The sequence below is a fragment of the Silurus meridionalis genome, chromosome 1, assembly GCF_014805685.1.
Source record: "Silurus meridionalis isolate SWU-2019-XX chromosome 1, ASM1480568v1, whole genome shotgun sequence".
Classification (NCBI taxonomy): Eukaryota; Metazoa; Chordata; class Actinopteri; order Siluriformes; family Siluridae; genus Silurus; species Silurus meridionalis.
Window position 1 is genome coordinate 16,416,364 of NC_060884.1, and position 575,492 is coordinate 16,991,855.

Genomic DNA, 575,492 nt, shown 5'->3' on the forward strand with positions numbered 1-575,492 from the left:
AGATGTGGTCGTTGTATTGTTGTAAAACCATTTTCAATATATGATTTTGACTTTTTTCCAGCGTTTTTTTCCCTTAAGTGGCACATTTTATGTGTTGTTCAAACTTGCCTTTAAGTCCACATGATTAAAATCCCCATCTATGATATGAGCTGCTTTGTGATGGTTTCTTTGATGTAAACTAATAGGTATGCTAATGCTATGCTAGCAGTGGCATCTGGTGGGATGTGAAGAGATGTAACTATAACAATGGTAAACTCATATGGGAAGTAAAAGAGCATGTATTTAAAAGTCGTTTACTGTAAATCAGAGAAACAATATGTGTTTATAATTTTGGTGTTGTTACACCAATCTGTTATGAACATAAAGACACACACCCACATCTTTCCTCTTACTGGAGTCTTTGTTTCTATCCCAACGAAATGCTGTGCAGCCCGTTAGCTTAATGACTACATCTGGAATGGATAGGTGTAGCCATGACTCTGTTATTAGCAGAAACTGTTTTATAAAAGCTGTTTATTTAAGCTGTTTTATAATGGTGTGGATGGAAAGAACAATGGTGTAGGGGTGATCCTGAGAGAAGAATTTAGACAGAGTGCAGTGGAGGTGAAGAGAGTTTCTGATAGGGTGATGAACATGAAGCTGGAAGTTGAAGGGGTGATGATAAATGTCATTGGTTTCTATAGTCTATGGAGGAGAACGAAAAATTTGTTAGATGAAGTGGTAGAAGGTGTACCTAGGAAAAAACAATTGGTAATTGGGGAAGACTTCAATGTGCATGTAGGTGAAGGGAACAGAGGTGATGAGGAGGTGATGGGTATGTATGGTCATAGGGAGAAGAATGTGGAAGTGCAGATGTGTTAGATTTTGCTAAAAGGATAGAAATAGCAGTATATTTTAAGAAGAAGGAGGATCATAGGGTGACGTATAAGAGTGGAGGAAGGTGCACACATGTGGACTATGTTCTATGTAGGAGATGCAACCTGAAGGAGATTGGAGACTGTAAAGTGTTGGCAGGGGACAGTGCAGCTAGACATCATCAGTTAGTGGTCTGTAGGATGGCTTTGAAGGTGAAGAAGAAGAGGAGGAGAGTGAGGTTTAAAAAAAGGATAAGATGGTGGAAACTAAAAGAAGAAGACTGTAGTGTGAGATTCAGGGAAGAGGTCAGACGTGTCACTTAGTGTGACACGTGAAAATAGAAATTAAGACAAAGAGACGTGGTCTAGGAATTAGGAAGTGCAGGAAAGCATAAGGAAAAAGAGGTTGGCAAAACAGAATTGGGATCGGCAAAAAAATAGAAAAGTATGCAGGAGTACAAGGAGATGCGGCAGCAGTTAAAGAGGGATTTGGCGAAAGCAAAGGAAAAGGCATATGCGGAGTTGTATAAGAAGGATTTGAACCGATTGGCCAGGCAGAGGGACAGAGCTGGGAAGGATGTGTTGCAAGTTAGAGCAAAAAATGTTGGAGATGGAAATGTATTGACTAGTGAGGAGAGTGTGTTGAAAAGGTGGATGGAGTATTTTAAGCAGCTAATGAACGAGGAAAAAGAGAGAGAGAGAGAGAGAGAGAGAGAGAGAGAGAGAGAGAGAGAGAGAGAAAAGGGTGGCTGATGTGGAGATGTTGAAGCAGGAAGTGGATAGGATTAGTAAGGAGGAAGTGAGAGCAGCAATTAAGAGGATGAAGAGTGGAAATTTGGTTGGACCAGATGACATACCAGTAGAAGCCCATAGATGTTTAGGAGAGATGGCAGTGGAGTTTTTAGCCAGGATGTTCAACAAAATTTTGGAAGGTGAGAGGATGCCTGAGGAATGGAGAAGGAGTGTGCTGGTACCGTTTTTTAAGAATAAGGGAGATGTGCAGACCTGCAGTAACTACAGGGGAATCAATCACACCATGATTAGTCACACCATGAAATTATGGGAAAGAGTAGGGAAGAGGTGACCATCTGTGAGCAACAGTATAATGCTACAGATGCATTATTTGCCTTGAGAATGTAGATGGAGAAGTATAGAGAAGGTCAGAAGGAGTTGCATTGTGTGTTTGTGGATTTAGAGAAAGCGTACGACAGGGTGCCGAGAGAGGAGTTGTGGTATTGTATAAGAAAGTCAGGTGTGTCAGAGAAGTATGTGAGGGTGGTGCAGGACATGTATGAGGACAGTGTGACAGCAGTGAAGTGTGACTGACAGACTGGATTGAAGGGAAGGTTAGATTGCATTGAGGATCGGCTCTGATACCTTTCCTGTTTGCAGTGGTGATGGACAGGTTGATGGACAAGGTCAGACGGGAGTCTCCATAGACTATAATGTTTGCGGATGATATTGTGATATGTGGTGAGAGTAGGGAGCAGGTTGAGAAGAGCCTGGAGAGGTGGAGGTACATGCTGGAAGGAAGGGGAATAAAATTAAGTAGGAGTAAGAGAGTACATGTGTGTGAATGAGAGGGAGGGCAGGGAAGTGGTGCGGTTGCAGGGAAAAGAGAAGGTGGAGGAGTTCAGGGTTAGGGTCAGGTACCTGGGGTCAACAGTGCAAAGTAATGGGGAGTGTGTTAGAGAAGTGAAGAAAAGAGTGCAGGCAGGGTGGAGTGGGTGGAGAGGAGTGGCAGTAGTGATTTGTGATAGAAGGGTATCTGTAAGAGTAAAAGGGAGTTTATAGGACTGTGGTGAGACCTGCAATGTTGTATGGATTAGAGACAGTGGCATTGACTAAAAGACAGTAGGTGGAGCTGGAGGTAGTAGAGAGATTTTCATTGGGAGTAACAAGGATGGACAGGATTAGAAATTAATGTAGGACATTTCAGGGACAAAGTGAGAGAGGCCTGATTGAGATGGTTTGGACATGTGCAGAGGAGGGACATGGGGTATATCAGTAGGAGAATGCTGAAGATGGAGCCACCAGGAAGAAGAAATAGGAAGACCAAGGTGGAGCTTAATGGATGTGGTGAGGAAAGACATGCAGGTAGTTGGTTTGAAAGAGGCAGATGTAGAGGACAGAGTAATATGGAGACGGACGATCCCCTGTGGCGACCCCAAATGGGAGCAGCCGAAAGAAAAAGAAGATTAAATGCAAGTTATGACAAAGAAGACCCAGGACGGTTGAACTGATAGTATTCTTTATCAGACACAAATAGAACAACTTTCCTTTCCCAAAACTCCAGCAACTGCTCTCCTCAGTTATAATATGGTTAAAAGAATATGAGATGCTACACAGTAGTAAACATGGCCCTGTCCCAACTAATTTGAGACACACTGCAACATATTCAAGATTACCGTACATTGTTTCCATTAAATAATACATACCCTCAGTTTTATCATTTGTATGTTTTTTTCTATATTCTATTGTGAATAAAATGTGGATTCATGAGATTTGCAAATCCTTGCATTTTGTTTTAATACTCTATTTTACACATTTTTTTTTGGAATTAAGGTTGTACAAAATATAAAAAGATAAATAAAAATATTATGTGTTAAATATTAATATATATATATATATATATATATATATATATATATATATATATATATATATATATATATAAAATATTAGTAATAGATCATACCATTTTAAGATGTAAATGCAAGTACACTTTTAGATATGAGAAAATGAGACAATAAAAACTGTATGCATCTGTTCCTTGTTTTTCTTCTTTTTTCTATTATTATTAAAAACATTTAACCAACAAACTCCCCCTTTTTGCTGAAACCCCTTTATAAACCCTGTAAGAAAAAGAAAGAAAAAACGACATATAAATGGTTGCATGAATACGCGACATGCGGAAGGCAGCAAATGTGAAGACTTTTAGCTGAACATACTTCCGGTGATGGAAAGGGGCGGGGTTTAAAATAAACGTTAGCTCGCTGGCTAACATTAGTAGGTGTTGCTGTGTTTTGTGGTGGAGAATTATCAACTGATTAAAGAAAACCATACATTTTTTACGGGTGAGTTTCGGTGAAGGGTTTTGTTTCTAACGCGAGGGAAGTAAATGTAGTTTTCGGCTTCGTTAGTGAGCAGAAGTGCTAAGCGAGGACAGTAATGGTGTAGACCGGGCGCTCTTTTGTTTGAGAAGTGAGAGTAGGGGAAGTGTGTTAGGATTGGTGGAGTGTGTAGCACGAGCGCAAACGAAGAAAAGTGAAACCCAGGAGGCGAGTGAATGAAATAAAACACGAAAGCGTAGATGTTCGTCATAATTCGAGAATTATCTTCACATTTGTCTCGATGAACAACCTGCATCCCACAGAGAGTATGCACACGTGAAAGAAAATGTGTGTCATAGTGACTAATCAGCAGCCTCACTTCTGATCCTTCTGCAGAATTGATCTCCTCAACCAAGAAATCATGAACCAATCACTAGTAATGGTCATACACAGCTAGCTGTGTCACTTGTGTTACCATCATATCATTCATCCAGTGACATCCTTGTTTTTGACCCCTCCCCCTTCTCTTCCCCCTTCTCTTCCCCTCATCCTCTTCTCTCCTCCTTTCAGGAAAACACTGATATTATTTATGTTAGATGTTCTGCATTAACCACCATGGCATATTTCCATTCTAACAGTATACACAAAGGTCAGGGGAGTTGAACCTCTACTAACCAGGCTGCTCTGTCTGTGAAAACGACTCCAGGTACTTTTTCTATGGGCTCCAAGAGACGACGCATCGCTTCTCCCTCCAGCAGTGTGAGTGGAGACTTTGACGATGCCACTTCATCGACTCCAGCCGGTAGCTGGAAAAGGAAGAGGACTTCTAATGCCACTGCTGTCGATCAAGTAAGTTCAAATGGGTTTTAAGTGCCAGATGCACAGTATTGGGGAAAAAAAGAAATCACCCTATTTCGGCTGACTTTAACTGAATCAATTATATTAAGTGGGGAAGCAGTTCTTATTTAGTCTCAGCATGTTTAACGTTATATTTGTTTATTACAGTAGGGTATTTATTAGGGCTGGGACGATTCACTAATCTGGCGATTCAATACTATCCCGATACTTTTGTGTCGCTTCAATACATATTGCGATTCTGTAGCTATTGCGATTCATTGTTTAAATTGTAATTTTAGTTTGCTTAATAAAGATTAGACAATGGCAAATACTTGATCATACACTTAAAGAGACTGTATATGAGTTATATTAACAAAAACAATGCATCACATCTTTCTGAATTTTTATTTCAGGAGCATACACATACATAGAGCATAAAGAACATTGAACCATAAAACTTTCAAGTACCAAAAACTTAAATATAATATTTAAATGTGCAACAAAATAACTAAAAACAATACTCTCTAAAATAAAAGTGCTGTCCAACTCAAGGTGCTAATATCCTTCTCTCTCTTCCTCACCTCAGGTGAGAGCAGTGCAGCTGTTACTGCAGCCTGTAGCTCCAGAAAACATTCAACCATGTCATAGGCACTATTCCATCTCATAAAACGTCTGTTATAAGTTTGTGCACAGGGAGCTCCAGTAACTTTTGTTGGAAATCCAGTGATGCATCGTACTCGTCCGAGTAACTTCGCCACAGCGGAAGGCCAGATTATGAGTGTGAGCGTAGCACTTAATATGGAAAAAGCCGGTTAATTGGGCAGCGATAACCATATTAGACGCATTTTCTGTGACTAAAGCAGGGTCTTTATCCGTTAAACAATTCTCAAAGAGCTTTACTTCCCTGCCTCTGCCATGGTTTTGATTTCTCTCGCCAGCTTAAAACGGATACGACGTCATCTAATACAGACAACAACAAAATACGCCCTCTAAAAAAGCAGTAACGTCTTCCCACCACCTCTCCGGAAAAGTAAAATAATTAAATATATATCGATTCTGAGGTAAACAAATCGATCTCAAAATCGGTTTAAAAAGAATCGCGATAATTTGGTGAATCGATTTTTTTTATCCCACCCCTAGTATTTATTGTCGTTTCTTCCAAACTTTTCATGTAAACTCACACTTCTGTATACAATATTTATTTCATTCTATTCTAGATTGTGTACGTATTTAATCTCTGTGTATATGTTTGGATGGTAAATTTCACTTTTACATCCTAAATCGCACTCCTTCTCATGCAGAGCCACTTTGTGTATATGGAATTGATTTATTATAATTTATTTAAATACTGTGTACACATTTTGTATCTGTGTATATGTTTACGCCTGACACCAAGACTAATTCCTATTTCTGTAAAGTGCTCTTTGCTGTACCTGGCAATATACCTTTTCTGATTCTTATTTTGCTTTTATAAGTGTGTGTGTAATGTTTTTTTTTATTTATTATTTTTAAATCAAGTGGTCTAAAGCAGTGGTCCTCAACTCCCGGGCCGTGGGTCAATTGGTACTGGGCCGCACAGAAAGAATGCATAACTTACATTATTTTCGTTTTATTTATTATCTGAAAATGACCGGATTCTCTCCGCCACATCTGTCTATGACTCCCTCTTGATGCATGTAAAGATGCCTTGGTCACATGTCTTACCTCCATCCGCTTCCTTCTTAAAGGGGCTGCTCCGGCCACTGACACATAATACATTACTGTTTAATTCGAACCCCTAAGCAAGCAAAATGAACAAATAATCAACACAGTGGATTCACATTTATTATTATATTTAGAAAATACCATCTTTTTTTGTATTGTGTTGTATTTATCCGCCACTCCTTAAAGGCCTGTCCGTGAAAATATTGTCCGACATTCAACCGGGCCGTGGTGCAAAAAAGGTTTGAGGACCGCTGATCTAAAGCACTTGATCAGCATCAGATTAGATTTGACTTTTTTCCCCCCACTGATATTTTACCAGAACATCACTGATTAAAGGACACACACTGTCTTTTAAATTTGCATCCCTGTTTCTCGATGTCTTTTCAGTGTATATGTTATTACCTTGGAGACTAACCACGTTCTGATTTTGTTTCAGATTGCTATATGCAATGAATTGTACAACACAGTCAGGGACTACAAAGATGAGCAGGGAAGGCAAATCTGTGAGATGTTTGTGCGTGCTCCAAAAAGAAGGTAAAAGGAAGTGTTTACAGATTGTTGATTTATTTATTTATTTTTATTTTTTTATGTTTAAACACACATTTTTAGCTCCAGGCATTAAAGGAACTAATGCAGTGAAGTGAATAGTTGGTGGTGGTCTTTGCCTAGTGATTCTAGTTATTTAGTTTGCCTTTTAGGAATCAGCCGGATTACTACGAGGTAGTGAGCCAGCCCATTGACATGACGAAGATCCTGCAAAAGCTCAGGACAGAAGATTACCAAAATGCGGAGCAGTTCTCTGAAGATTTTAAGCTACTCATTAACAATGCCAAAGCTTACTATCCGGTAGCACTCACAATATTTATGGTTGTTTTGTGTGTCAAATGAGTTTTATTTTTGCCTATAGGCACATAAATATCTACTCTTATTACTGTACAACTGTAATAGATTGTACAACTGGGACTGATTGTCTTCTCAAACCCCCCCAATTCTAGGCTGAGAGTCCGGAGTTCAGGGCTGCATGTACGCTGTGGGATTTGTTTTTAGCCACAAAGAGTAGCCTTCTTGGTAGAGGAGATGCAGAGGATGATGAGGACGAAGAGGAAAGTGAAGACGCTGACAACCCTGGGGTCTCTACAGAGGAGGAGGTAAAAGTTCCTAGTAATCCATTGTCCAGGTCAAAACTGAGAAAAAACTGTACATGAGATGTTTTATAGTGTTAAGACGTCTGTGTATGTTGGGCACAAATGCTGAATTATTGCATCATCTCACTTCAATTGTGCTCAGATATCACCTAACTATATTAAGGGGGTCCTAGAGCAGCTGTTGGAGGCTCTTGTGTCTTCTACTGATCCTTCAGGGAGATTAGTCAGTGAACTATTCCAGAAGCTGCCCTCTAAACTGGTGAGAAATTTAGCTTTGATCTTTGTTTAATTACAATATGTTTGTTAGGGGTAAACATAATGTTAAACATTGTTGTTTTTTTGTCTGTATGCAGCAATATCCAGACTACTATGCCATAATTAAAGAGCCAATCGATTTGCGAACCATAGCTCAGAGGATACAGGTGTGTGTTTCCTATTACCACTAATCATTGCAGTTAAAGAATTTCACAAAAAATTGCAAAATGAATAATATTTTATCGTTTCCTCACAGATGGGACATTATAAATCCATCAGTGCAATGGCCAAGGACATTGATCTTTTAACCAAAAATGCCAAAGCCTACAATGAACCCGGATCACAAGTTTATAAGGTAATTATTGTTTAAATCAGTGGTGTCCCTCACATCAGGTTTAATGTCCAGCTGTAAACAGGACAATCCAATTTTGGTTTATTTTCCATGTTTGGAGTAACAGGTTCTCTTCTTCTGTTTAAAGGATGCAAACACTATCAAGAAGGTCTTTTTGCAGAGAAGGACTGAACTTGAACAGGCAGAACCAACAAAATCCAGCCTCCGTATCAGGTATCTTTAATGCTCAGGTTTTGATCTTGATGCACTTAGCTGCCTGGTTCGATCCTGCGCTCTGTTTACTGTCCGTGAAAGTGTGTTTTTCTCATTTCTGGTTCTCTGATTTCCCCCTACTATCCATTAATGTGCTGGTAGGTGCATCGGTGACATTAAATTGTAGGTGTGCATGTCGTGCCCCATTCCCAAGTGTTCTTCTGATACAACACGATACGACCAGATACTATTGAAGAGTAAATGTATTGAGCTTATAGTTTGTCTCTGATATCTGTGGCAGGAATCGGAGGTCTGCTCAGGGCGAACGTATGTCTGCTATTACCATGTCTCTGCAGCCTGGATCAGAGAGCGATGAAGACTCCATTCTCTCAGGTATTTTTTTTCTTTTCTGACTTTTTTTTTTCTGCTATATTTAATGTCTTTAATCAAAAACTATTTGTTCATTAAGAGATTTCTTTTTTAAATAATATGTTTGCATCTGCACTTCAGGTTCTGTACGGTATGATGTCGGGGAGATGGAGTCTGAAAGTGGGCACACTCGACTAGCTACAGGGGACCCGATCTTCCAGTTGTACCAAGCTGTCCGAGGGGGCCGTAACACTCAGGGTCAGCTCCTCGCTGAGCCCTTCCTCCAGCTACCTTCACGTAGAGAGTATCCTGATTACTTCCAGCAGATCAAACACCCTATTTCTCTCCAGCAAATCAGGTATTAAAAAAGAGTGTAAACTATATCTTCAATGTGATCAAAATGCCATTGCACTCCAAAGCACCAGACCAGATGTGGAGCTTTGCATCTGCATTTTTGGGAAGTTGATTGATTTAGTTTTCTGGTGAAATCGCTGTAACATCATTTAAACTGTTGTTCACAGAGAAAAAATGCGAAACGGGGAATACGAGGGAGTCGACCAGATGGAATCGGACCTTAACGTTATGTTTGAGAATGCTAAACGCTACAACGTCCCCAATTCTGCCATTTATAAGCGTGCTCAAAAATTACACCAAATAATGCAGGTGCGTATATATTGCATATTTTTTTTTTTTTATGATGAACGGAGAAAACATGCTTTTATATGTGAAGCGTAATCTGTTGTACTTACAGATTTACACAATTGTCTGATAAAAGGTTTGTCTTTAAACATCATAATTGTACAATTGATATGTATCTCTTTATTACCAAAAATGTACAATTACATTATGATTCAAATATAAATTGCATATAGAAATGTTGCTTAGTGACATCAATTGTGGCTTTTAATGTGCATTTGCGCTGCTAAACTATTTAGTTATTTGATATACCATGTAGCATTAAAGTAATTTAACACCACCTTGCTTGTTTTGTCCAATACGCATGTGATAGAACTTTGTATCACAGTGTGTTGCTGTAAAAATGAGCTCATCTCCTTTCCAGTTGAAAAGGAGAGAACTTCGAGATGATGATGAAAGAGACAACTTGCTCTCCACCCTGACCCCTGACACAGGAAGTGCTAAGAGAAAAAGGTTGGTATTATTGTGATCTGTAAATTTTTTTTATGCCCTTTTCCCATTTAATAATGTTGGTAAAGATTGCTTTTCTTCTATCTGATAATTAATTTTCCAACACCATAGTCATAAGAAAAACACCAAGAAAAACAGGATGAAAGCGTTGTATGCAGCAGTGACCGAGGCACGAGAGGCAGGTACAGGCCGACGCCTCTGTGACCTATTCATGGTGAAGCCGTTAAAGAAGGACTACCCTGATTACTACCAGGTTATCGTTGAGCCCATGGACCTGCGCACCATTGAGAGCAATATCCGCGCCGAACGCTACGTCAGCGACGACGCTCTCATGAACGACATGAAGCTCATGTTCCGCAACGCTCGCCACTACAACGAGGAAGGCTCTCAGGTAGGGCACACATTTTTATTCTGTGATTTTTTTTATTTTATTTTTTTGTAAGGAAAACATAATGTTCTCATTTAATTTTGTCAGTTGTTTGTTAGAGGGTAATGCGTATTTGTTTTTAATTTGACTGCTATGTACAGGTTTACAATGATGCAAACATTCTGGAAAAGATTGTAAAGGAAAAGCAGAAGGAACTTGGACCTTTACCTGAGGAGGAGGATGTTGGCTCACCCAAACTCAAGCTACGTATGTCACGTAACAAAAAACCTCTGGTTTTAGTCTCACAAATTCAGTTATATGGTGATAGTGATGGAGCTTTCTGTATTATTGACGTTGCTGTGTTTGTTGTTGTTGTGGTCAACATTATTATTATTATTATTATTATTACCATCTGTTATGTATCCAGGGAGAAGTGGGGGTGCTGCATCACCCAAGAAGTCCCGTCCACAGTCGTCCCTGCAGCAGAAACTGAGTGAGCTCTATGAAGCTGTTCGCAGTTTCACAGACAGCCGTGGACGCCGCCTGAGCACGGTGTTTCTGCGGCTCCCGTCACGCTCTGAGCTGCCTGATTACTATGCTGCTATCAAGCGTCCTATTGACATGGAGCGTGTGCGCAGCTACATGGTCCAAGGCCGCTACCAGGACATAGATTCGATGGCTGAGGATTTCATCCTCATGTTCAACAACGCCTGTACATACAACGAGCCTGAGTCTCTCATCTACCGCGATGCACTGCTGCTCCACAGAGCCTTCCTCGATGCACGCCGCAACCTAGAGAAGGAGGAAGACGAGAAGGAGGAACGAATGGGATCTAAGGTGGCCGTAGGCCCACTGGTTTGCGAGCTCATTCGAAACCTCTTTGTGTCAGTGATGGGCCATCAGGACGACGAGGGCCGCTGCTATAGTGACTCTCTCGCAGAGGTGCCCGCTGTGGACCCTGCCAACTCGGAGGACCCGCCTCTTAACTTGGAGATAATCCGCAACAATGTTGAGCGTGGACGCTATCGGAGGCTGGATGTGTTTCAGGAGCATTTCTTTGAGGTTCTGGAGAAAGCCAGGCGCCTCAACAGGTTAGTAGCAGACATTTAACTGTCTCTCTCTGTTCACTGCTCATTATGTTTCTTCTGTTGATTTTAATTGTTAACAAAGAGAAATTCTTACAATTTATTAGAAAAAAAAAGATAAATAAAAATAAATGAAAATAACTGTGATTAGCAATTTTATTTCATATTGCTAAAGACCAGTTATTTTTAAACACATTAATAATTATCTCATTAGTCCTAGTGTATATTTACATTGATGGCATTTGGCAGATATCTTTATCCAGAGCGACTTACAGTGATCATATTAATGCAACTGAGCAGTTGAGGGTTAAGTGCCCTTCAAAGGGCCTCAAGTGGTGCTAGGATTTGAACTCCTGACCTTCTGATCAGAAGTCTTAATCAGTGAGCCAACATTTTCTGTAAATTGGATGATATTTATTTTAATGTTAATGCTTTTCTAAAATTGTTTTGGAAAATGTATACAAATGTTTATTGGGCATTTTAAATACAATACAGCACAATATTTGCTTATTAGACATGCTAAGAATATAAGCCCAAAAGTGCTTCCTCTGAACTTTTTTTATACTTAAAAAAGTGCACTGAAATGAGCTACTGTGCCAACAGAACTGACTCTGAGATCTTTGAGGATTCAATCGAGCTGCAGCAGTTCTTTATGAAGATCCGAGATGAGCTATGCAAGAATGGTGAGATCCTACTCTCCCCAGCACTGAGCTACACTTCCAGACATCTACATGCAGATGTGGATCAGGAGAAGAGAGAAAAGTTACCTCAGGAAATAGAGGAAGATCGACTTAAAGTTGAAGAAGACAGGAAAGGTATGGCATTTTTTTAAATAATTTTTTTGTGTTTTCTTACATTGACTCATTGCACTAATAGTATAACTTATTTTATTATTAAAATGTTGTATGGATTATTGTATTATTGTAAAAATATAAAGTAGATCCTAATCCTTATCATCACACTGTTAATGCTTAAGTCCATCTGCACTCTTCTGTGAAGGCATTCCAATGGAGTTCATTATTTTTGCTGCTGGAATATGTTTGGGCTGTATGGTTGCTATGTTGTGAAACTTTACATCTACAGCAAACCAAAACATTGTAGACAATTATGTACTTTCAACTTTGTTGCACCAAGTTATGGGCATGATCTCAAGAATCCACAAAATATTTGGCCATATAGTGCATCTCTCTGCAATACGGTTCTTATGATGGAGACACTAATGCCTTCAATCACGGCAAGTTTTTGCATTGATTAATGATTGTTCTTCCAGAGAAAGAAAAGGCAGAGAGCCTCCAGAACACCTATAGCCAAGACTGCAGCTTTGAGAACAGCACCTACAGTGTAGGAGACTATGTGTATGTGCAGCCATCTGAAGCCAACCTGCAGCCCCACATTGTAAGCATCGAGAAACTATGGAAAGATGAGGCTGGTGAGTAAAGAAAAATCCTATTAAACAAATGTAGGTCTTGAGAATTTATTTGCACAACTAATTATTAGACAATAAACAGACTGCAATAATGCATCAAGAACAACCGCAAATTTATTCTTGGAATTCAAAACACACACACTGTTTAAGTTTTGAATGGTTTGCTTTTTATTGGCAGGTTATAGTGATTATATATATTTTTTTATATATCATCAGCGAACATTTTAGAGCAGGGGTGTCAAACTCAGGCCCGTGGGCCAAATCCCAGAATGCTTTTAGTGCGCGGGCGCGTCAGTCGAGACCGCTGAAAAACTCCGCCTACTCAGCGCTGAATTTACACGGCGATTTACCGATTTTGAAGCCCAGAAATGCAGATTTGAACTGCTCAGTAATCCGTTTGTAGTTGACGTGGAACGCGCACCAACCAACCTCCCAATGGAGCCGATTGAACTCCAGTGTAGAGACACGCTCGAGTCAAAGTACGACTCTGTGTGTGCTGCACAGTTTCCATGTTTTCTCCTCGACACACTGCTCCAACTCCGTGTCCAAGCTGCTCAAATCTCTGTGTTCACCAGCACATATCTGTGTGTGTAACTGTTCTCTTTAATGAAGATGAACAAAACACCACTCAGGAGTCTCACTGATGAACACCTTCACTCAATCCTGAGGATTTCCTCAGCTCAGAGCCTAAACCCAGACATGATGCACTTGTATCTAAGAAGAGATGCAGGTATCTGACTTCAACCAATCAGAGTAAATCAGAGTGTAGCTACTGAGCTTGAATGAATGATGTCTTTATGCACTTTTTCTACTCCAAGGCATTTACTGTTAATAGCTGAAAGATTGTTTTTTTTAATTGAAGGAAATTATTATTACTTTTGGTTGTTTTGTTGTTGGCCTGTGAAAAAAAGATTTACATTACAGGTAGTCGTCGACTTACGACCGCGATTGGGACCGACAAATCGGTCGCAACACGTAACATTTGGTCGTAAGTAGAGTAGGCAATATATACAGTACCGTGAAATGATGCCGGGAAGCTGGTACGCACTGTCGTACGCCGCGGCTAGCGATTGTGGTGGTAATGGTTGAATGGTCGTAAGTTGACGACTACCTGTATAAAGGAATTAGAAAGTCTATAGATAGAGAGAGTGAGAGAGAGAGAGAGACATAAGAAACGAATACCACTGATGTGTGTTTTAAATGTAATTTCTCATGTTTTTATTATATTACACTTTGGTTGTTCCAGATTCAATATTTATGCACAACTAAAGTTTGTTTCCATATGAAAGGGTTCCAGAACATCTGGAGAGATGGAAAACATGCACAATTGCAGTCAATTTTTCAATAAATATTGAGTTTGGCCCGCGACATCGTCCCAGTTTTTTATTTTGGCCCATTGTGAATTTGAGTTTGACACCCCTGTTTTAGAGTCAAATAAAGTCAACTTAAGCTCATTAAATTCGAAGTGAAAGTCTGAGTTGCAAGGCGGATCAAGTAAAATCAAACGAAATGAAACCTGATGTTAAAATTGTGATTTAATCTTCTATATATACACATCCAAATGCGTCATATGTGGCGTCTTTGTTTGTTTGATGCAGGTGAGCAGTGGCTGTATGGCTGTTGGTTTTACCGACCAGGCGAGACCTTCCACCTTGCAACACGCAAGTTCCTGGAAAAGGAAGTTTTCAAGAGTGATTACTACAACAAAGTTCCTTTCAGTAAGATACTGGGGAAATGCATGGTCGTATTTGTAAAGGTAAACAAACGAAACAAAAATGTTCCCTTTGTATTTTTGCAGAAATTTATATTAATTTAATGTTTGCCTGCATTCCATAAGAGGTTTATTTTTTTTGTTTGTTTTTTTCTCTCAGGATTATTTTAAGCTTCAGCCTGAAGGCTTTAAGCCTGAGGATGTCTTCGTTTGTGAGTCTCGTTACACAACTAGGACCAAGGCATTCAAGAAGATCAAGATGTGGACAATCCCACCAAGCTCTGTGAAATTAATTACTCGTGATGTAGCGTTACCTGTAGTCCGAGTTGCGTCGATGTTTGTCAGTGCTGCAAGTCGGGACCAGGACAAGATCGCAGACGTTGCTGATGGCAGCTTCATTGAAAAAGTATGTATATTGTTTTTGTCTATTGACAGCTTCATGTCAGATTTCAAGTGTTTGTTACTTACAATTGTTGTACTTGCTACTTACAGGGAAGGGAGGCAGTTCCTGTAGAAGTGACGAGTGGTGAATCCGGATGTCAGTACTACGAACAGCTATGCTATAATAACATGTGGCTGAAAGTGGGTGATTGTGTCTACATCAGATCGCATGGATTGATACGGCCACGAATTTGCAGGCAAGCGAATTAAATTTAATTTTCATCCTTTTTTTCAGTCTCATACCTATTCTTGCTGAAGGTTTCTGTTTTGGTCATTATGGGCAGGATTGAAAAAATTTGGGAGCAGGATGGAGTTCCCTTTTTCTTTGGGCCTGTATTCCTGCACCCTGAAGAGACTGAACATGAGCCCACAAGGATGTTCTACCAGCGTGAAGTGTTCCTGAGCAACCTGGAGGAGGCCTCCCCTATGATGTGCATTTTAGGTACAAACCTTCCTTTTGCTGTATGTTCTGTTATGTTTAGTGATTTCTAAAACAATAAAGGTATGTTTAGAAAGTATAAGATCTGAACCACATACTACAAACGTCATTATTTATGTTCTGCTACATTTTATAATTGTATCTGGTATTCTGTCTTCTCTCTCCATAGGAAAGTGTTTTGTCTCCTCCTTCAAGGACTTTATTTCCTGTAGACCCACTGAGTTTGTAGAGGAGAATGTACACGTGTGTGAGAGCCGCTACATCGAGAGTGAGAGGCAGATGAAAAAATTTAAAGGCCTCAAACGATTTTCCCTTTCAGCCAAAGTGGTAGATGATGAGATCTACTACTTCAGGTACTTAAGTATTTAATTTCTTAGTCAAAGCCAAGATAAGAAATATGTAATAGCTTTTTCCGTGTACAGACTACATGATATGAGCTATGCCATTAAAGTGTGCTTCTTCCGTTTATAGAAAGCCACTTGTGCCTTCCAAGGAGCCATCTCCCCTCCTGGATAAAAAGATTGAAGAGCTAGAGGCCAAATTTGCAGATATTGAAGACCTGGATGAAGATCTAGATGAGATGGAGGAGGATGATGACGAAGCACCAGCAACGCCCTCCATGACCCCGCATCAGGCTTCAATGACTAGCGATATGGACCTTCCTAACATACCATTGCAGGTCTTAACCTCATTGAGCTGTATACACACACTAAGCCTTCACATGAACATTATAGGCAGTGACTGTCTACACCTAAATGTAGCATGAGTTTCAGGTGAAGATTAACAGTAAAATAATTGTTACATCATGTTGATTATTGCACATTCCTTTTTTTCTACACAGTCCACGCCGAAGATGATGAAAGGTCTGTCCAAGAAAGAAGGAGCCAAGCGCAAGATCAACATGAGTGGCTACATTCTGTTTAGCAGCGAGATGCGTGCTGTCATCAAGGCGCGGCACCCAGATTTCTCCTTCGGAGAGCTGAGTCGTCTAGTGGGTACCGAGTGGAGGAATCTGGAATCTACTAAGAAGTCAGAGTATGAAGGTAAATTCAACTCTCTGTTTTTTTTAAGTAGTGACCGCCGAGTGTTTCTTAAACACAATAAACGTACGTGGACTCCTGCTTGGAGACCAAAGATTCCTTTCCTAATCAGTTTGTGTTTTTAATATTGTGTATGATCCTGAATCTTCAGAGCGGGCAGCTAAACTGGTAGAACAGCAAGAGCGAGAAAGGGCCCTCCAGCAGCAGCAGCAGCAGCAAGCGGCCTCTTCCCCGAGATCAGGTACCCCAGTCACGTCTCTGATGGTGCCTCCCCCAAGCTCTATGGGGATGCTAAACCAAGCCTTGGCACCTGTGCCAGGTAACAGCAAACCCCCCCTTATACCCTCTCCTCAAGACAATCAAGATGCAGCATCCGGGCACCCTACACATCTGTCGTTACCTACTGACCCTATCCATACCACGACTCATCTTCATCAGTTACCTGTCATTTCCCACCTCAGGAGCCCCATATATTTTGAATCATATTTCCAACTGTAGTTTCATTGTTGTGAATGTAATAGTATAATAATGCTTGTTGTATTGATATATTTGCATGATTACTATTTTTATTAACCTCCACACATGGAAGCATTACAGCTACATCTTCATTAATAACTTTATTGACGCCTTTACTGGTATTACTCTCTCTCTCTCTCTCTCTCTCTCTCTCTCTCTCTCGAGATTGCAGTGTCTTATGTTGTAGTGCATGACCAAACCCATTTGCATGTCACATATGCATGGATTCTTTTGTGTTTTCTCCTTTTTCACCCAAGGCATGATGGGAAATTATGGCCCACCCTTCATGCCTATGCAGGGTCCTCCTGATAGCATGATGGGTATGGGTGGCACACCTCCTCACCCCATGGGGGTGCCCGCGTTGCCACCTCAACACTACTATGCATCAGGCATGGCTGGGTATCCTGGTATGCTCCCTCTTGGTAAGATGCATCCACGTGTGTGCAACTTCACCCACCAACCAGAGGCCAGTATGTTCCGGCAAGGAACATTCACGATAATTATATCTGCATTTGGTTGAAATTTGCAGGTGGTGGTAGTGATGACATAATGGTAGTTCCATGGCAGGGATCTTTTTACTGTGACAGAGGGTCAGTCATTGATGCAATGATGGCTTCTGGTTTTCCATATGGCAGTAAACAACTGTTTCACCAAACATTTAGCTATTTTTTTTTATGTATTATTAGAATTAAAAAAATTATGATCAATTTCATGTGGTAAAAGATCATTATACACTTAATTTAGATGCTGTACTTCAAAAGAATAACAACTAATGTACCACAGCTACACAGTCAAGCTACAAAATCCATAAATGCCAATAAAAAAAACATTTACATGATTTTACATGTAAACACATGATTGTAACTAGCCAGCTACATCCCTTGCTTCTTTCTCTACAGGGGGAATGGGACCTGGTATTAATGGTATGGCTGGAAGTCCTGGTCCAGGAAACCCTTACGGGCTACAGGTGAAAATCACATTCACTTTTATTTCATCTCTACTTTTAAACTAAGTTGTGTTGTGAGCTGTAATCCTAATGGTGTTTCCTCTTTAGATGGGTGCATATGGCCCTGGGCAGGTGGCTCCACCTCCATACCCAGGCCAGAGTCAGTTGGGTCAGTCTGCCCACCAACCACAAGGCGCACCCATGTTCGTAGCCCCGCCTCCCAGGCCACAGCGCCTCCTGCATTCAGAAGCATACCTGAAATATATAGAAGGGCTCAATGCTGATTGCCCCACTATCAGCAAATGGGACCAGAGTCTTCAGGGTGAGATGTATTATTATTTTTTTTTTTTTAAATGGCAAGATGTTTCTAAAATGACAATTCTGTTTTCTAACATATTTACTGTTACATTTTACAGCTCAAAGGAAAGATTCTCGCCTCACTAGAGAGCAGGAGAGTCGCCTTCCCTCTCATTGGCTGAAAAGCAAAGGCGCTCACACCACAATGGTTGACGCATTGTGGCGACTGAGAGATTTAATGACGAGAGACACTCTTAGCATCCGCCAAGCGTATAACCTTTAACCCTTACACTTAAAACCCTGATACTCAGGACCCCCTATTTATGCAAGACGATACTTCAGCCAAATCGAATATAATTGTAAAGCAGCTGATTGTTCAGTATGTTCCACAGCAATAAAAATGTCCGCTTCTTCTTTTTTTTTATGTATGTATAAGATTTTAGTCATTTATATGGTTTCATATTGATGCACTGGAATGATCACAAATGCATTAGGTAACTTATAACTACTGAAATGATGGATAATCATGTTCCTGATGAACTTTTAGGACTGTTTAGATGAAATGCTAATGCTTAGCTAAATACATCTGTTACAACTATCCCAGTTGAATGGATGTCTAGAGGAATCAAACACTGATTTAATGGAAAAGAAGTTCTGGCTTTAACCACTTTTAGGTCTTATTTATGGTACAAAATCACATCAAGTGGACTAACTGTAAAACAGTTGTATGTTACCAATATTTTATAATGTGTCAGAATAAGCTTTGTTTGTCTTTATTTTATTGAGAAATATTTTGTCATTTTGTTTGGTAAAATTATAAAAAAAAAAAAGTGCTACTTTGTATTTGTGAGTTGATTTATTATCCCATAAATTTTAACATTCAAATAATAAATTGTTGATTTGATTTTATGAAATAAGACTGCATTGTGGAATTTGTTGCTGTGCTGATAGATATATGTGGGAAGGGAAAGGGTCATGTGATAGAAATTGCTGTTTCTGGTAGTTTGAGGGTCTGGATGTTCACAAATATAAATATTCTTATTATGATGATGAAGATTTGCCTTTTTGACTGAGCAATTCCAAAGTATATCAGTCAATGAATGAATTGCAAAAAAATTAAATAAAATTAATTACACAAAAAATAGCGTAATATTTCAATATTGTCAACGTATTGGTAAATTATTTGAGAAATTAAATATATATATATATATATATATATATATATATATATATATATATATATATATATATATATATATATATATATAAAATATATATAAATATTATATAATTGGCGTCAAAAAGGGGTCTGTGAAGTTTAAGGTTTTGAATCAGAATGTATTCCAAGCACCATCTGCTTTCCGAAACCAAGCCCGGAAGTGATGTAATTACCGGAAGTGGCTGGACCATTAGGCGATTCTCTTTAGTGTTTGCCCTGTCTACTTTCTCTGCTCTACCTCACCTATAATTTAATTTCAACCCGCACTATATCACTCCCCAAAACCCGGACGCTAATGTCAACGTGCTTTCTCATGGAGTAATTTCCCCGTGGAGCGAAATAAGGCGAGGTGAGGTGCTGTGACGGGGAAAGCAGGATGCACCGCTCTGCTCTGCTCTCCTCTGCAAACCAGCTAGCAGTTAATATTAGCTGTATCTTCTGCTCCATTTCTGGCTTTAATGATAACATGTTAAATTGTCCATTCAATATAAAACCTGTTCGTTCTGTGTGTTTGGGGCGTGTGTCAGACATGCACTCAATTGCGTTTGCTGTTTATTTTTCATTCCGGTAAACCCGTGCAGGTGTAACAATGACTTCCGATTACCGGTTTCGCCTCTGTGTACTGGCTAATGTTAGCTAGCGGAGGCTACACTTCATTCTCAGCTACGTTTTATTGATCCACCGCGGTCACTTTTCTGATGAACTGAAGGAGCCTTCCTCTTATCAACTCATCTCTATAGGAATACAGAAATGTCTGTTAGAAAAAGAGATTGTACTTACAGGATCAGCCTGAGACTGTCAAAGCATTCAGGACCGTAAACCTGTCATTGGCAGTGCTCCAATATACGATCTTTATATATCACATTATGGAGTTTATTAGAGTTTATTATTTTACCTTGGCTTATTGGGAAAACGCGGTGATGACGATTTCTTGTATTCTTTTTTTATTTTTTTTTTAATTTCGCTTCTCTTGACAGGCAGGGCTTTAGAATCTTCTACGTGTCGTAAACAACCAGTCGCCTTTTCCTGAACCCGGATCATTGTAAGAACTCCGACTGCTTAAGCGTCTTTCTGATCATCCGCCAAAATGTCCCAGCTTCAGTTCCAGTCTCCTGGCAGCCCTGCGCCCAGTTCTGCTCCATTACAGCTAGCACAGCCCCAACCCGGCTTCAGCATCCCTCCTGCTACTGGCTCCTTACCTTCAGAAAGTGCCAGTCACCCGCTCCGAACCTCTGCCCTGCCCTCCGCCTCAGTCACACCCTTCTGCAACCCTACAGGTAGGTGTACGTTTGTTGGAAAACAAAGTGCATTCCAAATATTTGCATCTCCTCCGATCAATTTATTTTACCCTCCAGCTGTACACTAAAGTGGATTCAAATGGATGCAAATAGCTTTTTACACTTGTGTCCAGATTTTGCACCTTTTTTTTGAACTTACACACTTCAGTCTTCTTAAAGAAACTTGGCACAGCTGGATTTTGCAGCCACTGCCAAAAGGTTTTGACAGGCTAGAGAGAATGATGCTGTACTGCTTATTTTCTGATAGGTCTCTATCTAGAGATGTTCACTGTATGGTAACGGAGTGTGGCAGCCTAATATGATTATGTTCAGTTAGTGAGAAAAATGGTGTAATGGTAAATTGGTAAACTGGTGAACGGGTAGGGAGTGATTTCTAATCAGAAGGTTGTGAGTTCAAACTCCAGCACCATCAGCCTGCCCCTGCTGGACCTTTGAGCTTAATTATTATGGATAATAACATCTGCCAAATGCTATAAATGTTTGTCACTACGTTTACAAAATTGGCTGAAAGGAAGGTGTTAGAAATCTGTGTTAACCCGAAGCTGCACAGTCCTGGAATATGGAAGTCCTATTTTGCATGTGCGTGTTTCGAAATACAGGATGAAGGCCTGCCGTTCAAAGAGTCATCTTTGCATCCAACCACATCCTCTGTCTTATTCAGTGATTAGAGAAAGTTATTTCCAGTTTCTCTTGAAAATGTGCCTGCAGCCAAACGTGTTCATTTGAATGTAGAAAGGATTTACACAGGCATTGCATTTGTGCACCTTGTTTTCTTTCTCCTGCGCCAAACTCATCTGATTACACCGATTTCTCAGTATTGGTTTTCAGAATTGGTATCTGCTGATATGCATCTTAAAGAAGCAAATCGTAAGTTAATGTGTTAGCAGTTGATTTCTCCAACATGATCTGACAAGCCGTCACCTGAGTGAGCTTGTGTGCATAGTGAAAGGTGTGTGCAGCTGTTCACAAATGTAAGAAGTAGTTCATTTCGCTACATCCCAGAGTTTCTATTAAAAGCATTTGTTTAAAAGATTTGTGCAAGCTCTTTAAAAAAGCTAGTCATAAATGTTGTTGCGTTTGAGAAAAATGTGTTCCTCTTTCTCTCAAACATACAGTTCCTGCTGTTTAAATACTTTCTCACAACCCCAGTGCTGCCACCATCATGCTTCACCATATGAATATATGAAGGTTAAGAGGGGTGTCTGGTCGTTTTTAAGATGCAACAATGGACACTCATTGAATGGTGGCCAGATTATATCGCAATCAAATGTTTTCTGTGGCCAGTAGATGACTTGTATCAAGCTTGCTGCCTTGTTTTCAAAGATTGGCTATTGGCTATATGACCAACTGTAGGAAGAGTCTCAGGTCACGAACTTCGATTTAAACATTCATGGAAGCAACTGTGTTCATTTTTGTTTTTTGACACGGTTTCGTTTCGAAGGACTGTACACAAGTCTTTGACTGCTTGGCTTTTTGTGCTGGTTTGCACCGTCAGCTGTGGGACTTTATATCAGCAGAGATCTGTCTTTCTAAAGCATGTTACGATCAGAAGAATTTCTCACAAATGAGCTTTGGTTGAGAAACATCTCAAGGATGAACAATAGAAACTCAGTTTTGAGTTTTCTAATATACAGTGGTGTGAAAGTGTTTGCCATTTGTGAATAATGGCTCTCACTGTGGTTCGCTGCAGTCCCTAAGCTTTAGAAACGGCTTTATAACCTTTTCCAGACTGATAGATCTCCATTACTTTCTTTCTCATTTGTTTCTGAATTTCTTTGGATCTCAGCATGATATCTAGCTTTTGTGGATCTTTTGGTCTACTTCACTTTGTCAGGCAGGTCCTATTTAAGAGATTTCTTGATTGTGAACAGGTGTGGCAGTAATCAGGCCTGGGTGTGGGAAGAGAAATTGAACTCAGGTGTGATAAACCCAAGTTTTAACAGGGGGGCAAAAACTTTTTTCACACAGGGCCATGTAGTTTTGGATTTAGTTTTCCCTCAATAATAAAGAACCTAATTTAAAAACTGCATGTTGTGTTCACTTGTGTTATCTTTTACTAATATTTAAATTAGTTCAATGATCTGAAACATTTAAATGTGACAAACATGCAAAAAAAATAAGAAATCAGGAAGGGGCAAACACTTTTTCACACCACTGTATGCTATGGAATAAGGTGAATGTCATTAATTGTATTTATTTTTTTACAGAATAAAACTTTGAATGGATTGTGTGATGTGATCTGTAATAGCTCACAGCTCATAATAAACCAGCTGTTCAGATTTTTAAAAGTAGGTGGAACAAGAAATGGACAAAAAAAATGTTTTTCTTGTTGCAGCTTCTAACATGGCAAACCCTAAAGAGAAGACCCCCATGTGTTTGGTGAATGAGTTAGCCCGTTACAATAAGATCCAGCCTGAGTACAAGCTGCTCAGCGAGCAAGGACCAGCCCATTCCAAGGTACACCTCTACCTCATTTTTTTCTTCTTTCTGTCTTGTGTACCTCCTTTTCTCCCTGCCCCAGTTACAGGTATACTTCTCCTGCTCTTTCTTTCTGTCTAGATATTTACTGTGCAGTTGACTCTGGGGGAGCAGCACTGGGATGCAGAGGGCACGAGTATAAAGAAAGCTCAGCACTCTGCAGCAGCCTGTGCTCTCACCCAGACCACGCTGCCCAAACCCAATAGCAGAATCCCACGACACCAAGGCAGGAACCCAGGTGGGTTCTACAGAGGCCCAGAGTGTATGTTCTGATACTTATTTTTTCTTTGTTTAATTTTGACCTGCATGTGTAACATTTCACTGTAGTATCTGATCAGTATTCTGCACATAAAGCACTATGCCAGCTCTTTGACTAGTTTTTCTCTTAGCAGATAGCATGACCCACACTGTGGAGCTGAATGCACTTTGTATGAAGTTGGGGAAGAAGCCAATCTATAAGCTTATAGACCCCTACCAAGGAATGAGACCCACATTCAACTACAATATCAGAGCACCGGGGCCTTACGCACGCTCCATGCAACAGTATGTACACCTTGTGCCTTCACAGTATAGGATTTAGTTGTAGGACATCTAAACGTCTAAAGTTTTTGCTATTTGCTATCCTGAGAAATAAAAACTGTGTGCTGATACTGTATGCAAAGTGAATTAACTACGCTTTAGAAATTAGTTTCATAAACAAAATACAAATAAATCTGAGCACATATACAATACAAATAAATCTGAGCACATATACAATACAAATAAATCTGAGCACATATACAATACAAATAAATCTGAGGATTTCCTGCCATGTGTGTGACCACTGGGCTTTTACCTGACCAGGTATTATTATCCGTTTCCTCCCGTGGCGCCAGTGATGTATCACATGGAGCTGTCCATTGGAGGACATCAATTCCATGGAAAGGGCCGCACACGCCAGGCGGCTAAACATGATGCTGCTGCTAAAGCTATCAAATCACTGCAGAAAGAGCCACTGTTACAGCAGCTAGTAGTGGTAGGTCATTATTGAGTACTGAATTCGGTTATTCTGGACATAATATCACTAATCGGTTAGGTGATTGTCACACAATTAAATATGTTTAAGAATATATATAAATATGTATATATGTATATATATATATATATATATATATATATATATATATATATATATATATATATATATATATATATATATATATATATATATATATATATATATATATATATATATATATATATATATATATATATATATATATATATATATATATATATACATTGGTTTTCTTTGGACATAAGCTTTAGCAGTAGCATAGTGACGGAAATTTCTTTCTCTGTTTATTTACCCACAGTAATGTTGCTTGCATATTTTGTTTCCTACAATCGGTTGTATTATAATGCTATATCAACAGTGAATTGTTAAAAAAAAAATTAATGTGTAATATTAGTGTAAATGAAATTTACATGGTTTAATGGTTAACTATTTTCTTTCATGCACTATGATTACTTTTTGTGTATAGATAAAAAAAACTGAAGAAGAAAACCTCAACAAATCTGAGATCAGCCAAGTGTTTGAGATTGCACTGAAGCGGAACATGCCTGTGAACTTTGACGTATACAGCAACCTTCACATTTGTTCCTTACACAATTCAATTTGTAAGATTTTAGCTTGGCACAGTAATGAAACCAATCCTCTGATCAGGTGCTGAAGGAGGCAGGACCACCTCATATGAAGAGTTTTGTGGTGAAAGTGACTGTTGGAGAGTTCACTGGAGAAGGGGAGGGCAAGAGCAAGAAGATCGCCAAGAAACTAGCCGCCATTGCTGTTTTGGAGGAGCTGCGGAAGTTGCCACAACTACCGGTCATGGACAAGATGCCACCTCGCATTAAAAAGAAAACCAAATCCATCATTAAGGTTTGTGTGTTGTTCATTTAATAAAATTTTCCTTTATATCTATATACAGTACACACAAAAACACGAACATGATGAATAGAACATGTGGCTTTCAACGTTGTACAGCTGTTATTATTTAGGGTGTATTCGCTTTTGTTGGCAGTTATTTAGACAATAATGGCTGTATGTTGAGTTATTTTCAGAGGACAGTAAATCTGTACTGCTATACAAACTGCACACTGACTCCTCTAAAATATACCCAAGTTTCATTTTTATTGTATTGTCCCTCAAAAAGATATACTAAAATGATTGCTGAAATGTAAGGGGTGTACTAACTTTTGTAAGCTACTGTAAACATTAGAGGTGTAACGATACACAGATACATAGAATACCTCAGTTTTTAAGTCACGGTTTGGTTCAATTTTGGTGCGTTTAAGGAGAAGAAATGCAAAACATAAAATTTCTTTTTTTTTTATAACATTAATAAAAGTTTATTATTATTAACATTTGTGATCAACATTAAAACCGTTTACATTTTTTAAACAATTTTAAATAAAATGCCTGTATGAATAAAACTTCTTTCGGCTATATGAGATATATGAAGTAGGCGTGTCCCTGACTAAGGATTTTCATAGACGAAAAGCAATCAGAAATATAATTTACACAATGAAATAAGAAAAGAAGAAGCCTGTACAGAATATCCCAGACATTGTTAAATATTTCAATCTGCCACCCAGATGCTCCTGTGTCAGTCACGGATCATGGAAAGTGAAACTTAAATCTGTCACTGGGGGGTTGGATTTATTCATGCACGTTAAAAATATATAAAAGTGTCTTTCTTTTCACATTTGTATTTACAGCATTATCGTACCTGGCTGTATATTAACTTATTGTGAGAAAACTGGTAGTTTGATGCTAATTTCATATCACCTCTGCAAAGATTTGACTGAGATTGGTAGCCGAATCGGACTTCTTCTATCTAAGCCTGGAGTCTTGAATTGAAGTAAATTGTTCCTAATTAAAACACATCAATGCTTAAATTTAAATGATTTTGGTTGTAAAATGTACTCAACTACATTTAGCGTCATTTTTTAGCTGGTGTAAATGCTAAAAGCTCTGCGTCTTATATAGGTGTTACCATGTTTTTTTTAAAAAAATTTTTAATTTAATTTAGTTTAATTAAAGCTGAAGGAATTAAACAACACCTTTGTTTTTAGCTGCAGACCAGTCCAGAATATGGGCAAGGAATAAACCCAATTAGCAGACTGGCTCAGATCCAGCAAGCCAAGAAAGTAAAAGAGCCAGAGTACATCCTGGTGACCGAGAGAGGACTGCCTCGCCGTAGAGAGTTTGTCATGCAGGTTTGTCATTTAATCTTTTTTTTTTTTTTTTTTTGGTCATAAAGTAGCTATGAACTCATTTATCCATCTGGCTCCATCAGGTGTCAGTCACCGGTCAGACTGCAGAAGGTATGGGTCCAAGTAAAAAGGTGGCCAAGAGGAATGCAGCAGAGAAGATGCTGGAGCTCTTGGGATTTAAAGTGCCTCAACCTCAGCCTCCCAAACCAGCACTGAAAACAGAAGAGAAGGTTCATTCTCAAACATTTATGCACTTTTTGTTTGTCATAGAGAGGGGCAGAGATTGCAGATAAAACTCGGCCATGGTGGAAAGGGTCAGATTTTAGTCGGTTATGAATCTTTCATGCCTTGTTCAAACACTTGCCTTCCTTTTGTACCACTTGTAAAGCCTCCTCTGAAAAAAACTGGAGATGGACGTAAAGTGACCTTTTTTGAGCCGGGCTCTGTGGAGGAGGGGGGTTTGGGTAAGTGGCATTAAATTTTTCAAGTGTTTTTACATACTATAACTTCAGATTTCTTTTACTACAAATGTCCTCTTTATAGTCCCGAAGGAGGAGGATTTCCGTGTCCCCTTCCTTAGCCATCAGCAGCTTCCTGCTGGCATTCTACCCATGGTGCCTGAGGTGGCACAAGCGGTTGGTGCCAGCCAAGCACCACATGCCAAGGACTACGGCCGCCTAAACCAGGCCATGGCAACACTGACGGCAACGATTGCCAACGAGCTTCTGTATTCTGGTAATTCTCCCACAGCTGAAGGAATACTAAAGGGGAGTAAAAACCTAGCAATGAGACCCCATGGCCCCTTCACAAGACCATCTGAACGGCTTGGCTACCTGGCCACCGTACAAGGCCTACAGGTGGGCAATTAACAGCAACATACAGACTCATTTACCACAAACGTACAAGTAACTACAGCAGAGTAAGAAATCATTATTGTATTCTGCTCACTACAGGTAGAATACAAAGACTTTCCAAAAAACAACAAGAACGAATTTGTCTCTCTCATCAACTGCTCTTCTCAGCCGCCTCTTATAAGCCATGGGATCGGGAAAGATGTGGAGTCCTGTCACGACATGGTGAGCTTAGATGCTAAACCATGAGAATATGATTCATGTTGAAGTAGTTATTAAAAAGCCTTTCAGGTATTCTCCTGAGTTCAGAGACACAATGATATTCCTATTGAAATTTTGAATTTAGCTACTAGGGATTCAGTCAACTAAAAAGCTTAGGTAAATTCCTAGACAACTACTGAGGGGATTTTAGTTCAATTAGAACCATGCAATTTGATGCAGTCTTGTTATATTATATTTAACTTTAATGCATTGCTTTCTTCCACAGGCTGCATTTAACATATTGAAGCTGCTCTCAGAGTTGGACCAACAGTCCAGTGAACGGCCAGCCAACGGACCAATTTCTGGGTCAGTTGTAAGGTTTTGAGTCAGATAAAGGATTCCATACAACAGTTTGTTTATCAGTTCGGATATTAGGACAAATAAAACACGTCCAAGAAAAAGATCGATTAGAACCGTTTGTCTATACTGTTATACTGTTACTGTAATAAACTGTTACTAACAGTTTATATGTAATAGGGTAATTGTCTTTTACCACAGTCTGTACTTGGTTTCCTAACTAGGGTCAGTTTAGTCACTACTCTACACGGCTCAGAAAAATTAAAGAACTCTTTGAAAACACATCAGATATCAAAAGGAAAAAAAACATCATGCCAGATACCTATATTGATATGGACAGGGTAATGTGTTAGGAACGTGTGTTAATTAATATGTTAATGTGTTCCATCGTTTGATAGAAATGACTATGGTCAACCTACAGAGGACGCTAGTACAGCGGGCACGCTAATCAATTTTGCTGAAATTTCAATGCAGCAACTTAAAATGGTACTTGGTAGTTTGTATACATGCATGGCAATGTTGGGGCATGCGCCTAATGAGAGGACAGATCGTGTCATGGGGTATCTCCTCCCAGATCTGGACCAGGGCATCACTGAGCTCCTGGACAGTCTGAGATGTAACCTGGCTATAATCTCGGATTGACCAGACATGATGACCCAGAGGTGTTATTTTGGAATTAGGTTAAGGCGGGCATAGGGGCCAGTCAATTGTATCAATTCCTTTATCCTTCAGGAACTGCCTGCATACTCTCACCACATGAGGCGGGCATTGTCGTGCACCAGGAGGAACCCAGGACCCACTGCACCAGCGTAGGGTGTGACAATGGGTCGCAGGATTTCATCCCGATAGCTAATGGAAGTCAAGTGACGTTGTCTAGCATCTAGAGGTCTGTACGTCCCTCCATGGATATGCCTCCCCAGACCATCACTGACCCACTATCATACCGCCATGCTGAACGATGTTACAAGCAGCATAACATTCTCCATTGCTTCTCCAGAGCAGGTTCACCCTGAGCACATGTGACACAGTGCGCCAGTGGCGGACCCGCCAATTGTGACATTCTAGGGCAAATGCTAGATGCGCTTCCCGGTGCCAAGCAGTGAACACGGCCCATTAGAGGAAGTCGGGCCCACCAGAGGATGTCGGGTCCTCGGGCGACCCTCGTGAAGTCTGTTTGTGATTGTTTGGTCGGAGGCTTCATGGGCTGCTGGAGGTTATTTTGTAGGGCTATTGCAGTGCTCATCCTGTTCCCCCTTGCACAAAGGAGCAGATACCTTTCCTGCTGATGCTAAAGACCTTCTACGTCCCTGTCCAGCTCTTCTAGAGTAACTGCCTGTCTTCTGGAATCTCCTCTGTGCTGGAAAACACAGCAAACCTTCTGGCAATGGCACGTGTTGATGTGCCGTATTTGGAATGCCTGTGCAACCTCTGTAGGGTCCAGGTATCGCTTCATGTTACCAGTAGTGACACCGACCCTAGCCAAATGTAAAACTAGTAAAAAAAAAGTAAGAAAAGATGAGGAGGGGGAAAAAAGGGTCTGTAAACCCATTCCTGTTTTGGGGTCGTCTGATTGTTGCCCCTCCAGTGCACATGTTAATTTCACTAACACCAAAGCAACTCTGCTACTTAACTGACCAGATCAATATCCCAGAAGTTTAATAGACGTGATGCTATACTCTGATCAAAAAGTGTTCCTTAAATTTTTTTGAGCAGTGTAAGTTAATTATAAGTAATCAGAGTAACACAGTAACATACAGAATGAGACTGTGATAAACAGCTCATTTTTACAACTACGAGAATAACGTTGTAGCAGCGCTGACTGAAGTACTGCCCGAATGCATCTTTAAATTAATCATCCAGAAAAGTTCTTTAAGTTCATTAAATGTCTGTGCGAGAACGAGCTCGGGGCCGTGCACGTCACCCTGAACTCGCCTGGAGAACAGTCTGTTGTGGTGCTGCGGAGAAACAGATGTGCGAATTGAACTATACAAAAAAAAAAAAAAAAAAAGATCCATTTCCATATTTGAGCAATAGCGCCCTCTAAGGTCACAGAATCTGCCAGTGTATCATCCTTTTGAGAAACATTTCCTCTTCGAATAGCACACAGATATAACTAACCATGGCGACTTAAAGGATACCAATGTTTCGTCTGCGTGCTTTTTGAAGCGGGGAGGTGTTTCTCGACCGGCGGACCAATACTTCAGCCGGTAGAACTAAAATTTTATTCTCGTAGTTTCACCACTTTATTCTCGTAAACTTAGATTTAGCACTAAAATGCCATCGTACATTTTTGCATGTCATTTAACTTATTTGGTGAATTTTGATAAGTTCAGTTTGAGGAACAGCAGACGTTAACATTACCATGAAAGTATTGCAAGGAGTTAATAAAATCAGCTTCATTATTGGTAGAGAGACAGCTCTGACTCTGTAACAAGTCTGTGACCATGATATAAGAAGGATAAGCCAAGCTGTGGATTATTCCTTACATAAAGGGAAGGTGTTGTAAGTTTGAAAAAAAAAGAAACATTTCAACTAAATGTCCTTTTGTTTGTTTTTTGTCTTTTCTATCGTAGGTGCAGCAAACCTGATCTTGAAAGTGACACAATGCTCAAACCGGCTAACTCAAGCACCATGGGAAAAACTCTGGATGGCGCTGTGTAGAATATCTCCTTGATGGCACCATTTAGGAAACACTAGAGAAAAGACAGGAGCAGAGTTCTTAGAGGCTGCTTTCCAAAGCCTTGTTCACACTGAATTTTAACCTTTCTAAAGTGTTCCCGCTTCACAGTTAAACAAGATTAACTGAGAGAGTTCTCCTAACTTGATGTTTAATTGTAATAATAGTTGTTTTGCTTCATCATATCCAGTGGTGCTTTTTTTTTTTTTTTTTTTGGATTGCAAAAACAATGTGACCTATAACATGAATAGAGAGCTTTTTTTATTTGTTAAAAGTAAGTAAGCCATTCAAATGTATTTAATTTTTTTTATGCATAATGAGAACATATAGAGGCTGTGCAGCTGTTGTGATATGCAGTTTGAAATGATAGAAGGATATGATGAAGCAAAGGCAAGAGCTCTCTGTCATATTTCTCCAGTGCTTTTAAGGTGGCAACCGTAAAAAAGCATTAATTTGCATTTCCATGTTGGACTGGGAAAGTATTTTCTTAATCCCTGTTTGATGTTTGGTTGTGTGTGTGTGTGTGTGTGTGTGTGTGTGTGTGTGTGTGTGTGTGTGTGTGTGTGTGTGTGTGTGTGTGAGAGAGAGAGAGAGAGAGAGAGAGTTGTGGTTGTCCAGTTGTTGTGGTTAAAGCACGGTTCAAAACTCTCTCCTACAGTCAAAGTCTCACACCTTCCCTTTCAGTGTAAACCTGTTTTTCTGCCAGTCTGGTCCCCTTTTTCGTTCCCTCATGAAATGCAAGTAAAGTTCTATTCTAAAATTGGTCTATACAGTCTTGGGCTATTTATTTTATTCAATAGTCTGTGATTTCATAAAATGTGTTTGTTCTTCAGGATTTCACATTTTGTTACTTCACCCTGTTGTTACATCAGTGTTACTTTTCACTTCCCTCGTGTTCTTGAACATACTCATTTAGGATCGACAGAATTTTAGGAGTTTCAGCACAACCTGACAATCAAGTACAGTAATTTCCGGACTATTAAGCGCACCCAAATATAAACCGCACCCACTGAATTTGACAAAGATTTTTTAAAATAAATACGCCGAACACTGAAACACTGAAACTAATGAATTTTACACAGGCTTTAACTAAAGACAGTGTCTGTTACACGACTTGAATCTGAACAGTAGCCGACCAAGAAAGTCATTGTTCACTGTCTTCCTCCTTCCTTTCACAACTATTTCTCTCTGGAGTTTATCTTTTGGCATCGTCGTGCATTTAAAAATCACCATCTGTGAAGCTTTTCTCCCGATGCCGTGCAGCTCAGAACACAGGTGAAGTGTGTTTTTTCATGCCTGGTTGTTTTCAGCGTGACGAATGATTCCCATTTCCTGTAGACAGTCTGAGTGGGCGGCAGGTCAAACATCAGAGGAACCTCATCTATATTTATGATGTGGTGCGGCCCTATTCAGTGGGAGCGCATCTGATTTAATATAAAGAGTTTCATTGGTTCACCTGAACCCGTTCGGCAATTTCATTGGTCTAATGTTATGGGGCTCCGTTTTTTGGCGGTATGAAGTTTGTGAAACCGGGAAAAACCCAGGAAAAATCCATAAATTAGCCGCTTCACTGTTTAAGCCGCAGGGTACAAAACGTGGGAAAAAAGTAGCGGCTTATAGTCCGGAAAATACGGTAATCTCATCATGAGAATTACAGACTCTCGATTATGGGGATGTGGGTTGTGCAGGCATTTCCATGTTCCAAGACGTGGGTCTTATTAAAGTGTTGTCTTCACCATACAGGCATAGGGAAGTTTGTCATGCCTTAATGAAAGATTCCTGAGTACTTCATCAATGCACCAGACTTTAGTAATTGTCTTCCACCAATCCATTAATAATTCGCTAATGATTCAAGTGTACAATAGATTCTCTAAACTGGTGAAGGAAAACGCTCAATGTCCCACTAGAGGGCACAGGAAGACAATTCATTCACGCGAAGAGAATTATTATACGCCATAAAGTGGTATAAATCCAAACTTCATTTAATAAGTTTGGAATAATTTAGAGAAATTGGAGCTGAGGTTTAATGCGTTTTTAACCATCATTCCACACTCCAAAGACTTTGCAAGGCTTGTTAATGAAAAAGTGGAAGCGTTTTATCAGACCCAAATCGAACATCAAAATGAAGCAGTTGAGACTCATTTCATTTATGTCTTCAAATTTTTTACCCTCAGGCTGTAGCATATGTATAATTTGTGAACAATTTACGTCAAGGCAGTAGAGAGTAGTGCTTGGGGTTAATAAAAAGGTTTTATATTTCCAGAAATGTGCACCCGAGAAATGAAAGAACTTTAATGCGTTCCCTTTTCTCAATTCTCTCAGATAGTATTTTAAAGGTACAGCTTTCTTTGTTATTCAAAAGCACTAGCAAGAGGTTTTATGTACTACATGTATATACACAGGCATAACATTATGACCACCTGCCTAATATTGTGTTGGTCCCAGTTTTTGCTGCCAAAACAGTCCTGCCCTATCAAGAAATAACAGCATTCACTTCTTCAGCAATTTGTTGGCGCAGACCCCACGGTCCAGCCTTTACTCCTTACATGCATCAGTGAGCCTCGGCGTTTCATGACCCTGTCGCCGGTTCACCACTGTTCCTTCTTGGGACAACTTTTAATAGATACTGACCACTGCAGACTGGGAATAGCCCTCAAGAGCTGCAGTTTTGGAGATTCTCGGACCCAGGTGTCTAGCAATCAGAATTTGGCCCTAATCAAACTCACTCAAATCCTTACGCTTGCCCATTTTTCTTGCTTCTAACACATCAGCTTTGAGAACAAAATGTTCCCTTGCTGCCTAATATATATCCCACCCATTAACATGTGGCATGATGAAGAGATACTCAGTGTTATTCACTCACCTGTCATAATGTTATGCCTGGTCAGTGTATATTGGGTGAACAGATATCACATAGAAACTAAATTTGATGAATAATAGTGGCACAGCCGGTAAATTGTCACATATCATGTCACATGTCCTTGGTTCTCCCCAATACTTCCAACCTACAAAAAAGCATGCCAGTATTAAGATGTAACTACTTAGTGTTCCTGGGATATGCTTCAGATATACTGGGACCCTAACCAAAAAAAGTCATTATGGTGAATCATAATAGTCTCAGTAGTCTGACATTTGTTTTTCATTACTCCATACAATATTTTCAATAAACAACAATAAAAAAAATGTAAAAACACATTTTTCGATTTTATATTTTATTCAATGTTCAGCCAGTCAAAATGGGGAATTGGGAAAAGGTTTCTTTTTGCTGGAAAGAAACTGAAAGAGGATCGGACATTTCGACAATTTTTTTTTCCCATTTCATTACAAGACAAAGTATTATCACATATAGAACAAGATAGAACTCCAGAAGTACAACATGCTTCAAATGACATACTGTAACACATACAGAAACAACAGCATAGAAAGTTGACAGGTAGAAAGTTTACAAAACACACAGCCTTTAGACCTACAAACAACACCATAAAGGATTTTAGAGGACTCAGGGTCTAAACAATTTTCGCTTTTGTTTATGTAAATTCCCTGGAAATTAAATAATGCTGATTTTTTTTTTTTACATTTATCAAATGCATATTCAAATGATTAGCCTACCTAACAATTGCCTGTGTAAGAATGGATAAAAATAACTCAAATAAATTTAAAGCAAGCTCACAAGTACAGCTTTTATGGGCCATGTCATATAATATTACAAGACAAAAATATGTTTAAAAAAAAAAAAAACTGAATTAAAAACAATGTATTAAATAGGCTAAATCTATTAAATATGATAAAACAATTAAACTTTATGATTTTATCTGTGATTATTATTTTATCACAGTTTGATCCATGAACGAGATGAATGTTTTCATATCCTTTACAATGTTTTGATTGTCATCACTGTTTGTTGACTGTTACCTCAAACATTTTCACACTGAAAATATTTATATGCAGTGTCTGACAAAATTCTGATTTGTTGTTTTGATCAATATTAAAAACAGCTGTAAAAGATCCACTACAGAACTCAAATCAAATGTACCATAATAAAATAATGCTCTGCCAATAAGCATGGAGACATTAGAATTACAGTAGAAACATTATCAGGGACGGTTGAATTGCATTATCATTTCAGTATTTATAATTACAAACAAACAAACAAACATAATTAGAGTTTGGATCTCTGCCCTTGATATTAAGATATTGAGCTACTTTGCACAATGTACAAAACCTTTTTTTAGCTTCTCATCTACAAATTTTATTAAATCTTCAAGAATATTTGCTCAAAGCATCAGACTTTTTTTTAAAGGATAATGCGTTGTCAAAACTTTAGTTTGTCAAAACTAGTTTAACAGACTTATGATTATGATAGCAAAGACCAAACAGGAAGTGAGGGCAACAAGTCTGCCTCTTCACACCAAATTTGATATACATGAATTTGAGGTAGTCATTTTGACACACGTCTTAATAGGGGCACTATAACATACAACTAGTGGTTTCCCTGGAACTGCTGTGTGAGTTGGGTACGCTACATCTGTCTGCTAGTCTGACTCACTCGATTGGTTGAAAAATATTTTGTCTGACAAAAGTCTGAAATGCTGTCTTTTGGTAAGGCTTAGGGATTCAGAATTCAGATCAAAGAAGACATAAAATAATTCTCGACCAATGACTATGGCCTACATACGAAGCAATTTCCTATTAACCCATACACAAGAAACATTGAACAAATGGTATTTGTTGATTAGTGATAAAAGAAAGAAACTTACAAACTAGTAGGAACAATAATGCAATTGAAGTTCATGTGGGTGCCCTATTAAAGAAAAGTAGTAGTTCTGTTATGCTGAAGGGGCATTTTGCTGGTATGGTTCGGGTTCATTTGTACAGAGAAAGCGATGCTACAAATATCGTAACAAATGAATTATCTTAAAATAAAACATGTCTCTTCAAGGATGACAATGTCCATTTTAACAAAACATCAGGGTATGCAACATGGATTTATCATATCTCAACCCACTTGAACACCTATGGGATGATTTGGATTGATATGTTTATCTAGTATCAAAAATCATCAACACACCAAATGTGGGAAGATTTTTGCTTTTCATCCCTTCAGTACAGATCCAAATACATATAGAGTCTATGCCAAGGTATGCGTTTAATATCTTAGCAAGATGTGTAACACAGTGGTTGACAATGGCTTGTGTTTACCATATATACATACTATAAAAATGTGATGTCCTGACCGTTAGCCCCATATTTGCTTTTGGAACATTCCATTCCAAAAGACCCCTCTTTGCTGTTATATTAATCTTCAATCTTATTGGATGTTTCTCTAAAATATTCTGGACTGTGTCTATGTAGATTTGTTGCCCATTCATCCATAAGAACATTAATGTGCTCTGGCATTGATGTCGATTGAGGAGGTCTGGTTCGCAGTAAACGTTCCAATCCAACAAAAAACACATAGGTGATTGTTGAGATCAAATCCTTCTTTAGATCACACAAGTTCTTCCACACCGAACTTGGCACTCCATATCTTTATGAACCTCGTTTTGTGTACAGGTGCATTGTCGTGCTAGAACAGGTTTGAATTAGACGCCATAGCTCAGGTAAAGGGAAATCTTAATCCTAAAACATTCAAAGACCTTCTAGACAATTGTAGGGATCAAACTTTGCCAGCAGTTTGTGGAAGACCCACATATTTCCATAGTGGCCAGGTATCCACACACTCTTAGCAATATCGTATAAGTAGAAATAGAATTCATACTACATATTAGTTTCTATTAGACAAGTATGAAAGGTAATGCAATCATCTGACCAGAACTTTTTCAATAGGCTGACCCAGGATTTGGCATTCCTAGTTGCAATAATAGTGATTAGATGCTACTTTGTGGCCAGTCATCTTTATAAAATAAATATTTTTGCTAATTTGCCCAGTGCAAAATAAAATAAGGCATTAATAAAACAGAATAAAGACAACAATGACTTAAGCAAGCTTGCATCCCCACAGTGTAAATGTCCATTATGGTTGTTACACAATTGACTGGCCCAACACAATCGATAATAATAAATGGTTAAATTTCTAGATATCTACAATGTTCAAGTCTATATAAAAATAAATCAGTTACACTGTATGTGTACAACTTTAAGAGTGTGTGCAGAAATGTAAAACATCACATATTACCGTAAAGACAAACTCCTCGTATTGAACCCATTCACACACTCAGGCATCGTTGCTGTTCAGACATTCATACCTGCAATTAAGTAAGGCTAGTTTCTTTATAGGGATTGGGATTGGGTTGCTCTCATAAACATTGTAATTTTAACTTGCTTGGTCTAAAGCCTAATCATGAAAGTGGATTCTGGGCAATGGCTGGATGACTTTGGCAGTGAATGACTGTCCCTGTCTGTACTTTACAGATTTTTTCTGTCCGTTAAGTGTTGATTTTTTTTTTTTTTCATTCCTACTTGACTGCACAAAACTAATCATGTCAGATTAGTCAATTTTGTTTTCAGTTTACCTTTGGGTTTGCCAGTACAGGCTACCTAACACTAATGCAGCAAAGACACAAAAGTAGAGAGAGACAGGAAGAAAAATGAACTGTGGTACAATTGTGGACACTGCACTGAGCATTCAGGTTTACTATCTCATTTGCCTTTGCCTCCCTCCATGGTCTTTAATCTCTGTAGTCACTAAATGCAGTCAAATGTCTTAGAGGCCTTCATCAAAGGTGTTAGAACGTCCTTTGCCACCTCTACATCTGTGGAACGCATCTAATGCCAAATGATTATCATGACTTCCACTTGAATTGTTTCCCAGTGGGAATCGACAGTTCTGACCCAACAGCCTCTGTGCTGCCTCCAAGTGGTTGGTGCCCCTCTGGTAACTAATATTTAGATGAGGCTTGGTTCCCAGACCTCCAAGCAGACGGTCTGATGGACTGCTTTCTCTGAGATGTTCTTCATCATCAGTATCAGCATCAATGTACCTGTTGATAGAGGAATCGTGAAATGTAAAAATGGTGGGTGTAAGTGCAACTCCCTCTGGAGTTTTTGGTGGAGTCCTGCTGCTAGCTGTAGTGTAAATAGATACTTCTGGGCTGATCAAGGAGCGATCTGAAGGAGCGGAGCAGTCTGATAAAAGGCCACCAGCTGGACTCGAATCCCCGTAACTGTGATGATTCACTCTAAGAGAACAGGTTTTCAGAAGATTTTCACCATGATGTGAACCCTCTATATCAGGAGGTTTTGCAGCTGAACACGGTGGAGTAAGCATGGATTCATGTTCCATGGTGGTCTGAAGGCTTGGATTAGCACTGACCCGTCCCGATAATCCAGAACTGTGTGAAAAACGAGAACTCTCTGGCAGGGACAATGGCAGGGACACTGCTGGACTAAAAGGGAATCGTGCATTTTCTTGGAAGTCTGTGGCACAGCTGATGTAGCTGTCAATACTGGACAGACTTTTCATATCCACCACTCCTTCATGAGCACCAAATGGACCAACTCTTTGACCTGGCAAAGTACCAAGCTCAATCTCATCCCTTCTGTTACCTGCTCGGTTTGAACTCCTGTCTTTGGTGTTGAGGTTGGGTTGTGACTGAGTCTTGGTCATCTGGTTGTACACTTCCTCTAATTTTTGTGAATTAAGCCTCTGAGGGCTGGAGGCCCTGGCTTTGCTCGGGGAACCCTGTTCTTGATTGAATGTGTGATTGGAACTGGTGTCTGAAGCAGCTCTTTTGGATGACCATTTCCAGCGACTAGGTGAAAGATGGTTGTCTTGAAGCTTCTCTGCTTTCTCCATCACCACCACATCAAGAAGCTCTGCACCACGGGAAAAGGCATCCCTGACATTCATAGACACTATGCTGCCATTGCGTTTAGCTCGTTCTAAAGCCTCACGTCTCTTGACGGCTTTTTCTTGTCTCTTTTGCTCCTTATAGAACTCAGAGAAGTTGTTCACAATAATAGGTATAGGGAGTGCAATGACCAGCACTCCAGCAATGCAGCAGAGACCGCCAATTATCTTGCCTAACAATGTCTTTGGATAAATGTCCCCATATCCCACTGTAGTCATGGTTATAGTAGCCCACCAGAAGGAGGCAGGTATGCTCTTGAACTTTGTGTCATCTTCATCCTTTTCAGCAAAGAAGACCAAACTTGAGAAGATCATGATGCCCATTGCTAAAAAGAGTATTAGCAGGCCAAGTTCATTGTAACTACGTCGTAACGTGAAGCCGAGTGACTGTAGCCCAGTAGAGTGACGAGCTAATTTTAGGATTCGCAAAATTCTCATAATCCGAAAGATCTGCACCACTCGCCGCACATTCTGAAACTGCAGTACACTTTTGTTGGACTCTGTGAGGAAGATGGTAACATAGTATGGAAGAATAGCCAACAGGTCAATGACATTGAGTGGACCTTTGAAAAACTTCCATTTATTGGGTGCAGAGAGAAAGCGAAGGAGATACTCCATGGTAAACCAAGCAATACAAACCGCCTCAACATGGGCCAGTTGAGGGTTGTCTGTGCTCTGGCCAAACTCATCTGTGTCTTGCAGTTCTGGAAGTGTGTTGAGAGACAGAGCGATGGTAGACAGCACAATAAACAATATAGAGATGATGGCCAATATCTGTAGATATGAAAAATCAGAAAACACAAATAGAGAAAATTTAATTAATGAGGGTTATGTTCTACAATTCATAGAGATTGCATATATAATTGTTAAATATGTTTAGATCAATGGTTCTTTGTCATGCAGATGTGTACACTCAATGTCCACTTTAATAGGAACACATAAAGACAGGCTATGGGTAAAATAAAAAGTGGGATCTCAGTGACAAACTGTGGCGTGGTAGCTGGTGCCAGTTAAGCTGGTCTAAGTATTTTAGAAACTGCTGATCTCCTGGGATTTTCACACACAACAGTGTGAAAAACTAAAATTATTGAGTGAGCAACAGTTCTGAGGGTGAAAAAGCCTTGTTAAAAAAAGAGAGGTCAGAGGAAAAGAGCCAGATTGTTTTGAGCTGTCAGGAAGAATATAGTAACTCATGTTAGAATTAGAATTGTAGTGAACTAAAAATTATCTCAGAATGCACTTTGAGGTGTATGGGAAAGAAATACCAAAATGGTTTTACTTCTGTCAACCAAGAACAGAAACCTGATTGTATAATGGGCATGGAGGAATCCAAAGTGAAAAATTTAAGATTATAAAAAAAAACCCTTCTGTCAGCTCAGACCATGATCCTCTGCAGATATGATATACATATATATTTATATTGTTGCACCATTTTAAGGTAAACTATCTGTATAAAAGCTGCTGAACATAAAAGCCCCAGAAGATTTGTACTTCTTTTTATGGATAGCTATAATTAGGGATACATACAATTCGTATAACCTGAGCTGAGAGCGCCACTAAGGTTCTGACAAATTCAGTGGGCCAAACTTTACCTTCAACTAAAGTATACAGTATAGTAATGACTTACAAACATATATAAAGTCAGCGGCAGTGTCAGTTAATGTCAGTAAGGTCCACAAACAGTATATAATAATGAGTTAGGGTGTTAGAATAAAAAGACAAACTAATTTATTTAAATAAAACACTTCACTCTCTTAAAAACTTATAGGATTGATCCTTTTTTAAAAAATCTTTTTTGTGCATTTACTACTGAAATTACCTAATCCTGTTTAAGTGTTAATACAATAATATTTTCCTCAGAAAACAAACCTATCTAAAAACCCCAAAAAAACATGACAGAATAACAGGCACTTAGAATATTATATATAGTGCTCTGGGTAGACAGAAGAGTTGACATGTATATTTTTGGCATATTGCACAATTTTTTTTATGACAATATACATTCTGTCAAAGGAGTGTAGATGCACTGTATTTGGAATGGTTTTGCTGTGCTTCTTGTCAGAGGTGGGAAGTAACGAAGTACAAATACTTCATTACTGTAGATTTTTCTGGTATCAGTACTTGATTTCACTACTTATTTTTCAGACTTTTTACTTTCACTCATTACATTTTTACACAAATATCTGAATTTTCTACTCTTTACATTTTCAAAACAGACTCATTACTTTAGTTTGAATCTGTTTGGTGACATGATCAATATTGTTTCTTCTTACTGTGTGCCTTTTTTTTAGCACTTCAACCTATTTTCTGTCATTGCGTGGCTTTTTTAATCCACCACTGGTGTAGGCAGAAAGCAGAAGGCAGCAAGAAATATGGGGCTAACGTGGATGAGACAGAGGGAGTCAGTGATGTAAACATGATTGAGAACAGAGACATACCAGATCACCTGATCATCTTTTCTTTGCTTTGTGTTCTATATGGTGGATGTTCAGCCAGGATACATTCATTAGGTAACAAAATTTGAAATTAGTTTTTTGTGTTAATATATTAACTAGGACCGTCAATATTCAAATTCATTTAACGGCACCAATTTTTATTAATGCGTGATTAATGTAGCACGCATTTATATATATACATTTATATGTATTTATATGTTTATATGCATTTATATTTATATACATACATATATATATATACATATATATATATAAAACTCCATGGAAAAAAAATTTTTAATCAGTAAACAATTGTTTTTCCTGATGGTCCAAGTTTTAAATCAGCACCAACATGATGAACACAATTAACCCCCTGGGGTTGACAAACGTGCCGGCATGTTTTGTGGCATTTTTTCCCTCATAACGCTGAAACTAACTTATAATTACTGTCTTTTTTCATCGTACAGATAAAATCGATACATAATTCAAATCTGTAAAAAGTCAACTTTTTTTGTATACACATTATAACAACAAAACTCTGTGTTTTGTAAAATAAAGAAAAAAGACAGGGGGCGCTCTTTGCCATCTCTGTGGTTCTTTTTACAGAGACAAACAAAAAACATGGATCTCAGTGAATATATATATATATATATATATATATATATATATATATATATATATATATATATATATATATATATATATATATATTAATATTATTATATATTAATATATATATTAATATATATTAATATATATATTAAATATTTTAATCAATTGACAGCCCTTATATTAATATGACATGAGGTCCAGTTACCAGCGTGACCCTAAAACAGGTAGTAGTAACGGCTACTTTTTACTTAAGTACATGTCAGAGCTCAACATTCTTTATTTTAACTTGAGTAAAAAGTATAAGCAGTACTTGAACTTTTACTAGAGTCTTTAAAACATGAGTATCTGCACTTCTTCTTAAGTGAAGGATGTGTGTACTTTAGCCATCTCTGCTGCTTGGTATTATAATGGTGCAGTGGGCAGGTTGGTGAGGCTATGAAATATGTTGTCTATAAGGTTGCAGTAGCCCAAGCCTTGGTCTAATCTATTTACAATCGGGACTGCTCTGTCCATAGCACTGTATACCAGTCTCTCAAAGAAGAGCCTTTGTTCTTTTCAAAGTTTGGGTACTGCCACAGGTAAGCAAAAATATGTTTCTGCTTATAACATGTGACCGAGTTGAACTGGGAACACAATTATAAGGAGACGTACAGGTACACATTTGAAGGTCTGTTGCTAATAACAAAAGATCCTTATTAAAATGAACATTAAATTGATTAAATGCACATTTGTTCAAAGTTCCCCCACCTCTGCCCATGCAGAAACATTCTTATAAAAAAATGTTCTCTCTAACACATTCAGAAGAAAGCATCTCTCTCAGATGCAATTCACCTTTTAGCCACAACCAATCAGAGAAGAACAGCCCTGTTGCCATGGCAGCATGGCAAGATGTGAATGAAGAGCCTCACTGTTTACCTCTGCTTCACTATCTACTCGTTCAACATTTTTTGGCCTCGTTTATAATAATTTTCAAATAATTATAAATGATAAACCCTTCTATTGCTTGTTTCATGTAACTTATTTTTCTTTCTTTTTTCTTACAGTTCAAAACAATACATTTATAGCTAACGAACACTGCATATTATGGCATTTTGTATGCAGTAATAAATAGTCCTGAATCATATATGAACCAAAAAAATAAATCGTAACTGGTTGAATCAAACAAAGAGTTCTTTTTTTCTGAATTTTTGGCACATGTGTGTAGGGGTGTGTGTGTGTGTGTGTGTGTGTGTGTGTGTGTGTTTTCCTGTCTTAACAAACAATAAAACCAGCATGCATATTTGTAAGTATGTGCTGAAAAGGCTTACCCTCACCTTTGGCCATTCTATGCCTTTCTCTAGGAATTCTTCCTCTGACCTTGAACATGTTACTGCAGATCTGTCTCTATAGCAACCATGTCTATCCTACACATGAGGTCTAAGGCTTGTAAGTTCATAAAGATTTCATTCCCTGCCAGAGTATCTTCTATGTGTAGTCATCTGTATCCCAGTTTTTTGTCTGTATCTTGTATTCGTTAAAAAACACACACCTTGAGTTCAGAAGTCGAAATACTTGTGTCTTGAATGACTGGCAGCGGTATGCTATAATGATGTTCTCACATTTTTGACTTCAGTTACCGTCTTAATACTTACACAACTGGGAGCAGCCGACTGCTATCAATCCTTTTTAGCACAGTCTCAAAATGCAGATTGATAGAATTAATTCTGAAGGTCTATAGAAGAAAAAAATTGGTATTAAGTTAGGAAACTGTAAATGTATGGAGTTTAAGTAAATTTTGTAGTCAGGACATTCACATTGCGCATGACAGTCAGTGTGTTAGCAGACTGTTTCTAAGCCTGCCTCCAAGCCCTTCATAAAGTGACACAGTCTCCATGGTTACCAAGTAAAGACCATATTTTCCCCATTTTCCACAACATTTGAATGACAACGCATTCACACACGTACGCAAACGATCGTGGCAGTTCACAAAACCTTTTGAATGTCAATACTTCCAAGTCTTTACACTGCTTCATAAATGCCAGTAAAATTAGATTTCTGTTTTGTTTTCTTGCCCTTGAGACATGAACAAAAAATGCAGCTGTGCACTGCAAACACACACACACACACACACACACACACACACACACACACACACACACACACACAGCTGACCTAAATGACAGGTCTTTGGCATAGCCACATTTTCTCATATATTATTAATGTCACTGAGTGCTGGGGGAGAATCCTGTCTTGGTGTCTATATTTAAACCCACCCAGACAGTTAGAAAGCTATTTATAGTACAGTCGAGGGGACAACAGCAGTCTAGAAAAGAAAAGAAAATCTAGGAACTCTTTTTTATGCATACACACACACACACACACACACACACACACACACACACACACACACACACACACTGTTTTTATTCCCGTGTGAAGACCACAAATTGCCATAATTATTAATTCAACTTATTATTATTATATATATATATATATATATATATATATATATATATATATATATATTTTTTTTTTTTTTTTTTTAAGGAATATCATGTAATATATGAGTAACTGATGGCACAGTACCAACATGCCAACATGTATGCGTTACTGTATCAAAAATGGCAAAAGTACACACTTACTTTACTCAAGTGGAAGTACAGATACTTATGTTTAAAAAGACTGAAAGTTTTCACTCAAGTTAAAGTAAAGAAGTTTGGGCTCAGACATGTACTACTCCCTGTTTTATTGTCTTGCTGGTAACTGGACCTTTCATCATTTTAACATATTAATATGAAATTAATAAAAAATTTTGTTACCTAAAGTATTTAGGTGGAATAACCACCATATAAATCACAAGCAAAGAAAAGATGATGAGGATCAGGTGATCAGGAATGTCTCTTTTCTCAATCATGTTAGCTATACTTCTTGATGTCTTCTGCCTTGCTTGTTGTTAGCTTTGAAAACTAGTCTACGTCGGTGGTGCGTGAGAGCCGGGAAATGATACACCAGTGGTATGTCGAAAAAACAGCGCAATGACAAGAAATCGGTCGATGGGCTGAAAACGGTGTAATAAGAAGAAAAATATTGATCACGTCACAAAATAGATTCAAAATAAAGTAACAGGCCTGTTTTAAAAATGTAAGAAGTATTAAATACAGATATTTGTGTAAAAATGTAGAGAGAAAGTGAAAAGTTGTCTGAAATATAAATACTGAAGTAAAGTACTGATACCAGAAAAATCTACTTAAGTACAGTGAAGTATTTGTACATCATTACTTCCCATTTCTGTAATGTATTTTTGTTCGAGTGTGCAGAGATGTATGTACATAGAACAGAAAACATGCCTCATTCATGCTAACAGACTCTGAAAGAACTCACAAAGAACATACACACCAGCAACATGCACGATATTTAAGTGATACATATCATCCCACCCTACATTCACGCAAGCTAATCTTGGTAAAGACAGCTGTGCGTCCAAGCATATGACACTGTTGCTATGGCGACACTGACGACAGGCTTTTTAGCATTGCAGAGATGGAAGTGTGCGTGTGTGCGTGCATGCATGCGTGTGTGTGTGTGTGTGTGTGTGCGCGCGCGTGCGTGTGTGTGTGCTGTGAACGAGTGTGAGTGTGAAGATGAAGGCATTGATGAAAAACCAGAACAAAACCACTCCAGTTAAAAGGTGTAGGCAAGAGTGGTGTAAACATATAACACCAGAAAATATTTACATTTACTTGTATCTTAGCAGTTCACAATAACAAAAATACATTGCACATACTTCTCTGTAGACGTCTTGTGCTACGATTATTCATGCACACTTACTTCTCCTATCTTACAGGTGTGACAATATAATAGTATGTCTCATATCTTGTTTGGTGAGTGTAGAACACATTTTAAAACCAGGGCCAAAACAAAACCCACCTGCTGTGTTCAGGTCTAATGTGTTATTTTCTTCTAAATATCAGATAAATGCATAAATAGTTGAATCAGATTTAATGACCTCACCAAGGCAATGCGCATGAACACTTTCATAACTGGTGTTGTTGAGAATTGGTTTGTCCAAATTACCACTAGGGCAATATGCGAATATAAGTATAGAAGTATAGAATATAAGACTGTGTTTTCCGATGGACTGAAGTGCTCGTGGGGAAAGGTTCCGGTTATTCAAGATGAATGGTTTTGCTTACTCTAGGTTTTTTTTTTTTTTCTTTCAGATTTGGGGTTTTAGTCCAATCTGACCAGCCATAAAAAAATAAAACTGGTGTGAATACAATACACAAACAATATATGATTAAATATATAATTAATATGCATACAATATATGATGAAAAGCTTATTAACAACTATCTATCACTCCCAAGTATAGACATTTGGCAAATCTTTTGACCCCAAAGTTGGAAACATACAGTAGTATAGATTGCTTTTGTATGGTGGACCATTACAATTTCACTTCACTGGAACTACGAGTCCCAAACATTGTTTAGCACAGGTGGCATAGTCTTATGCAATGGCCAATGAAGACATGGTTCACCTAACTTGGTGAAGGAGAGCTTGAGATGCCCTGTCAAAGGCCTGACCTCAACCCCAGTTGAATGCTTTTGGGATGAATTGGAATGCTAACTGCACTTTCTTGCCTTACACCAGACCTGAAGAAGCAAAACTACCCTCTGTACCTCCAAGCCTTCCACTGACCACAATGCATCAAATCTAGCTGTATTTAAAATGACCCTTGTTGACCTTTATATACTTTCTGAGTCACTGGTCTCCCTTAGCACTCATTTTAAGAGAAAATATGACACTATGATAATATGCAAAAAATAGTGGTACATTTTAATTCCAGCAACATATTGGTATTCCAAAAACAAAGACAAAAACCATTATTATATCAAAACACTTTAATTGTAGAAATATTGACTGTACTGTCCTGTCATTTCAAATGACAGGACAAGGTTTTAAGGTTTATGGTTTTATACTTTACTGCTTTGCTGATCCCATTTACTTAATAAATCACAATTAATTGAGTATAACCTTGAGAGGCAGTTATGTGAGAATTTGGACTCTGCAGCTTCTGTAGCAATAGCTGTCTTCACTATTTTCCACTTGCAAACACATTTCTTTTTGAATGGCATTTTGAAATAATGTTATACACAAAATAAATTATTTAACAGCAGCAAACATACTGCATTGTATCTTTGGCTATGTTTTGCTCCAAATTCTTTTCTCACTGCCATGACGTCACAAAGAAACACTGAGAGTCACATTATAGACTCAGCACACACACTGCACACTCTTACTTCAGCACCAAAACACAAGGCATCACCATGGAAACCAGTGTAGTTCACCATGGAAACATGACTTGCATGTCAATGGTGGCGGTGAATGGAATTGCTGCGATTAAAGGTGCAAGTATTCACACAGCATTTATGCATATATTATGTGCACTTCAAAACCTTGTCAGCACTGACACTAATCAGCCATAACATCAAAACCACTAACATTGATTATCTTATTACAATGGCACCTGACAGGTTTGGGCTATTAATGACTTATTGATTTTATTATTTATTTAATTATTTAATGTGAATTATACAAATTTTAAATGCAAATTAAAAAAAAACATTTAACACCAGTATTGTGAGTCAGCTAAATACCATCTTGTGAGCATGCCCAAACATGACAATAGATTTCAACAACTCACAAAGTGGTACATCATTTAGGAAAAAAACACTATTAACATAAAGACATCTTTCCCTGGAACCTGCTCAACAAGTTCTTGTCAGATTGATGCTGGATCTGGATGAAACGCCACCTAGGCATTTCACCGAACAACCGTTGCAAATGTGGTGGAAAGAATCACTTTGATACCACATTATGAGGAATCTCAACATATTAATATTCACTGGAAAGATAAGTTAACTGCCAAGATAACTGTTCCAATCTCACAACTCTAACAGGTGGTGTTAAACTTTGTAGATGTTAAAAGTAGTACTTTATTTTTATGGATTTTCTGGTACAACAAAACTATATGTAATGCCCAAGAAGTAATTGCATCGTGTATAGACACACATTGCCTACACGCAGTCTAAATCTGCTGGACCTGTATATTATAATTTGCAGCCCTCGCACTGAATCGGTGCATTCTGTCCCACATAGTTTTTCAAGATATCTACTGGTGGAGGCCTTCATGATGCAGAAATCTCTAGAGATTTCCATCAACCTACACTAAACCCCGGACCAATAATTGCAGCCCTTTTAATACCTATTTAATTAAAGCCGCAGTAATTACACATAGGAATATATGCCCAATGGAAAAACAATGCATTCATGGTGGCCTGGGAAAACACTTCATGGTGACATTATGACATTCTATTGCAATATCTGGAAACTGGTGTTGCTCTTTAGCATCTCAATCTCAAATAATGTAAGAACACTTTAAATTCTGGCTTTGCCAGAAAAAGGAAAAACAAACTGTGGAGACAAGCATTCATTTCATGTTTTGTAATAAAATTCTCAATTGCAAAAAACATTTTATAGGTAAAATGATTGAATACATCAAAATAAAATATTGTCAGAAAACAGGCTATAACAAAGCAAGCACCATATCTTCTCCACATTTATAATCTAATACAATTGGTGGCACTTTGATTGAAAATAAGCAATCATTTTTATCACATCTATCATCCACATCGAAAGTGTCTCTGATCTCACGGATATCCGAATGAAAAGCTTGTAGTTGTAGTAGAATACAAAGGAAGTACATCAGTTCTAGTGGACTGTTCAAGATCTTTTATAAAAACAGAGGCTTTGATAACAGAGGCATCTTTCCTTAGAACTTGCTCAACGAGCTCTTATAAGATTGATGCTGGATTAGGAGGCAACGCAGGCATTTCACTGAACAAACTTTTCAAATGTTGTGGGAGAAGGACTTGGATGACACAATATGAGGAACCTTTTTTCTTAGGAATCACTGGAAACATATTGAAGATAACTGTTCCATTTGAACAGCTTGGACAGGTGGTGTTAAACTTGTTGATAAAGAAAGAAGTACTCTATTTTTATGAACCTTCTGATACAATAAGTCTATATGTAATCCCCCAAAGAAACACAACACATAGCAAGAGCAGCATGTGACATTACATGGTCATCTATTCACCAAACCAGAGAATGCACTTCTCCAAAACACTTAAAATTCCTTTGCCAGCAACAGACTGGCAAGTCGAAACCTTAATGGACAGCAAAAGTGTGGAATCTCACTCCAGGCTCTTGAGAAATTGCGGCAGATAAAGGTGACTCGCTTTCAGAAAGGCTGTAATAAGTTTACGTGCCCCTAGAGAGATGCCATTTATTGTGTTGTGATGCGCTCCATATACACATTTAGCGTAGTCAGGGACTTGCTGCTGTCTAGCAGTCCCTGAAGAAAAGTTTGCAATTTGTCCCAGACCCATTTGCTGAGCAGCATTCGTGGAACAGCTTCCATTAAAGAAAATGTTGCCCTAGGAGCTCTTGCATTCAAATGTTTCCTGGAAATAAAAATACATATCGGAGCACCATTAGACACTATACAAACTGGCAAAACTGACTGTAGATGTTTAGCTGCTACTAAAAGCAATAATAAGTGAAAGCAGATTGTTTACAGGTTTTTTCCCCCTAGATTTATTCTGACAGAATCTGTGCCATCATTGCTCTAAGATGCCTAAATGTACTCGTAATACAATTTCGGGTTATATATGCATATGATATAAAAGTCTGATATAATGCTGGTGGAAAGCAAACATGATTAGTTGTAACTGTAGATCTGAAAGAAAAAAATTGCACATTTAATTGCTGTTTGAGAAAGGAAATGTATTTACTTGCTCAACAGCAGAATGATGTATGCTTTCCTTTTGGGTAGTAACCTAGGTGTTCCCAAAGTGTGTCTGAGCTGCATTAGAGCACCTGCATCAACAGCACCTGTGTATGTTCCATTATTAGGACAACTGGCTTCGGGGAAGGATAGCAGATGTTTAGCCAGACAAATGTCTTGATCATGCATGTGGAAATGCTAGGTCTTAAAGGTAATCACAATTCTTTGCAGACTGTTCAGTGGCTTAAGGCTTGACATTCATGCCAAACAACCCTTCTTGATAAAGTACTGAGACATTTCAATTATGAATGCGGGCAATAATTGCTAGAGGCCAAACATCGCTCAGTAAAGGTTTAGAAGGAATCTATATGTTATGTGTACATATAAAATAATTAAAGCGGGTATATAGCTTTTATTAATTTATTATTCATTACGTGAAAAAAATCTGGATTAAGTGATGAAATTGCAAGTGGCCACACATCGCCTATGCACAGCTATAAATCTGCTTGGACAGGATATTATAATTTGCAGCCCTCGCACTGAACCTGGGTATTCACATACTTTTTCAATGTCACCCAAATGTCCTGTTCCTGTCAGCCATATCACACACGCATGTTCTGCAAAATTTCAGTAGCCCATAAGTGGTGTCACACATAGTGGAGCAAATCAGTCCCATGGTAGAGTTTTACATTAACCACCGCAAGACTACAAAATAGATTAGGCATGAATTCTCTGGAAGTGGACAGATGAACACCCGTTTTAAAAGTTGCCTACCTTTTATCATTTTACACTTAGGTAGTTTAGCTAAGGTGAAAACATGTACAAAAGAGTGGACGTTAATCTGTTTGCTAACTGACTCACTCTTTGATGTGATTTAATAGACAGGGTAAAGACAAGCGCTTTAGGCCAGGATGCATTGGAACACAATTTCCCAACAGTGGGTGTATGATAATACAGCTGTTTTGGATGAAGCTTCAGCATGCTCCATTTTTAATTGCCCTATTCTGTCTAAATACACCAGTCTTACCATACCTATATCTCAACCAAACACTGCAGTTTTATGCGAATGTGATGAGAAACACGGGACTGAAACTTTCTTCTTGTAAAGATAATGTTTTGGAGCTTTTGCAAAGTCAAATAAAATTATCCATTTCTGCGTCTACCTTAAAAATAGGTGCTGTAATCTATACACAAGGAGGTAACTACTGGAAGCTCATAAACTGCTCAAAACCTCTTGTGTGGAACATCACCTGCTGTTTGTGTGCTTTGTAAGACACCATAAAGGGTAATAGCACCATAAAGAAAACAGTTGCACAAGCATAATTCAATGAAGGTCAAGAGGTGCCTTTCTCTATTAAATGCCAATTGAAGCATGACCTCTTATAGCTGCCTCCTGGATGGTACTTAGTAGAGTGTCATATTTTACAATAGGAATTGCACCATATACTAGGGATGCACCGAATATTTGGCCACCGAAAATCTTCGGCTGAAAATCGCCCAAAAGTGCATTTTTTCGGCCGAAAGACTTTGATCACCGAAACAACACGGCCAAAACAGTTTGTTGTGATGACGCAAACAGAAACCGCGGCCTGCGCGTGCATGTCTGAAGCAACATGTCTGCGGTGTGGACGTATTTCAGTATATCTGAGAAAGACCCACGGATAGCGATTTGCAAAACATGTAATGCCGAAATTTCGTCTGCAAAGACTTTCTCCACGTCGGGTTTAATTTATCACCTGAAATCCAAACATTCCGATCGCTATGCTGAATATGAGAGGAACGCGGCACAGAAAAGCAAAACCCCTCCGAGCACGCGCACTCCGTCTGTGACGTTTTTGAAAAGGCAGGAAGTTTCCCAGTGATACTGTTGTATTGTTGTATCTTTAAGCAGTTGCACTTGTTCTGAATGCACTTTGTTTTTATGAAAGAATATTTTTAATTTTACAAACTTTCAGCAGGCCAGAGGGCCTGTACATTATTATTTAATGTACACATGAGTGCATTTAAGTTGAACATTTAAGTTTGAATTTTAATTTATTTTATCCTGTGCATTGTTGCAATGTGCTATAAATAAATATTTTCATAATTTGTACTTGATTTATTCTTTGAAACTTTAATATTAATTTATGCAATTGAAATGCCTTGATGTTAGTAAGTTTAGTACACAGTCATAGCCATAAATGCAATGGTAATAATAATTGGCATAATTTCTTTCGGTGTTTCAGTTTTCGGCCTTGCTTTCCTCTTTTTCGGTTTTCGGTTTCGGCTCAGAATTTTCATTTCGGTGCATCCCTACCATATACCTTTTCTATATTTTGCAAACTGGATGTTTTGAATGTGCTAAATCATATAGCCCATGTGCTATGTGGAAATACATGAGCCATTTTTTTCTACTGCAAAAGACATATATTTTGCTGGTACTACTTGACAGTGTTGCTTCTATGATTTCAGTTTTAAATTGTGTTTTATTGCATCCCTGTACTAAAAGCTCAGCATAAAAGTTAATGAAATGCAATTTAATTGAATGAGGCTAGAACACATGATTTAAGGCTGAAATTCAAAAAACAAAAGCATGCAAAAATAGTAGCAATTATTAATAATTAATATGAATATAGTAATGTCATGTGAAATAATTCATGTAGTCAACAATGAGACTTAAATAATCTTTTATACTTTCAAGAATCTTCTATGAGCCAGGTGGGCTAACAGATGAGCGAGCTGAGAATGTGGAGCCCTAGTAAAGTCGAGTTAAGGCAATGGATGAGACATTAGATATAGTCTAATTCTTCGTTATTCATATCATCTGCTTAATAATGTTCACACTCAAAATATCTGTAAAAATGTATGCATAAAATGCCCCTCATCCTCCCCACCCACTTCTAAGGTTATTTAGATCTGTGATAAACACTTCATGAAACCGTGAACTAGAAAATGAGGCATTTAATAATGAGCAGTGTAGATAATTTAAGTCCCTTTCTAATTGCGTAACTGTCAAATTAAGATCAGTGATTGTGATGGCTCAGCTTAAGCTATCTGTTCAAAAGACACAGCATACTTAGTTCTGTGGCTTGTTGATTTACCTCAACACAACTCATGAAAATCAAGATATCTACTGGTGGAGGCCTTTATATTCCAGACCTCTCTAGAGATTTCTAAGTCATTCTATGTCTGACAACAACCTACAATGAAACCCTGGATAAATAATTGCAGCCCTTTTTATTACCTATTTAATTAAAGCCACAGTAATTACACTTTGGAATATATGCCTACTGAAAAACAATGCATTCATGGTGGCCTGTGAAGACTCTTCACATGGCGACATTATGACATGACACATCTCAAGTTATGTAAGAGCATATCTGGTTATGCTAGCATTCCATGTTTCATAATAATATTCCTAATTGCAAAAACCTTTTTAAATGAATGAATTCACAATTTATGATTAAAACTGTGCTTATCTTAAGTTTATATTATTTTTAGAAAGCACACTACAGCAAGCAAATCCCGTAGAATTATAAACTAATCAAATTGGTGGCATTTTAAAGAAAAACAATTAATCAATGTGATCACATGTCATCCGTCTCAGTCATATCTGGATGAAAAGCCTATAGTTGTAGTACTATACAAAGGGACTACATCCAGTTCTAGTGGATTGTTGAAGATACTTTGTGAAAACAGAGGCTTTCAGATAGGAGAGTGAGACCCTTTTTGGTCATGTAGGTTTCCTGGTCTTTTGTTAAAAGTGTGTAATCCTGAGCTTTCCGAACCGCAGTTAAAGCTTTTCAGGCTGTTGTGGCTTTACAACAGAATTAAAGTAGAGGGTGACTTCTGTAATCAGCGAGGTATTAAATCACTTCCACAGGGTTACGGGATCATCAAGTGAAAACCTTTCAGTTTTTATAAGAAAAGTTTATTTTAGCTACTCTGATTCACTTATTCAGCAGGTTCAACTTCAAGCTGTACAGGACACTGTTACCACATTTGAATTTATTAGACTTTCTCTTAAAACTTTCTGTTGTTGCTGAAAAATGACCAGGTATGATGATAGAATGTCTGTGAGCTTATCTAAGTCAAATGCAGTTGGAAAAAACACTTCAGTCAATGATTCCAGTTCAGTTATGCAGCTTCAGCTTTGTCTCTCCATTCAAATATCTTCTTGATCATAAACACCAAGTGAGAATATTTTACTTTTTGCTATTAGATTTGAATGCTTTCAATTTAATTTGAGCATTTTCCACAAAGCAGATTGAATGTGATGCAGATGTGAATAGGTTACAAATATAAATTTTAAATGTTTGAATCATAAAGATATATCCACAATAAACAAGCCAGTGGCAACAGTGGCAAGGAAAAACTTCCTAAGATGGAATAAGGAAGATACCTTGAGAGGAACCAGACTCATCTGGGTGGACCTAATGTCCATTCATTATAATTCCATCATTGTTGAGGTTATCAGCTTTTCACTGATGGACACTTGAGTGCAAAAACAGTTAATGACAGTTACAGTTAATGACAACTGTAGTCTTAAGCTCATGTTTAACTCTGCTCAGTATTATTTACTCATTTCTCCATAATAAAAGAGCATCAAGAGCAAAAAGGTAAACTGGGATTGGACTCATAGTCAGACCAGCACAATTCTTCTGCAAGTACCTCATAATTCTCCAAAAGAGCACTGCTGTTCCTCCAGCCAAGATGTTCTAAATACTCAACAGACTAAAAATGCAGGGATATTAGAGAGAGTAAACCGTTGAATATTCAAAAGATTGTCAATGGTGTATCTGAGTGAAGCAATGCAACAAAGCAGTATAAAGAAAAAGATAAAAGCAGTTAAAGCACTAGAGAACGTACTCTGTGAGTGCCATCAGCACACTATATAATACTTCTGCTACAACACTGTATGCCATTCTGTCTATAGTGTAACTGAATCATGGATTTTTGTCAGCTGAAATTTACACCACTTACAAACTGGATCTATTCATTTAATATCAATTTCAATATGGCATATAAACCCCTTGATCACCTAACGTCCACTGATAAGGAAAGCACACTTAGCTAACAACTAAAACAATGTTGTAATTTTCACTACCAGGTTTTTATGTTGGAATTGAGTAAAAGAAATGTTTATTATTAAAAATTTTACATGAAGAAACCCCAATATTTTGTCATTTTTACCTGTTTGCCAGACTCAGTGACTGAAAGGTTCTCTCAGGCCACCACACATATGGCAAAGGTGTTTATCCATTTACTAATAAATATCAATATATTATTCAGTAATCTATTAGCCACTGCTCTATCGTATTTACCATGTTCCATCCCAACTATCTCAATCAGCCAGTTTGCCTTACCTAAAGAATATTAAGTATATAAAAACCGAGCAGTCTGTTCAATGAAATCCTATTGAAAAGCAAATGAAAGCCACTTGACTGACCCACTGACACAAATGAGGTGCTGCGGTGAGATGATTAGACTTAATTGTACAATAACATGCCTTATGGCTTCCAGAAGCATCTGTGTTTAAAAGTGACTCAAAACATTACATGACTCATAAACATTGTCATATTTTGCACTAAAGTGTTGCCAGAAGTCAGAAGTCACCAAGAAAAAGATCTCATAGGTCATTATTGTTTGAAGTGGTTAGGCCAATTAAACCACTTACTTGGTTATTTACAGTGTTTAAACCAAATCAAAAATCAAATCTAATCTAATTTTATTTGTCACATACACATATTACATGCAGTGAAATGCTTTGTCCAACTGTCCAACATCTAAGCATAAAAAAGGAGTAGAATTTAAGGGTACAAATATAAAGGAGATAAATTAAATGTTAAAACTATTGAAAATATATTAAAAATATATGTATATACATGAATGAGTATGGCAGATCTTGACAGTACAAATTAAACTGTTTTAGTTTAATTGGCCTTAAAGTGTCCATGTGCAGTATGGTGTGGCATAAAGCAGGGGTCCCCAAACTTTTTTTGCACCACGGACCGGATTAATGTCAGACAATATTTTCACGGACCGACCTTTAAGGTGTGGTGGATAAATACAACAAAAACTATGATACGACCGGCATAAAAACTGGTATTTTTTTAATATAATAATAAACGTGAATCCACTGTGTAGTTTTTTTTATTCATTTTGTTAGCTTGGTGGTTTCAATTTAGCGGTAATGTATTATGTGTTAGCGGCCAGAGCAGCCCCTTTAAGAAGGTAGCAGATGTAGACGTGACAGAGGCAAACATCTTCACATGCATCAAGAGTGAGTCATAGACAGATGTGGAGGAGAGAATCCTGTAATTTTCCAAAATAAAACATCGCTCAGAATCAGATAATAAATAATATGGAAACAATGTAAGTTATGTATTCTTTCTGTGCGTCCCGGTAACAATTGTCCCACAGACCGGGGGGTGGGGACCACTGGTATAAAGTGACACTGTTCTGTGCAAATTCAGGGTTGAAGTGACAATCCAGAGTTAAGGTGTCATAATACAGAGTTAAGGTGTCATAATAAACCACATGTAATGATATGTTTGTTCACATTCTTTATGCTTTATTCTGATCAAAATCACATTGGATCTGAAATTTACCTCAGTAGACACTGGGGGCAAAGCAGGAAACTTAATTTCAAGAGCCATTTTACATAGTCAATCCATTTACCTTTTTTTGGATAGTGGGAGGGAAAACCAGGATCAAATCTGGTACTCTGTGGCTATGTGGCACTAACAGTTTCTATGCAATTGTTTTGACCAGAAAAGCATCTCAGAAGGCTCAATACATCAAACCTTGAGATAAATGGGCTACAACAGCAGACTATGCAAAAGACTATATTGGGATTTACTTATTTATTGGTACTTACTTACTTTATTGGGACTTACTTACTTAAGAATAGAACCACTTGAATGTTGCTGACCATATGCATTTCTTCAGGGCCATAATTTACCCATCATTCAATGGCTACTTCCAAAATGATAAATCCTATATCAAAAATCTTATAAACTGATTTCATGACCATGGCAATAAGTGGCCTGCTGAATTACTGCAGCTGAATCTAATTTACCACCTTTAAGATGTGGGAGAATAATTCACTTCAGGAACATGCACCTAAAACATCAGCAGGAATTGTGTTATGTGATCATGTCAGCATGGACCAGAATCTTAAAGTAATATTTCCAACATCTTTCTAAGAATTTAAATTGTTTTGAGAGCAGTGGCATGCTCTATCCAGTATTAGTACAGTGTTTCTAATAAAGTGTTCAGTAATTGTGTACATCTGAAGCATCTGATGTAGCAGGTAATGTTTATTTATATATATAAACTTGATAAAAAAAATTATTTTAAATCACTAAACATTTGTTTTACTGATGCGGCAAGTCTCAATTCAAGCAACAAAATCCGCCATGGTGCACACATCCGGCAATGGAAACCATCCATGTGCAAACAGCAAAAGTTCTGTTTCGTGTCCTGATTAATTTACCAAATTTAAAACACCATAATTACTTTAAAACATTTACAAGAATATTTGGTCTTCATGGTCTATGTTGAGTAAGGTTTTATTAACAATAAACATACATTTGCATAAAGCATCCATATTTGTCAATGCCCATGTTAATTAGAGTATTAAAAACTTGAAAAGTATTAATTCAAGGTACATTTAGAACAGAGGAAATGTGCAAATGATGTGCAAATGTGAGATTAATTGTGAGTTAAATCATGACAATCATGGAATTAAATCTTTGAATCAATTGACAGCCCTAATATATACACTCACCGACCACTTTATCAGGTACACCTTGCTAGTACCGGGTTGGACCCCCTTTTGCCTTCAGAACTGCCTTAATCCTTCGTGGCATAGATTCAACAAGGTACTGGAAACATTCCTCTGAGATTTTGGTCCATATTGACATGATAGCATCACGCAGTTGCTGCAGATTTGTCAGCTGCACATTTATGATGCGAATCTCCCGTTCCACCACATCCCAAAGGTGCTCTATTGGATTGAGATCTGGTGACTGTGTAGGCTATTTGAGTACAGTGTCAAACTCATTGTCATGTTCAAGAAACCAGTCTGATGATTTACGCTTTATGACATGGCACGTTATCCTGCTGGAAGTAGCCATCAGAAGATGGGTACACTGTGGTCATAAAGGGATGGACATGGTCAGCAACAATACTCAGGTAGGCTAATGGGCTCAAAGTGTGCCAAGAAAATATCCCCCACACCATTACACCACCACCAGCCTGAACCGTTGATACAAGGAAAGATGGATCCATGCTTTCATGTTGTTGATGACAAATTCTGACCCTACCATCCGAATGTCCAACAGAAATCGTGACTCATCAGACCAGGCAACGTTTTTCCAATCTTCTATTGTCCAATTTTGGTGAGCCTGTGCGAATTGTAGCCTCAGTTTCCTGTTCTTAGCTGTCAGGAGTGGTACCCGGTGTGGTCTTCTGCTGCTGTAGCCCATCCGCCTCAAGGTTCGACGTGTTGTGCGTTCAGAGATGCTCTTCTGCATACCTTTGGTTGTAACAAGTGGTTATTTGAGTTACTGTTGCCTTTTTATCAGCTCGAACCAGTCTGGCCATTCTCCTCTGACCTCTGGCATCAACATGGCATTTGCGCCCACAGAACTGCCGCTCACTGGATATTTTCTCTTTTTCGGACCATTCTTTGTAAACCCTTGAGATGGTTGTGTGTGAAAATCCCAGTAGATCAGCAGTTTCTGAAATACTCAGACCAGCCCATTTGGCACCAACAAACATGCCATGTTCAAAGTCACTTAAATCACCTTTCTTCCCCATTCTGACGCTCAGTTTGAACTGCAGCAGTCTTGACCATGTCTATATGCCTAAATGCATTGAGTTGCTGCCATGTGATTGGCTGATTAGAAATTTGCGTTAACGAGCAGTTGGACAGGTGTACCTAATAAAGTGGCCGTGAGTGTGTGTGTGTATATATATATATATATATATATATATATATATATATATATATATATATATATATACAGAGTGAGAGAGAGAGAGAGAGAGAGAGAGAGAGAGAGAGAGAGAGAGAGAGAGAGAAAATTATTTTATAAATAAGATCTGAATATCTGGAGATTGCAGTTGGAATGCACAAAAGCTTTTACTTTGCACAACACAGTGGCTTTCTTTAGAAACACATGTATCTATTGTGAGTAAAGAGGCATCTGAACTGCATTGTGACATTGATATTAAATGATTACTAAAAATTTAATGATAAACTAAAAGCTGGAAGATTAGTAAGAATAAGAATAAAATCTGTACTTCCTTTCACTCTAAAAATCTAATATTGCAGTTTAATTAGCTTATAGACCAAATAATCATCTGTCTCTCCCAAATTGTTTATTTGTTCTGGTCCATCAAGCAAAGCAAATATGAATGAATAAAGACAACTTTAATATTTCTGTCTGTAATTAGAGTGAATATGCAATTGGTATTTGTCAGTGTAGCAACATACAATCCAACATTCCTTTCATTTATCTAAGTTTTTGCATGATTCCTTGCCTCTTTACATTAAGTCCATGTGAAAGAACTGTCCCATTTAATCAAGACAATCATAATTTCCACGATTTTGGATGACTCTTAAGGTGAACCTATGTACAGTAAGATTCAATGGCAGCAAATTAGCTGAGCTCTACAGTGGCACAGTCTCAACACTGCATATGCCTGCACCTAGAGACGGTGTCTCAGATATGGAAGCTTGACAAATACATGTGGACTTATTTTGCTTAAACTAACTTGATACAAAATTGTGATCTTCCCTTGTGGAGCTCTGCACCACCCTGCTAGCATATAGGCCACAGACTCCTATTTGTGACTCTGAGATACCCAATTGAGGCCTTGGTTCCACCTTATCAACTAGATCTGCCACACAGCCCGATTCCCAAAATACTGGCCTTGTTTCAGCCAGCCGTTGCATGACAGCACTCTACCTGGCATATATCTGGGGTTATTGTGACCAGCATGTGTCCAATGGTGCTACCTTTACTAAACATTGGTCATCATTCCATTTTCATAATGCCTATATGGCCATAAATATGGCATTAGCATCACACTTACTGTATATGTATATATGTATATATGTGGATCTTCCCCAAGCTGTTACCACAAAGTTTGTAGCACAGATTTGTCTAAAATGTCTCTGCATGCTTTAGCATCTTAGATTTTAGAATCCATTAATGATTCTAAGTTGGTCTAAATATATTCCAGTATTACAATGTCCCTCTGCATGAAACAAGAACCACAATGACATGGCTTGTCAAGGTTGGTGTGGAAGAAATTGAGCCCTGACCTTAATTCAAATAAATTGCAATGCTGACTTGCCCCATGACTCCTTGCCCAAGATCAGTGCCAGACCACATTAAAACTCTTGTGCATAAATCCAATAGCCACACTCCAAAAAAGCACTCCAAAAGGATATAATTACGGCTAAAGTGTGACAGCAACGGTAACAGGATTTTCAACAAACATGAGAATGATAGGACAGGTGTCCATGTACTTACACATATTATGCAAGTGATTCTCTCCACTATTGGTTGGTTTACAAGGTGAAACTGAACTTTGCTTTTCTTTATATCTCTAATACATGTGTAAAAGGGGGTGTTTATTTATTGCAATTCCTACAACAAAAGAGCCTCCTTACTAGCGAAAAGTTAATAGTGTCCAGTACCAGTCAAGACGCTGCCATGTAAGTGCACAGAAGAAAAACGTCAGCGATGAAATATGAGCAGACAGTAATTAGCAGAGATAGGCTGGTGGTCAGATGTAATCGCATTGTGCGGTACAGCCATCCAGTAAAATGTGATTTGAGACAGATGTAGACAGAGCTGGCCTGAATATGGACAGGATAGAAAGAAGAAGTTAAAAAAAAAAAAAAAAAACAGAATGCAACACAAAGTCTCAGGGAGGATAATTAATGTGACATTTCCCTGACATTTAGCTGGAGATGCAGTGTAGAAGACTGGATGGAGGGAGATTGGGACACAAGGAGGGAATTGGAAAAAAAGCACAGAGAGCGAAGAGGAGTTATAAGAACAACAAAGACATATTCAAGTCAATGTGGTACATTGATCATATCTGTAGTGTGGAATGTTTAATAGAGTTTAATGAACACCCACAGTAATGAATCATGGGGCCCATTTTGGGTCAATCTAGATTCACGCTAATCACACTGTAAGTTTTCCTTCAACATTTGGATTTTGGTATGTATATCAGTGAAAGAAGCCTGCAGTGATGAATCACCTACTTCAATAAACAAACAATCTAACAAATCCCCTGCATTGTATCATCATTGTCAATACTTTGCTTGGGCTAATACTACCTCACACACAATGATAAGACAATCAACACCAGAATTATTGGCACCCTTTATTAACAATAACTAAAAATAGTTATTAGGAAATCCAAAAGATCAGCAGTTATTGCATGAATGAGTAGGTGTGCAGAAGTTCCTAAAAAAGTGTTTGGTGAGTACAATCTCTTTAGCAAAGACCTGCAAAGCTGATGACCTGTGCAGTCACTTAACAGCTATTACATACAAAAGATAGTCAATAAAAATCCACAGGAGCACAAATCATATTAAAAAAGTTTCCAAAATCTGTAACAACTGAGAATTTGCTAAATTCTTGTTAAAAATTGGACCCCACAATACTGTCAAAACAGGATCTGGCACCTTTCATACAGAACTTATTTACCTGCAGAACTTATAACCTTTTTTCCCTTTAATTAACATGACATTAAATGACGAAATAATATATTTTTTTTATTAATATGGTCATACTTTATATGTCACCTCTCTTCCAAAAATAGTCACTTATATCCTTAATGACTAATTGGTAACTGGTAATTACAGAATACTTGTATAATGAGTCACTTGTGATCATGCATCATGGATATGGCAAAATAAATGTTTCCTATAAAAAAAAATTTTTTTATACTTTTTCTGAAATATGCTGGTCTTTTAAGCATAATGTTCTTTGCAGGCAAGATTGATTTGAAGTTGGCTTTAGATCCCCAGGGACCACGACTTATGCGTTATTGACGCTAGCTTTATGATGACATTCACTGAAACTATATTGCACAGAGAGCTTGAAGCACTATTGTGTACTATATATTCCAAGATTCCATTTCCCACCCTGTCCACTCAATATTTCACCTCCCCCTCGGTGATCCAGTACCTTATTTTATTTAACTTATATTATATATGACTTTATATTATGTTTAAAATTAAGCATGGTCAGTAAATTGAAGAGGTCAGTCCACTCATGTTATAAGCACATACAGTATGATGCTACAGTATTTGATCACAAATGCTGAGCTTATAAAACTTGGAGCTACTAACCATATAGACTGTTTAAGACTGCAGAAAGAACATTACTTATAATCTTATACTCCAGTAATCATGTTAGTTCTCACTCTCCAGTGTTCTGTATTGTTGAAAGATTTATGATCAAACTCTTGATGTCACCCAGATGAGGATGGGTTCCCCTTTTGAGTCTGGTTCCTCTCAAGGTTTCTTCCTCATAACATCTAAGGGAGTTTTTTCCTTGCCACAGTCGCCACGGCTTGCTCATCAGGGACAAATGCACACCATTCACCATCACTGTTGATTTGTGTAAAGCTGCTTTGAGACAATGTCTGTTGTGAAAAGCGCTATACAAATAAACTTGACTTGACTTGACTTGACTAAAAGGGCTGCAACAGTATAATCTTGCCTGTATGTGAATTAGTATTTTGTCCCACCCTAATGAAGCCACTGGACACCGAACATTGCCACCCCACTATGAAAGAACTGGCTACAACATTGGAGGGCTTTACCGGAATGCTGAACATTTAAAACCTGATACCTTTACAAGCACATTATAACAACTATTTAAGATGTTCTTGTTTGAGCTGTTATTCATTTTCACACACATTGTTTTGCTTATTTTCTTCAAGTGTGTCAATAAATTGAGTTATCTATATGTGCTGTGTCCCAAACTATTCTCAATGTCCTTTAGTTGGAAAGCATGTATTTTTTTTTCATGGAACAGAATGACCTCAGTATTGAGAGTATCTTGACCACAATTGCATGTGAAACTGGTATCTACAAAATGCTAATGCAGTTTTGTTGTAGTATTTACCCCCAAAACACTCTAGATATTTCTACTGCTAAAGAGCTTTACTCTGATGTGATTTCCACTACAACAGCAGTAATGTGAATTGCACTTTTTATATGCCCTTTTAAGCTAATTGCTGGGTTATAAATGTGCCAACAGATATGTGGACGTTGCGATTTTAGCTTGGCAGCGAGCATGATTTGACAAGGAATCAGGTCTAATGGTATTAGAAAATGGCATTATTGGATGCCTTGAATGAAAAGAGGAAAAACCCATCCTTAATTCTTATGAAGTCCATAACCACAGTCAAGCACTGCAGAAGCTGGGCAAAAGTGCATGATATTAAATCTCAGTTACGCACTGCTACTGGCCCATTGCCAGCAAACCCTATAATTGTGAAAGCCTTGGGTTTGCTTTATCCACGAGTGTGTATTTGTTCTCAGTGTGTATTTATGTATTTTAATGTAGGCATATATATATATATATATATATATATATATATATATATATATATATATATATATATATATAGGGGGCGTGTGTGTGTATCCGTGCATGCTTGTGTAACGATGTGTCAGTCTGATCCTGATTCCTACACACGCATGCACACAAGCAGACACACTTGTACATTAGTGCACTAGCCGGTTACTCTTATAGCTACCTTGGCTGCTACAGAAGAGCCGGGCTTCTCCAGCAGGTCCCACAGTTTCTTGCGCTTCTCTGAGCAGCAAGCGTTATCCAGCTCCTCACCCTCGCGCTCCTTCAGCGTGTCAGCCTCGCGCCGCAGCTCCTCATTCATCTGCTCCTTCTTCTGGTGGTAGCGCGCCTGGCAGCACGACTCCAGGTAGATCTCGTCCACGCCCCAGTAGTCCAGCTCCTGGCTAAACGAGAGCGCGCACATCTCCTCCATCATGTGCAACTTTCCCGTGCGGTAGAAGTTCAGGATGGACGTGAACGCGCCCGGATGCCGGTCAAAGAAGTACTCGTTCTCGTCCAGGTTGTAGTCGTCGCAAATATCCATGAGCGCCTCGTGCGTGGTGCACGCGCGGAGCTTGCCGAGGCGCGTACGCGGCAGCCGCTCCAGCGTGCGCCAGAGCACCTCGTGCGGCAGGCCGCCCACGTTCAGACGCACGCGCCGGTAACACGCCATGCTCCGGATGATCTCCACCGGCTCCGGGGGGAGAGAGACCGCCGACCGAGAGGCTGCTTTGCTGATCATGGCGGACGTTTTGTCCGTTGGTTTTTGTAAATTCGGCCGCAGTTTCGTAGGCTATGGCTTACTCCGGGCGGGCCGCGGAACCTGCGTTACCTCTCGAAGTCAGAAGCGCTTTCTTCCATCGCTGGAGGGGAAACAAATACACACACACACACACACACACACACACAGATGCGTCACGCAAATAGTGCCGCTCCAATGATTCAATAGCAAATGGTCAGGAATCAGAAGCACGCATGCACTTCACCCCCGGGAGTAGCAGCTACGCGTCTGAACGGAAAGATGCTCGAGATGAATCAGTGCTGGGCATTCCCATTCACTGCTCTCATTCAAGGAAGTAGTAGACAACTGGTGGTTTTAAGCACGCGCCAGAATGTATAGTAACCGGAAGCTTTCCATTAGAGAAGTGCGCACGTGGTGATTTTGTCGGTATCAAACGCAAGCCGTCTCGTCTGAGGACCTGTCCGTAATTCAGTCGCTTATATCCATGTAGAGTGCTTCTGCTTCAGCATGTTTGACGAGGAAACATAATGTCCCAAAAGCAATCTTTTGTTGCTAAATAGTTGACATCAGCTGTCCACCCGCGCAGTCCATCCAGCCTGTAAAACCAGGAGGAAATCATCACAAAAACACACGCGTGTCACCTATACCATCATTACAGCCATTTAGACCCCCAACGCACACAAACCCCCGTTAGACTCAATCCGACTGAACACACACACACACACACACACACACACACACACACACACACACACAAAACAATAATAATTTGCGTAAATAATCCAGTGCGCAAATTCGGTGTTTTGAGTGACATCCGTCAAATCCAGGCGTCACGTTACCTAATTGTGTTGTTTGTTTTTTTATTATTTCTGATTATTTAGAAAGAAGGATCAGGATCAAAGTAAAGTGTGCACGGAAACAAATGTGCACAAGGAAGTCAATAAAGGCTTTGATTTGTGCATTTGATCAGGGTTTATAATAATGTGTATAATAATGTGTATAATAATAATAATGCTGATAATAATTATTATTAGCATGAATAATAATAATTAATGATAATAATAGCTTAAACCATACCTCTGTAGCTGAAGGATGAGAATGACGGAAAAGCCCATAAATGAGAAGGAAAACAGGAGGAGCGTCACTGCTTTACTCCCATGTCTAGTATTAAATAAAGCCCACGCGGAGGACCGCTATCTTCCAGTCTGGGCATATATATCTGGTATAAGACAAATCGTCGCTGTTGTTTTTTTTCTATTGGAAGAGAAATAAATCAACAAGTCCAGCGGTAAATCTGTGGAGCTGATTTGGCGGCAGCGGTTTTAGTGTGCAGAAAAGGCAGGATCAGGGATTAACCCTTCACTAACCTGCACAGCGTCTTCCTCCCTCCTGCGCCACGGCCCACTGACCTCGGGCAAAATGGCGAACAGCATCTTTACACTGACTCGCTGTTTCTCCTGGATGCACTGCTCATAGTTACCCCCTATTAGTGAACACCTGGAGGTAAACATTGAATTTACTCCAGTGTTCATGCACTATGGTGGGGTTTATCAGGTGCTTATACAGCACAGTTGAGTCTTTTTTGTGCTCCCATCTGTGAGTGATTAAATAGGACTTAAAGACGAGTTTCGTATTTTGCCTCAAATTCGAAAAGCTGCCAGTAAAATATCAGCTAGGACTAACCCGACTTAATCCACCTCTTAATACCACCACTATCATGTCGCAATTACAGAAACCATCAATACTATACAAAAACACAACATAACAATGAGGGTGATTTTACTAAAGCAAGAAACCCACTTAAGAAAAATCCAAACCTCTACACTACCACCGCAACTGTGTCACCTACATCATCTGGAGCGGTTCAGAATCAATATTTGTCTAATAACATGACAAAAACATAAAAAATTAAATAAAATACAACCTACACAACAGAGATGCAGACTCATAATCTGCAGCGCTCCTCAGAGGCTGTAGTCCAGTGGTACCGCTCGTATTCACTGGTCTGGAAGTGGTGAACAAACCCTTTCCCAGTCTGAGACAAGCTAGCTAGCTTTGGGGTTGGCCGACCTCTCCTCACGATGTCTAGCTTTTCTTCAAAATGATTTTTAAGAATGTCCACGACCAAATAAATTTCTCTTACTCCGTAGGAATAAAAAAGTCCAACTCGGATGTATTCATGTGTGCAGAGCTACACATGTGTTTTGCCAGTCGAACCAACCAATCAGAGGACGGAAAAATGCTGACACTATTCTGGGCTAGCTAGCTGCCCTGTGGGGTGAATTTGAAATCTCATTGGTTAAAGAAACAGAGTTATTTATCAAGGAGACTATGGTAAAAAGGCCAGCAATACTGACATGACATGGCAGCACATAGACACTGAAATCTGATAAATAAAGAGAATAAACTGTTGGGAATAAATTTATACAATTTCATGGAACAAATATTAGAATTTAGGTTGTAAAAGTAGGTCAGTGCTTCTGATAGTGTTTAGGCCAGCAGAGAAGGCTTTGCTGGCCCTGACTGCCTGCCACTGGCTCTGTGAACAGAAGAATAGACTAATGATGTGACTAACTATAATGAGGTCAGGTATTTGGTTGTTAATTTAGACCTACACCCCATTCCACACATGCATTTGTGTCAACGGAGTATAATTTATACCTAATGTCTTTATTTGTATAAAGTGAACTGAAATCCAAATACACTTCCCTTGCTTGTTCACATTTGTGTGCACTTTTGTTTTAGTTCATTTACTGGGAATGACTTACGGTGGGCTGTATTTATTTATATTCAACGCTTCAGTTCACCCAAATTTTTCTCTTTTAACACTGCCTGGTCAGAAAAAGTCACATACTCAAATAAATAATTGGGTCTCCTTTTGCTTTGACTACAGAACACATTCGCCATGCAGTATTTCAATAAGCTTATGCAATGTCATTTGCAACACTGCAACATTTATTTTCCCATTCAGAGTTGCACTAATCTTCCGCCAAAATCTTGTACTGATGTCGGGAGATTCAGACTGCTGTGTAAAATGTTCTCCAGCACATCTCAAAGATTCTCATTGGGTTAATGGTCTGGATTCTCTGGTGATTAATATTTGAGTGTAAAAATTATGCTTTCTGAACCACGCTTTCACCATTTGAGCCTGATAAATGCCTGGCATTGCTATCTTGATATATGCCTGTGCCATCAAAGAAAAAAAAATCCATTGTTGGAAAAATCTTATCATTCATGGAGTCAGGTAATTGTGTGCAAATAATATTGCTCAACCCAAATCTGACCAACTAAATCAATCCCAGATAACACTGCCCCCACAGGCTTGAACTGTAATTACTAGTCGTGATTGCAACACTTCATCTGCCTCTTTTCTTACATTGATCTGCACATCACTTTGGAACAGGGTAAATCTGGACTTATCAAAAAACCTTTTTAATTACTCCAGAGTCCACTCTGTATGCTCCCAAACAAGGAATTTTTTTCCCCCGATTAGCTTAATTGATAAGAGGTTTTCTTAAGGCTACACAGCTGCATTGTGTTGGAAAAAATGCTCTGACTTTTAATTATAAAAATGTTGGTTTTGATACAATTTGATTTCACTAAACATTTAAATGATCTTCAATCACAATCATTCAAGATTTTTAAAAATAAAGGAATTATGGTTCCCCACTATCCTTCCTGGTTTTAATAATGTGTTGGACAGTATTTAGTTGTATCAGTAGTTTCAGTAATCTCCTTAGTTGTTGTTTTTTCTTCTTCTTTGCTTAATGCAGGCCAATAATTTGACCCTTCTGAAACAGAGTAGCATGTCTTCTGACTTTTTAAGAATTGGGAAGCTACTCACTGCATAAGTTAGGGTTTAATCACTTGCTGCCCTATGAAACAGTCACAGGCAGAAATTATTCCGATGTAAGTTTTAACTATGTGCTTGGTTAAATCCAGGTGGTGCCATTTTTGGTGAAACAGTGTAAACGATTTGGTCAATAATTTTTTTTATTGAATCTGAAAAGTTTGCAATACTTCATCATGAACAATGCACACAATTGAAATTCTAAAACAGAAACACTTTTATTAAAAATGATGAAAAAGTGCAAAACACTGTCAGCAGTATAGCATCTTAAAAACTGTACATGAGAAATTAGAAAATGAATGACCTGTTTTATTTGAATAAATAACAGGTGATATAATGGAGACGCAAAGTAATGGAGAGTGTGTTAGAGAAGTGAAGAAAAGAGTACAGGCAGGGTTGGAGTGGGTGGAGAAGAGCGGCAGGAGTGATTTGTGATAGAAGGGTATCTGCGAGAGTGAAAGGCAAAGTTTATAGGACTGTGGTGAGACCTGAGATGTTGTATGGTTTAGAGACAGTGGCATTGAGTAAAAGACAGGAGGTGGAGCTGGAGGTAGCAGAGCTGAAGATGTTGAGGTTTTTGTTGGGAATGACGAGGATTGACAGAATTAGAAACAAATTTATTAGAGGAACCACGCATGTAGGACGTTTTGGAGACAAGGTGAGGGAGGCGAGATTGAGATGGTTTGGACATGTGCAGAGGCCATTAAGGATGTTTATGGATGTGGTGAGGGAAGACATGCAGGTAGTTGGTTTGAAAAAGACAGATGTAGAGTACATGGGGGTATGGAGACGGATGATCCGCTGTGGCGACCCCAAATGGGAGAAGCCGAAAGAAGAAGAAGAAGAAGAAGAACAGGTGATATAATGACGTCACAAAAACAGCAAGTAATAATAATATCAGATGCTTAAATACAATGATGCTACATTATTTTAATTAGTTTTGACTCTAGTTTTACATTATGCAAGTGGTTTTTTGAGTTTATAGCGGATTTCCAAATCCCCATCTGGTTGGAGAATTCCAAAACCATAACGGTTGGGGTCCACCTGTGGCATCCGTGCATTACAGTCACACAGCTCCAGGTCAAAGTGTGTAAGAATCATGAGCACAAACCTAAAAAAAAGTAGGTTAAGAAGTTTAGAAATGAATAGTAATAAAATAAAACATCTGAAGGTAAATCTCATGGAAGTGTTTTTATTTTGTTGTATAAGAGAACTGTTAACGAATCAAATATACAATCATACAGTTAGAGGAAATAGCACTGAAAAGCACTGAAAAACATGAAAAAATCACAGTGTGTCTTCTTAATACTGACCTTTTTAAAGTACAAGAAGCAAAATCACGTGCTGGGCACAAATTGCTCCCTGCTCCCCATGGCAAGCTACCATCAATCTGCTTTCCCTCTTTACTGAAATTGCTCTTCTTTTTTCCATCAGAATTTAAGAAGCGGTCAAACTTGAACTTCTGAAACAAGCAAAAGCAGATACACAGACTCAAATATAGCTCTTCAAAAAGTGTCTGATCATTCTGAAGAAAGCTGACTGCATCTCAAAAGTGATTATATGAGTATCGTACAGTATGTAGGCTCTTAATATACACTCTGAGCACTTTATTTGGAACAGCTGTTCTCAAAACTCATTCAGTGCAAATATCTACATCGGTCGTGTGGCAGCAATGCAATGCATACAAACATCATGCAGACATGTTTTTCTACAACTTCTGATCTCCAGGGATTTTCACACACACAACAGTCTCTAGATTTTACACAAAAAATTGGAGGAGCTGGTGTAAAGTGTTACATAGGGCCTGTTATTACCAATCAGTCATGGCTTCAATGCCAGAGCGTATTTAAATGCTACAGTATTGTTGCACAGTAAATCTGAATCCAATACCTTTGGGATATGGAGAAATTGAGAAGATCTGAGAGGGCTCCTCAAAAAATCTGCAAAAATTGTGTGACGCAGTCATGTCAACATGTACCAGAATCTTAAGGAACCTTTCCTATGTATTCTGAAATCCGTGCCATTGGAACTGAATTGAATTGAAGCTGCTTTGAGAGCAATGGCAGGTTCTACCCACTGTTACTGAAGTGTTCGGTGAGTGTATGGTATTGTTTGGATGTTGTAACATGTCAGAATCATTATAGCAAAACTGATTTGGCCTTTGGGAATGTTTGAAAAATTGATGTTGCTTCGACAGATCATAGCAATTAATTATGTATTATAAAATGACACGAAGCATACAAATGTAGCACTCATTTACATTTAGCAGACACCCTTCTGCAGAGCGAAGTACAAAAGTGCTTTGAAGTCTGTATTAATGAATAAATCAACACTGGTTGAACATTCAAGTCATGGCAAAATGTAACCTTTGTTAAGGGAAGCAGTGGCCCTGATGATAAGTCGAGTGTTCATCCTATCTATTTTTTTCTAGCCTATGCTCTATGGCTTATACAGACTTCATCTATTATCCACAATTCAATTAAACTAGTTACATAATTATTTACAATATCTTGGTTCAGTTCATTTGATTTTAAAACAACCATGGCTTTTCATATTCAACTCAATTTCTTTTAAAGTTATAGCATATTATGGAGTTAATTATGCTAATTATGCTATAGATCATGATATATCTATTTGAATATAACTCTAAAGTATTTTATTCACATGTAATTTAAGATATGTTGCAACTATTTGATGTATTCTGCTTATTTTTATTTTAGATACCTCAGTGATTGCGGCAATGCATATCACAATAGCAACCATCAAATTATATAGTTGATGGCTGTAGGACATCCATTTCTGTAGCATGATGTTCTTTTTCAATCGGTGTCTTCCTTGTTTTTAGGTATAAGTCATCCAACCAAATGTTAAATCTTTGCCTCATGGCCTAAGGCCAGCTTAAAGTGTCAGACTAAAATTTGGTTAACATATGCTTTTGGAATTGAAAACAAAATCTGAATTATTTCATCGAAACTTATTCAGAGTAAGAAAGTATGAATTAGTTTTGTATACCTGCATGATTCAGAAAACAGTTCTGGCTGTAACATGAATGATGGATGCTCATTCTAATATGTAATTGTTTCTATGGTAACAGCTCATAATTAGTACTTGTAAGTCAGACTCTTTACATAATCTACCACAAATACATTTTTTTTTAAATCTGTTGCTGAACAAACAAAGACATTTGGTTTCCAAATGTTTTCGTTTGTTCAGCAACAGATAAAAAAAAAAATATTTATGCTGTCTCTGCTGTTTTTTTTTACTTGCATAGAGAAACTGAAAGCGAAAACCTCAGGGTGATAATAGCACCCCGTTTAATGGTGTGCCACAGACACCAGCCTGGTGTTACTTCCTACATAGTGCCAGACCTGTAAACTTTAAACTAAACTTTTTAGCCTTCGTGCATTGTGTATGATATTCTGACAGGATTTCTTTCAATTACATGAAAAAAAACTATACTGATTGTTTGATCGAAGTTTGATCGGAGTTCAACCCAGAAAACAGAAAAGAAGAGGACAGCTGAGTGTTAAGATGCTGTACCTCTGGCTCATAATGGATCTGAGGATCCATCTGAGGACTGAGTAAAGGGAAGATACAAAGGCGATCTCCATGCCGTAGAGTATATTCTTGGCCGCTGCTCAAATGAACAATTTTGTCCTGCATCACATCTCTGGTGATAAGGGCAGCTGCTCTGAGGCGCAGCGTCTCGCTCAGAACGCTGTCTGTAAAAGCAAACACAAATATTAAAATAAATGGATTTAAAAAGAATGCAGACATTATTATAAAATCATATAAAAATACACCATTGCAATAAAGCATGTTATTCTATTAACAAAATATCTACACATAAAGCTTCAACAGTTGTTTAAGCAAGTTGCTTGAGTGGTATGGAATTAGCATTTTTGTTTAAATGTGGATTAATTCTTGTACCACCACCTCTGAAACTTACTTAATACTGGTGTTTCTCTTTTGTCCAGCGGGAGGTGCTGTAGGCTAATCAGTTCCTTATTTACTGCTTTCAGAGCCTTTGGGTGTGTGAGCAAGAAGCCCAGCATCCAAAATGCTGCAGGGCCAGCATTACCCTACACACACACACACACACACACACACACACACACACACACACACACACACACACACACACACACACACACACACACTTTTTTAGTTCCTCAATTACAATTTCTTAAGTGTTTCCTTCTTCAACATGTGCACACCAAAATTTCTTAAATGTCACAAAACATGCTAGTTTGACCACATCTGTAATTTCTCCCGAAACATCAAAGAGCAACTCTGTATTGTTTTTATAATTGATGCAATGAACTGAATTATCAGACAACAGGTGCCATAGGATTGGTCAAGATGGGTCATGTGACTGATCACTGATCTTAGTTTCACATGATTATCAACAATGGATAATCTATAAAAGATGATGCTATCTATACTCACAGAGCTGTACGTGTCAAACTGAAAATGTATGAGACTCAGACGCTTGAACATAGCTAATGAAGGATAAAACCAGCCCAACAGTGGTTACTTAAAGTGAAGTTCTCTTTCTAAATCAAGAAACATTATTTTTATTTAATTTATGTAAATCATGTAAACACTGCTCTATATCCTGCTATTGTACTCTGGTTAGACCCAAACTGCATTACATTGCCTTGTACTTGTAAATGTGTAATGACAATAAAGTTTAATCTAATCTAATTTAATCTAATCTAATTATTCCTGTAATTCAAACATTTGTGCTAAAAAGTCTATTTGTAGAAACCTTTAGGTTAGTTAAGTTTATTTTTATATGGTTTTCAGTGTGAATATAATGTACATCATCACTATGGCATTATCTTCTCAATCAGAGCAGAAGGGGATCTGCTTTACATTTTGTGTGTGAACATTTTGTGTTATTCCATTTACAATAATCAGTTATTATAGTCGCAGGTAATCTGATAAAACCTTTGACTAACAAAATATGCAAACTTAAATATTTGTTTTTGAGAGATTCTGTTGGCAACTCACATGTTGCCCTGCAGAAAAGTTGGCACGCTAATGCAAATGAGCCAAAATGAAAAGGAACAACATGTGCAGTGTCTTCTGAGCTCAATCAAAAGATTACAACTATTTTAATCTGCAAAGCACTGGTTGCACAACAATCAACACCCATAAAATTAATATTTTATTATACCTAATAAGGTTTAACTGGGAGTGATCTGTGCAGAACAATTTATGCGGTTTTTTTTTTTTTACAGTCTCAGCTTTGCTTTTGCATTTCACTATCCAATTCTGTGTTCTGTGTCTGGCTCATCACCTACTTAAAAGATCTGTAGCCAAGTCTGAATCTCCTGACAGAACCAAATAGGTTTGGGGATAAAAATATATTGTCACCCTGAATCACCAGACACAGAACAGGTCCAAAGCATCAACAATCCATTTTTACAGTAAAATCCCCTGTATACAGTATCATTTTTTCAAACACGTTGCTGTATTAGTTACACCTGACAAAAAAAAAACAATAACGTAAATGTTATAAATGCACACACTGCATTTTGTAAGCTCGTCTCAGAAAGGGCTTCTTTCTAGAATGTTTGATGCATTTTTAAAAAATCCAAAAATTAAAAAAGGGTGTGTGTGTGTGTGTGTGTGTGTGTGTGTATATATATATATATATATATATATATATATATATATATATATATATATATATATATATATATATATTCCTGTTGTTTTAAAGGAATCTTTGAAATATTGTATATTATATAAAAATATAATAATAATAATATTAATAATAATAAAATAATAAAATTGTCACATGTACATTTCGGCAGAGTGCAATTTCTCTGTTATATATCCCAGCATATTAGGAAGCTGGGTCAGAGCACAGGGTCAGCCATGATAATCGCCTCTGGAGCAGAGAAGGTTAAGGGCCTTGATCAAGGGCCCAACAGTAGCAGCTTGGTGGTGTACTATTAGTTCTTTTCCTTAAGCCACTGTTTGACAAACACTGTGTTATTAGGGCCTTAGCAGATCAGGTGAACACTCTTCAGCTATTGCATCATGCCCTGACAGTTAAATAACCATGTCACATTCCTTCTTGTTTGCACTTTCTTTGCCACTTACTCCCACTCTTTGTCACACATGCATAAATACACACACATATATAGGTATGCTTGGGAAAATGAACTGAGGCCAGGAATTTCCCCTAGCTTTTTCTAGATTTTGTTTCCTGTCTACCTTGTTTGTTTCTGTGTTGCAAAGACAAAGCCGAGACATTATATATATATATATATATATATATATATATATATATATATATATATATATATATATATATATATATAAAATAATAACTCCACTATGATCTTGGATATGTGCATGTGTGCATGTGAGAAACAACACATTGACCCTGCTTACCTGTGTAACCCACAGCTGGAGAAGCAGGGCTCGCCTCTGGGTCTGTAGGTCCAAGCCCTGCTTTTCTAAGTGCTCTAAGTAGGTCTGTATCCAGGATTGGGCCACTGCTTCCGTGAAAAACCAGTTTGGACACAACAGTTCCCATAGTCGATTTTGTGCTGTGCTGGCAACTTTCAGCTCATCTAACATGCATTTACATGTGCACACAAACATTTAGGTGAAGTTTAGTACATCATGTTTCAGAAAATAAGGAACACATTTTTTTTTTAAATGATAAGAATGACAAGAGTGACAAAAATTCTTTCCTATCCTTATTCAAAATACCTTTATTTGCAGAACAACGCGCCAGTTTGGGCAAAATCTTGTCAAACTGCCGAAACTCATCATAAACCACGGTGAATTCAGCACTATTATTATTCTCTGTGCTGAACAGGGTTTGATATCCGGCCCTAGAGGGAGAAAGAGATATCAATATCAGATTACTCTGATGGCCAGAACTGATATGAATAAATGCAGACGCAGTTTCTAAAGACTGTGGTTACTAGTGCCACTGCAGCAGTACTCATCTATATCGGTCTGGTGAACTAAAATAGCCCGACATGAAAAGCAGCCAAAACACACCCTGCAAATTCTTAAGTTAACACTCAGGGTTTCTGCAGGTGTGTGTTTATGTTGTGTGTGTGTGTCACTATTACAGCACTTGTTTGTTGGCAGAAAATGTAGGTTCTCACACTTCCTTTGTTTCAAATGCCTCATACAATAACATACTTGAAAAGCAAGCTGTAACAGAAGTCAAAAAGTTTGTCCTTTTTCCATTCCGTTGGTTTCTGTGTATTCACAGATGCCACGAGAACTGAAGATTGTTCTGCATTGAGCTACAGAGTCGGGCCAGATTGCCTGCAAAGTATCTAAAAACACATACACACAAAACACATGGTTATAATCTCATTAATGGCATTAATTAACAAAGAAATTCACATTTCTATATAAATTGTTGAAAGTGCTACAAATTATTGTAAGACTGATATATGAAGATGAATAAAATGCATACAAAAGTAAGCTATTGTATGCAAATTTGTACAGTTTTGGAGTGGAGTAGTCCAAAACATTAGAAATGCATTATGGAAGGAGGAATCAAGTCTAGTCTCAAACACCCACTTGTCCATTTTGCTTCTCTCCGATACTGGGTCATGATTAGGCAATTGAAGTTTGAAGATTCTGCTCATTAAAAGCTGGCTATAGCGAGTCAGATCGAAGGATTTGGTGTCTGCCAGCACAGCATCATAGCAATTGGAGTCCAGCAGGACAGTCACATAACGCCCAGCCACACACACCTGTAGATTAAATCAGAACAGTAAATTGTAAAACAAACCGAAAGAGTGACACAAGAGTACTTTTATTTCCGTTTCGGTGCACTCTGTGTAAGAAACCAGATGATATCATCTCTTGACAATGCAGCTGAAAAGTTGACTAATATTAACGCCTTGTATGACACCATTCCAAAAAGCAATCACTGCAACTATCACAAAACCTGAAAAGTTGGTTAATATGAAATGTAATCAAATACCGCAATTGAGTGTTTCTCACAGTTTTACACCTATTCAAGTCATTTAACTTTGCTTAGCCGTTTCAGCAAAAGAAGGCATTTCTATCAAATCTCTTCAAAGTACTTAAATATGCAATGATCATAATGAGTCCGTTCTTCTTTCACATGCAGAATGATGAAAATGTGGAGTGGATTATTTCAATATGAACACCAGTATAGACAGAACAGAACTGTCCATTTAGGAAATAGCTCATATAGAAACGGCTGAAAGAAACTTACTGTAAAAATGTCTCCATGCTTTTCTTTCATGCGTGTTAAAAACTTAGCAGCATCTTTTCCAAACTCAAGGGCATGGCCAAGCCAAGGAATCATGCCTTTATCCAGAGGAGGCTCGTTTCTTTGCCTTTAGAAAAGAACAAAATATTACAAATACAATGATTTATGACTAGCTTCATTCTACACTGATCTATAAGTATATTCTGGTAAATTATTGCAGTTTGAATGAGTAAACAAATGAAAGGTCGTTTAAAAAAAATCTACAAATAGCATCTCACAGAATATCACACTACAGGGCATTAATATGGAGTGTAACATGAGCTGTAAACTCAGTGCTTAGAAGTAAAACCTAAACACTCCACAGTTGGTTGATGTTGCTGATCTCTGCCTCACAGACTCACCTGCGTCTAGTGTAAAGTAAAAGCACTGCGGAAAAAACTCCCACGAGGACCAGCACCAGTACCAGTGTAAACGCCATACTGTACAGCTCGCGCGCTGCGTGTCAGAATGTTTGCACGCGCCGTACAGTCGCATTTAAACCGCAGGCGGTGTGAACTCACGTCACTCATTATTACGAAATAAAGGACTGAAAGCTGAAAGGGGCGGGGCTTCAGGACAACAGGCTGTTATTGTGACTAGAAGGTGACACATGGAGCGAAACTAACGAAATCTCATGATGCTCTCAGGCCCATGAAAGTTCTGAAGAAGAACAAATGAATTTTTGCGTTCATCATTTAAATTCAGATGTCTAAATAAATTCGAATTTATTTTCGTTTCATATATATATATATATATATATATATATATATATATATATATATATATATATATATATATATATATATATATGATATAAACAAATTTTGCACCTTTTTAACTTCCCCCTCACAGTCACTCAAAGCAAGATTACTGTGCTGCAGTTTTTTTTTTTTTTTTTTTTCTTAAATTATTTTATACCTTTCAAAGTTATTACTCCATCAGGCTTTTGACTACACAGGAACTTAAGAGACAACTGAACAGTTTTGTTTTCTTTGTACCATAAATGGGTTCGGCTGTTTATACTTTCTAAATGGGGAAACACTCTTTTGTCAGATTTTATGCAAACATAAACATATAAAATGCTTTCCCCTTAAGTGATGAAATGAAAGATAATAGTAATTTTTGTCCTACAATGTGTACTGACCATAATAATGAGAACTCTGCATCTAGACACTTACTTTTAAAAACTATATGCTAAAACTATTATACTATTGTGGTAAAAGTGGCTGAGAGGATAGTGTGGCTTTCTGTTAAAAGAAAGTGTCCATGAAGATGAAATTGTAATAATCTGTGATTTATGTAGGCTGTTAGATGAAATGGCAGGATAAAAAACATTTATTTCTGCTAGGGACATTAATCATAAAAGGCATTGACGCTTTCATTGCTTTTGGACAATTGATGTAGTATTAAAAGCTAAAATATCATCTTTCCCATGGTATGAGTCAGAGATTTACCTGAAAATTAAAAGGCACACACAAGCACACACAAACATACACCCCCACAAACTGCGAATGGTTATTTTACTTAGCTCACTTGTTCACATGAAGCCCAGCCTAGCCTTAAGCGACTTCTGAAAAAAATTTATTTAGGATTAAGGTAAGTTATACCTTTGCTTTTGCTGCCAATGTTTGGGCCTGCAAGTCTGGGCAGTGATTGTAAAAAAAATCACACTGACGAATTTGTTCACTGAATTAGCATTTGTGCCACTAGGGGGAGACTGTGCTGCACTAAACTGAGAGTTTTTACGAATTATTTGAAAAAACTGGAATACACAAATGTTCATTCTTTTTAAGTTCCGTTTTCTTTTGCTATAATATATACCCTTATACACACTTTTTTGTAGTGGAAGGTAATGGTTATGTGCAAATTAAAATTTTTAAAATGTTGCTTTTTATTTTCTTGATCTTTTATGCCCATTTGTTTCTCAGAATTTCAGTTCTAGATACCAGACAAGCCACTTTATGGTGGTTATGATACCAGCAAGACCTGCTAACCAAGCACAAACATTTTTTCTGGATTAGGCTGATCATCCAATCCATCCTTGCTACCTTTTTATTTATAGCCAACCAGAGCTATACCCCAATAAAAAGTATATATAGCTGACATAGTTTTTGTATAGAATTGTTCAGGTAGCTATATAACTGTTGCTACCCATCAATATGTCCCATTCTTAGACCCTGAGATACAATAGCTGACAGCCCTTTTATAACAAGAAAGCTGTTATAGCTTATCATACCCTTCATACATTTCCAGCAGAGAGCTGGCCTAGCTAACTAAAATTGTCCTGATCGAGAGGTGTTGGGCATTTAGAAATATTTAGAGATTAAATGCAATGGACATGTCCTATAGTAAAATCTGATAAAAAATGAGATTACACTGGTACCCAAAGGTGTATTAAGTAGCCTTGATAAAATGCTTCACTTTTGGAAGTAGGAAAGAGTCAAATGAGGTTGCACTGTTCTAGTGGCTTTCATTTTCCCCCCACTTAATTTTCTTTTTCATCTTCCTTAATCCGTGTTCTTCTCTACTTCAGCTGATGACATGACTGTGCAACAAGCATTGCAAAGGTATTACAAGACGTTACAACTGAAACTAATTTAAATTCCCTTATCATCCTAAAATGTACGACATCCATTGACATCACTAGTGCTGGAAATATGAAGGATTCTGGACTAGTTTATAAATTACAATGTTATTAAACGTTTGCTTCTATTTATGTTTAAATTAATGCCATGAATGTACATCAGGAATCTAAACTGATAACACAGTAATGACAAACCCAATGGAGTGGACTTACACAAAAACGTGTCAACAATCATATATGAAGCAAATCATATATGTACGAAACGTACATGTATGTACATGTACTGTACTGCAAACTCAACAAAAATGGTGAATTACTTGTCATAAATGTTTTATTTACTACTTTAAATGAATTATAAAATAATACAATCTTTTAAAAATATTTTAATTTAATTTATTAGTACAAACTCTGTTTTGAAATGTTATTCCTCTCGCGGCTTCTCGCGAACTATCAGATTTTTCTTGAGTTACTCTTAACTATTGAGGCCGCGAGTGTCAGAGTGTCTAGCTAGCTGGCTGGCTGGTTGCTCTCTGGCTGTCACTAAGTAACCTCCTGTTTGTTTGTTTTTTCCCAATGTATCAGTTTTTTTTTTCAGTGGTAAAAATGTGACTCTTTTTCAGGTCTCTGCCTGTACTGATCTGTTCCCATGACTCAAAAACCAAGCCTAAAACCTGTATGGAAGTGTAAATTATTTATGTGGCATGAGGATTAGTATAAATTGTATGTGTTAGTCACCATATGTGGTGTGGAATGCTGGGAATATACTATAGCTAAAAACTATTTTTGATAGCTGCTCCGTGTACAATCATGGAGCACAAGGTACAAAATCATTTATATAGTGTATTAAATATTTTCAACTATTTATAATTACTGTAAATTACTGCAGTGTAGCCTAGGTACTACTATGTCCTAGTGTTTATAATTTGTGTATTGTACACTGTATGTAATTCCACATGGACACATTTATGGGAAAGCTGAATAGCATGTAAAGGCAAGGAAAACATATATACGTCAGACTTGTGTATTTTTGGGAGTTTTGATGATGTCCATTTAACAGCGAGAACACGACACTCATACACTTGTATGCAGAAAACATTGTAAATAAACAGTTAAGGGAAACAATCCATGGATTTGTGAGGAAGGAATTATAAGGTATGATGATGTTTACAAATTTTTTGGTGAATTTGGTAAATTGTTTATCAGAAAAACTTTGGGGAAACCTTGGTAAACTTTGGTAAATTTGATCAAATTCATTGATATTATTGTGAATGTCTAAAGCTAAAAATAAAAAAATGCACAAGCGTATGACTGTAAAGCCAGGTGGCCAGGTAAAATATAAAATGCTGCTAAGGGCTACAACAAGGTCAATGTATAAAAACATTATTCATGTGCAGGTTTATTTTTATTGAAGATGGTAAACTTCATTATAAAGGGTCAGAGGGACAAATAATCTAGGATTTAATAGCCAGTGAGCAGGGAGTGTTGATGGATTGCCTTGACAATTTTGTTAATACAGGACATCAGAGGAAAGAAAGAGAAGGGCATAAGGACAGTGATGATATTGACAATAAGATAAATGCATCTGTTTGTGTAGGTGGTTTTTAAGGCAGTTTTTACACAGGTAATTTACCCCTGGTTATTGTCACAGTAAAATATTACAATAGTAATTACATTTCCAGGCCCAGAAGTATCGGTTTGCTAAATGAAATGTCTTGATGGATTCAACATTATGTCATTTGTGCAAATTATTATACTCATTTATGTATTTACATATTGCTCAATGTTCAAGCTGTCAATAACAGGACACAATGAAAACAACTGCTAATGTTCTGGTAGCAGGGTGTTTCCATGAAGCAAGATTATGTATCTGGGACCATTACCTGATACACCTTAGGGATACAATTATACTCATTATGTCACACCTAGGAAAAAAAACTAGTAGTAACAAGTCTTATGGACAGGTTTTTTTTTAATTATTTGTAATGCCTAATGCCTAATTCCAAATCCTAATTCATCATAGTTTGGGGGTGTGGTGATTCCTCCTGCATGACAAATAAACATCAGGGAATTTTAAAGCACCTAATGTACAGTCAACAGTTTGTACTGATGCCAGTGCCACTTTAGTGAGTTTTAGTGTAAAGTGCTTTTCACAGTCAATCATACAGATACCATCATCATCATACAGCATGCAGTATAAGTATAGTCAGATTTGTTATTTAATAGAATAGAGTAGCCTTTATTTGTCACATATACAATACAGCACATTCAAACTCTGTAACCCAGTTTAAAACCAGTTGTTGGCTATTTAATTCCTGAAAAGAATGTGGGTAGAGGATTGAAGAGCAACTGATAAGAAATCATTGTTGCCCAAAACTTCAAAAAGGTCTGCTGACACTTCTGTGCACCTTTGTTAATGATCTTTGACAGAAGACTAAACATTTTCTTAGCTGAGGATCAAAGTTTACAACACACAAAGATCTACCAATTAGATTAGCATGTGGCACAGCAGATAGCGTTGATGCCTCACAGCTTCAACATTCGGATTTTGATCCTGATCCTAAATTTTTATCTCTGTGGAGTCTGCATATTCTCTGTGTCTTTGCGAGTTTCTTCCAGACATGACTTTTTTTTTTTAAATCTCCCTGTAGCTGACTATTCAAGGTGTACTGATGTGTCCAGGTTCTGGGCTGAACCGTATTAGGCCCACCTCTTCAGTTCCAAATCTGCGTTGTAATCGAATGTAGTGGGACTGTAAGAGTGTGATTACGGGTCGGCGCCCCAGGTTCAAGAGACACTAGCCCAAGTGTTCTATTGTCCCTCAAGACCCCGAAACTGCCCACCAAGCCCCTTCATAACATGTCAGCGCTGGTGGGTAAGGCATATATATATATATATATATATATATATATATATATATATATATATATATATATATATATATATATATATGGGTAATGGCAGTGTATATCAGGCTGACCTGCTGCGACAGGTCAGCCTGATCTATGGTCTATGGCCTCCCTAGTCTCCACCGGGAGGCACCTATGGCTCACTCTATCGGATCATTTCGACAGGGGCAGGGCCGTGCTGCTCGACACCCCTCTATTGCCGACTAGAATTTTCCACAAAACAGTCGGCAGCATTTCAGAGGTTCCTTTTTCCAGCGAGCTCACCGGGAGGTTTAGAAGCAGAGGCCAAAGCCCTGTGAGATGACATGGGACGTTCTGGGGATTCTGCCAGGAAAGAGCAGGTTGCACCTCATCACACAGTACCCGCCCCGGCACCCCCAGGGACCTGGTCTGTTAACTCTACCATTATCAGTGCTTCAGGGCACGGGCAGATCCAGTGATCACTCTCCTCGGTTTCCGCCCGGTATCATAGCGGACCTGGGGGACTCGCTGCCTCCTTAGAGGCACCTAAGACTGATACCCTTAAGAGACTTCCTGGTAGCATGGGAAGCTCTGCCAGATGTGTCTCTGTGGGTCCTGAGTACTGTAGACAGAGGCTATACGATTCAGTTCGGGTCTTATCCGCCCCGGTTTGACAAGGTGTGTCCCACTTTGGTACAAACAAGGTCACGCGGCGAGCCCTACGTACCCTAGATGTCTCGAGTTTCTGTCTCAGGGCCTCATGTTAGGATTTCTAAGTCGGTGTGTAATGCTAGCGATGGATGCTTCTCTCATGGGTTGGGGAGCAGTCATGAGTGGCCGCTCTGCCCAAGGTCTGTGGGAGGGCCCCATATGCAGTGGCACATCAATTGCCTAGAAATGCTGGCCCGTGCTTCTAACTTTAAAGCATTTCCCCCTGTTGTGAGAGTTCTGGAGAGAGTTTGCCAGGAGGCAGTCCACCTCCTCCTGGTGGGCCCATGGTGGCTAGGCAGACCATGGTAGCCCTTCTTGAACACCCTCCCTAGGAGATTCCTCTCAGGAGGGATCTTCTCTCTCAGGCAGGGGGCACAATAGTTCACCACTGCCCAGAGCTGTGGAGACTCTGTCTGTGGCCCCTGAGGGGGCACAGTTCCTCTTTTTCAGGCCCTAGACCAGGAAAAGCTAAACCGGCTGTGTCTGATGTGAGCACTGGACATTTACGTCCACAGAACGAGTCTGTGGTGGAAGTCGGAACAATTATTTATCTGCTCTCTGAGGAGAGGCATCCCTGCAAACAAGCCACTGCTCAGCAGGTGGATTGTGGATGCGATTGCACCCTTCTATGAGTCCTCTGGTCGCCCTGCTCCTTTTGGGGTCAGAGCGCACTGAACCTGTAGTGTGGCAGCCTTTAATCCTTGGTCCTCTGGAGTTTCATTACATGACATCTGCAATGCTGTGGGCTAGTCCACCCCACTGACCTTTGTCAGGCTTTATAACCTTGACCCCAATGCCACTCCTGGCCCCTCTGTTCTTCGACCTAGCTGTGCTCTTACACACTAGGCAGGGACTGGTTAATCTGGGGGTATTGGACTCTCATTCCCAAAGCGTTGTTGACACAGCTTGAGTTCCTGAAAGAGAACGTCTCCAGGTTACATATGTAACCCCAGTTCCCCAGGGGAACGAGACTCTATGTCTCCATGCCACACTACCGGCATCCCTGCAGTGCTTCCTTCCCTTTCAGAAGCTAGCACCAGCTTCACTCTATGTGCGTTTATAGCTGGTCGTGACATCACCCCACCGGTTTTCCATTGGACGGATTAAACACGTGATTCAGAGCGCCTTGTTCCATTAGGGAACCAGGGTTACATATGTAACCTGGATACGTTCTGCAGCAGGCTATGAGAACACACTTTAAAGAGAGAATTAAAAGCATATGATAAACATCTCAGATCCTAGATTGCTTTCAATACACACAGCACAAATGAATACCTTATAAATAGTTATATCATTGTATGTCCCCGTAATGCTTTTAGGTATTTTAGGCAGGTCCCGCTTAGACAAAAATGCAAATTTATATGGCAAAAGGACAAATTGTTTTTGAATCTCTGATCTATTCATACTCCAGTGTGAAACTCAATCCTTGCAATACCCATCCATTTTTTCAGACTTGAATTCACTGGTTGTTGTTCTACTGAAATTGTCATACAGTGAATCAGTCTTTCAGATTTTCACACTCCTTACACATCTCAATGATTTACAAAAAAATATTTTTGACCATCTAGAGAAATAATTGACTTTACACAGATAAAAAAAATGAACAAATCTATACAAAACTAATATGTTGAGAAAGTAGATTTATTTTTTTTATATTATTATTATTATTATTAAGAATGCATGTAGCATTTATGTAGCTGCTTGATAGTCATGTTATAACACAACAGAATACATGACATTCAGGTATTGCTGATTAGTTGCTTTCAGGATGTGCATTAATGTATTTCCGTTTATGTTTAATACATTTAAGTGCAATATATATCTTATATAAATTTGGCTCATTCAGAGGCATTACTTTAACTGATTCTGTAAGTGATAAGCAAAGCCGGCGATTCAAGCAGGTAAACCAATACTGAAATTTTCCATCATTAAAAAATGCTACCAAAGTACAATATTTGAAGCATGGTGTGCTTACTGTATATGTTTATGGGTGCAATGGATGCTTGCAGAATTCTGCTATTTTCTCTATAAACAGCCTGAGACAGTAATAAACTGAAGTGGTGTGCATTGTTTGCAAAAATAATGAAAGCAGGTGCATTTTAAGACAGGAAAGCATTCCTCTTCATACATACATGGTGGTATCAAAAGGTTTCGAGACTAGCTCTGTTTACAAGACAATACTTTATTTATCTACGTTTACACACTATCACTTTCAAAATAGTGTGGAAGTGAGATCATGTGGATTGTTTACTGACGATCATCATACACAATTTGGCAAATGGTTTCGACATTTTCACGGGTTGAGATTAAAGGTCTTCCTGATTTTTCGTCATCTTCCGGTGGCGTTCTTACCCTTTTAAAGCGTGCATGCCACTCAAAACACCCCGGATGAATCATTTCAGCATCGCTGTATGTCAAAGGTATATCAGGTCAGACGTCTCTTTGGCAGTATAGCTCAATTCCATGAAATATTTTATGTTTGCTCTTTGTTCACACTTGCTGTCCAGGTTGAAATTTAGGTCCAGATCCAGATCAACGAGGCAGCATATCGGCTGGAACTTCCACCACAGTACCGGATTCACCCCACCTTCCACGTGTCACTTCTCAAGCCATACACCCCATCGACCACCCAATGCTCTATTTAAACTCCGTTCTCCCACCAGTTCTTTGTCCGTTCTACAGCTTAGGCTTAAGAACACTGTCGGACTATCCTAACACTCTGTTTCTGGTACTTATTGGTTACAGGACTCTGTGTGTTTTGTTTGCTTATAGTTTTCACCAGGATTGTTGAACCTGGAGTTTCGTTGTGGTTTTTTTTCCGTTTTCTGCCTTGCTATATATTCCTTCCATTAAAAACCTTTGTGGATTGCACTTCGGTTTTCCGGCACGCTCTTTCGCCTGACAACTAGACTTATTTTATACAGAATTTCTTATTAATAAAAATATTTTTGCCAAACAGTTACAACAGAACATCAAATTAAAATAATATTTGAGTAATGGTATCTTTAAATAAAACATTCAGTGCTTGTTTCTATTACTATAATATAACTAGTTTAAAACTTTAATGTGAACAATAAGTAGACCTAAGTATTTCGTATAATGTTCTTAATATAAAAAATACAAAAGTATACTTGAACATATTTCTTCTGAAACTCAAAAACACACTATATAAGATTTATTGGGTAAATTCACCTCATATGTAGAAAAAAAATAGACAGGGAACTGAAGCAGACGCCTTCTATTTTATTTTTATTTGATCTAATTACTGCTGAGAAAAAAATTAAAACAGGATAACGAAATCTCATTCTCTTTCCTTGGGTTTGTCACAAGATAACACTGATTTGTCTTATTGTATTATAGTCTAGGATTGTTCTGTTTTTTTTTTTATATTGCAAACAATATTTATGTATTGTGGTTGTAATAAAAACCGTACTTCATCATTTTACACTGGTCTAACAGTCTACAGAATGTATATATTTAGAAATTTTTTTTTTTGCAAAAATAAAATAACATTTACAATTTCATAAGCACAAAGTATTTCTTACCCAGGCACATGGCATCATGGTATTGAATATTGTTAATATCATTTACTGCTTACTATACAGTAAAACTGACTTTGACATGGCATGTAGTGACAAAACGGCAAAACAAAAAATAAAACAACATTAATGTTGGAACTGTTGCTAGTGTTACTTTGCAAGGCCAGAAGGAATGTTCTGATGTACAAGTGACTAATAGAATAGCAATACAAGCCAGGCTTTTGGTATTTCACTGAGGTGTAGTGGTGTAGGAGGTATGTTATGCTTTTCATTTCTTTGACCTTTAAATAATGTGCAGGCACACACACATAGTGATTTTTGTTAAACTTCCTCACTCGTTTCAGGCTAATATAACAGCAGCCTGGTTTTATGGTACATGTATGGCTATGTTACTATGGTAATATAGAATCGGTTATAATACCAGATGAACAATTTTTTGCACATTTATTTTTGAGTGGCAGGCATATGATGACTGAAACAGAACGTGCTCTCCATGCAGAGGAAGAACATATTACAATATTGCCATGTGTTTAATTTAATTACCTTTCAGGAACTGGCGCTGCATCGCAACGCTTTGGTAACGCGAGCACATTGTCCACGCTATGAAAATATGTATATAATTAGTCAAACTGGACGCGCAGCATCACCTGGCAGGGGTCATGTACACACAAGCTGTACATGATATGTACAAACATGTATGCAATGTTATATTTCAATCACTTGCTTAGGTTCTTATTGTCAAACATAAAAATTCACATTTATTTTAGCTAAGCAATATGAAAATTCTAACAGTGAAAAAATGTTGGACTGCTTGGACAAAATTTTAATTTGCCAGCATTTTATTTATATTCGCTAATATTCATAATACACATCCACAGATAGATAGATAGAGAGAGAGAGAGAGAGAGAGAGAGAGAGAGAGAGAGAGAGAGAGAGAGAGAGAGAGAGAGGTGGGGGGGGGGAGAGGTTGGTCTCAAATAATAAAATAGCACGTTTTTATTTCACTGACCTGAGGCATGTCAATAGCACTCACACTGAGACTGAAAACATCATCATTTCTTACAATGCTCTAAAAAACAAAAAAATATGCTGTGTTTGTGGTGTACAAAAATACTTAGAGCAAACAAGCAAACAATATGTTTTAGCAGTGTGAGCTGCTGCTCTGTAATTGAGTATTTTAAATTTAAAGTGAAGTTCACTTCAAACAACTTTTAAACATTTATATTCCAATAGGATACAAAGACAAACAAAAAACAATAGGTTTTTAAACTGCAGTGAAAAAGTAAACAGTTTCTTTCATTAAGTATGCACCACAGTATAATATTCTACCCCCCTAAGCTTTGAAATTGACTTCAAAGTGATGTGATTGCAGGCAGAGATAAATCATCCCAGGATAGTATTGATTTAAGAGTTAGACATAGACATAAAAAGTGCCTTATTGTGCTTGCAGCAAAATACCACCAAAATTCTTTTTCTTCTTCTTCTTCTTTCGGCTGTTCCCATTAGGGGTCGCCACAGCAGATCATCTGTCTCCATGCCCCACTGTCCTCTACATCTGCCTCTTTTAACCCAACTACCTGCATGTTTTCCCTCACCACATCCATGAACCTCCTCTTTGGTCTTTCTTTTTTAGTCCTGGTGGCTCCATCCTCAGCATTTTTCTACCGATATACCCCATGTCCCTCCTTTGCACAAGTCGAAACCATCTTAATCTCGCCTCCCTCACCTTGTCTCCAAAATGTCCTACATGCGCTGTCTCTACAATAAAAACATTTCTAATAACACCAAACAAATTCAAGTAATGTAGTCTTTTTTCTAAATGTAACTAAATAATGAGAAAAGTGTCAATGTGTGACAACAGATCACCCTAATTAAAAGGGGAAGTGAGAATCACCTGGATACCATTTATTTGGCCTTCTATAGTGTGTGTGTTTGTGTGCGCATGCATATGTGTGTTCTCTAGTGGCACTTTAAAAAAAGTTTGGGTAGCGTGGACATATAGGGCAAGGAAAACCCTACATAAGTGAATCAAAAGACTTAACTTTGTCTTTAAGATGCAAAATAACCGAAACTTAGTCAATTGACATTGCAATGCTTTATAGATAACATCTTGATAGCACCATGATACACTAGGTACCTGAGGTGGGATCTTACTGTTTTGCTAGATATCCTTAAGGTCTCACTTGAAAATCCCACACTGTACCTAAATAAAGAAACTAAAATGTATTTAATTTATTGTGTATCAAAAACTGTCAAAAAACAATTGGGAGGCTATATAGAAATCATTTCTTGTATTGGTGCATTAGTGCCCAAATGAGTCATTTTGTGGTCAAGTGGCTTATACATGGGCTGCCTGGCCCCTAACATGACATCTGCTTTGTGTTTATGCTGCATGAATTAGCAGTTCCCCCTTCCACTGTTGTGTGTACACTGTGGTTTCTCATGACAGGGGTACAGTTACAGTACATATGCTGGAATGACAGCAAATTTATTTGAAATACTGTTTCATGTCTTTGCTAGAAGATACCGGCGAAAATAGTTAACACTATGCATAGGATTTATATATGCAACTAATGTTTCGTTAAAATTTATAATAATTTATAATAATAATAATAATAATAATAATAATAATAATAATAATAATAATAATAATAAAAGCTTTTCTCTGTTACACTGTACAATAACAGAACAGGAATTGGCAAATGTGTTTGTGTCCTTGACTAAATTAAACCAACATTTTAAATCATGCACATTGAATTAACTATTTTATTTATTCTGCCCCAATGTGTAAATACATATTTATTAATACTTCAGGTGGTCATAAGACTGTACGTTTATGCTTTATTAGTTCACAATTATATTATATTAATTTATGTATTAGTGCATGGTTATCTATGTACTGTTACTATAAAGTGTATAATTGTATAATCAATTAAGTTTGACTGTTTTACACACTGGCATCAGCAGCCTAGTAAATGACGTACTCTACAACAGGATACAATACACTAATACAATCATCTCTATTATCAATTTTTTTTCTGTTCTGTTGCAACAGTATAATTAGGTTTAATAGCTAAACCCTTCTGGCTCACTCTACTTATCAATTAATCAAATACCAGTCATTATCATTAACGCCTGAGACCAGTGGACCAAAATATTCTTACAATAAATGCTAATTCTGCAACCCAAAATCTTTATTGCTGTTTTCATAAATTTGGTGAATCTTCGTTTTTAAGAATACACTTCGGTTTCTTTTTTTTCCATTCAGGATTATTAGAAATCATTTAATATGAAGGCTGGAGATAGTCTTACCTAAACACAATAACTTTCCATGAGGTGACATTTAAAAGCAAATGGATGGTAGTGAGGTAATAACTGAATGGTGGGCTGAAATGAATGGAAGGTAGTGTTAGTGTTCTAAGGTGACATTTATGTGGAACATGGCATTCTTTGATAATTGCATTTTTCACAATGGAATTCTAAAATGTCACTTGGCATGATCAGGTTTTCTTTTTATATTACAAACCACTGTCTTTGTGGAATCATCATAGGGGGCTTATAAGAACTTCATGTGTAACAATTACCTGCATAAGATGTTATGTAATAAAAAAAGAAAAAAAAGAAACGAAATAGCTATACTCTCTGTGCCTAAAACATAGGCATTATAGATTTCAAAAGAACTTAAAATGCTGACTGCTATAAATACTTTAATGTATTGTAGAGCTGTTTGTTACAGTATTACCAGAGTTGCTGAAATGTACCTACATTGTTCAATCAAAATTTGTTATCACAATATACACTATTAGGAACATCTGTACACTTGCTCATTATTGCAAACCAATTGTGGGCAGCAGTGATGTGAATGTAATAAATACCGGCCAGGAGCTTTGCATAATGTTAATGAGGCATGATTGTTAATTAAGCATTTCTATATCTGTCTACAGAGTTTTTTATTAAAATAGTGCAATAAAAACAAGAAAAAACAGCAGTTGTGTAAATGAAACATAAAAAAGTAGTCAGGCAAAACTATCAAAACCAGGATATTAATACACAGAATGAACATTTCAGTAAGGTCGAGAATTAAACACCATGCATTACATCAGCAACCATAAATAATTGTGTTTTATTTATATACAGGTGCATGTAATCAGAAGGTTAGTGATTGTGAATGTGACAGTGTTTGTGTGTTCTTTGGGAATGTAGTTTGGAACAGCCATGTTTATAGTCTACAATGTCATCTTAGAAACTTTGGATGATACCAAAGTTGACCTGACAACCCTTTAGAAAAGAAACATGGATTTTGGTGAGGGACACAGACACTTTGCTTTCAGAAATCTAACAGAGCATTTACCAGACATTTAACCAGGGGCTAACAGCATTATAATCTACAAATAATACAATTAAATGTTTCTGTTTCGATTATTATTTGAATTAGCATAAATGATGACCACTATAGTAATGTACAATACAGATACAAGTTATAAAACAGCAAAGCTGTAAGCATTCTAATATGCTAATGTACAAACAATACTACATAAGGCAGTATAGCCAAATCAGTACAGCAATAAAAACAACAAAAAATGTATTGAATTTTGCAGTGACATCTTTATTATAACTTTTACTCTAATACAAGTTTGATAGTCAGTCATGTGCTTTGACATGGAATTCGGGACAGATGAGTGACTCTGCTGTAGTGTGAAGGTCATTTGGGTTGTCTAGATTTGGTCTACTTGTCTCATTAGATGGAAAAGGCACTGAAAAAATTATTCTGTTTGGTCACCTTTATTGTTTGATGAAACATTTCTGTACTGGTCTCTCTCAGGATGACACTGCCAACATATACAGGGCACAATGGGTCACTGAATAGTTTGACAAATATGACAGTGATGTACATCCAACAATGCAGCTTGCAAAGCCGACAGCTCCTAAACTTTAAAACAGCTGTGGGGCATTTTGGAGCAATATATATGTCAGTGCTCTCCACTAAGAAAATGTCTTTTGGAGGAATATTACATATCTCTATAGTATATACGAACTTGCATCTAACATGTTGTAGTGACTTACTGTGGCCCAACACTTTAGTACAACACTTAATGTTGATTTTATTAGTATACATTTCAGTATGAGATCTGTGGGAATACTGACCTTGTGAAAGATTTAATCATTTATTATTGCTTGCACTCCACTTTCTAATAATTCATAAACATTCTCATGTAAAATGCAAAACCCTAATGGAGGATGAAGATTCACTTGTTTCACTTTTGCATGAGTGTGCTTTGATATCAGCATTGCAAAGCTCAAAATGTAACAACAATAATAATGGTCTCATAAAATGCCCTTTCCTGTAAATACATTTATATTGCTTTCAAACTGATCCAAATATGTACACTGTTCATATACAGGGTGTCCTGAAAGTCTCCACACAGGGGAAATATACATTTGAGCAAAATTATGTATTATTTATTTATTATTATTTATAAGACTTCCTCTGCATAATGGCTCCCAGTTTCTCTATAGACTCATGTGTGATGTACTCAACATGTTTTTTTCATGAAGTTCCACTATTGCCTTGCAACATCTTTTACATTGATACTTTATTTTTTGGTAATTTAGCAAGTCATTTACCAAAAAGAGTACTCATTTCTGCTATGTAGATGAGGAGGTTTTTGGAAAACACTGTAGTAAAGCAGTCAAAAATTGTACCATTAATTATCTCAGTGCTGTGATCAGGTTTCACATGTAAAGTCCCAAAGTTGTCTCCTCTAATATATGCAAAAAAATTTGCCTTACTGCAAATGACACATCTTTATGTTCACTGTAAGAAGCTTTCTAAGAAATGATAGCTGCAGGGATCCATTATCTCTGACAAAGCTGACAATTCATATAGTGTCAGTTTTTCCATGAAGATTATATAGAATTCAGTCTAGTTCAAGCTCTTTTGGTGTAATAGCAGAATTCAGAAATCACAGAACTCTTGAGATGCCTACCCACTCTGACAACTCCATCCTTAAATTTTGAAACCAATTTAGACAGACGACCTCTTTACACCTTTTGTTGCCTTTTAAATAACATTCAGATTTATTTTTGCAACCTATAAATGAATTTGATCATCTCTCTTGTCACAAGCTTGTCTTGTCTTTGATATTCAGAGTATGTCTGTTCTGTAATGTCTAATCTCAAAGGTGCTGCAGAGGTACCTGTGAGACACGTCCAGCAGACATCCAGCTTCATATGTTTCTTACTAAGGTACACATGTTATTGAATTTCAGTCTTCAGTGTGTACCAACCAAAGTTGTTTCGCATGTTCAGAGCATCTATGTCCTCATTACCCTGTGCAAAAAGTATTTCCACTGAGCATCAAACCATATAGTCATCTTTTTGAACTAATGAATCTTAAATGCTCAGGCTCCCTGAGGCTAGGAGATCCTGCAGTGAGTGTTATGATGTATTTTCATATTGAAACACAACAGCTGCATCAGTTATATTCTTCCGTACAACGACTTGTTTTTGAGTAAATGTCTGAAATAAGGCATTTAACACAGAACATTTTCAGAAACAAATGAAGAAACATTCTGAGTGAAACGCTGTGTCCCTCTGCTGTGTTCACAGCATCATCAAAAAGTCTTTAAAAACTCTTTATGTTTTTTAAGCATCTCAGTCCACAGTGAACTCAGGAGGCAATGAAACATATGGAAATTTTACACCAGATTAGGTAACTGAACCAATGAACTGCATTGGCTTACAGTGAGCTCTGTGGGCAAATATTGACTTCATCAGTCAAATAGCTGGTAAGTTCTGTTAATACTTTTAATTCTTTGGTCTCTTTTAGAGCTCCTGCTCTAACTACCAAAGCTGATTTGTTTGCATCTTCTTTCAGTCATGCAAAAAAAATCTTAAGATGCTGAGGATCTATTAAAAAAATACCCAGAGATAGATCCATTTGACTTGAACTACAGGCAGATCACAGGATAAGATGGTGTAATCAAATGGTGTAAATTATCTGTCAAGCACCTGCAGCAATTTGATGTGCTCTTTAATCTCCTCTCAACCAAAAATGCATAGCCTGCTTTCTCTGATCATTTTCTTTCATATAGAAGCATAGTCTCTACATTACTATATTTGCAATATAATAATATTACTATCATTTCCCTTATGTAAGTGAATTTTGTTTAATTTTACAGACAACTGAAAACTTTACTGTCACTTATGAGCTCTTAAGCCCTTTTGTCGATTGAGCACTCTCCTACAGTCAGACATTTGAATGACTTTCCTATTTTCAGCTACATTTCAGACAGATACCAACAATGACATTAAATCGATTTTTAATAATGTGGATGATAAAGTTAGATACTGCCTTGGTATTTCTGACAACAGACCTTTTCACAGAGAATTTCATTTTGATATCAATAATAATTCAAATTCATTTTCAGTGACGAATACACAATATTTTTCAAATATGACAGTCTTAATAATAAGTCCTTTGTTTTTGACTGAATTTACATAATATATCTGAGCAGTTGTATTGACTCCTAACAGCTTTAATCTAATCATCACACACTGTAAAAACTTGTTTTGACTTGTCCAAATATTCAATATCATTAGTCAGCGTCAAGATGCTTTAAGACTTTTATTTGTCTACTAATTTATCATTAGCGAACTATGGATTTTCCTTCAGTTCTTACTTTCTTACATAAACTTGTTTAAGGTCCAAAAATCTATTTGTTCCAGCATTAGTCAACTTCATACCAAAAGCTTGCTTTGTTTATGTTTTTTTCCTTAATCCTTTTCTTTGCTCTGTGTGTCACTTTAAATAAAATGCTCTGCACTTGCACCCATCACCACCAAAGAGCTGTAAACAATAATAAACTGTACAAAGCCAATGTATTATATGACAACCCTTTTTCATTGAAAGATTACTTTCAGGTACTATATGTGCAGTGTTTAGAGATTAGTGCATGCACTTTACTGATCCCAAGTGGAAATTTGAGAAATAGCACTTTTTGCAGAACCACACTTGCACAAATTCTCACCAAAAGTGATTAAGGAAAATAACCGGTAAGCTTTAGTGAGCATCTTAGAGAATATTTTTTGTGTTCTGGAAAGTTCTGCTACATCTGCATCTGCTTTCTGTATGCAAAATTCAGAAATGCACATTTGTTTGTAACATTTTATATTTTATAGTATATTCTATACCTTCGAAATGTATACTTTAAAACAGGGTGCCTAAGGTCTTTGCACAATACTATAAATATAGCAGTGCAGGATATTTGTACTGTATATTTAAGTATAATGAATAATGATGATGCTTCTATTCTTTATAATGCTAGACTAGGCCAGCTTCAACTTCAGCTTACTTGGAACACTGCCATTCTAAAATCCAAATAAACTCTGTGTTTTTGTGTGAAAATTAAGTTACAGCTTAATGCTATAATATCTTTTAGTACACGTCAATACAAATAAACCATGACATGTATTTTAACAAATTCTTAAAATGTCACAAAAATGAAGCCATTCAATATAACTGGAACAAAAGCAATGCATTCCAATAGACATTGAAAGACACAAAGACAGACACTTGTACTTTCCAAGGCCTGAAATTTGTCAAAAAGTCTACTAATATAGTATTTATTTTGATTTGTAATGACACTGATTTAATATAAAGATGTCATGAAGTGTCACAGTTAAGTGATGATTACAGTACAATTTTAAGTAATAAAACACGAGAGAAGAATAAAAACACGAGAAGAGAGCACTCACTAAAGTCCTATGCTTTGGCCTCCTGTCGTTCCAAGTTTACATCTGGCAAAATGAGGCTTCAACTTCTGTATGACAATGCAGTCTTTAATTTCTGAGGTATTATATAACAAACAAAACCTTGAAATTCTTTGTTAATGCTGATTGACAGTTAACTGATCTTGGGTCTGGTGAGCAGTTATCCTTGACTTACCATTGTCAAAGAAAACTTTAATGTGCTCTATAGAAAGCAAAACATCTCAGCTATTACTGCTATGCACCAGCCTAAAAATGTCAGTAAAGAACCTGTGTCTACACATAGTAAGTAATGTTGTTTGTACATATCAGTTTCAATGCAGTTACAGTATCTGGTGAATTTATCTAGAAAATGAAATTTCTTATGCCATACTGACAGACAAAAATTTGTTTTTGAAGCATATAATAATAAAATCATAGAAAAAAAAAATTATAAACACAGTTTATTCATACTGGTGGCAGTGTTATGCTGCAGGAGTATAGTTCTGACAAGGTTTGGGTGTATCTATTCATTTTGAAAGAGGACCCATTAGAGAATATTGTTCATATTGGTAAAGCTTATTGCCCTTTATTATTAATTTTGAAATATAATGTTAGTTTGTTCCATTTTTTAAAATGACAGATGCAGCCTATTTGGGATTTGAGTAGGAATCAGGCTTTGCTGACCCTGACTGCTTGTGCTCTGACCTGCTCCAGAGAATTCTGAGCAGGATTTTTGCATTTGCATCTATAAAGAGATTCTGCAAGCACACTCAGCCATCTCTCATGTGTTACAAACAAGATTAATCAACCAACCTCCTCTCACTCACCCTCTCTCTCTCACCCAAACTTAATCAATATGTATGCATGTCATAAGCTGTATATTCAAAATTATGAAATACAAGGTCTCCCAACTGGAGACTCATATTTGAGTATGAGAGAATAATTTGATCCCTGATGGACTTGCAGCATTAAACAAGCTTGGCAATTGATGTGAAATATCTCATCATTAAAACATATATCATTTTAGGCAATAAAAATTAGCCATATACAATATAAATCACTGTCATTAATATTACATTATTTTTATTTGCAGAAGGATGAAAGATGCAGATGATTATGGATATTTGCAATGGAACAATATAAAAAATGTACAGGAAATACTGTGCACTTAAGTCTTATGTCCAAAATAAAGCAAACCAATAAATGAGAAAGTTGTATGAAGGTTTTTGTTCTGTGTTGGTGTGTTTCTCTGTAACATTTTAAGAGCGGTTGTATGTTGGTCATTATCTGTGCACAATGACGAAAAGCACAGCACTGACTTATATGGGGTGTTTTATTGAGTGCCTTGCTGTGCCAGCATATCATTATTTTTAGTTCGGGAAGGCATTTTACACAATAGCTTTTCAAAAGCATCCATAGTTCGGGCAGTTTTCTGCCTCAACACACTAAATATATCAATGTGAAAGATCTTAATGGATGTTCTAAAGTCTGCTGGTGTTGCTTTTACTTTATGCAGGCTGACAGTTTTTTTTGGTTCAATATCCATGGTGCATACAGTAAGTGTCCTCTTAAATGATCGATGCCATTCATAAAAATGTACAACATATTTGCCTCACCCTGTCGAATCATTCCGCTGGTGCCGACTGGCCTGTTCGATGGTTTTAATGTGGTCGTCGACAGGTTTCAGGAAACAAAGGAGCAGTTGGCGGCGTTCCAGCATTTCCTCCCATGTTGTTCCATGGGGTTGTTTGGTGGGTGCAGCCCCCACCACAACCCAGCACCTCCCAGCATCATGAGGTGTAAAGACAGAGCGTCAAAACACACACTCTCCCCAGAAGGGATCCGGTGCAATGCTCAATTGACGAAGCCCCAGGAGTTGATGGATCCGAGGACCATCATCTTCAATGGAAGCTCTTCGGCCAAAAGGTCCTGACCTAGGACCACCTGGGGACCTTGCTAAGAAGGAGCGCTGTAAGTGGGAGAAGAAGGCACAGGGGTGTACCCCACTCTCAGTAGCAAGGAAGGGCAAATAAGGCAAAAGACTCCTGGATGTACCCCTAATGGCTCTTTGCTCAGGGCCTGACAGGTGATACAAGTGTTTTTGGGTTGGGGACCCTGGTAGAAGGTCAATGGCGCAGTTATACAGCCGATGAGTGGGTAAGGAGGAAGCTGGGGCCTTGCTGAAAACAAGTCCTAGGTCATGGTAAACTGAGGGAATGGAGCCGAGGTCTAAGGTCTCAAGGGAAGCGGAGGCAGAAAGCTAAACGAGACAGTGGGACTGGCAGAAGGTTCCAGTTCCAGGCAGGGTTGTGTTTCTGCAGCTAGGGAAAGGCATGACCGGGGTGTGAGGGGACGAAATTAACAAAAAGGATAGCCACTCCTGATCAGCAATGGTGACCCCTAGATGTTTAGTGTGACAGGTTGCTTAATAAAGCAGATGGCCATGAGGAGCTCAAACTTGAAGGATGGCCGGCAATTGTTTGGTCTCAATCATTAACTGCTGAACTAGATCCTGATCCAGAAATTCTCTTGCTCATGAGTCCACAAGAGATGCAAGCTGTTGCTCCTGCTCCCCAGAGAGGATGCAGATGTTCAGGAGTAGTTTGTAGAGGGCAGGAAGTGAGGGCCTCCCCATCAGCGACGAGCCTGGCCTTGTACTGTACAGGAAACCGCCATGTGTCCAGCCTCCCGACAGTAGAGACACAAGCCTCTGGAGTGGCGCCTCTACTTTTCAGTTGTGGATAGGTGTCAGTGGTGGCTCTCCACAGGATGTGGCAAGAAGTTGGGGTTCTGGACTGGTGGTATCTTGGGGGGTGTTAGACGATGGTGGGCAGAGAGTGGTGTCTCTCGAAACGCTGAGGAGTGTGCTTCCGCAGGCGTCGATCTAATCGGGTCACAAGGGCAATGGAGCTGTCTAAGCCAGGTGGGAGTTCCCAGGCGGCTAACTCATCTTTAACATCAGCAGCTAAATCCCGATAGAAGGCATCATAAAGGGCAGGGGGGTTCCAACCACTATCTGTGGCCGTGATGTGGAACTCCGCAGCAAACTTGGCCACCGAACACCTGCCTTGAGTGGCAGAAAACAGCAAATGAGCCACATTGTGGTCGGGAGAATTGAAATATCTTCCAGAGTTCAATGGAAAAGGTGGCAATGGAAGAGCAGTGAGGGGTTTAGTTCTCCCACTCTGCGGTGGCCCACTGGATAGCTGAGCCCAATAACAGGAAAAACCACATAGGCCACCTTGGCCACTTTAGTGGGAAAGGAAGAGGGTTGAAGTTGAATGAAGAGCAAGAGACTGGGAATGGTATAGAAGCTAATAACTCAAACCTGGAGACCAAAAAGAGCAGAGACAGGGCACTGTCTGAAAACAGTCCGAGTACCCGAGAGCCGGCAAAAACGAAACACAAAAACATTCGTCCGAATCTGGAAAAAACGAGAGCCTGAAAACAAAAAGTACAAATAATCCACAGGGAAAAGGGCAGGAAGGTCTCGAACAAACAGCCAGCAAAACGAAACACAAAAACGGTTGACCGAATCCGGAAAAATGGAGAGTCCGAAAATGAAAGTAAAAATATTCCACAGAGAAAAGTGCAGGAAGGTCTCAAACAAACACGGAGCCGAAGAAACAATCTGGCGAGGGATAAAAATAGCTGGCGTCTATTTATACTTAGATGGCCGCCGAACCAATGGCGAGACAGTGCCACACCAGAAACAGAAGTGGGATAACCAAAAGTGCACGCACCTTCGGCTGACAGCTTGTTTCACTCCATGTGCTTTTAAGCTTCCTGGTCGTGATGTCAACCCGCTGATGATGCCACGCTTTCCATTGAACTGATTATACACATAATTTGACTAGATTTAACTAGATCATACACATAATTTAGAGCGTGAACAAAGCAGAGGCATTCTCAAAGCATTTTTGACAAAGCGTCTTGTTCCCTTACGGGAACCATGGCTACATTCGTAACCTGGAGATGATTCATTTTAAGAAAAAATATATATTTCAGTAGAACTTCTGTTCGAAAACACATGCAGAAAAACCTAAAGGAGAAGAAAAACTCAAAAATGTTATGTTGCCCTGTTATAGACTAGTAACATATTTATGTTATGCCCACACTGTAATGCTTACTCTGAAGATGACATAGCAAATTTAGTAAACCATTATAGAAAAAACGTTTTTATCACAAAACTTTTATATTAAAATTATTTGCAACATTGCTGTTAAGATTTAGTGATGCTGAAATGTTTTTATGTTGCCTTGTGTAAAGGAATTCATGCTCCTTTTTAGAGGCTAGATTTCTTGTGTTAGCACCCTGTAATTATTCAACCTTTCTTCTTCTTCTTCTTCTTCTCTTCTTCTTCTACTTCTTCTTCTTCCTCTTCTTCTTCTTCTTCTTCTTCTTCTTCTTATGTGAGATTTTGCTCACATCATCATAACACCAGCTGTCTGAACAAACACTATCAAAGTTATTTAAAATGTAAAACCACTCTGCTCTAAAGCATTGGCAAAGGCAAAATAAATAAATAAAATAATAATAATTAAAAAAATAGAATGTGAGGGGTATGTGAGCAATACATCTACTTTTTATTACAAAACAAGTAAATTGTCTTGCCCTGAATGTATCCAAGACTTTTTGTGATTGTGCCACCTTGTGGTCAAGAATTGAAACTTAAAAATTAAATTGTTTTAATTGTATTAATTGAAAGATATCTGTGAGAAATCCACAGCAGCTTTTCCCCCTTACAACCCACTGTGTGTTGCAGAAGTTAATGCACAACAACATATGAAATTCAACTGGACCATTTTGGATTTTGACCAAAAAAGGTTTTATAGCTAATCCTACTACAAATTATGTAAAATCCAAACTGAATTTGTTTCTGATTATCTTAGAAATAACCTGGACAAAAAAAAAACTTTGGCAACAGTTTTTCAATAATGTGCCAACAAATCCAATTGTGCAGCAACATGAAGTAAGGCTTTGACATTTTACACTGACACAAAAGTTGGTAGGCAACCTTCAGACCATGCCCTGTGGCTGTACAAGAGCAAGGACAATCACAACCATAGATCAAAATAGCACTCCTGTGATTGCTTAAGCAACAGTTGTAGCACATCTGTAAAAGTAGGACTGGGAGTCTTGGTGCTTAGCCCCCAAAATGCAGCTTGCAGCTTTAATATTGGTGTTAGTTTTATACTTTAACATTAGAACTTTCCTTCTTCTAGCAAGGTTCACAGTCTATGCTTTAGGGACAGAGTAAATCCACAGCTTTTGTTATAAATGCTTGTTGCATTACAATTCTAAACAGGTTGAAATAGATTTCTTTCATTTCAAAATAATTACCCTAATGGTTGGACGGCTGCACCACAAGGTCCCTAGACTCTTGTAATACTACTACTACTTTAACTACTTCTACTACTATTAATAATAATAATAATAATAATAATAATAATAATAATCTTCTTCTTCCTTCGGCTTCTCCAATTGGGGGTCACCACAGCGAATCATCCGTCTCCATCCTACTCTGTCCTCTACAACTGCCTCTTTCAAATCAACTACCTACATGTCTTGCCTCATCACATACATAAACCTTCTGCATGGCCTTCCTCTTTTCCTCCTTCCTGGCAGTTCCCTCCTCAGCATTCCACTACCAACATACCCTATGTCTCTTCTCTGCACATGACCAAACCATCTCAATTGGGCCTCTCGCATTTTGTCTCCAAAACGTCTCACATGTGTGGTCCTTCTATTAAACTAATTTCTAATCCTGTCCATCCTCGTCACTCCCAATGAAAATCTCAGCTTCTTAAGTTCTGCCCTCTCCAGCTCCACCTCCTGTCTTTTACTCAATGCCACTGTCTCTTAAACATAGAACAGGTTTCACCAAAGTCCTATAAACCTTCTCTTTCACTCTTGCAGATACCCTTATATCACTCTTCTCCACCCACTCCACCCTGCCTGTACTCTTTTCTTCACTTCTCTAACACACTCTCTCACTGTTGACCCCAGGTACCTAAACTACTCCACCTTCAGCACGTCTTCTCTCTGAAACCGCACCACACCACTGCCCTCCCTCTCAATCACACACATTTGCTCTGTCCTACTTCTACTGACTTTCATTCCCATTCTCTCCATTACATTTCCACCTGCATCCTTTATTGTCTTAATTTGCAGCACATATGTCCCAGCTCGGTCCCTCTGCCTCACCCATTGGTACAAATTCTTTTATCCATTCTTAGTGTTTAACTTCTAATACAACTCCTTGTGTGCCATTTCTTTTGCTTTGCCTTTGTTTGACATCCTCAGCTAACAATACCTGTGGCGGTCGCTGGTAACCCGGGCCTCGACCGATCCGGTATGAAATTCAGGTTTGTGATCAGCATGTTTGATTTTGCATGTTTTACGCTGGATGCCTTTCCTAACACAACCCTCCCTATTTATCCAGGCTTGGAATCTGCACTAAGAGTGCACTGGCTTGTGCAACCCTAATGGCTGGGTTAATAATAATAATAATAATAATAATAATAATAATAATAATAATAATAATAATAATAATAATAGCAAACAGCAAAAAGACTGGTAAATAATTTCATACACTTTCATATAATTTATATTTTTTTTCCCTTTTTTTTTTTAGGTTTATACAATTATTTTTGAACTACAATAGTTTGTGTTTCCAGATTTCACAAAAGATTTGTAATGCTAAGTACTTTATTTTTATGAAAAGTATTATTATTATTATTATTATTATTAATAGTAGTAGTAGTAGTAGTAGTAGTAGTAGTAGTAGTATGTTGTAGCCATTCTGCATAATAATTCATAATTACCATAAAATCACAAAAAAAAGTTACTTTTAATTATTATGCTTGTCTATAATCCATTAAGTCGCATTATGACTGTACCATTAAAGCTCACATGTTGGTTGTTTAAATAAAATATGGGTAAAGAGCTGATGATTATGCACCAGCACTGGAGATGGGGTCTGCCAAGTGGAACCGTTTGTCCTAATGCTTTGGTGTAATCAAATATAAAACCACTAGACCGTATGAATGACAGCAAGCAGTGGCATGCCAAGCCTTTTTTATGTCTTTAAGTAAGAAAGCTTCATATTTAAAGCACATTTAAAGCCATTTACATTTGTTTTTTTCTTTCTGTACAATTCATATAATCTCATAGTGTTTTATTTTTATTGTTGCGATAAAGCCATATTTCCAAACCCCTTTTAGTGACTTAATCTCCACTGGCTCACACAACCTACTGAAATCATCAATATTATTATTGTTTTTGCTTTCACCTAAGCCTGTCTGTTGGACCAGAACACACATGCTGCCTTGAATATGTCCGAAGTTGTCAACTCAAAATTTGAATGAACAGCTTTACTACAGTACTGCGCCATATAGTGCAATGATTGCCCTGTGTCGATTTAAACACTTGCATGTGTTTTGTGCACAACATTTTTTGTGGTGGCCTTAAAATTCATTTTATTGTATTGTAATAATGATTGGTAACTATTTGTCCATCTACAGGACATGATATCAAATGTTTGTTTCCATTTTAATAACTACCTATAATGACAACAAAGGTAAATAGGAGCAGACTTTATTAGTTTTGGCCAGCAAAAAAAGGGTAAAATATGATCTACTTTTCTATTTAAATCTAAATGAGTCTAAGTACCTGGTAAAAGAATCCATTTGAGAAGAAAATTTAGTTTAGCATCTGCATTTGTTATTTCCAGGTTTGCAAATAATGTTCATTTCTGGTTCATTTGTTGACAGTGAAATTGCTAACAGCTGGTTTATGGTTTATGTAAGCCATTTTCTGTCACAAATAACTATGTTTATTAACAAAAATAAAAGAAATAAAAGAAATAAACAGCAATGTTTGATCTTATAATGTTATCTAATATGTGACAGCACATAAAAAAAAAAGAAAAATAAACTTATAGCTTTACTTGTCCATAAATGAACAATATAATTAATATTAAAGTGGCAATCAAGACACACACATTAATAGCTAGCAGAAATTAGAACAAAAATGTCATTAAAATGACACCATTATAAGGCTGCACTGTGAATTATAGCTATAAACAGGCACCTGGCAGAATAGGCAACATTAGTAAAAGGTCACACCATCTGTGCCAATGTCCCTAATCTGTGGAACATAGCTTTATGACTCTTAAACAGATTACAGTGCTTGAGGTGTCCAGATGAGAGTCTACCTTTGTGAAATTAAAGTATTGAAAATACAAATGCCTGCTCATCTGGCCATGCTGGTTCCTTCCCCGTGTAAAAATCGATGGGGCTGTTGCCCTGGCAACAAATAGCACCATTAAACACTGGTTCGAAGTACACAGTTGTGCACAGCTTCCTCAGCACAGTTTAAGCTTCTCAGGATTGTTGTGGGAGTATGCATTAAAGCTTTCTCAGGCATGTTTACATTTTAAAGAGCATTGTTATATGTTAGTCAGCATCTTAGTTAAAGCACCCCCAATAAGCATATATCTTACATCTGCTGGATAATAATAAGCAGGTGCAAATTGCATACGGAATGTTATTTATAATGTTTTTTTTTTTTTGTATTGGCTCTTCTGTATATCTATTATTATTATATGTGCAGTGTACGTCTCCCTACAGTATGTCCTACAATTCAAAAAGAGATTCCTTCATCATAGGCTTTATATAAACCACATATACTTTCTACAGTTGAGGTTCTTTAGCATACTTTATTTGTATTTCTTCCTTGTCTCTTATTGTTTAGTGGAGAAGCCCAAGCTTGTTAGCATGTGTTCTGTAACTTATTTGCATATAGACAGTTAGAAGTTTGTGGATACCTGACCATAAGATTTGTATGTTTTTTGAAGATGCCATTGCAAATTTGGTCCCCAATTGCTGTATTAATATCCTTCACTCTTCTGGGAATATGTTTTAATAAATTGTGGATTATGATTGTGTACATTTGGAGTGTGCTTTTGGAGATTTATGTTGTCTCCTCACACAGCACTCAACTAGTACCAGACATCTACCACTTCTTGTCAGTCTTGCTCACACATCAAATAGTTATTTAAACCAGATATAGTGACTGCTATGCATGGTTCTTTACAAGCCTCCAGTATCTCAATGTTTGTTCAGGTAGCCACCTGAGATGAGGATCATGCAAAATAATTATTACATCCTGCAGTCTAATTACTGAAAATTTACTTCTTTATTATGACTAAAGTCAGCCCCCAAAGCATGTCCCTCACACTTGTGATTATAAAGTCCTTGATTTGTGCTCAGACTTTGTTTTGAATGCTCAAATCCCTTAAAAATGACAGCCATGATTTTTATTTTATTTTATTTTATTTTATTTTATTTTATTTTATTTTATTTTATTTTATTTTATTTTATTTTATTTTATTTTATTTTATTTTATTTTTGTTCCAATGCAAACCAATGGTGTACAAGGCAAAACATTTAAGGAAAGACTCTCTTTAATAGTTTTTTTAAAGACTTTGCAGACTGGTTGTACCCAGATGTGTCCTGGAAGTCACGTTAAGGCAAATACATTCTCTCTATAGAAGAAAATGCTTAACTTTTTTGGTGCACTTTATGTAGTATAAGTATACATTCGTTCCATGTGCAGAACAAATATGCTTTTAAGGTCACATTCTACTGCCAGATGAGCACCACCATTGGGCAAGATTTTATCCAACTTTTACTTTTGTGGGCTCTGCAAATTATTCAGCCTCACTATATACATTGTAGCCAGAAACTTGCCTAACCTACTGATTGGGCAGTGGATCTGGACCCTGATTCAATGAAAGTCACTATGGAGACAGATATTACAGACAGGATTACTGCCTTTACATTACAAAGCCCGAAAGAATATAAACAACTACTTTTATCATTTGCAGTGTATATATACCAAAATGCACTCCTTGACTGCAGACTGACTTGAAGATTGTCAAATAGTATTGAAAGCAGCCCTTACGGGAGTCAGAAACTTGTTACTTAATCAAAACTATACAAGTACACCAAGCATCTTGTAAATGTTACTTGCATGCAGGTACATGGAGTAATTTTATTTGCCAGTAGTTGCAGCACCTTTAAAATCAGGGCTTTAAATTCTCTAAAAACCTATTGAAAGTTCATTACTGTAAAGAAATAACACAATCATCGTTTTATTATCTTGCAAATATATTGGGAAATTTAAATGATTTAAAAAATATAAACAAGTCAAGTAGTTAATTGAAAAATACACATCATCAAGCACATTCATCTGGAAAAAAAGAAAAAATTTACAAATTTTTACCAGAACTAATGATATGGTTTCAAGATAGATACTTATACAGTGCAATTTAAACATTTACACACAATTCATTTTTAATTCGGGACTAGATGAATAATAAGATTTTCCTCTTGCATGTTAGTATGCTGGACTATTTTGTTGCACAGTCATGACCTTCCAGTTCAGTAAATCTCAGGTCATAATAATCAGATTACCACAAATGGAGAATGAAAGCATTTTCATGGCGGATTTTCATTGCCCTGTAATCTCCAACTCATTAAGCAGGAATTCTATTCTACAGGAATGTCTTTGGAAATTTCAGGTCAAATAAGGTTGTGGCACTGAAAGTGCCATCTTTTTGAAGTGTGTGACAACCGAATGCATTCATCGAGACCTTTTGCACAATATGTATTCTGATAGTTTCCTAATGGAATTGGGAAGATTTATGGATTGGGCAAAACACTATACAAGCTCATCTCCAGTCAGGGATTTACAGACCTGTCTAGCAAAGCAGCAAAGCAGATTCCAATTTAAATATACCCCTGTAATGCCTGCTCATTTAATAAAAAAGAGACCAGATCTTATAAGGCAGTTCAAAGAAAGAAATCATTCGAATTGTATTGTTAAAGCTAGAATAGTTCAAATGATTTAAGTCTCTAAAACTTAAAACAAAGCTATAATCAAAATAATTGAAAAGTACAAAGTTTAATATTGTGTTCATTAAGCTACATTTGTTTTTTGTTTTTTTCCTTTAGCTACAGACATTTTCATTCTAAGCCTTCAAACTTCACTTGCCCTTATCACTTGACAACAATAAACTGTAATGGATTCAATGTTTCCATGTTCTGACCCAACATGCCATGGCAACAACTATCCCTTCCATTTTGAAAATGTGCCTGGTGCTAAATGAACTTTGAAATAACGATAGACACGAAATGAAGCAAACTGGGAAAACATTGAAAAAAGAATTTTGATAGAGACAAAAAAAAGAAGAGAATAGCAGAAGATTGAGGGCAGATATGTGCTTAGTGAAGATTCTCTATTCAAAGCATTTGGCAAATATGCTTGTAAATGGCAACCCAGAGACGTGCTTTGCATTCTGGATATGAACACATATCCTAATGTTAAAGATACATATAAGCCTGTATAATTTTTTCAACAGTAAAAAATTAATAAAGAAATCGTGGTATGAATAGATGCATTTGGGTTTTTCCCCTTTTGATTTCCCTCTAATTTATTCTAGGCCAGTTCCCACTTACCAGTCAGATCTCATACAACAGCTACTAACCCAGGAGGGCTAAAGGCTATCACATGCTTCCTCTGAGACACATGAAGCCTCCAACCACATCTTTTTGAACTGCTGCTCACGCTATGTATAATTAAATAATTTTGTCCTTATCATGAAACAAAATAATTTATGGTAAACTGGTTTGCAGCCAAAATGAGGTTTGACAATAGATCCAGTTATAATAATGCTGTAATTTTACACATAAAATATATAATTTATGGACCCTCAATAGCTTACAAAAATGCAAATGTGGTCAAGGCAGGAACTTATTTTGACAATCCTGATTTAAACCCTTTATGTTTGCCAAGCACTCCATGTGTTAGACTGTGATTCTGAGTGATCCTTACGTTATTAGGTTGTTATAATATACCAGTTGTTTCTTGATATTCTCTCAGCATGTCCATCTTGGCTGATTACAGATATGCCCTTAGTAACCCTCTCTGCCTGAGTTTTGCTATAATAAACAAGCTTTGATCTTGTGTATGAACCATTTCTTCTATTACTGCACATCACAATGTTTAACGTACATCTCTGTGTTTCAAGTGTCACTTTGATGCGAACATTGCTATTACTGCTATCTTGAGTTGCTTTTTTTTATGAACGTCAAAAATAGATGCTGGTTAGATTTGTTTAGTTGCATTTGTTTTCAGTTATCTGATCATTAGCATTTTTTGTAGACATGATACATTTGCTGATGGTGGTGGAGACAGATGTTAAACAAAATATTCCAAAATATCCTATACAGTATGTGTCTACCAGACTGAAATCAATGTAAAGACAAAACAATTTTAGACAAATTATTTTGATGCAAATCTTTAGGTTAGCAAATGCTTATGATGCTTGGTAATATCATTCATCTTATATATAGAGTATATAAAGTCCATTCTGAAATATGAAAATCAAGACCAAGCCTTTATTTTTTTTACAAGATAGTTTAAAGGTCAAAAGATGATGAGACAAGTGATAAAAATCTCTTTCAAATGGCTTTTTAAAATCCTGATCTCCTGATATGTTAAACTATTTAGAACATGGCAAATGTTTGTTTTCACTAACTGAGTTTTAAAATGATTCAAATGATTAAAAGATGTGACTGTAAATTGATAGTTCTGTCTATACTTGTTGGGAGCCCTGGGCTTTACCTTTAAGGACTGTATAAGATTATCACAAGAGTATACCAACGTGGAGACTAGAGAGCAGTTTATGAAAGAAAAGCAAGCCAATATTGAAGTTGCGAAAGGTGTGAACATTTGAAACATCACAACAAATGGACAGGCACTGGGAATTAAAATCTTTGAATGTCTTTATAAAGAAAAGAAATCACTGGTGTGATCCAGATTCCACACTGTTGACAAAGATTGTGAGAGCTGTAAAGAAAACCATAAAACAACAATCATTAAAACAAAACAAAAAACAGTCTGTTAACATATCACAACTTCCACCAACTTTGGGAGCAAATATATTGTGGAATATATGTAATCTATACAATATTTATTTTTAAATAAAATAAAATTGTATTTAAAAGTGATTTTGTTATTTGATTTAATTCTTAGGTGAATATACCCATTTTTGGAAAAGGTAACACATTGTTCTCTGGGATAAAGAGACTGAAAGTTCAGATAATATACATGTGGCATTTTGTTTAACTTTTAATAAGTAATTCTTTAATTTAATGATGCACACTTTTGTAGACTGGTCTAATGACCTCTAAAGTTGTTTAGGTTCTGCAGATACATTTACAACATTTAATTAACACAAAACTCTAAAATAAAATTAGAACATGGGAATGGCAACTGTGTTTGTCTCGATTGAATGAGGGATCAAAACGTTTCCCTCTTTCCTACATTCTAAGAATCTACATAACAAGATCTTTGACTGCACAAATGCAACTGATGGACTTCGTTATTAAAATTAGTGCTGGAAAAAGTTGGCATATATTGAATAAGCCTTTGCTCTGTCTGTTCCTTGTTACATGCAAATAGCAGACATAATAAACATGTCACATTACGTCAACCAATGCAGTGCTCGGAATCTCTTTAATCCTTGCCCATACTTGCACAAAAACAAAGCTGAACATCACTTTTCAATTTTTGCCTGCTATTAGATTAATATGCAACCCAGATGGAAGTAAAAAAGGGGTCAAAGAGCAAGGCAGCAATGAAGGCAGCCAAAATTTGTAGTCCAGAATCAAAATATGTTTTTATCAAATCCATAATCTCTCTTTTTTTTTACTGTTTATTTACCAAGCAAACTCAAAAAACCAATGTTAGTGTCAGGATTATGGATAGGACTAATGTTTCACACAACCATTGCACTTCCACGCACTATGGCACCTGTTTGTTGCATAGAGGTGTAATGGAAAACACAGTCCCTGTGACAGAATGGATCACCAGTCCTAAGCAATACAACTAACATAAATTTTAATAGTCAGTGTCCATAAATATAAGGTCTAGATGCTCTGACAGCCCTGAAATCCAGCCCACTCCATCTGATCTCTTTTAAAGTACTGTCAAATCCCCTCCTCTTTTTAAAACAATATTTAATAGATGCTTATACAGAAAATAACAAAAGCAGAAATTCTACTATACAGTAGGTGCAAAGACTCATTGTCAAATTGATTGTATTTAAATGGAATGTTTCTGTAACAGATAATGACAATTTAAACAAAAAACCCTGAAACAATTTTCTTTGATCAAAATCATTCTAGTTATTAAAACAATTTTGCATTTGAAAAAGATAAATTAGCAAAAATACTTTTGCTTATGAATGTGAAACATAATAGCAAATGTATAACAGCAATGGCCTGGACTACTACCTGCCTGGCTAATATATAGTTTATTTAATAACCAAAGCAGAATTTGTGTTCACTCCACAATGTTTTGTCTATTCTATCTCCTAAGACATAATAAAAAATATTTTACAAATGGAAGTCTGATAAAACTAGTAATTCACAAATGAAACAAGATTAGAAAGCCTTGCATTGTTGATTTATACCTTGCACATAACTTAAATTGCTCCTCAATGGCTACCTTGTTCATTTTGTCATCATAACAAGCATTACTTTATCATCAGTGTATAGTTTGGCGGTATTTATATTGACTTTCAAAAGATATTTTAGACTTTTTTTCGAGCTGACATATAGACAGTGAATCCTTGTGCTTTTTAAAATAATAGCAATTATAATAATAAATAACATGAAAACTGTATTCTTCATATTGTAGCACTGCTGATAGCTGTCTCTTTTCAAACACAAACACTAAATCAAACACACACACACACACACACACACACACACACACACACACATACACACACACAAACCTATACTTTGTTTGTATGGTTTGTTTTTGCCTATCGGTTTTCAGTCAGTGTAAAAAGGGATGGGAAAATGGGAGATGGCTAGGATGTCTATATCCTCCAGCTGATTATCAGTCACTCCAGTGCTGCTGGAGTGCTCTTAGCCCCTGTGCTTCTTTTAAAAGCCATAAGCAAGCACAGAAAATGGCATCTCTTCATTTCTAAGGTACCGGTTTTGCTTTTTCATGCTCCTAGTAATAGAGCTCAAACAGTAACACCAAAATAACTTCACTCTGCCATTTTCTGCTGCATTTTGAAATGCAAAGTGTAGGGAGAATGGGAGCATAAAGCACAGCAGAGATGAGTGAAGAGAAGAAATGGCATTGAAAATGGTCAGCTTATTACTTCCAGTCCAGATGTATTGAAATTAGGAATCAATATTTGTGACTCATAAAATGCAATGGCTCTGTTTTACAATAGTGCTTTTAATATATGAAGTGAAATTGCTCGGTGCAAATGATAGGTTTTTGTGATGTCAGAAAATAAAAGTAAATAAATAAAATGGTAGAATCTTTTTCTACATTTTCTTAGTGGGTCTTTTGGTATTTTAAACTTGTTTTTCTACTATAGCCTACTATTAATATATTGTCATATTGGTCATTAGCCAATCCTTCCATAACCTTTAGAAAAATTATTCCATTAATACAGTAGAAAATGTATTAATTTCCATACTTTTATTGCTCTACATTGTTTTAATCCAAACAGCTGCACTTACTCTATGTCTTACTTCCATATGAAAGCTTTTACAATATATGTGCTTGAAATGGTAACAGCCTCGATCCATAACTGAAGGAATATAATGTCTTGCCGATTTTTTAAATATGTATGTGTTATATCTACGCAGTCAATATTCACAGTCTAGAATGATCATTTAAAATACTGTATGGCATTGTCATATTCATTATAAATGTAGTTACTACAACAAATAGTTGTCAGCATCACTTTTTTTGTTGCCTTTGATGTCTCTATTGGTTAGAAAATTATTGATATTTTGATCAGTATAGAATTGATTTCATGAAAGTTATGGAATGGCAGTTTCAAATACTTTTCTCTTGCTGCTAAGAAAAAAAACTTACAGCAGACATTAATTTAATACCAATTATAAGATGTTTACAGCAAATACATTTTATTTCATGAATTTAACACAAAAAAACACACTACATGCATATGATGTCTCTTGTCACAATTCTACATTCTGTCTCTTTGTAATACATATATAGCTGTGATCTATACTAAACTATTATTTAGCTATAGGCTCCAAATAACTTAAAAAGGTTGCAGTCACTGTTCAAGCCATGGTGAGCTTCAGCATATCTAACCTGATGTATATGTATACATTTCTCATCATTGTACTTGCTGAATAATACATGCTTATCAGGGAATTCCCACCAGACCAGTAATCCCAGATTGCATAGTTTGTTTTTGTAATTGGTGTGTATCTCTTACACAGTTATTTTTTGATTCAAATGAACATTGAAAATTGAACATTTTACTCTCTAATTGCTTCTTTATCACTGTCTGCTAGCATGTCCTGTTAAAAGTTTGAGTTGTTTTGTCTATGTATTGTAATTAATATACTGTATGTATAAGCTCAAACATCAACATTAAAATCTTTCTTACATTGTAAAAGTCCAGTTGCATTTAAACTAATAAATATACACAAGCAGATTATGAATGATATTTAGACCACAGCCAACCACAGTAGTGAATACAAAAGAAAATTGTACAGTAATAATTTAAGGGCTTGGGAAAGGAAAACTTTAAAAGGACTATACAAAACCATACATGATGCAAAGAAGGAGTGTAACAGGAAAGATATGTAATTTAATTAAAGATATGAAAAACATGCAAAAAATTTTAAAATATTGTCACACTGTAAACAAATTCAAAACACAGTCACAGAAGATTTATGACATTTTGTAGAAATAGAAAATTGAACATTGTTTATGGGGATATGACACAGAATCTATGCAAAACAATTTTAATTAATTTGACACATCAGCACAAGAAATGCATCAAGATAAGTGCTTAAATAGTGGAATGAACTAGATGTCCAAACAGATTATATTTTGTACCCTTTCCCTAAGCTATGCATTTGTATTATTATTATTTTTTCTTCTCTAAAATGTTCTTCAAGTCTTCATTTGCCTTCATATTCACAGTCTGACCAGTGAGCCTTTAACAATGGAGTTTTTTTATTCAGAAAATGTGACAAAAACTTTAATGATTCACAGTTCAATAGCAACGGTAGGGTAATTTTGTCTTTGTCAGAGTAGTTTTTTTCATCTGTGTGAACTAGGGAGCTTCCAGAGCACAAGGATTGAATACTTATGTAAGCAAGTTATTTGATATTTTTTTTATATTTTAGATAAAATATTTTCAATATTCATTCATTGTCACCTTAGAATAATTGATTTTCATATTCATTGTTTGAAAGTAAAATGGAACTGAATGGAAATTCAGGGTACCAGTTTATTTTATATTATGTAATAATAAATATTGTATAATAGTGATTAAATGAGAGTGAGTTTTTGCATGTCATAGACTCTTTGTTGAATTTGTAGACTTGCTTTGGTTAGCAAGTGGCTACACCAAAACATTGAAATTTGTGAAATCAATATCTTCAGATTGCTTCTTGTTAACTTGACTCAGCTCATGGTTCTACATTTTCCAGACAATTATTGTTGGATTGAGACAAAAATCAGCAGCTCGAAAGGAGACATTATGTCACTTTTATATAACACTATAACATTGTTATACATGTCTGCTCTAGTCCATTCTTATTATATTTTGCAGCTGAAATGAGTGCCTGTGTAACTTTAAGATCATTCAGTTTTACCATATTTGGAGATATTGGATCCTTAGGCACTTGGCTTTGGGGTTGCTGCTGGCTTGAGGGCAATCTGATAAATCATGTTTGCAATTAGTGAGTGGTTTATCGTCATTTTAAAAGCATAATTGCACAGATGATGTCAGATGCAAAGAAGGAGGAGACAATATTTCTATATAAATGTTTTTGCAACATCTAACTGTTCACAACAAACATAAAAAATATTGGATTGTAAAGAAATCTCTTGGAAATGGAAACTGAAATATCAGTGCAGGCAACACGGATGAGCTTAATACATAACATATTACTGATTGAGAAAGAGAAAATGTTTGAGGTGGAAATTTTAAAAAACAGTATGTACTACCTCCCCACAACAGCCCTGTGTACACATATTTATCAGCTGATACTTCAGTTTTACTAGAAGGTTTAAAGCAATATGCAACATGTGCAACTTCAACGTGTAATAACACAAACTGTGTATTTCCCTGCTAAAGTGCCTTTTCAACTAGAACACTTTCAGGTATAATTTACTAAAGGTGAAAAAATGGACAAAACTACTTGCACAGCAGCTCAGTGAATTCTAAAGCAATTGAATAGATGCTTCACAAATGACACAGTGGTACAGTAACTAATAGTAGCTAAAACCAGGGCTCAGCACAGCAGAATACAATACAACCAGGACAATGGGAATTAAAATAAAATGTAATAATGTCATTAGAAAGTAATCAACAAAGGCACTATTTTCAGTCTTCAGTAATTTACTTAAAGCATTTCCTCTTTCTTTGTGAGGTTTTTTAATATTTTGTGCTTTCTTTTTTCAATGCAAATAGAAGTACAATAATCTATGTGTGCCACAATTCCCCAAACCCCACAACATTTATAATATTTAGTACTTTGATGCCTCAAAGAACATTTTGATTGCTTAAATTGTCCTTTGAAGTTCAGAAAATGGTCCTTTATGTGTGCCGCCCTTCGTTATGCAACAGCCGCATCCACAAGGATTTCCCTTAAAGTGTTGAGGCAACAAAAATGAGAGTTACAGAAACAAGGATGTTTACACTATTTCATGGCATGTGGTTTGATGTAATGTAGATGTAATGTAGAAAACCAGACTTTTTCAAATGGTTTTTTTGTTTGATTGTTTCAGTCAAACCACACAAAGGAAACAGGGGTTTCGGATTTAAAAATATATATTTTAGTAGTCAGGGACAGTGTTTTAGTGTGAACATTAATTATTTGTCTATACCTGTTTTCAGGTTTGTGTGTGTATACTTGAATTATACAAAGTTATCAGTCAGTTATTTAAAAAAAAAATGCTTTATGTTAAATAAATGTTTACATTATCATTATTAATATTCAAAAAGACCAACTTAACCTGTTACAAATTAGGTACAATGGGTCCAAAGCATATCATACATTCTTAGAAGCTTAGAAACAGTTTAAAAAGAGAGATTGAGAGAGTAAGAGAACATTGAGAGATAATACCTGAAGTACAGCCTAAGACAGTATATAATGCAATCTAAATGTGGGAAGTCTAACATTATTAATTAAGATGTAAATTGCTAGTGTATTCATTTGTGCAAGTTTACCATTGTCAGAAAAAGATTTTAGAAAATTAAGTCATGAAGGACTATAATTTGCTAGCCAGATAATGCCAGACAATGAGTAATTCATTATGCTAATCAAAATGATGTAAGTAAAATGGAATGTATCAATTCAAAATATATTGAAAAATGTCCATACAATGAGCTAATAGACATCAAAATGGGCCATATACCTGAGCAAAAGCAGACTTCATGTGATGTCAGCGACTGCCTATTTCCTCATTAACTATGTTATCAAAAGTACAAGTTTATTGACACCTGATCAAACATTCATATGGGCTTTTTGAATATCCTAATACACATTTAGTCCCCATTTGCTATTGAACTTTTCACTTTTCTAGGAAGATAGTTCACTAGATTTTTGAGTAGTGTTTCTGTGATTTTTGTTCTTTCAGCCACAAGGGCATTGGTAAAGTCAGGTGCTGATGTGGGTTGAGAAGGCCTGGTGTGGAGCCAGCATTCTAATTCATCCCACAGGTGTTCAATAGAGTTAAGTTCAGATCTCTATAGAAGGCCACTCAAGATCTTTCACTCCAAATCATGAAAAATATCTTCATGGAGCTGGCTTTGTGCACAGGAGCATTGTCATACTTGAACAGGTTTGGGTCTCCTAGTTCAAGTAAAGTGTAAATTCAGTGTTATGTAAAGACATTCTATATAAGTGTGTGCCTCCATATTCGTTGTAGCAGAATGGGTGAAGAACCACACACAGCTGAAAATGTCAGTGTCCCGGTATTATTGTCCAATGTGTATCTTCAAAAAATTCGTATTATTATTAAAAAACCATATCAGGGTCAGTTGAACGATAGAACACTATTTGTAACATGTAAGTTAGACGTGTTCAATTGGAATGGCCAGGGTTATATTGAATTGTACTGAGGCCAGCCACTAGATGGCATCTTATTTGTCTTGATTAGATGTAATCAAAATCACAACTTTTTTCCAAGCAAACATTTTATATGTATAGTAAGTAACATGATGAATGGTTCACCATACAAATTCTAAAAATCAGGTATGTATGAATCATATGGAAGAATGTCCACTGCTCTTTATTTCAGTGTGAACAGGGACAACCTAGAAGTTTTTTGTTAATAATTTTTTATATCTTTTTTCATATTTTTTCTTATTATTATTTTATATTACCTATTTATTATATGTTCTTTGGAACATTAGTTTGTTTTCAGAAATTATATGGTAATCTGTACTACATTGTCAAACAATTGCAACAATTTAGCCATGTCATAAATATATACATGTTGAACATACTATTCAAGATTTAGTTCCCCATTGTTATAATATCCACTCCTTTTCAGGGCAGATGCTCCACCAGATTTCGGAGAGTAATTATGAGGATTTGTGCTCATTCAGCTACAAGAGCATTAGTGAGGCCAGGCGAGAAGACCGGGAGCAGTGCTGTTTCTTTTTATTCACAAATGTGTTCAGTGGGGTTGACTACAGGGTTCTCAATGCAACTTAAATTCTTCTACACAAATCTTGTCATACCATGTCTTTAATGATGTCGCTTTGTGCACATAAGCACTGCCATCACAGCTCATTATTCAGAATGACGGTAAATTATATTGCTAAAGCATACGTTTGTTGGTATCCCTCCATGGAAAGCCACATTGTTCTCTGACATAACTTTAAATGGACAAAAGGTATTGGTGTTCTTTGTTGTTTATGCAATATATAATATTTTTTCCTTTTCGTTTTTGATTCAACAGAATTTCAAATAATATATCAAATGCAAATGGCATACACAAAAACGACGGGACCCTTAACCTAATATTGTGTTGCATGACATTTAGATCCGATCACTACAAACAAGACTTCTGTAGCTTTTTAATGAGACTTCTGCACATTTTTCAAAGCCTGTATATGCCTCCAGGTTTGTGGCAACAGTTTGGACATATAGGTGTGACTGTTAGAACACAAAATGTTGCACATATATTGAATGCAGCAGTACATTTTGGTTAATTTAAATATTAAATTGCACCTGGGAAATCCTTCTGATACTGTAGACAGTATTTGCTGTCCTATTTTCCCACCATCCTCGTGCTCTTGTAGCATGCAGTAATCTATATTAGTTGTACATCAGGCAGTCCTGGTGCACGGTCAGTGGTTTAAATCACTTTAACCCCCCACCCCGACCAAAATGCATGCAAAGTAGGCAGATCCTTTTCTGATCTCGTGTATCGAATGTTATTGCACAACGTCATGTTAGTGCCATCTGGTTGTGGAAACATGAACGTGCAGCCAACATAAAACTGCGGCCACTCAAGAGGCTTCATACACAACATAGCGCGCGAGATCTCCACAGCCAGTAGCCACGTCTGGGTGGGTTTTTTTCTATTAATGCATTTGATCATTTCTTTATGGAGAATATTATTTGTATGTTTGCATATGTAGGTGTATATATGCATGCATTTGCATATGTATGTTTTTATATATTTGAGTGCATGCATGTATGTACAATGTGTGTATGTATAATATAAATGAAGCATTAAATAAGCTGGAACGATTCTTACACTTTGTGTAGTAATGCTAAGTACTGAAATGTAGTCTGTATAAAATTTAGTTTCGTTTGACAACAGATGTTTATTCCGATGCGTTTTGGCGACGAAGTTCGCTGCGTTTTAAACAGGGCTTATAGTTCCCTTGCAGACCACAATGCAAGTGCTGCTCATTCACGTAAGGATCTCGTGTTTTACAGGCAAACCTGGCCATTAATAAAAACAAACCATGCGCTCTTCTGATGGTGGACTGTAGTTAAGGGTGTGCGCACAAAAAGCGAAAAGCGCTCGCGCCTCCGCGCGCTACGACGCGCGTAACGCGCCATGGAGAACTTTCCGAAAGAGGAGACCATCTGGCCGCTGAACAAATCGTGTTGCGAGTCAAGTAGCGTGAACGAAAGCACAGCTACAAACCGAACCGTGAACCCTCTTAAGCGCAACGAGGAGGTGGCTAAGGTTGAAGTGGCAGTGTTGTTCGTGGTGCTGCTTCTTGCACTGGCCGGGAACCTGTGCGTCCTGGCGGCGCTTCACGCCACCAAACGCGCGCGCTCGCGCATGCATTTCTTTATGAAGCACCTCAGCATCGCGGATCTGGTGGTGGCTATCTTCCAGGTGCTGCCGCAACTCATCTGGGACATCACGTTTCGCTTCTATGGGCCGGACTTCTTGTGCCGCTTGGTGAAGTATCTGCAGGTGGTGGGGATGTTTGCCTCCACCTACCTGCTTGTGCTGATGGCTGTGGACAGGTGTCTTGCAGTGTGCCAGCCACTCCGCTCTCTGCGTCGCAGGAAGGACCGTGAGTATGTTCTCGGCTCGTGGCTCCTGAGCCTGCTGCTCAGCCTCCCACAGACATACATCTTCTCGCTCAAAGAAGTAGCAAAGGGAGTCTATGACTGCTGGGGAGACTTTGTGCATCCATGGGGGGCGAAGGTCTACATAACATGGATAAGTCTTGCCATCTACATCGTACCTGTTACCATTCTCACTGTGTGTTATGGCCTCACCAGTTTTAAGATATGGCAAAACTTCAAGCTGAAGAGCAGAAGGGATCATTCTCTAAGGCTGTCTAGGGAGCTGGCTGACGGTGCAGCGCTGTCACGCGTCAGCAGTGTGAGACTCATCTCGGAGGCCAAAATCAGGACCGTGAAAATGACATTTGTTGTCGTCTTGGCCTACGTTGTGTGCTGGACGCCGTTCTTCTTTGTGCAGATGTGGTCAGCTTGGGATCCCATGGCACCGAGAGAGGGTAATTTAATAAAGCTTTGGGGTTATGTCATCTTGAGTCATAGATTGGTGGTTTCCCTGTTCCTACATAGCAGAACTGAGTCATTCCATAATTACCTGCTTCTTTGAGTGTTTGAATAGTGAAACCATCAGCCTGTGCTGGAGCTGAGGCATCCTCTTGAACATTCTTATTATAGCATTTAAATTATGACAAACATTTATGTATGTGACAACGTACAGTGACACACTGTAATTTTGCCTCTGTATACCACCAAAATGCACTTTAAATCATGCACATAGATCATGAATCAAGATGTGCATACAGTTCTAATTTAAGTGGTTTAACAACAAATATTTTCCTAATTTTTTAAAAGATTTGGTTACATTAGGTACAAGTTAGTACATTATTAAAAATAAAGATTGCACTGATTACCTCAGTAACAAGAAAAGGCCTGTAAAACAATGGAAGACAACTGAAAAAATGGATCCTCATCGAATTATTTTCTTTGTATAGTAAAACACCTTTAAACGTCTAGCCAATTCAAGAATACTTTACAGGAGATAGTATCATTATTAAAATGTACAAATCAAGAGACACTGTTATGAATTAAAAAAAAAAAAAAACCTGGTAACACTTAAGAACATAAAGACCAGCTTAGACTTTTAGAAAACATCTAAACTGTCTGCCCTGTTCTGGACCACCATTATTTGGAGAGATGAAACTAAGAAAAACTTGTACTGGCATTATATGAAGAGAAAAATATGAAAAGGGAAAGAAAAGACATCTGATTTAAAAACTACTGTGTTATTTGTCAAACATGGTGGAGGCCTTACTATGGCATGGGTGAGTATGACTTCCAATAAACTGGATTACTAGTGTTTACTGATAATGCGACTACTGATAATTAGCAAAAGGAGCTATAGGTTATTTTCTGTTAAATTCTGCAAAATTAATGTGAGTGCTTCATAGTACAGATGGAAAATGATCCAAAAATATTACAAAAGCAACCAAAATGCAACGTGGTCACCTGACCTCACACCCAGAGCGCTTTTCACTTACTAAAGACAAAACAAAAAAAAAATTGTAAATGCCCACAAACAAGCAGCAGCTGATGTTGAAGCAGTGAAAGCCTATTAAAGCATAGGTTGATGTCTATGGGCTCAAGACTTCAGACAGTCATTAAATGTTAGTATTAAAAATAATAATTTTATATAGTATTATGTTTATCTTTCCAATTACTTTTTAATTTGTGAAAATTGAGGGACTATACAAAATTAACCTCCTTTAATTAAAGCTGCGTATCACATCTCTGCCTCAATGTTACAGTGTACAGTGTGGCAGTGTACAGAGGCAAAAATGAAGAAAATTGTGTCCAAATAATTATAAACCCAACTCTATGTACATACACATTATGACACAAGCACAACAGTCCAGCAACAGCAGTTTGTTAAAATAGATTTGACAAAATAGATACGTCATTTCAGTACCAAGCTAACCTATAAAAAACTTTAAATATTTTCTGAGCATAATTAAAACTGAAATGAACATGTTACGGCAACTCACAATACTGCACTGATTTAAGATTATAGAACAATGAATGAACATGAGAAAAGCATGACATCTATGGACGGGTTACTTACCGTATGTCTTGGCAAGATTATGAATATCAGTAACGTTTTTAGGTACGAGATTTTGAGTGGTTGTATCTGCTGGAATGATGAAATCGGTGTGCAGATAGAGAACATTCTGTCCTCTCTTCCCATCGGTGACCCAAAGAGGAAATTGCAGTGAATTTCTCCAGCACTTTTTTCATATTTCATTTGTTCATTGAGTTTGCAATAGAATGTTGAGTAAATTGAATGCACCCAAAACACTCCTAAATATTATCCATCTAATTTAGATAAGTTTGGTGAAGGTTATCAAGAACCCCTTTTTATGAAACTGAGTCTCTTTACACATAAAAATAGGTTTCTGTCTCATAGGAGTCAAGGAGTGTTTAATCTTATTCTTCTTTAGTAGCTGTTTAAAAAGAAAAATATATATATAATACAAGGCACTTGAAAAGAGAAAGGATATTGAACCAATACCCATAAAGAACCTAAAAAACAAAATAAACATTTATCTGAAAGAGTGGTCACTTCACATAACCCGTGAAACACTGAGCTGTTAGACATTTAAGATATTTTAGATATTCCTGGAGATACTCTTCCCAAGGGTGTAGTAACTATACTCTAGTCTTCAAAAGAATGCCATTTCCGTTGGTTAGCAAAACACGGGTTTTTTTCTCAGGGGAGAAATTAACAAGAAGTTAGATTTGTTGCTGTAGCTGGAAAGGTCATCTAATGGGGTGACCTGACTGTCCATGGTGAATGCAAACAAGATAAGTGTGTAAGTAATTTGTTAGACCAACACTCTCTCACGGTGTAGTTTACAGCTGTCACCTGACAAGTCCGATTTGTCTCATTTGTGCTCTGTCTTTATGAACATGATGCCTAGTTAATTACTTTGTGACAACCGTAAAACCGTAAAATTGATAATAATTCATATTGCATTTTCTATAACTATCAATCTACACATTAAAAATGTTTTGTCCCTCTGGGGGAGTCTTAAAAAGACTGAGGCTCTGAGTTAGTAAAAGTTTGTGTAAAAATATGTGCAGTTGCGATAACAGGCTTCAAAAACATTGTGTTTTTTTCTTGAGGAAAGAATAACATACCTAGATTTGTGCATTTGCATTGATAAATATGTAATTTGAGGCATTTCAGTTTATGGAGGACAAATACAGCAAAGTCAATTGAAATCGATTGTTTTGCACCTGCAGTGCAATTTACTATGATTTAAGTCCCTTTGAAGACGGACATTGTGAGTGCAAATTAACATGCCTCTATGTATTATATTCGAAGAAATCTCTTTTTGACAGTTGTAGACAAAATTATGCATTGACTAGATGTAATAATGAGGACGTTTATCAGGATGTAAGGATGACTCAATATTACCTTGACACAGAGGCGGAAGAAAAGGTTTTCTTTCACACTTTTCTACTGAACAAAACATACACATTTATTTTTTGTTCACAAGTTTTTGATGCTATTATAACCTGTAATTTTGCAGGTTGGGACATTAGTTGGGATGTCTCCATTGCAAAGGGTTTCAAGTGGAAGCTTTTCAGCAAGCCTTAATTAACTAAAATTTTTTTTTCAATGTGTGATAACTATATGAGAAATCTAAGAATAAAATAATGTATGAAAAATATTTATTTTTATTAAAACATTAATGCATACAATTATTTGGATGTACTACAGTCTATGGAAAACAACTCCAGATCACTTATAAAAAAACCAGGTTAATTAAAATATATTCTTAGGATTCTCCATAGACTTGCCAAATCTGATCATAATGTAAAAGATAAGCTATACTGAATTAAACATGTTCAGTGCTTAACTTAAGACTAGCGTATGTTCTGATTAATACACTGTATTAATACACTGTATAAATCTAATAATAAACTAGCATTTACTTAGTTGATCAAATATTAGCTCTAGATCCAAATTATCCAACTTATCATGTAAAATAACAAAGAAAGGTTTCTATTTCTTCAAGCCTTTTGCTTAGCCATTTTGTCAAGCTGTGCTGTGCACTCTTGTCAAAGTGATATGTATAACTGTGTATCACGGCACATTATGTTTAAGAATTCCATGTCTGAGAAGATATACATGACTAGCTGAAAGCTCAGACGAATCTATTTAGAAAAGAAATTATGTCTGTTTTTTTTTTTTATATTTTGTCACTATTTAGATAAAGATATAAAAATAGCATTTTGGGACTACTCCTGATGATGCTTTGTACACTCTTGGCAGGCTTTCCATCAGCTTCATGATTCACCAAAGCTTTTCTTAAAGCTACAGTGTGACTACATCTTAATAAATTAGCAAACTTATTTTAAATTCAGTATGATTCCGAAGAAAATTCATTCAGGGAAATTATAGTTAACAATTTATCTTTGTCTTCAAACTTAATCCTTGTGTCCAAACTTGTAGTCTACATTAATATAGTACAATAACATGCTTAAAAATCCTTGTCAGACTCCATATTACACTGTTTAAATGCTGCTGCTGGTCAATGGTTTAGTGTCCTTGGTTTGACCTTGAGTTACTGTCTATGTGATCTACATGTTCAGTCGTAAAACAGCAACTTTAAAGAGGGAATCATGCGGGTTAAAACCATGCAAACTTATAATTTCATATAGCCACATTTTGTAGGAAGCAACATTTAATGCTGTATTTCAGAAAGTAGAGACCATAATTATATCCAAGGCCAATTAACACCAGCTGCAATTCTGCAGTAACAGTACTTCTTATGACATACATAAAACATGAGCCCACACACCCTTTTGCATTAGTTTTACGCTCTATCTTTACTCAAGTTGCACTGAAACCCCATGTCTTACATACTGTGAATTTTAATAGTATGATTTTCACAACATATAGCTCTTTGTTTATTACTGTACAGTCTCTAGCTGGGGAGGTGGTAGCTCAGTGGTTATGGCATTGGACTCTGGATTGGAACGTCACAATTTTAAATCCCAGCACCACCAAGCTGGACCTTAACCCTCAACTGCGAAATGCTGCAAAATGTAGCTGCTAAATATATGTCAAGTCATGTAGGCTTTCGTTGTCATTCAAACCACATACAGAACAGTACACAGTGAATATAGATCTACACAAACTACTAACTGGGGCGAGATATAAAGTGCATGTGTGAGATATTTAGTTGAAAATAGGGCAACATAAGACAGTGAGACATTAAAAACAGTGACACAGTGACACAGTAGCACCAGCCAGTACAGACAATTTGTGTTGGTGCAAGGGGATTTGTCCATATATTAATAAATACTGTACAATTGTATATATAGTCTAATAATACTAAGGGTAATCAGAATAAGTAAAAAAATGTTTTATTCCCTGTCCCACTATTGTTCGTCATATTTTATGTGCCTACATTGTAAATACAGTTGGAATAGCAATAGTAATTGCACGTGTACTATAATGCGCTAATATTTACAGTATATCCAGCATGAACACATCAGAGAAGCAAACAAATGTACCACTTGCAGTCTTCAATTAGAAGTAAATGAAACACAATGATCAGACTGGTGAGTGCTGAAAATTTTAGGTTAAGTGGTTAATGTGCTTGACTGAAACTAAGCTATAAAAAACAATCCAATTCAACATAGGAGTTACAGAAGAGAACATGCTGAACCTGATGCCAATGAGCATGCCCCGGTCTAGTCTAGTAGTTCTTGTTACTAATTTGTATGGCTCACATTGCCTTTAAATGTTTTTCAAACAGGAAGGGTAGTTACAAAAACAGGAAAGAGCTAGATGATAAGACTATTTGGCTTAAGGCCATATGCCAGCTGAGTTGGTGGCTGGGCAAGGAACAACATGTTAACCACTGAACTACCAAGGATTTCCAAAACCTCCGGAGAGATAGGGAATAATGGCAGCTAATCAACTTGCAATCATGGCTCCTTACATGCACACATAATTCAAGCTTAGATTCATAAGTGAGCTGTAACTTGTTTCCCACTGAAAGAAGTGGCTTTGAGAGATTTTTCTGGGATGAGGGTATGGCTCTATGTCTTAAACTGCTCTAAATTAGTTGCTAGACTGTATGCTGGAAGACTGTATGACTAATAGTTGTATGTTGTTAATTCTCAAGTGTCCATTTTGGTTGTTACTCTAAAAATCAGGAGATCTAGTCATAGTCATAGCCTATAGCCTACTGTAAGTCAAGTGTAAGAGCCTCTCAAATTTACTTTGTTTAAGGCAATGTCAGTACCAATATCGTCCAGCCCCACCAAAATCTATGGTTATGTGTTGATCCTGGGAGATGAAGGGAACAAACCAAGAGATCATCTGAAAATAGTTGTTTATCAAGTGACTTATACATACAAATGCAATAAAAATACAAACTTGTAGATCTATGACCAGCTTTGCTCTTGAAAAGTCTTCAAAATCATCACAGATTAAAAATATCGAAATCTCTGTGACAGGACATTAGCTGTACCCAACAAATGACATCTATATATTAGTCATTTACGAAGTTTTTAAATTGAATAAAATCCATCATTTCCCTTTTTGAGCAATAGTTTGGTCTGCCCAATCTGCCTGAATATTATTATAATATGATTATATATATATATATATATATATATATATATATATATATATATATATATATATATATATATATATATATATACAGTGAGGAAAATAAGTATTTGAACACCCTGCTATTTTGCAAGTTCTCCCACTTAAAAAATCATGGAGGGGTCTGAAATTGTCATCGTAGGTGCATGTCCACTGTGAGAGACATAATCTAAAAAAAAAAATCCAGAAATCACAATGTATGGACAGGTGTCTTTATGCAGCTAATGACCTCAAACAGGTGCATCTAATTTAGGATAATAAATGTAGTGGAGGTGGACATTTTAAAGGCAGACTAACAGGTCTTTGAGGGTCAGAATTCTAGCTGATAGACAGGTGTTTAAATACTTATTTGCAGCTGTATCCTACCAATAAATAGTTCATAGTTCACAATCATATCTGGATTTTTTTTTTAGATTATGTCTCTCACAGTGGATATGCACCTACGATGACAATATCAGACCCCTCCATGATTTCTAAGTGGGAGAACTTGAAAAATAGCAGGGTGTTCAAATACTTATTTTCCTCACTGTATATATATATATATATATATATATATATATATATATATATATATATATATATTCATTTATGTTTTTACCTATTTACTTTTCTATACAAGTAGTATAAGGTTTATTGAATATGTTCTAGAAAGCCATTGCTCTGGTTACTTAAACCCTAACTTTTTTTTTTACATTTCTTTATTTTTTATTTGTTTTGGTCAAAAACACATGTACTACTATTTGATAGTTTTAAATGTATTTATTCCAGTAAATATCAATCTTGTAATATTATTTGCAGGAACATGTTAAATGTTGCTAACCCAATAAAATGTTCATGTACATTATACAACCCTAATTCCAAAATGACACTGTACACTGTAAGAGGTTCATAAAAACAAAAAGCAATAATTTGAAAATGTCATATGGTAAATGATTTTTTAATTCACAATAAAACACAGAAACATATAAAATATTTATAATGAATTGAATGATAGAATGAATGAATTACATCTGTTGCATCTATTGTATTATGCATTTTTTGAGTCAATTTATTTTTGTTACTGATGACAAAAATGTATTCATTTGTAAAACAGAAACTTTACTTTATCAGTATAGAGGGAATCATGCAGGTTAAAACCATACAACCTTATAACTTTATATAGCCACATTTTGTAGGACAGAACATTTCATGCTGTATTTCAAAAAGTAGAGACCATAAATATATCCAAGGCCAATTAACACCAGCTGCAATTCTGCAGTAACAGTACTTCTTATGACATGCATAAAACATGAGCCCACACACCTTTTCGCATTAGTTTTACGCTCTATCTTTACTCAAGTTGCACTGAAACCCCATGTCTTACTGTGAATTTTAATAGTATGATTTTAACAACATATAGCTCTTTGTTTATTACTGTACAGTCTCTAGCTGGGGAGGTGGTAGCTCAGTGGTTATGGCATTGGCCTCTGGATCAGAACGTTACAAGTTTAAATCCCAGCACCACCAAGCTGGACCTTGTACATGTACAGAAAGCAATGATTTGAAAATGTCATATGGTAAATGATTTTTTTATTCACAGAAAACATATGAAATATTTATAATGAGGAAGTAAACAATTTTAAGGAGAAAAAAAATGAATTATTAATTTCATTTAATTGCACAGCTAGCTCCAAAATAGTACAGGGGCAACTAAAGGCTTCTTTTTATAACTAATTAAGTTAAAAGGCAAAAGGTCACAAACATGAAGCGGTATAAAAAATAATCTGAGTAATCTGAGAAAAACTGTATATAACAGAATAAACTGTATATAACAGAATAAAACAGGCATGATTCTATAATGAAAATCACTACATGAGCTCAGAAACATTTTAAAGCTCTATCATGCAAAAATGAAGCCATATATGAACATGATACAGAAATGCTGCCATCATCTCTAAGCCAAAACTACAAATAGACTCCTGTATCAGACACGAATAGGACAATATTCCATCCCCCTCAAAATCTCCAACAATTGTTCTTCTCACCTTAATTTTAACATTTTATATGTTTTCTATTTTCTATTCTGCATAAAATATGGGTTTATTTGATATGGAAATCATTGCATTTTGTTTTTATTCATATTATTTTATAAAGCTTTCCAACTTTTATGGAATTGGGGTTGTAAAATAATGTGTCATGGCAGGGCATTTAAATATCTATATAATTACAGATATCAGATCGCAGTTTATTTTTTAATATGACCTTCACTCAGTAGAAGAAAATACTATACTTTAATTACATGGTGTACTGAAATATTCTTATGTCTTCTAGAAATGGCATTCATTATTTCCATGCTGTTGGCTAGCCTGAACAGTTGCTGTAACCCCTGGATCTACATGTTTTTTGCTGGCCACCTGTTCCGTGACCTGATGCACAACTGTCTAACAACATTACGCTGTAACTGTGTGGGGCAGCAGAGTCCTAATGGCCATTCAACAGGAATAGTGATGAAGGACACTGGCAGCCAGAGGAGCCTCACCCAAACATCAACTACATAACACACGGATTGAATGAGAAGACAAGGGGGTGCATGGTGACAAAATCTCTGCGATGGACCGGCATCTACAATAATAATAAGAATACATATGGACACATATTATTATTAAAACCTTGATAAGGCTCAGGCCAGTGTATTAAAAACATACAGATTACAATTTGACTCTCTAGAGAGACTGAAACTACCACTAACTGTTACCTCAAAGCACACTGGCAAGACACACATCAGTAAAATAATAAATGCTTTTGCATTTTGAATGCATTCATCTGCCCCATACTACCCTATTCCACAATGTATTTTTTGAGGTTATTGGACTGAACTAATGGCAACAGTCAAACCCCTACAGTGAAAGTCCTGTCATGGCTTTTATTATTAAACTACTAACCTTTGACACAGATTCTGTTCAGAGGCCCTCTAGAGATATTACTAGGTCATGTCAAGTTAAGTTCAGTCCTGGTTAACCTAAATGTATTGCTGAATAAATGTGTTTTGTGTCTACTTCTCTTACCCATTTACTCAGCACTCGCTTTATAGATGAATTAGACACATTTACTTACAAAAAATCATTTAATGTATCATGATTGTATGTGAATAAAATAAATAAAATAAAAAATATAACTATTTATCATTTTCATGTGCTCTGGTGTACAAAAATGACACTTTGAGATGTTTGTGTCATTTTCATTTACTACTTTGGCAAATATGTGACTATGTTATACAGTACTACATACTGAGCATTTCCAAACACACCAAACACATAATTTTCATTATGGTTTTGTCACATACAGATAGATGACAAATTAAAGAATGAACCAACATATTGTTTTAAGTGTTGGGGCACTTCAATCTATATAAACAATGACTATAGTGTGTCTTGCTACAGAGTTTACACCATTTGGAGGGAGCAACCTCATTTTTCTAAAATACATTTCTTTGATGTTTTGGAAATGAAGAAATATATTTCTATATTAACTACAGTTCCTTGCAACTGATGATCAATTACCATATATTTCAGAGAATTGTAATGCATCTTTAACATTGTGACAAACAAAGGCAAAGCCTAATATATGCTAAACAGTACGATTCATAAAATCATTCACAAAATTACTGAAAGAATTGGAGCAGTAGTATTATTATTTGGGGAAATGGTAGGTCCTAGGTGAAGGCTCTGGGTAACTGATCACAAGGTCGAGGTTTAAACCCCAGTAACATCAAGCTACCTCTTTTGGGGCTGTAAGCAAGGCCCTTACTTGTCTGTGCTCCAGGGGTGCTATAGCATTGCTGACCCTGCGCTCTGACCCCAGCTTACTAAAATCGCTGAGATATGCAAAGAAAGAATTTCACTGTGCTGTAATGTATATGTGACAAGTAAATGCAGTTATTGTATTATTATTGTTATTATTGTTTCCCCGAACAATTCTATTAACAGCATTTTGTATTTTATCAAGGAGAATAGTATGATCAGTGTAATCAAAAGCTGCACTAAGGTCAAGCAATGCAAGCAAGGAGACATCACCCTGACTAAAGGCCAGTAGTAGGTCATTTACCACTTTTATCTCTGCTGTTTTTGTGCTATGATGAGGCCTAAATTCTGATGTTATTTGTATGTAAACATGACCATAACTGCTGTGCTACAACATTTTTAAGAATTTATATTGGCCTATAGTTGGACATCTGATAAGGGTTGAGGTCAGGGGTTTGATAACTACTAGTTTAAAGGATGTAGGTACTTTACCTAACGTGCCTACTAAAATTGTTATAATAGATAATTATTTAGTTAGTCACTCACCGGTCATTATGTTATAATGTCATAATGTTTTGACTGGTTGGTGTATATGCAAGATCCTGTTTTATAATGGCCTTCCAGTTTCATCTTCTAATATTTTATATTTACTCCAGGTTACAGTGTGCTGACATATAGGAAGTGTTTGCTGAGGTAGCCTTTCCACAGGCTTTATTATCAGTTCTATGACACATTCCACAAACTCCAACTGGATATGTGCTCCATTCACATCAGCAGCTCAGACTTCATTAGGAATTGACTGTTGCAGTGTCTCAGTCTGCCATGTCTTTGCCTGCTAAAGCTTTCAGGCCTGAGCTGCAGCTGCTACTGGGATCATCTCTTACACACCTCCACACACACAGAGGAGTTCTTGGTTTTGATTGTTTTGACACTATATATAAATCTAGTCAGTATCACTGGAGTAATGACCTATATCATGGAAGATCATGTCACATGAAGTGTTAAAAAATACCTTACCAACATTCATAGAAAGCTCACCAGTCAGATTTAATAGAACTCTAAAAAGCAAGGGCAGATAAAATGCTACTTCTTACATGCAAATTCGATAAAAAAGAGAAAAAGATCTTATGTATTTTAGCGCAAATAATAATTATAACAGTTCAAACATATTGTAGGTCTCAATCACAATTTATTTCTTATTTTTATTAGTACAAATGTGTAATAAGTGATATGGATATTTAAGCTCTCTCAAGTGTCATTTTTCAGTAGCTTTAATTGTTTTGCTAATTGTTGGCCCAGTATATCCATGATTTCTCTCACTCTTTTAAAGGTTTCAGATATGGTTAATATCATAACACATCATGATAAATGTTTAAAACTAGAAAACTCAAAAAACATGTTCCCCTCTTTAAACATTTTGTCCAGGGAGAACTTGCTTTAGTCAGCATTATGGACAGGAACTACATCTCCCATCAGTAGTAACTACATCCCATCTGACCACTGCACCTCACTGAAACATGTCACGTGATTGTTTACACATCTACTATATTTAATTATGTTAAGATTATTAAATTGTTACATTTTTTTTTTTTTTTATTTCCTTGCAGTCAAAGAGATCTGCTTTTCTGCAACACTTAAACCATTCATCTGGCGCCTTCATCCATGCCACAGTCAGTGTCACAGTACACAACTTCTCATTCTAATGTTTTTTTGGAAATTTACTAACACTATTGACATGTATCAGTGATTATATTGACACACAATTTGACAACTGTCTTAATGTGCAAGTGTACCAGTGTTCTTATTAAAGTGGACGGTGAGTGTAAATTCACAATCTACTGAGTTATTCAAATAAATATTTATTTGGCAAGACTTAAGTGGTTTGTGCCAATGGCTTAAGCCAACAATTGTTCACCAAATTCTCCTTACTGCACTATACAGTTTACATATTATTTAAAAAGGGAAATATAGAACATTAAGCTTGATATTTAATGTCAAAGATACAATTGTGTCCTGTATGGTGCTATATGTTCAACCTCACCACTCTTGATTATGCATTCTGCCAAACTTCGCAGACTTATTTAGAATCATGTGCTGAACACGCCTTTTATGTTTTGTGTGCATATTGAACCAGCCATAAAACAAAAAAGAATAAAAACAAGAGAGTTCCAAACACTACATGCTTGAACCCCCTTAGAATATAGTTGCAATAATTTACAAAACCCAAGGCCCTAGTTTAAAACTACTTTTAGTATGCAGTTTGACCTTGCCACTGGAGAAATTGCCATCTAGAGAAATTTCTGAAGGTTGTTTGACCCAATAGATTTCAATAGATATAGCTTTTGGCTATATTATATTTTTACTTTCATGCTGAATTTTTTAACTTAAAAGAAAAAGAAAATCTATATTTTCTGCATTTACTCAAGGCAAGCCACAAAATGAAAACAGTTTCTTTCTCATTAATTCATAGGTTTTAAGAAAGAAATTGCACTAACCTTTTAAAAATTGCAAGCATTTATTTTCAGTCCCTCAAAAGTAATTGGACAAGCTAATACAATTACAAAGATTATTTTTTTAAACTGGGGTGCAAATCCTTTGCAGTTTTTGATTGCCTGAATCCTGGAATCCATGGACATCACCTAATGCTTTGCAAGACATTTATTTACTGCCTTTCTGTGTATCTTTTAGCTTTAAAATTTGACTTGGGTAATTGAAAAGCATGTTCAGTTAGATGTACATTTAGGTGGATGACGAGGCCATTTAAAAGGTCTATTTTTTTTCTTAAAAACCTCTTGGTTCGCTTGTCATGGTATGTTTTTGGCTATTGTCTATCTATAATATAAAACTTGCTAGTGCATTATTTCGTTTTTAGGAATGTACAAAAATGTTGATTTTAGCCACTTCTACAGTTTCTGTTATGCATTGGATTTTCTCTGTTTTTTGTTTGTTCTTTTTTTTTTCCAGCTTAATGATGGTCTACTTCTATTAAGGTAATATATTGTGAGTTCTCTTGCTTGGCTATCAAATAAAAAAATCAGTGTTTTAAATTATGTCCAGACATATGACTATGTCCAGACATAATTTGTCTTGAAATAGCCATTAAACTGCTTGTCCATCAATTGTCCAATTAAAAGGCTGTGAAAATGTAAGGACTATTGTAAATAGCTATAATTTAAAACAATTAAAACAATATTCTTTGTTAAATGCCTTGAATTAAAGCTAAAAGTACATGCCCATTTTTTAATTCTTTATGTTTTGAGGTGGTGTGCAGAGGCAAAATTACAAAGAAAATTGTGTGACTGAGCAAATTCAACCAACTATATAAACACTCACATGCTCAGTGCAAGTAATAACTTACACAGACATTTTAACTAAAATTCAAACCTCCTTCCTTAGAAAAACAAAGTAAATCCCAGCTTTAAAATGTTTCAATGCAATGTAAACATCTGTAGTTCACATTTCCAGACAGATAAATAATTTCCTTTTATGCCAATTTATGCTTTCTGGCACTTACTGAGACCTGGATATCCCCACAGAACACTGCTGCACCAGCTGCTCTGTCTTCTGCCTATGCTTTCTCTCACTCAGCAATAGAAACCGGTAGAGGTGGTGGTACGGGTTTACTGTGTCACAGAGATGGTGTTTCACACCTCTCCCTTTGTCTCATCTAACCATGTCTTCTTTTAAATTCCATGCAGTTTCAGTTACCTCTTCAATCAACCTCTTCATCATTGTCATCTACCGCCCTCCTGGTCCCCTTGGAGAGTTCCTAGAAGAGATGGAAGAGACACTCCTCACTACTTTCCCTTCTGACAGCACCCCTCTGACAGTTCTTGATGACTTTAACCTCCCATCTGACAAACTTCAGTCATCTTGCCTCCTGACTTTTTTGAATACCTTCTCCTAGACATTTAACAGCTGCCCTCCAACACACAAGGTAAGAAATGTCCTGAACCTGGTTTTCACCCGCCCTACCCCAGCTACAGACATGACTGCCACTCCACTTTCAATTTCTGATCATCACCTGGTTTCCTTTTCAATCTGTCTTCCTATTCTCCCGAAAAACAATTTACATGTCTCTCTCATCCGTCCTAACCTTCACTCCATCTCTCCCTATTCTGTAGCTTCCTGTACTCTTTTATTACTTCCTAACCCTCTCTACCCTTGAACTTTGCTACTGACTCCTTCCTCTCATCTCTTTCCTCAACTATGGACCTCCTCTGCCCCTTGACTACAAAACCCAAAAAGAAGACTTCTTGTCCCACACCCTGGCTGTCAGATGTTTTGCGCAGCAATCGACGAGAACTCGGATCAGCAGAGAGGAAGTGGAAAAAAATCGCAACTCGGATGTAGACCTCGCACCTTACCGTGTTTTCTTCAGATGTGACCTGCTAAAACTGCCTTCTACAAGGAAAAGCTTAAGGCCTCCGCACAAGATCCTCGTAAGCTCCACAGCATCTTCTCTTCACTATTCAACCCCCCTGTCACACCTGCTCCATCCTCCCTGACTGCTAATGACTTTGCCTCCTTCTATGATGAAAAGATTAAGGAAATCTGCCAGACATTCATGTCCTCAACAACAATGACTACACAAAACAGCCAGGAATCCACTACTTGTTTGTTTTCAAGCTTCTCAATCTTAACAGAAGATAAGATACTGCAAGCCATCCAATCTTGCAATCCCACCACCTGTCCTCTGGATCCAATCCCTTTAACTATGCTTCAGACCATCAGAAAACATCTCCTGCCCATCATTTCCACAATCATCAATTGGTCTTTAACATCAGCCAACTACCTCCAACTACCTCTGTAGACTCTCGTCTACCCTCAAGAACCTCGGTATCTGCGGAACAGCATGGGAATGGTATGCTTCCTACCTGGAAGGTTGCTCATACCAGGAAACATGGAGGGGATCCATATCTGATCAAATGATCCAAAACGCAGCTGGTACCAGTCGAGCAGTGCTGGAGGATCTCAGACCGCAGGAGATCCTTCTGAGGTGGTACCAGTCGAGCAGTGCTGGAGGAGTGCTGGAGCAGTGCTCTGAGATGGTACCAGTCGAGCAGTGCTGGAGGATCTCAGACCGCGTGGTGCAGTGTGAGGTGTGATGAGGTCTCTGAGGTAAGATGGTGCTGGTCCATTTTTGGCCTTGTAGGCCTTGTAGGCAAATTCTCTCAGAAGGTGGTACTAGTCAAGCAGTGCTGGAGGACATCTAGGGGAAGTTAATTCAACCAGCTCTGTGCCATGAACTTCCCCTAGATGTCCTTACAGCAGAGTCCCTGGCTATCTTCAAGTTGAAGACCTACCTCTTCCTGAAACACTCAAATTAGCATTTTCCAAGTTTGCTTTGTAGAAATCAAGAGTTATATTTAAATTGAGTTTGTAATCTAGCGTACCAGTGTAGATTGTTTCATTGCTAGAGACTCAAAGCACTTTGGTACGTTGCTCTGGACAAGGGCATCTACTAAATGCCGCAAATGTAAATGTAAATTCGTGAAACATTCTCCAAACATTTAAACATTTCAGTAAGGATGAAGGTCAATGGCTGAAGTACAAAGCCAAAGATATGGGTTAATAAAGTATGTAAAGAGGAATCATACATTTATTAAATGTATAAAAAATAAAATTATTAGTTATATCTTTCAATAGTAACACTGGACCGGAGTAATAATCTTGAAAACGTTTCACCACTCATGGTTCAGTAAAGCACCCTCTCTTAATACCACAAGACCATTAATCTTGACTTTTACTTCAAAATGAAGTGGCCTGAGCACCCAAAAATAAATTGTTTCGAACAGCACATCCCATATTTTTATATACCTCCTGGATTTATCAATAAACATCTTCTTCTTCTTCTTTTGGCTGCTCCCACTATCATCGGATCATTTGTCTCCATACCCCCCTGTCCTCTACATATGCCTTTTTTAAACCAACTACCTGCATGTCTTCCCTTGCCACATCCATAAACCTCTCCTACCGATATACCCCATGTGCCTCTTCTGCACATGTCCAAACCATCTCAATCGCGTCTCTCTCACTTTGTCTCCAAAACCTACATATCCCTCTAATTAACACATTTCTAGTCCTGTCCATCCTCGTCACTCCCAATAAAAACCTCAAAATCTTCAGCTCTGCTACCTCTAGCTCCACCTCCTGTCTTTTAGTCAATGCCACTGTCTCTAAACCATACAACATAGCAGGTCTCACTACAGTCCTATAAACTTTCCCTTTCACTCTTTCAGATACCCTTCTATCACAGATCACTCCTGCCACTCTTCTCCACCCACTAAACCCTGCCTGCACTCTTTTCTTAGCTTTTCTAACACACTCTTCATTATTTTGCACTGTTGATCCCAGGTACGTAAACTCCTCCACCTTCACCACCTCTTCTCCCTGCAACCACACCACTCCTCTGCCCTCCCTTTCATTCACACACATGTACCAGTGCATACCTCCACCTGCTCCCTACTTTCAATACAAATCACAATATCATCTGCAAACATCATAGTCCACAGAGACTCCTGTCTGACCTCATCCATCCACCTGTCCATCACCACTGCATACAGGAAAGGGCTCAGAGCTGATCCTTGATGCAGTCCAACCTCCACCTTAACCAGTCTGTCGTTTCTACTGCACACTTCACTGCTGTCACACTGTCCTCATACATGTCCTACACCACCAGTCTTCTCTGACACACCTGACTTCCTCATACAATAAAACTCGTCTCTCAGCACCCTATCATACACTTTCTCTAAATCCACAAACACACAATGCAGCTCCTTCTGACCTTCTTTATACTTCTCTATCAACATTCTCAAATCAAATAATGTGTCTGTGGTATGAAACCATACTTTTCTCATCTCTCTGCCGATCCCAATTCTGTCCTGTCTGTTTTTCTTTCCCCTTATGCTTTCCTGAACTTCCTCATTCCACCACCACGTCTCTTTGTCTTCTTTTCTATTTCCAGATGTCACACCAAGTACCTTTCTAGCTGTTTACCTTATCAGCCCCTGTCTGACCTCTTGCCTGAACCTCACACTACAGTCTTCCACCTTTATTTTCCACCATCTTATTCTTCTTTCAGTCCTCACTTTCCTCCTCTTCTTCTTCTTCACCTCTAAAGGTCTAGTTGTCCCCTGTCAAAAGTCTCCAATCTCCTTCAGGTTGCATCTCCTACAAAGAATATAGTCCACCCGTGTGCACCTTCCTCCACTCTTATATGTCACGCTATGATCCTCCTTCTTAAAATATGTATTCACCACAGCCGTTTCCATTCTTTTAGCAAAATCTACCATGATCTGACCTTCCACATTCCTCTCCTTAAAGCCATATAATCTATTTAATGTGTTATAGTAACTTATATAATAATTGTGAAATTGTTGTGAATAGAAAAGCACCTCAGAACGCACAACACATCATATTTTGAGCTACAAAGGCAGAAGACTGTCTGGTTCCACTTCTGAGAATGGACAATGGGCACAAGCTCACCAAAACTAGACAGCTGAAAAGAGGGAAAATGTAGCTTAGGCTAATGGACTTAAGCCTAATGGATTTCTACTGAGGTACAAAGATGGTAAGATTAGAATTTGCCACAGATAGTCTAAATCAATGTGTCTCATCTGCCTTCAGTCAACAGTCTAGGCTGGTGAAGGTTGTGTAATGGTATGGGGAATTTTTTCCTGACACTCTTTTGGGTTTATCACCAGATTGCCAATGCCTATTTATTATTGCTGCCGACAATGTGCATCCTTTCATTTCCACAATTTAACCATATTCTAATGGCAACTTTAAGCATGAAAAGGCACCATGTCACAAAGTAAGTCAAATAGAACTGGATTCATAAGCATGTCAGTGTTTTCCGAGAGATTTGCAGAATGAAAGTGCACATAAATGTTTTTTTATCATCGACCGGAATCTCAAAGGAATATTTCCAAAATCTTGTGGAGGAAATTCTATGATAAAATTTACCAAAGAACTGAGCAAATGCAGGCCCAACTCTGTATTAGCATAGTGTTCCTTAATAAAGTGCTTAGTGAAGCAATCAATGTCAGTCAATGTTGGTAAACTAGAAAATACCAGCCTTTTATGTTTAAACTGGGCTATGATAGAACCTATGTTCAGCTGGTGGGACCAGCTGCTGCTGAAGAACCTCAGATGTGGTAGGTTGGCTTGGCAACAAGAAGGATAACTTCTTAAATATTCTTGAATATCCCTACTTGATGGTAATCAGAAGATTCATTTGGTAAGAACATATAAATATATTAAATATAAGAGGGTTAAAACCCAAGTGAATAACCTGGATGATTGAAACCTTTCATCATCTTAATTAATCAGGAGCTGCTTGGGGGGGTTATTTGTTTAAGGTGGATAAACTTTATTCTGTGCTCACCTAGTGCACTTGTCAAATTATTATTTTTTTATCTAGGTCTAGGTCTGTAACAGTGTTACAAATTTGCGGCTTTCTGACCTCAAAATATTAATATTTCTATGAGGTGATATAAAAATGTCATATATATTGCAGGCTTTGAAGGATTCTCAGAACAATGTAGAAGTGTCATTATACAATCAAGTGAAAAATAAACCCACTCTTTAAATCCTATGGTTTTACACATCAGGACCATCTCGTTCATAGCATGTCTCAAAATTAGATAAACCCAACATGGAACGAGCATGAACACCTTTAGCAGCAATAATGTTAAGTAATCATTGTATGTATGAAATTGAGTGCGAAATTGGCTTACTTCTCTTTACAATGTTGCTTCAGTTTATTGAAGAGTGTGGGAATTTGTTATTGCGAGGCTCTTTTAAGGTCCTGGGCGATTGCAACACCTTGATTCTGATCTTTTTCAGTTGGTGTGCTTTGGGTATTTGTCCTGTATCATGACCCATTTTCTTTTTTTTTTTTTTTGCCAAGTTCAAGCAGCCAGACAAATAGCCTTATATTTGACTCTAAAATCAAATCATCACCCCCTTAACCACCATGTTTGACAGTTGGAATGAGTTATCTGTGCTGATATGCTGTGTTTGAGTTTTGCCCAACATGGCAATTGTCATTATGGCTCAACATCTTTACCCTGGTCTTGCATGTCCAAAGAACATTGTTCCAGAAATGTTTGGTTTGTTCAAATGCAACTTTACAAACCTAAACCATTCTGCCATGTTCTTTTTAATGAAAAGACTCTTTCTCCTGGCAACCCTTTCAAACAAACAATAGTTGTCCAGTCTTTTTCAAAATGTGCTGTTATGAACTGAGGTCAGTAGAGTCTGATATGCAACTCTTGGACTTTTTGCAATTTCTCTGAACATTGCATGGTCTGACCCTCGGGTAAATTGGCTGACATGTCTACTCCTGGGCAGACTGGTAATGAAGGACATTTGCAGCACCTGGGTGTAATTAATATTCTTAATTTACATGAAAGCAGTAATGGTGTACTTAGTCTTTTCACACATGGTTTCTCCATTTTGGCTTGACTTTTGTAAAAATAGAAAATGACACGGGTATAATACATGATGTGGTGTTGTTCATCTGAGTTTTTTTTTTTTTTTTCCAAGATCTGATACAGATCAGATGATTTTTATTGTCCTAAAACCATTGAATTCAAAGAGGGTATTATTATTATTATTATTATTACTTCTATTAATTATGTGAACGATTCCAGCTCCTTCAGGCACATTGAACTAATTATTGTAATGTCATTATATATACCAATATACTACAGTGTCAACTGTATGTATAAACACGTCCCTTTCTTTATTTTAGTTTTTAAAATAGTAATAGTAAAATAGTAATGAATATATTTTTTATTCATTCTTTTATGTTTTAGGAAATAAGAAAAGTGAATTTAAGTGAATTCTAATTTTAATTTTGAAGCAACTTGCATATAATCACATACTCTTAAATGTCTCAATTTAATCTCAAATGTCACAGATTATTGTAGATGCTGTTTTATAGAACTAATTTTTTTACTTTTTATTTATTTATTTATTTATTTATTTATTTATTTATTTTTGTATGTTGTAGCATCCACTGCTTTCAAGCTCTCGTGTTACTGGATTACAGATGTCAGGTCTCACTATCAAAGTGTCTTATGCTGACATCTAGTTGTTAATCGCAACGTTGCAACAACACACCTGCATATTGCTTGTGAACTTAACAGTAGACTTCTCTCTTTTTTCATTCAGACTGGGAAACAAGAGCTATTTAAAACTCTACAGCAAAGAATAAAAATACAATCATCAATTCAGTCTTAAAAATATGATGATCACACACACACACACACACACACAAAGACTCTTGAAAGACTCTGCCTTCAGAACAGGGGACAAGATGGCCTTAAGAACAGCAAGGGCCAAACTGTCTCATGCCATCAGAGAGGCGAAGCATGCACATGCAAAGAAAATCCACAACCACTTCCAGAACAGCGGAGACACCCGGCGCATGTGGCAGGGCATCCAGGCAATCACAAACTACAAGACAATATCACCTACTTGTTTCACCTACTTGTTTTCACGTAATATTTCCCTTAGGAAATATTATTAGAAGGCATGGAATTAGCTTCCATTGTTATGCTGATGATACCCAGCTATATATCTCATCAAAACCAGGCAATACAGCTCAATTAGCTCAGATAACTGAGTGTGTTAAAGAAATAAGAGATTGAATGACCCATAACTTTCTACTATTCAATTCTGATAAGCTCATCTGCCCAAAAACCAGTAAACAGAAGCTCCAGCATCTCAACCTGCATTTAGACGGATGTTCTGTAACTACTAGCTCAACGGTAAAAGACCTAGGAGTTATTTTAGACAGCAACTTGTCTTTCAAAAATCACATCAACCAAGTTACAAAAACAGCCTTCTTTCACCTTAGAAATATTTCTAAGCTAAGAAACATGTTGTCTATATCTGATGCAGAGAAGCTTGTCCATGCATTCATGACCTCCAGAATAGACTATTGTAATGCATTACTAGGTGGACGTCCTGCATCATTAATATACAAGCTTCAGTTAGTTCAGAATGCGGCAGCCAGAGTTCTTACAAGGTCAAGAAAATATGATCATATACCCCCAATCTTATCGTCCCTACACTGGCTACCTGTCAAGTTTCGAATCGACTACAAACTACTGCTTCTTAAGCCCTTAACTATTAAGCCCTTAATGGTTTGGCTCCCATGTATCTATCCAGTCTTTTAACACTCTACAATCCGTCACGCTCCCTGAGATCTCAAGACTCTGGAATTCTAGTAGTTCCTAGAATAGCAAAGTCCACTAAAGGCTTTGGAATAGTCTTCCTGACAGTGTTCGGGGCTCAGACACACTCTTCCAGTTTAAGTGTAGATTAAAAACGTATCTTTTTAGCAAAGCCTACACATAACATACGTCTCACATTATAACCTTGTGCTCCAGAACATTTAATCACATGCACATTATCAACTTGTGCTGTTAATATCATGAACAGCAGCTACTAATTTCTCTCCACTGCTTCTCTTTCTCTCCCCATCCCGAGGCATCCTAAGGTTTGGCCAGCTCCATTCACGTCCCACCTCATGAAGTAATGGACCTTTTGAAAAAGTAGATGCCGTACTCGCAAACATCCCGAACCATCTAGAGACGTACCAGTGCCAATTGGATCCCACTACATGTGTGGAGTTTTGACATTGAACCTTCTGGAGTGTTTAAAGGCTCTGGCATGGAGAAGCTGGTGCTGGATCACAAATGTCACAAATGCTGGATCACAAATGTTGAGCTCAGTAGCCCCTAGTTTTATAACCAATAAGACTGTATAGGACTGTAGAAAGAACATTACTTATAATCTTATACTCCAGTACCCATGTTAGTTCTCACTCTCCAGTGTTCTGTATTGTTGAAAATGTATGATCAAACTCTTGATGTCACCCAAATGAGGATGGGTTCCCCTTTTGAGTATGGTTCCTCTCAAGGTTTCTTCCTCATAACATCTAAGGGAGTTTTTCCTTGCCACAGTCGCCACGGCTTTCTCATCAGGGATAAATGCACACCGTTCACCTTGACTGTTAATTTCTGTAAAGCTGCTTTGAGACAATGTCTGTTGTCAAAAGCACTATAGAAATAAACTTGACTTGACTTGACTTGTGACCATGACACCTCCCTTCCAGATTCCCTGAATGATTACTACGCCCAATTTGAGGTACAGAACAACGTGAAGGCGAGGAAGACCACCCCTCCTCCCACCGACCAGGTGCTTTGTCTAACCACAGCTGAGGTAAGGAAAACTCTATGCAGAGTTAACCCACGGAAGTCTGCTGGACCTGACAACATTCCTGGCAGAGTGCTCAGGTAATGTGCAGAACAGCTAGCGGATGTCTTTATTGACATCTTCAATATCTCCCTGAGCAGCAACGATGGTCCCACGTGCCTCAAGACAAGGACCATTGTTCCCGTGCCGAAGAAGTCTACTGTCTCCTGCCTCAATGACTATCATCCTGTCGCGCTCACACCCACCGTGATGAAGTGCTTTGAGAGGCTCGTCATGAGGCACATTAAAACCCAGCTTCCCCCCTCCCTGGACCCCATGGAGTTTGCGTATCGTCCAAACCGTTCCACGGACAATGCCATCTCCACAACCCTCTATTTGCCCTCACCCACCTGGACAACAAGGACTCATATGTACGAATGCTGTTCATTGACTTCAGCTCAGCATTCAACACAATCATCCAGAGAGGAGGTGCAACGGTTAACTGCCTGGTGTGGAGCAAACAACCTGTCTCTGAACGTTGACAAAACCAAAGAGATGGTTGTGGACTTCAGGAGAGCACAGAGCGACCAATCTCCATTGATTATTGATGGATCCTCAGTGGAGATCTTCAAGAGCACCAAATTCCTTGGTGTTCATCTGGTGGGCAACCTCATCTGGTCACTCAACACCAGCTCCATCAACAAAAAAGCCCAGCAGTGTCACTAATTCCTGAGAAGGCTGAGGAAAGCCCATCTTCCTTCCCCCCATCCTGACCACGTTCTACAGAGGGACCATTGAGAGCATCTTGAGCAGCTGCATCACTGCCTGGTTTGAAAACTGCACCGTCTCGGATCGCAAGACCCTACAGAGGATATTGAGGACAGCTGAAAAGATCATCGGAGTCTCTCTCCCCTCTATTATGCACCGCAAGGCAAACAGCATTGTGGATGACCACACACACCCGTCACACATACTTATTACCCTCCTGCCATCAGGAAAGCAGTTCCAAAGCATTCGGGCCGCCACATCAAGACTGTGCAACAGTTTTTTCCTGCAAGCCATCAGGCTCCTCAATACACAAACCTAAAAGGGAACACACACACACACACACACACACACACACACACACACACACGCACACACACACACACACACACACACTCAAATGCATGTTACCGAACTGTACAACCTGGACTTAACACTTAACACACACTCATTACTCATCTCAATCCATTCCACCATCATTTATTTATTATTATTTTTACTCGACCGTACCACACTGTTTACCTGCTGTTTTTTGCACCTTTCACTGTATTACAATGTTTACATGCTGTTTTTTCCCACCTTTTTGACTGTATTATACTTCACTGTTTCCATGCTGTCTTTTGCACCTCTTGACTGCTGCTGTTTTTTGCACTACATTGTGTCTGTTTATATTCTCTCCCGGGTATAGTTTTTACAGTTCTCCTCGCACAGTATTGTATAATCAAAGTATACAGTAGGTTTACTGGTCGGCGCTACAGTATATTGGGTATGCTGTCTTGTCTTGTGTTGTCTGTCTGCACTGTCTGTCTGTACTGTTTTTTGTCTGCACTAGGTTGCACTCAATGCACTTTATGTAGCTTGTATTGTGTTGTAGCTCTATTTTGTTGTTTAGTGTAGCACCAGGGTTCAGGAGGAACATTGTCTCGTTTTTACTGTGTACTGTGTACCACTGTGTATAGTAGAAATGACAATAAAAGACTCTTGACTTGACTTGACTTGACATAAAGTGTTGTTCAGAAGGGAGAATTTAACTGTTTTTATTTATTATTATTAATATTTTTCATCATCTCTTGTATTTGAATAGACAATTTCTAAGAAAGTAAACAGTAAAAAAGCCTTACCTCACTTCTTGTTTAACACATTCAATTCTCTTCAATTCTGAGAGTCTGAATGTTTATGTTTATTTAAACCATCATGGTCTAAAATAAATAATGATCTGTGCATACTTGAATCTATTTAATTCAAAACTGAACATGCATGTGATCAACCGTATTGCAAGATATATTGCTATATAATATATCTATATAAATATTAGGTAGAAGTAAAAGATATTTGATGTACAACCGTGATTAACAACCACCTGAAAAGTTTGGACATTTGGGCAATTCCACAAAAAAAAGAGTCTGTGACATCTTGAATCTCTTTAACATTTATTTGTCAGCAACTTAAACTAAAATATTTATTAACATGTTGCCTTTAACAAACATATGAAAAAAAAAAAAAACATCCATTAAAGGCTTTTCACCTTTACATTTTTCGCTTCATGGAATCAATGCGATTTTTTACATAAAATTTGACTGCATTCCAACCTCCCCTTGAAGTGCTGCTGGGTATTTTTCAATGCACTCCATGCACTGGCTTTTACCAGGAACCTTGCTAGAACTGATGTAGTCCATTAGAGTCTTTTCTACAGCCTGGATCTCCTCTGTAACCACTTTTTCCGTGGGTTTTGTGAAGATCCTGAATAAAAAGAAAGTAATTAGTAATTGTGATAAACATGACATAAGATATCATATCATTTCGCCTCTTGCTTTCCCATAATTCCCTATATTAGCTGACTACATACCTAAAGAATTTGAGGGTGGAGGTGAAGCATTGTTTTCTTTTTCGTTTTTAGAGTCTGATCCATCAGTACTCTCTCTAGTAAACACAGCAACCACAGAGAAAAAAGTGAGAACAACGGGGACTTTTTGTTCACGTTTGCCTTTTATCTCAATTCTCTGAAAGTGCTTACACAGTTTCTTTTCAAGGTTTGTCAGAGCTAATGCTACATCTGGATGAGTCAGTGAGGTGTCCCTCAGTGTAAAGGCAGTAAAGGACAGCTTGGATACCTCTCCTTCCCTTCTACGATTGAACACAATCACCTGACAGAGTGTCACTTTTGTAACTTCTGCCCAGTGATTGTTACTTGAATTTTTTTCAAGTTTAGTTTGGCTCTCGTTACTCTGTCTGTCAAAATACTGATGCATTTTTTTCACATCTTCAGCAAAGGGAAGAAGTTGCAGAGAGTTCCACTTTGCCTTGCTCAAATTTCGGAGGGCCTGGGATGGGACACACTCACTCCATTTAGTTTCGCTTCATTTAGGCTTGCACATTGTTGAGGGTGTTCTTATCACCTGACATCATCGCCTCACATTCAATAATGTTTGCCATCTTCTTGAGGTTGTGCCCAAGCTTCAGTGCTAAAGATGGTGTTTTGTAAGTGCTTGTCTCCTTATTCAAGCCAGTCACACTGTGAACTGATTCCACCATCCATTTTCTTCTTCAGCATCATGACCTTTACATTTGAATTAACAGGTGAAGATGATTCTCCACTGTCATGTTTGTCAGATTTAGAAGACTGTTCAGTGTCTGTGTTCAATGAACAGGATTCTTTGGTTCCACTGCCCACCAATGAACTATAACCTTGAACCCCAAACCTTGTGGGGACCTGCTGATCGGTAATCCAACACCTTAACCAAAATGAGCTATCACTTTCCACTTGTGCAAGCAGTCAATAGGCCTAATGAACCAACATAGCTTCTTTTCTATACTTCAACACCATGTAACTCATATTAAAAGCAAATAAAGCTATCAGATCTGACTTCTACAAGCAGTCAATAAGCCTAATGAACCAACATGGTTTCTATTTCACACTTCAACACCGTGTATCTCCGATTAAAACTAGGCCAAACAAGTCTTTCAAAAAAGAAAAAGAAATAAAGCAATCTTTTAAACAGGTCTTCTCAATTACCGTATATTCCGGACTATAAGCCGCTACTTTTTTACCACGCTTTGAACCCCGCAGCTTAAACAATGAATCGGCTAATTTGTGGATTTTTCCTGGGTTTTTCCGGTTTCACAAGCTTCATGCCAAAAAACTGAGCCCCATAACATTAGACCAATAAAATTGCCGAACGGGTTAAGGTGAACCAATGAATTTATTTATATTAAATCGGGTGCGCTCCTACTGAATCGGGCTGCACCACATCATAAATATGAATAAGGTTCCTCTAACGTTTGACCTGCCTCTCACTCGGACTGTCAACAGGAAATGCGAATCATTCATCACGCTAAAAACAACCGGGCATGAAAAAAACGCACTTCACCTGTGTTCTGAGCTGAAATTACGGTAACAAATAGATTAAAATTTCTTTAACTTAGAACTTTAATAAACAAATAGATGTACAATTTAACCTACACCTTACCTAATGAGCTATCAAATCTGACTGCTACAAGCAGTCAATAAGCATAATGAACCAACATGGTTTCTATTCCACACTTCAACACCTTGTAACTCATATTAAAATTAGGCCAAACAAGTCTTTTAAAAAAGACAAAGAAAAAAGCAATCTTTTTAAACAGGTCTCTTTAATTAACAAATAGATTTACAGTTGAATGTCACAAAGTAGACAAACTATTAGATTTTACAAGAGAAATAAAAATTTTGCCTTGGCAATGCATGGGCTTAAACCCAAAACCATGTGGGGACCTGCTGATCGGTAAATCAACACCCTACCCACTGAGGTAACAGATCTGACTTGGGAAAGCAGGCAATAAGCCTAATGAACTAGCATCGCTTCTATTCCATACTTCAACACCATGTAACTCATAATACAAGTAGGCCAAACAAGTCTTTAAATAAGACAAAAAAAAGCATAATTGAAGAGATGTGTTTAAAAGATTGCTTTTTTCTTGGTCTTTTTTGAAGACTTGTGTGGCCTACTTTTAATATGAGTTACATGGTGTTGAAGTATGGAAAAGAAGCCATATTAGTTCATTAGGCTTATTGACTGCATGCACTAATACATTCGGATAGCTCAGTGGGTAAGTTGTTGGTTTATCGATCAGCAGGTCCCCACAAGTTTGTGGGTTCAAACCCTGGTGTTGCCAAGGTGAAGTTTTAATTACGCTTTTTTTTTATCTAATAGTTTGTTTACTTTGTTACATAAAACTGTACATCTTTTTGATAATCAAAGAGATGTGTTTAACAGATTGCTTTTTTCTTTGTCTTGCTTGAAAGACTTGTTTGGCCTACTTTTAATATGAGTTACATGGTGTTGAAGTATGGAAAAGAAGCCATGTTGGTTCATAAGGCTTATTGCCTACTATAGCTCAGTGGGTAAGGTGTTGGTTTACGGATTAGCAGGTCCCCACAATGTTGTTGGTTCAAACCCTGGTGTTGCCAAGGTAAAGTTTTTATTTAGCTTTTTCTATCTAATATTTTGTTTACATTGTTACATGAAACTGTACATCTATTTGATAATTAAAGAGATGTGTTTAAAAGATTGCTTTTTTCTTTGTCTTGCTTGAAAGTCTTGTTTGGCCTACTTTTAATATGAATTACATGGTGTTGAAGTATGAAAAAGAAGCATTATTGGTTCATTAGGCTTATTGACTGCTTGCACTAGTACCTAGAGATAGCTCGTTGGGTAAGGTGTTGGTTTACCGATCAGCAGGTCCCCACAAGTTTGTTGGTTCAAACCCTGGTGTTGCCAGGGTTAATTTTTTATTTCGCTTTTTTTAACAAATAGTTGGTTTACATTGTTACATGAAACTGTACATCTATTTGATAATTAAAGAGATGTGTTTAAAAGATTGCTTTTTTCTTTGTCTTGCTTGAAGTCTTGTTTGGCATACTTTTAATATGAGTTACATGGTGTTGAAGTATGGAAAAGAAGCCATGTTGCTTTATTAGGCTTATTGACTGCTTGCACTAGAACCTAGAGATAGCTCGTTGGGTAAGGTGTTGGTTTACCGATCAGCAGGTCCCCACAAGTTTGTTGGTTCAAACCCTGGTGTTGCCAGGGTTAATTTTTTATTTCGCTTTTTTTAACTAATAGTTGGTTTACATTGTTACATGAAACTGTACATCTATTTGATAATTAAAGAGATGTGTTTAAAAGATATATTTTTTTTGTCTTTTTTGAAGTCTTGTTTGGCCTACTTTTAATGAGTTACATGGTGTTGAAGTATGGAAAATAAGCCTTATTGGTTCATTAGGCTTATTGACTGGCAGTAATAGTACCTAGAGATAGCTCAGTGGGTAATCTGTTGGTTTACTGATCAGCAGGTCCCCACAAAGTTGTGGGTTCAAACCCTGATGTTGCCAAGGTTAATTTTTATTACGCTTTTTTTTTATCTAATAGTTTGTTTACATTGTTACATGAAACTGTACATCTATTTGATAATTAAAGAGATGTGTTTAAAAGATATATTTTTTTTGTCTTTTTTGAAGTCTTGTTTGGCCTACTTTTAATGAGTTACATGGTGTTGAAGTATGGAAAATAAGCCTTATTGGTTCATTAGGCTTATTGACTGGTAGTAATAGTACCTAGAGATAGCTCAGTGGGTAAGCTGTTGGTTTACTGATCAGCAGGTCCCCACAAAGTTGTGGGTTCAAACCCTGATGTTGCCAAGGTTAATTTTTATTACGCTTTTTTTTTATCTAATAGTTTGTTTACATTGTTACATGAAACTGTACATCTATTTGATAATTAAAGAGATGTGTTTAAAAGATTTTTTTTTTTTTTTATTCTTTTTTGAAGTCTTGTTTGGCCTACTTTTAATATGAGTTACATGGTGTTGAAGTATGGAAAAGAAGCCATGTTGGTTCATTAGACTTATTGACTGCTTGCCCTAGTACCTAGAGATAGCTCAGCGGTTAAGGTGTTGCTTTACCGATCAGCAGGTCCCCCAAGGTTGTTGGTTCAAACCCGTGTCGCCAAGGTTAATTTTTATTTCGCTTTTTTATCTAATAGTTTGTTTACATTGTTACATAAAACAGTACATCTATTTGATAATTAAAGAGATGTGTTTAAAAGATTGCTTTTTTCTTTGTCTTGCTTGAAAGACTTGTTTGGCCTACTTTTAATATGAGTTACATGGTGTTGAAGTATGGAAAATAAGCCTTATTGGTTCATTAGGCTTATTGACTGCTTGCACTAGAACCTAGAGATAGCTTGGTGGATAAGGTTTTGTTTTACCGATCAGCAGGTCCCCACAACGTTGTGGGTTCAAACCCTGATGTTGCCAAGGTTAATTTTATTACGCTTTTTTTTTATCTAATAGTTTGTTTACATTGTTACATGAAACTGTACATCTATTTGATAATTAAAGAGATGTGTTTAAAAGATTTTTTTTTTTTTTTATTCTTTTTTGAAGTCTTGTTTGGCCTACTTTTAATATGAGTTACATGGTGTTGAAGTATGGAAAAGAAGCCATGTTGGTTCATTAGACTTATTGACTGCTTGCCCTAGTACCTAGAGATAGCTCAGCGGTTAAGGTGTTGCTTTACCGATCAGCAGGTCCCCCCAAGGTTGTTGGTTCAAACCCCGGTGTTGCCAAGGTAAAGTTTTTATTTCGCTTTTTTTATCTAATAGTTTGTTTACATTGTTACATAAAACAGTACATCTATTTGATAATTAAAGAGATGTGTTTAAAAGATTGCTTTTTTCTTTGTCTTGCTTGAAAGACTTGTTTGGCCTACTTTTAATATGAGTTACATGGTGTTGAAGTATGGAAAATAAGCCTTATTGGTTCATTAGGCTTATTGACTGCTTGCACGCGTACCTAGAGATAGCTTGGTGGATAAGGTTTTGTTTTACCGATCAGCAGGTCCCCACAACGTTGGCGGTTCAAACCCCGGTGTCGCCAAGGTTAATTTTTTATTTCGCTTTTTTTATCTAATTATTTGTTTACATTGTTACATGAAACTGTACATCTATTTGATAATTAAAGAGATGTGTTTAAAAGATTTTTTTTTTTTTTATTCTTTTTTGAAGTCTTGTTTGGCCTACTTTTAATATGAGTTACATGGTGTTGAAGTATGGAAAAGAAGCCATGTTGGTTCATTAGGCTATTTTAATGGGGCATGAGTACCTAGAGATAGCTCAGTGGGTAAGGTGTTGGTTTACTGATCAGCAGGTCCCCACAAGGTTGGGGGTTCAAGCCCCGGTGTTGCCAAGGTTAATTTTTATTACGCTTTTTTTATCTAATCGTTTGTTTACTTTGTTACATAAAACTGTACATCTTTTTGATAATTAAAGAGATGTGTTTAAAAGATTGCTTTTTTTTTTGTCTTGCTTGAAAGACTTGTTTGGCCTACTTTTAATATGAGTTACATGGTGTTGAAGTATGGAAAAGAAGCATTATTGGTTCATTAGGCTTATTGACTGCATGCACTTGTACATAGAGATAGCTCAGTGGATAAGGTGTCGGTTTACTGCTCAGCAGGTCCCCACAAGGTTGTCGTTTCAAGCCAAGGTAAAGTTTTTATTTAGCCTTTTTTATCTAATAGTTTGTTTACATTGTTACATTGAACTTTAAATCTATTTGTTAATTAAAGAGACCTGTTTAAAAGATTGCTTTTTTTTCGTCTTTTTTGACGACTTGTTTGGCCTACTTTTAATATGAGTTACATGGTTTTGAAGTATGGAAAAGCCATATTGGTTTATTAGGCTTGAACCAGTCTGTCGATCCTACTGCACACTTCACTGCTGTCACACTGTCCTCATACATGTTCTGCACCACTCTCACATACTTCTCTGACACACCTGACTTACTCATACAATACCACAACTCCTCTCTTGGCACTCTGTCGTACGCTTTCTCTAAATCCACAAACATACAACTCTTTCTGACCTTCTCTATACTTTTTCATCAACTTCCTCAATGCAAATAAGGCATCTGTGGTGCTCTTCCTTGGCATAAAACCATACTGCTGATCACAGATGGTCAACTCTTCCCTCAGCCTGGCTTCCACTCCTCTTTCCCATAAATTCATGGTGTGACTGATCAACTTAATTCCCCTGTAGTTACTGCAGGTCTGCACATCCACCTTGTTCTTAAAGATCGGTACCAGCACACTCCTTCTCCATTCCTCAGGCATCCTCTCCCCTTCCAAAATCCTGTTAAATGATCTTGTTAAAAACTCCACTGCCATCTCACCTAAACATCTCCATGCTTCTACAGTATGTCACCTGGTCCAACTGACTTTCCACTCTCATCCTCTTAATTGCTGCTCTTACTTCCTCCTTACTAATCCTATCAACTTCCTGCTTCACCAACTCCATACCACCCAACCTTCTCTCTCTCTCATTTTCTTCATTCATCAGCTGCTCAAAATACTCCTCCTCACTAGTCAACACATTTCTATCTCCATCCTTTATTGTTCTTACTGTCTATCACATTTTTTGATCCTAATTCTGTTTTGCCAACCTCTTTCTCCTTATGCTGTCCTGCACTTCCTCATTCCACCACCACCTCTTTTTATCTTCCTTTCTATTTCCAGATGTGACACCAAGTACCTTTCTAGCTGTCTCCCTTATCACTTCTGCAGTAGTTGCCCAATCATCCAGCACCTCTTCACCACCACCGAGCCCCTGTCTGACCTCTTCCCTGAAACTCAGTTCCTCCTTCAGTTTCCACCATCTTGTTCTTCTTTCAGTCTTCACTCTCCTCCTCTTCTTCTTCAACTCCAGAGCCATCTTTCAGACCACCATCTGATGCTATCTAGCTACATTGTCCCCTCCCCACACTTAACAGTCTTTAATCTCTTTATAAGTTGCATCTCGTGCATAGAATAAAGTCCACTTGTGTGCTCTTTACAGAGGCTTTAGCCATGTTGTTAGCAAATCATTGCCCCTCTACTTCATGAGCAGCACTAACATCTTGATGCTGGATCAGTAAATTTTTAACATTTGGATCCAGATTGGATTATATCTGTACTATATACCTCTTTAGCTTTATAAAGAGATATGTATCTGGCCCCATTCTCCCTTTCTCCATTAAGTCATGCCAAAGCTATATCATGGCATCACTACTAGCCAGAGACAGTCAGATATGGACTGAGGGTACAATGAGTAGCAGTGTTATCTAAGTGGTTAGCAATTACAATAAATGTATACATTAATAATAATGTCATGAAACATTTATAATGAAAATAGTGTGTTAGTAGTTCACTTTTAGGGCCTTGAAAGAGCACAGAGCTTTGCAGAATGTCTGTAGTTATCTAATACAGATAATCTCTGAGTTACAATGGTTAATGGTATGATGCCGATAGCGATACGACAAAATTGTAAAAATATAAAAAATTTGGAACAACAGGCACAGGCATCTGTGTACGAGTAACGATACGTTGGATGCGCAGCTGGGATGAGCGTATCTCTCCCCGGTGAGATGCCCCACTCTCGCTAGCGCTTGACGGATTAAAGTTGTCTCAGTGTGTATTTCTATCTGTTTCAAACAGTTTTGAACAGCAATTTAAATGATAAAAGCATGTCTTCCAAATGCCCAAGTATGTCTAGGGCTGGTAGTGAAAAAAGAATAGGAAAGCCATCAGTTTAGAGCAGAAAATTAAAATTATAAATCAGCATGAAGCCAAAAGGTTCATAGTACATAGTACAATCTTCAATTTACGATATATTTGACTTACAATGTAGTCGTCATAGCATATTTCCATTGTAAATAGTGGACTTAACACCATTTGTATATATTGTAGCGAAATATCAAAAAGATAATCCAGTAGAGTTAAAATAGCAGCTGCCAATTTTAGGTACAACGATTGTATATTATCAGGACCTGGTGGTTTGTTGAACTTTTTTTTGTTTAAAAAGTTAAGTTTATTAGTGATCTGTTGAAAGTAAACTCTTTGTGAACTCTGTTTTATGTATGCAGAAAGGCTCAGCCAGAAAGTGAAAAAAGTGTATTATCATTTAATTATCATAATTTAATAAAGTTATAATAAATTACCACTAATAATAATAATAATATACTCCACTAACCAAATCACATTAGAGTATTTTTGAACCTAAGTTGACAATTAATGACTGTAGATTCCCCTTGGCATATAACAGTCCATGCGAAAATAGGATTGAAAAACTTGGCCAACCTCTTTTTTATTAATTTCCTATTGCCATTAATAATGAGTGTTTGAATAAAGACAGATCCACAATAAGTTACATAAAGGGCTTCAGTTTTAACAGATCTATTATATTTAAATTTTTTAATGCATTTTCATGTAATCAAAAAAATAATAATTTGCTTAATAATAACATAATTTGTGGCTCAGTGTACCCTGAAGTTTCCTTCTCGTGCATCAACATTAAATGTACTTAATTTTGTAATTTTATAAATTAATATACATTTATAAGTGAATAGTTTAATAATCTACTGTGTAATATACATTACATTTATATTTTATTATTGACCGATAGATGGCGCTAGAGAGTGTGAAGGACATGACACACACACTTCCAGAACAATGTGACGGTGGGGTTGGCAATACCACATGTGATCTCTAGGGGCGCATAGATTACACAGTCACACAGACTTTGTCTTGAAACTGGACCCCATGGGGTCTTCAGAGAAAACCTCACTGGGCGTGTCTAGACACTGTTTTGGAGGTGCTTGTATGGCTTTGCTGGTGGGGACATCAATTTAGGTCCCCACGGTGACATGGGTCCCCATGAGTCATTGTGCATTCAGGTTCGAAGTCCCCACCAGGATAGGAGAACAAGAACACACACACACACACACACACACACACACACACACACACACACACACACACTTTTCTCACTTTCATAATAAAGATTTTTTTTGCGTGAAGGACATTTGCCTATGCCCAGCAAGGTTTGTTCCCACCAGCATAAAACTCTCTCTCTCTCTCTCTCTCTCTCTCTCTCTCTCTCTCTCTCTCACACACACACACACAGAAAGTGGTGAGAAATTGAAGTGATATTTGAGTAAGCAACTAAAGGACTGCATGAAAAGGTCAAATAACATGTTCAACAGTTAGCTGCATCAGGTGCTTTGTTTATCTCGCTCCAAAACTTACCCACAAACACAAGAAGAGTAAAACATCCACAATTTAGTTTCTGCATTTGGATCAGCTAAAATATGACACTTATTTCTAATCATATATATGTGTGTGTGTGTGTGTGTGTGTGTGTGTGTGTGTGTGTGTGTGTGTGTATAAGTATATAAATAAAACAAGCTTGTCAGCTTAATGGCTATCTACAAATCTTTGACGTGACTTTTATTTCCTCTCAACAGAGCAAAAAAAAAGAACCTTTGCCAACATATCGGTGACTCCATTTGACTGTCTTGATTATAGAACTGTTTGAGCAGTTATACTGAACATCAAATGAACTGTAATTTCTGTGTTAATGAATAATTACTCAGAAGTTGAGGGTGATGATTTTTTAATCAATAAAGGATTGGATCAAATGTGAAGTAAATAATATACACCGACAGAACACATTATTAGGAACGCTTGACTAGCACTGTTGCTGTCAAAACAGCTTAGATTCTTTGTAGGATGAATTCCACAGGAGGTTGAAAAAGGTCATCTGACATTCTGGTCTGTATTTACATGCAGGGTCTGAGATGATGCAATTCCTGCAGATATTTCAGGTGCAAATCTTCTGTTCTACTACTTCCCAAAGGTGTTATGTTTCCAATCTGGTGACTGGAAAGGCCAGTGAAGAACATTAAACTCATTGTCATGTTCATGAAACCAATTTGAGATGGCCCTTGATTTCTGACATGGTGAATTTTCATGCTGGAAGTAAGCATTAAAGGATGGGTAAATTGTGGCCATGAAGAGATGCACATTATCAGCAGCAACAGTCAACAGTATTGGGCAGTGGTAACTCAGTAGCTAGCATGTTGGTCTTCTGATCCAAAGGTCATGGGTTCAAATCCCAGCACCACCACACTGCCACTGCTATACCCTTGAGCAAGGCCCTTAAACCTCAATTGCTCAGCTAGATAACTTATTTGGCTACTGTTTAGATACAAGCCGTTGTAGCGCGTTGTGTCTGGGTGAAGGGAGAGCTCACTAACTCCAGTTGCAACAGAAATCATATAAGCACAGACAGGTTTCCAAAACTTGTGCTTTTTTTTTTTCTTGGCAACAGCGTTATGGGTTAGTCAAAAAAACTTAGAAATGAGCATCAGAAAATAAAAAGGACATATTCCTCGGTCTTACACACACGCAGTAATACCAGTGGAATGCAGTGGCAGGCTATTCCCAAAATACCGCTATGCTCCTAATAGAAGTGCAACATATTGCATTTAGTGTCTTTCGTTAAAGCCTGTGTAAAGTTCATTAGTTTCAGTGTAGACAGGCGGCTTATAGACAGGTGTGGCTTATTTTGTCAAATTCAGTGGGTGCGGCTTATATAAGGGTGCGCTTTATAGTCTTTATAGTAGAAATTACGGTACATGGAAGTGGAATCCAACATAGTATTTTGCTGCATTAATCCACCTTAAGTTTGGAGATTCAGTCTATTCTGAGATGCTTTTCTGCTTGATATAATTGTACAAAGTGATCATCTAAGGTACTCTGGCTTTTCTTAAACCAGTCTGGCCATTCTCTATTGATCTCTTTTTTGTTTTGTTTTTTTGCCCACATAAATGCTGACAATGGATGTATGGTTTTATTTAAGATTTAAAAGATCATCAGGATACATACTTCTAATGTGAGGATTATATTTCTAATATAATCTGAGAGCAGATAACATCAGGATTGTAACTAAACAATTACTGTTCATTGCCTAGGTATGCATTTGATTAGATTGAAGATAATTTGCTCAGCTTACTCAAATGTCACCTCAAAGTTGTTTAAAACAGTTATAGCTTTTCTAAGTGTCTTTAGTGATGCGATTCACCAATTCAAATCTTAAAATATATTATATAGACAGTAATCAATTAAAAAAATGGAAAGTAAATGCACTTTTTAAGATTTGCTGAAGATGGATGTATTTTTTATGTATTATTTATTGCACAATTTGAAGTAAAATTTAGAGACTGTTGTGTCTAAAAATCCCTGAGATACTCAAACCAGCCAGTCTGGCACCAACAATCACGCCACTGAGATCACTTTTCCCCCTGATTCTGGTAGCTGGATGTGGATATTTCCTAGAAGCATATATTTCGGCATTGCACTGCTCTTACCTATATGATTGATAAGAATGCATGAATATGCAGGTGTACAGGTTTTCAATGTACAGTGAGTAAAAATCATGAGTATTTTGCCTTATCAGGAATAAATGAGATTGCAGGTGTAAATATGATACCAGTACAAGACCACCTGTTGCTTTTAATCATTGACTTGGTATTTACGATTCAGAACTAGGAAGGTTTCCACACTAACACAAACAATTAGATACTGTATTTGCAGGACACATTTGTTTGTGTGTGTGTGTGTGTGTGTGTGTGTGTGTGTGTCAAAAGAGGCAAAGCCGCACTTCTTCCTCTCGCTGCTTCCGTCATCTGTGGCGCGTCACGAGGCTGAGAGTCTGTCAGCACGAACAGCGCGAAAGTTCGCGTCGGCAGAACATCAATGCTTTTGAAAACGAGATGTTTTATATCTTTTTAATTTATTATTATTTATTTAGCTTAATGTAGGATCCGTGGTGCGTCGCTGTGATTGTGTGTAAGACATAACGCCATCCACGGCGCCGAATTGTGAATTGTGAAGATGCTGGAATTAGGACCGGTCTCGTAAAGGTAAGTCTACTTATACAGTAGCTTTGAAACAGAAAGCCTACATATATACAAAGAAATGGATGAATCTCAGAAAACACGTTCAAATATCACGATATATATATATATATATATAAAAAAAATAAAAATACAAATAAAAAACGCTGACTTGTCTATAGGGTATATTCGTGTAGATAATCGAGCTGAAGTTCAGGTTTGTTAAGCCTCTGCTGAGCCCCGTGTTTTCCAGTTGAGTTGCTGCTAAGGAGGAAGTTGACATTTTGTTGCCTGTTGCTTTGTGTCGCTTTCGGTTGTCTTGCCATGGAAGTGATGATGGTGTGTTTTTTATATCAGCATTGGTCTATTCACTTCTGACAAAAAGAAAATTCACCCAGACCAGCGAAATTTCAGTTTTTTTTAACATGTACACGTGTCTGTCAAGCTTGATATTGTGTATGTGGATAAGGCAGACGTGCAAGTGTTAAATAACAGGGAAGCTGCTCGAATATTTAGAAACAAACTTGTTTTGCAGGACGCTATGAACCTCTATTAGTCCAGAAACCACACCACACACAGTCTCTCACATGTACCTGCCAAAAAAACAAACAAAAAAAAAAAACAAAGGTTGCAAGAAGAACCAAACTAAACCACTTGGTTTAATTTCTTTTATTTGTTGAATTTCATAGGAACACATTTCCAGGATAATGATAGCTCTGTTCAAGTCTTTGTGACATGAGATACTGTATATTCCCCTGGGGACTGACTTTTCCTCTGGGTTGTCTGGTTTCTTTCACCACCTGAAACATGACTGTAGCTGGACTGGATAATCTAAATTGCCAGTGTTAGTGTACACTCCTAGAGCAAAATATTAATCTTTCATGAGTCTTAACAACAGCAACAAAAAAAAAAAAAGCAATAATTAAACTAATAGATTTAGGAACTTAGTATGAGTGTTTATTTATTTATTTATAATTTTTTTTCTTGAATCAATATCTATATTTTTTTGTTGTTAAACCATTTGAAAGTCTGTTTTGGGCTTGGCCCATTTTTGCCCAGGAGCATATGTGGATGGTGCCATGCAATTGATTGGCATCCGGTTCAGGGTGTGTCCCTGCCATTTCACATCCAGTAGCCCTGGGTAGGCTCTATATCCACCACAGCCTCCACTTCTTGAAGATTAATTTAATAAATACATGAAGAATTTAGATTTTTCTTTTCTTTGTACAGTCCTTCTCATCATAGTGTATTAGAGGAGCCTGGGTCCACATTTTTCTATTTGTGTAACTTTTACATCGTTCCTTCTAGGCTTAAAAGCAATGGACAGTTCATGTTCTGTGAACCGACGGCAGGCATGGGCGCAGAGCAGCCGTCACTGGCTTACGGTGGAAGATACAGAACTGTATGCGTCGACGTCCAGCAACACACCGACCACTGCTGCTTCACAGCTCTCGCTGCAGGACCAAATCTTTCCTGATGGTAGGTTGGAAATGTAGTACCAACTCTTATAGTATTGTTTCAGCTACTGAGAAATGATGTAAAAAATGGCACAGGTTAGAAATTTTCACAAGACATTGAATGTTTCAGGTTTGTTTATTTAACACTAATTTCTCATGACTCATCAGGATACACCCTTCTAGTGTGAGGATTATATTTCCAATGTCCTCTCAAAGCAAATAACCTCTGGATTGCTGAGAAAGCTGTAGATTTTCTAAGTGACTTTAGTGCTGCAATCCAACAGTGCAAAAGCTTAAAATATTATATATTACAAATTATATGAAGTATATAAGTAGTAAACAAAAGTTATTGGAAGTTGTGAAAAAGTGTAAATCAATATTTGGTGTGACACACACTGCCTGCAAAAGGGCACAATTTTTTCTGGGTACGTTTGCATACAGTTTTTGAAGGACTTTTGTTTTGATACAAGATTTGGAATTGGAAAATAAAATGTCTATAACAATTGAACTGTCAGATATTTTTAAAACATTGTCTTTGGCTCCCAATGAATTTAAGTAGATGCAGCTGAGAAACGTACCCTGCTATACTCTGTAGTATATATTGCATACTTTAAAACAACATACCTTTTGTTTGTTAAACAGTGGGGAAATATCTTTATTTTAAGGGTAACATAAATGTGTATGGATTTATTTATATACAGCAATTAAAGGGGGGGTGGAGGGGAATCCTCAATGTTTGGTTTTGCTTCGTGTGGATTAGTTACTATATCCATGATGTGCCATTCATAAACAACATCCTGTTTTTGTTAGGATGATCTGGCATAATGCTGGTCCTAATTTGGTATAAAGGCAAAATTCCCTGTAAGAATAATATTTGCAAACATTTGCAACTGTAGGCGTGATGTGCTGTTTTTCTTGATTTATGCAAATATGACAATCAAATGACTGCTATCAAGCGAAGCTTTCTCACAGAATTATTTACATTTCTATGATGTGTTTCTATGAAGTTACTGTGTTATTTTCTTGATCCGATTATAAACATTGTTTCCACAGGATGCTCTACAGGAAAGATTGAAACCTGGCTCAAAAGCTGTGGGTAAGTCAGTGTGTTCATGTGTACATTTGTGCATATCTGTGAATGTGTCCGAGAGTGAGAAGTCTACGTCATTGGCCATGTAGGTAGCTCTTTGTGGTTGAATATTGTGCTTCAAGGCAGTAAAAATAAAATGAATGGAAACAGAGTCTGGTTCAGAGAGAAAAACAATAGGAAAAATTTAAAGCAGGCTGATTTGAGAACCAATGAAACCAATAAGAATATAATAGCAGCTGGTTTAAATTTAGAAATGTATAATGAAACAATAGAAGTTTTATTCAGGAAATAAAAACTGTCAACATAATTGTAGTGGTACAAAGTTTTGTCTGGTTTGTTTTTTTGTAATGACTAGTCAGAACCATAGCACTTCTTAAACGTTTTGCACTGTTGTGAGCAGATGTGTTTTTAACCATTGATTAATTAGTTAAAAGGTTGTAATTGTGACACCAGTAAGTGTGAAGCACAAACTATTTTCGGCAAAGGTTACCACTTCCATGCAAGTTGTGATTCATCTGCAGTCCGGTGTGGTTATTGCGAGTGTGCGTTCTTATCATGAGAATCTTCCTGCATGCCTGCAATACACCCACGTACCGTGCTGATTCAGAAGCGATGAAAGTAGCTGTTGTCTTCACTTTTGTTCTTGCCAGCTTTCATATTTTATTTTTTTTGTACGTGTGATTCAGAAATGAAGCAAATCAAGAGATCCCAAGTCAAATTACCCTGGGTAAGTTAGGAGTAATGCACTACCGCTTTGTAGTTGCACATCGGCTCTAGCAATCAGACTGAGCTGTAATAAGATTCAAAGCCATAATGGATGAACACAGTACTATAGACTATTCTGTTTGAGGAGATTTTAAAAGCATGGTGTTTTGTGCAATTCTGGTTTCTTTTCCAGAATCTCTGCTGAAGACTGCAAATAGTTTTGAGGATGACCTGAGCCTTGGGGCTGAAGGTACAGAATGTCAACACTGTAGAAATTTATTTTATTTTATTTATTTATTTATTTATTTATTTAGTTTGCATGAGCCAGTAATATTGGGTATATTTTAGACAATGTGACACTGTGCTATTTGTCAGTCTGGGTCCTGCCCATAGCATAACACCTGCATATTTTTTTTCCCCAATAGCTGAGTCTTAACTTGTCTCAGCCAAGTGTTGTAGCTGATCAGTTCACTTAGTATTACATCATGCAGTGCATTTAAAACATCAAAATACTAAGTGTACAACTGGAGCACTACTTGCTCTGTACGTAATCTGTTTGACTTGTATCAGTGTCTCTTTCTGAAGAATTGTCTGCTGTAGTTGAACAAATAAAAAATCTTGGTATATGTTTAAAGAAGGAACATCCCTTACAAAGGATTTTTATAATCACATTCAGAGGAATGTTTGCACTTGTACAGCAATCAGTGTGTACACCAGTGGTGGGCTGTCAGGGCCAGGAAGGGCCAGGGCCTGCACTGCTTCCAGTACGTGTATGTGGAGGTTAGATTTTTTTTCGTCCAATCATATTTTAGCCTATATGTGCTGCTATGTCAATCTAATCTGCCCAGGGCCTTCACATTTAGTAGTGCTGGCTGATGTGTCTTAAACTATATTAGCAACGGGTCTGTCTTTTTAACCAATCAGATTTCAATTTCACCTCACTGGGCCAGCTAGACTTGTTTATGCCTACAATGGCTGACAGAGGAAGAGAAATTGATTTGGTTTTAGACCTTTTAAAAAAAAATCCATTTTCAAGAAAAGCTAGACATCGTGAGGAAAGGTCGGCCAACCCCGACGCTAGCTAGCTTGTCTCAGCCCGGAAAAGGTTTTGTTCACCACTTCCAGACCAGTGAATACGAGCAGTACCACTGGCTTACAGCCTCTGAGGAGCGCTGCAAATTATGACTATACATCTTTGGTGAGTAGGTTGTATTTTATTTATATATTGAATGTTTTTGTCATGTTATTAGACAAATATTGATTCTGAACTGCTCCAGATGATGTAGGTGCACAATTGCAGTTGTAGTGAAGAGGTTTAGTGAAATTTAGTAAAATGGTATTTACCCTCTATGCAAAATGCCTCTCTCTCATTGTAATGCCACGTGTTGTTATATTGCGTTTTTGTATAGTATTAATGGTTTTTATAATTGCGGCGTTATAGTGGTGGAATTAAGAGGGGATTAAGTCGGGTAAGTCCCTACTGAAGACCCAGGTACCAAATGCACGGCCTGCCACTGGTGTACACACATGATAAGCAAAAATCCACGAATAAAGTCTGAGCAGAAACGCATTACTTTGTAATACAGTTTTAAATGTCATTCTGTTACAGCTACAGGACTAGATGGTGGATTGCATGTTGAAGAGCTGGGGTAAGGAACATGTCTCCTGTTATACATTCTGTCATTCACTTTCCCTAAGGGCTAAAAATCTTCTTTAGAAAGATATTTACAACATTTTCTGAATTTCTCCGCAGATACTGTCCATTGCTCTTGCCTCCTCCTAAATCAAGGCGCAGAGATATGCGGACAAGGTATAATTTCGTTTTTTTCTTTACCAGCTGCTATATTTATGGTTTTGGCTCCTGTTATTATTTCTTACATTGTGGGCATGTTTGTCAGCAGCACTCCTCAGCAGAGGCTTAATCTGCCATTAAAAAACATGGGCCAGAGTATGACATCTAGTATCTTCTCATCCGCCACCACTAAGACTGCTTCCAGGTAAGGCATCCCAGTCTTGTGATCCTCCCTGTGGATTCTAAACTTAGTGTGTAGTTTTGCATGAATCATTTCATGCCATTTATTCAGCTTTGTTGATCTCTTACATTCTCCCTCTCATGTACATTAGTGTGTCTGAGGTCCTGCAGATGTGCGCTGAGGATGCAGAGGAAACTCTCTATCAGTTAGGATTTGGTTGTGAGGAGCCACAAGTAACAGCCCGCATCCCATCTCGCTTCTTCACCTTCCCTTCGCAGCTCAGAGGCATCAACTTTCGCTTGTTTCTTGAGTCACAGCTCAGGCGCATTCGTGAAGAGGACCCCAGCCTCTCCCTCGCTAGTGAGTAACAAGACTTCCATCAGTGGAATCGATGTTGGCGTTAAAAGAAAATTTCACATCATTTATCATTTCATGAACATATTGATCAATCACATAAAATGATTTTACAGATTTGTTTATATGGTTTTAATCTTATTTCTGTGAAGGCCACTAATTGTCCACTAAAATAGAACTGATGAAATGTGCACATTCCTTGTGGAAAAAGAATGTGGAACATGATAGTCACTTTTCAGGTTGCTAGGCAACTGATCATGAATGCAAGCTAATAACTGAGGGTAATGATTAATCTATACAGACTATGTAAAGGTAAAATGCACTGTGAATGAGACAGAACTAGTGACTCATTTTTTTTACATTTCATTTTTTAGAAAATTAATGTACGACTACAATTGAACTCCTGAAACGTTGTGTTCTTTTGTTGTGACACAAGAACTCACAGAAGTCTTAAACACAGTGAATATGACTTTATTAAGACAATAACATACTTAATCTGTTTGAAAAGGGCCCATTAATAAAATCAGACTTCAGTTTCGGTGTAGGAAGTGGCTTTCAGAGAGTAATGCTACTTGCAGCGAAAGAAATGTAAAAAAATACTTTTCCTAAAAAACATTATACAAAATCGGTGAACTGTTGTGAAATCTTAAATTGCAGCACAGGATTTTGGCAATTGGAAACTGTAGCTGCAGTGAGAGGAAAACAAATGTAAACAAAGTTAACCCAAGTAGAAAGGCGATTGTGCCACTCTTTCTGTAGATGACAAGTGGCTTTAGCTCTTGCGTGAAGTCATGTTCCCATATTTATCCATTTCCAGCTTTTGTTAAAAGGGGTTGTTCTATTTACAAACATCATTTGCACTTCAATTTTGTGAAATAAGAATATACATGCTAAACCATATAATATTTTAATAAAAATATAGACGATTACTAGTACTTAAAATGTACATGTTCAAATGAAAGATCAGTACATCTACACAAATACAATGTATTTTTTGGTTTACAATCAACCAAACATTTTTTTTGCAGGTCGTTTTCGTCAGGTGGAGGTGTTGACTGCCATGGCCAATGCTTTCTATTCACTCTACTCTCACGTATCTCGGACACCGCTTCAGAAACTGGCACCCCCAGAATTCAGCTTTTCGTCACCAACTGTGGAGCGGACTATTGGTCAGCGATTTTTTGGCAATGTCCGCACAGAGCCACGCTCTCCTGTGGAGCGTCTCAAGGACACGGTGTCCAAGATGTGCTTATACACGCGTGGATCGGACTCTACCTCACCAAACTGTTCTCCTCGCAAGAGGAACAGCCTACCAGATGTGGTTGAAATAATAGTGGGGAATGTAAGGAGTGAGGGGAGCAATGAACAGAGTAGAGGAATGTGGATAAGTGGTCAAACAAGTGACAACATAACTTATAATGTGAAAGATGAAAAGGATCTACACCATGCTGAAGCGCCAACTGTTGAAAAAACGAGTGATCACGAGAAAACTACTAGCGAACACAAGCAGAGGATCCATCGGTGGTCACAATCAGGGCAGAGAGAAGGACCTAGAGCAAAGGGTTGCCTATTTAAATCAGACCAAGCATCTCTGGAATCTCGGCACACCCAGTATTCACAAGACGCGTTCTTGGATGAAGGTTCCTCCAATTCCTTTTTGGTTTCTGACTCCTTAAAAGATCCTGCTAGTACTAAAGAACCAGCTCCCATTATTACATACGATACAATTTCGCCTCAGGTAGTGGAGCTGGTGCATAAAGCACCTTATGGGCACTCAGAAATGCATAGCGAATCAGACATTCCCTTATCCACCTCTGGTCATACGCACAGGCAAGCCTCAGAAAAACTGGAAAACAAGCAAAGCCTCATGGATACTAAATCATCTCTACCACAGAGCAATGATATGCTTTTTAGAGAAGAACCAGAGACTTCAATTATATCACAAGGTGATCCTGTGTCCCTCCAGCCAGGCATCACCCAAGGGTCACCTTGTCAGATTATGGTTACTGGATGGGAGGATGACCCCATTCTCCACAGAGACTCATCTGAAGACTATACCCATTTCATGTATCCTGGTAGCACTGCACAGACGCATCCTTCTAATTCAGACCAACAGAGATACTTGAGCCCGTCAAATACTCCGATCAACTGCCAACTCAAGCCAGCTAATTCCTTTGAGTTGGAGGAGGTATGTAGGTACCATCATTTATAGTTTATATACTGTATTATCTATATAAATTCATGAACACTATATTTATATATAGTGTATACACACATGTATGTATGTGTGTGTATGTATGTGTGTGTGTGTGTGTGTGTGTGTGTGTATATTATATAGTTTATATATATATATATATATATATATATATATATATATATATATATATATATATATATATACACAGTGAGTAAAATAAGTATTTGAACACCCTGCTATTTTGCAAGTTCTCCCACTTAGAAATCATGGAGGGGTCTGAAATTGTCATCGTAGGTGCATGTCCACTGTGAGAGACATGATCAAAAAAAATAAATCCAGAAATCACAATATATGATTTTTAAACTATTTATTTGTATGATACAGCTGCAAATAAGTATTTAAACACCTGTCTATCAGCTAGAATTCTGACCCTCAAAGACCTGTTAGTCTGCCTTTAAAATGTCCTCCTCCACTACATTTATTATCCTAAATTAGATGCACCTGTTTGAGGTCGTTAGCTGCATAAAGACACCTGTCCACCCTATACAATCAGTAAGAATCCAACTACTAACATGGCCAAGACCAAAGAGCTGCCCAAAGACACTAGAGACAAAATTGTACACCTCCACAAGGCTGGAAAGGGCTACGGGGAAACTGCCAAGCAGCTTGGTGAAAAAAAAGGTCCACTGTTGGAGCAATCATTAGAAAATGAAAGAAGCTAAACATAACTGTCAATCTCCCTCGGACTGGGGCTCCATGCAAGATCTCACCTCGTGGGGTCTCAGTGATCCTAAGGAAGGTGAGAAATCAGCCCAGAACTACACGGGAGAAGCTGGTCAATGACCTGAAAAGAGCTGGGACCACCGTTTCCAAGGTTACTGTTGGTAATACACCAAGACGTCATGGTTTGTAATCATGCATGGCACGGAAGGTTCCCCTGCTTAAACCAGCACATGTCCAGGCACGTCTTAAGTTTGCCAATGACCATTTGGATCATCCAGAGGAGTCATGGGAGAAAGTCATGTGGTCAGATGAGACCAAAATAGAACTTTTAGGTCATAATTCCACTAAACGTGTTTGGAGGAAGAAGAATGATGAGTACCATCCATGGACACCATCCCTACTGTGAAGCATGGGGGTGGTAGCATCATGCTTTGGGGGTGTTTTTCTGCACATGGGACAGGGCGACTGCACTGTTTTAAGGAGAGGATGACCGAGGCCATGTATTGCGAGATTTTGGGGAACAACCTCCTTCCCTCAGTTAGAGCATTGAAGATGGGTCGAGGCTGGGTCTTCCAACATGACAATGACCCGAAGCACACAGCCAGGATAACCAAGGAGTGGCTCTGTAAGAAGCATATCAAGGTTCTGGCGTGGCCTAGCCAGTCTCCAGACCTAAACCCAATAGAGAATCTTTGGAGGGAGCTCAAACTCTGTGTTTCTCAGCGACAGGCCAGAAACCTGACTGATCCAGAGAAGATCTGTTTGGAGCACTGGCCCAAAATCCCTCCTGCAGTGTGTGCAAACCTGGTGAAAAACTACAGGAAACGTTTGACCTCTGTAATTGCAAACAAAGGCTACTGTACCAAATATTAACATTGACTTTCTCGGGTGTTCAAATACTTATTTGCAGCTGTATCATACAAATAAATAGTTAAACAATCATATATTGTAATTTCTGGATTTTTTTTTTAGATTATGTCTCTCACAGTGGACATGCACCTACGATGACAATTTCAGACCCCTCCATGATTTCTAAGTGGGAGAACTTGCAAAATAGCAGGGTGTTCAAATACTTATTTTCCTCACTGTATATATATATATATATATATATATATATATATATATATATATATATATATATATACACACACACTGTATATTGATTGTGTGTACACTTGCACACAGTTTTCTAAAGAGTAACTCAGCAGAACTAATCAGATCTTCTGTGGATGTAGGCTGCCTCAGATCCTTGTGTCTCTTCATGTAATACAAGACCGAGTCGATGGTGTTGAGATCAGCTCTCTGTGGGGGGCCAAGAATAAAACTTCCAGGACTAAAGATAATTCTCAATGGCAATGCCTGTATGTTTGGGGTCGTTGCTCTACTGCAGAATAAATTTGCAGCCAATCCAACGCCTCCCTGATGGTACTGCATGATGGATAAAGTATCTTGTTGTATTTCTAAGCGTTCAGGACACCATTAATCCTGACCAAAGTTTCAACTCCAAACAAATTGCCTTCTGCTACAGCCATATATTTCAGATGCTGCTGCCACTGTTCTGCACCCCAGTTCCTATGTTTTCATCCATAGTTGAGCTTAGGCATGTTTCCACATTGGAGGTATGGCTTTTTGGCCACAATACTTCCATGAAGGCCAGACTTCTCTGGACAGTAAATGGGTGAATCTAGGTCTCACTGGTTTCTAACAGTTTCTTTCCTGATGGCACTGTCGCCTCAGTCAGTGTTGCTGATTCGTCTCGATACACACACAAACAAAGGTTTGAATGTGCGCGCGCACTAACACGTGACTGTGACGAATCTCAAAATGATTCAGCAACACTGGCCTCAGTCAGTGTGCTTGTTTGCCTCGCTGTCGAAGCATCTTTGATAAGTTGTGCTCGCGTTTTGTGCTTTTTGTAGATTTACAGTACTTTATCACATTTCTTTTTATAACCATGGGTCCAAAGAAAGTGAGTGGAAAGGTCAGTGCTCAGAAGAAGAGGATGTCTATTGAATTAAAGCGTGAAATCATAGGAAAACATGAGCAAGAATGACTAGTTATTGACTTGGCGAGGCAGTACGGCCGTAGTACTTCAATGATATGTACTATGCTTAACCAGTTTATTTCTTTACATTCTCTTTTATTATGTTTTTATACAATATTTGTCATTTATAAATACATTTTTCTCATTCAAAAACACGTAACAAAAACAACTGGGGTGGCATTTTGGGGGCTGGAACGGATTAATGGCATTTCAATTCATTTCAATGGGGAAATTTGCTTTGAAATACGAGCAAATTGACATACGAGCAAGGTTACAGAACGAATTAAACTCGTATGTCGAGGTACCACTGTAGCTTAAACAGCATCTCTTCAAATCCCAGTCTGCTTTAAAATCTTTGCCTGAGAGGGACATTTAGTTGTTGGTGTTGTAAGCACCTGTGACATGGATCTGTCTTCCACAACCTCACCTTAGTAGCGGAGTTTGTCTGTTGTTCAGCCAGTTTTAAGCCTTCTGTTTCAGTTAAGGACCGTGTTTGAACATGCATATAAAATTAGCACCTGCTTGGTGTAACTAGTTAACCACACACCTGACTTTGAGTAAGTGAACAAAGTGTTTAGACTTTGTGTAAGTGAACAAAGTGTTAAAATAACTGTGTGTGTATGTATATGTGTAAAATATATATATATATATATATATATATATATATATATATATATATATATATATATATACACACACACACACACACACACACACACACACACACACACACACACACACACAGTAATCCCCCGTTTATTGCGATGTTTACGTTCCAAAACCGCCTGCAATAAACGAAAAACCGAGATAAACAGACGCCACCCCAAAAATGCCATTTTATGTATTAAGTAAAATGTTTTATAATTAATAATCATATTTTTATTAATACATTTTATTATTTAAACAAAAAAAAAATATAATAACTGAAAGTTTTTTGGGCTACCGTGCTATCTGCAAGAGACTGGGAAAATTGGCTAAACAAATTAGTTATATATAATATATTAGGGTTGTCAAAAATAACGCAAATCTATTTTAACGCCACAAATTGTTATCAGTGATTTAAGCATTAGCATTTCTGTTTTTATTAAAAATATAATTAAATATAAAAGAGGCGAAATTAAAACCGTCAATGCAACAAATTTATTCATGAAGTCCACCAAAAAAAATGTTTTTAATCAATAAACTTTTGTTTTACTGATGCGCCAAGTCGCAAATGAAGCACCAAAATCCGCCATGATGCAAAACCATCTCTCTGGAAAGATTGCAAAAGTTCCGTTTTGTGTCCTGATGATTGCGTAATTTAAAACCCCATAATTACGTTTACAATAATATTTTCTCTTAATGCTCTAAGTCGAGTAGGGTTTTGCTAATAATATACATAAAGAATCTATATTTGTCCATGTTGATTAGAGTATTAAGACCTGAAAATTAATAATTTAAGGTACATTTAAGAACAGCTAAAAATCTGCGATTAATCACAAGTTAATTCATGACAGCCCTGATGTATCTCACAAAAGTGAGTACACCCTTCACATTTCAGCAACTATTTTAGTATATCTTCTTAAGGGACAATACTAAAGAAATGAAACTTGGATATATTTTAGAGTAATCAATGTGCAGTTTGTATAGCAGTACAGATTTACTGTCCTCTGAAAAATAACATACAGCAACTATTGTCTAAAAAAAAAAACTGGCCACGAAAGACTGTACACCCTAATTGAAGATGTCTAAACTTTGTTTAAATGTCAATATTTTGTGTGAGCACCATTGTTATCTAGCACTGCCCCAATCCTCCTGGGCATGGAATTATGTGGGATCATCTTCCATGTTTCCATAATGACCTCATGGAGCTGATGGATGTTAGACCACCTTCCGCTTGAGGATGACCAACAGGTGCTCAAAAGGGTTTAAGACTGGAGACATAGGAGCCAGTTTTGTTAGAGGCTTCCTTTTGGGACAACAGCCATGCAAAAACGACTTGTTGCAGTGTGTGGCATGTGGTCTAAGCACTTCCAATTGGGCCTTCCACTTCTGAAACCTCTAAAACAATGCTGGCAGAACTGATGCATGTTTTTCGAATCTAGCTTCTGCACCTGACACACAACACGTATAGTCAACTTCTTTGATCAACCCCTGCGAGACCTGTTCTGAGTGGAACCCGTCTTGGAAAACAAACCTGGCCACTGTACTGGAACTCTGGAGTTTTAGGGTGTTACCGATCTTCTTAAAGCCCCGGCCATCTTTGTGGAGAGCAACAATTCTAATTCTCAAATCCTCAAAGTCTTTGCCATGAGGTGCCATGTTGAACATCCAGTGGACAGGATGAGAGAATTGTACTCAAAGCACCAAATTTAACTGATTGATACAATATACATAAATTTGTATGGTCCTGTGGAACAGATAAAAACATTATGAATAGAACATGTGGCTTTCCATGGTTACACGTTGTACGGCTGTTATTATTTAGGGTGTACTCACATTTGTTGGCAGTTATTTAGACAATAATGGCTGTATGTTGAGTTATTTTCAGAGGACAGTAAATCTGTACTGCTATACAAACTGCACACTGACTACTCTAAAATATACCAAGTTTCATTTATATAGTATTGTCCCTCAAAAAGATATACTAAAATGGTTGAAATGTGAGAGGTGTACTCACTTTTGAGTGTGCATTTATATATATATATATATATATATATATATATATATATATATATATATATATATATAGCTTAATGTCTATCTACAAATCTTTGACGTGGCTTCATTTCCTCTCAAGAGAGCAAAAAAAAAAAAGAACTTGGCCATTGTGTCAACATACCAGTGACTCCATGACTGTCTTGTTTAAAGAACTGTTTGTGCCATTATATTAAACATCAAATTAACTGTAATTTCTTTTTAAATGAATAATTAGTCAGAAATTGACAGAATTCAGTTTTTGTATTTTATTCTTTAATAATACACCATTTTCCTCTGCTCAATGTAATGCACACATTACATACATGAACGCTGAAGGCGATATTAATGTGGCCATAGCAATCATTTGGTTTCTCACATGCTACAGCCCAATTTACTGGCATAATATATTCATATTTGTTGTTTCTGCATAGGTGCAGAGCGTGGGAGAGGAGGAGAACTCATCAGTTGAGCAATGTAGTGCATACACACGGTCAGTTACAGCATCTACGCATCAGAAACGTAAGTCTTTTTTTTTTGCACTGTTTATATCGTTGACCTGCAAAGGGACTTTTTTCCCCCCAAGTAAAATTTCTTTTGCATTTCTGAGTACTAAATTTCTTCTTTAGAAAAAGTCATTCTCTCACCAGAAGACAAACTGCTAATGTGTGAACTGTTTGTGGGGGTGTGTTTGTTAAAAGTGTTGGGCAAAAATTAACCACACTTATTACTGGCGCACACACAGCAACACACAGTTGCTGTTAACACTGACACGCACTAACAAAAAGAGGCATCTTACAGGAAATCATGAAGAAATTAATAGGCCACATTCTCAGAAAATTGCATACCAGAGAGCAAAAACGATAGCGCTTGTTGCAGAAGAAGAATAAGCAAATGTTCATGTATTTGTTAACTGTTTTCTCAGTTTCTCCCTTGAGAGGAGACAGTTTCCAGTCCGACAGCAGCGGCTATGTTGAAGAGGACCTGCAGAACTTGCACAGCTCCACTACCAGAGATTAGCTGAAGACCAAACCCTGTACTTCATGCATCCTTCATTCACTGTTTTAAGGTTTAAGACTTTCTTAAGCTCATGAAATATAATGCTTTTGAGAAGTTCACATCTGTTATTAAATCACTTAGCTGTGTGATAAACATTGCTGAAGATTTGGCCATTTGATTGTATTGCAATTAAGCAGTACAGGTGTTACATTAACTATTTGTTAGCGTTTTTATTCTGTAGGTTTGTGCAACTGCAGCTATTTTAAATATTTATTTTATGATAAAGTATTTATTTGCACATCTGTGCTAATGAAATAGCAAATACCATGTTCTATTTTTTGTCTGGTCTGTGTTACTACAAGCAGAAGCATGAAATATGAATCCACACTGAATTAAAACATTTCTATTATAAGTTTAATGATGCACGTCTCATAATATGATTAATTTTCAGTATGTTCATGCTCAGAATTGCATAACTGCATCTCGTTCAACACGGACTAAAAACTTAAGCTCACAATGAACTTAATTGATTAAAAAAAAGCACAATATTTTAATAACCTTGCACATCACAAACATATGCATTACCAAAATGTGGACCCAATAACCACAACTATGGAGGTAGAGCCAGAATGTACTTCGAATCTGGAAATTAGCAGAAGTGAGAAGAAATTTACACATTACTTTTGGTTTCAAAATTCTGACACTCTGTCTAAAAAGTTGATTTAAAAACATTTGTATTTTTGAAATAATTTAGGGATGTGTTTGTTTAAAATGTCAGTTAAAGGGAAGATATCAATATAACTTAAAAACAATTTCATCACATGGAGGTAGTAGAAAAACAAGACCTTTAGTTAAAACCAGTCCTTAACCATTTTTGCATACAAAAGACTTCATCAGTTCATCTTTCATAAGAGCTCATGGGGAATAATTTGGGTGTCTGTGGGCGTTAGGAATGGCCAACATGAAGCTGTTGAACATCCAATGAGCCCGCAGTTTACAGTACTGTGGGCTATAATTTTGTAGACTCGCAATCCGTTTTTTTGGTGACGCTCGCAGACTCACTTTCCACCGGCCATAATCTTGAGGTACTGGAGGGCATTGTGTGCTGCATTGGCTCGTGCTGCATCCTGACTGGGAGCAAAGCCATGACACACAGTGATAGGCTGAGTGGACAGTTCCACAAGACACTGGTACACGCCACTGAGACTGCGTTCCTCTGGACAAAATGCACACATGCTAGGATTTAGTTCAACAGATTAATACCATCAGATGTCTCAAAACTCAAATGCCTTCTCGTCAATAGCATTACATTAGATTATATATTATACATTTAGTATAAATATTATACATTTGTAATAATCTGAAATCAGAACTATTGAGGTTTCTATTTACGATCTTTCCATTATTGCAAGATCAGTTGTTTTTGTTTTAGTGGGATTTTGGTTCATCTCTGCCAAACAGCCAGATAACAACCATAAGATCTTTTCCAGAATTCTATGTTTCCAGACTCCAAAACTATTGGCCTAGGAATCTGCTTTTTTAAATTTATTTAACAAAGGATCAACTGCTGAATTAAAAAATGTTCTAAAAACAAGCATTTCTTAAAAAGCCTAATGGATGGATGTACTGTGTCATGTATCCCATTGAAGTCTTAATCTGAAAGACTAAGTAAAAAGTCTTCCATCTAAACAAGTTTTCAGAGAAACAGTCATTAGACTCCTGAGATTCTACACTCTACTGCTTCATGCATCTAAAATTCCTTCAGAAAGAGCACGGTTTAACTATTAAAATGGTCACACTGATAACGGGTACAAATTTCAGGGCTTGAAATAAAGTTAGCCACGTACCTATGTCTAAATAGCTGACGTCGAAGCGCTGCTCTTCAGAGAGGTCTTGGAGCAGAGAGCAGAAGTTTGTGTTGGGCAGGCCCAGAGGGTGACTACGCAGCTGCAGGATCTTCTCTCCTGCAGAGTTGCGTAAAGAATCCCATGTACATCCGAACCCCTTACTCTTCCCTCCCTCCAGCCTGCCACTTATGTGCTAAAAAAGAAAAAGGCAACACAGAAGAAAAATAAAAAAGTATGCTGAATGATTGAGGCATGTTACAGGCTTGTGCATGCCATTTTAAAGTAGAAACAGCCCTCACCATGTTAAAAGTGTCCTCCTCTGCCTCAGCTTCATGACTGCTGCGCAGGTCTACAGGAACATCGTGGATCCGGGAGAGCATCTTTGCTGCTGCGTTCCTCTTGGCAAGCTTCTTCGATGTACCGCTACCTGCAACATGTACATATGAAGGTGTTGGAGAATAAATGTATTCACACAACTATATCAACACTTTTTACTGGCGTATTAAAAGGGAATCATTTAGGAATGTATTTTTAAAATGAACTTATAAATATACGTACCAATCTCGACAAATTTCTCTACTTTGCATGTCATGGTGAACTCTTTGCGATGTGCAGGCCCAGACTCTTGCGTGACTGTGTACTCTGGTAAACGCCAACCTTTCTGCACCACCAGTTCCTACAAAAGGAGGGACATTTTTATATATCGTCAACCTTCAAAGGAGATATCGTTTAGCTTCATGCACAAACTCTGACAAAAATCTGTGTCTCACCTGTAGAGCTCCAACTGGATTACATTCAGCTTGCTGGCTGGAACTGGATAACTTTATCTCTGCCTGGGGGCTGTAGAAAACACTCATTATAGTCAGCACTGAGCATGCACTCAAACCCTGTGATCTTTCTGACTGGACTTTATCAAGCTTCAGTATTTTTGCCAGAGCAATGTGTTTGTTGCCTGGAAACCTAATTAAATAGGCTAAAAACAAAAATGTATCTGCAAGTAAGGTAAATGGTTTAGTGCATTAATGTAGACTAAACAGACAACAAACAAAGCAAGCACATAAAATCGACTAGGAAAGATACCTCGTTGCTGGCAAAGTTTTCTGCTAAAAATACCCCAGAGGTGATCCCAGAGGTGCATCGTACCAGCAGCAGGAAGATTACATAATGGCTTTTGCGGTGCACATTATTTCTATTTGTGTTTTGTTCATTTGCCTAGTAAAAACAAATAATAACCATTCAACCAGTGTGCAAATTGTCCTTGTTGTGTAGTTCAGCAGATGGAGGGATTCTTGACAAGTAGTGCATGCTACTTCCTTTGCAACCAAACACAGTAGGTCCTGCGATTTCTTTTCTTTCGCCGCACCCGCTTAGCCCTCCAGACAGTATGGAAGGTTTGGACAGTATGGGAGGAATGTTTGGATGTATTTATTTTTTACCCATTTGTTGATGTTCTTTCTCAAAGCAGATTACAATTGAGGCAGAATTTAAGAAGTTCAAAACTGTTAAGAAAAAAAGAAAAGAAAAAAAGAATGAAAGAGAATAAAAAAACAAAATTATGTGGCTCACTCAAGGGGTTGCAACCTTTATGCTCTGTGTGTGGAGTCTGATTGTTCCCCCTGAGCATCGAGTTTTCTCTCTGTGTTTTCCAGTTTCCTCCCCAAGTACACAGGCATTACTTCTTAATTATCCGTAGTGTGTGAATTGTTTGTGTGTGTGTGTAGATGATTGTCCCTCACATCCAGGATGTCCTCTGTCTTTTTCCCTGTGACCTGTGTGAGAATAGAAGTACAGCAGAGTAAATGGAAAAACATATTTAGAGCTTACCAGTCTCCCTCCAAAGGGATGTCTAGGTCATCTATGTATTCTCCCTCCATCGCGCTGCCCTTTAACGCTTCCAGCATTCCTCCTTTCAGCATCTTGAGAGCAGCTTCAGCGGCCTTGTGCTTGGCAGCCTTCTTGCTCGGGCCCTGGCCTGTGCAGCTGATCTCTCCCACAGACACGCGGAAGGTGAAGTTGGGCTGGTGGGCCTGACCTTCGGCCTTCAGCAGGTCATACACCGGTGTCTTGCCTATCCGCGTTCCATACTCCTGCAGCAGACTGATGGGCGTCTTCCCAGGATTCACAGCCAGCATTTGCTCTATACTGAGAACACTGACACACAGACAGAGAGCAGCTCAATATACAGCACCCAGATACTGCCTTCAACCTGTAAATACCGTTATTCTATACAAAAATCAAAAGACACAGTTGTTAAATAGTCAAATATGAATATAAAATCACAATATTAACAGAGTGGGATTTGTGCCATCTTAGACAACGAGACATAATTAATAACTGTAATAATTGTCGCTGATTATGTAGATACCCTGATTACACATAGAGCTAGCAAAATGTTTATTTTTGTTTTGAACGATTTATGTGTTTATTTGATTTTTACAAACAACGACTTCTCCAATTTTATGTCCGGGTTTCCCCCCACTACAGCAATTCAAAAAATATGAACGGAAAGTTGCTAGCTAGCTTAGCAAGTTTAGCAAACCCACGAGTGCTAGCAGGCTAGCTGTCTGAGGAGAAGCTCACCTGGTGCACCCAGAGTTTCTCCTGCAGCTCTCCGGGCTTTTCTCCTCACTCATTCCCTAATACCAGCCAGCAAGCCCACCGGTTAAATATCGCAGAATCCCCCCAATAAAATGGAGGCCCGCTCCTGAGCATGAGCTTACAGCGGTGGCTGCCGGTGAACCGGGGCTGCGACAGCGACAGTCTCACTCACATCATCCCGCAACATGCAGTGTGAAGCGAGCGGCGATGAACCGCCGGAAGAGGAGTACAAACCGATTTTGAATTGGCTGTGTAGTGCACTTGTAAGGGCTAAAAGCCATTACCGCATGCCCTACGTAGTGCTCACATGTAGGGAGTAGGACGCAATTTGGAATTCCAGCTTCATTTGGGTTATCTGAATGCACAGGATATCTCTGCTTTAACGCTTTGTCCATATTCATCACACCGCTCCATCATGTCGGGCATATAGATCAAACAATTGTGATATTTTTTGTAAAAAAACAAAAAGTAGTTACAGCAAAAAGATTAGTAGAATTCGGGTTTATTATAGTCTTAAACACGGAGAATGGCTCCATAAAACACACACACACACATATATATATATGTATATAAATAAAAAAATCAATATAGCTATAGATTATTACTTACTCGGATTAAAACTCAAGCGTTTTCTGCTACTCCTATAAAATGTAAATTATTTTGTTGTGACAATTGCAATGGGAAATTTTACATTTATAACTATCTTATTTTTAAATGTGGAGTCTTGCTTTTGTAGAACCTTGTGTACATCAGTACTGCTTGTCCCACATGCATTGATCAGTCATTAACCAGCTTTAATCACTGACACTGGGATAGGAATATATGCCATTGATAGCACTCCAGGCAATTGCAGGAAATCTCGATTACATACATTTATTCATTCACACATTAGGGATCTTTTCCATATTGGAGGAAACCCGGAGTAAATCGTTGTCAACACAAAATGTCTATTTCACACAGGACCCAAGTAAAGATCAAACTCAGGAGCCTCAAGTCACCACTCAAGTCCTTCAAGCAGTCGTTTCATTCTTTAACACTACCAGCAACTGGTTTTCTGAAAAACCTACAGCACCCTCTAGAGGCATGATAAAGGAAAAGCACACATTTGCTAAATTGCTTCCCTATTTGTCCCTGAATATTGGTATTGCATGCTAATGGAATTTAGCTTCGGACTTTCAACACAAATTTGGGATCAGTTGGTAAAACTACTGTACATATACCCACTACTCTAACAGACACTTTCCAACAAGATACAAATGCACATGGGCAAACCCTGGCTGACCCCATGACCTTACTGCTGTAAATACATAAGCGGTGTCTCATTTCAAGTAACAACTGCACCCAAGACAGAAGGGTAGCAACAGGAGTATAACATTTAAAATCTAGTTTATTTAAAAGACCAATATAATATCTGTCGGGAGAACTTTCTTGTTTGGAAATCTGCAGTCACACATTTCAGAGACAGAACAACAAAAATAAATAGGAAGTAAACACTAAAGAACTGCACAAGGACTCTCAAGCAATCTTTTTTTAATCAAAATATCAATGCAAATGACACCCTTAGAAAAAGTAATTCAATTAAAGGTTACACAATTTACTGTTATACAGTATAAAACCTTTGTGTTCTTGCAGACGCCGAATCAAAAGACTTTCTAGGGTATGAACATTTCTCAGAGTATAAGATCACACTCATACAAGAGTCCTTAAAAGTTAATATGAGTAGCAGACATGAGAAATTGTTAATGTGCTCTTCATTCTCCTTCAGCCATTATGCTTCTTTTATTGATTTCTCAGAGGCAACTGATTCCTCAGCAGGGACTGATGTCATCTAGTCTACTGCTTCCTGCTCAGTCTCAGCTGGAATATCGTTTCCCAGTTGATTGTCTAGATTCTCATCAGTGGCAATATCTGTCTCATCTGCAAGAATCTGAATCTCCTCCACAGCAGATTCTTGCTCTGCACCATTTACCTGGATCTTAATTTCTGCAGTTGATATCTCATCTGAAACACTGTGGATTTCTTCTGCAGCATGCTCAGCATTTTCCTCACTAAAAACCTCATTTATATTTGAAACCATGTCCATTTCCTCTGAATCTGTCTGCATTTCCTGTGCCGGAGCTGCATCTACTTGCTTCTCCACAGCAGAACTTTCAGTATCGGTAGTGCCTGAATCCTCTAAAGGAGTTTGCTTCTCTGTTTCACTTGGGGCTGTGTTCATCATCTCCGAATAAATTTCAATCTCTTCATCAACAGGGGCCTCTACCTTCTCATCCACAATCTCCCCTGGTTCAACAATCACGCTTTCTGAATCCTCCAAAGCTGTCTGGATCTCATCTACAACTGTCTCCTCTCTTTCATTCATTACCATATGTGTATTTCGTAACATCTCCATCTCTTCAGTAATATCCACCTCTTTCTGTTCCTCAGCAACATCCTCTTCAATTTTAATGTCCAGTTTCTCTGAAGAAGTTTTAATCTCTGCTAGAGGTTCCTCTACACTTGTCTCAACTTCAACAGCTGCTTGCTCCCTATTAAATTCATCCTCTTCTGTTGCTTTGTCTTCCTCTGTAAACTCTTGTTCTTCCATTGTAATCTCTTGTTCCTCCTCTTTAATCTCTTGCTCCTCTGCAAATTCTTCTTGTTCTGTATTTTCCAACTCTGTTTTCGCTGCTTCTTTCTCTTTTTTGTCAGATGTGGTTAACTGCTCCTCAACCGGAAGCTCCCCTTCAGGTCTGCTGGGTTTCAAAAACTGAAATATTTCACAATAAAGAGCTTAGTGTTAGACAATAAATTTGTCTCGAAAGCTGATAAAATTTGATTTATTTTATTTATTAAAGGTTCCTGAATTTAGGCATTATTTAAGCTATTTTATTTTAACCCTTCGTTCAATTAAAAAACAAATTTATTTTGGTCAGGGTTGGGGAATATACCTTCTGCCTATCAAATGAACAATGGGTGAGGTAGGAACACACCCTAGATACTGCACAGCATCTGCCTGCATACAGTATTTATTCACAACTAGGGGCTGTTTAGAGTCACCTACAGTACCATGTCACCTACTATGCTACTTGACAAATAGGAAGAATCCAGAAGAAATTCACATGGATAAAGAGACAACATACATTTTTGTTATGTTTTTTTTTTTTTTTATATATAGTAGCCAGCTCTGTACCTGGATCTGTAAGGCCTCCACCTGGGCTGCGAGATGGAAATGAAGAGACTCTGTATTCATCTGATGATCTTTCAGACGCTTATACAAAGACCGCAGCCGGTTCTCAAGATTTTGTGTCCGCTTAATTTGCTCCGATTCTAGCAGTTCTCTGTGAGAGAATACAATTCAGTTAAAAGGCAACATGCACTTTTCCATTTTGCTTAAAATCTACTTTGAAATATAAAGTTTTTTTTTTCATTTTTTTTATTAAAGAAAATAAGCCATGTATATTTTAAATGTTTTAGTTTTTACCAATGCTTCTGATAACATAAAGGGGTTTGCCTACTCACTTGATATCCATCAACTGCTGTGCATTTGTAGAAAGTGATTCCTTGTTGCTGGCAAATAACTCCTTTATTTCATTGATTTCCTCCTTTTGACCCTCCAATCTAGACGTGAGACCATCCACGATGGAGATCTGCTCATCCAAACGTACCTTGGTGACTGAAAGCATGCTAGAAAACCCAGAGATATGCATGGCTAGTTCAGTATTAGCATTTAACATGGTGTTAACGCTCTGCTTCACAACTTCAAACTCAGTGCTCTTGTTCTTAATGATGGCATTCATTGCAGCAATGGAAATAGTGTTCTGCTGGAGCTCTGCGAGTTTGTTGTTCATCTCAGCTTGAAGGGACCACACTTTGCTTTGAAGGTCTATGGACTTGATTTGCTCGGATGTGGCAAGGGCGAGTTCAACCTGTCTCTGTGCTTTAGCATAGGCATCCTCCAGAGCCACCAGGCGCTCTTCAAATTCACCAACATTAGCAAGCTAAAGAAAGATGCAAAGTCAAGAACATAGCGTACTGCAATTCAAATGGAAATATGGTTACATGATGAATGATTCACTCATTAAATCTATATTAATTTACTTCTTGCTAGCCTGAGTGCCATTTCAATTGTAGAAAGGCTTTAGAGAGACTAGGGGAAAATAATTAGATTTCCAGGGGAGCTCATTATACTTTCTTTTTATATAAAATGAACTTCACCTATCTTTGCTTTGGCATTTTGCTAAATATTCGGCCAAGAGCAATACATATAGGACCACTGTTGGGCAGTAACTAATACTGTAACGCGTTACTTTTAAAAATAAAGTTACCGTATGGTGCGTTACCCGTTACTTTTTTAAATGAATGAATTTGGGCTGAAGTGTAGCCTACAGTCTAACCTGTTTACAGCAGAGATGCATTGTAGGATTGGTGGATGAACCACTGTAAACATGAAGAAGACGCACTGTGGGCGTGTCTTCGTTAATTCAGGTCTGTGCGGCAGTAATGGTGAGTCGAGGCGAGAGCAAGACGAGTTTCTCAAAGTGGAAATATGCTCATTATTTCACTTAAGTTGAGCATAAAGACAAAAACTTTTTAGTCAAATGTAAGCTGTGTATTTCTGGTTCGAAGGTCATATCTACTGCGATAGCAGGACCTCCAGAAACTCCACGCCTCGATGAAGCTAGGAGCTAGAAGCTAACCCGGTGTTCTGTTGTACATTGCTGATAGTTTTTATACTTAAGCTGTGAAAGGAACATTTTTAAGAGCTCAACACAACAGATTTTATGATGCAGAAGCCACTTTAGTTTTTGATAGTGAATATATATTATTCAGCTTGTTTTGTTATTCCGAAATCCTTGTGATTTATTCAGTTTGTGCTGGTCTGACTTAAATAAAATAATGTTTAAAAATGACTTTGTGTTCAAGTCAGTTTTGTGTTTGTATAGACCATAACGCATAAACGGGCATTAATGGGAACATTACAGAACGTTCTTTTAAAAAGTAACTAAAAAGTTACTTTTAACAGTAACGCAATACTTTTTGGTGTAAATAATCAACAAAGTAACTGAGTTACTTTTTGAATGAAGTAACGAGTAACTGTAACTGGCTATTTTTTAGTAACAAGCACAACACTGTATAGGACCGTCTGCTCTCTAAAGCAGTGTTGAGCAAAGAAATATGATACTATTCTGTACTGGCCTAGTGAAGCTATTAATGGCATAAGGTGCTGGAAACATTGCAAAGTTTAGCACATGTGCAATATGTGGTCTAACTTTTGACGTTGAAAGAAACATTCAAGAAAGTGTTTTTCTTTTTTTTTAATTGTAATCAATCCATCCATGGCAAATAATCAGATATGAAAACTATTTTAAGCATGGTGAAAGCCGTGCATTTTTTTTTTAAGGTTAAAAATAAACTTTCCAATGACATGCCAACCAACCTGTGCGTTATCAGGCCCTAACTGCTGCTGCAGCCTGGTTATTCTGGCCTGCGTGGACGCCAGCGTTTCTGACAGTGTGTCAATAGTTTGCTGGTGATCGCTACAGACCCAGAAGAATCCTGACCCACCGACAGCGATGATAAGCAACAAAACACCCGGGATGACATACTCATTGAACCCCCGAGATGTCTGTATGGCAGATGGCTCTACAGGTAACCAGCTATCGTCTTGCTTACTGCTGCTCTTTCCTCTGCGCCTCGCCATGAGCTCCTCCGCAGAGCTGCAGGTTCTCACCCTTTGGCCTCGAATGAAGCGCCTTGGTTTGTGCTTTGCGCCGTGTTCTGTTATGGAGGGTCCTAACAGAGCCTCTGCGCGCCCACTACAGCCTGGCTACAAGGTCAGGCGCGCGCGCGCACGCGTGTGTGTGTGAGTGACACTGACATTCAAACGTCGTCAGTACACGTACTTCTAATTATTTAGGAAAATATAGTGTTCATAACCAATTATTGCACTTCATAAATAATTCACCATATATGCACTGCGCTCCTGGGGGGAAAAGGCAAAGCTTTAAAATAAGAAAATATGAAACTTTTAATGGCCTCAAATTATTTGTCAGGAAAGGAGCAAATAAATCAAGAAGTAACTAAGTATGGGATATGCTTTCGTTGTGATTTCTTAAAATGTCTTTTTTTTTTTCTTAATTGTGGAGAAACACAAGCACATTTTACAGAACGTGCCAATGTTGTACCATTCAGTGTTGAGCTTCATACAGGTGATGAGTAGAAGAAAAATGATGGTGAAACCAGGAATGTGTTGAATCAAACATTTTTATAAGAAAACCACATAAGTTAATTTCCCTGTTCGCCAAACAGATCAGTGCAGCAAAACGAAATGAGCAAATGGTGGCATAGGAGGTCTCAGAAGTGCATTTGGTTCATTTAGTTTTCCCTCATTCTCTAATTTTTTGATCCATGATTTAACTTTAAACTATTAAAAGCTTCATATTTTATAATATTTTTTATCAGTATATCTACATAAGAAATCCTGTTTTGCCTGAAAGGGTACCAAAGTCGTTTTCTTGTCAGCGGTCAGAAAGGAAACTATTCTAAATTACTGCTGCAAATACTTTGCAGACAATTTATTTTTTAATAAAAGATTACACAAAGGAGAGAGAGAGAGAGAGAGAGAGAGAGAGAGAGAGAGAGAGAATGGAAAACATGGATGAAGGAAAATTAAGACAGAGTCACAAAGTCAGCATTAATGAGGTGTTATGCATCTAAAAAGAAAAATGCATAGGTGATTGCAGAGACAAAGAAGCAGGTGTGGAACAACAAAGAAAATTCTTCTTTTATTTCTACTTAACTTTTCATTTCATAAAATACAAATAAGTGAAGAAACAAGTTTAAAACAATTTGCCAATGTTTTCTTAAACCTTTGAAAAAGAAGAGTCAACCTTTCCAAGGTAAAGAAATACCTGCTGGACAGAATGGAAAGTGTCTTTTCAAACACTTTGGAGATTTCTATTTCAGGGAATAAACTAGTCCAAAAAGAAGACAAAACGTTTGAGGTAGTCCAGTTCCATGACTGAATTCCCTTCCAAAATGATTAAGGGTTTAGTTGTAGACTTTCTGGGTCAAAACAAAGGATTCTTACTGGAATTGTTGATACAAATCCATGTCAATGACATCCTAACAAATAAACAGATTGACAAGATGACATTATTATGTCAGGTATTCAATGCTGTTTTGCCAACTAAATTGTACATGTACATAACGTTATGAATCCTGGTTTATACTGAGAGTTTGAATTCACTCACCAGATTTACTAAACTGGGGTCATCCTGTCAAATTGTCTGCTTCTCTGGAAGCACATTGTGAAAGCTGTGTGTCAAACTCGCAGGGGTTAAGCTGGACAGTGTCCGCAGCAAGCGAGTATGAAAGCCACCTTGACTTTCACTAGTCTCATCTTTTTGATGAAAAAAGAAGTGAATAAACCAAATTAACAAATGGTATCATCTAGGGCTGCAACTAACGATTATTTTGGTAATCGATTATTCATAAGGTTAATTTTTCTCGATTAATCTGATAAAATATATATATTTTTAAATGAGATGTTTTGCTTATTATAACTGTATACAACCTTAATTTAGGGTATTTATGTATAAACGTGTACTTTAAAAATGCTAAATCCAGATATTGAGTTTAACTATCTTTGATTTAGACATTTTAAAGTTTATAGTGAAGATATAAGCATCTAGAATATATAATTAATTTAATTTTGTATAATAATTAAATGATATATGCATAAAATGAATATACAAACATCGAAAACAAGCAATGAACGTAGTAAAGCCACAGTAAATCACGTTTGAAAGCAGATAAGTTTCTGTTGTAGTATGTGCTACAAATGCTATAAAAAGAGAATGAAATGGAGAAACGCAAGCTAACAGGCCTGATTAAAAAAATAAAAAATAAAAAATATATATATATATATATATGCATTGGTGTACAAATGCATAATCATGAAAGCCACAACAGTGACTAAAACTGTAATTGTTTACTGCTGCTGTTATTTGCTGCTTTTAGATTTAGTGTTTCTTCGCACCATTTAATTGAATTCATCACTATGTCGCGAGCGAGCTGATGCACGACCTGATGCTCATGACAGAACAGATTTAGTGCGACTGTCCTGAAGTTAGCAAACGAACAGTTTACACAATAGAATTTCATTACACAATACCATTTTTACATGATAAGAATTATACAGTTTTTGCTTACCTTGCTGATATTTCACCTTCATCCGTGACACCAGTGTGTTTTCTTTCATGTGCTCTTGTATTACTGTGGTGCTTCTATACCACACGAGCTCCACTTTGCATCACTTGTAGGTTTAACAGTCTTACAGCACTTTTATATAATGTGTACTGTTTGCCACTGTGTTGTCTTGCTGTGACGCTAACACGTAACTTGAACAGCCCAAATAATCGACAATGACATTCATTGATAACAAATTTCATTATCGTTTATTATCGATTTCATCGATTAGTTGTTGCAGCCATAGTGTCATGCAAACTATGTCTGCCGAATTCGCCTGTAGGGGTTTCAAGACCCTGTTGGACCCATGCTCGTGCAAAAATAGTGACACACTCCTTAAAACATTGAAATGGTTATCTCGGTTGTCACAAACAGCCTCTCAGTGGAAAACAAAAACAAAAACTGACTAAAACATTTATAATCTAACTACTCACCAAAAACTCTAAGAAAGCGCATACAACTGCTTACGATTTGAATCCATTAAACTTATTCACACATTCAAATACGTCTACAGAAGTAGTAGAATTAACTAAAATTGTTATAATAATACACCAAATCTTAAATAAGTATGTAAAGTAAGTTGCAATTAACTTGATTAATTAGTTATAAAATCTGGGCTAAAAGTGTAGAAGTGAATGTTTTTTCCTTGTAGTCTACTTTTGACGTTGCTGATATTATTTAAAAATAAACAGTTGCTAATTATTTGTGTATGAGTTGAATGTGAGAATGAAGTTGCAGGTGTCCTTTAAAATACATTTTAAAAATGATGTTTGCACAACTATTATTAATTCTTAAATTATCTTAGGCTTATACTTGGAACACAAAGCAGGATACACATTAGATAGGATGCCAGTTCACACTCATTTACACTTATGGGCAATATGGAGCAGTCGCTTAATCTATTGACATGTTTAGGTGAAGTGTGATTGAACCAAGGAAAAGAGGAATATAGAAACATAAAGTTTAAAGAGAAATAAAGAGAAAATGTGAAGGTACAAATAGACAGCAGAGAAAGCTCAGGAACAGGAACTATTAGCGTGGAAGTCAAAATGCCACCCTGCAATTTAATGTGAATCTAATTATTGTCTTTTCAAAAAAGTGTAATTTCCTGATGTTTTCCTGAACTAATATATGAATATTACGCTGAAAAGTTGAATAAGATTAATTGAAGAAAATTGTTTTTTATGTATTTTTTTTTATTAAGCTGTTTGGATCAAAATAAAACAAATGAGACATTGGCATCCTAGAAAAATAAGTATGCAAGACCTGCAAAATTCCTGATTTCAGTAGTTAAAGCACACATTTAAAACTTAAATGTTTTCCTCCAAACTTAAATAATTTTCATAAAGACATTGATCTTTATAGGGTAATGTGCCACTATTAATACTAAGTACAGCATGCTATGATCCATGTACTCCAGCTTGTTGTCCTTGTTTCAACATTTGTTTTTTTTCATTCTGGTGGACAGAAAAAGAAAATATTACTCAGTTTGTCACCACCGACTCACACTCATACATAACAGTAAATTACATAAAATCTATTTGTTTTTATTAAACTAGAAAACACACCTCTGACTGTGAGCATGGTAGAACTCTCAGCATGACCCAAACGGCTCTCTGCCACAACTTTGTACTCCCCTGTGTCTTTGGGGCCCACCATCAGGATGAGCATGGAGCAGACTCCACATGTGTTAGAGATGTAATAATTGGTATTTGTGTTGATGTTAACGTTGTTGTGATACCAGGTAACATGAGGGGTAGGATTGCCACTCACAGCACAGCTCATATAGCACTCATAGCCCTTTGGAGCTACATGCTGTTTCAGAGGCACTGTGAATTTGGGAGCTGACTGAAAGTTCAATTTCTTTGGTTCTCGTTGGTTTATTATCAGTTTTTCTAGAAAGAAGAAAAAACATATTTAGTACAAAATATTCGGTACTTGTTAATATTTAGGAATGGCACAAAATGGTCAGTTTTTGGTCGAATAATTGTTCCTCTGGTATGCATGGTACTTAGCTCAGGTATTAGCAATAGCGTCAATAGATTGGAGTGCCATAAATCAATTTGTGATTGTTTTGTGTAATGTATATGGAAAAAGAAACTAATCAAATGCATAACTTAAAAGTGATTAATCCAGAAGTACTGGTTTTATAACATCGTTCATGTCATAACAACAAAAGAGTGTGAAAAATATATTAAAAAAATGATGTATGTCCAAACCTTTCTTTTTAACAGCTCCCCATGTGGGAGACTCAGACGGTTCAGACAGTCCTATATCATTTTTAGCATATACACGGAATTTATACTCTCTCCCTTGCATAATAACGTTGGTAAATTTGTAATTGAAGAGGTGATCTGCTACTGTCCACCAGGTCCGTTTAACAGAGTCTCGTTTCATCACCATGTAGTGGAGTCGGTCGTCTCGTTTCTCATCAGGAGATGGAATCCAGCTGAGAGTTATTGTACCCTCAACATTCTGCTCAATCTGAACTTCACCTGGAGGCTTGGGCTCATCTGGAAAATGTTTAAAGTGTATAGTATAATTATTGACACATTCAGGAATTTTTTTTTTCCAAATAACATTTATGCATTTGGTCTACAAAGTACATCTGTGTGCACTTAAAATGTATTTACACCAAAGCTAGTATCAGAAATAAAATAGCAGAAGTAAGAATGCAACATGTTTGTATGTTGAAATTACCAGTGACTCTAACTTCTACACTGAAGGTTTCCTGGCCAACCATATTTTTGACAATGATAGTGTAGATGCCACTGTCCGATCGATCAGATGTCGGAATTAGAAGCTGGGAAACTTTCTCAGAATTAGTAATTGTCACATGTTTTCCCACAGGAAAATTATCCTTTAACCAAATGATGTCTGGTAAAGGAGAGGCCTGCAAGTAAAAATAATAATAGCAAACTTGAAAAAACTTTTTATAATCCAAGCATTTTCAGGGCACCTTCTAAAAACGCTGTTGTACATTTTTAAAAGAGACCAAAATGTATTAAATATAAAATAATATAATATAAAATATTATAATATAATATAATATAATATAATATAATATAATATAATATAATATAATGTTGCAAGCTAATTTTACCTTTACAGGTTTTAAACAATTATAATTAACAATCTCTATCTCTGAAGTATACTACCTCATAGCATATGCTGACTCGGACTGTGTTTCCAGCTTTGACAACCACGAAATGTTTCATCTTGCGGTCAGTGAATTTTGGTTTCACTGTAAAAGGTTTCAAATTCAAGGTCATTGTATGCATCTGATCAAGGTATGGTTTGTAAAAGAACAACTAAGAAAACTGATCTGAATGAATGTTTATACCCACCAGGTGGAGGCATGGCAATGACATAGTTGTCAAGCCCTTGTGGATCTCCTTCACCCCCTTCATTGGTTGCAATTACTCTTACCCAGTACATGGCCAAAGGTTTCAGACCTGTTATAGTAAAAGAAGTCTGGATAATGGCATTTGCATTGCGGCGGCTCCACTCGAGTTGGTCTGCAGGTCTGATTTCCACAAAGTACCCTTTTACATCATCTTCCACTCCTTTGACCACATTTGGTTTAGTCCATGCTAGGCATAAAGTGTTGTAACTAGAATCAGTTACTTTAAGATCTTTAACCATCCCAGGACGCTCTGTGGTTAGAAAGGTAGTTTAATGGCAAGGAAACTATAAATAGCTAAATGTTTGCTTTGAAAAGTAAAAAAAATCTGTTGTTGTTTGATCTTACTCTGGGGGTCTCTTGCAAATACACAGTCAGAGGGGGCACTTGGTTTGCCAGGACCACATGTGTTAATCGCAAGCACTCTGAATTCATACTCGCCTCCTTCCATCACATCTCTGACTGCATACTTTTTCTCTAAAAAAAAAAAGAACAAATTTGTAAGCGTTTGTGATGCAAGTTATTAGAATAAAATCTACAGTATAATCACATAACATGTAATGGTCAAAAAACCTTTAATGGGCTCATCTGGAGGATTTACTTGACTCCAAAGGTTACTGCCTTTTTTGCGTTTTTCCAGGTTGTAGCCTATAATACTCCCTCCACCAGTATTTGTTGGCAGGAGCCATGTTAGATTAATGCAGTCTTTGAAAGCACTGACTACCTTTGGAGAAGCAGGCGGACCAGGAAATGCTGAAAAAAAAACAATTATTAAGAAACACTTTGATTAGCTAAGGAAGACCAACCCTTACTTTGGTTAAGGTTCATAAAGTATAGTAAGCATATTAAAAATGTACCCAGTGTGCCAGCTGCAATATCATCAGTTTCTATGACATCACTAATGCCTTCTGAATTTTTGGCTCTTATCCTGTAGCAGTACTTCTTGCCACGGTCAATATTTGTGTCTCTGTAGACAGGTTGTCCAGGGATCTCTCCAATTTTAATCCAGCTGTTACGTCCCACCTGCTGACGCTCCAGGATGTAGTTGGTCACAGGACATCCCCCATCATCTTTTGGAGGCCTCCATTTAAATTCAATAGCAGACAATGAACTTTCTATTACATCTATAGGACCCTGTGGTGGAGTTGGTTTGCCTAGAAAATAATAGATATACAGATCATAAAAAGATTTAGTTTTTTTAACTTGTATTAAATGCATTCTAGAAAGATGATTTACAAACATACCAAGAACAACGAGTTTGGATGTAGCCTCGGCAGTGGCAAATTCGTTCTTAAGTTTGATTTTGATTTCGCCAGTGTTTTTACGCTGGCATTTATTAAGAATTAGCCGGCTCTGAGTTGAGGAACTCTCAATCCTGATACCAGGGCCGTTCACAAGCTCCACTTCATCTTTAAACCACTGCACTTTCATTGGATCCTTTCCTGAAAACGGAAGCTTGAATATTGCATTCTCACCAGATCTTATGACAACAGGTTCTGAGAACTTATCCATGGCATCTGCATCGATTTTTGGTGGCTCTAAAAATGAATGAGAAGAAGGGAATAAAGTTAATTTATGTAAGATTGTATGGTTGTTAATGTGATCTAAAAATTATTACGTGTTTTTTTACCTTCAATAAATAACATGGCTTCTGATTTACGTCCTTCTGCTTCAAATTTATACACCCCTTCATTTCCCTCCTGACAATTCTTTATTGTTAGTTTATGAAGGGCCCCTTCTTTGGAAATAGTTATCCCATTTGTTGATTCCAACTGACCCACAAAACATAAAGAAAATAGAGAAAATGCTAAATGTTTCTGTTTGATATTGCTACAATGAAAATATTTTTATGTGTAATACAGTGAAACCCCGTTGTACGAGCAACCTATAGTACGAGCAAATGGAGATACGAGCAAACTCGCTCGCAAAATTTTACCCTGTTTCCCGAGCAAATTTCTAAAGCACGAGCAAACCCACGCTGCCGGTTCCCCGTTTTCAGCGGAGGGTCGCATCAGTCACTTAGTTGATAATGTATCACTCAGTCGCTCTCATTGTTCAGCGCAGCAAAAACGTAATTGTGGCAGTGGGGGCGTGGCCGAGAGGCGGTTTGTGAATAGAGGGCGGGTCCGGGAGCAGATAGGCAGGGGATGCCTCACCTGAATTTAATGTGACCTAATGATTGTTCTCTCTTTTCAAGTGATCGGAGGGTGCATTTAAGGAGGAGAGCGTGTGTGTGTGTGTGTGTGTGTGTGTGTGTGTGTGTGTGTGTGTGTGTGTGTGTGTGTGCGTGCGTGTGCGTGCGTGCTAAGCACCACTAAGCAGACCGACACAAAAAAAAAACAAATAAAAGTGGCTCCCGTATTCATACGCTCTCCCACAGTAACTTTTTTTTTGTTTTATACTTTTATTTCACTAGAAATCTTGAAAACCGAGGAGTTATGAGCGTGATGCGCGTCTCACACTCGCAATCAACCACTACCACATGCGTAAGTGTTGAATTATGTTTATATTACGGTAATTTGCGGTGTATTTGTTTTTAAAAATAGGCTACAAATACTTTTTATGTGCAGAAATAAGCGATCGAATGACATCTCGGAACGGATTAAATCACTTTTACATTCATTCCTATGGGGAAAATTAGTTCGAACATACGAGCAAATGGACACACGAGCAATTTTCAAGAACGAATTATGCTCGTACAACGGGGTTCCACTGTATATGAAAAGATATGTAAAATGTCACTGATTAAAAGAATGTTGTGATGCAAGTCAAAATAAATTAAATGAAATTTATCTGGTTAAAAGATTCACCTTTTGACCGTCTTTGTACCATATTCCATCACAGCCCTTATTGCTGAGTGTGCAAAACAATTCTGCAGTTTCTCCAATATTGGCCGAAGTAGCAGACAATCCACTAACAAAGTGGACTTCTGGTTCTGGACATGAGAACATAGAAAACATGTTTAATTACTGCTAATATTTGACATTGCTGTGCAATGCAAAATTCATTGCTATTTATTAAAAACACAGATTATATCACATACCCTTGTTAGTGTCAGGGACCAACTGACCAAATCCAAGTTGCTTTTTATCCTTAGTTTCTCCAGTTCCATCTCCATATGTCATATCGCCACCTGCTCCAGGTACTTCACCTTTACCTGAACCACCTTTTACTGATCTATCACCTGATTGTCCATCTTTTCCTGATCCAAGATCTGATAATCCGTCCTTTCCTGATGCATCTTTGCCTGAACTATCTCCCAGTAGTTCATGTTCACCAAACCCATCTTTCCCCATTTTGCCGCTTCCCTTTCCCTCTTGCCCAGTTCCACCTCCCATTATTCCATCTCTTCCAATCACATCGTCCAGGCTGGATCCACCATTACCAGCTCCTTTCATTGTTCTGCCATCCAGTTTCTTGGCCTGCTCCTTACCCAACTGATCAGCATTGTCCTTATGGAGGGAATTCGGATCATCTAGATAAAGAAAAAGAATAGTAAAGGGTTCACATTTTTACAACAATTTTATAAAATGTCTGCTTTGTTAAATAGTATATAAAATAAAATTTTATAAAATTTTATAAATTTAAAATAGAATAAATTAAATTAATGCAATCTTTTTTATATTGATTTAATTATATATATATATATATATATATATATATATATATATATATATATATATATATATATATATATATATATTTTTTTTTTTTTTTTTTCTTTTTTTTATTGATTGAATAATAATTGCCATTAAATTGTTATACATGTGTACCAAACCGAAAGCCCTGTACCAAAATATATTTTGGTATGAATTTGTGTACTGTTACACCACTAATATATATATACACACACACACACACACACACACACACACACACACACACACACACACACAGTATCAGCAGTAACAACTTACCTTTCACATTTAGCGCTGCTTTGGATGACTTGATTCCAGCAGTAACTGTGTATGCAGCATTGTCCACTGGTCCACAGTTCTTCACTACTAGTTTGTGAGTAAGCATGTCTTCTGACACTGTTATGTCATATTTATCATTTGCCTCAATTGATTCATCATTGGCAAACCAGGAAAGTTGTGACACAGGACTAGATAATACACATTCAAATGTAGCATCTTTTCCTTTGTCCACTGTGACATCTTTGAGAGTGCCATCAATTTCCACATCAGGAACTAAGGAAAGAAATTAGTGAGCCAAGTTGGCTGTGCTACTCTGATCTCTAAAACTATTCTTAGCACCCTAGATTAACACTAATAACACTATAACACTAATAACTATGCAGCTGAAAATATATGCCTTATTGTGATCAACTTATTCTTACTCTCTAAATCAGTTGTAAACATTGTTGCATCTTCAACATCCACTTGATAGAGGCCTGAATCTTCTGGGGAAACATTATTAATGCTAAACGTATATTTATCCCCAACTTTCTTCAAATTGTATTTAAAGGACTTATCAGTGCCATCACCATAATTAACCAATTCGCCATTCTGCAAAAAAAAAAAAAAAAAAAAAAAAGTTCAGTTAGATAATGACAACCTAAGCAATGTAATTATATATGGATCTTTCAAAAAGGTCCTACAGGAGACATTACAGCAGTTAGGGAACTTATGGCTTTCACCTTGTAGAGGGAGATTTTGCTCTTGGGATTCTTGAGCTTCATGTGAAGTTCAAATTGTGCTTTTCGACTTGGTTTGACCTCTATTGGTTTCATTTTTCCAACCTTTTCAACATACTGAAAAAAATGTATTACAGTAGAGTTAGATTAAGATGAACACCGAGGCCAATTGAAAAATAAGAAATATTACTGAAAAATCAGTGACCAGGGATTAACTATTGACATTTATTTTTAACTTCTGTTTATACCTTTGCCTGTTCTTCCTCTCTCTCTTTCTTCATCTGGTTAAGTTTTTTCAGCATCCATCGGAAATCAGTGATCCCAAACTCACGGCAAATGCGCTCATAGTCTTTCTTTTGAGCACTTAATAACTTCTCCCAAAACACTGGGTCAACCTCTCCTTCTTTCTTGGGTTTTTGTTTAACCTTTTTCACAACCCTATGCAAAAAGTAAGGAAAACATTACACCACAATATTTTGAAAGAGTGTTGCTATCCAGACATATTATTATTAATTCATGTTGATTTAAAAAGGGATAACATGAAACAAACTAATGTATCCCTGAATTATTTAGTTGGCATACTTTACCCAGTTTTTTTCAGCATTTTTCTAAAGTCTTCAGGTTCATTTTGTCCTGTAAAAAAACAAAAACAAAAATGTATTAATCATTTAATGGACTAATTAACCAATAAATAAGTATGTAAATGGTTTGTCTTATTTAGTGTATATATAAAACAACTTACCTTTCACATTTAGCGCTGCTTTGGATGATTTAAGTCCAGCAGTAACTGTGTATGTAGCATTGTCCACTGGTCCACAGTTCCTCACTACTAGTTTGTGAGTAAGCATGTCTTCTGACACTGTTATGTCGTATTTATCATCTGCCTCAATTAATTTATCATTGGCAAACCAGGCAAGTTTTGACACAGGACTAGATAATACACATTGAAATGTAGCATCTTTTCCTTTGGACACTCTAACATCTTTGAGAGTGCCATCAATTTCCACATCAGGAACTAAGGAAAGAAATTAGTTAGACAAGTTGGCTGTGCTAATCTGAACTCTAAAGCCTTAATGTCTTTCACACTGTGATGAAACTTATTCTTACTCTCTAATTCAGTTGTAAACATGTTTGCATCTTCAACATTCACTTGATAGAGGCCTAAATCTTCTGGGGCAACATTATTAATGCTAAATGTATATTTATCCCCAACTTTCTTCAAATTGTATTTAAAAGACTTATCTGTGCCATCACCATAATTAACCAATTCACCATTCTGCAAAAAGCACAAATAAGATGGATTAGATATTGCAAACCTAAACAAGATGGAAAAAAATAAAAGCTTCTATAGAAAACATTACAGCAGTTACAGAACTTATGGTTCTCACCTTGTAAAGATAAATTTTGCTACTGGGATTCTTCAGCTGCATTTCAAGTTCAAATTCAGCCTTTCCACTTGGTTTAATCACTATTGGTTTCATACTTTCAATCTTTTCAACATACTGTTGAAAATAAATGACAATAGGTATAGGTATAGCATGCAAAGATTTGCAACAAACTAGGTTAAGAAAAATGGACTAATATAACTGAAAATACAGTAATCAGAGATTAACATTGATCAACACTTTAAAATCCATCATTTGGCTGCAACATCATACAGTATATGAAGGTGATGATACCTTTGACTGTTCTTCCTCTCTCTCCTTCTTTAACTTGTTAAGTATTTTCAGCATCCACCGGAAATCGGTGATTCCAAACTCACGACAAATGCGCTCATAGTCTTTTTTATGGGCACTTAATAACACCTCCCAAAATTTTGGATCAACTTCTCCCTCTTTCTTGGGTTTTTCTTTAACCTTTTTCACAACTCTATGCAAAAAAGTACATAATGATACTTGATAATACATGATAATATATAATAGTATATTTTAAAAGGGTTTTCCAGTCTACCCAGACTATAATTTTAATTCATGTTGAGAAAATGTACAGAAAATGTATGACATGCAACAGCCAACAAAAAATATGTATCCCTGAATTATTTGGTTGTGATAATTTACACAGTTTTCTTCAGCATTTTCCTGAAGTCTTCAGGTTCATTTTGTTCTGAAAAAATAACAAAGTTAAAAAAAAGATTTTTTTATATACCAGCAAAGCGCTGACAATATTCAAAAGGTTTATATGACATGTTATTTAAGTGTTAATTGACTAAGTGGAATGTACTATTATTGTTATGGTAAAGCTTCTTTGTATGAAGAAAATCTATTTATAATACTAAATAGTGAATAATATTTTGGTAGCGTTTTGTAACAGCAATATTTAATGATGTATCTTAATGTTTTTTTGTGTATCACATTTATCTTCTTAATTTTATGAGAGAATAAAAAACGTACTGTATTTTTCGGACTATAAGCCGCTACTTTTTTCCCACGTTTTAAACCCCGCTGCTTAAACAACGAAGCGGCTAATTTATAAATTTTTCCTGGGTTTTTCCCGGTTTCACAAACTTCAAGCCAAAAAACTGAACCCCATAACATTAGACCAACGAAATTTCCGAACGGAAACGAAAAAAACGCACCTCACCTGTGTTCTGAGCTGCATGGCATCGGGAGAAAAAACTTCCATCGGGTGATTTTTAAACGCACGACGATGACAAAAGATAAACTTCCGAGAGAAATAGTTGTGAAAGGAAGGAGGAAGACAGTGAACAATGACTTTCTTGGTAGGCTACTGTTTAGATACAAGCCGTTGTAACGCCTGGTCTGGGTCTGGGTCATGGGAGAGCTCGCTAACTCCAGTTGCAACAGAAATCATATAAGCACAGACAGGTTTCCAAAACTCGTGCTTTTTTTTTTTCTTGGCAACAGCGTTAAGGGTTAGTCAAAGAAACTTGGAACTTAGCATCAGAAAATAATAAGGACATAATCCCCGTCTTGAACACACGCAGTAATACTGGAAAAATGCAGTGGCAGACTATTCCCAAAATACCGCTCTGCTCTTAAAGGAAACGCAACATATTTCACCGGTTACACCATGTGTAATGTGTCTTTCGTTAAAGCCTGTGTAAAGTACATTAGTGTAGACACGGCTTATAGACAGGTGCGGCTTATTTATGTTCAAAATAAAAATATTTGTAAAATTCAGTGGATGCGGCTTATATATGGGTGCGCTTTATAGTCCGGAAATTACGGTAGTTGTGAACTTTTAATGTTCACCAGATTCACTCTGGTATTCTTATACAGTACAAACCTGTCCTGTTTTTCCCCAATCCAGCTGAAAAAAAAAAAAGGATAACAATAAAGCTGGGATACAAGGAAATGTTTGAGATACAATATAAGCTATAATAATAATAATAATAATAATAATAATAATAATAATAATAATTATTATTATTATTATTAATTTTATTGTTGTTGTTGTCATTATCTATTTTTTAAATAATTTATGAAAGTAAATTATGCCTTACCTTCGCTAACCTTAAGTGTAGCCGTACAAACAGCTTTTCCAAATGTGTTTGTAGCAAAACACTTGTATGTATCTCCCTCATTAGCTGTTACATTTAATATCTGCCATGAAACATAAGCATAAACAGTGAATACTAAGTATAAATATATTGTGCAGGATGTGTGTTCACTTAGTAGGAATTTATTAACTGTTGTAAACTTTACACTGTAAAATCTTACAGCTTTATTTACATTTGGCTCATAGTATGTCATCTTGCAGTGTTAAGACTAACATACTGTACGTTGTCAGTGTTATAAGGCAAAACCTATCTCAGCTATGTTTATGTTTTCAATAAAAAAAAAATAAAAAAACACCAGGGGCTGGGTCTTATGTGTGATGAATAATCGGAGTATGACATTGCTTTATTTCTGCTTTATATTACTTATTTCTTTACCTGTTTCGATTTTTTTATGGTAATGTCTTTTGCAACTGGCACTGGCAAACTGACATTTTTTTTATTTTTTTGGCTGCTATTTTTCCTTCCCTGTCAGAACACAGGGAAATTACATTGTTGCAGCATTTGGTTGACAACAAGTAGTGAATGCAATTTTGTTTAGTGAGTCTTGTACGTAGATATCTGTGAGTGCATGCCAAAAAAACTGTGTTGAGGATATGTGTCATGGGCCCACTGTGGGGATGTTTATCATTTAGCTCTCATGCACAATGCCAAGAACTTGTAAAAAGTCGCTGTGGGCATGTTTTGGTAGGTTTTAAATGATTGCTTTAAACCTGCCAAATGTTACCCATGTGTAAGAGTTTTTCATTAAAAAATACAAATGTATAAACAAATTACACTTTTATGTCACGGTAAATGTTTGTGAATGTAAAATAATATATTTCAAAGTTTGTCCAACACAACCATCATTAAATTAGTATATAACAACAGTTGATTATATTTATTAGAAATTCTACTTGAATATTTCAGCTAAAAAATAATGCCTCAGAGAAACCACAATGAGTAGTGTTGCTGTCTCACAGATACACATTACAGGTTACTGTCTGTAAACAGATTCACTTGTTTTCATGTAGTATTCTTTGGGTTTTCGTTTTCTCAGGAAACACTTATGATATGTAGATTTGCTACTCTAAATTATGGTAATGTGTGTTTACATAGTGCCTAGCAATGGACAATATTTTAGGGTCTATTGCTGTCTATTGCTGACTTGAGTTTCACCATGACCTTGACCATTTGAAAGCAGATATTGAAGTGAATCAATGAATAACATTTTACCTCTAATATGTATTCTCCAGCCTTTTTATCATATCTTGTATTGTATTTCTCTGGATCAGAGAGATCTCCTTTATTACGTGCCCATGTGATGGTGGGTTCTGGCTCTCCTGTCAGCACTGCTTTGAAAGTGGCTGATTTACCTGCAATCAAGTTAGATCATTTTAGTGGTCTATTAAAAACTAAGGCTAAAGATCACATATCTAATACTTACTATAGGCTTATTAGATATAATTAAAAGGAAGCTAAAATAAAGTTATTATTTTGACATTGTTATTATACAATTATATTATTACACAGTTGTAGTCTAACTCATTGTTTCATTCCTTTGCAGCAGTCATATTATAATTGTGCATTTTGAAATGTAATTTTAAGCAGCATTTTTGCAATTTTCTATCTATCTGTCTGTCCATCCGTCCATCCGTCCATCTGTAAATACATACAGAAATATATACACACATGCATGCATACATACATATGTTTTGATATTTAATATGTTAACATATTGATGCCTTTCTGACCCTAAGGTCTTAGTTTTGTTTGTCAATTGTAACCATATAATAATAAATCTAAAATTATATTCTTTAAATGTATTTAGTGCTATAAAATAAACATGTTAATTAAAGTAACATACAACATTTTTACTTATTGTCACATGAAAAAGTAGTATGAGTACCTTCCTGAATGTTTATAGCCATGGGTTTCTTGATGAAATCTGGAGTACTTTTTCCAGGTGGTATTTCTTCCACATATTGTGTGATAATAACACCAGGTACTTTGGATCTTTTTTTGATTGCAACTGTTAACATCACAAAAGAGCGAGTTAGAGGATAGTCAGCCACAAGAGGGCAGTAGATTGCTACACAAATAACAAAACTGTATGCCTATGGGTTAGGATAGAACTTAATTTAAATGTAATAAATAAATAAAATATCTTAATGCACACATTTAGGTTAATTCAACACATATAGTCTAAACCATAACATTATCTCTTTAAGCTGTACTACTGAATGCAATGCATATGTAAAACTGATCTTGCATGATCTCTGAAATGCTAGATTAATCAAAACTGGTTTTAGCGCTGTAAATGAACACTAAACTGGGAGAAAGGGATGCTTTTTAAACACCGTAAAAAGAAATTAACAAGATTTTTTTTCTCCCCTTTTGAACCTCAGGGCAAATCATGTTCACTGTGAAGTGTGGCATTGTGTGCACGTGAACAATAGATATAGATACAATTGCTATAAAACAAAACCAATATTAAATTGCTGTAGGCAAAGTAAGAATAATAGTTTTTGTGTTTGACAGTTATGTCTGCTTAATGGGAAAGAAAATGTTGTGAGTGAAATTCATTGCATCCTTTTTGAGTTTGTTTGTATTTATTTATTTATTTTTTAGAACTCAAGACCTCTATGTTGAGGTTTGTTGATGCACACTACACAGCAATCAGACCCAGATATTTACCAAAACAACTCAGTAGGGACAAGTCAATAAACTGGTCTTAGTTACTTTCCATTTAAACTCTATCAGCCCAAATACAGGAAATATGATGTGAATTGAGAGGAACAAAGAAGAGACAGTGGTTGCACATATCACTGTATCTAAAGTTGTTTAGACTGTTAAATAAACTGTTAATCCCAGACTAATATTTGGATTATTATTATTTTTATTTTTTGTAATTTCATGCCTAATTTAGTTTTGACCGCCATCTTCAGACCAAGATGGTGGCACGTACACATCGGTAGGCTCAGAGTCTCTACAGCTTTCCCGTATTTGTGCTTATTTATGCACTATTCTTCTGCGTGCTCGCATGATTTAGTTATGCGAGTCTAACTTTTGACAGACAGTCACTCTTGGATATTGGTGATATGTGCACAAACTCAGCTTTGCACTTCATTTTCACTTTTGACCAGATATCACCTAAGCTTGTAAGGAAGCCGCAACACAACGAGCACTTTTTCCCAACCAGAACTGTCCAGTGCCGGCGTAGAGACCGTAAACAGAAACAAGGAAAATGCAAAGGAGTTTGAGCTAAGCTAAAGCTAAACCCACATCGATCAATGATAGTCCCTGGAGAACAAAATGGATGAACTCAGGATCTGGACCCTCACTCTGAGATTGATTACGGACTGCAACATCATGGTTTTCTCAGAAACTTGGCTCAACATCAGCATCCCAAACAGCATGCTGGAGCTCGAGGGCCGCACTATTTTCAGGGCTGATAGAAAATCAGTATGCATGGGTAAGATCAGTGGAGGACGCTTATGCATTTATGTAAACAAAACCTGGTGCTCTGTCTCTGTTTCTTCTCACTGCTCTGCTGATCTTAAATACCTGATCATTGTGTCAAGTGATCAAGTGCAGACCCTGTTATTTACCATGCGAGTTCACGTGTTGTTGTGATAGCAGTGTATGTCCCCCTGAATGCTAAGGCTAGCATAGCCATGAAAAAACTAAGCTCTGCTATCAACAAACTGCAGACAGTGCATCCTGAAGGAGCCTTTATTGTCGCTCGGGATTTTAATAAATTTAAGATCTGTTCTGACAAGATTCCAACAGAATGTATCCTGATTCATTAGAGGACACAAAACACTGGATCATGTTTATACAAGTATGGCTGATGCTATCAGAGTCACAACCCTCCCCCACCTCGGACAATCAGACCATCTCTCATTGTTCCTGCTGGGTCCCTGGTGGTCGAATGGTTAGGATGCGGTGCTCTCACCACTGCGGCCCGGGTTCTATTCCCGGTCAGTGAACCGACCCCAGCCATTAGGGTTGCACAAGCCAGTGCACTCTCAGTGCCGGTCCCAAGCCCGGATAAATGGGGCGAGTTGCGTTAGGAAGGGCATCCAGCGTAAAAACATGTGCCAAATCAAACATGGCGATGATCCGCTGTGGCGACCCCTAATGGGAGAACCCGAAAGGAAGTTTTTCTCATTGTTCCTGCTGCCCAAGTACTCGCCAGTCATCAAACGTGTGAAACCAGGACGGTTAAAGTCTGGCTGGATGGGCTAACACCTCTCTCCAGCAGCAGTTCTCTATCTAGTGACTCTATCACCAACACCTTTTAATCTACACCAACTCTGTTCTTGACCACATCAACAGGTGTGTGGATTGGGTGACCACACCAAAGAACATCATAGTGTTCCTTAATCAGAAGCCCTGGATTACCCAGGAGGTCCTTCTTCTGCTTAAATCAAGCAACACACAGCCTTTAGGTTTCTAAAGCCTACAGTGGTGCCAGAGCCAATCTGAGGAGGGGAATCTGCAAAGCCAAACATGTATACCCCAACGCATATGGCAAGCCATCACTAACTTCAAACCACCCAGTGGGGCACCACCAACCAGTTCTGCTTCACACCCCGATGAGCTCAACCTCTTCTACGCTTGTTTTAAAAAAGGGGAACATAGAGCCCATGCTCAAGGCAGAGCTAATACCAGGTGAGCAGCCACTCACACTCTCCACCCATGTAGTGTGTGCTACCCTGTGCAGGATGAATCCACTGAAAGCAGCCGCCCCTGACGACATCCCTGGCCATGTACTCAGAGCATGTGCAGAGCAGCAGGCTGAGGTCTTCACAGACATCTTCAATCTGTCCTTGGCCCAGGCAACTGTCCCCACCTGCTTTAAGTCTGCTACCGTCGTGCCAGTGCCAAAGCACTTGGTGAACAGAACTTGGTGACTTCCGTCCAATCGCACTCACCCCTTGTCTTCTCTTCCATACTCCCATTTCACCTATGATTGCATACCTGCCTATGCCTCAAACAGCATTTTTAAGACATCATGGTGGTAGGTCTGATCCAAGGTAACAGTGCAACGGCTTACAGGGAGGAGATCCAGCACCTAGTAGCATGGTGTGAGGACAATAACCTGGAACTCAACGCCAAGAAGTTAAAAGAGGTCATTGTGGATTTTAGATGAGCTGCCAATCACATTCATGCTCCCATTCACATAAACAGAGCTGCTGTTTAGCGTGTACGCAGCTTTACTGTGAGTTCATTGGAATCCACATTTCTGAGGATCTCAACTGGTCTCTGAACTCTTCTATCCTGATCAGGAAGGCACAACAGCGCCTGTTTTTTTCTAAAAAGACCTAAAAAGTCCCATCTGTGCTACAGGATACTGCAGAACATTTACCGCTGTGTATTTTGCACTGCTTATCCACTACATATTTTTTCTGCACCATCTATGACTTACATTTGCACTACTGTACATTCAACCAATATTTATATTGTATATACTGTATCATACATACATTCATATTTGTACAAAACTACATCATGTCATTTAAGTATATTATCTTCTGACATTTCTATCTATGCATAATCTTGCATAAAATATTACTATATACTATGTATTATTACCTACTGCACCTTCTGTACATTATACATCAGCAGTCATTATACATTATACATTTATCATCCCTGTATATATCATGCCCTATTTATCTTAATGCTATTTATTGTACTTCTGTTTTTTAGGCCACTTATGCACTTCTGGTTGGATGCCAACTGCATTTTGTTGGCTCTGTACATGTACCTTGCAAAATGACAATAAAATCTAATCTAATCTAATCTAATATTTAGCAATGTTTCGGTACTATTAATAGATTCTAAACTACCGTCTAAGTTCCTGAATGAATTCCACAAAGGGAGCTAATAAACAGATCTTTTATGACAACACTTTATAATTATAGCCAGAATTTGCCAAATGAGGCTCAAGGCACACTATATATAAACCACCCTCAGTGGAGTGAAACTATAGCAATATGGCAGTGAACGATAGCTGCTTTTTCACTCCAGCTGAACAATGACTTATAATTAAATTATATGATATGTATAAAAACATTACTGCAAAAAATAGCAACACTTTAACAATGAAGTAAAGCTCAAGAATCAACACAGCAGACCGGATAAATTGTAAGACCAAACAAACAACTACAAACAAATATAAACAAAATTTATATACAAATGAAATGAAAGACAATATAAATAGATTCTACAGTCAAAATGATCATGCTTTCTATATACGCAGTTTCATCTACTTAATCGTACAAATAGTGGATCATTGCAAAAGTCGTATAAGCAAGTATTGATATTTTGCTTGTTTGTTTGTTTGAGTGATTGTAAAATGTACAAGTTTGAGTTAATTTAGTGTCACTTCTATATATAATTTTAAAGGTGCTTAGATCTTACATTGTCTTTCACTGTTTTGAAAGAAAATCACTGATTATTATCCATAAATTCTTCTTTTAAATAAAATCACTTACTCAAGTGATTATATTGTAGTTGAGGCACCCTACAGTACATAATTTAAAGTGGTAAAACAAAATAACATTTTGTTGAGTAATGTTTTGTTGTAATCTAAAAAATTCAAGCACTAGCAAGAGTGAGTGTACACTGAATATCGAAATGACCGTGATTAGGCACAACTAATGGCGAGTACATTAGCAAATCGCAGCCATGCCAAGTTTTTTTATAGCTTATCTCTTGCTTGGGTGTTAACAGTTCTATAATCAAGAAATTTATATTAAGTAATTAATCCTTTTTGTCATTATCTGATGAGCTTTCATATCAATGGAAGTCGCTAAAAAGTGTCTTCCATTGGTAAATGCATACAATAGTAGTAATGGTTGTAGTAATGGTTTTTGAAATAGAAGGTAGAATTTTATGGGGCAAACACAGACGAGGACACAGATACACACTGGGAAATGTGTTCATACGGTAATAGGAAATATATGCACTCTTGGAATGCTGTTTGACCAATCAAATCAATGGACCATAACTAACTGTTGTGTAATTTCTGTTAAAAGCTGACTGACCACATGTTCATTGTTTTCAGTGTGCAACTGTTCCTGGGTGTTATTTTTTGCCTAAAGGGATTGCAAGAGCACAAGGCTTTGTCAATAGAATTCACTGCGATACATCAAGCTTCTGAACTAACTTGAGGTGGATCATTTTTGTATTATAATTATGATTACAGAGCTTATAATTAGCTTTATCTGTGTAAACAACATTTATGGAAAAAGTCCAGTATTATTGCAATTTATGGAATTTAGCATACACATCCCTGTAGTCATGGTAGTTTTAAGGAATACATCCCAGGTTGTTACAGCTTATTTGTCAATTCTTTCACCAAAAATGTTCTTAGCACAGGCTCTATTATAAAAAAAAATCTATTTCAGGAAAATGATAAATATATTTTAAACTTATATCTGTAGGTAGAAAATCATACCTGACAGATCAAGCTTTTAAGAAGATTTTAGGGCTTGCAGGTAAAGGTACAATGTAAGAGACAGCTAATTATTTGCTTTTAAAGGATTAGCTAAAATAGCAGCATCAATATTCACCACAAAACCAAACATTAGCCTAATAGAAACATTCAAAAATCGCTTATAATGTTAAAAGAAACCAAAATCTGCTAACTTTATTAATTTCTATTGAAAATGAAAAAAAATATTAAACTATTAGTTGTGTGGTTCACAGTCAAGGATCCAAGTTTATCCCAATCCCTATCTCTAATTATCTTTATCCTTGAGTATTTCCTGCTCTGTTAGAGTATTAAATGTGCAGGACAGGTGCTACTTGAGGACTTGCCGTGCTGTGCTGTAAGCCAAAAAAGTATGACTTACCTCCTGCCGACATCTTCTAATAACGTTGTTGCACTTTTTTATTTCACAGTTTATCTTGGCTCTGGAAAATAAAAAGTTGGCTTGGTTGTGTAATTAGTAATAACCAAATATAAATAAGTAATTAGATTAGCAAATATAGTCTTGTAATAATGAATATCTCCTAACATATTTGCAAATTCAATCAAAATCAGCATCAAAAAACACATTTTCTCTTATATTAGCATTAAATATTATTTGGATGGATGTATAATATTCCATTCGAACAATTACAAATCCATTAAGATATTTCGTGTCTTGGAGTACCAAAGATGCTTATGTGATGATGGCAGGGTAACAGAGAGCCTTATTTAACCAACACCATGTGGACATGTCGATCTAACCCTTCATATTCACATAATAATAGTAGACCATGTTTTCTTTGCAGGAATTTGATATAGAAATATCTTTATAAATCAAGAGTTGTCATCTAATATTTTAAATGATTAATTATTCTTCTATTATTATTAATTATCTTTGCATGATACATTTTACAGCACCTATTTACTTACAGAACAGAAGAAAATATCTTACCTTTAGGCTGTGACAACCAAAAAAAAGAGAAAAACCATTAGACATTTTAAGATTTTGATTAAAAACTTTGTTGTAATATGAAACTGCTGATAAAGCATTTAATAGCATTCTACAGTTATGAGATCCTTCTCGATGCATCATCGGCTATTTAGGCTCTGCTTTTGATAGGTCACATACCTAATAAAATGAAGGTTGAGGGATATGCTGGCAGCATTAACAGCTCTGCTTAAGGAGCAATACATTATAAAATAATAATATTTACTATAAATTAATTGTTAAAAAATGATATTAACACAGACAAAAGAAACACTAAAGTCCTTGACTATCAGAGAATACTTTTCTTTTTAATTTCCTTGCTGTAGTTTATATGAATATTTTCCTAGTGACAGAACGAACCCAAATATAGCCGTGCAAACTGTAGATATGCCTGGATTGTCATGAGAATTGTCTTTCAACGACATGAATTCAAGTTCTTAATATAAATAAACTGACCTAAAAGTTAGTATACAGAAAAATACAATCGTATTAAGATTGATCTCTGTGTGCTGTTTGTTCAATTCACTAAAATCTGACTACAGTAAAATAAATATAATTTGTTTAGGGATAATATTTATGTTTAATATTAAACTCACCTCAGCACCTTGATTATTTTCCCTTTTCTGTTGAAGGTTATGCTTTATTAATTTCTTTGCATTATTCATTCATTTTCAAATTAATATAACTTTCTTCATGAAATGTATGAAATATCTATTTGTGAAACATTTGATCAGAAAACATGGTTAGGCCTTGATGAAACCTGTACAGCTTACCTGGTATAAATCCTCAAACAGCTGTTTTGATTCCTGGATTTTAGTGCAATTGCTCCTTTTCACAGCAGAAAGATATTAGTAGACAGAATGAGCAACAGCTCATTTGTTCTGCGAGTTTACTGCTTTTATTTGGTTGAGGCTGACATTAAGGAGGAGGTCCCTAATTTGGTATATTCATATTACATAATACAGAATTCAAGGTATGTTGAGACTTTTCCCCCTGTAGAAAGGGATCAAATTTTACATTTGGAAATAACATTATATACATTAACAGGTAAAATGTTTGGTTAACGAAAAAAAAAAACCTTATTTGCGAACGTTGGGAACTCCAGTGTGAAGCTCCATGATGAACGTGTAAATTAAACATACCTAATAAATTAGATTTGTATAGATAATATATCTTGAATTTTCTTGTCACTGTATAATTCCACGTGTTATTTCATAGTGTTGATGTCTATGCTTTGTAGTGTGGGAGTTTTCCAGTCTCTCACCATTTAATAGTAACTAAAGCACTGACTAAACTCAATAAAAATCTCCACAGCTCTTTACTGTTAGTAATAAGAGGTCTATAACCTCATCTCTGTGCCATTTATTCACATGCTGTATCCAGTTTCTGACTGTTGTGATTCCAGTTGCACTAGATAACATGTCCCATTTACAGCATAGTAACGTCATGTAATATGATCGATTGTGGTCCATGTTTGTTAGACAACTAATCTGAAACAACACTTAAGTTTGAGAATTTTTTTCACTTGAAATGATGTTAAAGCTTACTTTTATTGCTTATGGGCTGTTTTTGGCATTTCCCCTGTAACAGGGTTGTATTTCACATCGACAGGTGTTACCCTGACAGCTTTCTCTTAAAACATTAGCATCCTCTGTGCCCTATTTGTGAACCTCCTGTTTGAGCATGGCAGGGCAATAAATATAAGTATCACAAATAATACTGGGTGGTGGTAAAGTATCATGTTTTATGTTTATTTGACATCTGCCGACAATCACAATGCAGACAATGCTGAAACTGAAACTGTTCACACACATTAAAAATTTTAGACTTATAAATAAAATTCATAGACCCAAATTGTTCAATTCACTATGGGCTGAAAGTGTATTGCCCATAATACATATACACATAATGTGCATTAGTTTCAATTTTAGTTATCATGAAAGAAATGTAGCCAAAAAAAGAAAAATAACATGAACGTGATTTAAAATTAAAATATTGTATGATCTGAGTGTTCAAATGTGTTCATGCTAAATGTTGTACAGACATTCATACGTACATTCATAAGTAAAGTAAAATTAAAATGGCCTCCTCAATGCGGAACAGGAGCATTTTCACAGCATTATTTTTTTAGGTAAGAACATTAAACATCCACAGTTTTCAAACAGCTAAGTTCAAAGATTTGTGGACACCTCTCCAGACCTTCCATTTGTGTGTCTACCTACCAGAGGTGGCAAACGTACACACATCCTTCACTTAAGTAGAAGTGCAAATGCTCATGTTTAAAAAGACTAAAAGTAAAAGTTGAAGTACTGACTATACTTTTTTACTCAAGTTAAAGTGAAGACATGTACTTAAGTAAAAAGTAGCAATTACTACTACCTGTTTTAGTGTCACGCTGGTAACTGGACCTCACATCATATTATTAATAGATGACATAGAGACAGAGACGGCAGAGAGCGCCCTTGTCTGTTTTCTTTATTTTACAAAAGCACAGCGTTTTGATGTTATTATGAGTGTATAAAAGTAGATTCTTTGCATCATGTTACATTATGTATTGTGCTTCTCTGTACGATCAAAAAAGACAGAGAAATTGAAGTTTGTTTTGGCATCTTAAGGAATATATGCCAGCGCCAGTGCGTTTGTTGACCCCCAGAGGGATAGTTGCTGGATGTGTGCATTATGGCGCATTTTAGTGCTGATTTGAGACTGATTTAAGCCGTAAAATGAATTTGCATTATAACACGTTATTAACGCATACATTTTTACAGCCCTAATTAATATATTAATAGAAAACTATTTTTTAAATTTTTATTGTTACCTAATGAATGGCCCCAGGCTGAACATCTATCATAAAGAACACTAGCAGAGAAAAGATGATGATCAGGTATGTCTCTGTTCTCAGTCAAGTTTACATTGCTGACTCCCTCTGTCTCATCCATGTTGGCCCCATATTTCTTGTTGCCTTCTGTCTGCTCATTGTTAGCTTCCTAAACTAGCCTGTGGTGCATGAGAGTCAGGAAATAGCTTGATGGACTGAAAAAAGGCTCAGTGAGAAGAAAAAATATTGACATTTCAACAAATAGATGAAAACTAAAGTAACGAGTCTGGTTTGAAAATGTTAGAAGTAGAAAGTACAGATGTTTGTGTAAAATTGTAGAGTTAAAGTAAAAAGTTTTAAAATGTAAAAATAATTAGTGAAGTAAAGCACTGATTGCAGAAAAATCTACTTAAGTACAGTAACGAAGTATTTGTTCTTCGTTACTTCCCACCTCTGCTACCTACACTGTTGCCACTAAACAGGAAGGACACAATTGTCTATAATGTCCTGTCTTTATATACTTTAACATTTTCTGTAACTGAGAATGCCCCTTGCAAAAGCAAGGTCCATAAAGGCTTGGTTTGCAAAAGACTAGTGTCGAAGAAATCATGCGGCCCGCATGTAGCTCTAACCTCAACCTTATAAAACACTTTTGGGATGAACCGGAACACTGACTGCATGCCAGATCTTCTCCCCTGACAGCAGTGCCTGGCCTCACTAATGCTCTTGTAGCTGAACATTCTCAAATCATGTTGCAGCATCACAATCCATAAATTCATGCAGATTCAGTACAAGAACTCCAATTCACATGAAACAAGACAATGGGGACAATGTGATCTCTGTGACTTTGACAGTAATATGGTTGTTTTAGAAACTGCTGACCTCCTAGGATTTATATACACTGCCACTGCTACATGATTGACTGATTGGATAAATGCATGAATTAAGATGTGTGCAGTTGTTCCTATTAAAGTGGCCATTGTCTGTTTTAAATCATGTTAGAGTCTAATTTTATATTTTAAGTATTATAAGATTATAAGATGATATGTTGGGTTGTGAAATGAAAACAAACACTCAAGAGGTCAATAATATTTGATAAATGTTGTTACAAAATGTGCCCTGTCCCCCGAACAATGGACATTATTGATAAATAATGCTGATAACATATTTTATTGTAGATAAAATGTGCTGAACATATTGCTCTTGCTCTATATCCCCATTTTGATACAAAATGAGCACCTCTAACCATATGTACAAATTCCTATATGTATCACCTTTTTTTTGCACAGTGGTTACCCTCTTACCCAGCTAAGGCAATGAAACCTGGCAAAAACATGTGATCACCAAGGTACAGTGTAGATAATGTGTAGATAATTTATCACACACCATTTTACACCTCCCCTTTTTATGGGATTTATGGATTTGTTGGTGTCACTAAATACAAAAGAGGTTTGTTAAGAACATGACTGCACAGGTGATCAAACTCTTGATGTCACCCAAATGAGGATGGGTTCCCCGTTTGAGTCTGGTTCCTCTCAAGGTTTCTTCCTCATTACATCTAAGGGAGTTTTTCCTTGCCACATTCGCCATGGCTTGCTCATTAGGGATAAATGCACACCATTCACCTTGACTGTTGATTTCTGTAAAGTTGCTTTGAGACAATGTCTGTTGTGAAAAGCGCTATAGAAATAAACTTGACTTGACTTGACAGGTAATTAACATGTGTTAACATGAATGCGAGTATGAATACATTTAAATTTGTTATCTGGTTTGGCTTACAAGCAACTTTAATTGATAAATGAAGTCCAATATAATAAAGCATTATCTGACTGTGTAAACTTTCTTTCGGCTTCTCCCGTTAGGGGTCGCCACAGCGGATCCACCACATGTTTGATTTGTCACATGTTTTTATGCTGGATGCTCTTCCTAACGCAACCTTCCCCATTTATCCGGGCTTTGGACTGGCACTGAAAGTGGATCGAACCCGGGCCGCAGCGGTGAGAGCGCCGCATCCTAACCACTAGACTACCAGGGACATTATCTGACTCTATATGTATGAGGTGATGAGGAGGTGATGGGTAGGTATGTCTTTAAGGAGAGGAATGTGGAAGGGCAGATGGTGGTAGATTTTGCTAAAAGGATAAAAATGGCAGTGGTAAATACATATTTTTAGAAGAAGGAGGATCATATGAAGATGTATAAGAGTGGAGGAAGGTGCACACAGGTGGACTATGTTCTATGTAAGAGATGCAACATGAAAGAGATTAAAGGCTGTAAGGTGTTGGCGGGGGACAGTGTAGCTAGACAGCATCGGATGGTGGTCTGTAGGATGGTTTTGGAGGTGAAGAAGAAGAGGAGGAGAGTAAGGACTAAAAAAAATTAGATGGTGGAAACAGAAGGAGAAAGACTGTAGTGTGAGGTTCAGGGAAGAGGTCAGACAGGGGCTCGGTCGTGGTGAAGAGGTGCTGGATGATTGGGCAACTACTGCAGAAGTGATAAGGGAGACAGCTAGAAAGGTACTTGGTGTGACTTCTGAAAATAGAATAGTGGTGGAATGAGGAAGTGCAGGAAAAGGCTTATGAGGAGCTGTATGAAAAGTTGGACACTAATGAAGGAGAAAATTATTTATACCGATTGGCCAGGCAGAGGGACCGAGCTGGGAAGGATGTGCTGCAAGTTAGAGCAATAAAGGATGGAGATGGAAATGTGTTTACAAGTGAGGAGAGTGTGTTGAGAAGATGGAGGGAGTATTTTGAGAAGCTGATGAATAAGGAAAATGAGAGAGAGAGAAGGTTGGATGGTGTGGAGATGGCGAAGCAGGAAGTGGATAGGATTAGTAAGGAGGAAGTGAGAGCATAGATTGAGAGGATAAAGAGTGGAAAGTCGATAGGACCCGATGACATACCAATAGAAGCATGGAGATGTTTAGGAGAGATCGCAGTGGAGTTTTTAACGAAATTGTTTGACAGGATTTTGGAAGGTGAGAGGATGCCTGAGGAATGGAGAAGGAGTGTGCTGGTACCCATCTTTAAGAATAAGAGAGATGTTCATACCTGCAGTAACTACAAGGGAATTCATTTGATCAGTCACACCGTGAGGTTATGGCAAAGAGTAGTGAAAGCCAGGCTGAAAGAAGAGGTCATAATCTGTGAGCAGCAGTATGGTTTCATGCCGAGAAAGAGCACTATGGACGCATTATTTGCTTTGAGAATATTAATGGAGAAGTATAGAGAAGGTCAGAAGGAGTTGCATTGTGTGTTTGTGGATTTAGAGAAAGCGTATGACAGGGTGCCAGGAGAGGAGTTGAGGTATTGTAAGAGGAAGTCAGGTGTGTCAGAAAGTATGTGAGGGTGGTGCAGGACATGTATGAGGACAGTGTGACAGCAGTGAATTGTGCAGTAGGAACTACAGACTGGTTTTAGGTGGAGGGTGGACTGCATCATGGATCAGCTCTAAGCCCTTTCTTTTTTGCAGTGGTGATGGACAGGTTGACGGATGAGGTCAGACAGGAGTCTCCGTGGATGTTTGCGGATGATATTGTGATTTGTGGTGAGAGTAGGGAGCAGGTTGAGAAAAGCCTGGAGAGGTGGAGGTATGTGCTGGAGAGACAGAGTACATGTGTGTGAATGAGAGGGAGGGCAGTGGAGTTGTGCGGTTGCAGGAAAAAGAGGTGGAGAAGGTGGAGGAGTTCAGGTACCTGGGGTCAACAGTGCAAAGTAATTAAGAAGTGAAGAAAAGAGTGCAGGCAGGGTGAAGTGGGTGGAGAAGAGTGGCAGGAGTGATTTGTAATGGAAGGGTATCTGAAAGAGTGAAAGAGAAGTTTATAGGACTGTGGTGAGACCTGCGATGTTGTATGGTTTAGAGACAGTGGAATTGAGTAAAAGACAAGAGGTGGAGCTAGAGGTAGCAGAGCTGAAGATGTTGAGGTTTTCATTGGGAGTGATGAGGATGGAAAGGATTAGAAATTAGTTTATTAGAGGGACAATGCATGTAGGATGTTTTGGAGACAAGGTGATGGAGGCGAGATTGAGATGGTTTGGACATGTGCAGAAGACAGACATGGGGTTTGTCAGTAGGAGAATGCTGAGGATGGAGCCACCAGGAAGGAGGTAAAGAGGAAGGCCAACGAGGAGGTTTATGGATGTGGTAAAGGAAGACATGCAGGTAGTTGTTGTGAAAGAGATGTAGATGTAGAGGACAGGGGTGTATGGAAACTGATGATCCGCTGTGGCGACCCCTAATGCGAGAAGCCGAAAGAAGAAGAAGAAATATTAGTAAATTCTCCTTTAAATCATTAACTGGTATAAAGTCAGTACAATGCCAAATTATATAACAATTATATGTACAAAAAAAGACCTACATTTACTTGAACAGTACATAGCCAAATGCTGGCTAGAGTGATGTAAAGCAGTAGGCCCAGTAACCATTATAGCACTGACATATTTAAGTGCATTTTTTAAATGTGACAGATAACTGTACAAATGATTACAAGAGCTTGAACAATGCTGCCTGAATAATGGGCTTGGTCTTTTTCATAATTTGGAATAGCCACCTAGTGAAATCAAAATGATAACATTTTAGACTTTGTTTGTTTGCTTGTTGGAAAGTATAGGCAATAGGAAAATCATTGTTCATTTTAGCAGTGTTTTTAGTTTTTAATATCCAGCTAATGTTATCCAGCTTGAGTATAGTTTTTTAACAAGTAGGTATACAGTAAATCATGCCAACTTGGTGTGTAGTGTGTAAGTTCATCTTTATTTGTTCTGTATATAGCTAAAGCAAGTCCGTGATGGCCCCCTTATAAATCATAATAAATCACTACAACTCCACACAGAAGAACCTAACTCCAAGAAACACTGTATGTGTAAACATGTAACATGAAACTGACATTTCTGACATCTGACAGCCGTATATCCAGCCCATAGACACTTCTGAGCGTGTCATGAAATGCCAGGTTCTTCATATCCTAGTAGTAAAACTCATGCAGTCTATCTATGAAATGTAGCACTGATATTTAGGTCTGTCCATCTTTGCAGTTCTGGCTGTGCAGTATAGACAAAATGACCTATGATAAACATGAAAATGACCTATATGCCATTCTTAAAAAGTTTAGCATTTTAAATATCACATAATAAAAAACTATGTATGAGACATTAGGCTTTAAGAAGCTTTGGCACAATACACACAAGTGTATGGCAGTAATTTTATTATGAAGAATATAATGATAATAAAACATATAAAAGCTCCTGCATGCCTTACATGTAGTAAGACCACAGAGAAATTGAGTTTTATACAGTATCCAAATTCAGTAATATGTCATTTTCAGCCACAAGTAAGACTATCAGCATTGTGTAAAATGGGAAGAAATTGTTATTAATTAATTAATAAATTGTTAATTGTAAATAAATGTAGGTAAATTATATATATTTTCTGCTTTTCTTCAAGCATCTACAGTGTAGCATCTTGGTATTTTCCCTACATCAACATGCCATAGTTTCTTCAGAAAAACACATAAACATTAATAAGAGCAATTCCGCTGAATCACTGAATAATAATAATAATAATAATAATAATAATAATAATAATAATAATAATATGGATATTAATAATAATATTAATAATAATAATAATAATAATAATAAAATAATAATAATAATAATAATAATACCTTTAACAGGTAGTTTGGTTGAGCGCTCTGCTTTTTCAAATGAGTTGACTGCGACCAATTTGTATTTGCCAGCATCCTCAGGCTCCACTCCGAGGATGTACATGGAGCACACGCCTTGAGCATTGGTGATGCATTAATGTTTATTAGAGTCGATGCAGACAACATTCAAGTACCAAGAAACATGGGGTTTGGGCTAGCCTTGAACAGCACATGTCATATCGCACTGGTGGCCCTTTGGTGGAGATTTCACTTTCAGAGGAACCATGATAAAGGGGGGCCTCTCAAAAGTGAGCGAGGCTGGCAGTGTTCTGAATATGAAAGCTAGACAAACAGTTGAGATTAAATAGATTTAAAATAAAAATAGATAAAATTTGTAAAAGAAATGTAAAGCAGTTTGTACTGGCCCCAAAGTTTTGCTCTGTAGATATTAAACCTTATTTATAAAGATACATACATACATACATAATTCCTAAAAGCAAAAAATTTAATTTTCATAAAAAATATTAGAATTCAACTTATGCTTTTAAGTGTGTAAATTTATGCAAAGGAAACTAATTTATACTTTTTATTTACCAGATTTAGAGCATGTAATTTGCATGGATTACTACACTTTTATGTGTACATTGTACTGCCATGATTACATTGTATATTTATTTACATTTTTGGCGTATAAAAGATCCCATTATTCAAAGTCACTTATAGAACTGCTTTGTAGTCTCTATCAAAATCACTTTCTTCATATTACTTTTTCAAATCAGTAACTAGCATTGAATGGCCACTGAGAAATATTTGTTTATATAATTCTCTTTCATGAGTGAATATAAAAAATAAAGAAAAGCAAACAATTATTTATACAATCTATTCATCACATTTTAAAAAGGAAATGCTGTTGAAAGTGATGGGCAGGCTCGTCTCTCTGTGTATAACCATGGATGTGACAGGATGTTTTAAATCAGCATGATTTTGTTTGTAATATTTTTTTCTGTTTTGTAGAAAATTAAATCAGTCTAATAAATCAGTTGTAAACAAGCTGAATCCTGTCTGATTCAGCTTGTCAGTTAAGATTTATTAAATTTATAAATATTTTCTTTATATATGGTTGAATCTCTTGTTGACAACTTGTTTACAATAATCTTCTTCTTCTTTCGGCTTCTCCCATTAGTTTTTGGCTTCTCCCATTAGTAATATTCTTAATGATTAGTAATATTCATTTAATAATTAGAATAATTAGTTCTCATGTGCACACACATCCTCTAAGAAATATTGTTTTTACTTTTTATGCTGTAAAGACTCCATGTGGGTGATTTTAAAGGCTCAGACACTTCCATATCATTTTTAGCATAGATTCTGAAATGATACTCATGTCCAGACTGGATATTGGCAGTGTAAGTTGTACAGAAGTGGCGATTAGCTATTGTGTGCCATATGCAAATGTTGGTGTCATGTTCTGCTACAATGTAGTGTAGCTGATCATCCTGTTCCTGATCAAGTGATGGAGCTCATGTGATGGATACTTTACCATGGAAATGCTGCTCCAATGTCACTGAACCTGGTTTCTTGGGTTCATCTGGTAATAAAAAGTGCTGTGATATCAGGAAGACTGTGAGGGAACCATTTTCATATAATGTTAAATAATGTAGAGTGTCAGGAAGAAATAGCAGCATATTTTATATATTGACTGGTTTATGTAATGTCCTGCACATGATCATAATATTCCAGTCTCTATGCAAAATCATTTATTATTACATGACAGCTGTATACAAGTTCAAACTAAAATTGGACCCTTTTGTCAGGGTGTGGACCATGAGCCGGAAGTGGGAGTAGCTCTATCATGGTCTGTAATGCCCATGTAATCCAATATGGAAAGGGGAATCCACAACGAAGGTATAATCCACAGAGAAGGTGTAATCCACAAAGAAGGTAGAATCCACAGAGAAGGTGGAATCCACAGTACCGGAAGCAAAAGCAGGAACCATTGGGGAATGCTGGCAGTCCTGACACCTGTCTCTCGTTAATGCCGGGAACCACCCACACCAGGCGAGCCAAGGCATTTCGAGGAATGCCCTGCCAAGTGTCCAGGGTCGAAGGAGAAGGCTTGGAACGCACCGCCAAGAAACCGGGGAAGGTTGGGAAGGAGCCTAGGTGGAGCGACCTCTCCTGCGGAGATCTGAGTCGGAGCGACGTCCTCTGCGACTTTCTGGAATGGAGCGAAGCCCTCTGCGGTGGCATGGAACGGGGCAACACCCTTGGCGGAGTCCAGAGGCCAAGCAAAACCCACGGCGGAGTCCAGAGGCCGAGTGACGCCCACGACAAAGTCTAGAGGCTGAGCGATTCCCACTACGGAGGTCTGGAGCGGAGCGACATCCTCTGCAGAGGTTTGGAGCGGAGAGACGTCCCCTGCGGAGGTCTGGAGCAGAGCGACGTCCTCGGCAGCGATCAGAGGTTGAGCGACACCCTCTGCAAAGCAGTAGCAGGTATTACATTATTAATTTTGTAATTATTGTTTTATTTATTTATTAAATTATATTGTTGTTTTCCACAAATATATGCATATTTGGCTTGTGTACAATGAATTATAACAATAAACACTGGTTTTAAATGTATGTTGATGTAAAATGTAAGGGATTTAACTCTGGGGCTGATGATATCAAGGAGTTACTCCGCGCTGCCGACCTAACCCTTAGACCACCAAGGAAACGGTGCGGGCCGTCGGTCGTTCCATGTCAGCCTTAGTAGCCACAGAAATGTCGTTTTCCAGGCATTCTGCCCTCCTCCTTTCCTAGTCTCTAACCAGGTAAAGCAAAATCGACTGTGTCGGCCTGGTCCGCTGGAGTGTCCCTCAGTGTCACACAGGGCCATGTAGTTTGGGATGTTTTTTCCCTCAATAATAAAAACCTTAATTTAGAAACTGCATGTTGTGTTCCCTTGTGTTATCCTTTACTAATATTTAAATTAGCTTGATGATCTGAAACCTTAAAGTGTGACCAACATGCAAAGAAATAAGAAATCACTTTTTCACAACACTGTATGAATGTTGTCTGTCTCCAGTGGGTCACCAATGCCCTCAGAGTTCTCTGCATATATGCCGTAAGTTTATTTCTTTCCATGGCATATATATTTTACAATAAAGGTAAGCCAATCAGCCGAGACTTTCTCTAAATTCTTCCAAATACTTTGACCTATTTGCTGCCTCTCAATTATGTAATTTTTTACTGGTGAGCCACCATCATTACTTCGTGGGTTCCACTTTAGTTTAATTACACAGGATGTGCACTATAAAACCTAAACTAGGCCTTTTGGTGGACTTGGCCTCTCTGTTGAAAAAAAAACAAAAAACTATGAGAAGTATTTTATATTCAATAGAATAAGAATATATTCTAATATTTATTATTAAAAATGGCATTATCAAGCACAGCCAGCCTGGATAAAGCTTTAGCAATTCCATTAAGGTTTTTAAGCTGAATCTTAAATTCTCCAGCATCTGATTGCACACTTTTTCTTTTTATTTGAAGGCAGCTATGGTTCGCTTTCTTTACCACTTTCACTCTACCACCATCAATCAGCTCAGAATCTTCCTTAAACTATTTAATCAGAGAATCTTGTGCTGGGAACCTCATCTTGAAGGTGGCATTTTGACCTGCTTTAATCACCACAGGTTTGGAGAACCTGTGCATTTCATCATAATCTATTTCAGAAGCAGCTGAAGCAGCTAGTTTTTTATTTATTTAATACATTTTTCTAAAATATTTTTAGAAGAAGGAGGATCATAGGGTGAGGTATAAGAGTGGAGGAAGGTGCACACAGGTGGACCATGTTCTATGTAGGAGATGCAACCTGGAGGATATTGGAGACTGTAAGTTGTTGGCAGGGGACAGTGTAGCTAGACAGCATCAAATAGTGGTCTGTAGGATGGCTTTTGGAGGTAAAGAAGAAGAGGAGAGTGAGGATTGAAAAAAAAATAAGAGGGTGACAGGGGCTCGGTGGTGGTAAAGAGGTGCTGGATGATTGGGTAACTACTGCAGAAGTGATAAGGGAGACAGCTAGAAAGGTACTAGGCATGACATCTGAAAATAGAAAGGAAGACAGTACAAGGAGATGCGGCAGTAGGTAAAGAGGGATGTGGCAAAATCCAAGGAAAAGGCATATGAGGAGCTGTATGAGAAGTTGGACACTAAGGAAGGAGAAAAGGATTTGTACCGATTGACCAGACAGAGGGACCGAGCTGGGAAGGATGTGTTGCAAGGTAGAGCAATAAAGGATGGAGATGGAAATGTGTTGACTAGTGAGGAGAGTGTGTTGGGAAGGTGAAAATGAAAAAAAGAGAGAGAGAAAGAGAGAGAGAGAGAAGGGTGGATGATGTGGAGATGGTGAAGCAGGAAGTGGAAAGTATTAGTAAGGAGGAAGTGAGAGGATGAAGAGTGGTAAGTCGGTTGGACCAAATGACATACCAGTAGAAGCATGGAGATGTTTAGGAGAGGTGGCAGTGGAGTTTTTATCCAGATTGTTCAACAAGATTTTGGAAGGTGAGAGGATGCCTGAGGAATGGAGAAGGAATGTGCTGGTACCGATCTTTAAGAATAAGGGAGATGTGAAGACCTGCAGTAACTACAGGGGAATAAATTTGATCAGTCACACCATGAAGTTATGGGAAAAAGTAGTGGAAGCCAGGCTGAGAGAAGAGGTGACCATTTGTGAGCAGCACATGATTTCATGCCAAGAAAGAGCATTACAGACACATTGTTTGCTTTGAGAATGTTGATGGAGAAGTATAGAGAAGGTCAAAAGGAGTTGCATTGTGTGTTTGTGTGTTTGTAAGGTGAAGATTGGACTGCATCAAAAATCGGCTATGAGCCCTTTCTTGTTTGCAGTGGTGATGGACAGGTTGATGGACGAGGTCAGACAGGAGTCTCCATTGACTATGATGTTTGCAAATGATATTGTTATGGAGAAGTGGAGGTATGCAGTGCAAAGTAATGGAGAGTGTGTTAGAGAAGTGAAGAAAAGAGTGCAGGCAGGGTGGAGTGGGTGGAGAAGAGTGGCAGGAGTGATTTGTGATAGAAGGGTATCTGCAAGAGTGAAAGAGAAAGTTTATAGGACTGTGGTGAGACCTGCGATGTTATATGGATTAGAGACAGTGGCATTGAGTAAAAGACAGGAGGTGGAGCTGGAGGTAGCAGAGCTGAAGATTTTGAGATTTTCATTGGGTGAGGGAAGACATGCAGGTGGTTGGTTTTCAGCCAAAAAAAGAAGAAGAAGGAGAATAATTTTTTTTTTTTTCATTTTACACTATATGTAATGATGTTAAATAGTTTGGATCTACAAGTCATAAAATATAAAAATAATGCAGCTGATTTTTTTTTAAGTTACAAAGAAGAACATGAAAATGTAATACATCCAGCTAAAAGTGTGGCTTGGCAGCCATTTGCTGCAAACTTTTCAGTTTTTCAGTTTTAGTATCCTTGGAACTTTGGGTAGTCAGTTTAGGAGTGCTTGCATCTTTACAAATAGACATTTCGGAAGTAACCTAACATAGAAAAAATTTATATTTCAGAATCCCATAATTATTACCAAAATATCTAGGAGGCAATACTAACAACAACAAAAAAAATATTCGCATGAACTATAAAACATTTTCCTTAAATATATTTGTCAGAATTCATGACACAAAAATATATCTAACCTGTCTCACCCTATGTCCTGGGTATACATACTGTATTTGATTGCATACATGTAGTTTGAATCTAATTATTTTTGCAGTCTATTATTTTTAAACCAATGCAGTACTAAAGAATATTGTGATAAATATATATTGCAAATATTATATGCAATAGATGCTGATTATTTTGAAGTTGATGTATATACAAGTCTTTCCTTTTCTGCATTAGTGGAACAAACTCCATCAGTTTTATTATTGTTAGGTCTAGTGACAAATTCTGGTAGTTTGCCATGAGCTGCATCTTCTGACAGTTGGCTGGTCAGGCAAGCTTGATCATCTAATAGACTCACAGATGGAGGTGTTTGATATTAAGCTAATAGCCACAAACATAATTCCCCTCTAGGTCACAAATTTGAATCTATGATGACTACCAAATCATGGTTATAGCACACAGATATTGGCATTATTTCTTACACGTGTTTTGACAGATGCATTCTGATTTTTTTGTGTCACAAGCATTTTGTACAATAGATTTTATGCATCTGCTACATTTTACACTGCTTTAACTGAAAAGCAGAAAAGATATACTGTGAATACAATGAAGAGGGTTTTGTACATTGATACTGCTACAATACACAGTTAAATACCCATCTAATTTTAACTGTCTATTAAATAGACACCTCTACTGTGACACACAAGTAGCCCCAAGAACAAGAGGGAAAACTTCTTTTCAACCTTTTGACTTTTGGTCTGCTAATTATGTTCACTAAATGTACACTATACAATATATAAAAGTATTTGGACATTTGAATATTACCTCCAAGGTCTTCCCCATAATGTTGGCACACATTTGGAAGCATACATTTGTCTGGAATGTCTATGTAGTATTGAGATTTGACTTTAGCAAAACTGAAGGGCTCCTAACTTATTGCAGCGTGACAGTATTCCTGTGCACAAAGTGAGGTTCGAAAACACATAGTTTACCAAGGTTGGTGGTGAACAAAGCAAATGGCCTGTACAGAGCTCAGACCTCATCTCCAATGAACCCTGACCACACTAAAGTTCTTGTAGGTGAATAATTGTGTGAATCCCCACAGCCAAAAACAATCAAAGTGAGGACTAAATCTGGAATTACAGTAAATGTTCAACAAGCACATACTGATGTGATTGCTGGGTGTCTACAATGGTGTATGTATTGGTGGTTCTATAAACATTGGATACTCTTTAGTGTTAGTAAGACTGACCTCCTTGCCTTCTTATACATCCTAATCTTTGCCATTCAGGGGATGGTTCTGTAAAACAGGAAATATTGATGGTCTTGTGGTAGGTATTATCTGTGTGGATGGGGATTATTATGTATTGATTCCATTCATCATGGCTTCTCTAGAGGCTGACCCAAAAAAGGCACATTGAGCAGATTTTGCAAAGTTTATTTGCACATGCTGGTAGAAAAAAAAAGTTCCTCTTTATTTATATCTGATTTTGTATCTGTTTAGAACATTTTATTTCTCTCAAATAATTTATAATTGGTTACACACCTAATTTAGAGTGTTCTTAGAGTGCCACCATGTGGCATACAAACATAAATGACAAACTACAGTACTTTTTGAATATGTTGACGTTTTTTTTAAAATTATTTTTACTATTAGTATTTCTATACATTATAAAAATAATTCCTATTTTTATGACTGTAGATGTTACCCAGCTGTCCATCATTACCTGTTCTTTTAATGTCAGAGCAGGCACCAGCTACTAAACGAGGTACAAAGCCAGAACTAAACTCAAAAGCAGAAACCCCCTCAGACACAGAAGCAATGCCAGATCCTGACACAGATGTAGAAGTGTTGCTGTCTCCTAAAGCTGTTGCTTCTTTCTCTGGCAGAGCTGTTTTGAAAGCTGATATAATCTCCTTTTTGTCCCTTTGCAGCCTGGTTTGCTGCTCTGCAGCAATTTTTGTCAGATCATGGGCCGATCCTCCTGCCCACGTTATTTTTCGCACTTTCATTTTGCCGTGGAGGCTTGGATCATTATCAAGCTGATCATAAAACAGAAATGAGAAGTAACAGGGAAAATACATCAGGAGTTATTTAAGTAACATGTAAGGTAGATAGAAGGTTATTATATTTAATTAATTTTATATAGGTTTCTTTATCACCTACATTAGGGAGAATAAGAGTAGCCTCTACTCTCAGCCAAGTATTAGAGGGCATGATACCTGCCACAGCAGCCTTTATCCACAAGCATGCAGTCTTTCACCACCAGACGGTGAATCAGCTTGTCTTTAGAAACTGTTATGTCATATTATTCTCCCTGTTCCAGAGGGACATTCTTGCCCACCCACAGGATTTTTGAGAGGTAATTAGATACAACACACTCAAACACTTCTCTCTCCAAAGCTTTAACCTCCTGGAGCTTCACCAGGAAATTCACTAAAAAAATTATTAGTAGAGTAATCAACTATGATAAACATCACATTTGTACACTTACTCTTAAAATTAGTGTAGAACATGGTTACATTCTCAACATCAAACTGATAAAGGATAGCATCATCTGAGAGGAGATTCCTAAAAGTAAACACAAAATTATTGGCAATTTGTTTAAGGCTGTGTTTCATCTCCATGTCTTTGGCGTATTGGATGATTTCTCCAACCTATGAATTGAATCAAAATTTTTAAGAAAAATGCCTCATTGATTTCATAATAAATGTATCATTTAAGATAGTAGTTCTTTTCAGTCGCACCTTGTAAATGAATATCCTACTACTTGGGTCTACAAGATCCAAATCAACTTCAAATAATGCTGTGCCATTGGGTTTCACTTTAATGTGCTTTATGTTGGAAATGCTTTTGACAAACTGGGTTGAGCAGGAAAGCAATGATCCTTTATTTCCATACAGTGCAATTTTCAACCTGAATAGAACCTTATTATACAGAAGATCTCTGAAATACCTCAGCTTATCTTTCTCTTTTTATTTCATTACATTTCCTTAGCATCCACCGGAAATCATTCACTCCATATTCAGCACAAATGCACTCATAATCTTTCTTATCAGCACTGAGCAAAATCTCACAGAAGTTCAGGTCAATTTCTCCTTCCTTTTTGGTGCAGTTTTTGGACACACATAAAAACAAAAAACAAAGTTTAAAAACTGGAAAAAAATGTCAATTTAATTACTAGAATTTCAATAGAAATGTAATGAGACTTTTTTCTTTTCAGTGTAATTTTGAGCTTTCCTTGCTTTGTCTTTCTTGTATCCCACTAAAATACAAACATACTATTCACATTTGCAATTATTGAACTGAATTTAAATGTAAACATTAAATGTCATATCAGTTTTCATACCTTCAATAACATTTAGTATAACTGTGACAGAAGCTCGGTCAAACTTGTCTGTTGCAAAACCCTAGGCATCTAGAACACAAAGAGCAAGGATTATCTTCAGAATTGCCTTTATCTTTTTGCAGAAAAAGAAATGGGAATCGAACTTTGTCTGATATTTCTGTTGGTCAAATATATCTCCATTATTTTTGGCCCAGGTGACAGTAGGTTTTGGATTCCCTATGACAATTGCCTTGAAAATTGCTTATTCACCTGTTTGACAAGAAACACGAACATGATGTGTGATGTAGTATGGCTTTCCCCAAACTATTAGTAGAAATAGTACATTTCAACATTTGGCTTTCTTCAAAATATTAGAAAAAAAGGTTGCACTTTAGAATATTGTAACTGTATATAATACAGTATGTAAATATACTGTAGTACACACAACAGTATAGTAGTATTTCTCAATGGTTCCTTGTATAGGAATATATATATATAAAAAAGTAATGAATGCAAGTATATTTTCAGTTTATATTAAAGGTCATATGAAGTGGGCTGAGAAGAGAATCAGGCATTTAGACTGTGGTACATCAATTAAAAACTCATAAAATGATCAAGGCCAAACATGTACAAATGTTTTCAGTTATATTTTATTTGAGCCATGTGGATTTTTTTGGTCAGGCTTTTTTTTGTGAAGTAAAAGTGGTAGATAATTATAAATTCCATTCACCTTGGCCTTCAGCTGTCTGATCTGTAATTTATGACGTCTTCTTTCACATTTTGCGAATGGTACTCAAAAAACAGAACTCATAAAAGACTCCTGGAAGCATACAATACATGTATTGTTAACTTATTTGATACTTTAATGCTTTGTCACCTTTGAAATGATTGATTTACACTGAGGTTTTTCTATAATTAAGGTAGGACTCGAGTTATAGCCTTTTTTAAAAAAGTTAACTGTTTTAAAACACCTTTAGGGGGCACTCATGACTTATTGGTGGGTTTTGTGACAATTTTATTTAAGACCTGCTTTAAACCAAGATGAGTGTGTGTGTGTGTGTGTGTGTGTGTGTGTGTGTGTGTGTGTGTGTGTGTATATATATATATATATATACAGTGGAAACCGGTTATGTCGATGTCCTAGGGGGTCGCCAAAAAGCATCGAGATAACCGATGATCGAGATAAACGAAAATCAAAATGGCGGCAATATATTAACGTGCTTGAAATTTCATGTACGTTAATAAATGAGAATGTGCATGCACGTGTTTTTGAAGGTTTTTTTTTACACAACAGCGTTGCCGCGATTTGTTTGATGAAGGCATGCTATAAATATACATACAGTACATGTTTATCTGTCAGGAATCCACCTGCCACGCCCCCTTCGGCCCCCTTCGGCGTGTCAGGTGTTTCTCGGCCGCTTTCTCTGAAGCTCCCGGCTTCAATCGCGCACATATGGTGCTCGTTTATCATCATCACCAGCTCCTATTTAAACTTCCACACTCTCACTGTCCGTTATTGTTGGTATATGTTGGTTCACGGCGGTCGTTGTTATCGCGCATGCGTATCCCGCACGTGCCTTCCACCGGCACTCTCTCAACGGCCGCGCTTTTCTTCCCAAAGCGCATCGCGATTCCCCGATCCTGCCGGTGTTCATTCTATGCTTTTGCTGCTCATCCCACGTTTTGCGCTGCCGAGCGCGGCTTTTGCCTCCCGTTCATCGCATAACATTTAACAACAAAAGGCATATGTGCACTAACTAACAGCAGAGATTCACCAGTATACAATACAACACCTGTAGCAGCTGTAAGCCTTGATTTTTCCGCCACTTCCGCGAGTTCTTCTGCGGCTGCACCGAGATAACCGACGTTAAATGGCTAATCCCCCTGTGCTCGAGATATCAGGGTTCAGCGACATAAAAGAATCGACATAACTGATAAAAAATGCTAAGACAAAGCGAGAATTTGGCGGTTCCACTTCAAAAACGTCGACTTAATAGGGTTGTCGAGTTAACCGAGGTCGAGATAAGCGGGTTCCACTGTATATATATATATATATATATATATATATATATATATATATATATATATATATATACAGGAGTGCAGAATTATTAGGCAAATGAGTATTTTGACCACATCATCCTCGTTATGCATGTTGTCTTACTCCAAGCTGTATAGGCTGGAAAGCCTACTACCAATTAAGCATATTAGGTGATGTGCATCTCTGTAATGAGAAGGGTGTGGTCTAATGACATCAACACCCTATATCAGGTGTGCATAATTATTAGGCAACTTCCTTTCCTTTGGCAAAATGGGTCAAAAGAAGGACTTGACAGGCTCAGAAAAGTCAAAAATAGTGAGATATATTGCAGAGGGATGCAGCAGTCTTAAAATAGCCAAGCTTCTGAGCGTGATCATCGAACAATCAAGCGTTTCATTCAAAATAGTCGACAGGGTCGCAAGAAGCGTGTGGAAAACCAAGGCGCAAAATAACTGCCCGTGAACTGAGAAAAGTCAAGCGTGCAGCTGCCAAGATGCCACTTGCCACCAGTTTGGCCATATTTCAGAGCTGCAACATCACTGGGTGCCCAAAAGCACAAGGTGTGCAATACTCAGAGACATGGCCAAGGTAAGAAAGGCAGAAAGTCGACCACCACTGAACAAGACACACAAGCTGAAACGTCAAGACTGGGCCAAGAAATATCTCAAGACTGATTTTTCTAAGGTTTTATGGACTGATGAAATGAGAGTGAGTCTTGATGGGCCAGATGGATGGGCCCGTGGCTGGATTGGTAAAGGGCAGAGAGCTCCAGTCCGACTCAGGCGCCAGCAAGGTGGAGGTGGAGTACTGGTTTGGGCTGGTATCATCAAAGATGAGCTTGTGGGGCCTTTTCGGGTTGAGGATGGAGTCAAGCTGAACTCCCAGTCCTACTGCCAGTTTCTGGAAGACACCTTCTTCAAGCAGTGGTACAGGAAGAAGTCTGCATCCTTCAAGAAAAACATGATTTTCATGCAGGACAATGCTCCATCACACACGTCCAAGTACTCCACAGCGTGGCTGGCAAGAAAGGGTATAAAAGAAGAAAATCTAATGATATGGCCTCCTTGTTCACCTGATCTGAACCCCATTGAGAACCTGTGGTCCATCATCAAATGTGCGATTTACAAGGAGGAAAACAGTACACCTCTCTGAACAGTGTCTGGGAGGCTGTGGTTGCTGCTGCATGCAATGTTGATGGTGAACAGATCAAAACACTGACAGAATCCATGGATGGCAGGCTTTTGAGTGTCCTTGCAAAGAAAGGTGGCTATATTGGTCACTGATTTGTTTTTGTTTGGTTTTGAATGTCAGACATGTATATTTGTGAATGTTGAGATGTTATATTGGTTTCACTGGTAAAAATAAATAATTGAAATGGGTATGAATTTGTTTTTTGTTAAGTTGCCTAATAATTATGCACAGTAATAGTCACCTGCACACAGATATCCCCTAAAATAGCTAAAACTAAAACTACTTCCAAAAATATTCAGCTTTGATATTAATGAGTTTTTTGTGTTCATTGAGAACATGGTTGTTGTTCAAATTAAATCCTCAAATAAAATTAATCCTCAAAAATACAACTTGCCTAATAATTCTGCACTCCCTGTATATATATATATATATATAAAATCAATCGATTAGAATATTTAATCGTGATTAATTGCATGATTGCCATAACTCATCTCATCGCAAATTAATCACACATTTTTTTCTGTTCTAAATGTACCTTAAATTGACACTTTTTAATATATATATTCTGTCACCTGGAATGGTTTTTAATACACAGGTGTGCCTTGTCAAGACTTAATTTGTGACATTTCTTGGCTTCTTAATGTGCTAGGGTTTAGACTGTTGTTTGTCTTGTGAAGAGGAAATGATGAGTACATAGTCAATAGCCATATTTGTGTTACTACAACTACTGTATTAATCCATATTATGTCAAGAAACATTTGGTTAACATTGGTTAAGTAAAGGGAAAAGAAAGTGCATCATTACTTTAAGAAATGAATGTCAGTCAAATAAAGATTTTTTAAGAACTTTAAATATATCCCGAAGTGCAGTTTCTATCAAACACATTAAAATCATTAATCACTATAGATTTAGGAAGACCAAAAGCTACCTCTGCTGCAGAGAATAAGTTTATTAGAATTACCAGCTTTAGAAACAAGCACTTATACATCTCTGGGAACTCCTCAAGTTGGAAAACCATACCAAGTGTCTACATCATGAGGCTGACTGAGATTATGCCTAGAGTGTGCAGAGGTATCATCAAAGCAAAAGGTGGGCACTTTGTAGAATTGAAAATATAAAACATTCTGGGTTGTTTAATTATTTTCTGTTCACTACTTAATTTCATATGTGTTCTTTTAAAGTTTGAATGTCTTAAGTGTTAATGTACAATGTTAAAAAAATATTTATCGCTTTAGACTTCCATACCTTTAGTAGTTGTTTTGCTGTAGTTATTGAGTAATTCTTCATAAGCAATGAATAGTATGCTTTACCTTAAATAAATGAAAAATAAAAATGTATGAGATTTGAACGTCTGACCAGAATTAGCTTTTGTAAGACTCAGGAGATCACTATTACAACATTTGTTTTATTATTGTCAAATGTAGCCCATCACATTAAAAAAAAAAAGACATACACAGTCAATATCATAATGGACACCATATTAAACCTGGAAAAATCTGTGTGTTCAGGGATGCAGAGAGTGGTTATATGATATACCGGAGTCGTCCTGTTTAGAATTTCTTTTTTGCTGACAGTTACTTAAACTCTTTATGCACCAACCCATTTGGCACCAGCAGCTATGCCTCAGTCACAGTCACATTTTTCCACATTTTAATATTTGATCTTGGCATTACCTGAAGCTCATAACCTTGCCTGCATGATTTTATTCACTGAGCTTATGTTTCATGATAGGGTAGTTAAAGGAGCAGATGTGCATGAGCTCCTAGTAAATTGGTCAATTATTAGTTTACCCGGCTTGAATTTGTGTCCTGGTCAGGCCCTGCTTAAGAGTTGTAAGTATAATGCACTGTTTTATTACTTTATCAGCATTTATTAATAAACATTAGAATAAAACATATCGTTTACTGTAGCCTGAGTACATTTAGAGTAAAAAGTAAAAGCTTATGCTTTAAATGGTGTTGTAAAATCAAGTAATATGTTTCACGCAATAGAAAACGAAAAGCTTGACCTGCCCAGATAAATGAAATGTTATAGTTCCATTTCTTTAGTGTGTGTTGAAGTGCAGAACTGGAATGCTGTTAGAGTTACTTTTAGAACACTACTGTATATGGAGACTGCTAAATGTGCCATAACTTTCTGGTTTTATTTTCATGTATTTAGCATTGTTTTTTGATATTCTCACTGTTTAATGAAAATATCATATTCAAATTATTATTTTTTGCCTGAATAGCTGCTCATATTACAATTCCTATATCTTAATCCATTATTGAAGATGAAATCATATATACTGCTTGATACAAAATATAAACATTGCGTAGAAGTTTTATCCAAAGTGTAAAAGGTACAATTAAAATATAATACATTTGAATATTCTAAAGACTTGTAGAATGCAACATTATAATTAAGTTAAAATAATTATTTGAATTCAATAAATTAGATTGTATGTACACATTTGGAGCTGTAGAATAAATATAATTGCACTATAAAGTGTTAATCTCAGGCTCATCAAACACATTCAGATGTAAATTTGGCCTGTGCCCCAACAGAACGGGCAAGCTCCTTTTCTGGTATGAATTTCATGGCTGAAAATGGTCCACTGATGGAACATTAAAAGCCAAGACACCTGACTCATTCGGGGTCAATTTTTATGATGCCATGTGGCTGGTTACTTATGCTCACAATAAACGCAGCCACTTGATGCCAGTATTCTTGCCTGAGTGGAGGCATGGCAGGGTAAGCATTACTCCCATTGTGTAAAATGACAAAATGTGATCCTCAATGTCATTCAGTACACAAACTGATACATTTAGTATATATATATATTTATTTTTATTTATTTATTTTTTTTGATCTTTTGGATATCTACTGGTTTGTGTATAATATCTGTACATATGAAGAATTTATGATTACAGCCTGCCAGTGGTTATAAACTATATATAATGAGAGGAATAATGTGATATTGAATTGTCATATTTGCTTTGTGAAATCAACAAACCAACAAACAAACAAATAAATCAAACCCCTAGCTGAATTTATTTTCTGCCTCTGGTTTATTACCCTTTTTTCTTCTGTCAACACAATAGTGGGCACAGGCATCTTGTGTCATAATCTTTGAGAGATCAACTATTTTTTATTACCTGTGAACTTTTGAATTCTTAATTCCACAACTTCTATAGTAACACCTGTGGTAACATGCTCAGTCTAAAATGCTATGATTTTTTTTTTATATATAAACAGCATACACAGGGTTTATTTGGTGAATATTCCACATAATGTGTTTTTTATATAAAAAAATAATGCTGCCAGAAAGTTTCCAAAAGACCATATGTGTTGCCATTTCTTTAATGTGCATTCTAACTGCCACCTGGTTTATTAAGCTGAAAAGAAGAAAGTATTTGTAGCTGTAATGTAAGTGATCACAAGGATGTGTAAAATCAGATCAGATTTGGTTAAACTTTTTTTTGTCACTGTAGTTTACACTTACAGAGACAATAAAGTGCAGTGAATATAATATTAAAACTGTGATTTTTTTTAGCTAGGTTCTTATTTGCTTCTGACCAATAATAATAATAATAATAATAATAATAATAATAATAATAATAATAATAATAATGAAGATTACATTATGTAACTAGAATATAATTAAGAAAGTTATAATAAAGTACAATTATATTAAAGTAAATAATAAAAATCAGCAGATGGGGTTTTATTATTTAATATATGAAAAATTCTCTAGAAAGAACATTTTACTATGTTTATATCTTTAGAAACATGTTTTTTTTTATACTAATTTTTGCTCTTCCAAATCAATTTTCCATGTTTACATCTGAGTCAAAGGAGTTTTAGGATAATGTACATCTACATAATATGTTATTTGCCAAATTAATTAATTTCTAAGACCATAAAATTTATAATTACACACACACACAGACACACAATTATATATAGAAGTCTAGATGTATAGTATATTCCTTTCAAACAGAGATTATTAATAGACAATTAAAACATCTTAAGACAATTAAACATGTGATTGTGTAAATGATCTACGGTAATCAGTACAGTAATCTACAGTAAACTAATCCAAAATAAAATTCAACTTCAAGCCTTGAAATAAGTGTTTTATCCAGGATTACAATTATTTTTATTTATTTTTTATTTTTTCTACACTGATGCTAAAACATACAAAGCTTGAAAATTCTGCAGTGTGTTTATTTAAATAATAAGTATGAAATTGCCAACAAAGACTGAATAAAAATGTAAAATAAGAACAGTTAACAATTTTTTTTTGCAAAGTTCTACAAAGTCACAGCAGTCTGAAGGAAAAACTTACCCTTAGTGAGATGATCTTTTCCACTCTGAGTGCTCTGCTGCTCCGCCTAATAGTCCAGTGTTTCCTTTGTATCCACAAGGCTAATAAATCCTTTTGCAAATGCCAGAGCATCAGCAAGGTTCTCCACACGTTACACTTTACTGCCCAGTGAGTGCCAGAATGAGGGTCTTAAATTATAGATAGGACAGATGGGATCTAGTTGTATTAAAAGTTAATGGAAAGGCAGTAGAAATAAATTTATTGCAAGAATGTTTCACTAGCGAGACAAGACAGAAATCCGAAAACTCAAAACCTTTGTGTTCACATCCTACAAGAATACTGCTAAACTCTCAAACAATTTAAAGGCAGGTTTCCAATAACTGCCAAGTGGCTATTTTATACATGATTTTACAGAGTATATATTTATACAATTATAATAATTGTACTATTTATTTATTGCAGTGCTTAATGTAACAGATCATAATCATCCTTTAGCTTTTGTGCTAGTATTTCATCGAGATTTTTCCGAATCTTTCATATACGTATTTAGAATGTACATACCTGTATATAGAGCATTTATTGTCTAAATAGAATGACACTGTAGACACCCTTCACCTGTTTTCTTATCACAATGGTTTTATGTCATATTATTTCCGACAAAATGTTCCCATGAATATTCTTTGCGATATGAGATGAAAAGATGATAGATGATAGATAGATAGATAGATAGATAGATAGATAGATAGATAGATAGATAGATAGATAGATAGATAGATAGATAGATAGATTTATATATAATAGATAGAATTAATACATTATTGTGATGAAAGTTTGAGTAAAATGCATTAAATGCATTATTTATTTATTTATTGACAAACATTTAACAAATTTTAAATGTGTTGCATTTACTCATAATAATAGTAAATTATATTTAATCAATATTTGAGAAATATTTTAGTTAATTTAATTACTTTTTACTAAAATTCCAAGTAAATTTGATTAATATTTATTACATCTTTCAGTATAAATGATTTACATTGACTTCTCATTATTATTATTTCGGCTGCTCCCATTAGGGGTCGCTATAGGGGATCATCTGTCTCCATGCTACTCTGTCCTCTACATCTCTTTTAGCCTCTTTCAAACCAATTATCTGCATGTCTTCCGTAGTTATTTAAATTGACTAAATGAATTATTTTTGTTCTCTTACATTTGTGCATTATGACTTTCCAAGATAAGATGACAAACTATTATGAAGGATTTTAAAAACATTTTATGTACAAAAACTTTAGAGCTTTAGCTCGTTAGACACACAAAGATATCAAGAATCAGCACATGAAACTCAACAATGTGGACTATTAATAAAAAAAAATATATGTTCGTGCCACAGTGCATGCTGGGTGCTAGTGTAGTACAAAACTCACAGCATGCATTGCAGCATAAATAAATTATACAGCTTGATTTTCTTACTTTTTTCTTTATTTTCTTGTTTTGTTTGTGTGTTGTTTGGGTTGTTGTTACTTTTCTGTAGACTGTTTTATGATGTTCAGGGTTGAGTTTTTTCTTTTCCAATTTTTATTTGTTAACAATGTTTAATTGCATTAAGACCAATATTGCAGCTGCAGTAACGAGCTAAGAAATGTTTTTATTTAAAATTAAACAAATCGGATGAAAAAATGGAGGAAAAAAATACATGAAGCTCCTGCTTCAGCAATTTCTATGTGTAATGTGTAAAAATTATATTCAATATTCAATAATTCAATAATGCTCATTTGCTACTGGGCTGATAGTAATGTACCTTCCCAAATTGTCAAAGAAGTCAAAGAACATTGTCAAAGAAGTAGTTTTTCTACTGTGAAATCAAATAACTTTTAACAAGTAATACACAAAGAATGCACCAGTCAGCCAATAAATCTGGCCAAATGTTAAAAATAAAGGTTAATAAGCTCAAAGACTTTTTACATCAGTATAAATAATTATCTGGCTAAGCAAATAAATCTAAAATGTCACGACTTATAATACCACTATGCTGTAAGAGGAAAAGCTATGGCTGCAAGTATAACCAAAATGAAAAACAAGTTCCTCCAAGCTTTATTGAGGCTTTGTGATGCATCTTTTTAAACACAGATATACATGCCAAAAACGAGGAACACATTTATGTAAACATTTTATGGTAACCCTGGATGTGTGAATATGAAAATATGAAAATATTGAAAATTGAAAATATGCTAAGAAAAATTCAAAATCACATTTGACACTTGTCAGATGGTGCCGCATTCTGCCATCCTTCTTCGGAACAAGGAAGCACTGGCTGTAGTAGCCTGACTCTCTGACTAAGGGAGGAACCACCTCGATGGCCCCTTTCCTTAGGAGGGTGCGCACTTCCTGTTCCAGGACCAGAGCCTGCTTGTGTCCCACCATGGTAGGACACAATCCATTGAACTGGGGAGAAGGGGACCCGAACTAAATTGAGTAGCCCTTCTCTACTGTGTGCAGGACCCACCGAGATACGTCTGGCAGGTCTTCCCAAGCTGCCAGGAAATCTCTTAGGGGAACCAGCCTCTCGAGGCTGGTCTCTGACCCTCCCAGAGTGGCTGGAGCAATGCCCTGCACCCGTTGGGGCTTCCTGAGAGTCGGCGGGTCTCCTACATCCGCAGCGATCTTTCGGGCGGAAATAGAGGCAGAAACCTGCGGGAGGGAGGCTGCACTCTGAGTTACATCTTGTGGGAAAGTTAACAGCCTGGCTTTCCCATCTTCCCGGAAGTCTGCTCGGGGAACCAGCCTCTCGAGGCTGGCTTCTGACCCTCTCAGCTGGGGAGATGCCCTGCAGCCGTGAATGCTTCCTGAGCAGGCCCGGGTCCCCTCCATCCCCAGAGGGGACAGAAGGAGTCAACCGGTTGAGGGAGACTGCACTCTGAGGCACGTCTTGTGGAGGAGCTTATAGATCTATGAGTGCCAATCAGTTCTCATGACATTCCAGGAGTGCCATTTATGGAAAGCCAGTAGTCAACCCTCTATTCTTAGAATTCCTCTCTCTATTCTTGACACCACCCATCACCTCATCGCATTTCTGTTTTATGATCGGGATATTCTCATGTTCCCTTGCAGAATACTGGGAGTTATTAATGGAAGATTGTAAACGCTATGCATAGATGATGTCATGAGGACAATGTCCATTGAAAAATGTTTCTTCAACCTTTTAAAACAGGTCCTAGTTAGATTGCATCACTAAACATTGTATGTTAACATTACGTCAGAAAAAATCCTATGCTTATTTGTCTATAATCAGTATTAGTTTGAAGTTTATGATTTTTTTAAAGTCAATTATTTAGAAAATAATACATAAGTCTAATACATACAAGTCACAAAGTAAATGTAGGAAAATCATCTGAATTAAAGCCACAAACTGAATAGCCTAAAGTTTAGTGTAAAGTTTGCTAGTTATATACAGTATAATACTAATATTTCCAATTCTTTCATACTTTTTACTTTTATGTTCTTGACTAAAAATAGTGAAACATTTTGTGCAACATTGACATTTTCATTTTCATGCATTTCTGTTCTATTCTCAACATATTCTTATTTTCCCCTAAAGAATATCATAAGTTATTAATGGAAATCTGTAAACCCTAGGTTGATTTAATGTATCAAATTAATTTAATCACAATGTCCAGCCTGTGATGAGACAAACAATATGGATCATACAAGAATGACAAACATTAATCATTACACACTATATATCAATCTTGGGTAAAAAGGACATGTTTATTTCACTTTTATCTTGTTTAATCATATTTTTCTTTTGAAGAATTATCTATGAGATGACAATTTGTTCAAATAATGTAACTTATTATTAATTATATACTATACTATACTATACTATACTATACTATACTATACTATTATTATACTTATGTTAATTCACTTAAATAAATACACTGCAGACTAAAACATATTTTCCTAAAATAAAGTTGGGCTATAAAATGGTACAGTATTCACTTTTTCATTATGTGATTGTGTATGTTTCTATAAACAACATAAATGAAATCACCATGGACATTTTTTGTTTTATCTTTTATTTGGCAACTATTAAATAAAACAATATTGGCAAAATTGTCTTTTTTGTGAAATTTTGTAGGGTACTAGAAATTTAAGTTTAAAATAGTCTTAAGTCTCTGAACATCTCCATGCCAGCATCACTTCATTCTAGGATAAAAAAGCAAAGAAATTCTGTAAATATATATGAAACACTTTTCAAGTAGTGGACAAACAAATACTGTAGCACCTAATATTCAAGTAACAAAATGACAGATGCAAACATATTTTTTTGGACCGAGACTTTTTCTGCAATATATATTCAAATAACATACCTCTGATTTTGAGTTGAGTGGTGCATTCAGCAAAGCCTAAAGAATTTTCTGCAACAGCTTTGTACTCTCCATTGTCTTTAGGCCCCACTCTTAGTATTAATAATGAACAAACACCACACGTGTTGGTAATGTAGTAGTTGGCGTTTGAGTTAAGACTGATGTTGTTGTGGTACCAAGTCACATAGGGCTTAGGATTGCCTCTCACAGCACAGCTCATGTAACATTCATACTTCTCTGGACTGGTATGTGTTTTCATTGGAACAGTGAAAGTAGGTGGAGCCTCAAAGTTGAAGGTCTTGGGTTCAGGCATAGTGAGGGTGAACTTTTCTGCAGAGAAAATGCAAATGAACATATAGTATTATGCAAAGGTTTCAGGCAGGTGTGAAAAAAAAGCTGTAAAGTAAGAATGTTTATAAAAAAGTGTTAAATGTTTATTTTTCAATTAACAAAATGAAAAGTAAATGATAAGAAAAAAAAATCAGAATCAAATCAATATTTAATGTGACCGCTATTTGCCTGCATAACAGCATCAATTCTCTTTGCTATTTAAAAGTACACTTGCACACATTTTTTGAAGGAACTCAGCAGGTAGGTTGTTCTATACATCTTGGAGACCTAACCACAGATCTACTGTTAATGTCGGCTGCCTCAAATCCTTCTGTCCCCTCATGTAATTCTAGACAGATTCGATGATGTTGAGATCAGGGTTCTGTGGAGGCAAAAACATCTCTTCCAGGACGTCTTGTTCTTCTCTACGATGAAGATAGTTCCTAATGATTTGGCTGTATGTTCTTCTGGAGAATAGATTTGACCTCCCTGATGGTACTGAATAATGGATAAATATCTGCCTATATTTCACAGAATTGAGGACACCATTAATTCTGACCAAATCTCCAGTTCTATTTACATTAATGTAGCCCCAAACTTGCAAGAAACCTCCATAATGCTTCACTGTTGCCTTCAGACAATCTTTCAGAAATTCCTTAAGAAACAACTTGCCTTGCCTCTTGCTACAGCTAAATATTTCAAATTTGTCTTATCAGTCCAGAGTATTTTCTGGCATTTTCCTGCAACCCAGTTCTATTTTGTCCATGCATAGTTGAGTCACTTAGTCATGTTTCCTTGTTGAAGGTATGGCTTTTTGTCTGCAATTCTTCCATGAAAACCACTTCTGGCCAGACTTCTCCAGACTGCAGATGGGTGTACCTGGGTCCCACTGGTTTCTGGCAGTTCTTTACTGTTGGCAGTGCTAGACATGTTCTAATGCCAAAGGAAAGTAGGCATGATGTGCCTTTTATCTGCTCTTTTAAGTTTCCTTGGACGACCACAGTGTCTACAGTCCGCAAGATTGCCTCTTTCTTTGTTCTTCTTCTAAATAGCTTGAAATCCCAGTCTGCTTTGAAATCTTGCCTGTGAGCTGATGCAGTATAACTACCTGGTGTCTTGTTGCTGTGCTCAGTCTTGCCATGGTGTATGACCTGTGACATAAGTCTGTCTTCCACAACCTTTGCTGAGTAACAGAGTTTGGATGTTCATTACCCAGGTTTAACCCTCCTACACAGCTGTTTCTGTTTTAATTAAAGACTGAGTTTTAACCTACATGTGAAATTGATGAGCGTTAGCATGTGCAAGTGTAGGAATTATATGTATTATATGTAAGTGTAGTGATTAAATATATATATATGACATAATTATAAATTTATTACACTGTGATTATTAATGTGATTAGTAGTAACAAGAAACAAATTACCTTTCTTCATCATGCGCCCCCATGTTGGAGACTCAGAAGTCTCTGAGAGCCCGATGTCATTTTTAGCATACACACGGAAGTTATATTCTCTCCCTGGCATGATGTTGACAGCTGTGAAGCTGTTATTGAACACTCTGTCAGCCACCGTGTGCCAGGTCTGCTTGACTGAGTCACGTTTGGCCACCATGTAGTGCAGACGGTCATCTCGTTTCTCATCAGGAGATGGGTTCCAACAGACAGTTAATGTGCCAGGGACATTTTCCTCCAGCTCCACTGGCCCAGGAGATTTTGGGTCATCTGTGTGACAGACACATAGGCTTTTGTACTATTCTCTGATCAGGCCCGATCTGTTCCAAGCCATTCTGTTTTTATTCATTTCAATTCTGTCATACTTGTTATTTGTGTAATGTGAGCTTTAACAACATGATGTGCCTCTGCCTCTCTTAAAATCCTTCAGAATCTGGGCATATGTACAAAAAATATTTTGACCTGAAAAATGGGATCCTGAATCTAACAAGTAATTTTAAAGGTAATGTTGCAGCAAACCGAATCTAATCAACAGATTATATTAAATTATTGGAAGATATTTTGATTCTAATTAAAGGTAGAATTTAGCAGGTGCTTTAGACCAAAGACTTTGATGGGACAAGACAACATTAATAAAGACTGATAAATTATGCTGAGTGGCTACTAAAAATGACCTATGTTACTATAAATTTATTATAATTAGTGCACAGTTTAGAAGCAGGTCTTTAATTGGCTTCATGTTAAGTGGGTTAGGCATACATTTTTGTATATATACATACACACATACATACATATTGTATATTCCCTATCAAGTTGCACAACTTAACAAAAGGCAATTATCATTACTCAGGCTTGTCAGCAAAATTATATAATACCAATATTTTCTGTCCAACAATATCTCAAAAGCACACACAAAAAACTGAAATTAACCAATTTCATCTGGGCATTGGGAAACAAGACTATTTTTATTATGGGAAACAAGGTTACACACATATTTCTGATGTGCACACATTATCCACTCTATTAACCCTCTTTCCCTCACCTAATCTTTTCAATATAGTTTACAGTAGAAATTGTTTTGTGAAACATGAACACACTGTCTGCACTTTTATTGTCACAGTATCTTTAAGAGATCTTTTATATACGATCTTAAAGAGAATGCATAGCCTCCGTTTTTAGAGAACAAAAGATTGGCAACCCTGTTATTAATTGTTCAATCAGCTGCTCTTTTACCAAACATGGAGCCAAATGAGTCATGCCCCAAAGGGATCTATATTGCTACATGTAGTTCCCGTTTTTCACACAGAGTGCAGTATTTTCTGTGTGGATCTTAGAAGGACAGTGTGAAGGCAATTAGAATATGAGAAAATCAATTAAACATTGTTTTGTGTCTGTCAAAGCTGCCAATTTTTAAGTGGGTCACTCAAAAGTGATAATTAGCAGTGTTTTTTTTTATTTAAGTTGAGAATCAGGACTTTATAAAGATTACCATTTGGTGAACAGCTTGCATTTATGGCAGGGCTCTGTCCCATCTGCTTCTTTAAATAAGTGTTAAGGCCCCCATGGATGATTGACCATCCCAACAAGTCCTCTCACCTTAATTTACTACCACAAGTCATAGAACTTAAGTCATACTACACAAACCATTTTCCCACCACATTTCCTCTTACTTTGGTAATTTGACAGTGCCCACCCAACAGCTAGCTCTTCCTTATTACACAACAGCTCCCACCTGGGGAGAATGAAGACTAGCACCTGCTGTCTCCAAGACACATGCCAGCCTATACCCTGCCTAGTTTGTCTCTGTTGTGTAGAAATCTAGTGAGAAAAAAAAAAAGCTCAAAAATAAGCTAACAGATGCCCATGATTCATTGAAGGAGGAGAGAGTATCACAAATCCTCTTACCCATTAGACAAGTCAAATTGCTCTCCTGGACTTGACATTTACCTTTTACTATTACTGACTATGTTAGATACAAATACTTAAAAATCTTTCAGTCTGCTCTTAACAGAAGCATTTTATCTGCTCTTAACTGGTTCACTTATTGCATACACTATTCATTATAATATCTTACCTGTGACTCTAATCTCAGTACTGAAGATCTCTTGGCCCACCATGTTCTTGACTATAATAGTGTACACTCCTGTATCAGAGCGCTCTGCAGATGAAATCAGGAGCTGAGATCTTCCTTCTGTGTTGCTTACTGTTACATGTTTACATAGAGGCATTCCATCTTTAAGCCAGTTTATTGTGGGCATTGGAGAAGCCTGCCAAATACATTTTCCCCCAACAATTTCACATTATACTTGGAATGACATATTTATTGTTTCATTATTATACTTTTCATATATTTTCTTGTACCTCAAAATTAATATTGACCCGAGCAGAATGTCCGGCTCTTACCACCAAAAAGCTCTTCATTTTTCGATCAGTAAAATGTGGTTTGACTGTAAAAGACATTTCAAAATATATATTTTTGATTTTATATATATATATATATATATATATATATATATATATATATATATATATATATATTACACACATATTTAAAACTAGTTTAACTTTTTTGAGGGAAAATATAAAAAATATACTGTATTTAATTTTTACCTGGTGGGGGCATGGCAATAATGTAGTTATTGAGGTCCTGAGGTTCACCATCTCCACCTTCATTTGTTGCAACCACTCTAACCCAGTACATGGCCATGGACTTTAGACCAAGAATTGTGTAGGAAGTTGTAATGATTGCATGGGTGTTGCAGCGAGTCCATTCTGTGTTCTTCGCTGGTCTTAATTCTACAAAATATCCTTTCGCTTCATCTTGCACCCCTTTTTGCTCTTTTGGTTTAGTCCAACTCAAGGACAAAGAAGAATATGTGGAATCTGACACCTTCAGATCAATTACTTTACCAGGGGGCTCTGCAAAAACAATTCAATATTAAATATTAAACATTTAGCCAGAGAAAGCAGTTTGGGTGTCAATGTGTAGTCCATTTTAGATAACTCACTTTTAGGATCTCTGGCTTTCACAAAGTCACAAGGTGAGCTTGGTTCTCCAGCACCAGAAAAGTTGATGGCTGTGACACGGAATTCATACTCGATTCCTTCAACAATATCCTTCACTCCATACTGTTTGTCTGAAGGTAAGGGAAATGTTTGGGGCCAAAGATGATGTCATAATGATAAATCATAATGTCCATAATAAATCTTACCTATAAAATTTGTTTTTGTTGCATTATATCTTAAGAAATGTCATACATTATCTATGTAAAACAGTCCTTTAATAAAATTGAGTATAGACAATATTTGCATATAAATTATAAATATTAATAAAATAATTAGACATGTTTAACCTTTGATTGGCTCCTCTATAGGGTTTACTTGACTCCAGAGGTTGCTGCCATTTTTGCGTTTCTCCAAAATGTAGCCCACAATATTTGTTCCTCCAGTTTTAGTTGGTGGGGACCATGATAAATTGATGCAATCTTTAAAGGCACTGACAAGTTTTGGTGTGGAAGGTGGACCAGGATATGCTGTACAACAGATTTACAGATTTATATTAATATTTCAAAAAGAGAGAATCTCAATTATCACATTTATGTGAACAAGAGGGATTAAAAAAAAAGAGAAAACGCCCAAACAACAAATTAGGTTTAGTGGTTAGGGGAAAACCAAAGTAGGGAATTTCAAATAGAGATTAAAAGCTTTTCCATGAATCCATGGATTCCACAAAACACAAAAGTCAAAACCACAGGGTCACACTACAAGGATATTGAACAACTTTAGGACAGCAGGTGTCACTATCATATTGAGGGTTTAAAGGACTACATTTACAGAGGCAGAAGAAATCTTATTTGGGCTTGATTAAAGACAAACCTGGGATCAGGATCAACATGGCAGCAGAAACCCAGGTAATGGTCAGAATAATGAATTGACACAACAGTAAGTATAGTGTTAGGGTCAGGTCAAAGAGCAGAGCCAGTGTCAGGAAAAAAACAGATGCAGTTTGTAGGGGTTGCAGAGTGGCTAGAACATGGCTTGGGATTAACACAGGGACAAGGCCATGAACAGCAGTTGAAGCAGGATAAATGTTTTAAGTGAAGTGACTAATAAAGGAAGGACTAAAGGAGTGACTAAATGCAGGGAGTATGTGGAAAAGTCTGGAGTTAAGACAGAGATTGGGAGTGGGAGTAATGAGACTACGAAAGAAATAAAATCCTGGGCTGAAGATGAGGTAAGAGGTAGAGAAATAGAACCACCAAAGGATCAATCACCTGCCTTGCCACTGTCTTGCACAGTCTGAAATCAATTATCTAACACTGCTCAACACAGTGAGTGGAGTCTGACGTAGACAGCCCATTGACGGTCAGCTACTTTCAATCACTGGTCTTGTTAATGAATCAAACTGATGAGTAAAAGGGCCATAAACCTTTCTACAGGCTGAATCTTAATGTACCTTTTCTGAGTTATAGGTACAACTCATTCAACATCATTCAACATTCCCTGTGAACAACAAGCCAATGCTCAGGAATAGACATTTTCCACCATATGCTTTATGTATAGTGAGCACTGAAACAGAAACCTTTTCAAGTATTGCAGGCTACGATCATAACAGATGGTAAACTGGGAGAGTTTCCTCAAAAATTAATGCATCCGCACCTGTACGCTGAATGAAGTCTGATTCACATGAAAACAAGCAAGGACACCATACACAAAATCACAGTATACACTGAAGATGTAAGGAGAAAGAGATGAAGCAAAAAGGAAAAAGACTGGCTCTAAGAAAATTCAAAGAGATCATGTAACAAAGTTTCCATTAATGTAATGAATATTGCAAGCAATACAATGGAAATGGAACTGTTTTGGGAAAAAAATGTTTACAAATCTTGCTGCCTGCAGCACATTTCATCAAAACAACTGCTGAAATAAAATGCTTCACAAAATAATGTAATATCCCACAAAACTGCTGCTTTGCATTATTAAAAAAAAAAAAAGATAGCGCTTGGAACATATACTTTAAAATGTCATGTGCCTAGCAAATTGTGTATTTTTTTATTTTGTTTGGAATCCATTCTGCATATTCATAATTGCTTGTTTTAGAAGAGGCACCTAATGAAAATCATCTCATTTAACCCAAAAAATATTTATAATTGCAGACTGTTTACGCTTAGGTAGGTATAAAACCAATTTAAGATTTCTATATAATTGTTGTTTTATAAAGCCACCATTCTGGGCTAATGTTGGGTTTTAGAAGTCATAATGTTTGTCATTTGTTATTATGCCCCATAATCTTTTGTAAAATTGGGTTATTCTGCTGTGCTTTTCTTGCAGACACTTGGTTTAAATAATTAAGCCTTTAAAGCTTTAAAATAAAACGACCATTATTTAAAGCAGGGGAAGAGATTTTCACAAAATTAAGACATGTAGCAGCTTCACCTTTAGTGCCAGCCTGTATGTCATCCGTCTCAAACACATCACTGGTGCCTTCTGCAGTTATGGCCCTTATACGGTAGCAGTATTTCCTGCCATGGTCAACATCAGTGTCTTTATAGTGGGCCTCAGGGGCAGTATTTCCAAGCTTCTTCCAACTGTTTCTGCCTATCTGTTGCCGTTCGATATTGTAGTGAATCACAGGAGAACCTCCATCATCTTTTGGTGGCCTCCACTTGAACTCCACATATGATGATGAGGCTTCAATTACCTCTATTGGGCCTAGTGGATTGGTAGGTTTATCTATATTTGAATACAGAAATAATATCGGTGATTTATGAAGAATACATAAACAGCAAAGGAAAAACACACACACAGAGTGTAAACATTACTGACCTAAGACTATAAGCTTAGAGAAAGCCTCAGTAGTCCCAAACTCATTCTTTAGCTTGAGTTTGATCTCTCCTGTGTCTTTGCGCTGGCACTTGGTAAGGACTAGACGGCTGTGGCAGAAGGATTTCTCAATCTTGACATTAATGTCATCTAGCAGCTCCTCACTTTCATGGTACCACTGTACTTTGATTGGCTCTCGACCCACAAAGCTCAGTTTGAAGGCAGCATTCTGGCCAACCTTGATGATGACAGGCTCTGAGAACTTATTTAGATCATCTTGATTCATCCTTGGTGGGTCTGGATTACACATAGGACATATATTTAATTTTCTAATTCAGTAAAGAACTGTATTTTTAATAACATTCTAAAACATTCAGAATATTCACCTTAATGAATAAAAAAATGACATTAAATCACTTAATAAATTACCTTCCACAATAAGTAGAGCCTCAGTTTTGCGCCCATCTGCTTCAAAGCGATACTTTCCACTGTCATCCTCTGTACAACTACAAATTACCAACTTGTGCACGGCTCCATCTTTAATAATCATCAGGTTATCTGTAGATTGTATCTGTACAGACACCATAATGGCTTTAGGACCAAAACTATTCTTTACAATTAGTTACTGCATTTCTTGCTCTGACACTACATGACCTAAGTATGTGAGAATACTTACCTCTTTTCCATCCTTATACCAGACACCATCATAATTTGTATTGCTTATCTTGCACACCAACTCAGCTGAATTGCCCACAATGGCTTTGACATCTTGTAACCCACTAGTGAAATAAACTCCTTGGTCTGGATTTGAAACTGATTGCTCAAAAGACTTGTCTGTCACATCATTTTTGACAGCTACAATCAGAAAGCACATTGTACAGTAGTTACAGAAAGTATATCAAAGCATTTACACATTTAACAACTCATATTATTTCGTTTACATAACATTTATGACATTTGGTAGTCACTCTAATACAGAGTGAATTACACTTATATATACAAATGAGCAGCTATGGGGTTAAGGGCCTTGTTTAGGTGCCCAGGAGTGGTGGTTTTACAATTACTAGAATATGCAACTGGTAGCTGTGACAGTATATTATTGAATAACAAATGGTATAAATTGTTCTTAAAAATATTTGCTTTTTACATGCTAATGCATTGCAGATGACATACTCTTTATAGTATCAGGGGCAGATGGTCCTGTCCTGGCTTTCTTATTCTTCTCCTCTCCTTGCTCCTCACTGATTGACTCTGAATGCTCTTCACATTGCTCTAATTGTCCAGATCCATCATTCTTATTATCTGTGTTTTGAGGTACTGTTCTGGTTACACTCTCTTCTGTCACCTTTGTCACTTTGCCATGTGGCTCTCTAACCTCTGTCTGTTGCTTGTTTGGCTCTTCCTCCTTTGACTTTAACTTGTTTGGCTCTTCCTCCTTTGGCTTTACCTTGTTTGGCTCTTCCTCCTTTGACTTTACCTTCCTTGGCTCTTCCTCCCTTGGCTTCTCCTTTTTGGGCTCTTCTTCATTTGGCTTTTTCTCCTTTTGCTTTTCCTCCTTTAACTTCTCATTCTTTGGCTCTTCCTCCTTTGGCTTTTCTATCATACCTTCAGAGACAGACTTGGGTTTAGCTTTAGGCTCAGTTTTACTTTTGTCTTCAGGATTCTGGGATGTCTGTAGGATTAGCTCAGCTGCAGGCTGTGCTGGAGGGTTAAGAGGCTCAAATGATAACTCAACATGAAGCTCAGCCACATTGTCTGGGGCCTGCGCAGCCTGCTTGGCCTGATGTTGTTTGAGCATTGCTTTTCTCTCCTCCCTTCCCTTCTGCAACTTGGCTTGCTGCTCAGTTGCAATCTTGGCCAAGTCAGTTTCGCTGCCTCCGGCCTGGGTTGTTTTGCGTGCTGCCTTTTTTTCACGCTTGTCTAAATCATTGTCAGCTGTTCCAGAAGAGAGACAGATATGGATGTCAATATGCTAGACTGGGATTGAAAAAACTCCATGGCAACATCAGATAATTAGATTGTAGTTGATGTGTCAATTAATTGAAGCCATTTATTTAATCGTTAATTCAAAAAAGTGAATCATTCAAAGAAAATCATTTAACAATCCACTGTAAATATGTAACACAAATTATTGATAGCTTCATTGCTTTTTTTTGTTGTTTGTTTAGATTTGTTTTACACCAGGACATTTACAGATGTATACTTACAGTATCTAATGACTTATTTTACACAAATGCGTTGCTTACAATAAATATAAAAAAAAAGATATAAAATATTATTTCCCCTTTAAACATAATATCATGGATTATTTTATTTATGGATATAATTTATATCAATTTATAAACTTTCATGAATATTATGCTAGAATCTGTAGAATTCCTAATTTATGCATAAAGAGTTTAAAAAGTTGATAACTAACTAGTAAATTATCAAATATTTACCTACCTTCTACCAACAACCAGGCATTGCAAGATTTGATTCCAACCACAGCAGCATATATGCCTTTATCCACCAGCATACAGTCTTTTACCACCAACCTATGGATCAACATATCCTCGGACACAGTAATGGCATATTTCTCACTTTGAGCCAATGCAACACTCTTTCCCAACCATGTGATCTTTGGAAGTGGTGCAGACAGAACACATTCAAAAACTGCATCCTCTCTTTCGATTGCTTTTACTTCTGAAATCTTTACCAAAAAATCCACATTTGGAACTGTAAACACATAGAGCCAGTTAGATCTATGAACATTTCAGAACATGCGTTAGTGTTTATAAACCTTACTTTTTAAATCTGTAGAAAATATATTGACTCCTTCAACATCTACTTGGTACAGGCCAACATCATCTGGAGACAGACCATTGACAGTGAAGATGAACCGTCTGCCAACTTGGCGCAGGCTGTGCTTTTTATTTGTTTCAGAGTTAAATTCAACCAGTTCACCATCCTGTATCACAAACAATGCAGAATATTTACCATATGCATAAGCCTGATTCTGCTTCATCTATTGTAGGTTTGAGATTAAAATGTCAACAAAAATTTGATTGGTGTCTTACTTTATAGAGGAAGATTTTAGCATTCGGATCCCGGAGGTCCATTTCAAATTCAAATTGTGCACACCCAGGAGTTTTGATCTGAATATGTCTCAAGTTGCTCAGATATTCAATGTACTGTTGGAGGAAAGGCAAATTCAGATTTTCCCAAAATAACAAGGAATACAAATGTGTCATAGAAATTAGGAGAAAGCTTTTATTAAAATGGTGTTCTTTTATTGTCAAGGCAAATATAAACGGAACTCAATGAGATGCTTGACATTTTCACCTGCGCCTGCTGTTCTTCTATTTCTCTTTTCTTTTCATTTAATTTCTTCAACATCCACCGGAAGTCAGTCACACCATACTCAGCACAGATACGTTCATAGTCTTTCTTATCAGCACTCAGCAGTAGCTCCCAGAACCTTTCATCAACCTCTCCATCTTTTTGCTCCTCTTTTGGACGATTAGTTCTATATGCACAAAGGGTGACACAAATATAACCAGTATCTGTATTCTTAACAGGATATTGTTATAGAGGATTCAGAATCCTTGAGTGATGAAAATGTGCCCAAGTCATACTAAAGATATCGTACCGAGTTTTAAGGCCTTTTTGAAATCTGTGGGTAGTTCACGTTGAGCTAGAAAAAACATTGCATGTGAGGTATGATGTATACATGTATTCATTCATTCATTCATATGACATTAGGCAGACGGACCTGTTCGTGATTCTTGCAATTCCTTGCTCTTCTTAAATCCAACTGTAAAACAGATTTTGCCAGTTTTCATTAGGTATGTCATTGTTTTCTGATAATATTGAAGAGCTTATATTTTACACAGGTGACTTAAGTTGTTGAACTTTACTCACTCTCAATGACATTCAGTGTTGCAGTAACAATAGCACGACCAAACTCGTTTTCTGCCAAACACTTATAAGTGTCTGCCTGGTCGACAGCTACATTAGGCATCTGCAAAATACAAATTTCATTAACAAAATCCCTGAAAAACATAAACATTTCACAGTAACGCTAACAGTAACGCTAACTACACAAATATTGTACCTGTAACTGGTGTTCTCCTGTGACTGGCTCATACACAATCAAGTATTTTTCTGTGTCAGAAATGTCACCATTATTTCGAGTCCATCTTACTGTTGGTGTTGGATCCCCTGTGATGATTGCTTTAAAAATGGCAAGCTTGCCTTTAAAAAGCAGGGTTAACATGGTCAGTAATGTTTCGCCAAACTCAGTCACAAGATTATTGATCTATTTATCATACTATATGAAAAAGCTCACTTAGGCAAAGTTTTACCTTCTTGAATAGTCAGGGCGATGGGTTTGCGTGAAAAGTCTGGGTGGCATTTACCTTGAGGAACTTCCTCAACAAACTGTGTGATCATCACACCAGGAACTTTGGATCGCTTCCTGATGGCTACTGTGAAAAAAGAAAATTACATTATGTAACTCCAAGTGGTGTAATTTGTGTAACATTATCAGGATATTTAATGTCTATGGCTTTTGTAAAAGTGAAAGGTACATACATTGCCCGGAAGCTGTGGGCTCCTCATCCTTTGACTTTGGAAACTTCATCCTATCATGCAGTACTTGATCCCAACTATACAGATCGTAGTTTAGGTGCATTATAAATCAAATTGCGTTCATTATAAAATATGTTAGGCATGATTAAACATTTAAAATTAAATAGCTATGACAGTTACAGAAAAATCATACATACTGTACAATTTATAGGTTACTAATGATTATAAGTTCATCTTAAAGTGGTGCAGAGGAGTGCAAATGTAAAAAATAAAGTATGAGATAATATTATAATAACTTGTTATTATAAGGTAAGTTTTACTCTTCTATTTTTCTTTATGGACTATGAGTGTGATACTATATAATTAGTTTATCAGTTCAGTGGGGATTTTTTGTTATAGAAATAATTGGCTGACAGGCTGAACTTACAGCAGATACATCTTTTTATGTTTTCTCTGTCACTACTGTATATATTTAATTGATAATAAATCATGGGACTTGGCTACAGGTACATACTTTATTTGAATGACATCTCTCTAAAATTAGGCATGAATCACCTGAATATACAGAATGAAAGACATTTCAGAGAAAATACGCAGATCAATAAAAAATGAAGACTAGATGACACCCAAATTCACAAAGATGCAAGATGCCCATTTTTCTCTCAGCATGATTTCTTTTAAACACTATAAAGTATAGGCTTGAAACTAAAACAGAATATCACCTCTATTTTTAATAGTTTGTTACCCATAAACAAATTAAACGCAAAACAATGTTATCAGTGGAATTGAATACCCATGGATCTGTGATTATTTAATATGTATGTATGTATGTATGTATGTATGTATGTTTGTATGTATGTTTGTTTGTTTAGGGCATATGTGTCAAACTCAAGGCCCTCAGGCCACATCCAGCCCGACGTACAATTATATCCGGTCCACGAGATCATTTTATATATATATTAAAGGCCCGACGATATGAAGCGCTGATAACACACAGACTACAGATCCCATAATGCAGCGCTTCAGCTGCCTTGTCGAACGATTTTGTTGATGTATACAACCCTATTGTAAAGTTATTGCAAAGTTAGCCCCTCACAATGGCAAAGAGAAAAGTTGATTCTAAAAACAGAGCCTTTCAAAGCCAATGGAAGGCTGAGTATATGTTTACTGACACTGACTTTACTGCTGGTAAACACGTGTGTCTTATATGTGGAGCGAATGTGGCTGTAATTAAGGAATTGAATCTAAGAAGGAACTACGAGACAAAACATCAGGAGAAGCTGAAAATCCTGAATGCAGAGCAGAAGATACAGAAAGTAGAAGAGTTAAAGAAGAATCTGACATTTCAGCAGACGTTTTTCACCAGAGCAAAATTTTCACACAAATTGTAATTATTTTCCATGGGTTTCTTTGCAGCATGTTCATATTTTGAATTTGTATAATTTAGACAGGAGATATTTTTATGGAGAGCAAAATATTTCAAGTTATTTAAAGTTTAATAATTTTTTTTTTAAATGGCATAAGAGCAAAGAAATCTGATTGTTTTGATTTGTTATTTTATTGTTTACTTAGAAGCACAATTTTTATTAATTTTTTCAGGGTTTTTTTGCGGCATGTTCATATTTCTAACTTGTATAATTTTGACAGGAGATATTTTTATGGAGAGCAAAATATTTTATGTTATTTAAAGTTTAAGTTTATTTATTCTGGAATAATATTACTGTCTGTTTTAATTCATATTTATGTAAAAACAAAACAAAAAAAAAAAAACATTTAGTTTTAGTGTGTTCAATAAATGTTTTTCCTGTTCGGCCCGCGACCTAAAGTGTGCTTTGAGTTTTGGCCCCCCGTGCAATTGAGTTTAACACCCCTGGTTTAGGGGGATGTGGTAGCTCAGTGGTTAAGGCTCTAGGTTGCTGATGGAAAGGTTGGGGTTTCAAGCCCTGTTATCACCAAGCTGCCACTCTTGGGCCCTTGAGCAAGGCCCTTAACACTTCTTACTCCAGGGAAGCAGTAACATCTCTGACCCCAGCTTTTATTGAAGTAACTATTTCCCTGTTAGATGGATATTCAATCTAAATGAATAAAATTATAAGCTTTGTGTAAAGAAAAGTTGTTTTAGTTTATTCAAAATATAGTTGCTAAACATAATCTCTGCCATAATCTCTGTCACTCACTTTTATCATAAAGTGAAAGTGTTATGAAAGACCATGTGTGAAGAAAATCATTTGGTATTTATTATTTATTATCTATCATCATTTAGTATTTATTGCTAAAAAGTTATTTAATTATGCATAATTATAACACTACAATAATAATACAATAAAATTATTATTTATTAATTGTTAATTTATTCAGTATTTATTTACTTAATGTAATTAAGTAGCAAAGCTAGTACAGTTCTTTATATTTATATTATTTAAAAAATATATTTTTAGGATAACAAATATTCTAAGCTTTGCTATCAAAAAAAACAATAATCTAAAATAAATGTTTTGAACAAAATGAGTTCTTGGCAGATGGTGACTGTCACACATAATTTTTCACTGATCAACCAACACAACTTGCTGATTTATGGTGATGAAAATAGCAACTGCAAAAATGGAAAAATAAAATTGTCTTGCACTAAACTAAAAATAGAAACATAGAAACACACCAATGTGGTAAGAAAACAGAGTTGCTAATGTTTGAATGTACAGTTGCTTAGACTACATTTATCTCTTCTGAGCCCTGTTTAGAAAATAGACAGTTTTTGTAATGTTTGCAGTGTTAGGTATGTCCCCTAAAGCAGTGAGTTTCAAGTGTGGCAAATAAGGTTCCTGTCAGACTTCTGTAGGAAACTCCATCTGGCTGGGATATAATTCACAGTGCTGCAAATCAAGTTAGGAGAGGTGTCATTTACACTTCACTGCAACCTCATTGCATGTCTGCAGCAGGAATGTGTTACTGACATATTTTGAGTAAACCTTGCCCATATTCTAGTCTCTGTTAGATGGAGTGATACAGTAAGAAGAGTGAAATATGATGCGATAAGGCCTTATGTAAAGATGTAGAGGTGGAACTTCACCTCCCTGAATGATAAGGTGCTGTTCATACAAGAGTATTTTGCTCTTTTTGCTCTCATGTTTTATAGTAGATAATACTTTTTTGTTTGGTCTCATCATCCAATTAAGTGTAAATAACTTAGTGATTGTAGTTTCAATAGGCTGTTGAATGATTTAGATGGAACTGGAGCTAACATTTCCCATGTGAAATGAAACATTTGCTATATTACTGCAGGCCTGGTGCAATGAGAACAGCATTTCTCTTTTGAGACTAAGTGTCTTAGATGATAGAGTGAGATCTGAATCAGTTTTACTAGCTAGTAAGCTGGTAATTTAAAACGGCATTAAATCCGGGAATTCCTGTGATAGCAGAATACCTTACATGCACTTGGAAAACAGTGTAATGGCCTTGCCTGCTCTCACTTCGGATAGGTCACATACCACATAAACCGTCAGTCAGAGAGCACGCATTGAAGAACATTCTCTTCTGCTTAGAAGACTTTTCTTGTCTAGGCTAATAAACCTTTTTTGGAATCGCATGAAGGTCAAAGCACATAGCAAACACTGATTTAACATCAACATTAATACTGTGTCACTGTAAATACTTATCTTTACTATGTACATATACCTTGACCAAACCTTAAATGTCCATTAGGATAAAATTATCTTTAATTCTGAATAAGGTTTTTCAAAATAAATTTTTTAAAAGAAGTTCTTTCGTAACCAATTAACTCCTATTAAATGATAATGTTCTTATATGTTAATCTAATGACAGCCATGCTTCCCAGTCAGTCGTAAACAAATATTAGTTTCCATGATATTAATATTTTCTGGAGTTGGAAAATAGCATTGCTTAGCAACATAGTTCTGTGAGTGATTTATGAATAAGCCCAGGAGGTACATGTGCATCTGTTCTAAGATGCTCCTACTAGTATCTTCGGGGCTCCTCAAATTTTACGACGTCAAAATTCATGTTTGTCTCACATTTCATGCTTATATATAATTATAGTATAGAATTATATTAGTTCAGCATATAATTCTAAAGTTGTACTTTAGAATAGTCATTTATTTATTTATTCTTCTTCAGTAGGTACTGTATCCTGGTCAGTGTTACAGTAGATGGAGAGCCTCAGGATCACAGAAACCTTGAACATGAGGTTGAATACAACTTGGATAAGATTCCAGTCTTGGATGAATATACCGGCATGTTTGTTGGGACATCGGCAGAAACCAAAGAACTTAGGGGAAATCCATGTAGACACTAGAAGAAGATATGCGTTTCCACACAGACAGTAACCTGAGCTCAGGATCAAACTCGGGAGCTGGGAGCCTTTAATGCTAACCCTACATGCTTAATGTTACAAACATTTAAACTAGATAAAATTACATGGTTTACCTTTCTTTTGGACTTTTTATTCTGTTATCCAGATTTGTGTCCCATACCTTAGTCAGTGGTTACCCATATATCATGATCTCCATTCTGCAGGAACACACTCTTAATCAAAATTTTAATATACCAGACCAAAACCCAACTTTTAGTCATTTTCTGAAAAATAATACAACTAAACCAACCTTATACAGCAATAAAAGCTTGATATATGAATAATGATTTCATTAGTAATACACTGTCATGACTAATCAATTTAATAAAAGTTTTCTTCTGTGTGTCTGCAAATGAATTTCTTTCCTTTATGGATCAGGTATCCTGCCTCTAATGCTCCTTCAGCCCTACTAATTGAAGTATTTGAATGTTATAACATTAAATAAAGTCTCTAATCAGCTGTTGTTTTATGTTCAGGGAGATGAAAATATGCACTCCCGGTGCTGTGTAATGGTTATTGGGTAAAGACCGCTTTCCCACATTTGGGATCATTAGCAACAATACCTTTGCAAAAATCTATGAATAATACTAATAAATTATGCCCCTGTTACCAGAGAGTTTGGGATCATTTAGTATGTGTTGTGTGTAAGATGCCTTTCCCGGCTGCAAGCTTCTTATGTCTTTATAAAATTGTAGTGTCATTTTTTTTGTGAGATATAAATCAATACACTGCAGCATTCTTGAAACGTGAAAAATCAATAAGGATGGACTTACCCTAAATTGTTGGTTACGGCAGAGATTGTAGAGGGGGATGTGTAACTACTCCCTAGTGACCGAGGTTCAGAGTGCAGAATGCGTGAAAGCAGGCGTTTATAAACTATGCCCTCAAAAACGCACGACTGGCATTCCAAGACTGGATGTTTAGCACTCAATAAAGACATGAGGGGCTGGCTTCTAAATCTCTTCTCAGAAAACTACCAGTGTAGAGGTATGTATATGTGGCTTTAGTAACAGCAATGTAATTGTGCATATCTTTTTGCGAGCAATAAAAAACACCTTTTAGAATGTTTTAGAACTTTAGAAGCTGCAATAGATGTTTTGAGTATATTTTCAGTATTGCATCTCTAAATAAGGAAATATAAAACATTTTTGTTTGAGACTGATTGGTGATATGTGATTTGTCATCTTTTGAGTGATGGATTGACTTAGTGTTAGAAAACAGCCTTTCATGAGCCTTATTAACAAAATGAACCATGGTGATGAGCTCAGTGTAAATAAGATGTGACTTTGCATCCATTTATAGATCAAAGTGAGGCAAAGTGCAAATCATACTGCTTTATTGACACTTGCACACTATGACACCATATACATATACACATGGCCTCGGCTGATGATGTATTGGTGATCCATGAGCCTGGCTATTTGACCCCTGTTTAACGTGAGTGAAAGGATCTGACCAAAATAGCAGAATGCTTTAGTGCTTTGCCTTATGAGAGAGCAAGATAAGAAGGGTGTATTTTTGTTGTGGTCTGATTTTATTGCATATCTACAGTATTAAATACATTACTCTTATAGTGTACATACCAATAGTATGACTTGGATTTGGCAATGCTAACAAGCAAAAAAATGTTTAACACTGACTATGTACCTGCTCATGCACACATTGTTGATGATGCTACACATCTATGTACTTACAGAACTGAATAATTTACAGTAATTAGTCAATCCTCCACCTTACCAACTTGAATAATTTATTCATGCCAATAATAATCATTGTCATAAAAAGTATTGCTTTAAATCTCCATATATTGTTGTTTGTCAGTGCATCACAATTTAAAATCAAACAAATGACATTCATGAAAAATAATGATTTTTTTTTTTCAGAGCAAAGTAAAATGAACAGCAAGTAGCAAACACACTGTTTAGCAAATAATAAGCTTGACAACTAATCTTAGAAAAACAAAATAGCAAAGGATGAGGAGATTGAATGTTAAGTACTACACAGTATACTGCAAATCAGCAGCAGCAACAACATCCTTGTATGTAAAACAAAAAATATTTTGAAGATCTCACTCACAAATTGCATGTTACTTCTACAATTAGCTGAAACCCATCAAAATAAATAATTATAAAGACTTAAGGATGGACGCTTTTGTTGCCTTCATTTGTCCATGGCTTATTCTGGAAAAAGGGAAACATATATATATTACTGAAACATCACAGTTGTGCTTTGAATATAGTTGCATTAAATAAATATCAGTTTCAACACAGCTATTATTGATTTCATATAGATGATACTTATCACTCCAAGCACATATAAAGCTAAATAACAAAATGCAGTTTATTTTTTCCTTTTTTTTATAATTTCAAGCTATTTTCAATATTTAATTTTGTTGCTGTCATGAAAAAATACTAAACATTAACGAAATAATTTGCCAACAGAACAAGATCATTTCAAATTTTTTCACTTGCAAAGATTTGCTCATTCGTTGCAAAAAAAAAAAAAAAAAAAAAAGGGCAAAGGGCCTTTACTTTTACTTTACTTCAGTTTTTACTTTGCTGTGCACTGATGGAAACAGCTCTGTAATTTGACTGATTCTTTGTGGTGAAATGAATCATTGCTTATCTATTTCTATGAATGTTAATGGTTTAGAGTTGCGGTAGGTGGTGCTATAATCTGTAACACATAAAAGGAAGAGAAACTTAAAATTCTTACCTCTGACTGTCAGCCTGGTGGCGCACTCTGCTCGACCTAATTTATTTTCTGCCATGACCTTGTACTCTCCATAATTATTGGGAGCCACCATCAGGATGAGCATGGAGCAGACGCCACACGTGTTGGTGATGTAGTAGTTGGAGTCGGTGTTGATACTAATATTGTTGTGGTACCATGTGACATGAGGGGTGGGATTGCCTCTCACAGCACAGCTCATGTAACACTCATAGCCCTGTGGAGCTGCGTGCAGTTTCAGGGGGACGAGAAACTTTGGGGGTCCTTCTAGGTTGCAGGTTTTTGTCTCTGGCATAGTTATTTTGTACTTCTCTAGAGGAGACAAATGAAACAATGTGTTTCCAATTGCAGTTCTTCACACTGATGAAACTTCCTGCAATGACAACACTTAATATCTCCCAAAGACAAAACCAGGAGGTGACAAATTAAAGCGAACATAAAGTGTTTGATCTCCACAAGCCTCCAGAACAGCTTAAGTGCATTATACAGCATAATCAACATTATTTACATACTCATCAAATCCTTCAGTGAGTCCATGTGCCCTGCGTGTTAAAGGATTATTGTCCTGGTTGTGGCCACTCCCTTCAGAATAAATTGCCAATGCCTTTACAATAGCACATCTCCGCATGCACATGGCTTACACAACAAATGCAAATCCAGCAACCACACTGGACTATCCAATTACTGGTACATGCATCTGTTTCTTATCACATAACACTAGCTGTGAAAATGGGGCAGCTTCTCAGGAGGATACCTACTTGTCAGGTTTTAATGCAATGCAACTATCTGCACCTATATTTTTCAGGGTTCACATATTCATATTTTATATCTGTACTCGATTTAAAATCGGACATGGGCAGGGTCTTTCTAAATTGAATATGAACCTTGCCACTATGCCCCTGGAAACTAAAAAATTCGGAGAAAAAATTTTTAAACACAGGTAGAAATGCCAGCACTGTCAACATGTCATAAATGAACAATGTAAATCATGCAATGTGGTCTTTGTCTTGCAAGCTCCATGTCTGACCACTCACTCATGCTCGGATAAAAGTAAAAACCTCCTGCTTGGGTGACATTTCTGTTTTTTTTCAATAGGATCCCAGTCCTGTGATCCCTTCTCACAAGCTTTCAAACATACAAAAAAGCAATAGTGTACCTCCTACTTGTATGTGTATTCGTATCCATTTAGAACACATTATCTGTCTAATCCTAACCGATCTATTGGCATTTGATAACATCCCTCTCAGGTGGAGACTTGATAGCAGTAAAAATGTACTTGGACCATTAACCATTAACTTTTTTGCAGTTAGGATGTGCGTAATACTCTTATAATTGTGCGGAAGTTAGCATGGGATATTTTTTTTATTAGTGTCTTTCTACACTGCTCATCAGGGCACTGGATATGCCATTCAGATGCATTGTATCATATATATATATATATATATATATATATATATATATATATATATATATATATATATATATATATATAAAATATCCGGACAAAACTAAGTGAAGAGAAAAACATTGGAAATAAGCCCAGACTAGAAGATTGTATTTGGATCACATAGATGTAAGCTAAAGTTTGCTGTAGGCAATGGTCTCTGTGGGTAAATACATTTTAAATAAATCTGTACTATTTATTTGCCAGAGGACTTTTAAAAGGAGTGGAAAAACTTTGACAAACACCACAATACTACAGTGTTCAGTGTCAGGAGAAAACCAAGCCAGAGGCACTAATCAGGATATCAGAGTGACTGTTTAATTAATTGATGGTCTGCAGTATGTTATTTTCTGCACTCACTCATATGTATGTCCTGGCTCAGCTCTCATGGCACCTGAGTAACAAAAGTAACCGAATTCAGCATAGGCATTTATGTACGTCATGTCTGGCTTGGCAGCAGAAATAGAGGCCGTGTGGAGGATTATGAGTAATTTGCTGAGCCGAGCTGTTCCATGCCGCATGTCTGGTAGAATAGTATTAAGAAGGAAGAAGTGTACCCAAACCACACCAGAAAAAAGCCCTCAGAGCAAAAAGGAGCCACTGGTTTTCATTTCATTTGTCACCTGTCTGTATATGGCCAACATCCAGTGAACATTTGAATTAACTAATATTTAAATATATGTAAATTCGTTGTTAAAAAGGTATCTTGAGGCATAGTGGGGAGCAGAAGCTTTCTGAATACTTTCAGTTGCCCTAGAGTGACTGAGCACTATATAATGCTTACACATGAGTATAGTACTAGCAAGCTTTTAGAACCTTTATGGACGTCTCAGAACTGCTCTTTATTATTAATTGTTAATTTTGTATTAGCTTTTTTTAAGGTGGAGAAAAATTGTTAATACACTCAATGAATCACAGGTTAAAAAAATGCATTTCGTTTAAAAGAGAGATAACAGGACAGTAACAGAGCATCATTACAGACCTTTCTTCTCAGTAATGAACCACTTTGGAGATTTAGAAGGAGCAGATTGTCCCATGTCATTTTTGGCATAAACGCGGAACTGGTACTCTCTGCCTGGCATGATGTTGCAGACTGTGAACCTGTTGTTAAAGATATTTTCAGCCACTGTGTGCCAGGTTTGTTTAACAGAGTCCCTCTTGGACACAATGTAGTGCAGATGATCGTCTCGTTTCTCATCTGGTGAGGCTGCCCATGTGAGTGTCACAGAGCCTGGTACATTCATATCCAGTTCCACAGGCCCTGGAGGCTTAGGCTCATCTACGGAGACATGCAAGTACAAATTATGCTTTCATAGGCAAGTTACATTTATTAAACATTGGATATGATGATGTATTTTGATACTCTAAAGTACTGAAATAGTGTTGAAATACTATTTTGAAACAAAGAGCGGTTTGTAGAATAATGGCACTGGTACAATTAATTTGCTGAATCCTAAACTAAGAGTAATTATATTTTGTTATGTCTAAGTTGGTAACATTTGTAGGTAGGAACCTTGGTCTATTCCTCCACATAGAACAAAAGGAGAATCAAAATCCTTTATTTGCAGTTTATAATCAGTTACATAAATAGAGGAGACCACTGTAATGCATATAATTCAATTTCTAGCTTTTATTTCTATATTTTTTTTACAGGCTTAAAAAACAATTACCAAGCTGAGCTTTACATAAAAAATAAAAATATTATTAAATTTAATTGAATTTAATTTAGCTAAATATTTAAAGCTTTTATTTGTCTTGTGATGAGATTTTTTTCTGACCCCTCTGCCATGTGCTCAATGTGCTCTTGAGGAGATTCACTGCAGCAGAATTTTGTTTTAGCCTTTCCCAGACCTGTGGACACAATCCTGTTTCTACACTCTGTAGCCAGTCTCTTTGACCTCATGAATGTGTCTTTGCTTAGCTATTTTTTCCATTTTAATTATTTTCGGCTATTATACATATACAGGTGTTTACCTTTCTAAATCATTGTTTAATCAAACATGCCACAGATGTTTTCTAATCAATGTGTAGAAGTACCTCAAAGACAGTCCTGAGAAATGTGATGTGCCACAGATACATTTTAATTGCCATTTTTTGTCAAGTGTTAATGAATCTGGTTTTTGGTCATTAATGTGTATGAAATGTTAATTGTTATGGAAAAAATGATTGAACATAAGGTCTTAAAAATGTGGAAAAAAAAAGAAATGCATGGAGAATTGTGGAATAGTGTTTAATTGACCTGTGACTCTGATATTGACACTGAAGGTCTCTTGGCCCACAATATTCTTCACAACAATGGTATAGACTCCACTATCAGAGTGCTCAGCTGATGGAATCATGATTTGAGAGCAATCTTCAGTATTACTAACGTTCACACGTTTTGATACGGGATTTCCGTCCTTAAGCCAAATGACCTCAGGGACTGGAGAGGCCTGTCAGAACATACAGTGCATTCATATGTAAATGTTGCTTTACATGAATCAATCATTGAATTATTATTATTTCTTCATTTTTTATAATGTTTACTAATATTTTATGAAACTACAAATTGAAATTTACCACAAAATTAATAGTGAATCGTCCTGTGTTCCCAACTTTGACTATCATGAAGCTCTTTATCTTGGAATCTGTGAACCTTGGTCTCACTATGTAAAAAAAACTCAACATTTAAAATCAGCTCTATAGTTTTTTTCTTTTTTTTTACTATTTGTTCATGTGTTTGATCTTCTGAAGATTGGTTATATTAAATAAATTATTAGAACACTGTCAAAATCTGTGATTTCCATCTATTGACTTACCAGGAGGTGGCATAGCTCGAATGTAGTTTTTCAGCTCCTGAGGTTCTCCCTCTCCACCTTCATTCACAGCTAGCACCCTCACCCAGTACATGGCCATCGACATTAATCCTTTCACAGTGTAGGTGTTCATTATAATGGCATTGCTATTGCAACGATCCCATTCTGTGTTCTCTGCTGGTCTAATTTCCACAAAATATCCTTTAGCTTGATCATGTTTTCCTTTTTCTTCTTTTGGTTTTGTCCAAGAAAGGGACAACGTGTTGTATGAGGAGCCTGTCACTTTAAGGTCAATTACTTTACCAGGATGTTCTACAGATAAAGATAACAAGAGAGATAATGATCATTTTTGTTTCAATAAAATGTCAGCATCCAGCGGCAGAAGCAAATAAAAAACAATGTAGTGACATTGTAGAATATTTGTGCCAGTAAAGGCATGTGCACAAAAAGGATACCAACTGTATACTACTTTGTTATAGACTTAAATGTAATATATATTTTTAATGATTAAGCAGGTAAGTAATTAAAGTTTTAATTACTTTTAGGATCTCTAGCAAACACAGTCTCAGATGGTATGCTTGGTTCACCAACTCCAGATAAGTTGATGGCAGAAACTCGAAACTCATACTGCATGCCCTCAATAACATCTTTACAAGCATATTTCTTGGCTGTTGAAAACAAGAGAATTATGGTTTAATCAATGGTTTTATGGAAACGGTATTGCTAGGTAAGATGTGAATATTAGAATGTGACAAAGAAAGAAACAAACTGTTGATTGGCTCCTCAAGAGGATTAACAAGACTCCACAAGTTGCTGCCCTTTTTGCGTTTTTCAAGGTTATAACCCAAAATGTTGGTTCCCCCAGTGTTGGTTGGAGGGGTCCATGACAAGGTAATGCAGTCTTTAAATGCACTAATTACTTTAGGAGAAGATGGTGGGCCGAGGTATGCTGAAAAGGTAAATAGTGTTTTTATGCTTCTTTTTTATGATACACTATTTTATGCATAAAAATAATAAAAAAATCCCTGAATTTTAAATTATCAGTAAAATTGAGAATTCCACCTTTAGTCCCAGCTTGAACATCTTCTGTCTCCATTAAGTCACTGATGCCCTCCGAGGTCTCAGCTCTGATGCGGTAGCAGTATCTTCTCCCATGCTCTACATCAGAATCTTTGTAATGGGGTTCTCCCGGAATCTGTCCAATCTTCTTCCATGTGTTGCGTCCAACCTGATTGCGCTCAAGGATATAATGAGTGATTGGGCAACCCCCATCATCTTTTGGTGGGCGCCATTTAAACTCAATGCAGTTTGGAGAAGCGTCAACTATTTCCAGAGGTCCAAGAGGTGGAGTGGGTTTGTCTATTAGACAGAAAAATCAAATAGCAGATGTTCACATAGAAAGAAATCATATCTAATACCAAAAACCTTTATTTTATTGACTTACCAAGTACAACTAGATTAGAAATTGCTTCAACTGTGCCAAACTGATTTTTTATTTTGATTTTAATTTCTCCTTTGTCCTTGCGCTGTAGTTTATTGAGGGACAAACGGCAGTTGTTTTCATTAATTTCAATTCTACAGTTTGTATCTGGTTTAAGTTCCTCGCCTTCTTGATACCACTGAATCTTAGTGGCCTCACAGCCAATGTATGGTATTTTAAATTCAGCTTTTTGATTAGTTTTGACCACTCTTGTTTTGGCAAATGCTTCAAGGTCTTTTGCACCAAATCTTGGTGGATCTAGGAAATAAATACATTAGATTTGATTATACATTAGACTTCCAAAATAACAATATTCAAGTGAATCATATAAAATAGACAGATAATTGTTTTAAGCACCTTCAGAAATTATCATAGCTTCAGTTTTACGACCATCAGCCTCGAATTTATATTTTCCAGTAAACTCCTCTGATACTTTGTGGATATTTAGTTTATGAGTCGCACCATCTTTGCTGATAGTCATTCCCTCAGTAGAATCAGAAATCTATATAGTAAAATTGAACATAATTTCTGATTACAATTTTATCAGAAACTATTCCAGCTCCTGCTTTTAATGCTTGTTTATTACCTTGTTTACAATTGTTACCGTACCTCTTTCCCATCTTTGTACCAGAGCCCCTTACACTCTGCACTGCTGAGTTTGCAGAGCAGCTCAGCTGCCTCTCCTACAATAACCTTGCAGTCTTCCAAGCCAGCAGAGATGTAAACACCAGGATCTACAAGTCATTTGGACACATTTTATTACCACTCTATTATTAAAAACAATGTTTGACATCCAAGCAAAAAATGCTTGCTTCTATTTTCAGTTTGCAGTGGCCACCTGCATCAGTGTTTATCCACATTGCTGAAGTGCACCACTGCATTTTCTTCTGCATGTTACGCAAGCTTGGCAAAGGCAATGCCCTTAATATGAACATACAAACACTTGCAAATCAAGAAATTTATTCATAGCAAACAATTTAATTATTTAAATTTAAATTGACAAATTTGGAATAGGCTACAGGGTCAGTAATATAACATAGACCAAATAGCCTGTGACACACACTGATATTCTACAGTCTACAAAGCAATGGCAAATCTACCTCTGTCCCAAGCTATCACTTATTAAAATTAAGAATTTTTGTTTACAGCCATTATTTTATCTTACCAGCAGTTTTCTCTGGAACCAGGGGACCTTGTTTTTTGTGGCCTGCACTCTTGCCAGCCTCAGTTGATTCATCCTTTTTGCCTTCAGTGGCCTCACCATCAGGTGGAGCTCCCTCAATGCCCTCAGTTTTAGTACCATTTTTACTTGGAGTGCCACTTGGGTTGCCATCTGGATTACCAATTTCTTTTCCATTTGGATTATCACCTGGATTATGACCGGGGTTGTCGCCTGGATTATGACCCGGGTTACCACCTGGATTATGACCAGGGTTATCACCTGGATTATGACCAGGGTTACCACCTGGATTATGACCAGGATTGCCACTTGGATTATGACCAGGGTTACCAACTGGATTATGGCCGGGGTTGCCACTTGGATTATGACCAGGGTTACCACCTGGATTATGACCCAGTTTACCATCTGAATTATGACCCAGTTTACCATCTGGATTATGATCGGGGTTACCACCAGGATTATGACCAGGGTTACCACCTGGATTATGACCAGGGTTACCACCTGGATTATGACCGGGGTTACCACCTGGATTATGGCCTGGGTTACCACCTGGATTATGACCGGGATTACCTCCTGGGTTATGACCGGTGTTACCATGTGGGTTGCCTCCAACTTCAGGATTTTTTTTATGAATTGATGAAGAGCATTTGGAAGGTAGATGGTAACAGAAAAGATAATAAAGAACAACATTAAAAACAAAACATTTAGTGGTGATCACAAAGAAAAAAAAAGTATTAATTATAAATAATAACATTTTTGTCATACTAATATTGTGAAAGTGTCTTAAGATAATAGTTAAAAAATTATTTGTATCGCCTTTGGAAACTAATTAGGTTATTTTTAGTAAGAATCAAGTAATTAATACAGGTGGCAATTGAGATTTCTCAGCACAGATAACTTGATTGATAGATAACAATGAGTGACACAATAAAAACCAAAGGAAACACACAAAGCAAATGAGAATGTACACATAAAGAAAATCGAATATACGAAAGGATACATTAGGGCACAAGACACTGGATGACATAACAGGTTTGCATTTCTGTGATGCTAGTGAAAAGAACTGTGCAGGCATAAATTAGAAATGAAGTGGATAGTAGTAATGTAGAAGGGAACACCAACACCATCCACAATTTGTACTGTACATTGCATATTTCAGAATCTTCCAGAAATGCATAAATGCATGATTAGAAACGTCTCTAGGTTATGTATGCAACCCTCGTTCTCTGAGGCAACAAATTGCTGAGTCAAAAACGCTTTGGGAATGCTTCCGTATTTCTGCACTCTGAATCACGTGTGTAATCGGTACAACAGAAAAGGACCAAATACATTTTTTATACTGCAAAGCTATAAAAGCACGTGCCTTGAAGACGGCGCTAGCTTTGAAAGTAAAGAAGCACTCGCAGGGATGCAGGGAGTGTGGCTTGGAGACGCAGCGTCTTGTCCCTCAGGGAACCAGGGTTACATATGTAACTTAAAGACGTTTCCTTTCAGGATCTCAAGCTGCATCAACAATGGTTTGGGAATGATTGTCCAATACTGCCAGACTGACCAATCCCTGCCTAGTGCGGATGGGCACTGCTAGGTCAAATGACAGAGGGGCCAGGAGTGGCACTAAAGTCAAGGCTGTAGGACCTGACAAAGGTCCTACAGCGTTGCAAATGTCTTGGATAGATATCCTGGAGGACAAGGCCTTAGCGGCCGCCAAACTCCGAGTGGAGTGCGCTCTGACCCTAAAAAGAGCAGGGAGACGAGAGGACTCATAAGTGGAGTGGATAGCATCTACAATCCATCTACTAAGGGTCTGCTTATTGGCAGGAAACCCCTTTTTATATGGACCATAGCAGACAAACAGCTGGTCCGACTTTCTCTACACAGCAGTTCTGTGGATGTATTAAGCTTCTCCTGGCCGGGGGCATGAAAAGCAGGAGAATAGAAGGCCTCTCCAGGCAATTAATGTGCCATGAGAGATTGGGCCCTTTCCAAAGACCTTGAGCAGAGCGGCCACTCATGACCGCCCCAACATGTGTGGGAGACGCTCAACCTTAACGTTATGCGATGACAAGGAGCCCCCAACACAGGGCCCTGTAACAGGAACCCGGGGTCTTTCCACATGTCTAAGGCCCGTAAGGCTCCCCACATGACCTTTACTGTGTGGAGAGGGTGCAGGTTTGTGAAGATGCAGGGTGAGAGTGCAAGTCCATATGGAAGGACCCAATATTGGTAAGCTTCGGTCCCAAAAGCAAATCTAAGGAACTTCCTGTGTAAAGGAAAGATGGATACATGAATCCAATCCCCTGAGGGTGCAAAAGAGGGGCGTGTACCGTGACCCCAAAAGCGACGTTGGTGGCAAAAAACACTTATCCAGCTAACTTAGGGGATGTTGTTCCTGCAGATCGGCTGACTGGTTCAGCTTGGCTACAGCACGAGTCACTACCTCCAACAGCTCCTCAAACTCAAATGGCAGGGGAGCGTGCCCTCCATGGGATCACACACGAGGTCAATACCCTCCCTCTCTTTGAAGGAAGAGAGGTGGAGTGCAGCACTCTCTGTACAGGGGGAAGAAACCACTGAAAGACACACACAGAGCACTTCCTGAACAAACAGAAGCTAGGCGGCTCCACAGCATGTTGTTTTTCTTCGCTTCCTGGTCATGATGTCACCCTGTTGGTGACATTGCACTTTTCTGCTGGAACGATTACCCACGTGATTCAGAGCGCTGAAACGTGGAAGCATTCCCAAAGCGTTGTTGATGCAGCTAGAGTTCCTGAAAGGGAAACATGTTTATAAATTGTCTATTTAAAACAGGTTTAGGTTTTAATTTAATCTTATTGTTGACCTTGTTAGGTCCTCAACATGATTAGTAAGCAAGTATTGTCACTGAATCCTAAAATTTTATTTCGACAGTTACTCAGTTTATGAAACACTTACTCAGTAATTCACCTCAACACCAGTATTAGGATGCTAATATAGAGTTAGCAGTGGCTTCTGTTGAGTCATATTTGATTATATAATATTGAATTATGTAAATGTTAATCCAGACTCTTATCAATGACTGTCTGACAGCAGTGGGCCTTGCCTCACACAAGATTGCATTTCAGCCTTTTTTGGCTGCTTTTCAGTTTGCTCTGGCTCCTTCTTAGTCTGTTTTGGCTTTTCCTCATTATTTTTTGGCGGCCCAAGTTGCTTGACTGAGGCATTTTCAGGTGAAGTTGGTTCTGCTTCTGTAACTATTAGTGTAAATAGCACATTTCTTTCTGTGTTTAGTTTTTTATTTTAAATAATTGGAAAAGCATTTTAACTGTGTTTATTCTTATTCAAAGAAAGCAAACACTGAGATAGCTGCAGGACAATAAATGTAGCAGAAGCATAACATTTATACAAGTCAACACAAGACATCAAAAAAACTGAGAGAAATATAAGATACCAAAAAATAAAAAGCAATGAATGATATTGTTTACAAATACTATAATTAAAATAGAATGTTGATAATCATTTGGCAGCATTAAGAGGTCAGACTAGGGAAGTAAAATCCATGTAAGTGTTAATGTTTTCTTACCTTTGGAAGTGTTAGCCACTAAAGCTTCTGTTCCTGCATGTTTATTAGCATCCACCCCTGCTCGGCCCACACTACCGCCATCTCCTGCAAGACCAGAACCTCCTGCAGAACCAACACTTCCTGCTGAACTAAGACCACCTGCAAGAGCAGCACCCCCTGTAAGACCAACACCTCCTGCAAGACCAGTACCCCCTACAGAATTAGCACTTCCATCCCATATGACTGTTCCAGCCAGTCCAAGTTCCTCTACTGCAGCTATATTTTCAGTAAGCATAGCAGCAGCAGCTGTTCCTGCATTGGCAATGTCCTGTGCACTCAAGCCTGCTTCCTTAGCCTTGGCCTCAGCCAATTTTCTGGCATTCGCCTCAGCTTCAGCTTGGGCTTTTGCTGCCGCAGCTGCAGCCGCTGCTTCAGCTTGGGCTTGTGCATCTTTCTGTGACATGCCTTTAGCTTTAGCTGCTGCAAGCACAGCCTCCGCAGCATGAGCAGCAGCTGCTGCTTTTGCTGCTGCAGCAGCTTTTGATGCTGCCAGTGCAGCTTTCGCTTCTGCTTGGGCTTTGGCTGCAGCTGCATCTTGCGCAAACTTCGCTTTTTTAGCAGCTTCCATCTCCTTCATGAGTTTTTGTTGATGCTCAGCAGCAATTTTAGCTAAGTCAGCTCCACTGCCACCGGCCTGCGTAGTTTTGCGGGTTGTCTTTTTTCCTTTCATGGCAGGATCTTTATTGCCTGCAAAAGACACAATTTTAAATATAGCTGTAAGCATCTTCCACTTACTAACATTAACTAAAAAGAATACTATGTAACTGTCTTGGTGATCAACATAGTGTAGAATGAAACCTACCCTCTACCACAAGCCAGGCACTACATGACTTTATGCCAGCCACAGCAGAATAGATTCCGGCATCCACAGGCATACAGTCAATGACTTTCAGACGGTGAACCAGTTTGTCCTCAGAATCGGTAATCTCATATTTATCACTATTGGATAATGGATTATTTTTTAGTGTCCATAATATTTTGTTCATAGGCAGAGAAGTCACACATTCAAATATGGCATCTTCTCTTTCTTCAGCCTTCACTTCCTGAATCTTTACCAGAAAATCCACAGGGGGAACTAAATAACACAAACAAAGACACACAATGACCACTTGAAATCTTTGAAAATGCTACTGTGATTGTAAGAATTTCAGCTCATTGTTGAATTACTGAAAACATACTCTTGAAATCTGTTGAGAAAATGTTGACTCCCTCAACATCCACCTGATAAATACCAGCATCCTCAAGAGTAAGATTTTTTACTGTAAACACAAATTTTTTTCCCACTTGCTTCAAGTAGTGTTTCATCTCACTGTTTACATCTTTGCTGTATGGAACCATGATGCCATCCTAAACATACATACAGATCATTTCAAAATTGTGCTGGTACCTCAAACATAGTCATCTTATTTTGTCACATGTTGAGCAGTAAACTTGGAAAACAGCCATTACTTTATAGAGGAAAATGCGACTGTTGGGGTCCTTGAGTTCCAGGTCCAGCTCAAAAGATGCAGAATCTTCTGATTTTACTGCAATGTGTTTCAGATTGCTGATGTGCTGAATGAACTAAATCCACAAACAAAGCCTTAAATTATAATCTGCATCTTATACAATGTATGGTAGGAAAAATGTAGGAAAACTTTATTTTACTGTAAATGACCACAGTGTACCGTGGCGTGTTCTTGCTCCCTCAGTTTCTTCAGATCAGTCAGTTTCTTCAGCATTCCACGGAAATCTGTGATGCCATATTCAATACAAATGCGCTCATAGTCTTTCTTATCAGCAGACAGCAACAGATCCCACACTGCCTCATCGATTTCTCCATTATTTTTTTCAACTATCTTTTTTCCAGCACTGTGGATGGAACAGGAAGTTAAGTATATGACAAAAACAAATATACAAGACCTTGCACTAAATTTCTGTGCATAGAACTGTAATAAAAAGTAGCCTAAAAGTTTGAGATATAGAAGGTTATACCTTCTCCTTAGCTTGTTTCGGAACTCTGCTGGATCCTCCACTGAAAATAATGGAATGGTGTTAAAGATCAGAATAGCATTATATGGACAACAGGGGGTTATTTGGTTTTTTTTGTTTTTTTAACAGAGAGAGAAAATATATAATAAAAAAATCCAGAAAAAAAAAATATCATACCTAAATTAAATTGTATTTGATCGAGTGAAAAAAGTATTTAATCCCCTACCAACCAGCAAGAATTCTGACCACCACACACCCAAATTAGTCCTGTCCCTTTAAAAAAGGACTCTTCTATTCAAACCTTCACCTAATTGGGCAAGACTAAAGAGCTGTCAAAGGACATCAAGGACAAGATTGTAGACCCGCACAATGCTGAAATGGGCTACAAGACCATCAGCAAGAAGCTTGGTGAGAAAGAGACCACTGAAAATTATTAATCAATCGGCCTTGCTTTGGAGCTCTATGCAAAATCTCACCTTATGGGTTAAGGACGATTCTGAGAAAGTTGAGGGATCAGCCCAGAATTACATGGGAGGAGCTTGATCTCGAGTGAGATCATTCTGGCCTCAGACAGAACACTAAAGAAGGGTGGTGGTGGGTCTTCCAGCGTGACAATGACCCAAACCATATGGCCAAGGCAACAATCTGATGAGCTGGTAAACCATTTCAGCCTTGTGCAGGTCTTGTCCCTGACATCATTTGACAGCTCTTCCCATGCTGGTGGAGAGTTTTAAATAGAAGAGGTTGATTCTGTGACAGGGACAGGACTAATTTAGGTCTGTGGGAGTCAGAATTATTGCTAATTTGGAACGGGATCAAATAGTTATTTCACTTTTTTCAATGTTTTTTTTTTTTCTGGATTTTTCTGTTCTTTCTCTGTTATTTATAGAGACCTTAAAGCACTTCTATAAGTTGCTCTGAGTCAAGGCCTTGTGCCAAATGCATAAATGTAATGTACATATCTAAAGTAGGGAAATTTAAAGGAAGAACTGATAATAAACAGAGCTACAACATACAATCTTCTGTTTTTTGAAGTTCTTTACTCCTTTTGAATCCAACTGCAACAGAGAAAAGAATAAGAACAAATGTGTTATAGTGCTGTGGGAGTTATCAAAAAGTTTCTTCAATGAATTTGAACTGAAATATTAGATTATAAAAATATCATATTACTTGAAATTCTGTACTGTACCTTCAATGACATTTAGGATGACAGTGCAGACTGCCTTTCCATACTCATTTACAGCATAGCATTTGTATGTGTCAGCTTGTTCCCCACTTACTTTAGGCATCTTGCAAAAGAAAAATACAAATGGTAAAAATGTACGTTATTGCTATTTTACTACATACTCTTGGTTATACACGTTTACTAACCTCTAAAGTATGCTCATTAGTCACAGGGTCATATTTGTTCTGAAATTTTTGAGGATCATTCATTTCTCCTTTTGCTCTCTTCCATGACACAGTGGGTTTGGGTTCTCCAATTACGATGGCTTTAAAGATAGCCAATTTACCTTAATAGGAAAAAATTATATTTAAAAGCAACCAAAGATGAAAATGATGACCATTGTCCAAATGAAGTGTTTAATGTAATAATATTTGTCCAGACTGGTAATTTGGTGGCCTGTTATGTCTAGTAGATACCATTAAGGATAAACAGAACATCTTTGGCCATTTGTAGAACACATGTTGGTATCTACTAGACACCAATAGGGGCGAATAGGATAACATCAAACATTCAGATTCTAGTAAGGTTTGACAATTTTTTATTTTGGGTTGATGACAATGATATGATGAAAAAGGTTTTTTTTTTATGGTTAACAGCTAATTATTTATAATTGTATTTGTTGTATTATGCATTAGAATTTCTCTATTTTATTTTTGCCACATGGATGTTTCTACATTGTTTTTATATTTTACACATTTTAAAATGCAGACATGCTTATACACATTATAAAATTGTCAACCCTATTCTATGTAGTTTAACTTAGTTTAATTATTTTGGGCAAGTGTACTTCTTATTTCTGTTAGTGTACTTTTACATAAACAAATACATAATCAATAAAAAAATGTTTTAAATGTTACAATTTTATATAAATTCGTCTCATTGTTGTTCACTTAATTCAAATATAAAGTAGCTATTATTTGTGTTTTTATTTTATTTATTTTCACTTTTTTCCTTCTGTCTTTCCTTTTATGGAATGCAGTGAAATATTTAATATTTTATTATAGTACTGTAGTACCATAGAAGCCAATATCTACAGTATACCTTCTTGAATGGTTAAAGCAATGGGCTTGCGGGTAAAATCAGGAGTAGATTTCCCATCTGGCAATTCCTCCACATACTGTGTAATCATTACCCCAGGAACCTTCGATCTTCTTTTGATTCCTAAGTACAACCATATGGGAAATATAATATTGCAGTCAGTGTGTGGTTTCTCAGAAATGACAGTCATAACATTGAAGGAGAACAGAACAGCCTTACAACTTTACAATTTTGAGGTTTGGTTCAATGAACTACATTATCTTTTTGTGAATTAATAGTTTTAATGTTTTTTCTTCAACATTCTTTAATAGTAAAAAACAAAAAAAACAAATAGATAGATAGATAGATAGATAGATAGATAGATAGATAGATAGATAGATAGATCATGGACTAGGTTATGGCTAATACAAGCAATGACAAATATGACAAATAACAACATTTGTTATAATTGGATGGTTTTGTTATTGTTGGTTATAGGTATGTGGCACTGTGGTGGGACTTTCAACTTTAATAGTTTTGCAACTAAAATCAAACAGTATATAAAACAGCTAAAATGTTATTTTTTCCATGAATGTGTGTATGTTTTTAGAGAAAGAAAACTCTCTCATCTCTTACATTACTTAGCACATTACTGATGAGATATACCATTTTAGTTTCCTAAAACTATTTAGTTCCCTTACCTTTTTTCTGGGTTGGCTGATTCTCTGTTCCTGGTATAACATAGAGGATTAGCATATAGGGTTGGGAAAAGTTGGGAGTACAAAAAAACGTTAATCTTGTCAAAGATTACTGGATTTAGGACAAAAAAAAACAGTGACATAAACAACAAAGAGTTTTGCAAAAAAAAAAGAAAAAGAAACAAATAACCAATCGTGGAATCATGATTGAATGTAAAAGGAGTTTCGACAAAATGCAAAGGAAATCAGCATAGTGAATATATTGTCACATAAAGTTCAATAATGGATATTAGCAGAATTAAGTAACTCGACATCAGGTAGGCCGATGATGCTATGATCTAGTAGTCATTAATTTTCATAATCAGTGGTTTGAACAAAAGAATAAAAGGATCCTACACTTCTATTTACTGATAATTATACCACAGCACTAAAAAGTCTTAAATCTGATTGGTCAGGACATTTTCTATACCAGTAGCTCAACTGCAAGATAAGTCACAGGTTAAAAAATAACTTGTGAACTGTCAATTTAACATAAGAGAATTTATGAACTTTGGAACATTCAGATGTTTTCCTTTATTCAAAGCAGAACAGAAAAAAACAGTGCCTGGTTAGAGAATAGAGAACTGTTTATATACTCATATAATTAAGAACCATTAAGTGTGCTTTGGTTATTGTTCTGGAGGGGAAACGCTTCAAAATGCACTGTCGAAACCAACAATGCAGCACTTCTCCGTTAGAAAGGATTCCCAGAAACAATTTTAGACAGCTTTGAATCTTTAATAATAAAAAGTACCAGTAAATATTTTTAAGTGTGTAACTACATACTTGGGGTAACATCATAACACATATACTGTAATTGTTGTGCTCTAAAGCATACAAATGGTGTGCTCTAAAGCATACTCTTTTTTATTATTGTTAATGAAATAATGAAATTGAGATCAACAGCTGTACTCAAGACAGCATTTACATTGTAATGGCTGTCTCTAAATCTTTGTGTCACTGTTATTTATGGTTATTGTGCTCTATATAATATTAATTACTGATGATTTATATTTTTTTCTGGTTGTTTGACTAATTGCTTTTCTGACTGTGTTGCTAAATGTTTTGCATCTACAGTACATAGAAGTTAACTCCTATAAGTAAATACATGTGTTCTTTAAAAGCATGTTCTTGGTAAAGTAATGATGAGTTGATAGTAGTCTCAATAGATTTCATGGCTAGTTCAGACAAAGAGATCGATAGAAATGCATAAAAGTTGATTTGTGATTTCTGTCATTTCTTAAGGGATGTAAAAAAGCTTCGATTTATTTGTAGCAGGTAAAATACTGCTGGATTATGTATAGTTGTACTTACCACTCTGCCCTGTGGCAGTTTGATCAGTAACTTTTGATCTCTTCCACATCTTCAAATTGCTTCTATTTCAAGGTTTCAGTGCCACTGGACAAAAGACAAAAAAAAGACAAAGAGAGAGAGAGAGAGATTGAGAGAGAGAGAGAGAGAGAAAGAGGGATAGAGGGGCATTTTTTAGTAAAAACTTGATTGATCTTTGATTGAACTCTTTGATTGTTTTTAGTTTCAGAATTCTTCTTTTTTGAGTTATACAGCCATGAGATCATAAATGAAAATACAGTTGAACCCGGTTATGTCGATGTCCTAGGGGGTCGCCAAAAAGCATCGAGGTAACCGATGATCGAGATAAACGAAAATCAAAATGGCGGCAATATATTAACGTGCTTGAAATTTCTTTATGTACATGATGTGCGTTAATAAATGAGAATGTGCATGCACGTGTTGTTGGAGGGGTTTTTTACACAACAGCGGTGCCGCGATTTGTTTGATGAAGGCATGCTATAAAAATACATACAGTACATGTTTGTTAACTGTCAGGAATCCACCTGCCACGCCCCCTTCGGCGCCCCCTTCGGCGTGGCAGGTGCTTTCTCGGCCGCTTTCTCTGAAGCTCCCGGCTTCAATCGTGCACATATGGTGCTCGTTTATCATCATCACCAGCTCCTATTTAACCTTCCACACTCTCACCGTCCATTATTGTTGGTATATGTTGGTTCACGGTGGTCGTTGTTATCGCTCATTCGTATCCCGGTACGTGTCTTCCCACCAGCACTCCTACCCAGCGCGGCTTTCGCCTCCCGTTCATCGCATAACATTTAACAACAAAAGGCATATGTGCACTAACTAACAGCAGAGATTCGCCAGTATACAATACAACACCTGTAGCATCTGTAAGGCTTGATTTTTCCGCCACTTTCACGAGTTCTTCTGTGGCTGCACAGTGCCGATCGAGATAACCGACGTCAAATGGCAAATTTTCCCCCCCTTGTGCTCGAGATATTAGGGTTCGGCGACATAAAAATCGACATAAGCGATTAAAAAATGCTTAGACAAAACGAGAATTTGGCGGTTCCACTTCAAAAACGTCGACTTAATAGAGTTGTCGAGTTAACCGAGGTCGAGATAAGTGGGTTCCACTGTACTTCTACTTTGTATTCTATTCAAATGCAATACAACACGTTTCATTGCAAATTATATAAATGACAACAACTTGATTGAAAAATTAGAATCAATCAAATGTTTACATGCAATTTGGAAATGTTTGGTATTTGGTATGTACTATTTTTCCTTAATGACAGTGTTTACTCAAGCTGGCATGAGTTCCACAAGTTTCTACAAAACCTTGTGATTCAATTTAAATTCAATCCATTGGGGTGTTGTCTGAGAACACACTTGTAAGGTTTTCAGTGTGGTCTCAAATCAATAGCTCCAAGAAAGGCAGTTCAGAGTCCATCATGGGAAGTGTCAAGTCAAATAAATGATATTGTCTTCTCATTCAAATACATATGAGACCAAAATACAACAATAAGGGTACCCTTAAGGTAAATAAAACTGAAAACCTTCAGATTATGAACTCACAGTAGAAATAAGTCAAACGTAATGAAGATGGTATAACCCACAGAGGTGATCTGACATGCCAGATATTCAGTATTAGTGATGGAATGTGACAGTGGCGTACATTATATTGCTCTACAGAGTTAGGCCTAGTCAGAAACCAGCAGCTCCAGTCATTCATCACTCCCGAACATACAAAAGTACACACAAACATACCTCCAGACACAGACACTATGTCTCCTTTTGGCATGTGACGATGACAAGTATTTAACATTGATAGCTTCTTTATAGTAAATTTAGAAATAGGATGTATTTACCTGGAAATTACTGAAAGCTCATTTGGCTTTATGTTTAATAATACAGGATTTAATTCGAATGACTATTAAACTGCACATGGCACAATTCTCATGTTGATCCATTACGTGTACATAACTTTGGTTATACTTAAAACCCAAGCTTATAGCACCTCAGATTTATCTGGTTAATGACAAACAATCAGTAGTAAAATTACCTAAATTGCAAAATTGCATGCATAATTAAAATAGTCCTGCATACATATATTTTATACTTACATTAAGGATAAACGGCTGATATTAGGCATATGGTTATTAATTACGTGCTGTACTAATATGAAAAATGGCACTAATGCTCACTTATAATGATGCATGTTACCTGTATTTAAAATACAGGTCTTAAAATTACTGATTTGTTTTTTTTTACAATCACAAATAGATGTATGCTTTTATAGACTTTCAGCTATTATCTCAGCTATAATGCCATCCTTAATTAAATGAATGCCATATTATTTATCATTTTTTTGGATGTTAAAAGTTGTTTGTCCTGTATGCTTTTTAGAGCTATGGCTTAGGTTTCTTGGCTAATGCTGCTGCCTGAAAACGAGATGAACCGGTGTCCTTTGACACTCTCAAATAGAGCAGCTGAAATTTCAAGCTCCCAGAGAAGGGGGAAGAAGTGTGCAATGTTCCAACTTATACAACACCTCATCTTAGCACCACCACCTGACCCAGTATCACCTGCTGTTACATGAGGAGAAGGTAATCATTTAATCTATTTCCATGCCAGTTTTATTTGGTTTTAAGCTGTATATATGATGAAGAACACATGCTGAGACAAATCTTGCTATCATGAGCTCTTGATTTGGTTAGATAAGTAAGATAAGTATTTAGTTGTTGTTGTTGTGTTAGAAATCACAGCCATATTCCATAAAATAATTAGTCCTCAGTATGCACTGCAACCGTCACCTTGGTGCAATAAAAGTAATGTGGAAGTTAACTGAATACTGTAAGTTAAATAACGTTGAAATGTTTTTCTTAATTTAATTGTCACACACTCAGAATTTTTGGTGATTAGTTATTAAGTTATTTATTGTCATTTTGAAGCAATTAGATTCAATTCACTTTTTTAATATTTATAATGTATAGAAAGGAATTTTCAATAAATTCCACAAATGTTAGTATATAGTTAACATAAAAATAAAGCATTCCTCTTCCTTTTCTTATTATGCTTGCTCCTGCCATTTATATATTATAACTAATTTTGTTAATTATTATTATATTTTGCAGTATTAATCAAATGTCTAGATTTTTATGATGAGGTGTGGTTTGATAATTTCTGATAATTTCTATCCTCTACTGACATTTCTGTGTAATCCGATGGGTAAAACTCAGGTCTACCTGAGATTGTTAACAACCACATTTGTTTATATTTTATTTGGAACAGTGCAGTTTGTAGTTAGTGGGTCTGACTTTGAATTGCAAATAAACCTAAATTACATATGAATCTTTTAAAATAAAAAATTTAATAAAACAAAAGTAAATTAAATTAAATAAATATTCTTAAATTAATTGAACCCAGCCATTAGGGTTGCCTGGATAAATGGGGAGGGCTACATTAGGAAGGTGCATCCAGTGAAAAACGTGCCAAATCAAATATGCGAATCACAAAAGAGAAATTGACTAGTGAGGAGAGTGTGTTAAAAAGATGGAGGGAGTATTTTGAGCAGCTGATGAACGAGGAAAATGAGAGAGAGAGAGAGAGAGTAGGGTGGATGGTGTGGAGATGGTGAAGCAGGAAGTGGATATGATTAGTAAGGAGGAAGTGAGAGCAGCGATTAAGAGGATGAAGAGTGGAAAGTTGTTTGGACCATATGAAATACCAGTAAAAGCATAGAGATGTTTAGGAGAGATGGCAGTGTAGTTTTTAACCAGGTTGTTCAGATTTTGGATTTTGGAATGTGAGAGGATGCCTAATGAATGAAGAAGGAGTGTGCTGGTACCGATCTTTAAGCATAAGGGGGATGTGCAGACCTGCTGTAACTACAGGGGAATTAAGTTGATCAGTCACAAGTTGTTGGAAAGAGTAGTGGAAACCAGGATGAGAGAAGAGGTAATGATCTGCAAACAACAGAATGGTTTCATACTGTTTCAGTATGGTATATCAGTAGCAGAATGCTGAGGATGGATCCACCAGGAAGGAGAAAAAGAGGAAGGCCAAGGAGGAGGTTTATGGATGTGGTGAGGGAAGACATGCAGGTAGTTGGGTTGAAAGAGGCAGATGTAGAGGACAGGGGGATATCGAGACGGATGATCCGCTGTGGCAACCCCAAATGGGAAAAGCCGAAAGAAGAAGATTCTTAAATTAAGTGGTTGAAGTAACTTATAATTTGTTCAAATGACTATATATATATATATATATATATATATATATATATATATATATATATATATATATATATATATATATATATGATAACATTAGTTCATTTATTGAAGTTTGTTCTTGTAATACTATGTGTTGTTTTATATATATATATATATATATATATATATATATATATATATATATATATATATATATATTTTTTTTTTTTATTATTAGTATTATTTTAATTTTTATTTAGGCTGCTGGACTTAGCATTTAGGAATTTCTCTCTCTGAAAGAAAAAATATATATATTGTAAGCTGCTCACTGGAAAATATTTTTAACAGAAATTGTGCAAAAAAAATCTGTTTCACAAGTCAACAACAATTCAAGACTTCACTCCAAAAGCACCTAAATAGCAATGTCATAAGATATGACATAAGACATAGTCTTTATCTTTACAGTGTAGCTTATGAGAATAAAATAATATGCATCATCATGACTGTCACATTCAGTGAAATAAAAAGGATTATATTCTTTAAATAAAAGGACCTTTTACTTGCTGGATCTCCTGTTAGATTCATTTTCTTTGTTCTAAGGTTAAAATTACAGTTCATCTGTACTACTAATAATGCGTATAATAATAATAATAATAATAATAATAATAATAATACATATAAAAAAAGTAATAGGCAAATAGGAAATGTTAGCTGACACACTCTATACTATACTATACTATACAATATATATATATATATATATATATATATATATATATATATATATATATATATATATATATATATATATATATATATATCATTCGTACACATATCCACTTCATGCTTATACATACAGTATAATGTCATTTAATAAAAATTATTTAAAGGAAAATAATCAAACATTAACACGCTGTTGCAAAGCTTTGTTGCTTGCCTTCAAGATGTCTACTATCAGGAATACAACATCAAAAGATATTATTTTGGAAATGTGAAATGGCTATATAAATACAAAATGCAGTTGTCAAATTAGACCATAACTTGGGTATCAACTTTAATTAAACTATTCAATATAAATGGTCGGTTAGTTGATTTGTATTTTCTTCAGGATATGTGCAACTTTATCTTTAGAAGTGGAATTGTGAATAACAGACAATAATTTAAACCATTAGTAAATTCATTATACATCAGTTTTCAGCTCTCAGACTTACTTCCTCATGTGGAAGTATGTCTTATCGGTCATAGCCTTACACATGTAACTAAATGCAATAACTGGCCGCACACCATATTGCATAATACATGACGTATGCATTTCAGACCCCTTCCACATTACCACACCATGTCCTGATATACATTTTGATCTTTTGTGCTATTTATAGTTAGCTTCCAACCCTGTTCTATGACATTACACCAGCTGACCAGCTCTCAGATTCCACACCACGAAACATGAACTGAGAACATGAACTTACTTGTCACAGGAACTTAAGAGATTTTATTAGTGACCCACAAAATCCTGCACAGTCTGTAGAAACAAGCATGTTGCGTACTGCAGAATACCTTAGACATTTTTTGTGTAGTTAGAAGAGGTCTAACACGATTCATAAAATGCTTAGAATTATTGAGAAAACAATAAAACCTGAAGAACAATGTCTTCACTTCAACACCATATACAAGGTCATCTGAGGTTGTCAAAAAAAGTCACCTCTGCCTTAAAGTGTAAACACGGCATAGTAACTACATTCAATTATACTGCAGGTGTACATCCAGAAACAGCATTGCAGTATGTTAATTAATATTTAATTAAATATTTAATTTCTAAAACATTTATTTAATATACCTGAGAGCTACACAAAGTTAGGTTGCTTCTTGATCATTACAAATAAATAAAAAAATCCCTGTCACTTATTTTTTACTGAAAGGATAAAGAAAACAACTTACCTGTACCCGGTCCTGTATGCTGTCCTCACAGCTTCACAATCTAATGCCTTGTGCTCCCACAATATTTTTGTGCCTCAGAGTTGTGTAGGTAATAAATTCTTTGAGCAGTATGTGCACATGTGTGACTTGTCCCCTGCACTCAACCTTGACTTCACCAACAATCGTCTCCTCCCTTTGTAGATAGATGGAAAAGTGAGAGAAAAGAGTGTCTGAGTAAGTAAAGGGGTGTGAATGTGTATCGTGACAGCTGGATCAGCGAGGCATTTTATCAGCCTCCTCCCTGTTGGCACATCGTAATACTAAATAAATTTAGAGATGATCCGGCTAACCTTAACACTGACACTGAGAGCTACATATAAAGGTAAATATGCTGATGTGCAAAATAAAACTGCAGTTTGTGCATTTAATCCAATGTTATAATTACATATCCCTTTACTAAGTTTAGGGAACTCAGAACATAATCAACCTGCTGTATTTTCTCTGTAACATGGGTACCTACACATATACAAAGGTTATTGTTTCTGTAAATGATAAAAAATATTGTTGAGAAAAAATATTAAATATTAACATTTAATTATTAACTTTCATTGCTGGCCATCACATTGTATCTTATTTTGAGCCATATTATATATAAATATATACAGTCATGGGCAAATATTATAGAAACAAAAATTAAAAGGCATGAGTAGTGAACTGTACAGTAGAATGTCAGAAATGTAATATTTGGACAACCCTTAGCTTAAAAAAAAAATCCCTCTGATTGTATAGAATTTTTTGTCATTATTTTGTCCATAAAGTCCAGAACATATGATTAATACAGTATCTTCACTGTCATGTGAACTTTTTATATTATTATTATTATTTTTTTTTGTAATTACATTTAGCAAATTTAATGCTGGGAAATCTTAAATGTTTTGTGTTTGTTTTTGCTCTAAATTAATAAGTAAATAAATTATATAAGTCATACAATTTTAAAATTAGGCGGCCTAAAAAGTCTACTGGGGGGCAACTAGGGCATAACCACCTGGGGGCACCAGTGAGCGCCCCTTGCCTGGCCACCGCTCTCACCCTTGCCTATTTAAAATATTTTTACCTGATTTTCTGCTTAAAATGAATATAACCAAAACAAAGAATGATATTTACACAAATTGAGGTGGATAACACTTCAGTCCTTCACTTGTCAGCAGAAGTTTGAAAAATCTTGGTTAAGGCTTCTAGACAACAATCCATGATTCTTTTTTTTTTTTTTTTTTTTGTCACACTGTGCTATCAACATATCACAGACTCCAGGTACACTGTGAGAGCAAAAGTTCTGTGGGTGGAAACTCAAGAGAGAATAAGAAAGTTTAGAGGAAATTGACTAGATTATATCGAGTTGGCAAGAATCATTTAGTAACTCATATTATTACTATTTACAATTTTGGTGAGCAGAAAACATCTTAGCAAAGCACAACATATAGCACCTTGAGGTGGATGAGCTACTTGAGGTGGAACATCTCATTATCTCCACTCCTGTCAAGAAAGAGCAAGAAACTATAGCTTTCAAGGGCACAAAAATATTTAACATAGTTGGTGAAGCATGCAAAAAGACCAGTTGTTGTTTTTTCTTATCTTTAAGATGGTTAAAGGCACATGTCACACTTTCCTTTTTCTTAAGTGTGATCTTAACATTAGATATTAAACTGTATCTGCATTATTTTAGGTATAGTAATCAGCTTTGCCATATGATAGGCTGTTTAGATAACTGTAAAATCAGCAGGTGTGCAGGTGTTCATATTCTATATGTTCATATAGAGAAAAGTGAATGAATGGCCATACATTCATCATTTTCTAAATTATTATTACATTCTGTATTCTGTATGTATTTTCTCAATTTTAAAACTACAATTATGATAAACATTATTTATATTTTGCTTGGGGTAACTTGTAATCTAATGATAGTTGCTGATTAACTTAAAAATTGTGTAGATATCCAAATTAAAGTTTGCAATAATACTGTTTTAGTTTTAATAGCTTCTATTTTCAAAGGCGTGTTATTTGCATATGAGTTTGCAAGTTTCCATTTATATGGAACAATGTCAAGCAAGAGAACACAGCTGGTAGTAAACTAAATGACATTGAGAAAGTTTTAGTACTCAAAACGCATAACATCACCAAATTTGACTGTTAAGGGTCACATTTTCTCACACCTGATCTCATGTACTGTAATCTACAAAGTGCACCTGAGATTTACAGTATGGCATTAGACAAGGATTTGTAATTATATTTTACTGTCTATAGTTCAATATACACAGTGCAATATGCAGCTAAATTAGGAATATTGCATAGTTATGTGTGTGTCTTTCACTTTTTTGTATCCCTATGTTTCACTTTCTCTCTAAATTAAATCTTCACTTTATATTAAAAAAAGAAAGTCACCTGCTGGCACCTGTGCTATATGTGAACAATAGTTTTTTTTTTATGTGTTTTTCCACTTATTTTATTCAAATGCTTAGAATAAAGATCTATTAAACATTGTAGTAATATTAGTAAAAAGACATGCTTCTCTCTCTATGTTTCTGAATTCTTTTTATGCATACAGATTTTTACTACCTGCATAGTACTAAACCTTTTTTATTTTTATTAATTAAAGAATTGTGTGCAGTTCTGCAGTGAGACAAACAAGCTTTCTCCAGAAACACTACATAATTCCTTTCCAGAAGCAGGTACCTTGAATCCATTCAAATTTTGAAACCTTCATTATAGATCTAGGCATACAGACAACCATACTTATTGTGTGTGTGTGTGTGTGTGTGTGTGTGTGTGTGTGTGTGTGTGTGTGTGTGTGTGTGTGTGTGCACATGTTTTAATTTTCTATGTGAACACTTATGCACATTTTGCTACTTAATCTGTGTTGAAGGTCAGTGTTGTCATTCAGGTGCTGATTATGTTATGTTAATCAGGTTCCATGGCTTATGTATATGCATACATCCCACATGTTCTGTATGTAATCTTTTTTATGTCTCCGTGGCTTATCGAATATAAGTAGGAATATTTAAAACTACCCAAAAAATACACACCCTTTGAGTATGGCACACACAGAATACAATCGACAGTGCATAAATACTATACTGAACACACTTGTCTAGCTAATTACATGTGCTACTATTACATTTACACTAACATTAGCACTGAGCATTTGCTGGTTAAAGGCCTTGCTCAAGGCTTGCAGCAGTGACAGGTTAGTGTAGCTAGGATGTGACCTTAAAATACCTTAACAACTGAGCTACAGTACCACTTACCCCAAGAATTCTCTATACCTATAATTTTCATGTAATTTCATGTAATTTTTATAATTTCAGGATCTACACAAAGGGAGGCACCTACATTGTCAGCAGTGACATTTTCCCTTTGCTTGCTTTAGCATATGCATTTTCATATGCATAGGTAGATTGATTAGATTTAATTCTGACTGATTTGTTTTAAAACAAGATCTTGGATGCTAAATTGAAAATAGTGACATGACAACCCTGCTAGAGCTGCTTTTTCTTTCAGTAGCACAAAACTCTGAAATTATATGAAAAAGAGCGTTTAATATTTACATTTAAATGAATCATTTACACTGACATCTAAAAATGCATTTACAAAATTATTAAACATAAATTACTACCTAAATTAACCAGAAATTACAATTAAAACCCAAATATATTATATCTATAAAGAAATACATTAAACACATTGCATTAGAAATATTCAAACTATGGTAATATTTTACTCCTCCTAATCAGAAGAAGAGTTTGAATTTACATACACTGTATGGACATTAGGGATGTGGTACACAAAGCGGTACACAAAATTCACGGTTCGATACGTACCTTGGTTTTTAAGTCACGGTTCGTTTCAGTTTCAGTATGTTTGGAAGAAAATGCAAAACAAAATTGCTTGTCATTTTTATTAACGCAGTTTATTATTATTAACATTTATGAACATTAACAGTTTAAGTAAAATGCCTGCTTAGTTAAAAAATATTAATAATAAATAATAATAAAATACAATACACTTTCTTATTATATTGATAAAATTGAGTTATCAATTAAATTGGCACAAATTAAACTGTTTAAAAGAAATGAAAGAAATGAAAAAAATTTTTTTTTGAATTGTTTACATTTGTTGGACCTCATTTGGGTAATACAGATGTGTATGTATGTGTGTGTGTGTGTGTGTGTGTGTGTGTGTGTGTGTGTGTGTGTGTGTGTGTAATAATAAATGCGTTCAAAGTGCAAGGTGAAAACTAAACAAACGTAATGCGTCAACTAATATGTTCCTAAGGGGGCTTAGATTTAAAAGGCATAAAAAGAATTAAAGCATAAAAAGGGTTGCATTCAGTACACGTCTACTGAACAGAAAGATCGTACCCAAAAAATTTGGTATGAATATGTGTACCCTTACATTTTAATGGACATAGTAGTAGCTTCCAAAGACATCATATAAATTGTGTTCCTCCAACATTGTGGTAACATTTTAAGGAAATTCCACATATAGCTGGAAAGCATTGTGGTATCCTTAATTTAACTCGGAGACCAAAACTTTTTCCAGCATGACAGTGCCTCAATGCACAAAGAGAGCTCCTCGAAGTTATGGTTTACATGGGTTGGAGTGGAAGATCTTTATTTGCCTGCTATGGAGCTCTGACCTCAACACCCCAGGTCTCCTTAACCTATACCAGTACCTGACTTTACTAAAGGCTTTGTGGCTAAATAAGTGCACTCCAAAATCTAATGGAACATCTTCCAAGAAGAATGGATTTTATTATAACAGCACAATTATAGGGACTACATGTAGAATGGAAAGTTCAAAATGCAAATAACAAATTTGATGCTTAGGTGTCCACAAACATTTGTCCATATAGTGTATATGCCAAGTTCATGTTGTGATTTTGAGCTTTTTGTGCTTATTTAGAATGTCACACAGAAATGCTTTGTATTTTTTATAAATAAAAAAACACATCTTTCTACTTCATCCCAAAGCTAGTTTCTTTTCATTTCATTATTTTTTTGCTGATTGTGCTTTCTTCTTTTATGTAGTAAGAGCTTTTTTCTTAAAAGTGGTCTACAATATGCGTTGGCCTGAAGTTTTTCCACAATAACATTACTGCTTTGCTTTTAATGAGACACTTTTCCTGCCCTTTTTGCTTTAATTTATTTTACAGTAAGTAACAAATTATCATTTATTTATTTTCCTCTAATTTAGTAACTCCCACTGCATTTTTTCCTTAAAATATTCTTTGGCCCCCCTCCCGAACACACATAACTGCCATCTAGCATTTGCTAGCATAGATGAATGGTTTTCCTTGAAATAGTATGTAATGTTTTTGAAAAGGCTGCTAACTGATTTGGCTTCCTCTTTATTCACAGCTTTTTGTTTGATACACCTTCTATAGTTAGCTCATCTTATAGCAAGGAGGTAGCTAAAAGTAATCATGCTTTATAAATGGAACTTATGCATCCACTGAACATATGTGAATGCCAATGTTGACTCACCATGTTTGGATTGCAGATATGAATTTGACTCAAATACGGTTGAAGTTTCCCTTGGCCCCACATCATATTGCCAAGAACATTCTAGGGAAAGATAATTTTGTGATAGTGGATTTTTTTGTAAATACTGCACCTATACTTAATACTGCACCAATACTTAAGCATTTCACTGCATGTCATACCCTGTATGTATGTGTATGTGACAAATAAAATTTTATTTGATTGATTTGATTTGACCATACACATGTACACTATATGGACAAAAGTAATGAGACACATGAAATTCCCAGCTATATGTGGTTCTTCTCTTAACAATTACCACAGAATTTGAGGCACATAACTGTACCGATGCCTTTGGGTGTGGTAACATCAAATTTTCCCCTTATTTGAAGTAAGAGACCAAAACTTGTTCCAGCATGACAGTACCCCTGTGCACAAAGCCATGGAGTGGAGCGGAAGATTTTGAGTGGCCTGCCACAGAGCTCTAACATCAAACCTTCTGAACATCTTTGGCATGAATTGGAATTCTGACTGTACCCTACATTAGAATGTTTTCAGGTTACATATGTAACCATGGTTCTCTAAGGGAAAGAGACGCTGCATCAACAACACTTTGGGAACACTTCCAGGTTGTCCACATTCTGATTCACCCTCCTTGAAGAGTGCCCACCGGGAGCGGAGCGTCCGCATAGACATGCGAGCGCAATCTGCGCTGTCGGCTCCCTTGAGAACCGACTTAGCATGGTCCGCTCCCAGGTAAGCCACACATAAGCCGTAAAATGTGCTTTGTTTTCTTGCTTGTCTTTATTTTATATATTTTTTCGAACATTTACCACTTACCATTCAGACAAACACACAATAGAGGGCTTCATGAACAAACAGAAGCTATTGCCAGCTTCACTCCATTTGCTTTTATAGCTTCCTGGTCGTGATGTCACCCCGCCGGTGATGGATCGCTTTCCATTGGACAGATTACATACGTGATTTAGAACCTGGACAACGCGGAAGCGTTCCCAAAGTGTTGTTGATGCAGCTCGAGTTCCTGGAGTGTATTGTAATAGCAAATGGGGACTATTCAGGCATCCACAAACATTTTGTCCAAAGTTTAGTTCGAGTTTATAGTATTATTAAGATACTATCAAGAAATAGATTGAAAAAGGTAAATAGTTAATAAGTCTTTATATTAACTGTAAAAATGTCATTAAAATTAACTTGGTTTTAGCTTGTGTTTTTTCGAAGGCTTGACTCTACAATAAAGCAACATTAGTTATGAGTACTAATGTAATAGTGTAACAGCTTGTATTTTTTGCTATTCCATAAGCATAATGGCTTGGTCCAACACTATTTTCAAAATGTGCTGTTGGATAGAGCAGAGAAATCCACATAAATCTCAGACATTAACACAATTTGTTGGCCAACCCAGTACACTCAAACAAAAGGTCAGCAGCTTCACCCTCCCCCTAAATTACAGCACTGACAGGGCAGCTATTCCAACAATATTCTCTCAGAACAGGGCTAAGGACTGAACGTAAATCTGAAGCTATTTGCGTAGCCTCATTAAATGACTGGCTGCAGAAAGGTTACTGAAAGCTAGATGCAGTTTATCACATACACCATACATCAAGGTAATGTAAAAGTATTAACACCCCACACATTATTGTCATGAGCATATAAGTCCCTCTGTCATTTGTGCTTGCACTGTATTTCTTAACCCAAAGTCCCTTAATCATATAGGAATAGATAATATCATTAATGCTTTTATTTATTTATTTTTATATTTATTTATTTATGTATTTATTTATTGATTTATTTATATTTATATGTTACATATGGTACATAGTTTTCTGCATTCTTTAGTCTCTATAGTGGATGTATTTCAATTTTAATTTTCCCATCTTAGCTATTAGTAACAGTAGAAACTAGGTTGATCAACATAATTTAGCAATTTTTGAGAAACACACTCCTGGCTATTTGAGTCTATCAGAGTTCAAGCAAAGAATACAACAAAAAAAAAAAAATTATATTTTTTTCTCCCTAATAGTTATAATGGTTTATTTCAACACTATTTTTAAAATGTTTCGTTGGGTAGGGGTCAGACATGCACATCAACCTTGGACAAGCAAAATTATTTTGGTCAAACAAAAGGTCAGCAACTCGTCCCTCACCCTGAATAACAACACTAACAGAGCAGCTATTCCAACAATACTCTTTCTTACCATGGCTCCAGATGTGCAAGTGTGCACAATTGGAAGACCGCGATCCCCCCAAATTCCTCAGCTGCCAGTTCAGACCCCAGATTAACTGTCAGCTGTGCAGATTCTGTGAGTTTATGACCACTGGAGCCTCCTGTTCTAGGCTAATTGGAGTGGAATTTTATGTTGTGTGGCTATTGCTCTTGTAGCCCATCTGTCTTAAAAAATCTGTTCTGGGTTAGTTTTTTTGTTTACCATGGTTAAATAGGGTGGTTATTAATTATCTTGTTAACTCATGTGTCCTCTTTTATCAACTAACAGCATTTTCACTCACTTTATGATTCTTTTGTTTTCGCATCATTCTGTGGAATATTGAGAGAACGTTGTGCAAGGAGAACAGCAGTTTTAGTTTGCACATTATATGAATGAGTAGGATATTTTTTAATAAATCAAAGGATTGTTTATATACAGATTCCATTTAACTGTGTCACTGCAGGAGTTTTTATTTTTTATTTTTTTTGATTGTAGGTATGTATACTACTAGTCAAAAATTGGACACATACTCCTTCAGTGTTTTTTACTTATTTTTTATTATTTTTCTCACTGTACATTAATACTGAGGACATCCAAACTATGAAAGAATACATATGGAATAATGTTTGTAAAGAAAAACGTGTTAAACAGCCCAAAGTAGCTACATGAAGTTTGATTACCAGTTGAAATGGTTTGGATTAAGTTAGACTGGAGAGTGAAGGAAAAGCAGCAAACAAGCACTCAACACCTCATCGTGATTGTTGGAATACAAATCCCTGTGACTGCCACATGAGGATGAGAGATTGCCAAGAGCTGTCATCAAAGCTAAAAGAGGATACTTTGAAGAATTAATGATTTAAAACCAATTCTGAGTTATTTAATACATTTTATTTTACTACATAATTCTATACATGTTCCCACCATAGTATTCGTCTCCTACTTCGTTGATACACCCATAATTTCCCTGACCTCCTACATCATGTTTTATAGACAGCGCAGGGAAGATAACAAGCAACCATCAATATAATCTACACTAAAATAACTGATTTTGCAGGTTTTATTTTGTAAATCACTGTTTCTTGTTGATAAACCCTGTACAATATATTTAAATCCAGTTAAATGTCACAATTATTTGACAGTGGCTTCAGGGTCATCTCTGGTCTCTGCAGATAGTGGCACACCAATATTGCAAACTGTCAACTGTTTTATCTTTGATCTTATTTACCAGGAGTGTCTCAAATGTTTTTTTTTCCTGTTGACCTACTGTTGTTGCTTTTGTCCTGTATAGCCTACATGAAATTATAGTAACATTCTTTGAATTACTTTTTTATTCATCTTCTCTACCCTGTTGATACTGTCCAATGTTGCAGTGATTCGAGAGCCGATCCCAAAAACAGTGTTGAAACAGGAATATTCGATGGGTAGGACGCCAGTCAGTCACAAGGCACCATGCACACACATTTGCACATACATTTACACCTTGGGACAATTTACAGTTGCCAATCCACCACTGTCAAGTTTTGGAAGGTGGGATGAAACCAGAGTACCCAGAAAACCACAAGTATTGTAAACATGCAGAGCAGCACACAGTCAGTAGGACAAAATCTGGATAAATCCAGGAACCATCACTCAGCAATTATTCAGTGCAAAGTAACACGATGTTCTATTGTCTAAAGAATTGTTTTAGAACGCTCTCAATAGCATTTCAAATGTTCTTGACTAATCCAAATTGTTGTATCTTTGTGCCATGATGTATTAAATTGCAATTTCCAAATAAGCCTACATGATCCATCGTGATGTTCTATAAATATAAATGAAATCTAAGTCTGTAATATAACGGTTTAGCAGATCACCCAGCGGCATGTGATGAGGGAGATGATTCACATCACTAATGTTTATCCGATGTGTGCTACAGAAGATAAAATCCTATACCTGTCATGAGTAAATACAGTAATTGTGTAAGTTCAAGGGGTCTCCTTTTAAATGGCAGTGTGGTGTTCATATTACCTGCTCCAAGTGGCAAAGAATGCTGTTCTCCACCATTACTGCTTGTTTACAAATTATAGGGTCATGAATAAGAATGCTAAGAGTACAATTTTCTTAAATATAGCTGCAGTTTCACTTTCTACAGAAATCATGAGTTCTTGCAACTAATTATTGTGCTTTGTTCTTACATAAGAGTAGAAGTATAGAAGAAACACAACCAAAACCGAAAACACTGAAAAGTATGCAGTCTCTGAGAGCCGACAGATCACATGGACAGCAGAAGAGAGGCGTGGACGTGCTTTGGTTACATATCAGCTTATGTGCACTTCAGGCATGATTCTGTCCAAATTCCTGGAGCTCCTTTGCCTTGCTGTAAGCCTGCTCAGCAATGTTGCCTTTAAAGAGAGTGATGTTAAAAGTGTGTAGGGGGTTTTGTGCCAGGGACACTGAGAGGGAGGGGGAGTGGATAACTAAGATGTCTCTATTTACAGCTACAGTCTGTGTTTCATTTTGCTTTAGTATAATATTTCAGTGGGAGCCACTAGCAGTAATTCATCTGCGTGTCATACATTTTCTTATACATTTTTTCATTTTCTTCACAGCTACAGCTACTCCCTTTCCATGTCTCATATTCAATTCTTCTTGCATTCCTCTACTATCTTAAACACTGTTCCTGCTATTCATTAATGTTGTTGTTGTCATCGCTTAAAGCGTTAAAACCCAAATCTGTGTTTCTATGGGTATCCCCAGACCTCATGAATACATTACATCACCTGTACATCCAAAGACTATTCATAGTCAGCATGGTGTTGCTCCTGCTGTGGTGGTACACAGACACATTGGTGACGCTCTACCTTATAACACTAAAAATATAGCACTGATGTGGGTTTTTTCACACAGGAGAGAAAGAAAGAGAGAGAGAAAGAGAGAGAGAGCGAGAGAGAGAGCCTCACTTAACATGCTATGTACTGCAGAGTCATGTTTGAGTGCTAAAATCCCTAAATACACAAATAGTTTTACTCATTCACACTACAGGTGTAATGGAATTGCATTTCTCTACGCAGCTCTATATATTCACTTGTTTTTTTGTTTGTGTACATACACAGAAACAGTCCTTGGCCAACTACTGCATTTACAGTCCTCAACATTGCGGGGGGTTTTGTGCATTTTTTTTAAAATAGCTTGAACATCATGTTTAAACCCCAATCTGCTTTTAAATCTTTGCCTGGAAGAGCCCTTGCTGATGCAAAATAACTACCTTGTGTCTTGTTGCTGTGCTCAGTCGTGGCATGGTGTATGACCTGTGACATCAAACTGTCCTCCACAATCTCACCTTAGTAGCAGAGTTTGGCTGTTCCTCACCCAGTTTTAAACCTCCTACATAGCTGTTTCTGTTTCATTTGTGTTTCAAAGAAGATAGAAAGTCGATGATCATTAGCACCTGCTTGGTATAACTGCATAATCATACAACTGTATCTAGTCCTAAAAAAATGTATGCAAGTGTACCAAGTGTGCAAGTGTAAAAAAAAAAAATGGAAGCCAAAATGTAGCTACACCAAGAATTGTTCTGGTTTTGATTTTTCTTCTGTCCATTTACTTTCCAATTTGTTAAATGAAAAATTTAAATGTTGACACATTTATTTTAGAAATCATTCTTACTTTAAATTTTAGATATAAAATAAATTTTCACATAGAGTTAAAAAAAAAAAAAATATATATATATATATATATATATATATATATATATATATATATATATATATATATATGTGTGTGTGTGTGTGTGTGTGTGTGTGTGTGTGTGTGTGTGTGTGTGTGTGTGTGTGTGTATGTATGTGAATAGAATTCGAGTTTAAATCATGAGGAAGTACTTGCAAAGGTTATCTCAGGACATATATATATATATATATGATATATAAAGAAATATATCAGGTCTAATCTATTTATCATAATTGGTAATGTTAATTCACTGTCAGCTGTCATACTGTGGGTTAATGGCCTGTAGCTTCACGCTCAATTTGCTGGATCTAATTGTGAGAGCTGCTTCGAAAATTATGTCATCAGAAATCTCTCACATCTTCTTTGAGTCTGGAGTTCATTTCTACCTTAAAAAAGCGACTTGAAAAGCATTTTCCACTCATTTCGAATTTAAGACATATTTGCTTTGTGAAGGCTGCTTCTAGGAAAGTTAAGAAAGTATATATATATATATATATATATATATATATATATATATATATATAAAATTCTCAACATTCCTAGAAGCAGCCTTCAGAAAGCAAATATGTCGACTTGATTTTATTAACGCGTAATTAATGCAGCATGCATTTCTTTTTTACCATTTTTATTAAAAATAACATAAGTAAATAAATAACTCCACTAAGTTTTTAATCCAAAATCATTTGTCTTACTGATCTGCCAAGTCTCAAATCAAGCACCAAAATCCGCCAATGTACCCATCCGGCAATTAAAACTGTCTGTGTGGAAACATAGCTACATTTTGTTTGTCCTGATGATTTACATTATTTAAGACACCGTAATCACTTAGAATCCTTTACAATAATTTTTTTTGTCTTCATGCTCTATGTTGAGTTTGGTTTCACTAATAATAAACTAATATACTAATATATTTATTTAAAGCACACATCTGATTATACAACCCCATTTTCTGTACCGGCCTGGATCACACTGATTGATGAAATAAGCAGAGGTTTTTTTTTTATCTTCATGGTGTAAAGTGACATAAAGAACATCATGTTATAAGCGAGATGTTATCACATAGTCTGTTATAGACTCTGGCCAAGATTTTAATAGGATCATCTCATACAGTGTGACAAGCAATATTCTGAAAAGTTTGCTGTAATTTTACAGTCTTAAACTTGCGTAAAAATGGATGCAGAAAGCATGACTGAAAAGGATCAAGCTAGATGTATTTAAAAACAAAAAATCAATACCATATTTTACAGCCCTTGAAACAGTTTGAAATTGGTTAATTCATCATAAAATACACTGACAGCCAAACCTGCTATCAAACAAATCACAGTTTTTTATTTTTCTGACAGATAAGACTTGATATATTATACCGTATCTGTTCATAATGCCATAGCATGCCCTTTGAAATCCAAGTGAATGGATTTGAATGGTTTATTAAAAGGAAACCTCAAATATTATGAAAGGATATGATCTATATCACACTACAGCTGTTAGTGCACTTCTTGTAACAAAGGAATCAGCTACCTATATTTTAAGCAGTGGCACTTATTAATGTTTGCTTTAGGTGCAACTTTCATTATTATCAAATAATTCTATTTATGGGCTGTTTATCGCTCTTTTTGTTGTGTTATTGCTTTCCTTTCTACGTCAGATTGCATTCCTCTTTCTTACCGAGAGCAGTTTCTTCTTTGTTGGGCCAATCTTAGAAAGCCTATATTCATAGTTTAAGGAAAAACTGATTTGATTAATATCCTGATGGATTGATGGATGGGGTGGTAGATGAACTGTATAAATATGCTATTATAGTATTGATCTTTTTTTTATTTTTATGGAGGGCCTATAAAATAATGTGTGCAGTTTAGGATGGGTTTCTAATACAGCATGGGCCTGCGGTAAAACCTCAGCTAATAAATGTGTTGCTTCCATCATTGGAAATCAGTCACTTAGGTGGTTTTCACACTAGGCACGTTTTGCTTCTGTCTGAATATGAGTGTGCTCGCATTTGTCTAATTTAATTTAATTTAATTTATTTGGCTCTTCTAGACAATGGTGTATTTGCATTCATCTTATGTAATCACAAATGTGACTAATGAACAAAAACCAAATCACATTTAAAAAAGGTAATTTTATAATATAACATTATATTAATAATATAAGGATGTCATCATCAGCTAAATACATGCACAGGTTACTTTGCTTCCTGTACAGGAGCATACCAGGAACATGGGTTATGTTCATATTCACAGAAATCACGGATCAGTTCCAGTGCAATTTAACTGGAACTGCTGATTAATTGCTCACTATTACACGTTACAAATTTTTCATGTGAATCATGCTGTCGTTCAAACTATACTGAAAGTTTGTAAGCCCCCTTAAGAGCTCTCCTACTGTCACAGCACCAAAGTGTTTCAAATGCAATACCACACACTGCTTGTGCATACACAGTGTTTTTTAAGATTTTGGCTTTTTTCTGCATGGTTTAGGAGACTTTTATCATTGCATTACTTTAGTGTAATTGATACAGTTTTGAATACACGATTTCGATTACCATTTACAACTTTCTACTTTTTGTTAAATGTGATGTGCATACACAAACTGGGATGGAGTGTATTTTAAACTGCTGCTTTAAAAAAAAAAAATCTCTTATGAAATGGAATGCACAAAATAATATTAAGTTTTTAAATTATTATTATTTGTAGATAAATGTCATGGCACAAAAATCTGAGTTAAAAATGCTTGAAAAAAATTGCTAGCATGCGTCTGTTTATCCCTAAAACAAAGCCCTTAACTCAAAACTGATCATGGATTTGCCAGGCTGTCTTATTATATCTTGTTCTTTAGAATGACACAAATGTAATTACAAAATCACTCTGGATATAAATAAATAACATTTTCTGTCATCACAAGTAAAACTGGCCAATTTAACAGGTTTTAATTTCCGTAAATTGATGATACCTTTCCAAATCAGAATGCTGCCTATTCTATTTGAACTAATGCACCTCAAACCATCAGAGATGAAGGCTATTGAACTGAGTGATGATGATAATATGATGTCTGACCACAAAACACTTTGCCTCTTTCCATTTTAAATTAACTTTGACCCAAAGAAGATGGCAGCATTTTTGGGTCATGTTCACATAGGGCTTCTTCTGTGCATAATGGCACTTTAACCTGCATTTGTGGATGACAAACTTTGTTCACAAACAACGATTTCTGGAGGTGTATCTGAGCCTATGCAGTGACTTTCACTACATAATTGTGCCTGTTTTTAATACAGTGCGATGTGAGGGCTGGAAGATCATGGGCATCCAATATTGATTTTGCCCTTGTCCCTTGCACACAGAGATTTTTCCAGGTTCTCTGATTTCTTCTCTGAAATTCATCTCTAAAACATCTTTTGATGATATTATGCACTATATATGATGCAATACTCCCAGGTGATTCATCTCCAGGTCAAGATCTACAAATAACACTTCATGACTCTCTGCTCTCCCCTTCAGCCACTGCTCGTAACCTTGGGGTAACTATGGACAATGAACTGTCTTTTTTCCCACATGTCGCTAATGTTGCTCGTTCTTGTCGATTTCTTCTCTATAACATCCGAAGGATTCGACCATTTCTGTCCATACAGGCTGCCCAGTTGCTTGTTCAGTCTCTTGTCATTTCAAGACTGGACTACTGCAACTCTCTGCTGGCAGGTCTTCCCCTGAACGCTATTCGTCCACTGCAAATGATCCAAAACGCAGCTGCACGGCTTGTGTTCAATCAGCCCAAGTTCTCCCACACCACCCCACTGCTGCGCTCTCTTCACTGGCTTCCAGTAGCTGCACGTATCAGATTCAAAACACTGATGCTTGCCTACAAGGCCAAAATGGACCAGCACCATCTTACCTCAGTGACCTCATCACATCTCGCACTGCACCACGCTGTCTGAGATCCTCCAGCACTGCTCGACTGGTACCACCTTCTCTCAGAATGAGAGGTAAGTACAATTCAAGGCTCTTCTCTGTTCTGGCACCGAGGTGGTGGAATGAACTTCCCCTAGATGTCCGTACAGCAGAGTCCCTGATTATCTTTAAGCGACGACTGAAGACCTACCTCTTCCTGAAATACCTAAATTAGCACTTTCCAAGTTTGTAGAATTCGAGTTATATTTATATTGAGTTTGTATTCTTGCGTACCAGTGTAGATTTATTCACTACTAGAGATTTAAAGCACGTTTGTACGTCGCTCTGGATAAGGGCGTCTGCTAAATGCCGCAAATGTAAATGTAAATGTAAATGCAATACTTGAAGGTTCAAAAATTTTATGTTGAGGAAGAATATTTAAATCCTCTGCTCTTTTTTACTTTTGAGTGACTGCCAGTCTAAGATTCTGTTTTTATACCCAATCATGTTAGTGACTTTTTGCCAATTAACCTAATTAGTTACAAAATGTCGTTTTTAATACCTACTTCAAAATTACCCTTTTTTTTTCCTTTTCTAAATGGTACATTTCCACAGTTCAAGCTTTCTATGTTCCATTTTGAATAAACTATTGGTTTTTGAGATTCGCAAATCATTGCATTCTGGTTTTATTTTACATTTTGAAGAGTGTTCCACATTTTGTGGAATTATGGCTATATGTGCTTTTCAATGTATTTAAGTATGTAAAAGAACTGATCACTGAGAACAATTTTTTTTAAGCATTCATGCAATTCAATGTTTCATTCATTTCATTTCAAGCAAAGGGTTTTTTTATTGTTACAGTTGGAGATTGAGAGAACCATTACTCCACACATAATCTCACCAGAGCTTTGGGTTTATGGCCTAGTGACAGGTTGTTATTTAAGCGATGTAATGTATTCACTTCGAAGTTGTGAGAAATTTTATTTATTATGAAATATAGTTTCATAATAGAAAAGTAAAAAAAAAAATGTAATGTAAAAATACTTAAAAATTCACTGAAGTACAGTGAGAAACGAAAAATACTTCTTTACTGTTCACCATTTTAAGAATTTACACAAACCTCACAGTCTCTTACTTTCTTTATCCACTATTATCCAGAAATCGGATGATCCGCTGTGGCGACCCCTAATGGGAGGTCCAAGGCTCCTCATTAGAGAACTTGCTGATTACTGCAAACCAGACTCCACCTTATTTTCTCTCAGTTGTTCTTCCCCTTTATTAATTTTTTTCTAGTAATCTTCCTATTGCTCAATTAAAGGTGAGGCTGCACTTGTGAAATGTTATTAAAAGTTCAAGATGGCAGATCCTAAAGAAATGCACTGGTAGTTTCTATTAACATGATGCAGTTGCAACATTCTGCTAAAGGTGAATCTTTAGTACCAAATGCTTCAGGGCTGTTCACCTCATGTGAAGCATAGCCTAGAAATGGCTCTCTGAAAATGTCTTATAATGTCTTGTTGTTGTTGAGAATGTCACAAATGCAATTACACAGATAATTTGGACATTATAAGGGTGCATGGGCATGCCCAGAAGACTTTGTCATCATGAGTAAAGCAAACATTCTTTACACTTGGCAAATTACACAGACGTTGTGACATACATTAAATATGTTTATGGTGGAAATACATTTTCAGATTTTTTTAATATTCAATATACTTATACATGTATATATCCACATCATATATATATATTTATCATGTTTTGGGAGACTTTGAAGTCCGACGGGGTTCTTGGAGGAACCTTGCAGCGCGACAGTACCCAGGGAGGAGCTTTGGGGTGTGACGGCGCTTTTGGGGGAAATTAGAGACGTGACGTCACCGCCAGAGGGACTTGGAGGCGAGACATCGCCTCCAGGGGAACTAGGGGGCAAGACGTTGCCTTCTGAGGAGCTCGGGGGCGAGACGTCACCTTCTGAGGAGCTCGGGGGCGAGACGTCACCTTCTGAGGAGCACGGGGCAAGACGTCACCTTCAGGGGAACTTGGGGGCGAGGCGTCGCCTTCAGAGGGACCTGGAGGTACGATTGCACATCCGGAGGGGTTTGGTGACGGCGTTTTGTCCATTTTGCAGTTCGGCAGTGGTACGACCTCCTTTTCGTGGCCTGGCGGCGGTACAAGATCCCTTGCGCGGCCAGGCGGCGGTACGACCTCCGTTTCACGGTCAGGCTGCGTTGCAACGTCCCTTTCCAGGCGGCGGTGCGGCACCCTTGGCGGTACACTGGAGCGGACACCAGTCTCTCGTTAATGCCGGGAGCGGCAGAACGAGGCAGCATGACAGCTACTGAGGGAGGCATGGCAGGTGGATCCCTGACACAAATATTGTTCACAAATCTGTTTAAATCTGTGTTAATTAACAGTTCTCCTTTGCTGATTATGGCACAGGTGTGCCTTAGGCTGGCCACAATAAAAGGCCACTCTAAAATGTGTTTTATCACACAGCACAATGCCACAGATGTCGCAAGTTTTGAGAGAGCATGCAATTGGCATGCTGACTGCAGGAATGTCCACCAGAGCTGTTGCCTGTGAATTGAATGTTCATGTCTCTAATATAAGCCATCTCCAATGACGTTTCAGAGAATTTGGCAGTACATCCAACCGGCCTCACAGCTGCAGAACACGTGTAACCACACCAGCCCAGGACCTCTACATCTAGCATCTTCACCTCCAAGATTGTCTGAGACCAGCCACCCGGACAGCTGCTGCAACAATTAGTTTGCACAACCAAAGAATTACTGCTTAAACTGTAAGAAACCGTTTCAGGGAAACGCATCTGCATGCTTCTCAATGTCAACAATGTGGATCGAGTGGCCCATGGTAGCGGTGGAGAGATCCTGAGGCCCATTGTTGTACCATTCATGGATGACCATCACCTCATGTTGCAGCATGATAATGCACTGCCCCATGTTGCAAGGATCTGTACACAATTCCTGGAAGCTGAAACATCCCAGTTCTTGAATGGCCAGCATACTCACCGGACATGTCACCCATTAAGCATGTTTGGGATGCTCTGGATCGGCATACTTGACAGCGTGTTCCAGCTTCTGCCAATATCCAGCAACTTTGCACAGCCATTGAAGAGAAGTGTACCAACATTCCAAAGGCCACAATCAACAACCTGATCAACTGTATGCGAAGGAGATGTGTTGCACTGCGTGAGGCAAATGGTGTTCACACCAGATACTGACTGACATGTATTACATATGTATTACACAAATTCATACTTTTTGGAAAGGCATTGTTGGCATTTAAAGCTTTGAGAGGTTTGTGGTAAGAGGTACTTGCTTTGTTGCAGACTTGTGACTAGACTATGCAGGCACCTTCATTTTTCCTTTTAATGAAAACCAGTGTTGAGTTATTTAGTCTGTATCTTCTCTCAAGATTTAATTCCTCTGCCCATAAGATCCACTTCTTCTTTAATATATCCATTCATGTTTCCTTCAATGACATATAATGGCCCAGTGCTGTTTGAAGAGAAGCAGCCCCATATTATGATCCTCCCACTCAGTGAACTCAGTATCATATGTGCAACCCTGCTTTCTACAAACACGATGAGCTGAATTGTTGTTTTTGTTTTGTTTTATTTCAAAAGAGTTCTGAATTCAATAAACATTCGTGCAGCTTTTAAATGCATACCTGTGCTTTTTTTTTTTACAGTGTTGTTTTTGTGGTGTGTAAAAATGGTGAGTGCAGTGCAATTATTATTGTTTCTTATATTTGTTATCATTGTTGCTTGTGTAACAATTGTTTGTTTCACATCATCCTGCAGCCCTCTTGAGTGACTGCTGTCTTTTCACTGCCTTCGTTAGTCTGAGAGGACATTGTAAAGTCTTGAGTGGTGCACATTGATGATTAGTCGGATTAATTTTTATTGATGCAATTGTACTGCCGGTTGTTTAATATCTTTGCTATGGTTCTACAGCTTTTTGTTTCTAAATAAAGTAGCAATGCCTATTATAATGATTACCAAGTTTTCAAGCTATTCCTGTAAGAAATTAACAATTGTGTGCTGTCACACACAGATATTGCTAAAAATTAATTAGGTGAGAGAGAGAGAGAGAGAGAGAGAGAGAGAGAGAGAGAGAGAACAAAGCTTTATCATTCAATCACTACACTTAAATTATGGTGTGACTCAGCTTGTCTATGATAAGACTATGAGATGATCAGCACAAAGGCATTGATCCCTAACTAGCCATGCTGGGTCACTCATAATTCATAAAGCTGCAATGCATTCCTAAAACAAATTTGTTTGAGTAGGTGAGGAGGGGAGAAAGAATTGCTGCAAATATCTACAACCCCAATTCCAAAAGAGTTACTCTGTAAATCATAAAAACCCATATTTTATGCACAATAGAACATTAAAAAAACATGAAATGTATGAACTGATGAAATTATCATTTTAAGGAAAAAACAAGGTAATTTTGAATTTGATTGCTGCAACACATCTCAATAAAGTCAGGGATGGCCCAACACAAGTCTAGTAAGTGTTATTAAAAAGAAACTAACCTAAACAAATTTGGTTAACTGACAACAGATCAGTAAGATGAATGTGTATAAATACTGTAGTATATCTTAGAGCGCACTTAGAGAGTAATTCAGAAAAAAAGCTTCACCAATCTGTATGTCTACAAATTGTGGAACAATTTCAAAATAATGTTCCTAAACATAAAATTGCAGTTGAATATCTCATTATTAACAATATATAATATTATTAAAAGTTTCAAAGAATCTGGAGAAATCTCTGTGAACAAGGGACAAGGGTAAAAAAAAAAATCAATATTGGCTGCGGACTTTGTGGAATTTTTGGCTAGATATCATTTTTGGCTAGATATCATTTAATCATTTTATACTTATCATTTAATCATTCTACTACTTTATCAGTCGGATAACTGCACTGGCGGCACTGCATTTAAAACAGTTGTGATTCTGTAATGTAAATCACTGCATAGGCCCATTAACACCACCAAAAATCACTGTCTGTAAATACAGTTTGCCATGCCGTCCACAAATGCTGGTTAAATCTTTATCATGCAAAAAAGAAGGCATATATGAGAACATGATTCAGAAACACCACCATCCTTTCTGGGCCAAAGCTCATTTAAAACATACTGAGGCAAAAGTGAAAACTGTTCTGTGTTCAGGTGAATCGAAATATTAATTTCTTTTTGGAAACCATGGACACCCAGTCCTCCTGACTAAAGAGGAAATGGACCATCTGGCTTGTTATCAGTGCTCGTAAAAAGTTGCATCTCTGATGGTATGGGAGTATATTAGTGCCAGTGGAATGGGCAACTTGCACATTTGGAAAGGCTCCATCAATGCTGAATGGTATATACTGTACAGGTTTTAGAGCAACAAATGCTTCCATGCAGAAAACATATTTTTCAGGAAAAGCCATGCATATTTGAACAAGACAATGTTAACTGCATACTGCATTTATTTCCATAGTATGACTTTGTAGTAGAAGAGTCCGGGGGCTGCAGTGGCCTGCCTGCCTGCAGATTAGACCTTTCAACATTTAAAAACATTTTATATATTCTCACTTTAAACATTTGAAATGTTTTTGTTTTGTTTTATTGTGAATAGAATATGGATTTATGAGATTTGCAAATTTTTGCATTCTGTTTTTATATACATTTGACAGTGTTCTAATTTTTTTTTTAATTGAGGTTGTATTTAGGTAGGGATAGATTATGGACTAATATCTACTAGTAAAATGTAGTCAAATAACATTGTAGAAAGATTAATTATTCTTATTCAAGATAGATTGTTTTTCTTTAATGATAAACATATATAATGTTGATGACTTTCATAATCAGTCATTCTTATTAACAGTATTGTTGGTGATGAAATGGCATAAAATGAACGGGGAACTTAATATGTAAATGCACACTAAAGCTTTCATTTGACATCATTACATTTGATTCAATTATGTGTATAGCGCTTTTACCAATACTTATTGTTAGAAAGCAGCTTTATATAAATTAGGAAATAGATAAAGCATATAAATTTAATTGTAATCATTTTTAATTCATATATATATGAGCAAGCTAGAGGCAGTAATGGCAATGAAAAACTCCCTGAGACAACATGAGAAAGCAGCATTAAGAGGAACCAAACTCAAAAGAGAAGCCTTCCTTATCTGAGTGACACCAGATATACATTCATTATAGTTTCATCATTGTTGAACTGTTTGCTGATGGAGACTGCAAAACTGTTAATGGCAATTGTAGTCCGAAGCCATAATAGTCATCATAAATAGACTGTTGGATTATTATTAGTATGAAATATTGTCATTTTTGCCACCACACTTCTGTTAGATAGAAAGAAATAAGCAATTAAAATGAAACTCTGCTCTTTCAGTATTTGTGTAGGTTGAAAACATTAGCAAGACTTTGACAGCACTTGTTAACAACTGTGTTATTTTTGCAAACTGAGAGGTGTGGGTGGTAAATATACAGCAGGACTGTGTGCAACTCATTACTTACAATGTCTTCCTTGTTTTGTAATCATGATTGATGTACATGTAGCAAAGATTAGGTGATTTTCTTAAAAAAAAAAAAAAAAAGAGCACACTGCTTTTTTTCTTGCCAGCATGTCCTCAGATATTAATTTATTTATATTTTAGGATGGATAATATGCTAGCAGTCAGCCACACTGAGCTGGATTAGTGTCAGTTCCCATGCAGAGACATGATATGGCTCAGGAGGGTCTGCAGTCTGGTTAAAATGCAAACCGGCTTACTGACAATATACAGTTTGTAATCCAGAGACATCCTTCACTAATAAAGCAATGCACTCCATATTGTGTGTATTTCTGCAGAGTTGCAAGGAAATGCATTCACGCTAATTGAATTATACCTCAAGTAGTAAAATAGTTCTTCAGCAATTTTTTTTATTTTTTTTTTTTACATGTATTTTATCTTGTTAGTGTTAGACCAACGTTCTTTGGTCTTTTTTTTTTTTTTTTTTTTTGTATTGTACTTTGGCCTGATTTTGAGCTAGGGGGACTGCTGAAAGCTTATGAGCTGCTGGACAAGCAGATTAGAGATGTACATGCTGAGAAACTTGCAGCTCTAAGCACGTAAACATTTATGATGGCGTCTTGGAATGAAAGAGCTCCTTTCATTAAGCATACTGTGAACAGATTGTTTGATAGCCTTAATCTACAAGTGTGCCACAGGAAAAAACTCTCATTGTCTCTGCTCTACTACAGGATAAGAGATTATTTTAGGTATATATTAATAGGTTATATTATTACTTCTTGCATTCATTTTCCTATTAGATATATACTGCCACTGCATTTATGAACTTCTTTTAGCCTTTTGGTTCTTATACACAGTAGGCCATGGGTAAGCCATCATTTATCATCCATAACTTGAAAATACATTTTAACACACACATACCAAGGCATATTGTTTAATGGAATCTTTGATCTTTGATCTTCCTATACAATTCTAACAAGGCAAAAATTTAGTTTGTGCTACAGAGTATTCAGAGGATGGGAGCTCATTCTGGAATAAAAAGTGCTTGTGTTGGCCCACACACTGCATGCTTTTGTGTATTTTCTGCATCTAAGCACCTGATTGAGTTCATGAAGTGCATGATAATTAACTGATGAGTTGTGTGTTAAAGACTGCAGGGAGAGAATCTAAATGAAATCTACCAGGAACTGCATCTAAATAAGGCTGGGGCCATGCCATGTGATGCCTAGAAAGGAGTGAATTTGGATAATTATTTGCAAAGATGAAGTAGACACACTGTTAATGATCCACTAGATGTTGCCTACTAGAATTCTCCAATGAAGATGAGGAGAGCCTGGAGGGCTACAGCACTGCATAACTTTCACTTTTTACACTCACCTGCATCATGATAATTAAGTGCAAGCTGTAAAGCATCACTTTTAGGAATAGTGATTTAATAGCGATAACTTTAAACTTTATTGTACACTGTACACAAAAGTGTATGGACACCTGACCATCACACTATTATGTGTTTCTTTTACAATATGTTGCAACAAGTTTGGAATTGTATAGAATCTCTTTGTGTAGTATAACATTGCAATTTGTCTTCACTGGAAATGAGAAGAAATGAGAAGCCCTAACAATGTCCACAAGCTAGTTGAAGAAATGGTGTGTCAGAACAACTTGATTGGCCACACAGATTCCTGACTTCAAAGCCACTGAACATGAACTGGATGAACTGGAATGTAGGCTTCACCCCAAGCCTCATCACCCAACAAATTCCTGATCTTATTAATTCTTGCATGGCTGATTGTGCAAATTCCCACAGTCTTACTCCAAAACCTACTGGAAAGCTTCCCATGTGAGTAAATGTTACATGTATTATAAAAGCAAAGAGGTTTTTAAAAAAATTATGTTTAAAAAGCACATATGTGTGTGATGCTCAGGTATAAATAGGTGTGGTATAGTTTGAAGAAATTTAAAACTGCAAGTAAAAGACTTCATTGGTTAGTATTGTTTGTGTAGCTCTGTAGACTGCACTCATTAAGGTAGCATGTAGCACCTTTAATTAAATAAAAGAGCCATTCTAATTTGTGTGTGGAAGAAGAAACAAATCAGTGCAAGTAGTTTTTTTTTTGTTCTTAGCAAAACAACAGAACATACCAGAATCATTATTTTAAGCCAAAATACCATTTTTAAACTTCCCTGTAATAATGTCATCATTTCATTTTAAACATTATGGTGCTGTTATGTTTAAAAGGACAATCTCTTTTGCGCTCACATTTTTTAATAAAAAATGACAACCAATATTGGCCATTATAAGCTTTAATATGGAATACAATATGCTTTGGCCTCTGTGACATTCCCTTTGATATGTTATTAGCGCAGCCGTAAGGCAGTACACTTTGAATTGGATAATGCCACATCCTCAGATCCTTATTGCATGCATTGATTTTTCTTTAGAGTTGTCTCACAATTGATTCACATAACTTTCTGTCTCTGTTATACACCCGGCATACCGAACATGCTGTTTTCTAGAGTAAGATGTACCAGCAAAACATCCCCCAAGGCTTAAGAGCAATTGTAGAATACACACGTTTTATTATAGTGGTTTTATTATATGAAAGGAATCCTGTTGTGTGTATAGGGCTATAGACCTGTAAAATGCATTTTGCATGCTGAATGGCTGCATTGGTAATTTCATCTTTCAGTGAGTGCAAATGAACGCTGCCACAACACCAACATGAAGTAATTTGCAGTGTACAGGACCCCCAGAAGAGATCTGATTACAGGTTTTATTCTTCCAGGCATTGTCACGATTGCACTGGTCAGAATTACACAGTCCAATTTGCTGACAAGAAAAAGCAAGAATTCACACCAGATATTTTACTGACAATTTGGAGAGAAGCTGTTTATCACTTGTCAGCAATCAAATGGCCATGTAGGTAGAGTAGCAATGTAATGGAAAGGGAGAACAAACAAGTCACCAATAGATCCTGCACTGCATTCAAACACGGACACTGAAAAATGTGTAAAGCTACTGCAGAATTAATCTAAACTGAGCTAGTCATTTAAAATAGTTTAGATTAAAGTACCTAAAAGTTCAAAGAAAAAAATGTTAAAGATAATCAACTTTAAACATATGTAACATAAGCATATAAAATGTTTACATTATACAGACAAATGGCATGAAATATGAGCATGTAGTCGAATAAAAAAGGTGTAAATCTGCTTCTTTAACTTCTCAAACGATTCTCAGAATGTGATTGCTTACTCTGAAAGGAACTTTGGTTTCATGTTTAGCTCACTATTATTTTTTGGCTTCACTGGATGAATACAGGTCCTCTTAACAGATAATAGCCTATGCACAATGTTCTTTTGCATATGAAGAGTCAGGTAAAAATAACAACAGACTTTGTTTAAAACAGTGTTGTTTAAAATAATTACTTCTGCCTAGCTTTTGCTCCTTCCCGGGCTCCTTGAAACTGCAGCCATACTGCGATTTTGCTTGTTTGATCGTATGCTTGTCCTGATACTAAACTGAAAAAAGCGTTAAACAGGATAGCAAATGCCGACAATCTACATTCACTTTCATGTACACAGATGATATGGTTATTCATGGTTATTCATACACACATTCCCACATCTGCTTAATACATCTGCTTTACACTGCTTTAATAAGTCTCATCACACAAAGTTTACCCAGATGAAGCTCTTTAAAGTCGCATGCTCATAACATCCTGTAAATTTTACACTTACTCTAGAACAGGGGTCACCAACCTTTTTGAAACCGGAAACAGATAGATGCAGCTCACTGGTAAGTGGCGCTATGGTGAGCTATTTTTAGAAAAGGCCCCCGGGCACCATGTTGGTGACCCCTGCTTTAGAATATATTAAATGCTTAAAATTTCAGTGAAATCACATAACCAGTGAATTGGGTTTATGTTTAAATGTAATTTTCTTGACCTTTCCTCAGTATCTAATGGCTCCAGAAACAGGGGAAGTCCTGCAGTCCATCATAACATTTAATTATTTCTGATTTTATCGTTTATGGACTTGTACTTGGACTTGTGTGTGTGTGTGTGTGTGTGTGTGTGTGTGTGTGTGTGTGTGTGTGTGTGTGTGTGTGTATCCACTTTAGAAGTGTTATGGGCCAACCACATAGTGGTGCTGTTTCACTGAAGTGAGATATACAGTAAGAAACCCCGACTACCTCATTTTAGGATGGGTTTGAATGAACATGTTCAGTCATGATTTAATAAAATATACCATCCAACTTTACACATGACAGTGAATAAAGCTCTTCTATTTGCATTGCATTTTACAGAGCTGGATTTGCCAATACGGTTTACTGCGTTCTGAAATTATACCTTCTTTTTCCTTCAGCCCTCCCCTTACTACAACAATGCTGTCATTTTTGACAGAAAGATGGATTACCAATCCAATCAGACTCCTGTTTTATACCCTATATTATAGCAGGACCTAAATAAGTCTAATGTGGGCAGTAATTTATCTCTAGCTGTGCTGTTTTACATCAAGGAGTCTCACTACCATAGCTCTACTTTATAGCACCTGTCTGCTTCTGCACTGTTTGAAGTGATGGCCCACATAACTCACAAATACTAATGCGCCTTTTTAAATTCAATCTATGATAAATGGCCACTTCCTGCAAAATATATATCTCTAACTAAACACATTTCTTTCTCTCCCTTTTGTTGCCTTCTTTAGTCTACCTGAGTATTTAATCACCGTTAATGAGAGAGAAAATGTTCTTCTTGGCAGAAAATGTTCTTCATGGAAATATATAAAGGATTTTGCCAGTTGCATTAAAAATAAATAATCTGCTTTTCATCTTTTATGGCATTGCGGATTTGAGTTGCATGAATAACTCTTATTGCACAGTCTGAGCACTTCATAATAATGGCTAATCACAGTATTATACAAGTCTAAATCTAATCCAACAGTTTCAGTGTCACTAATTTAGCAGATCATTTAGCAGACGTATTGGATTATATGACAAGGTAATTATTTTTCATTAACAAGAAAAAAAAAATCCATCCAAGAAGGACGTATTAAAGATATACAGTGAATTTTGGAAAAAAAACATTTCTTTTTTTATTAGAAACAACTTATGTATAAAAATGATCATGCTTCACATACCTCAATGTTCATATTTTACAAATACTTTAGTACAGGCACCGTTCATTTTTTTTTGTTTTGTTTTGTTTTTCTTCTTCTTGTTTTGTTTTTCTAGACAAATGCAAACATTACCAGAACGCACATTTAGTTGCTATTTAGCACGGTCAGTATGAACAAATTGCATTCAGCAACACAAAAAAGTGCAAAAATAAACAGAGGAGAAATCATAGGCGATGAGTCTTAAACTTCACAGGACATCCACAAAACGCATTGTTGCAATATGTCACTCGACATGGCGTTAAATTAAATATCTGTTCTTTTTTCCTGGTTCTTGTCTCATGTTAGCTTTGTGCATCCTGTTTTAAATTTTCTCTTTTCAAATTGCTGATTAGGAATTTTCTTTTTTTTGTATACTGTAAGAGTAATTAATCAAAAAGGGGACACAAGAATTCAAATACTCTTTAATGAACTAAGTAATAAATAGTGATTTCGCGTTTTGCCAAAGCACATTTGGCAGTGATAGCTTTTGAGTGTTTTGGACCACAGCGCAAGGCTAGTTAGTTAGACTTCATAAATAAATCGTATTTTAAGCACAAGTGAACATTCCCCCAAAATTCCTTACACTTAAATCAGTTTATCATAAGGTCTCATAGTGTGATAGGAGCACAGCAACATGGTTTTAAATGCATTCCAGGACCACTAACAAAATGTAAGAAAGAAAGAAAGAAAAGAAAAAACACAACACTGGATGCCCAAACCAAACCAGCATGCTCAACATCTGTAAACAATGGATTTTTACTCTTGTCACCATCACCAATAGGAAAACGTGAGAGCCCCTGCTGGGAGAAAAAAAAAGAGATCTCAGCCACTCCTCCGGTGTATGAAAACCTGAAAGCGATATGTCAAAGCCTGGTTGATATTTTGGTGTCACTTCAGCAATGACATCAAATTATAAGACAGATAAAAAAAGAAGTAGTAATGGGATTTTGCAGATGGTTCCAGCATGGGGTCAGTTCTGCCGGATGCCAAATAGTGATGTGACATACAGTACCATCACTGAAACACCATGGACTTTCCACTTTTTCCTCAGGTTCTTCTCATGATCTTCTTCGACCAGAAGGTATGGATGGACGGAGTCAGCAGGCTGTGTTCAAATCTCTCCTCCATCTGGAAACCAGAAGATTGGTTCACCTTAAGAGGCTGTCTTCCACATGTCACTCTTAGGAATCAGCCTTTGTTTTTATTTGTGCTAGATTGCATGGTTGCTATAGCTGATGTATGTTTGTTTGGGGCTAAGTCCTGAAAAAAAGGAAATAGGATGATATATTTATCTAAGAACCATGCAGGTTGTTGGTGTCATGGATAGTTCAGTAGAAAATGTCAAATCAGAATTTTTTTAATTCTCACTATTTTATATATATATTTTTTTGTAGCGCAATTTAAACGTTTCTAAACAATATTAGTGTGCAGCATAATTTCACGGAGTTTGTCACTAGTTATATTGGATACTGAGTTTGTGACAATCTGTAGTATTACTTATGGATATTTACCTCAAGTGTAAATTCTCTACAGTATGGTAGCTATCTCTTTCCACAGACTTTTTCTATCACTGCCTGTACAGGTTGGAGAAGTGGGTACAAATAATCAGGGAAAGTTGTTACTGCTGATTCAGCTGTTTATGGCTTATTTATTGCTGTTTTGCACAGCCCATCTGTCTGCTGCATGGTTTTATACATATTCAAATTAATGACTCAGTGACTTAGATTAGCTACTGAGAGTAAACCAGTTTGGCTTTTTGGTAATTTGCACTGGGCCATTCCCGAGCAGTGAATCAGACTGTCAATTTAACCTTTTGCTAGCTGTGAGTAATGCTTGAAGAGCAAATCATCTGCCACATTGTAAGATGGTAAGCAGTTTATTAAAAGATACATTTTTTTTTACGACAGATGCTCTCTTTCTTAATTGAGGCTTATTCTCATTTAGGAAAATGTAAAGCTTATACAGCAGTCCTGAAAAACTCAGATCAGTTGGATACTGAGTTCAGATGTTCTTTATGGGAAATGCATTTCAGTAATTTGCTGGTGCATTGATTGAAATAAAATCCTAATTGCTGATTTTGGACCACAGCCAATATTTACATTAGGGGCATGTTGTGCCTATATCTGTATCTGTCTAATGCTACAAATATTTGTATCTTTATGTATGTATTTAAAGATAAACCAAAATGAAGTTAGTTGTCTCTGTTTCCTAGGGTTAACAACCCATATCAGCCATTTACTATGGACAAGTAAAATAACATACTGTAAATTCGATGTTAAGGTTATTACCTTTGTTTAATTATTTATTTTTATTTATTTTTTTTTTACCTATTTAAATTACTCAAATTACAGACATTACAAAACTGCAGCAACCACACCACTCCACTGCCCTCCCTCACATTCACACTTGTACTCTGTCCTACTTCTACTGACTTTTATTCCCCTTCTCTCCAGTGTGTACCTCCACCTCTCCAGGCTCTTTTCAACCTGCTCCCTACTCTCACCACAAATAACAAAATCATCTGCAAACATCATAGGTTACGGAGACACCTGTCTGACCTCGTCCATCAACCTGTTTATCACCACTGCAAACAGGAAAGGGCTCAGAGCCAATCCTTGATGCAGTTTAACCTCCACATCTCCAGTCTGTCGTTCCTACTGCACACTTTACTGCTGTCAGTCTTCAGACATGTCCTGCACCACCCTAACATACTTCTCTGACACACCTGGCACCACTACTCTTTCCCATAACTTCATGGTGTGACTGATCAACTTTATTCCACTGTAGTTACTGCAGGTCTGCACATCTCCCTTATTCTTAAAGATCGGTACCAGCACATTCATCTTCATTACTCAGGCATTCTCTCACCTTTCAAAAGTTTGTTGAACAACCTGGTTTAAAACTCCACTGCCATCTCTCCTAAACATCTCCATTAATCGGACTCATCACAGCTACATTTTTTTTTTCCAAGAGTGAGTTTGTGTATTGTTTTTGCTGCATGTTCTTTTCTATTATTAAAGCAAAGGCTGTTTTTATATTTTTAAGACATTACTATTTTTAGTCTGTTTTAATAGTGCATCTAAATACTGAATGCAGAATCTGTTCAAGCACACCTCAGTTACCACCATACACAGGCTGCAATTAAAATACTGAGCTTTAATATTTATAGACAAATAAATAAATATTTGTGTCACATGTGTCGCATACTATACTATTTAAGGATATTCTAAAAATTGAAAAAAAAAGAACACCTTTTTTAAAAATGCCATAAAATGAACAACTGAAATAACTTATGCTGAAGATACAAATTTCCAGAGCAGAAGCTCATGACCAGCTTCCTGGGATCGAGCATGCTATGTCTGTAGACTCTGGGAGGTTTTTTCAGAGTGATAATGACTGCCATGTTCACCACTGGCCTCAGGAGCATCTCGAATGTGTCTGGATTGGCCTCTGCCAACTCTTTGTGCTCTGACAAGCTTTAAACTGAGTGGCAATGTAAGCGTTTTTTTTAGCACAGCACTGGTCACAATAGAATTTGCTGTGACACAGTGCAATAATTGTATTTAAACTTCATTACTGAAGGAGGAATAGCTTCAGAGTAAATTGTAGTGTGCTTTTTTTTTTCTTTTTACAAAATAATTCTAATGCAGACCTCCATCTCTAAATCAATGCAAATTATACAATCAGATTAACACAGTAACACTTATAATAAGATATTGTTCATGGCAATGATGAAAATCAAGTATTAAAACATAAGTGGCTCGTCCTGTAAAAGCTATAGGGACAGGAATAGGCCTATTAGCTGGAATTCATGCCTAATGGCAGCCCTGTTTTATTATTATTATTATTATTATTATTATTATTATTATTAATAATAATAATAATAATAATAATAATAATAATAATGTTATTTATTTACCACAATACTTAAAGCATATGGTGTTGGTTTTTGCTAGATTGGGAAAATAAAAAACACAGTGGATAGTGTTGCTTCTGGCTTTATTCCAAGCTAGATTTACTGTCTATGTGGGTTAAATTCCACCTTCCTTTTGGATTGTGAGTCTAAAATGACCAGGTCTAAAATAAGTATGCAATGTCTACTGTATTGTGCCCTGCGGTCGAATGCAACTCTGACCAGGAATATGTGGTTCCTGCAGGTGAAGGAATGAATTTGCTGTTTCCATTGAGTGTTGAAGACCTCAACGGAATACAGAAGCCCTAGGCAACTGCTTATGATACCTTAAATTTGTATCACAGCCCAGTTTTCAAACTAAGCAGAACAGCTATAGTTTTCCATCTAATCCCTCCTACCTTGAGTTTCCAAGTTCTCACACAGCTCGGTCTTGGCCTCTCCATTAGGTCGCAGGCTGGCCTTCGGATTGAATTTGTTGGACATGGTGGCGGCAGTGACCACGGCCTTCAGGCTGCGTGTGCTCCGTTTGGCCACATTCTGCTCAGGGTGGAGGAGCACCACGTAGATTTTGGGCATGTAGAGTAGTCCCAAAGATACAGAGGCGCTCAGGCTCACTGAGATGGTTAGAGTTGTTGTCTGGATGTATATCTGTGGAAGAGGGGAAAACAACACCAAAGTTATCTACATTATTCATATTTTGTTCATCATCTGCATGTCATGAGCATGTTGCTTCACAAATTTTTTTTGACATATTCTTCACATTATATTTTTAGCTTGAAATAATTCTCTCATTAAGGCAGCATGTAAGACCATATTATGGCAGTGGTACTGTGTTATGTAAGCTTGATTTGTTCTTGTTTTAATGAACACTAATACACTAAAATACACTAAAAACACTCAAATATATTTATTTTAGCAATATCCTGTTTAAAAACAGACTTTGAAAATGCAGCATGCCAAACATAATGCCATGAATTGGAAATCTAGGTGCAATACTTAGACATTCTGGGGACTATTGTACATATCAAGATTTTTTGTCTGACTTTTAAACAAGCAGGCTTAGAAAGAGTATGTGCGTGCAATGTTTTCCAGCGCTCACATTACCAACAACAACTAATGGCTCTTCTTCATCTCAGCTGTACTGTGAACCTCCTGCTGTTGCTTTAAAACACTGCTGTGTGTTTGTCCTCCCCAATACATAACCTCAGCACTAGTTTTCTGGCACATCATTATTAATAGTGATTCATAGCTGTGATCTCAGTCCACTGTCCTGGGGTCCTTGCCAGAACTTGCCAGTCTGAGGGAGCTTCTTCAGTATGAAAAAGACCCATGTCGTTCATTAGATATTAATGCTTTGCAACAGCAAAAGCCTGAGCATCAAGAATAATGGGACAAAACCAAAAAATACAAAATTCCACAAATATCCTGTATTGTACAAATATCTATACAAATGTCCTTCGCGAGAAATGTTCTAAATATAACATGCAAAATATCAAGGCTTCCAAATGCAAGGCTGACACTTACTGTGCAAAGAATTTATAGAAAATAAATGCACACTGAAGTCTAGAAACTATACATATACGTTTTACCATCATTTTGACCTCCACAAATGTATATAATATTCAATTTCCTAATAAACTAGTGGTGGTCATACAAACTGAAACCTGTGATTAGATGCCTACAATCAATTAAACTGTTACATGCAAATGCACATATTCTGTAGATGCCAGCAGTAAAATTAGACTGTGTTTTTTTTTTTTTCCCTCCTGGCCAGTGTGTATGTAAATGTAATTGTATAATACATAATTTTCAGGTGGCACAGAGAAAAAAGCTCTCTGGTGTGTAACAGTGACTCTGTGACCAGGGTCTCTTCCTGAACTCCACAATTGTCCAAGGGCTTCTTTAGCAAATAATCTGTACCAGGAATAAAAATTTTGGATTACACTGACTTGGGTTCCTTGGGTTGATTTCCACTGACTTGGGTAGCCTTTTAAATGCAGTACTGCCTCAGGATATTTTGCCTTATTTAAGTATGGAATCATGCAGTGCTCAACGGGTAACTAGGCTAGACCCTGAAATTTAGATTTTTCTCAAAAATATGATTTTTCCAACAAAACAGAACCTAAAATATGTTCAAATAATTCAAATATATGTATTTTTTTCAAAATTACTACTAAAAAATTCAAAATTCTACTTTCATATAAACTGGAGAAAAATGGCAGACATTTTGAATAAATATCTGGTATGCATGCCCTCTGGAGGTGTTACTTTCTCATAAGGGTCGCATTGATACTTTGCTATCACCAGGATGATAGGAACTATCTTTGCTATATATGCGAATAAAAAAAATTCCCAAACAACCACAAAATGGACCAGTTCTATTTTTTCTCGGCTTGTTTTGCTTGTTCCTGATGGATTCAATAAATAATCAAAACATTTTATTATATCATTTTTTTCAGTCTAATGTCTCTCAAACATAGCCCATAATTGAGAATATATTCAGTCAGAATGGCCCTTATCTCATTAAAGAGCCTTCTTTTGTTATGATATTCTTCTTCTCTCTCTACCTTCTTTATCTCTCTGTCCTCTTCCTCTTTCTTTTACTTTTCTCCAGCAGTCTTTAACCTTTACCACTTCCAAATATTTCTCATTGTTATTATATAGCTACTCCTCAACACAACTTTTTCATGCTCTTCTTCAACTACCCTCTTCAACACTTTCAAATGTGACTCTTTTGGTTTCAGTATTATTTATTTGTATTGCATTGTATGGATTTGGACTGGAATTAATATAAACAGTTTGGTACAATGGCTTAGATCTACAATCACCAAGAACAGTTTTACCCTCAAGCCTCTATCAGTGAACAGAAAACTCAAATAAGGAGCTATGATATATGTACATTCAATGTCACACAGATGAGGACGGGTTCCCTCTTAAGGTTTCTTTCTCAGTCACCACTGGCTTACTTGTTAGGGATAAACTCCAGGATAAATCTATAGGGACTAATTTGTAGTGGTAAAATCTATAAGTGTAATCATTATATTTCTGTAAATCTGCTTTGGGACAATGTCAATAATACAAATAAATTGCCCCTCTCCTGATAGACTTTTAACTTTGACATGTAGTGAAAAGATTTGCTATGGTGGAGAGATGAGTTGAAACAGGAATGTTCAAGAAACATCAAATCCTGCTCAGATCCCATTTGGAGACTATTGTTTACTGCCCCAGAGAGCAGGATTTGCCAAGTTACAAGCTGAATTTTCTCCAATGCCAGACATCATTGCAGGTGGCTGTCTGTGGGGTTATGACACAGATGTGGGTGCGGTTTAGCATGTGTATGCACTGTGATGGACGTGTTCAGGGGACAGGCTAGAGGAGTAATTAGCTTTGGATTTACTGGACCAGCATGACTTTGCTTTATTTGACTTTTTTCAAACTTATCCCACATGATTCAGTGCTTGGTCTATTTTACGTCTAAATCCAGTCGCATAGTGATGCAACATCTTTGCAGGCTTTTCCCAATGCAGTTAAGAAATGGCAAAGGTACACACATCCAAATAGAAGTACAGATACTCGTTTTGAAAAGACTTTGGTAAAAGTTGAAGTACTCACTACACTTTTTTCACTTAAGTTAAAGTAAAACATTTGGGGCTCTGACTTGTACTTAAGTAGGGTGACCAAATGTCCTCTTTTTTTCCGGACATGTCCTCTTTTTAGGACTAAAAAAAGCGTCTGGCCGGGATTTCTAAATCTCCTAAAATGTCTGGGATTCGACTTTTACTTTATATAGTCGTCAATAATTGTATGCGTTTTTTACCTTTCTCTTTAGGCCACGCCTTGTTGCATGCCACCATTTGTCGGTCACGTACATACGCAAACATTGGCCAGCGCGTCTCACTCTCTCAGCAGCATGGCAAAAGCCGAAAGAGAGTGCAGTGGCTTAACTGGTGTAACATGGCTCCCGAATAGCATAAAAGAGGGCAAATGCAAATGAAAATTCACAGATAATTTACAAAGAAAATTCACGTGTTTTCATCTCGGTCGGCATCCGTTTAAAGCAGAATGCATGACCCGAAAAGCTGGCGTGTACATGTCAGTGTCAAATAAAGGTGCTAGCAAACAAAAAACACAAAGTTGCATCTAAAAAAGAGAGCACTTCAGGTAAATTAACTGACTATTTTGTGAGCCCAGGTAAAACACACCCTGTGCACACAGTCCAACTTTCAACACATGTCTTGCAAAGAGTTTCATGCCTACTTAATCAGTAATCACGGAACTATTGGGAAAGATTCATTCTTTAGGAAAGTATACCTAAGAACATCAGGAGGACTGAATTTTTCTATTCAATTTCAACTGAATTTTTATTTTACTTTAAACTTTAAAAAGAAACAGTGTCATGTAAAATGTGTTAAATTCTGAACAATGTTATTTTTTCTTATTATTCTATTGTTTTTTTTTTATGTATTAAAGTTCAGTCACATAGTTTCATACTTGTGAATGTATTTGTCAGTGTTATTTACACCCTCCCCACCCCATCTCAATCCTCCCACCCACAGTGGGTGTCTGTCTGCCTCCTGCCTCCACTGTCCTTTTTTTTTTTTTAAAGTGAAATACGGTCACCCTAACTTAAGTTTAAAAATGTAGCCATTACTACTACCTGTTTTAGTGTCATGCTGGTAACTGGACCCCACATCAAATAATTATATTTATACAAAATAATTAAAAATGTTGTTACCTTTTGAATGTATCCAGGCTGAACAACCACATAGAACACAAGCAGAGAAAAGTTGATGATGAGGACCAGGTGATCAGGAATGTCTGTTCTCAGTCATGTTTACATCACTGACTCCCTGTGTCTCATCCACATTAGCCATATATATATATATTTTTCTTTCTGCCTCCTCATTGTTAGCTTTATAAACTTTTATAAACTAGCCTACATCCATGGTGTGTGAGAGCCAGGAAATGACAAATCAGTGGTAGGTTGAAAAAGCTAAGCAATGAAATGAAATAGGTTGATAGTCTGAAAACAAAACACAATGAGAAGAAAAAATATTGATCATGCTACCAAATAAATTAATGAGTCTGGTTTGAAATGTAAGAAGTAGAAAGTACAGATATTTGTGTAAAAAATGTGACGAGTGAAAGTAAAAAGATGTCCAAAAAAATAAATACAGTTAAGTACTGATACCAGAATAATCTACTTAACTAGAGTAACTAAAGCACTAAGTTTTTGTACTTCTTTACTTCCCACCTCTGCTGCAGTCTTGCTTATGACATTTTGCTCATCTTCTACTAATCTATCAAATATTCATTTTTCCAGAACAGGCAGCCCCATTGTAAACTTGCTGATCACTTTACCTGAAAGCATATGAATACATCTGCTGGCACATACTGGGCTTATTCAGATTGCAAGTTTCTAAAGTGAGACAGATATAACTATTATGATTGTTCAGACCTTCTCCAAACTTGAGTCCTGGATTTTATTAATACAAAAACATCTTTTGTATTTACCTTTCCTAGGTTCACCATTGTTTCACCATCCAATGTCCTGGCGGCATCCATCTTTTTAAACTTTGAAGTTTGCTTGAGTAATACTAAAATCTAGACCTATTCCTCTATTCATAATAGTAAATATTAAATCTTGCACTGTACCATCTGTACCACTGTAAATCTTGCATGTTGAGTAACAAATTCTACTTGGTTTAAACCAAAATCCTTCAATTCATAATGAAGAAACAGAATCTTCTCTGTTCCTGTTGCCACTTAGAGGAATTAATTTACTCCTTCAGTCCCCTTGCTGCCTTGAAATGCAGACTGTGAATTAACCAATTAATTACGTATGTATCAGTAAGTTGGAGGATAAGCTTGTTAGTACTATTATTAGATTTTGGCCTGTAAGCCAAAAGACATATGATCCCATTAGTCAACAAAATGCAGTGTTTGCTAACTGAGAAGACATTTTTGATCATATGCTAATTTCGGCCATTATTTAGTATGTGTGATTTAAACCCACCACTGTTGTAAGTCACCAGTCCCTCTTTAAAATATTCCTGCCATCCAGTAAGCAGATTTATCTAAAGTTCCTTTCATGCAAATTTGCTCTTTTGAATAATTGAGATAATCTATTTTTGGGGGTGTTGTTTAGCCAGGAACACATGATTGACTACAGTCAGCAAATGAATAACGAATGTAAATTGTCTAAAGCTATAAAAATTGAATATTAAAAACATCAATTTACAGTAATTTTAAAAAATGCCACTGTGCAAACATTTCTCCGTCTTCCCTTAGCAAACAGGCAGCATTAAATTTTATTGAGTATGCTGCGCAGATGTGTGTCTAGATTTTGTAAGCAAACACACACACACACACACACACACACACACACAACGATTGATTAAACATGCTAATTTTTAAGGGAGGGTATTGAAAAAATTTGCTTCGGATTACACAAGGTCATTATGTTCAGAACTGGTTCTCATAAACAGCATTTTTTCTTCATAAAAAGTCAGTAAGCAAACATTTTAAATATACACTTGTTCTCCTAACATATATGCTTGTCTAATTAACCCCTTCCTATACAAAACACATTTACATTGAGTGCATTAATATGCATTAATATCATATGTGATGGAAGCCTAGTTGTTCCACATTGAAAAGATTTTTCAGCTCCATGTCTTACTAGATAAATGAAAAACAGATTCTGTTTATAATTCACCAAAGATTTAATTTTGCTAAACCACTACATTCATTTTGCTTTACCTCTGCCTTAGGCCAAAAATACCTTATGGGATGCATTTTACTACCTTCACGACCTGCTGAAACTAAGACAGTGGTGTTTAACTCAATTTTGAGCTGGGCCCCAGCTTAGTAAAGATTACTAAGTGCATTGTTTTTCTAAGATGATTAGGGTTATAAATCAGTTTATATAATTTCATTTATTTTCCCAATTATGATTAAAAACCTTATTTATTCATACTACAGCTTCGTAACTGTAGCAGTATAGGAGAAAATTTGTGACTAAAGAACATACAGATACATGTCCTCAATCTCATTTCTCTCTCTCCAATTAAAAAAAATTGTAAAACACAACACTTGGTGCTGCATTCCAATCATTATATCAAATGCTAATTAACACCCGACATGTTACAGCCCATATTTGCCTTTGCATTCAATTTACATAACATTTCAAATATTAGTTGGTCTCCCTTGTGCCAAAACCGCCAAAACAACTCTGACTGACCGAGGCATGGACTCACAAACCTCTGAAGGTATGCTGTGGTATCTGGCACGAGGTAGTGTACCACAATCAGGATCAGGTCCTTTAAGTTCTGTAAGTTGTACGGTAAGGCCTCAGTTTATTTGACTGCACATTCCACAGAAGCTTGATTAGCTTGAGATGTTGAGAACATTTTCCATGTTCCTCAAAACCATTTCTGAAAAAGGTCACTGCCATTAGGGATACTGTTGCCATGAAGTGATGTACTTGGTTTTAAAACAAAGTTTTAGGAAGGCCGTGCATACTAAAGTCACATCCACTTGAATGCCAGAAGGTTTATCAGCAGTAAATTGGTCAGAGCATCACACTGCTTATGTCGTCTTGCCTTCTTCCTATAATACATCCTGGTGCCATGTAATAAACATAATTTATTTGACAAGGCTACCTTCTTGCCTTGCTCTATGGTCCAGCTTTAATGTTCACATCCCCAATCTTTGTGCTTTCAGTGATGGACAGGGGTCAGCATCAACAAGTGCAACTGCACAGCCCCAAAAGCAATTTGTGATGCACTATATTTTGACATCTTTCTCTTCTCACACACGTCAGTAATCAGCTTGGATATACAAAACCCTGTCACTAGTGCTCTGGTTTTCCTCCCTTGGAAAATTATTGGTAGATACCACTGCATACCGGAAAGACCCCACAAGACATGCTGTTTTAGAGATACTCTGACCCAGTTGTCTAGCCATCACAATTTGACCTTTGTCCCTAGTGGTTGCTCATTTTTCCTGTTTTAAACACAGTAACTGCATAATATTTCCCACCCCTCGACAGGTGCCACTGTAACAAGATGTTACTCCAGAAGCTGGTGCTGGATCTGTGATGATCGCAAATGTTTAGCTATTTTATGAGTTGCTCAGTAGCTCCTAGTTTTATAACCATAATGACTGTATAAGACTGTAGAAAGAACATTACTTATAATCTTACGCTCCAGTGCTCATGTTAGTTCTCACTCTCCAGTGTTCTGTATTGTTTAAAGATTTATGATCACACTCTTGATGTCACCCAAATGAGGGTGGGTTCCCCTTTTGAGTCTGGTTCCTCTCAAAGTTTCTTCCTCATAATATCTGAGGGAGTTTTTCCTTGCCACAGGCTTGCTCATCAGGGATAAATGCACACCATTCACCTTGACTGTTGATTTCTGTAAAGCTGCTTTGAGACAATGTCTGTTGTGAAAAGCGCTATAGAAATAAACTTGACTTGACTTGACTCAATGTTATTCACATCACCTGTTAGTGGCTATGGCTGATAGGTGTATCCTGTAAATCATTGTGTAATGTGGTGAATATTGTACAACCTATGGTGTTTAAAATGCTATAAATTAATGACACTTATGGACCAATTAGAATAAATGCCAATATTATTGTTGGTCACATTGACTTTAAATTATCTGTGTGGTTAAATTGTAAATAGCTGCCACAAAGCTGCCACAGATTTGGAAAGCAAATGAAAAGCAAGTGATGTGAAAGGATGGATGAATCTAAATATTTAAATAATTTTTTGGCAAGTTCCTGACATTCTTCCTGACATCCAACATCCAGATAATGGATATATGTATATGTACATTTTGAAAGTAAATAAAAATATGCTTCTACCCAAATCATACACTAAATTTTACTGATAGAAAACTTGTGCCGTTTTCACCGAGGTACAGTGGTCCCCCGGTTATCGAACTTAATTCGTCCCTTAAAACCGTTCGAAAATCCGATATGTTCGAAAACCGGACCTAATTATCCAATATGTCCTGTTCCTTCGCTCATGCGTGCCCCGCCCACATTGAGCTCATCGCAATCGGGCTTCCTCCGTAAAGCACCGTGGATATTATTTATGGACTGCCTTTTGCTGGATTATCCCGATCTCTGCGGGTATTTAGTGTTGGTTCGGTAAAAGTATAAATTAACAACTTTACAACAGTAAGAAACAAAATGATTACTGTACTTACCGCTAAATATCACAAATATTGTTCACAAACAGAAGTTGCGATAGATGCTTACTCAGCGATGGTTGAAGTGGAAGCATTTTCTTCCCCTCGCGCTGGGTTTGGCAGCGTGGGTGGTGTTCAATAACTGGAACTTTGTTCGTTCACCGGACCGAAATTTCATTCGGAAAACCGTTCGCTAACCGGAATGTTCGATAGCCGAGCCGTTCGATAACCGGGGGACCACTGTACAAAGGAACAGCTTTATTTCTAATATCTCAAATGTTAGCAAGCATTATATTACCAATTAGACAAATTCCTATAGCTAGCTTTAATAGTGCAATCTATCTTGGTGAATAAAAAGAATATGTAGCTACAGATAGATTACAGTGGCTAGATATTCTGGCTTATTTTTGCTTATGCTGAAAAAGCAGCCTATGATTTTACAGCTATATGATCAAAAAAAAAATGTAGCAATGTAATTTTTATATTTATAATACAAAAATATATTTCTTTTTCAATGTAAAAAAAAAAAAAGTGTAAATGTGTATACATATGTCATCCTGATCAGATTTGTGATGGATCCAGAGCAAATCCTAAAACCACTTGGAAGAATTCAACCTGAATGTGACACTCAACACTCATACCAATGGGAAATTCAATGTAGACAATCTACCTACTTATCATATTCTTGGACATTTGGAGGAAACTGGAGACCCTAAAGTAAACCATTGTGAATGTGAAAATCTGCAAACTCTGCACAGACAGTAGCCTAAGAATTAAAAAATTAAGCTGTAAGGTAGCAATGCGATAAGTAATATGCACACTAACATAAGTCCCTAATGGTTGCATATTTTTCCTGCTTTAAACACAGTAATTGCACTAACAAATTCATTTTACTGTTTAATTTTACGTCACAGCACTAAAAGCAGATGAAACTCATACAGTGCTTCTTTTCACAAGCTCGGAAACACACACCTGTATGTAATTGTTGTTGATCCAGCGTTCTCACTACACAGACAGTAATTACTCTGTCAACATCAAAATGGAGGAGAATCTCCCACAAGCACCAAAACAACTGCAATTCTGATACGAAGAGACACACTTCACCTCAGATCTCAGTGTCCTTTTGCATTTGTGTCATTTTCTAGACTACAGTATTTCATAGAATTGTTACACTGACAAGCAAATATAATTACCACTGAGATGTGACACAGTGGAATTGAATACTGTAAGCCACACCCTCCACTATGTTCCAGGCTGAATACAACCGATCGTTTTGCACAGTTCCACAGTATTCAAACAATTTGCAATGCTAGCCCTGCCATTATGATTTAAAAGACAGAACATTAGTCTTACCTTTGCAACAAGCGTTAAGCAGACCTATTATTTATAATGGAGACCAAACTGCATGGCCTACTATAAATGATTCATAATGCCCCAAGTGACACTCATTGTGTTCACTTTGACATTGAATGAAACATCGAAACAAATGACGGATTGGGTGTGCTGTGTTAGACACCTGGCAGTAACCGGTTGACAAGACAGACAGATAAAGTAAACCGAGTGCCAGGGGAGTCTTATCTAAATCCTGATAGCAGAAGTTTCTGGGATTCTGATTCAAAAGAGTAATGTAGAATAAAGGATTCTGAGCTGAAACTAAAGGAATTATTCAAAGGATTCCCATATGACTCCCTTCTGATTTCTTCTGTTTGTATTTCTAGGACATTTGCTATCACTGTGTTACATCATATAGAGAAAGTCAGCATTCGATGGCCTTGCTGTTTCAAAGCCTCTTTTATCTTTGACACAGTACAGGATTGGCAAAGATGATGTTATCCAGGTGCACGTCATTGTTAATATAGGTTCAAATGTTTATATTACAGCTCATTTATATGCTACAGGTTGATAAAAGCCAAAAACTGAATAACTTATTCACCCTACTGCCTTTATTCTCAAAATCGTGTATGGAAAACCATATCATATTTCTGGCATGCTTTATAGTTCCAGACTTATTTCCTACCTTTTCGGTGGATTGTGATGTTCCGAAGAAGATGGGTATGAAGGCCAGCCAGATAATACAAGTGGTGTACATGGTGAAGCCAATGGGCTTCGCCTCATTGAAGGTCTCCGGCACCCCACGAGTCTTTATGGCGTAGACTGTGCATGTGACCATTAGCAGCATGCTGTATCCCAGCAGGCAGATGAGTGACAAGTCAGAGATGTCACACTTGAGTACACCCCGTGCTAGCTCTGGATTTGCCATTCGCTGGTCCTCATAGTCCACGAAAGCCTTAGGAGGATCCACTATAAACCAAATACAAACGCCTAATAGCTGGACTGAGATCAGGCTGAAAGTGATCAGCAACTGGGATGCTGGGCTAATTAAACGTGGGGCACTCACTGACATCTTTCCCTGCTCGAAAATACGATAAATACGGTTGGTCTTGGTTAGCAAGGCAGCATAGCTAATACTCATTCCTAGTCCTAGGAAAATGCGACGGAGAGAGCAGATCCCAACATCAGGAGAAGATATCATCAGGAATGTAGTGGCATAGCAAAGAAAGATGCCTGTAAGCAGGACATAGCTGAGCTCCCTTCCTGATGCCTTCACAATTGGAGTGTCATTGTAGCGTACAAAGGTGACCACCACAAACAAGGTGGCCATAATGCCCATGATGGCAATGAGTACAGGAATGACAGCCCAAGGTGAGCTCCATTCTAACTTGATGATTGGAATAAGCTGGCAGCCTGTATGGTTCTTGTTGGGGCGCAAATCAAAGCGGCACATTTTACAGGTGAAAGGGTCCGCCTGGTACTGGTAGCCATCACAGCGCTCGCAATGCCAGCAGCATGGGATACCCTTCACAACCTTCTTACGCCAGCCTGGTTTGCATGGCTGACTGCAGATGGACGAGGGTATTTGCTTTATACCACCTGGCCACTGTATCTCTGGGATCTGTGATGCAGAAATATTGCTCATTATTCACATCAGCTAGTAAAGAAAAATCAGTCTTGCTCAAAAATCTGTACTGACTAATCATTTTTTGTCACAGCTTGCCACAGATGTATAATTAGAGGTTTCCCCTAGGCATTTCTTCAATCATTAGTCAAACAAATCGTTAAATATATCAGGCATTAATCATGCAACAAGACACCCACAATATGAAGCATGGAAAAGCCAAAAGAAAAATTAAATATACAGGATGTACTGTTAGATTCTGTATAGGACATAAATGAGGAGGCTTACATTGAGATGGAGCTGGTCAGTCCACTGGCCAATGATTTTGTATTCTGCTGTTTTGTTATTTATCTGGTATTGGTAGATATCATAACGGCCAGGAGCATCCCCATTCTCATTGAACTGTACTGGATTCCCAGCTATGCCTGAAATAATAAAAAGAAGTAGGCAGAGATTATTAACATAATCGTCCTCACTGTAACAACTTTGAAATTGATACAATTTCTGCTTCTGACCATAACTAATTCGGAAAACTTTTTTTGGGGGAAAAAACAGGATATAGTTTAAAATAGATATATTTGCCTAAGGAATATCACTAAATAAAAAAAAAACAATATGCATTAAAGAAGTTACAGCAGAATATGACTGCATCATAACTATGCATGCTTAATTAAACCACAGCAATTTTTATTAAACAAATTTATTGCACTCAAATTCAATTTGGCAGGAGCCCCTGAAAAAGGCACATAAAGGAGACTGGATAACAGTGCTGCCACATCCGAGTGATGAATTTCGAATTAGTTGTCTTGTTCTTAATAAAAGCCTGTGCCAATTTTTTTTTTGCCAGACTCTAACTCTAACCTTTGAGCTGAGCTATCTGTATTCAAAGCACCTGCCTATGTCTAACCCCAATCCCCAGCTTGGCAAATCCCAGAGCAGCCAAGTGTGCAGCGAAAGCAATTGTTTTCGGCGCTCATGTTTGGCTTACTTTTCTATTTCACAATCCTCATAGGGGTTACTCGATGAAAGCTACAAGTGATTGAAAGAGAAGTAGATTTCTGTTGATGAATATCCTCTGTCTTTATTTCAGGCTGGAGGATGCAAGATGGCCAATCCACAGCAATGTGATTCAGTGAATGTTTATTTATTTGTTTGTTTGTCTGTTTGTATACATGCTGTGGTAAATGCAGCATCACTGCTATTCCATGAGGAAGAACTATCATTACATAATACATAGATACAATACAAATACTTTATATTGCTTTTGCTGTTGGTGAAGCAGCAGGATGAGGTATGTCCCAGGGAGCTTTCATGCCTGTGTCACCTTCTGGCTCTCCTTATTAGTGATGTTGTTATACCTAGACCTGCTGAAGATCCTGCTTGCACACTGATCACAATATACACTCATCTTTAAAACTACATACTTTCTAAAAATCATATCTAATAATCTGTTCTCTCTCTCTCTCTCTCTCTCTCTCTCTCTCTCTCTCTCACCATTTCACATTGTTGAGTGTACTGCCATTGCTGGATGTGATATCTATGCCGGATCCTGACATACTTTAATGCTTCTTCTGCTTGCAGTGTCTGCACTTATGACTCACCTTGTGCTTCTCTGGATGTTCCCACATGAATACCCTAGCAGTGTGCTTGTATGAAAGAATTGCTGTTGTAATCATAAAAACTGTCCTGTGTTTATTTACAATATGTTCACAATATACATCCTTTTAGCACACCTAAAACTGGCTAGTATACAACTGTAGCAGAATAATGTAGTAATGAAGTAATGCCTTTTAAATGGAGTAAAAGGTTTCTTCATTGCTACTGATGCCTCTGGCTTGACATTTACAAAGCTACTGTTAAAGTGCATGCAAAATCAAAATTGAGTTTTTTTTAGCATATAAGAACAGGTTAGCTCTAAGTTTATCTATGCTGTGTGGTCAAAGATTTGTGGACACTGGACTGTAAAATTTGTATGCACTTTATGGACGTCCAATTCCACATTTAGTCCCCATTTGCTGTTATAATAACATCTACTTTTATGGTAAAATGTTCTAGTAGATTTTGCACTGTGGTATTAGAGAATAGGTAGCGATGTAAGGTGAGAAACTAGTAATGAGTATTGGTCAGGTACTGATGTTAGGGGGTCAGTCAGCTTTCCAATTCATCCCAAAGGAGTCCAAAAGAGTGTTGAGACAGAAGCATTGTCATACTGGATCAGGATTGGGTCTTCTAGTTCAAGTGAAGGAAAAAATTTACTTCTACCACATCCCAAGACATCCTATTTAATTGTGTCTCCAACTTACTGGTAACCGTTTTTGGATGAGCCAAATATGGCTGGAAAAGTCAGGTGTTGCAATACTTTTGTCCGTGTGCTACAAAACAATGACAAAATTAGCATTTTTAATATAAATGCATTTTCATTTACAACCATGTTTTAGATGATTCCTTTAACAAATTTGAGAGGTTCAGCACAGATTGGTAAAGTACAGTAATGGGTGGCTCAGCCTGGAACACGACATAATTAAACTCTATAGCCTAATCAAAATGGGGAAGCAGCTACTCGATACATCCTGCCATGACTTTACAGGGACTCTGAAAGCACTATCCGATTAACTTGAACCGAGTTACTGATTTACCATTGGTAGAAATATTTTGTAACTTGCAAAGCTTGTGGTTGTGTTAGTGTCTCCAAAGAGCTAATTTGAAGACAAGGCTGCTGCTCAGTAGCTTTGAAACACTGAAGATGGCTCATGGAGTCAATTGATGAAGTCAAGAGGTCAGAAGAACATATCCCTCGCTACTTTCTTTTCTACACACCAGGCTCTGACTAGCCAAGAATCCAGTCTGAAGGGGTAATCACTCAGCAGAACATACACACTGACATCACACTGACATTTCAGCACCATATGGTAATTTTTTTAATATCCCAATCTATAAACATTTTTATCTCAAATGATGTGGCTCTTGAGCACTGCCAGGCATCAAAACTTGTTTATGAACTATAATTTGCTGATGCAGACTTACAAGTGCTGGTTGGAGGTAAAATGAAGCAACAGTCGTTCATGAAATTTGTCAAAAAAGTCATCCTCCATTATGATGCAACGAGTAGCAACATGAAGAAAAAGCAGATGAATCTATGAATTACTGGCTCATGCGTATATTGGGTCTGATTCATTTGTCCAGTAGTTCATGACCTCATGTCTCACTCCTTCTTAACCAACATACAACCAAGATCTTGATTTATCAGTGAATCTTTTTCCCTGTCTCTTTCTTCCTGCACTGAATTCATTTTGAAATTTTCAGAGCATATAAATAAAAAAATTCAAGCACAGAGGAACACAAAATCTGCAATAGTCATGATTTTGGTAAGTGTGTATGCCAGGCAGCCAGAGAAACTACTACAGCAGTACACTTACGCTCGAAAGCAAAGTGCACTTTCCCTGGAGTGATTGCTGCATGGATAGAAAACTGATGGGCTGCTCCGTTCCGTCTCAGCCTATTGAAGTCCCTAACTAAGCTCACTCAAAGACCCATCAAAGGAGAAAGAAAGAAAAGGCTGAGAGAGGCTGTGTGTGCGAGTGACTGCATGCATGTGTGAAAACGATGATGAGCAGATTCATAGAGTATGTTACATCTTATTAAGCCATGAGCTTTATTTGATTTATTGAGAACTAAGATTAGAGGGGGAAAAAAACCCACTACATTCCATAATGCTATTACTTCATAGAATAGGATTATACGCTAAAATGGTCAAAAGTATGTTGATACCTGACCATTACACCCTATTTTAGAGCTTCTACAAACTGTTCCCACAAAGTTTGAAGCACACTGCATAGGATGTCTTTGTGTGCTGTAACATTAAGATTTCCTTTCATTGGAACTAATGAGCCTAGCCCAAGCTTACTCTAGCATGACAAAGCTCCGTAAAAACATGGCTCCACTCTTCTTATAAAAGAATACCATAACATATTCATGCCCATAGTTTTTAAATAAAATGTTTAACAACCACATATGACATATGGTCAGGTGGCCACATACTTTTGACCATAAAGTGCATTCCATAGTCCACTATGCCTAAAAGGTCAGCGGTGATAAGCTGTCAGCTGTCAAATGATATAAGATATTACTAAGATATTAAAATTAAATACATGTAAAGTTGTAAGACATTCAATTATTTTATTGTTATTATTTATTCATATTTTTTATATTGGGGCATGTATGACAGAAATACCTGTTTCCCAGATATTTCTGCTAAAACAAGATTGCATGTAACCTGTCCAGCAACCTGAACAGCAGTGTTGTGTTACTGTGCTTCGAAAAATAAATAAATAAATAAATAAATAAAAAAGCAGTTAAGTCTTCAAAAGATTCATGATCCTATTCAACTAAAGAATGGAGGCAATATTATTGAACACACCTTTCAGATAACCCTGCCACTGAAAGAGTGAAAGAAATGCGATCTCCTAAATAAAATATGGATAGCCTGCCTTGGCCATAAAACATGCCCTTTGATAGACCATTCTATTATCTTCAGGGCAGATGCTATTTAGGTGGATATTGTAAATGCTTTGCAGATTGTTTTAGGGTTAGCAAACTGTTGTCCTTGAAACACTGCGGGCTTTACACATTAGATAACTACTGCTGCAGGGTGAGAAGCATTAGTTGTACTGTACCTGTTATCTTCACTTCACGGATGTACTTTAACAGGAGGGATCCATCGATAGGGTCCATTCTGGAGCAAAGCCCTACTTTGCCTGGACACAGGTCTTTGTGCATGTTATGGAGAGCATGTGCCATGGTGTATACAGCATCAATCACAAACATTACTTTTCCCTCCTGCTCATAGGTTGAGTCTTTCCCGATCCTTTCTTGATCTGGAAATTAAAGACATATTGTGAATGTATGCACACACACATACACATATGTACAGTGAATACCCAAGCATAAATAATGTGTTAACATAAAAAATCTTCAACTAACAATTACTATTAATAATACTATTATTAATAATAATATCATGAATAAAAAAACTGCACTGCCTCATCTGATGTGCCCATCTGCATGTGTGCACTCGACAATGTTTTTTTGTTTGTTTGTTGTTTTCGTTTTCAATCATATGCTGTGTTCAGCTTGTTGGGACATGTAGTTTGGACAACGTGACCTAAATAAAAGGAAACTGAGCATTCTGGATTAGGCATCTGAACCTGAAAAATTCTGCACGTTGCATGTCAAACAGAAATCAAATAAATAGTCTGTGTCTCCAACTAATAAACTGTAAAAGCTCACACATTTCCACATTTAACTTTATTTAGCTCAATATTCGACTTTCAACATTATAATTTTGTATTGACCAAATACTTTTAAGGCAAAAACATTAAATATGCAGTTAAAAGCTAATTTTAGCTCACCGCCTAGCATTATTTAGGGAGGATGTATAAGTGGCCTTTTGTAATAAAGAATACAAATTAGTAAATATTTATTCTTGTTACATTTAATATTAAATTAATACATTTTGGGCTGTTGTATGAACAGTTTTTTGGGCCTAAATTTTGGGCTGTTTTGAAAATATATGTAATTATTTCAGATCATTGGCTAGCAAACTTTGTTGAGTTGTAGGTGTTTTGTAATGAAAAGAGACTGCTAGCTAATACTGGCTGCACATTATTATTAGCCACTTCTAGCTATTACTGGCTTATTAGCCTGTATTATTCTCATTATTACTCATATATAGGTGGTTTATTCTTCAGGTTTCTTGTTTGAGCAGCAAGAGGAACCAATTTCCGTGAAATAACTCTTGTGTAATTCTCTTTTCATCCATTTTTTAAATTAGTGTAACCTTTTTTACAAAACTTTTACAACATTGGGATCATTACCAATTACCAATACAAGGAGAAAGTGTAACTAGCAACAGTGCAGTAATGTTTCTGTTAAGTAATAATTCCTATATATATATATATATATATATATATATATATATATATATATATATATATATATGGACTGGGTTATTTTTAGTGCAGTTATTTTTTTTATGTAATAAACCATCATCCAGAACCACAAAAGATTTGACAGCTTGATATGGATTTTAAAGGAAATGACTTAACGTGTCTTCATTCGCATTATCTTAGCCCCTGCATCTTGTGCTTGAATTGAATAGATCTGTCAATATGTAAGGGTTCAACAACACACAGGTAAGAGAGCAAGCAAGTTTAATTATCTTTCCATGCTTATGTAATCATGCCAGACAGCTGTATATTCATTAAAATAAGAGTTACTAGCCTGTTTTTTTTTTTTTTTTCTTTCTAAGATCTTAATTGGCAGGGAGTAGTTTCAATTATGACCCTGCCGAATTAAACTGGGAGACATGCCGCCAGATGTCATGGTGGCGGGTCTCATTTTTAGGGAGCACTCATCAGAATAAAGCTTGCCAAAAGCTACGTCAGTGCTGTCTTCTGTTATTACTGAGGGTGGCTTTGGGTGCTTAACTCATTTATTACCTCAGAGATTTTGTTGGTAGTAAATTCCAATTGTCCTGACCTTATTGAAACAGACACTCAAAGTGCCTAAAAAAGTTACTGTACTGCTCTTAAATAGCATGAGAGTCTTTTAATTCAGGGTCTGTAATTAGCAGAACTTCAGCCCAGCCTGCTCCAGAAAACCAAAGGCAATTCTACAGTCCTGACAAGCCCATGAATCTTTTAAAGACCCAAATTAAAAAAGCAGTAATTGTTTGCCATGTACATTACTGCTGAAGACAAAAAAAGTGCCATCATTTGACTGGGTTAAGACTAGCAGGCTGTATGCTGCTGCAAGTGGATAAAAATGATATCAGTCACATAGAAAGAGAGTAAAGGGCAAACACACTTTCCTTGGCTCTACACACATGCTTTCTCTTCATTCTTCTTTTGTAGTTACTTTGCAGACTACCACCCACCTTTAAAGTTGCATACATTTCCATCAGCAAGTACCCAGTTTGTCACACTATAACACACACACACACACACACACACACACACACACACACACACACACAAAGAGACAGACAGAGCGAGAGAGAGAGAGAGAGAGAGAGAGAGAGAGAGAGAGAGAGAGACTCCTTGTCCTCAAATTAGAGCATGCCCACACATATTCAGCTGGCTCATGCTGCTTTCAGAGAAAACCTATTGGATTAGCTGATGCATGATTTTTTGAGGGTCTGCACATCTGACTTGGTCCCTTGCCTCTTTATTTATACACACTCTCTGTATGTTACTGTTTCTGTGATAAAATATTTGTAAAGGAGTCACACTATGCAAATAGGAATTCATCAGGTTCTGGCATGTAAAATTCTATTCAAACACTCTTACACACAACATACACACACACACACACACACACACACACACACACACACACACACACATAGCTTGAGGGTATGTGTCCAAGAGCCAGACAGAACTACTGAGTTTTTTTTATTACAGCAAGTCTATTTGAGTCCTAGACTGAAATGTGTGTTGCAAATCATTTATATTGGCACAAGGGGGTTATGACCATGGAAGTTGTATGTATATAATCCTACACGTACACAAAAAGCTGACCTTTAACACAACCCACCCACATGCTTCTTTGCTTTAATCGTGGAAGTGAAAGGTATGAGATCCTCTCCACTGTTCTTTCGTGTTACAATCAATACTGCAAGCGTCATGCACTTCTTATAGATAAAAGATTGGTTCCTGCCCTTTGATCACATCAATTTCACAAAATCCTTCAGACATCAACTATCCCTTGCTCTTTTCAGGCTTACTCAAGCCTTCAGGGAGATTTAGCGGAGTTCTGCAAAGGCATTTTAACTCGCTCTTGCGTCACCAGAGATTTTGGATTTGACGGGGCAAATGCTAAGACTCATTATGAGTGACAACGCCTACAACAAAATCATTGGGAATATGACAAGGCCCTCTTGTGTATCACTGATAAATCCACCATAATATGTTGTGTACCAAACAATTTGAAGTAGCCTAGTTTTTTTACTATTTTATTATATTATTATTATTATTATTATTATTATTATTATTATTATTATCATCATCATTTTTACTATTTAAAATATAAAATTGCTCCCAAAACGAATGTCTTAAAAGACACTATGCTGTTCTCTCATTGCTTCTGTGAAAAGGAGATCAAACTAAAAGACAGGAACAGTAATTTGTAATCTGCTGATTGACTAATATCATCTGCTAAAGAGCCAGCCATCACACAATCACTGACTGAAAAAAAAATTGCTTCCTGAATGACCAATCCAGTAAAAAAAAAAAAGATGAATCAATGAATCAATCTGATGACTGAAATTATATTTATTGTGGAAGTGTATGTATCAACCAAAAACTCACAGACCAATCTGGTCTCTTCATGCTTGTTTGTTCCTGCTAAAAAAGGGAACATAATGCTGATGGTGTGAACAGAGAGAGATAGGGAGAGAGGGACTAAGAGAGCGAGGGTGCTCTGAAAGCAGAGATATCCAGCCCTTTAATCCTCCAGTAACCACAGGGCTTTTGGGAGGGCTGGGTAATCACCGCATTGATGTTGTTCTCTGCCACCTAGCACCAGTGAATGTGAGGAAAATTACACTTTTAGAAACGGGGGTTCTATGAGGGTTCTTTAAAAGTTCATTGGATAACTAAGGACTCTTCCAAAAAGATCTCTACGCCTTGAATCCATTCTGATAGGAAAACATTCTCTTACTGAGTTCAATATTTAAGGGCCAACCATATAATATTTAATATATTTGCTATTTCCTATAAATTTCTGTGCAGAAAAAATAAAAAAGACAAGCCCAACAAAGCAAAATATAATAAATAAATAAATAAATAAATAAATAAATAAAATTGGTCAGGAAATGAACAAGAATTGAACAAATAGAGAAAGTGAATTAGCTTTTCCCTTAAACTTATAGACAGCTTATGTTGTTGACATTGACACTTTTAAACTTATGAGAAGAGTCAATGTAAACCTATGAGAAAAGTCAATGATGTTCCAAGAAATATTGATTGTTTCAAACTAGTAATTAGTAGTGAACCCAGACAAGTGTCGAATTTTACATCAAATATTGCAACTGTGATCATGATTTTACCTTTGAGTACAAGAGCACAATGTATATAAGTACATTTTCCTGCTTCTATCTTTTCCCCAAACAGTTCACTGCAGCAAAAGTAAACAACTAAATGGTGGCTCAGGAGCTCTCAGGAGTGCACTGCTAATTTTCTAGCCAATAATTTGCTGTTAAGGCGATTTGGCAGAACTTTTTTCCTCAGCAGTGAACAGAAATCTAAAGTAAAATTGGATGTTTCACTCCAAAGGTCTGTTCCTTCAGCAGTATCCTCTCTAATGTTTAATTTGTGCAGCTGATGAGCTCCAATTCATGTTTTATCAATACAATCACTTTCTTTTTATTTTATTGTCCTTTGTTTAGTTATTCAGCAAATACATTTTGAAAGTATGACATCATCATTAGTCATCAACTATGTCGGTGAGAATTTGGGTCGATCTGTGGGTGCAAGTTGACTCATGCATGTGTAAGTCTGTCTGTGGAAGTGCAAGGCCACTGCTTTAGTTACATTTGTATCAGTACAGCGATGCGAAGGAGGCCAACTACAGAACAAAAATACTGTACTTATGAATGTGTATGACATCAAGAATTTATAAGATGACATTAAATGAACTGTAAAACTTGGTCAGATGCGTCTAGAAAAAGCAGTCAGCACAAAAAAAAAAAAAAATTCAACTTGACTGCAAAGCTTGACATCCCTTCTGCCCTGCACACTGCCGCAGTGCACATGCTGTGTGAATAGCATCCTCTGGCAAATCTGCCTTTAGAAAGCATCCCCTGCATTCTTCTCATAAGAACACAACACACACTGATTGGCCACAGCCAGAGGTGTGTTGCTATGAGACAGCTGCACTGGGTGTCCAAAGGGTCAAGTGCTGACTACAGATGGATATAGTGGTAGAATGCACACAGTTGATGGCACTCCCTCCAAAGATGAATCAATTTGGTTTTTTTTTTTTTTTTTTTTATTCCCCCAGGGGGACAGCTTTGTGGTTTATGACTTACCAGACACCAAGTTTCTTTTTTGAAGATTACAACATACACTACACCAATGCCTAATAAATGCTCTGTGTAAAAAGTCTGTCTAAAGTGGTGTCACTAACTGAATAAAAAGGACTAAATTAATTGTTTATTATTTAGTAAATTTCTTATTAAATTGAAACTCACGTATCAATTCAAGTAAATGGATGCATAGAGCTAATATGGTATTTAATTACTAATTGGGTTTAATTAAAATGGGTATTGTGTACAAATACTGTATAAGGTGTAATTACACTGCACTCCATTTTTCATTGGGCTTGACTGTATTATTACAATTAGACCTTTAGACCTGAATTGAAAAAAAAAAAAGTGCTGGCATTTTAAAAGGATGCCAATTCTGTAAGAAAGCCACTGCCTATAAAGTGTGGGGAAGATTTATGGAGGATAACTCCCAAAGGGTTGGAATGTTTCCTTTTTTTGTTTTAGCTAACTTACTACTTTTTTCCATGATCCTCCCTTAAATGTGTGCAGCATGTATGAGGGAAAGAAATGCAGTCTGCATGCTGTGTTAAATGTTGTGTTAAATTGCAAATTTAAGCTCATATGCCAGCTTCAAACATAACACGCTAGGGTTTTTTTTTTTTTTACAAAAAATAAATATATAAAACAGACACAAACAGTTTAGTACATCTGGCCCTGAGTGTTTGTGAATGGATTTAGATCCATGTGTGTATTTCCATTTTCTCTCCTTCCTCTCCATTACCTTCATTCCCCACCAGCCACTCACACACACACACACACACACACACACACACACACACACACACACACACCTCTTCTCACACTCCCTCCCCCCCACCTCCCTCATTCCCCTCTTTCTTGCTCCCTGCTTTCATGAAGCTTTAGGAAAGAGGGTTTTGTCAGTGGAGAAGAAGCCAGGATTTTCTTACTTGTGCATTTCTTTATGCCAGATCCTTTCTTCAAGGCATGCCGATTGAGCTTGCAGTTGAAATTGTTTTCCCAGAACTCAGCAAACCAGATGTTCCTCCTGTTATTTTCCAATGTCCGGCTGATAAAATAACGATCAAACCCTGAGAGCAGATCGATAAGATAAGTGTTATTGTAATGTGTTATGTCAAAATCAAATGAAAGGGCATAGATCTGTACTTTAAAGGACATATCAAAGGAATTTCACAGTATGAATAGCCACATTCATCAACATCATGCTCCATGTATGTATTTTTTAGACATATTTTAAACAATTTTTAGAAAAATATTCACTGGTGCATTTTAGTTAATACATTGTGTTGACATTTGGATATTTTATTGGATATTCTTATCAGAAAAGAAAAGAGCACCAAGCTCTTAATTAAGACACTCAATAAAACACCCAAAAAAGGTGTTTATATATATGAAAGATATTTTACACATAAAACATATACCCATATATTATTTGTTTGTGTGCCTCACCTTTAATAGACTGGCGCTTAGGTAGGATAGTTACTGCACCCTCAGCCATCTCCTCTTGGTGGAGCACAGGAGATATTTTAGAACCCCAGCTATCTGATCCAACCCACAAGAGGTGGCCAGTCAAATTGGCTTTCTTTGCTGCCTGCAGCAGCCTCCTTTAAACAGAACACAATTAACAGACCCTGTAAGCTTTAGTTTACCATTACCCTTCCCTCCGAAAGTGACATCTTATCAAGTCTGCTGAAGATTTTAGTTTGAATAATTGTACATCAATAAATAATTGACCATTCTGTATTGACCAGGTTTAACAATGAACTATATGCAGCAGGATGCTCTATGAGGCAAAGATTCAAAGATAATAAATTAAGTCTAGCCTTTAAATGCCCTTCCTTACAAAAAAATAAATACAAATGAATAAAAACTTGCAATAAAGACTTGTGGCATCTCAGAATTAAAATATACAGTAGGCAACACAAAGCCTTTTAAATAAAAAATAAAAAAAACTTCTAACAATGCTTATTATTCATTTACTACAACAAGAGTTTATACATTTAGTACACAGAAACTTACATTGGAATTAGGTGAAAGCATTTAGTTATACTGTGTTTGATTTTGTTCAGTAACTAATGATAAAGAAAGCAGGTTATTAGTTACTTACTTTATATCATCCTCATTTGCAAAAATGATGACTACTCGAGCATTTGGGTTTTCTACCAGGCGATGAATAATCTTGTCAAATTCTCCTGTTTTGGGCTCACGAGGGATCTTAACTGACTGGGAGATGCAGACACTCCCTATGAAAAGACAAGATGAAATATCATCAAAGAGAATCGCATAAAAAGACAACATTCAAGCGTCCTCCGCTTTGAGCTGATCATCTATTGAATAATAAAAAAACACTTCACCAACTATCTTATAATAAGGACATTTTGTATTTCCCTTTTAAAAATGGTTAAGTAATATAACAGTTCAGCCATATTAAAACCCTGTCATGTAAAAGAACAAATAAGGAATTAAAAAAGTCTTAAGTCTTGTTACTGTGGATTTCTTTTAATCATTTCACAGTGCATCATGTTCAGTCTGTCAGTTGCTTTTATACCACAAACTAAATGATAAACTAGTACAAATTGTGTCTGCATTTTATATGAATCTGAAAAAAATAGTTTTCTCCAGAAGTCCTATGCTATATCCAAATCTTAATTGCTATGCTTGGAAATCTCAATTTACTTATTACTCTATCTACTCTATCTATTCTATCTATGTCTATATATTTATGTCTATATATTTTACTTATTTATAATAACTTGTTTTCTAAACACAAAATGATCATATAATCTATATAATAATAAAAAGAACAATAATATATTATATTATATATATATATATATATATATATATATATATATATATATATATATATATATATATATATATATATATATCTTTCTGCTTCTCCCATTAGGGGTCGCCACAGCGGATCATCCGTATTTGTGATCCGCATGTTCAATTTGGCACATGTTTCTACGCTGGATGCCCTTCCTAATGCAACCCTCCCCATTTATCTGAGCTTGGGACTGCACTAAGGGTGCACTGGCTTGTGCAACCACAATGGCTGGGTTTGGTTCCCTGATTATACAGGCCGCAGCGGTGAGAGCGCCAAATCCTAACCACTATATATATATATATATATATAATATATAATTGTCTATCTGATATTGATATTGCAGATTTTATCACAGATAAAGGGCCTCAAAAAGTAAAAAATAAAATAAAAACATTGCTATTAAAAAAATGAGCCCTTGCAATTACAACCTAAAAGTTGCTAAAATGTGTCAAAACATTACGGAGGCCAGAATCAGCTGGTTCCTTAGAGCAATTTATCACTCCATTGAAGAGGTGACAGAGGTAGTGTCTCTTAGCAAGCCGGACCTATATACTATACTAATTTGCTATTTCACTACTGTTTTCGTATTAGTGACATTAGTGACTATGTTTAAAGACAGTTGTAATGGAACATTGAATTGCAGTTCGACGTTGCACTTAACATCAGTACAACGTTGCCACAGGCTTGCTCATCAGGGATAAATACACATAATTTACTTTAATTCCTAAGTTCTGTCAAGCTGCTTTAAAACAATTTCAATTGTGAAAAGTGCTATAGAAATAAACTTGAACTGGATCTTATGTTTTTTTAATCCAAACTATCAGTTCATCTCAGATAATTACCACGGAATCGCTTTTTACATCCATTCCACATTTAGTCCTAATTTTTGCTCTTATACTATCCTCCAGTCTTCAGGGAGGAATTTCCACTATATTTTGGAATATGCTTGTAGAGATTTGTGCTCATTCAGCTGCAAGGGCATTAGTAAAGTCATGTACTGATGTAGGGTGAGGAGGCCTGGGATGCAGTCAGCATTCCGATTCATTTCAAATGATGACTTAGAATAGGGTTTAATAGGGTTGAGGTCAGAGATCTACAGCAGGCCACTTAAGATCTTCCACTCTAACCCATATAAGCCATATTTTTTAAAGAACTTGATTTGTGCACAGGGGCATTATGGGTCTGCTAGTGTCTAACTGAAGAGAAGTTTCTCTGAAATGTTACTGCTTCCAAAGACATACATACATACATACATATATATATATATATATATATATATATATATATATATATATATATATATATATATATTTTTTTTTACATACAATTGACATTTATGAAATTGTTTATTTTAAGTATGATTGAATTCTTTGGCTTATTGATGTTAAGCAAACATTATACATAAATATTACATTATAACAAACAATTTTTACTTATAAGTTAGGTGATTATTATAATAATAATAATAATAATATTATTATTATTATTATTATTATTATTATTATTATTATTATTTTATTTTATTTTTTTATTAGATAGATGTCAGCTATGCAAAACCACACTTTAAACATGGCTCAGCTGATCAAGTACTGTACATTAGAAAACAAAATGCGTAAATGTTTTATTTTTGCCCCACCATAGACTGTTGACTGTTAAAGTTGAGTTTGAGACTGCTCTTTTCCCTAAGCAACCCATCATTGTCAACTCTACATCTTGGTACAGCCCTCAATTAATCTTCTGCACACTGAATAGCAAGTTTTATTGTTATTATGAACACACTTCTTATTACAAGATATTCTTAGTTTAGCACTTTTCCCCAGTCTCTTTTATGTCCTTGATCCTTTGCAGCTCTAGACAGCTTTAAGATGATTTATCTGTTTCCATCCTCCAAAAAAAAGGGTTGGCTTGCATTTGTTAAGAAAAGACCACTGCACAGTTTTTGGAGCCAAAAAAAGGTGGCTTCTAAAAAGGTCCCAAATGAGACAGAATTCTTGCAGCCATATGCAGGGCTATCTATATATTCCAGTGTACCAAAGGGCATTTAGGATGACTGATGAACTCTACTTAAGAGCCCATGTCTCCACAGGGTGATGGGTGAAGGGAACATTTACAGAGACAAAGCCAAATTCAAAGTCAAGCTGACCCATCATGCCACTGTATTTTTATTTTTTTGTTTTATTATTTTTTTGGCTATAATATATGAGTTACCAAATATGAAGTGTCAGTGTATTTTCTGTATAGTTCACAAAATTGCATCAACAGAAGTGAGTGCTTGCTTCTGTTGATGCAATTTTTGTGCACTATACAGACAATTCTCTAATACATCAACTCTCAATTTCTTCTATTTTCTGTAATCCGTTGCCTTCTTTTACCTCCATTTTATTTCTATGCAGCAATTCCCCTTCTGTCTCATCTAAGTATGCAAATGTCCAAGAGCATGTAAAGAGTGAAGATATGGAATAGGACAGTTTAATTTAAACAGATTCGCCATTTTAAAGTGCCTTATTGCACAGAATATACGAAACAAAAACTGATATTGTGCAACATACACAGGCAATGGGCCTCCTGAAAAGAGTGCATGGCACTGACGCAAATCCTCTGTTACTTCTGAAATGATGGTCATGCATCCAAAGCCTGTATTGTTCGACTGTGTCCACTTTTTTTCACTTTCTTGCCTCCGCTTTGTAAAAAATAAATCTCATTAAACAAGCACTCAGATGTGAATAGCTTTACAACACATTGTTAAGGCCACATGTGCAGTCATCTAAAGTGAGAAATAGGGCACAAAATACTATGGAGATATAAAATACATAAATGAATTAGTAACAGATAAGAACTCTCTCTATCTCTATTATTATGTAATAATCTCTCTCTCTCTCTCTCTCTCTCTCTCTCTCTCTCTCTCTCTCTCTCTCTCTCTCTCTCTCTCTCTCTCTCTCTCTCTCTCTAGCTTCCCAGCAGTAGCCAACAGCAAGCAGTGGACAGCAGTCTTCAGTCCTTTTCCAGGAAAGTCCATTATATTAATGACTTAATGGGCCATTATCAATCACTCAGTGGATCCAAATAATGAGAGGGTAAGGAATATTGTTATGGATCCTGAGGTCTGCATATATTGAATAATGAAATAAACAAAGATCCCACAAAATGAGAATAATCCCAAAACAACAATAAACTTCTGACTCGAAGGTTCAATGAAATAAATGTCTACAAGCTCCTCTTTGGTTCAAAAATATACACTAATTTTGCAACATACCTACTGCAAATCAAGTATGTTGTCATTTCTGTGGATCGAATAGCATCTTTCTGCAATTTGAAAGGTCACATCAGTAGCAGCACTGTGCTCTAAATTCAACTTTAGTAATCACTTTGTCAGGGTCATTGTGAATCTGTAGCCTATATCAGAAACACTGTGTGTAAGCCAGGAATACACCTTCAATAGGATGAATCACAGGGCACCATGCTCACACACATTCACACACTCATTCACATTTACCGGCAATTTAGAGTTTCCAATCCACCTACAGCCTTGTTTCTGAAGAGAAGGAAAAAACCCACAATGGGCACAGGGAGGGCATGTGAAACTGTACACACAGTAACCTGAGCTCAGATCGAAACTGAAGCTGTGAGGCGGTAGCGCTACCTGCCACGCCACAGTGCTGCCTAAATGAATTGATTTCAATAAGAGGAATTAAATTAGTCCAGGATTTTTTTTTTAATTAATGAAAGAAAATCCAAGTATCCCCAGCCTGGGAATTGCATAGATGTAAGAAGAATCACATTATGTGATGTCCTGTACTCTTGTGTGCGAGTGTTCTGTTCTTTTGTGTTTTGTTACAACTGAGTTGTGCAGTTGCTTTTTGTGTGTCGAGAGTAATTACTCACATCATAATGAGCTTCATCGGTTTTTACAAGTGTTCTGCGAATAACAACTTACAAGTGCAAATTCATGGATTAGATACGTTCACCTTTTTTTAGACACGGTTCAGTTAAAATTGCTTGTCATTTTTTTATTAACGCAGTTTCTTATTATTAACATTTGTGATCAACATTTGAAGATTTTATTTTTTTAATCTTTTTAAATAAAATAACTGCTTGGTTAAATAATATATAAAATTATATTTTATAAAAATAAAAAAAACTACCAAAAATAACTAATGGTTTTTCAGAAATGGAATAATTTTACATTTGTTAGACCCCATACAGATGTGTATCCATACAGATGTGTATGTAAGTGTGTGTGTGTGTGTGTGTGTGTGTGTGTGTGTGTGTGTGTGTGTGTGTGTGTGTGTGTGTGCGTGTGCGTGTGCATGTGTGTGTGTGTTTCATATTTAATATAGAATTTTCTAAAGATGTTTTCTACTTAACTGGTCTAATTATTTCAGCATACTTTAACAAATTTTAATTCCTTTAATCCTTCAATCATTCACTCCCTCAATATATGAAATTTTCAGGATTTTCTCCTTTTAAAAGAGATTTTCTTCTTAAGATTAAGATTTTCTCTTTCATTTTAATGTTGGACATAAAATGTTAAAGAATCCATAGCATCAACATTAGCCGCTAGGAACTTATTGGTTAGCGGCTAATGCTAGCGATTGTTTCGCATTTTCATCCATGCACAACATAATTCTTATTTCCAGTACGGCATGAGTAGCTACATTGACACTGCGCAACTAACAACTAACACTGACAATTATTATACCCCTGGCATTGTTGTGTATGTTTTTTTATGTTTATTAATATTAATTAAAAAATGCGCTCAAAGTGGGGGCGGAGACTATACAAACTTGCGGTCCGGCACTTAAAACATTCCTAATAATTCCTATTTTAACTATGTTCTGTATGTAAAAAGGATTGCATTCGCAAAATTACGAATGCATATATTTATTTATATATATAATTGTAATTTTGCGATTGCAATCCTTTTTACATGCGGAACATAGTTAAAATAGGAATTACGATAGTTAAAATATATACATATATATATATATATATATATATATATATATATATATATATATATATATATATATATATATAAAGTATGTGTACACGTGTATATGTGTGTGTGTTTGTTTGTTTACAAAGAAAACAGTTATACTACAAAATATATTACAAATATATGACTACAGTTACATTACAAAAAAAAGTAAAACATAATGTTAATACAAATAAGCATTTCTATTTTTTTTCCATTACCTTACTTTTGCTATTTCATTCTTTTCCTTTCTGTTATTTTTCCCCTTCACGTGTTAACAAAATGGCAAGAGCTAAGTCAACATGACATAATGTCAGAACCTTATCTTAGATTTGTACACTGTCGATTATTCTCTCCAGACACACTGTGAGCAAAGTAAAGAAACTCACAATGCATCTGTGACTTTCAAACATTCAGGAAAACATCTTCAATAACACTTAAAGAGTCAATGTTCTCTGATGACGTTTATTTAAAGCATGATTTTCACTTAAGGCAAGGGAACAGATGTATTATTCCAAACATTTTCAAAGCTGTATAATGTCTGTCTGTTGTCTTTGCTGAAGCTCTGAGCTGGATTTTTGTGTGTGATTTAAAAATGGATTTCCTGAAGTCACTGTAGAACAAAGACAAACATTGTCAGTTTCCCCAAGATCTCTCAACATCTTGAAGAACACACTTTTCACAAGTCACCTTGGGTCAAACAGTTAAGAGTTTCTTACAGGTAACTTGTGAATTAATCTGTAATTACCACAAAGAGTGAATTATGAGTAAATATTATAATATGCATTTTTCGTTTCTTATTCTACATGTTATTGGTCATGGAGTTGTAGTTAGAAGCACATTTAATCCTACTGTATAATGCTGATTTCAAAATGTTTATTAAGTGTGTACAAAAGTCTCTCTATTGCTGAACACTTGTAGTTAAGTGGCTTTTGCTCTATAAGTACTAAAATAGCATTCCCAGCTCTCAGAGCCTGCAGATGAATAACCTCAGCTTTGCTTAGATATAACAAGGTCTCTAAGGCTTTGATTAAGATCTCTGTGTGGATTCAATTACTGTAAGCAAATCCTGTTTATCTGAGATTTCAGGTTTATGTATACAGTGTGTATGTGGACTGGTTTTGTAGCCTGTTATTAAAGCCTGCTGTGACTGAAAATTACTTATCGGTCAGTGGTGGCCCATGTGGACTCTATTGTAGCACTGGCCAACAACCTCCCCCTGTGCAGCTTGCTGGTGGCAGTCACCCCTAAAAAGTCATCCACTTTAATCCATTGTTTGTAAAAATCGCCTCTTCAAGGTCTCCCAGCAGTAAGCACATTATAAATTTGCCCTATTACTGCAACCCTAAACAACTAAATGTATGGAACATTTGTGTTGTAGAAATCAAGAGTTGTAGATTGATTTATCTTAAGTTTGTAATCTAGCATACCAATATAGATTTATTCATTGCTAGAGACTAAATGCAACAAATGTAAACGTACAGTTAATAAATAAGATTGTAGTTCAAGAGTAGTAAAATGAGCAATAGATTAAAGAACACTTGGGGAGCCACAACCATTTAACAATCTGGCTTAAATATTGGTCATAGTTAGTACATCATTCTGACACACAGCTACATATTACCACCTAATAAATGGAGACATTGGATGAAATTCCCCATTTATGTAAATAAGAAAAGTCAATTACATAAAACTTGACAGAAAGATTTAAAAACCAGTTAAATAGGACACTTAATAGGTGACTGTGAATAGTGACACAAGACATGCAAGAGCTTCTGCGAGATGCTGTACATGCACCAAAACCTTGGTATATACAGTATTTGCTTCAAAAAATTCTTGCACAAAATTTCTGAATTTACTGCACATCAATATTTCACTTATTTCTAAATAAATATTTTGTCCCTATATTTAAGTATATGTTTATAAACCCAGCCATTAAATATGCGGATCATGAAAGAGAATTTCATACCAGATCGGTCGAGGCCTGGGTTATCAACGACCGCCACAGGTATTGTTAGCCAACAGAGTACTGGTGGAAATTGGGCTACTGTTAGCCAAATGAGTAGAAGGAGAGGAGGAAGATGTCTACAGAGTCGGCAGGGAAAGGAAAAGTGGAGGAGAGTGGAGGTTAGAGTGGGTACTTTAAATGTTGGTACTATGACTGGTAAAGGGAGAGATTTAGCTGATACGATGGAGATGAGAAAGGTATATATGTTGTGTGTTCAAGAGACCAAGTGGAAAGGGAGTAAGGCCAAGAACATTGGAGGTGGGTTTAAACTGTTCTATCATGGTGTGGATGGGAAGAGAAGTGGTGTAGGGGTGATTCTGAAGGCAAAATACAGTAACAGTGTAGTGGAGGCAAATAGTTTCTCAGGGTTATGAACTGGAAGCTGGAAGTTGAAGGGCTGATGATAAATATATTCAGTGCTATGTTCCACAAGTGGGTAGTGAGATGGATGAAAAGGAAAAATTCTGGAGTGAGTTAGACTGAGTGGTAGAAGGTGTACCTAGGAATGAAAGATTGGTGATTGAGGCAGACTTTAATGGGCATGTAAGTGAAGGGAACAGAGGTGATGAGGAGGCCTTAAGGAGAGGAATGTGGAGGGGCAGATGATGGTAGATTTTGCTAAAAGGATGAAAATGGCAGTGGTAAAACTTATTTTAAGGAGGAGCATAGGATGACGTATAAGAGTGCAATAAGGTGCTCACAGGTGGACTATGTTCTATGTAGGAGATGCAACCTGAAGGAGATTGGAGACTGTAAAGTGTTGGCAGGGGACTGTGTAGCTAGATAGCATCGAATGGTGGTCTGTAGAATGGTTTGGAGGTAAAGAAAAAGAGGAGAAGAGTGAGGACTGAAAGAAGAAGAAGATGATGGAAACTGAAGGAGGATGACTGTACTGTGAGGTTCAGAGAAGAGGTCAGACAGGGGCTCAGTGGTGGTGATGTGCTAATTGATTGGGCACTACTGCAGAAGTAATAAGGAAGACAGCTAGAAAGGTACTTGGTGTGACATCTGGAAAGAGAAAGAAAGACAAAGAGACGTGCTTTTGGAATGAGAAAGTGCAGGAGATCACAAGGAGAAAGAGGTTGGCAAAACGGAATTGTGATTGACAGAGTGATGAGAAAAGTAGGCAGGAGTACAAGCAGATTTTTACAACAGGTAAATGGGGATGTGGCAAAAGCCAAGGAAAAGGCATATGAGGAGCTGTATGTGAATGTGAATGTGTATGTGTATGTGTATGTGTGTATGTGTATGTGTCTATGAACACCTCAGAGTGGTCCTGAGAACCTTGAGGCGGGCAGGGCTCACGGCAAACCCAAAGAATTGTGCAACTGGGCAGGTGGAAGTACGGTATCTGGATTTTCACTTGGGTCATGGGCAGGTGCATCCCCAAATTGATAATGTAGCAGCGATTGCAACTTGCCCGAGACACAAGACCAAAAAAGAGGTAAGGCTGGGGCTGGCTGGCTACTATTGGGGGTTTGTCCCAAAGTATTCGGATGTCACCAGCCTGCTGCCCAATCTGACTAAAAAAGGGAGCGCCAAATCCGGTCCAGTGGACGGAGTCATGACAGCAGGCTTTTTCGCAGGTAAAAGCTGCACTCTGCAGTGGACCGCTTTTACATGCTCCTAACTTCTCTCTCCCCTTTATATTGCAGATGGACGCATTGGGCGGGGGGTTGGGGGCTGTGTTGTCCCAGGTGGTGGAGGAGGAGATATGCCTGATGCTGTACATGTATGCCGGACATGTATGAGGACAGTATGACAGCAGTGAAGTGTGCAGTAGGAATGACAGACTGGTTCAAGGTGGAGGTTGACCTGTCTCAAGGATCAGCTCTGAGCCCTTTCCTGTTTGCAGTGGTGATGGACAGGTTGACGGATGAGGTCAGACAGGAGTCTCCATCGACTATGATATTTGCGGATGATATTGTGATTTGTGGTAAGGGGTAGGGAGCAGGTTGAGAAGAGCCTGGAGAAGTTAAGATACATGCTGGAGAGAAGGGGAATGAGCATCAGTAGGGGTAAGACAAAGTACATGTGTGTGAATGAGAGGGAGGGCAGTGGAGTGGTGCGCTTGCAGGGAGAAGAGGTGGTGAAGGTGGAGGAGTTCAGGTACCTGGGGTCAACAGTGCAAAGTAATGAAGAGTGTGTTAGTAAATTGAAGAAAAGAGTGCAGGCAGAGTGGAGTGGGTGAAGAAGAGAGGCAGAAGGGATTTGTGATAGAAGGGTATCTGCAAGAGTGAAAGGGAAAGTTTATAGGACTGTGGTGAGATCTGCTATGTTGTATGGTTTAGAGACAGTGGTATTGACTAAAAGACAGGAGGTGGAGATAGAGATAGCAGAGCTGAAAATGTTGAGGTTTTTGTTAGGTGTGACAAGGATGGACAGGATTAGAAATTAGTTTATTAGATGGACAGAGCATGAAGGACGTTTTGGAGACAAGGTAAGGAAGGCGAGATTGAGATGGTTTGGACATGTGCAGAGGTGGGACATAGGGTATATCAGTAGCAGAATGCTGAGAATGGAGCCACCAGGAAGGAGGAAAAGAGCAAGGCCAAGGAGGAGGTTTATGGATGTGGTGACAGAAGACATGCAGGTAGGTTAAGTGGCAGATGTAGAAAACAGGGGGTTAAGGAGAAGGATGGTCCGCTGTGGTGACCCCTAATGGGAGAAGCCAAAATTAGAAGAAGAAGATTTAAGTATATGTTTATTATTGGGCAACCGCATGTCCTCATATGAACATGGGGTTTCCCACAAGGTTATGTGCTGAGCCTACTGCTTTACTCACTGTTCACTTATGACAGTGTTCCTCTGCATAAATCCAACATTTTTATCAAGTATGTAGATGACACCACAGTGGTCAGCCAGATCAGCAACAACAATAAATCAGCCTATATGGAGGAGATGCAAAGACTGGCAAAATGGTGTTCTTTTAACAAGCTCACCCTCAATGTCATGAAAACTAAATAGTTTATCTGTATCCTGAGATTTTAACAAGCTTTTACTTTTGCACCCTTACTAACTCCATCACAGTATAGTATGGCAGCTCCACAGTGTTTGAACAGAAAGTGGTGCAAGGAATGGTGAAAATTGGCAACCTACTACTTGTTATTGAGCACCTCCACAGTAGAGTTGTACTTTGTATCTTTTTATGTGTTTGTTTGTTGCTGTATTATGGGAAAAAGGACTAGGGAAAACCACTTTACACTTCACTAGATTAGATAACGTATGCAATATGCATACGGCACATAAACAACCTCAAACAAGATGATATTGCATCTTCCAAATGTATTTTCAATCATTTTTAATCGAGATATCAGGGTTTGAAGAACTATTCAGTTTTACAACAGTTTTACAACTTAAAAAATCTTTTTTTCTATGGAAAAGGCAAGAACTAGTAGATGAATGTGCAATCTTTTCCCTCTCGACTCTCCTATTTAGTCACCTGTAAATGTTCACACACTAGCCAGCCCTCTCCTATCAGAGGACAACCAACCAGGCTGGGTGAGTGCTTAACGTGTTTCCTTCAACACATGCGAAGACTGCCAAGCATATCTTTTTAAACAGCTGCTAATAGTTCAACTCAGAGCAAAGCAGTATCCAACCTCTTCTGCAAACGTGACCTCACAGACACCCTTGACTGGTAAGAGTCTTTGCTAATTGACAATAAAGAGAGTATTGACATCCCTCCCACTCAAACTGCATGACTAATTTTGTTGGCTGTGGCATTGTCGGATTAAAAAATCACAAAAACTAGCGATGCTGAGGAACGGACATTGCACAGCATTAGAGTTCATGTCAGTCTACAGAACCTTCCTGATAGCTCAGTGGCCGGATTCCTTAGATGTGGGTGCTATGTTCACAGCAGCATGTGGAGGGTTTTTCCACCACGTTAAACTCTGACCTCAGAAGTGAGTCTGGTACAGCGTCTGTGTGCTGGCATGCTCCGCTGCTCAGACTTTAAATTCACAGAATTGGATGGGTTAATGTCACAATGCACTGGTTTTATTTTATCATCATTTACCTTTAATGGACAATAAAAGTAATTGCACGATAGATTCATTCAGGACAGACATTTTGGGGAGTAAACACTTTTAAATACACGATTTTGACTTTATACAATACAATATCACTTTATTAAAGCTAAAGCCAAAAAAAAAAAAAAAAAAAAAAAAAAAAAACAGGTTTACATTTTTTCCTGTGAAACCTGGATATTTTGCCAACATTAAGCACATGCTCTTTGCACATAGAATTGTAAAAGGCCTATGATTTAGGGAAAAAAAAATAGCGTAAAATTAGAATTGTAATAAAAAGTGATTGTTCTAATTTGGTGTCAGTCCTAACATTTAGTTTCTCAATATATTTCAAAGTATTTCTGTAGAATTACCACCATCTCAGTAGTGTTACTGTTTTGCCATTGCTTTATCTTTATAATAAAAAACAAGCACAAAGGATGGTTTCTAAAAGCAAAAAAAAAATCTAAATTTCAAGGTCAGAATAAAAAATAAAAAAACACCTTAAATTGCAATCCACTTAGCTGTGTGTGTCCATTGTCGAAATGAAATGTAACATACCTTGCTGATTGCTGCAAATGTTATTGTCTTATCCTAACTGCAGATTAATCTATTATAATCAGTGTTGCATCGTAATGAAACGTAGACTAATCACTGTGTAATTACAGCCCTCAATTGATATGCAGGTGTAGTGGAGATTACAGACTGGAGCTTCAGAGAATGGAAGCTCAGGCTGACTGATTTCTGGTTAATTATTAATTCATTCTTTTTTTCAAATCAACCAAAGATATTGCTCATTACTGCCTCATGTCAATTTGTGGTGCTGGTGTTAATGTTATTTCAATGAGATTTCAAATTTCTTTACTGAAATGATGGTAGAATGGATTTTTCTGGATAAAAATATGTACAAATAAATAAATAGGCAACAGGCACTGTAAATGTCCAGAAGCGTTTAAACAAATAATATTAAGAGTATGTATATTTTGATCTACTGTATACATGAAAAGATGACACAAAATGGAGACTTTGTACTACAGTGATGGCATTGAATGCATGTTTATGCATACTGTATTTTCCGGACTATAAGCCGCTACTTTTTCCCCACGTTTTGAACCCCGCGGCTTAAACAACGTAGCGGCTAATTTATGGATTTTTCCGGGTTTTCCCCGGTTTCACAAGCTACATGCCAAAAAACTGAGCCCTATAACATTAAACCAATGAAATTGCCGAATGGGTTCAGGTGAACCAATGAAACTCTTTATATTAAATCAGATGCGCTCCCACTGAATCGGGCCGCACCACATCATAAATATGGATGATGTTCCTCTGATGTTTGACCTGCCGCTCACTCGCACTGGCAACAGGAAATGCGAATCAAATGCGAATCATTGTGTTCGTTCTTTTATGGTGCATATTGTTAACAATCACACTTATTTATAATATGAACTATAGGATTAATAGAACTATATATGGATATTTGAAGGTTAAAAATAATTTTTGAACATTATAATTACCAAATTACAGACTGTCATTTTTTCTACATTTTCAAACACGGTTTCTATGCATGTCAATGTGATTTTCAATGTTTTAAAAATTAGGACTGTAATCAATAGCATTAACATTAACTAAACACTAAATTGGTCAGTGTTACTATTGTACTCATTAAAAACTGATTTAACGGGGTTTTTTCAAAGCACTAAAAGGTTTCAGCTCATAGATATAGTCTTTGATGCATGCTTCAATCAAAAGGTGCAGGTTTATTATTAAAACCTAGAATAATAAAGGCTACAGCAGGGGTAAGATTTTTTGAGCTATGAAATAGCCTTACAAATAGTGGTCAGTATTCAGAAACAGATTTTCAGTGTAGTCTGAAGCTATGTGTTCAGACAGGCTAAATAGCTTTTCACTGCAGTAAAGGTACATATCTGGGGAGTTCATGGGTGTAGATTGTTTTGGTAAATTAGGAGATTTTGGTGTTGTTGCACTCCGTCACTCTCACTGTTCACTCACGCTCGTTGATGGTGGAGCAGCAGGAACTTTTTATCCCACAGTGCTCTCATGCCTGTGTTACCTTCTGGTTTTTTATTATCCTGTCACAGCTAAACCTGCCCCCCACTTGCACACTGATTACAGTATATATCCTTTTAGGTCCCTGTATGCTGTTATCATAGCTAATAATCTGTTCTCTTTGTCCACCAAACTGAACATTGTACTCCTGCTGCACAATGTGATGCCAGTTTCAGAACCAGTTTTTTTTTCTTGCTTTTGCTGTCGCACTCCTTCATGTTTGTACCTGTCTTCTTCGTCCTGATTCTCTTGTGGTCTTATGGTCTACTCCACTAGTTAATTCAGCTCTGATCTCTCTTATAATGTCCCATGCACACTCCAGGAATTCTCTTAATAGGATCAGACCAAATATTTCAATTACATTTAACCTTTACCTTTTTTAGCTGTCTTATTGGAAGGACAAAATTACCCTGGTATATCTGGTGTCAGCAATTATAGGTTATATTTTAAACCTGATTCCTCTCATCAGTTCTATATTTTCTTGGTAGTTTTTCTTTTTGTTTGCCATTGTTGCCTTTAATTTATTACAGTTTTAAATGTACATGTCTGTATAGATATCGTCACACGGTCCATTAACATAAAAGTGAATTAAAATACATTGTGTACAAGCTTTTTACTAGATTTCACACGATATGGTTACTCCGTATCTGTTAATGTTATGTCATTATATTATTTGTTTATCCTCATATGATAGACTGAATGCATTATGTGGAAGTTAACATAAGTGTAGCTACTATACAAATATGTTGGTTACTGATCGGCAATGTATGCACTAAGGGCTATAATCATTACCAGCACAATTTAGCAACTTAAACTCATGTGGTATGTCACATTGGGAAAGATATTTCATATTCAGAGTCTGTGTAGGCAGAAGATCTAATAAATTTTCTGGGCAACCTATTCAGATTATTACAATTACCATTATGCTGTTAACTTGCCTTAGCTAGTAGCGTTATCTGCTACTGAATGTATATAGTTCAGCTGTAGTGGTCAGAAAGCTTTAGTTTGCTAATGTTGAAAGCTGTACCAAGTTACTAGGCTGGCAATGATAAATGTCATTTTTGTTAAATATAGTGCACCATTCGTTTAATGTGGCCACTGGTTCTTAATGTAAACGTATAGTGTAGGTGTCAGTGTACTTGCAAAGAAAAAAATAATAATAATACATACAAAATGGAAAAAAAAAAAACCCTGAACCTAAATTATGGAACAAGAATCACAGCAACAACAATTGTGAACAAAATTGAGACCAGTTATGATGTGAAGGCTATAAATGTGTTAATCAAGTTGAAAAGAAAACTGGTGTAAGAAATTAGTGACATATGATCCAGACATGGAAGTACAGTGGCTGTTGTGTAATCTAGTGAATGGTCCATAATTCTTGCAGTAAGCTATATTCGATTTGTTTTTTTGCTATTTTGTGATAAAAAAATAATGCTAATGTTTTTGTTATTCTGATATTGTTCAATTGTATCTTCCTGTAAAAAAAACATACATACTCATGGCATGAGGGTCATCTGACTTAACTTAAATTAAAATAGATCACAATTTTATTCACTTAGAGTTTAGTCCTTGGCAAATAGCAATGTCCCTGATGATGATGCATCATCTAAATTGTGCAGTGCACAAAGATCTTTGTTTGGGGACTTTTCCGCTGTGCGCTATTACAGAAAACATATTAGCTGACTACCCCTTTCAGAGAGTGGAGTGAAGATGTCCTAATTGTATCCAGTGTAACTAATGGCTGTAGTAAATGTTACCAATTCAATGGAACCCATATGCTGCATGATCTCATTTAAAAACTATCATGCATGTGTATTTTGGTATTTCGTTTTTAATTTATCTATGCACACAAATGAGGATTGGACCATTGGACCACCAGTGTCTATCTCCAGTCTCAACCTTAGCAGAAAATGTATCACACTGTGCCCTTTAGGGCAGTGATGTAAACACCCCTGGTTGAGCCTGCTCTCTTTTTAACATCTATTCTATTACATTTGAGAGAACTGAAAATATCTGCTGGCTCAATATCTATGAGATACTGAGATGAGATGATGCACGTCTCACATATTATCTGAGCCATGCGCATGCAACATTTAGTAGCTGAGACAAATGTCTTATGTAATCAGTATAATCGCAGACATGCGCATTTTAGGGAATTATTGAGACATAATTCCTCAACCAATACTTGTGATATATTTTGAGTCACTCAATTCCATGTGACATTGCTGATCATATTAAAGGCTGAGTCGGCACAGCAAAATGAAAACAGCTCGAGTGCAGAATGGTACATAATAACAGGTATGTCATAGGGCATTACAGTCAGGCATCGTATTACATAATATTTGCACTGCTAAGCATCTTAAAATCTACATCAACAGAGCTCTAAAAAAAACAACCTTCCTGATGTAGCAGAGCCAAATGTGTAGCTGTAACTGTTATTCTGCTCATTTGCTCTTTCTGGTTCCAGGCTAGATATGCAAACACCCCCGTGGCTGTTAAGAAAAAGGAGAGTGTTGCAGAGAATCATGACTGCTCATATAACTGCAGGACTTTTTTTTTATTCCCAGGTCCATCCAACATCCTGTGCTTCTTAACATCCTGTGTTTTTCAATATCCTGTGTTTCTCAACATCCTGTGTCTTCTTCTATGAGCACTTGGACATAGAGCCCAAAAATATTGGACAAAGCCAGACAGTGACATCATCATGGGAAAGAGTAAACTGGCAAGCTGAAATCACTAATTTAGGACATAATTTTTTTTTTTTCTTACAAAAATACCAGCGCTGTTACAATTCAGCATGAGTATATACAGTGAGTATTAACTTGGGAAATAATATGTTAAGCTCTAGACAAAATATACCTCACCCGACGTAAGTTCAGAGCAAATAATTAATGTTATTGGGTTTATTTACCATTTAACTTTGTATAGATACCTATTGTTTTGTTCATTAATACATAATGATACAGTGTATCATATGTATTGATTATTGATTATTGTATTGATTAATGCACTGGCCTAAAATCATCATAAGGTAGGCTATTTGTAAAAAAAAAAGCCTATAATACTTAAGGTGTAATACACATTTAAATTTGAAGTCCAGAATATCATTTATAAAAAAGTAAAAAGTAGCTTCTTCTTGATCTCACATCAGGAAAGGACACATGGGTAAAAAACAAACAACAAAACATCTCCTAAGCATTTTTTTTTTCTCATGTGCGATTTTTTTAAGCATACCAACATGCCAGATTGAGTAAAGCAGCATTGTCAGAAGCAAGTAGGAAGCCGGAAATTCTCACAAATCTCGTATATGAGAGCACTTTTACTTTTGGCAATTCTGTTCTGATTCTGATGGTTAGCGAGTGGTGGACAGTACAGATACTCATGTTTCTTTAGGTAACAAAATTTGACATTCTTTTGTATTAATATATTAATATATAATTAATATACAATTATATATTAATTATATATTAGTATATTAATACAAAAGAATGTCAAATTTTGTTACCTAAAGAAAGTATCCGAGCTGAACAACCACCATATAGAACACAAGCAGAGGAGTCTCAGTCATGTTTACATCACTGACTCCCTCCGTCTCATCCACATTAGCCCCATACGTCTTGTTACCTTCGGCTTTGCCCGTTGTGAGCTTCGTAAGCTAGCCTATGCCTGCTGTGCATGATAGCCAGGAAATACTACACTAGTGGTAGGTTGAAAAAGCCACACAATGATAAGAAATAGGTTGATGGGCTAAAAATGGCACGCAATAAAAATACAAAATATTGATCATGTCACTAAATAGATTCAAGCTAAACTTACGAGCCTGTTTTGAAAATGTAAGAAGTAGAAAGTACAGATATTTCTGGAAAAAATTTAATGAGTGAAAGTAAAAAGTTGTCCGAAAAATAAATAGTGAAGTAAAATACTGATACCAGAAAATCTACTTAATTACATTAACGAAGTATTTGTACTTCACTACGTCCCACCTCTGAGCATGCCCATGCATCTGCACTGAGTCTGTCACAAGCAATACATGAAAACACACACATCTTATTCAACACAAGCTAAAGAAATCACCATGCCAAAAGGCCTACAGAAGAAAAGATCTGCTTTTGATCGAAACAAAAAAGCTCATCTGTGAAGCATTTTGGTGGTAGTGTCATGGCATAAGCTTGCAAATTTCACCTTGAAACCAAATGTCTTCAATCTACCACAAAAAATAGCCTATAGATATGAAGGGGACTACATTGTTTTTCACACCACAATTAGCAAACATCATAATGTGACATAAAAAGCCCTGTGTTTTAGACACACCACCATTATTTTGGCCAACTTGAAAACAATTATTGTATTTTTTTTTTTATAAATTAAAATGAACTTCAATGCGATTTTATTTTAAACTGGGTTTTTTTTGTTGTTTTGTTTTTACAGAACTTTATATTAAAATAAACATTACTCATTATGTATCTCCTTCTTTTATACTCTTGTTAATGCTGATAACTGATATTAAAATGAACGTTGGGATGATAAATGGGTCAATAGCATTAAACCTACGGACAGATTTAATCTTGAATTATCATTGTGGCCAACTGTACTACACTCTCCTGGCATTTTTCCATGACTTGACTGACATGGCTGAAAAGAATTGATCAAGATAGAGCATCAATCTCACATCAATGAATTGTTGATTTGCATATAAAAATCGTTAGCAGCAAAAGTTAATGTAACAGCTAGTTTTAAATATCTATGCTCTTGACCAGTTTTATTTCCTCCCACACTAACTCCCACTTCTCAGTTTAAAGAAAGCAGCTAATTCTTTTTAACTCCGACTACACCTTTTCTAGTGGCCTCTTGCCTCACAAAAAATCTAAGTTTATTTAAATAGAAAATAATATAAGAACATAAAAGAAGAATGTCAGTAGAAGTTAAATTCCACATCATGCTTAACAATTCATCTACTGTAGGTATTCTTCAGTCCCACAACCTTGTGAACTATGGAGGCACGAGCTGATCGAAAACAAAAACAAGAGGGCATACAATATGTGGAGATCTTGATTCTGAGGAAAAAATCGTGGTCACACTCCATATATGTTATCTCTCTTTGTCCTACAATTATTATTTATTTCTGCCCACTCCCACTCACATGTGAATATATGTTTTATTCTCCTACGCCTGACTTTTGGATGGGATCCCAGTCATAACGTGACCCTCTATCTTTCACTATCTATCCTTTATCGAGCTAGTGCAGTTGTGGACCTGAAAAATAATTACATATCTGATGGTAGTTTCCCTACCATGTGATAAAATGCAGCCTACCATTTGTTGGACTAAAATGCAATTTCACTCAATGTGAGAAGGAGCTAGTAAAATGTATGATTCTCATAGAAGATTTCAGGGTAATATTACGCAGAATGACACAGCTATTGCTCTGTGCCCCTGAAGGGTTATGGAGATTGTTCTCATTTAACACTTAGTGAAATATGTTTGGATAATATTTATTCCCTGGGAATTATAATGGGAACTTTATTTGAATTGCATATTGGTTTAAAGAAAATAGATGTCACCTTTGGGATATAAGCTTGTATGTTTTAACTTTGCGAGTTGTTGTTTTCCAAGGCTAAAAGAAGTCTAATAATTAAAAACAGGAAAAAATAGTATCCTAATACTTCAGCTCTCTATAAATTGCAGTTTAATTTCATGGTGCTTAAATATTTCCTGGCATTGAAAATGATTTGTCTTTCACACTGTTAAATGTAATTTGATGCTTTTAAATCAAATCTGCTACTCATGACTATAATTAGTAGCACAAAGGCTTGAGAAAGTTATTTTACTAAAGAAATGCATCACTGTGCTCATTAGGAATGTTTACAAGTGCCCACTTTTGTCAATCGGAATAAATTCAATCTGATTGCAGATTCCGAATGCACTGTTTTTATGTCCCACAAACACTGGAATCTGATTCAAATACTTGTTTACGTGTGCATTTTGAACAAAAGTGTCTGTTGCATGAAGCTTTGTTTCATTTACATTACATTTACAGCATTTGGCTTTATCCAAAGAGACTTACAATTATTTCATTTATACAACTGAGCAGATGAGGGTTAAGGGCCTTGCTTAAGTGCCCATCAGTGGCAACTTGATGGTGCTGGGATTTGAACTCTTGACCTTCTAAACAGAAGCCCAACAGCTTAACCACTGAGCTACCACCTTCACTACCACCATATGTGCATCTCAATGAGCAAATGTGTACAGAGCATATTAGAGCAAAAAAGTATGTTAAATAAAGTAAAATGATCATGTAAATAATAATCCTCTATGTGTGCTGCAATTTAATGATCAAGTATATTAGCAAGTGCAAGCACAGGAGGACTCAAGAGAAACCCAGCTCAGGGTCAGGTTCATTAAATTCAAGTTAACTTGTTTATTCTGTTCAGCCAAATCTTTTAACCTTGTTAATTAAATAATGAGTTGAACCAGGTGTGATTCAGCAGGGAAATCAGTGACCCACACTAGACTCTGTTTTAGTGCAATTTCAGAGTTCGTCGCTTGAAATACATGATCCTCTTTACCAGGTTGTAGTGTTGCTCTTATCTCAATAGTGTTTATTACAAAGCAAAGACCTCTGCACTCTGCCCTATTTGATATGGGGAAAGCATGCCTACAGTGGGCTTTGACAAGAGGTGGGTCCTGTTATTGTAGCCTTAGAGCTCTGTGACCAGAGATAAAGCCAAACCATTCAAGTGTGTTAATCAAACTGAATTTCTAGCCTTACGGTCGACCTGCTTTTCTTAAGAATTTCCAACATTTTCATCCTGTTTGGAAACAAACCTAAATAGTAGGAGAATTAGTAGGATAATTAAGAGTAATGAAGTTTGAAAATATTGAATAAACTTTCTTTCGGCTTCTCCCGTTAGGGGTCGCCACAGCGGATCCTCTGCACGTTTGATTTGGCACATGTTTTTACACTGGATGCCTTTCCTAACGCAACCCTCCCCAATTTATCCGGGCTTGGGACCGGCACTGAGAGTGGCTGGGGATGGTTTCCTGACCGGGAATCGAACCCAGGTCGCAGCGGTGGGAGTGCTGCATCTTAACCACTAGACCACCAGGGGACTTTTTGAAAATATTGAATAATTGAGTTAAACAAATCTATTTCCAGTAAGTCACATTTACTGGTTGAGATTTATAGCACAGAATTTCATCAGATACATAATACCACCATGCATAGAGCAATAGACATATCATTTGTTTTTGACTGAACAAGGTTCAATGTGCATTTATTTTCAATTTGACTTTCTTTTCTCTAAATCAGCCCCATCCATTCTGTGTATATTTACTGAGGGCCATTGGTGGGGCTATTGCACTTAGCTGCACATAAGTAAGGAAGAAACATATGTTAATGGATTTAGTTAATAATTGTTGTGAATTTCAAAAATTTAGCATTATTTAGACCAGCCAGCTCTGGTAATGGCTATTTCCAACAGTAGGAATAAGTATGAATAAGAACACATTCATTAAACCGACACTTACCATCCTCACGAGACTTCTGGATGAAGGCATCAACCCCACTTTCTCCATAATTTCCCTCGGACGCTACAGTTGAGACGTAGTTCCACCCCATGTGTCTCACAATATCCACCATTGCCTGGGCCTGGTAGGTGTCTGGAGGAACCACTCGAGAGAAGAAATCATATCGTGTGTTGTCACTCAGCTCTGGTGCTGTGGAAGCGTAGCTCACTTGAGGGATCTGTTGGCAATGGGAGCAAAAATTCACAGCCTCACTTAGTATCTTAAATGATTTTTCCCTACAGGTCCCAGCATATAACTCTGACAGCCTTCAAGGAACCTCATTAAGACAAATAACCACACATACTTTTACTGATTTTTGTTCTTCTAAAGACTAAAGAATACATATGTAAATGTAAATGTGGTAAATAAGGTAGATATGCACGATTTTGACACAGTAGGAGGACACAAGTCAGTAGGAGGACACAATGCAGGCTTTTGTGACTTTGTTTCTACTAATAAAATGTTGCACCTTTCTAGTGACTGATAGAATCTCACCAAGTGTTTTATTTTGAGAGGAGGTGTCTAGCATGTGTACCACCTTCCATCCTTAAGCTGCAGTTCTCAGAAAGAAAAGGTTACACTTTCCTGCCATGAATATCACCCTGCATGATTTTATACTACTCTGACGTCATCATTCTCACCACAACGTGCCAACAGATGTGCTATGCACACCATACTGTACGTAATTCTGCACAGCTACAGATAGAGGATCTGTTTAAACATGCATTGGCCACTTGTGTCAGGTTTAATAACTTTTTGCATTACTCACCGAAGAGGAAAGCAACTCGTAGGACATTGAACGTGACAACTTGCAGATAGACATTCGGAACAGAGTAACAGAGTACCAGAGATCTGGTCAAGGTATCTTTATGGTAATTTCTGTGAAATTATTTAAATACTCTTTTTCTTGTTTCATTTTCAAATTAATTGCCATTTTCTCTTTTATTTGTATTAAGGTTAAATAAAACAGCGTAAATCTGAATTGTGTATAGTATCTCATAAAAGTGAGTGCACCCCTCACATTTCAGCAACCATTCTAGTATATCTAATCAAGAGACAAAACTATAGAAATGAAAATTGGATATATTTTAGAGCAGTCAATGTGTAGTTCATATAGCAGTCCTCTGAAAATAACACAGTTATTATTGTCAAAATAGCTGGCAACAAATGTGAGTAAACCCTAACCGATAACAACTGTAAATCGTATAACCATGCAAAGCCACATAATCTATTCATCATGTTTATGTTTTTGTCTGCTTGACAGGACCATACCTATATGTGCATTTATTTAAAAATACATTATGTATTAGAACAGTTACAATTTGATGCTTGAGTACAATTCTCTCATAATGTCCAACATGGCACCTCATTGCAAAGACTCTCTGAGGATTTGAGAATTAAAATTGTTGCTCTCTACAAAGATGGCCGTGGCTATAAGAAGATCAGTAACACCCTGAAACTGAGTTACAGTACAGTAGCCAGGGTCATACAGAGGTTTTCCAAGATAGGTTCCACTCGGATCAGGCCTTGAAAAGGGTCGATTAAAGAAGCTGAGTCCTTGTTCTGTGTGTTAGGTGCAGGAGCTGGCTTCAAAAAACAGATGCATAAGTGCTGCCAGCATTGTTTTAGAGGTTGCAAAAGCGGAAGGTCCACTTGTCAGTGCTCAGACCATTCGCTGCACAAAGCAACAAGTTTGCATGGCCATCCTCCCAGAAGGAAGGTTCATCTGAAGTGACCATGCAAAAAAGTCTGCAAACAGTTTGTTGAAGACAACCTGTCCAAGTGCCTGAATTACAACACCCTGTTGAGAAATACAAAAAAATTGCATAAGTGATGCTGGTACTGGGGAGCTGTGGTTCACTGAAGAAAACATGGATTCCAACATGTACCAACATGTGCCACAGAAACATTTGAGACATATATGACATATATCTGACACAAGATGTTTTGAGTGGTGCTCGCATCTAAGAGTGGAAGAACATCACTGGATGATGAGCATAGATCAGGAAGACCTTCAACGAGCTCAACCCCTAAAAAATGTCAAAACCATTCGACAATTTGTGTATGGTGATCATCAGACAACAATCCACATGATCTCACTCTTGCACCCAACCTATTTGCCAGGTTTGGCAATTCACAACAAAAACAAATATTCTCTGTATATGTTATCGTGTGAAAGTTAGAAGAGATAGAGTTTCTCTGGTATCACCTAATTAACTGATCATGTGGAAACTTAGCAAAAGTTCAGTTTGGTGTCCTAATGGTTTACATAATTTAAAACACCGTAATTACTTAAAAACATTTACAAGAGTATTTTGTCTTCATATATATATTTCGGTACGTACCTCAGTTTTTAAGTCACGGTTCGGTTGAATTTCAGTACGATTAGGGGGAAAAGTGTTTTTTTTATAAATTTTTTTAACTCAGTTAATTATTAATAACATTTGCAAGCGGCTGTGTTATCTTGCTGTCATGCTAACCTGTAACTTGTGCAGCCCAACTAATCCATAACAGCATTCATTGGCAACAAATTTCATTATCGATTATTATCAATTTTATCAGATTAGTTTTTGCAGCCCTATTGAGAACATCAACACTTTACATTTTAAAAACAATTGTAATGATAATTTTAATAGAAATGCCAGCTTGGCTGAATTATATATCAAATAATATTTTATAATATAAAAATAAATAAATAGAATAAATCAAAATAATGCAATATAATTTTTATTATTTTAATTACATTGGCACAAATTAAATTAATGAAATTTAATGAACCTTCCGAATTGTTAGGATTTTCTCCTTTTAAGAGAAATTCTTAAAGCTGGACATAAAACTCTCAAGAATCCATATCGCTACCATTAGCTGAAATGGAGTCTTTAGATTTTCATGCATGTGCAAAACAAATCTGGTACAGAGTGAGTAGCCATGGTCGCACTGCACTAACTCTATTTTCTATTTTCATCTTCTATTCGTCGATATATAGATAGATGTTTAGCCAGTTATTAAAATATATAGCAAGGGTCAACAAATTGCAGCTTGCAGTTCATTTCTGGACCCAGCAAATTTTAGATGAGTACTTAAACATACCGTAGCAGAACGAATAAATCTATTGGGAACTTGGACATTATTAAGGGTCTATAACTATAATCTAGTAGATTTCTGTAGCACATCCTCAGGTGTAGTTTATCACATGTATTTATCTAAATTATTAAGCAAAAACAGATTTAAAAAATGTTAAACGGTCTTATTTATACCTATAAAATAATAATTAATAGTCAAACATTAAATGGTTTTAAAATTGTTAGTGGCTGATCTGGAAATTAGTTTACAAGGAAGGTTATAACTGGACATTTTCACAACATTTAATTGAATATTACTGAGACATAGCAAAAGATCTTGTTGAATGTTCCGGCTCCCACTCACTCACTATGAATACTAACCTGTATTTTGAATATATAATCAGAGCCTTAAGGGCACTTAATCATAGCAGCTACATTTAAAATAAACTATTTGCAAAAGCATTTTAAATGACTGTGTTTGTATACAGTAAATTCATAAGATTAATTTACCCTGTGACTCAAGGACATTATAAACATGACTGCTATCTACTCTTCAAATTAAGTAATAGCATAAATGCTTACCGGTAGTATCATTACCATCATGCAAAAGCATACATTAGAGCGCTTCCATTTCTGTTACAAATATCCCTAATCCCTAATAACACTTAGGTGTGCTCTCTAACTGCGTGTTGTGGTGAGCTCATACAGTAGTTCACAGCTGGAGCGGGTGGCTGCTTGCAGGCATGGAGAGGCTTGTGGCTAAACTAATTTGAAACAAATATGCCTCTTCCATATCTGACAGTCTTTCTTGACTGTTATCAGCTGTTGTTTACTCTGATAGGAGATGCAATTTTCACATCTGTTACTGTCAAGCTAAGTGGAGCAGCAAATGTCTGAGCTGCAAGAATAGGGATGACAAAAACACTGTGTAATTGTTAAACAAAACAGATTGGTCCTGTGCTAGGAACAGGCATTAGACTGGTGAATTGTGTTGTAGAGAAAGGTTCAAATGCAATTGCATGAGCAAGAAGGCCAATTTTTCATTTAATATTAATAAATTACTTGCTAAAATGGTTTAGTGAGGAGCCCACATCCATATTTAAAAGCAAATTTAAATGTGCTCTGTGCACCTCCACAGATGTAAGACCTTTTTTTCTTACTAATTCTGGTGGAAGAGGGTTTTAAATTGGTATTCTACAGAGATCTGGGCCTTTCTGGTCTAGTGTGAGGATATTTTTAATCGGGGGATACAAAGCACATTTGGATATGGGTGACTTCCAAATGCAAAGAATGTTAGAAAATAGTTGCATGCAGGATAGTCTTAAGCTCACAGGCAAACAACATTCACAACTCCTCAACACCCCCCCAAACCCCCTTCATGAAAGCATTCAGACACTTTGTTCCTCTGATCTCCAACTGTGAAGCAATGAAATTAAAAATGTCAGTCTATTGGGCTGGGCATACTGAGATACACAGTGAGTGACAGAAAGCAAGACATTGTTTTTTGCCAGCAACTGACCTACCTACAGAGGCTGCCATTTATGTCAACGTTGGTGAGAGAAGTTTGTCTATTTTGGTGTAAAAACCTGTTTTACTGTAGACAGCATAATTTAATTAGACTTAAAACTAATTGGGTTCATTTATACTATATGAGAACAGCAGTGGGTTAATGTAAAATATTTGTAATCATCTCAAGCCTACACCACACACATAGATAGATCGATAGATCGATAGATAGATCGATAGATAGATCGATAGATAGATAGATAGATAGATAGATAGATAGATAGACAGACAGACAGACAGACAGACAGACAGACAGACAGACAGACAGACAGACAGACAGACAGACAGATAGATAGATAGATAGATAGATAGATAGATAGATAGATAGATAGATAGATAGATAGATAGATAGATAGATAGATAGAAGGTTAAAGTTTCACAGTGTGGATTAGCTATTGCAAAGATATTTCCATAATTTATCCTTGACCTTTGAAGATTTATCAGTCCATACTGTCTGGAAATTGTGTCTAGTCATGCTTATCTCATTTTATCTTGGGAGAAACTGTCATATCAGGCTGCCTCCTCATAATGTTTCCATCTCTCCTGCAACAAGCACATTACAGAAACTAAACACCTGGTGTGGTGAATTAAATTAGTATTTGACTCATATTCCAGGCTCGTCCAGAATGGGCAAACGGGACATTCATAGCATAATGTAAAGTCTAATTTTACCAATATTCTAAGTCTTGAAGACTAGCACCTTATGCTGTGCTGAATGTGTGGTATCAGAAGTAATATATAGGGGTTACATAGGGCAGGAGAGGAAGATAAGTCATTGTCAGTCCATTATCTCCTCTGAGCAGCATGCTTTCTGTCAGGCTGAGGAGCAGGAGTGCAGCTTATCCAGTGTCAGAGTCAAAGAGTTTGGATGTAATCACCACTGTGGACTCCAGCCAAGCAAACAGGCTAAACAAAATCAGCTCTGGCTATTGATTTATTAGTAAATTAGTAAATGTGGCTGTCTTACACAAAAATGTAAGACAGCCAGCAATCATTACTGAGTAGAGGCTGTGCTTGATTTTGTTGTACAATCCTGGTTGTCAAGTTCTAGTTTACAAAAAAATTATTTTATAATACTTAAAGCCTACTTCCTGTACACCCTCACCCACCACTTGCCAAATTCTATTTATTAAAAACATGTGGTAGCATTAGTAGTAGTAATAATAATAATATAATAAGTTAGTTATTGCCAAGCAGCAAAAACACTTGCCAAGGGAAAAATAAAATAAATAATTGATCGCTTTCTCTGTTGTAAAAACTGAGAATGTTGATTTCAGGTGACTATGAACATGACATTATACATGGGCCAAAGTGTTGTAGTCTAAGAAGTCCATGTTGGTAATTTGTGGTGCATTCTGGGATATGATATTTGTTTTACTCAAATTCTGACATGATATAGACATGATAGAAGTATGTAAAAGTAGCAGTAGTATGCAACTATTTCACAAATGCTTGGGTAAGTCTTGTTATTTATTGTCAATTTAATTTATTGTAAATTATTTTTAAAAGCCTGATTTTGTATACCTCTGGGCATTTTTTTTATCTCTTTAAGTCCTATCATATTAATTTTTTTATTTAAATAAGTACTTTCTTAGTAAGTACTTTAAGCAGCTACAGACAACACAATGAATTTATAGATAAATGCATTAAGTATAATAGTGTGTAAGTTTAATTTTAGTGAAAGATGTAGTAATGAGCTATTACAAAAATTTTTTTTCCCCCCAAGATTTTCTCATCTTCGTCTTTTCTCTTTATTTAGAAACCTAAATCAAAATATAACAAGTGCCATATGCTAATCAGACATAACCAGAAGGAGCTATTTTATCATCTAGAAAGAAAGTACTTTCATACATCAGCACAATGGCAATATTTACAGGGATAAAGAGTTCTTATAATGCAGTGCAAATTAGTGGGGAGATAAATATTTATCATGACACAATCAGCTGCTATTTGCTTTATGTTCACCTGTTATTATATTGTAGAAAGTATAATGAGAGTCAAAAACAGTAAGGTTATATAAATCAACAAACGATAAGCTTCATTAAACAAAAATACATTTATAACAACATATTTACTGATCAAGAAGCATAATGTAAGACAAGGCTGACATGACAAACACCTGAGGCCAGCTTAGTGAGAACATGCTAAACATAGCGTTCTTCATCCTTTTTCAGCTGTTTCCATTAGGGGTCACCACAGCGGATCATCTGTCTCAATACTACTCTGTCCTCAAAATCTGTCACTTTCAAACCAACTACCTGCACGTCTTCCTTCACTACATCCAAAAACCTCCTCCTTGGACTTCCTCTTTTCCACCTTCCTGGTAGCTCCATCCGCAGCATTCTCCTACCAATATACCCTGTGTCCCTCCTTTGCACATGTCCAAGCCATCTCAATCTAGTCTCTCTAACCTTGTCTCTAACACATACTACATGTGATGTCCCTCTAATAAACTCATTTCTAATCCTGTCCATCCTCGTCACTCCCAATGAAAATCTCATCTTTAGCTTTGCTACCTCCAGCTCTGCCTCCTGTCTTTTCCTTTCACTCTTGCAGATACCCTTCTACCACAAATCACTACTACCACTCTTCTTCACCCACTCAACCCTGCCTGCACTCTTTTCTTCACTTCTCTAACACACTCCCCATTACTTTGCACTGTTGATCTTAGGTACCTGAACTCCTCCACCTTCTCCACATCTTCTCCAAGCAACCGCACCATTCCACTGCCCTCCCTCTCATTTACACACGTGTACTCTGTCTTACTTTTACTGACTTTCATTACCCTTCTCTCCACCTCTCCAGGCTCTTCTCAACCTGCTCCCAACTTTCACCACAAATCACAATATCATCTGCAAACATCATAGTCCATGGAGACTCCTATCTGACCTCGTCCATCACCACTGCAAACAGAAAAGGGCTCAGAGCCGTTCATTGATGCAGTCCCACCTCCACATTGAACCAGTCTGTCGTTCCTACTGCACACTTCACTGCTGTCACACTGTCCTAAAACATGTCCTGCACCACCCTCACATACTTCTCTGACACACCTGACTTCTTCATACAATACCCCAACTTCTCTCTCAGCACCCTGTCGTATGCTTTCTCTAAATTTACAAACACACAATGCAGCTCCTTCTGACTTTCTCTATACTTCTCCATCAACATTCTCAAAGCCAATAATGCGTCTGAGATGGTCTTCCTCGGCATGAAAACATACTGTTGCTCACAGATGGTCACCTCTTCCCTCAGCCTGGCTTTCCCTACTCTTTACCATAACTTGTAACTGATGATTGTGACTGATCTACTTTATTCCCCTGTAGTTACTGCAGGTCTGCACATCTCACTTATTCTTAAAGATCGGTACCAGCACACTCCTTCTCCCTTCCTCAGGCATCCTCTCACCTTCCAAAATCTTGTTGAAGAATCTTGTTAAAAACAAGCTGCCATCTTTCCTAAACATCGCCATACTTCTACTTGTATGTCATGTGGACCAACCAACTTGCCACTCTTCATCCTCTTAATTGCTGCTCTAATTTCCTCCTTACCAATACTTTCCACTTCCTGCTTCACCATCTCCATGTCATCCACCCCTTTTTTCTCTAAATTTCCTTATTCATCAGCTGCTCAAAATACTCCCTACACCTTCTGAACACACTCTTCTCACTAGTCAACACATTTCCATCTGCAACCTTTATTGCTCTAACTTGCAGCACATATGCCTTTCCTCGGCTTTTGCCACATCCCGCTTTACCTATTGCCACATCTCCTTTTAATTCTGCCTATTCTTTTAATCTCTCTGCCAATCCTAATTCCGTTTCTGTTTCAATCTCTTTCAGGCATAGAATATTGTCCACCTGTTTGCACCTTCCTCTGCTCTTATACGTCACCCTATGTACCTCCTTCTTGTGAAAACATGAATTTACCACTGCCATTTCCATCCTTTTCACAAAATCTACAACAATCTGCTCTTCCACATTCCTCTCTTAAAGCCATAACTACCTACATCACCTCCTCATTACCTCTGTTCCCTTCACTAACATGGCCATTGAACTCTGCCCCAATCACTAATCTTTCATTCCTAGGTACACCTTCTACCACTTCTTCTAACTCACTCCAGAATTTTTCCTTCTCCTTCATTTTACAACCCACGTGTGGAGCATAGGCACTGATGACATTTATCATCTCTTTAACTTTCAGCTTTACGTTCATCAGAAACTCTCTTCACCTCCACTACACTGTTACTGTACTCTTCCTTCGGGATCACCCCTACACCATTTCTCTTTCCCTCTACACCATGATAGAACAGTTTAAACCCACCTCCAATGTTTCTTGGCCTTACTTCCTTTCCACTTGGTCTCCTGAACACACAACATATTTACCTTTCTCTGCTCCATCATATCAGCTACCTCTCTCCCTTTATCAGTCATAGTACCAACATTTAAAGTGTCCACCCTAACCTCCACTCTCCTCCACTTCTCCTTTCCTTGCTGTCTCTGTTAACATTTTCTCCCTCTCCTCCTGCTCCTTTGGCCAATAGTAGCCCAATTTCAACCGGTACCCTGTTGGCTAGCAATATCTGTGGGGATTTTCGAAAGCCTCGACCCATCCAGAATGGAATTTTGGGTTTTGTTTCACATATTTGATTTGGCTCATGTTTTACGCTGGATGCCCTGCAGCCACTAATCTGGACGAGCTCACAGAGACTGTAACTTCATATATCAGTTTCTGTGAGGATATGTGCATCCCCACCAGGTCATTCTTATCATTCAATAATGATAAACCGTGGTTTACCGAGAAACTCAAACAGCTACAACATGCCAAAAAGAATGCTTACAGAAGTAAGGATAACATCTTGTATAATCAGTTCAGGAACAAACTAACAAAGGAGATTAGATTGGCTTAAGAAACTACTCTGAAAAGCTGAAAAAAACTGTTTTCAGCCAACGTCCTGGCATCAGTATGGATTGGTCTAAGAAAACATTACCAAGTACAAGACACCACCCCCACAGTCCGTGAATAATCAACAACTATCTGAAAATCTGAATGTGTTTTACTGCCAGTTTGAAAAGCGCAGTCTACCACCCCCCACCTCCTCTGATCTGCACTTCACACATTTGCCTAGACCCCCACCCCTGCCTCCCCCTCCATTCAACCTGCGCTTAAGGTATGTGTAGAGGATGTGAAACAAGCCTTCAGAAGACAGATGATTAGGAAAGCTTCACGCCCAGATGTTGTTTTTTTTGCCTCCCCAAAAGTCTGTGCTGACCAACTGGCCCCTATCTTCACTCAGATCCTCAAAAGATCATTGGAGCTGTGTGTAGTTCCCTGCTGCTTTAAAGGCTCCACTATCATTTTGGTCTACAAAAAAACAAAACCACTGGTCTTAATAATTACAGACCTGTTGCTGTCATGTCTGTGATCATGAAGTCATTTGAAAGACTGGTCCTAGCCTACGTGAAGGACATCGCTGGACCTTTGCTGCATCCTCTTCCGTTTGCCTACAGAGCAAACAGGTCTGCGGATGATGGAGTCAACATGGGACTGCATTATATTCTGCAACATCTTGATAAATCTGGGACGTACACAAGGATCTTGTGCGTAGACTTCAGTATGGCCTTTAATACTATCATTCCTGACTTTCTCTCAGTCAAACTGACACAGATCTCCATGCCCATCCCAATCTGTCAGTGTATCACCAACTTCCTGACAGACAAGCAGCAGATAGTGAGGCTGGGCAAACTCACATCCAGGTCTCTTACTATCAGCACTGGTGCACCCTAGGGTTGCGTTCTCTCCCCACTGCTCTTCTCCCTGTACACTCTAAAAATCCCTCCTCTGTCAAGCTCCTGAAGTTTGCAGACAACACTACAGTCATTGGCCGCATCCAGGAAGAAGAGTCTGCTTACAGACTGGAGGTTAAAGACCTTGCTGTGTGGTGCAATCACAACAACCTGAAACTCAACACGTTTAAATCAGTGGAGATGATCGTGGACTTCCCCCACTCACCATCATGAACAGCACTGTAACAACAGTGGGGTCATTCAAGTTTCTGGAACCTGCTGAAACAGTTCTATTCAGCCATCATTGAGTCTGTCCTGTGTACATCTAAAACTGTCTGGTTTGGTTCATCAAGAGGCTACAGTGTACGGTCAAGACTGCGGACAGGATTATTGGTGCCCCAATGCCCAACCTCCAAGATCTTCCAGAGTGAGGAAAAGGGCTAGGAAAATCACTTCGAACCCCACACACCCAGCCCACTCTCTCTTCGAACTGTTGCCTTCTGGTCGGTGCTACAGAGCTCTGTCCACCAGAACAGCCGGGCACAAAAACTGTTTTTCCCCCCACAGGCTATACTCAGCCTGAACAATTCAAATATTAATTATTAATACTACACATTGTCCATCATAACTCATATATTTATAAATAGAATCCGAATGGTACATTTGTAAATTGCACACTTGCAAATACATATCAGTACATTTATTCAAACAATATTTCTACCTCTATGTATAGTGCATTATTTAATTATCTGTTTTACTTATATTTTGTTATATTACGACTGTACTTTCCCCTGCACTGGAAGTTCTGTCACCAAGTCAAATTCCCCTGTGTGAGTAATGATACTTTGTAATAAAGCTATGTCTGTTTCTAATTCTGTATGTTGAGTTATTTTTAGAGGACAGTAAATCTGTACTGCTATTCAAGTTGCACATTGACTACTCTGATATATATCCACATTTTATTTCTATAGTTTTGTCCCTTGAGAAGATATACTACAATGGTTGCTTAAATGTGTGAGGGGTGTACTCACTTTTGTTAGTTACTGTATATATACTGTACGTTCTGTTCCTATTGTGTGTGTTTATAAGATTTATGAATGTCAAAAATGGTAAAACAGTTCATGACAGAATTAAACAAATTAAGAATGAACTTTTTATTTATAATTGCACTCATATGAAACAATCATTATTATACATTACTATAGTAAATATTTTAACAGAAGACCTAAAAAAAATTACAACAAGATCCAAAAGAAGCAATATGTGTGCTATGATTCTAAACTTAAAATCACTGCAGAAGTAAAATATGATGTGTGAAAGTGTGGAATCAGATGTGACTGAATGACACCTGCATCCATACTCCTGAATGGAGGAATTGATTATGAATAACACACACACACACACACACACACACACACACACACACACACACACACACAGAGTCCAAAGTAAAATAGCATGCATTAAATGTAGTGAAGGGCAAAAATCCCTTACACATGCTTGAAAAATTCTTTGTAAAAAAACAAGATTGATACATACTTTTTTTTTTTTTTTTTTTTTTTTTTTTTTTTACAGTTTTTGATGTTAATGTTCCACATTTTTACATACAAAAGTTGTTATTCTTTTATAAAGTAAAGTTTACCCGAAGTTGTTTTATAATCACGTTACTGTGAATGTTTACACAATAACCCTAAACCTACAGACAGAAATCTAATACTAGGAACAGGAATACAAAAAGCTATAAATCACTTCCATGTAGATCATAATAAACTCAATAAGAATGCTACACTAGCACCTCCCATGCTGCTTCTTCAGATGTTTAATAGAGAAAGGCCTCAATTATGGAGGCTTGTAAAGAACATTAATTATTCAAAGTAGCCTCTGTGCCGTAGACCTCTCAATGGTGACTGTGGGTGAAATATTGGCAAGGGAAAATACCACCTGCTTAATTATGGTGATTAGCTCAGGGGGCCTGCTGCCCTCCCCTCCACAATCCATCCTTATTTGTCTACTTCACTGCTAATCGTGCTGCGACAGATGCGGAATTTATGGTCAGATTTTTGCAAGTTTACCTTTAGTCAGAAACTTTGAAGTACATCTGTGAGTTTCTGACTGATTTCTGCTTGTAATCACTTAACCATCAAACCGTCGAAAGTAATCAATATTAAATTAGATGTACAATTGTAATGTTTTTGAACCATATTCAAGGTGACCGAGAAGTGCAAAACACATGAACAAATTCGAAAACAAATTAACAAATTAGAAAACACTAATAAATCTGAAAACAAAATAACTAATGTAAAAACAAAATAGCAAATCCGAAAACAAAATAACAAAAGCAAAAATAGATTAACAAATCCAAAAACAAAATAACAAATCCAAAAACACAACGACACTTCAGACAAACCGGAAAAGGTAGGTATAGTTTGTGAATGGAACACTTACCGATCATTGGACGAGACACCTGTCATTCAAGATATACAGGAAATGAAATCGTATAACTTTCTTTCTTGTACATGTGTAAGGTTCTCCGTTTACTTTAAACTATTTTTTTTTTTCATTCGATTAGTGCACCTTTAAATATGAGAAAATAACAGAAGTAAACATTGGCAATCAAGGAGAAACTGTTGTACTTTCTGTATATCTTGAATGACAGGTGTCTTGTCCAATGATCCGTAAGTATTCCATTTGCAAACTATACCTATCTTTTCCGGTTTGTCTGAATTGTTTAAACCAGAAAAGGTAGGTATAGTTTGCAAATCGAACATTTTGCTTTTGGATTTGTTATTTTGCTTTCGGATTTGTTAGTGTTTTCTAATTTGTTAATTTGTTTTCTGATTTGTTCATGTGTTTTGCACTTCTCAGCCACCGTACATATTGAATAGATGGATTAATTGTAAAAAAATATTTGTTATAAATTTGTTATAAATTAATTGTAAAACTAAATCTTTTCTTTTTTTTTTTGACAGATGAGTTTTAAAAGTCTTACTGTTATTTATTGTAAATAAATACAAACATTGTTGATAATTTTCTGTAAACAACCTCTTTGGGAAAGCAGCTCCACATCAACACGAATTTTCTAATTTAGTCCAACTGTGTTCTTTTAAGGTGAGCTATGCCAATCAAGTAGCAGGGTGGACAATGGCTGTGTTTTTTTCAGTAGCCACATTATTTGTGTTTTACAGTTCTGCTGCACAAAACTCATCATTTACCACTTACATTTTTTTAATGAATCAAAATGAATCATCTACTTTTCAGAGCACATACATATAAAAATGCATTCGAAAAGTGCATGTATCTATACATCTACACATTTATCTATAACCTGTAACACTGTAAACCCTTTAAATTAGAATGTCAATTACATATGTGCATTTCAAAAAATCAGTTTTTTACATAGTATTTCTACAAGATTGCAACATTGATATAAAAATGTTTTTGTCTACTATAAAGGAGAAAAAAAATATTTTATCATAGCATCATTGTACTGATTGATGAAGTGGTGCAAATCATTATGCTTTTGCCATGCTATGTGTTATTTTTCTTAGTTGAGATTAACGATTCTTAATAATCAACAAAAATAAAACAAATTATATAGAGACTAAAGTAAATATTTCTATAGATAGTGCTATGGCAAAAAAAAGTGCTATGGCTTGATTAAATGTAATTAAATTTATAGATGTGTTTCATTGTGTTTAAAGGAATAAATTAAAATTCAAATATCTGGATTTCTATAAAGCTGCTTTGTCATGTTGTCTAGTGTAAAATGTTAAAATAACATAAAATAAAGTTAATTCAATTGAATTACAGTGGATCAAAAGCAGTATGCAATAAGTAATGGAGTCTACAATTGAAATGTGTCAGAGCTACAGTAATGTGCACCATCCAAAATCCCAGGAACTCACCAAGATCAGACTTAAAGCCAACACCCAGAGCAAGAGCAGATCTCCCAAGCTTTACACTGACAATGAAGGCCCTGAGGCCAGAAATTGACAGCAGCAATTACTACTGATGAATGACAGACCACAGCGAGTGACACATTGACTCTAACAATATGCCTCTTGTGAGAGATAATAGAGTGACAGTTAAATCCAAGACAAACACTGCATAAATTAAATTAACAACTTTTTTTTTTTTTTCACTCCTGGGTCCAATCAATATGACGGCACATAATGATGTGGGTTATCTAAAATGAGATCTATTCAAGCTCGCTATTTTTAAAATAAAGGTGAATAAACAGAACTTTTGTGTGTAAGCTCGATAAAAGGACAGACATTTTTTAATGAAGTGTCCCATGTCCATATAATTGTGAGATTGTGCATGATGAGGAGATTATAATGTCTCTCAAAGGTTGGCAGACACCTTTGCTTTTTTAAATTTTCTAACTAATGTCTGGTGTTCAGCAACCACAAATACATCTCACAGTGGTGCAAGAAATGTTTCAAGAGGAGGAAAGTGGTGCTGTGTTTAATGGAATGGCCTGCCCTGTCACCTAACCTTAACCTCATAAAGCTGCTCTGGGAAAAACTGGATGGAAAGGTTTGAGAGAGGTGTCTAAGCAGCTTTGCTAACCTCCAGGAAGTCCTGCAGGACACATTACATTACCTGCAGGATACATTAGAGCATCTCTGAGAAAAAAGTGGAAAAAGACTGTTTATATTATATAATAAAATGGGCAATGTGACCGTGACTGAAACGTGAAATGTATTAGATGCCCTCTGGTGACAAGGTGTGTTACAAATCCTGTTAACCTAGTCAGTGTGGCGAGACATATATACATATGTACAGGTTTCTTTTTTTAGAATAGATACAAAGGGTTCATTTGGGATCTGCCATCATATGGGTTTGCAAAAAAGCCAGTGATTGCACTTTTTCAAAGATGACACACATTATCTTTGAAACATCATTGATTTTTTTTTAGCTTCTACAAGATAGTGATCACAAGTTTGGTTTCTGTTGTACATCAAACAGCAGTGCAGTCTTGAAAAATACATGTTTATCCTTTTCAAGTTTCTGATCGTGCCAGGATACATTGTTTCTGCTGACTTGAACTGCTGGTTACTAGATGCTACTAAACTGACGACTGATAGGTATTTGTGGTGTTGCTCTAAAGATTGACTAGAAAACACATTACTATCTCTTATATGTGCACTATGTACTCAGCAGTATTGCTCATGATTAATTGCTCTGTGTGCCAATATTTATGATGTTACAAACACATACTGTATTATGGTCAATATTACCTAAAGTCGCCAAAAGCATGTATCTCATTACAAACATACAGTATAATTAATTTTCATGTTTGCAAGTAGTTAAGTCTAATATTTAATATTTTAAGTAATAAGAAATTACAAGGAAAATTCTTATTTAAATAAAAACTGAAAATTGTTCCCAACCCTACATCTGTGCTCTTCCTTTGGTACAATCACAGAATTGCTAAATGCAAGCAACATTATGCACTGAATAGCGGCATCAGAGAGCTCCAGCCCTAAATGTTGGGGAGGCCGAAATAGGTCCTCATACTATTGTTAATGTATATATTTAGATGTTATTTAGCTTTTTTTAGACCTTATTTTGCAGTTGTAAAATACCTGAGTGACATTTATAAAAGCACTAGAGACTTTTTACAAATCTGGTTAATTAATATGTAACAGATAAATCACTTAATCAGTGATGGTGTTTTTCTTTTTTCTTTGTTCAATAAGTTGAGTTTTATTCATTTATATCTAGCTTTAATTTTGTGGAGTATCAGCTGATACTATAGAAAGCATAAAGTGTCTCAATATATACCTTCCATTTATGTTATAGCCAGAAATCCAGTCAGAGGAATGCTGCTATAGACAAATAATTGACATCTTTTGATTTATAAATACAGCAGCACTTCGGTAGAACATTGTATCAATATTCTACATTATTCACATTTTAAAAGCAATGACCCAAAGACTAGACATTCTGGTCTGGTACTGAATGTTATAGAGACTGTTTTGTATTTTTGTAGCTGTACTTCATTGCAGTCAGCAACCATAATTTTGTGCCAAGAGCAAATGTAACCCCCCCCTGCTTCCCACTATAATAGTTGCTCAATTCTCCTGCAGTACCCAGTATCCATATTTCCACTAGATTTGTTTTCTGTCTGCACAGCCCACCAAACCTCAGGCCAAGTAATTAAATCCGGTGCCACCGCAGAAACCATACGCATTTCCTTTCCAGTGACACCAGACATGAGTACCCATTCATATTCTCAGACCTCTCTTTACCAAACAAAACAGGAAGAACATGTAGCTTACACAATTCATCATGGGATTCACTGTTTACTTTGTCATGGCTTATAAAGGATTAAAACCTTTACAGATAAAATGCTTCAATTAGAATACGGTTTAATTATTTAATAAGCACTTTAACTGTTTTTTTTTTGGTTTAATCATTTTATCAATTAACCTGTAGATGCTTATGAGCCTTACCAAATAGACCAAGACTGTTTTGGCAATGCTAGTATTTACTGTACAATCTTTAGATCAGTAGGCGTAACATTTATGGTTTCTGATCACTGGTCACTGAAATGTTTCTGGCCTAGACTATTCAAAATAAGATAAAATAAAATTAATTATTAATTATTGTTAATTAAAATTATTGTCCAGATTTAGTTATGTTAGTATGTGTTTATCTAGCAGTTGGGTATCTGCTCTCATTGTTTGTTTCCCCTTGAACTGGATTTCTTATAATTGTACTGTAAAGGTATAAAAAACGCAACATGTCAGCGGGTTTCAAATTACATAAATGCATAGCCGGTAAATACTGTTTTGCATTGGTGGCATGATGTGTTATATTAAAGTAGAGCACCATAAAAGAATTATGTAAAATGACCTGGATACGAAGCATACAGATCATAGTGTGGGATTATTTTAATATATATATACCCCCACACAAAAGTCTAAACTTCTTCCAGCATTGACAACATATTTCAACTTCATTATAGTATAATGTATTATAAAAAACCCATTGTAGTTTTTTTTTTTTTTTTTTAAATATAATAAAACATTTACCAAGCTATAAGGATGATTATTAAGCTTTCAATGCTTATAATGACTAATCATTAGTCAAAAACTAGAAATAATTACACAGATTTTGCAGGCCTTTACCTGCTTGATCACTCCTGGTTCAATTTATAAGGCCTTTGATGAGCTGCAACAGGTCTGGAAGATAACCAAATAATGACTAATCTGTACACCCAAACATGTTTTAAAATTTTACATATAAATATACCAGGAGAGTGTGTGTGTGTGTGTGTGTGTGTGTGTGTGTGTGTGTGTGTGTGTGTGTGTGTGTGTGTATGTGTGTGTATGTGCATATATCTATATATGTTGTAACTTATGTTAGTTAATAATAAAAAAAAAAAATGTAAAATAAATAATAATACATTAAATTGATTGTTGTTAAATGGCTTACATTATTGTGGTATTACAAGCCCTTTAACTATGTATGAACAGAATTTTCTAGCATACTGTATCATACTGCTGGGAATATTCACTTAGAATTGAGAACAATTTCTTTGCTGAACCTTGGATTTACATAAGCTCATTAGTGGACATGTTCTTGTGCCACATCACCTGAGTCAGGGCAAGTCATTATTTGCCACAACAGGACTTTATTTAAATAAGAACATGTTTATTAATAATGCCTCTGTGTGGAAACTCATTCAAATTCTAGCAGCATACAAAGTTAATTCTAGAATGAGAAGAATGAGTTTGGAAACAACAATGAAAATTACTCATGGGCACACCATCTTTTGTTTTACGTTAAACAAGATTCGCAAATTGCCCTAATCAAATACTAATATACCCTAGGGTTCTGCTCTGATTAATTTTAGAGACTGTCACACCATATTCATATAATTCACAATATCAACAGATCATCAGTGGATAAAAAGCATGTTTTTTTTCTCTATATGTGTATGCAAAAAAAAAATAAATAAAAAATTTAAATAAACAGGTATTGGAATATTCTTTCTTCTATCAAGAGGATATGCATCACCACGTCAGCTGTCGTCATAGCATTGCCTCTGATCTTTGATTTTTTTTTCCCCCTCTAGTTTCCCACACAACGAATTTTGGAGGGTTTTGTGGACGAGAGAGAATGAAAGAAGAGGATGAGGGGAGAGAGGGGCAGCGATTTTGTTCTACAAGCATAGAAGAAGCTTTGAATCCATTAAAATTTCATGAAGTACTTTTGTCACTCAAAATATCAAAGGCTTTCCAGCAATCATAGGATCGGACATTAGATACGCAGTGCACATATTGCCAAACTCAGCCAGCCTGGACAAAATTGTAGTAAACAGGAGATGCAATTTACATAAAACATTCCACTAGATCATTTGGATAGTGTTAATACAAAGACTGGCATTTAAATGTATATTTGTGATGCTTTAACAGTATGAAATTGGTCATGTGTCACACCATATAGCAAGAGGTTTTATATCACAGAAATGGACACCTATTACATTTTTGAGCTTTGGTAAACAGCACAAATAACTAACATTATAATTCAGCTTTTATATGTTGTTTAACAATTCCAAATTTTGATTGTTCAAATGTACAAATGTAAAAGAACCTCATTAGAATAAACGGATTGAGATGAATTAAAAGAGTTGATATATTTACATGCGAACTCATGATCATCGTGTGAACGATGATTGGGTAATAAAAATGGCCCAATGGCCCAAAAAGGCAAATTAAAGATGTTTGCACACACTATAGTAAAGACATGACCACAAGTTAGTTGCTGTGGATTACTATATCTGTAAAAAAAAAATGTATGTACAATGAGATCAATTATTTTAGCTGTTTCTAATTTTAATTTCCCAAACAGTGTGTTTTTGTTTCAAATAAAGCATTTTTACAGTATAATATAATATAATATAATATAATATAATATAATATAATATAATATAATATAATATAATTAATCAAGCAGTCTTTTATGTGGGTTTTGTATGCCACATGAAGGTATTGAATTTAAAATATATGGGTAATAGTTATTTTTTCTTTACTAAAAATGCTGTGGGTGGCAATGGCAGTATGTGTCAGGAGATCACACAGGGTTTTCAGGCAAATGCAGTTGTAATAAAAGATCAAGCAGATAATTCAGAGAGCAAACTCAGTGCAAAAAACAAGCATTGTCAGGTGATTGGCAAACAGAATATGCTAGGTTAGAGATACAGAAACCAAAAACATTAACCAGAATAACGGCACAGAAATCATCACTGAAAGACAATTTGCATGAAACCAACCAGTGTCCAGGATGTGTAAAGGGTCTAGTGTAATATTAAATAGGTATGCATAATTAATAATTAGGGGATTATAAATGGTAAAATGGTCATGTTTTAAACCTGGTCACATGGTCTGCAACTTGTTAAAGATCATGGAAAGTGGAGCTCATGTTATTCACTGATTCAGGTTGCTTTAAACAATTTTAAGGAACAGAGTAAAGGCCAAGGCCAGTGAATTGGCGATATGAACATGTTAACACTGTAAGTAAAAGTGTTTATTCATAGAGGTAGGAATATCCATATGAATGTTGATTTGCCTATGAATTTAATCTAAACTATCTAAGCTAAGCATATGTTAATTAATTCAGTCTTGATCTAGCAATTACGCATTACGATTACATGTGCAACATGATTAGTATCATCTCTATGTTATGTATGTGACCCTGGTTCCCTGAGCGAACAAGACAACAATGCTTTGGGAACGCTTCTGCATTGTCTACGCTCTGAATCACGTGTGTAATTTGTCCAACGGAGAGGCAAACGTCACTGCCAGGGTGACGTCATGACCAGGAAGCCACAAAATGCAGGGAGCATGGATTGGAGACGGAATGTCTTGTTTCCTCAGGAAACCAGGTTTACATACGTAACCTAGAGACTTTCCCTTTCAGGAACTCGAGCTGCATCACAAAGGCTTTGGAAACGAGAGTCCAATCATGCCAGACTGACCAGTCCCTGCCTAGTGTGGATGGGCACAGCTAGACTGAAGAACTAAGTAGCCAGTAGTGGCTCTAACGTCAAGGTTATAAAACCTGACAAAGGTCAGTGGGGTAGACCAGCCCCCAGCGTTGCAAATGTCTTGGAGGGGAACTCCAGAGGACCAGGCCGCAGAGGCCAGCAAACTCAGGGTAGAGTGAGCTCTGACCCTGAAAGGAGCTGGGAGACCAGAGGTCTCATAGGAAGATGAGATGACATCCACAATCCACTTGCTGAGGGTCTGCTTCTTAGCAGGGAGCCCTTTTTTATAGGGACCATAGCAGACAAACAGCTGCTACGACTTCCTGCACAGTTCTGTCCTTTGAATGTATGTATCCGGTGCTCGCACCGGACACAGTCGGTTTAGCCTCTCCTGGTCAGGGGCCTAAAAAGGAGAGGGATAGGGTGTTTGGTGCATACAAGTGATGGACAACCACCGAAGTGTTGTCCATATGTTTGCCCGTGAGGTCCGGAGGGAAAGTCTTAGCCTCAGCCTTAACCCCAGCTCCTTCATGTAGGCAAGAATTACATCTCGATTCCCACCAAGTCTGCTGCAGTACCAGGCGGACATTCGGGATGGATGGATGGATGTATAAAAGTATCCTTCATATCTATCATGACAAACCAGTCCTCAGCCATAGGTCTCAAAGGTGAGCAGTTCAGCTGACGTAGATCAGGAACTATGGAGTACAGGCTGTGGAGTTCGAGCTCTCTGTCTGACGGGGGGACCACCTCGATGGCCTCCTACCTCAAGAAAGTTTATCCTTTTTTTTCCATGACCAGAGCCTGCTCAGGCCCAAACAGGGTGCGTGGCAGGGAGGAACGCATGAATGAAGGGAATGCTTTGTTTCTTATTCGCTTTATTTTTATATTTTTACCATAGAGACATACACACATAGAGCACTTCATAAACAAACAGAAGCATAGTGACAGCTCCACCACATGAGCCACCGCACCGCTTTAGTAGCTTTTTGTAGCTTCCTGTTCGTGACACCCCACCAGTGACTTTGCAGCTCTCCGTTTGACAGATTACACACGTGATTCAGAACGCAGAAGTGTTCCCAAAGGGTTGTTGATGAGCCTAAGCTGAGATTTTACATATAAAGAAAGGGTCCATGATTGCCTCACTAGCTGACAGTTTAAAACATTTACTGTGTACTCACGTTAACAGTTAGACATATAAAAGTCAACATTAATTAGTTAAAAAAAAACACAGAGAACGTTTTTGCCTGTCACACAGAGATCGGAGAAGAGGATCTCACTAATTACTTATCCGAAGGACTGATTTATATCAATGAATTTCTGAATTAACTTTCTGTAAGCATAGAAGAAGGTTGCTTATCGCTCAGACCATCAGGTTTTCTATACAAAAGACAAATCAAAATACCAAATTAAAAGCATGATAAAAATAGACTACACAAATTATGATTTCATGACCTTGATTAGCACATTTAACAGTTGCCAAACAATATAATAAATAAATTATGTGCTGGATTAAGTGCTATTAATGAGCTAGCCACAGGTAGGTCTGTTCATGCATCATTATTTTGCAATATACTGTCTCAGTAGCGAATTTAAATAAATAAATAGTGTTTTTATTTTTATTGTACATAACATCGTCTCAACCTAGTATGTAATTATATTAGTCTTTATTTTTTATGTTAAACAATCTTTTCTTTTATGTTACATTGTTTTAAACCTGACAGCAATACAGTATTATTTAATGAATTCATCATGCAGATATTACAATGCTTGCTGCCTATGTGATACATTATGCGAAACAGGCTGAGATGAGATGTTTCTGTAACTGAAAGGCCTGTAAGACATACTCCTAAATCAAAGGAGTTTTGTACAGGGCATTATAATTTGACCTGGACCTGGTTTACATCACATATTATTATAATATTTGAATTGTAATACAGAAAGGCATTTTATTGTGTTGTGTAATTGTCCTAAGGTGGACAAATTACTACATAATAGGCAATTGTTTAATCAACCCCAGCTTGTAATGAGCGCAGTCCAGGAGGAGACTGTCTCTTCACAGTGCAGGTCCTAATATAATTTCCCATTACACTTTCAACTCAAAGGCCTAGAACACTGAGTGAAGCAAACAGTATCTCTGTAAAAGAAAATAGCAATAAAGGTTCCAGGGTGTTAGGACTGAAACAAAATCTGATAATAGCACCAACACAGATTGGCCAGTACTTCCTTTTCCATGGCTGAAAAAATTGATTTGACTCTCAGGTTGCCATTTCAATTAGATACAGTAGTACAGGGTCTCCCAGGACATGGCACAGTAAGCTTCTCTCTCTCTGCCTTACATCCAGCCCTGAAACTACACAGTGCATGGCTGAAATTTATATTGATTTATGATTTCTGAAATCCAAGAGTAGAACTAATGGCCAGGTAGCTTTCATTTGAGTGGCCTAGAGGTTAAATCAAAGGTAAGTACTATACACACTTTTACACATTTTTATTTCTCTATTCATGGAAAAAGAGATGCAGCCCCTGCAGTGACATACACCCAGTCTGTACACCTTACTGGGTACACCAACCTACAGTATAAACAGTGCAGGTAAGGGACCACCACATGCCCCCAGCTGACCAGAAATGATTTAGGTGGTGGATTATTCTCAGCACAGCAGTGACACTGAAATGGTACTGGCATGGTAGTGTGTGCTGCTGATATGGGAGTGCCAAGCACAGCAGTATTGCTGGGGTTTTTAAACACATCAGTGTTACTGCTGGGTTGAGAGCAACCAAAAATATCCAGCCAACAGCTGAGCTGGGGCAAGAAACCAACACTGATGAAAGCTAGGTGACAAGAGGATGATTAATGTACTAAACAGTATAGTGTGCATGGGAACAGATAAGCTATAACCTCTAATATGTAAGAACGAATGCTGGTATGTAAAAAAGCCCTCATCATTACTGCTGTACCTATAAAGATGATGATGCTGGTGTGCAGAGAATAGTGCACTCTCTATTTTTCTGTCTGTCTGTCTGTCCGTCTGTCTGTCGTCCGTCTGTCCGTCCGTCTGGAGCTAGTGACTGTATTTTTAGCAACAGATTAAATAACTTCAATCAGTGCTTAAATGCCTACCTAAAAAAGGTCACCTAGTAAATGAACTTTATAAATTGGTCAATACAACATATAAATATAAATAGATGAAAATTTTGACTTTATTAATTCACTTTCTATTAGTATTCTATTATTTAAATCATAGTATTATATAGTAATAGTAATATTAGTAATCTATTAGTAAGATAATAGTAAGATAGAAAGTATACAACATTTCAAAATAAGACAGCCAGCATTGCTGACAAACAAATTTCCATATAGACAGATGGAGAGTATAGTGCATGTCTTTATAATCATTTTGGCTTTACCAGAACTTTTGCAGACTGCACTAAACACAGTTGGTATCAATGAGATTAAATGGCTTTCGCTAAATTGCTAAATTGCTTGCAATGTCATATTGCACAAACATTTTAAAAATGTATGAGTCTGTATGGGGCGTGTAGGGGGATTTGAATTCATGGCTTATTCTTTAAACACCACTTTTAAAATGTAAGAAGAGGCATACATGTATAAACAATCAAGAACAATACAACTATAAGCAAGAACAATAAAATAAAGCTTGCAAAGCAAACTTTCAGTTATTATCACTAACAGTCTATTACAAATGCATGGGAGATGTTGAGCTTAAAAATGCAATACGTAAAAATCAATAATTTTTAATGCTTTAGAGGAAGGAGGATGGACGGGATAACAGCGATAATAAAATGAAGGTGCTATTAAAGTAATGAGTTTGCTAGATTTGTTTGTTGTAACTCGAACATTCACAAAGTAGTGAAATCAATACATTTCTATGAAATGATGTCAGGATGAAAGATTTATTTATTGAAATGTAACTATGTTTTGGGCCAACTGTTCAATATGTGTATCAGTCAGTGTATTTCAATAGAAGGATGGAAGAATAAAAGAAAAAATAATTATGTACAAAACGTACAAAAAGTTTTAAATCCCTCTACAACAATAGGCAGAAGGGATGTGGAAATCTATTATCAGGTGTTTTAAAGTGAATTCAATATTTAAAAAAAATAATAAAAAGCAGACAATATTTAGCCACGTCAGTGTTGAACATTACAACACAGCCTTTTTGCAGTCAGGTTGAGGGAGACAATGTAAGTAGGAAGACTGCACAATTTAGACAATTAAAAAGTGCTCATTATAGTGATCCATGAAGTATCGCCGAGGGGGCGATTATTTGACAATTTTTTGTTACATAAGTAAATCTCAGTCTACCATTATCAAACTTGTTATATTGATCAAGATTTTATAAATATTCACCTATTAGACTGGTTATTTATTTAATGACAACCAGGTGTATTTTATGCAAAGTTTAGAAAAAGCTCTAGTAAACAACCAATATATCGTACTTAGTACATAATATTCATGCATTTGTGAGCTCACAGTTAGAATAAAGTGTCTGGTGGCTTTAAAGAATATATTAAAATAATTTATTTTCTATAGAATAAAAACTCAATATAAAAGGCCTATATATAAAAATGTCTTAACAGCCTTGAATACCAGGTTTGGTGGCTTTAACTACTATAGGTTTGGAGCAATGTGCTGTTAAAATTGAAGAGCCAATAAATTAATGTGCAGTAGGTTGTAGAATCAATGAAGAAGGGATAAAGCTGTAAAAAAAGATTGATAGTTTGTATTGTTACACAGAAGTTCAGCATTAAATTGGTTAAAATGTTGGTTTTAGAATGAAAACGATCAAAATAGAAGCAGTCTGTCAATGCCTAATGGAGAAGAAATAGAGGGGAAAAATAGAGATCAAGAAGGTTGAATCATCTGTAATCATTTTTGAAAAGTGTAAGCAAGGAGAAGAAGCATAGATTAAATGTTTTTGTAGTTAAAATTAGAGAAGAACATACTAGATATATTAAAGGTAAGAAAACAAAGATGGGCAATATTTATTATACATGTAATACTTATTTCAAATATAAAATAAGATTTTGTAATTTGTATTTGATAGAGTTAATAAAAATGGCTTTATATTTTGTATCATAATATTCTAGTTTTTTGGGGGGGTTTTTCAGTTTTTTTTTGTAGTTTTAAAATACTGTAAAATACTTTGTGAGAACTCTACATGATGACATAAAAATGTGGCCTCTGATTGGTGCCTTCTCAGTACTTTGCCCAGATCTGTTGAGATCAGAATATAAATTTGAACCATATAGGAGAAGGTGGTGAAGGTAGGAAATGTGCAGGCTGCCAACTTTAAAATAGGTGTCCGATAATTGATAAATAAATATTTGATTGCCAAATATAGTACCCTATTTGAAGTATCGGAAGCTGTTTAGTAGGATAATGATTTTGCATACCATTGCATGAACACTGTCTGACACATAATATATTATTATATTTATGATTAACAATCAAATAAATAATTATGATGAATATGGAAAATGAGAGAGAGGGAAGGGTGGATGATGTGGAAATGGTGAGTCAGGAAGTGGACAGGATTCATGAGGAGGAAGTGAAAGCAGCTATTACAAGGATGAAGAGTCGAAAGTCATTTGGACCAGATGACATACAGACAGAAGCATGGAGATGTTTAGGAGAGATGGCAGTAGAGTTTTAAACCAGATTGTTTAACAGGATTTTGGAAGGTGAGAAGATGCCTGAGAAATGGAGAAGGAGTGTGCTGGTCCCGATCTTTAAGAATAAGGGAGATGTGCAGACCTGCAGTAACTACAGGGGATTAAAGTTGATCAGTCACACCATGAAGTTATGGGAAAGAGTAGTGGAAGCCAGGCTAAGAGAAGAGGTGACCATCTGTGGGCAGCAGTATGGTTTCATGCTGAGGAAGAGCACCACAGATGCAATATTTGCTTTGAAAATGTTAATGGAGAAGTATAGAGAAGGTCAGAAGGAGTTGCATTGTGTGTTTGTGGATCTAGAGAAAGCATACAACAGGGTGCCGAGAGAGGAGTTGTGGTATTGTATGAGGAAGTCAGGTGTGTCAGAAAAGTATGTGAGGTGGTGCAGGACATGTATGAGGACAGTGTGACAGCAGTGCAGTGTCAAGTCATGTAAAGTATATTTTTATAGCACTTTTTACAACAGACATTGTCTCAAAGCAGCTTTAGGGTGATATCAAAAGTGTGATTATAAATCTTTAAACAATACAGAACACTGAAGAGTGGGAACGAACATTAGCAGTGGAATGTAAGAGTAATGTCCTTTCCCATCTTATAAAGTCTAAAGTATAAGTGTGCAGTAGGAACAACAGACTGGTTCAAGGTGGAAGTTGGACTGCATCAAGGATCGGCTCTGAGCCCTTTCCTGTTTGCAGTGGTTATGGACAGGTTAACAGACGAGGTCAGACAGATGATATTTTGATTTGTGGTGAGAGTAGGGAGCAGGTTGAGAAGAGCCTGGAGAGGTGGAGATACGCGCTGGAGAGAAGGGTAATAAAAGTCAGTAGGAGTAAGACAGAGTACATGTGTGTGAATTAGAGGGAGGGCAGTGGAGTGGTGCGGTTGCAGGGAGAAGAGGTGGAGAAGGTAGAGGAGTTCAGGTACCTAGGATCAACAGTGCAAAGTAATGAAGAGTGTGTTAGAGAAGTGAAGAAAAAAGTGCAGGCAGTGTGAAGTGGGTGGAGAAAGGTGGCAGTAGTGATTTCTGATAGAAGGGTATTTGCAAGAGTGAAAGGAAAAGTATATACGACTGTGGTGAGACCTGCGATGTTGTATGGTTTAGAGACTGTGGCACTGACTAAAAGACAGGCGGTGGAGCTGGAGGTAGCATAGCTGAAGATGCTGAGATTTTCACTGGGAGTGACGACGATGGATAAAATAAAAAATGAATTTATTAGAGGGACAGCGCTTGTGGGTCGGTTTTTGGACAAAGTGAGAAAAGCCCGTTTGAAATGGTTTGGTCATGTGCAGAGGAGGGACATGGGGTACATGGGTAGAAAAATTCAGAGGAAAAGAGGAAGGCAAAAGAGGAGGTTTATGGATGTGGTGAGAGAAGACATGCAGGTAGTTGGTGTAAAAGAGGCAGCTGTAGAGGACAGAGTGGTATGGAGACAAATGATCTGCTGTGGTGACCCCTAATGGGAGCAGCCGAAAGAAGAAGAATCAAATTATTAATTAGTTAGTTAGTTGCTATGAATACAGGTGTCATCAGTTGTTTTCTTATAAATTACTTGTTTGACAGTGAGTCAGTGTTGCTGACGCAAAGTAGCCCTTCGTTATCAAACACCAGTAACTAAATAAGGATAGTATTATATGTCATTCGCAAGCTGTTAAACATTACTGTTGGTTACTGTAAAACTAAGCTTCATCTGGGAGATCACAGGGAAATGTATGTGAATATTTGATCGGTTAACTTGTTGCATATGTCAGATTTATTGCTGCGTCGAAACGCTTTGGGAACTCCTCGTGTTGTTCACGCTCTGATTCACGTGTAAAATCCAGCCAAAAGGCAAGTCGTGATGTCATCGATGGGCGACTTCCCATAAACCAGGAAGCTTTAAAATGGGTGAGCGATGGTAGCAACATTAGCTTCTGTTTGTTCAGGTAAGCACTTTGTGTGTGAATCTGTGCAGCCATAAGCTTTAAATGCAAGCAGAATTTCAACTGTGTGTTCCTTCCTGCCCCGCTTCATTCGGGGGGATACACACAGCCGATGTGTTGTTTGCTTAGCTTAGGAGCATGTTTAGTCGGCTCTCGAGGGAGTCAACTGTTAACATTTTTAGCCTTTTGGCTATGCGCTTGCGAGCACAGGCAAAGGGGCTCCGAAGGTTGCAGGGCTCACAGGCCGACCTGGAAGAATGCATGGAGACGGATGTGTCCTTCCCAGACTCTCCTGCTGGGCCAAACTCTCATTTCCCGGGGAAAGCACTTGCTTCGGCGGTTCCTTCTTCTGGCGCATGTAACGCGGAGCTCCATATTTCTCCAGAATTTTCGGATGCTAGTGAGCCCACAGACTCCTCACAGCCTGTGCTGTTCAAGAAGATCCTGAAGGTAGTGACGCGGGCCATTGATAGTTTGATATAGCTTGGCTTGATAAGAAGCAGAAGCAAGCTGTTCCCAGCAAGATTTCTGCGTCCCACAGCACAGCCTCCGCCCCGGGGCCAACTGTTCTTTCTTGACCTACACACCGAGGTGTCTAGGTCCTGGGAGACCCCATATGCAGCCCGTACCTGTGCCCCGCATTCGCTATATGCAAATATAGAAGGGTTCAGGAAATGCGGCTATGGGGAGATGCCCAGGGTTGAAGAAATGCTAGCTGGCTATCTCTCACCAGGTGATGCATCAGGCTCCGGAATTGCCTATAAAAGCCACTTCGGTTCTAGTCGGTATGGCTTAGGCGGCAGGTCAGGCGGGGGGTTGCCTCCACATGATGAGTGTGTTGCAGGCATACCAGGTTGACCTGCTATGAGAGATGGATGAGGGATTCATCTTTGAGGCTGTCGATTTAAGAGTTATGTCGCGCTGAGACCTAACCCTCAGGGCAACTAAATTATGGCACGGCCGTAGGTCGGTCCATGTCAGCTCTAGAAAGGCTTCTGTCCATCACCCTGTAAGCGGAGATTCCAGACAGGGACAGGGCTTTCCTTCTGAACGCCCCGGTGGCTCCTCCTGCCTGTTCAGGCGATGCTGTAGGTAAGGACAATCGGCGACAAATTCAGGAGACCACAGCGGCGTTTCAGTGGTACTTCCACATCACTTTTACGCTCATGGCGGCAGCACGAAGACTGAAAGCAGAGCATTGACAGCCTAAGCCCAGATCGAAGGAGTCGGCCAACGCGGGGTAGTCCTCTCCTCGAAAAAACGGGCAGTGGTGCAGCGGCCCTGACAATCAGAGTGCCCTATTTTGGGTGGGTCGGTTTACACCTCATTACACGGTGCCCAAATCTCCTGGATCTGCGTTTCTTGAACCGCTCACTCATGAGGCTCAGGTTCAGGATGCTCACTCTCAGGGAGATCGTGTCTCAGATCAAGTCCGAGGACTGGTTTGTCCCGATAGATCTGGGGAACAGACACTTCCACATAGCCATCCTTCCTCCTCACAGGAGGTTCCTGAGGTTTGCTTTTGGGGGCGAAGCTTACCAATATCGGGTCCTCCCATTCGGCCTAGCACTCTCACCCCGCACCTTCATAAAGTGCATGAATGTTATAATAAATTACAAATAATAATAATAATAATAATAATAATAATAATAATAATAATAAATTATATCAACAATTGGTTGGTATTAGCTCGATCAGAGCTTTAGGCGGTCCTGGTACGAGATGTTGTTCTCGCCCATATAAAGGAATTGGGGTAAGACTAAATGCAAAGCAGAGTGTGCTTTCTCCTCTGCAGAGAACCACCTTCTTGGGCGTAGTGAGAGACTCTTCGGGGGCGTGTTCAATGCACACTCTATTGCAAATAAATTTGTAAATGTGTTTCTCTTACATTCTAAATCACTTCAGAGTGAAATGGATAACTGAAGCAGCTAATAGATTAGAGCAGTTGAATTTGGTGATCACGACGCTTTCGCAGTGTGAACGGGACACGAGTCATGTTGACTTCAGCACTCGCTGATGCTGCCCCTATGGTACCTTCGTGAAGTTATCGATACAATATGTCACGTTATGAACGTAATAGTGCACAGTATTTGACCAAATCCATAGTTTAAAATGTTATTCCTAACTTTCCTGAACACAAGTCGGAGCAGCTGTTTGTCTGCTATGGCCCTCATAGGAAAGGTTTTCCAGCCAATAAGCAGACGCTCAGCAGATGGATTGTGGATGCCATTTCTTCGTGTTATGAGTCCTTTGGTCTTCCCACTCCCTTCGGAGTCAAGGCTCATTCCACCCGGGGGATGGCGGCCTCTACGGCCTGGTCTGCTTGAGTTTCTCTCTAGGACATTTGCAACGCTGCGGGCTGGTACACCGTGCTGACCTATATCAGGTTCTATGACCTCGACATCAAAGCCACTCCCGACTCCTCTGTCCTGCGTGCCGGTTGTGCTCAGACACACTAAGCAGGGACTGGTCATCGAACCGCTTTGGGAACAAGTGTCCAATCACACCATACTGACCAGACCTTTTTCAGAAGATAATGTCGCTACTATCGCTTGATTATTTTGTAGCTTTTTGGTTTACGCGACGTCGCCCGTCGATGACATCACAACTTGCCTATTGGCCGGATTTTACATGTGATTCATAGCGTGAACAACGTGAGGCGTTCCCAAAGCGTTTCGACACAGCTCTCGTTCCCTCTGGGGAACTAGGGTTACACACGAAACCTAGTGACGTTTATTCTTATAAACTTCAAGTTAATGTATTTGGTATTTTATTTTAAAATGCATTTTGATGTGCCTTTGCACGACCCTGGAAGAAGAAGGAGGAGAAGAAGAAGAACACAGAAAAAAAATCTAATATTTATGTAAGAGTGCATTAGGAAGTGAAGATTGGGAGAATGGAAAATGAAGTTGAACTCTTAGTGTTAAGTCAAATTTACCACTGAGTTTATTCTTTTATATATATATATATATATATATATATATATATATATATATATATATATATATATATATATGTATGCAGGTTTTTATTGTTTATGCCCCACACAGTCAGCCCCTACCAAATGAAAAAAGACAAATAACCTATTCACAACTAACTGTATCCCATTGCTTATACAGGTGAGAGAGTGGTGTAGGTTCAGATTTACAGCACAAAAAAATAATAAATATATACAGACAGGTCTGTACATGATCCCTCAATAAACCACATAACTTTCACCCTGAAAAGCTCAAATAATAAACAAATATTTAACAGTCAATAAAACTGTAAAATCAATTAAAAATACTGCAATTATTTACAGCATTCTTATTATCCGTTATACTGTTATATATACTGTAGCGCATTGTACTATAGTTTTATAAAATAGATGCAAGTATACATATTATTTAATAAGTGCATATGTAAAACAAACAATTAACAAAAATAAAACATGAATGATAATCACAATCATGAAACAATGGGTGTGGCACATGATGCAGTCATGTGACATAAAACAGAGATGCAGTGTCTGATGGGAACTGTAGTTCTGTGGCATAATTTTGACACATATTCTTCTATAAGAACTCTAAAATTATTAAAACAAGTAAAGGAATACTGCTTTAAGTTTTTATTGGCAACATACATTTTAAATAAATCCTAAGCAAATAATTATAATAAAGCATTTATTTAAAGTTTAACTGTGTACTTAGTGTGGTTCACTTTTTAAAGGTTTGTTGTTGTTGTGACATAGGATGTAGTTTCCATTTTTTTTTTTAATTGCCAGATGAGGTTCCATTGCTACATCAGGCAAATGCATGTGTTGCCAGTGTTACTGGCCTCAGACCTAGTAGTATATCTGGGCTGGTAGCAAAGGACACCCACACAATGAAACGTTTTGCATCTGTGCAATAATAGAAGAGACTGAGACAGATGAATATCATTTCTTTGGCACATCAGAAAAATTCTAAAATCACACCAGAAGAAAATTAGTCTCTATCTGTTTTACAGGAGCGCTCATGAGCCATCTATGTGTGTGGAGAAGAACTAACATAATCCTATTCTATTGGTGTTCCTAATAAAGAATGGGGGGTGTCTGTTTTGAACTGATTAAATAAACATTGTTGTTTAATCCTTTACACCAACAAGTCAGTGTCATTCTTCATCCATTCATTTTATCACTAGCACTAACAACCCTGAATTGTCTTAGTAACTGACAAATGGTGGAGAGTTTCTGAGTGCTTCTCTGTGTTGGATGGCCAGCCTGCCAGTAAAAAAGAGTGCACTATTAATATTTTCTCCTCATTCAGTCTTTCATCCTGTTGCATTGCAGAATGTATAAAAATGTTATATTCATGAGATGCTATGAAGAATAAATGGGACAAAGTGTTAGGTAAGACAGAGATGAAGAGATCAGGGAATGTGAAGACGTGTGAGAAAGCTTTATAGTGCATTCTATGCTAATATCATTTTTAAACAGGGACAGGCCCCTTTACTGGTTCAGAGACAAGCATGAAAGGGAAACACTGGAAGTCTAATATCACAGTTGTCTTGTTTTTATGTGTATAAACATATTGGTGTGAGATTGGGCTAGGCACTGGTGACTTTCAATGCAATTTTGTTGAAGTAATATGTAACAGTCATTTCTGACTATTCATTCATCTTCAAGGAATCGCTTCTATTATGTTGGATCGGATCACAAGAACAGTGGCCATGAATACACTTTGGATGTAACTTCAATCCATCACAGCACACCTACACATTCACACATGAACAGTTTAACCTAACCAAATTACACAATGGCATGTTTTGTTAGGATATGGGAGAAACCAGAGAATCTTCTGCAAACAGAGAGAACTAACTTTATACAGACAGTAAGCCAAGCTCCAGATCAATTCAGTGTGTTTCACGAAGGGTAAAAAATAAGAATGACATTGTATAATTCACACTTTGACTGTAAATAATTGCAATAGCTGACATCGACTAAAGTGTCCTGCTCATAAGATCCACTTTTGTTTCCAGAGATTCTCTACTCAGGGGTTCAAAGCCTGTTCATTGTTTTACAATAGATCAAATGGAAATAAGAAATCTTTATGTTCAGCTGCAAAGCACTCAGCAGATCACAACAGCAAAGTGTCTCAGATCAGTCAAGATCCATTCACAGGACTCCCACTGACTCTCCACAAAGATAGTGGCAGATGCCATCTGCTGCAGAACTGCCGTGATATCTGAAAGCATGAAGTGGACTCCAATAATGCAGACTCCAATCTCAATCTCATCTGTATTGCTTGACATGTTGCCCTTTTTCTAACAATAGCATGGCTGTGTTTCATTCTTTCCCCAATTCACTAGCCTCTGATGGAGGAAGCATCACAGCAGAGTTCAACCCCGTTCTTAACCATGCTGAGATCATGAATTTTTCATATAGACGCACTTCTTTGAAAAAAAAACACTACTGGAATTACAGCCTCCATCCTCCCTTTTCCCTTGAACTATATGATTCTTGGACTAGAAGACATTTTAAGGGCTTTAGACTAATAATTAGTAAATTGGTAGCATTTGTCTGGAAAGTAAGAATTAGATGTATGTGTGGATAGATTTAGGTTGGACATATTCAGCCCTGTGCGTTTTAATCGCATGCAGTAATCAAAAGAACTAGGCATCAAAGATGATACAATACAATGCACAGGAACCTTTGTGCTCTCCCAGTAATGACATGTTTCTGCCAGATAAAATCTGATGTGAAAAGGGGAAAATAGCTTAAAGTGGTTTCATTTTGCAAGGCTTTAAAATTCGAAGAAGTTTGGTGTATGAAAAGAAGACGTATCTTTTGATTCTGACTCACAATAGCTAAATGTGGAGAACATCAAAGGAGAGGCGGCTAATCCGCCACATCTTTTGTTGGTGCTAATCATCAAAAGCCTCGATAGACACTCATCAAAAACACAATCGAGTGCTTCAGTCCTCCTCTGACAGTTTGATTATCACCAGAGACACAATCATGATCACTCAACATTTTCGATGATGAAAGGAGATGGCTGATAGTAAAGAACAGTGAAGGCTCACCACAATCCACTCTATAAGCAATGCTTGCTGATTCTACACTTCACCTCGAAAAAATCTGTCTGCTATAAAAAGATTACAAGAATCGACTCATTACAAAGACATTAAATTCTTATATTCGGTACATTTGTTTTGAGAATTGAATCACAACTCATCTGATATTTTGTCATTTTAGATTAAACTTCAGTTTACTGATTTTTTTCAACTACTGATTTTCTTTTATTTTCTATTAGAGATTTTTTTTTTTTTTTGCAAATACAACTAACAGCTTGACGAATAAGCCATGTTTCCAAGGTAACGGAAAATGTTGCATTAGACATATTATTTTAACAATTTAACATTATTTGAACAATTTAACAAATTAGAACTTTAGACTTGTACAGCTGAGGCTTTTGAAATGAACATGTACTCCACTATATATATTCATATATTCATATATTCAGTTTTGGTATTGTTAGGGGGAAGAAATGCAAAACATAAAATTGTCATTTTTTTTTTTATTAAAGTACTTTATTATTATTAACATTTGTGATCATGATCAACATTTGAACAGTTTACATTTTTTAACAATTTAAAAAAAAATGTTCGGTTAAATAACAAATAAAATTATATTTTATAAAATAATAAATAAAAGTCAAATTTATGAAATACAGTTTTTTTATATTGATTAAATTGATTAATCAGTTGAATCGAAAAATTTTATTATATAGTTTACATTTGTTAGACCCTATTTGGGTAAAATAAGTGTGTGTGTGTGTGCGCGTGTGTGTGTGTGTGTGCGTGTGTGTTTTACATTTAATATTTAATTTTTTAAAGTTATGATCTACTTAACTGTTCTACTTATTTTGGCATACTTTAACAAATGTCTTCATTCCTTCCTTCACTCCCTCGACACGCGGAATTGTCTGGATTTTTTCATTTTAAAAAAATCCATACTTCCTGGTTAGCGACTAATGCTGGCTCTATGGATTCTTTAGCGTTTTCATGTATGCGCAAAACAATTCTTATTTCCAGTACAGAGTGAGTAGGCAAATTGACACTGAGCCAACTCTAGTTTCTTTTTTATACCCCTGGCATTTTTGTGTTTGTATGTATATATATATATATATTAGGGCTGTCAATCAATTAAAATATTTTATTGCGATTAACTGCATGATTGTCATGAGTTAACTTGTGATTAATTGCAACTAAATCGCACATTTTATCTGTTCTACATGTAGCTTTGTAAGTTTTTAATAAACCTTATCTGTTTACATTTTGAGATGACAAGGCAGCTCATAAAATACCCTTGTAAATGTTTTAAATTATGTAAATCATCAAGACGCTAAACGGAACTTTTGCTGTGTTTCCACGCAGACGGTTTTAATTGCCAGATGTGTGCATCATGGCAGATTTTAGTGCTTGAATTGAGACGTGGTGCGTTAGTAAAACAAATATTTAGTATTATAATATATTATTACATATTATATATATATATATATATATATATATATATATATATATATATATATATATATATATATATATATATATGTTTGGTGTGTATATCCGAGTAAAGAAAGGACGTTATAAATAAATGTGTTGCATTGAATGTTTAAATTCAGCCTCTATTATATTTATTTGTATTTGTAATTTTGCGTTAATAATGCGTTAATGCCAATTCTATTTAGATTTACTGTACTCACTTTTGTGAAATTATATATATATACAGGGAGTGCAGAATTATTAGGCAAGTTGTATTTTGAGGATTAATTTTATTTGAGGATTTAATTTGAACAACAACCATGTTCTCAATGAACACAAAAAACTCATTAATATCAAAGCTGAATATTTTTGGAAGTAGTTTTAGTTTTAGCTATTTTAGGGGATATCTGTGTGTGCAGGTGACTATTACTGTGCATAATTATTAGGCAACAACAAAAACAAATTCATACCCATTTCAATTATTTATTTTTACCAGTGAAACCAATATAACATCTCAACATTCACAAATATACATTTCTGACATTCAAAACCAAACAAAAACAAATCAGTGACCAATATAGCCACCTTTCTTTGCAAGGACACTCAAAAGCCTGCCATCCATGGATTCTGTCAGTGTTTTGATCTGTTCACCATCAACATTGCGTGCAGCAGCAACCACAGCCTCCCAGACACTGTTCAGAGAGGTGTACTGTTTTCCCTCCTTGTAAATCGCACATTTGATGATGGACCACAGGTTCTCAATGGGGTTCAGATCAGGTGAACAAGGAGGCCATATCATTAGATTTTCTTCTTTTATACCCTTTCTTGCCAGCCACGCTGTGGAGTACTTGGGCGTGTGTGATGGAGCATTGTCCTGCATGAAAATCATGTTTTCTTGAAGGATGCAGACTTCTTCCTGTACCACTGCTTGAAGAAGGTGTCTTCCAGAAACTGGCAGTAGGACTGGGAGTTCAGCTTGACTCCATCCTCAACCCGAAAAGGCCCCACAAGCTCATCTTTGATGATACCAGCCCAAACCAGTACTCCACCTCCACCTTGCTGATTCTACACTTCACCTCGAAAAATCTGTCTGCTATAAAAGATTACAAGAATCGACTCATTACAAAGACATTAAATTCTTATATTCGGTACATTTGTTTTGAGAATTGAATCACAACTCATCTGATATTTTGTCATTTTAGATTAAACTTCAGTTTACTGATTTTTTCAACTACTGATTTTCTTTTATTTTCTATTAGAGATTTTTTTTTTTTTGCAAATACAACTAACAGCTTGACGAATAAGCCATGTTTCCAAGGTAACGGAAAATGTTGCATTAGACATATTATTTTAACAATTTAACATTATTTGAACAATTTAACAAATTAGAACTTTAGACTTGTACAGCTGAGGCTTTTGAAATGAACATGTACTCCACTATATATATTCATATATTCATATATTCAGTTTTGGTATTGTTAGGGAAGAAATGCAAAACATAAAATTGTCATTTTTTTTTATTAAAGTACTTTATTATTATTAACATTTGTGATCATGATCAACATTTGAACAGTTTACATTTTTTAACAATTTAAAAAAAAATGTTCGGTTAAATAACAAATAAAATTATATTTTATAAAATAATAAATAAAAGTCAAATTTATGAAATACAGTTTTTTTATATTGATTAAATTGATTAATCAGTTGAATCGAAAAATTTTATTATATAGTTTACATTTGTTAGACCCTATTTGGGTAAAATAAGTGTGTGTGTGTGCGTGTGTGTGTGTGTGTGTGTGCGTGTGTGTTTTACATTTAATATTTAATTTTTTAAAGTTATGATCTACTTAACTGTTCTACTTATTTTGGCATACTTTAACAAATGTCTTCATTCCTTCCTTCACTCCCTCGACACGCGGAATTGTCTGGATTTTTTCATTTTAAAAAAATCCATACTTCCTGGTTAGCGACTAATGCTGGCTCTATGGATTCTTTAGCGTTTTCATGTATGCGCAAAACAATTCTTATTTCCAGTACAGAGTGAGTAGCCAAATTGACACTGAGCCAACTCTAGTTTCTTTTTTATACCCCTGGCATTTTTGTGTTTGTATGTATATATATATATATATATATTAGGGCTGTCAATCAATTAAAATATTTTATTGCGATTAACTGCATGATTGTCATGAGTTAACTTGTGATTAATTGCAACTAAATCGCACATTTTATCTGTTCTACATGTAGCTTTGTAAGTTTTTAATAAACCTTATCTGTTTACATTTTGAGATGACAAGGCAGCTCATAAAATACCCTTGTAAATGTTTTAAATTATGTAAATCATCAAGACGCTAAACGGAACTTTTGCTGTGTTTCCACGCAGACGGTTTTAATTGCCAGATGTGTGCATCATGGCAGATTTTAGTGCTTGAATTGAGACGTGGTGCGTTAGTAAAACAAATATTTAGTATTATAATATATTATTATATATATATATATATATATATATATATATATATATATATATATATATATATATATATATATATATATATATGTTTGGTGTGTATATCCGAGTAAAGAAAGGACGTTATAAATAAATGTGTTGCATTGAATGTTTAAATTCAGCCTCTATTATATTTATTTGTATTTGTAATTTTGCGTTAATAATGCGTTAATGCCAATTCTATTTAGATTTACTGTACTCACTTTTGTGAAATTATATATATATACAGGGAGTGCAGAATTATTAGGCAAGTTGTATTTTTGAGGATTAATTTTATTTGAGGATTTAATTTGAACAACAACCATGTTCTCAATGAACACAAAAAACTCATTAATATCAAAGCTGAATATTTTTGGAAGTAGTTTTTAGTTTTAGCTATTTTAGGGGGATATCTGTGTGTGCAGGTGACTATTACTGTGCATAATTATTAGGCAACTTAACAAAAAACAAATTCATACCCATTTCAATTATTTATTTTTACCAGTGAAACCAATATAACATCTCAACATTCACAAATATACATTTCTGACATTCAAAACCAAACAAAAACAAATCAGTGACCAATATAGCCACCTTTCTTTGCAAGGACACTCAAAAGCCTGCCATCCATGGATTCTGTCAGTGTTTTGATCTGTTCACCATCAACATTGCAGCAGCAACCACAGCCTCCCAGACACTGTTCAGAGAGGTGTACTGTTTTCCTCCTTGTAAATCGCACATTTGATGATGGACCACAGGTTCTCAATGGGGTTCAGATCAGGTGAACAAGGAGGCCATATCATTAGATTTTCTTCTTTTATACCCTTTCTTGCCAGCCACGCTGTGGAGTACTTGGACGTGTGTGATGGAGCATTGTCCTGCATGAAAATCATGTTTTTCTTGAAGGATGCAGACTTCTTCCTGTACCACTGCTTGAAGAAGGTGTCTTCCAGAAACTGGCAGTAGGACTGGGAGTTCAGCTTGACTCCATCCTCAACCCGAAAAGGCCCCACAAGCTCATCTTTGATGATACCAGCCCAAACCAGTACTCCACCTCCACCTTGCTGGCGCCTGAGTCGGACTGGAGCTCTCTGCCCTTTACCAATCCAGCCACGGGCCCATCCATCTGGCCCATCAAGACTCACTCTCATTTCATCAGTCCATAAAACCTTAGAAAAATCAGTCTTGAGATATTTCTTGGCCCAGTCTTGACGTTTCAGCTTGTGTGTCTTGTTCAGTGGTGGTCGACTTTCTGCCTTTCTTACCTTGGCCATGTCTCTGAGTATTGCACACCTTGTGCTTTTGGGCACCCAGTGATGTTGCAGCTCTGAAATATGGCCAAACTGGTGGCAAGTGGCATCTTGGCAGCTGCACGCTTGACTTTTCTCAGTTCACGGGCAGTTATTTTGCGCCTTGGTTTTTCCACACGCTTCTTGCGACCCTGTTGACTATTTTGAATGAAACGCTTGATTGTTCGATGATCACGCTTCAGAAGCTTGGCTATTTTAAGACTGCTGCATCCCTCTGCAATATATCTCACTATTTTTGACTTTTCTGAGCCTGTCAAGTCCTTCTTTTGACCCATTTTGCCAAAGGAAAGGAAGTTGCCTAATAATTATGCACACCTGATATAGGGTGTTGATGTCATTAGACCACACCCTTCTCATTACAGAGATGCACATCACCTAATATGCTTAATTGGTAGTAGGCTTTCCAGCCTATACAGCTTGGAGTAAGACAACATGCATAACGAGGATGATGTGGTCAAAATACTCATTTGCCTAATAATTCTGCACTCCCTGTATATATATATATATATATATATATATATATATATATATATATATATATATATATATATATATATATATATATAATTTCACAAAAGTATAAAAGTATATAAATATGAACCGTATCACTAGGCTTTAGAAAAACCCTGGAAACTCTGATGTAGAAATGCCAGTTGTCAAAATGGTGTGTGAACTCCAGCTCTGACAGTTCCTCAAGGTGTGTGCAGGATTTTTTTTCTTTGTTTTTTTTTTTCATTATTTTTCCATTCTTGCAGTTATGATTTTGTTGGTACCCACCAATGATACACTTTCAATTTTCAGTTTCTCAAAGTATAAACAAATGTGTACCACCACATGTTCTTGTTAATTGAGCTTGAAGTAGGACCACTCACTTGCACCTGATTGAAGAAGAAAAAAAAACACCAGATGCCCTGTCAACCTTTCTGGACAGATCTTTTCAATCTGAATTAAGTCTTCATATCCAGTTTAACAGGGCTACTAATTTTTAAACAGAAAGAAGTGTTTAATAATTGCCTGTTAAAAAAGGTTAAATACTTACATGTCCTACATTTATTTATTTATTTTTCCTTTTATGAAGTCTTTGAGTGGGAATCAATTGGTCATATTAAATCTGCCACCCTCTGCTCTACAACAGTATGTCATCTAAGATCAGTTAACCAGGCTTTCACAAGTACAACTACAGTTCAGCACAGATTAGTGATTCTCCTGATTAAAGGCACCTGATTCACTTCACCAGCTCATTAGCAGCTTTAATAGAAGTGTTAGAGGAAAAAAAAAAATCACCATAATGGACATGCTCGATGTAGTCAGGTTTAAGTGTATATTAGTGTGGTGGAACTATTTCATTGTTGCAGAAGGAGGTTGGAAAATGCTGAGCACTCGTGACTCAGGAGAATTAATTGGGTGCTCCTGTATGCTTTTGTACGCCATTTCTTCGGTATTAGCTCTAGGCTAGCTACACAAAAATAGGCTGTTCTCAGTAGGAAACATCAAGCATGCCACAATTATAACCTCTTGGAGGCTAAATGGCCTCTGACTAGACTCACTATGCATTTGCCTGTATTTCCCAAGGGAACAAGTGCACTCAATTCTTAACTAGTTTTATCTGCTCAATGGTGCCTTTGTTATCTTTTTCAGCAAAATAGAAATTTTGCCCAGCCTGATAACAGCAAAGCTCAATATAGCAATGTGTAGCGCAATCAATAAATTGAGTTGTGTTTTTAATTTGGCATTAGACAATATCACCAAATTAGAAAAAAATTGAAAGCGTAAAGGAGACAGGCTTAATTAGCAAAAGTCTGTCTACCTTTGTAACAGGACATTGACAGGCAGGAGAAAGAGGGTCCATTTTCTGATATGTCCCATCACAGGATAATGCACTGTAATGTGAGCTGAGTCTTTCCTGCCTTTTCTTCACTCATTTAGCTGTCCAGAGTGCAGCCAGGCACTGGTTACTCTAGACAATCGATCCATTTAATATCTTGTTTCCTTTAAAAGCATTTATAGCATTTACCTTAATGTTTTAGATTTGAGTTGTTTTCAGATATTTGGTTAAGTACAGTGGGGGAAATAATTATTTGATCCCCTGCAGATTTTGCGATTTTGTGATTGTGAACAGTCTAGAATTTTTATTGTTGGTTAATTTTAACAGAGAGACAATATATATATATATATATATATATATATATATATATATATATATATATATATATATATATATATATATATATATATATATATAATTTTTTTTATTATTATTTATTTGTATTTGATTGCGTGAAATAAGTATTTGATCCCATACCAAATTAGCAAGAATTCTGACTCCACAGACCCAAATTAGTCCTGTTTCTTTAGGAAAGAACTCCTAATATCAACTTATGTGTAAAAAGACACCAGTTACAGAATCAACCTCTTTCATCCAAACCTCTCCAGCACCATGGGCAAGACCAAAGATCTGTCAAAGCACATCAGGGACAAGATTGTAAAACTGCATAAGGTTCTTATCCAAGATTCTACAATGCATGGCCCTGTTTATGTGGTGAAGTCTTCCTGTACACGTAGCAGAGAAACAGCCCCAAAGCAAAATGTTTCCTCTTCCATGTTTGAAAGTGGGGATGGTGTTTTTGGGGTCATATTCAATATTTCTATGCGTCCAAACACAGCCAGTCGAGTTTATACCACAGAGCTAAATTTTGCTCTCATCTGACCACCTTCTCCCAAGCTTTCTCTAAATTATTCAGTGTTCATTCAAATCAACAAATTAGAAAACATCAACAAATCCGAAAACAAAATAACAAATGCGAAAACAAATTAACAAATTCAAAAACAAAATAACAAACCCGAAAACAAATTAACAAATCCGAAAACACAACGACAAGTCAGACAAACCGGAAAAGGTAGGTATAGTTTGTGAATGAAAACTTACCGATCATTGGACGAGACACCTGTCATTCACCTATATATCTTGAATGACAGGTGTGTTGTCCAATGATCTGTAAGTGTCCATTAACGAACTATACCTACTTTTTCCAGTTTGTCTGAATCGTTTGCTCGAAACACATTAACAAATCCAAAAACACAACGACAATTTAGACAAACCTGAAAAGATAGGTATAGTTTGTGAATGGAAACTTACTGATCATTGGACGAGACACCTGTCATTCAAAATATACAGGAAGTATGAAATCTAATAACTTTGTTTCTTGTACATGTGTAAAGTTCTCCATTTACTTTCAACTATTTTTTTTTTGAACTTACAGATCATTAGACAAGACACCTGTCAGTCAAGATATACAGGTGAATGACAGGTGTCTCGTCCAATGATCGGTAAGTTTCCATTCACAAACTACCTACCTTTTCCGGTTTGTCTGACTTGTCGTTGTGTTTTCGGATTTGTTATTTTGTTTTTGGATTTGTTCATTTGTTTTTTCGGATTTGTTCATGTGTTTTTGGATTTGTTAATTTGTTTTTGGATTCGTTAATTTGTTTTTGGATTTGTTATTTTGTTTTTTAATTTGTTCATTTGTTTTTGCATTTGTTCATTTGTTTTGCATTTGTTCATTTGTTTTGCATTTGTTCATTTGTTTTGCATTTGTTATCTTGTTTTCGGATTTGTTATTTTGTTTTTAATTTGTTCATTTGTTTTTGCATTTGTTCATTTGTTTTTGCATTTGTTCATTTGTTTTTGCATTTGTTATCTTGTTTTCGGATTTGTTAATGTGTTTTGCACTTCTCGGCCACCATACCATATCATCCTTGTGCAGGTCTACAATCTTGTCACTGATATCTTTTGACAGCTTTTTGGTCTTAAACCTACCATAAAAATTCTAGACTGTTAATCTCTTTGTAAGGGGTTAAATGTACAAAATCAGCATTATTTCCCCCCTGTACAAGAAAACTACACCCAAAACGAAATCAAAGGTATATAATAAAGTAAACCACTTGAAATTGGTGAAATCTGTTAGCTGGTGGCTTTTAAAACAGCCAAAGCACAGCTGTAGGTTATTAAAGTATATACACCAATCACCCATTATATTACAACCACTGACAGGTGAAGTGATTAACATTGATTATTGTCTTACAATGGCATCTGCAGCAAGGATCTATTCAATTTCTTTAACAAGAGCCAAAGTGTTATTGCACACATACCAAAAGTGATCCAAGAAGAGGCAGGTAGTGAAAACATTAATCCTGGTGTATCGCACAGTGTATCAAACCTTGTTGAGTATAGGGTGCATAAACCACAGTGCCCATGCAATTGCCAAAAGCCTGCCAGTACCCCTGTCCAAGTGCCAAATCATGAGGTAATGGAAGAAGGTGGCCTGGTCTGATGAATCTTTTGTGAACACTGAGTGAAAAGCCTCGTGTGCATCACTTAACTAAAAATTACATCTTAAAAGCCTGCTGTCCAGTGAGGGTTAAGGTCAGGGTTCTGTGCACCACACTAGTGTTCTTTCACTTAAACCTTGGCAAACCATGCGTTCATAGAGGCATTGTCATGCTGCTACAGCTTTTAGTACAGTGAGGGTGTAGCTAGAATGTGTTAATATTATTGTGTTTTTCCAACTTTGTGGCAACAGTGTGGCAAATATCCCCTCATGAGTGTGATTGTCAGGTGTCCACAAATGTTTGTGCCGAATGAATAAACAGTGCAATATGAGATACTGTGAGACACTGTATATAATATTTTGTTGACAACTTTTGATTAATATATATATATATATATATATATATATTTTTTATTATATTTTTTTTTTTTCTGCAGTTATTATAAAAGCATTTTATTGCCATGTTAATTAAATTGAGTAATAAATAATAATCTTGGAGCAATCACATGGCATGATGCACTGGTATAGTACACATCCATTTTGACCAAAATGACACTACATTACCACCTGATGAGACAACAACTAAGTAATTACAACTTGTTAAATAATGTCACTGGCATTACCCACAAATAACTCAGTATTCAGAGTGGAGGAGCTAGTTTACATGCATGCTCTTCTAGATGCTGACAGATTTCAGTGAATGCCCACAAAAATGCACAAGTGGACCGAAAAAGATGCATTTGTTTTTTATCTCTTCTACATCATCCAACCAGTTACTTCGACCTGACAAAATCTTACTCTCTTCTTTATGCTTCCTTTGGCAATAGTGTCACTGTCTCAGTACAAATTAAGATCAATTTAAACTGAAAATAATGTTTTGAAAGCATTAGAATTTCCAGCTTTTTAGCAACAATTCCTTCCAGTTCCACAAAATACACAAGTATTACACATACATTACACAGAGCAAATATGTCTTGGTGTGTATGGTTTAATGACAAGTCTATTACTGTTTCCTGTCTACATTAACTGAATAGAAAGAAATCTTTTAAAATCTCAAACCACCTTTTTCTATAGTAAGTTAAACACCCATGTCCATGCATGTTTGTAAGCCCCGACATATTGTTTGTTGTGCTTGAACAACTTGATGAACCATTTATGTTGAATCATGAATAATTAAAAGCATAAAAATCTGCCTGCCTAAGGAAAATAAAGACCACGGTGAATGTGCCCCATTAAACTAGTGCCATAAATTCTCAAAAGCACTAATTCTAAACCTCCTGGTTTAGAGCTATGAAATGCACTCAGAGAGCATTTTTTAATTCCTTATGTGCATTCAACAATCCAAATTGTTGAAAATCCTTTGGAACAACCCATACATATGTTGTTAGCAGGTCCATAATTATTTGGAATTAATGCTATGTTTAGTGTCTACCACAGCATTTCGGAGGGGAAAATTAATACATTATTATGAATACTTTCAGCCTTAATTTAAGTGTATACCCTCTTACTTTTTAAACTACCTAAAGTAATTGGAAATTGGCAGCTCAGCTGTTCAATGGCCATGGCCATGTGTCAGTTATTCCCTCATTATGTTGCTTACAACTGAGCAGAAAAAGGGTATAGGGTCGAGTGTAAAATTTGCTTTTAGAATATTTTTTCTCAATAAAAAATTCAAGGAGCTACCGCTCATATTGAAGACATAATTAGGTTGAAATGTTCAAATAAACCCATCTTTTAAAAGACATTTAAAAAATATTAGGTATTTCATTTTTTAGTTTCCAAGAAAGAATGCACTGGGCAGCTTAGGAACACCAAAAGGCCCGAAAAACCAATAGAAGATTTATTTCCCCACAGTTAGCCAGATCAAAAACACCCTTCAGTAGATCAACAATCGTCATGGATCGAGAGAAGATTTTAGCAGAGTAAAAACATAGGGTTTACAACAAGATGCAAATTGGTAGGCCTATGGATAAATGAGAGAAACATAAAACATTTGGCAGATTAATGAAGAAAGAAAACTATTAAGAAGTATGAGAACCGTCCATGATCTGACTGGCCACACTCATTTAATTTGCATGCGTGTGTTAATGGCATTGGAACTGGTTTCTTTGTATGATGATGTGACTGCGAACTAAAAGCAGCAGAATGATAGAAAGATTTCAAGCCAAAAAATTCCAAGCTCTTTGAATGGCACTTCACAGTGCAGAAAATATAGAGCAGAAAGCTATTGTATATATATAAAAAAAACATCAGTCATCTTGCCTCAACCCACTTGAGCATGCAATTCACTTTTTAAAAGTAAATTTAAAGGTACAACAACCCAAGACAGCAGAAAGAGAACAGAAAGACAGCTGCACAAAAAGGTCTGTCAGAGCATTAACGGGGAGGAAACATATTTCATCAGGAAATTTACATATATGGTGGTACACATCTAAAATAATAATATTGCCCAATAATATATGGACCAGACTATTGTTCTTGTAGCTTTTACTTATTAAGCAATTATTTCTGCGAAGCAACAGTTCAGTTCTTTAACACTTAGAAACCCCCACAACCTGCTGACTTCTACTGTAGCTTTGTAAGGAAAGTTCTAACACTCATGAAAAATCAACTAACATTTCAGATTAAAACACTTTACACCCATAGGGATAAAAATAAAAGCTATTAAAACTATATTTCCTAGTTATATCTAAACATTAAAAAAACTATAAAAAGTTACAAGGCAAATTTCTCTGTGGTTACAAGGAACATTGTAGCTACAACAATTATGCTATTATTTAATTTATTTGCCCATGTAAAATAAGTCTCTTAGTATTGAATTTTTAGTTTCTGCAGAAAACAATTTACTGGCCAAACACATCATATAATTACTAGCTAAAGTTTTCATGACAACATTTAATTTTCATAGTTATGCCCTTCATAAATCAGCATGGATAATCTCTGTAATTCCCTCATTATGCATGAAAGCTGTATATTTTCACCCTTCGACGTTGAGAGCTCTCCATAATTACTGTCACGGAACATTTTTTTTTTTTGCTGTTTGAAAAGTTTTTTGCATTTTTTTTTTATAAAAAGACAAGAACATGACAAGTTTTTCTTGAGAATATCTGAGGTACATTTGAAAGCTAAAGAATGTGCACAATAAAACATGATGCGTAAAACTCCTGTGTTATGGAAAGTTCGGAAAAGTATTGCGGTTGAATGTAGTTAATAAGTATATGTACAGGAGTCTAGATATACATTGCACATACATTTGATAAATACTACACTTCATTACTGCTTAGTGAAAATAATACTATATATAACAGCTATTAGATTAAATAAGGTTAAAATATTAAAAACAACTGAAGACCTATTTTTTCCTATTTACAGACATTAACTATTTGACTTCAATTTGGTGTTCATGGTTATGGTAAATCCAAAGTCTATCTTATTCATACTGAAAGGAAGACATGGAACATTAAGGCATTAATCGGACACCAGTTCATTGTAGGTGCAGCCAGTACACCTTAGTGCATGTTTCTGGAAGGAAACCCAAGAACCCTGAGGAAATCCACAGGGAGTCAATAGGGAGAACATACTAAACTACACACAAACACCAAACAGTGAAATGAGATCAGAATCAAACTTAGGACCTATGGTGCAGCAAATCTACCCACTGCATCGCAGTGCTTTTTTTAAATTTTTTTTACATTTTGTATGTTTCTATTTTGTAAATCTGATGACAGGGAGGTTTGCATATTCAGATTTCTCTGTAACATGACAAGTTGCATGACAGGATATGAGTTGGAGAGAGAGTGACTATTTTTAACTGCTGTACCATAAGATATAGATGAAACTACCTTGCTTTGCAGACCTTTCACAACATTAAAATGATGATTTGGTGGCATAGTGTGATGTGTCATTCATGATTTTATTGTTATATTTGACACATTTTTGTGCTACAGGAGAATAAAAAATTTCTGATATCAGAAAGCAATCAACTTGGAGGTGGTGATTACCTTTTATTATTTTTAGCATAAAAACATGCTGTATCATCTATCAATGTTTATTAATTTCAAAGCTTCTTCTGCTTCTCCTTCCATTAGGGGTCACCACAGCGGATCATCCATCTCATTAACCTTCTGTCCTCTACATCTGCCTATTTCAAACCAACTACCTGCATGCCTTCCCTCATCACATTCATAAACCTCCTCTTTGGACTTAAACTTTTCCTCCTTCCTGGTGGCTCCATTCTCAGCATTCTCCTACCGATATAACCCATGTCTCTCCTCTGCAGATATCCAAACCATCTTAATCTCGCCTCACCTTGTCTCCAAAACGTCCTACATGCGCTGTCCCTCTAATGAACTAATTTCTAATCCTGTCCATCCTCATCACTCCCAACGAAAACCTTAACATCTTCAGCTCTACAGTACCTCCAGCTCCACCTCCTGTCTTTTACTCAATGCCACTGTCTCTAAACCATACCACAGTCTTACAGACTTACACACTTCACTGCTGTCACACTGTCCTCATTCATGTCCTGCACCACCTCACATACTTCTTTGACACACCTGACTTTCTCATACAATACCACAACTCCTCTTTCAGCACCCTGTCGTACACTTTCTCTAAATCCACTTTTCTGCACATCTCCCTTATTCTTAAAGTTCGGTACCAGCACACTCCTTCTCCATTCCTCAGGCATCCTCTCACCTTCCAAAATCTTGTACAACCTGGTTAAAAACTCCACTGCCATCTCTCCTAAACATCTCCATGCTTCTACTGGTATGTCATCTGGTCCAACAGACTTTCCACTCTTCATCCTCTTAAATGCTGCTCTCACTTCCTCCTTACTAATCCTATCCACTTCCTGCTTGACCATCTCCATGCCATTCACCCTTCTCTCTCTCATTTTCCTCATTTATCAGCTGCTCAAAATACTCCCTTCATCTTCTCAACACACTCTCCTCACTAGTCAACACATTTCCACCTGCATCCTTTATTGCTCTAACTTGCAGCACATCCTTTCCAGCTCTTCCCTCTGTCTGGCCAATCGGTATAAATCCTTTTCTCCTTCCTTAGTGTCCAACTTCACATACAGCTCCTCATATGCCTTTTCCTTGGATTTTGCCACATCCCTCTTCACCTGATGCCGCATCTCCTTGTACTCCTGCCTACTTTGCTCATCACTCTGTCAATCCCAATTCTGTTTTGCCAACCTCTTTCTCCTTATGCTGTCCTGCACTTCCTTGTTCCACCACCATGTCTCTTTGTCTTCCTTTCTATTTCAACATGTCACACCAAGTACCTTTCTAGCTGTCTCCCTTATCACTTCTGCAGTAGCCCAATAATCCAGCACCTATACACCACCACTGAACCCCTGTCTTACCTCTTCCCTGAATCTCACACTACAGTCTTCCTCCTTCAGTGTCCACCATCCTATTCTTTTTTCAGTCCTCACTCTCCTTCTTATCTTCTTCACCTTCAAAGCATCCTACAGACGACCATCCAATGCTGTCTAGCTACACTGTCCCCTGCCAACACCTTACTGTCGCCAATAACCTTCAGGTTGCATTTCCTACATAGAACATAGTTCTGTGTGCACCTTCCTCCACTCTTATACGTCACCCTATGATCCTCCTTTTTCTTAAAATTAGTATTTACCACTGCCATTTACATCCTTTTAGCAAAATCTAACAACATCTGCCTTCCCCCTTCCTCTCCTTAAGGCCATACCTACCCATCACCTCCTCATCACCTCTGTTCCCTTCACCTACATGCCCATTTAAGTCTGCCCTAATCACCAATCATTCATTCCTAGGTACATCTTGTACCACTTCATCTAAATCACTCTAGAATTTTTCTTTCTATATTTAACATTACCACTTCAACTTCCAGCTTCAAGTTAATCAGAATCTCTCTTCACCTCCACTACACTCTTACTGTACTCTTCCTTCAGAATCACCCTTACACCATTTCTCTTTCCATCCACACCATGATAGAACAGTTTAAACCCACCTCCAATGTTCCTAGCCTTACTCCTTTCCACTTAGTCTCCTGAACACACAAAATGTCTACCTTTCTCCTCTTCATCATATCAGCCATCTCTCTACCTTTACCAGTTATAGTACCAACATTTAAAGTACCAACCCGAACCTCCACTCTCCTGCACTTCTCCTTTCCCTGCCACCTCTGTAGATGTCTTCCTCCTCTCTTTCTCTTTCTTCTGCCAATTTCCACCAGTACCCTGTTGGCTAACAATACCTGTGGCAGTCTTTGGTAACCCGAGCCTTGACCAATCCGGTATGAAAATCGGATTTGTGATCCTCATGTTTTACGCTGAATGCCCTTCCTAACGCAACCCTCCCCATTTATCCATGCTTGGGACCAGGACTAAAAGTACACTGACTTGTGCAACCATAATGGCTGGGTTGTTTCTTCATTTCAAAGCAAAAAATAAATAAATACAATGTCTCATTTTGCTTCACAATCCCAGTTCTAATGATTAACATTGTAAGTTTCCTAAGTTAATTAAATACTGTAGAAGCTTGTTACTAAAAATACATAACCAAATAAATAATATAGCCTTGTTTGTATGCCTGTAAAAAAGCAGTGCGTGTTCTATTCATGCTTGATGTTTTTTTCCCCTTGGTGTTTAGTGTACCGGGAGCAGACAGGTAATGTAGTGAGTCCATGTATCTACCCTTTTCTGGATGCTCTGGAGCCATTACTGCTTTGTACTGATGCACACTAATGCTCGGAAACAAAAGAGACTCTCTCCTGTCAAGATCTGTTCAGTTAATGAACACTTCCGCTCGAGTGAGTTCCTTTAAGAGCCACTCTAAATAAGAGTGCAGAACACGAGGCTCTTCCTCTGGTGTTGTCTGACTCAACCGACTGAAGAGTTTAGACTTTGCCCTTCACTGCCAGATGAGAATGTGTCACTGGAGATAAAGATGCAGTCTAGTATAAAACAGAATCTTCATATCACAAATGAGGACTCTTGGGAAAATAGCAACATGAAGTTTATGGCATGACTTCATTTCGGGTGAAATGTAACCAAATTAGATTTTGATAGACCCCTGGCAGGGTCATTGGTCTCTGGAGAGAACTAAGAAAAGAAGTATGTATGGGTGACAGCCAAGGCATTGAATACAGCTATTAAACTCAACAATGCTATTGTCCTGCAGAAGTTTCCTTCCATGAGAACTCATGATGACTCCCCGTATTTATTTTCGTTTGAACTTTGGAATATTTGGGGCAGACAAAGTTGCAGTCAAACATACCTAAAAATTTAGAAATCCCCACTGTGGGATGAATAAAGGTATATCTTAAATCCACCAAATCTCACAAAAATCTAAACAAACCCCGTCATATCAGTTATATCAAATTGCATGTTTATTTCACTGAACTGTTAAGGGAGAACATCTGGTTCAACATCTGGCATTATAACCCATATTTTCCACCACAACTTCATTTCATTTGTCACAGAAACTTTATTGTTGTGAAAAATTTGTCAACCAGCAGACATTAAAACTTATAATGTTTTATACAGTGTCTGGGGCTGCATAAGGACAGTGGGACAACATGGCAAGTAGGTTATTTTTCAACGCCAAAGTAGAGACAAAATAAAAAGCTTTCATAAGGCAGCAGATTGCTGCTGGCGTGTTTGCCATCGAACACACTTGACAGTGTAAACAGATTTGTCAGCCAGCTTGGCTATCACCTCTCAACTAATGGGATTGAAAAGAAATGGGCACACGGTGCAGATATTGAGCAGGAGTGTTAATCTTGATTCAGCTGTCATTTCCCCAACGAGGTGTTAAATCAATACAGATATGGTATCCCAGACCTACACTTTGGTTCTTAGCATCCGGCAGAAGAAGATAGCCAAGACGTTAGTTACTATTATGTAAGCAATTTTGCGAAGACTCTCGGAGCAAAGACAAATTAATCAAGCTTTGTGGTGAATGAGCTCAATCACAAGTAAATTTTGTCATCCCAGCCTACAACTAATGATGTTCCATTTTTCACTCACTACGGAGAAAAAACTTCAGTCAAGTCAAAACAGCTGTCACAATACAGAATATTTGACATTAAGCAGGTTTTAATATTTTCTTTCTTCTTCTTTCTCTAAGCATAGACTTTACCAAGATTTATTATTTTTTAAATTTTTTTCAATCTTGGCTCAAATTGTGGAGAAATGAATAATCAGTCATTCTATCCTCAGAAGATAGCGAGTTAGAATCCTTATTAAAACACAGTCATCCGTGGCAGGACTCAAGGGACTGAAATGAACAAATAAACCACACTCTTCTTCCTCTGTCAATCACAGTGACACTAGCTAATCAATGGCATTCATGTATGTGGAAGAGGGTAAATAGCACTTGCCTCAGTGTGTCATGTGACAGTTTAAACAGTTTAAAACGATGGCTTCATTTGTCTTGGTGAAAGAATTTGTTATGCTCCACCATCCATAGTTGGTCATTGCAGTATAATAAGAGAGAGCTGGCTAGCTAGAGGTTGGCTAAATTAGGGGAAAATTATCCAAATCTTTTGGAAACTCAGGCTTTATACGAAGCTGCACATTTGGTAGTGTGCAGAAAAAAATCGTTTCACTTAACAGAAAAAAAACATCCAATGTAGTTTTAGATCTCAGTAAAAACAATTTACAGGATATTTATAGAATATTCTCACTAAATTAATTATTTAATGAATTGTTATTTTATTGTAAGTATCATCATTCAAACTGATTACCCCAGGTTTAATTGTTGGATATGCACCACCCTAACACACACCCCCACACACCTGTTTCCATTTCCTTTTATTTTATTTATTTATGTATTTTATGGGAGACTCCTAACTAGAGCATCCGGAGGAAGATGTCTAATTTGGCTTAAATGTCCTCCCTGGAGTTACATTAATATTTATCTCAAATGAATTACACATATCATCCAGCAGCCAACAAGAAGAGTTGCATTATTATAGACTTAAGAGATTTTAGCACTGCAAATTACAAAAGGTAAACTGAAAGAAACATTTTTGATCATTTAAGAAATTAGATTTGCCACTTTGGAGGCTATTGTTATTTCTTTATATATTTCCTAGTTTTTAATTAGCTTCTTTTTTTTACTGCTAAGGCATTTTTTTCATGTTATTGATGATTTTGATAGACGATTATTTGTGTCTTATAGAAACACTGTGCACCTACAAACTGCCTCTATGACTCGCTACACTGTTGTTGTCCGACACAGTACATTTTCGACAGAAGTAAAATAAATTGCAGTCGGAACATGAAGGAAGAAAATGTTCTTGGCTGTTGGGAATTGACCACTACACAGAGGTGCAGTGTAAGTCAGAACTAATCTCAGTCTTAAGGGCCAGTGTCAGTGCTGCACCTGACAAGTGTGTAGGAACAAGACATGGGGCAGGAGCAAAATTCCCCCAGTGGGTTTAAATGAGTTCTGGTTCCTGGAACTATTCAGAAATGTTTATATCAATCTCCAACTTTAGTCTAGACCTGATATTTTCCGATGCCGGACATTGAAATATTCAGCACAGTTTATTCTAAATACAGATTTGGACACTGTTACAAACCTTCTAGTTTATTTGTTTAGATCTGCATGGACATTTTGAGTTAACTCTTGCAATGTTTATTTGCCTCTACATGGATTGAAGGTGTACATTCAAGCCTGGTGATGTTTGGTCTGTTATTTCAGTGTAAAACCCTGCCAATAAACTTCCTGCTGGAAGCCAATTGGAAATAGATGTGAGATTCTGTGCCATTAATTGTTTCTATATACAAACAAGTTTTGATCCAGTTAGATCTTAACACTATGATAGCATTATGTAGTCATGCGTGTTTCTTCCAAAACGGTAAAAGCTTATTAAAAAAAAAGACTTGAAAGGAAAACTATAAGCTTTTCTCATTTGCATTCAGTAAGCATGACGATATGCATTTTTAAAAATAATATTTCAGTTCATACTAGTGATTATCATGAATGTTACAATTTATTCCATGAACAGCAGCATCATTTGCAAAGCCTGACAATTCAACTGCGTCTAATAGTTAATACTGCAATCACTTCTCCTTATTGCAATCAGCACTAAATTAAATAGAAATTGTGATGATCTGAAACCAAAGCAATAATTCTTTTTTAAGCATAAAAACTGCAAAAAGTGTGCTAATCAGAAATATGTGTACTTCTGTCCTCTACATTTCATTCTTACAAATAGGTTTTCACTATATACTTTAACTAACCTTCAACGCTGAAAACTTCGTTTCTTGAATGTCATCCAGTTGAACAAAAATATACATTTGCAAAAGTTTTCATTCATTATATACATTTAGAGATATCTCATTCCTTACTGTTTCACTTATGTGGTGAGTGAGGCTTTTTGTCGATTGCTGCACACCCTTAGGCAGAAACGAACCAGTAGCTTTACAACAGAAAAAAATCTTCAAAGAATTGCAAGAAATCTGTGTAAAAGAAGAGCAGATTCAATCTAGGAAGAGTGTGCACTGCTTTACTCCTTAAAAAATTAATTTCCCTCCAGATAGGGATTGCGGTCTTGTATGAAAGTCATCTGGTGCAAAGTATTGAGTAGAAATGGGAGTGAATAAAATTGCAATGAAATACATCAATGACATGAAAAAATACAGTCCCCATTTTTTCCAACAGTACAACCGGTTCCTGTCCAGCAGCACAGAAACTCTTACATGCTGCAATAATCTACTGAAATCTGTTTGGCCTACTTCATTGTGAGTCCTTTTTTCTTATTAGGACATCTTTTATGAACATATTATAAGGTCTGGATTTTACTGAATGGCTTAGAACCGTACCAAGGTTAGAATTTATCATTCAAATGGTTAAATAAAATTACTATAGTGGACTAGTAGGGAGCATAGCTGCCTCAGGGTCCCAGAGTTCAATCATTAGCTTAAATTATTGTCTTGGTTAAAGGAGGTTTCCAATCAACCACAAAAAACGTAGATGATATTGGTTGCTCTAAATTGGCTATAGGTGTAAGGTAAAAATGGACTGGAATCCCATTCAGGGTTTATTCCCACCTCAAGCCAAGTTTTCCAAGAGCAGGTTTTGGACCATCTGCATCATGAACTATATAAAGGTTAGTAAAGGTGATTGAAGTGAAGCTGATTGAGTTGTTGATTTGTATACCCAAAACATGTTGTATTCTGTCACATCCAGGTCCAGGTGCCCTTACAGTCATGTTTGCTTTGAGTTTTTAATGTTCTAGTTCTGTCTCCACTCTGTCCTGTCATTTTTCTTGTCAGATTGTGTTAACCTGTTATGATTTGTTTGTCTAATCACACTCTCTTGACTCTTAATGCAGTTTTATCATGCAGTTGGTTACTTTGTGCTTGAGACTTGTTTCTGGAGTTCTGTGCTCTATGTTTAAATTGTGTCCTGGTTTTGACCCTTGTTTCCATTTGTTGATTCGCTTTTATGTGGAATGCCCTGTATTAATCTCGCCTGCCTGTGTTCTGACCTTTGCTATGGACTTTGATTACAATTATTGGACTTGGCCCAATAAAAGCCAAAGCAATAAAAATGCTGAGTTTAGGCACCTGTGCGCTGCCACACTCACTATATAGTGTGGCATGTTACATCCTATATTGATTGCTAAATTCATTTAGTTTTCACTGATCAATTAACATGTGACACTATTCTGGAATTTATTGCCCTTTTTATGGAAAAAAAATCTAAGCCTTTCTAACCAATGGGCAATTTTAAGGTACACAGTATTGCTATTAATCTGGGCAAAATCAGTGATCAATTGTAAGTGTCCATGATGTGGAAACTTACTAACAACTCATGTGTACAGATCTGTACACATTTGTTGCAGAACAAATCTGTAAACAAATATTTGCTAATTTTATTTTATTTTTCTGCTTACATCTCCAGGGTTGGGGTTTAAAATTCCACCTTTTACTTGTGTGTGCTAAGTTTGCATGTCCTCCCCTTGCTTTGGGGGTTTCCGCTAGGTACTCCAGTATTATCACCCAGTCCAAAGGCATATTTTGTAGGCTAATTGGCATTTCCAATTTGACAACAGTGTGTGAAAGAGTGAGTGAGTCTGTGTGATAATGTGCCCTGCAATGACTTGGCACCTTGTCCAGGGGAGCACTGACTTCCCAGGGATAGGCTCCAGGCTCCCCCACAATCCTCTACATATAAGTTGTAGAGAAAATGGCTGGATAGCTGAATGGATATAAAACACTAATAGGGACTTACTGGTGCTCACAATTCATTAAAATCTACATGGTTGGAAAAACTGATCACCAACAACCACAATCATTTAGAGAATGTAAATTATAAAAATAGTTATAGTTTCAGTTTTTTTATACAGATGTTCTTTAAAACGGTAAATTTAATGTTTAGATAATTTTTATTTGTGCAATTGAAGTAAAATAAAAGCCTTGTGATGTGATTGTAAATATATATGTCTGGGATGCACCTGAAAGGTTCTGAGGTCAGGGGAAAGAGCAATACAGCAGCATGCACTTGCCCACAGGGTATAAAATGTGCAATCAAGAGTGAAAGCCTCCTCTCGCACCAACTGGCTGGTAAGCTGTGCATGCAATTCAATGAAATCTCTATCAAATATGAGCAGAATAATAGAGGTCAACTGCAAGTAAGCCAAAAAACAGGTTCTATATATGTAGCATCCAAAAATGCTAGCATAGATTCAGGATTGTTAATAACAGTGTAATAATGCATGAAACCAAACGTATTGATGAATATACAGCTATTGGTCTGGTCTAAATATGTTTATATATTTGATTGATGTTTCATATATTTTTCCCAAGCACAAATTAATTTCCCAGCTTGAAGATATGGGGCAGGCAAATGCCTATAGTCTAAGATAATGTATATGGGAATGTGAAAGAAAAAATTCAAGCACCATTGTAGGAATACTAACACAAACTGAAACTTACTAACAACTCATGTGTACAGATCTGTACACATTTGTTGCAGAACAAATCTGTAAACAAATATTTGCTAATTTTATTTTATTTTTCTGCTTACATCTCCAGGGTTGGGGTTTAAAATTCCACCTTTTACTTGTGTGTGCTAAGTTTGCATGTCCTCCCCTTGCTTTGGGGGTTTCCGCTAGGTACTCCAGTATTATCACCCAGTCCAAAGGCATATTTTGTAGGCTAATTGGCATTTCCAATTTGACAACAGTGTGTGAAAGAGTGAGTGAGTCTGTGTGATAATGTGCCCTGCAATGACTTGGCACCTTGTCCAGGGGAGCACTGACTTCCCAGGATAGGCTCCAGGCTCCCCACAATCCTCTACATATAAGTTGTAGAAAATGGCTGGATAGCTGAATGGATATAAAACACTAATAGGGACTTACTGGTGCTCACAATTCATTAAAATCTACATGGTTGGAAAAACTGATCACCAACAACCACAATCATTTAGAGAATGTAAATTATAAAAATAGTTATAGTTTCAGTTTTTTATACAGATGTTCTTTAAAACGGTAAATTTAATGTTTAGATAATTTTATTTGTGCAATTGAAGTAAAATAAAAGCCTTGTGATGTGATTGTAAATATATATGTCTGGGATGCACCTGAAAGGTTCTGAGGTCAGGGGAAAGAGCAATACAGCAGCATGCACTTGCCCACAGGGTATAAAATGTGCAATCAAGAGTGAAAGCCTCCTCTCGCACCAACTGGCTGGTAAGCTGTGCATGCAATTCAATGAAATCTCTATCAAATATGAGCAGAATAATAGAGGTCAACTGCAAGTAAGCCAAAAAACAGGTTCTATATATGTAGCATCCAAAAATGCTAGCATAGATTCAGGATTGTTAATAACAGTGTAATAATGCATGAAACCAAACGTATTGATGAATATACAGCTATTGGTCTGGTCTAAATATGTTTATATATTTGATTGATGTTTCATATATTTTTCCCAAGCACAAATTAATTTCCCAGCTTGAAGATATGGGGCAGGCAAATGCCTATAGTCTAAGATAATGTATATGGGAATGTGAAAGAAAAAAATTCAAGCACCATTGTAGGAATACTAACACAAACTGGAAACTTACTAATCAATATATCCTTTTGAAAGCCAGTGCTGCCATTCTTTATTCATGGCACTTTATGCCCAGCCCAGTTGTTATTTATCACTCTCTCAGACAACATCCACACTGGAGGCATATGCATTATAGCACTATTGATGACATACCACAGCATGATAAGATTACAGGCTATGTGCATGACTCCTGAGGATGAGGAATGGTTTTGTTACACACCAGTATAAGAAGAAGTGACACACGTACAGCATTTTAATTACAGCAGGGTTCATTACTAGGCTAAACAATCCATGAACCCAAAATCTTGATCTCCTCTGTAAACCGTAACATAAATTTATTTGGCAACTCTGCATTTCAGGAACACATAAAGAGGTGAGCTGGAGGCGGACATGGTCGTAAACTTTATTAGTGCTTGAAGTTTGACAGAGGGCCTCTGCCAAGTGAGATGAATAATGAAAGTGGTGCAGCATGCCTCTTGACTGAAATGTATTAGTCCTTTTTTCTGCAGCATCAGTCTATGGTTTTGATTCTTGGCGAGTTCAACACATAAAGAAGCTTCAGAGAACCCCAATCTTATGTAATGCCAAAGTGAATTTTTAATCAGGCAGATCACTGGATGCCTGTCCAGACGCCACATGGTGCCAAGCAGTAAGCTTTTTTTTGACGTTCTTGTAAGTGGCAGACCTCCCACATCAGGCTGTGTGTGTGCACACATGTGTGTGTGCACATGATTATTTGAGTGTAACCAGACCTTCTGCTATCATGTATTCCTTTTTAGTCTTCAAGACATGTTTCAGTTTCTGTATTTCCATGGAGATATAGCCAAATCTGACAACACTGTAATAAACGCACTCAGGCTGTCTGAAAGCGAAGTGTATTCTGCTGATCTGCAAATCCACCGTCTGTCCTCAACAACCAAAGTGCACCAGCAAAACACAAGCATTTTTACAGCCTTAGTGTTTAATCCATACAAAGCCTGGAACATTTAAAAAAAGCTGATTTTTCGCCTGATGGTCTATAGAAGTGGTCCTCAAACTTTTTTGGGCAAAGGACCGGATTGATGTTGGACAATATTTTCACGGACCAGCCTTTAATGTGTGGTGGATAAATACAACACAATAAAATGATACGAGCGGCATAAAAACTGGTATTTTCTAAATATAATAATAAATGTGAATTCACAGTGTTGTTTTTTTGTTCATTTTGCTTGCTTGGGGGTTTCAATTTAGCATTAATGTATTATGTGCCGGAGCAGCCCCTTTAAGAAGGTAGCGGATGGAGGTAAGACATGTGACCGAGGCATCATGACATGCATCAAGAGTGAGTCATAGACAGATGTAGAGGAGAGAATCCTGTAATTTTCCAAAATAAAACATTGCTCAGAATAAGATAATAAATTAAACGGAAATAATGTAAGTTATGTGTTCGTTCTGTGCGGCCCGGTACCTATTTACCCACGGACCGGTGCCGGCCCCTGGACCGGTGGTTGGGGACCACTGGTCTATAGGACGTTTTTCAATCAAGCTAAAACATGTTTAATCTTGACCCCCTCCTTGTGAATGCTTTAAATGGTAATAAATGGGTCATGACAAGTGTTTTGTAAATGTGGTACATTAACACCAGCTGCACAGCCACTCTGCAATTCCACTAACAAAAGACCCAAACTGGAAGAATTGGGATTGTGATAAGGATGGGATGGATGTCAGCATGATGACATCCATCCCTCATATTCTTGGTCTTTATATAAGTGAACACAATTCACGTAAAAGGAATATAATGAAAACAAACCGGCAAAAACATGAACGTATGCATGTTAAAAATTAAAAAACTTTATAAACAGTTATATATACAGTCACTATAGTGCATAAATTATCCATGATTCTTACAGGACAAGCAAGGTCACCTATAAGGGATTACTGGCTGAAGAGTGTTGCAGTGTAGCTGGTAGTAAAATGAATAAGTGTATGTACACAAATCCCCACAAAAACCTTCAATTTTGCCTATTCTGGCTGAAGGCCTTAAACTTGCGCATTTTCACTCAAGCCCTATCATTACAATTCCAACACATTCCCACTGCCTGTAATGTATTTTCGATCAAACCTTTCCCTCTAAAGAATAACACTCTGAAATGTTAATTTTATTTTAAAATGTTCAGGGTTATGTGTAGCACTCTATTTAATTTTTTAGCACCTCTCTCTCTCTCTCTCTCTCTCTCTCTCTCTCTCTCTCTCTCTCTCGATAACCTGTGATGTGGATCAGGCCTTAACGCAAGGCCGATAGGAAACAATATCTAGGTAGAATCTCCTTCATTACTCATTGACCTGTAAACACACACTTCTCACATGCATGCAAAATTTGATAATGCTCTAAACAGAGTTCGCTGAAAATTATTGCTGGAGCAATAAACTCACTGACAGATATGGTTCCAGCAGGAGAGGCTTTAAACAAGTTCCAATAATTCTAGCAAGTCAATTGAATGAATAAATATAAAGCAGCTAATGAGGCTGTGCTCAGCTTCTTCTAAACTTTCCTGGATCATTGAGTTCCATGTATCTGTCGATCTAAATCTCAAACCAAACAAGAGGCAGCGATGCACGCTGAGTCTGAAATCATTCCGAGCTTGGTTAAATAGTTAGACAGGTACATGTTACAGATTAAATACACATTGTAAATATGAGGAGTACCAAATCAGGTCGAAAAGAGAAGATGAAAAGGAAATCAGCATGTGATGTTTTGTTCACACTTCACTTTGTCATCTGCCTCTGTTTTGGCGAAATATGCCACTCATTTGCATAACCATATTTTTGCCTCGAGTATTCAAGAAAAGTGTGCGGATTGCTATTTATCACACTGAAACATTACCCTTCATAACAAAAAGCACATATATCATGAAAACACAAGATCTTTGAAAATGGGGGCGCTAATTGAAAAGTCTGTGATGGATGAAGTATCAAAATCTATTAAAATGTATGCGAATTCTGTGAGCTGCATGCCTGCATGAAATGTATATAATATGTGGATACACATGTATGGCATTTAAATTTGCACAAAAAAAAAATCATTTTTATGTGACTCTCGTGTACCTGAGTTCCATTCATTTCTAATGAACATTATATATACATATTTAGGTTTTGACATTCGATCTTATACTTTATGTCTAGCATTTGTCGTTTTCATTTGTCCATCTGTGGTGTGTGTTTTTCTTTTCTTTTTTCTTTTTGCTCGCCTCCTACTTGTTCATGGTCTTTATAGTTGTTAGCATATATTGCATTTTTAAAAAGTCATTTGCACTTGCATCTGCCCCCAATCCAATGTCTGCCAGTGTACTGGTGCTTTTGTATGGTTTTCAAATGCTGGTTGTATCCCTTGTTACTCCTTATTACACAGTGCTGTGGAATACACTATTCTGATTGTTTCTTAAGATTGTATAATAATGTTCAGTAGTATATACAAAAGCAGGTCTGACAGTAGTGGCTGCAAAATGTATATTAATGTGCTCATTCTAAAACATTATACTTTTTATATTACTTGATTTTAAATGTAAAAAAAGTGGGTTTTTTAATGCATTTATTAACTATAACTAGTTATACTAAGAATTAGGGTTAAAGCCACTCCTATAATTTTTCAGAAATATGAAAGTCTTCTGGATTGGCTGTTGTGGCTTCTCAGTAACACAAAAAGCTGCATATTTTGTTTTATTGAGAGATTTCAAACAGTCTTGAAGCGTGCACTGTTATAGTATTATAGTAGGCATTATAACATAACGGTTACACAAATCTTCTTTTGTGGACACTCCGAGACATATATCTAAATAAACAAATGCGTTGTTCGTCCAATGTATTTGTGTTATAAGAAAAAAAAAACTTTTGGTACAAATACAAAATGTTTTATTCCTAAATTATCATTATCTAACAAATATGCTTAATTGATCACAACATAGCATCAGTAGAGTGTTTCTTAAAGGCTTGACACCATTCAAAGTGTCTAATAATGATGTAAATGCTATAAACATATAAAAGTTTAAAAGGTGTCTAATCCTTCAGCCATTATAAGATCTCATTTTCGATTTTCCATCTTAAGAAAACATAAAAACTAGATTTCAACATAGTGCTTACCTTAAACAGGCGAAGGATGTTAGCTACCATGATAGACACAGAGCTAGAGGAAGCCCCAATCACTCCCACAACTCTCTCTGGCTTGGTGATGATCGGTGAGCCACCTCCCTGACACTTCACATCTGTGCCATCCTTCTCTATGAGTGCTTGAACAAAAGTCAGTGACTGCTCCAGAGCGTGTGTGTCCCGTGAACAGGTGTCAAGAATGCGAGCCCCCAGTGTGATATTAGGAAGAAGCTCATGGTCATTGTTGATGCGATCTAGAGCGAAAAGCATGGCTTCCAGACGATGGATGCCCTTCTCCTTCTTCAGCTCCCCACAGGGCTTTCCGTTGTGACCCCTTGCATGAACTGGAAACAGACCTCCCAGAGAGATGTCTCCATCAATGCGGATCGAGTTCAGATGTGTGTGGCCGGGGCCCTTGGGTCTTGCTTCCAACGTGAACAGGAAGCGATTAAGAAAAATCAACAAACATAAACAGAGATGGATGGGCCTCCCACAAATGTCGAACAAGTAAGGAGACATTTCAGCAGTCCAGTATTTTCTCAGATCTCTTAAATCAAAACTGTTGCTTACTTTCTTAGATGGTGTCTATAGGAGTCCATTGAGAAGACAGTGTCTTTTAAGATTTGTTAGATATTTGGTTAGATAGTATCACCAGTTCTGTCACACCTCTCTTTTTTTCCTCCATGAAGACAACTCTAGCTGGGATTATAGGTTAACACTAAATCATGGATCTTACAGTTCCACTGGATTTGCAGTCTTTTTTCTTCAAAGGAGATGAACAGAGGTCTGTCACTGGCTTTGCTCACCAATGAGTTACTTTCTACAAAAAAAAGAAAGAAAGCAATAAGGTACTGACATAGTGCTTGGAATGAAGGAGACATTTCAGTTGTGCATTCACAGCATCTTACTGAAAACTGTCACTTTTAGTCTGCCTTTCTTTCACACATTCCCTTTCTTTATGTGCATCTAAAATTCAAAGGGTTGCTATGGGTTTCAAGGTTGGAAGGGAAGAGAGTGTTAGCTCTCACATGTTGTATCTTGTGAGACATTGTGAATGAAGGCGATAAACCCACTGCTGTGCTATGTGCTAAAATTCCATAAATTAGAGTGCATTTGAACTTTAACACACATTTAAGCAAAACTGAGTCTGATCTTGCTTTTAAACAAATGTTCTATAGATGAGGATATTATATTAAGTAACTGGCATTTCTTACAGATTATATGACACATCATTACACATTCTTTTACATTATACAGTAAAATGTTTTAAAAAGGAAGCATTTGAAAAGGTAAAGAAAATAGTTCCCAAGGAAGTCATGCATTAAAAACACACACACTGACAACCTTATAATAAGAGCAGTACTGGTGGCATGTGGGGTAATGTCTAATAAACTATTGCTAGAATTGGAATTGCATCCAGCTCACACAAAGTAGAGGAGTAATACAAACAGTAAAACCTAGCAGTGCTGTTACATTAAATAGCACTCTTGGAAAACCATTTCATTATGTTGGCACAACACATCATTTAAAGATATCATTATTTCTATTTAAAAGTTAACTTAACTGAGAAAGTAGTGTGCAAAAGCACCATGATACAATTTATTTTTATAATGTAAAATTTCTCTGTCATGAATAAAAACTCTTTTAAACTAAACCTGAATGAAAAATGTATATCAACTTATTAAATAATAAATCAAAAAATGAAAAAAAAATGAAGCTGACAGCTGGCTGTCAGAGACCTGAAAAATCTAAGGTAAGTGTAACTGTCAAACTTAAAGTTCTGTCACACATTTTCCAAGATCCTCAGAAATACCTACACTACAAAATGTTCATTTAAATTCAAAGGGTTGTCGTGTCAAATACTGGTTTTGTTTCATTTAGTGCTCTTTACTGCTCTTCATAGTTATATTCTATGTAGAACACATGTAAATGCATTATTTAACCTTTTTATAATCTTTTTATAATTTTTTTTTTATAATTAGGTTCAATGAATGGTCCAGTGTTGCTGTAAGGAATGCTTCATGGATCCAAAACAGTGAGTATGTGACATTTTAATGGCTAGAATGGCTTCAATACAGTGGAGTTCAACTTAATTAAAATTAAAAGCCAAAACCTTGACCATACCTGAAACATTAAGTAAATTATCAATAATTTATGTTACAGTAGTTCTATTGAATTCCACTAAAAACATGACTTACCTTCTATCTCAGAAGCAACATTCTGATTAAACATATGTTATGTACTATACTTGTACATACCATTACTAACAGTGTACTATAATTAAAGTATTTTGATTACCAAACATAAAATAATCTTAAATTTAATGGATAAATTGGAAAAATGACACGGAAGTATACACCCAGAAAAATACATCATCCTGGAGGTAAAACAGGAACAGTATCAAGATTATCAGAGATAAAAATAGCAGTGTCTTCTCCATACACAAGAGCTGCCATTTATGACAATAACAATGAACAGTATTTTGTTACTTGTTTACCTTTCCTTTCATGCACTGTTACCAGCCGTAAACCCCCAGATGACAAGTCTGTAGACATTTCCTAAGCTGCCATATACGGAGAGCTATAATTTACACTTGGTGCTGAGCTATGAGATGTTATTCAGAAGCAGTTGAGACTTGAGAATGATAGCCATGAGAGCTTTAACGTGGCTATAATCAAACATGTGGTTTACCTCTGGGACAAATGTCTGTCTCAACTCTTCAATGAGAGCAGCAACATCTGGTCCATTAGTGTGCGGGCACCCACACACCAACATACATACATACATACATACATACATACATACATACATACAAAAAATCAATGGCTAGTTTAAAATAAACATTAGCTAGTGTAACAACTGTTAGCTAAATGAATTATGGTCTTAACAGAATGAACCATTGATTCGACCAAATGGACAAGCCTTTAGATATACACCTGCTTTGTTTTTATTATTGCTTTAAGCAAAAAAGAAACAGAATACCCATAGAGCCAAAAAAATGGCCTAAAGCAGACTATCAGTACAAAAAGCAAGAGCGTAGCATGGGCCAAAAGGCTAAAGCATCATAGAATGTTTGAAAGCTTGAGATTGAAATCTACAGAAGGAGAAATTGTTCTGAGAATATGAACGTGGAAAACAAATGGAAAAGAGATAAAAGTGAGCTATCAATGCAAAATTGCTTGCAGTTTCATCAACCGTGAGCATTCTCTGTAGATGACGTGGAGCGATTTCAACACACCTGAAAGTCTGATAGACAAAAAACAGAAATATTGAAAAAAAAAACTCAACTAATACAATAAACTCAATAGTATCACGTTTCCAGTTCATCTTATTCAAGGATTTCATGAAATCCAAGGAGTGGGTGGCAAGATGCCAAATCATTTACATTTGTGCAAAACACATAAAACAACACAACCATTAAAAGGAACCGTGAATATGAAGCAACAACCGTATAGTCTATAAGCAGTACTGTGGATCTCATAACAATTGACAATTACAACAGAGGTTTGATGGACAGTAAAGACTTGAAAAAGTTGGTGCTAAACAAAGCATAATGAGCCACAGGGGAGCATGATTAGCGCAGTATGTGACAAGCTGGGTATGGTGGGTAATGCAGTTCTACACCCACTGGCGCTACAGTGACAAAAACAGTTTTTTAGGTTGTGTGTACAAAACTAGACAGTGTTTATTATACACAATAGTATGCATGAACGTGACTTCAAGAAAAATGTATTTGAATACTTGCAATAAACAGCAATAACTAAACAAGTCAATATTTGGTATGATAACCATTGTTTTTTTGTTTGTTTGTTTGTTTGTTTGTTTTTTGGCTTTTTTTAATAGTTGTCAAAGGCATAATGTGTATAGTTTTTGAAGGATCTAAACTGGTAGGCTTTACTGAGTGTGTTGGAGAATCTGCTAAAGCTCTTCCAGAAACTGATTCTTTCTTTCTTTCTCGCTTACACCACCCAGCTACTTTCATTATAGCCTTCATTAGAGGCCTATTGTGTACTGTAATATTGTGCTTTCTTTGCTGTCATGTTTGGAAATCTACGATGATTAATTCTCAATATTAGGTGCTATTTTTATGAAATTGAATGCAAAATTGGCTGCTGTCCACCTGTACTGTGTGTGTGTGTGTGTGTGTGTGTGTGTGTGTGTGTGTGTGTGTGTGTGTGTGTGCGTGCATGTTTGTCTATTACTCTCCCAACAAACAGAGAAACACTCTGGACTTCTGCTACGGTCCCAGATTCCCAGACCAGCTTAGACCAGGCCAGGCCTGAACCCATCTCCCTTTGCCTCAGGCTGTGTTACGGTTTGTGTATAGCTCATGTTGGTTTATTCTTTCTTTTTGGCAGTAGTAGTTGTAAACATTTATCTAGTGGCTATGAGCAAGTGTTTATGAAAGTTATCCTAAGCTTGGAGTTCAGTAAAATACAGAAATAATATAATTATATTTAATATAATCTTGCTGGCTGATGGCTCATTGTACCATGGAGGAATGTGATTTACCTTGTTTACTCTTTGTTATGTTTATTTTTGGGACTTAGGGAAGACCTTGTAATTAATTTATACTTTAGATTGTATTAGGATAGGTACCTCCCTAAACACACAAAGTCAGATTGCTTTTGTGTATAATTTCCTCCCTTTATCTCAGGAGCAGGAGTTTTAACCTTTAACCTTTTGTTACTTTTCTTTTATCTTCTGCTACATTTGATTTGCAAAAACCTTAGAAATACAAATTTTCTGTTGCTATGGATGCTACCCTAAAAATTACATGGCCCAAATACAGCTTATATCCAGTATAGTACAATTGAGCTAGTGTAATTAAAGTCGGATTTCTCTAAAGGTTGCATCACATCCACTCTGTCCTGCTTGTTAAGGTTCTAAATATAAATCCACATCTATAATTCTGTATAGTTTTATTTGGGCCAGTGTCTGTGGATAGGTTGTTTAAAATGGTGTAGAAAAAATACTAAATTGAAATGTTTTTAAAAAAAATTTTTATTATTATTATTTCATATTTTTTTTACTTAAAATTATTAGTAAATTGTAAATACTTGGAATCAACAGAGTTTAATATTTCATATTTTATAAGTAACTCCATCATTTGAAAATTCCACTAGTATAAAATAAAAAGAATTAATAGAACTAGAAAAAAATCAATAGATATTAGTTTGTCAACATAAGCAATTGTGTTGGCCCACAATGAACAACTATCAAAACCTAGCTGCTGCACAAGAACTGCCACAAAATCACAATTAGCCATAAGTTGCTAGATTACTGTAAAGTATAATTTTTTGTGCATAATGTCTTTTATTTATCTGACTAGATAATCTGTTAAAACAATGGAAGTATTTTATTCAAAAATCTATGAAAGAAATTGTGTTTCCAACAACAATCACTCAACATATTTCTATAGATTCATACCAGGTGTGGATTTAAAGTGAATGACCATCTCATCAAAATGCTTAAAATGAAAAACTACACAGTCATACACTGACTGTATTCAAAAATGCATTTAAACATGGCTGATGCAGATTTGGCTCCAACAGTGAGTCATTTTCTTTTGGTACCATTTAGACTTTATTTGCATGGAATTTGAGCTGAGAAAAAGTGAATAAGTAACAGTGTTAAATTAGTCATGAAATTCGCATGGCCGTTATGCACTTTCAGGCCTACACAACACCATTATAATGCATTAACATGACTCAGTAAAGGAATTGTTTTACCTCTAGCCATACAATAGGGTTCTTATAATTTTGGTTATTCCAAATGAATCGCTTGTTTAAGTTTTAAACCATGTCAATCCTATGATATTTGCCTATTTTTAACTATTACATACAACAGTGGTGGGCCGTGCATTTGGTACCTGAGCCTTCATTGGGGACTTACCCGACTTAATCCACCACTTATAGAAACCATCAATACTTTACACAAACGCAATATAACAAAGTGTGGCATTACAAAGAGAGAGAAGCATTTCGCATATGGTGGGTGAGTACCATTTTTACTAAAGCAAGCTCCAAACCTCTACACTTCAACCGCAACTGTGCCACCTACATCATCTGGAGCAGTTTAGAATCAATATTTGTCTTATAACATTACAAAAACATAAAACATTTTAATAAAATACTCACCAGAGATGCATACTCATAACTTCTCAGAGGCTGTAAGCCAGTGGTACTGCTCGTAGGCACAGGTCTGGAAGTGGCAAACAAACCATTTCCCAGACTGAGACAAGCTAGCTCGCCTCGGGGTTGGCTGAGACCAAATCAATTTATTTTCCTCAGTCAGGCATTGTGGGCATAAAAGAAGTCCAGCTCAGATGTATTCATTTGTGCAGATCGCTACAGACATGTTTTGGCAGTCAAACTTGGCTGTAACAATCAGAGGACGGAAAAACGCTGACGCTATTTTGGGCAAGCTAGTGAATTTGAAATCTGATTGGTTAAAGAAACAGACCCATTGCTAATATAGTTGAAGGTACATCGGCCAGCACTACTAATTCTGAAGGCCCTGTGCAGATTAGATTGACATGGCAGCACGTAGAGGCTGAAATCTGATTGGACAGAAAGTCGAACATCCACATGCACATACTGGAAGCAGTGCAGCAACTGTTGGGAATAAATTAATAAAATTTCAAGGAACAAATATTAGAAATTAGGTTTAAATGTAGGTCAGTGCTTCTGATTGTGTTTAGGCCAGCAGAGAAGGCCTTGCTGGCCTGACGGCCCACTACTGACATACAAGTGCATCTACCACAATCATTCACTAAAAAGTTTAAGTACAAGCTCTTAGTACAGTTCCTCCCCACAGCTACTTTTGTTATCCACCATATGAGGTACAAGAAAATGAGCTGTATTTGTCATTTACATATTGGCTACTTGGCCTACACTTACACTGCCTCCCCCATTTCTCTGCTTTGTATCTGCATTCTCCTCACCTCCTGTTCTATTAATATAATATACAGCATCAGCAAAATACTCACACAAGGCTACTACAAAGCATTAAAGAGTGGCTTCTAAATGCTTTTTCTGCACAAGCAAATCTACTTTTTATATAAGCGTGTTTGCAAAGTAGACCTCTGGGAAAGGGAAAGAATAGGCGGTCCCATGATACATATTTGCCCAAAGGTTGGGAATCCTACCGCTTCAGTGTATATATCGATATATTTCTGTGGAGCTGTTTTGTAACGATGTGCAGTGTTAAAATTGCAATGCAAATTTAAGTTTAATTTATATTTGGGGGGTTTAGCTCAGTGGCTAAGGCTCTGGTTTAGTGATAGAAAGGGTGGGGGTTCAAGCTGCCACACTTGGGGCCCTTAAGCAAAGCCCTTAAATGTCTATGCACCAGGGGTACTGTAACATGGCTGACCCTACACTCTGACCCCAGCTTCCTACATCAGTGGGATATGAAAAGAAATAACAATTTCCCTGTGGGATCAACAAAGTATTCTTTAAAAAAATATTATTATTATTACTAAAATTGTCTTCATGATGTCTTCTAGATTTCATGATGTTAAATGTGTTAATGTTGCTGTTATTCAATATTTCATATGAATAATAAATCTGTTGTTCTCCCCAACTAAGCCTTCTTCCCAGTTAATTTAATTTTTTTAAATATTTTCTTTAAGAACTTGTATCACAGTTGATTTGCCACTGCTTAAAGTAAATGGTTTTACTAAGGAACAATGTTTTTAATCAGATTTTCATCACTAACATAAAAATTATGTGTGTCAAATCTGTACAGAAAATGAAAGATTGTGCTAAAGTTACTTTACAGATAAAAAATATATTTTTATATATATATATATACGAATAAAGGTATATCTTATCTTATCTTATATACATAACTAAAGTTACAAAAAAACAGTGGCGGGCCGTGCATTTGGCAGTGGGGTCTTACCAAACTTAATCCGCCTCTTAATACCACTAATACTCATGTTGCAATTATAGAAACCATCAATACTATACAAAAACACAATATAACAACACGTGGCATTACAGAGAGGCATTTCACATATGGATGGTGAATACCATTTTACTAAAGTAAGCTGTGCCACCTACATCATCTGTAGCAGTTCAGAATTAATATTTGTCTAAAAACATGACAATAATGATAAAAATGTAAATAAAATACGGCCTACTCACCAGAGATGCATACGCATAATTTGCAGCGCTCCTCAGAGGCTGTAAGCCAGTGGTAATGCTCGTATTCACTGGTCTGGAAGTGGTGAACAAACCGTTTTCCGGGCTGAGACACGCTAGCTAGCTTTGTGGTTTGCCGACCTCTCCTTACAATGTCTAGCTTTTCTTCAAAATTGATTTTTAAGTATGTCCGAGACCAAATCAATTTCTCTTCCTCTGTAGGCATAAAAAAGTCTAACTTAGATGTATTCATGTGTGCAGAGGGCTACAGATGTGTTTTTCCAGTCAAACTTGGCTGTAACCGTTTCCCTCTGACCAACCAATCAGAGGACGGAAAAATGCTGATGCTATTCTGGGCCAGATACGTAGCTGAGGTGAATTTAAAAGCTGATTGGTTAAAAAAAAAAAACAGAGCTATTTCTTAAAGAGACTATGGTAAAAAAATACCGGCAGTCCTGACTTTGAAGGCCCTGGGCAGCATGACATGGCAGCACATAAAGGCTGAAATCTGATTGGACAAAAAATCTAACATCCACATACACGTACTGGAAGCAGTGCAGCCAAGATAAACACAACGAATTAAAGAGAATAAACTATTGGGAATAAATTAATACAATTTCATAAAACAAATATTAGAATTTAGGTTATAAATGTAGGTCTAATAGTGTTTAGACCAGCAGATAAGGCTTTGCTGGCCCTGACCGCCCACCACTGCAATACACTGTAATGGGAGTGTCATGCTATACGAGAGAAGTAGATGCAAGTGCAAAAATATTTAATAAAGTGCACAAGCACAAAACAAACACTAAGTCCAAAATAAACAAAGAGCAAAGCATGAACCATGGAACCGGGGTACAAAGAAAAGCATGAACATAAACCAAGATATAAGAGTGCCGGCAAACTTGGAGTCTATACACGTCTTAATTCACAGTAAGTGAGATTCAGCTATGCAAAGTGTACATGTGACACATCAATAAGGCAATAAGACAACTTATTTTAACAAAATATTTATTGAAAATTAAAAGCTTAAAATACTGACGAATATTATCCAAAACCAACTGGTTTTGTGAAAAACAAAATTGAAGTAATAATTGGGTTTTCTTAGAATAGACACATCGAACTGCATTGCATACTGTAATGTACCACATAATGGGATGGGTATTAAATAACCTTTTTTCCTTCCGTAAATAAAATGAGAAAATCAAAAGGTATTTAAATACCTTTTCATGGCACTATATATTAAACAATATGCAGGACTCAGTAAACTGTACCACATTGTTGTGTTCTAGAAGGCTTAATAAACTAGTTGTGTTGCTTGTATCATGCACAGTTCCCTAAGAACTTGTTTGTACTTGTAAATCGTATAAACCTTATTTGTAACAAATCTATGTTGACATTTTCTCAGCTTAAAGACAGCCAGTGTTGTGCTTGTTACTAAAAAATAGTAACTAGTTACAGTTACTCTTTACTTCATTTAAAAAGTAACTTGGTTACTTTGTTGATTACTTACACCAAAAAGTAATGCGTTACTGTCAAAAGTAACTTTTTAGTTACTTTTTTAAAGAACCTTCTTTATTGTTCCCATTAATGCCCTTTTATGTGTTATGGTCTAAAAACACAAAACTGACTTAAACACAAAGTCATTTTTAAACACTATTTTATTAAAGTCAGACCAGCACAAACTGAATAAATCACAAGGATTTCTAAAATAAATAACAAAACAAGCTGAATAATATATTCACAATCAAAAACTAAAGTGGCTTCTGCTGTTGTGTTGAGCTCTTAAACATGTTCCTTTCACAGCTGAAGTATGAAAACTATAAACAATGTAGAACAGAACACCGGGTTAGCTTCTAGCTTCTAGCTCCTCAGGCATGGAGGTCCTGGAGGAGCTTCAACAGATTGGAGCTGCTGTTTATAGCAGTAGATACGAGCTTCGAACCAGAAAGACACAGCTTACATTTGCCTTACAAGTTTTTGTCTTTATACTTAACTAAAGTGAAATAATGAGCATATTTCCACTTTGAGAAACTCGTCTTGCTCTCGCCTCGACTCGCCATTACTGCCGCACAGACCTGAATAAATGGAGACACGCCCACAGCGCGTCTTCTTCGTGTTTACAGTGATTCATCCACCAATCCTACAATGCGACGCTGCTGTAGCAGGTTAGGCTGTAGTCTACACTTCAGCCCAAATTAATTCATTTAAAAAGTAACTTGGTTACTTTGTTGATTACTTACACCAAAAAGTAATGCGTTACTGTTAAAAGTAACTTGGTTACTTTGTTGATTACTTACACCAAAAAGTAATGCGTTACTGTTAAAAGTAACTTGGTTACTTTGTTGATTACTTACACCAAAAAGTAATGCGTTACTGTTAAAAGTAACTTGGTTACTTTGTTGATTACTTACACCAAAAAGTAATGCGTTACTGTTAAAAGTAACTTGGTTACTTTGTTGATTACTTACACCAAAAAGTAATGCGTTACTGTTAAAAGTAACTTGGTTACTTTGTTGATTACTTACACCAAAAAGTAATGCGTTACTGTTAAAAGTAACTTGGTTACTTTGTTGATTACTTACACCAAAAAGTAATGCGTTACTGTTAAAAGTAACTTGGTTACTTTGTTGATTACTTACACCAAAAAGTAATGCGTTACTGTTAAAAGTAACTTGGTTACTTTGTTGATTACTTACACCAAAAAGTAATGCGTTACTGTTAAAAGTAACTTGGTTACTTTGTTGATTACTTACACCAAAAAGTAATGCGTTACTGTTAAAAGTAACTTGGTTACTTTGTTGATTACTTACACCAAAAAGTAATGCGTTACTGTTAAAAGTAACTTGGTTACTTTGTTGATTACTTACACCAAAAAGTAATGCGTTACTGTCAAAAGTAACTTTTAGTTACTTTTTTAAAGAACCTTCTTTAATGTTCCCATTAATGCCCTTTTATGTGTTATGGTCTACAAACACAAAACTGACTTAAACACAAAGTCATTTTTAAACACTATTTTATTAAAGTCAGACCAGCACAAACTGAATATATCACAAGGATTTCTAAAATAAATAACAAAACAAGCTGAATAATATATTCACAATCAAAAACTAAAGTGGCTTCTGCTGTTGTGTTGAGCTCTTAAACATGTTCCTTTCACAGCTGAAGTATGAAAACTATCAACAATGTAGAACAGAACACCGGGTTAGCTTCTAGCTTCTAGCTCCTCAGGCATGGAGGTCCTGGAGGAGCTTCAACAGATTGAGCTGCTGTTTATAGCAGTAGATACGAGCTTGAACCAGAAAGACACAGCTTACATTTGCCTTACAAGTTTTTGTCTTTATACTTAACTAAAGTGAAATAATGAGCATATTTCCACTTTGAGAAACTCGTCTTGCTCTCGCCTCGACTCGCCATTACTGCCGCACAGACCTGAATAAATGGAGACACGCCCACAGCGCGTCTTCTTCGTGTTTACAGTGATTCATCCACCAATCCTACAATGCGACGCTGCTGTAAGCAGGTTAGGCTGTAGTCTACACTTCAGCCCAAATTAATTCATTTAAAAAGTAACTTGGTTACTTTGTTGATTACTTACACCAAAAAGTAATGCGTTACTGTTAAAAGTAACTTTTTAGTTACTTTTTTAAAGAACCTTCTTTAATGTTCCCATTAATGCCCTTTTATGTGTTATGGTCTAAAACACAAAACTGACTTAAACACAAAGTCATTTTTAAACACTATTTTATTAAAGTCAGACCAGCACAAACTGAATAAATCACAAGGATTTCTGAAATAAATAACAAAACAAGCTGAATAATATATTCACAATCAAAAACTAAAGTGGCTTCTGCTGTTGTGTTGAGCTCTTAAACATGTTCCTTTCACAGCTGAAGTATGAAAACTATAAACAATGTAGAACAGAACACCGGGTTAGCTTCTAGCTTCTAGCTCCTCAGGCATGGAGGTCCTGGAGGAGCTTCAACAGATTGGAGCTGCTGTTTATAGCAGTAGATACGAGCTTCGAACCAGAAAGACACAGCTTACATTTGCCTTACAAGTTTTTGTCTTTATACTTAACTAAAGTGAAATAATGAGCATATTTCCACTTTGAGAAACTCGTCTTGCTCTCGCCTCGACTCGCCATTACTGCCGCACAGACCTGAATAAATGGAGACACGCCCACAGCGCGTCTTCTTCGTGTTTACAGTGATTCATCCACCAATCCTACAATGCGACGCTGCTGTAAGCAGGTTAGGCTGTAGTCTACACTTCAGCCCAAATTAATTCATTTAAAAAAGTAACGGGTAACGCACCATACGGTAACGGTAACGGAGTTACTTCATTTTTAAAAGTAACACGTTACAGTATTAGTTACTGTAAAAAGTAAAGCGTTACCGGTAACGCGTTACTAGTAACGTGTTACTGCCCAACACTGAAGACAGCAGTATTGTATAAAAATGGTAGGGGAGTAAAGTTTTAGGATTTCTATGTAGTCAAGGTCATTTTAGAATTCTTAATAAACATTTTAAGCTTACATGAAATGTTAATTGTATTTACCTAAATGGAAATAATCGTAAACTACAGTTCAGAGCGTTATTTTTTATACTGTATAGCTAAGCTTTATTGCACAGAATTTGTCTATAATAGCCATACCTGTTCCTAAACCTGCATTAGCTGAGTAATACCGGTATACTTAATACTATAACTCAAGTAGCAGAGACAGATGACAGTACTGCTGATTATATGCATACTGCAGTCTCTGCAGCTTACAATATGCCCACTGATTGTATGCCGCCTCCACTTCATCTTACAGTAAAAAGCAACCCATCACTTACAGCATGATCAAATGCACACTCCAGAAATTCAAAAAATAATAAGCCTCCCAAAACTACAAAGAGTAGTGGTTGAACAGATATTTAAGAATAATACCTCCTCATTTAAGAGCCTTCTCGAAGAAAATGCTTTGTGCCAGTATAGAGGTTTATAATATGTTGCAAAATAATGCTGAGTTCTGTCTTACTGATAAGCACAAGGTTATGAAGACTGTGGAGAGCTTTTTACCTCCCACAGCAAACATTGGCATGCAGTTGGGACCTAGTGTTAGTGCTAATGTTTACCCAAATTTGCTTGATTCAGCATATGCTGCCATTGTGGATGGGAATGAGCTTTTAAGTAAGAGCAAATAAGCAGAGGAAAGAGTGTGCTTTACGGGGATGGAACCAGAGAAATGTCTTATCAGAGACTGATGGTCTGCCTAGTAAGCATAATAGAGGAACCAATTGGATTTGCTATGGATTCCACCAAGTGAAATCATCAGCACCTGTACTTGAGTATTTCCTTGCACATACAGTACATGTATTACATACGGTATATATATATATATATATATATATATATATATATATATATATATATATATATATATATATATATATATAGTCCCTGCTTCACACAATGCCCATTTTATATATGCTCTTTGATGTTGCTGTATTTATTTAGGTTATTTTTGCAGAGCTCTATGTTCACATAGTTTTTCGTTTTATTTGAACGCTATTTGGCATAAGCATTTGTTATTTTCTTTTACCTACATATCGCTGTGTAAACTAAATAATTCAGCACCAAACCAAAGCAAAAATACAGCAATTTATTCATCTCTAGAGGAGAAGTGCTACACTGGAAAACCCTAAGAACTCATTTTCACAGATACAGTACTGTATACAGTAAAGTAATACAGTAAAGAAAATTGACTTTATATAAACAGACCTTAAACTATTAAGTTTTATGGACTCCTTTGTCACTGGGTTGATCATGTTTTTGTCAATGATATAAGAGCTAGGTAAATGGCATTCCATGTGTATGTGTGATATTTAGTTGATGCTAGAGTTGTCCATTTTTGTAAAGTATTAATGGCTGATTTCACTAAACTAAACTAAAACTAAAACCAAGTCTCTTTTTTCCTGTCAAAAGGGTACAAAGTAAAAGTGTAGAAATGTACACATTGAAGCCTTTATAACAAAGAGGTATCAAGATAAACACTTTTTTATTTAGGGACAGAATCATTCAGGGTTCTAAGTGAACTGAGAATGTATACAGATATTCTTTATTGCATTTTTGCAATGGTACCAGGTTCATATGTCTCTGCGAGGTCCAAATGTTCCTCACTGTCTTGATCCGAATCAGAAAAGCCTGCTTACATGAAGTGACTTTTTAACATAAGCTGTTTTGTCATCGTGTATTCGACCACGTGACTGAACAGAGACATTTACTGTTAGGTCTCAATATCTTGAATTCGTGCATGCAAGAGGAAATTTGAACTTTTGGAATTGATTAAAGCAGTATCTGACTGGGTAAGAGGAATCTTACATTTTGGACTTGAACAGTGTGCATTTGACTGGGTGTATATTCTGTAATTGAATCACATGTCTTGATCTTCTGTGTATGTCAGCAGAAAGTTCTACATAAAAGACCAGTCAGAGAGTTTATCCCTCAGACAAACCCCTGTGATGAGCAGCGTTAACATTCTTTAGCTACAATATGTACGTTGCTAGCTGGCTCATTTACACAGATAAAGTAGAAATTAAAGAGAATTGAAACTCATTTAGCAAAATACACAAATCCTATTTTAATTTCATTTTTTTATTTAAATTCATTTTTGTTTTTGAACACTTACTGGAATTTACTGTAAATGCTGTAGTTCACAGCAGTGACTGTAGGAATTAATAACTAGTAGCAGGTAATAAAACAACCCCAAATGGCAATTAGCTTTTTCCAAAAAATTTTATATACATTTTACCAAAATAATTTTTTAATGTCTAAAAATATATTTTTTGTATTTTTATATATTTTTCACATTATGACCAGCAGGATCACAATTTTGTATTACATTTTTTCCTTTTTTTTCTCTTATACAATTCTAGGTCAATTTGAAGTCCACCCAAAGATTTTTGGATGGTGTTAAAAGCATTTTGCTGGTCACACAGCCTGGTTCGCAGAGGAAGTGCAAATTACTGTGTAATTAGCATAAAAGTGCAATCCACAGCAAGGATCCAATTTCATTAATGTACAAGGTGAACAATCCTGGACCCAGTATGAAGCTCAAATGCACTCCATTAGTGACATCTGGGAACTATGACTGTAAGACACCAACCACAATACACTTACAATTTTTACAGTTCTGCAAGCTGAAGGATGCATTGCTGTTAAAAATCAAAAGCAATAGGCTGGCATATAGAACAATTCAATGAACTATGGTTTAACAAACTCATACAATAATTAAGCGTTATATAAATTAAACCTGCAGTGACATAACTACACTGGCGATCATTGAACAATTCTGAAATAATGTCATCTTCACTGCTCAACAGTTGAATGAGTTTTTGTCCTGTCTATACCATGCTACCAGAACATCTTTTCCACAAAATAACTAAGGCATTTAAAAAATGTGCTGAATGTGCAGATGTGCTGAAGTCATTCAGAGCAGAGGCCTGTACACTTCCTACTAATTGCTGACTGTTGTAACCTTTAGAAAATTTTGTTGTAATGTTTTTCCATGCTACAGTCATTGTTGTTCTCTAATTTTGATCACTGTGTTTTCTGCAAAATAATGTTTTTGTTTTTTTAAATGCCTTGTAGAAAAGGTGATCTGGTAGCATGGTATAAACAGGACAAAAACTCCTTCAACTGTTGAGCAGTGAAGATGACATTATTTCAGAATTGTTCAATTGTTTATAAATTGTTCTCAAATTCTGATCGTCAGTGTATATAAGAATAAAGCCAAGTAGTCTCAAAATTAGATGGGCCATTATCTAAATAGTGCAGATTTTTTGTTTTTTTTTGTTTTTCTTTTTTCATCTACGTTAAATAAGTATTTAAGGATGGGTTAATCAAGGTCTCAAAGCTTGGCCTTCCAAGCTGGTAATGGCTAAAATAACAAGCCTGAATGGATACTATCATGATTATTCATTTCAGATTATAGCATATCCACATTCTTGTTTTGAACTAATGAGAGGAGATTGCATTGTGTTTTCTCTTTGGCTCTATCGGTTGCTAAAGGGAACCTAGCCTCTGCAACAGGCTCATGAATCTTTGCTAATGCGAACATTATTGTTCCTCATATCTTATCATACATCTCATGTAGGCTGCTTTGAGAATGCAACCCTCGCTCTAGGGCCTTTTAGATACAGCAATAATAAATAGAGATAATCTGATCGTTAATAACGTTAACAGTGCAATTCATTGGATATGTGCAAATAAAGATCCCTTTGCGTATATATGCAAATAATATAGATAGAAATGCTGTCTGAAAACATCTCTCTATGACAGAAGAGTAATTGTGGATATGTTGCTGATATGCTGTCAGGTCTATCACCCACATCTAACACCTGCAATTTTAAAAACATCTCCTTTTCTCAGCTTCCTCGAGAATGATGGGTTTGACACCATTCAGTCAGTCTGAGCTGTAATTGATCTTAAAGGAACTCTCTCCCTTGCATCACTTAGTAAACAGAGCCGGGGCCACAGTAAGAGCTGATGAAGTGATAGAGGAGCACACTGAAGCTGACATACTCCTTTGAAGTAGGGAAGTAATTTGGCCCTTTACTTTCACAGCAACATCAGGTTCATCAATGCAGAGTGAGTGAGAGGGCTGAGGTCGTACTTGTTTTGTAGGCCTGCTGTGCGTGCGAGAGTTTATATGTGTGTGTGTGTGTGTGTGTGTGTGTGTGTGTGTGTGTGTGTGTGTGTGTGTGTGTGTGTGTGTGTGCAATGTAGAAAGAAAAAGCCATATATGCCAGGGATTAAATAGACTATCAAAATTTTACATGAATATAAGAAATACAATTATTGATAAAACAAAAATTCCCATAAGAAAAAAAAGACAATAAAAGAGATAACCATAAAAAATGTAAAAATTATAGTCAGATAATATATATTTTCATTATTAATACAATGATCAAGTTATATTTGATAACGTTTATTTCTGAAGCTCATACATTAAGACCCACTATATATGTCATATGGGACTAGCCGTTCAACAAGGTACATAGTGCTTGGAAACAAAATTAATATATTGTTAATTCATTTTGTTAATTCATATCATGACTAGCATTAATATAATGATCATTTAGATTATTACAAGTGTGTAGAGAGATCTAGATTAAACCATTTTACCCTGTAGGTTTGGTTAGCTTCTTTGAATAATTGGTTTTCAGCACACCACAGTCTATGAAACCCTAATAAAGAAAAATTAAAGGCATGCCCCAGCCACTTTAATAGGGAACATCTGTGCAGTTTTCTAATCAGCCAGTCGGGTGGCAGCAGCTTAACACATAAAATCATGCAGATGCAGGTCAAGAGCTTTAGTTAATGTTCATCAAACTTCAGAATGAAAAAATGATGTAATTTCAGTGACTTTCAGTATGGCATGCTTGTTGGACAGGCTGGGTTGAGTTTTACAGAAATTGCTAATCCCCAGTGGAAATTTCATGCACATTGGCATCTAAAGTTAACAGTTCAGATATAAACAAAAAAAAACCATAGGCAGCAGTTCTGCAAAAAGAAATGACTTGTCAATGGTATAGGAGAATAGCCAGAGTGGTTTAATCTGACAGGAAGTCTACAGCAACTCAAATAACCATTATTTGCATCTAGGATGAACAGAAAAGCATCTAAGAATGGAAAACGCACTGAATTGTGAAGCTTCAACAGCAAAAGAGAACATTGGGTTCCATTCTTGTTAAGCCAAGAACAAAAATCTAAGGCTACAGTAGGCATAGGAAGATTGGAAAAAGACCAGGGAAATGTTTTATATATTTTATTTATGTATTATATATCTGACTGTCGACTGATAATGTATAATTTATTAATTATTGTGTATAATGTATAATTTACATTATTTCCTGATGTACTATGTAAAAAAAGATTAATTCATCATCATGTATAAAAATCATCTTATTTATTTGTTGATTTTTGGTAAAATATTACAAAAAGGAAACAGTATGACATACTTAACTATTCTTTTGGCCTCCTTTCTAACACTTTTGATTAAACTCATTGGAGTCAAGAGGGACAGGATTTTTAAAAAGCTGAACAGTCCATGACATTTAATGAAATGGTTTTCCTTCTCAAAGGCTAGCCAACAAGGTATCGACTTTGGTTCTCCACATACAACTGAAATTAGCTTTGGGAATGAGAGAGCATGTCAGGCTATATTGTTAGAGTCTGTGTTCTCTGAGGCTCCCTCAGCAGTTGGAGCAAATATCACACAAGACATTTGTGACCCAAACAGGAAATGTCAGCACAACAAACAGATGGGTGGTTTACTGAACTGCCAGTCTAGACTAGCTCACAGATCAATGATCATTTTAAGCAGTACAATTTGAGGTTTCTACTTTTTCTTTGACTCTAATCATGGACAATTCCAAGATTACTGTGAGTATAAATGAAAATAAGACAGACTGGTATGTAGTGATTTATATTATGAGCTATAACATGAGTATACACCCACTGTGCACTTTATTACAAGCACTGTTTTAATAATACTGTAGGCGTGGCCTTCCTTTTGATCACAAAACAGTTTTGATCATCCACAGAACTAATGCTGTTTTTTTTTTCTTCTTTATTGCACCATTCTGAGTAAACTCTAGAGACTGTCTCGTTACAAAAATATTCAAACAGCCTGTCTGGCACAATCCTTCCATTTTTAAAATCACTGAGACCACATTTTCCCATATTTTGATGGTTGTTATAAACATTTCCCGAAGCTGTTGGTCCATATCTGCATGATTTTATGCATTGCAACTACTGCTGCATGATTGACTGATTATATAATTGCATGAATGACTAGTTGTAAACAAAATACTTGAATTAACTCTACCTGTAGTGTTGAACAACAGTGGAAATTGTGTCCGCTCATTAATACACACTACTGGGCTTTTAAACAGCACAACAGAAAAGTGTTTATGATATTGTCATGACATCAAAGTTCAGCCATTTACGGTCAGGAGGGATTGCATTGATGTTTCTCCTGTCAATCAGAGTGACATTATCCAGTGGTGAGCAGCTATAAGCTCATGTACTGTATGTGGAAATGGTAAACAGTGCTATGCTCTAAGTGTGCTATGCTGAGATGCTGAGAAAGAGAATTAGCAGATGACAAAATTGGTGCTGAAATCTTTTAGACTATGTATTTTTAAACAAACTTTTAAAAATAATTTATTATAATGTATAAGCCAACAAGGTATCGACTTTGGTTTTCCACATACAACTGAAATTAGCTTTGGGAATGAGAGCGCATGTCAGGCTATATTGTTAGAGTCTATCTGGTTGGAGTTATGTATTGTTGTCTTTGTCATGATTACTATAAATGTTTTTAATTCACTTAGCATTTCTTTATAAGGTTTTCTTTAATCTTTCAGTCCATATCACTTCAAGCTGTTGGTATACAATTGTGTACAATAGTTGATTTTGAAACTTGAAGCAAGCTGTGAAAGTCTAAAATTGTGATCTTCTTGTGAATTCTTCTTGCCTCCCCCACCTTCCTCCTCACTGTGTGTGGGAGATGGAGGATGGTGTGTTGGTATGTGCCAGGTATCTTTATCGTGCCAAACTTCAAACTTCTAAAATTTTGTTATTATGCCTCTGGTTGTGCGTAGTGGTGTTTTTAACTGCTTGCTACAGTAGTTGTTTTCATATTCATTAGCTGATTTGTGCAGCTTAACAACCATCTGTCTCTTATTTGCAAAATCTGTTTCATTTTCCCCATTATCATTTGTGTAAAATCTCTTAATTTTTTAATTTTTTTTTCCAAAATAAAAATACATAATAATATTCTCAATTTGGAGTCAAACTAATACTTGCTATGGCTTTCTAAGTAAATAAAGGTATGTAGGTGGACATTTCTGTGAGTATGTGTGTGTGGTTTAACAATAACAGGTTTCATCCATGCTGTGAATCCAGTTAAAATACTTTTTGATTATAATTTAAAACAAAAAACTGCAAAACCCCTTTGTAATTTCCATGAGAGCATACAGAGATGCCAGATTTTGTCATTTAGAAATAATGACAAAATAAAGTCAAAAGTATTCAGAAGAAAAAGGTCTTATGGAAAGAGCACATATGTACACTGTATGGACAAAAGTATTGTGTCCATGACTTTTCTAGCTATATTGAAGGCAGACAATTTTATAGGATGTCTTTAAATGCGATAGTATTTAATTTTTCGTTCCTAGCAGACCCAAACCCGTTCCAGCATGACAATGTCCCATGTGTTGGTGGAAGATCTTGAGTGACCGGCTATAGATCTCTGACCACAAACCTCCTTAAACACCATTGTGGTGAATTAGTATGCTGACTGCACCCCAGGCCACTTCATGCTACATTACCAGTACTTGACTTTATTATTGTCCTTGTATGTGAATGAGCAAAAGTCCCCACAATCACACTCCAAAATCTAGTGGAACATCTTCCAAGAAGAGTGGAGTATATTGTAACAGCAAATGAGGACTAAATGTGGAGTGGGATGTTCAAAAAACACATGCAAATAAATATACATTCTATACAAAATTCCATTGTCTAACCGCTATGAAAGTTGTCCAAAATGTTAAAATAAATAATTCTGTTCTTGTTAGTCCTTACCAGACCCTAAATTAAAGCTTTTACATCTGCTTCACAAAATGGCACCATTCCTGTGAAATATTTGCTCATACTCAAAAGATCTTAGTAATCTTACCACACAGTTATGGGTCAACAATGACGTCCACAATGCTGACAGCAGCATCGGCATTTTAGGTTTAGAATCAAATGTCACAACATAGTGAGGTTGGTAGTCTTCCTGGTGCGCTGCAGAAGCTGCAGGTAATTTTTCCTAATCAACATGCACACTGCTCATTACCATCACTGCAGGAAGCATAATGTTATTAGTAACCTCTGTGCTGTAATTTCATGTCCACATTAAACAGCAACACAACTAACTGCACTGCATATTTAGCTACTTTTGCTTTGTTTCTTTTCATCAACTCGGCTTCTTTTTTAGTCTTCAGGGTGATGAGCTATGAGAAAATCAATGTTGCAAAATGCAATTGCAATTACAACCGGAAGACCTCATTTCCCTGAGACATGTCGGTTCTTGGATGTGCACTATAATCGTTTTACTGGTACAGATATTATCACCTAGCATCAGAGTTGATGTCTTAATTTAAATGCTGATGTTGCACGTTCAGGCAAGCATGGCTGCCAAAGCACATCTGATTAGAGATGTGCCAAAATCACTGCAAAATCAAGAAAGAGCTCTTTTATGTCTAAATTGTGGGGGTATTTGAGACCGGACACAGGAAACAGAGCCTTCTTTGATAGGACCCATTGGGTGATTTCATTTAACCATTTAAAATTAAGCATTACTTAGTTAAATGTAAGACATTTCTTTGCTGACATAGACTTTTTTTTATACAGCATTGAAAGTAACATGGTCAAGTTATTTGGCATATAATTAGCAAATATAAAAATATTGTTACTGAAATTTCCGGACTATTAAGCACACCCAAATATAACCCGCACCCACTGAATTTGACAAAGATTTTTATTTTGAACATAAATACGCCGCACCTGTCTATAAGCTGCAGGTGTCTATATTGAAACTAATGAACTTTGCACAGGCTTTAACGAAAGACAGTGCCTGTAACACGGCTTGTATCTAGTAGCCTACCAAGTTTTTCGTTTGGCATCGTCGTGCGTTTAAAAATCACCATCGGTAAAGTTTTTCTCCCGATGCCGTGACAAATGATTCGCATTTCCTGTAGACAGTCTGAGTGAGCGGCAGGTCAAACGTCAGAGGAACATCATCCATATTTATGATGTGGTGTGGCCCGATTCAGTGGGAGCTCATATGATTTGATATAAAGAATTTCATTGGTTCACCTGAACCCGTTCGGCAATTTCATTGGTCTTATGTTATGGGGCTCAGTTTTTTGGCTTGAAAGTTGTGTTAAACCAGGAAAACACAGGAAAAATCCATACATTAGCCACTTCATTGTTTAAGCCGCGGGGTTTAAAGCGTGGGAAAAAAGTAGCGGCTTATAGTCCAGAAAATGCGGTAACTAGCATGGCTAGTTGGCTGTATGGCAATATATGTAAATTATAATGTATAATTTAATCCTATAATTTGTGTAACAGAGTTATGAATTTAAAGTGACCTCATCAGTTAATTTCACATTATTACTGAAAAAGGCAAATAATTATTTTCTTTTTCCCTTTATCTTTAGAAAATGTGCATGATGTAGCAGGTGACTTTTATAGGTGTGAATAAAGTTATAATTGAGCAATATACAGACATGATTAAACTGGACATTTTACATAAGCTATAAATTATAGGAAACGTTTTAGGCATTAAATGCTTCAGATGCTAGATGAATTCATATTTGAAGTAAAAATAATATTTTTAAGTGGTTTATGTACTGTATTTTTCGGACTATAAGCCGCTAATTTTTTCCAAAGTAGCGGCAACGCCAAAAGATAAACTCTCGAGAGAAATAGTTGTAAAACGAAGGAGGAAGACAGTGAACAATGACTTTCTTGGTAGGCTACTGTTTGGATACAAGCCGTTGTAGCGCGCTGAGTCTGGGTCATGGGATAGCGCGCTAACTCCAGTTGCAACAGAAATCATTTAAGACTAAGACTAAGGTTAGTCAAAGAAACTTAGAAATGAGCCTCAGAAAATAATAAGGACATATTCCTCGGTAACAGACACTGTCTTTCGTTAAAGCCTCTGTAATGTTCATTAGTTTCAATGTAGACAGGTGCGGCTTATTTATGTTCAAAATTTAAATCTTTGTAAAATTCAGTGGGTGCGGCTTATATATGGGTGCGCTTAATAGTCCGATTACGGTATATGTCAATGTAAAGTGGGTTGGGACAGAAAAAAGAAATACTGTTTCAAAGTTAATCTGTGAAGGTGGCTGGAAGTTAAAAACCTAGCTCCGCCCTCCATTTGCAACCTGCCACTCAAATACACCCCTGCCTCTACAGATTTTTTTTATTGATCTGAAAAACATGACATAAATGTCTGCAAGACCTTAATCTTACAAATCTATGCATGTGATATCAGTAAGAAACAAATGGCATCCCAACCCATTCATGGTGGTTCACTTTTCACAGTGATTCTTTTTATCTACCTGCAGGCTGTGTTAAAAGCCTTTTATAGACTCCACTGCCAATCTGGCTTAAAAATGCATTGAAATATCTAGGTAAAATTATTTCCTTTGCAAGATCAGTAAAGCACTGCTTTTATCCCAAATTCACTCAACCGGTGTAAAAACACAGCTTTTTCTGATGATGCTCACAGAACCAGCTGTAGAACTGTGAGGAGCCACAGTCAGTTTAAACTTCAGATGGAAGCGCTTTGATTCACTGAACGCAGGTGCAACAGCCTCTCTCTGCTTCTGTGCTTCTGGAATGTTCTATCTCAATTTTTTTTTCACTGCAGGACCGTTGCCCCCGCAAGAGAGAGAAGTGTTGAGTAGTTTGTGTTGCCATGCAGCCGTGTTCACAGGAAAGAGAGCAGAGTGAGGTGACAAGAGTGAACCTGAAATCTCACCATCTTACTTGTCATCTGCAGAAGCACTGCAGTGTGACTGAGAACAAGAGCAGTACTGTTCACACCTACACCTGCTACATTATTTACATTGGTAGTTACATGCTGCTGTGACCTCCCTACAGGCTCCACAAATTTGAGCTACACAGCTAAATTAACACCTACAGTGTTTATACATGTCCAACTGAACACAAATGAGCTCTAAAAAAGTTAATTTGATACTCTAAATGTTTATTCAACACTTGGTTTTTTTTTTTTTAAAAAAAGGGCATTTGCAGGAAACATTTAGTTCTTATGAACAGTCTGAAAGCTATTTTGAAGATAATTGAAACAATGCAGTTCCCACTGCAAATGATCTAAAACAATGAACATATCTGGAAAGACTCCCAGGCTTTTATTACAGAACATCTTTGTCATTCACTGATAATAAATAACCTCTGAAACAAAGCCTCAGCCACACAATAGATCCAGTTTCCACCAAAGAAGAATATCACACACAGTACTTTTTACATCAGGGCAATCTATGATCATAAGTAAAAAACATACTGTATGCTGGTGCATTTCACTATATGTTCCATATGTTACCTAAACACATTTAAATAATGTGATCACCTGTTAAAAGAAATTAAAAGCCCACATGTGAAACATTTAAGAAAAATTACTTGGGATAAAATTATGTTTTTATGTAATTATCTATGTCAATTTGTATATTTACCTTATTTAAATATGAGGCAGTTTCACCTTTGTTAATGTACAGGTAGTCGTCAATTTACGACCATTCGACTTTACGACCACAATCGCTAGTCGCGGCGTACGACAGTGCGTACCAGCTCCCGGCATAATTTCACAGTACTGTACATATAGCCTACTCTACTTATGACCAAATCGTGTTACGACCAGTCTGTCGGTCCCAATTGTGGCCGTAAGTCGACGACTACCTGTATAGGATTTTCAGTGGATAAGAAGTTCACATACATTTCGAATGTATTTGGGGGTATTGGCATTATTCACCTGAAATTGGCTTATACACTTAGGGCAGCCTTTAAAAAGCTCTTCTTAGTTTGTCAGTTCTGACACGACTGAAGTAACTTTTTCAGGGTTCTCCCATCTATTTTTTTATGCACACCAGTCCCTTTTCCAACAAAGTAACCCATAGCATGATGCTGCCAATGCTTCATAGTGGTGATTAAAGATTAAAAACCTCATATAGCCTTAATAATCAAGTGTAAACATCTAAATGTTGTTACATGCACAGTATGAAAAAAACACATGAATCAATCATAAATTATATGTCAAAATAACCATTTTAAATTACCATTTAATGTACTTGAATAAAATAAGAGATACACTATACACAATACATACTATATATTCTACAACATTACTCCAGTTAAAGTAAAAGTGCCCCCTTTAAACTTTCACTTGAGTAAAAGTTCAAAAGTATTTGCCTTCAAATGTACTGAAGTATCCAAGTACTATGATTCATTACGGCTATAATGTTACTATCATTTTTATCACAAGGCTCTTTGCTAAATCAACTCAGTTTATGTAAAAAGACTCTGTTACTTTCAGCACGCCGATGTATTAATAGAATAACATTAATGAGTTAAAAACTGATCGATATCTAATAAATTATCATGAAAATAAAACCTTCTTTTCAATGACTAAAAAAAAAAAAAAAAAACACATAAGACTACGGGTGCATTGACAAGTTAGAATCAGGAGTTACGTCCATCATTTATTCCTTTCAAAATGTTCTGCTTGATGTTGAGCCGACACTATGCTGTATGTTGGTGTTAGGTAGATATCACCAAGCAGAAATGGTGGTTTTGGCTTGAATGAAGCCCTGGGTGAACCACGCTATGACCCAACGTCTCCCCATTAATTAGTTTCAGCTTTGAAAAGCTCCTCTTTGCTTCAGCTACTGTCACTGGATGAGTAAGATATTCTCAGCGCAGTCCACAAATTTAAAGACATTTCTGAGAGCTCCATTTCATGTAAAGAAAATTCACCCTAAATGCATTTATTGCACAATTCAATACATTTGTCATTGTGCACATTTTATCAAACTATCAGAACCAAAAACCATAAAACTCCTTGGCTATTTGGCATAAGATACACACATAATTTATATGCTTATAATATATGACTTTTAAATTCTAATTTTAAGCAGCACTGAAGATTCCCCTTACTGAACTCAGTTAAGGACCAGTACAATCACAGAAAACCTTTATGATATCACCACAATTAAAGGTAACCAAATCAATAACGCTGCGTGACATCCTCTAGCACTGCTTGACTGATACCACCTTCTCTCAGGGTAAGAAGTAAGTATACTTCAAAGCTCTTCGCTGTTCTGGCACAGAGGAGCGACCATCTTCAAGCGACGAGTAAAGACCTACCGCTTCCTGAAACACTTAAACTAACACTTTCCTAGTTTGCTTTGTTTAAGAAACCAAAAAAAATCTCTCAACAGAGTTGTAGGCTGATTTATCTTACGTTTGTAATCTAGCGTACCAGTGTAGATTTATTTATTGATAGATTGATAGACCCAAGAGATGGGACCCATGAGTATTATACTGTACATGAAAATTAGTTGCTTATGTATAATGATGTCTAAAAATAAATGGTTATTCTACATGTTAATATGACAGCTAAGACATCTAATACCTGTATATTTCAGATAAAATGCATTGCTTTTATTCTTGGTGATAATACTTGATACATAGTACGTTTAAAACAAAATAAAAATGCTTTTAAGAAGCTGTATATTCAGTTACCTACACATCATTGCTTTGTACGAGTATATGTTCTAAAGGTAAACTGTTTGAAAGACACAAGCAATAATGGAAGTAACAAGATGTACAAGATGGAAGTAACATGATAAATAGAAATACAGTAATGAAGTCAGAAAGCGTTCAGTATTCAATATGCATTTTTCTTTACCATATACATATGTCAATAAGAAATTTCTAGGAAGAGTTCTGGTGGCTCTATTTTTTTTTTTTTTTTTGAGAATTATGGAAGCTAATGTGCTCTTGGGAGGCTTTAATGAAGCAGAAATGTTTTGTAGCCTTCCCCAGATCCGGATGGAATCCTGTCTTTGAGCTTGTCGCTTAGCTTGTCGCAATCCTGTCTTTGAGCTTTTATGCAGGCAGTTCCTTGACCCCATGACTTAGTTTTTACTCAAGTTGTACCTATTAGACATCATATATACAGGTGTGTGCCTTTTCAAATCATTTCCAAGCATGAAATTGTCAGAAGTGGACTCCAATAAATGAAGAAACCTTTCAAAAACAATGAACCAAACAAATCAGGTGCATCTGAGCTTAAGAATATACACTATATAAATAAAAGAATTGGGACACCTTAATTTTCCAGTTATATGTAATTTTTCCCGAAACTGTTTCTACAAAGTTGTAAGCACATAGTTAAATAGGATGTTTTTGCATGTGTCCTACTTGTGGAATCTTTAGTGCATCAGCAATGGTTTTTTTGTAGCCTTCCCCAGATATGTATTGATTTCTAAATTTACTTTGACTTGTATTTCATTGCAGACAATATGAACACAAAATATTTCGTGTTTTGTTTGGTCAACTTCATGTCATTTGTAAATATACATTTTTTCCTGTCATTCAGACCTGCAACACATACCAAAAAAATGTTGGGACAGGAGCAATTTAGAGCTAGTAATGAGGTAAATTGGTTAAATAATGATTTGAAACTGGTCAGCAGGTAATTGTTATTATGATTTGGTACAAAAGCAGCATCCAAGAAATGTCTAGTCCTTTAGGAGCAAAGATGGGCAGAGTTTGCCAACAAATACGTGAGAAAATTATTTAAATGTTTAAAAACAATGTTCCTCAAAGAAAGATAGGAAGAGATTTGGATATTTCACCTTCAACAGTGCATAACCTAATTAAAAGATTCAAGGAATCTGGAGGAATTTTAGTGCGTGAAGGACAAGGGCACAAGCCTAAGCTGAACAACTGTGATCTCTGATCCCTCAGGCGGCACTGCATCAAGACTAGTCATTCATCTATACGTAATATCACCACATGGGTTCAGGACTACTTTGGCAAACCTTTGTCAAGTACCACAATACGTATTTACATCCACAAATGCCAGTTAAAACTGTACTGTGCCAAAAGGAAGCCCTATGTTAACAGTGTCCAGAAGCACCGTCGACTTCTCTGGGTTTGGGGGCATCTGGGATGGACCATCACACACTGGAAACGTGTACGTACTGTGGAATGGACGCCATGTGCAAAGAAAAAAAGGATCATCCAGACTGTTACCAGCAACAAGTCCAAAAGCCAGGGTCTGTCATGGTATGGGGTTGTGTCAGTGCCCTTGGCAAAGGTAACTTGAACTTCTGTGATGGCACCATTAATGCTGAAAAGTACATAGAGATTTTGGAGCACAATATGTTGCCTTCAAGAAGACATCTTTTCCATGCATGTTTCATCAAGACAATGCAAAACCACATTCTGCACACATTACAAAGTCCTGGCTGCGGAGGAAGAGGGTACGGGTACTTGACTGGCCTGCCTGCAATCCCGACCTGTCTCCAATAGAGAATGGGTGGCACATTTTGAAGCGCAAAATGCGACAACGAAGACCCCGTACTGTTGCCCACCTTAAGACTTGTTTGCAGGAAGAATGGGACAAAATTACACCTGAAACACTTCATCATTTGGTGTCTTCAGTCCCTAAACGTCTTTTAAGTGTTGTGAAAAGGAATGGCAACATTATAAAGTGGTAAATTCTTTACTGTCTCAACTTTTTTTGGAATGTGTTGCAGGTCTGAATGACAGGAAAGGATGTATATTTACAAATGACATGAAGTTGACCAAACAAAACATAAAATATTTTGTGTTCATATTGTCTGCAATCAAATACAAGTCAAAGTAAATTTAGAAATCACTACTTTCTTTTTTTATTTGCGTTTTCCATACTGTCCCAACTTTTTCTAATTTGGGGTTGTATATACATTATATAATTTTTTTAATTTTTGTATTGCATTATACAGTAGTTTTATATATTTAATTTTAACCAACAGAATAACTGATGCATTTGACATTTAGTCCAGTGTTCCACACTTAGCAATGGATAAAGATTAACTCTCCCCCAGTCTTTGGGAATAATGTTGTTTAAAATATTATCATGATATAATGCATTATCCGTCTCTGTGCTCTTGTTTGATTTCCCCTAGCTCCAAACACAGAAAAAGAGTGTTGCAATTTGCTGGCTCAAAATGCAACCTTCTGAGAACTCCTTTAGCTTCACACAGTTCTCCCTCTCTCTCTCTCTCTCACTCTCACTCTCACTCTCACCTGGACTGGCCCAAAAAGACATGTAATGAATGCAGCACAAATTAATAGCGCACATTACCTAGCGAATTAAACAAAAGCCAGAGACAAAGCTTTTCAGTTCAAGATAGAAACTTTGCAAGAATAGCAATGACAAATCATCAAACTTCAGCTACATATGATAATCAGCTTCTCTCTAACAGCACTTGCTGTCCAGAGGCCCACCTCATTCTTTCAATCTCAAACCTGAATACTGCAGGAAGCAATTAAAAGTAGCTATATGCACTGCAGAGAATACATAAGCAAACAGGAGCAGAACCTGACCTATTTTCTAACACTCTGGAGGAGAGAGGAGAATCTAACTAGATGCCTGAGGGGAGATAATAGTCTGTGGATGTAAGAGAAGTTACCGGCTGGCAGGTACAAAGGTGGGAGCTCTCCCGAGTCTCTCCTTATTCATTACTCAATAAGCACAGTGCTGAATAAATAACCAACGCCAGCCCCAGCTCTTCATTATGACCATGGGTTGCCCTCTTTAGGTCACTCGCTTGACACAACTCATTTATGGAAATACTATTTAATGTGCCTACACGCAAGGTTGACCGGTTGAGCACAAAACACGCCATGGCTGATCATGCATAATTATTGCTATTAGAATTCACTAGGGCCCGCGTCAAACCGTGAAATTATTTTCTTCAAAAAGCTAATGCACTCCTTCGTCATACGTGACGACCCTTCTTTTTCGGAAGGGCGCTGCTTTGTCTGCAGCAGTTCATCACCTTTTACATAGTTTCTAAAGAATTTCTGATTTTTGCTCTCAGAAGGAGCCCATACATAAACCATGATGCTAACTCATACAGAGCTTTCCTAAACAAACACTATCTGTTGTTTAGAAAAAAATATTGGAAAGTGCTATACAGTAATATTGGCACCCTCAGTAAATATGTAGCAAAAAAAAAACAAAGAAAGACTTGTTCAACCTTTTGATCTGTCATAAAAACTTTTTATTATATTTTGCTTTAATGGATAACTGCAAACACAACATATTGTGTGTGTGTGTGTGTGTGTGTGTGTGTGTGTGTGTATATATATATATATATATATATATATATATAGGTAATTGATATATATATATATATATATATATATATATATATATATATATATATATATATATACCGTATGTGTGTGTGTGTGTGTGTGTGTGTGTGTGTGTGTGTGTAGCAAGCAATTGTTCTAAAAACATTGATTTTATTATTCTCGCATGAGTGTGTCTATGAATATCAATTACCTTTAAGTGTGAAGTATGTTCCTGACACAGCTCATTTAGTGCCGCTGACAAAACTCCATAAAGGTAAAGCAGATAGGCTGTAAAAACACCCTTGTATGTAAGAGAAAGACGCATTCCATTCTTTTTTATACAATATTCCCAAGAGTACAAGGATGCAATATTTTAGAATTCAATTACATGTAAATAACGAATAAATCTGTACACATCCAGTTTGATCAATCATGCCAAATGACAGAAGTAAGTCTTTAGAAAATAAACAGAAAATAAAATTTGCCGAAAAAAAATATTTACTACAATTACCCAAATTTAAAACTTGATCATCAGATTGTAGATTTATTGCCAGCATCACTTCCCCAACAAACTAAACATATTGATGGAGCAAAAACAAATAGGAAGGACAAAGGGGGTCTTTTTCTGTACATGTCAAAATGTAAAAAAAAAAAAAAAAAAGATAAAATTTGGCTATTTCTATTCTTGCAAGTAACAAAGCTGAGGTAATGCAGTAATTTGTGCAGGCGTAGAAGGCATGGTTGTCGCCTCACACCTCCAGGGGCCTGCTTCAGTCCTCAACTATGGTTACTGTTTGTGTGAAGTATAAATGTAATTTGTGCATGCTTGCTTTGGTTCTCCGCCATGTCCAGCTAGTTTAAAAAGCTGCACTCATTAACATTGCATTACTAGCTGTGAAATGGTGCAGCAGCTTTCAGTCTACAGGAGCCTGCTGCTACTGCGGTGGCGAGTTGGCAGGGGTTTCTACTATAAATGAGTTATTCGATGCCAGAGAATAGTGGAACCACACTTGCCAATTCTCGGGGAAGAGTACTGATTTTCACTGCCCTCAGCCATTGTTCCCCAACAATGAAAGCTCTCCATGTAGTTCTCATTTTTTACTTTTCATTATCACACCTTGCTGTATGAAGTCAGCTAACCAGCTAAAGGCAATTTGTTCAACAGAAGAAAAGCCGTCTTAGGTTCAGTGTCAAATTAAATAACCTGAATTTTGTACATTTGTTACATTTAATCTGCTCAGGTTCACATACTGTAGAAACATGACTCTATGAGTACAGAAGCCATTAATTCCTAAACAGCATCACATATGATTGCTGTAAGGGCGGTTTTGGATACCTTTTAAAGTTTGTACTGCTGGATGAGGGGTTTTACTGTGTGACTTGTGGCTCAATCTTATTTAATAATAAAGTCCCAATAATAATAAGTTGCATACTGCAATACACACCAAAGCATGTATGTCCAAGCATACATGTATGCAAAAAAAAATAGGTGTCAGTGTTGTATGCTGAATGATTCAGAATCTTCTTCCTGTTTCGTCATGACTTCTTTTGATAGTAAATATACCACACATCATAAATAGGACTGCTCAGACCATTTTAGGCATTTAAAATATTGTTTAAAAAAAATGTATATCCAAACTTTTGAAATTCCCCTTTGAGTACTTGAAGAAATTACTAGATAGGGTTTTCATTTTCACATTGGGCTTGTGTAGCTTGGTAGCATGAAGCATAGCAAAGACTTATTTATTCCTCTAGCTAATATTACCTTTTTGTGTTTGCTTATAAAAATGAGGGTGTTAAATTACAGCCATGCTTCTATACTCAGACAGTGCTTAATCAATCACTGCGCTAGACATGAATTGTCAGTGCAGTCGCCACAAGAACTCTTGCTGCTCATCGCTCTCTTATGGACCTTAACCGCATCTATCTATTCTACCTTGAAGCTGTCATGCATAATATATGTTGACATGGCAATTAACTAAATTATTCTCTAAATATTTATAAGAAGGATTTAAATGTGAAACATTCTATACGTGATAACTGGCTCCAATTTTAGAAGCTTTGTACCTCTGACTGTGTGCTGAGTAACACTTTGAAAAGATGCTGCAACTCCCCCGATCAGATAACCTCATTGTTTTTTAAATGAACAGTGTTAAATTACATGCACTCGCTGTCCACTTTATTAAGAACAACTGTACACCTGTATTATCTAATCATGTTGAAAGATTTATGATCAAACTCTTGATGTCATCCAAATGAGGATGGGTTCCCCTTTTGAGTCTGGTTCCTCTCAAGGTTTCTTCCTCATAACATCTAAGGTAGTTTTTCCTTGCCACAGTTGCCACGGCTGCTCATCAGGGATAAATGCACACCATTCACCTTGACTATTGATTTCTGTAAAGCTGCTTTGAGACAATGTCTGCTGTGAAAAGCGCTATAGGAATAAACTTGACTTGACTTGACTTGACTTGACTCATTTGACATCAGCACCATGTAAACAGTCATGAAGATACAGCTCAAAAGCTAAAGTTTAGGCTCACATCAAATATTAAAAAGAAAAAAATGTGATCTCTGTGACGTTGTTGAGGCTGGTTTGAGTATTTTAGAAACTGTGGGACTTCTGGGTTTCTCAACCACCACTGTCTGTAGAGTTTAGAATGGTGCAATACATCTTGTAAGTGTAGTATCTTGGGTCTTGAGTGTAGGGTCCACCTACTGTGGTGACCAGAAAAATATCTCAGAATGCACATCAAATCTTATGTGATTCAACTTTATAATCTATTACAACTTCTTAAAACATTAGAAATTCCCCTGTCAGTACTTGAATAAATGACTAGAAAGGGATTTAATTTCCATTTTAATAGACTAGTGTTGCTTGGTAGCATGAAGCATAGCAAACACTTATCTTTTTGTCTAGCTAATATTACCTTTTTGGGTTTGCTTGACAGTGTCAGATTACAGCCATTCTTCAACAGTATATTCAGTCAGCAAGAACAGAAGAGAATGACCAGACTGGTCTGGTCTGACAGACTATTCTACCTCGAATAAGCATTCTTTACAATTGTGGTGAGCAGAAAAACAAAATATTGTGATCCATCTTTATAATCCAGCAGAAAAGCATTTCAGGATGCACATCCAATCTTGAGACAGATCGGTTAAAACAGCAAAAAGCAACATTAGGTTCACCTCCCGTCAGCAAAGACAGGAATCCGGGGCTATCAGGGCAAAGACTCACCCTAGACAGTTAAAGATTAGAAGAAAATCACCTGGCCTTTTTTCCAGACTTCAACTGTCCAGTTTTTAGTGAGCCTGTGCCCCTGATTGCCTCAGCAACCTGTTCTTGGCTGACAGAAGTAGAACTTGATGTTGTCTTCTGCTGTTGTAGATCATCCAGCTCTAGGGTTGGTGTGTTGTGCATTGATGTGGGTGATGTGAACATTAACGGAAGCTCTTATTCAGTATCTGCATAATTTGCATTTTTGTGCTGCAACATGATTGGCTGAATTAATTATTTCAAATGGCAGTAATAGAATAGACAATGTATATCTACTTGATACTAATTAGATACCATGAATGTAATGTTGATGTCATAATGTTACTATAATGATCACACATTTTTTACATGCAGATTTGGATTGCATGTTTGAACAGATTACATGTTTCTACAGAGAACTGCTCAAATAAAATGAAATTATATGATCAATTTATGAAATTATTATATAATATATATTGAATCACCACCAATTGTGTAATTCTTAACTAGTTATTAATTGCAACATTTATATTTCTTCTAAATGTACCTAAAATGAATACTTCAAGTTTTTAATACTCTAATCAACACTGGCATGGACAACTACAGATGCATTATGAAATGTATGTTTATTATTAGTCAAACCATATTCAATATGTTTCAAAGGTCATAGATTTTTTTTAAAGAACTTGTGGTTTTTTAGACACATGAAAAAAAAGAACACAGAAATACCAGGTTCCTATTACTTCTCTTTCTTTTAAATGAACTATTTACCTACTCAAGCCTATTTACATTTTCAGATGACAGGGCAGCTCATAAAATACTCTTGTAAATGTTTAAAATGATGGTGTTTTGAATTATGTAAATCAGCAGGAGACCAAATGTAATTTTTGCTATGGTTTAATTGCCGGATGTGTGCACCATGGCGGAATTTGGTGCTTGATTTGAGACTTGGCGCATCAGTAAAAAAAATGTTTAGTGATTGAAAAAGATTTTTTGATGCAGATTTTTTTTTTATATCCGAGTAAAGAAAGGATGTCGTGAATAAATGTGTGTTGTATTGAAGTTTTTTATTTTGCCTCTTTTACATTTATTTACTTATACATTTTTTTTAAATGGTCAAACAGAAATGCATGCTGCATTAATCGCGCGTTAATAAAATTTGTGCCGGCATGGACAATGCATGCTAAAGTTTCCCTGCATGATCAAATGTTCCTTGTCACCTGCTTTGCCACCACACACTGAGCGGTTTTTGTTTATTGTTTTTGTTTTTCTTCTTATCAGAATGCTTTTGATAAATGGCTCTCTGCAGAGATTGAAGATCAAAATTACACAGATCTCTTGTTGACTCCTGGTTAATAGTATGTTCATGGAGAGCTCAGTTAATGAACCTGAACTCAGTGAATGAATTAGACATGCGTAACGTCTCTGATATCAGTTAAGTGACACAGTGATGACTAAGGCATCATTACCGAAGGCAGTTTAAACAAATGCATAATTACTTCTCTCACTTTCACCTTGATACATCCTATCATATATAATGTTATACTGAGATACACATAGCCACTTAAAGCTCATATTAAAGTATAATGGTAAGGCTTTTCCCACTCTGCACATACTATTCACATTGTCTTACTTGTAATGCCCAATGAATACCATATAATAAAACCAAAACTGGAAGAGAAAATTTGACAAATATGTTTTCAGGGTTATTCCTTCTTACAGAGAATCTCTTTGTTCTATAAATCAGAATCAGAATCAGAATCAGGTTTATTGGCCAAGTGTGTTGACACACACAAGGAATTTGGTACATATAATTTGTACCTAAACATCTCAGATCTTAATCAATCCAGTTATTTATTTCTTTATTAAATACTTTCATATGTTAGGACACTTTACATTTAAACACCATAGACCCTGTTTTAATATTGTACTTGACTTCCAGAATCATATATTGGCGGTGATGTAACACAGCATGCCATGTAAGACTGTAAGAAAGTTGAATAAAGCTGAGCTCTTTTGAAAGGCACTATAATTACAGAAGTATGTATAGTTTCTGTTGTAATATTAAATAACTTCACTTTTTAATATATATAATGCTTTTATTTTAAAACATGACCATACCCAGTGTGGTGATAGCATTTCACAATGGCCATCCAACTTGTTGCAATGTTTACTATAAGCCACTGCACCTCTATCATTCATGTCACATGACCATTTGCACCTGAATCACATTCTCTGTTGATTATCACATGCTTTTAAGTCTCACCTTGCACCTCACAGTTTCTTTCATGGTTGTCTTTCATGGATGTTGTCTTCCATGGTTCTCATATGTTTTCTTTGTGTTATTGTTTAATTTTTGAGCTTTAAATAAAATGAATCTACCTATACCCTTATTAAATTACACCACTAGGCAACTGGAAAATCCACCATTCTTGTACAGTCTTATATATTATGTGTATTGGTATTGCTTGCCCATAAATCTAAACAACTAAGCAAAACTGTCTTACCTGGCATAATGTATGAGGGAGTATGTTGTATTAAACCTCAACAAAATGTGAGTGGATACTAGCATTTTGGCTATGAGCTACACTTTGTACACCGGTGTAAGGTAAGTGTTCTATTCACAAACTATACCTACCTTTTTCGGTTTGTCTGAATTGTTGTGTTTTCGGATTTGTTAATGTGTTTTCCTGCAACAATTCAGACAAACCTGAAAAGATAGGTATAATTTGCAAATGGAACACTTACCGATCATTGGACAAGATACCTGTCATACCGTAGACAAGTGTCTATTTTCTTTCAACATATTTAGCCATGATGTGACTAGTAGGGGAGATGTGTGTATTAAAGTAGGTGGTAGGACTTGGACACATACGATACACTATAGGTACAGCACTACTGATGTGTGCAGCATCGCAGTGAAAAGCATCATGTTTAAACATATATACCATGAGCATACATTTGCTTTGCCAATGTTGTAGAATTTATTTTTTTCACTATTTGCTGAACATACTTGTACACTACAACCTCAATTAAAAAAAATGCATAATCAAGAAACTAAATCAGCTTGTAATACATGCCCAGTCTACAGATTCGTTTTCCACTGAGTTAATATTTGATGAATCATTGTTTCTTGTAGTGGATCTTTGACCACTAAACAAATATGTTTTAAAACAAAATGAATGGGATATTCAGAATTGGTTGGTTCCAACTCCCCCTGCAGTCACCAAAACAGCAGACACTATGGGGGGGTCCAACATGGCTCAGAATCTCCAATTAAATAGTTAATTGGTTGCTGCAAGCAAACTGCCATTAGCAAGAGTGTGAGAGAATTCAGGGCGGCTTCTCTCCCTCAGCCTAATCCTAAGCATTTATTATGAATAGGTCCCAATGTTCTGTGCACTGTGTGTCTACAGTTGATTGGAATTGCAGTGAGTCTTCACCTATGCTTTTGCCCTTTCTGCAATCTATCATACAGTTGTTTTTTAATTGTTTTGTTTTTTTCATTCATAGCAGTACAGAGGTAAGAGAGATTTAACATCTTATCTACCTGCTTTTGAGTGTTACATATGATGAGCCCCTCAGTGCAAAAAAGATATAATCTCATCCTGTCTGACTTTTGGTATGGCCAGATTTTTCCTCTGTTCCAGTTTCTAACACACCTCCCCTACAGAGCACATGAGAGCACCTAGTAGCTGTGCTTCGACTTAGAATTTGTAAGATTCCACTCCTTGGATATCAAGGGAGTATAGTGAAGTGCAGGCAAGTTCCAGATCAGCTTTGTGATTTGTGATGTTCTATTCAACTGTCTCTTGTTTGGAGAAATAGTTAGGTGTTTTCACAGTGCTGCTGAACTGGACTTGAACCTGTTCTGCAACCAGCAGTCTTTTAAGATTATTACGTGTCACAGTGGATGACATTATGCCAATAAAATCTTAGCTGAAATCTATAAAGGAACTCTTCTCGACATCTGGTTGTCATCAATCAGGGCAATCGGGTCTCATGAAGGTAATAGGGTCATATAAACAGACACAAGCTTGGTATATAATAATAGTGGCAATGTGTTACCTAAATATTGAGGATAATTTTCATTAACATGAGTGGTATATTTGTAACTCAGTAACTACAAGGGGCCACTCAGGTAGGCTGGCAATGTAATATTAACTAGAACGGGACATTTCCTGAAGAAAATGTGAGTAGTGCTTGCCGGTGCAAAACGCTACACGCAGTGTCTGCGTCTTTAGTGCCGATCGCTTTAGTGACAACCGGATGCGACCGTACTCGGAGAGACGAGCGTTTCGATACCCGGCACGCAAGTTTTTGGCCTTTTTTCCCGAGGGGGCGTGGCCAATGACGTCACGCGGCGGCGTCGCGAGACGCGGCGTCCCGCTCCCCTCGCCGTGCCGAGCGATCGGAGGTGTGACACGCCCGTGCAGCCCGAGGTTTGCCGTTTTCCGTTTTTCACGCGTTCCCGCCCACGTGGCGTCACGTGGCGCAACGCGGCGTCGAAACGGCGCTCCGCCGGAGGTTCCCGGGACCGTGCCGAGCGGTGCGACGCGTGACACGTCCGGGTCGGAGCGGGTTCGGCGACGCAGGAAGCCGATGGGTTTGTGTGGTGGGCGTGGCCTATGACGTCACGTGACGGGCGAAATTCGCCCGGGGTTCTGCTCCCCCCGCCTTGCCGAGCGTTTTGACGTATCGCACGCCCGCCGAGGGCGTCGGTTTTTCGCCTTATTCTGGCTAATGGTGTGGGCGTGGCTTGTTGTGACGTCACGTGACGTCACCGTACGACCCGCGACGCGACTCCCCACGCCGGGCCGAGTCCGTTGATATGTCACACGTCCCTTCCTGTCTTTTTAGACCCCCGCTTATTAGCCCCTCCCCCCCCCATTTCTTATGGGGTTTTAGCATCTCCCATGATGCAATTCTCCCACCCGGGCTGTTTAAATCGATGTATGGCATGCCTAGGGCCTGTGTGCTTTCCCCTGGCTCATTCACTCTGTGTGTGTCAATGTATGTGAATGAGAGCTGATTTCCCATTCATTTCTATGGGGGAGATCAATTGCCCCCCCTGCTCGTCGTTCCGGGGGTATCCGACGGACGGGGGGCGTACGGGCGCGATCCGGGTTCCGCCCCGGACGAGACGATACGTCGTACGAGCGTGTCGGGCGAACGCCGGCCGATCCGCGGTGGCTCGGATTCCCCATTCATTCTCTATGGGGGCCCGTTTGACGCGGAATTCCCGGAATTCCGAGCGGATCCGGATCCCCTACGAGTGGATATGCCGTACGTGCGTGTCGGACGCTCGAGGGCCGAGCCGTGGCTCGATATTTAAATTCCTCATTCATTTTCAATGGGGCACTAACCCTAGCTATTGCCCCCTGGGGTCTAAAATTTCGAAAAAAATATGTGGACGTCCGGGAGGCCAGGCCGGACGAGGGCATATGCCGTATTTGCGTGTCGGGTGAACAGGGGGCCTTAAAAAGCCAAAAAACGGAATAGATCTCTTGTAATCTAGAAATTTTGAAGGTTTTTGCCCCTTTGCCCCACCTTGCCGGGGGTATTCGACAAAGCGGGTGGCATCGTTGCGATCGGCCCCGGACCCCGGACGGGTGGATACATCGAAAACGCGTGTCGGGCGAACACCGGCCGAGCAGGGATTTTTCGTCCGTTTTCCCCATTCATTCTCTATGGGGCCTGTTTGAGCCGGCGTTTGGCTATGAGCTACACTTTGTACACCGGTGTAAGGTAAGTGTTCTATTCACAAACTATACCTACCTTTTTCGGTTTGTCTGAATTGTTGTGTTTTCGGATTTGTTAATGTGTTTTCCTGCAACAATTCAGACAAACCTGAAAAGATAGGTATAATTTGCAAATGGAACACTTACCGATCATTGGACAAGATACCTGTCATACCGTAGACAAGTGTCTATTTTCTTTCAACATATTTAGCCATGATGTGACTAGTAGGGGAGATGTGTGTATTAAAGTAGGTGGTAGGACTTGGACACATACGATACACTATAGGTACAGCACTACTGATGTGTGCAGCATCGCAGTGAAAAGCATCATGTTTAAACATATATACCATGAGCATACATTTGCCTTGCCAATGTTGTAGAATTTATTTTTTTCACTATTTGCTGAACATACTTGTACACTACAACCTCAATTAAAAAAAATGCATAATCAAGAAACTAAATCAGCTTGTAATACATGCCCAGTCTACAGATTCGTTTTCCACTGAGTTAATATTTGATGAATCATTGTTTCTTGTAGTGGATCTTTGACCACTAAACAAATATGTTTTAAAACAAAATGAATGGGATATTCAGAATTGGTTGGTTCCAACTCCCCCTGCAGTCACCAAAACAGCAGACACTATGGGGGGGTCCAACATGGCTCAGAATCTCCAATTAAATAGTTAATTGGTTGCTGCAAGCAAACTGCCATTAGCAAGAGTGTGAGAGAATTCAGGGCGGCTTCTCTCCCTCAGCCTAATCCTAAGCATTTATTATGAATAGGTCCCAATGTTCTGTGCACTGTGTGTCTACAGTTGATTGGAATTGCAGTGAGTCTTCACCTATGCTTTTGCCCTTTCTGCAATCTATCATACAGTTGTTTTTTAATTGTTTTGTTTTTTTCATTCATAGCAGTACAGAGGTAAGAGAGATTTAACATCTTATCTACCTGCTTTTGAGTGTTACATATGATGAGCCCTCAGTGCAAAAAGATATAATCTCATCCTGTCTGACTTTTGGTATGGCCAGATTTTTCCTCTGTTCCAGTTTCTAACACACCTCCCTACAGAGCACATGAGAGCACCTAGTAGCTGTGCTTGACTTAGAATTTGTAAGATTCCACCCTTGGATATCAAGGAGTATAGTGAAGTGCAGGCAAGTTCCAGATCAGCTTTGTGATTTGTGATGTTCTATTCAACTGTCTCTTGTTTGGAGAAATAGTTAGGTGTTTTCACAGTGCTGCTGAACTGGACTTGAACCTGTTCTGCAACCAGCAGTCTTTAAGATTATTACGTGTCACAGTGGATGACATTATGCCAATAAAATCTTAGCTGAAATCTATAAAGGAACTCTTCTCGACATCTGGTTGTCATCAATCAGGGCAATCGGGTCTCATGAAGGTAATAGGGTCATATAAACAGACACAAGCTTGGTATATAATAATAGTGGCAATGTGTTACCTAAATATTGAGGATAATTTTCATTAACATGAGTGGTATATTTGTAACTCAGTAACTACAAGGCCACTCAGGTAGGCTGGCAATGTAATATTAACTAGAACGGGACATTTCCTGAAGAAAATGTGAGTAGTGCTTGCCGGTGCAAAACGCTACACGCAGTGTCTGCGTCTTTAGTGCCGATCGTTTTTAGTGACAACCGGATGCGACCGTACTCGGAGAGACGAGCGTTTCGATACCCGGCACGCAAGTTTTTGGCCTTTTTTCCCGAGGGGGCGTGGCCAATGACGTCACGCGGCGGCGTCGCGAGACGCGGCGTCCCGCTCCCCTCGCCGTGCCGAGCGATCGGAGGTGTGACACGCCCGTGCAGCCCGAGGTTTGCCGTTTTCCGTTTTTCACGCGTTCCCGCCCACGTGGCGTCACGTGGCGCAACGCGGCGTCGAAACGGCGCTCCGCCGGAGGTTCCCGGGACCGTGCCGAGCGGTGCGACGCGTGACACGTCCGGGTCGGAGCGGGTTCGGCGACGCAGGAAGCCGATGGGTTTGCGTGGTGGGCGTGGCCTATGACGTCACGTGACGGGCGGGTTCTGCTCCCCCCGCCTTGCCGAGCGTTTTGACGTATCGCACGCCCGCCGAGGGCGCCGGTTTTCGCCTTATTCTGGCTAATGGTGTGGGCGTGGCTTGTTGTGACGTCACGTGACGTCACCGTACGACCCGCGACGCGACTCCCCACGCCGGGCCGAGTCCGTTGATATGTCACACGTCCCCTTCCTGTCTTTTTTTAGACCCCCGCTTATTAGCCCCTCCCCCCCCCTCCCCCATTTCTTATGGGGTTTTAGCATCTCCCATGATGCAATTCTCCCACCCGGCTGTTTAAATCGATGTATGGCATGCCTGGGGCCTGTGTGCTTTCCCTGGCTCATTCACTCTGTGTGTGTCAATGTATGTGAATGAGAGCTGATTTCCCATTCATTTCTATGGGGGAGATCAATTGCCCCCCCTGCTCGTCGTTCCGGGGTATCCGACGGACGGGGCGACGGGCGCGATCCGGTTCCGCCCGGACGAGACGACACGTCAGACGAGCGTGTCGGGCGAACGCCGGCCGATCCGCGGTGGCTCGGATTCCCCATTCATTCTCTATGGGGCCTGTTTGAGCCGGAATTCGAATTCGAGCGGATCCGGAATTCGAGCGGATCCGGAATTCGAACCATACATTCGCGACCCGCCCGGACCCCCTACGAGTTGATATGCCATAAGTGCATGTCGGACGCCGAGGGCCGAGCCGTGGCTCGATATTTAAATTCCTCATTCATTTTCAATGGGGCACTAACCCTAGCTATTGCCCCTGGGGTCTAAAATTCGAAAAATATGTGGACGTCCGGGAGGCCAGGCCGGACGAGGCATATGCCGATTTGCGTGTCGGGTGAACAGGGGCCTTAAAAGCCAAAAACGGAATAGATCTCTTGTAATCTAGAAATTTTGAGGGTTTTGCCCTTTGCCCCACCTTGCCGGGGTATTCGACAGCGGGTGGCATCGTTGCGATCGCCCCGGACCCCGGACGGGTGGATACATCGAAAACGCGTGTCGGGCTAACACCGCCGAGCAGGGATTTTTCGTCCGCTTTCCCATTCATTCTCTATGGGGCCTGTTTGAGCCGGAATTCGAATTCGAGCGGATCCGGAATTCGAACCATACATTCGCGACCCGCCCGGACCCCCTACGAGTTGATATGCCATAAGTGCATGTCGGACGCCGAGGGCGAGATATGACGATCGAAATTTGTTCCCCATTCATTGTCTATGGAAAAATTTCGCACGCTCACGTGAGCGAAAACGCGCGGGCGGATTCCTTATAAAAGTAATAGCACACCTCACACGAACAGGCCGCACGCTTTGAGGTATCACCCGTGGTGCTGGGACGAAAACTGCGGGACAAGTTACGCGCCGAAAATCGGCGAAAGAAGTAAGAAGAATAATTATAAAGAACTAGAACGGACATTTCCTGAAGAAAATGTGAGTAGTGCTTGCCGGTGCACGAAACCTCGCTCCGTCCGCTAACCCGGGGCAAGAGGCGTTTCGGTTTTAGTGCCGAACGCTAGAGGCGCGGAGCGTACTCGGAGAGACGAGCGTTTCGATACCGCACGCAAGTTTTTGGGTGAACAGGGGCCTTAAAAGCCAAAAACGGAATAGATCTCTTGTAATCTAGAAATTTTGAGGGTTTTGCCCTTTGCCCCACCTTGCCGGGGTATTCGACAGCGGGTGGCATCGTTGCGATCGCCCCGGACCCCGGACGGTTGGATATGCCGAAACGCGTGTCGGGCTAACACCGCCGAGCAGGGATTTTTCGTCCGCTTTCCCATTCATTCTCTATGGGGCCTGTTTGAGCCGGAATTCGAATTCGAGCGGATCCGGAATTCGAACCATACATTCGCGACCGCTCCGGACCCCTACGAGTTGATATGCCATAAGTGCATGTCGGACGCCGAGGGCGAGATATGACGATCGAAAGTTGTTCCCCATTCATTCTCTATGGGGCCTGTTTGAGCCGGAATTCCCGAATTCGAGCGGATCCGGAATTCGAACCATACATTCGCGACCCGCTCCGGACCCCTACGAGTTGATATGCCATAAGTGCATGTCGGACGCCGAGGGCGAGATATGACGATCGAAAGTTGTTCCCCATTCATTCTCTATGGGGCCTGTTTGAGCCGGAATTCCCGAATTCGAGCGGATCCGGAATTCGAACCATACATTCGCGACCCGCCCGGACCCCTACGAGTTGATATGCCATAAGTGCATGTCGGACGCCGAGGGCGAGATATGACGATCGAAAGTTGTTCCCCATTCATTCTCTATGGGGCCTGTTTGAGCCGGAATTCGAATTCGAGCGGATCCGGAATTCGAACCATACATTCGCGACCCGCTCCGGACCCCTACGAGTTGATATGCCATAAGTGCATGTCGGACGCCGAGGGCCGAGATATGACGATCGAAAGTTGTTCCCCATTCATTCTCTATGGGGCCTGTTTGAGCCGGAATTCGAATTCGAGCGGATCCGGAATTCGAGCGGATCCGGAATTCGAGCGGATCCGGAATTCGAGCGGATCCGGAATTCGAACCATACATTCGCGACCGCTCCGGACCCCTACGAGTTGATATGCCATAAGTGCATGTCGGACGCCGAGGGCGAGATATGACGATCGAAATTTGTTCCCCATTCATTCTCTATGGGGCCTGTTTGAGCCGGAATTCGAATTCGAGCGGATCCGGAATTCGAGCGGATCCGGAATTCGAACCATACATTCGCGACCGCTCCGGACCCCTACGAGTTGATATGCCATAAGTGCATGTCGGACGCCGAGGGCGAGATATGACGATCGAAAGTTGTTCCCCATTCATTCTCTATGGGGCCTGTTTGAGCCGGAATTCGAACCATACATTCGCGACCGCTCCGGACCCCTACGAGTTGATATGCCATAAGTGCATGTCGGACGCCGAGGGCCGAGATATGACGATCGAAAGTTGTTCCCCATTCATTCTCTATGGGGCCTGTTTGAGCCGGAATTCCCGAATTCGAGCGGATCCGGAATTCGAACCATACATTCGCGACCGCTCCGGACCCCTACGAGTTGATATGCCATAAGTGCATGTCGGACGCCGAGGGCCGAGATATGACGATCGAAATTTGTTCCCCATTCATTCTCTATGGGGCCTGTTTGAGCCGGAATTCCCGAATTCGAGCGGATCCGGAATTCGAACCATACATTCGCGACCGCTCCGGACCCCTACGAGTTGATATGCCATAAGTGCATGTCGGACGCCGAGGGCGAGATATGACGATCGAAATTTGTTCCCCATTCATTTCTATGGGGAGATCAATTGCCCCTGCTCGTCGTTCGGGGTATCCGACGAACGGGGCATACGGCGCGATCCGGCTCCGCCCGGACGAGACGATACGTCGTACGAGCGTGTCGGGCGAACGCCGGCCGATCCGCGGCGGCACGGATTCCCCATTCATTCTCTATGGGAGCCCGTTTGACGCGGAATTTCCGGAATTCCGAGCGGATCCGGAATTCGAACCATACATTCGCGACCCGCCCGGACCCCTACGAGTTGATATGCCATAAGTGCATGTCGGACGCTCGAGGGCCGAGCCGTGGCTCGATATTTAAATTCCTCATTCATTTTCAATGGGGCACTTTTGCCCCTAGCTATTGCCCCTGGGGTCTAAAATTCCGAAATACTGGGACGTCCGGGAGGCCAGGCCGGACGAGGGGATATGCCGTATTTGCGTGTCGGGTGAACGGGTGGCCTTAAAAAGCCAAAAAACGGAATAGATCTCTTGTAATCTAGAAATTTTGAGTGTTTTTGCCCCTTTGCCCCACCTTGCCGGGGGTATTCGACAGCGGGTGGCATCGTTGCGATCGCCCCGGACCCCGGACGGTTGGATATGCCGAAACGCGTGTCGGGCGAACACCGGCCGAGCAGGGATTTTTCGTCCGCTTTCCCATTCATTCTCTATGGGGCCTGTTTGAGCCGGAATTCGAATTCGAGCGGATCCGAATTCGAACCATACATTCGCGACCCGCTCCGGACCCCTACGAGTTGATATGCCATAAGTGCATGTCGGACGCCGAGGGCGAGATATGACGATCGAAAGTTGTTCCCCATTCATTGTCTATGGGAAAAATTTCGCACGTTTTCGTCACGTGAGCGAAAACGTGCGGGCGGATTCCTTATAAAAGTAATAGCACACCTCACACGAACAGGCCGCACGCTTTGAGGTATCACCCGTGGTGCTGGGACGAAAACTGCGGGACAAGCCGAAAAATCGCGAAGAAGTAAGAAGAATAATTATAAAGAACTAGAACGGACATTTCCTGAAGAAAATGTGAGTAGTGCTTGCCGGTGCAAAACGCTACACGCAGTGTCTGCGCCTTTAGTGCCGATCGTTTTAGTGACAACCGGATGCGACCGTACTCGGAGAGACGACCGTTTCGATACCCGGCACGCACGTTTGTGGCCTTTTTTTTCGAGGGGGCGTGGCCAGTGACGTCACGTGACGTCGTCGCGAGACGCGGCGTCCCGCTCCCCTCGCCGTGCCGAGCGATCGGAGGTGTCGCACGCCCGTGCAGCCCGAGGTTTGCCGTTTTCGTTTTCGCGTTCCGCCCACGTGGCGCCACGTGGCGAAACGCGGTTGAAACGGCGCTCCGCCGGAGGTTCCCGGGACCGTGCCGAGCGGTTCGACGCGTGACACGTCCGGGTCGGAGCGGGTTCGGCGACGCGGGAAGCCGATAGGTTTGCGCGGTGGGCGTGGCCTATGACGTCACGTGACGTGCGAAATTCGCCCGGGGTTAGACTTCCCCCGCCTTGCTGAGCGTTTGACGTATCGCACGCCCGTTTTCGGCGTCGGTTTTCGCCTTATTCGGGCTAATGGTGTGGGCGTGGCTTGATGTGACGTCACGTGACGTCACCGTACGACCCGCGACGCGACTCCCCACGCCGGGCCGAGTCCGTTGATATGTGCCCTTCCTGTCTTTTTAGCCCCCCCCCTATTCCTTATGGGGTTTTAGCATCTCCCATGATGCAATTCTCCCACCCGGGCTGTTTAAATCGATGTATGGCATGCCTGGGGCCTGTGTGCTTTCCCCTGGCTCATTCACTCTGTGTGTGTCAATGTATGTGAATGAGAGCTGATTTCCCATTCATTTCTATGGGGGAGATCAATTGCCCCCCCTGCTCGTCGTTCGGGGTATCCGACGGACGGGGCATACGGCGCGATCCGGGCTCCGCCCCGGACGAGACGATACGTCGTACGAGCGTGTCGGGCGAACGCCGGCCGATCCGCGGCGGCTCGGATTCCCATTCATTCTCTATGGGGCCTGTTTGAGCCGGAATTCCCGAATTCGAGCGGATCCGGAATCGGAACCATACATTCGCGACCCGCTCCGGACCCCTACGAGTTGATATGCCATAAGTGCATGTCGGACGCTCGAGGGCCGAGCCGCGGCTCGATCTTTAAATTCCCCATTCATTTTCAATGGGGCACTTTTTGCCCCCTAGCTATTGCCCCCTGGGGTCTAAAATTCCGAAATACTGGGACGTCCGGGAGGCCAGGCCGGACGAGGGGATATGCCGTATTTGCGTGTCGGGTGAAAGGGTGGCCTTAAAAAGCCAAAAAACGGAATAGATCTCTTGTAATCTAGAAATTTTGAGGTTTTGCCTTTGCCCCACCTTGCCGGGGGTATTCGACAAAGCGGGTGGCATCGTTGCGATCGGCCCCGGACCCCGGACGGGTGGATACGTCGAAAACGCGTGTCGGGCGAACACCGGCCGAGCAGGGATTTTTCGTCCGTTTTCCCCATTCATTCTCTATGGGGCCTGTTTGAGCCGGAATTCCCGGAATTCCGAGCGGATCCGGAATTCCGGAACCATACATTCGCGACCCGCTCCGGACCCCCTACGAGTCGATATGCCATACGTGCATGTCGGACGCTCGAGGGCCGAGATATGACGATCGAAAGTTGTTCCCCATTCATTGTCTATGGGAAAAATTTCGCACGTTTTCGTCACGTGAGCGAAAACGTGCGGGCGGATTCCTTATAAAAGTAATAGCACACCTCACACGAACAGGCCGCACGTTTTGAGGTATCACCCGTGGTGCTGGGATATACGGTACGACCCGCATTAATTGCCGAAAATCGGCGGAAGAAGTAAGAAGAATAATTATAATAAGAATAATAAACCGAAAAACCGCGTGTTCGTCACGTGATCGAAAACGGACGGGGCGAATGATTCGACGTTTAAAACCACACGTCTCGCAAACCGCCCGCACGTTTTAAGGTATCACCCGTGGTGCTGGGACAAAAACTGCGGGAACAGTGAATCGCCGAATTTTCGCTAGTCAGCCACAGCATTGTAAGAGTAGTGCTTTTACAAGCACTACTAATAATAATAAACCGAAAAACCGCGTTTTCGTCACGTGATCGAAAACGGACGTGGCGAATGATTCGACGTTTAAAACCTCACGTCTCGCAAACCGCCCGCACGTTTTAAGGTATCACCCGTGGTGCTGGGACAAAACTGCGGGAACAGTGAATCGCCGAATTTTCGCTAGTCAGCCACAGCATTGTAAGAGTAGTGCTTTTACAAGCACTACTAATAATAATAAACCGAAAACCGCGTTTTCGTCACGTGATCGAAAACGGACGTGGCGAATGATTCGACGTTTAAAACCTCACGTCTCGCAAACCGCCCGCACGTTTTAAGGTATCACCCGTGGTGCTGGGACAAAAAATGCGGGAACAGTAAAGCGCCGAATTTTGGCTAGTCAGCCACAGCATTGTAAGAGTAGTGCTTTTACAAGCACTACTAATTAATGTTAGCAAGCCAGTCGTTTAAAATGACTGCTTCTGAAACATAACATTTATTTTATTGTTTCCATCTATTGGTGGCATTTAGAGAAACTCTGCAGCAGGGGTGACATTCTTACTGTGGCAAAATTTTGTCTTTGACTATTTTTGGATCACTAAATTACACAGCAATGCACATGTCACATTATTTATTGTAACTCAAATCACAACTGGTGAATTATTTTTTGATGGGAGATTTACGAAGGGAGTAAAGAATGATCATTACATTACGTTACGTTAAAACAAACACAAATTATGGATCCACATTACATTATAAAATAAATTAATTGTAAAATGATAACTTTCCTGCACTGCTACAAAGATTTGCCTTTTTTTAATTGGTTTGATGAATCCAGTGAAGGAATGAACCGCAGTCAATACTGATGACTCATTTGTATTATCAATCTTACTCACTGATTTAGCTAAAGATGGCCTTCTACCATCAGACAGAATTCCAGGTCTAATCAAATCTACTGTATCTACAAAGAATATTTCTTTCTTTTTAGGGGATACATCAAGCAAGAAATCAAGGTGATCATTTAGCCTTGTATTTCAAAGTTGGCAGTTGTTAGATTATAAAACTGACTGATCAAAAAAATGATCAGATGCTTTTTTTTGGTACTGGCTTTTTTCAATCATGTTTCTCATAACTCAAACATGTCTGTTTTAGTGTAAAGTATATGAAAGATAAAACAATTAGGCTTTCACTGTTCATGTAAGGTTTGATTGCCTTAATCAGTCTTCTGGTGGCACCAATCAGCATTTCCTCTAAAGGACTTCTCCAAGTCTTTGCTTTTATCTTTTGTTAGAGAGAATTATGACCTTACAAAATTGACCTTCTGTTAATCGTATTTTTGAATCTCTGATTTTTAAAATGAGTTGTACATGCAAAGCCTGAATGTTCCACATTTCTTGCGTGACTGTGAAATGAAAGTTGTCTGTCTCGGCCTACCTAACTGTGTCCCATTAACCTTTGCCTTTTGTGTTCTCATTATTTTCTTCTGCTTTTCTCTGTCACAGTTTTTCAGTTAATCGCTTTCTAATTAAAATGATAACTCTGCTGCTCCTTAAGGGTTGCATTTTTTTTTACAGAAAATCCACATGGATTAATAATATGTATTATGTCTAATGAAGGTCTGATCAGTGCACTCAATTGGATCCATTTGGTGTAATGTAACATCTGCCTGTGTGGCTGCAGAGGAAACATTCCCCTGTCAAAAATTAACACAGTCTCACTGTTTTCTCACCTAAACCCGTTCAGGGGCTCCATCTGAGAAAAATATGTGTCGTGCCACAATGTAAAACAATCTGTTTCTATGGAAGAAGCAAAAGCATAGAAAAGCATGAAAGTTAGAAAAGGGACCAAATAAAAGATTTTAATGTGGAAGGTAGCAGTACATTCTGATGTACTTAAACGTATATTGTTTCCCTAATATCAATCAGATTTTTGTTATTGTATTATAATTTCAACATTTTATGATCCTTACAGTATTTCATTGCTTTTCATTCCACCTCCCGCCTTGAAGGGTTGTGAAAAGCCTGTCAATGCACATGCTCCACAGTCCAAGGTATTCTATTTTTAATTTGACTTGATAAACTTTTTCGATTTGAAACTGGTTCAGAAAAAATAATAGGAAACAAAAAGAAAACACAGATAGGCACTTTTATTTTTAGGTGGAACTGCAGAGTTTATACTGTAGGCCTGGAATTTAGAGTATATATTGAATATACTGTAGATTTTGGTTCATGTGAATTGAATGCCAATGTAGCATGACAGTTATGTATAATGCTTGCTGTTCTATGACTGTGGAGACCTAAAACTATTCCAGCATTACAATGCCGCTCTGAATAAAGTGAGTTCCATGAAGATATGATTTACATGGGAGATCTTTGACCTCAACCCAAAAGAACACCTTTGGGATAAATTGGAATGCTGGCTTGGATCACATGCAATACTTTTTATGTGCAGAACAAAGTTCAAATTCGAGATCACTTGAGATCGTTATATTAAATGTAAAACACACACATCTGTATTACCCAAGTGGGATCTAACAAACGTAAACTAAAAAAAATTTCTTTTATTTAATTTTATTAAATCTATTTAATTTGTGCCAATTTAATTGATTATTCAGTTTAATCAATATAATAAAAAGTGTACTGCATTAATTTAAATATTCCATTAAATTTTTATAAAATATTTAAACAAGCAGGCATTTGATTTGAAATTGTTGTAAAAATTTAATGTGTGCGAATGTTGATCACAATAATGGTAGTAAATATAAACTGCGTTAATAAAAATTATAAAAAAAGGAAATTTTATGTTTTACATTTCCTTCCCCGAACCATACCGAATTTAAACTGAATTTAAACTGTTTTCTGGCATACCTGAGACAAGCCTTTATGTTCTTTTTGCTCAGCAGCGGTTTTCGTATTGAAACTTTGCCATGCAGACCATTTTTGCCCAGTCTCTTTCTTATAGTGGAGTCATGAACACTGACCCTAACTGAGGCAAGTGAGGCCTGCAGTTCTTTGGATGTTGTTGTGGAGCCTTGGATGAGTTGTCACTGTGCTCTTATGAAAATTTTGGCCGGCCAGCCACTCCTGGGAAGTTTCTCCACTGTTCCATGTCTTTGGCATTTGTAAATAATATCGCTCTCACTGTGGTTCGCTGGAGTCCCAAAGCTTTAGAAATGGCTTTATAACCTTTTCCAGACTGATAGATCTCCATTACTTTCTTTCTTATTTGTTTCTGAATTTCTTTGGATCTCAGCATGATATCTAGCTTTTGAGGATCTTTTGGTCTACTTCACTTTGTCAGGCAGGTCCTATTTAAGAGATTTCTTGATTGTGAACAGGTGTGGCAGTAATCAGGCCTGGGTGTGGGAAGAGAAATTGAACTCAGGTGTGATAAACCCAAGTTTCAACAGCAGGCAAACACTTTTTCACACAGGGCCATGTAGTTTTGGATTTTGTTTTCCCTCAATAATAAAGACCTTCATTAAAAAACTGCATGTTGTGTTTACTTGTGTTATCGGATCAGATCATCAAAATCATTTATATATATATATTCCGTCTATTGGTGGCATTTAGAGAAACTCTGCAGCAGGGGTGACATTCTTACTGTGGCAAAATTTTGTCTTTGACTATTTTTGGATCACTAAATTACACAGCAATGCACATGTCACATTATTTATTGTAACTCAAATCACAACTGGTGAATTATTTTTTGATGGGAGATTTACGAAGGGAGTAAAGAATGATCATTACATTACGTTACGTTAAAACAAACACAAATATATATATATATATATACATACAGTGGAACCCAGTTATGTCGATGTCCTAGGGGGTCGCAAAAAAGCATCGAGATAACCAATGATCGAGGTTAAACGAAAATCAAAATGGCGGCAGTATATTAACGTGTTTGAAATTTCTTTATGTACATGATGTGCGTTAATAAATGAGAATGTGCATGCACGTGCTTTTGAAGGGTTTTTTTACACAACAGCGTTGCCGTGATTTGTTTGATGAAGGCATGCTATAAATATACATACAGTACATGTTTATCTGTCAGGAATCCACCTGCCACGCCCCCTTCGGCCCCCTTCAGCGTGTCAGGTGCTTTCTCGGCCGCTTTCTCTGAAGCTCCCGGCTTCAATCGCGCACATATGGTGCTCGTTTAGCATCATCACCAGCTCCTATTTAAACTTCCACACCCTCGCCGTCCGTTATTGTTGGTATATGTTGGTTCACGGTGGTCGTTGTTATCGCTCATGTGTATCCCGGTATGTGTCTTCCCACCGGCACTCTCTCAACGGCTGCTCTTTTCTTCCTAAAGCGCACCGCGGATTCCCCCCCGATCCTGCCGATGTTCATTCTATGCTTTTGCTGCTCATCCCACGTTCTCCCGTGTGCTGTTCAGCGCCGCGCTTCTACTTTCGCCTCCGGTTTATCGCATAACATTTAACAACAAAAGGCATATGTGCACTAACTAACAGCAGAGATTCACTAGTATACAGTACAACACCTGTAGCAGCTGTAAGCCTTGATTTTTCCGCCACTTCCGCGAGTTCTTCTGCGGCTGCACCGAGATAACCGATGTTAAATGGCAACTTTTTCCCCCCTTGTGCTCGAGATATCAGGGTTCGGCGACATAAAAGAATCGACATAACCGATAAAAAATGCTAAAACAAAGCGAGAATTTGGCGGTTCCACTTCAAAAACGTCGACTTAATAGGGTTGTCGAGATAACCGAGGTCGAGATAAGCGGGTTCCACTGTATATATATGGAGAGAGAGAGAGAGAGAGAGAGAGAGAGAGAGAGAGAGAGAGATGTGGTTGGCATTGTATCACTGGCATTTCAGCATTTACCGAAACATTATTAATCTAATCTCCACTCTTAGTTTAGGCACAATGATCCAAAACCTTGCCATTTTTGATATGGAAACTTCCTTTGTGTGAAAAAACAAAAACTTATAAGTTACTCATATAAAAAAATGTGTTCATTGTGCATTGTATTTGACTCTATTATCTCATTTAAATTTATATTAAAATATACTCTAAAATATATATTTTAGATGGACTGTTGCCACAACCAGGATGTGATCCTTCTTTGAACATACCATTCTTGAGATATGCTTCAGATCCACCACCACTATGATTATAAATAATCTTATAAATAAATATAGTTCTAAATAATTATATATACAGTAAATATACTGATCAATGAATATGTAAATGAATGAATGAATGAATGAATTAATCAATTAATTAATCAATTAATTAAAGTATACAACCTACTGATTTTCACATACTAACAAATGCCTACACTTGATAAAAGAGTTTAAATGTCCTGATTTTTAATACTGTAAATTAGAGAAAAGCTTCAAAATACTTTTTTTATATTTTTAAGTTTAATCTAGAATGAATTCAACCCAAAAAGGTAAAAAAAAAAGAAAAAGTGCTTATGCTGTTGTAGCACACCACATATTTCTTCTTCTTTTTTCGGCTGCTCCCATTAGGGGTCACCACAGCAGATTACCCCTCTCCATACCCCCGTCCTCTACATTTGCCTCTTTCAAACCAATTACCTGCATGTCTTCCCTCACCACATCCATTAATCTCCTCCTTGGTCTTCCTCTTTTCCTCCTACCTGGTGGCTCCATCCTCAGCATTCTCCTACCGATATACCCCATGTCCCTCTTCTGCACATTTCCAAACTATCTCAATCGTGCCTCCCTTACCTTGTCTCCAAAATGTCCTACATGCGTTGTCCCTCTAATAAACTAATTTCTAATTCTGTCCATCATCGTTCCTCCTAATGAAAATCTTAACATCTTCAGCTCTTCTACCTCTATCTCCACCTCCTGTCTTTTACTCAATGCCACTGTCTCTAAACCATACAACATTGCAGGTCTCACCACAGTCTTATGAACGTTCCCTTTCACTCTTGCAGATACTCTTCTATCACAAATCACTCCTGCCACTCTTCTCCACCCACCCTGCCTGCACTCTTTTCTTCACTTCCCTAACACACTCTCCATTACTTTGCACTGTTGACCCCAGGCACCTAAACTTACCCACCTTCTCCACTTATTCTCTCTGCAACCACACCACTCCACTGCCCTTCCTCTCATTCACACACATGTATCCTGTCTTACTTCTACTTACTTTTATTCCCCTTCTTTCCAGCATGTACCTCCAGCTCTTTAGGCTAATCTCAACCTGCTCCCTACACTTGCCATAAATTACAATATCATCCGCAAACATCATAGTCCATGGAGACTCTTGTCTGTCCTCATCCATCAACCTGTCCATCACCACTGCAAACAGGAAAGGGCTCAGAGCTGATCCTTGGTGATAATCCTTGAACTGTTACACCTGCACAGTTCACTACTGTCCTCATATATGTCCTGCACCACCCTCACATACTTCTCTGACACACCGGACCACATACAATACCACAACTCCTCTCTCAGCACCCTGTCATATGCTTTCTCTAGATCCAAACACATTGTGTAACACACAACACACAATGCAACTCCTTCTGACCTTCTCTATACTTTATCAACATTCTCAACTCAAATAGTGTGTCTGTGGTGCTCTTCCTTGGCATGAAACCATACTGTTGCTCACAGATGGTCACCTATTCTTTCAGCCTGGCTACTATTCCTATCCACTTTTTTTGCTTTCCCATCTCTACATCATCCAACCTTCTCTTTCTCTCATTTTCCTAATTCATCAGCTGCTCAAAATACTCCCTCAATCTTCTCAACACACTCTTCTTACTAGTCATCACATTTCCCTCTCTATCCTGCTGTAGCTTGCAGCACATCCTTTCCAGCTCGGTCCCTCTGTCCCCACCAATGGGTAGAAAAGCGCACCACTTATTTATATTTTACATTTAATATAAATGCTCTTTGCATCTTTTCTGTAGGCTTACACGGGTTTTACACTGCGAATGAGCTGGTTTTTTAATAAAGATCTTATTTATACATTTCCAATAGTATGAGCAGGTAATAAGTTCCACTTTGGGCTTGCTTCTGGTCCAATGAGTGGAGATAAAAAAGAAAAATGTTGACATGTACTGAGCCACATTTAGTTTGTTGTACTGAAAACAAGGCTATTTTAAAAATCAGCAGCAAAGAATATATTTCAAAAGATTCTTAATCTCTATTGTCAGTTAATTTAGCTGGCTATTAGAGAGGACATGCAAATGCACATAGTAGTTCAGTATCCAGTGTTCATAGCACATTACCATATCTATGGCGAGTATAGTGTTCATGCTACTGTATAACTAATCCATTTTATTCATCTCTAATCTTTTTGTAATTACAACACATTCTTCTCATTCTCCCTGGCCAACAAAGACTCTTTGTTTAAAAATAAAAATTAAATTACTTTAAGGTTACCCTTAAAACTTGTCAGAATCCCTAAAGTAAGCATATTGGATAGTATACCACAACCAAAACTATTAAAAATATTATATATCAAGTAGTGTCTGTATGAAATCTGGAATTATCTGACCAACAATTAACATGGCAACTTCATTCATTAATTTTTTTCTTTTATATTCTTTGTAGGACTAGTAGGGTTTTAACTGGCTAAGAATGGGTTAGTAAGTAAAAAAAGTATATAGCTGTAAAGTAGAATTATTTCCAGTAAGCCTTATTATAACCTCTAGTTCAAAAGCTTTTCACAGCCAAGATATGTTAAGAATTGTTGGACATCATTAGTCATAGCTTTATATATATATATATATATATATATATATATATATATATATATATATATATATATATATATATATTAGTTAGATAAAAAATTATAGTGGAACAAGTTCATTGTAAGCTAACACTTTTAGTAAAAATGACGACTGGTTTGTCTAATGCAGTGTACAGCAAGGTGGTAGTTGAAACCAGATATTACTTGTTGGTAATGAAAAAGAATTCTGACACAAAACCTGAGGGTTAAACTAAGCAGGTTGGATTGGGAGAGTGTCAGATTAGCTTTGTTTAGATAGTGAATCATTTGTGCTTACTATGGTTGCAGGTTATTTGCCCCAAAACTCAAGCTGTTCTGTTTTTTTTATTATTATTTATTTATTTTTATTCCACTGCAGTTTTTCTCACAAACAATGTATGATTCTATTTGGCTTTTTTTTTTTTTTTTTACTGCATTGTGGTCATTGAACTGGAAGTAAAGTTACTACAAGAAGGCTTCAAGGAGCAGAATATGGGCATGTAAAAAGAGTGCATTAACATTTACCAGAAAAAAAGGTCAATCACTTCAATGAATGTTCATATCAAACATTAGTGAAAAAAAGAATACTTGATTGATGCATGGATGTTGGCAACAGAACTGTCTCTAAAATTAGAAACATTTTGTAAGAGACAGTTTGTGGATAAAAGACTTTGTTGGTAAGAGATATCAGAGGAAATGGCCAGATCTATTTGAGCTGACATAAATATATATATATATATATTAATGCATTTAATTACTTACTCAAAAAACATGGGGTTTACTGGGCTGTAGTAGCACAAGACCATATTTTGTTTCAATCCTATCAGCAAAGAATAAGAATCTAAGGCACTCGTTGACAAAAACTCACCCAAATAGCACAAAAGATTAGCTTTTACCAGGATTCAGCTATCCAGTTTTAATAAATATGTGCGCATTGTAGCCTCCAATTCTTGTTTCTGGCTCACAGGAGTGAAACTTGTTGAGGTGTTCTGCTTTTGTAGGTCATCCACCTCCTGGTTTGATGTGCTGTGTTTTTGTGATGGTTTTCTGCATGCCACATTTATAACGAATGATTAATTGATGTACAATAGTTTCCCAAGCAGCTAAAGCCACTTTGTTTATGCAGGTTTTAAACACAGGATGGCTTCCCTCAAACAGCTGTGCCTCTTTGCTCAGGGATTACTGAGCAGTAATTAATAATTTAGTCTGATATTTCATACTGATTTAGTTTTCATGATTTCAGGATAAGAATCTAGGTGTAAATGGATGTCTTTCTGGAATCAAATGCCTTTCAGCTAGCAAACTAATAATAGCTCAGGGTCTGGCTCAGCTGAAACAACAGGATTACTTACAATAATTCATCTACTATGATACTTCATACAGATAATGGCTTTAGGCATTATGGTTTAATTACAGCGGGACGGTCGTTCTCTGATAAATCTCCAACAGTGGAAATAAATGAGAAGGATATTTTATTGCTAATATTGTTTATGTTGGATTAATAATTAATAATTAACTGCATAAATAATAAATAGTCATGCTGGATTTTGATTCATTCACGCATTCTACATTAGACAATTCATATGTAAATAAAACCTAGTAATCAAGCTATTTAAAAAGTGTGTATTTGACTCTTACATTTATCCATCAGGGCTTCATTTAAATTGTGTATTTATTGGGAAATCTAGTTGGGTTCTTTTGTAATGAATTATAATTATTTTGAAATAATTACTATCAACATCAAATGAGGGTAATTAATCGCTTAACTCCTGAATGTCCCCTTAAAATCCTGATGAGTTTATTGTGTTTACTGTATAAAAATATACTTGGACTGCTGGAATCATATAAAGGCAAAAAAATTCTACTTTGATCATAGGCTTTTGTTTGCATGTGTTCTGTGTACCATAGTTTTGAGTTAAACTGACATATAGAGTAAGACTCTGCTATAAGATGACACTATGTAAACACACTGGTGCTGGTGTATGTATACCAACAGTTATGTGTATTTGCTCTAAAGTGCATTATTTGAGGAGACAAATAAGACAAGGATCTGTTCAATATGAAAATTGATAAGATATATAATTTTTATATATTTATATAATTATATAATGACACCAATACTGGAGGATTGATTGCCAGAATCAGATTACCCTGTTTAATTAAAGTCCTAGACATTTAAAAAAACAAAAGATAGATTGGCAGAATGCTTTTATTTTTCATCATGTACAGCACAATCATGCTTTCTAAATGTAATTCATATGAATCAAGCAATTACCATCTGTTTATTACTGTAATCTTTGGATAATCAAATGTTTAAACCTCTGCAATTATCCATTTGGCAGCCAGGCCTAGTCAGAAGGGGTTATCAGAGTCATTAGCTTCAATCACTGTAGGTCCCTTCCCGTGAGTGCACTATGAACTGAAGTAGCCCTTCCCAATTTAAATAAAGCTACAGGCCACAAGATAAAGCTCCCTTGGGAAGCATCTGTGTGTCAAAATCTTTTCTAGTCGGTTGCCAATGCCTTCCAGGCTTTTCAATGCCTGTTTTAATCTTCCAGACCTTTTGGCAGTTAGTACAGCGCATGGCCCAAAAGCAAGCCGAGAGCTGTGCTGCATAGTTGGAGGTGTAACCTTGGGTGTCATCACCTTGTCTAAGGAAACTGCCCTAGCAGAAGTCTTTTCAGCCCTGAAGTGTTGAGTCCTTTACAAATATTTAGACTGACCAGAACATCTAAAGTATCCATCCGATTTGAGAACAGAATGTGACATTTACATAGTGCTAATAAATTGATATAGATAAATAAATGGAGTCAATGGGAATTGGATAGCTTTTTTCCAGAGATGAAGCAGCTCTGGCAGTTTTCAACTGCACAAGTTAATATGATAAATGATCTTAAAAAGGTCAGCTGAAGCTATTAATCTCAAGAGCTGCAGCATAATGGCAGTAAAACTCCTCTCTCTGTACAACTTAGAATTGTAACTGCCGTATTCTCTTCTGCATTCATTCTTTGTCAAATGTTTCCTTCCTCACACATGGTATGTGACTGTAGCCTTCGCCTCAAATCAGTGCTATGCCAGGAAGATCACTTCTGACAGAGAGTTCTCTGTCCAACATCATGACTTGTCACATAGGGCCTGTGCTCTGAACCATTCAAAGCCATGGAAGGTCAGGACACTCAGGATAACTGCTCCCTCCCCAGCCACCATGACAGCCTATGTTCCGCTTCACTTCCTTAGCCATGCTCAGCTCATGTGCTTGAAAGAGAGGGATTCCATAATGCTGCCTGAGATCATGACATGTAGGTGATTCCTGAAAGTGGTGCAGAAGAGAGTTGAAAGAGGACCTACGTATATGCAACACAGTCTCACCCCACAGCGTCACATATCGACGCTGTGGATGTTGCGTTGGACGGCGTCCACATCCGACGCCGAGGGTACCCCCTTCGCGTCGCTTTTGACGAGAGGACGGAAACCCTTCGCCGCTTTTTGACGCAGATGGACGGAACCCCATTTGCGGGTTACGGTTAGGGTTTGGGTTAGGGTTAGGGTTCGGGTTAGGGTTTGGGTTAGGGTTTGAGTTAGGGTTAGGGTTAGGGCTACGGACATCTTCAGGATTTTTCGAAATTTAAAAATTATTCCTGTACACTTATTATGATAGATAATACTTTATTCAGTGTATAGGACAGCGATCTGCGTTGAAAAGTGTAGCACACGGGCTCTCAACCATCTGCGTCGGCGAGGCGAAGGAGGTTCCGTCTCTCGTCAAAAGCGGCGAAGGGGTACCCTCGGCGTCGGATGTGGACGCCGTCCGACGCAACATCCACAGCGTCGATATGTGACGCTGTGGGGTGAGACTGCCCTGGTATATGCCAAATATATCACTGTCTTGCAAAAGTCCAGAAAAAAGTACTAAAGGCAGGCTAAATTGCCAAACAGGGATGGGGATAATGTTTTTTCCGAACTGCTCTGCATGACTCAGAAACCCTAAAGTGAACTTTCCTCATGGCCATGGTGGAAAAGTTATTAAAAATCAACACCTATAAGATTTGGTAGTGAATTCCATGATGAACCATCGACCCATTTCACAAATAATACAGTTCATTCAGAAACAATGCTGCTTCTGCAATGCAGCATTCAGTTCTATCTCTAAACTTATTTTTTGGTTCAGTGCTGTGATACATGATGCATGGCCAGGACTTTATCCGAATATAACTGGCTTTTATTCTCATTCGGAAAAAGAAATGGCAGGTTTCCTCACTTCCCCGTCAATATAAACGATGTAGCAGTCTCAACTACACAGTAAAATTACCAGCGTTAAATTAACTCCTACAGGGGTTATTTTAGCCCACTTTTCCACAGAGTGGGCATAAATGGCTTCTGCAAGAGTTCATTTAACATTTTTAGAAAGCAGATGTCATTATAGAACCTTCCAGTCTTAATCTTATTAGAGTCCCAGCATATGTGTACTAGTGGTGTAAAGTAGTAATGAAATACTTTGAAACTGTAATGTATATTTTGTCAACTACATGCTTTTACTTACTGTACTATTATTATAGCTTTCTCACTTAAATATGTTGAGTTAAGAAAGTGTTATTTCTATGCTTTACAGTACTTAATAATCTTTCTAAAAACAATAAAAGCTTCAAATTCAGTTGTGATGGATTTATTTAATACTCATGTGTTTTATATTTTAGTGCCTTTATTATAAAAAAAAAAGTACTTCTCCCTCCACACTCCACCTTAGAATATACTGTACAGTACATAGGACATTTTCTTCTGACATAAAAGAAACTTCAAGCAAACTGAAGTAAGAAAGTATGAAAGAAACACTGCAGGGTGAATACAGTATAGTGTAGCTGGATGCAATTTGCCAGCCTCTCTGACATTTTTAAAATACACTATTTGACCAAATGCATGTGGACATCCCTTTCATTGATTGATTTCAGGTGTTTTAGCCGGACCCACGGCCTCCATGTAAATGAAAAGAACTGCCAAGTAATCTCCATAAATTAACATTAACAGTGGAATGTGCCATTCCATAAATGTAGTGACTTTGCTGTCTGCCAGTCTAATGGACAAACTGGTTTTGGTGTCTGCCAAAGAACATTACCAACCAGAAAACATAGAGACAGTATTGCAGTATTGTTTGAAGAAAGGACAGATAATGGCCTGGGGTTATATATTTTAGTGTTTGTGCCTGTTAGCAAATTAATGCTACAGCACAAAGAGACTTTTTTTAATTATTCCTTTGTGGCACCAGTGGGGAAGGCCATTTACTGTTCCAGAATGACTATGCCCTTGTGTAAAAAGCCACAAAACATGGTTTGATGAGTTTGCAGTAGAGAAACTCCAGAGGTCTACACATGAGCCCTGACCTCAACCCAAATGAACACCTCTGGGAATAATTGTAATGTCGATTGCCAGCCCTTATGTTCCAATGTTGGTATCTAACCTTACAAATGCTTCTTTGAGTGAATGTGCACAAATTCCCACAGACACTCCAAAATCTTATAGAAGCTTACCCAGTAGAGTGGTGGATGTTATAGCCTCAATAAAAGAGACTATCCAGACCAATACTGCAAACACTACAATTACTCTATAAACTGGATCAAATCCATTATCTGCCCACTTCACCATGAACTTATATGACATTGCAATCCAGACCCTACATATCCTCATGAGCACTCATATTTTGGATCAGAGCTATCAGAGCTATCCATTATTAATTACATAAAATAATCAACAATGATAATACTACCCAAAATTCCTTATATATATATATATATATATATATATATATATATATATATATATATATATATATATATATATATATATAATTTACACAAGAGAAATTTTACCTCCCTAACCCCAAACATTCAAAACAGATTCCTTGCCATTATATAATCAAATGGATACCAAAAGTAATATACATATCTTATTCTACATTTTCCAACCCATTTAAAATTATATAAAGAACTCTAGCGCTTCCTAGCAGTTGCGTATACTGCCATTAAAAACACATTCTTCATGACAGTTATTTACCTGTCAACATTCAAAATGTATATATAAAGTATAAAATAATCCACAAACCACATTGGACACACAAACCACATGGGACACATTCCAGAAGTGTTACCACCAAGTTAGAAGCACACAATTGTATGTCTTTGGATGTGGTAGAATTACATTTATTCCTCACTTAAACTGAAGGAGTTTAAACAGTTTCAGCATGATAATACCCCTGTGTACAAAGCAAGCTCAATGAGATTATATAGTAGTTTACATGGGCTGTATTGAAAGATCTCCAGTGGCCTGCTACAGAGCTCCAACCTCAAACCTACCATATAAAGCATCTTTGGAATGAATGCTGATTTCACCCGAGACCTCCTCACCTTATACCTGACTGTACTAATGCCCTTGTGTTTGAATAAGCACAAATCTCCACAAAGTACAAAAGTACTGGGGACTAAAAGTGGAATATATATATATATATATATATATATGTGTGTGTGTGTGTGTGTGTGTGTGTGTGTGTGTGTGTGTGTGTGTGTGTGTGTAAAAATCTTATTCTTATCATATAAAAAGGTTCAGACAACTTCATACAGAACATACCATATGGTACTGAACACCCATTAAAAATTTCTGGCAACAATTCACTAGTCAATTATCCCTCTAGTGAACCACTATGTCCCACTTATTTCTGCTTGGAAACAGATCAAAAATTAATATGATTAAGAAAAGCAGCAGCATATTTCTAACAGCTCTAACCATCACCACAAACTATTCAGAGAAATTAAAAATCAAGGTCTATTACAAAACTCACTCACAAGAAAGCCGAACAGAATCAATTCATTCATTTTTACCAACCACTTCAACCTGGTCTGCTGGGTTGTAATGGATCTGAGTACACAAGGCGTATAGTATATAGTCAACAAGGTCTGAAAGTGGCACATGCAGCTTTTACATACACTCACACATTCTCACTCACTTTCTCAAGTAGGTGCTATTAGCATAAACAGTCCACCTACAGGTGGATTGGAAACTAAAGGAGACTGAACAATCTAGAAGAAACCCACACTGCCCTATAGGACATGCAAAAAATATGGATCAAACCGGGAATCCTAAAGCTGGGAGGCAGCAGGCTGTACCTCTATGTTGCCTTAAATAAACATATACATAGGAATCTAACACAAAACCACTAAAAAGGAGCCTGACTGGACTGCAGTCATCGGCCACATACATTTTACACACACACACGCACAAGATGATGGTGTAGTTTATTATTTTGTTATTACTATTAACATCACTCATTTATGCCTATTATCATCATAACTGTAAAGGTATTTCCTTTTTGTCTTTTCTATTATAAATCATATTATACAGTGGTGACAAGCAGAGTGATCTAAACATCTAGATGACTCTATAGAACTTGTGTGGGATTTGCTGACTGAATATTTTCAGTTGAAGTAGCTCATTTTGGCTTCTCAGGCTGGAGCTGTTAAGGCTTTGATCCTTCCTGAGTGGGAGGAAATGATTTGAGTGCAGTGGCTCTATTACTGCAAGCTCAAGCTCACTTTTAAAAAACACACCAGAATTTGTGGCTATGGCTTTAGTGACACAACATTATAGACAATTAATTGCAAATGATGTATGCCATCATTCTTAGTAAACATTGCAGGAATTATATTAGGAACAACAGTACATATTAAGGTTTTACATTGGTTTATTATTGGTAAAACAATAACGATAGATCAAAGGAAATGTTGCTATTTTGGTTCTGTAATAGATTTTGCCCAAATATCTAAACTTTCTTGCACATGTTATACACTGGAGGGTGGGTTACTAGGGATGTTGTTAGCACTGCAGATAAGGAGAAAAAGAGAGGAGAGCGGAATGAAGGAAGAGAGGAACATGTGCAACCTGTAAAGGGAGGCAACATATTGAAAGAAGACCTCTGCTAGTTGTTTGCTGTTTAATATTCTTTGACGTTCATTGCATGCAAACAACATAAATGACAAATGAGAAAATCCTAAATATTATCACATTTATATATTATTCCCCTTTTTAAAGCATCTACTTCTAAATAAGCTAAAATATCCACTGCTAGAATTTGCATTATGAGAAGCTAAATAATCTTACATTGAATTAATAATAATAATCATAATAATAATTAATGATTAAAAATAAATATTAATGTCACGCGGAAGAACGTGCCGGAAACCGAAGTGCAATTCACAAAGGTTTTTAATGAAGATCAAAAGGGCAAAGGCAGAGAACGGCAAACCAGAATGAAACTCCAGGTTTTACTAGACCTGGTGAAAGCTATGACTAGATAGTGCAGAGAACTACACAGTGTCCCATAAACAAAGATAAACCAAGCCAGGGCCGTAGCGTCCGCAGCTTGGGTAGTTCAACAATGTTCATCAGCCTAACTGTAGAACGGACAATGAGCTGGTGGGGGAACGGAGGTTATATAGCGTGGAGGCTGATGAGTGTTAGGTGTAGATGATTAGTAGGTAGGTGAGCTGCTTGGAGTGATAGGTGGGTTAGGTGAAGGTGTGGCTGGTGGTTCCCTGACAATTAAATAGCTATGACATTATTCAACAGATGATTCTGAGATATCTTAGATTGACTTGACATAATGACAGTGTTTGCACAGTGTATATTGAAACAAAAAGGTATGCATTGGAATGGCTAATTAAACATTAATTCAATGAATTGTGCAAATATACAGTACAGACCAAAAGTTTGGACACACCTTCTCATTCAAAGAGTTTTCTTTATTGTCATAACTATGAAAATTGTAGATTCACACTGAAGGCATCAAAACTATGAATTAACACATGTGTAATTATATATGGAATTATATACATAACAAAAAAGTGTGAAACAACTGAAAAATGTCATATTCTAGGTTCTTCAAAGTAGCCACCTTTTGCTTTGATTACTGCTTTGCACACTCTTGGCATTCTCTTGATGAGCTTCAAGAGGTAGTCACCTGAAATGGTCTTCCAACAGTCTTGAAGGAGTTCCCCGAGAGATGCTTGGCACTTGTTGGCCTTTTGCCTTCACTCTGCAGTCCAGCTCACCCCTAAACCATCTCAATTGGGTTCAGGTCCGGTGACTGTGGAGGCCAGGTCATCTGGCACAGCACCCCATCACTCTCCTTCTTGGTCAAATAGCCCTTGATGCCTTCAGTGTGACTCTACTATTTTCATAGTCATGAAAATAAAGAAAACTCTTTGAATGAGAAGGTGTGTCCAAACTTTTGGTCTGTACTGTATATAGGGTGTATCTTAACCAATGAGTTATCACATATAGTATAGTGTATAGTGCCAGTATAGTGACAGTATAGTGCCAGAAGTGTGTTTTGAATCCTGTGTTCTCCACCACTGGGTCTTATATCTGCAGCTGTGACATTCTCTGTGAGTGAGAAGGACTTATTTATGTTAGTATTTATGTCAGGTACTGGTGTGGGGTGAGAAGACCTGAAGTACATTCATTCCAGTTCATCCCATAGGTTTTCAGAAGGGTTGAGATCAGCACTTTATAAAAGGAGAGCTCAAGATAACTCATATAGACCATATCTTCAAGAACACACTTTGTGCACAGGGGCTTTCTCATGTTGAAACATGTTTGAGTCTCCAAGTTCAGGTGAAGGAAAATATAATCCCACCGCATCCAAAAAAATTCTGTCTCCAACTTTGTTGTAATAGTTTGGGTAAGAACAACATGAGGCTGGAAAAGTCAGGTGTGCTAATACTTTTTATCCATATAGTGTTTATACTATACAATATTCCAGGATGCATTTGTATTGTCTTCAGTAGAGACAGCAGATGATCCAGAGTAAGTAATTCAGCCTTACAGTCAGTGTTCCTGTGTTATACTCCAATACTCCAAACTCTGGACCCTGACAAGGACAAATCTGTTACTGCAAGTTAGCAAGCAGTAATAGGGTGCACACTGGGCACAGCACACTGACTTCAATATAATAAAGTCTAGATAATAATAGTATACTGTACTTCAAAACAGCAACAAATACTTGCATCTTCAGCATCTATAATAATTTTTTTTTGCCATAGCCAAGAACTATGGATCTGAAAGACCTCATTCTTTTGTTGATGCATGGATCATATTCAATATTCCTTTAGTAGATCTGGCTTCATTCTTTAGTCTTTTTTCTCCCCCAAATAAATGCAACAAGTACTGTCGATTGGGCATGCCAATGATTAATGTGGCAAGTTTTCACAAAACACTAGGAAACAAAGTGCCTGTAGCCATTTTGGAATGTATAAGGAGAAAATCATGCTGGCTTGGCACACATGGGAGCACACAAACCCAAGTCACCAGCGAGCTCATGGAATTTATGGTGTTAAGTAGATTGAAAGAATGAGGGTTTTTTTTATTGTGGACTAAGATGGTGCTTTTCATTAATCTCAGAGCTCAACCTTCCCCCGCAACACAACAAGAGCATCCCCTGCGGGAAAGACAATGAGAGAACACCCACATAGCACAGTCAAGAGCTGAGAGAGCTTTCAAACAGCCCTCATTTCTCACCGTATGCTTAGCATGGGCAAGTGTGTATGTATGTGTATTGTGTATGTGTGTTTCTAATATTCATTTGGAAATTGGACATTTTTGCTATTATCTCTAGATGTTGTGCAATGTGCATGGCTAAGCACCAAAATAAATAAACATAGGTCATATAATGAAACCGAATGAAGTCAAGTTAATCACAGCGATGTTTTATTCTGTAATAGGATGAAGTGGCTCAGTGTACAACTCTCCATTTTCTGTGTTAGATAGAGTCCTCTGTGTGTGTGTGTGTGTGTGTGTGTGTGTGTGTGTGTGTGTGTGTGTGTGTGTGTGTGGGCTCTGGAGCAGATTGTACCAGTAGTGCAACATCAAAGACGTTTGCAGTGATATGGAAATGAGACACGCATTATGTATAATCGTGTTTCACCTTTTTTACTGAATCAAAATGCGTCATGCTCTGCCATTCCAGAACACCTGTGGAACACGCTCAGGTGTAACAGCAGCTGTGCTTTCAGACCGTGTTCTCCAGAGTCGAGACTCCCACAGCGCATGACTGACACACTTCTGAAAAAGATCAGAAAGCAGCCCACGAGCCAAGCGTCTGCACAGCTCGAGATAAAGAATGAGAGAGCTGTCTGGTGTGTAACAATAAGATGATGCCTTCTGGATGCACCAAAATTCCCTGTATGCGATTCGGAAAAAGCAGCATTGAAAATTGGTGTGGAAAAGGTGTTGAGGGACAGTGGTCTTTTTTTTCCAGCTACTGAAAAGGTCTAAACAGTCTGGCATTCCTATGCTAACTACATAAAATATATAGCATACAGGACCATTGTTTGAGAAAACAATATAAAATTGTCTATAGTGATATGTGATATAAGACTTCAATAAGATCTGTAATAAATAAATCCACAACCCAGAATGCTGAAAGAGCTATTTGCTGTAGGGGTTTTTGTCAGTTCTGTATTTTAAAAGAATGCTTATACTTTCACCATTAAATGAGACTTTAAATAGAATTACTAAATAAAGTTTATCATTATTGCAAAACATAAAAGCCTTATTTGAAGGCACAAAAAACATAAAAAAAGCATTTTAAACAGGGTTATTTTTTTTCTCTATGCTATCTAGCCTGTTGCAGCCTGTACCCTGTAACACATTTTGTTATACGCACAAATGGCCAACACCCTTTTTTATTCTGACCTGCTTTAAATATTTATCTTTAAATATTACCGTTACATTTTGGGATTTTTTTTTTATTACCTTTTGTAGCTTTGCTATGCAGTTTTAACTATTTGTATCTGGCTGCTTGAAAGCTTGACAAAATAAAAAGATAACTCTTTTTTCATCTCCGGTGTCTTCAGTCAAAACATTTTCAGTGTAAACATCTGTAACTAATTTGAGATTTCTCTTTTTTTTTTCAAAATGACTTAATTAAACAAAACTGCAGCTTGTTGCTGAGAAAGAACTCAGTGATTAGTCATCTGCCCGATCTCATTTCTACAATGTACTGGCTTCTGATTGTTCATGAGCCTCTTGTAGATTTCCTTTATCAATTGACCCGCATTTTCAATGGTACCTGGAAGTGTGGGAGGACACTTGGAAATGAGGGTGGACTTGCCAAAGGACTATGCCTAAGATGGTGGAAACCACCATTAAGAGGGTCTCCCAATACCATCATGTGATTGGATAAATGAATTCTTGTATATCTTCTCACCACCCATGCTAGTGCATACATATTGCATATGCACACAAACACCCACACTCACACATACACTGTGAAGAACAGAGAAGATGGAAGGCTTCATTAAATCCCCGCAGTCTGTTTTTGCCTTGCAGAACTATGACAATTAACATCCCTCGCCATGTTGCCCACAGAGTTCTGTGCGCCCTCTCCCCGTGCTGCAGCCCATGCATTATTAATTGGGCCTCTCATGGTAAATAATTACATCTCATTATCAAATACTGAAAGCATGGTCCTCTGTTTCTCTATAACAAGCCTTCAAGATGGCCAATTTTGCATGGTTAGAGCCACTTGAATGAGGTGCTCTACAGTTGAAATGCAGCGCACTTACCTAAGGAAGAAGGTGTTCAGGATAAACGTCAGTTTCATACTTCATACTTTCATACTTCACCATACCCCAACGGCCCCCCACCCCTGGCTTGTCTTGTTTACTACAATAATGTTATGTTCCTAAGACCTTTCTCCCACACAGCACAGACCACCAGTCTCTGATTAGGTGCATTCAGTATAACAAAGCGAATGTACAGAAACTCATCATGTAATAGTTAGCACCCACTTCGTAGATAAATCATGGTCAGTCTTTTACTCTTGGATGAATGAGTATTTCATCTTTCAAGGTAAAGTGGTTTCATAAAAAACAGCCTTAGAAAAGCATTTGTAGGGCAATTAAATCTGGCTATTTAGAGAAATATCCTCGATTCTGAGAAATAAAGCATTTCCTCTTTTTTTTTTACAGAACTAATGACTTTTTCCCATTTGTCAATTAATAATGGCTAATTATGACACCCTGTAAACCTTTATGAACATACATAGCCTATTAAAGTTCCCCACTACATCCCAGTCCTCCTCTTTCCCATTCTCATCTTGTTGAGTTCATGATGCTTTATAGATGTATAGCACAATAATTGTTTTGCAGATAGACTGCTTTAATATGCACTATGGATGACAGTAATTCAAATATATGATTTGTTGCTGCTTTTGCCATTGATCAAAACATACATGCATTTAAAACCATGACATTGTCAGCTGAGGGTAACTAACAATATACATAACTATAACTGGTGCGAATAAAATAAAATAAAAAGGTTTTCAATCCTTTTAAAATCAGATTGTTTGTTTTCCTAGCCCCTGAGCAATGTTCTAAAAGTCTCTCATATGCTGTGAAAATACTGCTGGCTATACATCATCTTCCTCAGGTTTTAGACAGTGAGGAGTGTACCAAGCAGCAGGTATGGCAGTTGAGGCCACTGGAAAGAACACCGTGAACTCCCTTACCATGTTGCACTAGCAGAACAAGCAAGCAAAATGTCCACTCATCAGTCAAAAAAATTGTATGTGGGTTTACAACTTTAGAACAAGGAGTACAGAAGACAGCATTAGGCAAATGCAAGAGCTATTAGGTGTAATGGCAAAATGCAATGTGCAGAACTAAAAATTTCTAGTAGACTACTGGCACATACTGCCACTGAGAGACAGACCCTGATGCTTTTTTAGTGGCTTAGTCTCATTCTCTAAGTTTGAGAAGCACTTTGGAGCACTTTAAGAGTGCTCCTTGGCCGGCACTGCAAAATTTCATTTGGGTATAATGCTGGAGTGCAACTCAGCAGCAGTTGTGAATGCAGAGCAGGCTGATATAATAGCTGCCCTAGATAATCTGAAGTTTACGGTGGTATTACACAGATGATAGGGATAGTTGTGTAGCCTGGAACAAGCATGCATCGCCACCAGCCCCGCCACAAAGACAATAGATCTTGATCTACTTTGTGCAGCCTGTTCATGCAATTATCACTACTATTGCACTTATTGAATTTCTTGAAAGATCTGGCTTCTTAATTAAAGTGAATGGTAGCTGACAATTTATTCACCTTAGTTTCCTAACTTATTAAACAGGCACAAGACACAGTGTTGATGTCACTGCACAACACAGTACAGTTCAGTTTGTGTCAGATTAGAGCATGATCATGCTTCCAAGACTCGAGTCAACTGCTGAGGCATCTCAGCATTGTGTCTGAAAATACATGGCACAAATGAGCAACAGGCATATTCAATATTACAAATTAAATGTAGACCAGATATTACAATATCAGTGTAGACCATATTTTTTGTGTTATATTAACCAAGGAATGTGAATCACTGTAGAGTAAGAATCAATCTATTCTTCTTTTTCTGGACAATTGGTTGCTGAGTGTATGGCTCCTAAAGCAGGTGTTGAGACAGACAAATTATCATGAATGTACAAGCCAAGGAAGTAAAAAATCAATCTCAAAAAAGTTCACTTGATTCCTGACAGATTTCTTAGTGGCATAAGGCTTGAAATTCATGCCATGCGAGCTTTCCTGGTGGATCACAGTGCTGTCCCAATTATGGATGCAATTCTAAAACTGCAAGTGCACTAAAAACATTTCATATGCACAGACTTTCTATGTCTGGATGGGATGTTATTATTTTGCAACTCAAGTACTAAAACTGGCTCTGTTGTACTGTCTGCCATTTTGATGTTGACTGAATGCTCAGCGCCTGTCAAACATATCACAAAAACAGGTATCACTAGTAGTGTGTACGCACACCGAGGTATTGGTCCAGCATATGTTTTTGTTTTTTTTTTCAGCAAAAAGAGAAACTGTAAAGACATATGTCTTACAAGTGAAGCTGTAGCAGCATGCAAAAAATATTGAGGTAAAAGAAATATGAAAACGCAAGTACTTCACTAGGACTAATGCTGAAACATTTTCAGGAAGTCCTGTTGGGGTCACATATTATTATGGACCATCAGCCATCAACAAGCACCAAGAGCAGTGTTGTCAAAATCACCAGCAGTGTTGAAGTTAAGTGTTAAGTAATCCTTGAAAAGGACAGTTGATGGTTTCTTTCAAAATAATGTCCAAATGTCCAGATGTCCAAATAGAACACGTTCTCACTCCCAACTAACCGTAACCCTAAACCTAACCCTGCACACTGAAAAATGACACCAAAGGGGTACCCAGGGTTGGAGGTGAGAATGTGTAGCCAAATAATAATCTTTAATGCCACAGAGAATCTTTCTTAGTATTTTTTTTGTCAACTAATGGATAATAGTAAATTAATATACATTTCTGAAAAACCTGTGATGAAAACTTTGCAAATGGTTCAATGAATAGGAAAATTTCTATTCATTGAAGGGGAATTGCAAATCATATATTGTCCTGTGCCACACTGAGGGAATATTTTTTGGGGGGAAATGCTTTTGATCTATCCAATGCTGTTTCAGACACTTGTAGAATCAATGGCCAGGTGTCAATCTGTATCTATAATATGTATAAAGCAAGACAATTAGAATACACATGCTCTGATGTGATTGGGAGTAAAGGCCATGCAGGTTGGCTTTAAGTACTGAACAGCTCATGTCACGATGCTAGTAGGATAGCTAAATATGCTCATTTCACACTCCGTTTAACAGGAGGCACTATTGGGGGTGCATACATATCGCAGTGACGAAGGGAATCTCTCAGCATGTGTTAGGATCAACCCAAAAGGAAAAGAGAACAGACCAGCTCCCTACTGAAAGAAGACCTTTATTGAAAAGAAGAACATTATTGTAAATTCCACAAAAACTTTTATTAAAATGTTCAGTTTTCTTATCAGCCTCGGGTCCTCATATGAATGAATTATCATCAACCAGAACTTCATTCAACATATTGGAAGTCATTTTTAAAAAAATCTGTCTTGAGAAAAAAGATTGCAGGCAGGCATGCATGCATATATTTGTTCCTGCCTTACTGTTTTTTGAAATGTATTCCTTTGAAAAACATTTTGTTAACATTCTGCTTGCATGATGTGCAATCTGCTATTCCTTGGCGTTGGTGAAAACATGCTAACAAATAGACAATCACAACCTTTTGAAGTGAAGTGAATGATGAATGTTCCCATTTTCACACTCTTATCAGTTCTCTGCTATGTTGTTGCAAGACCATCTGACTAACAGCAATTTATCATAATGAGGTTTTCCAAATATGCTCTTAGTTTGCATGCGCACTTGTGAATCAAACGCACTCTGCAATCTAACAAACAAAAATCAATAATGAGAGGCAAAAGAAGGCCGTTTTGAGAACCGTTTTACATTCTGGTGCGTGTTCAGATCGAGGTCTAATGAGTTGGCTCAGGCTGGATAAATGGACAATACCCTGCAACTATCCCTCCTTCAGCTATGACTGTAAAATGAGCCAAGGCTTGTGGAGAAAGCCAAACCACTGAATCCTTTATTTCTTTCAACTTACACTCCTTCCTTTGTGGGAGAAGTTTACTGACTCTGAGCTGTGAGGAAGAAAAAAGCAGTCCCATGATGATTTGAAGTAAAACATCTCAGCAGTATTGGCTATGAAGTTACTTGTGGGTTGAGAATTGCTGACGGAGGCAGGGACAGCGGTAGGTCCACTTTCTCACCCAGTGCATGAGCTGTTTGGCCAGACCCGCCGCTGAGCAGATGGTCTTAGCTAGAGGGAAAATGAGGAGATGGGCTAGAGTAGAGGCATGCTGGATTCACTAGAAATATCCCATTACACTCACACACATACACTGATAGAACTCCAGTGTAGAAAAAATTTAGAAAAGTTCTTGTGCAGTGGACAGAAAGATGCAGCATCAGCAGACATTTAATAGTCTGTTTGAGCAGCTAGAAGTGGGTGTGGTGTGTGTGGGTGGTTGTGTTAAAGATAGCACACAGTAGAAAAGATAAGGACTTACATCATGTCCAGCATGGTTCTATACGTCGTTGTGGGTCTAATGTGAAGACTATATTAGTGCTACACCGATGCTCTGTGCACACCACTGTGTACATGCCCAAGTGTCTCATTTGATAATGTGGACAGAAAATCGATATGTGGGAGCCTCAGATACAAGACTAAATCAAATGTAAATTTGGTTTTATGCTTAGTCAGTCAGTTCAGATAATTATGCTGTAATAGGAGAGGAGCTTCTTCCTCTAGTGGAGGTTTTTTCTTACTTCTGACAACAAACCAGAGGGGTACAATAGTATACATTTTTATCCTGCCTACCCTTTAGATAACTTGCAAACTGATTCAATTATGGTGTAATAAACTGATGTTTAAAAGCCATCCAGAATCGAGGATCCTTAAATTTTCTAATGTCATAGAAGGAAATGTATAATACCTACAGTGCAGTATAACTAAATACCTGTACATAATAATTCCTAATGCAAGCACTGCAGCCATTCTGTCTAACCATCATTACTTTTTAGAAAACAAAAAAAACACAATACTCAAAACAACCCCCCTGCCACCACCAACCAAACTAGAGCAAACTTCTGTAGAAGAGTTTCCCAGCCAATTCATCACCTTGCAGCAAAGTGGTAGATAGAAAGCCTTTTTACCATCTGGCCACTGTTGAGTTGATGGAGTACAGTAACTGTAGTCAGCAATCAATAATAAATGTCAAACGTGTAGAACGTGTATGCATTAAGCATACCGAGCAGGTCAACATTCCATCCATGCAGCTAAGTTGCTTTCAGAGCACCTAAATTATACATACAGGGTTCGCATATGTAGGAAAATTCTTCAAGATAAGTAAGCGTGCAGAAGGATGTTATTCTATATGTAGTGAGTACACAGAGGAAGTAAAACACAGCTAATCTAATTTGCTTTCACCATCTGTTTTGTTCTCACCTCTCCAAGCCAGTAGACAGTGTGATCTGTGGGTAAGAGTGGCAAATCAGAGCAAAATAAACACTGGGTATAAAGAGCAGGTGCTCGGAGAAAACAACCATTATAGCTAAATGTTGACTTTTTTCTAGCTGGCTATGAACACAATACTCAGTGATTAACCTCAATCATAAACCCCTTTCATAAAAAAACAGCTGCTGTACATGTAAAGAACAAAGTGAAGCACCCTGGCCCTGACAACAAAACGATAAAAAAATACACAGCTGCTGGATGTTGATAGCAGCCCAAAAGTCCTTTAGACAGTTACTACAAAATGCATAAATAAATAGGTAAATAAGCAAAAAAAAATTTAATTCCACAAATTCATGCTAATATCAGACATCATTTAGCCCTTGTGCCATGTTAACAATGTCATCACATACTATGAGTGGAATGTAACCAAGCATTCTCAATCAACATACTCCTCTATTCACTGATTAAATCCAAGTCCTCCCTGAAAAATCTGAAATGCATCTTTGTGGAATTACAATTTGTCTCATCTTGTAATTCTGTTTGTTGATGAAGGACACATCATGCAGAATAAAAAATGATCATTTATTGCATTTTTCAACGTAGTTTTTGGCTTATTACTAATTTGCCCTATTCACCACTTTAAACTACAATAATTATTATTTTATTTTATATGCAGTTCATATGTATCTGGCAGTTAACAAAATATTAGCCTGGGCAGTGATGGCTACAACTTGCAATTTTTTATATATATGATTAAACAAGACAGCAATATAGTTTATCAAAATAGCAGCCATATAATTCTTTGTATGCCAGCTTTATTGTTTATATTGTTTGCTACTAAAACTAAGGGCAATTTTAGCCTTTAGCCTTTTTTTGAGGTAACCGGGTCAAACATTTTTTGTATCTGGCTGTAGCAGAGGCCATTTATGATGAAAAGATTAGAAACTGCAATATAGATGTAAGTATCTAAGATAAGATCACAAAAGAAGCAGTGATTGTGAAGTATCCATAGCTATCTCTGCTAAAAAAAACAGAGGAGAAAAACGTTGAAATTACTGCTAATTAACTCTATTTTGTCCCTTTGACTTTCTGTTGCTTGCCTCCACTTGTTGATGTTATTAAAATATTTAAATAATAGGTAGTGTATTAACTAGTCAACATTATTACTTGAAATTAGAAAATAAGGCTGTTCATTTTAAAGATAATCACAGCTTGAATGGTTGAAACATCAAAATCTTGTAAATGTCTTTAGAGCTGTAGCAATTCTGATCATAACTAATAAAAAAAAGTTTTTTATACTTTATTTTTAAATAAATAATGTAAGGCTTCAAAATATTTTTGTTTAGTCACATTTTATATTATTGTTTACCTGTTTTTTTTATTATTTTAAACAAATATAGTAACTCTCTACATTCCTACTTTTAAAAACAATATAAGGGGCCATGAGTTAATTGTCACTAAGGGACACTAAATGCCCTCACTTGACTGGCTATACACACAACAAAGCAAAGCTTAGAACACAAATCCAATTTCTGTTCACAAAATATGGGTAATGTGAATGTTCTCATTAATTTGATACATTACATGTATTGTAGGATGCTTAAATTGTATTGTAGGCTGCTTGTGAGAGCCCATAAGAAGGAAAATAAGAAATACGAGCTGATTGTCTGTGTTAATAATTTTACTATTAAACGCCATCATTAAGGCAAAGTGTATAGTAATGGTGTTGATCGATTTCATGACCAAGATCAGAATTGTGGCTTTAGGTGTAGTGGGTACACTGGCAGAAGGACCTGTTGTTGAAATAAGAGGGGCACCACCTGATAGATAGATAGATAGATAGATAGATAGATAGATAGATAGATAGATAGATAGATAGATAGATAGATAGATAGATAGATAGATAGATATGCAGTAAGCCAATGCAGCTCTAGATGAATCTCTTAATATAGTAAAGCAGCAAATCCTCGATGTTTTAATTTGTGATATTCACCCGTTCACACCAACTCCGTTCTCATTCAGTATTATGCATAAACCCCAACCTGTCACTGAGTGCTGCCTTTCTGTCTGTTTTAATGCGCATCAATCTTTAATGTTTTACCTGTACAAAATCTTTACACAAATACATGCATCAGAGGTTTGCTTATGTTTATGTATTACAAGTCACTTATTGATGTCATTTATTATTAGTATTTGTATTATTATTATTATTACTATTACTATTACTATTACTATTAATGTGTGTGAATTTCAAAGTTGACCCATTTCCCCACTCACCGTTACTGCGTAACGCTCACAAGACTTCCCGCATCATCTCATTTAGACTCGGACCAAAGCGGAATGTTTGCCGTATTGTTAATCGGATGATGTTGTTCGACGAACTCCATCACTGGAGCTCAATGCAATTCAAAAAAAGAAAATCCCCAACCTCGGGAGCCTGTTTAGAGAAAATAAAAGAGAACAAGAAAAAGAAGAGGAAAAAGCAAAAAAGAAGCTGTTGCGCTGTCCAGCTGGAGTGGTGCTGAAACGTTCTGGAGGCGCCGCGAGCACTTTCCATTTTCTCTCCACTGTCCGCTCACTGAGTCATGACTAACAGCGGCTTATCTACAAATGTAGAGACCGGAGAAGGCGGAGGTCTGTACCTGAGGCGCGTCACCGAGCCGAGGCTTCGTGAGCGATGCGCCAGTGGAGCGAGCGCGCGCGCGCGTGCACCCGCGCTGCTGGAGTGGGCGGGGCTATGTGTGAGGAGGGGTCGGTGGTGGATCGACGCGGCGTCGCTTTTTCGACGCCCACGGGCTCCGTTTTTGATTGTCGACACGAGGCTTGCAGTCGCCCAAGTTATTTGTTCAATTTACTTCAGGAGAGCATTACATGACATATCAATCCCATACGCTATTCCGTAATTGTGCATGCGACTAGTGTTTATAGTACAAAATCACATGTCCATCTTAAATGCTCCAAAATGAGAGACTGGTTTCAGTATCTTCAGGATGCACAAGCCTGGGAATGCTCATTAGCTGCACGGAGCCTCTCTAAAGCCAATTTTGAGATAAACCTATATCCTGTTAATATGGTGCATGTGGGCGAAGTTACAGCATGCTAATGCAGTTTTCACAGTATTGCAAAAAAAATGGCTTTTTAAAATATTCAAGAGATGCATGTAACAGTATAATTTAGCCAATTTCTGTACCAAAATGCATGGTAGTAGGGAAGGGGTGTTTTACCCAGACCAGACTTTTAGTGTGCTTTTGTTAGTCAGAAATAGGAAATAAATATTATTAAGCTGCACCTTTTTTTTTTGGATCGGGTAATAATATCTAGTGTGCATTTATACATTGAATATGCACAATTAACTAGGAAAAGCAACCCTCAAAATGTAAATTCATGGTTATTCAGTTAAAACACTAGGAATGTTAAGGATAGTGAAGGTGTCCGTTTGAGGTTATCACTCAATCGACAAGGAAAAGTACTATTTGTACTCTTTTTCTCAGGGTGTGGGTATTGTAGAACTCGCACGTATTCTGCCCAACCCCAGAATCACGTGTGTGTAATATGGCACTATAGTGACCCCTGCTGGTGCTAAAGCTACACGTGCAGTGCGTCAGTGACGCGGTTGCTAGCATTGTGAAAATGATGGCAAAACAATTAGCAAATATACTTTCAATGTACCTTGTTAACTCACAAACATTCAAATATGCATTATATACCTTAGGAGGTACACCGTGGTTTCAAAGTGCAGTCACCCCTGTTTGGTTTATTTGAGTGTTTTCCCTGCACATCTAATTCAATAAGTCGGCTTATTAACTGAAATCTTTTTGATTTGAAGGCAATGTGAGCAGGAAAAAATTAAAACTATACGAACAAAGATAGTGATTAAAAAAAAAAAAAAAAAAAAAGCATGTCAATGATTTTATATAGTTTTATAATAAATTGTTACAGTAGTACATCCTAAGTATGTATTTACATCATAATAATGTGCAATATATTATACATGGCAAATTTATAACCTTCATATATGAAAGGCTTTCTCACCTTTACCTCATGATGGGAAAATATCCACCATTTAATCGCTGTGTTTGGCTCACACCTGTGACTTCAAGAGATTGAAACAACACCAGGATACAAAGATGTGAGTCAGATTGTGGAACCCCTGAGGGGAGCAAGTCAGGACAACACTGCATGTAGGTGATTGATGCTATTGCAGACTTCCCTTTCTGTTCTGATATGGTTCTCGTTCAGCTTGATTTACTAGACGAAATCCTTCGTGGAATGTGTACACTGCTGATCTCCGAGAAGTGTCTCCTTTCTCTTCGTTGAATGTAGACAGTTGTGTATTGACATTAGGAGGCATCTAATGCCATACTTTAGTTGTGGGTGTCTTGCATGTATATGCATGAAACTATGGTGGTGATAAAGCTCATATCTGATCCTTGGATAGCAAACTTAAGTCAATCCAGTTTTGTGACCAGCTTGTTTATCATATTGTCATAGAATAGTTGAACATAATCTCTTAACGTTTTGTATAATGCTACTTAAAATTGTTATAATTTTTACAAAATCACCCAATTCACTTAACAGAGCCTCTATGTGTGAATTTAAGAGTTGAATAAACCAAGTGAATAAGGTATGTAAATATCTGGGCTCTTTTTAAATATCTTTTTAAATATTTATTCTTTAAAACACACACTTGAGCTCTTCAGTTGTACATAGTGGAACTCTTAAATATTACATATTATATTATTTAAAAAAGTGTGCATGTTCCAAGGAGAACCCTTCAAGAACCCTACTTTGACTGCTTGAAATGAACTTGAACTTGGAATGCAAAGAACTTCCAGCAAAACTGCTTTTTACCAGAGGTTGGCTGGTGTTTATGCTGTTGGTGCTTATCCACCTTAAAATATTTTACAGTTCGTTTCTCAGGCTTTACTCTCCTTAGCGTTTATTCTTTTAGGGGTAAAACAAAACTATCCTAGTTTTGGATAACTCCACTGAATATAGGTTATGTTAGTAAAACATCACATGTACAAAAGGCACATTACATATATTAGCGTGTATGTTTGAATACTGAACAAGATTACACCATGGATGGGATTTCACAGTCCATCACAGGATACGATTCATACACTCATTGACACCCAGGGGTAATTTAGCACAGCCAGTCCACCTGCTCACGTTTTTTTTACCTACCCGAGAATGTCTACGCAGACACGGGAAGAACGTGCAACTCAGACAACAACCTAACCAGGGACCCATGAAATGTGAAGCAGCAGTGCGACCTTATACATGAATTGAATCCTAATACACTTAGTGAGCACTTTATAAGGAACACCTGTACACCTACTCACTCATGCAATGATCTAACCAAAGCCAAACAAATGGCAGCAGTGCAATGCATTAAATTATGTAAATACAAGCCAGCAGCTTCAAGTAATGTTCACATCAACCATCAGATTTGGGGACAAAATGTGATCTCACTGATATTGTCTTTGGCATGATAGTTAGTGCCAGACAGGCTGATTTGAATATTTTTATAACTGCTGATCTCTTGGGATTTTCACATGCAACAGCCCCTAGAGTTTTTTTTGAATGGTGAAGTGAAGAAAAACATTCAATGTGAGGATGGAAATGCCTTTTTAATGAGAGAGAAAAACTGATTCAGACTCTGTACAACTGTGGTGAGCAGAACGGCACCATGCAAACTTTGGGGCATATGGGAAAAACCAGAAGGAAACATTAAGTTTCACAGGTTTTGTCAGCCAAGAACCAAAAACAGAAGAACACTGGAATAATGCAGCCTGGTCTGATTAGTGTTCATTTTTGGACAGATGGAAGGGTCTGATTTTGGCTTCAAAAGCATGAGTCTAGGGAACTAACCTCAATAGCCCAGGCTGGTGGAGGTTGTGTAAACATTTATACTTTGTGTTTGTTAGAACTAGGGGTGAACACTAATAGTCAAAGATTTAATACTTCGATCGAAATAGCCTGATTTGGCTACCAGTCTCACAGTCGAATCTTTGCATAGGTGTAGAAACTGTAGAAAGAACATTACTCATAATCACACACTCCAGTGCTCATGTTAGTTCTCACTCTCCAGTGTTTTGTATTGTTTAAAAATGATGATCCAACTCTTGATGTCACCCAAATGAGGATGGGTCCCCCTTTTGAGTCTGGTTCCTCTCAAGGTTTCTTCCTCATAACATCTACAGGAGTTTTTCCTTGCCACAGTCACCACGTGTATTTATCCTCATCAGGGATAAATACACACCATTCACCTTGACTGTTGATTTCTGTAAAGCTGCTTTGAGACAATGTCTGTTGTGAAAAGCGCTATAGAAATAAACTTGACTTAACTTGACTTGACAGGTGGTACTAAACAAGGATTGTGGCATTTTGTTTATTTGGGGGTGTTAAAATTAAGTTTTTAATAAATATTTTAACCACCCCCGTGACAAATTTAAGTTTTACTTTCCTTGATCCGTGATCGACACATGAGTATCTTGGGACAGGGATTAAAATATTTGACAATGTCTGGGATATTCTGTAATGGTATATTCTGTTCTAATTACATCTGTAAATCAATTTTTGATTGTTTTTTGATGCATCAGTGTTGCGCTGTACATGGGGCAATTTATTTAACTTGATTTGCCGACGTGTGAAATGCAAATCCTATCTGTAGTGTGGCCTTTATTTTATTGATCAAAAAAGTTGTTTACATTTTCTTCTATACCTGTGTGGGAGCTTTTGTATATCGTGGCTTTAAAATGTTAAATCCAATTGTTACTTTGAGATTTGTTCCTGATAATGTGCAGCTCTTCATAGCCACAATTTGCCTACTAATGGATCATTTCAACATGATAATGAACCATGTCACAAAGCAAAGGTCACCTTGAACTTTTTTCATTAAAGTAACATGACAATGAGTTCAATGTTTTTCAGTGGCCTTCCCAGTCCCTGGACTATAATCCAATAGAATACAATTGAATTGTGATTGAACAGGATTTGCAACACGAAAGCACACCTGGAATATTTGCAGGAACCGTTATGCATTATAATGTATCAAATACCTTGTGAAATCCATGCCACAAAGACTTGAGAGTGTTTTGAAAGCAAAAGGAGGTCCTACCTAGTATTAGGTGGAGGTGGTAGCTCAGTTGTTTAGACATTGGACTTTGGATGAGAAGTTCACTGTTTCAAATCCCACCACTGACCTGCTGCTGGGCCCTTGAACATAGCCCTTAACCCTCCCCTGCTCAGTTGTAAGTTGCTTTGGATAAGGGTGTCTGCCAAATACTGTAAATGTAAATTAGTAAATGCCTTTGTGACTATACATAAAAATACGTTTTATTTTTATAATTTTTTTGTTAAAATATGTGTAAGAGATTAGAAACGGCTCCAAAAAAGGTACAGTGCTGTTGTATATAAGCTACAGCCTATCGCTTTGTGCACAGCCCGTGAGTTAGTTTTGGGAAAAAGCTGTTATCAGATATAACAGCAAAGAAAACTCAGGCAACACTTCACAAAAAAATAGGTTTACAGTATGTATAAACAAAGCGCCTTTAATCTGCAGAGCAACTGACTATAGCAGGAACTAAATAGTACATTGCCAGCCTTTTTGCACATTGTTATCACACTCTGTTGCCATTTGCAGTCTTCACATGCCAGATTGTTGTTCATGACCAAGGTTCCAAATATGAGTGTCAACAATTTGCATGCAGTGCTTTGGGTTATTCAATGCTTTTGTTAAAACTGGCATGTCACCTCGTATGTTGCCAAAGCCAAAACCACATACAAATAATTGACCATAGATTTTCTATTTAATAACAAGGGAACATAGCAAGTCTAGTTTTGACAGACTGCCACTGTTAGACATGTGTTCGTGTATGCAAGCATATCACAGAATGTCCTTTCCATTTGTCTAGCTAGACTTATTTTGCATGTACATTTAAACAATGGGACCCAACCAGTCATCGAGGAAATGTCTTTTCTTGCCCAGCCCACTAGGCTTATTGCATTATTTTTAATAACATATCAGATCCCAACATGATCTCATCTAGTCCTGAATAAAGTCACTCATCCTCATACAGGAATAAACACTGAGGCAGTGATGCATGACATTAACCACTGCACTTATCTACTAAAGTTTTTTCCTTGTAATGCTATATATTTTTTCCTCCCTATTAGTGTTAACTTCCTCATGAGATTTTGTATTCTAATTGGATTATGTTAATACTATGTGAAATGATTGCAATTACTCTACTTAATTCAAAATACTAATTAGAATTTTTTTTCAAAGAAAATTAACATAATTTCATTGCTTCTGGTATAGATATTATGTCTATGTAAACTATATGTAAGATGCTTTCTGAATATCTGACCAGACTACACATATCTTTTTTTTAAAAAGCATTTAAACTACATTTCCAGTTTATTGACACTGAAATGCTTCAACATTAGAAGCATCTCCATTTATGAGCACCCCCATCCCGTGAGGGAGGCATCCGTCTTTAATGTTACACGACGAGAAGGAGCCCCCAACATGGGGCCCTGTGACAGGAACCCGGGTTCCTTCCACATGTCTAACGCCTGTAAGGCTCGCCACAAGACCTTAATTGTGTGGAGTAGGTTGCTCTTTCGGGAGAAACCTCTGGTCCTGAGCCACCACTGGCAAGGAGGAACACACAACCTAAATGACCAGTTGCCTTTGTTTTGCTTTTCCATTTTTAATTTTTTTCCACCGACTTACCAATACTTACCTGCGACAAACAAACAGACACACAGAACGCTTCCTGAACAAACAGAAGCAAGCATCATCTCCATTGCATGTGCTTTAATAGCTTCCTGGTCATGACGTCACCCCGCCAGTAAAAGGCAGGCTTTTCAGTTGCACTGATTACACACATGGTTCAGAGCGTGCTCATGCAGAGGTGTTCCCAAAGCATTGTTGATGCAGCTTTGTGTTCCTAAAAAAGAAGCGTAATTTAATATGCTTTAAATAGCAGTTCAAAGGGAAATGAGAACAATATAAGCAAGGGTTAAAAATGTTGTGGGTATGCCATCTGCTGGTCTGGAGTGGAAATGGCATGTTATAATTGAGTGGGGCTGACAGAGGAAATGACAATGTTATAATGTATAATGTTTTTTTGTGTTATATGATCTATATACTTTCATTAATAGTAATAATATAAAATAATTGGGTTTTGCAAACCTTTGGGTTTTTGGATAGAGACTCCAATGTATGAAAGGTGTTTATAATAAAAAGAACAAGCTATTTAACTTGACACTATATTCCCTATATAAAATGCAGAAATTGATGAACATTACAAGCTTTAAAGTTAATCAAATTAATACATATTCATTAGAATACATTTTAGAAAATTTTTATAATTTTTTTTTCCCTATGTTACATGAATCCCATTATGTTTTTATGAATCCCAAATTCACCATTAAATCCATTTGTATCCAGAATGAAACAAAAGTTTCCTGCCGGAGCTCTAATTACACCACAATACTATAGCCCTGCTCATTAATTTACTTTAGCAGATTAACTTCTACTTAAGCAAATATTTGTAACTTTACTATGCAGGTAATTGTAATTATGAATATGTATAAAGGTTCATGTTTTGATAAATACAGAAAAATATGTCGGATCGTATGTGGGAGGTAATAAAACTACATTTTAAATATGAAGATCTAAAAGTTACCAAAAGCTGCATTGTTTTATTTGAAAAACAATACTTTATATTATTGTGTGTTTAATGTGCCATTTAAAAAAAGTTCTACAAAGTTTCACTTCACTTCTTTAATGTAATACTTTTCCCCAAATCCCAATGTAATTATATACGCCATTAACTAGCACTGTCAGAGACCAGTTTTCACTGGTATATACACATGTATGCACACACACACACACACACACACACACACACACACACACACACACACACACACACACACATGTCATTCAAGGTGAGGTATTACGGGTGACCAGTGTATTATGATAGAAAAAATAGTTTTGCCTATAGTTAAACCTAAGACTATTCTTAAACTCAATTGCTTCTTATAAAGACAGTCAAGCACACAACCATAGGCATACACATGGACCAACGTACAAATGCACACACACACACATACACAAACAGTCTCATATAAGCCATGTTGATAATTGGTGTTGGACCAGTTCTGATCACCTGCTGCTTGTCATCTTCTGCCGCTCCCCACTGAATGTTTACACTGACTCGATCAATCAATCAAATCAATGTTGACTACACTCCCAAATTTTTCCTGCATTGTGTTTCTGTCATTTTAGAAGGTTTGACCTAACTGCTCTCAGCGGAAGGCACAGTCAGATATTTCAAAACAACAAAATAACAGGCTTTCTACCACACTCTAATTCTAAATGCCATGCTATACTTCTCAACTCTAACAGAGCTAAAATTGGAGCAATTCAACAGTCATTTACATAATGGAACACATTTAAAACCAGTATTTGTTGAATGTATTAGTTTGAAACTCAACACAATCACTGACTAGATTTTTGTTTTTCTACCCTTATCCCTGGTGTTGTCTTATCATTGGAATGTGTACACTCCCTGTCAGACAAAAAACAACAACAAAAAAACAGGCACTTGCCTTTGCACTTTGCTCAGGGTTTGATTTTCATTTCCATGTTTTATTGTTACCTGGTGTTTAGAGATTGTTTGTGTTAAAAACCAAAAAAAATGTCTGCACCTGGATCTGCTCCCTGCTACTTACATTGACAGTGAGCAAATGGTCAAAATGGGTTCTATACAGAGAGGCACGATTGAGATGGTTTTGGCAAAATCATTGGTCAGACGATTAGCAAAATGCAGCTAATCGTCTGACCAATGATTTTGCCAAAACCATCTATATCGTGCTTCTCTGTATAGAGGCTTTAAGCAATATATGAGTTGTATGATAATTCAGTGATTTAAATACATATAAATGCTGTAAGTGTATATACTATTATAAATTATATTATAAATTATATACTATAATTTTATTGGTCTTTTTCTGCCACCAATTTGGCTATTTGCCAAATTCCCATCAACGAGGACTATAAACAGTTACTGCTTATGTCACCCCACAGAGCAGTGTAACACACTCAGAGGAAAATGCAGTCTATCTTCCTTCACATATATGAGCTAAAAAATACACCTGATTAGCCAGTATCACTATAACCCAGAGCATCCAATTAAATCAAAATATTAGGAATTCTAAGATCCCATTATATTTTATTATATTTTTCAAAAAACAAATTCATATTACATGTGTGTATGAATATGTATAAAGAAAACAAGCAACTGATTAATTTTGTGGTGACATAGTTCTGTAACAAATCTGCATAATAAGCTGAATAAATTGATTAAAAATGCCACAAGTGTCCATAACGATATGCTTTTTTAATCTGCTGACTCATGACAGGCACAGAAAACAGACTTCAGGTTTCATTCCTGCACAGAGACGCACGACACTGTGTGAATGTCACATCCCAGGTGCTTTGCCTCATTAGGGAGAATGACTTCTATTTTTCACTTTTCCTGTGAGAAGATCATTTGCTGCACACACTAGGGTTAAAATGAGTTTAAAATGAAAAATGAGCTAACCTTTATACAATGCGTCAGAGCTACCATTAGAGCACCAGGCAGTATAATGGGTGCTGAATTTGCAGAAACTATAAAAAAAAAGAAAAAAAAAACAAAACTCAAGATTGAATTTGCCTTCTATGTGAAGAATCAGTTCACTTATAGGAAGAAATGGAGACATGTAGTGATGGGGAGAAGCAGAATGAAAAATCAAGAAAGAAAAAGAGCGAGAGATAAAATATCCCTCACTTAAAATCAAGTCACTAACAGGAAATGGTTTCGACACAAAGATGTCTCTAATTTTAGCACAACCAGTGAGCCGATCTTCTGAAAGTTCACTGCATTGCATCATACTGCCTCAATGAGTCGATATGCTTCAGGCTTCTCTAATGATACTGCTCCATTACTTACATTTCCTGCGGCCCTCTTGTGGACATTACACTGAATCCATTAGAGATTTCCAGAAATAGATAAATAAATAATAAAAAAAACAAGAAGAAGAAGAAGCAAGTACTGTATCTGCATTTGCAAAAATAAATAATTAAATGACACATGAGATTTTTTTCTTGGAGCAGATGTTCTTGAGAAGAAATTGAAGGGAAGTGGAAAATGTAGGTCGTTTTTTAATATATTCTTGTGATTTATTTATTTTAGTTTGCAGCCTAAAAAGACAATTGTGAATATGGAAACATAACATATTATGATGAATTGTATAAAATTCTATTTAGTCATTTTCAGTTTGTACTCAGGAACCAAATTCCTGGTCTTTAAAATATAAATGCATTTATACCGTATACTATTTAATATTTCCTTTTATTCCAGAAGATGATGCATGTATGTTTTGGCTTCGCATGTCACGCTGGTAACTGGGTCTTACATCATATTAATATTAGGGCTGTCAATCATTTAAAATATTTTAATCACAATTAATCAATATGGGCATGGATGGGCTTGGACAAATATGGATGCTTTGTGCAAATGTATGTTTATTATTAGTGAATCCATACTCAACATTAAGCATGAAGACAAAATATTCTTGTAAATGTTCTAAAATGATGGTGTTTTAAATTACATAAATGATCGGGTGCATTTGTGGACCCCAGTTAATTCGCATTAACGTGTTATTAATGCCTTAATTTTGACAAATCTAATTAATATATTAATACAAAACAAATTTCTAATTTTGTTACCTAATGAATGTATCCCGGCTGAACAACCACCATATAGAACACAAGCAAAGAAAAGATGATGATGATGATGATCAGGTGATCAGGAAAGTCTCTGTTCTCAGTCATGTTTACATCACTGACTCCCACTGTCTCATCCACGTTAACCCCATATTTCTTGTTGCCTTCTGCCTGCTCATTATTATCTTCATAAACTAGCCTACATCTGTGGTGTGTGAGAGCTAGGAAATGATAGTGGTAGATTGAAAAGGGAAATAGGTTGATGGACTGAAAATGAGAAGAATGCGCAATGAGAAAAAAAAAAATATTAAACAAATTTCACCAAATAAATTAAAACTAAAGTAACGAGACTGTATTGAAAATGTAAGAAGTAGAAAGTACAGACATTTGTGTAAAAATGTAATAAGTGTAAGTAAAAAGTTGCCCGTACTGTAAAGTACTGATACCAGAAATACTTACTCTACTCTATACTTACTCTATACTTAAGTACAGTAACAAAGTATTTGTACTTCATAACTTTCCACCTCTGCTTCCCAGAATGAGGAATCACTGCCTTGAAGTGAAATTACATTCTTGTTAGTTTGTGAATGTAAATGAAGCAACACTATAATCCCTAATTTTCCTGTATTTAAGTAATGTTACAGTTTTGGTCCACATGTTCACCCTCTATCACAATTTTAAAACATAGTCACCTTCATTTATTTAAAAATATTTATCTGTCCCACCACTACATTAATTTAAGCTCAAACTTGAACATCAACTCCCTTATTTAGCATCTGAAAGGATCCTCTTTGTATGGTTTGTTTAATCAATGTCTTTGTTTATTGTAATTTTTATCTCTATTGCATCTAATGCAGCAGCGTTTTGCAGCCACAATAATAAAGCCTGTACCTTACATCCATATGATGTGTTGACTGCACCAGTCTGAAGAATGATACTAGTAATATTCACAGCGCCTATTGACTTCTTCATTAATTTTAGTGCTGCACTTACATCTATTTAACCACAGGAGGCAGCATTGTTTTCTTACTTCGCTATTAGTCTGTTGTTTTTTTCTTTGAAAAAAAAAAAAAGGCATGATAGAACCATCATTTCCTGAATTACCCTTGACCTGTTTCAACTTCCCCTGAACACTTTTTTCCCTTTAATTTTTACAAGCGCCACAGCATACCTCTGCCAGTGCATCCAGATGTTAGATTCTAAAGTATTAGAAAACAAACAGCTACACGTAAATTACGTTTTACATTTTTCCACCAGTCAAGCATGGGAGAAAAAACAATCTTGTCATTTGCACAAAGCATGTTGGCTACCTTCCTACACGTGGTGAAAGATATTGAATTAGTAGGTTTGAAATGTTAAAATTAGACCATGATGTGTTTTGTTGGTTTTGATTCTTCACCAGAAGGGTTATTAGTCTCTCTCTGGCATCCAGCAACTGTGTTGTTTTTTACATTGTGCTACATCAGCATAACACAGACCATTGTGTGTCTCTGACCCTGCTTTGATCAGATCCTTAAATCCAGCTACCTGCTGTTGGACAGCTGCCACGAGCCACACTGAAAAGGAATAAATGCAGAAAGATCTCATTTCTTGCAAGCAGCAAATACACCTGATGCTGTATTTATGTCACAGTACATTTAAGCTGTCTTTGATAATAGGTTATAGAGGGTGGAGAGCAGATTAGAAAAGATTTGGTTCACTTAAAAAGAATATGGACAATTTAAATAAAATAATAAAAGATAATTTATTCAAGCACACTGGTTCCAGAGCCAATTTCAGGAACATTGGGTGTGAAGCAGGAATTCACCCTGAATGGGATGCCAGTTTTTCCAAGCCATGAACACACATTTACACATGCGTGAATATGGGGGGGTTTGCACCAAAATTGGGGAAATATAGACCCACAAAGCTGCAAATATCACAGTCAATTAATTAGACAGTTAGGGGTGGTTTCATTTCATTCTTACCACATCTACTATTCAATCTGATCTTTCCTCAGGACTGGCTTTGTATACCCCACACCACTTACCTGGTCATGGTAAAATAGAACTCTTTTGCTAGATGCTCTTTGTTCCAGGCTAGCAGCCGGTGGTTCACTCAAGAAACTCAGTGATTTCAAATTTGATTTTGAAATCAGGATTATATGAACATGTGCATCTTAGGTACATCGAGGTGATTGTTGTTGCTATATCACCAGGAACTCAGAGCTTTGCAGGAGCCCTGAGTAAGATCTTTGCATTGTGCTGTTCCTCAAAAGCCAACCATACACGCATAGACAAGATGCTGTATTGAAAATTTACTTTTCTCTCAAAACTCCCTTCTCTAACAATCTCTTCTGAAAGAAAAAGTGGGAAAAACAAATATTTTGGTGATATCCTCACCCTGAATGTATATGAGTCTGGAGAAACCTTGTAGTTTAAGGTTTCTGTGCAATGTTTCCCAGTTTGAATCGTTCAGTATTCTTTACAGTGTTTCATGAAGGCAAAACTGTGAAGTTCTTTTGTTGTGCGCTGTGCATACCCTGTAGTGCTACTTAAACTAATCATTAATCATTCATTCCTCAGGCAACTGTTCATCGGTCGCAGAAGAAAGATGCAGGGGGTTCTAATGTCTAAACAGCAACTGTGGTCACAAGGTGGTGAATATGATCGTCATTGTTTATAGGCAGCCTGGAGCATCTTTCTCTACAGTGACATGCTTTTCTTGAAGTTTTTCTGCTACCTGGAATTCAGTATGAATCTTCTCCAGTTGTATTAGTTTGACTCATTTCCAAACAACATTCCAGTGAGCACTGATGTGGCATAGGTGATGACATAGTATATCAAGGTAATTCTCAATCTCCTTGTCCCCTGAAGGAGAGTATAGCACTAGTTATTTATGTACAAAATATATAAACACAAAATCTGCAACGTATTACTGTCCTGCTGAACTAGTATCAAACTAGCAAAACTGGGTAATAAAGATCCATGACTGTGGCATGTATTACAAATACTGCATCACACATCACTTACATACTTTGTGAAATGGTCTTAGCATGGAGTAAATAACATTTCTTTAAAGGGGTAAACTCTGCAAATTCAACACATATGTATTAGTCAACACATCAGAACACTTGTTTCAAAGAAGATATCTGACACACAAAATGCTTCCCTTTGTTAGCTAGCTAATCGACTGGTATAAATGCTACATGGACGAAATTACACTATTACTCTTACTGCAATATATTTAATTATTTTTGTGTAACTGCAAAACATTAGTAGAAAGCATTAAGCACTGGTTTAGTGCCACAGGACATTATTTATTCACTGGTAGAGTACTTAAATCATCAATTTTTATAAATTTTTTTTTTTTTTACATTCCTATATAATGTCCAACAGTGACTCTACAGGTTATTCTTACAGGCAATCAACACCTACTCGTTGAATGTATGTGAAGCATTGGGAAAATATTGTTTAGGGAAAATACTAGGTAAACCTGTAGCATTAAGCTGCTCGCTTAAAACCTAGTGAAGCATTTTGACTATTAATGTCATAGTCATGCCTGTTTTTGAATATATCGGGTTTAAGTAAACTAATATATATTGTTGCACACCGATGGATAGAGAATGAAATTGAATCAATCTATTTTAAAAAGCAGACACAAGTGTGAGAAAACATGAATCGCTTGTCTGAACTGAGACTGTTCAGTTTTGGCATAAGATTCATCACTTAAAATGCCTACATACATTATGAAACTATTTCAGCAAATGGACTTATATTAAGACTAATAATGACTAATTATGAATATCGAGAAATGTGGATTTTTTTTAAGTTAATGACTGACAGGCAACACACAAATACTGAGAGAAAAAGATTATAAATACTTTTAAGTGCTATACCAATTTTCTTATTATTATTTTCAATCATAGGGGATTTAATTTATAAAGTTTAAAATATGAAATATTAACAATTAAATGTAGTTTGCTCTCCATCAAAATATAAAGAAAGAGTCCAAATTTCCAGACTATTTTTTCCAGTCTGCAACAGTACATACTTTATAACAAACATATATAATGTAATTAAAAGTGATTCTCCTTTAGAAGCTCTTGTGGGTTTCTTTAGAAGGTAATGTCTTTGTTATGCTTTTCTCAGTAAGGTGCAGGAGTTCAAGGTCTACCAATAGTTTCCTGTAATGTGCACTTCAAGAGACTTGGAATTGTGTACTTCCTAAACTGCAGTATCACCAATGTGGAGGGGGATTTGAGGTGTTTGTTTCTTCCTGTAGTCCACAATTACTTCCTTCATCTTGTCCCCATGACCTCGACTTGGAAGTGGAAGAAAAATCATGGCTGGATAGATAGACGTTTACATTCAGGGAGAGATTGTTTTCCCTACAGCAAAGCTCTAGCTGCCTCACCTGCACTCTGTAAGATGCTTTATCATGATTGTAGATGAGCCCCCTTGCCATTTTACCATTGGGCAAACCTGATATTGTTTCCAGGATATCATGTTTGAGAAAGCAGGGTGCATTGCAGAGGATTTATAACACAACCTTGGGGATTTGGAGTGTTCAGATTAATTGGCTGGCATAGATTGTTTCAATCCTGACTGTCAGAGGCCCGTTGCTCAGACAGTCAAGAACCCATTTACTATTTACTGTACAGAGGGATGGGTTCAGTCCTAGTAAACAGAGTTTATTGATTAGTTGCATGATAATGATGCTGTTAACACCAAAACAAAATCAATAAACAGGACTTCTAGACATACTTATTCTACAGGAGAAATATGGCCAAATATATAACAGGGATTAGAGGTTTTTCAGTGGAATAATTTCTTCACTAAGCATATTGCTGTTGTGCCAATGATGGTGGGTGTTTTTAATGTGAGGTGTGTCCACCCTGTAGAAGCACTGGTGATAGCCAGGTGATAGACATTTTTGGTATGGGAATAATTCTAGCGGATTTTAAGTATGTAAGAGCTTTATTCTGTGTACAAGACATATTAAAGATGTCTCTGCTATCATGTTGAATGTGGAGTTTATGTAGGAGAAAAATTAATTCATGTCTAACGTTCTTTTATGTTTCAGGTTAAAATAAAAAACATAATCCCCACAATGGAAAGTGGCTCAATTTTAATTTAGATTTATGGCTCCATATGATTTCATAGATGAGGAAAAAGAACATAGCCTAACATTCTTTTTTTAAACAGGTAATATTTTGCAAAACAATGGCTACTAAATTTAATATCATAGCTACCACTGAGCACTAACATGAATAATACCTTTTCAGCAAAATATCTGTATGATAAATATTTCAGCCTTTAATGGCCAACACATAACTGGCAGATGAACTGAGAGATCAAAAGTTTAACAGTATTTCTGAAATAACATTTATGTCCAGTAATTGCACTATAATGGTGTTCACTAAAGGTCACATTCATATCAGCTAGCACTCTGAGTTAGGGAAACTGAATGAAGTGCTAGAGGTCTGCAGGAGAAGAAATAGAAAGTCGATCTGGTGTCATAAGATTTTATCTGATCATATCTAATGTTTCCTCTTGTAATTTCTCTGTGTTATTTTCAGTGGAACTGTATTACAATTATATATAAAGAGCTCCTGAAACCTCCAACCAGTTGCTCCTTTTGGGGAAAAATTAGAAAATCAAATAATATAGTCTTCTTGTATTTAAAGATAAAATCATGATTATGATTGAAAAAAGATGATTGATTATGATTGATGTAAAGTTCAAAACATGTCTGATTTGAACTTCATATTTTTTCTATTTTGGGCTTGGCCCTTTGTTTTGCCAATAGACTGTACTCGATGACTCAAAAATAGTGGCAGCATGATGGAGGGTTAAAGTAAGGGTTAAAGTAAAATAGGGGGTGTGGAAAGGGGCAGTTGGGGGGTTGGGGTATATAAAGCAGCCTGAGCACAAACCATGCTTTAGTCTCTCTTTGCCTCTCATTGAGAAACTAAACCTGAAGCATACTTTTTAATACTGAACAGGCTTCAGCAAGGACATTCTCAAGATGGAAATGTTTAACTGGAAAAAAACAAACTGCCATATTATTCTGGCCCTGGCTTTAGTCATCTGTGCCGATGTTTTGCGAGGTGAGTATTTTCAGTTGATTTTTAGCTGTGGCCGAGCTGTAGCCCGCTTGTGTGTCTCTGCTTGGAGGAAAGAGGGTGGGGTCACACATGAAGAGAGGCTGCATTCAAAAGTTTTCTCCTCTCTTGCAAAACCGTTACATGTGAGCTCTTGTATTGTAGAAGCCTTAAACATCCATTATTGGTGAACACTGTAAAAAGCATTGTAATTTTTTTAATTATAATTCAGTGAAAGTTGGCCTGGACTTCTAAATATATATCTATTTTTTTTCACATTTTTGAATCATCTTCTTTGTAACCAGAATTCTCAAAGACCTCAAAAAGATCTCTGATTTTATAGGCCAGAAATGCAGTTGTATACATTTAAAAAACATTAAAATACATTTTGTCATTTTTGCATTTTTGATAGCTTGTGGATAAATCTTTTTTAATCTCTAAATGTTTTAAAGCCAAAGAGAACATGTATGTGTTTAAAAACTGGGGCTTGGTCACCTTATATGTTACCCATGGGCATTAATGTCCCAAACATTCCAGGGTTTCATGAAGCGTTTTTGTGTAATTGCTCTTTACTCTTAATCAAATGTGGAAAAGTGTTGCCTTTTCATCTAAAGGTAACTTTCTTTTTGGGGCTAAATCTCATATTCTCATAAAACTAAATCTCATATTCACCTAACAAGACTTGGTTGCAGTGTAAACAGGATATCAATCTCCAGTAATTCATTAATGTGATCTCAAGCACTTCTATAGGCTATGGGAATTCAGTTCTATAACAATCCATAGAGGACTCTGATATTTCTCCTGATAATGGCATTTTGGCAGTGAATGAATGGCAGAAATATAAGACTCAGGCTTCTTTCTACATCATTATAGCTTTATTTCTCAGTCTCTAAAACCTTCTGGAGACCACGTTCATTTGCTAAAATAGGGGGAGGTGAGTGGAGTGATCAGGGGTCACAGTAGGCATGGTGGGAGAGAGAGACAGATAAGTCCCAGGCTCCTTCTACTCCCCCACCCCCGTCTGTAATGTTTCAGTTTTCAGCTTCAAATTCCATTATTCTTCAGGGAACCCTTACTATGGAGGCAAACCATTTGGCTTTCTATAATGTGATCTTGTGAATGATTCAGTTATTAAAAAGCTTTTTTTTTTTACAAGAATATTAACTATGAAGGAATGTGGACAATATAACTTCCCCAAGTTATCCTTTCAGACAAACTGGGATATTTAGGGATGCAGGGGGAACAAGATAAATAAATTGTGGCTTGACTTTTTAACGCAAAACATAACACTCCTGACACATTCTCGAATACTGTCCTCTTTGGATGAACACCAACCGTACATATGCATGCAGGAGGTTTGCAGATCTCTAGAGTATACAGGACTGACGTCAAAGATATATAAATTGAGGATTTGTTTATGTTCTCTTCTGTCTCCTCTTGCACTGCTCATTGTAACTACATAACAGTTTAGAGGTCAAGCATCTGGAACTAAAAAAGGCCAATATTTTGGTGGTTGGGGATTACTGATTAATCATGTTAGCACCTATTTCCATGCAGCATGCATCTGAATAGATATGATCATTAATCTTCTAAATCAGAAGTTTACAAGTTGTAAACTTCAAGTTTTTAAGTTTACAATCCATTACAATCCAAGTTTTTCTTCGTAAGAGACTGGAGTCTAGTAATAGTCTATCTGTTGTGTTAGTTAGTGTTTTTCAAATTACATTTGAATCCACACTCGTATACTCTCCTCTGTCCTAACATTATTGAGATGTAATGTAAAATAAAAAGCTTCTCTGTATATGTTTTATAAATGTATTCATTTCTGTGCCACTTCCTCCACATATATCCGGCTGAACATGCCTCTACCCAGTACAAAGGGTGTGTTTAAATCAGTAACAGACGAGATGCATGGATGAGATGAATAACTAAATTGGGCAGCCTGACTGTGGAGTGCAGGTTTTTAGTTCAAAACATGTGGAAATAAACAGGATATAAAAGTAATCATTTTAGCTTTAGCAGTTATTATTATTATTATTAGTAGTAGTAGTAGTAGTAGTACAGTATTATTAATGTGGAATTGGTATGTATAATATTGTTTGGTTGCATGCAAATAGTGAAAGCTGTGTCCTGGATTAGATAAACCCCCATACATCCTTCCTTTTCCAATTTCTCCATTTCCACTGGCACAGAGCCAAATGGCATCAATTCCATTCACATTACTGAGGCATTCTGGGGCCAGGCTGTTGACACATTCCACAACTAGGAATTGTATTTGGGTTTTGGTAGAGGTAAATAAAATGTAGGTGTGATAAGTTGAATTGTAGGTTAAATTCTGTTTGTAGGGTGGGATTGGGGGCCTTAAATAGTTCTGTGTGGTGGTGGGAGTTTTTGGGAGTGTTGACTTTTTGAACCACAGGCATGAACATGTGTGTGGCCCCTTCCATATATATAGCATGGACCATTGGTATGAATAACTAATAGTTTCCATGTTATCAGTTTAATCAACTTGATAAAGTATGATTGTCTTGAAAAAGAACAAGAAATGGGGATGTTTTCAGATGTCTTAGTTGCCTTGGATGTGTGCCATGTCTGCTTCTTTTGTTTCCTTTCATCCACATTTTATATTTTGTTCTCTAGCTTTTGGATACTGTTTTTTTAAAGAAGAACAACACTGCATAACATAGATAAATAGGATAAGATTGAAAGATTGTTAGACCTTCTGGGGTGCAAGAGAAAAAAAGGGGGTCATTTAGTAGCATGAATTATAGCTGAGTAAGCCAGCAGAGGTCTTTGCCTTAAGGTAGCAATCATGTAGGTTGTATGTGCGTAAGATTGTAGAGATCTCTATGGCAATTTTCTTGTAGGATTTATGTAAATTGAACCAAGACTTTCTAAATTCAGCTATATATCTAAATAAATATTACCCAGAAACATTTGTAACATAGCATTGAATAAAAGTGAGATCTAGGGAAAAAGATATTAAGATATTAAAGCTTCCAATAAAGGTTGTAGTTTTCCGATCTGATGAAGAAAACACTCTTGTAGGGTTTTACATTTATTTTTAAAGTGGAAAATGGAACCAAACCACATAATAGTGGCACATACACACAGCATACATCTAAATGTTTGTGCCATGAATATGCTTATGGGAAGGAATGCAGTGCAGGGAGGGACATGGGGTGGTAAGCTGGAGGAATGGGTGTGTCTCTGTGGTCATGTCCAGGCTTTGACATCAAGGGTGTCAAGGCCATTCAGCATGAAAATGAAACCTTTAAAGATTACTGGCAACAGTTCGAACATTGCTTGGCACTAAAGGACAAGTGAGTTCATGGATCATTCACTCCCCAGACTGTCACAAGTGTATGGAAAGCTACTGTATAGCAACTTAATACATGTGTCCTGTATATAGGTAGTTATAAAGCAGCAAAAATAAAGTTTTTATCTTTCGAAGGTCAGAAGTTTATTTTGGAAGTGCCCTAAGATTCAGAAATCAATATACAGCAGAAACAGATAACAATAAACCTTTACAGTTACTTAATTATTTTAAACATTCAGCTGTGTTTCACGTTCACCTTTACAGACTTACATTTTGTAGATAAAAAAATATTCTAAATAAGCTACACCCAAGTTATATGAATGAAGCATGCACAAATAACATATGTACAGACCTGTTTCATGTAAATTTGTGTTGAAATTAGGCCATTAATGAGCAGGAAAATAAACATTCTTTGATCCAGTGGCTAAGCAAGAATCCAGCGTGTGTTTGTGTGAATGCCTGACCAATGAGGTCACACAGAGAAGGGGTGCTCAGGAAATGGGTGAGTGGAATGGAATATGGCAGATGCTTTCAGAACACATGCCTCAATCATTCTAATATTTTTGTGGAATAAGTGCTGCTGTATGAAATTCAATATTGTTCATGTCAGTTTATCAGGTTCAATAAAATAGGTGATAGCTATGCAATAAGAAGTCAAATCTTTACCAGGCTTTGATTTAAACAGTTGTTATTAGCGTTTTCTTTCACAGTATTCTGCAAATATTTCACACTGGCCTCATAGATCTGATAAGTCACTCCTATAAATTTTATATTCTGTTGCCCTCACTATTATAGAATGCGTTTCCTCACACATAAGTGTGTTACATTTTTCAGACTTCTCAATGTCTCATTGGAACACTGGCCTAATCAGCGGGGGAATCAAGCAAACCCTCTGTCTTTCAGATGCAACATGTTTTAGAAAAACAGTAATTAAAATCAACACCTTCTGCCATTTATTATATCCCCACAGGGACTGATAAAATGTATTCCAGTTGATTTTTCTTTTATGAAAAATAAGTCTTGATGCAGACTGAGACCCCTGAGAACTGGAACTCCCTCACAATGTATAAAAATTAAAATGCATGAGGATTTCCTAGGGTTTTGTGTGAATTATTTGTAAAAACAAAAATAAAAAAAAATAGGTTCACAAATAAAACCCCCCACATGTCACCATCACCCACCAACCCCATATAATAACCAATTAAGTATGTCTTCTCAAAATAATTAGTATTAAGAATTTTTGCATGAGTCCAAGAGAACACAACAAATGCTGTACAATAGCTCAACAATACTGTAATAGCATCACAATGGGCACAATGTTACAAAAGGTCATCATGGGTCAGTTAGCACTTTCCTCCAAGCTTGATGAAGTGTTTTTATCTTAAATGTCACGAACTATAAGATTAAAAAAAAAAACAATTTTGCTTTGTAAAACGTACATCTTCGTATGTGTTGCTTTGTAAAATATATCTCCCCAATAGGGGGTGCCATATCCACTTAAAATAAGGAAATTTCTTTAGACATCATTTCTGTTTTTTCAAGCTAAGATACATTACAGACTTTCAAGTCTAGAACATTGCTGTGGTATTTGTTGTTGTTCTGTATTACTGTATATCATATCACTCTATTAGGCACCTATTTCTGTCATTTTCTAAAATTAGACCAATAAAGCAATGCTGCAGATTAAGAATAAGCATATGGATTTTTCCTATGATAATGACATTGGCAATGTTTTCTTTATAGTATTTCACTATGTATATAATCTGTCCTTAAACACCAGGTGTGAACTGCCAAGAAAACACCATTGCACATGCTCACACTGATGACAAACTTAAGACGAATGTACGTGGAGATGGCATTCCACCAACACCAGGTAACAGACCTTAAAACACTTGTTAACAATTTTTTTTTTCTAATTTAATGTCTTACTATTTATTTCATATGTCTTGCACTGAGGAGATGCTTCCATCTAGATGCTGACATAAAGCTCAGATCAGTGTTGCAGTGATGGTTGACATTCTGCAAGTTTCACTCATATCCACACATGATCTATGGAGCTCAAACAGAGTGACCAACAGGTTCTTGGTTACCTGTATACCAAGGCCCTTCTCCCCCACACAATTGATAAGTTTGGCCAGGAGGAAGTGTCCCTGTTGTAGAGAATTGTGTAGGCCATTGTGCACTTGGAAAGCTTCAGTGTAATAGTTATTTTTGTAGCTTTCTCCAGACCTCGACAGAATCCTGTCTCTGAGCTCTGCAAACAGTTAATTTGACAACATGATTTGTATTTTGCTCTGATTTGCATTTCCAGCTGTTAGACATTATATAAACAGATGTGTGCCTTTCCAAATTATTTTCAATGAATTGAATTTGCCATAGGTAGGGTCCAGTCAAAGTCTGAAAGCATTTCAAAGACAAGAGAAAAGGGGTTCTCCTAAGCTGTGTTTCAAGTGTCATAGCAAAGGATCTGGACACTTATGTTATTTTTTAATTTAAGTTATTACAGATCTGGTTTTGTTTTGTCATTATGGAATAGGGAGTGATGTGAAAAAATTCCCCATGGAGAATTCTGAATACTTTTGAAATGTACTGTGTGAAAACTTCATCCAAGAATCAAACACAATAAAGTTTGTAGGTAATTAATTGCTTGAAAGGAATCACTATGAACCTTAATTGTGTTAACAAACTAACAATATGGGTATATTCAAAATAGAGAAGTTGCGATAACTGTTTTTTCTTTTCTTTTCAGAAGCAGCCAAACTCCAAGAAGTGAATGACTTTCCCATCCCTACTCATTCTTCTTATTTGGATAAGAATAGAGCTGATCACAAAACAATAGCAACACCAACCATATCCCAACCTAAGCGCACCAGTAATGCAGTTTTCAATTTAACTAAAACTGTAAGTTATAGATTATTACCAGTTGTATATGCAAACCTATTACTAGTGTGTGTCACTGTCATCCCTACCCCCACACACACACACACACACACACACATACACAGACACACACATCAGTAAGTATTTAAAACCAATAAATAACATACATTTGCCCAGAGACATGTGAAAATATTTGAATAGTATATTCAGAAGATACATTATATGGATGGAAGTATTGGAACACCTGACTCTAGACATATGTGGTTCTTCTGCAAACTGTTACCTCAAAGTTGGAGGCACACAACCATACTCGATGTCTCTGGATGCAGAATCATTCACTTGAACTAGAAGATCCAAACCTTGTTTTAGTATGACAATGTCGTTGGTCTAGGGTTTAGGATGCGGCTGTGTGAGGACCCGATCTAAACTGTTGTATACTGCTAAACCAAACATAATCTGTGATTCTCAGACAAGGTGAGAAAACAGGCAGTGCCTTAAAAAATCTGTAAAAAGGCTTCTGAAGAAATCCGAGAGCTGAAAAAACAGCATGCATGGTATTGCATGCTGTGGCAACAGCAAAATTGTATATGATGATAAACAAACCAGGGGGTTAAAATATATTTATGAAATGATGCCCCAGTGAAAACAGAACAGGTTGAATAAAACATGAAATAAAGATTAAACAAAAGTATTACATGCTGGGGACAGCTGATTAACTGAAACGTGTATATATATATATATATATATATATATATATATATATATATATATATATATATATATATATATATATATATATAATTGCTTTCACCAGCTTAGGAACATGCATATTGGATGCACAAATATCAATATATGTGCAGGTATTCTATTGTGTTTTTTAGTCATAAACATTTGACATTATACACTTTTTATAATTTGTAATAGTTATGCTGTAAAAGTTATATTAAATATGCTATATTGTAAGTGTATACATTAGTATATTTTTAACACCATTACACATTCAATATGTGGTTGAAAAGTAGCTAACTGGAAAACATTACTTGAATGGTTGGTTTACAGAGTGCAGTGGTGTGTGTGGCTGAAGCTGCAGTAAGAGACAAAGATGCAGTGAAGCTAAAGCTGAGTACCGTCTCCAGCTGCGTGAGTAACTTTCAGATCATATCACAATACCTTGAAATTAGATGCAGATCTGATGGAGGAACATAAAAGGGAAGTATAACAATCTCAGTTTGCTTTTCCTTTTTTACACTTCCAAAACTCAACTGCATTTCAAATCTTAGGGAGCAGTTCACATCCTGCAAATGTAAAGAATGAATAGTGAACATGGGCAATAATGTGCTGCAGTAAATACAGTTGGTTGATTGGTTGAACATTACACCGAGACTGCTCATTGTGAGACCCCAGGCATTGATGAAGTTATTATCACTTTGGCTGACATTAAGGTTTACATATCAAATATAAGTATAAGTAGAATATATATATATATATATATATATATATATATATATATATATATATATATATATATATATATATATATACTGTATATATATATTCATAATCAAAATATAAAAGTCTATAATAATCAGAAATATAAACTAAGCAACAACAGTGACAAATTTGGTGTAGGAGTAATAAAACAATATAAAAATGTTTTTTAATTTAAATACATTAAATAGGTTCTTAACTGAACAGTATTTTTTAAGGCGATGGATGAAAAGTAACTGCATAGTATGGGGAAATGGCAGTGTTCATTGCTGAACTTCTGCTTCTTCAGTTTCATCCCACCTTTAAACCCCATACAAAGTATTAAATGGTGAATTGGCATAGTTATATTATAGTAAGGCACTATTAAGATGTTGCCACAGGCTTGAAGGCATTGGTGTATTTTGTGGTTTTTTTCTGACCTTCGTAAAGGAGCTGTTGTCAGGGGACAAGGTATTTGGGGTTAAAGTAGGACAGGCTGGGAGAGGTCTCATGTTACACTGAATTCAAAGGGATGGTGGTTCTGCTTCAAATGTTTTTTTTGTGCACATGTACAGAAATATAAACAAAAAAAGAGTCTTTCCTGGTTGCCATTCAGGAGGAGAACAAGGCAAAGATTCAGAGCATTCTGGAACATCTGTGTGTTGACGGCAGCAAGCTTAAAATTTATCAGAAGGACCACACTAAAGAGATGATCCTATCTGGAGAATGTGTAGAAGGTATGTGTAGGAGTTTTTGTCAAAGATCTATCAAAAATGCTGCACAATGATATTTAATTAAGTATTCTTTGACTATTTTTTCACTGGGAAGTTCACTGAGAGCAAATTAAAGTAGATTTATTTTAATTGAATTATTCTTTTCTTGTACAGCTGATGTCAAAGGAATGACTGAGAAGTTTGACAACGATAATATCAAAGATAAGGTAAAAATAAATTTACAACAAATACACATACTGTTATGCGAGGTACGGAGGCGGAAGCCGGAGTAACGGCAAACATAAACTTTATTCAGCAAAGGCAGAGCCAACACAAAATACCCGTGCAGACTCGGGATAATCCGGCAAACGGCAGTTCAAAAGAATACAACCACGGTGCGTGAAGAAGGAAGCGCGGCACGGGGTGAAGCGACGGGGAAGCGTCTCTAGTCCGAGGTGCGCTGGGAAAGCCAAACGCGGCAGTGGAAAGGACGCGGAGTCCGGGAGGAGAGAGTATGCAGCGGCGACAGCGGAAGCAGCGGAAGCGCGAACACACACATGAACCTACAATAACGGACCCCGAGTGTGGGTGAGTGAGTGGTTTATATGGAGGCAGGGAGAGAGTTCATAATGCGCTTAAGCTGTGTGTGATTTGCGCTGCACGCTTGGGAGCGCGCAGCGGCAAAGGCAGCCTCTGAAGGAGGCGTGGCAGGTGGATTCCTGACACCACCCCAAAGGCGGCACGGACGCCCCAAGCTGCCACCAGCCCGGTGGGCCCGGCACTGGAGGAGGGCCTCCAGTCCTCCAGGGTCGAAGGGGACCCGGCCGGAGCCGTCACTGAGCCAGGAACAGCAAGGAAGGGCCCCAGGCGAAGCGACCACACCCGCGGAGAGCCGGGACGGAACACAGCCCCATGCGGAGGCCAGGGACGGGGTGAAGTCCATGGCGCAAGCCAGAGGTGGAGAGACATCCACCACGGAGACCTGGAGCAGAGCGACACCCTCAGCGAAGGCTGCAGGCGGCGCGACGAACCCCCTGGAGACCCGGAGCGTAACGACGACCCCGGCGGAGACAGGAGGCGGAGAGACGACCCCTGTGGAGACCCGGAGCGGAACGACGCCCTCAGCGGGGACAGGAGGCGGAGAGACGATTCCCCTGGCGACCTGGAGCGGAGCGACGCCCTCAGCGGAGACAGGAGGCGGCTGTAGGTCCTCGGCGGAGACCTGGAGCTGTGAGACGGCCACAGCGGAGACCCGGAAGGGGTGACGCCACGGCGGGACCTGAGCAGAGCGACGCCCTCAGCAGAGACAGGAGGCGGAGAGATGACCCCCACGGAGACCAGGAGCGGAGCTACGCCCTCTGCGGAGACCGACGGCGGAGAGGCCCCATCCACGGAGCTCTGGAGCAGGCTGACACCCTCGGTGGAGACTGGAGGCGGAGGGATACCAACAGCGGAGACCGGAGGTGGAGCCACGCCCTCAGCGAAAACCGGCAGCTGAGCGACTTCCCCTGCGGTGGTCTGGAGCTGAGAGGCGGTAGCCCTGGACACCTGACACGGCATGACTTCCCTGGCAGCAACCTGGAACGGACCGGCGTTACCCGGGAAGGACAGCAACGGGACCTCATCACCCACGTGGACCTGGAATGGAGAGACAACCTCTGTGACTACCGGAAGCAGGGCAGAGCTTCCAGCGAGGCTTACCGGCTGGAAGACCCTCGGGGTGGAGACCGGAGATGGAGCGATGCCCCTGACTGAACACAGAGGCTGACTGATGACTTCAACAGGGTTCATCGTTGTGAGTTCACCCTCCAGAGAACACAGGAGTGACCTGTCCTTGTCCAGGGAGCTTGGAGACAGGATGTCACCGTGAGAGGGGTCCTGAGGCGAGCCGTCACCGAGGAAGGAGCTCGGGGCAGGCGTCGCCGTGGGAAGAGTCCGGGAGCGAGGCGTCGCCGTGGGAGGAGCTCTGTGACGTGACTTGGTCCTCAGAGTGCTCGTGGGGCGAGCCGTCACCTTTTTGGAGACTGTGGGGCGAGCCGTCGCCTGCAGATGCAGCCGGGGGCCGTGGTTCGACATCCCCTCCATAGTCCAGGAACAGAGGTGAGTGCTCTGGGGACCCCTTGGGAAGAGAGAAGGTCTGTGACGTAGCATCGCCTACAGAGTGATCGTGGGGCGAGTCGTCGCTTCTTGGAAGACTGTGGGGCGAGCCGTTGCCTGCGGATGAAGCCAGGGGCAGCGGTTCGACGTCCCTTTCGCAGTCTTGGAGCGGAGTGGAGAGCTCTGGGGCACGAGAGATGGCATCGCCCTCAGGGAGACTGTGGGGCGAATCGTCGCCTTCGGTGGAGCCCGGGGGCAACGGGACGACGTCCCTTTCGCAGTCTTGGAGGCGAGTTGTGCGCTCTGGGATCCCCTTGGATGCAGAGGTATGCTCGGGGATGCGTTGGCGTGGAACCTGGCTTTCCTTGGGAATCGGGAGCGGAGCAGAGTTCTCATCAGGGTCCTGGAGCAAAGAGGAGCACTCTTGGCGGCCTAGGAGCGGAGAGGAGCTCGCCTGGAGACCCTGGGACAAAGCTGAGCTCTCGGGGACTCTCTGGAGCGGAACCGAGCTCTCTGGGACTCTCTGGAGCGGAACCGAGCTCTCGGGTTCGCTCATGGACAGAGAGGAGCTCACGGGTTCGCTCAGGGGCAGAGAGGAGCTCACGGGTTCGCTCAGGGACAGAGAGGAGCTCACGGGTTCGCTCAGGGACAGAGAGGAGCTCGATGGGTCGCTCAGGGACAAAGAGGAGCTGTCACGGAGGTCCTGGGACGGGACAGAGCTCTCACGGAGGTCCTGGGACGGAACGGAGCTCTCACGGAGGTCCTGGGACAGAACGGAGCTCTCACGGAGGTCCTGGGACAGAGCAGACTCTCACGGGGTCCTGGGACAGAACGGAGCTCTCTTCGGAGACCTGGCGAGAGGCGGAGATCTCCGGGAAATCCTGGGACGGAGCCGGGCATTCACGGAGGTCCTGGGGCCGAACGGAGCTCTCCTCGGGACACGGGAGCGGGAGGAGCTCTCAGGGCCGTTCGGAGCGAAGAGGGCACTCTGTAGACACCGGTGCGGACGGAGCTCTCCACAGGACCCTGGGCGGGCAGGTCTTCCGGAGATTCTGGAGCAGAAGGAGAGTTCCCGGAGGTCCTGTAGTGGGACAGAGCCGTCCTGGATGGCCTGGAGTACGGCAGTGATCCCCTGGAGAACCTGAGGCAGAGCGGACCTCCCCTGGAGGGCCTGAAGCAGGGCGGAGACCTCCTGGAAGCTCTGGCGCGGAACAGCGTTCTCGGGGCCAGGGGTGAGGAGATGGAGATCAGCCGTGGTCATCCCAAGTTCCTTGGTGAGCAGCTGCAGGAACCGGGCGCAGGAGCGGAACTCTCCTCCAGTCGCATCCCACAACTCACTGGCAAGAGAGAGTGCTTCCCCAGTCAGTAGAGAGATGTGGAACGCGATCTTAGCACTCTCCGTAAGGAAGCTGGACGGATACGCCTCCATGTAACCTTCCACGCTCCGTAAAAACACGCTCCACTCAGCCCTGTTGCCGGAGAAGCGAGCCGGGAGTCCTATGACGTCATTTGGGGGGCGTGGCGCTGCCGAGCGTGCCCGAGAAGCGGCTGCAAGCTTCCGGGTTTTCCGGGCGGAGCTTGGCTGCCGCTGATCGTGGTTGAACGAACCCGACCTCCGAGGCACGGCTCGCGCCGGGACCATGGCGTTAATCCGATCATGTCTTGTCCTTTTTTTTTTTTTTTTTTTTTTTTTTGTATATTCCTTTTCAGGGGTCCGTTATTCTGTTATGCGAGGTACGGAGGCGGAAGCCGGAGTAACGGCAAACATAAACTTTATTCAGCAAAGGCAGAGCCAACACAAAATACCCGTGCAGACTCGGGATAATCCGGCAAACGGCAGTTCAAAAGAATACAACCACGGTGCGTGAAGAAGGAAGCGCGGCACGGGGTGAAGCGACGGGGAAGCGTCTCTAGTCCGAGGTGCGCTGGGAAAGCCAAACGCGGCAGTGGAAAGGACGCGGAGTCCGGGAGGAGAGAGTATGCAGCGGCGACAGCGGAAGCAGCGGAAGCGCGAACACACACATGAACCTACAATAACGGACCCCGAGTGTGGGTGAGTGAGTGGTTTATATGGAGGCAGGGAGAGAGTTCATAATGCGCTTCAGCTGTGTGTGATTTGCGCTGCACGCTTGGGAGCGCGCAGCGGCAAAGGCAGCCTCTGAAGGAGGCGTGGCAGGTGGATTCCTGACACATACACATTGTACATTTAATTTAATTTTATATTACATGTTTAGTGTAGAACATGAATCATGCACTGAAACATCCATGTTTAGATCCTTAAAGAAATGGTGCTATTGAACAGCACACCACTCCACTCAAACATGCATCCCACACTTTAGCATAAATGTAATTTTCACCATGTGGAAATAAAGCTGTAAATGTCTACAAGCTTAAATGCAAATTGTGAGATAAATAGTGGAAGACCAGAAAAGAAACTGTACAAACAACCCAACTGTCCACTGTAAGTTTGACACAGTCAGCAGAACTTCATTACCACATTCAAGGCCCTCAGAGGAAATATTTGTCAACTGGGTTACAGAGGCAGAGGGCCATCGCTCTGTAATACTGTCTTGGCTATGAAATAAAAAAGAAGTTTGTTTGTAGAATAGGCTTGTATTTCACATGTGTTCTTCTCTTTGTCTATGGGTGTAGGTTGGCATTTTAGAGGCAGAGCCTGTCATTGTGAATGACTCTCAAACTGTCTTTATCTCAATCCTCATTACTGGTCTTCTGCTGGCTGTTTTGCTCATTGCTGCATACATACTGAAAACCCGTCACACAGAGGCCAAAGGAGCATGTCTGGTCAGTACACACACACACACACACACACACACACACACACACACACACACACACACACACACACACACACACAAACAGAAATGCTGGGTTTGTCCAGTTTACACACCATTTTTTTTTATGTGGATCTTATGAAAGTAGCCATAGCTAAATAAAAGATATATTATTTCACTTAAGATTAATCATAGACAAAACACTGTTTTTTTTTTTCTTTCATTAATTCAGTCATTCATTTATTTTATTTATCCATTATAAAGTTCTGATGTTTTTAGCAATATAATGTTATATAATGTTTATAGGTGCATTATAGGATCATTCAGGAATCTACTAACTCCCACCCTTAATTAATAACCATTCTCAAACCAACATTCCTTATCTGCTAACTTTAACAGAAATTAGAAAATCTTATGACAACAAGATTCCAGATTAGTGCACTCATTATGGAAAGTTCATCGCAATCCAGTCGTAATACTTTATTTATACACGTTTAGAGCCAGAAGGAAATCCAGGTCATCTTGATCAGGTGGTCCACAGAACACAAAACTCAAATTTGTTAAATTTAAAGTATTTATTAAAGCGTTTTTATTTATGTCGGTCACATGTCAAAGCATAACATTAAGTGCAATAATAAAACATCATAAATACTTCCGGTCTTCATGCTCTTGGAACTACTTTGTCATGTATGGACTGGCTGCTTTCTGTCCTCATACATGTCCTGCACCACCCTCACATACTTCTCTGACACACCTGAATTCTTCATACAACTCCTCTCTCAACTACCCCGTCGTACGCTTACGTATATTAAAAAAAGTACAGCTGAAGTTACATGTTTTGTTAAAATGTTAAAAAAATGATAGGAATTGTAAACAATTTTTTTTTTATATTGCCCTGAATAAGCTATTATATTTCACATAGCAGGTGTTAGCACATAGTCCCCAAGCTATGATAACTGAATTTAAATGTAAATAGCACATATTGTTGTTATGTAGTGTTACTGTATTTATATTTTGTGATTGCCATGTAGGAGCCACTGGATGTTTGCCGGTTTAGCTCAGCGCAAAATTAAACAGGCAATCAAGCTAATAATGCTTGGTATCAACAGAGACAGAGTAACTAAGTGTATACTTTGCAAAGCATTCATGAATCAGAGACTTTTTTATAGGCACCATATGTATGTCTAATTGCAAACAGGTGGAGTGGTAAGTAGGTTACTGGGAGTGTTTAGTGTGTGGGAGCTGGGAGCTGGGAACCATGTAAGAAGACCATGGTTATAGTAAGACCTGATAGTGCTAGTAATGATAGTGCCCTTGGTTCTTTTTTTTACAATACAATCACCCAGAACTGCATATTATTTTTATTCATTGATGCTCTGACATTGTTATATTAATATATTTCAAGAATAATTTTTGTTCATAACATAAATGTTCAGTGTATCATAATAACATAAATAACCATCCAATAGCCTGCATTAAAATAAAAAAAAGTTTTTATTCGCTAACTGTGACACTGTGATCATTTCTTATTCATAGTTGCACATGAGAAGTGACTGGTTTTTACATAATCAGACAACATATTTTTAGCATTTGCTATCAGCACTTTAATATTTTACAATCAAGGTCAGGTTTTTAAAGCAGATTCAAAACAAGAAGCATTGATCATAAACCACACAGTTGCTATACAAAAGGTGATTCAGGAAGGAATAAATCACTCTTTTACAGATTTACTGTTGACTGTTAGAAGGCACTGGCACACACGTCTTCTTGCAAAACGCTTTTTTTACAATGTAAATAATTTACAAATTATTAAAATTGTACATTTTTTGTTACTATAGAGAAGAATAAGGTTACAACATTAATACAAACTTTAATAATAATTTAAGTCAACACCTACATCGCTATCAGTCATGCTGTTATACAAAATTACTCAACACCTTCTGACAAATAGGATTCAGGAATTCCAGAGTCTATTTACAAAAACTGTTCAGAACATGCAATAGAGATTATATGCAGTGAAGTAATTAGAAATGGATGTATGCAGTATCATGGGGGAAAAAGTCAAGTAGTAGATGTTCATAGTGAAAGTAGCTAGACAAATTAGGCAGCCTTTATTTACCTGTGTTTTTCCTGTTCATCTAGGCTGAAGAGATGTTCCAAGTGGATGAACAGAACCAAGGCAATACTCTGTTGTCTGTAGTCCCACTGCCACCCCAAGAACCAGTAGAGAAACACACCAGCAATGGCGAGTCTTTAGATTCACCTCCCACTAATGGCCACTCAACTACCCAACCACCAGTTGCTGATTCTGAGGTGTAAAATCAGATGGCAAAAAGAATGAAGTATTAACACCCACCTCAATTTACATAACCCCATCCCCAATAAAAAGTACCTCAATGAAGGTATAAGTAATGTAGACTATTATAGAGATACATCGAAAATTGCAAGGGCAAAATATATATACGGTGTATGAAGTTAAAAGCGATTATGCCTCAACTTGTACTGTGAAAAGACTGACCACTGGGAAAACCAGCCATTTCCTGAGCCAAAGAAAAGCTCAGAGTCCCATGCTGACAATGCTAGCATAAAGACATTTTTTTTTTAAATAATCTTGAAAAAAAAAAATACTATTACTTAATTTGATATACCTTGACATATCTTTTAACCTCTTTTGTAGTAGCCTATACTGCTGTATTAGTAGCTTATTTTATTCAAGAAGTGTTTTACAAATGGTTAAGCAGGATCATTTAAAATGATGTATTTTAAGCTTTACATACCCGTAGGTAAATCAGATCTTTTTAAGTGTATTTGTTTTATTAATTTTTAAAGCAAAAACATATCATGATACAGTTCATTTGCTGAAAGTGAAGTTCTTGAATAAATTATGGTTTATTAACTGAAGGGATGTTTGTAAGGTTCTACACAAAATCTCTTAAGTTTTCCTAAGGAAATGTACAATAACTTTAACACCTTATGAAACCTTTTTTTGTTTGTTTTTTTGCTAAGGTGAAAGTTTGTATTCCTGAGGACAACACAGCATTGTCTATGAGAAACATTGTTTTTTTGTGTTCTTCTTTGTACATTTCAGTTATCAAGCTTTATTTGCATATTTTGTGCTGCAAAATGAAAGGATGCCATTTTGGGAAGCTGTTCAGACACTAAATGATGGTGGCAGTCCCTGAAATGAAGACTAATTCCTCAGTAGCTCATGGCCAGCTGGCATGAGTATGATTTAGTGAGGAAGGGGATCAGCCAATTCACTGCTTTTTATATATGATAGTTGCTTTTCCAGACCATCTGTTAGAGTTTTCTGTAGTTGTAAAGGCTTAGATTTTGTAAAAATGCAAATCCATGCTTTGCTTAAACCAAATAAAGCTATTATGAAAGGCAGACTTTAGCAAGCCAAGCAGTCATGTACTTTGTTTCTTTTATAAGCAATTTATTTTTGTACTTTACCTCTTTAGATTGCCTTGCATAATTTTTATGGATGCTGCATTATGCATTAACTTTTGCTATGTGTCATGGAGCAGGTGATTTTACAAGTATGACCTCTTTTGTGTGTGTGTGTGTGTGTGTGTGTGTGTGTGTGTGTGTGTGTGTGTGTGTGTGTGTGTTTGTGTGTGCATACAAGACTAAACATTATTTTAGTTGGTATCTTGGCCAGCACACCCTCAGTAATACCGATTTGCTGGCCAAAAGCCACAGCTGTGATATAAAGGACTCGCAGCAGAGGCAGCTGTTCTGACTAAAAACCATTACAGAACAGCTCAGCTTTATGCATCCTGATGCAAACCATAAATAATGAATTTCCTTTTTGTACAGCACTACCGGTGTCACTGACATTATTTGCTGACAAGTAACAAACACGATTCTAGAACAAACACAATAATGGGGGATGTTTCACTGCACTTTGGATGCTTAAAGTGAATTAGAATTCTATTCGCATGCCAAAAGTGAATCAAAAGATGATGTTCTCCAATCATTCTGGTTCCATAGTGTATGTGTGTGTGTGAGTGTGTGTGTGTCTTCAATTAGTTTTTTTTATTGTTTGTATTAACAATGTTTTAATTATCTACTTCATTGAATGCACATTTTTCTCTTTATGGAATAAAAAAACAACAACACCATGTCCATACTGGTCCAGTGTTTTGTGTGGTTTCTTTTATGCAACATACGTTTTCAATATTCAATTACAACCCACATATTCTTTCACACATTTTCACACCATGGCTTTGTTATTGGCTGTTGTTTTTCTATTAACGATGAGACATATTAGATATTATATACACATATCATTTTGTCCAGATGTGTTTCAGGCATTTTTGCATCCCACATGTTTATGATCATTAATTGTTTTGGTAAAAGAGCCTTTCATTTAAAAGAAATAAATAACTTTTTTTTATTGCCTAAAAAAATCCACCTCAATTGGCTTCCAACTCAAAGATGAAGATAATTTTAAGGACACCTGACTATGCATACATAACAAAACAAGACAAGACTATACTTACTACACATAATGTGTAGAAATAAAATAATGGGTTTGTGTTTTTTAAGATTTATATATGATGGTCTTCACCTACAGTAGTCTATGAATAGCTTAAATGTGTATAAACATTACATGGATATGCAGAGAGCATGGCCAGAAAATGCAGTGTCAGGTGATACTTGTCCAACTGAAGGGACAAATACATAGTTAAAAGACTGGGTTATATAAAGATTTTTTGGCACCCAGCTGCATGATTTCCAGTCCCAAACCATGTAATTATGTAGCAGAAACACCCAATGTCTTGCCACTCAGTGATATAATTCACTAACTGTGTCCATCTCAGACAAACTTTTCTAAGCTCTTCAGCAACTACTCTGTACTGCTCTGGTAATGACAGTTAAGCTTTTTCCAGCATATTATGACAGGAAAATTCTTTACTTTTTTAGGTGGAACCTTTTCACAGAAATGTATCATGTTTTTATTTGTACATTAAACTGGTTCATTGCTTTAAAAGATGAAAACAATAAAAAATCTTTATTTGCTGATGCATCTGATCTTCAAGTCAAGTCAAGTTTATTTCTATAGTGCTTTTCACAACAGACATTGACTCAAAGCAGCTTTACAGAATTTACAAGTTAAGGTGAGCTAAATGTAACCACCTTAGCTAAATGTCTACCACCTTTAGTGGACGTTGCTATTCTAGGAACTACTAGAAGTCCGGGGTTTTGAGATCTCAAGGAGCTTGACAGATTGTAGCATGTTAGAAGACTGGAAAGATACATGAGAGCCAAACCATTTAGGGCTTTGTAGGTAAGTAGCAGTAGTTTGTAGTCGATTTAAAATTTAACAGGAAGCCAGTGTAGGGATGATAATATTGCGGTTATATGGTCATATTTTCTTGATCTTGTGAGAACTCCTCTGGCTACTGCATTCTGGAGTAACTGAAGCTTGTTTATTAAGGATGCAGGACAACCACCCAGTCTGGAAGTCATGAATGCATGAATGAGCTTCTCTGCATCAGATATAGACAAAACGTTTATTAGCATAGCAATATTTCTAAGGTGGAAGAAGGCTGTTTTTGTAATATGTTTGATATTCAAAAGACAAGTTGCTATCTAAAATAAGTCCCAGGTCTTTTACTGTTGACATAATAGTTACAGTACATCCTTCTAAATGCAGGTTGAAATGCTGGAGCTTCTGTATACTGGCCGATGAGCAAAATCTCTGTCTTATCAGAATTGAATAATAGAAAGTTATGAGTCATCCAATCTTTTAATTCTTTAACACACTCAGTTATCCGAGCCAATTGAGCTGAATCGTCTGGTTTTGATGAGATATATAGCTGGGTATTGTCAGCATAACAGTGGAAGCTAATTCCATGCCTTCTAATCAAATTTCCTAAGGAAAGCATGTATGTTGTGAAAAGCAGGGGTCCTAGAACTGAACCTTGTGGCACCCCATAATTTACTTGCATTAACCTGGATAGCGCTCCATTTCAGTCTACAAAATGGTAACGATCAGACAGGTAGGATTTAAACCAGCTTAATGCCTGTCCCTGAATGCCGGTGTAATTTTGTAAGCAATCTACGAGAAGATCATAGCAAAACGAACAGACATATGTAGCTTTGGTCTGAAGCTAAAAACAGGTCATTAGTGATTTCAAATAGAGCAGTTTCTGTGGTTTGATGGTGCCTAAAACCTGACTGAAACTCTTTAAAGATATTGTTCTCTTGTAAGTTGGAACATAACTGGGCAGACACAATCTTTTCTTAAATCTTAGACATAAATGTGGTATTTGAAATGGGTCTGTAATTTAATGGTGTGTTTGGATCCAAATTAGGCTTCTTAATGAGGGGCTTGATAACTGCTAACTTGAGGGGTTTAGGGACTTGACCTAAAGATAGTTAGGAGTTAATAATATTCAGAAGAGGCTCACCAGCTGTATGTAACACTTCTTTCAGTAGTTTAGTTGGAATGGGATCTAACTGACATGTTGATTTAGCTTTGGTAATAACATCATACAGCTCTTCCTGTCCTATATGTGTAAAGGAGTGTAGCAAATACTTTAATTTTTTTCAGTGAAGATATTCATAAAGTCCTCACTACTAAACTGTGTTGGAACACATTTTTCAGATACCTGATTTGTTGTTAATTTAGCTACTGTACTAAAAAGAAAACTGGGATTGTTTTTGTTTAGCGCCTGTGTGTAGCTGAGCATACTGTCTTTATACGCAATTCTGAATACCTCCAATGTAGTTTTCCTCCATTTTCTTTCCAGATTACGGGCTGTTGAGTATGCATGAGTATGACAATTATACTATGGTGCAGGAGTTTTTTCTTTAACCTTTTTTTAACCAGATGGGGGCAACCGTGTCTAATGTGCCGGTGAGGATAAGGTCTATGTGGTTAGCCATTTCATCAAGATTATTAGCATTTAGGTGTTTAGTGAGAAATTAAGATAAATCGCGCAGGTCTTTATGAATCTGTCCTTAGTGGTCGGAACAATAGTCCTACCGATCCGATAACGTGGTGAAACACGGCTAATATGCTCTACCGGTAGTGTATACAATATGAGGTAATGGTCTGTGATGTCATCACTCTGAGGTTAAATTTCTATGTCTGCTCCGTGGAATATTATTAAGTCTAGTGTGTGTGATTAAAACGATATATATTACTTATCTGGGAAATGTCCAATTTTAACTGAAATAAGATTATTTCTGGATCATGTGTATTTATTTCTTTGATTGATTTTACTACATAAGGAATAGTCAAGGCTTCTATAAAGTGGACTGTGTGTGTACTTGTAACTATTTAATTTGTTGTATAAATGTTGTCATAGTTGTAATTTGCATGATGTCTTACTTTCAGTGAGATGGTGAGAAGCATCCTAGAGATGTTGTCTAATAGCACTGAAATGTTGAGCTTTGATATTATTCACATATTATAAATATCTATTAGAATTTGGCTGGTCAACCAGTGCAATATTTGAAATTCAATGTATATGTTTAATAATATCTCTTGGCTATATAAATAAAAACAGCACAGGAACACTTTCAAAAATTATATTTTATACTTAGGAACACGTGCATTCCTGGTGTGATTTAATATGATTAGTTGAAATTACAAGCTATATATTCCTCTTCCTTGATATCTTACAACCGTATATCAGTGGTGGTCCATCAGGACCAGCAAGGCCTTCTCTGCTGGCCTAAACACTATCAGAAGCACTGACCTACATTTACAACCTAAATTCTAATATTTGTTACATTAAATTGTATACATTTGTTCTCAACAGTTTATTTTCTTCATTTCATAATGTTTCTCTTGCACTGCTTCCAGTACGTGTATGTGGATGTTAGATTTTTTGTCCAATCAGATTTTAGCCTCTATGTGCTGCCATGTCAATCTAATCTGCCCAGGGCCTTCAGAATCAGTAGTGCTGGCCGGTGTACCTATATAAACTATATTAGCAATGGGTGTGTTTCTTTAACCAATTAGATTTCAAATTCCTCACAGGGCCCAGCATTTTTCCATCCTCGAATTGGTTGGTCAGAGGAAAACAGCCAAGTTTGACTAGCAAAACATGTCTGTAGCGATCTACACACATTAATACATCTGAGTTAGACTTTTTTACACCCACAATGGCTGACGGAGAAAGAGAAATTGATTTTGTCTGACATCAATTTTTAAGCCGGACTTTTCCAAATAGGTTAGACATCATGAGAAGAGGTCGGCCAACCCTTCTCTCAGCCCAGGAAAGGGTTTGTTCTCCACTTCCAGACCAGTGCCTATGAGCGGTACCACTGGCCTACGGCCTCGGAGGAACGGTGCAAATTATGTGAGTATGCATTATGAGTAAAAACATCTGGTGAGTAGGTTGTATTTTATTTACATTTTTTAAGTTTTTGTCATGTTATTACACAAATATTAATTCGAAACTGCTCCAGATGATGTAGGTGGCACAGTTGCAGTTGTAGTGTAGAGGTTTGGAGTTGTCTTATCTGGGTTTCTTGCTACAGTAAAATTATATTCACCCTCCATATGTGAAATGCCTAGTAATGGTGGTGTATTAAGAGGTGGATTAAGTCAGGAAAAATCCCCCTGAAGGGACAGGTACCAAATGCATGGCCCACCACTGTTTAAGATGTGTAATATAAACCTAATTTGACTATATCAGTCATGTGCTGGGGTAAATGATCAGAGTGGACATAGGATGCATTAGTTAATAGTAAAAAAGGATGCAATAGTAAGAAAGAAAATGCTAGGCCTTCCTTCATCTTCGCCAGTTGTGTGTCGTGCTAGGGGCGCTGGTACCCGGACAAACAGTGCCCCTTTGAGTGTACAAACACACACTGCAGTCAGTGGATTTAGATTATGTCCCTGCAAAACTGTTTACACCGTCATAGATTGGAAAAATGGAAAGTCTGATATCTAACATATAGTCTTTTTTTCCTATCAGATCATCAGATCTACACAATACAACTGCTGCTGGATTATTTATTTATTTTATTTACTTATTTATTCATTCATTAATTTAATCGCTTCCCTCTGTATTAGAGTAAAGTCCGGAAACGTCTAGACAAAATCTGATGGGGAACAAGGGAGGGGGAAAAAAAAAACTTTCCTCCCACCACGTGATCCCGTCCAATGTTTGTAAACACGCGTCAGACACATGTGATTCTGTCGTGACGCTAGTGCAGCGGCAGCGTCGAGCCAATCGGAAGCTGGGGGAGTGTCGGGGGCGGGGCGTGTCTCCTGCGCCGTGGAAAAATCGACTGGGATCCTGCAATGATGCAAAAGGGCTCTGATTCAAGCGTGGAAGCGGTTCTGAAGTCCTCAGACTAAACAAACGGCGAACAAAACACTGGCAGAGGAGGACAAGGAGGAGGATGGAAATAGAAGAGTAAACATAGTATAATCCGGCATTATATCCATCTGGCTGTACCAGGATCCGTCTCATTTCAGTAAGTACGTATCCCAGGTAATGTAGATTCTTGTTTGAGAAAGTATTTTGAAATAACTCCGTCACTGAATTAATATGTCAAAGCTTAGGTAAATTAGGAGGGTTGGGGATTTTTTGAGTCTTTATGTAACCAGATTTATATAATTCTATTAATTAAAAATGAAATGAACAACACCACAGTCTATGTTAGATGCCTGATTATCGGTTGAAAGCGTGATTGCGAAACGTTCGCCTGAGCATTGTATCAGGCCTGCGTTCAGATATATTACTGCGTCATCAGGGGGACGGGGCAGTTGCGCCACAAGCGCGGAGACTCGGGAATTTTTACCTGCGCAAGAGACTCTGCTGCGTCCAGTTCAAGCCGCATTCTGCCTGCTACATCTTCAACTGCTACTCGTTCGAGCTGTACGTTTTGCACATTTCACTTGTAACTACTGCTGAGCACGCAAACACGTTACGCAGAGACACCTTTGGGACGCTCTGCTGCGTCACTATGACGAGGTAGGTTTTTTCTTTTGTTTTGGTTTTTTTTGCACGATGCTGCTTTTTCCTTCTGAGCGCTTGCACTTGCTGGGTGCACACACTGGTTAGTATGGTAGCATGTTTTTGACAAAAGTCAGACGTCATAAGCACTACAATCACCTATTTCCATGTGGAGGAAAATGAGAAGGGGGTCAGGAGAAAAAGGATGCTGCGCAAAGAAATAGGGAGATGCGCAATAATGGTAGAAAGATGCGTTGCCAGATCGGGCTGTTTTACGCAACACTGGGGTTGTTTCTTCGTTGACGCAAAAAGAAGAACTTGCATAACCCTGGCATGACGGAGTGATTATTATTACAATGCACTGTGATTGTTCCGATGGGGAGGGGCGCCAATGCCACGCCCACCTGCAGTGCTTTCGGGAGTCCCAGTAGGTGCTTGGAATGTTATGATATGTTGATGTTGATGTCAGACTAATTTGGTATGTTTTAGTTCGGATCACATTCATAAATCCATAAAATAACAATAAAATTATATAATATGGAATATAATACAATAAAACCCATATCCATAAATACACAGCATCCAACAGCACAATTACGTCTTTTAACATATTTTTTTATTTCAAATCTTACACACTGGAATACATATATATCAATATACATTTATCATCAATTATGTCTAGGTTCTGTTTATAAGGCATATTAAGGTGTTGTTCAGTGTCTATAGCAAGGGCTTTCCAGCAGTTAGTGCGCACTTGCTTATAAGAAGTAAACAAGAGTGAAACGCAATGCAGCTTTTGTCCTCTGGGTGTCACTGTTGCCTTACAGTTAATGCGTTCCCACACCGAAAGGCGCAAATAAATGCATTAGAATGCAAGAAGAGGAGGGTCCTTGTGGCGCACACCCCCATGATACAAAACATGATACTGTTTTCTAGAATCTGAGGATGAACGGACTTGTACTGCTTATAATGATAATTTTCTTAATTGTTTGCTTGGTTTTATTTTGATATGCCATTTTGAATATAATATAATATAATATAATAGCAAATCATATGTAATAGAATATAATGCAAATATATAATGTAAAGTAATAGAATATCCTATAATATTACTTGCAGTGACCCTAAGAAGAATATGTAATAAACTGGATACAGCACACAACAACAACAATATAATAATAAAATTATTATCCTAAGTTTGTAAATCCGAATGACCAGACCAGCTTGTGTTAGTAACTGATGTAAGCTTTGTTAAACTGATTCTACATCAATTAAATTAAAAATAAATCCAGTTACTATGAATGACGTAGTTTACATAATTTACCATATACTTTCACTAAAAGGAGAATGTAAAGAGGCAGAAAACCCGAGTGAAACAGGGAGAGACCTTTGTTCAAGATTCCGTTCCCTAATCCCATTAAGGAAATTGCCAGCTATATTTACCACTCTGGCAGGCCTCTGTCATTTCAAAGAAGCACAATTAGTTTCTCGCTGCTCAGTATCAGCCCTAGTCATTTCAACAAGCTCTTGTAATCAAGCACATGGTGTTGTACAACAGTGACAAAACACTTCAGAAAACACAGTATGATTCTGACCCAGTTTTCGAGAGCCGTCTTGATATCTAGACCCCTTGATATCTAGTGCTTTTATATATAGAACAAAGCTTGCTAGGGTAATAATGAAATTTGTTAATGTAAGAAATATGCATGATAGACTTATATGTGTGTGTGTGTGTGTGTGTGTGAGAGAGAGAGAGCGAGGGGGGGTGATTATATTTCATGCCAGTTGCATAATCACCTCTCCAAGTTTACATTTCAATAAATAAAAAATGATGAAGGATTTTAGGGTTCCATTATCTCAGGGGCTGAAATGTCAGTCATATTTAAAGACCTGAGCTATAAGAGGATTATCCATATAGCTGCGTTTTACACACAAACACACACATGGACAGACACAGGCAGTACAGGAACGGATTATAAATGCGTCCATACACTGATATTTTAACCCCCACACAACACTTCTGATGCAGAGAATCTTCTACTTTCATGAACGTGCTTCTCATGTGTTACAAAACAAGTAAACGATAAGGCCACATGTCTATTGTTTAAAATGATAAACTCTGCACTGTTTTCTGCAGTTCTGCATTACTGTACGGCAAAGCTCAAAGCTGCAGGCCTATCCCTTTAAGAATTGGTTCAGCATTACACAAGAGGTCAGGTGTACCAATGCAGCCACCCGAGAGCTAAATAGATCTACTGGGCAAGAAACCAGTAAAACTTGTAAACAAACAAATGTAACATTCCATCATATCTCTTGTCTAATACCTCTTGTCTAACAGCAGTCGGTTCTTTCTCGAAATTTATTGATTCATTTTTTATTTTTTTACACAGAAAACTCTTCCACAGAAAACAGCAGACGTTCCAGAGAATTCTCTGCAAGTGCGCAGTTCCGGCATAACCATCCAGCCATTTAATATAAACAATGAAAATGGCTGTGTAAGCTCTAATACAGGGTTATGCCACAGAGATTTTCAGAGCTTATTAATGATATGCCTTTTAATTACAGTTTATGGACAATAAAACAAGCCAGACTTTTTTTTTCCTTCAGAATAGATCATATAATATCCATGGTGTTCTGAAAGTATTTCAAGGGTTATACCGTATTGCGCAATTGATAAATAATTGTGGGTGATAATGCATAAAAAATAATCCGATGTGCCATTCACAACCTTTTAATATTCCAAATGGTATCATATTATATTAAGCAGACAGGATGAAACATAACTGATCACGTATTGAGCATTTTACTTGTTGCTCTTATAACCTGCCATCTGTTTTCACAGTGATCGTGTTCTGCTCTGGGAGAAAGGTAATACAGCATGATTTGCTGAACCGAGCTGCTTTGAGAAGCTGAATTCAGATGGTGCCATAGAGTGATTCCTAATATCTAGCACCATTTGAAATCAGTGTTCTCCAAGCTGTGTTATACATCCAGCCTAGTCAACTCCTCCAGGTGGAAGAGCGACAGGAAAAAATGCATTTGTTTTACTAGAGAGAAACATAAGTTTTTTTCATTTGCCTGTTTTCTTATTTGGTAAAATGACTGCAATGTGTATGTGTTTCTCAAATGTATGAATAAAGGAGATTGATTGTTTCCCAGTGTCACTGTTATCTTGTCTTTGTGCAAAACCTAATTTAATCTTGAATGCAAATTATTTAAGGTTTAAATGTCAGTTCTTTTAAACTTTCTATTAGCTAAATGTATTCAGTCACACATCGAAATATACATATATATATATATAGAGAGAGAGAGAGAGAGAGAGAGAGAGACATTTGAACACAAGCAAAATATGAATTAAATGCTACACTATATATAACTACATATATATATATATATATATATATATATATATATATATATATATATATATATATATATATATATAGAATCACATACTATGAAGATGAAACTTAGATATATTTTAGAGTAGTCACTGTGCAACTTGTATAGCAGTACAGATTTATTCTTTGAAAATAACTCACCATGTAGCCATTATTGTCTAAATAAATCTGGTATTAAAACAGTTAAAATTTGGTGCTTTGAGTACAATTATCTCATACTGACCACTGGATGTTCAACATGGCAACAAACTCTGAGGATTTCAGAATTCCAATATCAAACAAGATAGAATTAGTCATATAGAGGACAAACAGACATGAAAACATTCATGCTTTCAGGCGAAAGGACACAGTTTCTAGTTAACTGATTGAAAGAGTAAAAATACCTTAAAAACCTCTACTTTTAATTGTGCAAAGGTTTGATACACCTAATTTCTTAGTTTCTCACTGAAGTATAACATTGTTTATTTTATTAAGCCCTGCTCTGATTGCTGTGTGCAGGGTTGCATGCCAGATCAACACTGGAGCACATTCACTGTAGTCAAGTCACAGATGAACACTTTTTGTGATGTGGGAGAAAACTAGATTATGCAGAACTCTGTACAGATAAGAATAACTACAGATCCTGGTACTGTTACACACCAACCTGCTGCATCACCCTGCTGCCCTTTCCCGATATACTGTTTTTCCTGCACAGTAAACTCTGTGTCTACATCCATCACACATAAAATGAAATGATCAGAGTTCAGTGCTTGTAGGTTGTTGAGTAATCTTAGTATCACAGCAAGAACATTAATAAATGTCTTTGCACTGTCTATGTGCTTAGTATAATACTAAAGTATATTTGCAGTATAGTTCATTGACTGTAGATTGCCTTTCTATGCACAGTTTGTGTATTATTATTAGTAGTAGTAGTAGTAGTATTCACTCTTCAATGTTGATCATATTTGGTACAACTAGATGGCAGTATGTCACAACTCCTTGCACAGCCCATCTTGTAGCCTTAGCAACACGTATGCTTATAACAGCTTCTTACTTACACAGACTGCTCCAGTCAACATGTTTAATCATATACTGGGTGTCTTTTATTGCCATTACTTGTCAGAGTCTTATCTTAGAAGAATGCTTATACTGGTCTGAGATTATATTGACTTTTCAATGCCAAAATCAAGCATGCTGTTTACTCATTTAAGATATGATATACTTTATTCGTCCCACAGTGGGGACATTTCTGAAAAGTAGCAATGTAAAGTATTTATTTTACTTTATTGATTAGTGAAGTATTTAGCAAAGTAAAAAAAAAAACAACAACAACAAAAAAAAAGGGTGTTGGTCTGCTCAGACATGTACAGGCAGCATAGCTCTACTTTCTGCTCTTTGTGCTACCATTTGCACAGACCAGTTATTTGTAGTTCAACTCTTATGTGTGCTGCTGAGACTATGTTTAGTACTTGAGGGAAATCTGAGCAGCAACAGTACCAAATGAAAGCGTACACAGCAGTCAGCTGTAACATTAAAACCACCTGACTAATATTGTGGCACCAAAACAGCTCTTCAGCAATTTGTGCTTTAGTAGCTTTTGTGTGATTGAACCAGATGGGCTAGCCTTCATTCACTATGCACATTAATGAGCTTTGGGCACCTCTGACCATGTCACCTCTGACCCAGTTGTCTAGACATCTGATTTTGGCCCTTGTCACACAGAGCCTTAGGCTTCATCTGTCTGTTTTGATGTCGAGCTGATGGGGTGTGTGTGTGTGTGTGTGTGTGTGTGTGTGTGTGTGTGTGTGTGTGTGTGTGTATTTATGTGTGTGTGTGTGTGTGTGTGTGTGTGTGTGTGTGTGTGTGTGTGTGTGTGGTCTTGAAGGTTTTTAAGTAATTTAGAAGGGTTGGGCTATTTTGAAAGCATCGGTACAAACATTTTGAATGCAGAATCAACATTTAATACTAATACAAGCATATGACAAAGTAAGATAAACATTTCTTTAGACACTGACAAAGCTATTGTTATTCCTGCATCCTACCACAGGATATTTGAGGTCAACTTTAAAAGCTCAATGTGTCAGTGTCCGCTTTTCAACTTTCAGCAACCAAGCTATAAACATTCTACTAAGAGGCTGCGTATCTAAGTCAAAAGGCAAGAAGCAATCATTAGGTCATAAATGTCAAGCTGAGCCAATATAAAATGAGCTATAAAATACTCAGTTTTTTTTTACATAATTCCCGCAGTACAGACACAGCGGTATTTAGCTACTTATCAGGCCACCCTGTGAAGAACAAAGGCCCCATCGCCCAATGCCAAAAATGTGAGCTGCAGCTTTTTGTTCCCGCTACACTAATCACCACTTTTCATCAACAATCATAGTCTGTTGGTTGCCAGTTCCTGCTGGAGTTCTGCCATATCCTTCCATATTCTTCAATAATCTTTCTCAATCATAGGGAGAGGACAAATTCCTTCACACACAATTGCTTGACAATAAAATGATCATAATAGCAACAAGTTCATATTGATTTACATTTTATTCAACTTTAGAACAAAGCCATGTTAAAATCATGTTTGTACACATTAATGTGGATCACTCAGTACTGTAGTCCAGTTCTCCAAAATCCACAAGTTATTTTGTTTAAGCAATACTAAACTTAGGCACATATTTTCTATTAAATGTATATGTTCATCAATTTATTTCCTCCAAGTGCTCTTATTAAATGTGACTGACTCACCTCAAGACAGATTTTAGCTCTCAAATCTAAACACTTCCAATTGGTTTCTCATCCCCCGTCCATGGCTCCAGGATAGGCTCCAGATCGTTCATGACCCTGATCAGGATGAAGTGTTTTCTGAAGATGAATGAACGAAGGCGCTCATCACTTCCCATATATATCTTCATTGTTGTTTATCCGCTTAAGTGTCAGTAGCAGACATGTTCCCACAGAAAAGCAGAACTATTGCTTCCAAATGAACTCCAAATAGCAACAGCATTAGAGTATATCCACATAATATTCTGTAACTAAAGGGAAAGTGGAAAAATAATTATAACCAAATGTTTATGCATTTAGTTGCTAGACAAATAGCAATTTCCACTTTCATGAATCCACAGTGCTTCTGAACATTTCACATTGTAACAAAACTGGAACTAGAATGCAAGACTACTTTACAAAAATGATGCTCTATACCAGTGCAAGGTGCCTTAATAACATTTTACAAACAAATAATAAACACGTGTGCTAGGAATAGATTCTTTTCTAAAAACAACTAAATGGGCTGCAGTATGAATCAGTGTTAAAGAGGTTTTTCACTATTATAATAATACAATATATTTAACCACATGGTGCACCATGAAGTGTTAAAGGCCCTTTCATTTTTAGCTAACTATTTCTAATTTCTTTCTTTATTTGTAAGCTTATTTATCATGTAACTAGGGTCAATTTATTGCATTAAGTTGACTTCTGTCTTGGCAGTCCTAGATAAGATTTAAAAACACAATAAGTAGATCCGACAGTAGATCTTTTTTCTCCCAACTGTTTTACTTTTTTTTTTACATTTATTCTCATTTGTTTCCAGTTCCAGAATGGAACTTAGGGCTAAACATATATAACTGCTTATGTCTCTAAAACATCACATAGCCCTCCCTTTAAACTCCCACAGAGGTTTTCATCTCTGAGACGATGTGTAGCAGGGGAATAATGGACTCCTGTGAGTATGAACAAATGAGAACATTTAAGCTCAGTTAACAGACACTTTCTATGTTTTTTTCCTGAAAGTGTGAAAGACAGACGAGAGAACTCCCACTGTGTATAACTGGAACAAATTAGATAATTTAATTACAATTTGCAATATCATGTAACCTGACTTTAGCATTAAACTGAACAATGTAAGGATTTGTACATCACAATGTCAGAATCTTATCCCAATACAGTAAAGAAAAAAAGGATCATGCTAAAATTGCAACATAAAAAAGGTTTGGCTAAATAATTTTATTAAAAAATATATTTACAAGACATGACCATCAAAGTAGTTACAAAATCCATTAGCCACAGTGCATTTTTAAAGTGCTTATAAGGCATTGTATTAAATCTTTTGCTCTGACGTCTCTACTCTTACAGACTTAAAGTGTATTCTAGACTAAAAAAAACAGCATCTGAATGAGTTTTGCTTCTGACTTTCCTTGATATATGATTAATTTGGAAGCTTGACCAAGTTTATTGTTGTCTAGCCATCAATAATCACTGGCCTCCTCACAAAGCAGGCCTTTATTTCAGTGCAATTCAGTTTCTACATGAGGGACTAAATAAAAGATGTTCTGTGTCCATGTTTCAAGTGATTCACTTGTGAACAGGAGCACAGTGTGACATTAATTTTGACCTGTCTTAGGCTTGTAGTCTGGTCTGATACAAGAGAAAATAGAACCCTCTGAGTTCCCATTTCAGTTCTGAAGGAGTGTGCAAGGAGCTCCCAGCACTTAAATAGAATTTCAGAAAGAAATGTGTCACTGAACTCAAAGTTAGTTCAGTCTAAAAAAAATGTCTGATATTAAATACAGGGAATTCCCAGGAGACAGATTCAGAACTGCAGCGTTCAGAAAAGGAAACAAAAATCAAACTTATACATAATATTATGTGCAAATAAAATATTTTGGTCTTCTTCATGAGGTAATACTGTACTCCTGAACAATTCAAAGATCAGAAGCAAATTTGCAGACAGGAACAGTGCGATTACGGGCCCTGTGTTTGGGAGAAAGTAGAAAAGACAGTCATATTACTAAAGCATAAAAAATTTCACCAGAGAACTAGAGAATTATACTAATAACATTAATTGAACTACTACAGGAGCCTAATTAGCTATGGCAAAACTCTAAACTAAAGAAAATGTCAGAAAAAGAAAGGTGAAACTTGAGCTTCAGTAAGGTTGAAGATCTTAGTAGGTACCTTATACCGGAACTGGGGAGAAGTAGAGTAACTGTTTTCTTGCATCAATCCTTCTTTCATCCTCTTTTCTTCCCTGGTGTCATATGATCTATGCAGCATCACCAAATAATGTGATATAATCAACATTATCCACGTGCCTTGTTTCAGTATTTTGTATAAACCAACTTACAGCCTCCTGCTTTACATTAGTATAGGGCTAAATATGATTTAAGCAGTTAGACAAAGCAATGTTAATTTCGCAACACTGTCAGCACCATATAACACGCTCAATGTGTGTTACGTAATGCCTGTAAATTGTGGTCTTGCCCATTTCCTCTGGGTATTAGTCAGCCAGGTGTCATCATTGTGCATCAGAATGACTTAATCAATTACTAATGCCTAAATCTATGATGAGTCTTTTTCCAAAAATGTGAAATTTGCAATAATAAATGACATTACTGTGAAGTACTGTGAGGTTAAAAAATTGTTTCTCTGTATAAACTGGATTCTTATTCATAATATATACCAATCAGCCATAGGATTAAAAACACAGTTCTGACCGTTTGAGGAAAGAACTTGACAAAACCTCTAAAGGTATGCTGTGGTAACTGTCAGCAAGATGTTAGCAACCCTTTTAAGTCTGGTAAGTTGCATGGCAGGGCCTCCAAAGATCAGACTTCTTTTTACCAGCACATTCCACAGATACTCAATTGGATTTAGAGCCGGGGAATTTGCAGGTCAAGTCAACACCTTGAACTTTTTGTCTTGTTTCTCAAACCTTTCATTTTTGTGTATGCCAAGAGAAGCCAATGTCATTAGATAATACCTTTCCATGAAGGGGTGTACTTTAATGCCAGGACCCAAGGTTTACCAGTATAACATTGCCCAGAGTATTACACTGCATCCACCAGCTTGAATTCTTCCCATAATGCATCCTAGTGCCATCTCTTCCCAGGGTAAGCAAAGCACACATATACCCGGTCATCCACATTATGTAAAATACTGGGCCACCTTCATCCTTTGCTCGATGATCCAGTTTAAAGCTCAATTTGCCACTGTAGGCACATTTGGCAATGTATGTACAGGTCGCATGGGCACTCTGACCAGTCTGTGACTATGTAGCCTCATACACACCTTTCTACTGTAGCCAGCATTGACTTTTTTAGCATCTGTCCCCATCTTGTCTTTTCCCTGGGTGGCTTTCCATGGACCACTTTTGGCAAGTACTAACCACTGTGTACCAGGAAAACCCCGAAAATGCTGTTTTGGAGATGTTCTGACCAAGTCATTTAGGATCACTTGTTATTTAGCCTCATGGGAAAGTCACTCAGATCCAAATACGTCCTACCCCTTAAAAGGGGCCAGTGAAACAAAATAACCAATAATAATTAGCTTCAGCTGTCAGTGTCTTTACTCCTATGGCTGATCATTGTATAGTGAATATTGTAAAAATAAATATTTTGGGCTGCCTTTCCTATCTGCCTGCTACAGTCACAATACAGTCGTCACCATTTCTGCTTGGTAGAAACATCTGGCTGATGTGATAAAATGTTCAACTGTTTTATGTGTTGTGAACAATGCTGGTTATGCTGGTTAACCTATTTTATTAATTTATTTATTTATTACACTGTTGTAATAGTGTATTATAGAAACATTTATATTATGTTTCAAGAAAGCAAGGATACAGGATATACAGGAAACATATTTTTGTCATTGGAAAAACGGAGGGATTTGCTCACATCCTCGAAATCAGGAAAGACATAAATGCTGCAATACCATACTTTTGCCTGCCTTTTTTTGTTATTTACCACTAAATAGTTACACAGTAATCTAATAAACCCTAAATAAGAATACAAACACTATTTATAGCATGTATAATCTTGATCATCCTTACTCAAGTTTGCAAGATAAATTCTAAAGAAGATAATAGAAAAATTTGTAAGTTAGCTTAGAATAGTTTGAAGGTCAAGTAGCAGCATTTCACACATGCAGTGGGCTAATTAATTTAGCATGCGAGTTATAATAATAGCCATTATAAGTGACGCTTACCCTTTCTGTTTCTGGTGAAGCCAGATGCATACAAACACAAATACTGTGAAAATAAGTGACATATTAGTGGTTTGTCCAATATACAGTATTGATCTCCATTTGATAAACTAAATTAATTGTGTAAAATAAAACTTAGACACAACCTTAAATAATAGTATTTTCTCTCAACAGTGCATGCACAAACTTTATTGACACCTATTAGGAATGCTTTAAATAAATGCAAATGTCATTCTTCTTGTAATTTGCTGTTAGTTCTCAGGAGTTATGCATATAACCATGAGAAAATAAGCAACCAAAGAAAATAGACTGCTGTGCCCATAGTTATCTATATTTTATATAGCATTTAGAAATGTTTTTATGTTACAGTATTACAATAGTGCAAAGCATTTTAATAAAGTATTGCAACTTTACTTCAGGAAATTATTCTTCAAGATTAATGTTAATTAACAGACCATAAGTAAATAATCATATTTAAAATAATATATATGCTGTCAAGTTTGTTTATGTCACCCTGCATATTGTTTTGGTTCATGTCTTGTCTCCTCCCATGTCTTGTTGTTAATTGGCTCCCTATTGCATTATGATCCCTTTCACCTAATTGCAATTTGCAATTTGATTAATTTTGGTATTTGAGTTAATGTGTTTCTTTGTTTCTATGCAAGGCACCACTCAGTGTGGTCATACCTACAGTAATATCTATACATAAACTGTGTGATTATGTATAGATATTCCCTTAATATTTTTTAATTTGCCCTTTTGTGGTCTTTTTGGTTCTCGCCTTTCTCAGTTTATGATTTTTGTTTTACGATTCAGGTCTTTTTGCCAGAATTGCAGTACAATCTCTGAACTTCATTTGCACTTGAATCTGGTTCTCCAACATGGCACCAGTGTATGAAACTTAGTTCTATATATTGTTTTGCCTCTGTTTATTGAAACAGTGTTTACTACATTTTACTTTTTTCTCTCATACTTGCAGACTCTGACCAATTTACTGAAGATACATTAAAGAACTCACCAAGTGCAATGACTCCAAAAACAACAACAACGACTTTAAATATCCAAGTATCCTGAAAAAAGGTCCCTGAAAAAAGAAACATTACACAATAAGAGGAATAATAATAATAATAGTAATAAGATTAATAATAATAATAATAACAACATTAACAACAATAACAACAACAAAAATACTTATATTATTATTATTATTTTTGGTATTATTAGTAATAATGTAACTGGGGTTTTTTTTATCTAGGTGTGCTAAACATCTTTGAACATGGAACCTCTGGTGGCAGACCACTTAATTCTTTCGGTGAGCAAAAGTATTAGAACAGACAGACTTCAAGCTAATTTGTGTAAATAACAATGGAAATTTGTTAATATGATTCCTTGTAATAACTGCACGACTACATAGCTCTCTGTTACTGTCATCAACTACTGCTGTTTTCCTTAGTAGACCTATCTGATCTAAGTCACGGTGCAATGTTCTTTTGCGTAACACATCTACATGCAGAAAAGGAGAAAATGAAAGCTGTAATTCTGATCTATAGACTTACATTCACAGCCAGAATGTAAATGTTAAAGATTTAGCAGATGTAATTTTACATATACTATGATTTACCTCTTTTATCGTCCTCACTCTCTAGAGAAAAAATGCAATAACAAAAAAAAAATGCAATTAATTCAACAAATTATTACATTCAATAATTTTGTTGAAGTAAATGATTAGTTCCACAAGATATCCGACCTGCACGACTGCAAACGACTATTCTATAGGTCACTGAACACAAAGCAGTCTACAAAACATGGCTGCTCACCACAATTCCCAGTGTACCATGTGGCTTACAAACATAGGACTAGAAAACCCAAGTATCACTCATTCTTTTATGTTTACATTTACCAGTTTTAGGATTTCATGCACCTGGACTCAATTACACATTAACACATTCAAGTTCACATGCATTGCAAAATATACACCCAGTGTACTTGGCTACACCAAACTTTATATCTTTATGGTAGTTTAGGATTTCGGATTACAATAAAATGTATTTGCTCAAGCAACTTTGTTTGCACCTCACCCTAAATTTTCCTGTTTGTTAACATTGAACTTCTCACTTTGAATTTGCCTGTTTTTTTAATAATGAAGGAATCTAACATGCAAATGTCAGGAGTTCTGCAGCTCTGCAAAATATTACCCTTGTGAGCTGTTTTAGGTAATACTGTGAAACAGACTGGTCAAAATGGCTACTGATTTTAGCATTAGTTTATTTTATTATAAATTATATAATGTTGTCACTCAACCAATCTTCTCACACACAGCCCTGGGCAGCTCCTTCATTCTCTGGCGTTCATATTTGATTTGTAGTCAAATGTAGCCTCACAATTACAGATTTAACAAAAGAGTTTTTAATCTGTTCACCAATACAGTTATTTAGAAATTTTTATTTTTATTCTACTAAAATTAATAACATAAATAGTCAATAATAATAATAATAATAATAATTGACTAATAATAAATAAATAATAAAAACTAATAATAATTTTTCTTTGTTTGAAAAATCTAAGATAATTTAGCTGGTCTGTTTGTCTTTTAAAGTACATTTTGAAGTTAGTTGTTGACTAAAATTGAAAATTGAAAATGTAGCTATTTCGCACAATTATGAGTGAATGAAACATGATGAAACAAATCTGACTTACTTTCACATCTCAGCTCTTGTTTGTTCCATTTACCATTGTTACATGTGATGGAGTTAGAACCCTGAATCTTGCCAGTAGCACACTCCAGAGTGACTTCAGATCCATGAAGAAACATTTTATTCAGAGTAGGAGAGTTTTTTAACACAACTGGACCCTTCAGGACAGGTTCCGGACAATCGGCTGCTCAACAAAACAAAGCATTTTAAAGGTCAAGCACATTCTCTACTGCCTGTCAGTTACAGCCTGCTGAAGATAAGAAACTGGCTTCAAACTGCTACCTAGTTTCCAAGTTACTGTTTCCTTTCTTACACGTTTTTTTTTTCATAAATGAAGTGAACACAAAATTCACTTTTTACCTTTGCATTGTGGAAGTGAACTGTATTTCCCATCCTTCTGACAAACAACAAATTTGTTGCCTACAAGAGTGTATTCTGCCTCACAGCTGTATTCAATTTCATCTTTATATTCCAGGATTTCCTTGGTCAGATTACTGTGTTTGATCGAATGAGGAATTTCAGGAGGCTCCCCACAGTTAATCGCTATAAAACAAAACGCATACAATTACAGAAGAAAATGTTATTCTTAGTGTATAATAATAAAATTAATGCTGCTTTCCTGTTAATACTGCCTGTTCCTACACCAGACATATAACATACTATTAGATTAGGAACGAGCAGTGTAATATCATCTCTTTGCTACCACACCCACTGACTACTACTCACTGATTTTGTTTGTATATTTGTCTTCTTATAACAAGTGTAAAATGTGCAAATGAAAATGTGTCAGAAATGCTAAGTCTTCACTTCTTACACAAAGTCCTGGGAAGCCTTTCATTATGCGTTCTGACAGGCACTCAAGTGTTGCCTCACTTTTACAGATATAATAAGAGATTTTGCAGCCAAATAAGTTTATGAAGCTGAGCTCTAAGGTGATCATTGAAAATCTGCATCAATAAGGAAAAGAAGCATTAAATCATTAAAACTAACTCAGACTATACCCAGTAGGGGATGCAGTGCAAATGTGAACATTTCAGGAGGGCAAAGTCCACTAACTAGTTTCCTAGTTACTGTTTCTTTTCTTACACATTTTTTCATAATAACTAAAGTGAGAGAAAAATTTATTTTTACCTTTGCATTGTGGAAGTGAACTGTATTTCCCATCTTTCTGACAAACAACAAATTTGTTGCCTACAAGAGTGTATTCTGCCTCACAGCTGTATTCAATTTCATCTTTATATTCCAGGATTTCCTTGGTCAGATTACTGTGTTTGATCGAATGAGGAATTTCAGGAGGCTTCCCGCAGTTAATCGCTATAAAACAAAACGCATACGATTACAGAAGAAAATGTTATTCTTAGTGTATAATAATAACATTAATGCTGCTTTCCTGTTAATACTGCCTGTTCCTACACCAGACATATAACATACTATTAGATTAAAAACGAGCAGTGTAATATCATCTCTTTGCTACCATACCCACTGACTACTACTCACTGACTGGTTAGGCAAGCAGCAAAATGTTTGGATTGTAATCTTTTTATATTTGTCTTCTTCAAACAAGTGTAAAATGTGCAAATAAAAATGTGTTTGAAATGCTAAGTCTTCACTTCTTACACAAAGTCCTGGGCAACCTTTCATTATTCGTTCTGACAGGCACTCAAGTGTTGCCTCACTTTTACAGATATAATAAGAGATTTTGCAGCCAAATAAGTTTATGAAGCTGAGCTCTAAGGTGATCATTGAAAATCTGCATCAATAAGGAAAAGAAGCATTAAATCATTAAAACTAAGTCAGACTATACCCAGTAGGGGATGCAGTGCAAATGTGAACATTTCAGGAGGGCAAAGTCCACTAACTAGTTTCCTAGTTACTGTTTCTTTTCTTACACATTTTTTCATAATAACTAAAGTGAAAGAAAAATTATTTTACCTTTGCATTGTGGAAGTGAACTGTATTTCCCATCTTTCTGACAAACAACAAATTTGTTGCCTACAAGAGTGTATTCTGCCTCACAGCTGTATTCAATTTCATCTTTATATTCCAGGATTTCCTTGGTCAGATTACTGTGTTTGATCGAATGAGGAATTTCAGGAGGCTTCCCGCAGTTAATCGCTATAAAACAAAACGCATACGATTACAGAAGAAAATGTTATTCTTAGTGTATAATAATAACATTAATGCTGCTTTCCTGTTAATACTGCCTGTTCCTACACCAGACATATAACATACTATTAGATTAAAAACGAGCAGTGTAATATCATCTCTTTGCTACCATACCCACTGACTACTACTCACTGACTGGTTAGGCAAGCAGCAAAATGTTTGGATTGTAATCTTTTTATATTTGTCTTCTTCAAACAAGTGTAAAATGTGCAAATAAAAATGTGTTTGAAATGCTAAGTCTTCACTTCTTACACAAAGTCCTGGGCAACCTTTCATTATTCGTTCTGACAGGCACTCAAGTGTTGCCTCACTTTTACAGATATAATAAGAGATTTTGCAGCCAAATAAGTTTATGAAGCTGAGCTCTAAGGTGATCATTGAAAATCTGCATCAATAAGGAAAAGAAGCATTAAATCATTAAAACTAAGTCAGACTATACCCAGTAGGGGATGCAGTGCAAATGTGAACATTTCAGGAGGGCAAAGTCCACTAACTAGTTTCCTAGTTACTGTTTCTTTTCTTACACATTTTTTCATAATAACTAAAGTGAAAGAAAAATATATTTTCACCTTTGCATTGTGGAAGTGAACTGTATTTCCCATCTTTCTGACAAACAACAAATTTGTTGCCTACAAGAGTGTATTCTGCCTCACAGCTGTATTCAATTTCATCTTTATATTCCAGGTTTTCCTTGGTCAGATTACTGTGTTTGATCGAGTGAGGAATTTCAGGAGGCTTCCCGCAGTTAATCGCTATAAAACAACAACATGCATACAGTTATTTTTGGAAATTTCATTCTTAGTATACAGTATTAATAATAATACCATTAATAGTAAAAAGAAATAAATAAAATAATAATAACAATAACAATTGATCAAAACTGCATTCCTTTTAATAATGCCTGTTCCCACACCAGATATTCTATTAATAATTTATATCAACATTTTAAAATTATGTCTGATCTTAAAAATTATTTTATTTTATATATATATATATATATATATATATATATATATATATATATATATATATATATATATATATATATACATTTTTATTTTTATTTATTTATTTATTTTATTTTTTATTTATTTATTTTTTTGGTAGGGAGGGTGTTTGATAGAAACTTTAAAGTTTTATTAATTAATTAATTGAACTTCACTAATTAATTACATTTTAAAGTATATTTTGAAGTTTATAAATGTTATTGTGTAAGTTAGTTGTTGACACCATCACAAAATTGAAAGTGTAGCGATCTCACTGTATGAATTGATGAATGAAACATAATGCAAGAAATCTGACTTACCTTTACAGCTCAGCTCTTGTTTGTTCCATTCACCATTGTTACATGTGATGACGTCAGAGCCCTGATACTTCACATGGCCAGCAGCACACTCCAGAGTGACTTCAGATCCATGAGGAAACGCATTATTCAGAGTAGAATTTGTTTTTTTTAACACCATTGAACCCTTCAGGACAGGTTCAGCACAATCGGCTGCTCAACAAAACAAAGCATTTTAAAGGTCAAAAACATTCTCTACTGCCTGTCAGTTTCAGCCTGCTGAAGATAAGAAACTGGCAGTGCAATATCTCTTTGCCATCATACATTTATAGACTACAACTAATTAATTTCATATATTAATTTAGTATCCTGCTAATAACACAACATGTACATAGCATAATCATTGCACACTTCAAGTTGTCATAGCCGAGCAGAGCTTTTGTCATTGTCATTTAGACAAACAGCAAAAATTCTAATTGTAATCTTTGTATATTTCTCTTTTTAAAACAACTGTAAAATGTGCAAATAAAAATGTGGTAGAAATGCAAAACATTTACACAGCCCTCGGCAGCCCATCATTCTGTTTTCTGACTGGAACTCCAATGTGGTCTCACATTTACAGTTATAACAAGCTGAGCTCTAAGGTGTTCTGATCACTTTTTATAGAGGTTATTGTGTAAGTTATTTGTTGACACCAGTCACACCCTACATTATGTATTCTGACTGGCTTTCACTAATCTCAATTTTACAGATATAGAGGGTGTGTTTTTTTTTAGCTGACCAGCATGAATTTGCAGTGTTTAGCTGATCTACTAAACATAAACCTCATAAGAAATCATGATCATGAAAAATACACACTGTGGAAAAGAAACACTATTAAATAAATGCTATCACAGAATCACCAAAATTGAATTTAAGTAAATTAGATAAATATAATATAATATAATATAATATAATATATCAAATATCAACTAATTATTTTAGTAATCAAGTATTCAAAGAAATATTCCATCGATTAATCGAGTAATCTGATAAGAATTACTTTTTTTTTTTTTAAAGAGCAATACTAAAGAGAGAGAAAATAAGAGAGGACACTTAAAATAAATGAGTAATTTGTTTCCTTTAAGAATAATGTAAATTTTTATTGCTGAAATTGATTAATTGATATATTGCATCAAAATGCAAATACAGTGCATTCAAAAAAATCCTTCTGCGGTGGCCACGTAGGAAAATAATAATTTAATGAAACTCATAATTATTCTCATTCATTCATTTATTTATTTACTTATTTAATCTCGCACAGTATCACGACACGGTATTTAGTCTCCGGAAAAGAAGCTTGAAATTTTCCACGCACTAAATCCGTGTATTTATTACCAGATTTAAATACTTGCTCCACTACCTTCTCTATGTGGCCACTGAGGGTCTTTTTGAATGCACTGTATATAAATAAAAATGGTAACTTAAAAAATGGTAAGTTGGTCATTCAAAAAACCTGTAACCGAATTGTACGAGGTTCTTTATGTTTTAGTTTAAAATGAACCCAAACTTTTTTCTACCATTTTCTTTAGTCTGAATCTTATTCTTGCCCCTCGCTATGTTCTTCCCATTCCTCCATTTATTACTCTGCAGCGTATTCTGTGTTTACCTGTCCAGATCATTAAAGAGCTCAAAAGTTGGTGCATCATTAACAATAGTCTGTAGGAAACAAAATGCCCATGTGTAGTTAAATGGAAGAACGAAGCATTGAGGCAAATAATTTGCCTCGATGAATTTTTGTAATTGAATGACACAAGTTACTCGAGGAATCGTTACAGCCCTACTATATAAATATAAATATTTCAGGAATGCTGAGTAAAGGAGCCACTGTATCATTCCTGCATAAAGTATCTTCACCAAGAATCACAAACGATTGCGTATGTATCATGCATTTTTAATGCCATTATAGGAATGTTATGTTATATCAATGCAATGATATAGTAAATAAAGCAGGTTTTCACACTCTGCTAAAAAATCTACTTATTCTAAAATCAATGCTTCTACCTGATACAGAAAAGGAAACAGCACATTAACAATCCACTGCTCTGGCACATGTTTCTTGATAAGAATTAGAACAAGAACATAAATATATTTTACCTTTGCACTGTGGAAGTGAGCTGTATTTCCTATTTTCTTGACAAACAACAGAGCTGTTGCCTACAAGTGAGTATTTTTTCTCACAGCCATATTGAATGACATCATTATATTCAATTTTTGTTTTGTTCGGCTGACTGAGTATAGTAGAATGAGGAATAACAGGAAGGGTTCCACAGGTTACCACTATAAAACAATGACAAAAACACAGTTATGTTGGAAATTTCAGGCTTGGGTCTACAAAGTTGCTTCAGCATATGTAGTTAAATCTTTAATCATATACAGCTGTAGTTGCTTAAACTTACCCAAACACGCTGCACTTCCAGTCCAGCCATGTGAAAGACACTGTCTACGGCTGGAACCCTGAAAGTTATATCTGGAAAGAGTCCATTTTTGCTACTTAAAACCTTGTAGGTATGTTTTTCCTTCTTACAGAATTGAACATATATTAAGATAGTTAAGATGAGAAAACTCTTACCCAGGATCACAAAATGGTCTGATGTATGAACCAAACAATGTTCCACTTTTGATTTCATATTTCACATGCTGAACTTGTCGAGGATTTCCACAGTCTTTTTCTGATGAAAATAAAACAAAAATGAAAAGTGACATGAAAATGGACTAAATTTTCAAGGTAAATATGTGCAACCAAAAAACACAGCATAGTGTTAAACCATAATCGTGGTATCTGCCACAAGTTCTATATTTTTTCTACATGGATGCTATCACTCAGTAGAAGCAGTGCATTTTTTTTTTTGTTAATTAATAATTCTATTAGCATTTAGATAAACCAAACATTAGTAATGATTAGTAATGGAAGTTTCATTGAATTTTTGTTAATAACTGTATTTTTTTTTTTATTATTCATACTCAATACTGTTTACAACGATCATTGTAAACAGCAGTTGCCGACACCAGCACAAAATTAAAAAGGTTTCTCTCTTTCTATTTCAAATGAACACTGGAAGTTGATTTACTTTTACAGATCAGCTCCTCTTTGCTCCATTCTCCATTGAGACATCGGATAACATTAGAGCCTTTATCCACTTTATGGCCATTAGCACACTCCAGAGTGATTTCAGATCCATCAGGAAAATTATTTTGCAGAAGAGCAGAGTCTGATAACACCAACTCATTTGGCAGGTTAGGTTGCTGACATTCACCTGCTAAGTAAAACACAGCACACATTTAAGGTCAATCTGTCTTTCAGCTGAAAAACAAAAGCTGTATCCAACATTGGTTTACGCTGCAAACAAAAATTTTGTCAACCAAAAATGAGCAAATGGTTCTCGTTATTTTGTTTTTGTGTCTATTACAAAATCTGTCATCGAACCAAAGAAACCTTTGAAACCTTGAAATCTTGATGCCTAATTAGGGCCCAGTTGTCCCTTTTGGTGTCTATACAGCATGTGACAATACGGCAAGTTGCCAAAGGCGTTCTATTAATGGTCCTTAATGGTATCCAGTAGATATAACATACCTGTAATAGTTCTGGAAACTCACACAGACTTCAGAAACTAGAGTTTCTTCCAAAACCAATACAACTTCTACGAGGGGGATTTTGCCAGAAGGGCAAACTGGAAAGTTACTGGGGTAGATTAGAAAGCGGCAGTGTTGGATCATCTCCTTGGCGACACTGAATACATTTATTTAGCTTGGCTCATTTACTTCTCCCAGCCAATATTTTCTTAGTTAGCTATTAGCTACTGAGTAACAATCTCTGGAGGAAAATCAAGGTGTGGATAGACCTGACCATGTCCTTTTATATGGAAGGGATTCTCAAGCACTATACACTATAAACATATATTAAACATTATATATATATATATATATATATATATATATATATATATATATATATTCAAATGTTTAAGGTACAATCTTAAAACATTATTTTGTTTTAATAAACCAAATATCCCTATTGAATAAGTAAAAAAACAGTAAACAGTGAACTTACCGGCGTTTCCCCGTGGTGAAACAACGAGTAACAAGAACAGCAGCGTCCACGAGCTCATCTCCATTTTCACCCAATTTACAATTAGAAACTCAGTTAAATAATAATTTAATATTTTCGTAATGTTTAGCTCTGAATCAGGTTACCAAAAGTTCGCCCAAAGGTTTGCCCAGGATTGTGTCTCTACAACAGACTGCCGTTTGTTCCCCTCCTGCCCCGTGTAAGTGAACGGAGCTTCCGCGGTAATCCGCTCAGACTGCAGACAAGCTCTTAAGTCTTTTCTGCCTTAACATTGCCAGTTTGTTAAGCTTTTTCGCGCACACACCATCACACACACACACACACCCCTGCGTTATCAGACAGTCTGGAATCGTAGATGTTTCGTACCAAGTACAGATCTCATTATGGGTGGGACTCGGAGCTCGAGCCACGCCTTAAGACGTAGTGCACGAGCCCGGGTGGGCATCTCATCATTTCACACGGTATTTCTTACACTGCTAAACTCGTTTATTTGGAAATTCAATGGTAAACATTGGACTCTTTGGTACTGCTAAGTCTCAATTTCCTTTCATTTTTCAAAGCAGCTTTACAGCAATCCAAATACTGTACAGAAGTACAAAACAGATCGTGGCAACTCCCAAACAAGACATGAGGAAGCACCCTAAAATAAGAAAACCGGTCAGAATAACCTTTCATATTCAAAACATTGTGATCAAGCAGTACTGGAAGTTGTCTTGGAACGAATTATGATCGCCGCAGCATGTCTTGGGTCTACAGTGTGAGATTTTGCACTGAAGCAAATGTGAGATGGTCCATGGTTTTAGTGCACCTGTGGGAGGTCTCTGTTCAAACTGGAAACATGAATAGGTTTTTGTCTCGCTCTTGGGTTACTTCCAGAAATGTCGGTGTGAAAGGCAGCACAGGAATTCTAGCTATTGTTATTATGCTTGTTTACTTGTTTTGTCATTGATCTATTGGAGTTTGCTTGTTTTGTCCGCCAGGGAGAAAAGGGATCGAGCAAAAACTCTCTAAAAACAAGTAAAAAGTGCATGTAGGCCAGGAAATTAGACAAAAGATTAAGGGATGTGCTGATCCAGCTTTTCCTATATGTTGTTGATCCAAACTGATAAAGGATCCTGTACTGACATGCTAGCTGTAGTAAGCTGACTCTCATCGAGTTTAGTCTTTAGTTTGCAATCAAGATCTGTATTGTGTCTGCAAACACAACATACAGTCATAAAAATATCCATGCATCTGACTAAGAGTAAGATCAGAAAAAACTTTTCATGAGCATGGTATTAACCGATGGCCTCAGTAATGGATTGGTACTTTCATGTCGAAGATTTAATTTAGAGTTTTGCTTCTTTTATAAAATATACCAGTGATCTACTTGTCAAAATATAGTTGCTATAGCAGATGCTACAGATGATTAAAGAGCAATCTTGCTATCCAGCTGAGTGTGACCACTGAGTTAGAGTGAATCATACTCAGGGTGTTCCTCGTCTGGCTGTGGCTTCACTGAGTGTGATCATTTTTTCCAACCACACTAGTAACAGATACAAACAGGCCTGGAATAGTCTGGATACGGTCCGAAATTTTCTCTCTTGCTCTCACTATTTCCTAATTTTCTTTAAAACATCAAGCCATTTCAATCATCAATCATTTAAAGAGTTTAATAGTTAGTTTAAGAGTTCAAGAGTTAGTTTAAGAGTTAGTAAAAGACTAGTGGCTGTAAAGAATGTAAAGAAAATAAATACTGACTTTACTGTACCTTGTACTATTATGTGTTCTCATTGTTATTGATGCTGTTGTTTTTGTGATTAAATAATAATAATAAATAAAAGTATCAATAATAATAAATCACTCAGTCATTAGGTAAATAAATACATACATACATACATACATACATACATACATACTGTACATATATACACACATACAAGCTGTTTAATATACTATGTAACTAATAGTTGGGAGTTTCTGATGATGTGGTTTTAGTTGCTATAGTAACACCTAAGCACTGTAAATATAAAAGGGTGTTCCTCAAGATTCCTCTTTCCTAACACCACAATGATTTCATAGCACAATTAATGTAAGCTATTAGAAAAGCACTTCCTTTTGTTAGTTTTTTTGGTCTTCCACTGTTGCAGCAATCACCACTGTCTCATTTAGGTCTGTCTCATTTTGTGTAAACACGCCTCATTCCAAGGTACTGAAACAAGTATGACAAGCAGCAAAGGCAATTTAAGATTTAAAATTTTTCTTCTTACATGACTTTAAAGACAGACACAGTTTGGACAGATCTATTTTAAGAGCTTAAGTCATGTTTGCCATGTATGGTTTGACCTTATCATAAAAATTTGAGGACCCCACCCTATCCAGACTTCTCTGAAAGAGATAGATAGTGGGTCTTAGCTATGTTTCAAGTACATTGTGCTGTCAGGGCTTAAAAATCCAACACCCCTCTTCTTCTTCTACTTCTTTTACTTTTGGCTGTTAGGGGTCACACAGCAGATCATGCGTCTCTATACTACCCTGTCCTCTACATCTGCCTCTTTCAAACCAGCTACCTGCATGTCTTCCCTCACCACATCCAAAAGCCTCTTCCTTGCACTTCCTCTTTTCCTCCTTCCTGGCAGCTTCATTCTAAGCATTCCTTTTCCTATAAATCCCATGTCCCTCCTCTGCAGATGTCTAAAGCATCTCAATCACACCTCTCTCACCTTGTCTCCTAAACATCCTGCATGTGTGGTTTCTCTAATAATCTCATTTCTAATCCTGTCCATCGTCGTCACTCACAATGAAAATCTCAACATCTTCAGCTCTGCTACCTCCAGCTCCACCTCCTGTCTTTGACTCAATGCCACTGTCTCTAAACCATACAACATCGCAAGTCTCACCACAGTCCTATAAACTTTCCCTTTTACTCTTGCAGATACCTTTCCATTGCATTTTTCACCATCTATTACTTGTTTATCACCGACTACTGTATATTCCACCCATATTTATTCTGTATAAACTGTATCATACAACATTCATACTTGTACATAACTATATCATGTCATTGAGCATGTTATCTCCCAACATCTATGCACAATTTATTGTATATTACTATATATACATATATTATTACCTACTGCACCTTCTGTACATTATTCACCCTCACCCATGTACATATGGATCCCATAGCCTTATTTATCAAACTGCAATTTATTTATTGTAAATAAGCTACTTATGTAGTAGTGGTTAGATGCTAATTGAATTTCGTTGGCTCTGTACATGTACCTTGCACAATGACAATTGTACACATGTACTCTGTCTTACTCCTACTGACTTTCATTCCCCTTCTCTCCAGCACGTACCTCCACCTCTCCAGACTCTTCCCAACCTGCTTCCTACTCTTACCACAAATCAAAATATCGCCTGCAAACATCATTATCCATTGAGACTCCTGTCTGACGTCAACCATCAATCTGTTTATCACCACTGCAAACAGGAAAGGGCTCAAAGCTGATACTTGATGCAGTCCCACCTCCACATTTTTCTCTGACACACCTGACTTTCTCATACAATACCACAACTTCTCTCTCGGCACCCAGTTGTGCAATTTCTCTAAATCCACAAACACACACTGCAGTTCCTTCTGACCTTCTCTATACTTCTCCATCAACATTTTCAAAGCAAATATTGCATTTGTGATGCTCTTACTCAGCATGAAACCATACTGTTGCTCACAGATGGTCACCTCTTCTCTCAGCCTGGATTTAACTACTCTTTCCCATAGCTTCATGGTGTGACTGATCAACTTTATTCCCCTGTAGTTACTGCAGGTCTGCACATCTCCCTTATTCTTAAAGATCGGTACCAGCACACTCCTTCTCAATTCCTCAGGCATCCTCTCGCCTTCCAAAATCCTGTTAAACAATCTGGTTTAAAACTCCACTGAGATCTCTTCTAAACATCTCCACGTTTCTACCGGTATATCATCTGGGCCAACCAGCTTTCCACTGTTCATCCTCTTAATCGCTGCTCTCACTTCCTCCTTAGTAATCCTATCCACTTCCTGCTTCACCATCTCCACACCATCCACCCTACTCTCTCTCTCTCTCGTGTTCCTCGATCATCAGCTGCTCAAAATAATCCCTCCATCTTCTCAACACACTCTCTTTACTAGTCAACACATTTCCACCTGCATCCTTCATTGCCCTTACTTGCATACATTTAATATAATCTCAAATAAACAGTTTATTTAAAGGAAAAAAAAAATAGAATGCGTGTTTGTGTGCGCGTGTGTGTGTGTAGCGTTTCTTTCACACCCACTGGTGTCCCCTGGTGGCCATTTTTATGAATTTCATCCATTTATGTGATTGTATAATGCTGTAGTGTGCATATGAACCTTCCCCAATTCCACATATTAATAGACTTTTTTGTCTATTAAACCCATTTACCTTAATGACACTGACAACTTTTTATCTAAAAAGTAAGTCAGCACTTTTAAATTATGTTAGCAATACACAAAATCCTTAAGAAGATTTGACTAAGGATGTGACATACCAACAATGGGTTGGCGTTAATTAAGCCAAGTGTGGTGTTTTCTGTTTTTGTTTGTTTTATTTGGAGAAAAAGCAAAACAGCTAAATTTTTTAGATGTTTAAATAGGTCTAGTTTTTGCCTGACGCTGATTAGTTTTTTCCTGGTACTGATTAGTTTGTGATTTTTTTTTTTTCTGACAACTGCTGAATATATTACACCCATGATTTAACAGTGTAAAGATATTGCAGCGTCTTTTCAGACAATAATGCTTGATTATACTGTCATTCCGATATGAAATTTACATTACTGAGAGATGCAAGGATTAAAATTTTTGTTTTATGTTTCTCTCTTAATTGCTTTTGTGGTTGAAACAAGTCCACATGCTCTTAACTGAATGTAACTGAAGGCCAAATAGAAGAAATTCTTCATATTGTGTCCTCAGTTGCCAGTGAAGACTGGCCTCTAGCCTAAAATATTTGTAGTATTCACTTGCGCTATCTTCTTTTTTTAACTTATACTTTACTGTAACATTGTTCATTGAATTCCTTGTAATACTCTGCCTCAAACAGACTGACATTCAGTGAGAGGAAACAAGTATTCAGACACTTTAGTTTAAGTTATTTTACCACTGTATCTTGTTACTGCATACACTACTAGTACATATAATCCCCATAGTGTATGTAATGTACTTTCTGTATATATACACATTGATCAAAATTAGAGAACACTTTTAGATACCTCCCAGTTATTGGTGTTAATCTGGTACCTGGTGCTAATTTCCTTGATTATCTGTCAATCCCTATTTAACTGGCAGCCTACCTTCCAGTTTCACTGACTCTGCAAGATGTTGGGCCGTTCTAAAGTGACTGAAAGCCTCCGGCAGCAGGTTGTCCAGATGAAGACCAAAGGGATGACCCTATCAGCCATAGCAAGACAAGTTGGTCGTTCCAAATCTGTGATTTCAAGAATATTGAATCTTTACAACATCACAAACTCATTCAAGTCTGCCAAGAAGGCTGGTTGTCCACGGAAGACAAATACAAGAGAGGACAGGATACTGCGGAGGATCTCAATGGGCAATCGTTTCCACACTGCAGCTGGAATTTCTCACTAGTTCAGCGCTGAACAGGGTAAGGATCTGTCTCGTCATACAGTGTCTCGACGTTGAAGAGCATTTGGACTGAAAGCCCACTCTGCAGTGACCAAACCTCTCATTAGCAGAAAGAATCAAAAGGCTATACTAAACATGTTGTGTGGACAGAGGAGAACTGGTCCAAAGTTCACTTCAGTGATGAAAGCAATTTTAATTTATTTGGGTCCGATGAGAAACATTATGTTCGGCGACAAACTGGAAAAAGACTGAACCCAAAGTGTGTAAAGAAGTCAGTGAAAAGTGGAGGAGGAAGTGTCATGGTTTGGGGCATCTTTTCTGCCGCAGGAGTTGGGCCTCTTATACAGCTACATTGCAGAGTGAATGCAAATGTTTATCAGAACCTTCTTCAACAACATATGGTTCCTTCCCTGCGTTTATCACCCAATCAGCCCGCAGTGTTCATGCAGGACAACACTCCATGTCACACAGCAAAACGGGTAAAGCAGTTCCTTGAAACTGAAAACATTGAAATAATGACATGGCCTGCCCAGAGTCCTGATCTCAACCCAATAGAGAACCTCTGGAAAATCCTTGGTGACAAAGTTATGGCCAAGAAACCCACTACAGTCACCGAACTGTGGAGGAGACTGGAAGAAGAGTGGACCATAATCACACCAGAGCAGTGTGAGAGACTAGTGCTGTCCTGTGGCCGCTGACTGTTGTAACCTTTAGAAAATTTTGTTGTAATCTTTTTCCATGCTACAGTCATTGTTGTTCTCTAATTTTGATTAGTTTGTTTTCTGCAAAATAATGTTTTTCTTTTTCAAAATAAAATTTTTTCTTTTAAATGCCTTAGTTATTTTGTGGAAAAGGTGTTCTGGTAGCATGGTATAGATAGGACAAAAACTCCTTTAACTGTTGAGCAGTAAAGATGACATTATTTCAGAATTGTTCAATTTAAGAGAGCTGCAAAAAAATGGTCTTATGCAAATTGCACTTGCTGTTATTAAAAAAAGACACTGCCATGGGTTTAGAGGATTTCATGCAACAAGTAGCAATCATTCTGAAGGTAATTATATGTATGGGGAAAGTTCATGAAACCACAACTAATCATCTCCTGACAGGTGCACTATGCAAGATTTCACAACGTCCTTGAAGAATTAATGAGAGGAAGCATAAGCAAGAAGCCAGCATAGTTGAAAGATGTCCTGAAAGGTTCAGGAGCAACAGTTACCCAGAGAGCAATAAGCAGTAAACTGCACTGCACATGGGCGTAAATCCCGGGGGGGGACAACCCCCCCATCCGAGGGTTGTCCTTCCCCCCCATACAATACAATACAATACATTTTTTTTTATATATCGCACTTTTTATTGTGAAAAATATATGTATGTATACCTAAATAATTGTGTAAGTAGAAAAAAACAAACGCAAAAAATGCATTTAGAAACAGTTCCCCCTCCCCTTCCTTACAGTGGTTTGACCCACTGCCTGTGTTCCCAGTTCATCTCACCTGCTCTACACACACGAGTCCGGTGTGTGGCTGTTGTTCTTAGTTAATGTTCAATTCTATTAACTAGGGGATTTTATTCACTATAAATAAACCGATTCTCTTTAATGTAGTTGATGGAGACTCATTCATAAATTAGTTGCGGCAAAAATGCTGATTACCGATGTAATTTTCCATGAATCTGCTATATTAGTGATTAAAATATGACTTATCTAGTGAACGTTAGCTTGTGTACAATAGCTTGTAGCATAGTGCACTGACACTAACACACCAAAGCCGTTTCACATGCAGTGTTTTATTTGGGACGACTTGGTATAATGTTAATTTAACGTTAACACACAATTAGCATATTATTTATCTGTGCATTTACTAAATGAGCACAGTGCTGCTTCCAAACTGAACCCACTGTATTTTTTATAATCAATTTCTATTCTGTTCTTAAGTGTCTTAATTAATTTTAAATACAATTTTAAACCTTTTTTTAATTCCTTGTTTTGCTTTGTCATTGAACCTGAGAAAAACTCAAACTAACCATAATGACGCAGTCTCCATGCTACAACAATGATAAAAGCAGTCCTCCACTGTGGGGACATATCTTTATAAGTACAATTTGACTGTATTATTTGTGTCCCCTTCAAAAATTGCAAAAAATTTTATATTTATTGTCCCCCCTACTGTTAAATGAATTTTACGCCCATGGCACTGCATCAGTCCACACAACACTAATGTGCTAAAAACATAAAATAAAATGCAGATTTCTTTTACACAAGAATTTCAACAAGTCAGAATTCTTTTAGGAAAAAATATTTGACAGTTACTTACCTTACAATAATTGGCATAAGAAAGGTTGCATGTATTATTACTAGAACATCATACACAATCGAGATATGCCTGTAGCTGTAGTTTGAAGAATAATGCTGGTAAAGAGTGTCTGCTGCAGCCTACAACTGGGAGAATAATTCAAATTTTTATTTGTTTGCTGTTTTAGAATAGTAAAAGTTAACATGGTATTACCCTCCAGGACATGGTAATTACATTCACATGTTCAACAAAACAACACACTGTCACGGTATAAAGCAGGAAGAGGATGCAAGTCTGGGTAAATACTTTACTAAAGGAAAACATGTGAAATCAACAAAATGAAAGCAAAATGACAGACAACAACAAATGAAAGACAAAAAGCACAATGAGACATGAGTGTACATGCACATGTGATAATAGCCATTAACATGAATTAGGTGTGCAAACAAACTTAATACATGGTGCGTAGAGCTGCAATGGTTCACGGGAAATATAGTCCTTGTCTATAATCATGACATATTGTAGCTCCCTCTCTAATGCATGGCTTCCGATGCAAAAAGTCTCTTTTGGAATGGGTCCTGGACACCCTAAGCAGCTGCTCCCTGCCCATGTGGGTTCATGAAGCTGCCGTGTGAGACTCCATGAAGTCACTAAAGCAAAGACGCACGGCAACATCCTCAGCAGGGGACAGAAGCATGCTGCATAGTCATCCAGGCTCAGAGGTTTTGAGCTACACTCTCAGGACAAAGGGTAGTAAGCCTAATACCCCTCTGTTGCTGGGGTTATATAGTCAAACTCTACCTAGAAAAGTGCATATATTGTACCTTTGGCTTTATGCAAAAAGGCAATCATTAGCAAAAATGTGTGCCTTAAACTATTTTGAAAAACACTAAAGCCACAGAGCTCAGAAAAAAATATTCTCTCAATTAATGTATTTGTTCTCAGCACATACAAAATTCCCTTTGTTACACATTCACATACTTATGTGACAAGAGCAAACATATAAATACACATACACTATACTGTATTGCCAAAAGTATTGAGTCACCTGACCTTTCCTGCTATATGTGGTTATTTTCCAAACTGTTACCACAAAGCTGGAGGCACACAATTCTATAGGACTTCTTTAGATGCGCTATAATATAATTTAGCATTCACTTGAACTTGGAAACCCAAACCTGTTCCAGCATGGCAATGCCCCCTGTGCACAAAGTGAGTTCCTTGAAGATATGATTTACATGCTTTGGAGAGGAAGATCTTGAGTGGCCTGCTATAGAGCTCTGATCTCATCCCTACTAAACACCTTTGGGATGAATTGGAATGCTGACTGCACCTCAGGCATCCTCACCTACATCAGTACCTGCATTTCATAATATCCTTGTGGCTGATAAACACAAATATCCATAAGCACACTCTAAAATCTAGTGGAACAGTTTCCCAGAAAAGTGGAGGGAATTGTATGAGCAAATTGGAACTAAATGTGGAATGCAATGTTTAAAAATCACATACCAAACCTATGACTAGGTGACCCAATATTTATTGGCAATATAGTGTATCTAAAAAATTTTTTATCAAAATGCATCTCCAAAAATATTATGTCTTTATAAAATCAAATCACACTACAAAAAAGTCAACACTAACCAGAAATGTTGCCATTAAATGTTTTATGCTGAATACTATAGCCTTCTGTGCCTCTAGACATTGTTAAGCCACAAGATTTTATCAGTTCAAATAAGTGGTAGTGTGCACATATTAAAGCGCAGCACATTTCAGGGGAACAGAATGATGGAGTCACAACAGCATTTCTGCTGATAAAACCTACACTAGGAATGAAAAAACATTCACCTATGAATCATGTAGCTCTTTTTTTCTCTAGGAATTCTATGTCACTGCAAATGTATAGTGGGATATCAGATGTTCACTCACTGCTAAACTTTATCTGAATCCAGTACATGCCATTCCTACCAGAAACACAAATAGAAAACAGCTTACTATCACAGCTCTGTTTATTTTTCCTAAAGTAAGAACACAGTGCTGCTCAATGGCATCTTCATAATCTAAGATTTCCTTGGCCAGATTACTGACTATGAAATAATGAGAAACTTACACAGACACTTTGGATTTCCAGTCCACCCAGTTGTAAAACATTGCCAACAGCTGAAACCCTGTAGGAAAAATCTGGAAAAAGTTTCATACTGTTCAAACTTATTTTGTACTGCTTAAAATAAGGAACAGGTTTGTGCATGCTCTTTCTTTTTACAGAATTAAAAATATATTGTAGACCACAAAAATAGAAATTAGCTTACAGAAAATCACAGTATGGTCATTTTAACACAATTAACCCCACATTAACAGTGTTGTTATGTATTTAATTTTTCCTCATAGCAACATGCAGTTACAGCCATACTTTTAGATAAGGCAAATAAACACAGCACAATGCAATTTAAGGAAGGGTTTGGAAATGAACATAGTATGAACAAAACATAATGAAACAAAGTTGATTGTTCCATTTACTATTAGTACATGTGATATTGTTAAAGAATCACATTATACTCAGTAGCATAATCCAGAGTAATTTCATATCCATCAGGAAGATTTGGTTTGCAAAAAAAGCACTAGTTAACAATTTGTTACTTTCCAGGACAGGTCTTAAGCATTCACTTGTATGCATTGATTCAATTGAATTTTATTTTCGAAGCATTTTCACAAAGCAGCTTGTATGTAGATTTAGATTTCTTAAAGAGAATGGCAGAGGCAATAATGGAAAGAAAAGATCCCTGGAGAGAAAAAAGACTTGACACGGAATCCATTCTGGTTTGCGTGAGTGTAAATCATTATTCGTCCACGACTGCATACTAAGTGAAAGATGTTGAAAGAACGTTCATATTGATTATCATCTGAAGCAAGGGTGAAACTTGCCTGTGTTCATAGAGCACTCGTGGGAATGTGTGTTATTGGATGCATGTTGTAGACATCTACAATCGAAAAAAGCAATTGCAAATCAGGCATGGGTCAGTATATACCTCCAGTTAGACAAAAGAAATAGAGTGAGCCAAAGACTAATCAGAGATGAAACATGACAAACATAAAGAAATCAATTCAAAAGGAATAGCCCGAGCAGGTAAATAGAAAAAGAGGTCAAGGTCATGCAGAATTTAGCAGCTCAGAACGAATTTAATTGGGAACAATCTCCAAGCTTTATTGTGTGTATGTGTGAGACATTTATTACATTTATCTAAAAAATAAAATAAAATAAACTGACTGAATAAATGTTCTGGCTTAAGCTGTAAGCTCATCACAAACATGTGGTTGACACTGATAGTCTTTTGCATGATAGTAAATATGGCATCTAAGCTTTATGTTCTGTTTCAAAAACTCTCAAACATCACCTTCTTGTCCTCACTTGGTGGTGTGGGTGCCTGCGTGATATCTTGCTTAAATAATAAACTGTTTAAATATCATAGATCTTCCACAAATTGAAAACACATTTAAGTAAAGTCCATTCAGGTTCTCAGACATAATTCATTGGACAAGAATTTGAAGTATGAGAGAGTGTTTTTAATCAAGCCTAGTATAGTTGTGTTCTGTCAGCGCCATATGTTTTCGTGTTCATGTGACAATGAGGAAGACGTTCAGTTTTATGTCAGACAAAAGCTAATTTCTGCTTATTGTTGTTATTGGCATTGTAATTTTCTTAATTGTTCTGTCATCTACCTCATTTATTTCATACTGTTTGGAATGTCTGCACAATATTACAATGTATTTTCAGACCACTGACTATGTTTTATTTTTATATGAAATTAACATTAACTGGAGCTGCAATAGTAACATACAGTATGTATATGCTTTGATTAAATAACGTTTCATCATTATTGCCTTCCTGGTTTTAATAAATCCATGTGCTCTACAAAAACAAAACGTAATCTTGGGTTAGCATAAGATGCCAACCTTCCATTTGTGTCATTAGTTGGCAAAAGACTCCAGCATGAGTCATTAACAAATCATTCATTGGCTTTATATATATATATATATATATATATATATATATATATATATATATATATATATATATATATATATATATATATGCTTTATGTAATACAGAAGAGATGGAATATGTTGAATTTCACTTCAGATAATATTTGAATCAGGATCTCTTTTAAGCAATGCATGCCTGGGAAGATTCTAGCGCAGACAGACTGACACATTTCACCAGGTTTATTCTGTAAGAAAACATTGACACATTGGAACTAAACAAACAATTCATGGAGAATAAATGACTTTATTTTACAGTGCATTACCTGACCAAGGAGTATGTTATTTTGTTTTTCATCCACCTTAAATATTTTTTTCAATATTTAAATACAAAAATAATGACATCAATTTACAGATCTCTATTCTTTCTTATGAGAATGCACACATCACGCTTATAAAGGCGCTGTACAATATATAAACATTTACATTTTGGAGCATGTAGACAGACCATTCATATTCCATCACTTGTTGATTCAAATTCATTTTCCAAGATTACTAACAGATCTGGGTTGTACATGGTTATAGGCACGGTGCTGAAATACTTTTTATTATGGTGTCCACCTTTAAAACAGAATTCGGCTGGATGTCTCTGAAATAAAGTGGTGGCAACCCTGTTTGTATTTTACCACAAGTCTTGATCATTTGTCACTGATAAAAGAATAAAGGAACTGTATGCTTTCTGGATGTGCCCATTGATTCATCATTTGTTCCGCATCTGAACGGCCTGAAAAGCTTATGGTGCCACTGAATGGCTTCAATACATCAAAGCTATCACACAGAACCATTAGCTATTCTACATCAGTTCACAACCCGAGGTGAATCACGTCATACACACAGCACACACAATGGATGTTCACCAAATCTTTGGTTTTGATGAAGCATGTCCTGTTATAGTCCATCAACCCACGATCATAAATCAGCCCTTAATGATGCTACATGACATTTTTCTTATGAGTGAAACTGAATACAGATTTATGAAAATGATAAATCAGTGGACACAATATCTGCAATATTTCTGTTTTCTGGGACATTTTCACCTTACCATAGACATGTATATTGATGTATTGAACCATTTATCATTAACACAAGTGTGAGATACATTTGGAAATGTGTGAATCATAATAATCTTCTGAAAAATATATTTTATATATGAAATTCTTATTTATTTATGTATTTATTTGTATATTTTATTTTTTTTAGTTCAGGGTCTCAACTGCCTGTGTTTGCATTTGGTATAAAGACAGACACCCAGAAAGAAGTCAAATAAATGACACACCAATAATGACAAGACAACTGAAGACACTTGTTCTGCATGTACTATTGGTTTTTGATGGGTCAAAATAGTTGCTACTGAGTAAAAGCTACCGCAGTGCTTCATTTACGTAACTGTACACATCATATTCAGTGAGCTGATATGGCTACATATCTCAATGCTGATACACAACTAATGGAGGTTTCATAGAAATAACAAAGGAGCACAAGTTTCTGGTCTTTTGCAATAATAATAATCATAATCATAATCATAATCATAATCATAATAATTATATGATTTGAAGATCAAGAATTTAGGCATGTCAGTGTCAGAGAACAGTCTACAAAAGTCCTTAAAGCTAGTTGCTGCAGATAATTCAGCCCCGAACCTCTATGTAAAGTTCTTTGTTAAAAGTGTGGTTGAAACTCATATGTCCAAAGCATGCAATTAAAAGTAACTTCTGGGACAAAAGTCTTTTTTTTTTTTCTTTTTTTCCATGCAGTGATAGAGGCAATAATTGCAGTAGGGACAAAAAGATTTAAGGGCATATCATAAAACTCAAAGCATAAAAGTCATGTTCGTTATTTTGGTGATTAGCAGGGAAGTATGGTCCCTTTCATTGCATATGAATGAACTGCATTGTGACAGACAGCCAGAAATCCACATTTTTTAAAGCTGTCAAAGTGGAAACATTAGAGCAGAAATGAGATCCTGTTGACTTGACCAAAATGTCACAGTAGATGTTTTGTAAGGAACAGACGATCTAGTTCAAGCCTCTGCTCAGTGAAAATTGCCCACAGCATGGAGGGGATAAAAGCAGAAAAGCCGCAACTCTTTCTTTTTTACAGTTTTTGCCCATCCTGTGAGTTAAAAATATAGAAATACTGGATTTAATAGGAGCATAATGAAACCCACTTTGCAGCGTTGAAATGAGTGTCAAACGTGGGAGAAGAGGGTGGAGAATGGCAGCTTTGTAAACATGGTTGTGAAAGTGGCAGAACAGTATTCTGATGCTTTAGTTATCCGTACAAATCCCGCATAACCTCATCACGAGTTAGAATGCGTGCAAAACTGGGTTCTGTAGAGTGATCATTTTGATCTGGTGCACCTGTCATGGTCAACACTTCCTCAAATTCACTTTGGTCCTCATTTTGTATTACTATATCATATACCTCTATATCCCTTTCTTTACCCTGTGTTTTTCTATTTGAAACTCGCGTTTTTTTACTCTTTCCTTGCTGTATTTTGTCCTCTTTTTTGTGTTTATGATGACTCTGTCTTTTTTGGACTGTGGATCTGCCGACATCTTGGTCTTTCTCTGTGTCCTCTGGTTGCTTTTTCCTTCTTGAAATGCTTCTCAACTTCACCTCTTTTTCTGGCATTACTCCAGCCTCTACCGCCTCTTCTTGTCCATTCGTTTCGACATTCTTTCTGTTCCTGCTCCCTCTTTTCTTAGTTCTTTGCCTTCCTCTTGAGCCATCTTCTTCTACCCTATGATCACTACGATCTTTTTTTTCCTCCCTTTCTAATGACCTGTTATTTTCTTCACCATTGTCCACCACTTCCTGTCGTGAATTATTTGACTGTTTGTGACTTTTTGTTTGGCTTGGTTGGTGTTTGCTCGGCTTCTTGTGCTTCCTATGATCTTGTGAGCGATGTGGTGGCTTTTCCTTGGAGTTGTGAGAGTCATCTTTGATTTTAGATGAACCATTACGTTTTCTTTCTGTACTTCCAGAGTAAATATTGTACTCTCTAGATTTGCTTCTCTTGTCACATTTTGTTTCCCTGGTTGCAGGAGATGCAGAGGTTTGAAGCTTGGTGCTTCTCTTTTTGCTGCCTTTTGGACAAGGAGAAAGACTGGACCTGGACTCAAAATAGATGGGAGAGAGGGCAGGGGAGCTCATCCTGTTTCTATTCTCTCTCTTCTTCAAGGAGGATGAAGGTGAAGATTGAACAAGTGGTGAGCAGAATGAAAAGGCAGAAGCATCATTTGGCAGCTGCTCTGTGAGAAAAATGTCATCTTGTGAGCTTAGAGGTGAAGAGACTCCTGGATCTGGTGCTTCAGGGCCTGAAATGAGAAAATACCACACATTATCTAGAGTATGGAAAGCATTACAAAAGCAAGGTCGAGGATTTTATGAAGGCCAAAGAGTTCCAAAATAATAGAATGGTTTTTTTTTTTACTGATAATGGACTATTTCAATGGAAAAAGAGCAATAAACATGGCTGTTGTGAATTAAGTAAATATTAAAAAGTGTGTCATGCTTGTTGCGTCAAAACTGCAAAAGAGTCCTGAATGTAATCCTGAAGTTACTGGCTACATATGTAGCCAGTAAAAATAAAACATGTCTACAGTATGATAAAACCTAATGATATCAATTTGGTTATCTACATGATTAGTTATTTATTTTTAAGTCCATTCAAGTGTGATATACAGTAAGACAGATTAGTTTACTTTTGAAGAAAATATGGAACGAATACAGTCATTCAAGTGAAGTAAAATTTTTTCAGCTGTGTGAGCAGATGGTGAGTGAAAGCAGGAGAGAAACAGAATTACCACACTGAGAAAGGATGCCCAGAGGGAAAGAAACTGTTAGTGATGGTGCTCCTGGGGGTAGTAACACACAGCAGAACTTATATTACCTAGGAAGAGTGAGAGTGGAAGGAAGAAAAGAAGAAAGAAAGAAAGAAAGAAAGAAAGAAAGAAAGAAAGAAAGAAAGAAAGAAAGAAAGAAAGAAAGAAAGAAAGAAAGAACAATACTATGTACTCTACATATATTTAATACTAGTTACACATAATGATAGTGAGCCATATATCACAGATATACTGTATATTGTTTGTAATGTGTGTGTGTGTGTGTGTGTGTGTGTGTGTGTGTGTGTGTACTGTACAAAAGAGAGGCTCACTAGTGTCAGTCACAAGCCCCTGTCCAGGTCTCAGGAGCAGCAGTACTTTATTTCCTCCAGCCTGGATGAGTTCAATGGCTCTTGTATGACTGATACCTTGTGTGTGCTCACCATTGATTTCTACTATCTGATCTCCAACCTGCCAGTAGAAAATATAATAAATAATATAAATCAGGACAGTCATGTGAGGTTATGTGTTATGTATTCTGAATGTACTTTTATGCTGGTCTAAAGAGCGCTGCTCTTTTTGTTTAGTGGGTTACTGATTGAAGAATTTACTAAATATGTGCATGTTCAGCACATACATCTATCTCTGTAAACCTCGGATGTGGATTAGGAATCCATTAATTAACTCATTCAATAAATCATCAATCAGCCGTACCATTTTGTTTGTTCTCACTGTATTTTAAAAACTTTGGTCTTCACTGCTAGTCACTAGTAATTGGCTTTTTACCACAATGTTCTGACCATCTATAATGCCTTAATTTTTGGCAGATGCGTTTATATTTTTAGCCCTAATTCACTCCACATCATTATAAATGTTGGCTTCCTTTTCACCTCCCTTGTAATTCTGTATATTATTTTTTGGGAAAAAAGGTTCTATAATACTGCAGAACTGAGCAATGATATCACCTAAAAATTAAGGGTATTAAGCTGCAAATAATAGATGTGCTGTGATACATGTGTTATTTATGGTGGAAGAATCTTTGTACAGGTAATTACTATATTGTCTTTATAACATCAGTAGTATTATATGTGATAAATATATAAAGCATATGAATATACTGTATGTATCAGGCTAATAAAAAAGCACATTTTAGCTCATGTAGGTTGGCCTAACTGTGAGAGTTCAGATGCTCCATTGACCTGAATCCTGCCATCCTGAAGTGCAGGGCCATCTTCGGCCAGTCGCAGAATGTAGAGGCCCATGTTATACTCCGTCCCTCCTCTCAGGCTGAAGCCGAAACCACGTGGGCCACGCTCCAACTCCACAAGAATACAACCCTGCACACCCATACACACAAAACACACATTTATCAACTTCTTCAGCAGTGTTTTCTGTAGGTTTTTCTTCTTTCTAATTCTCACTTTGCAACATGCACATTATAAGTTTCAAAATGAGTGAGAACCGTCGGTGCCTTGCCTGTTTGGAGCTTGTAACACACAGTGTTTCTTTTTCGTTGTCGTTAATCATTTTATATTCGGCCCACACCAACTCATCTCTGTTCTCATCTGGATCTAGATCATACCTGCAAGTAATAGACACACTGGAGCTTCATGCACATCTTGCATAATCTCAAAAGTTTAAAAAAGACCTTCATATATTATACTATAATAAAGTGATCAAGGTTGTGAGTGTTGCTACCTCTCCTCCTGTGTGCTGGATTTTAGGGTCCTGTGCTGCAGCGCTGGGCTCTGTTTGGCTGAGCTGGCTGCAGAGGGCGGGCCTTTGTATTCTGAATCAAATGAGCCAATCAAAACAGATGTTTGTTTAAAACCTTTGCATTACTTTAAGTTATTACAAAGTTTTTAGCAATTTATAAGGCTGAATTATTATACCACATGAATAAACACTGTAAGTGCATACTAAAAATAGAAATATTTAGCCAGATATTGAATAGTATCTTTATATCACTTATTACTCTTAATAACTCTAAATAGATTCCTAGCAAAACCTCAAAACCTTTGACCCAAAATACCCATGACACAAGATTATATTTTAGATTAGCTTAATCAGGTTAATATAATTAATAATATGAGATTTTTTAAATATATTTAGACATAGGTAATCTTTCCTTACTAACTGGTTACTCACCATCTTCAGGAACGACAGACAGTGTGACAGCATTACCGGCATCTTTAATAAGCTGCACAATATCGCTGTGAGAAAGCTCGATAATAGACCGGCCATTAACAGCAGAGATACGATCACCCACACTTAACAGACCACATCTATCAGCCGGACTGCCCTCGATTATGCGACCAATCTTATGAGGGATCACTGAAAAAAACATTAAACACAAACACCTCAGATTTGGAAAAATAATAATGACAGGACAATAACTACACTATACTGTATGGCCAAATGTTTGTGCGCACCTGATCAGCACACTGATGTTTTAACAGTAAGTATTTATGTATGTAATGTTTAATTTATTCTTTACTTGCCTCCAGGTGGGGGTTTGCTTTTGGATGTGAGAATAACAAAGCCAAAGCCTTCATTATCTCTGCGATGGAGTGTAATATCCATCAATTCATGTTCCAAAACACTTGGGACTTGAACACGCGGGGTTTTTGGAGAACCATTCATTAACACCGGAGCCATGTTTCTTGCCCCATCATCATCAGACACATCTGTAAAAGAGACATGCTCTGTAAGCATGGAAGCATTGTACCTTGATGAATGAATAATAATAAATAAAGCTTCGCAGACATTATCAACATACAGTAACTGTTACAGTAGTTGATGATTAGCAAAGAATGTGTGCTGTACAGGATGTTTACATTATTTATCAGTAATGACCAGCTTATATATTTGTTTTTATTATAGATACAGACAAACATTTTTTAAACATTGGACATACAGTTTGTGGGGATTAGAGGCCCAGAGAGATTTAGAAGACAAATGATTAATAGAAACTTATAATAGATAGATGGCGATCTGTGTATATATGTGTATATATGTGTATATGTGTGTGTATATACATATATATATATATATATATATATATATATATATATATATATATATATATATATATATATATATATATATAAAACCCTAACCCCTACCTTAACACAATGTTTCCTTTGGTGCCTCTTACTGTTGCACAAATTAAACATTCTACCTCATGTTGCCTTTATTTGCACTGTTACAGTCACAGGGTTGTATATATACACATACCTTCTATCTTGTACTGTGTATTTGTAATATATTTTTTTACCTTGTACCGTATTCCTGGACAAAAGCACTGAGCTAGTCAGTGAACCTGTACCTTATACTCTGCACCCCTATATGTTTAACATGTTGTATAAACATATACAATATATTAGGATTATTTATTTATATACATTGCTTTTTGCACATCTTTAAAATCAAAATATTTGGGCTGTCATTCGATTAAAATATTTAATCACGATTAATCGTATGGTTGTCCTGAGTTAACTCATGGTTAATCGCAACTTAATCACACATTTTTTATCTGTTTTAAATGTAGCTTAAATTAATACTTTTCAAGTTTTTAATACACTAATTGTAACAGATGTTATAAATATATAAATTTTACTCAACATCTCTTCATTTTTTTTATCAATTATTTTATAATTATTGAATTATTTAATACTCTGCAGATGATTATTTTAATATTTATTTACTTGTCATGGATGTCATGTTATTATAGTTATATGTTTATTTATTTTTTGTTATAATTGTTAAATATGGTACATGGCTTCTTTAGGAATTATATTCCGGTTCCGGTTGCACTAATTAGATTTTAAATTAAATTTGTGTTACCGTGTTATTAGAGAGCGGAAAGAGGTGGAAATATTTTACTAAATATTCTAGTAAACACCTTTACAAATGAAAGTGCAATTCTTAGCACGTTTTTAAAGTGGGCTTGTGTGAGGTATTTATGCCTAGCCAGTGTATTACCTGCAGCACACAGTGCTCAGCACTTTCCCTGTTTGGAAACAGATACACTGTGCCTGTAGACAACAACAAAACATTTTATCTCCATAAGAAGTCTTTTTGTTGTGTTGCTGTTCCTGTGCTTGGCTTTGTAGCTCTCCGGCAGACTAAAAGATTGCGGAGCTCTGTTTTCTATGGGAAACCAACTGACTAGGAACAAATACCTCATACAACCCTGCTTTAAAACAACTAAACTATCACGTTAACATTCACACAGTTACATTTGATGTAACGGTATCTGACCTCATATACTGTACACACTTACAATTAAACAGGTGGTTATTTTAATGGGATAATTGTCTTTATAAACAAGTCAAATTCTGGCTACAGATCAAATAATCTAGGAAGCATTTATTAATTTGTTCACTGATTAGAAAAAAAAAACTTTGTTTATTTCAGTAGCAAAGAAAGCAAGAACAAAAAAAACACTATGGTCAATTACTTGTGTCTAATGTGAGTTATGCACTTTCACAGCAATACAATCTCCTGTTATAAGGTCATTTATGATAATAAGAGAAATCGCAAATGCAGATTTAATATTTATACAGTGAGCATGTGCATTGAACAATTCTGTTGTTTTTTGTAGAGTTTGGTTTGGACACTGCATTCTCAACAAAAGCGTGTGACTGTTCATACAGTAATGCTCAAATCTAATGGAGCATCAGCAGATCTACTCTAAAATATAACACTTTTCATTAATTTTATATGACACTTAAATTTCATATTACACTGGTAATATGGTAACTTCAGTTACAAATTTCCCCCCAAGTCCCCATTAATTTCCAATTCATGTGCATTAGCAATGTCACGTAGTGATCTAAAGCAACAGTACAATAATTAAGTACTGTAAACTAAAGATATAAGTATTATTAACTGACCCCAATATGTTTGTGCACATTTTTATAAGCTGCCAGTTCAGTCACCTCCGGCAAACACAGCTTGCACTGCATAATAAAGCTGTTGCTTAATGTTACTTAAACATTAGAATTCAACGGCATTTCGCATTCAGCTGCGTCTGCGTCACTGACATCCAGGAGCATCGCTAGGGTTACTGGGCCCCTGGCTAATTTGTCTGATTTGCTTCAATAAGCATAACAATTATTGTGTATTTAGTAAGAGACACTAAATAACTAAATTGGAACAGTTTATAAAATTAATTGGAATTATGCATAGTGTATACAATAAAGCAAATGACATCATTGTATGGTCTTTCACACAGACAACTGGTATAATCAGAGTGATAAGATAATAATCGTGAATAATACGTTTTACACAACAGCAGCTCCAGAAATGTGGACCTTAGCTTCAACAGCAACAGGATAAATGAATCAGTTATTTGAACTTGAGAACCGAATCAGTTCTATTCGTGAATCATTTAAGCTGGTTTTATCAGCGAGTTTCTCCATTTAATTGAAATGAACCGACTCGAACGATTCATTATTACAACAATCTAATTATTATAATTACTACAACACTTATTAAATTACAATTTTTATTGATTCCATACACATAGTTGTTCCAAGGCTTTCCAAACCTTTTTACATCAGTAGTTTTATTGCCGCTTGGTGATTTTCTGACTGTTCTGAAGCTCAGTGCTGTTCCAATACTATTGCGCGATTGCATGGAAAAAGATAGATTCTTGGAAATACTGTTTTAACATCCAATTGGATAAACATCGGGGTGAGTTACTGATAGAATTTCTATTTTATGATCATTAAAACTGCTTTATAAAAGCACTTTAGAATTCATAACACAGCTTCAGAATCATAACATAACATAAATCACCCTTTTTGAAAAACTGGGTGATTAGATGACTTTTCCGTTTTGCTCTCTCTCCTCAAATTTTTCATACCCTTTTTGACATCCTGATTTTCCCTGCGCCATTCTTGCTTTTTGCGTCTACCTGATGTGCGACAAGCCAGAACGTCTGTGCCGCTCTGTAAAGCGCATGCACAGTTTTTTCTGGTGCGATTTTTTTCCCTTGCATTATTTATTTATATTTTTTTTCAGAAAAAGGTACCAGTAACCAGAAAATTAGAAAGCAAAGAACATTTAAAAAGCAGTAGTAAAACTATAGAAAAAGTTTTTGTGCATATAACGGAAACACTAAATAATAAATAAAATAAAAGTTTATAACATTGAGATTAAAAACTCACCCCTGTAGATGACTTTTCGGCGTACAGTCAACAGCACTTGCCCATTGCGAGCTGCATTGGTCATCAGATCCAGCACTTGCTTGTGAGATTTGCCCCTTACCGTGATGCCATCTATGGCCATCAGCTCATCTCCTGCCCACAGATGCCCATCTTTCTCTGCTGCTCCCTGGGCGATTATAGCGCCTATGTAGACCTAAAGAAAAAAATGTAGTATTTAAAGCTGTGCACACCAATGATAACATCACAGGTCAGATTATTTTAAAAAGCACATTTATACTCAAATGGTAATAATTAATCAAAATTTAAAAGAAAAGTGTTAGAAAATAGAATTTACTGGCTGTTCGGGTCCTTCTCCTCCGAGCACACGAAACCCAAATCCTGTCTCTTGATCCCTCTTTATAAACACATCCAGCTCTTTATACTGAGGCAGTGCTGAGAAACAGTTCATAACACCAAACTCTGATTCAATATGCAAGTCAATATACAGTAGGTTCTATCACTTATTATTTAAATTCAAATGTTATACTTTTTTTTTTTATATATTAGGTATAAGGTGCCGTATTTTTAGAATATTAATATTAAAATGACTTGTAAATGTTATAACAACAACAACAACAACAACAACAACAATAATAATAATAATAATAATAATAATAATAATAATTAGGGATGCAACAACTAATCGAGGAAATCGAAATATTCAATAATGAAATTTGTTGTCAAAAAATGCCCCTATCGATTAGTTAGCAGCTCAAGTTACAGGTTAGTGTGACAGTAAGATAATACTGCTACTTGCGAAATAGCACATAGAATAGGGTCAACCAGCAGGAGGAAAAAGTGTGCGTCCCAATTCATGAGAGCATTTTATATTAAACGCAACAAAGAAGACTTTAACCTGCAAGTTATGCAAAGCGGAGCTCATGTGGTATAGAAGTACCACAGTGATGCACGAGCACATGAAAAGAAAATACAGTGGTTTCACGGATGAAGGTGAAACATCAACACGGTAAGCACAAACTATATAATTCTCATAAAAATGGTGTAGTTTAATGAAGTGCTATTGTGTAAACTGTTTGTTTGCTAATTTCGGGACGGTCGCATTAGATCTGTTCTGTCGTCACTCGCGAGCATCAGGTTGTGCAATCAGCTCGCTCGCTACATAGTGATTGATTTAATTAAATTGGTGCAAACAAACACTAAATCTAAAAGCAGCAAATAACAGAAATGTAAATAATTACATTTTTATTTACTGCTGTGGTTTTCAGTGAATGCGTATATATTTGTAAACTAATGCATATTTTTTCTTTCTTTTTAATTAAGTCTGTTAGCTTGCTGTGTTTCTACATCCCAATTTCCTTTTATTTTATAGTATTTGTCAGCTACAACAGTTACATCAGTTTTCAAACGCGATTTACTGTGTTATACTACGTTTAAATGCTTGTTTTCAATGTTTGTATATTTAATTTATGCATATATCATTTAATTATTATTAAAAAAAAAAATAATTATATTCCAGATGCTTATATCTGTACAACTGAAAAAAATGTCTGTGTATTATATTTTATATAGATTTTTTGCATGGTTGTCAACTTGCCATCAGCAAAATATAATACAAATAATTAATTGATTTACACAAATTGCTTCACCTTTCATACTGAAATGCTTTTTATTTTAATTTTTTACAAAAAGAAACCCAGCATGAGCGAATCAGTTCAAGAAGAAATCCCACATGCACTCATCAACAAGCAGCTACTATAATCTGTAAAATGTCAAAATGAAAGATATTTAAACTCAATACATTTTAAGTACACTTTTATCCAATTAATTGATTCATCTAGAGAGGTTGGGGTGTCTAATTAATCGATTATCAAAACAATCGTTAGCTGCAGCCCTAATAATATTAATTACTCCTTGACTTGCATACCTCTCTGTAAAGACTCATGTCCAATGCCTTTGGGCTTGCTCTGACGAAGGGTTACGTCTCGTCTCGGAGAGCTACTAGGCAATGTGCTTGAATAATAAGTGAGCGCTTGGGGGGCTCCGACATCATGACACTGGTCCAAAGTCTCCATGCTGGCACTTATTTCCTGTCTCTGTATGCCACAAGTTAAAAGTGCATGCTTTTAAGTTAACATACGTTCATCTTTTCATCCTGGCGACTAAAGCCTTGTGGTTTTAAACATGAAAGAAGGATTAACATACTCACAGGTCTAAGACTTTTTACTGGTGAAGTCTGACCTACAGGCAGAAATGAGAAGACGATGATGAGAAAGGAACAAAGGCATGGCACAATGAAATGTGTGCAGCAAATATTAATATGAGAATAAAATGATGGTGTGGAATCCTTTTTTATATAATTTAATACATCTTTAAGACAGCGAGTATTCATTTGTCATCAGTAACCAATTCATCCTGGTCACAGTTGGTCCAGTAGAACACGATGCATACACACATTCACACTTATTCCCAACTAGGAGCCTGCCAGGAAATGTTAGGACATCCAGAGGAAGCACATCTGGATGCTTGGATTGAACTGGATGGGTAAAAATGATATATATCCTGCATATTTATTTTTACTTTAGGCACATAGTCTAAAGTACCATATAGAATACAATCTGCAAGACTCCTAACATATATTTTCCCAGATTTATACACTTAAACTAAAATAGCTATAACTCACTTAATGATATCACAAGCTCTCCAGGGTGAGCTGGACAATCGCATATGCTTGATTTGATCAGAGCTTGTAATATTATTGATTAAGTTTAGCTGGGCTTACCCTGCCAAGAATGTTTGATCCATCATGAATTCAGTTAAAACACTGTAAAATGTATTAAATCGAGAATTAAAAACTTGTGAAAATGTGTACAACAGATAAAGGAAGTTATATCTTCTCAATTATAAATCAATGGATCAAGCTGCATATCAGGACCATGGTTTTGTTTAAAATTACCTTAAATCAATACGGGGATACAGTCAAAGAACACAGCATTTAGCATTTTATTTGTAAATGGGTAGGTGTAAAATGCTAATGAATTCTGAAAGCCATGAAAGTCTCTAAACTACTCAGTGTATTATTTTTTCAGTAAACCTGCGTAGCAAAGTACCACAATCAATATTGGAAGAAAGAAAGGAACAAAATAAGGAGAAAGTCTGAATTAACTGCATTTCCCAAGAAAGATGAGCCAATAACTTCTAGTGAAACAAATGGCAGGCTCTCGCCATGAAGAGATCTGTGAGCTAAGAGTTGAAAAGCATATTTCATCTAAGACATATTAAAGATGGATAGAGGACATGTACATAAAAAGAGAAGAGTGATAGAGAGTGGGGGGTAGGAGGTGGCTCCAGAGAGAGAGAGAGAGAGAGAGAGAGAAAGAGATTGCCTAAAATCCTAATGACCGATCCAGGGTTCCATCTGTTAGCACAAAACCTACACTCTACACATCCCTAAGCCTGATGTGACTGTAACTCAAGAAGATGGAACACACATGAATTAACAATATCTATCTCACTCTCACTTGCTTGTTTTTTTATAACTAGTAGAAAGGCAAAGAAAGCTTCACATTCTAACCTTTGCTCTCGCTGCATGGATGGGCAAAGGAAGCAATTCTAGGTTTAACTATCTTTCCTTCGTTTTTCCTGGTCCTCTTCTCTTTCCTTTTTCTGCCTCTATTTTCCTCTATTCTAGAATAACAGATTCTCAACCTGTCTCTATCCTCTCCCTCTTCTCCTGCTCAGCCAACTTATTAGCATTCTCTGGGATATGAGCCTAGACTTGCAGTAATACTCTAGTGTTCAAAGTGCATATGAATTCCTAGGAGCTGGTTAGTGGTGCAGTGATGCATCCCGCAGCTGGTACTTAGGTTCATGTTTAAGCTGTGCGGTAGGTCACCCATGAGGATGGCTGGCACTGCCTGGTTTACAGCTGGAAAAACTCAGGAGATGCAACTCTTAAATTATTATGCAACATGCCAGAAACTCAGGAACCCGAATTGTCACCATTTTGTTCTTTAATGTAGAAGATTGGCAAAATATAATGACTTGAGTTCAAACAAAAATAACAAAAATTTTTAATATTCTGAAAAAAATAACTTTCTTTCCAAGGCATTCTCCACCAAGGGGGAGTGCAAATAAGCTATGAGCTGAACAACTGCATGCCAGTAAATGGATTAGGTTTTTTTTAAATATTTATCACAGCCCAGGTCAGTTCTTTGTTAGAGCTTGTTTTGGCTTCAGGGCTTTGCACATCTGGTTCCTGTTATTTCTGCCCATTTTTCTTGGCAAATTTGCTTAAGATCTGTCTGACAGTCTTGAAAACCATTGATGAGCAGCAATTTCACTGTGGAATTGGTGTTCTCAGGGTGATAGTACTGGTTTGGCAAAAAACTATATTTTTATCTCAAAAGACAAGAAAACTTTTTTTCCACATGCTTGCTAAGTCTGCAGAGTGTCTTTTGACAAAATCTAAATAGGAATTTATATAGCAAGCCAAATATGTACGCAATGCATTGATGACAATATCAGTATCACTGTAAATACAAGATCATTTTAAGACCTTGTCAAAGTAGTGCATTCTATCTGGTGCTTCCAACACCACAAGCAACCTGTTAAACAAAGAGTCTAGAATTCGAGTTGCTGCACAAGCAAACAAATAATAACTTGCACTAATATTAAATAGTGTATAATTAGAATTTAATAATTACACATTATTGGCAGTTAATTAGATATATAAGATTAGCTTAATCCCAAAACAAACACAATATACAAAATAATTTTTTTTTGGTTCTTCTATTGAAAATTCTCTTTCATGCCCTATTTGCTTTCCTCACCTCCTCGCAGCACCAGTAGGTTAACCTCACTCCCCACTGGCAACTCCTTGAGTATGTCTACCACTTGTGCATGACTTAAGGTTTGGACATTCTGCCTGTTGATCTCCTTTATGACATCACCCTTAAGCAGGCCACGGCACCACTGTGCATCTAGAATCATCTTCACCTTCTGGCCAAGAGGACTGTCAGCAATGGCAAATCCGAACCCCCCTGGGCCTTTTACCAGGGGCACAGTGACCAGCTCTGGGTGCAGCATTCCACCCTCAGGCCTTTCATCGGAGCCTGTGGGAATGCTGGGTAGGGCTGCCACAATCGGTCGCCCGCTGGCATCAGTAGTGAGGTAGTGGAGCTCCTGGGAGGAGGCATGCAAAGCATCACCCTTCACTAGCAGCGGCTGCCCGTTAATAAGAGGTACAGCTGTTACCACTTCAGTAGCCGAAGCAGGAGGAGGTGGAGGAGGGGGAAGGTCTTCATTGTCCTCCTGCACATCTGGAGGCAAGGAGTAGCCACGGCACAAAACCATATCCACATATTGGCTGATGGGGATGCACTGAAACATCTGCACCACATCATTATGGGTCTTGCCCAGGACCAGCGTGCCATTGATCTCCACGATTACATCACCTGAGAAAAAAGAGGAGTTAATAAGATATCCTGAAAATGTGACAAATAATAAAAATTTTAAAAAATTAAAAATGTTTAACCTAAATATTTCATTTATTTATTTTAATTGGTGTGAATTATTTGCATTTATATCAGTACTACTGCTTTTAAAGAATATTTCAGGATGAAACATTTAAATCTTTTCTTCATCTACACACATCTGTATGTCCTTATCAAACGTTCCTCTTCTACTATAGCAAGCCAAGGCTTTCTACTACATTTTGGAATGTGGCTGTGGTAATATCCCATTCAGCCTAAGAGCATTAGTCAGGTCAAGCACAGATGCTGGGCGAGGAGATCTGGCATGCAATCAGCAGTGTTTAATGGGGTTGAGTCAGGGCTCTTTAAAAGTTCCCCAACCTTGGCAAACCATGTATTCATAAATCTCACAAGGGCGTTGTCATGATGAAACATGTTTGGGTTTCTTAGTGCCAGTAAAAGGCATTTGTAGTACTACGGCATATAAAGACGTCAGTACTTGTGTGCTTTCAACTTTTGTGTGTCAGTATTTTGAGGAAAGACAAATATAGGTGTTAGAGTCAGATGTAAACTGAATTTTACAAAACAAATCATGCTTATAATATGTGTAAAGGCAGTTGTAGAGAAGGGTCAATATATGTAAAACACAAAGTTATATTTATAGTTTTGAATCAGTGGTTAATTTGATCAGTGTATTTGTGTGTACAGATATAACCAATTGTATAAAAACACATATTTATTGACAGAATTAACAACTTTCCATAGCTTTATGTTATATATATATAACGTGTGTGTGTGTGTGTGTGTGTGTGTGTGTGTGTGTGTGTGTGTGTGTGTGTGTGTGTGTGTGTGAATGCTTTCTGAATAAACAGTGTTTTAGTCTTTGCTCAGAATGGAGAGATTCTTATATTTTTCTAATGTCCAAAGCTACATAAAGGATGAATACAATGATATATTCTTTTAATTAACAAACACATAAACAAAGTATGAGGAGCACTGGGGTCATCGTTCTTCTTTGATCTGTTGAGGTCTAGTTCTCTCTCTCACCAGAAGCCATCTTGTTGTCTTGTGCAGCTGGTCCATCTGCCAGTACATTCTTCACCTGCAGGAACTCATCAGGTCGGTCCCCTCCGATGATCGTGAAGCCGAAACCCTGAGAGCTCTTTTTCAAAGCTGTGTGATATAACTCGCCCTTCAGCTGAGTCGGGTCACGAGTGAAACCCGGAGTTCCACCTTCAGCACCTAAAAAAGGAATCAATTGGAATTCCATTCAACTCTTTCGTTTAAATTGTATATTTTCTGATATGATTATTCTGACAGGACAATAATAACAGGAGGGTTTTT

General features: G+C 37.1%; 14 protein-coding genes and 1 pseudogene across 29 annotated transcripts in view; 5 read left to right on the plus strand and 10 right to left on the minus strand.

Annotated features, from left to right (window-relative positions):
* The first annotated feature begins 3,782 nt into the window (after positions 1-3,782).
* Positions 3,783-19,089, plus strand: pbrm1l (polybromo 1, like). Its single transcript, XM_046858673.1, has 30 exons — positions 3,783-3,931; positions 4,614-4,756; positions 6,885-6,982; positions 7,147-7,294; positions 7,444-7,596; positions 7,736-7,852; positions 7,947-8,015; positions 8,105-8,203; positions 8,328-8,413; positions 8,694-8,785; positions 8,903-9,119; positions 9,283-9,424; positions 9,822-9,910; positions 10,019-10,298; positions 10,436-10,541; positions 10,702-11,365; positions 11,963-12,174; positions 12,630-12,788; positions 14,384-14,541; positions 14,657-14,902; positions 14,989-15,134; positions 15,222-15,379; positions 15,546-15,729; positions 15,848-16,055; positions 16,218-16,419; positions 16,568-16,657; positions 17,190-17,354; positions 17,832-17,899; positions 17,987-18,200; positions 18,295-19,089. Exons 2-30 carry the CDS (start codon positions 4,625-4,627, stop codon positions 18,456-18,458), a joined length of 4,866 nt encoding a protein of 1,621 aa, XP_046714629.1. The 5' UTR covers positions 3,783-3,931; positions 4,614-4,624; the 3' UTR covers positions 18,459-19,089.
* Positions 19,090-19,550: 461 nt separating this feature from the next.
* On the plus strand, positions 19,551-31,277 carry stau1 (staufen double-stranded RNA binding protein 1). 5 transcript variants are annotated; one of them, XM_046858686.1, is made up of 15 exons: positions 19,551-19,743; positions 20,372-20,671; positions 23,028-23,149; positions 23,252-23,432; positions 23,560-23,713; positions 24,014-24,185; positions 24,694-24,786; positions 24,876-25,088; positions 26,285-26,428; positions 26,509-26,655; positions 26,814-26,889; positions 26,969-27,282; positions 27,379-27,501; positions 27,764-27,843; positions 30,408-31,277. In XM_046858686.1, exons 2-15 carry the CDS (start codon positions 20,482-20,484, stop codon positions 30,493-30,495), a joined length of 2,097 nt encoding a protein of 698 aa, XP_046714642.1. In that variant the 5' UTR covers positions 19,551-19,743; positions 20,372-20,481; the 3' UTR covers positions 30,496-31,277. The 5 variants fall into 5 exon arrangements, with proteins under 5 accessions (XP_046714642.1, XP_046714649.1, XP_046714655.1 ...); XM_046858693.1 differs by having other exon boundaries at positions 23,563-23,713; XM_046858699.1 differs by having other exon boundaries at positions 23,252-23,408.
* Positions 31,278-33,706: 2,429 nt separating this feature from the next.
* Positions 33,707-64,955, minus strand: kcnb1 (potassium voltage-gated channel, Shab-related subfamily, member 1). The gene is made up of 4 exons (XM_046859820.1): positions 64,656-64,955; positions 63,823-64,174; positions 63,021-63,699; positions 33,707-39,134 (listed from the first exon to the last, which is right to left on the minus strand). The coding sequence occupies exons 3-4, from the start codon at positions 63,576-63,578 to the stop codon at positions 37,215-37,217; spliced, it is 2,478 nt and encodes an 825-aa protein (XP_046715776.1). The 5' UTR covers positions 63,579-63,699; positions 63,823-64,174; positions 64,656-64,955; the 3' UTR covers positions 33,707-37,214.
* Positions 64,956-68,161: 3,206 nt separating this feature from the next.
* Positions 68,162-76,201, minus strand: ptgis (prostaglandin I2 (prostacyclin) synthase). Its single transcript, XM_046845138.1, is given in 11 exon segments — positions 68,162-68,539; positions 68,742-68,890; positions 70,969-71,150; positions 71,378-71,510; positions 73,840-74,021; positions 74,164-74,288; positions 74,608-74,689; positions 74,692-74,747; positions 74,998-75,173; positions 75,665-75,788; positions 76,063-76,201. Coding segments are annotated over 11 exon segments (1,440 nt in total). The 5' UTR covers positions 76,140-76,201; the 3' UTR covers positions 68,162-68,385.
* A 39,569-nt stretch (positions 76,202-115,770) lies between these two features.
* Positions 115,771-126,603, plus strand: oxtrb (oxytocin receptor b). Its single transcript, XM_046855083.1, has 3 exons — positions 115,771-115,831; positions 116,208-117,253; positions 125,755-126,603. The coding sequence occupies exons 2-3, from the start codon at positions 116,332-116,334 to the stop codon at positions 125,979-125,981; spliced, it is 1,149 nt and encodes a 382-aa protein (XP_046711039.1). The 5' UTR covers positions 115,771-115,831; positions 116,208-116,331; the 3' UTR covers positions 125,982-126,603.
* Positions 126,604-153,727: 27,124 nt separating this feature from the next.
* tespa1 (thymocyte expressed, positive selection associated 1) lies at positions 153,728-168,589 on the plus strand. 5 transcript variants are annotated; one of them, XM_046849133.1, is made up of 12 exons: positions 153,729-153,977; positions 155,259-155,429; positions 156,461-156,503; positions 157,184-157,224; positions 157,396-157,452; positions 158,812-158,851; positions 158,956-159,012; positions 159,101-159,199; positions 159,327-159,535; positions 160,558-161,717; positions 167,604-167,691; positions 168,095-168,589. In XM_046849133.1, exons 2-12 carry the CDS (start codon positions 155,270-155,272, stop codon positions 168,187-168,189), a joined length of 2,049 nt encoding a protein of 682 aa, XP_046705089.1. In that variant the 5' UTR covers positions 153,729-153,977; positions 155,259-155,269; the 3' UTR covers positions 168,190-168,589. The 5 variants fall into 5 exon arrangements, with proteins under 5 accessions (XP_046705071.1, XP_046705089.1, XP_046705079.1 ...); XM_046849115.1 differs by having other exon boundaries at positions 153,728-153,977; positions 167,604-168,589; XM_046849123.1 differs by having other exon boundaries at positions 159,104-159,199; positions 167,604-168,589.
* On the minus strand, positions 168,561-172,856 carry tarbp2 (TAR (HIV) RNA binding protein 2). The gene is made up of 7 exons (XM_046849167.1): positions 172,596-172,856; positions 171,840-172,166; positions 170,786-170,855; positions 170,574-170,691; positions 170,315-170,442; positions 170,016-170,208; positions 168,561-169,384 (listed from the first exon to the last, which is right to left on the minus strand). The coding sequence occupies exons 1-7, from the start codon at positions 172,646-172,648 to the stop codon at positions 169,227-169,229; spliced, it is 1,047 nt and encodes a 348-aa protein (XP_046705123.1). The 5' UTR covers positions 172,649-172,856; the 3' UTR covers positions 168,561-169,226.
* Positions 172,857-174,126: 1,270 nt separating this feature from the next.
* zgc:66479 (uncharacterized protein LOC327541 homolog) lies at positions 174,127-178,488 on the minus strand. Its single transcript, XM_046853803.1, has 4 exons — positions 178,033-178,488; positions 176,115-176,593; positions 175,786-175,933; positions 174,127-175,362 (listed from the first exon to the last, which is right to left on the minus strand). Exons 1-4 carry the CDS (start codon positions 178,294-178,296, stop codon positions 174,442-174,444), a joined length of 1,812 nt encoding a protein of 603 aa, XP_046709759.1. The 5' UTR covers positions 178,297-178,488; the 3' UTR covers positions 174,127-174,441.
* A 3,719-nt stretch (positions 178,489-182,207) lies between these two features.
* LOC124388562 (immunoglobulin-like and fibronectin type III domain-containing protein 1) lies at positions 182,208-201,681 on the minus strand. Its single transcript, XM_046853334.1, has 30 exons — positions 201,628-201,681; positions 200,819-200,825; positions 200,249-200,309; positions 194,290-194,412; positions 193,617-193,756; positions 192,348-192,447; positions 192,131-192,154; positions 190,942-190,987; positions 190,564-190,753; positions 190,273-190,386; positions 189,992-190,160; positions 189,627-189,899; positions 189,472-189,517; positions 189,133-189,322; positions 188,888-189,001; positions 188,588-188,756; positions 188,166-188,438; positions 187,292-187,723; positions 187,059-187,183; positions 185,879-186,020; positions 185,493-185,786; positions 185,106-185,402; positions 184,822-185,001; positions 184,597-184,725; positions 184,193-184,501; positions 184,004-184,089; positions 183,546-183,738; positions 183,065-183,358; positions 182,414-182,740; positions 182,208-182,302 (listed from the first exon to the last, which is right to left on the minus strand). Exons 3-30 carry the CDS (start codon positions 200,259-200,261, stop codon positions 182,298-182,300), a joined length of 4,797 nt encoding a protein of 1,598 aa, XP_046709290.1. The 5' UTR covers positions 200,262-200,309; positions 200,819-200,825; positions 201,628-201,681; the 3' UTR covers positions 182,208-182,297.
* Positions 201,682-229,995: 28,314 nt separating this feature from the next.
* LOC124389649 lies at positions 229,996-242,452 on the minus strand (annotated as a pseudogene).
* A 5,701-nt stretch (positions 242,453-248,153) lies between these two features.
* igfn1.1 (immunoglobulin like and fibronectin type III domain containing 1, tandem duplicate 1) lies at positions 248,154-272,624 on the minus strand. The gene is made up of 26 exons (XM_046860421.1): positions 272,407-272,624; positions 266,258-266,341; positions 264,908-264,937; positions 264,231-264,350; positions 263,336-263,475; positions 263,154-263,253; positions 262,981-263,022; positions 261,968-262,007; positions 261,661-261,844; positions 261,443-261,556; positions 261,172-261,340; positions 260,796-261,068; positions 259,955-260,680; positions 256,381-257,007; positions 255,825-255,949; positions 255,573-255,717; positions 255,180-255,473; positions 254,798-255,094; positions 254,505-254,684; positions 254,275-254,403; positions 253,739-254,047; positions 253,500-253,585; positions 253,180-253,372; positions 251,923-252,219; positions 249,482-249,808; positions 248,154-248,946 (listed from the first exon to the last, which is right to left on the minus strand). The coding sequence occupies exons 2-26, from the start codon at positions 266,304-266,306 to the stop codon at positions 248,942-248,944; spliced, it is 5,001 nt and encodes a 1,666-aa protein (XP_046716377.1). The 5' UTR covers positions 266,307-266,341; positions 272,407-272,624; the 3' UTR covers positions 248,154-248,941.
* A 26,716-nt stretch (positions 272,625-299,340) lies between these two features.
* On the minus strand, positions 299,341-486,745 carry grm4 (glutamate receptor, metabotropic 4). 2 transcript variants are annotated; one of them, XM_046857014.1, is made up of 11 exons: positions 486,330-486,745; positions 410,876-411,701; positions 349,008-349,224; positions 327,692-327,827; positions 327,034-327,188; positions 326,514-326,654; positions 320,174-320,374; positions 315,789-315,925; positions 314,562-315,497; positions 303,740-303,989; positions 299,341-300,556 (listed from the first exon to the last, which is right to left on the minus strand). In XM_046857014.1, exons 2-11 carry the CDS (start codon positions 411,398-411,400, stop codon positions 300,540-300,542), a joined length of 2,715 nt encoding a protein of 904 aa, XP_046712970.1. In that variant the 5' UTR covers positions 411,401-411,701; positions 486,330-486,745; the 3' UTR covers positions 299,341-300,539. The 2 variants fall into 2 exon arrangements, with proteins under 2 accessions (XP_046712970.1, XP_046712961.1); XM_046857005.1 differs by having other exon boundaries at positions 300,553-300,688.
* A 16,043-nt stretch (positions 486,746-502,788) lies between these two features.
* On the plus strand, positions 502,789-520,321 carry si:ch211-286o17.1. 2 transcript variants are annotated; one of them, XM_046837485.1, is made up of 8 exons: positions 502,789-502,933; positions 508,027-508,119; positions 508,996-509,147; positions 510,186-510,266; positions 511,210-511,330; positions 511,481-511,533; positions 516,056-516,205; positions 518,338-520,321. In XM_046837485.1, the coding sequence occupies exons 1-8, from the start codon at positions 502,852-502,854 to the stop codon at positions 518,512-518,514; spliced, it is 909 nt and encodes a 302-aa protein (XP_046693441.1). In that variant the 5' UTR covers positions 502,789-502,851; the 3' UTR covers positions 518,515-520,321. The 2 variants fall into 2 exon arrangements, with proteins under 2 accessions (XP_046693441.1, XP_046694197.1); XM_046838241.1 differs by having other exon boundaries at positions 508,999-509,147.
* A 13,159-nt stretch (positions 520,322-533,480) lies between these two features.
* Positions 533,481-547,091, minus strand: LOC124385994 (sushi, von Willebrand factor type A, EGF and pentraxin domain-containing protein 1-like). Of its 4 annotated transcripts, none has more exons than XM_046849564.1 (16): positions 546,708-547,090; positions 545,728-545,913; positions 545,229-545,328; positions 545,056-545,126; positions 544,754-544,936; positions 542,642-542,830; positions 541,905-542,087; positions 541,102-541,284; positions 540,301-540,483; positions 539,530-539,712; positions 539,174-539,353; positions 538,098-538,118; positions 537,495-537,560; positions 536,480-536,522; positions 534,452-534,539; positions 533,481-534,247 (listed from the first exon to the last, which is right to left on the minus strand). In XM_046849564.1, exons 1-16 carry the CDS (start codon positions 546,769-546,771, stop codon positions 534,239-534,241), a joined length of 1,932 nt encoding a protein of 643 aa, XP_046705520.1. In that variant the 5' UTR covers positions 546,772-547,090; the 3' UTR covers positions 533,481-534,238. The 4 variants fall into 4 exon arrangements, with proteins under 4 accessions (XP_046705520.1, XP_046705511.1, XP_046705539.1 ...); XM_046849555.1 differs by having other exon boundaries at positions 545,728-545,916; positions 546,708-547,089; XM_046849583.1 differs by lacking the exon at positions 541,905-542,087 and having other exon boundaries at positions 545,728-545,916; positions 546,708-547,091.
* An 11,810-nt stretch (positions 547,092-558,901) lies between these two features.
* LOC124388426 (membrane-associated guanylate kinase, WW and PDZ domain-containing protein 3) overlaps positions 558,902-575,492 on the minus strand; it is a 122,982-nt gene continuing 106,391 nt past the window's right edge. For 2 of the 3 annotated variants that reach the window (XM_046853041.1, XM_046853034.1), the window contains 13 exons: positions 575,196-575,390; positions 573,507-574,130; positions 570,884-570,915; positions 570,602-570,770; positions 569,012-569,109; positions 568,678-568,870; positions 565,003-565,188; positions 564,650-564,835; positions 564,200-564,290; positions 563,978-564,083; positions 563,701-563,838; positions 562,834-562,972; positions 558,902-561,994 (listed from right to left, as the gene is read on the minus strand). In XM_046853041.1, coding sequence (XP_046708997.1) covers positions 560,946-561,994; positions 562,834-562,972; positions 563,701-563,838; positions 563,978-564,083; positions 564,200-564,290; positions 564,650-564,835; positions 565,003-565,188; positions 568,678-568,870; positions 569,012-569,109; positions 570,602-570,770; positions 570,884-570,915; positions 573,507-574,130; positions 575,196-575,390 — 3,206 coding nt within the window. In that variant the 3' untranslated portion in view covers positions 558,902-560,945. Of the gene's footprint in view, positions 561,995-562,483; positions 562,570-562,833; positions 562,973-563,700; positions 563,839-563,977; positions 564,084-564,199; positions 564,291-564,649; positions 564,836-565,002; positions 565,189-568,677; positions 568,871-569,011; positions 569,110-570,601; positions 570,771-570,883; positions 570,916-573,506; positions 574,131-575,195; positions 575,391-575,492 lie in introns of all 3 variants that reach the window. The other variant, XM_046853048.1, reaches the window with a different exon arrangement.

Coding starts and splice junctions, on each gene's coding strand:
- stau1 (XM_046858686.1), top strand. CDS start 20,482: ATGTCCCAGCTTCAGTTCCAGTCTCCTGGCAGCCCTGCGCCCAGTTCT. Junction 26,429..26,508: donor GTAGAGAGTTTGTCATGCAG/GTTTGTCATTTA, acceptor TGGCTCCATCAG/GTGTCAGTCACCGGTCAGAC. Junction 27,844..30,407: donor GCCAACGGACCAATTTCTGG/GTCAGTTGTAAG, acceptor TTTCTATCGTAG/GTGCAGCAAACCTGATCTTG.
- si:ch211-286o17.1 (XM_046837485.1), top strand. CDS start 502,852: ATGGAAATGTTTAACTGGAAAAAAACAAACTGCCATATTATTCTGGCC. Junction 508,120..508,995: donor TGGCATTCCACCAACACCAG/GTAACAGACCTT, acceptor TTTTCTTTTCAG/AAGCAGCCAAACTCCAAGAA. Junction 510,267..511,209: donor TGAGTACCGTCTCCAGCTGC/GTGAGTAACTTT, acceptor GTTGCCATTCAG/GAGGAGAACAAGGCAAAGAT.
- oxtrb (XM_046855083.1), top strand. CDS start 116,332: ATGGAGAACTTTCCGAAAGAGGAGACCATCTGGCCGCTGAACAAATCG. Junction 117,254..125,754: donor TCCCATGGCACCGAGAGAGG/GTAATTTAATAA, acceptor TATGTCTTCTAG/AAATGGCATTCATTATTTCC.
- LOC124388562 (XM_046853334.1), bottom strand. Junction 189,518..189,626: donor AGCAGCGCTAAATGTGAAAG/GTAAGTTGTTTT, acceptor GTTTTTTTACAG/GACAAAATGAACCTGAAGAC. Junction 189,323..189,471: donor AAAATGCTGAAAAAAACTGG/GTAAAGTATGCC, acceptor CTTTTTGCATAG/GGTTGTGAAAAAGGTTAAAC.
- pbrm1l (XM_046858673.1), top strand. CDS start 4,625: ATGGGCTCCAAGAGACGACGCATCGCTTCTCCCTCCAGCAGTGTGAGT. Junction 14,542..14,656: donor GCATGGTCGTATTTGTAAAG/GTAAACAAACGA, acceptor TTTTTCTCTCAG/GATTATTTTAAGCTTCAGCC. Junction 17,355..17,831: donor TCCTGGTATGCTCCCTCTTG/GTAAGATGCATC, acceptor CTTTCTCTACAG/GGGGAATGGGACCTGGTATT.
- grm4 (XM_046857005.1), bottom strand. CDS start 411,400: ATGTCTCCTTACTTGTTCGACATTTGTGGGAGGCCCATCCATCTCTGT. Junction 315,926..320,173: donor CCGTGAAGTGAAGATAACAG/GTACAGTACAAC, acceptor TTATTATTTCAG/GCATAGCTGGGAATCCAGTA. Junction 315,498..315,788: donor CTGACCAGCTCCATCTCAAT/GTAAGCCTCCTC, acceptor TCTGCATCACAG/ATCCCAGAGATACAGTGGCC.
- zgc:66479 (XM_046853803.1), bottom strand. CDS start 178,296: ATGGCGAGGCGCAGAGGAAAGAGCAGCAGTAAGCAAGACGATAGCTGG. Junction 175,934..176,114: donor CAGCAGTTGATGGATATCAA/GTGAGTAGGCAA, acceptor ATTCTCTCACAG/AGAACTGCTAGAATCGGAGC. Junction 175,363..175,785: donor TGGAGGCCTTACAGATCCAG/GTACAGAGCTGG, acceptor GAAATATTTCAG/TTTTTGAAACCCAGCAGACC.
- tespa1 (XM_046849115.1), top strand. CDS start 155,270: ATGGACAGTTCATGTTCTGTGAACCGACGGCAGGCATGGGCGCAGAGC. Junction 158,852..158,955: donor TTGCATGTTGAAGAGCTGGG/GTAAGGAACATG, acceptor ATTTCTCCGCAG/ATACTGTCCATTGCTCTTGC. Junction 159,013..159,100: donor CGCAGAGATATGCGGACAAG/GTATAATTTCGT, acceptor CATGTTTGTCAG/CAGCACTCCTCAGCAGAGGC.
- LOC124385994 (XM_046849555.1), bottom strand. CDS start 546,771: ATGGAGATGAGCTCGTGGACGCTGCTGTTCTTGTTACTCGTTGTTTCA. Junction 539,713..540,300: donor TTCACTTCCACAATGCAAAG/GTAAAAATAAAT, acceptor TTTGTTTTATAG/CGATTAACTGTGGGGAGCCT. Junction 539,354..539,529: donor TTCACTTCCACAATGCAAAG/GTAAAAAGTGAA, acceptor TTTGTTGAGCAG/CCGATTGTCCGGAACCTGTC.
- kcnb1 (XM_046859820.1), bottom strand. CDS start 63,578: ATGATCAGCAAAGCAGCCTCTCGGTCGGCGGTCTCTCTCCCCCCGGAG. Junction 39,135..63,020: donor GCTCTTCTGTAGCAGCCAAG/GTAGCTATAAGA, acceptor TCATATCTACAG/ATATTGGCCATCATCTCTAT.
- tarbp2 (XM_046849167.1), bottom strand. CDS start 172,648: ATGAGTGAGGAGAAAAGCCCGGAGAGCTGCAGGAGAAACTCTGGGTGC. Junction 172,167..172,595: donor AGAAACTCTGGGTGCACCAG/GTGAGCTTCTCC, acceptor TCTGTGTGTCAG/TGTTCTCAGTATAGAGCAAA. Junction 170,856..171,839: donor ATCCCTTTGGAGGGAGACTG/GTAAGCTCTAAA, acceptor TGTTTTCTACAG/CCCCCAGGCAGAGATAAAGT.
- igfn1.1 (XM_046860421.1), bottom strand. CDS start 266,306: ATGTGGAAGAGATCAAAAGTTACTGATCAAACTGCCACAGGGCAGAGT. Junction 262,008..262,980: donor ACTTCAAAAAACAGAAGATT/GTATGTTGTAGC, acceptor CATTATTTTCAG/TGGAGGATCCAGCAGAGTTC. Junction 257,008..259,954: donor AGTGGCTAACACTTCCAAAG/GTAAGAAAACAT, acceptor AAAATCCTGAAG/TTGGAGGCAACCCACATGGT.